Below are 576,716 nucleotides of genomic sequence, written 5' to 3'. Positions count from 1 at the left end.
CAGACTTTAAAATAAAAATGTTACAAGAGACAAGGAAGGACATTATATAATGATCAAGGGATCAATCCAAGAAGAAGATATAACAATTATAAATATATATGCACCCAACATAGGAGCACCTCAATACATAAGGCAACTGCTAACAGCTCTAAAAGAGGAAATTGACAGTAACACAATAATAGTGGGGGAGTTTAACACCTCACTTACACCAATGGACAGGTCATCCAAACAGAAAATTAATAAGGAAACAGAAGCTTTAAATGACACAACAGACCAGACAGATTTAATTGATATTTATAGGACATTCCATCCAAAAACAGCAGATTATACTTTCTTCTCAAGTGCACACGGAACATTCTCCAGGATACATCACATCTTCGGTCACAAATCAAGCCTCAGTAAATTTAAGAAAATTGAAATCATATCAAGCATTTTTTCTGACCACAACGCTATGAGATTAGAAATGAATTACAGGGAAAGAAACTTAAAAAGCACAAACACATGGAGGCTAAACAATACATTATTAAATAACCAAGAGATCACTGAAGAAATCAAAGAGGAAATCAAAAAATACCTAGAGACAAATGACAATGAAAACACGACAATCCAAAACCTATGGGATGCAGCAAAAGCAGTTATAAGAGGTGAGTTTATAGCAATACAATCCTACCTCAAGAAACAACAAACATCTCAAATAAACAATCTAACCTTACACCTAAAGCAACTAGAGAAAGAAGACCAAACAAAACCCAAAGTTAGTAGAAGGAAAGAAATCATAAAGATCAGAGCAGAAATAAATGAAATAGAAACAAAGAAAACAATAGCAAAGATCAATAAAACTAAAAGCTGGTTCTTTGAGAAGATAAACAAAACTGACAAACCATTAGCCAGACTCATCAAGAAAAAGAGGGAGAGGACTCAAATCAATAAAATTAGAAATGAAAAAGGAGAAGTTACAACAGACATCGCAGAAATACAAAGCATCATAAGAGACTACTACAAGCAACTCTATGCCAAAAAAATGGACAACCTGGAAGAAATGGACAAATTCTTAGAAAGGTATAAACTTCCAAGACTGAGCCAGCAAGAAATAGAAAACATGAACAGACCAATCACAACTAATGAAATTGAAGCTGTGATTAAAAATCTTCCAACAAATAAAAGTCCAGGACCAGATGGCTTCACAGGTGAATTCTATCAAACATTTAGAGAAGAGCTAACACCCATCCTTCTCAAACTCTTTCAAAAAATTTCAGAGAAAGGAACACTCCCAATCTCATTCTATGAGGTCACCATCACCCTGATACCAAAACCAGACAAAGATACTACAAAAAAAGAAAATTACAGGGGCTTCCCTGGTGGCGCAGTGGTTGAGAGTCCGCCTGCCGATACAGGGGACGTGGGATCGTGCCCCGGTCCGGGAAGATCCCACATGCCGCGGAGCGGCTGGGCCCGTGAGCCATGGCTGCTGAGTCTGCGCGTCTGGAGCCTGTGCTCCGCAACGTAGAGGCCACGGCAGAGAGAGGCCCGCGTACCGCAAAAAAAAAATAAAATAAAGAAAGATAATTACAGACCAATATCACTGATGAATATAGAAGCAAAAATCCTCAACAAAATACTAGCAAAAAGAATCCAAGAGCACATTGAAAGGTTCATACCCCATGATCAAGTGGGATTTATCCCAGGGATGCAAGATTCTTCAATATATGCATATCAATCAATGTGATACACCATATTAAAAAACTGAAGAAGAAAAACCATATGATCATCTCGATAGATACAGAAAAAGCTTCTGACAAAATTCAACACCCATTTATGATAAAAACTCTCCAGAAAGTGGGCATAGAGGGAACCTACCTCAACATAATAAAGGGCATATATGACAATCCCACAGCAAACATCATTCTCAATGGTGAAAAACTGAAAGCATTTCCTCTAAGATCAGGAACAAGACAAGGATGTCCACTCTCACCACTCTTATTCAACATAGTTTTGGAAGCCCTAGCCATGGCAATCAGAGAAGAAAAAGAAATAAAATGAATACAAACTGGAAAAGAAGAAGTAAAACTGTCACTGTTTATAGATGACATGATACTATATATAGAGAATCCTAAAGATGCCACCAGAAAACTACTAGAGCTAATCAATTAATTTGGTAAAGTAGCAGGATACAAAATTAATGCACAGAAATCTCTTGCATTCCTATACACTAATGATGAAAAATCTGAAAGAGAAATTAAGGAAACACTCTCATTTACCTTTGCAACAAAAAGAATAAAATACCTAGGAATAAAGCTACCTAGGGAGAAAAAAGACCTGTAGGCAGAAAAGTATAAGACACTGAAGAAAGAAATTAAAGATGATACAAACAGAAGGAGAGATATACCATGTTCTTGGATTGGAAGAATCAATATTGTGAAAATGACTATACTACCCAAAGCAATCTACAGATTCAGTGCAATCCCTATCAAATTACCAATGGCATTTTTTACAGAACTAGAACAAAAAATCTTAAAATTTGTATGGAGACAGAAAAGACCTCAAATAGCCAAAGCAGTCTTGAGGGAAAAAAAACGGAGCTGGAGGAATCAGGCTCCCTGACTTCAGACTGTACTACAAAGCTACAGTAATCAAGGCAATATGGTACTGGCACAAAAACAGAAATATAGATCAACGGAACAGGATAGAAAGCCCAGAGATAAACCCATGCACCTATGGTCAACTAATCTATGACAAAGGAAGCAAGGATATACAATGGAGAAAAGACAGTCTCTTTAATAAGTGGTGCTGGGAAAACTGGACAACTACATGTAAAAGAATGAAATTAGAACACTCGCTAACACCATACACAAAAATAAACTCAAAATGGCTTAGAGACCTAAATGTAAGACTGGACACTATAAATAAAACTCTTAAAGGAAAATATAGGAAGAACACTCTTTGACATAAATCACAGCAAGATCTTTTTTGATCCATGTCCTAGAGTAATGGAAATAAAAACAGAAATAAACTAATGGGACCTTGTGAAACTTACAAGCTTTTGCACAGAAAAGGAAACTACAAACAAGATGAAAAGACAACCCTCAGATGGGGGAAAATATTTGCAAATGAATCAATGGACAAAAGATTAATGTCCAAAATATATAAACAGCTCATGCAGCTCAATATTAAAAAAACAAACAACCCAATCAAAAAATGGGCAGAAGACCTAAATAGACATTTCTCCAAAGAAGACATACAGATGGCCAAGAAGTACATGAAAAGCTGCTCGACATCACTAATTATTAGAGAAACTGAAATCAAAACTACAAAGAGGTATCACCTCACACCAGTTAGGATGGCCATCATCAGAAAATCTATAAACAACAAATGCTGGAGAGGGTGTGACGAAAAGGGAACCCTCTTGTACTGTTGGTGGGAATGTAAACTGGTACAGCCACTATGGAGAACAGTATGGAGGTTCCTTAAAAAACTAAAAATCGAATTACCACATGACCCAGCAATCCCACTACTGGGCATACACCCAGAGGAAACCATAATTCAAAAAGATACATGTACCGCAATGTTCGCTGCAGCAGTATTTACAATAGCCAGGGCATGGAAACAACCTACATGCCCATCGGCAGACGAATGGATAAAGAAGATGTGGGTATATATATATACAATGGAATATTACTCAGCCATAAACAGGAATGAAATTGGGTTATCTGTAGAGACATGGTTGGATCTAGAGACTGTCATACAGAGTGAAGTAAGTCAGAAAGAGAAAAAAAATATCATATATTAACGCATATATGTGGAACCTAGAAAAATGGTACAGATGATCCGGTTTGCAGGGAAGAAATTGAGACACAGATGTAGAGAACAAACGTATGGACACCAAGGGGGGAAGTGGCGGGTGGTGCTGGTGGTGTGATGAATTGGGAGACTGGGATTGACATATATACACTAATATGTATAAAATGGATAACTAATAAGAACCTGCTGTATAAAAAATAAATAAAATTCAAAATAAATAAATTAAAAAAGTAAAATTGGTATATAACTACATTAGTTTCAGGTACATAATGTTTTGGATATGTATATACACTAGAAAGCGATCACCACAATAAGCAATTGATTTTTTTGCCTAACCACCTTTCCCTCTGATAACTACCAATCTGTCCCTGTATCTGTGATTCATACTTTTTTAAAAATAAATTTATTTATTTTATTTACTGAAAAAAAAAAGTGCTACAGGGGTTCAGAAAGCACAAGCGATTGATACTAACTGGAGAGATCAGGAAACGTTTCAAAGAGAAGGTAGCATTTGAGATGAGTTTTAAGAATGAAATAGGATAAATGCTGAGATGGGGAAAAAGGACAAGAAGTGTAACGGCATCATCGTGAGAAGTTGGAAATCTTAGAGGAAGAGCAGTCTAAGAAGGGGCCGTGGAGAGTCAGTTTGGTACAGACTGTTTGAGGTGTGAGAGATGCATTTAAGGGGAGATGTTCGAAGGGAAGATGGGAGCATAGGAGAACAGTTAAGGCTGGTCCTGTGCCTGGCAAATCAATCACTAAAGTCAGGTCACTCCTGAGTTAGGATGAACTGTCCATGCAGCCTGAACATTACACCACACCAGGTGTGTAAGGACTTGTAAAGGCAGAAAAAGGTCTCTGTTCTCAAGCATACTGGGAGGAGAAAGTACACACTCAGCAAATTATTATGAAAAGTACAGTTGACCCCCCGTTGAACAATGCAGGGGTGAGGGGCACTGACCCTCCTCAGAGTTGAAAATCAGCATGTAACTTATAGTCTGTGTATACGGTTCTTCGGTTCTTCCGTATACACAGTTCCTCCAGATCTGCAGTTCGGCATCCGTGGGTTCAACCAACCATGGATTGTGTAGTACCACAGAATTTACTATTGAAAAAAATACACCTATAAGTGGGCCAACACAGTTCAAACCCATGTTGTTCAAGGGTCAACGGTATAAATAAATACATGAAAGGTAACATGTGTGCCAACTGCAACAGTAAGTAGTGTTCTGGGTTATTTGGAGTTCTGTTTCCCCACGTGATCACCCCACTAACAAAATAATTACCAGTGATGCTCTAGCAGTTGAATCTGTCTTTTTCTGGCATTTGACAAAGTGCTGAATCTGGCAGTGGTTGTCCAAATGAACTCACTCCATGTGGTTTAACATCAGCACTGTTGTCCAGCCCTCAAATTATTTATAGATAAAACACCCTTACAAATCTTTTCACTAGAGCTTCCACTGATGACTTGGAACACGGATGACAAGATATCAGTATTTTTCTGCTTAAAGATATTTTGATCATCGTGGGAAAGTGTGTTAAGTGGAACCATGTTACTATCAGTTTCACAAAATCCCTCTCTGTTTAATGAATCTTCCATGGCACGACCTCAATCACAGTGATGGAGGACTACATTTCTGGGCCCTTAATTTCCAGCAAGAAACATGGTACTGGAGGTTCTGGCCAAAACAATTAGGCAATAAGAAGAAATAAAAGGAATCCAGATTGAAAGTAAAATTATTTACAGATGAGATAATCGTGCATGTAGCAAACTGTAAGGAATATACTAAAAACTTATTAGAACTAATAAATAAGTTCAGAAGGATGCAGGATACAAGATGGATATAAAAAGCAACTGTATTTTTATACAGTGATAATAATCATTTCAAAAATGAAATTTAAAAATAATTCCGTTTGCAATAGCATCAAAAGCAATCAAATACTTAAGAATAAATGTAATAAAAGAAGTACAATATTTGTACACCTAAAGCTACAAAAGATTGTTGAAAGAAATTGAAGATCTACATGAATGGAAAAACATCTTATGTTCACGGATCTGAGAAGTTAATATTTTTAAGATGACAGTGCTCTCCAAACTGATCTACATATTCAATACAATCCCTACCAAAGTCCCAACTGCCTTTTTGGGGGGCAGAAATTGACAAGCTAATCCTAAAGCTCATATGGAAGTGGAAGAGACCCAGAATAACCACAATAATCTTGAAAAAGAAGAATAAAGTTGGAGGACTTACAGTTCCCAATTTCAAAACTTACTAAAAAGCTAGTGTAATCAAGACAGTGTGGTACTGGCACAAGGACAGACACCCAGATTAGTGCAGTAGATTGAGAGTCTAGAAATAAATCCTTATATTTATGATCAATGAATTTTTTTTTTTACAAGGCTGCCAAGACAACTCAATCGTAAAAGAATACATAGGCTATTCGACAAATTGTGTTGGGACAACTGGATATTCACTGCAAGAGAATGAAGCTAGATCCTTCCTTATCTCACCCAATACACAAAAATGAACTCGAAATGGATCATCAACCCAAATGTAAGAGCTAAAACTTTAAAACAGTTAGAAGAAAGCACAGGAGTAAATCTTTTTGACCTTTTTGGTGTCACATCTCAATGGGCTCTGAGATATGACACCAAAAGCAAAGCAACAAAAGAAAAAAAGAGGTAAATTGGACTATATAAAAATGTAAAACTTTAGTGCTTCAAAGGACACTAGCAAGAAAATGAAAAAACAACCCACGTAATGGGACAAAATATTTTTAAATCATATATCTGATAAGAGACTTCTATTCAGAATAAAGAACCCTTAACAATTCAGTAATAAAATGATGAACAACTCAAAAAGTAGCAAAGGATTTATATAGACATTTCTGCAAAGAAGATATACAAATAATTGATAAGCACATGAAAAGATACTCAAAATCATTATTAGTTCTCAGATAAATACAAACCAAAACCATAGAGATCCACTAGGTCTACTACCCACTAGGATTGCTACATTCAGAAAGACACAAAATAACAAGTGTTGACAAGAATGTAGGGAAATAGTAACCCTTACACATTGACGGTGGGATTGGAAAACCATGCAGCCACTTTGAAACACAGCTTGACATTTCCTCACCTAGTTAAATATAGAGTTACACGATGACCCAGTAATTTCACTCCCACGTATATACACAAGAGAATCTAAGATATATGTCCACATAAAAACCTGCTGATGAACGTTCACTACATCATTTTCCATAATAGCCAAAAAGTGGAAACAACCCAAATACCCATCAATTGATGAATGGATAAACAAAATGTGGTATATCCATACAACAGACTATTAATTCAACAATAAAAAGGAATGAGGTACTGATACATGCTTCAACATGGATAAATCTTGAAAACATTATGCTAAGTGAACGAAGCCAGTCATCAAAGGTCACATACTGTATGATTCCATCTATATGAAATGTCTAAATAGGCAAATCTATAGAGATAAAAAGTATGTTAGTTGTTGCCTAGGACTGGACAGTGGTGAGGGGAATGGGGGCGCTGGTGACTGTTTAATGGGTATACGGTTTCTTTTATGGGAGACAAAACTTCGAAAAAACATTTAATTATACACTAAAGTGTGTAATTTAGAGGCTGATTTGTTTAGTATGTGAAATATATCTCAATAAATGTGTACAATTTTTAAATGGTAGTTTAGAAAGAGGAGCCAGAAGAGATAGAAGATACAGACATCTGGAATTCTGGACCATGGGAAAGACATTTGAAGCAATAACTAGACTGCTTAATGGTGAAGATACCTTAGTTATTTATGGACATTCCTCCTCCTTTCAGTTATTCAGATCTAACTTCAAGGTGTGGGCACCCCAATGTTCATAGCAGCACTATTTACAACAGCCAAGTTATGGAAGCAACCTAAGTATCCATCAACTGATGAATGGATAAAGAAGATGTGGTACACATATACAATGGAATACTACTCAGTTGTAAAAAAGAACAAAATAATGCCATTTGCAGCAACACAGATCTAGAGATTATTATACTAAGTGAAATAAGTCAGACAAAGGAAGACAAATACTGTATGATATCACTTATATGTGAAATCTTAAAAAATACAACAAACTAGTGAATATAACAAAAAAGAAGCAGACTCACAGATATAGAGAACAAACTAGTGGTTACCAGTGGGGAGAGGGAAGGGAAAAGGGGCAATATAGGGGTAAGGAATTAAGAGGGACAAACTATTAGTTATAAAATAAGCTACAAAGATATATTGTACAACACAGGGAATTTAGCCAATATTTTATAATAACTATAAATAGAGTATAACCTTTAAAAATTATGAATCACTATATTGTACATGTGTAACTTCTATAATATTGTACAGCAACGATATTTCAATAAAAGAAAAAATTTTTTAATAAAATGGACAATTTAGTTTTAATTAATTAATTAAGGCATGGGTCAGAATGACTCCTCTACTCCAGTGTAGGCATACCTCCTTTTATTATGTTTTGCTTTACTATGTTTCACAGATATTGCATTTTTTATAAATTGAAGGTATGTGGCAATCCTGCGTCAAGCAAGTCCACGGGTGCCATTTTTCCAATAGCATTTGCTTACTTTGTGTCTCTGTGTCACACTTCAGTAATTCTTGCAATATTTCAAACTTTTTCATTATCATTATATTTGTTATATTGATCTGTGATCAGTGATCCAACTTGATGTTACTATTGTAATTGTTTCGGGGTGCCACGAACTGCACCCATATTAGACAGCAAACTTAATTGACACGTGTTGTGTGTGTTCTGACTGCTCCACTGACCGGCCGTTCCACCATCTCTCTCCCTCTCCTCAGGCCTTTCTACTCCCTGAGGTATAACAATATTGAAATTAGGCCAATTAATCACCCTACAATGGCCTCTAAGTGTCCAAGTGAAAGGAAGAGTCACACGTCTCTCACTTTAAATCAAATGCTAGAAATGAGTAAGCTTAGTGAGGAAGGCGGGTCAAAAACTGAGACAGGGGCTTCCCTGGTGGCGCAGTGGTTGAGAGTCCGCCCGCCGATGCAGGGGACACGGGTTCGTGTCCCGGTCCAGGAAGATCCCACGTGCCCGGAGCGGCTGGGCCCGTGAGCCATGGCCGCTGAGCCTGCGCTCCGCAATGGGAGAGGCCACAACAGTGAGAGGCCTGCGTACCGCAAAAAAATTAAAAAAATTAAAAAAAAAACTGAGACAGGCCAACAGCTAGGTCTCTTGCGCCAAACACTTAGCCAAATTGTGAATGAAAGAAAAAGTACTTGAAGGAAATTAAAAGTGTTATCCAGTGAACACATGATGGATAAGAAAGCAAAACAGCCATATTGCAAATATGGAGAAAGTTTGAGTGGTCTGGATAGAAGAGCAAACCAACCACAACATTCCCTTAAATCAAAGCCTAATCCAGAGGAGGCCATCCCTAAGTCTCTTCAATTCTATGAAGTCTGAGAGAGGTGAGGAAGCTACAGAAGAACAGTTTGAAGCTAGCAGAGGCTGGTACATGAGGTTTAAGGAAAGAAGCCACCTCCATAACATGAAAGGACAAGGTGAAGCAGCATGTGCTGATATAGAAGCTACAGAAAGTTGTCCAGAAGATCTAGTTAAAATAATTCACGAAGGTGGCTACACTAAACAACAGATTTTCAGTGTTGACAAAACAGACTTCTACTGGAAGAAGATGCCATCTAGGACTTTTTAGCTAGAGAGGAGAAGTCAAAGCTTCAAAGCTTTAAAGCAGCGGTCCCCAACCTTTTTGGCACCGGGGACCAGTCATGGAAGACAATTTTTCCATGGACCGGGGAGTGGGAGGGGAAGGTTTCAGGATGCTTCAAGCACATTACATTTCTTGTGCACTTTATTTCTATTATTATTACATTGTAATATATAATGAAATAATTATACAACTCACCATAATGCATAATCAGTGGGATCCCTGAGCCTGTCTTCAGTTGCCACTCACTGATAGGGTTTTGATATGAGTCTGCAAGCAATTGATTTATTATGGTCTCTGTGCAGTCAAACCTCTCTGCTAATGATAATCTGTATCTGCAGCCGCTCCCCAGTGCTAGCATCACTGCCTCAGCTCCACCTCAGATCATCAGGCACTAGATTCTCATACGGAGCGGGCAACCTAGATCCCTCGCATGTGCAGTTCACAGCAGGGTTTGTGCTCCTATGAGAATCTAATGCCACAGCTGATCTGACAGGAGGCGGAGCTCAGGCAGTAATGCGAGTGATGGGGAGTGGCTGTAAATACAGATGAAGCTTTGCTCACTTGCCTGCTGCTCTCCTCCTGCTGTGCAGCCTGGTTCCTAACAGGCCACGGACCAGTACCAGTCCATGGCCCAGGGGTTGGTGACCCCTGCTTTAAAGGACAGGCTGACTCTCGTTAGGGGCTAATACATCTGGTGACTTTAAGCTGAAGCCAAAGTTCATTTACCATTTTGAAAATTCTTGGGCCCTTAAGAATTATGCTCAATCTACTCTGCCTGTGCTCTATCAACAGAACAAAGCCTGGATGAGAGCACATTTGTGGATGGCATGGTTTACTGAATATTTCAAGCTCACTGTTTAGACCTACTGTTCAGGAAAAGAGACTCCTTTCAAAATATTACTGCCCATTGACGATGTACCTGGTCCCCAAGAGCTCTGATGGAGATGTACAATGAGGCGAATGTTGCTTTCATGCCTGCTAACATTCATACTGCAGCCCATGGATCAAGGAATCATTTCAACATTCAAGTCTTCTTATTTAAGGAATACATTCTGTAAGGCTATAGATGCCATAGTGATTCCTCTGATGGATCTGCGCAAAGTCAATTGAAAACTTTCTGGAAAGGATTTACCATTCTAGGTGCCATTAAGAACATTTGTGATTCGTGAAACAGGTCAAAATACCAACATTAACAGAATTTTGGAAGAAGTTGATTCCAACCCTTATGAATAACTTTTAGGGGTTCAAGACTTCAACAGAGGTAGGAACTGCAGATATGGTAGAAATAGCAAGAGAGTGAGAATTAGAAGTGGAGCTTGAAGATGTGACTGAATTGCTGTAATCTCATAATAAAACTTGAACAGATGATGAGCTGTTTCTTATGGATGAAGAAAGAAAGTGGTTTCTTTCTTTTTTTTAAAAAAAGTCTTTATTGAATTTGTTACAATATTGCTTCTGTTTTATCGTTTTGGGTTTTTTTTTGGCTGGGAGGCATGTGGGATCTTAGCTCCCTGAACAGGGATCGAACCCACACCCCCCGCACTAGAAGGTGAAGTCTTAACCACTGGACCACCAGGGAAGTCCCCCAAGAAAGGTTTCCTGAGATGGAATTTTCTTCTGGTAAAGATGCTGTGAAGATTGTTGAAATGACAACAAAGCATTTAGAAGAGCACATAAACTTAGGTGATAAAGCAGTGGCAGGGTTTGAGAGAACTGACTCCAATTTTGAAAGGAGTTCTACTGTGGGTAAAATGCTACCAAGCAGAATTGCATGCTGTTCGTTTATGAAAGGAGCAGTCAGTCAACATGGCAAACTTCACTGTCGTCTTATTTTAAGAAACTGCCACAGCCACAGCTCAACTTTCAGGAGCTACCACTCTGATCAGTCATCAGCCATCAACATCAAGGCAACACCCTCCACCAGCAAAAACATAACTGGCTGAAAGATCAGATGACGGTTAGCAATTTTTGGAAATAAGGTGTTTTTAAATTAAGGTATGTACATTTGTTTAGACATAATGCTATTGTACACTGAAGAGTATAGTGCAAATATAACTTTTATATGCACTGGGAAACCCCCAAATTTGTGTGACTCGCTTTATTGTGATATTCGCTGTATTGCAGTGGTTTGGAACCAAACTGCAGTATCTCTGAGGTACGCCAGTAGTTCTCAAGGTGTGCGTCATACCAGCAGCATCTGCATCACCTGGGAACTTGTAAGAAAATCAAATTCTCCTGCCCCACCCCAATCTCCAGCATCAGAACCTCTAAAGGTAGGATCCAGCAATCTATGTTATAATAATAATAGTAATAATAAGTGCTCCAGGTGATTCTGAAGCACACCTAAGTTTGAGAAGTGCTTCTGTACTCCAAAAAGGTAGGAGTGCCACTTGCCTGAGAGCTGTTTGTGTTGATGAAAGCCCAGAGGCAAGGGAGCGACAGCTCACCTGCATTGCTTATGGGCGATGGAAAGTCATATTATAATTATAAAAGAAAAGAAATGAGAAAAGGGTCTGACCTGGAAGATGAAGTACTGCTATAAACCCTCTTCTTCAGTGTAGCTCTGCAAGGCAATCTGCTCACCTCATAATCACCCACACCTAGAGTCAGGTTTGGTTTTTATGAAGATAAGCAGAAATATGAGGCTCTTATTATGAAAACTTTGGTCACTAGAACCAGAATTTGAAAAGGCTTAGGTGGATGATAGTTCTTGAAGTATTAAAGCAAAATGACAACAGTCATACTTAACGTATGTATTTTGCATAACCTAAAACATATTCTGGGGCTGTGGCTCAGATCCTAGCTGTGGCTCTGATTCTTCAGTAAAAGAGGGGACAGAGTGGAGGAATCTGGCCTTGGCGGTAGTGAGTGGTCTGGCTCCAGTGGAAGGGCTGAGAATTGAGCATGGGAATTTATTTTCCTTTTGGCCCACCTCTTTTTCTGACTCCCAGCACTCGTCCTCGTTCTTTCCCTAGCATCCTCCCGAGGTCAGGACCAGGCTGAGATAAGCAGAGCATCTGGGGTACACAATTAAAGGGGACGTGACATGCTCTCTCAGGTCCCTGTACAACCCCTGTGGCCTACGATTGTGTGGCTTCCCTTGTTCACTAGAGGCACCTGGAGAAGAGACCCACATGGGCCCTGGAAGCCACTCAGCGCAGCCAGGCAGGGGACTCTAGGGAACTGGGTACCCAGAGAGATCTAGGAGCAGAGTACAGGCTCCAGGGGGGGCATGTTCTTTCGATCCCTTAAAATTCTTGCAGGAGCAGGTCAGAGTGGGGCCCTCTAGCTTGAGTCTTTGAGAATTAAACTGGTTTAGTAAAACTGCACATGACCAAGAAAAGAGACGCTCCCCACCTCAGAAGTAATTTGGGAAATGGGAATTCAAACAGCAGTGTAGCTTAGAAGGGTTGAACCAGGGTAGGGATGTGGTCAGAACGCTTTAGAAATTAAAAAATCTGTTCCGTCATGTAGCATCCAACTTCCTGGGGAAATGATTCAGATTTTAGATTTTCTAACATACTGAAATGGCTAAATTATACCAACAAAATGTCTGTTTTGGGTACTTTAAAATATCACAGAAAAGATACTGAAAACTGGCATTGCCATCTCTAGTAAATGGAGAAAGTCTCTCGGAGAGCAGGAAACATCTTCTTCACCTCTGGGTGACCCCAGAGCTCAGCATAGCAGCTGGCTCATCCTTGCCTTTTGAATGAACAAAAACAGAATAACAGTTCACGCACAGAATAATGAAGTTCACGTACAAAGAAATGGGTTTCAGACTCAGCAGAGACTTAGTTTAGATCAAAGGAAGAACTTTGTGAGCTCTCAGATTGCTACACAGCAAGTAAGCTGCCTTAGATGAGTGAAAAAACTCCTCCCCACTCGTCCCCAACAAATACTGAAATGTGGCAGTAGTAGCTAACTAGCCAAGAACAGATTCTTCTCACCTGCCACAGTACAGAGTTGTTGCAAGGAAACTTCTTAATTTGTTAGCCCTCTGTGCCACAGTGGCTTGGAGATACCATGTTGGAGATGGCAGAAGCACGATAAGAATGTACCCTGGATCCTTGAGTCGCTGCTTGCTGGAAAGCTGCCTGATAGAGTACAGCAATATTGTATGAACAAGATATAAACTTCTATTGTGTTGAGCCACTGAGATTTTGGGACTGCTTGTTACAGCAGCTAATATTACTTTCCCCAACTAGGTAGTGAATGTGGCCAACAGGTTTTGACAAAGTGGGCACAAGATATTTATTTTATTCTCTACAGATTGCTACACGCTTAGAATATTTCGTAATAAATAAGAAAACAGGATGCTCTACACGTTTAGGGACTCTGAGAAATCCACTTCAGGTCATAGTCTGAAAAAAGGAAGCAAATGAGGGCTTCCCTGGTGGTGCAGTGGTTGAGAGTCCGCCTGCTGATGCAGGGGACACGGGTTCGTGCCCCGGTCCGGGAAAATCCCACATGCCACGGAGCGGCTGGGCCCGTGAGCCATGGCCGCTGAGCCTGCGTGTCCAGAGCCTGTGCTCCGCAACAGGAGACGCCACAGCAGTGAGAGGCCCACGTACAGCAAAAACAAAAAACAAACCAAAAAAAAAGGAAGCAAATGAGAAGGAGAAAGTATACACAAGGGACTTCAACTGTATTTAATGCTCTATTTCTTTAAAAACAAGTTGTTCTGAGATAACTTAGCCAAACACAAAAGGCTACTTGCTCTATTAAACAATTAAAAACCATATCCTTAATTAGTCGGCTTTCTTCCCAGAGAGGGTAACGTTTCATGAAAGGAATGGAGAAGGTGCATGATACCAAGGAGACCCTGGACTTGCTCTACGTGACTGGACCCAAGGCAACCAGGAGTGATGTCTGTGACACCTTCTGCATTAGGAAGTGCTCTGGGGTGGAGGGGTAGCACATCTACACTGCTCTTGGAATATTACTGTTCCCTCTGAAGGTGAGTAAATAAGGAAGGAATTTACTGTTTTTCCTTCCTTTGGTAAACAATGACATTTCAAATCATGATAGTGGAAAAATACTGTTTTTTAAAACAGTTGACTTTCAGGAAACTTTTATGTAATCTGCCTGCACGGTCAAAGTATGAACACTGGCTGGGTTACTTTCCCCTTGATTGATTCCTCTAAAGCCACAGGTACAAGAGTTAAGTTCTCACAGGACATAACATCAAGTTCTTTAACTACTTGTGACTAAGTCCCTTCAAGAAGAGCTTTACCCTAGAATGCCCTGCTTATTCAGAGCTCAGATCCATGAACGTTTAAGGACAGTCTGAACTCCTGAGATGTTCCTAAGCAGCCCCTGTGGCCCAGGAATAGGAATGGCTGTGAGAGAAGGGTAAGGGATCTCCCATCGGAGAGGGCATCAACCACGTCCGTTCCTTTGCCCTCGCTGCTGGTGCTGGGAGGGTGTGCTTGGTCCATTTTCCTTCCATGAGTTCACATTTGATATTGCCAACATTCATCCACAGTACCCACTCAAGGAAGTAAAACTTTGAAGCTTTCGGAGCTAAAACGACTGAACAACCGGCTTCCACCTCCGGCATCAGAGGCTTGCTTTTCCATTTAGCAAACCGACAGAGAGCTCTCTGAGCAATGCCCAGGACTGTGGGCTGTGGGGAGCACAGCGCAGACAGTGCAGTAGCAGAGATGTCACTGGGATCTGCCAAAAAAAAGAGGTACTAATTTGTATGGCAGGAATTCATGGGGACATTCTTTCTGCCACAATAGGGAATCAGAGCTGTTTTCATGGAGGAAGTGACATTTGAACCAGACCTTACAGAAACAATCAATCTGTTCAGGAAAGGTCAAGGTTATTGAAAATCAGTAAAGTGCTTACTGTGAGTTGGGATCCATTCACATTTTATGCCACATTCACAGTATGCTTTGTGTTTTTAATGGAATATTTCAAGCAAACAGAAAGGTATAAAGAAACATATAGGCAGAGTTCACATTTCCCCACAACTAGGGTGACTGCCGGACGCTGGTGGGGGACCTTGACGCCCAAGGAGACGGGAGGAACCCCTGAGCGACTCGGTAGGACGAGGGGGAGTGGAGGGGGAGGAGAAGTGGAGGCCAGACAGGACCGGTGCACCTGAGGGGTGGCTGGGAGTGGGGAGGGGTTCCCACGCTTGGAAGAACCCTCGGGGACTCAGAGGATCAGGGGGACCACGCCTAGCATCTCCCCTGCCCAATTGGCCCCAGGAAGCTTGCAGGGCTCCCCGGCCAGGTCCTCTGCCGTCCAAGGCTCCTTCCAGGCTTTATTGGTCCTAGGGGCATAGGAGGGAGGTGGGGGGGAGAAGAAGAGAGCCAGGCGGGAGGGACCCTCTGGGACCAGAGGATCAGGGGAGGCGCGGCAGGTGTTTCCCCCTCCAACTTGGGCCCTGGGAAGCCTGCTGGGCTCCCGGGCCTGGTCTTCCATTCTCTGGGCCACCCTCTGGCCTGTGGGTCCTAGGGGCTAGGAGCGAGGGAAGACGGGGGAAGAGGAGGAGAGGCAGATGGTGGGGGGGCAGGCCACCAGGACTAGAGGATCACAGAAAGTGCAGCAGGCGTTTCTCCCACCCACTCGGCCCCAGGAAGGCTGCTGGGCTCCCAGGCCGGGTCCTGTGCCCTCCAAGGCCCCCTCCAGGCCACGTGGGTCCTAGGAGTGTAGGTGGGGGGGAGCCCTGTGGGATTGGAGGATCAGGGGAGGCACAGAGGGCGTTTCCCCCACCCACTCAGCCCAGGAAGCCTGCTAGGCTGCCAGGCCGGGTCCCCTGCCTTCCAGAGTCCCCTCTGGGCAGGTGGGTCCCACAGGCATAGGAGGGAGGGAAGGGGGAGAAGAAGAGAGGTCAACAGGGAGGGGCCGTCCAGGATCAGAGGATCAGAGGGGAACAGGCCTAGCGTTTTCCCCACCCACTCGGGCCCAGTGAGCCTGCTGGGGTCCTGAACCTTGTCCTCCGCCCTCCTGGGCCCCTCCTGCTGTGGCCCCTCCTGCTGCCTTGAGCCTAAGCCCCACCCCCACCCCCGGGCCTTTTCCTGCCCTGTGTGTCCTAAGCATAGGCTCCGCCTACACCTAAACTGGCTCCTGCCTAAGTCCTGCTACCCACAGCCAAGGTCTTTCCTGGCTTTTTTTTTCTTTTTCTCCTCTTTTTTACCATTATGGTTCTGTCTCACCTTCCAGTCACTGTTTCATCTCTATTTTGATTTTTTATTCTAACATATCTGCTAGTTTTCTAATCTAATTTTATTTTTTACTCTTTGTTATTGTTCTGCTGCTTTTTTTTTCTTTTCCTTTTTGCCCCCCCCCCCATGCAGCTTGCAGGATCTCAATTCACGAGCTGGGGGTCAGGCCAGAGCTCCTGCAGTGGGAGCTTCGAGTCCAAACCGCTGGACTAACAGAGAAGCTCAGACCCCAGGGAATATTCATGGAGTGAGGTCTCCCGGAGGTCCTCATCTCAGCACTAAGACCCAGCTCTACCCAACAGCCTACAAACTCTAGCGCTGGAAGCCTCAGGCAAAACAACCAGTAAAACAGGAACACAATCCCACCCATCAAAGAAAAAAAAAAAAAACAAGAGATGACAAAAAAATATGTCACAGATGAAGAAGCAAGGTGAAAACCTACAAAATCAAGTAAATGAAGAGGAAATAGGCAACCTCCCTGAAAAAGAATTCAGAGTAATGATAGTAAAGATGACCCAGAATCTCAGAAATAGAATGGAAGCATGGATTGAGAAAATACAAGAAATGTTTAACAAAGATCTAGAAGAACTAACGAACAAACAAACAGAGATGAACAACACAATAACTGAAATGAAAAATACACTAGAAAGAATGAATAACAGAATAACTGAGGCAGAAGAATGAGTAAGTGGACTGGAAGACAGAATGGTGGAAATAACTGCTGAGGAGCAGAGTAAAGAAAAAAGAATGAAAAGAATTAAAGACAGTCTCAGAGACCTCTGGTATAACACTAAACACACCAACATTCGAATTATAGGGGCCCCAGAAGAATAAGAGAAAAAGAAAGGGTCTGAGAAAATATTTGAAGAGATTACAGTGGAAAACTCCCCTAACATGGGAAAGGAAGTAGTCACCCAAGTCCAGGAAGCGCAGAGAGTCCCATATAGAACAAACCCTAGGAGAAATACACCAAGACACATATTAATCAAACTAAGAAAAACTAAATTCAAAGAAAAAAGATTAAAAGCAGCAAGGGAAAAGCAACAAATAACCTACAAAGGAATCCCCATAAGGTTATCAGCTGATTTTTCAGCAGAAACCATGCAGGCCAGAAGGGAGGGGCAAGATATACTTAAAGTGATGAAAGGGAAAAACCTACAACCAAGATTACTCTACCCAGCAAGGATCTCATTCAGATTCAACAGAGAAATCAAAAGCTCTGCAGACAAGCAAAAGCTAAGGGAATTCAGCACCACCAAACCAGCTTTACAACAAATGCTAAAGGAACTTCTCTAGGCAGGAAACACAGAGAAGAAAAAGACCCACAAAAACAAACTCAAAACAATTAAGAAAATGGTAATAGGAGCATACACATCGATAATAACTTTGAATGTAAATGGATTAAATGCTCCAACCAAAAGAAACAGACTGGCTGGATGGATACAATAACAAGACCCATATATATGCTGTCTACATGAGGCCCACTTCAGACCTAGGGATACATGCAGACTGAAAGTGAAGGGATGGAAAAAGGTATTCCATGCAAATGGAAATCAAATGAAAGCTGGAGTAGCAATACTTGTAACAGATAAAATAGACTTTAAAATAAAGACTGTTACAATAGATAACTACAAGGACGTTACATAATGATCAAGGGATCAATTCAAGAAGAAGATATAACAATTATAAATACTTATGCACCCCACATAGGAGCACCTCAATACATAAGGTAAATGCTAACAACCATAAAAGGGGAAACCTACAATAACACAATAATAGTAGGGGACTTTAACACCCCACTTACACCAATGGACAGATCATCCAAACAGAAAATAAATAAGGAAACACAACCTTTAAATGACACAATAGACCAGATAGATTTAACTGATATTTATAGGACATTCCACCCAAAAGTGGCAGAATACCCTTTCTTCTCAAGCGCACATGGAACATTATCCAAGAGAGATCACATCTTGGGCCACAAATCAACCCTCAGAAAATTTAAGAAAATTGAAATCGTATCAAGCATCTTTTCTGACCACAACGCTATGAGATTGGAAATCAATTACAGGAAAAAAAACTGTAAAAAACACAAATGCAAGGAGGCTAAACAGTGCACTACTAAATAACCAAGAGATCACTGAAGAAATCAAAGAAGAAATTAAAAAATACATAGAAACAAATGACAATGAAAACACGATGCTCCAAAACCTATGGTATGCAGCAAAAGCAGTTCTAAGAGGGAAGTTTATAGCAATTTAACCTCACCTCAAGAGACAAGCAAAATCTCAAATAAACAATCTAACCTTACACCTAAAGCAACTAGAGAAAGAAGAACAAAGAAAACCCAAAGTCAGTAGAAGGAAACAAATCATAAAGATCAGAGCAGAAATAAATGAAATTGAAATGAAGAAAACAACAGCAAAGATCAATAAAACTAAAAGTTGGTTCTTTGAGAAGATAAACAAAATTGATAAACCTTTAGCCAGACTCATCAAGAAAAAAAGAAATAAGACGCAAATCAGTAAAATTAGAAATGAAAAAGGAGAAAACACAATTGACACTGCAGAAATACAAAGGATTATAAGAGACTCTACAAACAACTATATACCAATAAAATGGACAACCACAAAGAAATGGACAAATTCTTAAAAAAGCACAATCTAAGACAGAACCAGGAAGAATTAGAAAATATAAACAGACCTATCAAAAGTAATGAAATTGAAACTGTAATTAAAAATCTTCCAACAAACAAAAGTCCAGGACCAAATGGCTTCACAGGTGAATTCTATCAAACATTTAGAGAAGAGCTAACACCCATCCTTCTCAAACTCTTCCAAAAAATTGCAGAGGGAAAAACACTCCCCAATTCGTTCTACAAAGACACTGTCACCCTGAGGCCAAAACCAGACAAAGATATCACAAAAAGAGAAAATTACAGACCAATATCACTGATGAACATAGATGCAAATATCCTCAACAAAATACTAGCAAACAGAATCCAAGAGCACATTAAAAGGATCATACAGCATGATCAAGTGGCATTTATTTCAGGAAAGCAAGGATTCTTCAATATACACAAATGAATCAATGTGACACACCATATTAACAAATTAAGGAATAAAAACCATATTATCATCTCAATAGATGCAGAAAAAGCTTTTGACAAAATTCAACACCTTTTTATGGTAAAAACTCTCCAGAAAATGGGCATAGAGGCAACCTACCTCAACATAATAAAGGTCATGTAGGACAAACCCACAGCAAACATCATACTCAATGGTGAAAAACTGAAAGCATTTCCACTAAGATCAGGAACAAGACAAGGATGTCCACTCTCACCACTCTTATTCAACATAGTTTTGGAAGTCCTAGCCATGGCAATCAGAGAAGAAAAAGAAATAAAAGGAATACAAATTGGAAAAGAAGAAGTAAAACTGTCACTGTTTGCAGATGACATGATACTATACATAGAAAATCCTAAAGATGCCACCAGAAAACTACTAGAACTAATCAACTAATGAATTTGGTAAAGTTGCAGGATACAAAATTAATGCACAGAAATCTCTGGCATTCCTATACACTAACAATGAAAAATCAGAAAGAGAAATCAAGGAAACAATCCCATTTACCATCGCAACAATCCCATTTACCATCGCAAAAGAATAAAATACCTAGGAATACACCTACCTAAGGAGGCAAAAGACTTGTACTTAGAAAACTAGAAAACACTGATGAAAGAAATCAAAGATGACATAAACAGATGGAGAAATACACCATGTTTTTGGATTGGAAGAGTCAATATTGTGAAAATGACTACACTAACCAAGCTATCTACAGATTCAATGCAATGCCTATCAAACTACCAATGGCATTCTTCACAGAATTAGAACAAAAAATTTTACAATTCATATGGAAGCACAAAAGATCCCGAATAGCCAAAGCAATCTTGAGAAAGAAAAACGGAGCTGGAAGAATCAGGCTACCTGACTTCAAACTATACTACAAAGCTACAGTAATCAAAACAACATGGTACTGACACAAAAACAGAAATATAGATCAATGGTACAGGATAGAAAAACCAGAGATAAACCCATGCACATATGGTCACCTTATCTTTGATAAAGAAGGCAAGAATATACAATGGAGAAAAGACAGCCTCTTCAATAAGTGCTGGGAAAACTGGACAGCTACAGGTAAAAGAATGAAATTAGAACACTACCTAACACCATACACAAAAATAAACTCAAAATGGATTAAAGACCTAAATGTAAGACTGGACACTATAAAACTCTTAGAGGAAAACACAGGAAAAACACTCTTTGACATGAACCACAGCAAGATCCTTTTTGATCCACCTCCTAGAGTAATGAAAATAAAAATAAACAAATGGGACCTAATGAAACTTCAAAGCTTTTCCACAGCATAGGAAACCATAAACAAGAGGAAAAGACAACCCTCAGAATGGGAGAAAATATTTGGAAATGAAGCAATGGACAAAGGATTAATCTCCAAAATATACATGGAGCTCAATATTGAAAAAACAAACAACCCAATTAAAAAATGGGTGGAAGACCTAGATAAACATTTCACTGAAGAAGACATACCAGTGGCCAAGAGGCACATGAAAAGATGCTGAACATCACTAATTATTAGAGAAATGCAAAGCAAAACTACAATGAGGTATCACCTTACACCAGTCAGAATAGCCATCACCAAAAAATCTACAAACAATAAATGCTGGAAAGGGTGTGGAGAAAAGGGAACCCTTTTGCACTGTTGGTGGGAATGTAAATTGATACAACCACTATGGAGAACAGTATGGAGGTTCCTTAAAAACTAAAAATACAACTACCTTATGACCTAGCAATCCCACTACTGTGCATATACCCTGAGAAAACCATAATTCAAAAGGACACATGTACCCCAATGTTCACTGCAGCAGTATTTACAATAGCCAGGACATGGAAACAACCTAAATGTCCAGCGATAGATGAATGGATAAAGAAGATGTGGTACATATGAACAATGGAATATTACTCAGCCATAAAAAGGAATGAAATTGGGTCATTTGTAGAGATGTGGATGAACCTAGAGTCAGTCACACAGAGTGAAGTAAGCCAGAAAGAGAAAAACAAATATCACATATTAATGCATATATGTGGAATCTAGAAAAATGGTACAGATGAACCTATTTGTAGGGCAGGAATAGAGACAAAGACATAGAGAACGGACATGTGGACACAGGGCGGGAAGCAGAGGGTGGGACGAATAGGGAGATTAGGTTTCACATAAATACACTACCATGTGTAAAATAGCTAGCTAGTGGGAACCTGCTATATAGCAAAGGGAGCTCAGCTCAGTGCTCTGTGATGACCTAGAAAGGGGGGGAAGGGGAGGAGGGAGGTCTGAGAGGGAGGGGATATAGGTATACATATAGCTGATTCACTTCATTGTACCGCAGAAACTAACACAACATTGTAAAGCAATTTTACTCCAATTAAAAAAAAAGAATAATAAAACAAATGTTTTTGTATCCACTCTCCTGCTTTGTCAAATCACAACATTTTATGTTTTTTGCTTTAGGTCTTAATATCACATTGCAGCTTCCTAGGTAGCCCTCTGCTTTGTATTCTTCTCTTTCTCTCCAGAGGTAACCGCCCTCTTGAAATGGCACTCATTTCTCTAATTTGGAATTTGTATCCTCTGCTTTTTACCTTCCCCTCCATGGCAGATGCCTTTCATGAACTATTCGTTCTTTCCCATGAACCTTAGAAGAGATCTCCACCCAGGACTCCACTGAGTGAGGTTGGCACGAATGATAAAGCATCCTGGCCTTGTCTCAAAGTCCAGCTCTTTCCAGAAGATCAGGTTAGACTTAGAACCTAAGACGTAGAGGGAAGAAAGAACTGGATTTGATGTACCCTTTGGCTCCTCATCTGTCCACAACTGATCAGGGCCTGATGTGGACACTCAGAAATTGCACCTCTGCGGAGACAAAGACCATGCTAGACCAACAGTCAGAAATCCTGGTTTCAAATCAGAGCTCCTCCAGCTCCTAGCAATGTAACCACGGGCAGGACCCTTAGCCTCTCCAAGCCCATTTATTTAACTTTAAAATGAATACACGACATGCCTGAGCTGCCAGCCTCCCAGGGCTGAGTCTGTGTGCCTTTGCTGTGCCTCCTCAGCACCTTGAACTTAGTGCTATTGTACATTTCACAGCTGTATAATAATTGTTGACTCACTTGCCTTCTCCGCTCAACTGTGAACTTCTTGAGAGTAGGGACCATGTGCCTGACACATAATAGGTGCTCAATAAATACTGGATGAATTAAACTGATCAAACATAAATGTCTTTACGCTCCAACATATTTATATGCATATATTTATGATCTATAAAGCATACAAAAAACTACCAGTTGTAATTCTCATTTGGCAACACTAATTAGCATAACTGATAATGGGAGCCAGGACCACCCCGTCCGAGCACTGAAACTTGGATTGCTGGACCTGGAAAGGCTCCTATGATGGCGACCGAGGCCTAAGCCTCTGAAGCTGGGCTGTTCTCGGTCAAATCCAGACACTGCCATTGACGTGTCATGGCAAATTACTTAACCTCTTTGTTTCTCAGTTTGTCATCTGTCAGCCCTAATGAAGACCAGCCGCACCAGGGCAAGGATTTAGGTCTATTTTATTCACAAATCTAACAACACACCATAAATAGGGCTGGGCCCATCACTGGAAGTCAGTATACAGTATAGTCAGTGAAGGGATGGCTCCTAGGACCCACCTCCTAGGGGCATTGTGGGGAGAATGTGATTTAACGTGGAAGAACTTAGCATGATGCCTGGTATGTAGTGAGCACAGGACACAGTCACACCTCTGTAAAATAATAGGTTTTGTTCTAGGGATTTTTTTTATAGGTGTGACATGGTGTCTCTGTCTTTTTTATTAACAATATTGTGTTAGTTTCAGGTGTACAGCAAAATGATTCAGTTTATATATATATTTATATATATATTCTTTTTCAGATTCTTTTCCATTATAGATTATTATAAGATATTGAATATAGTTCCCTGTGCTATACAGTTAATCCTTGTTGGTTATCTATTTTATATATAGTAGTGTGTATCTGTTAATCCCATACTCCTAATTTATCCCTCCCCCACTTTTCCCCTTTGGTAACAATGTTGTCTGTGTCTGTAAAGTAATGGTTTTGATTACTAGTTCGTGGCTCTGAGGGAATGCCATAGTTTCACTGAGTCTTGATGTTGGTCTCAAAGCCCCGAGATCTCCCCACACTGAGGTGCCGTGACCTCAGCTTTTCCCACAGCATAATGACCAGTGTAAGTGGCACTGACGGGCCTGTCTGGTCCTCCTGGCTTTGTGTGGTACAGCTCCTAGGATCACATGACAAAGGACAGACCACAGGCCATGAGTGGATCCATCCTTTCACTCCTTCGCCTCCACCCTCCTCCCCATTCTATCAAGCTTCCTGGCCATACGAGCGTCCAGGACACTGGATAAGACAAAGAAGAGTCCACAGACTGGTAGAGAAACGCTCACAGCTGTGAGGAATTACATGAGCAGAATTTTCTGGCACCTTGGCCTGAAATGAGGGGAGCAAATGTCAAGCATGTTCTAGATTGGAAAGAATAATAAGCAAAATGCTACTATGTGGGGAATTCCACAAACATATGGGAAACATAAGATGGTATTAAGGAAAGGCTAAGTAATTTAGTCACGTGGTTCCTCCCAAGCCCTTTCAGCCCTGCCACCTTTAAGCATCCCTGTCAGACCACTGCTCTGTTAAATAACATTTGTATTGCTCCCTGATTTCAAAAGCTCATTCCATTTTTCATCATTATAAAAGTTCACTGTAAAATTCTGGAAAATACCAGAAGAATGATTAAGAAATACAAAAACTTCACCATCACCAGAGAAGTCCACTGTTAACATTTTGGTAAATCTCCTTCAGTATTTTACGATTTATATATTACTTTTTTAAAAAACAAACTCATGACTGTATTGCAGAGAACTAAATATTGTGTTTTCTCCATTTAGACTGTGTACATCTTATGTTATTAAGTAGTCTGAAAATTTTTGAATGTTTTTAGTCTATTGTAAAGCAAAACATGCATACAAAAAGGGCTACATAACATATATGTACATTTAAAAAATAAGAATAAGGAAAATAAAATGAACATTCTGGAATATGATTCTTGCTGACTACATAGTATGTAACCCATGGATATGCCATAATTTAATCTTTCTCCTGTTAAATATTTAGGATCTATGCTCTTTGTGCCAATCTCTGATTATGTCTTTAGGATGAATTTTGGGGAGTGAACCTACACTGAGGGGAAGGGTATATAACCATTTTTTAATTCAAACTTTTTGTTTTGATATAACTGTAGATTCACATGTGGTTGTAAAAAAAAATAATACAGAGAGGTCCTGTGCATCCTTTACCCAGTTTCCTCCAACAACTAGGCTATCAAGACTAATACAGTCAAGACATAGAACATCTCCATCATCACAAAGATCCCTCATGTTGGGAGTTCCATGGTGTCCTGCTGGTTAGGATTCTGGGCTTTCGCTGCCATGGCAAGGGTTCAATCCCTGGTCTGGGAACTGAGATCCCACAAGCCGCATGGCATGGCCAAAAAAAAAATCCCTCACGTTGTCCTTTTATAGCCACAACCACTTTCATCCCGGCCCCATCCCATCCTGATGACTATTAATCTTTTTTCCACTTCTTAAAAACAAAAATGAACATATGGGACCTAATCAAACTTACAAGCTTTTGCCCAGCAAAGGGAACCATAAAATAATAAAAAGACAACCTACAGAATGGGAGAAAATATTTGCAAATGATCGAACTGACAAGGGCTTAATCTCCAAAATATACAAACAGCTCATACAACTCAACACAATCGAAAAATGGGCAGAAGAGTCTTCATAATAGACATTTCTCCAAAGAAAACATATAGATGGCCAGTAGGCACATGAAAAGATGCTCAACATCACGAACTATCAGAGAAATGCAAATCAAAACTACCATGAGGTACCACCTCACACCAGTCAGAATGGCCAACACTAAAAAGTCTACAAATAACAAATGCCAAAGAGGGTGTGGAGAAAAGGGAACACTCCTGCACTGTTGGTGGGAGAGTAAGTTGGTGCAGCCACTATGGAAAACAGTACGGAGGTTCCTCAGAAAACTAAAAATAGAATTACCATATGATCTAGCAATCCCACTCCTGGACATATACCCAGACAAAACTAGAATTCAAAAAAACATATGCACCCCTATGTTCACAGCAGCATTATTCACAATAGTCAAGACATGGAAACAACCTAAATGTCCACTGACAGACGAATGATAAAGATCTGGTACATATATACAATGGAATACTACTCAGCCATAAAAAAGAACAAAATAATGCCACTTGCCGCAATATGGGTGCCACTTAGTGTGATAATCTCTAGTTAAGTAAGTCAGAAAGAAAAAGACAAATACCATATGATATCACTTATATGTGGAATCTAAAATATGGCACAAATGAACCTATCTACAAAACAGAAACATACAGACACAGAGAACAGACTTGTGGTTGCCAAGGGGTGGGGGAGGGAGAGTGATGGACTGGGAATTTGAGGTTAGCAGATGCAAACTATTACATTTAGAATGGATGAACAACAAGGTCCTACTGTATAGCACAGGGAACTATATCCAATCTCCTGGGATAAACCACAATGGAAAAGAATAAAAAAAAAGAATGTATACCTGTGTATAACTGAGTCACTTTGCTGTACAACAGAAATTAGTACAACACTGTAAATCAACTATACTTCAATAAAAAAAATAGAGAAGAATCTTTTTTCCATTAATGTAAGTATGTCATTTCAAGAACACTATATAAGCAGAATCATATAGCATGTAACCTTTTAGGATTGGCCTTATTCACCCAGCATATCAACAGGTCCTTCCTATTTACTGCTGAGTAGTATTCCATGGTATAGATGCACCACAGTTTAACCATGCACCTGAGAAAGATATCTGGGTTGTTTCCAGTTTGGGGCTAGTACAAATAAAGTGGCTATGAACATTTGCATGAAAGCTTTTGTGTGAACATAGTTTTCATTTCTCTGGGATGAATGTCCAGGAGGGCAATTGCTGGGTTGTATGGTCATACTAATTTAAGACACTGCCAAACTGCTTTCCGGAGTAGCTGTACCATTTTACCTTCCCGTGAGCAGTGTGTGAGTGATCCAGTTTCTCCACATTTTCCCCAGCATTTGGTGTTGTCACTACTTTTTATTTTAACCATTCTGATGAGATATCTCATTGTGATTTTTTTTTTTTTTTGCGGTACACAGGCCTCTCACTGCCGTGGCCTCTCCCTGCCGTGGCCTCTCCCGTTGCAGAGCACAGGCTCCGGACACGCAGGCTTAGCGGCCATGGCTCACGGGCCCATCCGCTCCGCGGCATGTGGGATCTTCCCGGACCGGGGCACGAACCCGTGTCCCCTGCATCGGCAGGCGGACTCTCAACCACTGAGCCACCAGGGAAGCCCTCGTTGTGATTTTAATTTGCTCTTCCCTAACGGCTAATGATGTTGAACATCATTTCATGGGCTTATCTATCATCTGTATGTCTTCTTCAGTGAAATGTCTCTTTACGTCTTTTGTCTATTTTCTAATTGGATTGCTTATTTATTTATTTTTTTTAGTGCTGAGTTTTGAGAGTTTTTAAAACTTTCTAGTGCCAGTCTTTTGTCGGATATATGGTTCGAAAATATTCTGTTTGTAGGTTGTGTTTTCATCCTTTTAACATGATGTTAAAGTCTACTTTCTCTTTGTTGCTCAGACTGTGTAATTTCTATTATTCTATATTCTAGTTCACAGCGTCTTCCCCTGTCTCATCCATGCTGCTGTTGAGCCGATCACTGAGTATTTTGTTTTGGTTACTGTATTCTGTAGTTCTAAAATTTCCATTTGGTTCTTCTTGATACCTTTATTTCGTTGTTGTTGAATCTTTGTTTCTAGCATGTTCGTAATTGCTCATCGATGTCTTTTGATCTTGGCTGCTTTAAAATCTTGTCATCATGATACTAACATCTCAGGCACCTTGGTGTTGACATAAACTGTCTTCTTCATTCAGTTTGAGATCTTCGAGATACTTGGCATGATGAATGATTTTCAATTAACCTGGACATTTTGCATATTATATGACGAGACTCTGAATTCTGTTTTAACGGGTGCACCCTGCTCTGGCAATGGAGGTGGCCAGGGCTCCTTGATAATGCAGGGTAAGGATGGGAGTCCCAGCTCCCTCCTGACCTCCACTGACACTTCTCTGCTGGGAGAGCTAGCAGAGACTCATTACTGATCCCCGTGTGATCTCCACCTACACCACCGCTGGGAGGGGTGGCCTTGTTACTCCTTGTATTAACCATGCCTTTCATTTTATGGTACTTTGACTTCTTAGGGCCTTGCTGACCTGGGAGGAACGCCCCCCCCCCCCCAGAGCTAGTCAATTCCTAGAGAAAATAAATCACTCCCCTGTGAGAGCAACTTTCATATATAAGCCAACAAATCCAGAGCCCAAATCTACAACCACCTCCTATACTGGGCTCTTATACATTGGGACTCTGTTCCTCTGCTCTAAATACCCCAGGACCAGGTATCAGGCAACTCAGAACAACCCCTACACAGCCCAGCAGAAATTATTCAAACTAGCCAATCCTTAACCTACTTCCCCTGCCTCTTCCATTCCTTTGCATGGAAACCACAATAAAGACTTACCAATTTTCTCCTGCTCCTTCTGCCTCCTGACCCACCCCGGTGATTCCCTGTGTGGCCCTGCTTGGTGTGGTGTGCCTCCTGTTTCTAGGGAACTGTCATTATAAACTTCTCCCTTCATGAATCATATCTGTATCTGCATGTCTTGCCACACCTGATTAAAACAAATCTCAGCTACCCTGAAAACACAGCTGGGCAGTGATAAAAGTCCTGAATCTCCACTTGGCCTGTTATGACATCAACCCAGTGGGAGAGGAAGGGCCCCTTGTTACCTCCCTGTGGGGATGTAAGTCCTGGCTTTCTCTGACACTGTCCCAGCCAAGAGGTTGGGGCATCTTGTTACAGCCTGGTGAGGGTAGATGCCTCAGTTCCCCTCTGACCTTTTGCTGGCATGAACCACAGTTTTTTATGGTGTTTGGCTGGAGTAGAGTGGCTATTGCTTTGAAGTTTTCTGTCTTGTTAGGCGGACTTTTCCTGGTCTTTGGCTAGAGAGAGCAGCTTTGCTGGGGGCTTTTTCATCTGTGCCTGTTGCATTGTGAAGTTACTGCCATCTTCAGACCCAAGTCTGAAATACATGAGGCAATATGGAAACCCAGGGAACTCTCCACTTAGTTCTTCCTTGGGTCCTGAGGTCTCTGCTAGCCTTCCTTCTTCTCACTGCCTTTTAGAGTCTTCTTATATTTATTTTACACATAACGTCCAGGGCTTTAAGTTGTACTTAACAGGAGGAATAGGGAAAAATACGTCTACTACATTTTTCTAGAAGCAGAAGTCCCCATTTTTTTTAATTAATTTTTTTTAATTAAAAAATTTTTGGCTGTGTTGGATCTTTGTTGCTGTGCGCAGGCTTTCTCTAGTTGCGGCGAGCGGGGGCTACTCTTCGTTGCGGTGCGCGGGCTTCTCATTGTGGTGGCTTCTCTTGTTGCGGAGCACAGGCTCTAGGCACGTGAGCTTCAGTAGTTGTGGCTCGCAGGCTCTACAGCGCAGGCTCAGTAGTTGTGGCGCACGGGCTTAGCTGCTCCGCAGCATGTGGGATCTTCCCAGACCAGGGCTCAAACCCATGTCCCCTGCATTGGCAGGCGTATTCTTAACCTCTGCACCACCAGGAAAGTCCCCCCATTCGTTTTTAATGCACAAACATGACAGGACCTGTTCTGAATGCCGGTCTTCATGGGTTAACCAACTGTTTCCATCAGGGTGTGATGAATACCAGTCCTCATGGGTTGATCCTCAAGGAGTTTTAGGGAGAGCAAATGATGTAAAAGGTAAGGAGCCTGGATAGGAGGCACCCAATAAATGCTTTCATACCGAGTGAACCATTTCTGTACCCTGATTTCAAACGCTTCAACTGAACGTCCCACAGAAATATAGAGGAACTTGCTAAATGAAAATTGACTTTAGGAAATATGTCATGTTAATGTCCCTCCCCGTTTCCCCAATCCTCTGGACAGCAGCTATGTGTTTGCATTGATTTCTAAAAATGTTCTGTGGAAATATAACAAATACCTAACTTGACTGAGTAAGTACACAAAGATATTTACATCCCACACAAGCCAGGACACCAGGATTCCAGGGCAGAAGGCAATGGACAGGGTGTGTATAAAAATCAAGCACGCAGTCGCCCCTGTCGAGACGCTATCACCTCTCTACTCATTCTGGCCCCAAACTACCCATTCCAACAGCCTTCATCACCTACTTTCGTTAAGTTTCCATCTAAGAATTGAGAATTTAAACAACTCCCATCACAGCCAACTTAAGCTATGAGTAATGGAAACAAATCTTTTTCACCACCTTCCATCAGAAATTCTTTGCAAGGGCCCGTATAAACACTGTCATTTTTTAAAGGCCTTAAGTATCTGATCACTTCCTTGAGACTATACAAACCAGAGCTTCGTTTCACGAGGCCTGCTTTCACAGGGAAGCTGCTTCCCGTAGGCCTTCAGCTTGTAGGGCAACCTTGTCAAGACCACACAGAGCCCTCTTCTGCAGGCCAAAAGCAGAAATGGTTCAAGAGGAAAAATCTCCTGAGAAGACTCGTTACCGTGACCAGGTTTGCAGCTTGTTCCTAACCAAAAGAAACAGCCTGCAAAAGTATGACCTCCCTCCGGCTTTTTTTAAAATGGGAAACAAGCCCACATTTAATCCAACTGACTGTGCCCCCTGTTGAGGAAGGCCATGGCGTTATTGAGCTATGGAGCTCAGGTAGTCTGCTCTACTCAAAACGAATTCACTGGGTCATCTCAAGGGAAAAGTCCTCGATCATCTGTACTTGCCCTTGCCTGAGCTAATGTAGATTTAAGGTACGGATCCAAACAGGGGAATCTCAAGTGGGAACCTCTCCCTGAGAAGCAGGCTTCTGATAAATTGATCATCACTAAGTAACCCATGTCTGCTCTTACAGAGAATAAGTCTGGCCAAGGATACACCTTCGTGAACAGACTGAATTTGAGGGCATAAGTAGACCCAGCCAGATGAATAAAGAATACATATTTACGATGAGGACCTTTTGAAAGTGCAGGCTGAAAAAGAAACTATTTTAACGTTTGTATTTGCTATCTTGCAAACTCTTTAAATAAACGTGGTGAAGCTTCTTTGAATAACAATATGAGTAATAAAAGCATGAATTACCCAAAGCCAAGCCAAGTCTCGGTCACCTTTCCCCCTTTCTGGTTACATTTCGCACAGAGCTCCAGACCAGGGCTCCCCGTGCTATGTTGTAAAGTACTAGTCTACATGGATGGCTCTCTCCTCCTCCTGTATCTCCCTGATGACTTAGGCAGGACTGAGTCGTAATTCATCTTTGTACTTTGAGGATACAGCAGTGTCTGAATACAACTCATGAAATGAATAAATGGATGTGTGAATGAATCAATGAATCAAGGAGGAATAAATTAGCAGATTTTGAGCCACACCTTGTTTGCTAATCAGAGATTCCCATAAACGACAAAGAGTGACATGAACTGAGACTTGGTTTTCCAACAGGGAGAAAGAACTACCGTTACAGCAAGGCACCACCATTTTTGCCTTATTTTTATATAAAAACTTACTTTCTATAAAACAGCTCTTTATGGATGTACGGCATGCTGGCAAAACAACATCCCTCCTTCCTTTCTTTTTTCCTTTGGCCTTGGATGAAAATAGCACTAACTGGCAGAAATGTAATGAGATGTTTAGGAATTATGTAATGCTAATAACTCTTAGGGAATTTAAAATTTTCTAGGAGCCATTAAAATTTTTTAAAAAGAAATTAATGAAATATTTAAAAACTCAATACATTCAAAACATCAACATATAATCAATGTAAAAAATCACTGAGATATTTTAATTTCTTATATTTATATTATCTTTGAAATCCAGTGTATATTTTACATTTACAGCACATCTTGATTCAAACTGGCTACATTTCAAGGACTCAGTAGCTACATGGGGCTAGTGGCTACCATATCGGACAGCAAAGGGTTAGAAACATATTTTGTGCTCATCGGCAGCAACTCCCTCTTGTTTGGGTTTCTGATGTCACTCACTTCCTCCTCCCGTCTCACAATCATTTACCCTGACATTATCAGAGTGGATACAGATGTGTCATTTCTTATGTCACCTGAACTAGTTTTTGCAAGTGTATAGGGCACAAATTTGAAATGGAAAAAACAAAAAACCCAAAGCAGCTTTTGCACTCATATCATAGTTGAAGAGGTGAAGTTCAGAGTCATGAGGTATCTATAGTCACAGGGCTAGTAGGTCTCAGGCTGTAACTAAAAGATAGGTCTTGGGACACTTGTTCCACAGCATCTATACTTCCATCTCACCATCTCTCTTAGAATACTTCATAGCAGGGGAAAACAGCTTGTTTGAGAGTTAAATAATGAAGAAAAAGAATTTCTTGTTTCAATATGCTTACCCAACTCCTACACAAAAGGCCACATGGCTTGCTGGGGTGAGAAAGAGGTTAGGTCTCAAAAGGAAGTTATTTCCCCAAGTTGAAAGAGGTATTTGGTTCTCTTCCAAAGCCAGGAGAACCTTTTAAAAATAAATCAATTCCTCGTTTCAAGAACAACCATGTAGAGCACGAATGCTGGATCGAATGCCACGTCTGAGAAAATGTCACCATCAAAGCCAAATGTAGCAACTGAACTCTCCACACAGGATAAAATCTTATCGGAATTCATAAAAAACAGCTGTCTTTCCCTCTATTTTCCTTGAGTCTAACCTTATGTACTATTTCTTGTTTAAGTAAACATACAAAGCATTTACTCCCAAAGTCAGAAAAGCAGATTCTTTTTTTAAAAGAATTCATTTGGCTCTCTCTGCCCAATTCTTACCTCTTCTATACCTCACTCTTATTCAGTGGGTTTAGCCATGTGAAAATTTTAAATGTTGAAAAGCTCTCGTTCTTTCTTTCTCTCTCCTCCACCTGCTGCTCTCTCGCTCTCCCCCACCTCTCTTTCTCCTTTTTAATCTCTACCAATACCACCGTGATCGCAATCTCACCCTCCCCACCCAGTAAGAAAAGAAGGAAAATAGGTCCAGAAAATGCATTTAGCACTGCTAGGAATCCGAAGATGTGAATTTTATTCTTTAGTTTCTAAAATGATTTGTGGTATCGGTGTGATAAATCTGAAACTATTTTGGTTACTGAAGAATCGAGCGGGGGGACTTCCCTGGCGGTCCAGTGGTTAAGACTTCACCTTTCAATGCAGGGGGTGCAGGTTCGATCCCTGTTCGGGGACCTAGGATCCCACATGCCTCGGGGCTGGGAAACCAAAACATAAAACAGAGGCAGTGCTGTAACAAATTCCATAAAGACTTAAAAAAATGGTCCACATCAAAAATCTTAAGAAAAAAAAAATAGAGCAAATGAGTAAATATGCTGGTATTGTTGGGAATCAGAGTTGTTACTATGGGAGAAGAGAGATAAACATGAGGTGAGGTGGGGAAAATGTGGTATTGGATTTCAATCGGAGACTAATGATTAATAAGTCTGAATGGATTTGTATGTGCGTGTACATGTGCGTGTGTGTATACGTGCTGGGTATGTGTGCATGAACACGTGTGTGTGTGTATGTCTATGTTCTCCTGACTCTGTCCACTGAAGGGCGAGAAACATATGAAAACCAAGTAGTGATGAGCCAACCTAGCATCCAGATCTTGGTTTCTGTAACTGGAACCAGGTCTCCTTAGGGAAATGGCCATGTCCAAGAGGGAATAGGAGTAGCTTGAAGGGGTTCCTGGTGGCCAGTTTCCAACATCAAAATGAGTAATTATAATATATGGAAAGAAAAAGGAGTAAACGAGAATCTACTGAGGGGTTTTTGTGATAAAATATACATAACATTAAATTTACCAGATTAACTGTTTAAGTGTACAGTTCAGTGGCATCAAGTACATTCACCTTGTTGTCCAACCATCACCATCACCTACCTCCAGAACTTTCTCATCTTTGTAAACCAAAACTCTGTACCTATTAAACAATAACTCCTCATTTCCACCTTCCCCCGGCCCTGACAACTACCATTCTATTTCCTGTCGCTATAAATTTGACTACCCCAGGTACCTCATATAAGGAAAATCATACAATATTTGATTTTTTGCATCAGTTTATTTCACTCAGCATAACATGTTCAAGGGTCATCTATATTGTAGCACGTGTCAGAATTCCATTCCTTTTTAAGGCTGCATAATATCCCATTGTATGTATATGTCACATTTTGTTTATCCACTCATCTGTGGATGGACACGTGTGTTGCTCTCACCTTTTGGCTATTGCGAATAATGCTGCCATGAACATACAAGTATGTGAGTCCCTGTTTCCGATTCTTTTGGGTATATACCCTGAAGCATAATTGCTGGGTCATATGATAATTGTCTAATTTTTTGAGGCTTAATGAATTTTTAAAAAGAGGAAGAAGGAATACTTTCTCTACAGAAAATCACTAGTTAATAAGTGTAAGAAACATGGCCATTAAAAATCATCATTTTGCATTCATCTATGGAAAGGATCTTACTGGCAAGGATCACCAGAGGATGCTAATGGGTGGAGAACAGGATGTCCACACAGTGGCAAGTGTCACCCTTCAGATTACTTATTAATCTCAAGGCGAGGGATACCTTCACAATGGCGAGATCTGACAGGAGCCATGTTATCCAAGTGATCAAAACTGAGCATCAACAACAGTGGGACAAACTGGCATTAGGTGGCTGTTAAAGTGCCCAATGGGGAGGACACATCACCACATAGTATTCTTTGTTTTCTAATGACAGTTTTATTGAGATACAATTCACATAGCATACACATATCATTCACAACTTAAAGTGCACAATTCAATGGTAATTTTTTAGTATCTCCACAGAACTGTGCATCCATCACTACGATTTTTAGAATATTTAAACACCCCCCAAAGAAACCACACACCCGTTAGCAGTCGCTCTCCATTTCCCCCAATTCCCCCACCCCTGGACAACCACAGATCTCTCTCTCTCTCTCTGGATTTGCCTATTCTGGAAATTTCAAATGAATGGAATTCTATAAAATGTGGCTTTTTGTGACTGGCTTCTTTCACATAGCATAACGTTTGCATGCTTATTGTAGCACACATCAGTACTTCATTCCTTTTTTTTTTTTTTTTCTTTTTTTCGTTACGTGGGCCTCTCACTGTTGTGGCCTCTCCCGTTGCAGAGCACAGGCTCCGGACGCGCAGGCTCAGCGGCCATGGCCCACGGGCCCAGCCGCTCCGCGGCACGTGGGATCCTCCCGGACCAGGGCACGAACCCGTATCCCCTGCACCGGCAGGCGGACTCTCAACCACTGAGCCACCAGGGAAGTCCAGTACTTCATTCCTTTTTATTGCCAAGTAATATTCTGTTATATGGATATGCCACATTTTATTTATCCACTCATTTGTGTGGAACATTCGTGCTATCTCTCCCTTTTTTCTCTATTACGAATAATGCTGCTATGAACATGTATTTACAGGTCTTTGTGTGAACATATGTTTTCAATTCTCTTGGGTATATACCCAAGAGAGGAATTGTTGGGTGATATGGAACTCTGTTTTAACCTTTTGAGGAGCTGCCTCTCTTCCAAGGTGGCTGCACCATTTTACAGCCAAAATGTTTAAATCTAATAAGAAAACAAAAATACAAATCCTGATTGTGGGACATTCTATAAGACAACTGGCCTAGAGCCTTTAAACTGTCAGTGTCACTCAAGACAAAAATTAAAAGGTAGGGGGGAAAAAAAAGGTAGGGGGATGCTGTAATTTAAAGGAGAATAAGGATGATGGCTAAATGTAATGCTTGATTCCTTCCTGGGTTAAGAAAGAGAGGCTATAAAGGACAGCTTGGGGGCACATGGAGACATTTGAATATGCATTTTATATATAATATTAAAGCTACAAAGTGCACTTCCCTGAGTGTGCTAATGCGATTGTGGTTATACAGGAGAATGGCCTGGTTCTGAGGAGACTCTGGTGGAAGTATTTAAGGGTGACATCTCGATGCCTGAAGCTGACTTTTACTTACATAAAGTAAGTGTGTGTGTGTGTGTGTGTGTGTGTGTGTGTGTGTGTGTGTGTGTGTGTGTGTATACATGTGGGGAAAAAGTAGGGAGAGAGAAAGAGGGAGAGGGAGAGGGAAAGGGAGGGAGGGAGGGAAAGAAAGAGCGAAAGTATCACAAAATATTAACAACTGGCAGTGAGTATATGAGTGTTCATTGTGCTATTCTTTCAACATTTTTCTAGTTGTGAAATCTTTTAAAAATTTCAGAGGAAAAAAAAAATTTCAGAGGAAAAGTTATTTGAAAAGCACAGAATAAAATAATGCCCCAATCTATATAAAGCATGAACTGAAAAATAAGGAGAGAGAGTGCTTTTCAGACACCTCCTCAATTCATGATCTTCACTTCTGACAAGGAGATGTTTCAAACCTCAGAACCTCACTTGAAGCCTCATGTTCAGATCCCTGCTAGACTGACATAAAACAGAACCCTACTGAGATTCTTTCCAGCCCTTCTAACCTGCCTTGGGCACATCACTTAAACTCTTCAGACTTCAGTTCTCTAAACTATCAAGAAATAGAAAAGGTCTGGGTTGACCTAGAGGATACTTGACCATTCTTTCAAGCTCTGAAATTCTCTGACTCTATAATCATACTTCTCAAGTAGGATTCAGGATCAATCTCCCTTCGAATATATTCTCATTGGGTTGACATTTTAGGGCTTTTGCTTCATCAGAGCTTTAGATGAAATGAGCACTTTATTTCAATATTAACCAGGAATGTTTAATCACATTTAAACAGATGAGCCTGAACACAGTAAGGATATCCCTCAGTCCTTATGCCAAAGCACACTGTTCTCACATGGGTCCTGTTGCACATTTAGGTTCGGTTCCCAGTTGATGGCCTCTGGGCATCTCACCAAGGAGTGAGCCTCCACGACCCAAGATGCCCCTGGGACAGCCAGGCAGACAGAGATGGAATGTTTCCTTTGGCCTTTTCTATATCAGGCTCCTAGGATATAATTAGGAGGTAGCTCTCAGAGCAGACAGAAGTTAAGTTGAAAAGTGTCTACGGAGAGAAGAGGGAGAGAACAGAGGAGACATCTTGTCTGGAGATGCTCTAGGATTCAAAGATTACATGATAAGTGATGAAGCAGTCCAGCCCTTGGGGGGTAGCGGAGATGGTCTCAGAACCAGCCAAAGTCAGCAAAGGGCCAAACTGTCTCCATATTAGTGGAGTTGAACCTCAAGCTCCAAGATCACAGGGCACTAGACATTTTCTTATCTCAAAAAAAAAGTTTATTTTTTAAGGCAGGAGAGAATAGAGCTTAAAAGAATCTTCCCAAGCTGACCATAACCTTTTGAAATCCCAGAATGTCCTCACTTTGCTATTCTCCAGTTCTAAGATGGATCCTCCATGCCTCTATCATTCAAAAATGTACAGATCCACCAGTCCAGTTCCCTCATTTTACAAACAAGAAAGCAGGTTGAAAGAGGCCAGTAACTTGTCCAAGTTATCCAGCTCATTAGCCACAAAGGCACAGTTTCTTTGCTTCTTTGCTCCCTAGAACAGACCTTACTCTTAGACCCCAGGAGTGGCAGTCAAAGTGTCCATAAAGTTGCACAGAAAACAGAAGATGCACGTTCTCTGTATGGGTCCCATAAGCCAGCTCACTGAAGGTGCTGGGAATCAGGGACCGCTCTTCACTGAGACAGAGAACTTGCAGGTGCAGCAAGTGTGTGTGCCTTTTGGGGCAGATGAGAGAGCTCATGTTCACAGCCCTCCTATTTCTCCTCCTGTGATTTTTCCAACTGAATTAAACCGAGCTCATGAGCAGATCTGGAAGTTTGAATAGACTGGGGTAAAGCGAGTTAAAACACATAACTGCACTTGAGATATAATCCAGGGAGAATATCAAAGCCAAAATGAGCCCCGTTTACGCCACTATCAGAATATATTCTTCAGATTTTATTTGATCTTTCCTGACTCTCTGGCACTGGTTCGAAGGCCACTGTTATGTTTTGATTGTTTCAATTTGCAAAATAAATTTGAAATCATCTCTGGCTTGTTCAGTTCTCTCATCTAGGGAAATAAAATTTAAAAATATATTCTCCAAGCAACCGTTTCAAATCCACTTAACAGAAAGCTCTCCAATCCTTAAACTTCATCCAACAGATGTACTAACATCCTGATATTTCTGGGTTTTTTTAATTGCATGACCCCTTTGTATAAATACGGATAGAGATAAGACTGATAGTTGTGTAAGCTGGTTGGATTCCAGCCAGGGAACAAGGAATTAATGAGAGTGGTCAGGAAGAGAGATTTCGAGACGGAGAACCCTCCTTTCACATCCTTTACTGCTTTCATAATTAACTGTAAGTGATGACCTAGGACCTCCCACTGCACATGGCCTTATATGACCATAGAGAAGCTCGAAGCGTAGAGGTTAACAGCCTGGGAAGGTGCCTGGGTTCAGCTTCCAGCTCTGACACACAACACGTGCATGATCTTGGGGACATCATTTAACCTCCATAAACCTCAGTTTCCAAATCTCTGAAGTGGGGGCAACTGACAGCACCTACACTGAAGAACTGCTTAATATAAAAGGGTATATCTTTCAACACCCATTTATGATAAAAACCCTGGAGAAAGTAGGCATAGAGGGAATTTTCCTCAACATAATAAAGGCCATATATGACAAACCCACAGTCAACATCGTCCTCAATGGTGAAAAATTGAAAGCATTTCCACTAAGATCAGGAACAAGACAAGGTTGCCCACTCTCACCACTCTTATTCAACATAGTTTTGGAAGTTTTAGCCACAGCAATCAGAGAAGAAAAGGAAATAAAAGGAATCCAAATCGGAAAAGAAGAAGTAAAGCTGTCACTGTTTGCAGATGACATGATACTATACACAGAGAATCCTAAAAATGCTACTAGAAAACTACTAGAGCTAATCAATGAATTTGGTAAAGTAGCAGGATACAAAATTAATGCACAGAAATCTCTGGCATTCCCATACACTAATGATGAAAAATCTGAAAGTGAAATCAAGAAAACACTCCCATTTACCATTGCAACAAAAAGAATAAAATATCTAGGAATAAACCTACCTAAGGAGACAAAAGACCTGTATGCAGAAAATTATAAGACACTGATGAAAGAAATTAAAGATGAAACAAATAGATGGAGAGATATACCATGTTCTTGGATTAGAAGAATCAACATTGTGAAAATGACTCTCCTACCCAAAGCAATATACAGATTCAATGCAGTCCCTATCAAACTACCACTGGTATTTTTCACAGACTAGAACAAAAAATTTCACAATTTGTATGGAAACACAAAAGACATCGAATAGCCAAAGCAATCTTGAAAACGAAAAATGGAGCTGGAGGAATCGGGCTCCCTGACTTCAGACTATACTACAGAGCTACAGTAATCAAGACAGTATGATACTGGCACAAAAACAGAAAGATAGATCAATGGAACAGGATAGAAAGCCCAGAGATAAACCCATGCACATATGGTCACCTTATCTTTGATAAAGGAGGCAGGAAGGTACAGTGGAGAAAGGACAGCCTCTTCAATAAGTGGTGCTGGGAAAACTGGACAGGTACATGTAAAAGTATGAGATTAGATCACTCCCTAACACCATACACAAAAATAAGCTCAAAATGCATTAAAGACCTAAATGTAAGGCCAGAAACTATCAAACTCTTAGAGGAAAACATAGGCAGAACACTCTATGACATAAATCACAGCAAGATCCTTTTTGACCCACCTCCTAGGGAAACGGAAATAAAAACAAAAATAAACAAATGGGACCTAATGAAACTTCAAAGCTTTTGCACAGCAAAGGAAACCATAAACAAGACCAAAAGACAACCCTCAGAATGGGAGAAAATATTTGCAAATGAAGCAACTGACAAAGGATTAATCTCCAAAATTTATAAGCAGCTCATACAGCTCAATAACAAAAAAACAAACAACCCAATCCAAAAATGGGCAGAAGACCTAAATAGACATTTCTCCAAAGAAGATATATAGACTGCCAACAAACACATGAAAGAATGCTCAACTTCATTAATCATTAGAGAAATGCAAATCAAAACTACAATGAGATATCATCTCACACCAGTCAGAATGGCCATCATCAAAAAAATCTAGAAACAATAAATGCTGGAGAGGGTGTGGAGAAAAGGGAACACTCTTGCACCGTTGGTGGGAATGTAAATTGATACAGCCATTGTGGAGAATAGTATGGAGGTTCCTTAAAAAACTACAAATAGAACTACCATATGACCCAGCAATACCACTACTGGGCATATACCCTGAGAAAACCATAATTCAAAAAGAGTCATGTACCAAAATGTTCATTGCAGCTCTATTTACAACAGCCTGGAGATGGAAACAACCTAAGTGTCCATCATCGGATGAATGGATAAAGAAGATGTGGCACATTTATACAATGGAATATTACTCAGCCATAAAAAGAAACGAAATTGAGCTATTTGTAATGAGGCGGATAGACCTAGAGTCTGTCATACAGAGTGAAGTAAGTCAGAAAGAGAAAGACAAATACCGTATGCTAACACATATATATGGAATTTAAGAAAAAAAAATGTCATGAAGAACCTAGGGGTAAGACAGGAATAAAGACACAGACCTACTAGAGAATGGACTTGAGGATATGGGGAGGGGGAAGGGTAAGCTGTGACAAAGCGAGATACAGGCATGGACATATATACACTACCCAACGTAAAATAGATAGCTAATGGGAAGCAGCCGCATAGCACAGGGAGATCAGCTTGGTGCTTTGTGACCGCCTGGAGGGGTGGGATAGGGAGGGTGGGAGGGAGGGAGACGCAAAAGGGAAGATATATGGGAACATATGTATATGTATAACTGATTCACTTTGTTATAAAGCAGAAACTAACACACCATTGTAAAGCAATTATACTCCAATAAAAAAATACATTTAGATAAATTTTTTTTTTTAAAAAAAGGGTATATCTTCAATAAAACCTAGCACAGATTCACACTGACTTTAGTGTCCACAAGTATATATAGTCCCCGCCCTTAGGGAGCTAACTAAGCACGGAAGAGAGGGCCTGTGACACATTCTATGACACCGGTGAGACACCTGCCACTCTCCACGTGGAGGTATATCAGCAGAGTAACACTCCCGGCCTCTGCCCCTTCCTCTCTTCTATGCTGTTAGAGGCCTGCCCCTGTGGATGAGGCCTGGGATCTCCCAGAGCTAATGGTGACCTTATGGGTCAGTCTATCACATTCTGGATTCAGTATTAGAAAGGTGACCCGCCTTAGTTATGAGCCTCCTTCTCTATCCTTAGCTTTAGCAATAACAAGCATGATACCTTGGTCACCATATGGCTATTTCTGTGTCTTATTTCTCAACTACTTTAGAACTTGGTTGTTGAAGAGGGTTATTTACTGAGCTTCTCTTCTAGCTCATTAACAAGCCATTCTTCCTACAGCACCTTTTTTTTTTTTTTTTTTTAAGCCCTGTGGGATTCCAAAACAGCTGTCTGGTGATGCAGCTTGAAAAGACTCATTACCACTGACCCAGCTCTCACAGGTGGAGTATGTTTGCAGTTCACCAAACACATCCCAAGGGCTGAACATGCCCAATCCAAGCTTCTTACAATGAACTTTGAGCCCCATGACTCTGCAAGGCTTCTCGATCATCCTGCAACTCAGAAGCATTATTTCCCATTGCCCAATATTTCTCAGAAAAAGAAAAACACGGTCATGTAGACTCTCTGTTCTTCTTGCCCATTATCACAATCCCAAAGGTAAGGAGTGCGAAAATATATTATGTAAGAACAGCTCAGTCATCCTCTGAGATTGTGGATTTCACCCCCTGAACAAAGCTCACAGGCAGCTATGGAGTCATGATATCTTCACACAAGGCTATAATGTCACTTTACTAACAATTATTGAGCCCAAACGGATGTAGAGATCCCAGGACACGATTCCCAATCTCAAAGAACTCCTAGACTAAAGTGGAAGAGGTGCATAAATAATTTTAATGCAAGGTGTTATGGGTACACTGGAAAGAGTGCCTCACCTCAGGGAGGATGGAAGGAGGAGGGCATTAAAGAAAGTTTGCTACGGTATTGGATACCTTATTCAAGATGAATAAACCAAGTTAGCTATTTATGAGTGCAGAGGAAATGGGTGTCAGGATGTGTCAACAGATGAAGAGCATAAGCAGGATGTGTCAACAGATGAAGAGCATGGGATGTGCTAGAAAACCCAAAACTCCACCAGGGAGAGCAGATGAGGCTGGAGGGTTTGTCAGAGACAAGGTCAGGAGAGGCCAGAATGTGGCCCTAAGATCACCAGTGAGGGCTCCCAAAAACTCGGATTCCTTTGCCCCAGAAATTGGTTCTTCAGTGAATAGGCTTTTGGCAAACTAGCCTGCGTGCATCTCAGTGCTGGAGCTACAAAGGTGTGTGAAAGCAGACACGTCCTTGGCCGTGACGGAGCTTCCATTCTAGTGGAGGCCAAGAAAGACTTGGCTAGACAAAGAGAGGAAGGGAGGGCAGAGAAGAGCATGTGCAAAGTCCTGGACTTAAAGGAGCATCAGGACTACGGGGGCCAAGAGAGAGGAGGTGACTGTGTTTGGAGCTGAAGGAGCGAACAGAAGAGCGGCCGAGACACTGATGCCAAAGCCAGCATGCTTGTTAAAAAAAAAAAAAAAGAAGAGAAAAATCCTGTCTGGTCTATATTATTGGATGGGTATGTTTTGTTTTTAATGCCAAAACTATGATGTAACAACTTGAGATTTCTGATACTGTCCACCTGGAATTCAAAAGGCAGATTTTTCTTTTCTTTTTTTTTTTTTGGTACCACCTTTGTCTGAGAGCCTTTGAGGAGCTCAGAGTGAGCTGGGAGAGACAGCCCTGTAACGGCCTCCACCGCAGGAGAGAGAAGCACTCAGAGAGGCACGTGGCACGCGCCCTGGGAGGGTTGCGGAGAGTCACTGTGAGGACACGGGGGCCACCAGGAGACCTTCACTCAGGGGACCCTGCTTCAAGGGAAAGCCAGGCCACATTAGATTCTTAAAGCCCTAGGATTCCAGACTGGCTGTCCATTTTAATTCCTCTTGGGCCCAGCTTTTCATCTAGAGAACACTTTTGGCTTGTGCCATTCACTTTATCCATAAAACAAACACACATCAAGTGCCTACTACTGCTGTGGGCTGAGTTTTCATCTCTAAGTTTCCTAGGTGGCAATGACCGTTAGGCATTATCAGCCATTCACATTAACCACTAGTGGCAGAAATACCACCCATCTGGAAGCAGGGATGCAGAACTATCATAAGCAGATTTTCATACCCAAATCAATGGAGGATTTGACTTTGCAGTGGAGGGAGGCGTGGTTTATCACCTTTACTGACAGTGAGAAGGGTCATCACTGGCCAAATAGAAAAAAATAAAAATGAACCACTCTAACTACAATGGTGATGACTTGTCCCTGGTAGATAAGAAAGTGGAGAGCATGGTTTCCCTTGAAACAAAGCCCAGTGCCTGCGTTAGACTCAGATGTGCACAGCCAGAGCCACCAACAGCCTGGGCCAGCCTGGACATTGCTCTTGGAGGGAGGGAGTGAAGAAATCACCAGAAATCGCATCATTTTACCAACTACAAATTGGCACTTGCCATCTACCTCTACAAGGATTAAATCGTGAGCTGCTACAGCTGCTGACTTTCAACACCCCTGAAAGGAGTTCAGGGCAGGGATAAGGAATGAGGCACTCTGTGCTCTGGGAAAAACTGGCAGAACGGGTCTTCAGATAGTTAAATATTTTCAGCAGATTTTATGAGCCCAATTCTTGCATGTCCTCATATCTAGAAAAGCACTATAATCCTTCATGATGACGTCTGCTCCTTGTGACTAGCAGCATCCTTCTGCAAAAAATGTGTGCTTGGGGCTTCCCTGGTGGCACAGTGGTTGAGAGTCCGCCTGCTGATGCAGGGGACATGGGTTCGTGCCCCGGTCCGGGAAGATCCCACATGCCGCGGAGCGGCTGGGCCTGTGAGCCATGGCCGCTGAGCCTGCGCGTCCGGAGCCTGTGCTCCGCAACGGGAGAGGCCACAACAGTGAGAGGTCCGCGTACCGCAAAAAAAAAAAAAAAAAAAAATGTGTGCTTGATTGCATGTATACCCCCCTTCACCAAAATCACATAAATACTGACCTTCCCCCCTGCCTCTTTGGAGCAGCTTCCCAGAGCTATCTGAAATGCTGTCTTCTGAGCTATAGTGCTCAATTTGCCCCCAAATGCAATTTAACTCACAGCTCTCATGTTGTGCTTTTTTTTTTTTCAGTTGACAATTTAAGGGAGATTCTTCTCCAATCCTTTAACCTTGTCATTTAAAAAAATTTTAAGGAAATCAAGCAACTTGAAAGACACTGCATGAATTCTGCCTCATTTTTCTGTCCTTCTGACCCAAAATTTCTGTGAGGGATGTTCTTGTCCACAGATGCTTGTTCTCATGGTGAAATGTGAGAGGAGATGCACGAGATGCAGATGCCAGCATCTGCAGGAAGGAGGACCACTCATTCATTCATTCATTCATTTGATTCATTCTCTTGAAACCTAAAAATTGGTATTATCCTCAGGAAGGGGGCAAGGGCACATCTGCAAACCATATATATTCTGGAACATGGATTACTCACTGTGAGTCTGATATATGTGTCTTTCTGTTTCTTATTCTGGTACTTTCTACTGTGTCTGAAAAGAACTCCTGGATTATATGAAATAAAATAGCCTATGTCGACATACTATATATAACACTGTACTGGGTGTAGTGTCTTATTAATGAAGAAGTTGATAAGACAAAGTGACAAAAAATAAAATTTTGCTGAAAAAAGAAACCTGTTTAGGACACAGAAAAATATAATTTTTTGCTTCTGAAGGTAGATTACTCACATGTTTAAATTTTGTAATATCACAGGGAGCCAACAAAGCCCTCACTTAAGGAAGGAAACACAAAGACTGAGAGCGCTGGTGATTGGCCCAAGGCTGTTGAAGATATAAATGACAGGCAGGACAGGAATTCAATTTTAGGTCAGCCATTGTCTCATCCTACTACACCAAGAACTAACTTGAACTTGGAAAGAAAGACTTTCTTGTAATTACTAACATTGTTAGGGCTCTACATATGGACTGATGCAAATCATGATGATCATGCATGAAAATAATGATACATGCATGATAATAACGATAAATGATGATTAAACCCCAAAGTGAAGCCTCCACACAGTTCAGTAGGAAAGACATTCCATGTCAACACAAAGCAAAGATACAACAGGAGGGGGAAGAGTTTGCGGTCTTGGGGAGAATTGGTGGCCACTGGTTGATCATGATGGCCTCCCACAAATGCCATCATTCAACCACTGGAGCTCTCAGTGTAAATGAAAGGGAGAGAATTTTGAGGCACCTAAAATACAAAGTTATTCCTATCATCCTCAACCTTTTTGCAACTAGCTCCACCTTAACTATTTAAATGATTAAAAGACTAGATTAGTTGTGACTTTAAAAAAAACAGAATCTAGAAAAATTAGTAAACTTTCTATTCTTTATATACTCACACACAAAAGCAAACAATTTTCTAACCAGATTTCATAAATGGCCAACTTAAATGTGCCCATATCTTTACTTCTAATTACAGATTAAAAATGCCAAAATATTTAAAATTTAATTTAGGGAAGATACAAAGCAACAGTAACAATGTTTTTATGTTATGAAAGCTATTTTATGTTACTTTAGATCATATTTAATTAAACCTGACAGAGTTTTAAGTGTCAGAAGTCAAGGTGAATAGAAGGCCAGAAATAAACCCACACACCTATGGTCAATTAATCTACAACAAAGGAGGCAAGAACATGCAATGGAGAAAAGACAGTCTCTTCAATAAGTGGTGCTGGGAAAACTGGACAGCTACATGTAAAAAAAAAAAAAAGATATTAGAACACTCTCTAACACCAACACAAAAATAAACTCAAAATGGATTAAAGACCTAAATGTAAGGCCGGACACTATAAAACTCTTAGAGGAAAACATAAGCAGAACACTCTTTGACATAAATCGCAGCAGTATCTTTTTGGATCCACCTCCTAGAGTAATGGAAATAAAAACAAAAATAAACAAATGGGACCTAATCAAAATTAAGAGCTTTTGCACAGCAAAGAACACCATAAACAAACTGAAAAGCTAACGCACAGAATGGAAGAAAATATTTGCAAACTATGTGACCAACAAGGGATTTATCTCCAAAATATACAAACAGCTCATGCAGCTCAACAGCAAAACACAAACAAAAAAAAAACCAATCAAAACCGGACAGAAGACCTTAATAGACATTTCTCCAAAGAAGACATACAGATGGCCAACAAACACATGAAAAGATGCTCAACATCATTAATTATTAGAGAAATGAAAATCAAAACTACAATGAGGTATCACCTCACACGGGTCAGAATGGCCATCATCAAAAAATCTACAAGGGCTTCCCTGGTGGCGCAGTGGTTGAGAGTCCGCCTGCCGATGCAGGGGACAGGGGTTCGTGCCCCAGTCCGGGAAGATCCCACATGCTGCAGAGTGGCTAGGCCATGGCCGCTGAGCCTGCACGTCCGGAGCCTGTGCTCCGCAACGAGAGAGGCCACAACAGTGAGAGGCCCACGTACCGCAAAAAAAAAAAAAAAGAAAGTCTACAAACAATAAATGCTGGAGAGGGTGTGGAGAAAAGGGAACCCTCCTATGCTGTTGGTGGGAATGTAAATTGGTATAGCCACTATGGAGAACAGTATGAAGGTTCCTTAAAAAACTAAAAATAGAACTACCATATGACCCAGCAATCCCACTCCTAGGCATATACCCGGAGAAAGCCATAATTTGAAAAGATATATGCACCCCAATGTTCACTGCAGTATAACAGCCAGGACACGGAAGCAACCTAAATGCCCATCAACAGAGGAATGGATAAAGACGTGGTACATATATACAATGGAATATTACTTAGCCCTAAAAAAGAATGAAATAATGCCATTTGCAGCAACATGGATGGACCTAGAGATTTTCATACTGAGTAAAGTAAGTCAGACAGAGAAAGACAAATTAACATGATATCACTTATATGTGGAATCTAAAAAAGGGTACAAATGAACTTTTTTACAAAACAGAAACAGACTCATAGACTTAGAAAACAAACTTATGGTAACCAAAGATGAAAGGTGTGGGGGAGGGATAAATTAGGAGGTTGGGATGAACATAGACACACTACTACATATAAAGTAAATAATCAACAAGGACCTACTGTATAGCACAGGGAACTCTACTCAATACTCTATAATAACCTATATGGGAAAAGAAAATAGGTATATGTATCTATTTCATATAGATATATGAAAAAGAACAGATATATGTATATGCATAACTGAATAACTTTACTGTATACCTGAAACCAACACAACATCGTAAATCCTCCAAATATAAAATAAAAATTAAAAAGAAAAAGAAATCACGGTGAAGTACACACGATGCAATGTCTCAAAGCTCCCTGGAAACATCTGAGCTTCCAAAAAGAAGAGTCCATGAAAATTTAAAAAGCCAGTTGTTCTGGTTTCCAATGTATATGGTTTTAACTCTGAAGGTGGGTTGACTGGTGAATACGCCCACTCACTCACACCTACACACCCACACATGCACGCAGACACACATACACAAACCTTTTAACTATGTTTCTGTTGGATTAGTTACTGTATCCCATTTGAGCTCCCACCTGAATAAAAAAAAAGTTCTTAATAAGGGATGCTTTCTAGAATGCTTTGCCTAGGATAATACTGCAGAGTTTATTAACCAGTCAATAAGAAAATCTACCTCGCAATTCAATGAAACAAGGTGAACTGATGATTCTCTTGGCAGGACTCCAAAACAAACCTGGGGATTAATTTACCTCTTGGCACATGTTTATGGCATTCATTCATCAGTGAAGAAACTGGGTGATAAGAAAAGGCAGGGCTGAGAAGAGAGTAGCATTAACACACCTGTTACCTCTCCACCATCAGAAAATGAGAGTGCGGCTCTGCCATGAAGAGAAAGCAAATTGTGAAGGACTTTGGATCTAACAAGAATTTTCATGGATAAACAACAATGTCCTACTGTATAGCACAGGGAACTATATTCAGTATCCTGTGATAAACCGTAATGGAAAAGAATATGAAAAAGTATATATATATTGGGTGGACCAAAAAGTCCGTTCGGTTTTAAGTAGACATTTTTCATTTTCACGAAGAACTTTATTGAACAACGTATTCACTAACCGAATGAACTTTTGGGCCCACCTAATATATATATATATAATTGAGTCACTTTGCTGTACAGCAGAAGTTAAACACAACGTTGCAAATCAACTGTATTTCAGTAAGACTTTTTTAAAAAAGAATTTTGCTAGCATCACCGACCATGATTCTAGCTTTTGTTAAAGAGTTTTGAATTGTGAGGGTATTTCACATGTTTCCCTTTGTATTTTAAGATAGCAACAAAGTTGCATGCAATTTAAGACTCAAGGAAAATACTTCACATGTTAGATGGATGGATAGGTGTTCAAATAGCCTGATGGTCACACTAGTTCCTGGGTTATAACTTTGTGAGATGTTCCCTTTTTCAAAGCATTTCTTTGCACGTGGTACGTTCATACCTGGTGGTGAGGTAAGGGAAGAAATTAACATTTCAATGGTCAAATCAATCTCATCACTGGCCCCAAACTTTCCTCATCTCCCAATGCGTAGTGGGTGGTCAGATTTACTTGTGACAGTGATTAAGGAGAAAACCAGTTCTTTCTTATTTTTATCCTATTCTTTCCCATTTTCCAAACTCCTACACTGCAAGCTGTGATTGAGCAACTTTCACACTGAAGTCAACATTGATTAATCAGAGAACTATTGGCATAAATGGAAAAACTCCAGCCTAGGATTTTGACGGAGAATTTGTTGTTGTTATGACACTGGCTAGGACTCCAAGTTCTTAGTAAGGAGAAAAATGTACCACACGATTTTTTTTTTTTTTTTTTTTTTTTTTTGCGGTACGCCGGCCTCTCACTGTTGTGGCCTCTCCCGTTGCGGAGCACAGGCTCCGGACGTGCAGGCTCAGCGGCCATGGCTCACGGGCCCAGCCGCTCCGCGGCACGTGGGATCTTCCCGGACCGGGGCACGAACCCGTGTCCCCTGCATCGGCAGGCGGACTCTCAACCACTGCGCCACCAGGGAAGCCCCACACGATTTTTAATATCCAATAGGACATGGGAACAAAGAGCCGGAGTTTAACATGTGCCAGAGAACCAGTGACCCTGGGCTAAAGCCAAAGTCTGAGCACTGGCCTCCCTGTTCCCAGAGGCTCATGCAGAATATGACTTTTCAAATTGGAGGAAGTAGGAGTGAAAAGTATATTTAAACAGATGTTTGTAAAATTAGAAAATAAGGGAGTCTTAACATATGTCAAACCCTGAGAAGCTCTTCTGTAAAGAGCCACATAAATTGACCATTTTCACTTAACTGTGCCTGATTTCTTCACATGCAGCCTTAACAGACCCTTCTAGAACTTCAGCCTCTTTCTGAAAATGAAAAGTTAAGCTGGAAGAGTTAAATATACACAGATATGAGACATGACCAAAGCTCTTTTTGGTGTTAGAAAATGTCTTCTCCTGGGGCTTCCCTGGTGGCGCAGTGGTTGAGCGTCCGCCTGCCGATGCAGGGGACACGGGTTCGTGCCCCGGTCCGGGAAGATCCCACGTGCCGCGGAGCGGCTGGGCCCGTGAGCCACGGCCGCTGAGCCTGCGTGTCCGGAGCCTGTGCTCCGCAACGGGAGAGGCCACAACAGTGAGAGGCCCGCGTACCGCAAAAAAAAAAAAAAAAAAATGTCTTCTGCAATCCTAACCTGCAAATACCTGACTTTATTGCTTAAATGTGAAGTTGGATATTTGATGTTTAAGTTTTATACCTAGTGAATTACCATCTCAATAAATAAAAATATCTATTAATGATGAGTGAAAATATGTAACTACTTAATTTCCTAATATAATGTCTCTATTTACAAAATGAAATTGTAAGGTATTTTTATTACAAACAATATCTATGCCTTGGGCATGTTATCAATATAACCTGCATCCCTGATTCTCTACTGATCAAAAAGAAACGATAACTTCAGTGTAGCAACAGCGGGAAAAGGAGACTGAGAAGGCCCAGTAATGTGAACTCCAGCGAAGGAAATGCAGCTCTTTCTTCCCCCCTGACCCCCACCCCATCCCTGGAAGCTCTCGCCATGATGCTGTGCTAGGCTCCTGCAAGACTCAAAAGAAAAAGCACAGAATCTGCCCTGAATTCAAAAATGTCACCTGGAGATGCTGTCACCGCTACCATCACCTCATCTCACTAAGGCCTCCCCACCCCCAGTACTGCTGAACTAAACAAACATCCTCAGTGCTGGCCCCTCAATTTACCTTTGGATAAAGATTGATTAGGTCATCCCATGGAAGAGATTACCAGAAGTCTCCCTCTCCTCTATGGAAAGGCTCATCAGAAAGTAGAATCTGAACTGAACGCCTCCAGATAATCTTAAGATACATACAGCAGTGGCTCTCAAACTTGGCTGCCTAATCAGAATCACCTGGGAAGCTTCTAAAAGTCAATCCAAAAGCTCGGGCTGCGTGCCAAGAATACTTAGGCCCGACTCTCCAGGGCTGGTACCCTGGGCGGCAGCAGAAAAGCCTCCCAAGAGCTCCCAATGTGCAGCGGGGACTGAGGACCATTGTTTTGCATGTTCCTGATATATCCAGCAGTCAGGAGAGGGGGGATCCCGCTCCAAGGGGCTGAAACTCAAGACACTACAGGGAACTGATGACAAAGACATCCGTGTACCTAAATGAAGGACCTGAAAAACTTGAAACAAAACCAGCGGAGACCTTGTGAGTCAATTAATTAAATTCAGCCATTCAAGAGCTGTAGGTGGCTACAGGGCCCAAGCCCACTGCCTCAAGTGTGACTTGGAATTCAGGAAAAGCTTCTCGCCAAAGAGAAAGATGCTTTTTGAAGGAAATTTCAGACCTCACACTTCTAGAAACACCGAATTCCAAGTTAAGTACTTGAGGGGAATGGCAGGCAAAATACTCCTCTTGCTGTTCAATTATTAACTCTCCTTTTTTAAGGTGGTGTTTTTGTTTTCAGGATGAGCCCTTGCAATTAAATGTGTGCACATTACATGCAAATAGGATGTGACCGCAGTGTGGGGAAGACCTCCTATAAGGAGGGCAAGTAAGAAGCTGGGGTCAGCTACCGAAAGAACCTGTACACCTTGTACTTTTTTTCTAGAGATCACTGAATACAGAACCAAACATTTTGAAAAGTTAGGCAGGGCTGTCCCTTGCCCTTGGCAAATTCTGTATGTAAATCATCCAAGCCGATTCTGCAGAACCTTTAAGGGGATAAGATTTCCTTTACCACACTACAGACCTAGAGTGAGAATTTCTCAAGTTGGAGACACTAGAAACGGTAAAATAGATGAAGATTTCCGTGAAATCATCACCAGGAAGCACAAGATATACGCTTAATTCAAATTTAGTAGTCCTGACACTGAGCAAACGCCTCTGTAGTATTTATCCAAGAAGTCATAAATTCTAATATGTGCTCATGACATTCTTGAGAGACATAAAAATTAAGGCTTATCAACAAAGTGAGTGAATACATATGAATAATTTCTTTTAAGAAAAGTAGGCAATGTATGAGAAAATAATCTTCAAGGCTAAATCTTAATTGAAAAAACATGTTGGTTAAAACATGGTTAAAAACCAAACGCTACTAAATTTCTGATAAATTTCCTTTCAAAATTAGCCTGTCAAGTAATAGGCAAAGATTTTCAACAACCTGGCTGACCAATAATCTTGCTAACATTTAAAATAAAACCCCCTAAAATCACTCTTAATTCCCTTCTACAGACTTTTAAGAAAGTGTCTAGCTCTGAAAAAAATCAAATAATGGAATAAGAAGTGAGGGAAGGACTGAAAAGAAAAGCCAGTTAGGTTTGTTCATCCCTGACTTAACTAGTCAATTGTTTTGAATGAAGCAATACTTTGTAAAGAAGACATGGGCTTCCCTGGTGGTGACACGGGCTTCCCTGGTGGCGCAGTGGTTAAGAATCCACCTGCCAATGCAGGGAACACGGGTTTGAGCCCTGGTCTGGGAAGATCCCACATGCTGTGTAGAAACTAAGCCCATGCACCACAACTACTGAGCCTGCACTCTAGAGCCCACGAGCCACAACTACTGAGCCCATGTGCCACAACTACTGAAGCCCGCACGCCTAGAGCCCATGCTCCACAACAAGAGAAGCCACCGCAATGAGAAGCCCACTCACCGCAACGAAGAGTAGCCCCCGCTCGCTGCAACTAGAGAAAGGCCGTGTGCAGCAATGAAGATGCAATGCAGCCAAAAATAAATAAATAAAATAAATTTTTTTTAAAAAAGAAGACATAGATCATGCTTCTTAAGTAATTACTTAAACTCCTAGAGCACTAATCATTTTATCATTTTATGACCTAAGAAGGGTACTTTGTTATAGTTTCACATTTGGAATCAGGACTAGCCCACAGAGAAAATTATTCAGAAAATAATAAAGAAGAAATCGATCAAAATGACTGACCTAAACAATCAACAGAAGAAACAATGAGTTGATTTCTGGCTTTTGAACTTGCCCCAGTAATAACCTTCTATTTTCCAGCGCCATTTAATTTGTAAAGCACTTCCTTTTGCTCACGTTGGCTTATGAAGTAGACAGAGCACGTGCTGTCTGCATTTAACAGACAAGGAAATGCGAGACCGGAGAGGTTACACGGCTTCCCCTAGGACTGAGTCAGCAAACTCCAGACCATGCACTAAAGCTGCTCTTGGCCTTTGTTTGTTTGCCCCGTGAGTTAAGAATAATTTTCACCTTTTGCAAACAGAGTTTATAAGCAAGCGTCACTCATTCGTTTACGCATTACCTATGCCTGGTTTTGTACAACAGCAGAGCTGAGTAATTGCAACAGAGACTGTATAGCCCTCAAAGCCGAAAATATTTCCTCTCTGGCCCTTTACAGAAAAAGTTTGCTGACTCCTGCCTGAGACCCACAGGTGAGCGATGAGCAGAGCCCAGATCTGGGGGAACCAATCCAGTGATCTCTCTACTCAACCTTTTTCCTCTCCTTAAGCCATGTCACTATGTGGTTCATCCCTGGCATATGTTTGAAGGATAAGAGGAAGTTTATGAAGCATGAATGCAGGTACTTGAAGTAGAAAGAAGGAATTGAGAATGGAGCCAGAGACAGCAAATGAGGAGGAGACAGAGGTACTACTGACTCATTTCCCAGTTTCACAGGTGTGTGAAAGGAGAGGAATTCTGCTCTTGGATGGACCATACCCAGAGTCTCACCCATTCCTGATTTAGAGTATTTAAATGATGAGATTGGGGACCGTTTGAGTTGATATTTAGATCAGATTTGAGGCTTGGAGTTGATGCTGTTTTTAGGGTTAAATCTTTGGGGGATATTAGAATGGGGTGAATGTATTTTGCTTATGGGCTGGACATTCTTTGGGGGATTGGGGCAGAGGGCAGACTGTACTGGGTTGAATAGTGTTGCTTTGAAATTCATGAAAACTCCAAATCTCAGAAAGTAACTTTATTGGGAAATAGGGTCTTTGTAGATATAATCAAGCTATGATGAGGTCATACTGGATTAGGATGGGCTCTAACCCAGTGACTGCTGTCCTCATGGGAAGAGGGAGGTTTGGACACAGAGAGGAGAACACCATGTGAGCACAGAGATACAGAGGGGAGAGCTCTGTGGGAAGACAGAGTCAGGGACTGGATGGAAGCATCTACAAGCCAAAGGACACCAAGGATTGCCAGCAACCATCAGAAACTAGGAGGGCAGCATGGAACAGAGCCTCCCTCAGAGCCTCCAGGTGGAACCAAGCCCCTTGATTTCAGACGTCCAGGCTTCAGAACTGTGAAGGAAGAAATCTCTGTTTTAAGCCACCAGTTTGAAGTGCTTTGTTATGGCAGCTGGGGGAAACTAATGCAGATTAGTGGGCAAGGGGACCTGGCCTTGTGAGAAAGAATTCAGATCAAGAGAGCACAAGAAAGTGGTGCAATGTCAAACCCCATAAAACCTTTTTGTTTGAAATATAAACTCAGAATTCCTCTAGAAGACCTTGAGGGAAAACCAAACAAAAACCCAGGGACCTTGATGACTAAATCTGACCAGGTTTTTACAAACACATGTTGCCAAGATAAGCAGAACTGACTTATACTTGAGCCTTTTCTTCCCAATAGGCCTGTTTACAAATCTATCCCTAAATTCCAGTTAGTCACCCCACTATGACTGGGGAAACAAATGCCTTTTACAAAGGAGGAAAGTAGATTAACTAAAATTACCACAAGGACGTTCCTGACATACCTCTTCTCTGAAATAATCCTAAATTTCCATAGATGACCTAATTTTTAAAATACTTTGTAAAGGGTGATTTCTTTTTTTAACTGCATGCATTCAAAAAGATATAACGTATATACTCAAAACCAATGTGTAAAGGAATCAGAGTCACTTGTAGAATCACCCAGTGGCTCAGGACGCACCTCTCATATTACTTGGCATCAGATATACTGAAGACTAATTCCCACCACTAACACCCTCCCCCCACCACCTGTCACACATGCACACACACATTTTTCAGCGTAACACTGTTGAAGGTTGAAGCTGTGGGCAAGCTATATTCCTTCATTTCCTCAAGACTGCAAGGAAATGGTGGTAAAGACACAAGGTTGCAGTCACACTGTAAAGGTACGTCTAAAATCTGGTGCATGTTGAGTTTTCCTATGTAATCCAGTCACTGAGTAATAAAAAAAATTAGATTGATTGCTCTGAAACTCTTTGTATAATGTACATGAACACAGATGCCACAAGTTCATGATAAAGTTGTCCCTGAGGTCCATACTTAGACCACTATTCTGGCATTTGAGCAGCTAAATTCTTTTCAGTTGATCCACAAGAGAATCAGACAGAATTTTTCTCTTTATCATCATGTCATGTTGTAACTTGGTATCAATTATTTTAAAGAAACTCTATCAGTGAGATTCTTAATGAACTTATACATAGTATTTTCCTATGGATTTACATTCCAATACACCATAGAAAATATTATTTGTCTCCTCCTCCCACCCTCCTGCCTCATTATTTTCCTATAGTCTTAAACAGATATGTATTTTAAATAACCCACGGTGACAGGAAAGCAAATGGCAACTCCATACCATTACTTTATGAGAGTTCTCTGCTAGTTGAGACACAAGCATTACCCTTCATAAATCATCACTTAGCTCCTAAGAAGGGCTAGCTCCCCAAACAAACAAACAAAGCCCGCTGACTTCTTTGAGTGGTCTGCAGGGCATTTTCCTAAGACTGGGAATTCTTAAAAAGTTGGCCATTGTAAACCCAAGATCTCCACTGCTCCAATGAAGAAATTAACCAGGTATCTTAGCTGAAAGAGGAGATGTATATGTATGTCTTCCTTTTCTCAGCATCTGAAAGAATTCACCAGCGTGACTACCCACATTTCTGAATTGCTGCGCACTGGGCAGCACCACACTACCACTATGCTAGAGCTTCTGCAGAAATAAGACTGCGGCGCTGTTCCTAAATTCATCGCACTCCTCTGGAGTATCTCTACCCCAGAATCTGAGTTCAAGAGCTTCTTTACGCCTCTGATGGAAGCACGCAGTAAATCTTTTAGTTCAGATACATATGCTAACCAGAGGAGGATAGCACGCATTCACAAATGGGTCCAACACTCTTAAGCATGTTACCTTATTCTGTTCACACACGTACTGTATCCTCAGGGTATCCATGGCTCTGATCATGGCTTGCATGGCGGTGAATATGTTTTGATAAACTAGCTTCGTGAACCCCTTTCTGTCTTCGTCGCTGTAACCAGACCCATGGATGATTCTCATTTGCTTGATAAAGGTGCTTTTGCCACTTTCTCCAGTTCCTAAAAAGACAAAACAAGTGAAAAACGCAGTCAGCAGTCTTTAAAAGGAACAGAGTGAGAAAGAAAGTTCCTCCTGGCAGCGTTGGCCAATATGAGGATTAGTAAACTGAGGGGGGTGGATTTGGAAAGGGCCTGCCGAGTGCTTATGCAACTTGAGGCTGCAGGTAGTGCCATCCTTAACCCCTGGGCAGAGGGGTCCCCACCCTGGACCCTGTGCTTTAGAAGTCCACAAATATCACACACACACACACACACACACACACACACACACAATTTATTAAGGACACATGAGTGCCCATGTCACTTGGAGTAATCCTAAACATCAGCTCTTGTGACTAACACTGTTTAGGCCCCAAGGAACTGCTCCCCGACATCCCTTGCCCTATGACCTCGAAACAATTGGCATCCGTGTCTGAAAGCCCCAAACATTCGAGGGTTTCCCCACTGCTAATACCAGCCATGGCAGCGATGGGGGCTGCTTCAGAGCACAGGGAAGGTTTGAGCAGCAGAAACACCGGGATGTGAGAAAAGGCTAATTAACTTGTCAATTCCTTTCTTTCAAATACATGAATACAATGGATCCTCGCACAATGAAGCACCATCCCTAGCTGTACCAAACGTCTATATTCTTCCCCCTCCTCATATTCCAATTTGTAGTTCAGGAGGTCCTCCAAACTCACAACACTTGTACATGGCAGCCAAGGAACATTTTACAACATCAAACCATTCCTACTGCTCTTAAATGTGCATAGATGTCCAGATAATATGTGTGAAACATGATGCCAGGGCTTTACATTAATATTAGATTGAGATATTGTTTGAATAGACAGGAAAAGGTGCAGCGTAAGTGACAGACATTTGTGTGATGGAATTAAAATATTTTCTTTCTAATATTTTTTGTGATAAAGATAATTTATCTCAGAGATCCCATTACCATGTTTGGAACATAATATACTATATTTATGGTTCATTTTCAAATCCAAGTATTGCTTTAAAGAAGTTTTTTTAACAATTCAGGTTGATATGATCTCAGTAGGGCAAAGTTTCTTCTAATTGGAATTAATGAAAATGATCTCAGAACTAAAATGACTCAATAAAAGTTGGATTCTTCAAATGGGTGAACTGCATATATACGAATATATATACAATATATATTCAATATACTTGTTATAAAAAAGTCATCTAACAGCATTTCTATTAAAAAAACACGAATTGTATGAAAATCTTAATTAAAATAATATAATTCGTGATTTTACTATAAAGAAGGCCAAAAATTATGAAATAGGAAATGATGGATTAATGATAAAATATTTTATTACGTATCCACATCTCATTGACCCAACAGAATACCCAGACAGTGCGATTATAGTTAAATTCAATCATCTTGGATACTTTGTTCACTCTTAGTCATATTAAAAACCATAGTTGTACATATCTTTTTTGACATTTTAGTTATAAAGAGACGTTTGTCATGGTAAGAGGATAGAACATATTAATCACGGTTTGTTGGCTTGATTACTGCCTGTAACCATTTAGACTTATGGGACGTGGGTCTCCGTCTGTACTCTCGCCGAGGGCCCTGTGAACATCAGGCCCCGGAGAAACATCTAGGGGACTCGAACAATTTTTCCAAGTGAATAATTGAGACATCTCTTAGCATTTGATAAGATCTTTCCTTGTAAGAAAAAAAAAATGTTCCTTCAGGTTGATCTTTTCAAAACACAAACCTGCTTTTCTATGTGTCTTCCCAACCTCGGCTCAAAACCCTCAGTGGGGGCTTCCCTGGTGGCGCAGTGGTTGAGAGTCCGCCTGCCGATGCAGGGGACGCGGGTTCGTGCCCCGGTCCGGGAAGATCCCACATGCCGCGGAGCGGCTGGGCCGGTGAGCCATGGCCGCTGAGCCTGCGCGTCCGGAGCCTGTGCTCCGCAACGGGAGAGGCCACAACAATGAGAGGCCCGCATACCGCAAAAAAAAAAAAAAAAAAAAAAAAAAAACCCTCAATGGCCTCCCCTCAGCTCAGGAAGAAAGAAAACTCTACTGTGGCCAACAAGGCCGTGTGGTCTGGCCCCTCCGTCTTCGCCATCCTCTTCTCACAACACGCTTTCCTCCTCCCTCTGCACTCTAGCCACAATGGCCTCCTCGTTGCAGCCTCGGCTCATGCTTCGCACGTTCCTGGGATGGTCTCCCTTCACCCCTCTCACTGCTGCTCTTCACCTGGACTGGTCTGCCTGATGAAGTCAAGTCCCCATACTCTAGGTTCTCAGGGTACCATGAACTTCTGGTTGGAGCACCTGTTCCAGCTGCACTTTTGCCCATTAATGTCATTCTTCCTTTGACATATGCCTCCCTTACCAGCCTGTAAGTTTCGTAAGGGGAGACAGGGGCCATATTTGTTTTTATTCACACTGCCTCCCCTTGGGCCAGGTATAATGCCTTACACTTGGCACAAGCTCATTAAGCTTTTATAAAATTGTGATAAAATACACACAGCAAAATTTACCATCTTCATTATTTGTAGGTATACAGTTCAGAAGTGTTAAGTATATTCACATTGTTGTGCCATCTCCAGAACCCTTTTCGTCCTGCAGAACTGAAACTCCGCACCCATTAAACAACTCCCCAATCCTCCCTCCCCCCCAGCCACCTTTCTCCTTTCTGTATCTAAGAATCTGACCACTCTGGGTACCTCATATAAGGGGAATCACACAGTATTTGTCTTTTTGTGACTGGCTTATATCACTTAGCATAATACCCTCAAGGTTCATTCATGTTGTAGCCTAGGACAGCATTTCCTTCCTTTTTTTTTTTAAAGACCCTGATTATTTTTTATTTATTTATTTATTTTAATTTATTTATTTTTGTCTGCGTTGGGTCTTTGCTGCGCGCAGGCTTTCTCTAGCTGCAGCGAGCGGGGGCTACTCTTCATTGCGATGCGCGGGCTTCTTATTGTGGTGGCTTCTCTTGTTCCGGAGCACGGGCTTTAGGCGCGCAGGCTTCAGTAGTTGGGGCTCGCGGGCTCTCGAGCGAAGGCTCAGTAGTTGTGGCGCATGGGCTTAGTTTCTCCACAGCATGTGGGATCTTCCCACACCAGGGATCAAACCCGTGTCCCCTGCATTGGCAGGCGGATTCTTAACCACTGTGCCACCAGGGAAGCCCTCCTTCCTTTTTTTTTTTTTTTTTTTTTTACATCTTTATTGGAGTATAATTGCTTTACAATTGTGTGTTAGTTTCTGCTTTATAACAGTGAATCAATTACACATATACATATGTTCCCATATCTCTTCCCTCTTGCGTCTCCCTCCCTCCCACCCTCCCTATTCCACCCCTCTAGGTGGTCATAAAGCACCGAGCTGATCTCCCTGTGCTATGCGGCTGCTTCCCACTAGCTATCTACCTTACGTTTGGTAGTGTATATATGTCCATGCCACTCTCTCACTTTGTCACAACTTACCCTTCCCCCTCCCCATATCCTCAAGTCCATTCTCTAGTAGGTCTGTGTCTTTATTCCCGTCCTACCCCTAGGCCCATCATCGGATGAATGGATAAAGAAGATGTGGCACATATATACAATGGAATATTCCTCCTTCCTTTTAAAATCTTGAATAATATTATTGAATTGAAAGTATTTTTTGAATACATGATAGTGATATGGAATTCATCCAATCTCAGCTGGCTTCACTATCCACAAATAGGAAAAGAGGTGGCTCATCCTCTCTCAACCACCCAGTGTGCTATGTGGGTGGCAGTGACCTCAACCATGGCAGGAACCACCATGAAAATGGCCAAGCAGGAGCCTTATCCTGATTCTCTGTGACCCCTTCCTGGTTACTCCCCAGTTCTAATAATGGTGACTGTTAGAGAGTCACACTGTGCCTGGTACTCTGCACACATGATCTCCTTTGATCCTCACAACCACCCCACGAGGTATGAACTATTACCGTCATCTTTATCATACAGATGAGAAACCTGGGGCTCATACTGTTCAGTGATCTCTGCAAGTGCACACTGTCAGCAAGAGAAAGAGGGGATTTACTCAATCAGACTCTAATGCAGACTCTACTATCAGAGAAGAACATTGGGATCATGACCAAATGGACTTAGTCATACTGGTCTAATGAGGACAGATGGGAAGTTCACAGCTACACACTAAACCCTAAGCCCAGGCACACCCACCATCTTGCAGGCGCACACTGTTGGGGCATGAAGAAGAACCTCCCGACAGGTGAGTGTCCTCACGACCTCACAAGCCTCCCTGTTGCCTTACTTCTACCTCCAGAGATGGGAAAGGTGGGTGCCGTCTTCCCAGGTCAGAGATGAGGAAACTGTGAGTCAGCAAACAGGGCAACGCTGATGCAGATTCAGAGCTGCGGCTAGCAACCGGGCTGCTAAAGCCCTAGCCTTCAAGGTTCAACACAAATAACACCGCCCTAAAGGAATTTTCTTCCCCTTCGTCCCCCCAACAGTTAGGCTTGCCCCCTTTAAGCTCTCAAAGTGCCTGTGGACAGCCCAGTGGGGCCCATCCCCTAACTGCTTGTTTGCAGATACGTCTCTTGCTACACCCTAAGTCCAGGAAGGGTAAGGCTTGGGAGTCACGCATTTGGGTACCACGAACACTGTGCCTGCCATATAGTCAGCTCTCAAAAAATAGCTAAATGGAGGAATGAATAGAACAAACATGAGAAGTCCGTTTTCCCCCATTGGTCTTATATCGCAGACAACTGCAGAAAAGTGAGATACGAATTGTCGAAAGATGATTGTGATGAGACCGGTTTCATGAGGACTCTTGGCTGACAAGACCTCGTGTGTAAACTGAGGACCTGTGGGAAGAGCCTATACAGTCAGAGCTTGGTCTAGAATCCTGAATCAGATTAGATCTCTGCTCTTGCAGAATCCTGGGGTTCCCTGCATCTCTTCTATGATGCTGCCACGCTTGTTTCTATTCCACCCCGACAAGGTTGACCTTGGGTACAGTGCTACCTTATCCTAAGTGAAGGTTAATACTCCTACATTCTACATACCACAAAGCTGACTGAACGGAGAGATTATGCAATTATCACGAAGCACCTGGGATTTGGGCCCTCTTAAACCAGAAAAATCACTCAAGACTCACCCCAAAGTTCTATACCAAGGTAGAGGATCTTTTGCATTATAAAGACCATTCACTTACAAAAGGTTAAAGCCAACCCTACCAGCAGCCCCAAACACAGAAACATGTGTAAAAAGTCATTGATTTTCCTTTTGGACATGGAAGATTTTGAAAAGAAAAGGTTAGAAATGATTTTAAAGATTAATAAAAAGATGATATAAATGTATTTGATCAATACCAATATTTTAAAACGTTCTTCAATTCTACTAATATATTGTGGTTATTTGAAGAATAAAAAACCAAACATAGGACAAAAAAAGGACAGGTTAAAGGCAAAGAAGAAAGACTGAAAGACACACACCACCTGGGGCTGAGGGCAAGAGAGCAAAGAAACTCGGTGGGCTGGGGGTAGGGGTGAAGGATCCTCTCCCTCTCATTTAAGCCTCAACACAACCCAGTTAGTATCTTCTTTTTCCAGAAGGGAACCTGAATATCAAAAAGATTAGATAGTTTATTTAATCTCTGTCCAAGGTCAAAGTCTGTCCAAGGTGACTCAGCTTGGAAGTGTTCGTTGAGTCTTGGGTCTAAATCTGGGTCTCTGTTGGTACATGCACTTCCCATGATAACACCATGTGCTAGTTTTACACTGAGTGTTTCCCCAAATAAATGGCCAAGTCACACCCTTCTATCAGCTAAGCACTGTCTTCACCTGGTTCTGAGACTCCAGCACTTGGAACTTTATCTTTAATTCTTCAGAGCTGCTCTAACTGAGACAGTTCCAACAGCAGATGGGGGCTGAGGTGGGAGAGGGGGTGGAAACACGAGACGTAAGTCAGTCTCTGCAATGACAGCTGTGACCAGGACTAGAGGGACTAGTAAACTCAAGCTAAGGATCTGAGCTGAGTTTCTGTCTGGATGGTCTGTCCATTGATGTAAGTGGGGTGTTAAAGTCCCCCACTCCTATTGTGTTACTGTCAATTTCTCCTTTTATTATCTGTTAATATTTGCCGTATATATATTGAGGTGCTCCTATGTTGAGTGCATACATATTTACAATTGTTATATCTTCTTGGATTGATCCCTTGATCATTATGTAACAGTCTTTTTTTTAAAAAAAACTATTTATTTATTTATTTTTGGCCGCGTTAGGTCTTTGCTGCTGCATGCGGGCTTTCTCTAGTTGTGGCGAGCAGGAGCTACTCTTCATTCCAGTGTGTGGGCTTCTCATTGCTGTGGCTTTTCTTGTTGCAGAGCATGGGCTCTAGGCCCACAGGCTTCCATAGTTGTGGCATGCGGGCTCAGTAGTTGTGGTGCACAGGCTTAGCTGCTCCGCGGAACGTGGGATCTTCCCAGACCAGGGATCGAACCCGTGTCCCCTGCATTGGCAGGCGGATTCTTGACCGCTGCGCCACCAGGGAAGTCCCAACAGTCTTTATTTTAAAGTCTATTTTGTCTGATATGAGTATTGCTACTCAGCTTTCTTTTGATTTCCATTTGCATGGAATACCTTTTTCCATCCCCTCACTTTCAGGCTGTATGTGTCTCTAGATCTGAAGTGAGTTGGTATAGGCAGCATATATACGGGTCTTGTTTTTGTATCCTCACTTCTTCTAAACAGAAACTCAACACTCAGACATTGAGCACAACCGTTCATCTTTTCCACACAAAAGAAAAATCTAAAGGATATGATTTTTAGAACAAAAATTATTGGTGATTGGAAGAATAGGTGACTTAGCTCTGACATCCCTCCTGACTGCGTATTAGAATGTGTGGTTTGGGCCAGTCAGTAGCACAGGTCCACTCTGCTTTGTTTCTTATCTCTTTGTGAGAACTTTCTCACTGGCTCTTCCACAAAATCAACATGCTGGTGGACGGCACCTCCACAGCCTCTGCAGATAGCAGGAGAACTGAGCCCTCACTCTGGGAGCAGCATTCCCTCACTCTGGGAGCAGCAGGGACGGGGGAGCCGTGGCTTGGAAGGCGAACTTTGGTATCAAGTGACCAAGAGATTTAATCAGATGAGACAAAGGGGGACAGGGGAGGGAACCACAGGCCAGAAGGACTTTTGCTCCTGGACCCAATGTTATTAAAATACAGAGCAGAGAAAGGAGTAAAATTACAATTCCATCTCTAGATTCTGTTCCAAATATAAATACGGGAAATGCCTCTTCTCTTCCACTTAGTTTTTGCTTCACTGTTTTCATACTTGGAGGAAAGAAAACCAACGATGGGTTATAACTACTTTAAAACTTTCGTTATCGTTAAGAGCCTACTGGTTTCAGGTTCTTATTTATCGTCATCCTACTACAAATGTGGTCTGTAATAAAATCAGGGGGTAACCTCTGAGTAAGGCACCATGGTTGTAACAGAGATTCCTCCGAGGGCCTGGTTCGCCTTCCCTGCTTTTGTGCCCGCTGACCTCCAGGCAGGAGACCAACCTGCCTCTCACTAAGCCTCTCGTACTCCCCTGAGTCTCTCACTGCAATGCTCTGCCGGGATCCTGTGCCTCCCCTCACCGTAAATGTGAGTTACCTCCTTTTCCAGCATACATGCTCGGCAAGTGGTTAATCTGCACTTCCGTGGCTTGCTACTCGGGCATGGTTGGCACACATGGATAACCTGTGGTATTTAAGTGAAAGCTCACCTCCGCAGGCTTCCTGTGTCCGTGGGTGGTGGGTGTGCACTCTGCAGGGCTGGGAGCTTTCCTACAGGATTGTTCTTGGCATTCACTTACCAGTGTTTCCCCAAACTCCATTATTTCCGTACTTACCTTGCTATTTTTATCATATCCATGTACCATCTGCATGATTATATAATATTAAAAATTTTTCATTTAAATAAGCTTCTTATGTAAGGAAACATGAATGTTACGAGTAAAAAACCAGTGTCATTTGCCATGGGTAATCAAATTAAATATTTGATTAATTAAATATTATCATAAGACTTTGGTGATATTCCAACTACAAACATCTGGTCTATCCCCCAGTGATCTGGGTATTTCATCTTGGTGTGTATTATGTGAAATGTCCTCTTTTACTCTCCATCCTTAAAGGAGCTTTCCCCCTCTTTCTCTTGAGAGGCTTCTGAAATTCTACCCATGAACCTCACACACATACAAAAAAACTGAGGGTTGAAACTGATGTCACTAAAAAGGGGTCAGAAAAATGTCTTAGCACTAAAATTCTAAACTCTGAGATTTGAGAAAGCAGTCTGAGGTTCGAGTTTCAGCTTAAGACTCAGAAAGGCTCATGGGGAGGGGAAAAAAAGTTGGTTTTTAGGAGCCAGGAGAGAACAGAGGCCAGAGCAAAAAGACCTTTCCAAGTGATAAACCAAGCATATCTGAACAGAAAGCCAATTGTTCTAAAGTTTACCTATAATCTTTAGTCAAGACCGCCTCCCTGAGAGTCAAACGGAGGAGCTGATAAAGCTTCTCAGATGGGCAAAGCCAACTCCAGTAGTCTGGGATGTTTTCTGAAACCATCTGGGAGAAGCCATTGTGTTTCAGCTCAGTTTTACAGACGACGATGTACGTAAACAGAACAGAAATGGGGACACAGTTCTGTACGTTGGTGTAAATGACTTATGAAACCAACGGGCAGAAGAGGGTATGGACACATTCTGTTGTGACTGGCAGGTTGGCTCTACGGGGCCTTATTTCTCTTGTTTCCTCGTGTCTTTGGAGCCTAAAACAGAGCACATAGTAGGAGCCTAATAAATATCTGTGCTTCGGTATTCATTGACTAAGACAACAAGGATGATCACGGTCTGGGAAAGCAATGGGAAGAGGGTTTGCCTGGCCAAGAGAGGACTCAGGACTAAGTGGACGAGTCTGTTGAGTGACAAAGCAGCCTCACACAGGAGCAGGCACACTGCCACTTGCCCTTTGCGATGAGGACACGCGGGGCCCCGGGGCCCGCCACACAGGGAGGCTCAGGTTCTGTATCAGAGTTTCCTGGTAGTTGGGTACAGGAGTTAGGAAAATGCCTTTTGGAATCTTTATGCGGGAGAGGTTCTTAGTAGCAAAGAGGGTGGCCCGGAGGAGAGTGCCTGGATTTGGGGGCACTCTGCTTGGTCCCCTATAAGTCACAGCTGACCTTGGGCAGCAGCCACCCCAGGTGGCGGGAGTCTCTGCACCTGTGAGTGCTGCAAGCCTGGTACTTGTTATTCTAAAGATACTGATTCATGAGAGAATCTGGCTAACACTGGGGAAAATTCCAAATGATCCCTTACTGCTACGGTGAGAATGTTTGGGGCCCCCCCCCACCCCATAAGGCTGAGAATCTTATGCCCAAAGAGATGGCATTAGGAGGGCCTTTGGAAGGTGATTAGGTCATGAGAGTGGAGCCCTCATGAATGACATTAGTACCCTTATAAAGAGAACCCAGAGAGCTCCCTTGCCCCTTCTACCATATGAGTCCACTGGGAGACGTCTGCAGCCTGGAGACCAGCTCTCATCAGAACTCAACCTTAATGACACCCAGAACTTCAACTTCCAGCCTCCAGACTGTGAGAAATACACCTCTGTTGTGTATAAGCTACCCAGTCTGTGGTATTTCATAGCAGCCTAAGTGAACTAAGACATCTACCCAAGTGCAATCCAATGGAGGGAGGGATACTCAATAAAAATGCAGGTTTCTGGGCTCCTCCTCAGTTCAACTCTGACTCACCCTTGCAGGAGCCTGGCATTATGCATTTTAACCAGAGCGCCAAGGGTTTTGATGCACCCAGTCCATGGACTGGTTGGGAAGCACTTCTCCAGACTCTCCCAAGAGGAACCTCTACTAATGTAATCTACCTGGGACTGGAATGCTCAAATTTTTACATCATGTTCAGTTTGGCCAATGGGATTTTATACCAAGTTCCAATTTCATTTCTGCATGAATAAAATATCTGTGGGAGCTCTGTTTTTCAACTTCCAGAGGGGAAACATTTGGAAGGGGCCATTAAGATTCACTTATTCAAATCAGTCCTCCCCAATCCCCATATCACCATCACAATCATGTCATCTTCCCCAGCCTCTGCTCTTCAAACAGAAAAGGTGCTATTTTTCACCATAAAAGGAGAAGTGGCAATGTCCTAGGCATCACAGAACTGGAAACAACTGGACACAGAGTTCATGGCTGCTCTCTCAACAAAAGAGGTAAGTACAAGGCTTTTGAAACAAAAAGAAAAAGCTGAAAGAACTTAAGTGATGAGGCTCAATAGACAGTTTGAGATTTTTTTTTAGAAAAAGAAGCCAACACTAAAACAATGGAGCAGAATTCAAGATGCTGTATATTTTATAGTCTTTTTGTTTCATTAATCTACAAAATCATTTGTATTGACTCACCAAGAAAAGCAGCAATGCCAAGTATTTCCTGCCACTTTCTGTCTCTGGGCCTCATTTTGATCAAGATGGTATTTTCAAGTCCAAACTTGATTTCTGAGCAGTTCTTATATCAGGCAAAGCCAAAAGATCATGCTAACAATTTTCAATCACAAAGATTTTTTGAATAAATGTTTTTCTAATTTAAAGTATCAAACATAATGTACTTCTCATATTTGCCACAAGTGCATTTAAAAGTTCAAATGCAAGGAGACAGCAAGGCTACTTTTTACTCTAAATTAATTTGAGCTATTTACCTACACAACCAAATTTCTATAATTTGTTAGAAATGTGGTATTCGTAAAAAATTCAATACAAATATTCAGCTTAGAATTAACTGCTTTATGTCAGGAAACGGTTGTCATTAATTGACATGCATCTCTTGTATGCAGTCAACATGATCCAGAGATCTTTGTTAGCCAGACATTCTAACTGACCCTTCCACAAAGAGTTACACAATTTTGCTTGTTCTGTGTCAATAGCTCGTCTGTGTGAGTTTCCGGAAAAGTAACAAAATATACAGAATCTTAAGAAACAAATGCCTGTTAGTGACAAAACTCTATATTGGAAAATGCTGAGGACATCAATTACTTTTCCCTAAAAATGAATAAACCACACAAAGGATAGGGAGGAACCTATTCAAATAATCTCTGTGGTTTACAACTAAAATATTAGCAATCCCATTAGAAGTAAAACTCATTTCACTTATAAGGAGAGTCAAGAGATCACTTTCTGCTCTATGACTCTAACTCATAATTGTTTTATTTTTTAAAAAGACAAATTGTAAGCATTTTCATAAATGATTTTAGAATCTTCCACAGTTCACTGCTCTTCCTGAAAATTGACATTTCCCTCATCCTTACAGAAATGTTTACCAAGAAATCATACCACCAGGGCGCTAATAAGACTTTAGCCTCTCAACCTTTGAAAGGATATGAGGAATCATATAACCCCAGAATGGTCAACACAGGGAGGAGTCTAAATTCAGAACTTGTTCCTTCACACGTTATGATTGTCTAAAAGCTGAATTTTTGTTCATGCTGAAAAAGAATAGGAGGAAGGATAGAGCAAAGACAAAAATTACTTAAAGGAAAAGAGGAAGCTCTAAAAAGATAGGATGGACTTAAAATCTTCAAACCTCAATAAGGGCAGGCAAGGAGACAAGATATCTATTTCAAAATACTAAAGCATCTTGCTGAAACACGGGGAGTATCTGACCCACCCTTCTATCCATCCTCCTCCACTCCAAAGATAAATTTAAATGAAAATAAGTTAAATTGTAGTTAAACAAAAGTAGACACTAGTGCAATTAAATGCAGGTTCAGGTTAAGAATGAAAGCACAGCGAATTCCAAAACCGTGGGACTTTCAAAGTACCATGCGCTGTCATCAACTTTGGATGGTTTTTCAAAAAAATTGTTCTCTTGAAGTCCTTCTCACCATTCTGGCAGAATATGAAATTAGTTTTATTCCAATTTAAGTACAGTAAACCCCTCCGTCCCCATCCATGGTTTGAATTTCTGCAGTTTCAGTTACCTGTGGTCAACCGTGGTCTGAAAATATTAAATGGAAAATTCCAGAAATAAATAATTCTTAAGTTTTAAATTGCATACCCTTCTGAGTAGCATAATGAAAGCTTGCACCATCTCACTCTGTCCTGCCTGGGACGTGAGTCATCCCCTTATCCAGCATATCCCACCCATTAGTCACTTAGTAGCTATGTGGTTATCAGATTGACTGTGCAGTTATCGCAGTGCTTGTGTTCAAGTCACCCTTTTTTTACTTAATAATGGCCCCAAGGCACAAGAGTAGTGATGCTGACAATTTGGATATGCCTATGAGAAGTCATAAAGTGCTTTCTTTAAGAGAAAAGGTAAAAATTCTCAACTTAATAAGAAAAGAAAAACATATGCTGAGGTGGCTAAGATCTATGGAAAGAATGAATCTTCTATCTGTGAAGTTGTGAAGAAGGAAAAAGAAATCCATGCTAGTTTTGCTGTTGCATCTCAAACTGCAACAAGTTATGGCCACACTGTGTGAAAAGTACTTAGTTAAGATAGAAAAGGCATTAAATTTATACAATATTTTGAGAGAGGGACCACATTCACATAACTTTTATTATATTATTTGAAGTGTTCTATTTTATTATTAGTTATGTTGTTAATCTCTTACTGTGCCTAATTTATAAGTTAAACTTTATCATAGGTACGTATGTATAGAAAAAAACATAGTGCATATATACATATATATATATATAGAGAGAGAGAGAGAGAGAGAGAGAGAGAATTCAGTACTATATGTGGTTTCAGGTAACCACTGGAGGTCTTTTATATTTATCTATTTATGCATTTATTACGCTGCACCGGGTCTTAGTTGCAGCCCGTGGGATCTTCGTTGCCACGTGTGGGATCTTTAGTTGCGGCATGCAGACTCTTAGTTGCAGCATGTGGGATCTAGCTCCTGGGCCAGGGATTGAACCCGGGCCCCCTACATTGGGAGTGCGGGGTCTTAACCACTGGACCACCAGGGAAGTCCCTCCACTGGAGGTCTTGGAATGTATCCCCTATGGATAAAGGGGGACTACTGTAGATATCCAAAAAGGTGTATGGTGTCTTTCAGCACCACTGTGATCAAAATATGTGAATTTACCCTTAAAGGTCCAGTTTAAGAACACATGGGTTAAGTAATACCAAGATATTGGCAATGTTGTATCAACCAGGTAAAACTCAGGTCCCGTCATTTTTGCCTTCCTTTCTCTATCCCAGGAGCCCTGCTGGCTCCCAGGCCAACTCATCCATCTTATGGCGCTGTTCCACCATCGCTTTTACCATGAATGCCCCCGCATTCCCAGGCAGAAAGACTCATTCTCTTCTTCTTGGTCCTACTATATCTTTATATACCATTATTACGGCCTTGTCATGATGTTTATATGTCATCCCATTAGTCTGTGATTTTCCTTAGATTAGGAACTCTCTTCTCTACCTTTGAACCCCAGCACCTTGGACAACACCTGCCCTAGAGTAGGTGCTCACTAACTGTCTGAATATTTGAAGAATTTCCTAATACCACTTTCTGTAGCATTCCTCAACTAGTCACCAAAAAACCTTGGACTCTTTCCTACCATTTAATTCCCAGGGGCCTTTCCCAATGTAAATGAAATATGTTCTCCTGCTTTAATTCTTCTCTCAGTCCCCAAAACAACAAACAATTTTGTGCCAACTCAGAAACTTGAGTTCTCATCAAATGGTCTTCATTATGGCTTCACCCTCTGAAAGAAAGAAGTTTCTTTTTTGGTGTACAGCTGTGAATCAAGTAACATCACAGTCTAATTCGGGACGTGCTTGGAGACATTCCAGCCATTATTTATTCAGCATATATTGAGTGCCTGGGCTGGGCTCTGATTCTAAGGAATGAGTCTTCACTTCAGTGGGGAAGGCCAACTCTGTCATTTCCTTTCCTCCAGCCCAAGACCCATTTGAGCCTCAGTCTTCCCAGAACCATCAACTCCAGGATGGCTAAGACAAAAACATTTGGTCAAGAGTTTTTCAATATGTCTCTTACTGATATCCAAAAAAATTACTTAAATATATATATATATGCATATATAATTTCCAAGTGACAACCTAATGATTCATGAGTAATACTAACCTCTAGTTCCACTCATCAAGATCTCTTTGGGGGAAGACGTTTGCAAAAACAGGCTGGACTCCTCTCTCCAGGGTGGGTTAAAATGACCAGGATGACCATATCGCTGTCTTTTTTTTTTTTTTCTTGAAATATAGTTGGTTTACAATGTTGTGCTAATTTCTGCTGTACAGCAAAGTTATTCAGTTATACAAATATATATATACATTCTTTTCTTCAATATTCTTTTCCATTATGGTTTATCACAGAATACTGAATATAGTTCCCCGTGCTATACAGTAGGACCTTGCTGTTTATCCATTCTATATATAATAGTTTGAGGATGACCACATCTTCCGATTGTCCAGGACCAGTCCTAGTTTATACCGGTGGTCCTGAGGTAATTATTAATAGTATCCTTTCTCATTCTCAAAAGTGTCCTGGTTTGGATAATAAAGTATACGGTCACTCTCAGTATAACTCTGCCATATCGGGGTCGTCAGAGACTTTACAGCCTCCTCTGGCATTACAACACTAATTTACTGCTAAAACATACAGCTTAAGATAAGAAAATCAATAACCAACCAGCTTTTTCTTTTCATAAACCTCCACCTTAACAACAACAACAAAAAACAGCTTTTCACTAAGACAACTGTGGGAGTTGCTAACATGTTTCTCATATAGGAAGGATGTACTCTTTGACTTTGCTGTAAAACCAGCTGAACAACATAACCCAAGGAGCTGCTTTGTTACAGACAGTGGGAAAATGTACGCAAAAGAGGTCATTTCAACTAAAAGAAATCTGCATATGATAGCTATTATTTGTATTAATTATATCTCCAGTGACCCACCTACGGGAAAAAAAACCTTTCCACTAAAAGCCAATTTGATGTCTCTTCTAAGGCTGTAATTAAACATATAAAAGAAATTCTGTTGTTACAAGGAAAAAAAGAGGCAAATGAGCTCTCTTTTGTTCCATCAACACTGGGATGCCTTTGCTGGGATAATAACTAAGGGATAGTCCTCCAAGGTGTGGGTAAGCAAAGGAGAATGATTTGAGGATTATTTTCGTTTTACCCCAATGATACAGGTAAGTTCTTACAGCCTTTTCTTTGGAATGATGGAGAAAGCAGTATAGAAAAATAATTAAAGCCAAGCACTCCATTTGGGGTTGAGTATTGTTTCTTGGAGTAAAGGGACTATCCTTGTTGGAATCCGAAATTTGTAATATGCTAGAAAGCTGTTTGACCTTAGACAAATTACTTACACTCTCTGAACCTCAGTTTCCTCATCAATTAAGTGGGCAGAATAATACTGTAATAAGCAAGAACAAATCTGATACCATATTAGATCTGTTCCTTTTCCTGTGCTTAGTCATGCTGGCTCTGCACCTTTTGTAAAAGAATGTTGCCTATAGCATGAAATATACAGGATAGCCTAGTCTCAGGGCTCTGACCTTTAAGAGTCCATTCATATGGAGATAAAAAGTTGCAGAACAGAGAATAACATTTGTCTTGTTGGAGGTTTACAGGAACATCACGACCTGACCTGCGTGGACAGATGTGAGAACAAAGGATTCCAACACTAAGAAGTTTGCAACGACAAACCGTATCCCTCCCTCACATTGTCTTTAAAAACCGCTTTGCTGGGACTTCCCTGGCGGTCCAATGGTTGAGGACTTCACCTTCCAATGCAGGGGGTGAGCGTTCGACCCCTGGTCAGGGAGCTAAGATCCCACGTGCCTCGTGGCCAAGGGAACAACGTATAGAGCAGAGGCAGTGTTGAGGCAAATTCAATGAAGACTTTAAAGATGGCCACATCAGAAAAAAAATTCTTTAAAAAAATAAAAAAATAAAATAAAATAAAAACGCTTTGCTAAAAGCCTTCGAGGAGTTTGGGGCTCTTTGGGAACGAGCCACCCGTCTCCTTGCACGGCCCTGCAAAAACCTTTCTCTGCTCCAAACTGCGACGTTTTGGTTTGTTTGGGTTTACTATGCGTCGGGCACAAGATCTTACGTTCAGCAACAATACCATTCCTATCATCATTTGTTGTGAGAATTAAAATTGCTTTAATTCTAGAAAGCAGAATTCAAATATTAATTATGATGATGAGTGATAACTGTGGAAGTAGAGAGGAAGAAGGAAATGTAATGGTTTGGAAGACTGAATGCATTTGCAAGAGAAGGTTAGAAGCGGGAATGATAACCTTTGAGACCAGGAACTTGGTGGCATTTCTAAGAACAATGAGGAAGTTAGAAGTGGTGCGTGTATTCGTTTCCTAAGTTGCTGCAACAAAGTGCCACAAACTGGGTGGCTTAAAACAACAGACATTTATTCTCTCACCAGAGGCTCTGAAAGAGAATCTGCTCCTTGCTTCTCTCCTAGCTTCTGGTGGTGGCTGACAGTCCTTGATGCTACTTGGTCTGGAGCAGCATAACTCCAATCTATGCCTTTGTATTCACATGGCCATCATTCTTCTGTGTGTGTGTGGGCGGGGGGGAGGGGGTCCAAATTTAACTCACCTTATAAGGACACCAGTCAGAATGGATTTGGGGCCCACCCTAACCCAGTAGGACCACATCCTGGCTTGATTACATCTGTAAAGATGCTACTTCCAAATAAGCTCACATTCATAGGTTCCAAATTCATCCTGAATTGGGGGAGCACCCTGGTTAACCCAGTGCAGTGCCTGTTTGGGAAAGGTGATCACAGGCTCACACTCAGAGAAACTTGATATAATAATTACTGGTAGGATTTTACAGAAATGAAAAGACTAACAGAGGATTCCTCTATGTTTTCCAAAGAGAGCAAACTTTTAATACTTCTAGTATGAAAGGGGAAAGGGCTCTTCTTTCTTTCCACTTGTCTTATCCATCATTTGGACTGTTTGCAGAATCCTAAAGAATTTTCTCTTTACAGCTTTTCCCCTCCCACTTATTCTGTATGTGAAGCACCTTCCATAACTCAAGTTACTTTATTAGGTGTAACTGTGGGTGAGCAATTAAGTTTCTGCATCAGTGTGGCAACATCGCTTTAATGTCATCAGCAACAACCCCAGGAGTTTAGAGTCAGGGATTGCATTCCCATCTTGTTTGGTCAGCACACTGTTCAGCTTTTTATTTTTAATTTGAACGTCTTTTGCTGGGGCACACACTCACTAGTTAAACACAAATGTGCCCACAGTCTCTCCCTAGGTCCCACTGCCTTGTATCTGGTCCAGTCACACATTTATGGTACCCGCGGGAGACCTGGAAGCACAAGGTTGCCAGCCGTGATCTCCATGATCCCTAAACCCTATGACCCTGAAACTGAGACAGGCTGGGACCTGGGACCCTTTACTGGAGTGCTGCCACCTCGACAAACGTCTCCTCTAGTAACAGAATACAAAGAAACTGTAAGGAACTAAAAATAAACATGAATGCGCAGTTGGGACAAACTATGAACAATAAGATACAAAAAAGCCAAAACCCAGCTGCCACTTCTGAGGTGCTGGGAGCAAAAGCAAGGTACTGCGCGTGATCCCCGCACACAGCACCCCCCGGGGGTGGGCAGATCACCTAAGCCACCCCTCCTGCCCGACCCCTGGACACACCCCTGCACTCACCCCATTTAAGGAACCAGTTCGCCCCGTCTCCAGGAGCGAACAAGGGAACCTGTTACTTGTTTTCTCTCTCTCATGCTGCAGCACCAGTCCCGATAAAGCCTCGCCTGAATTCCTCTTGTGGCCTCTTCTCAATTTCTATCGATTAAAGAGTCCAAGAACCCAGGTCGGGCACAAAACCAGTCACATGACTTTACTCCATTTCACCCCAAATTCCCTTCCTTAACAGTTAGGGGCTAGCTTTTTCCCTCGTTAACCAGTTGTTTTGTAATTATTCTCAGTTCAGCTTTTATCTCCCCAAAACTCGATTAAAAACAGCTTTGTATTTTGTATCCTCCCACAATACCCAGCCTCCCAATCTGCACAGAACAGACATTCCAGCGTGTGCTGGCTAAAAACAAAAGGGCCAGCAAAACAACATCCTGCAATTATTCTCATATTCCAGGGCTTGACACAGTGCCACCTTTAGAGTTGACAAAAGAGCTTCCAAACTTTAGAGGGCCTTGCTCTGGCCCGCTTTCACCTCTCCCCATCCAGCGGTGCCATGAGGCCCCAGGGCCAAGGACACATACTCGCTTTTAGTCCATGTCCTCTCCCCAGCTGCAAGGCCGTGCTCAAGGTACTTGAGATCCTGGAAAGTGGCCCCCCACCCGCTTTCAGGGCCTGCACAGGCCCTTCCCCAATCCATCCACTTGAGGGTGAGCATGACACAGGTGTGCACATCCCTAGGCCTGAAAGGTAGCCAAGAGACAGATGTGTGTGAGGCGTTGTGGACAAAGCTTGGATGTGCTGGCCTGAGTGCACGCAGAGCCCTTTGCAGTGTGCGTGGGAGGTGGTGGTGACCAAGGGACACCAGCCAGGGGCTTCCATTTGTACTCCTGCTCAGGCCCTACAAATGTTAAGTGCCTCCCTGGCTTGACACACACATGGGGTCGAAGAGGTAAATATCCATGGCAAATACTCTTATTTCTCACTTTTACCCAGGATATACTCTCCCAGCCTGGATATATTTTGGTATATAGTGATATCTACCCAGTACAGAAACACCTGACTTTTAGTTATTTGCTGAAAGGATGATAGACTAAAAGAGAGAGTACTTGTTTTCACCCAGGGTTTTTAAGAACTGAAGAAAACTTCAAAAGCAGGTAAGAATGGTTCGTGCTATTTCCTAAGTATGCTAAGATTCTTCTGAGTTAGCCAGTGCTTCTGGTCCAGCCATATCACCCAGGATAACTGGGAGTGATGTCATGGGATCACATTTAAATCAATATCCACCCTGAAATAACCATCATCATGCAGACACGTGCATTATCATAAAATGCATTCAAGTGAGGCACTACAGGGTGAAATCAATTTGACAATACTAATTAAAAGTGCATTTAAAGTATCTTCGAAGTAGCCATTACATCACACTTTATATATTCTCCTATAATCTAACCATTATCCACACTTTGAAATCCAAACGGAATCTAATGGGAGACGGAAATGAGCTGGCCTTGGCAGGACTTTTACCAGAGTCAGGTTGTCCACAGGAGAAACAAGATTAGTTATAGGCTATAGTGTGCGTGTTAAAATGGTCACTTCCAAGACTTCCCTGGTGGTCCAGTGGTTAAGAATCCACCTTCCAATGCAAGGGACGCAGGTTCGATCCCTGGTCGGGGAACTAAGATCCCACATGCTGCGGGGCAACTAAGCCCACACGCCACAACTAGAGAGCCCACATGCTGCAACTACAGAGCCCACGCGCCCTGGAGCCCACCCACTGCAACTACTGAGCTCGCGCGCCACAAGTAGAGAGAAGCTTGTGTGCCACAAGTAGAGAGAAGCCCACGCGCCGCAATAAAGAGCCCGCGAACCACAATGAAAGATCCCACATGCCGCAACCAAGACCCGATGCGGCCAAAAATAAAAAGTAAATAAATATTTTAATAAATAAATAAATAAAATGGTCACGTCCATACTCACTCTCATACACTGAAAATTTAGTTACATTAGGTCTCAAGATCAGACGTGAGACTTTCTCTTACTGGTATAATATTGTGGGCCTAATTCCTGCTTTAAATCCTCTATGAAATTGAAAATTCAGTTCTGATTTTCCTGATGGAAACAGTGAATATTTCCAAGCAGTCTGCTTAGTTTTCCCCTGCCCCTACCCCCATTTGAACATATATGGATGAATTTTTTCCATGATGGAATGAAGAGGAAAAATTTCAACCTCTGGCAGATTAGCTAAGACTTTTCATTATACTTTATGCAGAACTTCTGTGCCTGCAAATCAGCAACCACCCAAATCAAGAGTCCTTGGCTCATGTTTTTGCACAGTTTGATGTACATCCTCTAGCTATTCTTTTCCTCCTCTCCCTCCTCATTCTTTTTCAAATTCTGAATCTTCTTGGGTTTCTGGAGGATACCATTTTCATTCATCTACTAAGTTTTTACAATCCAAATTCTGTCCTGCAGATAAGCAGGGTCTTTAACTTTCTTTATCCTGATTGTGACATCTGGTCAACCACCAGCTGGCATAAACTCACCTTCTTTCCACCTCAGCCTGCCCTCTTCCCCCATGAAGTACAACTGTGGCAGACATAAGACTAGTCAAGAGATTAGTTCAATTGGGATCTCCTCAGACATATACACATGCTCACCCATTCACCCTTCCAAGTGACCCCAAATCATTAGGCCATCAGATTCTGAAGCTGTTTCCAAACTGAAGCTGCAGCTCTCTATCATGGGACCCTCCCCTGCTCCTAAAGCCTGTTTGATTCCAGCCCCACAGGAGGAAATATAGTAAAAAAAAAATGCATGAAAAGGATTATTCTCCTATCAGATCCAAGCAGCATCTTTAGGAAACAAGAAACAGTTAAAAAAAAACACAAAAAACAAAAAAGGGGGGGGTTGGTAGCATTTTCTTTGTTTTTCCTAAAAGACAATCATTTTCATCTTCTTGGCATATATGGTAGAAAATATGCACAGTGATCTTAGAATGACAATATTTGCAATACAGCCTTAATACAAAGAAACTGAAGCATTCAGCTATTCCCAAAAAGCTCTAATATAAAACAGAAAGAATCTATAATATCCAGATTCTAGGGGATTATTTATTTATGTGTTTGCTTTTTTTGGTTTATTTTTATGGGGAGTTAGTGGTAAAAAATGAAGGAACTGTGGAGGCTTTGAGAGACTGAGAGATGAGCAAATCTGAGAAAAAAGATTTAGAAATGAAAATAATATGAGAAAAGATGCTCTGAGCATTTTTAGATTCGTAAAACCTTGGGTTTTGGCACAAAACAGAATTTGTTGATGAACCTTCCGAACTAGTGTTGAAAACTGACACTCTTCTTAGTCTTATACTCTGAGGTATGATACAAGTTACATTAATTGGTAAATTAGGTTATCTTTTTTGTTATGGCATAGTAGTTATAATAATTACTTTCTGCTCCTTTAAGAATTCCAAGATCACCTCACAAAGGATGATTACTCTCTGATACAATAAAGGAAACAAATGAAGACCCAATTCACCCAGCAAGTGGGCAGGAGCAATCTCTTCCACAATGATCTACCATTGTAGCCCTACTTAGCCTTGATACATCAGAGAAACAAGAGCTAATTTAAAAATCGTGATTATTTTACCTTAGTTGTTTTGTTTTTTTTTAATGCCTCAGACACTTTGGGTGCTTGTAACCAAATAAAATTAGTCTGGTTAACACTACCATGCCTATAACAATGAGAGTCTAATTTATTTTCCACCTAGCATCAAGCAATGGAAACCTTGCCAGACCATGAAAATGAAACACTGTAATGCAGGCTAACAGGAGAAAAGCAAAAGTAACTCATCCAGGGTTTTCTAAAGCTTGCTGTCTGCTGCATCATTATGAAAATCCAGATAAGGACCAACTCCCGTCTACCTAGTGATGATGTGACCTTCTGGAAAAACACGTCCCAAGAGAAAAGGCCTATCGAGATCCCAAACTAGCTTTATGGAAGCTAACAATCCTCATACATCCCTCAGAGGAGCTTCATAAATATTTATCATGGATGAAATGGTCAAATCCCAATTAGTCGTCTTGCTCTTATCTCCCCTCCTCCAACCTAACTCTTGGATATGACAAAGCTCCTTACTTTGTACCTCTAAGACTATGCAAGAGACAGAGACAGGGAGAGGGGGAGGCTAGGACTGTTTATGGAGAAACTGTGTGTCCCAGGCACTGCTCCTACCATTTTCATAAACGGCATTTCAATAAACAGTGTGGGGACTAGATCTTAACCATAAGGGAAAAAATCAGATCTGTATGGTACATCAAAATCAATCCCAGATGAATGCAAGATTTATATACAAAAAATTTAAATAATCAATATATGTCAAGAAAGTAAAGGGGAAAATTTGTCCAACATTGCCTAGGGGAAATGCAGATTTAAAAATTATAAACAAAATGTAAAATACACCATTAAAAGAACATGAAAAAGCAAAGCCTTTGCTAGGCAAAAACTGTTCTAACATAACAAAGAATTTATATTCTTCATTGAAAGAGCTATTGCAAATCAATTTTTAAAAGACAACATCAATAGAAGAGAAAACATGGAAAGTACAAAAAGGCAACTCATAAAAAGAAAATACAAGTAGGCATATGAAAAATGTTTCGCCTCATTATAATGAAAGAGTACAAATGAAAACCATGAGGTGCCGTATTTTGTCTATTAGAGGGGCAAATTTGAAAAAACTCCAGTGTCAGTGGGAATATAAGAAAACAGACCCCCTACTCCAATTTATTCCTGCAGCACCTGTGCAGCAATACAAAGCAACACGACAGCTTGGATCAACTTCAAAATGTGTCATGTCATCCAGAAATTCCAATTCTAGGATTTCAGAAGAAATTGTTGGACAAGTAGCCAAATATAAATGTAATGGACAGTGATCACAGCATTAAACACGATAGCAAAAAAAACCACAATTAAATGCGCAGTGGTAGGTGACGAAATCAATGAGTTATGGTGACTATACAATGGAAATATTATATAGCTAAGAAAATCAATGTAGATAGATACTTACTGACATGAAATGATGTTTCTAGTACAGTGAATGAAAAAGGAACGCATAAAACTGGAGGGAGTACAGTAAAGGTGAAGAGGGCTTCCCAGTGCTCAAATGCTAGGTCGGCCACTCATCTGCTGCCTAACCTTGAACCTCAATGACTGACTGTGGAAAATGGGAATGACAATAGTACGTGCACTTAAACCAGTGCTTAGCCCACAGCAAACAATGAGTGTCAGTGTTACTTTAAGGTGAAAGCGATCTGGATTATTCTTATGCTTGCATACACACACACACACATATACTTGTAAGTCAGAATTATCGTCACCAAATGTTAATCACTGGGCAGTACAGATATACTGTTTGTTTTTATTACTTATTCATAAAAGTAAACAAAATTCTATCCACGTTTGTTTATGAGCATCCACGTCTATCAGTTGTCAAAGGTTAAACCTAAGAGTTTTTGCTAAAAAAATTTTTTTTAAGTTTTAGTATCAGTTTAACTGATACTATCAGTTAACTGATACTATCAGTTAACTATCAGTTTAACTCATGAAGAGCAGGGACCCAGTCTGTTCTGTTTCCTCTCTGTTCTCAACGTGAGGGCTTCATATCCTGTAGGCTATTCTAATATTAAAGTTAACGATTTATATGAATTTTAAACTGATACTATTAATGCATCACTGAAAAAACTTCAGACCCCCAACATAACTGTGGCAAAACGTTCTCTGACAAGACTTCTGGCTGAAAGGTCTATGAAGAACTGAGCTGCATTATATTTTTTTCCTAAATTTTCAGAAAAAAAGGAAGAATCCTGCTCTAAATTGTTCACAGACATGGAGCGTATTACCCTGTGCTGGAAGCCAAACTGGGATCTCATTTCGACTTTGACAAAGATAAAATCTTATAGCTAAACTACATGTTTTTGTGGCTGATTTTTCTTTTTGAAAATGCAAATGTAAAAGTTGATACCTTTTTTAATCCAACTAACTAGCAAAAATTAAAGTGAGATAATAAAATGTTGATGAATGTCTGGGGAAGTTGAAATTTTCATGCATGGCTGTTGGTAACAATAAATTAGTACAGATGCTTTGGAAAGACTTTGGCAGTATTTTTTTTTTAATTAATTAATTTATTTTTGGCCGTGTTGAGTCTTCGTTGCTGCCTGCAGGCTTTCTCTAGTTGCGGCAAGCGGGGGCTACTCTTCATTGTGGCATGTGGGCTTCTCATTGTGGTTGCTTCTCTTGTTGTGCAGCACAGGCTCTAGGCGTGTAGGCTTCAGTAGTTGTGGCATGCAGGCTCAGTAGTTGTGGCTCATGGGCTCTAGAGCGCAGGCTCAGTAGTCGTGGCACATAGGCTTAGTTGCTCCATGGCATGTGAGATCTTCCCAGACCAGGGATCGAACCCATGTCCCCTGCATTGGAAGGTGGATTCTTAACCACTGCTCCACCAGGGAAGTCCCAGCAGTATTTTTTAAAATAAAAGTATACATATTCTAGATTGGTACTATATGATACTCTGCAATTATTTAATTTCTTAGGCATGATCACTGTATTGTGGTTATATAAGAGAATGACCTTGTTATTAGAAGATCTGTGGCGGAATATTTAGGAGTGAAGTCTAAAACTTTAAAGATTCAGTTAAAAAAAAAAAACTTAAACACATATACATACATGTGTGTGTATATACTGGGTTGGCCCAAAAGTTTGTTCGGTTTTTCCCGTAAGGTGGCACTACTAGCACTTCGTCGTCTTTAACTTCATTGGAAAGAATTTTGTTAGACTGTATTGTGACAGCTGTCATATCAGCGTGCATTTTAAAAGAACTTATCAAAATTGGTGAATGTTTGTAGCCATTTTAATACTGAAAATGGAAGGAAACAAAGCAACATTTTCAGCATATTATGCTTTATTAGTTCAAGAAAGGTAAAAATGCAACTGAAATGCAAAAAAAGATTTGTGCAGTATATGGAGAAGGTACCGTGACTGATCAAATGTGTCAAAAGTGGTTTGCAAAGTTTCGTGCTGGAAATTTCTTGCTGGACGATGCTCCACGGTCAGGTGAAGTTGATAGTGATCAAATCCAGACATAAATTGAGAACAATCAATGTTATACCACGCGGGAGATAGCCAACATACTCAAAATATCCAAATCAAACACTGAAAATCATTTGCACCACTGGGTTATGTTAATCTCTTTGATGTTTGGGTTCCACATAAGTCAAGCGAAAAAAAACCTCTTGACCGTGTTTCTGCATGCAATTCTCTATTTAAACGTAATGAAAACGTTCTGTTTTTAAAACAAATTGTGACGGGCGATGAAAAGTGGATATTTTACAGTAATGTGGAACAGAAGAGATCGTGGGATAAGCGGAATGAACCAACACCAGCCATACCAAAGGCCGGTCTTCATCCAAAGAAGGTGATGCTGTGTATGTGGTGGGATTGGAAGGGAGTTCTCTATTACGAGCTCCTTCCGGAAAACCCAACAATTAATTCCAACAAGTACTGCTCCCAATTAAACCAAATGAATGTAGCACTCGATGAAAAGTGTCCAGAATTAGTCAAGAGAAAACGCATAATCTTCCATCAGGATAACGCAAGACCACACGTTTCTACCAGGCAAAAAACTGTTACGGCTTGGCTGGGAAGTTCTGATTCATCCTCTGTATTCACCAGACACACTGACCTTCGGATTTCTATTTATTTCAGTCTTTACACAATTCTCTTAATGGAAAAAATTTCAATTCCCTGGAAGGCTGTAAAAGGCACCTGGAACAGTTTTTTGCTCAAAAAGATAAAAAGTTTTAGGAAGATGGAATTATGAACCCAAGGTAACAGTATTAGGAGGTGGGGCCTTTAGGATGTACTTAGGTCATAAGGGTTCCACCCTCACAGGATTAGTGTCCTTATAAAAGAGACTCCAGAGAGTTAGATTTCCCCCTTCTGCCACGTGAGGACACGGTGAAAAGATGTAGTCTACGAACCGGCAAGGAGGCCTTCAGACGCAGAATCTGCTGGCACCTTGACCTTGGACTTCCCAGCCTCCAGAACGGTGAAAAGTTTACGTTGTTCATAAGCCACCCAGTCTGCGGTATCCTGTTATAGCAGCCTAAATGGACTGGTGTTGGGGGCAGGGGAGTGCGGGAGATGAGAAAGCAAATAGAGTAACATTAAATAATTGGATATTTTAGGTTTAAAAAAAAGCAGGTGATGATTGTATGCTCTTTTAACTTTCCTACAGGTTTGAAAATTTTCAAAACAAAAGAGTTGGAGAAAAAAGTATCATATCTTCACGTGCACAAGGCAACATGCAGCACTACTGTTTGTTAATGTGAAGAAGTGAAAACTGCCCCCATGTCCAAAGAAATGTGTATTTGTTGGATGAAATGTTTCATAGCAATGAAAAGGAGTGCTTTTCATTCTACTCTGATGGGATCTAGTGTAGAGTCATATAGATGGGTCTTTTCTTTTTTTTTTTCAAGTCTCTAAGTGCAGGCAACCCTCTTTTATTTTTTTTAATAACTTTTTTTAACATCTTTATTGGAATATAATTGCTTTACAATGGTGTGTTAGTTTCTGCTTTATAACAAAGTGAATCAGCTATACATATACATATGTTCCCATATCTCCTCCCTCTTGCATGTCCCTCCCACCCTCCCTATCCCACCCCTCTAGGTGGTCACAAAGCACCGAGCTGATCTCCCTGTGCTATGCGGCTGCTTCCCACTAGCTATCTATTTTACATGTGGTAGTGTATATATGTCCATGCCACTCTCTCACTTTGTCCCAGCTTACCCTTCCCCCTCCCCATGTCCTCAAGTCCATTCTCTATGTCTGCATCTTTATTCCTGTCCTGCCCCTAGGTTCTTCAGAACCTTTTTTTTTTTTTAGATTCCATATATATGTATTAGCATACGGTATTTGTTTTTCTCTTTCTGACCTACTTCGCTCTGTATGATAGTCTCTAGGTCCATCCACCTCACTACAAATAACTCAGTTTTGTTTCTTTTTATGGCTGAGTAATATTCCATTGTATATATGTGCCACGTCTTCTTTACCCATTCATCTGTCGATGGACACTTAGGTTGCTTCCATGTCCTGGCTATTGTAAATAGAGCTGCAGTGAACATTGTGGTACATGTATCTTTTTGAATTATGGTTTTCTCAGGGTATATGCCCAGTAGTGGGATTGCTGGGTCGTATGGTAGTTTTATTTTTAGTTTCTTAAGGAATCTCCATACAGTTCTCCATAGTGGCTTTACCAATTCACATTCCCACCAACAGTGCAAGAGGGTTCCCTTTTCTCCACACCCTCTCACATAGATGGATCTTATAAAGCAGTGCCGAGTGAAAGATAAATATATAAATCAAAGGAGGTTGCCAAATGAGTCTTACATACCATTTACTTCCACATTCATTTTTAAGTACACACAAAATGTGCTACTTCACAGTTACATAGCTATGAAATATATGGAGAATGGCTTCAAAGAATCCATGGTGGCTACATCCAGATGGATGTTAATGGGAGGGGGGGTAATCATGAGGGCAAAGGAGGGGCCATGACAGAGCTTAAAGATGACACTGATGAAAGCAATCCAATTCTGAGCACTACATCTGGGGAAGGTTTTATTTCTATTTTCTTAACCTAATGGATCAATGTTTTAGAAAGGAAGAGAATGCACTCATCATAAAACTAGTGCGTTCCAGGCCACCACCAAAACATCACAACGCGTCTGCATTTGTGTCAGCAAATCCCAGAGAACCAGCCTTCCACCTTCTTGCAGCCCAGGCCGGTCACCACCGTGTGCGCTCAGTTCCCCACCTTCTCGCTCCTAACCAGTCCCAGGTTTCTCAAATCAGAAGCTTAGGTGGAAATTGCCTCCTAAGTAACTAATATGCTACACACACATTCCACAGGTCTCTTTTCTTTTTCATTATGGGAATCAAGCAAGGTCTTCAAGGCCATGACCCTTTAACAGCCCTTCATTTTGACATGGGTTACAGCCAATGTAGAAATAAACCAACGGGATAGGGATGCCCCTTCCCCACAGCCCCTGCCCTGTGTCTGAGGAGGCACACCATACATGCATATATGGAAGAAATGAACGAATGAAGAAGTGAATGAGAAAGAAAGGAGAAGGGAGAGAGAAAAAAGGATGATAGAAGCAGAAAAAGAAGCAACCGACTCAGTGGGACTATGTGAGCTGAGAGAACCAGCCACAACTCCCAGACTTATAGCCGAGAGTATAATAATTCTGGCCCACTGGGAACATAACCAGAACCCGATGTGTATCAATAAAATCACAGGGAAGGCAGAGAAGACCACCTTGGTCTTCCCAGTGTTTTCATGGACCAGGGCCAAGTACAGACATTCTGCTGAGCACTCTCACTCCATAATGACTCAAACAATGTTTCATTAAGAACAAAATATTGGTTAGCAGGGAATATGAATGGCCCACATTAGGGAGCCTTTCTGGGGATGAAACCGTCTTTTCAATGACTAACCAAAAATATGATGGAAAAACAAGAGCAGGCCTGGAATAAATGATACAAATAAATGGTACAAAGAAGTCAGTCAAGTTTAAAACTGTTCTTCCTCCAGTGGCACAAGAGGTGCAGTGGTTAACAGATAATTATTTCATAGGAGAAAACAGCACCACAGAAAGGCAGGCTACCTTTCATTTTCATCACTCAACTAGACAATCCCTAATCAAGAATGAAGAGGGGAAAAGACACATTCTCCAAAAACCCAGGGTATCATTTGCACAATATTTTTACATTAGCAATTAATAATCACATATTTGAGGGGGGAATCAGAGGGACCTTAGGGATTATTCTACCCAACCCCCTCATTTTGCCAATGAGCTCAGAAAGCTAAATGCCTTCCGTGACGCCTTATAATGATTTAGAACCGCAACATAGGACTCCGACTCCAAGTCTCATAGTTTCCACCTGACACCATATCATTCCTCCTTTATAATTCTTCAGCCTCTGAAATCTAAGTTTCCCAGTCTCCGAGGCTTCTGTTAGGAAACTAATTTTTTTATTATTCTTAAGAAAATTAAGAGTATTTCAATCTAGATTGTATAGTTCATAATATGGAAGTGTTATTAATACTCTCAGGTGTGGTCATGGTGTTTTGTTTTTGTAGAAGAATGTTCTTAATTAAGAAGCAGTAGAGATGCCATGCCATGATGTCTGCAACTAACTTTCAAATGGTTCAGCAAAACAGAATAGATAGATATAGACAGGTAGATAGATAAATATAACAAGATGTTTAAAATTATTGAATTTAGATAGACAAGAAGGGGAGTTCATTATACCATGGCTTTGATGTTTTTATTTTTTTAAATGTTGCATAATAAAAATGAGGAAATGTAGCTATGTTTTCAAAACTCATTATTTTAAAGCATTTCCAGTTTTAAGTAATAGACTTCGACTCTGTGCCCAGCTGCTCAGATACCTCATGTGACACAGCTAACCAGGCCTTCCAGGGGAGGGGGTTTATGGGGTTCCCAGATAGTATGTCTAAACCTAATTACAGCAAAATCATGTCTAGAAAGTGTGTGTAGGGAGTGGTAGAAACCAGGTGAGGTTGTCCACTCAGCGTAGATGAGGAGACCTTGGACCCAGGTGTCCCTGCTTGCTGCCCCTCCCATAAAAGGCTGGGGTGGGGATGGAGACTGGGGCCTGCCTTCTATAGAAAGGCAGAAGAAGCCTACAAAAAACAGAATTCAGACACTCACGACCGTTGTTTTCCTCTGTATTCTAAAGCAACCCCGTGTTGTAGCTCCCCTAGGAAGTACCGTTAGTGAAAATGGAAACCCTGCCCCGAGCGTCATGAGCAGGTGGACCTGAATATCTGGGTCTTGTCCGGTGCTGCCTGCCTTTGTTCTTCCTCTTATCTCTGAGCCTGATTTAAAGTCTGTTGCTCTCACCACTTTCACATGAACCAGAAGAAACACTGTCTCTTGGGATTCTTGGCTAGGACTCCACAAATTCCTCTGAGCCTCAACTCGTGTTGCTCCAGAGAGCTGCCTCAGCCAGAATGATAATTCTCAAATGTTTAGTCTTCCCTCCCAAAGCTTTCACAAATACAAACTTAGATCAGAATTTTTTCAGAGCTTTTACACAAAGATTTAAACAAGCTTCACAAGTGTCACTCTGTACCCATTATAATATATGGCATTGTTCCCTCTACGCCTCTAAAGGCACCTCCATGCAGGGCTGACAGTAAGGATGGCGTGCGGTTAAGCTGATCACACCTGGTCTCATCCATCCCTCTCTGCTGGGTCAAAATACCTTCCCAGACTAGTTGAACAAACTTGTTTACTGCGATACAGAAATCCCTCTGTAGAGGCCAGAGATAAGAAATCTTTTAAAGGGGGGGAAGGGTGAGGGTGAATCACAAAAAACACTATAACATGCCAAGCAAGTGATACCAATATTTCACAGTTTAACAAAATGTTCACCCATCAACAGAGGAAGGGATAAACAAAATGTGGTATCTGTATACAATGGAATATCATTCAGCCTTAAAAAGGAAGGCAATGTTGATACACGCTGCAACACAGATGAACCTTAAAAACATTATGCCAAGTGAAAGAGGTCAAACACAAAAGGGAAAATATTATATGATTCCACTCATACAAGGTACCTAGCTAGAATAGCAAATTCATAGAAACAGAATGTAGAATAAAGGTTTCCAGGAGCCGGGTTAAGAGGAATGGAGAGTTATTGTTTAATGGGTACAGACTTTCTCTTTGGGATGATGAAAAAGTTCTGTAAATGGATAGTGGTGATGGTTGCCCAATATTGTAAATGTACTTAATGACTGAGTTGTACATCTTAAAATGGCTTAGTAAATTTTATTTATTTATTTTTTTTTGTGGTACGCGGGCCTCTCACTGTTGTGGCCTCTCCCATTGCGGAGCACAGGCTCCGGACGCGGAGGCCCAGCGGCCATGGCTCACGGGCCCAGCCGCTCCGCGGCATGTGGGATCTTCCCGGACCGGGTCACACAAACCCGCGTCCCCTGCATCGGCAGGCGGACTCTCAACCACTGCGCCACCAGGAAAGCCTGTAAATTTTGTTATATATATTTTATCACAATAAAAAATGGTGGTGCTCACTTCTGCAGCACATCCACTAAAATTGGAACAATACAGGGAAGATTAGCAGGATGACACTCAAATTCGTGAAGTATTCCATATTTTTCTAAAAATATTGAATCACTATGATATACAGCTGAAACTAATAATAATATTGTAAATCAACTACACTTCAATTTTTAAAAATATGTTTTATAATAAGTGTTTCCTAACACGTCAATACTTAGCACAAAACTCAGGAAGCTAGGATGTGATTCCATTTTCCTTTAGCTAGCTAACTTATTAGTACACTAACAAACATCAAAGCTATATCTTATTTTCCTGTTGCCTAGTTTCTACCAGTCAAAAGGGGCCTTACAGAGGGGTCTTTCTTTCTTAGGAAATCTCTCCTCTTTTGCACTGCTTCATCCTTCACTTTGGGATAAAGCTCAAACGATGTATTGGGTACACACCTTTCGGCCAACCCAATATTATTGACTTTCTTTGGAGGATTTCAAAGCTTGATGGACTAGGACATTTTCAACCCACAATCAAGATTTTAGCCACAGGAATTACCCATATGTGTTTTTAGAAATAATTCCCTCTAACATCCTATGAGTCTGTAGATGTTTCTGGAATAGCTGCTTATGGGATTTCGTTAGAAAACTTCAGCAGTTGTAAAAAAGTAAAATCATAGGCTAACGCTATGTATTCAGAAAACTCAGAAACCACTGAGTTCAAATAACTGAACAAAATTCGACAATAGGATCTTGAGATCCAAGAGTGTGAATGGCTTTGTGCTAGGGTCCTGAAGATACACCATCCCTTCTCTCAAGGACACTGTGTGAGTAGGCAAGGCATATAACAACACATCATTTAAATACATTTAGAAAGTAGTGTGTGATTAAGTGCCACATTGAATGGAACAGGTAAGTGCTACGGAAAGTCTAGGGAGAAAGAAAGAGTAGAGTCTGAATAGTCCTAACAAGGACAGAGCACCTAAAGTGAGTAAGGGATGAGGGCTAGGAGCAAGGAAGCTACTTGAAGAACACAAATGAAGGGACAGAATCCAAAAGAATTATCACATGAGGGAGGAGGAGGGCAAAGAAGGGAGCCACGAAGCTAGAGTAAGGCACTTATTCTAGGAAGTAGAAAGTAACAGGAAAAAGGGAGGCAGGAACCTACTGAGGTAGTGAAGAGGGAGTGGTTTGAATGATTGAAACATTCAAACACTAGCATCTGGCAAAAGCCCCAAGTGCCGGAACACACCTATTAGCTACCAAGTTCTGCTGGAAATTTTACAACAAAAAATACCATATTTAAACAACAAGGTCCTGCTGTATAGCACAGGGAACTATATTCAATATGCCGTAAACCAAAATGGGAAAGAATATTAAAAAAAAAGAATGTCTATATGCGTATAATGGAGTCACTCTGCTGTATAGCAGAGATTGGCACAGCACTGTAAGTCAACTATAGTTCAATTTAAAAAAAAGGTTTTTTTAATACCATACTTGTGTCTATTGGGTAGGTGGTGAGTTGAGAGATGATATCAAAATCTATACCTGCTTATGACAGTGTGTTGTGCATATAAATATTTTTAAAAATGCCATACTTGTTTCATGCTGATTCAACCCATATTTACAATCATTCTTTTTTTTTTTTTTTTTTTTTTTTTTTGCGGTACGCGGGCCTCTCACTGTTGTGGCCTCTCCCGTTGCGGAGCACAGGCTCCGGACGCGCAGGCTCAGCGGCCATGGCTCACGGGCCCAGCCGCTCTGCAGAATGTGGGATCTTCCCGGACCAGGACACGAACCCGTGTCCCCTACATCGGCAGGCGGACTCAACCACTGCGCCACCAGGGAAGCCCTACAACCATTCTTGACATTAAAAGCTAAGTTTTTAAATTGTAAGATCAAATAACTTTATGTTTAGAATTTTTCAAAATGAAAATTCCAATTAAGCCACCCCTACCCCCAGTATTTAGTATAAAATATTGGGACCCATTCTAATTAGGGTCACTTTAAGTAGTCTTTTTCCTAAATCGACCATTTTCAGATCATGGGGCCTCCTATAGGTCTTAACTAGTTTATTCCAGCCCCAGCCAGAGTTAGAGCCCAATACCAGATTACTAGGCTTCTGGCAGCAAACACTGGTAGCTGTTATCAAATGCCCACCAACCTCAGAGTCTATATGAAACCAATCGGACATTTGGGTTGTTCACACAAATGCAGTTGCTCAGTGGCAAGGGATTAAAGTCTCAAACTCTCACCAGATACTATTGCCCCGCAAATGTCAACCTAGGGACTAAAACCAAACAAGGAAGAGATCCGTGGATCAAGGCGACACCATCGTCTCAACAATGGAATCTAATATAGATCCTTTATTCTCTTCACAGCTCATGCTATATATTATCATTAGGAGGGAGGCTCTCAATCAGTTTCCTTAGAATGTGAGTCTGTTTCCATGGTGACAAGAGTGTGCTCCTTTAAACCCCGGGACAAATGAATGGAGCATTCAGTAAGTCAGGCAATTTCTGGGTATTTTCAAAGCCTCAGAACAGACAGATAATGGCTCTAAGTCTTACCAAACATTGATTTGTTTCATTTCTAAGTGCAGAGGAGGCCAATGACGGAGAAATATATAAGAACTGCATCCCAAACCAATATTGACCCTGGATCAAGTGTAAAATAAGCCTGATTCTCAGAGGGGCTTATCTTGTCAAATGAAATTACACTGGCTTCACCCTGGCTGGCACTGACATTGTAATTGTCATGCACTCAGGCAGAACACAGCAAAGGGAAAAAAATTTTTTACGAGATTTTTCCTATCAATCCAACTGAAGTGGTACTTTCTAAATACCAAGGATGGTTAATCTCCTATTTTCAAATGGTGACGATGCGCTCAAGAATCTAAATAAATAATTTTTTAAAGTCTATATAATTCTTTCTTTTGTGAACTACCTATTAGACAATTTTCTATGGAGTGCAACTTTGGGTCTTGCCACTATATATGTTCGTTTGTTAGAGTTCATGTAGAATTGCTTTAAAGAAAGACCAGCGCTACTTTTTTTTTTTTTTTTTTTTTTTTTTTGTGGTACACGGGCCTCTCACTGCTGTGGCCTCTCCCGCTGCAGAGCACAGGCCCCGGACTCACAGGCCCAGCAGCCATGGCTCACGAGCCCAGCCGCTCCGCGGCATGTGGGATCTTCCCGGACCGGGGCACGAACCCGCGTCCCCTGCATCGGCAGGCGGACTCTCAACCACTGTGCCACCAGGGAAGCCCCCAGCGCTACTTTTACAGACTCTTGGCGAAACTTGACTTGAAGTTGGATGGCCATGGATTAGGAAGAGTCTTGTCAGGAAGTACAATTTTCACAAAACAATGTTAAACCCATCCCTCAGCTCATTTGATCTGTTTATCTTTAAAATACGAATCTGCCCTTTTTCAACAACAGAAAACCCTCACCAGACAATATGCCTCAAAGTACCTTCCATCAGATCCTTATCAAACTCTTTTCTCGAGAAATGTCCTCAGATAATTGTTTGAAGGACACAGCTTCAACCAGGATTGTGGTTCTCAATCCTGGCCACACTTTGGAATCATCTGAAGAGTTTAAGATAGAAGATCGGTGCAAGGTGGGGTCCAGGCAGGATATTTTTAGAAAGCCCCCCTGGTGATTCTAAGGTACAGCCCAGGTTGAAAACCACTGACATGCAGAGGCTGTCAGTATGGTTAGACCTAATGAGCTCTTTTTAAAGCCTTATTACTACGCAAGTTATACACGAATATATTATACATGAATATATCTTTCCTTATTTAAAAAGTTAAAATATTACAGCTAAATCCTGCCTTGGCCACCTCCACTGCTCCCCTCCCCAAATCCCAGTCCCTTCTCAGTTATGGGTGTTCTTCCAGAACTCTTTCTACTTATTTGCATACATATGTATTTTCACAGATATATTAGTGAATATACATATATATGAAAATACATGTACATTTCATTTTTCAAAATAATTTTTTAAATTAACTAATTTATTTCTTTTTGGCTGTTTTGGGTCTTCGCCACTGCATGTGGGCTTTCTCTAGTTGCGGAGAGCAGGGGGCTACTCTTCCTCGCGGTGAAGGGGCTTCTCATTGCGGTGGCTGCTCTTTGCTGTGGAGCACGGGCTCTAGAGGGCAGGCTCAGTAGTTGTGGTGCACGGGCTTAGTTGCTCCACAGCATGTGGGATCTTCCCGGACCAGGACTTGAACCCGTGTACCCTGCATTGGCAGGCGGATTCTTAACCACTGCGCCACCAGGGAAGTCCCTCAAAATAATTTTTAACGTGTCATACCACACGTATTATTCTGCTGCCATGTTTTCACTTAATAATATGCCTTTGAGCTCTTTCCATGCGGTACTTCTCAGCCTCATTATTTGTAACTGGTGCACAGTAGGAACATGGCATAGTTATTTTTAGAAGCCATTCCTCTAAATCCATGCCATCCAATATGGTAGCCACTAGCTACAGGTGGCTGTCGAATACTTGAGCGAAGCTGGTATGAGCTGAGATGTGCCGTACGTACAAAATACATGCCAGATTTTGAATACTTACTAAGAAAAAATGTATACGTTATCTTGTTAATAATTTTTTAATCTTAATTGTATGTTGAAAGGAAAATATGTTGGATATATTGGATCAAATAAAACATTAAAATCAATTTCACCTGTTTTTACTTTTATTAATGCAATCATTAGAAAACATAAAATTACTTATGTGGCTCACATTATATTTCTATTGAACGGTTCTGTTTTAAAAGATGGCCATTTAGGATATTTGCCGTTCATCTGACATTACAAGGAAAGTGCCCCAGTAGCATTCTTATACATCAGTGGCTCTCAACAGGAAGCAATTTTGCTCCCCTGGGCACATTCGGCAATGTCTGGACACACTTTTGGTTGTCACAATCGGGGTTACCACTGGCCTCTAGTGGGTAGAGGCCAGGGATAGTGCTAAACATCCTACAATGCACAGGACAGCCTCCCAAAACAAAGAATCGTCTGGCCCGAAATATCAGTAGTGCTAAGGCTGAAAAACCCAGCTATGCATGAATCCTTGTCCACATATGGAAGTGTTTCTCAAAGGTAGACCTGAAGTCAAAAAACTGCCTGTGCTTCTGAAACACTGAGACACCACAAAACTGCCCTCCGGAGTGGATATGCCAGTCAGCATATCTCATCAGCAGTGCGTGGAAATACTCAAATTAATCGTAAAAGAACAAATAACCCAACCAAGAAAAGTTCAAAAGGCTTCAAAATGTCCACTCAATATTGTAAGTTCTTACTCTCATCACCAGGAATGACAATACAACTCTAAGTCCCAGAGTTTTAAGTAATATTGGGACGTTTAACCTACTCCCACCCTTTTAAAAACTGTCTTCTTTGCTCTCAGAACATAAATCATTTGGGGCCCTAGCATAGTTAATTTATAACTAACTAAACAACTAACTAGTATATCTCTCTGCTTTTCAAATGTGGCTAAAATTTGAATCTTGGGAGCGTGAACTGCAAATCTCAAATACTTCGCTAATGTTTAAAAAATAACTTGTATTTATCTTACACCCTCGTCCAGAGCCCTAGAGCACTGTCTGTTTTCCCAGCAAATGTCACCCTTGGAATGACCTTCATGTATAGTAACTGACAATACAAGCCATGTGCCAGGATCAGGTGTTTGTTCTCCAAGGTACCATATATTTTTTAGTTAGAAATTATCCTGCCAAACAAGGCCGCACGTAGAAATACATTACAGATCTTAATCTGTTAATGCAAACGCAGAGGTAACGTTGATTTGAAATGCATTGTTCCTATACTTACATTTTATCTACTCTTTTTTAGAAAACAAGATTATTAACCTTCTCCAATTTTCAATTTCCATATTTACAAAAATGCAAACTGTAGCAAACATGGTTCATGTTCCAAGTTCTCCGCATGACAAGTGTAAGGTACTCTACAGCCATAAAGCTTTTTAGGAGAACTGTGACTCTTATAAGCTTCCTCTGTTATGAACTCCTCATAAAGAACTAATTTTAACTTTCTTCCTGGAGTGAACTTGAATCATGAATTCATTCTCAGTATGAGAGCACGCAAAATGAGACAAGCGCTAGAAACAATACAATTAGTTCTGACTTACCACCATTTCTCCCACACAGGTTTTAAAAAGTATGTTTTTAGGGGGCAGTTTTCAGAGTTAAAGTATTCAAACTGTGGCCAGCAAGCGCTGTGATGACATTTACCATGTCTTGGTCTAAACTGATACTTATTTTTTGTTTTGTTTTGTTTTTTGCGGTACGCGGGCCTCTCACTGTTGTGGCCTCTCCCGTCGCGGAGCACAACCTCCGGACGCGCAGGCTCAGCGGCCATGGTTCACAGGCCCAGCCACTCCGAGGCATGTGGGATCCTCCCGGACCGGGGCACGAACCCGTGTCCCCTGCATCGGCAGGCGGACTCCCAACCACTGCGCCACCAGGGAAGCCCCTAAACTGATACTTATTGACTTTCATATTTGGGGCCTAAAAGATTCCAGATAATAAAAGAAAAAAGAAGGGGAGGAAGAGGAGAAAGACAGAGGAAAGGCTGGACTGGAAACTCCTTGAGGAAACAGCATCATCTTTCTTGTTTATCACTTCATCCACAGCTCCTAGCCCAGGTCTCAGCATAGCTAACATAACTCAAACACATGATTAAAGAATGCAAGATAGAATACACACTACTATATATAAAATAGATAACCAACAAGGACCTGTAGAGCACAGGGAACTATACTCAATATTTTGTAATAACCTATAAGGGAAAAAATCTGAAAAAGAATATATATATGTGTATATAGATATGTGTACTATCTATGTGTATCTGAAACTAACATGATACTGTAAATCAACTATACTTTAACAACAAAAAAAAAGGAATGCAAGACAGAGAAAAATAATTACCCAGGTTAAAAAAAAAGCACACAAGTTAGACTAAGATACTGGTTCAGAAGCACAAATGAGGATCTGGCCAAATTGGGAGTACTGGATAGGCTGGCGGCGGGTAAGCAGAGCCCCAGTCATTCTGAGGAGGCAACACTAACTGTGCCTTCTGGGGGCGCAGCGGTGGGTAGGGATAGTGAAGTCTCTCAGAATCGGTCAGCGGGCCCTTTCTTGTTCTGCCACTGCTCACCCTTGGCAGCCTGCTCAGAGCAGACAGGCCTGCGCCCAGCAAACCCTTTTTGGCTGCCCGGTGGAGGCAGCAAAGATACAATTTAGACATTAGAGTGGCCCTTCAGCAAGCCTTCATGGGATTCAGTTGGTAAACCGAATGTCACACCACTTCTGAGAGCAGCAGAGTGCTCTGCTACCTGAGTCTCGTGGAACTTCACATCAGACAAGTTTGCCGGTGCCCAGGCAGAAAGGGCCTTCCATGTAGCCGAGCCTTGATGAGGAAGCCAAGTCCCACACGCCCACTCTTATTTCATTAAAGAGCCCTACTGCTCCAGACGCATCTTAAGCTGAATATCCAGCCTCCTGTATCTCTTTTGCCTGTTTTTTTTTTTTAATGGGGTCGAGAAAACAAAGTTTCTTCCCCACAGAAGGTGGACTGAACTTACTCATGCTATTAACATCTTCTGAAACATGTCTCAGGCATGCTCTTTTCTTGATCCTGGCAACGAGGTGGTAACTAACAAGAGGGGCCAAGAGGATCATGGTCCTGTTAGCACAGTGGCTATTGAGGTCCCTGGCACCTGGGTATCTAAAATGGCACAGCTGGTAAATGGAAATACACATTGCCAGATGTGGCTGGCGCTTTAGCTGCTCCGCCCCCTTGCTGGAGTGGCCAGAACTGTCCTGCCCAACAGGTTTCTTGAGCAGCTACTACGCACCAGGTCCTGTGAAACAGCTGTGAATAAGATGGAGCTGGTCCCTGCTCCCGAAGAGCTTAGAGAATGGCAAGGGAGAGACAACTCAACAGAAGCCACTTCTTTAAGGGAAACAAGCAAATACGTATGCCCTTCAATCCAAAACAATTTCCTCCTCAATTTGTAGTCACTTTATTGAGACACAATCTACATACTATAAAGTTTACCCATCTAATGTGTACAATTCAATGGTTTTTAGTATATGTGCTGAGCTGTGCAATCATCACCATAATCTCATATTAGAACATTTTCATTATCCCAAAAAGAAACCTTAGACCCATGAGCAGAGATTCCCCATGCCATTACCACGCCAGCCCAGGCAACACTAATCTTTCTGTTTCTAGAGATTTTGTTATTCAGAACACTTCAGGATGGGATCATGTAACATGTGCTCTTTTGTGACTGGCTTCTTTTGATGACCATAATGTTGTCTGAGGTTCCTCAATGCTATAGCACACACCAGTATTTCATTCCTTTTTATTGCCAAATAATATTCTATTGTATGGCTATGCCTATTTCATGTATCCATTCTTCAGTTAATAGATTGGGTTGTTTCTACTTTTTGGCTATTATGAACATTCATGTGCAAGTTTCTGAATGGACCTAGGTTTCAATTCTCTTGGCTAGATACCTAGAAATAGACTTGCTGGGTCATATATTAGCTCCACGTTTAACATTTCGTGGAACTGTCAAAGAGTTTTCTAACATGGCTGCATCTTTTTATATTCCCAGTAGCAATGTACAAGTCCTCAAATTTTAATGTTTCTGAATATGGGTACAATTTATAATCCATGTGCATATTTAATATAGTGATCTTTTCCTTACTTTCTTTAATAGCTGTTTGTTATTAAATTAATGGTGCACTTTAAATTAGTGGTATCCTAGAATAAGGGAAATAATGATATAGTAATAATTCACTGAGCCTCAACCAAGTACTAGGCACATCTTGTTTAATGCTCATTTACCCTGTAACAGAGGTATTACCTTAATTTGTAGATGAGGAAACTGAGGTTCAAAAATGGGCCATAATTCCACCATTAAAAAGTCTATAAATAACAAATGCTGGAGAGGGTGTGGAGAAAAGGGAACCCTCCTACACTGTTGGTGGGAATGTAAATCGGTACAGTCACTATGGAGAACAGTATGGAGGTTCTTCAAAAAATGAAAAATCGAGTTGTCGTATTATCCAGCAATTCCACTCCTGGGCATATAGCTGGACAAAACTATAATTCAAAAAGATACATGCACCCCTATGTTCACAGCAGCACTGTTCAATAATAGCCAAGACATGGAAACAACCTAAATGTCCATCGACAGATGAATGGATAAAGTAGATGTGATATCTATCTATCTATCTCACAGTCATAAAAAAAGAATGAAATAATGCCATTTGCAGCAACATAGATGGACTTAGAGATTATCATACTAAGTGAAGTAAGTCAGAAAGAGAAACAGCATATGATATCACTTATATGTGGAACCTAAAATGTAACACAAATGAACCTATGTACGGAACAGAAACAGACTCACAGACAGAGAACAGACTTGTGGTTGCCAAGGTCAGGGCGGAGAGGGATGGACTGGGAGTTTGGGGTTAGTAGATGAAAACTATTGTATAAAAAATAGATAAACAACAAGGTCCTACTATATAGCACATAGAACTATATTGACTACCCTGTGATAAACCATAATAGAAAAGAGTATAAAAAAGAATGTGTGTGTGTGTGTGTGTGTGTGTGTATATCACTTTGCTGCACAGCAGAAATTAACACAACACTGTAAATCAACTATGCTTCAATTGAAATAAAAAGGGCTGGGCTTCCCTGGTGGCGCAGTGGTTAACAATCCGCCTGCCAATGCAGGGGACAAGGGTTCAAGCCCTGGTCCGGGAAGTTCCCACATGCTGCGGAGCAACAAAGTCCGTGGGCCACAACTACTGAGCCTGCGCTCTAGAGCCCGCGAGCCACAACTACAGAAGCCCGCGTGCCTAGAGCCCACGCTCCACAACAAGAAAAGCCAACGCAATGAGAAGCCCGCGCACCGCAACGCAGAGTAGCCCCCGCTTGCCCCAACTAGAGAAAGCACGCATGAAGCAAGGAAGACCCAACGCAGCCAAAAATAAATAAATAAAATTAATTAATTAATTTAAAAAAAAGAAAAGAAAAAGGGCCATAATTATATAGTCTCTGCCACTGCACCATGGTAGTATTAGCATTTGAACTTGGGTTGATTTTCTGCCAAAGTCCAATTTTCCTCTATACCTTCTCACTATTGTTCAAAGATGAGCAAGGGATAATATGTACTTTCTATGATTTCACAATCTCTGAGACAGATAAATACATAAATAAATGAATACAAAACAGGCTGTGATAAGTACTCAATCAAAGGAATTCTAAAAGTACTCTGTGTGGCCAGAGATCAAATTATACAGGAAATATTGGAATCTTGGGATAAGTGGTATTTAAGGTGGGTTTTGTTTGGCAGGTGTGGGTAGAATCAATGCTCTAAGACTGTGCCATCCAATATGGTAGCTATCAGCCACATGCAGCTATTGAGCACTTGAAACATGACTAGTCCAAATTGGGAAGTGCTGTAAAAACACACTGGATTTCAAAGGCTTAGTATTTTTAAAAAAGAATGTGAACTATCTCATTAATAATGTTTATATTGAGTACATGTTGATAATATTTTGGACATACTGAGTTAAAAATATATTATTACAATTTCACCTATTTATCTTTTTACTTTTTTTCCTATCTTTTTACCTTTAAAAATACAATTAACAGAACATTAAAATTATCTAGGTGGCTCATATTTTTATTGGACAGTGCAGCTCTAAGAAATAAATATGGCAGAGAATATGCCGGGATCATCGATTGCTATCACTGAAAAATCCAAGAGGTGTAACAAGAAACAAACTTGAGAAAGGAGGTGAAGGTCTAACTATTTAGGGCTCAGGTGCCCTGCAATGCCAAGCAGTTTGAACTTTGGTCTGGATGTAACAGAGAGTCAAAGGTTTTGAAAGGGGAGTGAAATCATCGGGTCTGTGCCTTAGAAGGCGGATGTTGGCAACCCTTAGTCAATAGCATTGACAGAGGTGACCAGACCAAAACCCACCCCACAACTCTCCAAACTCATAAAAATGCTGGTTCAAGTGTAATGCCACAAGAATACACAGCCAAACTTGGAAAAGCAGGAAAAGGAATTCCCAGCTGCCATAAACAGAAGCAATTAAATACCAGAGCAATGGGTCAAGAAGCTCAGGTGTGTTGGAACAGGACACAGGCCATTAGATCTGGGGGCTGAGGCTTTCACATCTGTGTGGGGAGAGGAGCCCAGGTCACTGCCCTGCACAAAAAGGGATGAGAAATTGAAACACACGCGTAAAACTGGCACTAGAAAAGAATCCTGCCAGTGGAGGCAAGGACAGAAGCTTGGACAAGGGATGTCCGTAAAAAGAAAAGGAGCCAGCGTAGGATCCTGTAAAGACAAAGTGCAGGAAAACTGGGAGATGGTGCTGCCTGGTGAGCTAAGCAAAGGCAGTGTCGAGAAGTGGGGGGGGGGGGGTGGGGGGGCGCACGGGTGCCAACTGCTGAGCCGTAGTGGAAACAGACAAAGATGAGACAGTGCTTCTGATCTGGTGATTACAGGTTACCCCAGGCCTCAAAGACAGCAGTATCAGCACGGTGGCTGGAACAGAAAAAAGCAAGGGTAGCAAACACGACCTTCTCTGAACGTTTTAGAAGTGACTTGGAGAGACAGGCTGCTGGTTGCTTAAAGAGAGAAACAGATCAAAGGAATTTCTTTTTAGCAGCAAGAGTCATACGGAGGAAGTCAGTCCAACAGAAGAGTGGTTCTAAAGATTAAGGCAAGAAGAAGAATCAACGAAGGAGCAGGTTTAGAGGAGGATAATGACCAAAGATGGAGCCTTCGAAAAGGCAAAAGGTGCTGACGTCCACCAGAGGTTCAAAATGATACTCATTTAAGCCACGGAGCTCTTCTGGAACGGGGAGCACAGCGGCTGAGGGCCTACAACAAGGTGTGATGCTTGGACCGAGACAAGGAAGGCCCCAGGAACAGTGACGAGTGGCAGGGAGGGCCCGGCTGCCATGGACTCCCATAAACACCATCTCAGGTGTGGCCTAAACACTGAGGTTACCCAGGGTTGCCCGAGCTAGGTGCAAAACAGTGGTCACAGAACGTGGAAGAGGTGACGCCTTGCTAAGAAGCCAGACTGGGTATGGGAAAAAGTGAAACCAAGACTAGAGAGAAAGACTGGGAGACTAGGCAGACACGGGTATAGAGATCAGGCCACACAATACGACACAGGGTAAAGGCCAGTCTGTGCTGCTTCTACGTTATAAGCAGTTAATAGTCAAAGGAGGAAAAATACTTACTTTGCCATTTATATTTATCCTCAACAGTGTAGTCATTTGAGTAAATGGTAAGCATTATGTCAGTTCATAAGTGGAAAAAGACATAGAAATATTAAAATATAGAACTGTTTTCCTTCAACTCTTTTGCTTTTCAGTTCCATCATTCATTCATGTCATCATTCTGGTGTTCCTGTAACATGCCAGTTTCTGGAGGATGAGAATGTGAAGAAGTAGAACGCGCATTTTATTTAACCTGAAACTAAACCTTCATCCTGAGAATTGGAATTCAGTGAGTCTGAGGCCTGTGTTTATACACAAACCAAGAAAACAGTCATTGGTCCTTTCCTTCAGGAGCTGGAGGAGGGTCACAGATGGACTGAGGAAAGTCAGGGGGCCTTGCCTTTGATGCTAGGGTGTCACATTATAGGAGAGTCTGTCTTCACTTGAGCATATTTACACTGTGGGAATGTTGGTATTCTAGCAACTGAGGAGCAATTCAAAGAGGCCGCTGAGATCAAAGGACTTGGGGGAAGCCCTGAACAGTGGGAACTGGAAAGCCTATGACAACTCAGAAGGTTAAGCAGAAAAATCAGGTCATTTGGAAAACTACAGTTGGTCTTCAGTGGTAGTTAGTGATTTTTTGGCCAGCGAGCGATAAGGAATTGAAAAAGGAACAGTCACAGTGGCAACAAATGTTTCACAAGAAAAAAACATCAGCAGAAGAAACACAGACCTCACTTGGAGGGAGGAGAGATTATAAAATGTGTCTGTAAAAGTACTTAGACTGGGAAATAATATCCAAAAAAATTCAGACAAGTCTTACATCTTCCTTCTATCTTGGATAGTCTTACCTTTCGGACATTTCTCTCTTTCCACCCTCTCTTTCTTTCATAAAATGAAAACAAATATATACTTCTTAGTTCTCCAGACTATGCAATGAGACACTAGTTCCAAGTACATTCCAAAAGATATCTTACAAGAGGCAGCTTTGCTTCAACATGCAATAAACTGATCTGTGACCTGTGGCCCACGGTTTTTAAAAATATTTATGTTAGAATCACAATCTGTAATTAAAAATAGAAATTAACTATAATTAGCTACAAATAAAAAATCTAATTGGTTTGAATTAGCCAAGGTAATGGAGTCTATCAGAGAAATTAAATATTTTAAAGCAGTAAATTAGCCTAAAAGGCATCCAGCGCCTTGCAAATCTTGCAAAAACCTGCTGCCTGCGTGTCTCCTGGGGACTCTGTACATTTTAAAAACGAGGTCAGGCCAGGTCCAATTAGAAGGGTGAATACAGGATGCTTCTGAATGTTTGGGGGTCATAATTTAATGAGCTATAGCAATAATTTGCTAAATGTTCCATTGGTGGCTTCATGGAGATAATATTGTAGGTAGACTAGCACAGGTCTGTAAGTGATTAGGAACTGCAGGTATAAGCCCACATGAATAATAAGCCCACAACACAGTTAGTGCTAAATGAATACTTAGTAACATTTAGTAACGCTATTTCAGCTAAAATTAGATTATAGGTTACTTTAATACCCTGCTTGAAAATTACTTTTCTCAAACCTTGAAAACTTCCAGAGAACAATCTAGGTTGAATCTTTCTGTATAAAGCATGTTGGGGATGCAGGAGAGGGGAGCATTTATAGTGAAGATCTAGATTTCAGCCTCCACTGGGATATAATCAACCTGTGCTCAAGGAGTTGAATGCCAGTAAGCTGGCTCCATTTCCCAGGGCATCTGCAGGCTCTGTGAGGGAGTGAAGTGGGAAGGAGGGAAGGCAAGGGATGAGCAGTAGAATGAGAAAGATCTTTCATCAAAACCTCTAAGAGACCTGGATGCTTGACATCAGGTGGAGAACCACCATAGCTCAAGACAGTCAGTGGCCCAAAACAACTGGACTTCTTGTACCCTTTAGGTACCGCCATTTGTTTGTTTATTTTAGCCTGTGTCTGCTTCTCTGTGGTCACTAGACCAGAGGTTGGGGGAAATGTGGGGGTTGGCATCCTATAGCTCTACCTCGGGGAAGAAGGGAATGCAGCACACAATCAGCTTAGCAAAAGAGTGGACCTGCAAGAAACACAGGGGAGCAAGTTGGCACTGAATATAAACAAGGGTTTGGTGTAAAAACCAGTCTCAGCAACAGAGTGATATACTTGACCTTATGGGTATTTAACGTGTGAAGAAAAAGGCAAAGCGAGGTTGAAAGAAATCACGATTTTCTGTGCCTTACTTCTGAACGAAAGAACCTGTTTGGTAATTTCAGGTGAAATGAAGAGGTTCTTTTCCAGGTTGCCACAAATTTGGAAAGGTGGTTAAACGTACACAGGAGAACTACTGATAAGAATAATGGAAGAAAAAACGTTTACACAACCTGGAATCCATATATTGTATCTACTGTTTTTTTCTCTTAATTTGAATAGATGGGAACATAAGGATTAATGTACATATGTATTCTCCTCTCACTTTATAATGGGCGGTAACATAAGGATTCTCATCAGCTGACACTCTCAGAAATATTCACGAATCTTTGAGAATCTCATTACGTGCAATTAACAGTAGCCGTCACATCAGACAAGCTCTGGTATATAATCTCAGTAGCTTTTTGATTTACACTCAATCTCACACAGCCAGGCAGCCCTCCTCCATGTTGAAGCTATGCTATCTGCAACAATGGTCCATCCAACCTTGAGGCAGCAAAGGAAGAGAAGAAGTGCACGTAGGCTCTTACCTGCATTGCCCCAGAAGAGACTCTCTGCTCAAAGCACATGGCTCTGATATAACAGCAAGGGAGGAGGGAAAGCACAGAGGGGCACGAAAAATATTTGGTGTCTGCCAAATATAACTGATGTCTGCCACACACTCCTAACTTACTGAAGAAGTATGAATCCGCCAGACACATGCCCCACTAGGGGTAAAGTAAATAAGGTTACTAAGGAAACTTTAACTTCTCTAGAGGATAGTTTGAAATCACCAACCTTATCTAGAGACAAAACATAATGTTTGTGACAAGTTGCAAGAAGGTGATGATTTCACACTTCATGCTGTTGCTCTACATTTAGGGTTGGGGCTTTGGCCCAGGGAAGGTACAGAAAGTAGCTGTTGGGGTCCCCTTTGATTTCAAATCTGGCTAGAATCCAAGTTTCTCAACTTCAAGTCCAATGTCATAAAAACTAGACATTGCTTCCTTCTAGAATGTGGGGCTCCTACTGAAATATCAAAGTCGCCTAAACTTTCCACATGAAAAAAAATTAATTTCAGGTCTTACTTTAGAGTACTGTTAGGCAACCTTGTTAATTAGAATCACCTGGAATGGTTGGTTTTTTTTTTTTTTAAACTAGGGATGTCTGTGCCCCAACTCAGGCCACTTGAGTTACAATGTCTAGGGACAAGCCCAGGTAATGAATTTTTTTAAAGTTATCTGGGTAATTCTAAGGGGCAACTAAGTCTGAGAATCTCTATTTTAGAAGACAGCCACCCCATCCCCTAGAAATTACCAGTTGTTACTGGCTTTAAGGCCAGAAAGTTTTAAGAAGTAAAATTAATGCTTGGGACCCACCCCAGATAGTCTGATTTAACTGGTCAGAGTGGTGCGGAATGGACACTGGGATATTCCTCAGGTGATTTCACTGTAACGCCAAGCATAAGTACTATTTATGGTGTCACAGTCATCCCTAAACCGCCCTGTCAGGCCAGAAATGGAGTGACTAAAATTGGGGAGAGGGAAGCAGCACCATGTGGTGCTATCCGTGGTGCTGAAATGGAACTGCAAGGAATTTTTAATTGGTAGCAGCAATGAACATTTATTTTCAATTTGATAAAACAAAACCTTCTACTATTTCATATTTTTAATTGAGAGATATAAAAATTCTCCTAAGCACAGAACTACTGGTATGTGTATTTTCGGTTCTATGTTATGGTTTGTTAAGGGAGAGAGATTTTGAAAGAAAGAGGATTTGCTTTGCTATTTGTCCAGAGATCAGATAGGGCAAAGATCAAAATAATTATGACTGGTGCTCTTGGAAAATCTATACATTTTTATTTTTTAGCTATGATAGTATCCTGAATATTTTTTAAAGTTTTAAATTATTAGAATTTTTAAAAATATAAGATACTTTACTTCCCATCTAAAATTTGAAAGCATAAATGTTTATTGTTTTTATTTTTCTGCTTAAGAAGATGGAAGTGAAATAGTTTGAGAAACAACCTATTTTCACAGAGTAACATTCATCTTATACTATTTAATGATACTACCACTGAAGATTTCTAGTTGATGCTTTTGTGAGCTTTATGAAAAAGGAATTAATATGGTGCTATAACCCCAATAACTAGATATGGCCTAGAGGTTAATGTTTCCCACCTTTCCCTCCACATTCCTTATGTAATGACCACAACTGAATTGTCCAGTCAGTCATTTCTTATATTCTCCATGGTCTAAAAACCTACGCTCATTCCCTCAAACGTCTATGCTATATGTTCCATGACTCCATCCAATAACAACTCAGTAACAAAAGGGATGATGAACACTTTAAACCTTCTCCAGTTTATGACTGTTCTCTGAAACACAGAAAACATTTTCCACAGTGAATTACATTATGAAGATATGAGCCTGATATGCTAACCTGAAAATGCCAAACATCTGAACCCCACCTTATCAGCAAACAGCTCGGAAACATATGCCTCTTCTTTGCTAAATTCTAACCTTTCCCAAAAGGCAGCAGTATGCGCATGCACAAAATCTAATCAATCACACAGGACTTTCCTTTGGAGCAGTTACCTTCCTACTCCTCTACAAGCACTTGGAAACTAAGGGCCTTAGGCTAGACACCCAAAGCAGCACTCGCTAATATGATCCATGGGCTGTTTGAAGAGTTAATGAGGGGAAAAATATCCCTCATCTTAAGTTAAAATCACTCAAGAATTCATTTTACTTATTACCAGGCTGTATAAGCTTGAACACCTGAATTTACTACTTTGGGAAAAAGAAGAGTATCTGCCCCATCCTTTCTTAAACACTCTATACTTCAAAGAAAGAATTTCACATAAATTCCATTTTCCCCTAAATGAAAGTTCAGAGCTTTGCCAATTTGGTTAGTATAGCAATAAAACAGAGTACAGTTCTCACACCTTGAATACAGCTTATCCTTCATCTGTTCAGACATTTAATGAGTGGGTCTGATAGTCACAAGCCTTTAGTGGATTCAAGTCAAGGTGTTTTTACCAACGCTCAAGTCCAACCATATTCCAATGGGGCCCTCCCCCCCCCAAGGCTGTCATCAGAGAAGACTTCTCTTTGCCAAAAGGGCTCTCAGGAGAGAGTTAGTTTACGGTCAACACAATTAGAATCATTTTAGCATAGCCTCTTTTAAACTACTCGTATTCCCTATCTATAAATTAAACACTCTGGGAACCTGCCTATTTATTGACCACTTTCAAAGAGGGCTCTGTAGAATCCAGAAACAGGAAGACAGAAAAAGATTTTGAAGGAAGGTCTTTGGAATTTCTGGTCACACTATCGGAGCTCCAGGGAGCTGCTTTGATGGTGAACTCATAACTTCCTCAGGCTACGACAGATCCCAGTACCCCAGTGTCTGGCTCAGCTGCTGACACAGCCCTGCAGTAAATTTTTTTTTCCCATCAAATGATCCAAAACTCTTGTTCTCCAAGGAGTCATGTTTTTTTATGGAAGTAAACAAAGAAATCATAAATACTCCTCTCTCACCATTAAGAGTTCATATCACTTTAACGTGAAGACACTCATCATCAGAGCCCACAAACAGCAGACCAAGGGTGATGGAGTGAAACAATGAATGATCATGGCAATAAGATGAAGTCTTGCCTCGCTTTTATGTGAGGACCTCTGGGACTGTCCTATCAGTGCCTCAGTGGTTTCAGTCTCTCACATAATTCCAGAAAACTGTATTATGTCTAGGGCCAATGACAGTTTTATATCACTTGAAAAACTTGTTTAGAACTTGTTCTACATTGTGTTTCCAATATGACTCAGCTGTCGGAATAAAAATAATGGTGAAAAATCTTAATCTATAATATGAAAGGAACAAGTTTGGTCACAAGTGCTACAATCTTAAATTATAGATTAGCACAGGCTACCTTAAAAGACAAAATTTTAAAAATTGAATGATAATGAAAAAATTATTTTTGTGCAAGTATATCCAGATCCTCAGTTTGAACAGTAATGACTGTTTTTCCAACACTTATCTCACTTAAAACCTTACCCTCATTTAATGTTTCCCATATTGTAGTTTAGCTGAAATCCTCAAGTGCCTCATTTCTGCACAGATTTTGTCCTTATAAAGAAATAGGTTTCAAACACAAAGAGGATTCATTACCAGAAACGGGAATGGACCAGTTGGGTAAGAGGGGCAGAGACTATACGTCCATCTAAAATACTCCAGTAAAACTAGAGATCCGTCGTTTTCAGAAATAATAAATCCTTCCAAATTGACTGCCATCTCAAAAAAAGCCTCATGGACCTAGAGAACGCCGTGGCCCTTATCCCAGACTATATAAGGTGACACTGGTCATGATGTCTGGGGCAATTGCCAGGTCACTGCTCCTGTCCTATTCCTTGGGAGTCCAACCCTGGGAGGCTGGGAGTGTGATGCGGAGATGGGATAGGCTGTCTCTAACCAGGATCGCTAAGATCCGGTCATTAGTCCCACCCTCTGCCACTCCTGTAAAATTGCGATACCAGATTATGTGGCTAGCCCTCAGGCACCCTGAACAAGTTAGAGGTCTTCACGCTAAGGCTGGGTATAGCCAGCTGAGTGCAAAGGAGCAGGGCAGGTGGGGCTCACCACCGTCTTCAGGTGAGAATGCTTTGTGCCAACGTGAACCACTTGCTCTCTCTCACATCCTGCAACCATTCCCCCAAACCCCAATGCTACTGGGCCCAGAAGCTCTAGGAAGCGGGGTGTCCCAAGCCCTCCCCCTCCCCCAACAACAGAGAAGAACAAAGACTTGGAACCAGAGACCAGCTGCTTGTTTCATGTCTGCTCTGTGACCTCGAGCACATTCTTTCAATTTCCCAAGAATCAAGTTTCTTCAGTTTTGTAAAGTGATGTTCGCTTTGCAAATTCAAAGGAACTCTTGATGCCTGCAGTCCCTGGTCCTGGGCTTGTCAAAGACCTATTATTCCTCCTTTTAGCCATTTATGGTTGTTTTCTACAGCAGGCTATGCTGAGTGGACCCCAAATTCTCCTCCAAATACTGATATTTTAATGACAGTCTCACAGAGAGATGCAAAAATGGGATTTAATAAGTTTCCCTTGGGCCTGCTGACTAATTTCTTTAGGTCAATAGCTTGTTCAACTGCAAAGCGCTTGGACAGAAGTTATTGCTACGAGTGGCCCATTGGCACTTCCTCGCTCGGACCATTCCTTGCTCCTGGCGATATATTTCTGTCCTTCTCCACGCATCTTGGGGACATAATGGAACCCAGTTATTTATCCATTCAAAATCTATTATGCACCTATTATCAATCAGGCATTTTGGGATTTGGAATTTTTGTCTTCCTCTGGCAGATCAGAAATATCATAGGTCCACATATGGATTCTTTCAATTCTCATGGAATATATATCATATAACTAGAGTGACCATACGTACTGCTTTGCCCCGGGCAGTCCTAGTTTGTGCCTGTGGTACCAGCATAGCTATTAACAGTGCCCGCATTCACTCTCAGACTGTCCCAGTGTGAGTGATAAATTACATCACCACCAGATAAGCAGATCCACCTGCAGTTCTTGTAGGCTTCGTGTGGGGTGGGAGTGGGGGAGGAGAAGGACCCACATCACAGAGACCACAAGAAGCCTTAGTTATCTGCTAGACCGGCACAAGCTGTGGGAGGAAACTATGAAGGCTGCTGTCACCTTTTAAGAAACATGTTTGGAATCATTTCTTTTCAGACGCAGCCACATAGAGAAGTTGAGAGCATGGACTCCACGGCCAGATAAGCTGGCACTGCCACTTCCAGGCTATGTACACATGGGCAAGTTATATAACCTCTCTGTGCCCCAGTTTCCTCATGTGTAAAGTGAAGTTAATACGAGTACCTACTTCGTGAGGTCGTTGTGAATAACACGAGTCAATGGGCCTGTGCATACTAACTGCTGTAAGTGTTTTCTGCCACAGAGGATTGCCCAGGACCCAATCCTAGTCACAGACAACTACACATTGGCCAAACATAAGGAAGGTCCACGTTCAGAGGAGATTTGGCGCAAACGACTTTGGTTTGGGTATTGACAAAATCCTCTCTTCTAGGAAATAAATGCTTGATGGACAAGGCAGGTCACTGAAGCTGAATCTCAAGTGACAGGAAGTTATGTTCCCACAGTTTGGCCCAGTCACAGAATCCTTAGGCCCCAAGGTTCCTGAATCCCTGGAAGAAACAGCGCTGACCCCACACTCCTGTGTATGCTTGTTATAATCTCCCATCACCCAGTTTCATCTGTTAATGGATCTCTTCTGCCACCTTAAATTCACGGGGGACAGGCCAAGCTTAATTCAAAGAAGAAGAGGTGCAGGAAAAATCTGGGACCCCAGATGGAACCTTCCATTTGTGAAATCGTCAATCCTACATCCTACTCTCTGATCACAGCTTCAGATCAACTCACCTCCTTGAAGCTCATCTATACCTTGTTGTCCTTGAAGCCTTCACTGTGCCTCAAAGTATTTTTCCTCCTGGCTTCATTTTCTTTTCTACACAGCCTGGATCACGTGTCCTATCATTTTAATTCCCTTTCACCAGCACTTTACTTTCACCTTCCAGTGTTTCTCCACCCAGGGTACCCAAAGCTCCCAACCCTAAATTAATCCTACTCTGTACATGAAAGCCCAAAAGCAGCTACAGTATATTTGAGACGTGTGCTGCTATTCAGTTATAGTTTACAGTCTCAGCAGGCCCTCCGTGCTGCACTTTCCCTCCACTGTGGTCAGTCACTCACCCATTATACTCCCACCTTCAGCGCTACCCTCTACAACTTGACCAATCATTCCCACTCCTCCTGGGCTCACGGGTTTGACATGTGTTTTGGTCACACTGCATACAGAAGGATGCGTGGAGACTTCCCCACAGCCCCACCGGTGCAAGGCTTAGGTGTCCTGGGGTAAGCAAGAGCTTTACCACGTCTCCAACTGCCCTAATTCCCAAACAAAGCAAGAGACAGCAAAGCCTTTGTTTTTTGAATTTGCTCAGGAAAAGGAGGCAAAAGGCCTTAAACACGGAGTTCAAGTTTGGAGGCACAGGAAGAAAGAAAAGAGCCAAGGGAGATAGAAAGCATTAAGCGTACTCCTGAGGTCATTAGCCCTCCAGCTAACAAGGCAGATAAATTGCAGGCAGCTGGGAAATGTGGACGCTTTGGCAACAACAACAAACAACACCACCATGGCAGGGATCTGGACTCCTCTGACTCCAGATTCCAAAACAAATGCTTTCTCTGTAAGTTCATGAAATTCCAGTAAACTTTTGTTTGGGATTTTAATTGTTTTTGCTTTATCTTCATGTTGGTTGAGGAGTTGAAGATTTTTAAAAAGCTTTTCATCATAGTTCTATGTGGCTCCAACTGACCCACTTCTTAAAATTTTTTTTTTTACATTTTTTAATTGAAGAACAGTTGATTTACAATGTTGGGTTAGTTTCAGGTGTACAGCAAAGTGATTCAGCTATACATATACATATATCCATTCCTTTTCAGATTCTTTTCCCATATAGGTTATTATAAAATATTGAGTAGAGTTCCCTGTGCTATACAGTAGATCCTTGTTTACCTATTTTATATATAGGAGTGTGTATATGTTACTCCCAAATTCCTAATTTATCCCTCCCCTCCCACCTTTCCCCTTTGGTAACAATAAGTTTGTTTTCTATGTCTGTGATTCTATTTTTGTTTTGTAAATAAGTTCATTTATATCATTTTTTTAGATTCCACATATAAGTGATATCATATGGTATTTGGCTTTCACTGTCTGACTTACTTCACTTAGTATAATAATCTCTAGGTCTACCCATGTTGCTGCAAACAGCATTATTTCCTACCTTTTATGGCTGAGTAGTATTCCATTGTATATATGTACCACATCTTCTTAATCCATTCATCTGTTGATAGACATTTAGGTTGCTTTCATGTCTTGGCTATTGTAAACAGTATTGCAATGAACATTGGGTTGCATGTATCCTTTTTTTTTAACTTTTTTATTTTATATTGGAGTATAGCCGATTAACAACGTTGTGATAGTTTCAGGTGCACAGCAAAGCAACTCAGCCATGCATATACATGTATTCATTCTCCCCCAATTATGATTTTCTCTGGATATATGCCCAGGAGTTGGATTGAAGGATCATATGGTAGTTCTATTTTTAGTTTTATAAGGAACCTCCATACTGTTCTCCATAATGGCTGTATCAATTTACATTCCCACCAACAGTTCAAGAGGGTTCCCTTTTCTCCACACCCTCTCCAGCATTTATTATTTGCAGACATTTTGATGATGGCCATTCTGACTGGTGTGAGGTGATATCTCACTGTAGTTTTAATTTGCATTTCTAGCGTTGTTGAACATCTTTTCATATGCCTTTTGGCCATCTGTATGTATTCTTTGGAGAAATGTCTGTTTAGGTTTTCTGCCCATTTTTTGATGGAGTTGTTTGGGGTTTTTTTGATATTGAGCTGTATGAGCTGTTTGTATATTTTTGAGATTAATCCCTCTCGGTAGCACCAGTTGCAAATATTTTCTCCCATTCTGCAAGGTTGTCTTTTTCTTTTGTTTATGGTTTCCTTTGCTGTGCAAAGGCTTTTAAGTTTAGTTAGGTCCCATTTGTTTATTTCTGTTTTTATTTCCATTATACTTGGAGATGGATCCAAAAAGATATCGCTGCGAATTATATCACAGAGCGTCTGCCAATGCTTTCCTTCAGAAGTTTTATAGTATCCAGTCTAACATTTACAATCTTGAGGGTTTTTTTTTTGTTTTTTGTTTTTTTTTGCGGTACGTGGGCCTCTCACTGCTGTGGCCTCTCCCGTTGCGGAGCACAGGCTCCAGACGCGCAGGCTCAGCGGCCATGGCTCACGGGCCCAGCCACTCCGCGGCATGTGGGATCCTCCCGGACCGGGGCACGAACCCGTGTCCCCTGCATTGGCAGGCGGACTCTCAACCACTGCGCCATCAGGGAAGCCCCTTGAGTTTATTTTCGTATATGATATTAGAGAATGTTCTAATTTCATTCTTTTCTATGGAGCTGTCCAGTTTTCCCAGCACCACTTATTGAAGAGATTGTCTTTTCTCCATTGTATATTCTTGTCTCCTTTGTTATAGATTAATTGATTATAGGTTGTGGGTTTATTTCTGGGCTTTCTATCCTGTTCCATTGATCTATGTCTCTGTTTCTGTGTCACTATCATACTGTTTTGATGACTGCAGCTTTGTAGTATAGTCTGAAGTCAGGGAGTATGATTCTTCCAGCTCCATTCTTCTTTCTCAAAATTGTTTTGGCTATTCAGGGACTTTTTGTGTTTCCATACAAGTTTTAAAATTATTTGTTCTAGTTCTGTGAAAAATGCCATTGGTAATTTGATAGGGATTGCACTGCATCTGTAGACTGTCTTGAGAAGTATGGTCAACTGACACACTTCTGAGTATAGGTCTGGGAAGAGGCTGAACATCCTCACTACTGTGTCTAGTGTCTAAAAAGGTTATGATGAGATCCTATTATCTCCTCTACATGCCTCCTGCCCCCTAACATCCTCCCCCACACACACACAGATCCTTGGTTGTCCCATTAATTAATGTTTTTAAAACTTTTCTGTGCATACAAATCTCCTGGGATTCTTGTTAAAATGCAGATTCTGACTCATTACGTCTGTGTGAGAGGGCAGTCTGAGAGTCGGTATTTCTAACTTGCTCCCAGGTGATGCCAGCGCTGTTCTGGGGACCACTCCTTGAGTAGCAAGGCTCTACCCCTCTACCAGTAGACCCAAAGTGGGTCACCCAGGGGACAGACAAACAAGATGTTCCACTGATCCACAGGAAGTATTAGAATTCTATTTATGTTAATTTTACCTAAAATTTTAAATCTAAACAAACACAGGTACCTTCATCTGTCAAATGGCCTCCCATCAGGATGAATGAAAGGAATCCTAAGAAAAGGGTGGAAATAAAATTCTGCAATTCAGACGGGGTTGTCAGAAGTGAACCAACTTTTTCATTCCCATTCAGCTCACTGCCATATGCTGAAATGTGTATGTCACAGAATTTACAGAATGCATTAACTAGTTTCAATTAAACTAACCCTCACAAAATGTATGAGGCTTAAATAATGTCAAGAAACTGCTAATTAAAGATGCCATTAAGAATCTACATCTGCCAACCAAAAAGTTGGACCAGAAATCCAAAATTATAATGGTTATTTGGAATATGGACATATAGCCTTCTTTAATTATGATTTATATATATATATATATTTATTTATTTATTTATTTTTGGCTGTGTTGGGTCTTCGTTGCTGCGCGTGGGCTTTCCCTAGTTGCGGCGAGTGGGGGCTACTCTTCGTTGCGTGTGCAGGCTTCTCATTGCGGTGGCTTCTCTTGTTGTGGAGCACAGGCTCGAGGTGCACGGGCTTCAGTAGTTGTGGCTCGCGGGCTCTAGAACACAGGCTCAGTAGTTGTGGCACATAGGCTTAGTTGCTCCACGGCGTGTGGGATCTTCCCGGGCCAGGGCTCGAATCCATGTCCCCTACATTGGCAGGCAGATTCTTAACCACTGTGCCACCAGGGAAGTCCTTTAATTATGATCTTGAGAGTATATTGCATCTGGAAATAACAGGAGTATGTGCATATAATTTTTAGGTAATAATTCCTACTCTGATGGGTACGTATGCAAGTATTATTTTTCTGATTAGGTGTACAATCAAGATTTGGAGACTACTGCTCCATACTATCAGCTGGCCTCCCCTGCACTATGTAATAAATATGCTGGCATCCTTGGCTAACCCCCACCCCTCATCCTACCTTGTCTCTGGTGTTGTGATCCCCTCCACCCTTCACTCTAACCTATGTTTCAGATGAAGTAACAGTAGGAAAAGCCAGTGATCCCAAACTCAAATGCCCACAACAGTCAGGAAGGGGTCACAAAATCATAAAGAGAGAAGAGTATTTTTAAACACACACACACACACACACACACACACACACACACACACACGTGATAATAGGTGGAAACTGACTCTAGGTCTTAGCATTAAGAAGTAATAAGGATTAGTAGAGACTGTGGCAGCATGGAGAATGCATGCCTTCTATTCTTGCTATTCTTTGCCCATATGGACATGCAGACCCAGAGTTGCCAGATTTTATGATATTTCAAGGGAAAATTGCATCTCAAATTTTACTGGATATTACACAATGGTTAAACAGGTGCATGCACGTGCATACACACACACACACAAAGATACATACACACACTTAACTTGCCAAGACTTCAAGGCACATTTGGACCATGAGCCATTAATTTGTTCTACCCACTGTGTGTAGTATAAAACCTTTAACTGCAGTCATAATTCATTAATAAAATTAATCATAATTAATAAAATTAATCAAAGAGGCAGGAAAGGAAGAGCAAGTTTCATAAGTCATGAAGTCAGAGTCAACACAATGTTAAAATCTGTAAAGGGGAAGGAAAAGAGAAAGAAATGGCAAGAAAAGGAGATGAAGAGGCCAAGCTAATGAGAACGAAAGAGCAAAGGCAATTTTCCTGCTTGCTTCCTCCTGGGAGTGTCAGTAATTAATCAATCTTGCTTTCCCAGAGTTGTAGGCCCACTATGCATGGCCTTGGGAAAGTGATCGTGCTCACTAACAGCCAGATCACCATTTCTTTCTGAATAAGACTACATTTCCCAGCATTCCTTGCAGAAGGCATATCCATGTAAATGAGTTTTAGCCCACGGAATGTGAGCAGTGCTGTGCAGAGCAGCTGGGCGTGGTCCAAGAACACACACACAACACACAGGCTCCTCACTCTTTTCCCCTCTTCCCTAACTGCATGAGGAGGCAAAAGTCTGGAGGAAGGTGGAGACGTATGATCCACGAAGCTGAACTCACTTCTTACCATCACAGACCTGCTGGGATTGTGATGTGAGTGGGAAATGGACTTCCATTTTCTTCAGCTACTGAGATCTTGGTCTTGATCCTCCCCATTTCGAGTACATTCATCATGGCCTATATCCTCTTGCCCAGAATCTTATTCAGCTAAACATGCCATTTTCTCTGACCATTACTCCAATGGCATGATTCCAGTCCCCTGGCCTCTCATCTCTGAACATGCTCTACTTTGCCTGTGTGACCCTCAAGGTAGTGACACAAAATGGAGTTGCTCATCTGAAGTGGGGTATGACCAGTGCAGAACAAACAGGATCATCACCTCCTTTTTCCCAGATAGTTTGCCCAAAATGATGGAGCTTGTGATGTCTATCCACTGAACCCTCTATTTTTTTTTTTTTTTTTTTACTGGTGCTTGTCTTCTGCTACATCTTCCCCATTTAATAATTCCAGATTTATCTCTTGGACTATCAGAGTTTTTTTTTTTTCCATTTTATTTATTTATTTATGGCTGTGTTGGGTCTTCGTTTCTGTGCGAGGGCTTTCTCTAGTTGCGGCAAGTGGGGGCCACTCTTCATCATGGTGCAGGGGCCTCTCACTATCGCGGCCCCTCTTGTTGCAGAGCACAGGCTCCAGACACGTAGGCTCAGGAGTTGTGGCTCACGGGCCCAGTTGCTCTGCGGCATGTGGGATCTTCCCAGACCAGGGCTCGAACCCGTGTCCCCTGCATTGGCAGGCAGATTCTCAACCACTGTGCCACCAGGGAAGCCCCTATCAGAGTTTTAAAGTCTCTATCATATTAGGGTTTGTTTGTTTGTTTTATTGTTTTTCTTCAGTATTATCTACTTAGTATGTCTATGTGGATCCCTTTCGTTTTTGCCTTTCCAGCATCCATTCACCTTTCTTCTGGTGATAGCACTTCTATTTCATTTACATGCAGGCTTAGTGGTACTAGCAGTCAAGGAAGTCTGCTTTCTTCTGACCAACCTAGGGACTGAACATTCCTCAGCCTATACCAGCCCCTGTGCCCCTCTTAAATCAAGGACCTAAGAATTGAAAGAAATTCAAATAGATACATCTTAAAAGAAATGACTCAAATAGACCATCCATTAATTCCTATGACCCAGAATCCCAGAGCATCTTTTCCACAACTTGGGGAAACCAAAACCCAATTAAAAAATGGGCCAAGAACTTGAATAGACATTTCTCCAAATAAGATATACAAATGGTCAACAAGCACATGACAATTGGTGCTCAACATCATTAGTCATTAGGAAATGCAACTCAAAACCACAGTGAGATAGCATTCATTCCCACTAGGATAGCTATAGTTTTTTTTTAAAAGGAAAAGTGAAATTAATAAGTATTGAGAAGGATGTGGAGAAATTGGAACCCTTGTATATTTCTGATGGGAGTATAGAATGATTCAGTTGCTAAGGAAAACAGTTTGGCAGTTAAAAGTTAAACATATAGTTACCACACAATCCAGCAATTTCAATCCTAGGTTTATATCCAAAAGACTTGGAAACAGGTACTCAAGTAAAGACACGTGCATGCATATTCACAGCAGCACTAGTCACAACAGCCAAAACGTCACGACAGCCCAAATGTCCATCAACAGACGAACGGATAAACAAACTGTGGTACATCCACACAATGGAATATTATTCAGCCACAAAAAGGAATGAAGGTGAGACGGGCTGCAACATGGATAAACCTCAAAGACATTGTGGTAAGTGAAAGAAGCAAGATACAAAAGGTCACATATGATTCCATGTATGTGAAATGCCCAGAACAGATTAATCCACAGAGCAGAACACAGATGGGTGGTTACCAGGGGAAGGGGGAACAGAGGTATGAGAAGCATCTCCTGAATAGGTACAAGGTTTCCTTTAGGGGTAATGAGAATGTTTTGGAACTAGACGAACTAGTGGTTGTACAACTTTGAAAATATACTACATGCCACTGAATTGTTCATTTTAAAATGGTTAATTTTATGTTATGTAAACTTCACCTCAAAAAACACACATACACATACAAATTTATCCTCTCACAATGCTCTGACCTCACAATGAGGTCAGAAGTCCTAAAGTCAAAAGGTTGACAAGTCTGCATTTCTTCTGGAGGCTCTACAGAAGAATTCGTACCTTGCTGTTTCCAGCTTCTAGAGATCACTGCATTCCTTTACTTGTGGCCTCCTTCTGGCAATGGCATCCCTCTGACCTCTGCTTCTGTCATCATGTCTCCTTCTCTGACTGACCCTGCTGCCTCCCTCTGTAAGGCCCCTGTGACGACATTGGACCCATCTGGATAATCTAGGCTACTCTCCCCATTTCAAGATCCTTAATCCATCTTCAAGTCCCTTTTGCCATGTAAGGTAACATACTGACAGGTTAGTGGATATATGTATATGTATAGCTGATTCACTTCGCTGTACAGCAGAAACTAACACAACACTGTAAAGCAACTATACTCCAACAAAAATTAATTTTAAAAAACCCATACTGACGAGTTTCAGGAATAAGGATATGGACAACTTTGGGAGGCCATTATTCTCTCGATCACACTCCCTACCCCTTCAATGAATTCCTTTACTTGCTTAAGTTAGTGGGTGTCTGTTGCTTGTAACCACAGAACCTCAAACAATAAAATGCTTTCTATTTTTCATCATTGCATTTTGAATGAATGGGGAACATCAAGTAGCAAGCAGGGGTTGGTGATGTCTTGGCCATGACGGGAGAATGACTAAGGAAATATGTAAGAATTTTATGTTTGGTATAGTGCTTTCCCCAGGAACAAGGAAGCCAGAAAAACAGATACTTAATGAGTGTCTGAGGGCTGAATGAAAAAAGGGATAAGAATAAAATATGGAAAGTTTAACTAAAGCATTTAATCAGAGGCCATAGAAGCAAGATAAATCTGCACAGCGTCAGGAAAATGTATTAAATATAAAACCCCAAGTTACAGCACTGTTTAGCACATACAGCATGAAAGCCGGTAACCACCCTTCTTTATGGGGTGACAGCCTCCTACCGTCAAGCCTGAATCCGATTCAGAGATCACCTCAGCCCCAGGAAGTCCTCTGTTGTCCCCAGACAGAATTAACAGCTTTCTCCATTCCACCCATGTACTGACACTGTGTTGCTCTGAGCTGTTAGAGGCATGGTCAGTTCTTCAAATTGGCTGCAGCCTCCTCTCAGCCACTGCCTAAAAGTGCCCAGGAACACCGTGGGGGTTCGTATGTTAATCACATTAAGAAAAGCAAAATGAAAAAGAAAAAAAAAAGAAAGAAAGAAAAGCAAAATGACAGAGAGCTTTTGGAGGCAGCCTTCAAAGCATCTTCATTTTTTTCCATTTTCATACAGATTGCAACATATTTGAAAAAAATCAAGCTGAGAATCACAGAACCCTTGGATGCCCCAGGAAACTATTTAGTTCAGTAACTTTTAGGGTGAGTTTACCAAAACCTGCCATTAGTTTTCACAGGTGCATTTCCCGCAAGCCCTGCTGGCCCGATGAGCAAATCATTAATTGTGGGAACAGTTTAACTTTCTGATAAGCCAGCCCACTTTATTTCCGAGTCTTTTCAGAGCAAAGCTATCTGACTGCCTCTGCCTTACACTGCTAGTATTGCCAATTCATTCGACTTTGACCTAGAAATTTTATGTACACAAAGTCAAGCGAGCCGGGTTTTTATTAGGAAGTCAAGGTTCCTGGAAGAGCAAAGAACACTCCTTGTTCAACGTATCCTCTTGGTGTTCAGGCATTCCTCGCCTAGCATTCTCAAGAGCCATAGCATGGGTCAGCTCTGCCTTTATAGATATGTGTTTGTCGAAAGGGGAAGATGGTGCTTGTTCGTCCAGGGTGGAGAAAGCACTGAGGGTGGCTGGATATTGCCTTTTTCCTCTCTGCTTGGGTTATAACCTTCAGTGGGTACACACTGTATGAACCAGCTTACCTAAAGAAACACTGATGGTTGGAGTTGCCAGCGAAGGCATAGCCTCTAGGATTTTAATTAAGTGTGACCATCAGAGTTACTGCCTTCAGTATTGAGAACTTAATGTCCTAAAATGATGTTTTGCAACTTATGTCTTTTATAGTCAGGGAAACACTGAGTAAGAGTATAATCATGCCTTTCCCCTCCAAAATGATGAGAAAACCAATGCTTAAGAATAAGGAAACCAGTACAATGTCAAGTTTAAACTCAGCCAAACTCCCCATCATTTTCCTAACCCTTGGTAGTCAGTTACTAAGCAATTTCTCCCTGCAAAATAAAGTTTCTGAGCTCGGGCTTTGCACTGAAGGAAACTGGTGTGTGCACATTGTTGAGGAAATACCCATAAGACCCCAACAAAACCAAAGTGATCTAAAGACACAGATGGCAAGCACAATTTCACGTTTTCTATGAGCCCTGTAACTGTCCCTCTTCTTTGCTGGAGATATGGCATGGCGACCAGATGTCCCACATTTTTCATGACAGCCTGATTTCATACGTTCTGTCCAACTGTCCCATAGGTCTACTGACAGTTGTCAGCTCATGTTCAAAGAACTAAGAAATTCCAGAACTTAAGTGGATCTTAAACTTTATCTTATTCACTTTTCTGATTAGAAAACCACAAAGCCAGGTATACAAATAAGTAAGAATGACATGTTGTACACCTTAAGCATATTTGAATGTAGTGATGTTTGAAACCACTACTGCCACAGGTCAGGAGTGTGGACCACATGCCAGACCTGGCTTTGAGGTGAGAGATTCCACATTCCTCCCAAGGAACAGGAAACATGGGTCACAACCTAGGAGGAATCAGTAGACTTAGTTATCTCATATACAGCAATGAATGACAATGTCAACATGCTTCAGGAGATGTGCCTCACCCTCTAGGAAGGTAGACATTGCAGTGAAATCCTGTACTTTCAGGATAATCACCCACTGTTTCCAAGGAGAACTGTACTGATCACGCATGCTCTTCCCACAGCCAGAGCTCTCCCTCTTACAGCAAATTGCTTCCTAACAATTTCAGCCGTTCTGGGTGAACTGATTACTGGTTGCTCCATCCTTGCGTTCGGATCTTTGATTATTTGGTGAAGTGACAGGAAGATAAAGGTAGTAGATTAAAAGAAATAATAGACCTCTCTCTCTCTCTCTCTCTCTCTCTCTCTCTCTCTAAATCTGGGTACACCAGAGAGGCTAACTATGCAGGCTTTAGAATCAAATGTCTCTGGATTCAAATCCTGACCCCTCCCTTCCCTAGCTATGATCTTGGGGGAACTCTTGGAAGCCTCCATTTGCTCATGTGTTAAGCAAACATAACTAGCAACATCTCCCTCTCCCTTAGCTTGTTAGGGTGAGATGGCATAATCTGTAGAAAACACGTGGCACAGTGGTATATAAATAAGTAGGCACAGAGCCTTGCTCTCTCTGATTTAATGCATCTCTGTAGTGGATCAGATTAGTCCACTATCTGGTAATTCCTTTCCCTCACTCAAAAACTTTCAGTGACTCCGCATTCCGAGAGGATAAGGTTCAATCTTCCTATCTGATATGCGAGGTCCTCTGACCTGCTTTCCAAGTAGATCTGCCACAAAGCCCTTCATGCACTCAGTGTTCCAGCTTCATGTGAACCACCCGAGTTTCTCGTTCCCGTCCAACACTTTGCTCTCTCTGCCTGGGGTGCTTCAATCCATCCCCCAACATTTAAATATGTGTGTGTGTATGTGTGTGTGTTCATGTTTACTTGCGTGGAATCTTAGCTTGTTTTTATCAGTTGTAAAAAATTGGGAGATTTCACCCAAGAACGGATTTCTACATTCTCATAAAACATAAGATCTGGCCACTTTGGGCCTACATTGTTGGGTGGAAACCATTGGGTTGGCCTGAGCAGTGGCCAAAACTTTAGGAGAGACAAACTTTCTCCGATTTACTCCTGTCACCACCACTCCCTATAGTGTTACACCAGCCTGATTTACTCATTAGGTTATCGGCTTGGCATTCCAAAGGCATTTGAATTTGCAATTCCTGATCGAAGCTTTACCCATCCTAAGCCCTTCATAAATTCTTCCTTGATTCTTCGGTTTTAGAAATAATTTTTCTTCCTCTTTTTCAACTCTCATAAGCTGTATTTGCTAAGGCATATCCCTGCCATAACACTAACACTACAGTATATTGTAGTATAATACTTTGTATTTTTACTTTATTGCCCTTCCTGAAGTACAAGCCCTGTGAGACAGAACCCATGCCTGGCTTGGCATTAGATATAAGCAGGCGTTTGATTAATAATTTTAATTGAACAAAAATCACACAAGGTCCTACTGTATAGCACAGGGAACTATATTCAATATCCTCTGATAAACCATAAAGGAAAAGAATATGAAAAAGAATATATATGTGTATATATATATATATATATATATATAACTGAATCACTTTGCTGTACAGCAGAAATTAATACATTGTAAATCAACTATACTTCAATAAAAATTTTGTTTAATCAGGTATTTAATCATGAGAAAGTCCACATCTCACAAGGCATGCACACTTTTCTCCCTGGGCTGGGCTAAGTTTCAATCATCAATTATTCCTCCTAGGAAAAATTACTAGGGAGCTGGGGCAGGGAGATGGCAAGAAGTGGCGGGGGAAGGTAGGTCCGTTAGGGAAGGAGAGAGAGTCACACATATAAGCCTGAGGCCCAGTTTCAAATTCTGTCCTAGATTCATTTGCAGGAAAGTATTCCTTAAACTCTTGAATAGCAGATGTGTTATAATTCTGTATCTGGTTAACACTTTATTTTGTTCTGTATATTTTCAGAGATATGATTCCTGTAGGCTCACAAAAAAACTGTGACGTCAAGGCAGTGTTATTGCCTCCAGTTACAGAGGTGGAAGCTGAAACTGTATTTTGTATGAACCAAACGCCCTCCCTAAAAGCTCCTAACTTCTGAAAGCTGAAAAGGTATGTAGACCTGCACAGGGCAGAGCAGTAAGTGCTTCAATCCATCCCCTAATATTTGAGAGAGAGAGGGAACTGATGGCAACATGTCGGTCTGCACCATCTAAGCTCTGATCAGGGCTGTCACCACACATCCTGCAAAGAATCACAATCACTCTCTTTTCTACAGATTCTCCTTTTCAACTGTGCTATTCAACTACACATCGGCAACACAGAGAAAAAGCAAAAGAAAACAAATCCAGGTCAAATATGTACATAGTTTTAAAAGTTTGCTTAAAACCCTATTTTTTAAAAAATAAATTTATTTACTTATTTTTGGCTGTGTTGGGTCTTCGTTGCTGCGTGCGAGCTTTCTCTAGTTGCAGCGAGCGGGGGCTACTCTTCGTTGTGGTGTGCGGGCTTCTCATTGTGGTGGCTTCTCTTGTTGTGGAGCACAGGCTCTAGGCGCGCGGGCTTCAGTAGTTGTGGTCCGCGGGCTCTAGCGCACAGGCTCAGTAGTTGTGGCGCATAGGCTTAGTTGCTCTGTGGCATGTTCGTGCCTCCATGGCATGTGGGACACGAACCCGTGTCCCCTACATTGGCAGGTGGATTCTTAACCACTGCACCACCAGGGACGTCTCAAGCTTTTTTTTTTTTTTTTTTTTAAACTCTTCCCTTCTAGTGAGCAAATGAGATGGTCTGATAATGCTAAAAGCACCTTACATTGTACAGTTGTTCACCGTTCAGAAAATACTTCCTAGAACTGCTTCCTTTTTGCCTAAAGCAACAGAATCTGAAAAGCTCATTCACAGGCAAGGCCTCATTTGCTGGAGTCTTCTCACAAGGGGCTGGGTGGACAGGGGGTAAGATTACACCACTGCACAGATTAAATAAATTGGAAACAGATACAGGGATAAAGAAATCATTCAGCAGCTACATGTTGGACCCTCAAAAGGGTCAGAAAACAAGAACTCTGAGTTTAGAGACTGGGCAGGCCCATTCCTTGAATCTAGGTTGACGTTTTTCCAGATACTCAGTTCTTCTAGTTCCAGGTGACGTGATGCCTGCCCTGCAGAAAAAGGCATGGTCCGAGTTTCAGAACTTCATCAGCACTCTCAGCCCTCTCTACATCAGCTCAGAGTAGCGGAAGGAAAAGGTACGTTTCCACGGACCATCCTACAGCTCTGGTTTCCGGCTGGCCCTAAATAGGATAAGAACTAAAAATAAATCAAAACATGTCTTACACCCAAAGTTTCAGGTGTCCATGGGCAGGCTGCTGGATTCTAAAGAACGCGAGCTGAGATGACATCAATGCTCTAGAGCTAGTTGGTCTTGGTAAAACGACCTTCTTCCCTAGAATTTCCACCTTGAAAAGGGTCCCACACTCACTTTGAAAAGTCAAGACTTTATAAAAAGTGAAAGGAACTGAAGGACTTGTCAACTGCCATGAGAAGCCCTCTCCTGAGTCCTAACCGAGTTTGTAACAACCACCCTTGCTCAGAATGGAAGACACTGAGCTTGACCTTGGCCTGGCCAGGTTCATGCAAGTTTCCCATCAATGATGGCATCTTCCCTACGTGTGGGGAAGTACAGCAACCTACACTCAATAAGTCCATGCCCAGTGCAAACAACTCTGTTTTTATTTAAAGCAAGAAGATACTAATGTGTTATCTTTAAAAAAAATAAAAATAAAAATACCACAGTCCCTAGTGAACAGAAAATAAGCGACCAGCATTTCGTGTGTAAGTGTAGGGGATTAAACTAAGCCTCTGCCTGAAATACCCTTCCCCAGAACTTCCCCCACGCTTCAATGCCCAGCTCAAATGCCACCTTTTGCAAGAAATCTCTGACTACTTCCAAACCACATCACTGTACACCCCTGGCTTGGCACGAGTTAAGCCCTATAGCTGCTCGGCATGTGTCATGCCCCCATTAGACTGGTTGCTACTGTTACCACATCTTTTATATTTGTGTTCCCCAGATGAACATTTGTTAAATTAACATCTAGATTTATTCCTTGGTTTAGCTCACCAAGGATTTAAAGAGCTAAATGAATCAATTACAGATGGGACTGTGCCTTCTCTACCCCAAATGGGCCATCACAGCTCACGAGCATGGTGACAAATGCCTTCAGTGATTCCTCTTAGCTCCTAACTCATATTAACATCACTACCGTTTATGGAGGGCTTTCTACATCCACTGTGCTGAGTGCGACACACACACACGCACGCACGCACGCACACTCACACAGCTTGCAGAAGACGAAACCAGTGGCTATGTAACTTCCCTGAGCCTGAGAGCGCACAGTTGGCAAGAGGCAGCAGTGGGATTCTTCCTCAAAGCCACTGCTTTTATCCAGCCCATCGTACGACTCCCTTCCGAACTGTTGTTCTCAAAGCAAACGCTGATTGTGAGATTATAAAACACTGTGTCTCTCATTTCCTTTCCACTTCCTGCTGCTCTCAACTAACCCACGCTATCACTTGACAGGCATGTGAGTGTGATAAAGTAAATCTGGACAGCGCCACGAACAGGAAATGAATTTTACTGTGGCGAAATTCAAATAGCAACCATTTTGACAAGAGAAAGGTAGGAAAGAAGCACTCAAGGCCTTCGGGGATGTTTTCAAAAGACAAGCGCCTCTTCGTGGACTGAGCTGATTTTTTTTAAACAAAGACAAGATACGAGTCTTTTGGAAGATGGCCCAAGCACAGGACTTTGTTTATCTCCCAGGACAGGGAAAATGGAAATGGTACGTTGGGGCTCAGTCAGACCTTCAGGGAGGGAGGTGTTATGTCCCCTGCGGGCTGGGAGGCCATGAACGCATCACTCAGTGCACTGCATGAAAATGTCCAGCACCACTGATGCTTCTGAACAGAAAAATGCAAAGCCACTTCATACCCCTCAGCGTGATGACTTGCTTCTCTCTGAATGCCAGTATGCCTAAGTTCATCCTTCACAGACAGTGGCACCAAGCAAACGTCATTCACTGCATCAAGTATAAACATAAACGTAGGGATCAATGAAAGGATACCATTTTCTTAATGATTGAAATTAAGCTATGGTTCATCAAACTGATGACAAAAACTCTGGAAGGATGACAGTGTTTTACATTAATTTCTTTGTTTCTGGCCAAAGGGTGCTTATAACACCCTGATATTTATTGACTGTTTTTACTTAGGATTAGAAATAAAGACCTGACTGAGAAATCCAAAAGGCTCCCTTTTAACTCAGGTTCTTGCTCTCTTCTATGCCTCCTCCCCCCAGCATCCCATAATGAGCGCTTCTGATGCTGCCGTGATTAAAAGAGATGAAATGCTCCTTGGGATACACTTCAGGTGGTAGCATCAGGGGAAGAAACAGGAATACGAGATTAGAGTAATTCCAAAATATCCCAAAAGGGAGAAAAAGGAAGCCTGGCCATTTTATTATCTTGAAATAAGTCTTGAATTTCAATCCTGGTTGAATTTGTTGAAGGATGATTTGATAGCTATTGGCCGCACTTCAAACAGCATTCCTCGGGACCTAATTCGACCCATCAGAACTGCCCTGACAAAGCTGACATCTTGTCCACATTTAGGTTCTTTCTAAAGATGTTGCCTTTGTACCACGTAACTTTTAATCCCACAGCCTGAACTTCTCTCGAGAATTGATGAACACAGTTAGCAGAAATGGCTCTAACTAAGTGGCTTTCAAATGGACACAGTATAACTTCAAAGACAAAACTGAGCTTTGAAAACAAAACCTATAGCATCATACCCAATCGTGCTGATGAACTGGATGAACAGCCTCTACCTCAATTTAAGATTATTTTTATGACTCATCTTCAGTAAGTTTTTAAAATATTGGTTTTGCCTGGTGTTCCAGCCCCAGTGCCCTTTTTGGTAGAATTTTTTCCACATATACAGAAAGATGAGATATTTGATAAAAATTCTCCCTTTAACTTGCTCCAACAAATTTTTTTATTTAAAAAAGAACTTTTTTTGAACACACGGAACCTCTTTCCTTTTGTTTGCACTGAAACCTGGCTGATACATTACTTAGCCCATTTAGTCATGTTGAGTTAATTTGGAAAATATTTCATGAGGTTGCGCAAAGAACTCTATTACTTTTAGGGGCTGGACCACCTCAAAAGTTTGGAACTAACACAAGCATACTCCTGACTGAGCCATCTTTGTATCTTTACATCCTAGGACAGAATGGAACACATCAGATAACTATTTCTCAGTTGAATGAACAAACAGAAACTCTACTCATCATTCAAGACCTCCAAGATCTAGCTCAAAATCCACTCCCATGAAGACTTCTTTGGTCACCAAAGACTGTGGTGATTTCTGACCTCTTGTGTAGTTTCTCACTTTATCTCTTTAGCTCTCACAGAAAGTGTTTCCTGATCAATAGCGCTGCTGAGCGAATGTAAGCTGTAAATTTGCCTTAAGTCCAGGAAATCAAAACATTTCCGAGCATATATTTGGAAGTTCCCATCGCTTCTGAGGCTCAAGGAATCTAAAAAGCAAGAAACAGGCATGAAAACCACTCTTTATAGAATTCTTACTAATTCCTGATCCAACCACAAATGGAATGCAAAACACGGACTGGGCTCCAGGCAAAGAGCCAGGAGGGCTCTGTCCTTCGGGCTGTCTATGCTTTGATTAGCTGCTTTAATGAGTAGTCTCCAGGCGTCCCCTATTTAAGCGAAAAGAACCGTGGTGGGTAGTAAGTCTGATTGATCAGTTCATTCAACACCATGATTCCTATTTATTTGTTGAGCACCTCTTTATGTCTAAATAATAAACCACGAGCCAGGGATATAAAAATGGGTAACACTGCCTCTGATCTCAAGGGGATCTCCCTATTAGGGGAGACTGATAAGAAAATACTTATTAAGCAATGTAAGAAAAGAAAACAGATGAGCACATCAAGTACTACAAGCATTCAGAGAAGAAAACTCACTCAGATGAGAGTGTCAGGATTTTCTTCCACAGAGTAATTAATATTAGACTTAAGTCTTGCAAAATGAATAGGATTTTTAGCAGATGTCAACTCAGGAGACAGTATTCTGGACAATGAAAACAGCACTGGCGATACAACTGCATGCCTGGAATAACCACTGCTATTAACATCTTGGTCTGAATTTATGCATTGTGTAATTAGGCCACTCAGGAAAATGAAGGCCCTGGAAGAAAAAGCCACACAACAGAGAAATTTCAAGTAGGGAGGAGAAAGGCTAGACACCTCTGCTGTGATACTGAGCATCCTTGCAAGGGACTGTGGGTAGCTCACACTTCACACAAAGGGTGGCCAGCAGGCTGAATCCAGCCGCTGGATTTGCTCCGAGAGACAACCCTTCCTAATTCCCACAAAGGCGCTGTAGCGTCTAACTGCAGCCCTGTGCTGGTTAACAAAATTTGATTGCCATACGGAAAACAGAGGACAGTGGGGACAAATACCACCAGTTTTATCACTGAGATAAGCCCAGCCCTGAGGACACAGCCTCTGCCAACCCCAGGGGAGCCTGCCTGGTCTATTGTGGTCTATTTCCTGTAACGGTCAAGCGGGGATGTGTTGGTGTGTGGACCACAAGCTGACAGCTGCCACTGGGCCTCCTTCAATCTGAGGCATTTCTCCTGGTGCGACATCCCTTCCATCATCCTCCGTCATACCGAGTAACATCAAGGATGAAGGGTACAGGTGTCCCTTTCCTGGGACATAGTGGCTGCTGACAGGAATAAAGCAAAGGAAAAATTTTAAACCAGTAAAACAAAGAGGTAACTGTACAGTATGCATTTACACCACAAAGTATCTCAGTTTTAAAAGAGAGGTAACAACACTTCTCTTCCTGTTTTGTTTAAGATCCAGCTGTAAATGGTCTGAAGGTCCTTGTTTGGAGGGCTTTTCACAATTCTCTAGTTAAAAAAAGTACTGGAGGCCCAGATTTGATTATGATGTCCAAACTCTGTATCTCCCTAATGGAGAGAAAGAGGGGAAAGCTAGAGCACATCCCCTTTCATCACAATTTAAACCAGTAAAAATTAACGATGGTCAAGTCTCTGAGAACTCAAGTATTCTTACCAAGAGCTTCTATCAGTAAAATTGATTTTTTAAACCTTTTTTTCCCTTAGGAAAAATTTGAGAGCAATTGATTCTTCCTTTTGCTAATGCCTGGAGTACACAGGAATGTATGAGGGTTCTCTTTGATACAGCTAGGAAACTTGTGGCTTCCAATATCTCCTTCCCAGCCTGAAACGTACGAACTCTCTATGCTTGTCACATGACACCCAGAGTTGCTAAAACATACTCAAGTGATACCTCTTGAGAGACTCAGGGATTTCAGAGAGCAAGATGAGGAACCAAAGTGTTAAAAAACACAGTACGAATGATGGCAAGATCTAGGGATCTTTGGCAAAAGAGAAGCCAAAGGAAGAATATTTTTTACTCAAGGTTAATCAATCACTAACATCTGTGTTCACAGACAGAACCCTCATTTATTCTGATGGTACCAAACTCTCGGGCCCCGCACACTGTATGTTTTAGAAATTAGGATTTCCAATATTTTCAAATGGGAAAACAACACATACTCCTGTAACAACAGGGCTTTATTCTACGTAGAAATAATTCTATGTCATTCTTAGGAGCAGGTAGCGCTGCACAAAGCAGAAACATCATGAAAATGAAGTGCGTTTACCCACAGCAATAAAAGAGCTTCCCAATTAGTAATTAAACCCTAGTAGATCATGAAAGTAGCCTATAGCCACCTTAGGGACACAGAACAACACTGCCGCTGAACAGCAGAAGGCGGCTGTGCGTACGCACGATAGAAGCCCCGTGCCTGCCTCCTGCTTGGGAGATAATGATTCAGCGCTTTCCCGAGCCACTAAAGGGTCTTCTTTTTCTCAGTGACTCGTCTATCAGGGCTTGTAAACTGATGGCCAACCAATGAAACCTCACCTTTTGGAGGATTCTGCTCAGTCCTCACTGTATTTCAGAATCACGTGATTCTGAGCATCTCTCAGCAGGCTCCACGCTCTCTGGCTTGCCTGAGTCACTGTTGCCCCTCATTGCCTCACACGTCTACCTTCCCTGCCTGCTCCTATTTATGTATGAGTCTGGCCTCTCACCCCATTAATGGTATTGCCTGAACAAATAAACGAGCACTGCATTTGATTACTGGCTGCCCTAAGGCTTGAATTATGCTCTCAGCCCTTTATAGTTCACAGATGTTCAAGTTTCCATTATTTAAGACATGGAAAGCATCGTCTATCCAATTCCCTGAATCTCTCCATACTACAGACTAAATTCTTTTCCAAGGTGGACAAAACAAATAGTAGTGGCTCATTCATGGTTCTCTGACCTCAAAGCAAATACAACTGCCAATGAGTTTCAACGAACGGTGTGAAAGGGAACCTTACAATTAATTAACCAACCAATTCCGTGCTCTGTGGAGGTCTTACTCTGTCTACTAGGATATTACTCATCGGTGCTTACAGCCGACCCCACCACCTTTGTTCCTTGTGTCATTCTCTTTCCCTTTTTTCTCCTGGAACCTTTGTATTTATGATCTCTTCCTTTACACTCTTGCTACACCCAGAACTTTCCCAATTGAAGAAGTTTTATCAGGGCCAGCCGCATGGCAGGTGAGCTGTGCGATTTGCCCAGCGCTTCCCGCTCAGAAGGGCCCTGGGCTTAGTTTAACGCTCTACTGTTGCCACCTTGACATTCTTCATCCTTTTGGCACAAGGGACTGTACATTTTGATTTTGTACCGGCCTGCAAGTTAGGTAACAAGTCTTGAACATCATTCACCTGCCACCCAACTCATAAAGGCCCTCCACGTCCTGGATTATATTTGCCTGCTGACAACTCTTTATTGCCTTTGTTAAAGTAGGGCGAACGGCAGTCACGCCAGGCTCCTGACAAATCAGTGGCCGTCAAACTTTGGCCCACAAAGCTCTTCTCACAGTCAGCAGGCTCACACTGATTTCCGTTTTATGGGCCCACTTACATTCTCCCATGAAGAATACAAATACAGTGACATTTGTATTAAAATTAGGCATCACTTCTTACTCTTACAAAAGCAATGCCCCTCCTCCTGGCTACATCACTGTGACAGTTTTGGGGTATGGAAAATGGAGAGTGGGTGGCGTGTGACAGGTTTGGTCTGATGACTGTCGTCTAAGAGCCACTGATGCAGACCCCAAACCACATCTACCTGTGTTATCAGGAACGACCCCAGGTTCCTACAGTCCCAGGAAAACAGGAAGAACTCAAGTACTAGCCTGGGTCTGTGCTTCTTAAACGGGGAAAGAGAAACCCAAGGGCAGCCAGCAGTGTGCTGGGTTCACAAAGCCACAAAGGAAACATCTAGAAAGTCTCTGTCTCTCACTGTAATTAATCTGAAATGTTATTTTTAATATGGGAATGTTTTAGAGCTTAATGTAAGATCCCTATTCATTTTTGTAAATATAAGACTTCAGAGATATTTCCTGCTGAGTTACCTTGAACTTATGCCCAAGTGCCTGGGGTTCCTCCTTCATTCTCCTCTGCGGCTAAGGACACTTGGGTAAAAAAAATTGAGATGTTCTGTTCTGCTTATGTCCAAAACCACAGTATGGCAAGGTCTCACAGGATGATAGTCCCGTGCTTTGTATTTGGAAGAAAGCAAATATCTGGTGGAAATAGATGTTCCCGAAATCCTATAAAATGGCAGAACTTCAAAGGTTGAGGTTGAGCTGCTCTCATTTTGGCAAAGCCCTAAGTCAGCAGAGAAGAGTAGAATTCAGGGTGGATGCTATTCCTTACTCAGACAGTCACTATGGTGAAACTGGTCACGTGGGCAACAGGACCAGCTGACCACCCTCACAAGTCTACATTTCCACAGATACTGTCTGAAAACATGACATCTGGTTCTCCCTCATCACTAACCACCTGGCAGTCCTGTAGTTCTTACCAAGGAAGCAGAATGACATGAAGTAAAAAACACTGGTGTAAGGTGAAAAGGTGATGGAAGAGGAGGCTGGAAATCCCAGAGAAACTTCACTTGGGCTAACTCAAAGAGGAAGATTAACACAGAAATCAGGTTAAGACTCACTCATGTTTCTCTCTTTTCATGTACCAGATCTCTGCATTTTAAGGCACAGAAAGTCCCTATCGTTTCCCCACTGGACTACCAGAGTCCTTCATAAACTAGAGTCACTGTCAGAATTTTCTTTTCTTCCTTCTTTCTTTTTCAAGAAGAGTCTAAGCAAGAATGCTCACTGCAGGGAGTTCCCTGGTGGTCTAGCGGTTGGGATTCGGCTCTTTCACTGCCGTGGCCCGGGTTCAATCCCTGGTCAGGGAACTGAGATCCCACAAGCTGCAGAGCCAAAAAAAAACAAGTGTTCACTGCACATGATAGTTACTGACTGCTGTGTGAATGCCAACTTGACCCTGGGACCCACACTGTGTCTGGCACAAAGAAATGATCAGTCAGTATGGAAATTTTCAAGAGGCCAAGATTCCTGTTTTCTGGTGACTTGTCTCACAGACAAGTGAGACAAGTCATTTCTGCATCACAGAGAAGGCTCAAAAAAGAATTACGGCAGGAACGTTGCCAAGAGAGTTGCTCTTTTGTTTGTCACTTATCACGGACCAGGATGAAATACAGCTGACAAAGACCCATCCAATGAGAAAAGAGGCCACTATCATGGGTCAGAAACCACACTGAGCTGGAAGCCAAGGACTCTTGGTTCTAGTTCTGATGCTTTACTAATTAGCAAGTTTCTTCTCGTGGTCCCAGTAACCTCAGCTTGAAATAATGAAGTTGAACTATACGATTTCTAAATTCCTTCCAAGTCCTCGGATCCTATCATAAGCAGCATTATTTTTCCATTCCAAAACAAAACTAGATAGAAGACTATCCATTGGCAAAGAGCAAGTCTCGGTAGGTTTAATACACTCTGTTGAGAGACATCTCCCTTTCCTGTTAATGGTGTGGCGGGGTGGTGGCAGGGGGAGCCATTCAAACAATGAAGTAATTCAGGAAACGTTTGCCAGAGCAAGATGAGCTAGATTCTTTGGTGGGTGGGCAGCCGTGAAATGAAACAGAAACACTGTAAGTGCTTCACTATTCTCCAAAAAAGGAAGAAAACTATTCTCTCTTTTTAAGGCCTTGACCCAGGAGAACGCAATATATCATTGATGTGGATAAATCACCAACAATTAAAAGCCATTGTTTTCTAAAAAGGAAAAAAAAGGCTATCTCCAACCAAAAACTACATTCTGAGAAAGTAATTTTCTTGTTACCAGGATAAAAAAATCTCATTCTTACTAAATCTTTCTAGTACACATATGTACAAATCTCTTTGAAGTCAAGCAACATTTCTCCCTATAAACGCATTATGCTGGTTGTTATTTTTGGAACTAGTTAATAAATAGTCTCCTGTGATGATGCAAAATCAGAATATCAACCTCTTGAATTCTTTTTTCATTAATATGCATAGCCCCCTTCTTTTCAGGAGGTAGATGGCCATTATCATTAAAACAAGTATAATGAATATCAAAACTGAGATCTCTGTTTTCAGATGCTGTGTCTCCTGCATATTAGCATACCCACTGTGTCTTAGCGAAGCTCAAAAGAGAATTGCTGCATAAATGCTGCCATCAAATGGGCTATAAAGGGCTTAATTAGTTAGAGTTCATGGAGGAGTCATTTTCTGAGTAGATGTTGAGACAGGGAAAATGCTGTATGGCTCAAAAGCTTCAACTTCCCTAAGCCTTCTGTTTTGGATTAAATGTCTGTGTGTCCCTAAAATTCCTATGTTGAATCTCTAACCCCCAATGTGACAGTTACTGGAGGTGGGGCATTTGACAGGTAATTAGGTTTAGACAAGGCCATGAGTGTGACGTCCCCATGATGGGATTAGTGTCCTTCTGAGAAGAGATACCAGAACGTCCTCTCTCTGCTACGTGAGGATATAGCAAGAAGGCAGCCATCTGCAAGCCAGGAAGAGGGTTCTCACCAGAACTCAACCATGCTGGCACCATGATCTTGGACTTCCCAGCCTCCAGAAGCCTGAGAAATAAATGTCCATTATTTCAGCCACCCAGCCTATGGTGTTTTGTTATAGCAGCTCAAGCTAAAACAATTTCCTTTCCTTATCTGGAAAACAATGGATTTGCATGGAATTATTTGAGATTCTTTCAAGGTCAAAAGTCTACGATAATAAAAGAAAGGAAAGGTTACCACAGAAGTAGAATAAGAGAATTTCAAATTAATCACTGGCTCATACAGACAGAGGTATCAAGTGACATGCTGGGAAGGCGCTAGTAAGAAATCAGAATAATAAGTGATTACTGATGAATCCTACAAACAGAAACCACTATAAATCAATGAGCAGGGAGAGTGGCTTGATAGAAGCACTGTCTGAGGCAGATGATTCAAGTAAGTATGTATGGGAGTTGATATGGCACAGTGAAGGTTCTTGAGGAGGGCACACTGGGCCAAACTTGTTCAGACGTATCTTAATGCAGATTAACATCATCTGAGCCTCACACACCTGAACCTGGTATAAAGAATGGCTGGGAAAACCGGAAGGTTTCCCAGGGAGACCAACCCCAAAGACCCTCACGAAATTTTCTGACTGTTTAACGTCTCTTCAATGCCTGCTTCCTGCTCTATATTCAGTTCTTAGGGCTGCCATAACAAAATACCACACTGGGTGGCTTAAACAACTGGGTGAAATTTACTTCTCATGGTTCTGGAGGCTGGGAGGTCCTGGTCAATTTGGTTCCCGGCAAGAGCTCTCTTTCTACCTTGTAGATGGCTGCCTTCTCGCTGTATCGTCACATGGGGGACAGAGAGAGAGACAGACAGACAGACGGAGAACAAGCTCTCTAGTGTCTCTTTATAAGGGCACTAATCTCACTAGACCAGGGCCCCATTCTCATGACCTCATCTACCTCTATTTAACCTCCCAAAGGCTCATCTCCTAATGCCATCCCACTGGGGATTATGGCTTCAACATATGAATTGGGTGTGGCAGGGGAGGGGGCACACAGCCATGCAGTCTATAACATGCTCCTCTACACTCACAAACTTAAAGCTAAAAAGGCCATTTATTCATTAGTGCCAATAGTTATATGAGTTTGATCAAGAGCAGGCAACCAAATAAACTACTTGTGATACATAATTCTGTTATAATATTATAGACCAGAGCAAAGAAAAACAATAATCATCTATTGGAAATATTTGTGAGATTTAAGAAGACTGGACCCTTGCTTGTAATGGGACAGAGAGGATTAACATCTGAATGCCACCCATTCTCCCCCTCTCACTTGTGTTAAAAAGGATTCTGGTTTCACTCGCTAAGCATTTTCTCCTCCCTCATCCTTCAAGGATGATTTTGCCCTTGTCAAACTGGAGACTTAATAATGCAGAATTAGGAGGAAAGGAGGAGCAGAAGAGTAAGAAGTAAGTGGATAAAGACACACTCAGAACGAACCGCATGGCTCAGGGCTTAGATCCAGTTACATTTGTTTTACTCTGCCTTATTCTCAAGTGGTTATTTTTTGTTTGTTTGTTTGTTTGCTTTATCCTCAAGTGGTTTTAAGGCAGCTAGAAGACTGGGACTACAGTGGTGGCTGTCAAGAACTAAGAAGGGTGTGGGATTTTACCCTACTTGCAAGTTAGCAAGTTAGCCTGCCACAGTTTTCACAGATGCTGGGAGAAGGCATGAAACTCCAGGGTCAGAGACAAAGGACTCTATTACAAAAAGCATTGAAAGAAGCATAAGCACCCGAATATTTGTATCAGTTCTTCTGCCCCAACATCCCAAGGGAGCTATGTGGACGGGCCAGATGGATGCCTGAAAGCTCTGTGGTTTCATTACAGGAGAGGAACTCTGAGCTTAGGAAACCTGAATCTTTTGAGTGGGCAGTAAGCAGGCCTGCCCTTTACTCTGGAGAAAGACACTATCTTTCAAGACCGTTATACCAACATCCTTGAAAAGAAAGTCCAAGGAAAGGACAGTTAGTGCCTTGCTTCCAAGACATTCAGAAACAGGAGAGGTCCGTGAGAAATTACCTCCCAAGAATGGCCATGGAGGTGGAAAACAGATTTCGGACAATGAATCTCCCTTGGCTTTAATGGTCCTCCTTTGTACTACCCCCTTTCCAGCCCCTCTCTTGCACACACACACGTGATCTCCAGAGAAAAAGAAGGAATCAAAGACAAGGCAATGAAAATTATAACTCATTTTTCTGCAACTGGTGGATTTTAGTAACTTGTCCTTCTTGATGTACCCAACACAGCCTGCTGAAGTTAAAAATGGAAAAGACTATTTTGAGTAATCCAAACAGCATTTATCCTTTAGATTTCTACACTGAGCTGCCATTGTAGACACAAATCTACTCAGAATGCTCTCATAATCTGGAAGTTTCTAAACTTCACGTGCCCCCAAAGTGCAAAATATGAAGACCTATGATCAAGGCTACAACTTAAAAAACATCAACATAAGAAAAAGCTAGAGAGGAAACAACAGGTAATATTCTCACTGATAATAGTATCAACAAGAGTTATTATTTAATGGACATAATAAACCAGAAGCTATGCTAAATACATATATATTTTTTAATTTTACAAATAAGAAAGTAAACAGAGTCCTAAAACTTCAAGTTACTTATTAAGGGTCACATAGACAGTAAGTGACAATTGGAATATAGACACCAAAAACTGAGTTCTTCCACAGTCTACCAATTTGCCTCTGACAGGAAAGAAAAAGTAAGATCATACTCATTCAAAGAACCAAAATCAAAATCTTCACCAAAAGACCATGACTAGCAGGTAGTCAAAGTGAGACAACCATGGAAAAGGTTTTCCCCCAAGATCCTGTTCCAGACATCATTCCTACTAACCTGGGAGGGTAGGTAGCTCCAAACACTATCCCTATCTCCCAAATATCTCCACAAGGATTCTCATGTTCTTTGAGTCGGAAACCAGGAAAAATGGGAAACAAATAAATAAAACTAAAAAGCAAATACCAAAATCTAAAACGCAAACAAATACGAAGACACAGGGCAAAAGAAAGGAAGACAAAGACTCGCTCATTCATAAGCTAAACTTGTTGAATCTGAACTGGCTTCAGGAAAATTCTACCATAATCTGGTATGCACTGATGATTTGCCACTAAATTGTTCCCAATACTTTATCTCCTTTTCCGGTTGCCAAAGCAGCATCGTTAATAGTTTAATCCTGTTGTAAAACACATTGAAGATGAGAGGACTATATTCACTAGGATAAGCAGCTGTTTCTCCCACGGTGTGCGGAAAGAAACAGCAGCTAGTGGAGTGGTTAGTCAGTGAGAGTAGCAGAGAGGTTACTGCTGTACTTCCCGCTTGGAAATAGAGGGTATTAGTCACAGTAGGCTAGGCTCTGTTGCAGTAACAACAGCAACCAAAAACTCCCATAATCTCAGTGACTTGACACAATGACATTTAGTTTTTACTCATGCATACGAAGTCTAACGCAGGTGCTCGTGGTTGAGCAGCTTTCCTCTAAGTGGTAACTCAGGTCACAAGGCACTGTTTATCTTGTAGCCATACACTCTGCAACTAATGGCTTCAAAGATGACTATAGGAAATAAAGAGGATTGTGAATGGGAGGTCTTTTTATGCGCCAGATTTACTACTGCCAAATAGGTGATACTCGCCTAAGCAGAAAAAGAGAGAAAACTCTAAATAAATCTCCCTTAAGATGGATTTCCCTCTAATGACTTTAAAAAAATTATCTCCTAATGTCCCAATTAATACACGGAAATAGTGCACATCACATCCACCCACATTGCAATGACCAAAATTAGACATATGTCCCATCCATCTCATTGTCACTGTCACACAGGGGTCGCCCAAACTACTCTGGGTCCTCAGTTCTTGGGACATCTGGGTCAGAGCCCCACGTCTTTGTGTTTTCAGTGAATTTCCTCAAAAGGTCCTGGGGCCCCAGGCAGCTCAGTTTTGACATTGTGTCACATTCACATAAACACAGTGAGGCAACTAATACCTGTTTTATTTTCCAATTCTTTCTGAACCTTTATAAAGTGCCAAAGGGGAGGTATATTGTTAATTTTCAAAACGTTCTCTCATCACTGTTCCTCTGAATATCTTCCACACAGAAAATGTTCTCTGAAATCCTCCTAAACTGAAACCTCCCTCCCAAAAAGCCCCCTGCCATACAGCCCATGGTTTTTCTCTGTCTTTCCTCTTCCCCACCTCAGTTCTGTATTATACATCAACTTGGTCTGCCTTGCTTCTTCAGCATTTTCTCGGGAGAGCTAGATGCTAGATGCTCCCAGGGAGAGCTACTGGCTGACCTAGTAAAAAAGTCTTGTCCTCAAAGAAAGAGCCAGCGGTGGTAGATTGCAAATACTCCCACAATCATAATTTACTGTAAATGCCAAAAGCATTTAAAGCAGCGGAAGCCAGCTTGCCTCCTAAATGGTCATAAACTTGGAAAGACCGGAGCAGGGGTGGGGGTGGGGGTGAAAAGTCTAATTTAACCAAAAATCCACTTAACATTTGTCAATCTTACTCTTCTCTGTACCCACAGTTCTTGGCACAGAGAAAGTTCTCTACTGCCTGTGGAATTAAGGCAAATGGATTTGTGGCTGAAACAAATGTGCCTGGAGCACCATCATCGAACCTCGACCCAGTAACAAATGTGATGGCCGCTTGAGTGCATCAGTCTCCAAATTAGCCATTAACTTTTAGAGAACTCTCCCAGCACTTCTCAGAAATTATCCCAAGTTAATTGGGATGTCTGGAGAGAATGGCTTTTAAGCCATTAAAGGGAAATCAATCTTAAGAAACACTTATTTATGGTCTAGAATATGGCAAGTGCCTTCTCTCTTTGTCTCCTTATTGAAGTACCTCCGACATGGCAAGGTCCTGATCAGTTCTCTTACCTCCAGGAAAACTTTCCCAAGCCCAGCCCTCAGGAAACAGCACTTTTGGCCCTTCCCTCACCAAGCCCTCAGCATGTGCTTCATCCAGCTGTAGACCTTCATCCAGGTCTCTAAGGAGACGGGACCCTCCTTCAGAACAGGATGACCAAGAAGGAGCTGAGTCCACACTCTCCCTCAACCCAAGTCCCTTCACCAACCTGTTTATCATCATGCACAGTCTGTACTCAGAACATCCCCGAACTCAATGTTGGTGGTGGAAAATGATGTAAAATTATATATTATTATATATAAATTATACATAAAAATTATTGCACATTATATATACCATTTTTTATATATGTGTGTATATATATATTTAGTTAAATTATGAGTGAAGAATTTTATCATATCTAAGGCTTCATTTTGCATGCAAGCCCTCAAAGTACAACAGAATCATCAGTTTTGCTTTTGTTTTCATTCTTTATCAGAGACAGCTCAAAGTATAAAAGATAACGTGGAGTCAAAAGGAAAGAACAAGATCTTCTCTTGTTTCAATGTAGTAACTCAGATATTTTTTATCCTGGTCTTGGAACCAAGATAAGTTTGGTTTATGGTACAAATGTGAAATAAACGATTAAAGAGTCTGTCTGAAATCTCATAGTTCTTGGCCACAGAGTAAGACAAGACAGAGTGTGCCCACTGTAGTATTCATGCTGGGATGTAAGTAAAGCACGTCAGGCCTTGTCAACCCAGACAATGGTTATTGTAAAACGTGTTGTGCAGTGTTCATGGAATAGTAAGGTAGAATGGAAACATAATTCATGCAAGAGATCAAGGACATCAACATCCTGAATTATTTGCAAGAGACTGGTCCATGAAGGTGACTCTTCCTAACTTCACATGGCTTGGTCATGGCCTACCCAGGGGTAGAACCATGCGCTATACTCAAAATATTTAACAATGCTTATGGCGTGGCGTGGGCGCTGACCAATCAGAACAGATGCTGACCCACTCTGGTGGCTGGAATGGAGCCAAGGAAGCTAATCACTGTGCGAGGCATTACTTATTAGTTGCTAAGTACAGGGAGATGTGGAATATTCCAGAGGTGAGGCCCTGATGGCTAGGGTGACAACATCAGGAGGACTGAGCGGGCTTCCCCGGTGGCGCAATGGTTGAGAGTCCACCTGCCAATCATGGCGACACGGGTTCGTGCCCCGGTCCGGGAGGATCCCACGTGCTGCGGAGCGGCTGGGCCCGTGAGCCATGGCCACTGAGCCTGCGCGTCCGGAGCCTGTGCTCCACAATGGGAGAGGCCACAACAGTGAGAGGCCCGCATACCACAAAAAAAAAAAAAAAAAAAAAGAGGACTGAGCACTCAGGCCAATGGCTATTTACCAGTTGGTACAGGAATATTTCAATATTAACACCTTGTACCGGCAAGCATGCTCAGCATCTGATTATTATTGCTGGTTACAGCTCTTGCCCAAGCACAGAACCAAGACCTGCAGCAATAAAAGGAAAATACTTCTTTATCTAAGTCATGATCCCCGGCCCTGTTACGCATATCACTATCCAGAGCTAAGCATCATCAAGGCCTCATCCTTATCCTGGGGAAAAAATTAGAGTCAGTGCCCAGATGAAGCAGTAACTCTACTTCCAGCTCCCTGTGTCAGAGCAAAATCCTCTCTCCAGATATCTAAGATGAAGAGGATCTCTCTAGCCTCAATTTTAATCCTGATGTCTACATTCATATGTAGACATCACTCTGAAAATGTCTACAACCAAAACTACTGATTCTCTGTCCCCCTCCCTGCTGCCAAACCCATCTTCCCCTTACTTACTCTCAGCCACCTCAGTAAATGGCATTGCCACTGGCTGGGTCGGTCAAGCCAAAAGCCCAGGGATCATCTGATTCTGTCCTTGGATACCCCTGGGCCATTGATTAACACTTCCAATCAACTCTACCCTCAACACACATACGAAATCTAACCAATTCAGTCAACCTCCATCATTCCTATGCCAGGCAAGTCACCATGACAGATCACCTCAACAATTCCATAGATTCCTGATTGGTCCTCCTGCTTCTACTCTTACCAGATACAGTCTACTCTCTGTCCGGAAGTCCAAGTGTTCTTTTTAAAAAGACAATCAAATCACCTCTCTCTCTGCTAATCACTGCTCTCCCTTGGCCTCTCACAGCACTTAAGTTGAAATCCAAAACGCTGCTTCCCAACCATGCTTCCTGTCGTCCTCTCTCTCACTCAACTCAATGCCTTCAGCTCTTCCTCAAACCCGCTGAGCCCATTTCCACCTCAGGCTGTCTCCCCGCCTAGAACACTCTGTCACTCCCTGGTCCCTGTTCTCTGGGTCTTCACGCAGATTGTCCCATCTCTCAACCCAATCTCCCCTCAACAGTCACCTCCTCAGAGAAGTCTTCCTTTCAAAACTAGACCCACTGATCCCCCAGGTCTCCACTCTCTAACCCCTTATTTTGCTTTATTTTTCTTCATGGTACTTGCCTAACTTAAAATCGTCCCACGTATCTATTTATTGTCTCACTACAGTGTAAGCACCAAGAGAGCAGAGGCTTCAAATTGTTCTCTTCTCAGTCCCAGAGGCCTGGAACAGGACCTGGATGACAGCAAGCTTCCAGACATTTGCGGCGAAAATATCAATAATTGACTTTTATTATTTTTTTTACCCACTAAAGCACAGTTACTTTTTGAAAATCCTTCTTTGGTATGTACACGCTATCTTGACATTATACTGCCTTTGTGAGTCTTAAGAATTCAACGGTGAAAAAAATTCTCTATCTTAGAATGCATTCTCCATGCTACTTAAGCAGGGAAGAAACAAGTCATCTCGCGGTAAGCAGCTTAAGTGGTACAGGTGTTTCTCATCATAGATTCCTAGAATTTCAGAGCTGAGGTTTTAGTGATCATCCATCACCATGGTCTCATTTTACAGGAGCTCCCAAGGGTTCAGAGCTGTGCTGTCCCATATTATCCACATATTAACCGTTCAATGACCCCATAGGGTAGCCACTAGCCATATGGGGTCATTGAACACAATGTGTGGATAATCTGAATTGAGATGTGCTGTAAGTGTAAAATATACACCAGGTTTCAAAGATTTAATATGAAAAAAAAGAATATATCTTATTGATACCTTTTATCGGCTACATGTTGAATGACTATATTTTGGCGTATTAGATTAAATGACAAAAAAACATAAATATAATACATATATATTAGTAAAGTTAATTTTGCCTGTTTCTTTTTACTTTTAAAAAAATGTGACTACTTGAAAATTGTAAGTTATTGATACATGTGTGGCTCACATTTGCAATTCACATTCTATTCCATTACAGACCACTGGCGAGATTAGATGACTTGCCCAAAGCAAGCTGCACTTGCTTTGCAAAGCAAGTACATTACTGCACTGTAATGGAAGACCCAGAATCGCGTGCCAGACCCCTGCCTCCACTTGGACTTCCTTCCACTGCCTAATCCAACCATGGGTGTCCTACAGTGATTCTTCAGGTGATTCTTCAGGGTGATTCAGGAGAAGAGAAGAGCCATAAGAAAAGTAAGGAGCCCCTGGAATCAAACTGCCTGGTCAATCAAATCCCAGCTTCACATCTAGTAGTGAGTGACTTTGGGAAACTCATTTAATCATTCTTTACCCTCAGTTTCCTCATCAGTAAAATGGACAAAGTATACTGCATGCTTCAATAACTTGTAAGGATGAAATGAATTCATAGATATAAAGCCCTTATAATCATTTTTGACATATAAACAGTGTTATATAAGTTTACTGCCATTATTATTATTAAATGTTCCTATGCTTTAGAGTAAATTGAAGGCTAGAAATTTTTTGGCTAATGACAAATAGTGTTAGTTCAGGAGTCATTTTAATTTATTTACTTATTTGTTTATTTATTTGTACACTACATCCCCATGACTTATCTTATGCCTAGAAGCTTATACTTTTGGACCCATTTCACCCACCCCCCCCAGGAGTCATTTTTATGTCAACAGATATTTCTACAATCAGAAGTTCCAGTTAGATTACCAATTCAATACATTTCTGTCCCTGACAAACCTGTTCTGATATCCTGAGAATAACGCATATGTAAAGTCTCATGTTACTTGAAAATACAAACACAGAGAACAAAGGAATATGAAGAATTCTATTCCTGTCACTTGTCACCCAGGCAAACAGCAACCAGCTACTATTTCCTCAGTTATGCTGAAGGCAGGCACTAAACACACACACACACACACACACACACACACACACACACACACACACACACACACACACACACACACACACACACACACACACACACACAGTTTCTGCCCCGAGTGATCAAGGTAACACTTCCACTATGGCTGAAGAGTTACCACAGGAACTCAGAGCTGCTGAATCCAGCCTCTTCATTTTACCATTGAGGAGCCTCTACGCTTTATGACTTGCCCAGGGTCACATTGCAAAATAGAAGCCATTCTGGGACCTACACCAAAGATTTCTGGCAATTCATCCACAAGCATTTAGACAACAACCAGCTTTTTCAGGTAGTCGAAAGGTGAAAAGTATTAAAGGGAAAAGCAATTCATTAAACAGGTGATTATCAGATGAAATAAGGAACTGTTTACAATTCTGGAAAAAATACAAATCAGAAATAATATTTCTAATTATTGCTCTACCAGATGTCATAATATAAATTAAGGTATTCTTTGAGTTTTGTGAATCATAATAATTAAAAACAAAACCCTTTCTGTTTTGACCAGTATGATTCTCCTTAAAGAGCAAGGTGACTTTAAACAGAAATTTTAGATGCTCAAAATGAACACTTTAGACAAATGAATATACTTTTGTTGGATAATAAATTTTGCCATTTTCTGGTTTGCACCAAGATATAATTACATTGCAGATAAAATTGGTTTAATTCTCCTAAGGGCAAATTCAAATTGCCTTGTAAATGCAAATTCTCTGGTGGTAGTTGTGGTGGTGGTGGTATGTGTGTATTTGTGTGTGTATGTGTACACACAAATTGGCTTCACTGGGGCCATGCCTAATTGATAGTCACTACCTTTAGTGTCCAATCCTATTCTGATGAGCTTATGTCAAATAAACCAAAGCCTCCTCCACATTTCTTCCACCAGTCTATCCTCAAACACAGACACAAATTAACTGAGGCAAGGCAGAAAGACTTCCTCATTACCCTAAATGAACGGTAATTTGAAAATGGTCAGGGAAAGTTCCAGCAGGTTCCTCACCCATCAGCTACCTGTAGTCAGTCTGCAATTCCACAGTGACAAATACAAAGGCAGAGAGAAGATATTAAAGGGGGTGATTCAGTCAACTTTTAGACCAAGAAGAAGCATTTAAACCCAAACACTTGCTTTGAAGGCTTACAGTTGGTAGAGGTTTGGGTAGGCTTATGGTTTGTGACAAGGGCTTTATATTTAAAGAACAGGATGAAATAGGGTGAATTAACTCATTCTTAAATAGCTTAGTGTTTCTATTGAAAGGAAAGAAACGTATAAACAATATTAGACTGATATGTTCAAACACAGAATATCAAAAGCAGAATATAGACAAGCTTTAAGAAACAACCTGATAGCTCTCATCTCTTGAATCTGAGATCTAAGTGTTTCTTCTTTAAAGTTCAGTGACAGTAGGGACTTCCCTGGTGGCTGATTTTTAGGCTGAGACTGTACATCTTCTTGGTTGGGTTGAACTTTGCAAGCCACAAAAGGTGAAGGAATAAGAAACAAATCAAGGGCTTCCCTGGTGGCACAGTGGTTAAGAATCTGCCTGCCAATGCAGGGGACACAGGTTCGGGCCCTGGTCCGGGAGGATTCCACGTGTGGCAGAGCGGCTAAGCCCGTGCGCCGCAACCGCTGAGCTACTGAGCCTGTGCTCTAGAGCCCGCACGCCACAACTACTGAAGCCCGCGTGCCTGGAGCCCGTGCTCCCCAACAAGGGAGGCCACCACAACGAGAGGCCTGCGCACCACAACAAAGAGTAGCCCCTGCTCACCGCAACTGGAGAAAAGCCCACGAACAGCAGCGAAGACCCAAGGCAGCCAAAAATAAAATAAATTAAATAAATTTAAAAAGAGAAAAAAAAAGGAACGAATCAAATATACAGTAATAATGCTCAAGTTAAATTTAAGAATAGGTATGATAATCATGAGCAGCACTGAATTTTTTTGATGCTGTCATTTAAAGCATTTAATCTGATACAAAGTAATCTGAATATTAGAGTTGTGATTAATTTACAGGAGTTAATAGTATAGATTATTATTTGATTTGATTACACTTAAGAATGGTATTTTATTTTATTACATTTAGAAAACAGTATTTGACTGTTTAAAAGAATAAGATTAATTTAATCTAGAACTTTAGGTTTATGAGATCACTGGAGCCACTTAAATGCTTAGCTTTTTCTTGCCAGCTTTGTCAGTGTGTTGATATATTTGAGGACACTCAGGTTTTTTAAATGTGTTAATAGGTTTTAAGTGTTTAAGGGAAATTTAATTATTTACTTCACCGAATTAATAAGTAGAGTTAACTTAGTAGTAAATTAAAAACTAACCAAAGAATTAAGTGAAAGGCATAGTTATTTTTATTAAAAAATTATGAGGTTTTTAAAAATTAAAATGGACATTAAAGGCTTAGGAAAACTAGGCTTTTATATTTCTCAACCTTGACAAACTCAATATCAAGTAAAACAAACAGCTTCAAATGTTTATTTGCTCGCAAAAAAAAAACCTCCTATAAAATATCTGAAAAGTCAACTGCAGAAAATACAAGTATGTCATATATCACTAGAATGTCCAGAGAATGAGAGACCCAGATATGGTATTGACTTCCAGCCAAGATCCTCATCATGTTGGATATTAGACACCCCTCCCACAAACATATTACATTCTGACTTTTCTGCCTTAGAATTGCATATGATTGGGAAAGAACCCCCAGATATATCGGGAGTTTAAAAGCTGAGTGCAAAACAGAATGTATGGGGCTTCCCTGGTGGCGCAGTGGTTGAGAATCTGTCTGCTAATGCAGGGGACATGGGTTCGAGCCCTGGTCTGGGAGGATCCCACATGCTGTGGAGCAACTAGGCTCGTGAGCCACAACTACTGAGCCTGCGCGTCTGGAGCCTGTGCTCCGCAACAAGAGAGGCCGTGATAGTGAGAAACCTGTGCACCGCGATGAAAAGTGGCCCGCGCTTGCACAACTAGAGAAAGCCCAGGCACAGAAACGAAGACCCAACACAGCAAAAATAAATTAATTAATAAACTCCTACCCCCAACATCTTCTTTAAAAAAAAAAAACAACAGAATGTATAATATTTTATTAGCTAGGATACCAGTTTAGCTGCTATTGAAAAAGGGTCCCATCGTTCCTAGCTCAGGGCTAGTATGGCACCTTCATAGTATCAGGGATACAGGCCTTTTCTACCGTGTTGCTTTTTCATCCTCAACACCCAACTTCCATCTCATGGGGAAGAGATGGTTGCTCTAACTGCTACCACCAAATCAGCATTCTTCTCTAGAAGGGAAGGAGGCCCCTTTCCTTTTAAGGTCACAACTCAGAAATCGCCTATATGACTACAGTTTATATCCCATGGGCTATGAACTTAGTCAAATGACCACACCAGCAGCAGGCAAACTGAGAAATACAGTCTTTACCTCTGGGTCATGTGTCAAGATATTACCTTACTACAGAAGGAGGGAGAAAAGAAGATATGCAGGAGACTGCTAGCAGTCTTTGGTACAAATATGCCACTCTTTAAGTTAAAAAATTTTTAACTTAATTTTTCACTTTTGTGCATAAGAAAATATGAAAACTTAGGAAACAAATAAGACGCATGCAATAAATCCTCGGTTCCAGAACATCGGCCCACAATCCAATGTCAGTATGTAACAAAGTTTTCATCCGTCCAAAAGTGAAAGTTTAATATGAACAAATAGTGAGTCATAAATATTTATTTATCCAATTTAAAGTATCGTCTATTAAGAATAAGCCCTTTCCACTATTTGAAGTTAAAATATCCTTTCATTTATGCAATTATATTGATACTAAATGGCAATACATTTTTTCATTCAGCAGATGTTTCTGGAAGAACCAGGCACTATACAAGATCTTGAGGACTCACTGGTTCTAATAATCCCTACACTCAGCAGATATAGAGTCTAGCGGGGAAGATGAAAAGAACCATATTAGAAACAGAGTTTCAAACCATGATGACTACCATTTTAAAAAAGAAATACAGAATGGGCTATGGGAGAATACTCTGGGGGGACTTATTCTGGATCAGGGAGTCAGTGAAGGCTTCCAGGAGGAAGGGGTATTTAAGATGCCTTCTGAAAAGGAGTAGCAGTTAGCTAGAAGACTAGTAAGGACTCATGTTGAAGGCAGATGACTGGCATGTGCAGACATCTAAAAAGGAAGCATTTGGCCCACTAAAGGTCCTAAAAGGGGGCTCTACAGCCAGAAGTGAGTGATCCCAGGGAATAATGGCAGAGGGGTGGCAGGGGATGGGTAGAAGGTCTCACGGGCCGCGCACAGATTTTAGATTTGCATCCAAAGGCAATGGGAAGACATAGAAAGGTTTTGAGTGGGAAAACAAGAATCCAATTTACATTTTTAAAAGGTCACTCTGGCTGCAGCATGGAGAAAGGACTCAGGGCTAGGGAGCAGTAGAGGATGAAGTAATCCAGACAAGAGTTGGGGCAAATACAATGGCAAGAAGTGGGCACAGTGGGGATTTGGCCTCTTGAAGTACATTTGGGTGAGATGTTGGTTCTGGGAGACAGAAATAGGACCATGATTCAGAACCAGGGCTCTGGAGTCAGACTCTCTGGGTTCGAACCCTGGTTCTACCCTGGCTGGTGAACCTTGCTTTGGAGCCTCAGTTTCCTCATCTGTAGAATGGGGAGGACAATAGTCACTGCACCTCCAAGCACAGAGAGAAACAAATGAGATCATTCATTTCAAGTGCCCAGAATGATGATGGGATGTACACATGTTAATGTTTTATTATTATTATTCCATTTCTAGTGTTAGGTGTAGTAGAAGAAAGATCAAGAAAGACTCTCTGGATTCTGGTTTGACCACACGGGTGGTCAGGGGTACCATTTGTTGAGATAAGAAAGATGGGTGGAAACGCATGAATCAGGGAGAGGTAAAGTGAAGACCCTTCAGGTTGGTTCAGTGTGTTCCATTTTGGACATGTTAAGAAAGGAGTTGTTAAATGTGTCTAATATCACCGTTTAAATTGCTTTTTAGAGGAATATACTAAAATATTTTTAACATTCTCACTTGGTAAATTTTTCAAACGGATAGTCCCATTTTGTTTACTTTCCCAAATTTTTAAAAACAAACTCAAAATTACAAAATCTGAAGACCACTGTTTTAAATAATACCAATTACAAAGATTTATATCAACAAACCAACATATACATATGTGAAGCACATAAGGTCTTGCCACTTCAAATATCCCCACTTAGTGCGATATCAGATGCTTACTTCTGCCAGCTGCACAGAAAGAGGCCATTTTCCTATGAAATTTGGTCAGGTTATGGTGCGGCTCCTAACACATCAGACTAGGTCTTAAGCTTCAGAGGATTTAAGTCATTGTAATGAAAGATTCTTTTAGAGCTTCCAAATTTCATATTCATAAAATTAAGTGTGAGATGGGTCTCCAAAATCATGAAGTCTAACTCTTAAATACAGACAGAACTACTAGATATTTACAAAAATTACATAAAGACCAAGATGAACTATGATTTTTTTTCAAATTATCTCAGAATAAAGCAATAGCAAAGAACAATTAGCAAATGTCTCAACTATAGTTCTGTTTACATATCAAAATCTTATCGAGTACCATTACTAGGAAAGCAGTACAAAGAATATATTTTGCCAAATATCATTTCACTTCTAGGATCCGAGCTCAATTTTCTTATTCTGACACCACTAATCCAGGTATAAGCACATTCAAAATGAGTAATTAGCCCAGATCTTATACATGTAAAAAACAAACCAATTCTGGAATTTTCTAATTTTCCTTTCTTCAAGGCCCAAACCAGGTTTGTCTTCCTCCATGAATGTTCCTACAGTGCCCCAAACAACAGAGACGTCCAGCTCCTGTAAGAAATTCACACTACTCATCTGGTATTTCATGGAAACCACTGTAGAGACAGAGAAACATATTTATTCAACCAGTGTTTAAGCTAGGCTCTGCTCAACATTGCAGGTTCAGTGGTGAACAAAGCCACCATAGAGTTCAAGGTCTCATGTGAAACTCTTCCTAGACTCAACCAATTGCCTGGATGTGGCCCATCCACAATTATTCAGACACTGGAGCAAACAGTAGCATATATCGGTGCTCTCACAACATTTTGTTGCTCTAATTTTCTTCTCAAACTTCTTTATATATAAAAGTCCCACTGATCTAGGAAGCAACTCTTTTTAGAGTTTCATAGCATAAGATTACTTGAACTCAGTGGGCTGATGGCAATATGACAGTGGCTTCTTTTCCAATCTAATTTCAGCACTTAATCAGTTTTACGAAATTGAATTCTTTGTCAATAATTGGGGCAGTTTTGCTTCGTTTTAAATGTGTACTATCAGAGGGAAAAAAAGAGAAAAACATAACCTTATATCTTTGATTTCAAGATTTATTGCCACACAAATTAACATTCTCAAGGTCAAGATGCCTTTGCATTGACGTGTATATTTCCTACAGCGCAGTAAATGAAAATCTGTTTTCAAATCAATGGCATATCTTAGAATGGATGTTGCCTTAGAAATGAAATTCAATATGAAGACTCGGTGACTTAATGAAAGAATGGGCTGGCAACTAAGAGACTGGACTCCTCACTATGGCTTACTGTCAGTTAGCTACTGACTACAAGCCCTGTGACATCTGCTGAGTCTCTCCAGTCCTCTGGACCTTTGCCACTCCACCCATAAAAGTTTGCACTTGTGTTTCTCAAACTCTGTGGTAAGGGACCAGTTTTTAAATTTTTCCCATTCAGTTGCAGACTGTTACATCAATGAAATACAATAAAAATACCCTCTGATGCCACAGCAATGTTAAATTGCTATAAAAGTTTCTAGATGCTTATTCTTGATTTCTGTACTTGTCTTACATGCACACTGGCCCGGGACCCACAACTACTTTTTGAGTGGCATTGACTCGGACAACTAGGATTTAGACCACTAGGTACATTAGATGATGATTCTGCAAATGATTTATCACCTTCATTTATCTCATTTTGTTTAGTAATACAATTAGCTTATATTTCCCAATTACATAGTAGCTGAGCAACAGAAAAGCATCCTGGGGATGAGTTACTCAAAATGAAGGTGTTATTCATGGCAGGTTCAAGACAGCAGTGGCATAGTTAATCATCTGTGGGTCACTGACAACTGACTGACCATACAAAAGATGCCTTTCAGACAAAATAATAAAAGATAAATGTTCTCTTTTCCTCTCATTCATTAAAAAAGTACAAAACATGAGAATGTATCAGTTACTTAGGAAAGAAAACAAAACTTGAGAACCAGGAATATTACCCTTTGGATGGAAATACCAGCCAATGTTCCACAGAGGGTGAACTTTCAAAGAGCAGACTGATATATGGTGGCTCACGCTAAAATATGTCTCCTCCGCACCACTTAGTCCATACTGGAAAGGTAACTACTTAATGGTTATTGGCCATAAAACCATTGCAATTTATAGGAGCACAACTTTTGGAGTTGTACATCAAAGTGCAAGGGTCCACGCAAATGCACACTGTTGCTTTTGTAAGGACTCTTGCCAAGGTAAGACGTACATACATGCGTGCCTGCTCTTCCTCTTTGCCCAGCAACCCGGCACCTGAGGACAAAGGCTAAACAGCCGCTACAGATTACCCAGCTCACACTCTGAAGACCCTTCATCAAGTTGGTGAGGGAAAGATTGCTTCAACTTCAAGAAATAGAGCATCCGCTAGGCAGGTTGATCCTAGGGGCCTCCTAGATATCCGCTGAAAGAGAAGGATATCTGCCTTAGAGCCTAGGGCAGCAGAGTCTGGCCAGTCCTGAGCTGCAGGCTAATGCTATAAAACAGGTCACCTGGAGGCCTTATTAACATACAGCCTGCGGGTCCCACTCCAGAATTTGGTTCAGAAGGACATGATGGGGACTGAGACTTTGTATTTCCAACAAGTTCCCAATGCTGATACTGCTGGTCCTGGGAACACACTTTGAGAACCACTGGTATAAACCATCTGATGACAGAATGGAAAAGACCTCAGAGGTCACCTGATCCAAGCCTTTCATTTTACAGGTGAGGATCCTAGGGTTCAAAAGGGAATGTCTTGCTCATGGTCATATACCGACTACTCAGAGGCTACCTCCACCAAAACAAAAACAAAACAAAACAAAACACTCAGGTTTCCAGAGCCTTAACGTGCTGTTCCCTTCAAGATTCTAAGTTATGGGGCTTCCCTGGTGGCGCAGTGGTTAAGAATCAGCCTGCCAATGTGGGGGACACGGGTTCGAGCCCTGGTCCGGGAAGATCCCACATGCCGCGGAGCAACTAGGCCCGTGTACCACAACTACTGAGCCTGTGAGCCACAACTGCTGAGGCCCGCACGCCTAGAGCCCATGCTCTGCAGAGGGAGAGGCCGCAGTGGTGAAGAGCCCACGCACCGCAGCGAGGAGTGGTTCCCGCTCACCACAACTAGAGAAAGCCCGCGCGCAGCAACAAGGACCCAACGCAGACAAAAATAAATAAATTAAAAAAAAAAAAGATTCTACGTTATGACCCCACATCCGGTGCCTGCTCTCTGAGAAGGGGCACCAGCAGGGACTTCATGTTGTTGACTGTCCTATCTCCGTACCTTTCTGGGAACTGTATGCTACTTCTATCAGTGACCTTGTAACCGAGCCCAGACAGGGGGTTGGCAGCACAATGGGAACGATTTCTTGCCGAGATTTTACACTCACAAAGGCTGGCTCCAGAGAGCACGCTCTCACCACTATACCCTCCTGCCTCTCCCCCCAGCTCTCTGGCAGATGGGCACAATCAGATGGCCCGAGGTTTTGAAAAGTGACAGAGTAGCGGGAGACAGTCATTTGCGGCTCTCACGTGGAGGTAAGCGTCCAGGGCAGCCTCGGCGACTCTCGGCTTGGGGTGACGCGTCTCTGGCTGTGTGCCTGGCAGTCTGGTCTGACCCCAACGTCAAGACTACCTTGGATTCTGCCCTTTGGCTTAGCCTGCTCTCCAATCCCTATCAAGTCTATGAGCTTCCTGCTTCCCCGCCAACAAATTATTCTTCGGCTTAAACGGTCTGCAACCAAGAACCCCGCCCAATGTGATAAGCCATTAATTTACCCAGCAGCCAACTGCTGCAATGAAAGCGGGGCTCTGCAGAGGGTCCTGCCGTGCTTTCCACTTTCAGAGCCCTGGGATTTCGGCTGGTACGCTTCTGATTCCTTGGGCAGTGTTTGCAGCAGTGGTTGCTGCCCTTGCAGGGAGCCGGGACCCAGGCCACCTGTATTTAGATGAAGCCACGTCTGTGCTGTGTGTCTCCCAGACAAAAGTGATTGATCCAGGAGCTGCACCCTCACCCACACGGGGCCGCAGGCTCTCTGACAGGGACAAGAAAGGCCCGGGGGCTCTAGAGCTCCAAAGGGGACGGAGCCAAGTCATGTTGGTGGCCGTGGAGAAGGGTCCCAGGAACGCCCTGGCACTTGCTTTCCCACTTTTTACTATTTGATCCTTTTCATTTCATGAGATGCCCTGGTAAGAATCCTTCCAGTAAAGTCTCTCTTTTGCCTGAATTTCAATCTCTGCCTTTAGTAACACAATAGCTTGGCTACACTGACTTGCTGACACCCCTCTCTGTCTGCCTTCTCAATCCAGCCATCTCCCTCCCTGCAACGCCACACATGGGGCTTCTTACAAGGACAGTTTTCTCTTGTGATTCAGGTATCACAGAAGAAAAGAAAATAAAAAGGTGATACAGAATAGAAGCCATCTTTTTTTTTATTTTTATCTTTTACGAAAAAGAAAACCTTTGAGGGCTAAGCCTTTTTTCTTTTTACATTGTTTTTCGTCAAACTTCACTGGTAGATTTTTCCATTTTAAATCTGCTCACAGCAGCACAGCCTCAAAATTTTCATCCTCTGACTCAGTGCTTTAGAGATGTGGTTCTTCAGGTGCTTAGATACTATACCGGTGATTTGATTTGAATTAGGGGACTTGATATCTTTGTTTCAAGTGGCTTAAACATCTTAGAAGAAAGGGTGCAGTTCTCTACTAAAAGTGATCAAGGCCCTGCAGTGAAATGTCTTATTCGTGGACTGGGCAGAGTGGTACGAGGTGAGCCTGGGGCATGTAGTTATGCCAGAAGAAGGTGCTCCAAAAGCGATGGGGGCGGGACACAGGAACCACTGCGCAAACCCGGTGCAGTGCCTGGCACTCTGGATTGAACAAAGCCAAGAGGAAGGAACATGTGCATATTCACCATTTTGCTCCCTCTCTTCACAAAGCAAGAAAATTCTGTCAGTTTCTACCGAGAAACCCACACTGTCTACGCCATTCCCTCTAATAGACTTCCAGCCCAGGAACATGACAGTGAGTTCTACAATGGAATTTTGTTATAACCAATGCAATAAAACTTTGGGGGACTCAGATTTTTCAACGTTTTAGTGTAAGGAGAATAAGATTTTAAAGTCAGCTTAAGGTTCAGAAAACAGTAAGGCAAACCCAAGGTGAAACATTTTTGTTAAAGCACGACCAGGACAACTTACACAAACTGCTAGAGACCTACAACTGGTCAACTAAAATGGAAATGACACCTCACTGGTGGCTAAAAATGCTCAAAAACAGTGTGATGCTAGCTGCCACTTACCACTGCCAGACAGAGCCGAGAGAAGTTAGTCCACAATTAACAAAGGGTAGAGGCAGGGCTTGAACCCAGGCAGTCAGGCCTCATAACCTACATTATTAATCCCTATACCAGCATAAGTTAAATACCAATTCCCCAGTACACATTCCTTCCAGACAGTTCCAAGATGGGGTCTGCATCCAAAATTAAGCCATCAGAGTTGCTGGCGACCCTCAACCCAATTAACAAGCAACACTTTCCCAAGCCTCATTCCACACCAAGAACCAATAAAAGATCACATTTCTCCCCATTTAATTGCTATTATCCAGACACTTTCTTCCTATACTGAGTGGTGCTCATCAGGGCTCTTAGAACTCTTTTGTCCTACTTTTATCTGAAGAACTGATAAGGAATTTCTTTCTACTAAATTCAGCCGTCTCCTTTATTTCCCCCATCTCCTTCCACTGAGAGAGCACCACGCTGACATCTTGCGAATACCAGCCCCAAACAGACAGCAATTTTTATCTTTCCCTGCAGACACTGACCCATGCTTTTATTAAGCACAAACGGGATACTGCCCCACTGAATGCACTTTGGAAACATCCTCAAATCATTTAGTTGCAACAACATGCTTCCTTGTCAAAGAGTTGGTGGCCTTTCAGGTCATTCCATGCTCCACACAGGATCCTCAATTCCCATTTGCAAAACAGAGTTTTCACCTGAGGTATCCAGGCAGCAGATCATCTAATGCACCCATTATAGAGGCTCAGGTGTTTTATTTTTTTTTAATTAAATTGCATGACTTTAGACAAAGCAGCATTCCCTGCTTCCTTTATCTTGGGCATCACCTCCTCCTCCTCTATCTTAAGAAATGCAAGTATGACCTGCTCCCTTACAGAGTAATCAGAGGTTTCAAAGTCCATCCTTGGGACTGTAGACAATTCCATGTGGTATGGAAACTTTCAAACAGTTTCTGAGTGACTAGCACTGAGACTGTGTGCTAGTCACAGCTGGGCACGATGAAAAGGGGGATCCTGGAAGGTCAGGCAGTGCTGAGAGGGGCAAGGGCCTGGCGGGTACAAAGAAGGATTCTAATTACCTGGATTAAGTATGACTTCCAGGGAAAACATACCTACAAACATTCCTACCCTAGTCTGAGCGTGAGTAAATCGAAGCCTTTTACTCGGAACAGGCTTATCACCTGAATGGTGATAAGAATCACCAGAGTGGCTCAGCTTACTGTTGAATTTTCATTTGTCAAGCTCCTGGTATATTCCAGACACTGAACTTCACACACTGACACAGATCAGAGTATTTCACAATGATAGAGGGTTCAGCCCGTCCTTGAAAAGAAAAAGTATGCAGCTAAAGCCAGGCCCGCCCCTAACCTCTGGGGGGCCCAGGGCAAGAGGACGATGAGGGCCCACATAATTACTTGAAATTGCTATCCTCTAGCAGACTGTCACAGAATCCTCCTTCCTTGACATATGCAGCTTTATATCAACCTGGAAGGCCAGGTACAATTAGAATTCTCAGACCCCTCAGAGTTCTGGGCCAGGTGTGAGAGGGCAGCCCCAGCCAATGGACAGAATCCCTTCCCTTCCCCACCCAGGCTCCATCTCTCCTCCAGGAAGGCCTCATCTCTCCTCCAGGAAGGCCTCTTGGGCACACCTGTAGGCCCTCAGCCCACATTTCCAGGCTCTTCCACAACCCCAGTACAGCTGCCTCATTAGGCACTCCTCAGGGAGGGGGTCTGCTCCCCCTACTTGCACAGAGCAGGCTTGGGGTCTCTGAATTCCCTATTTCAATGGGGGTCTGGGGTGCAGTGGGCAGTGTGGACTCTGGGTGGGCAGTCCGGTCCACCTGCAGACACTAGCCCAGTGGGGAAGGGCACAACCTGGGGAAGGGCAGAACCTGCCCTCCTAAACCCAGGGAATAATTACACAGGGGTTCCCTTGCCCAGGTCTGAAGGTAAAACTGACAAAAAGCCCTCTCTATTTTTTTCTAGCTAAATGGACTTTTCTTTCCTTGAAGCTTTTTGGGAGGGTGACTCCTTAAAGATGAATAAACTGGTATAAGAGAGGATTCCTGTCTGGAAGAGATGAAAGAAAAAGTTAAATATTTGCAGCTCTCTAGAAATATATGATAGCTGCTACCCTGGTCTGAAAGAAGGAAAAGGTAAATATTCCTCAAACAGCAAATGGACTGAACAGGGTTCTATAACATCAGAAGAGAAGGGACCCTGCCCTATGTCATATCTGGGGCAAACCTTAACATTCTCTTTCCGGTTTTGAAAGTGGGCGTCCCACCTAGGCCTGTGCGGAGGCCAAAATAACCCGACGAAGAACTAGCCAGCGCGGCTGGGGCAGCGGAGTCCCAACCCTAGGAACGAGCATACGAGCACACGCTGAGCGGATCTGAGCTAGGCAGGTGTGGGCCTTCGGCAAACAGGGCTCCCCAAAGGGACCCCCGGGAGGCAGGCGGGACAGTGGTTAAGGCTTGGGCTTCACCCCGACGACCGACCCGCTATCTGCTGTGCCTTCCTTTCCTCGGTCAGGAAAAGTTCGCCAACTTTCCGTCCTCCGTTTTTAATTCTCAAACGGAGAAATCACCTGCTCGCATCACTGCGCGGTGATGCCAAGAACTTAGCGCAGTTCCACACTTCGTAAGCTCTCGGTCCCGCGTGCTTGTTTAGACCTGAGAGCGCAGGGGGCAGAGCTAGCGCTGAACCCAAGATGGGGATCAAACAGCTCCCCACCACCGACCCCCAACATCCAAGATACGGTTCTGCAGAGGCTGTACGACGCTGGGGACCGAGGGGTGGGGTGGATGAGGCTTTAGGGAGAGAGGCAAAGCACAACGGGGAAAGCAGACAGGGGTCTAGTTTGGAGGTAAGAAAGGGGGTGCCTTAGAATGCCGCCCAGCTGGAGGTGCAAAGGACTGGGCCCAACTTGCTGCCATCCGCGAGCCCCTGGGGAGGGGAGGAAGCTGCGCTGCACCCCGCTCGGCTCCAGGTCCTCCAGGCGGGTCGCACGCGAGGGAAGCGGCCCGGAGGGAAACACTCGGCGCTCAGGGGTCTGGGAGACGCAGCCACTCACCCAGCAGCAGCAGCTTGAGCTCGCGGCGCGCGTCCTTCTTGTCCCGGCGAAGCTGCCGCTCGATCTCGGCGCTGATGCGCTGCGACTCCTTCTCCTCCGCGGACAGGCAGCAGCAGCCGGCCATGGTGCGCGCAGCCCCCGACGGGCTACGCCGTTTCCAGGGCCCGGACGCTCCGCCGGCCGCTCTCCCAGCCGGTCCGCGACAGCACCCGAGGTCGGTGGGAAAAGACTGGGGGGCCGACTCGAGTTTCGGAGTATAAGGCCGGGACCACTAGGGCTCAATCCCTCCTCGAAGGGTCGGCTCCGGGGCGGGAGCGAATTTGGAGCTCTGGGAAAGCTCAAGTGCACCGCAGCTCTGGGCTCACCCAGCCCCAAGCTCGCTCAGGGGAGGAGGAGGGCGAACCGGGGGAGACAGCGTTGCCGGCCCCCGGAAGATCAGCGCGGCCCTTGGCACAGGAGCGTGACAGGGAGCGCAGACCGCTCGTGAGAAGTTGGGGCGTCGCTGCCGGGGGCGGTGGGGAGCGGGAACTCCCGGCCTGGCGGTGTCCCAGGCAGGTGGCAGGCAAGGCGTGGGATGGAGGCAGAGGTCCTTGGCTAGCCCTTTCCTACAAAGTTCTGAAAACCTCAGCAGTGATCGCCGCCTAAGACCGAATGGAAAAGTTCCTGGAGGCCCCCGTGGTTCTAAGTGGCAGAAGGAGGCGGAGCTTCTCGAACCCGCAGCCTTGGCGTCTGCCCAAGCTGGCCTTCGGGGCACGCCAAGCCGAGGGCGCCTGGGGGCGAAAGAGGTGAGCAGGGAGCTGGGGCGCGGAGCCCAGGCGTCTCGAGTTTCGGGGAGCGGCCCCCACACCTTTCTCCCTGGCCGTGGCGTCCCGGCGCGGGGAAGACGGTGGGCCGAGGGGCCGCCAAGCCCAGCTCCCTGTCCGGAGCCAGGTTCCGACAGGTGAGTGAGGTTCGCCAACTCGCAGCCTCAACTCCTCCCAGCTGCGAGAGGAGCCGAGCCCAGCGTCCGCAGCGCGACGCAGCCCGCGGGCGGCGAGTTTGAGTTCTGCCGACCTGAAATTGAGCCTCTCGCGCCAGCCTCAGCACGACGCACACCGCGGTTTCCTAGACGGGCTTCTTCCGCTTCCGGACGCCGCAGCCCAGCGCCGGCTCGGCCAAAGCCCTTGGTCAGCTCGGCCGTCTGCCTGCAAGGTGGGGCTGGGCCTGAGCCGGCTGGCGCTGCACTCAGAAGCAGCTGCCCCTGGGTTCAGTTAAATAAGAGAAGTGAGAGAGCGAAGGGTAAATAAATATCCTCCCGGCCCCTTCGTAACCCGCCGGACGAGGAGGGTTGAGGACGTGAGGAATGGAAAACGGCTGGCTACTTTGCATTTTACGATGAGAAAGACTCCTCCTTTGTAAAGAGGGCTGACCCGTTTCCAGCAGCCCCTGGCCTGGTCCCTGCCCCAGCCCTGAAGCCTGATAGCCGTCTCGCAAAGCTGTGTCCGCACAGCCACATTGGCCTGGCTCCTGGAACGTGGGGATCACGTTTGAGCTGCATTCATAAAAACTTAAAAATTAAAAAGCACCGCTTTGTACTCAAGTGGCACAATAGAATGCGTATTAACAACATCTGATTTTGTCTTCTGTGTACATTTTGAGGCAGAGGGCAAAGAGTTTCGCGGGAAAAGCAGAAAAGTGAAGGTGGAGGGAGGGGATCCCGTCGTCCACGGCAATGAATGTTTTTTTTTTCCTTCTCGTCAAGTCAGCATGTGCCACGTAAACACTTTATGGCGTTAGGCAATTAGCTAATGCTTCCTCTATTAATAGAAGCCTAAGTGCTTTTCTTAGGAGTAGCATATATTTCAATTCAAACTGAGGAGCATATTGAGTGGAGAGAGTGGTATATGTCATTATATAAAGAACTTGGCATTAGGATGCTATCTGGCTGCAAGGTCTTATTATTTACTTTACAGTTTAGGGAATGTAGAGGAATCAGGCATTAAAAATGCATGTGCTTACATTCTTAAATGCATAATTATTTTAGTTGCCTTGCAGGCATAAATTGACAGTAACAGCGACCCCTACAGGAAAGCTTCTGGACATGATCTTAGCCATTTAGTCACAAGTCTCTCTTAGCTCTTACATTCATTTACAATTTGAGAATAAGACCTCTTGGCTTCTCAAATTAATAATTGCGTCATAATTATTAGTACTTTTTAAATGATTAAAATTAGGGCAAATTTGAACTCCCAAGTTAACTGGAATAACTCTATTAGGTCTAAAGTTGCTAAGATTGCAAGAAAGATATGAAGCGTATTGTTTATAGCAAATCTGCAAAACTTTCCTGGGCTGGTGAACTTGGCAGTGTGTATCAGAAGCCTTAAACATGTCCATCCCCTTTGACCAAACTAGTAATTCTCCCCTTAAGAAATAATCGGAGAGGCCAAAGTTTTTATTTCTAATAGCAACAACTCAAAACAATCTAAATGCCCAACAAAGGTGAACAGTTCCAATAAATTATGGTATTATGCATACAATGAGATATTATATAGTCATTAAATATGTGAGTATGTAACAAACATGTGAATAACAAAGATTCGGGGGGAAAACCTCAAAATATATGGAGTATAAAAGTCAAGATACAAAAATATAAACAGTATGATACAAATTTTATTATGGAAACACACATAATGAATTTTTAAGGGACTAAAAGAACATATACCAACAAGGTAAGTTGCTCTGAGTCATAGCTTTTTGCTTGATTTTAATTCTCTGATATAAAATTATTGGGGGCAGCTTGCATAAAGTAATCTAGGCCCTAATTTCCTCAGCTGTAAAATCAAAGAGGAAGAACCAGAATAAACTCACAGGGATCTCCCAACTCTAACATCAATTATTTCTTTGCTGATTTCCACACTTATAAGATAGTATAAAAATAATCATAAACCAAAAGTTGTTATTGACGAGTGGTAGCTAGAGAGGACTGTAAAACTAGAATATCGCAAGTCAATTATTTTTATACTTCTATTTTTTAAATTCACATCTCTATTTTCCCTATCTTTAGGATCTGGGGAAGGGATGGGAATAATTTTAAGTTACTGATTCATCTGCAACATTGTTACCGAAATTTGGCTTCTTGTACATTGGTGGCTGATTAAATCTCAGAGACACAGTTCTGGGCGGAGCAGAAAGAAATAGCTTTATTGCTTTGTCAGGCAAAGGGGGCCACAGCTGGGTAGTGCTTCAAGGCTCTATGTCCCATCCTGGAGTGGGTAGTGAGGAGTCTTACACTATTCAAGTAACAGGGCGTGATCAGCTCGTGGACATTCTTCTGATTGGCTGGTGGTGAGGTAATTGGGAGTCAGCATTATCAACCTGGTTCCAGCTGGTCTGGGGGTACATGTGCTTGTGGGCTGCATGCAGTTAACTTCTTCCACCTGGTGGGGCTTTCGGTATCTGCCAGACAGCTCAAAGCACATGGCTCAATATTATCTATAGTCCTTGAGGAAGCACTAAAGGACCTTGACTTTGTTTAATGGCTAAAATATTATTATTTGGTCTTGCTTGACTGTTTTCCTTTCTTTCTGCATTTTCTCGCTTCTCTGATTAAATGTATTCTTTGACAAGTTTTTCTACAGACAAAAGGCAGGCAGAGGACATGAGTGGCTGTCTATTCTGGAAAGGCCTCACAGGGTCCTGCTCTGTTACCACATCTTTCCAGGAAGGGGTAGTTTGGAAAAAAAGTCTCAGTAAAAAAGAATATTTGTTTTCTTGGGTTATTCCCGAAGTGCTGCAATTCCATTTCATTCCTCTTGAAGATCAGAGCACAGGCTGAACATGACTTTTCAGATACCTGCCAAGTGCTGGGCTGCAAAGGTGAACTAATTGTCTGAATGTCCATTGAGTCCATGCCAAGCCCATTACCAGGCTCTGGGAATTCAGATACTGAGACATTCCAGGTTTTAGGTAGGCTATAGTCCAGTAGAAAGAAGTAAGACTATGACCCTGAAATCTGAAGTCAGCCCTCCTTGCTTCCTCCCAGAGAGCAGACAGTGGAGCACAGAATCACCTAGGCGGTTCCCCACAGCCTTTAGATGTGCACAGGGGCCCTTCAGCTGAACCTCATCTCCCATCATTCTCCTGGAACCTCAGACAAATGTAACTCCATGTTCTCCACACCTCTATGTCTTAATTCATGCGTTCCCTCTTGCAGGAATGCTCTCTCTCACCTCAGACAAAATTAGGTACTTTCTTTCCCAAACACATCTCTTCTGAGACACCATCTCCACCCCTTGTCAGTCAGACTCATCTTTCTCTGCTGCCTGAGCACCTCCTATGTCCCTCTCTTCAACATCTCACTCTATTATACCTGTTTGTTTCTTCTCCTAATCCATTAGTTACTCACAAGTAGAGAGTTTTTTCTTGTTCATCCAGGTATTTCTAAATTAATAACATTTCGTTGACTGAATAACATTGAAACCAAAACGAATTAACCTGAGATAAGAGAAAGAAGAAACTAGAAGAAAGAACGGAAAGTTCTTATGGTGGAAGACAGTAAAAACAACAACAGCAAGCAAGTCCACAGCCAATCAATGTATGACTTAGGAAGGACTCTGTCCCCAATTTGCCCCCTTAGAGGGAAAGAGTGCCCTGTTTCTAAGGAAATTCCAAGGAAATGTGCACATAGTGGGCTGGAAAAATGCTATTCTCTTTGACAAATGTGGCATCTTAGAATTTTAACAAGTAACATAGAATAAAAACATGACCTTAAAGAAGTATATACAAGGCTAAAATAGCACTAATAATAATACACCTATGCTGCTTTTCAAATTGCACATGTGACCCATTCTTAGGTTGTGACCAGCATTTTTTTTAAGAAAAAGAATAGAATATCAATAGGAAATAACAAAGTATGCAACATGTATTATTGTTTCATGAAACTTTTGTTTCAGTTGTATACATAAATATCAACTCTTAAGCAGACAAGTCATTAATGGGGGTTTGCTTCTCCATATCCCAGATGGGTTAGTCTAAATAATTCCCAATTTTCTAATTCATTTTTCTGAGACTGACATGTTCCCAATTTTTCATTCAATTTTCTGAGTCCAATGTGTTCTCTAAAATGTTTTCAGTCCTCCTCTCCCCTCACCACTCCCCTCTTCCTCCACCCAATCATTTTCCAGTTTTGATGAGCGTGGTACGTAAGAGTCGATGGAGTGGTGATGGGTATTTAGACGAATAAGTAATAATTGTAGCTGGTGGTTGGATGTACTTAACATCTATTTTTCTAAGGCAGTCAATATGTTGCTCCAAAATATTTTCTGCCTGAAGACCAGAAATTGCTTATTGTATAACTTCTACTGAAAAGGCTAGAATTATCGACAATTAAGCCCACCTTCAAACACACATGACTCTGAGTGGGCAGGAATCGCTATTGTTTGTTTCTGAATCTGACTTCCCAGGGGAATTAGGTATCTCAAGAATTTAAGTAAAAATCTTCAAGGTGAGGAGTTTGGGCATTTTTTTTTCCTTTTTTTTTTTCTTTTTCTTTTCCTTCTTGCTTAAGTTCTCCCCTCCTCCACTTACATCACTCTCCCCCTGAATGAACAAATGTTAACAACCTAGTATGTTTTCTTCTTTTTTATGCTCTTATAATCATATATAAGCTTACAAACACTCATAAATGTAAATAAACATACACAGAGGGAGTTTGTCATCATTAGTTTAAAAATGGGACTGTATTGTATTACATGAACTCTATATTTTGCTTTTCTCTTTTAACACTACCTTGTGGGAATTTCAGTAAACTCTGATTCAGTCTTTCATACATTCATACATAATATTCCACAGGGTAAAAGGACCATATTTTATTTAATTTTCCCCTTTGAAGGACATTCTCTTTTATTCCCAATTTTGGCCACTAAAAACAAAGCTGTAATAGCATCTTTGTATATAAATCCTCATGCACTAGTGTTTTTATTTCTGTGTGATAGATTCCCAGGGTAAAAACTGCTGAATCGAAGGATATATACATTTTTCGTTTTCATTATGGTGGCCAGATTCCTTTCCAAAAAGACTAAAATAATTCACATTTCTACCAAAAATAGAAATACTCATGTCCCAACTAGCAATAAATACGACCACTTATTAATTTTTGGCAGCCTGAAGGGATTCAAATAATTTTAAAGTGTGGTTTTACTTTGTGTTTCCATGACTACTTGTGAATCTGTACATTTGTTCATAGCTTGTTAGTATTTGCATTTGTTACCCTGTGAACTGTCTATTTACATCCTTTGCTCATTTTTTTTAATTGGGTCATTTGTCTTTTTCTTGACAATCTGTAAGACCTCTTCCATATTACATATCTACTCTTTGTCATCTGAATTACAAATTTTCAAATATGTTTTTTGTTCTTTACCATTTTTAATGGAATCTTTTGCCATAGAAAATTTCATTTTTACATATCCAAATATCTCTATTTTCTTGCATAGCTTCCAGAGCCCCAGTCTTTGTAAGAAGGTCTCTCCATTTCTATACTGTACATTGCAGTATCTTAGATATTCTTGCAAGTGCTTTCGTTATTTCATTTTTTACATTGAAATAGTTAATCCATCTGGTGTTTATTTTTGTAAAATATGTAAGATAGGACACTAATTTTATTTTCTTCCAGATGGAAGAAAATTGTTGGCCAGTTGTGCCAACATCATTGATTGAACATTCCATCCTTTTTCCAATGAAATAAACTTCAATCTTTGCCATGTATTACACTCTCATATTGACTGAGATCCATTTCTTTAAGTCTGGACTGTTCCACTGAGCTATTTATTCCTATATCAATACCATCTCGATTTGATTACAGGGGCTCTATGAAACATTTTGGTATCTGATAGGATATATCACCCCTTCAGAGTTATCCAACTCTTCTTAGTTGTGTTCAGATATTTATTCTTCCATATGAACTATACTGATCTTCCTCTTCCTCAACTTATGATGGGGTTATGTCCCAGTAAACCCATCAAAAAATAAAAATATCATAAGTTGAAAATGCATTCAATACACCTAATCTACTGAACATCATAGCTTAGCCTAGCCTACCTTACAGGTGCTCAGAACAGTAACATTAGCCTACAGTTGTGCAAAATCATCTCACACAAGGCCTATTTTATAATAAAGTGTTGAACATCTCATGTAATTTATAGAATACTGTACTGAGAGTGAAAAACAGAATGCTGGTCTGCATACAGAATGATTGCAGGTGTATGGGTTGCTTACCTTGGTGATTGCATGGCTGACTGGGAGCTGCGGCTCGCTTCTGCTGCCCGGTATGATGAGAGAGTATGCCACCACATATCATCACTAGCCTGGGAAAGATTAAAATGCAACATTCAAAGCACAGCTTCTACTGAACGCATATTGCTTTCACACCATCGTAAGGTCGAAAACCTGTAAGTCAAACCATGGTAAGTCGGGGACCGTCTTTAATACCATTTATCAATGATTCTCTCCTGAACGTCACAGCTTAACCTTAACCCTAACTCCAACTGCTTTCTTGACATAATGGCTTACATATTAGAGGCATCTCGATGTAACAAGACAAAACAAAACTCTGATTTCGTTTTCCAAAACTTACCTTACCGCTATCTTTTCCAACTCAGACCACCAAACACCCAATGGATTGCTTCTTTGCCCCACCTCTGGCACCCAGTCTTAGCAGTTATGAACTCCTCCTTTAAACCATATATTGTTTTAGAACCACTGCATGCAGCCAACAGCTTTTGCGCTGAGCCGCTCTGGAGCTGTCATGCACAATTAATCTTTGTGAATGAGGCTCCCTGTTAGATCATAAGTGCCCCCCCCAGGTATGTTCATTTTTATTTTTGCTGCTACCACTTCTGAGCAAGCCAACAGCACCTCTGACCTGGACTAAAACAAAAGCTTTGTCACTAGTCTTCTTGCTTCTAGTCTTGAACCTCTAAAATCCATTTTCCACAGGACAAGATAGCCAGAATGAGCTTTCAGAATCCCAGAGCAGATCCCCTTATTCTCTAGATTAAAATCCTCCAATGGATTTCCATCAGAGAATAAAATTAAATGCCCTTGTTCTAGACCACAGGCCCTACATGATAGGCCATTGCCTACCTCTCTAACTTCCTATCCTAACATTCTCCCTCCTATCCTAATATGTTCCCATCATGCTTGTATCTATTTTCTTTGAGCATACCTCAGGACAGATTTATACTATCAGCTCTGCTGCCTGAATCACACTTCCTCCAAGCCTTGAGGTGTTTGGTTTCTACTTGTCAGGTAGGTCTCAACGTAAATGTGACTAAGTGCTGGCTTCCCTGACCCGTTAGCTTAAGGTAGCCACTCCTCCCTGCCAATCCACTTGATATCATCATTGTATTTTCACTGTAGCATTTGTCTCTCTCTGGTTTCTCTTGTTTCCTTCCTTCTTTATTTGTTATCATCTTCTCCCACCAGTAAAAGAAAGTAAGCTCTATGAGAAGAAGGGTCATGACTGTCATATCCACCACTGTATCCCTAGAGCCTACATCAGGGGAAGCTACGTCATCTTAAAATTGTACCACTGAACTCTGTTCAGAACCATTCTCAAAAGTAAAGTTGAATCTTGGAAAAATCAGCAATATGGGATTTGTGATTTAATATTTGCCGATTTTATACTACATTATGTAATACCAAGGAAAACAAAACACTCCTGAGGACGCTTGATTTGTAGAGATAGGACCCTGCCTATGTTTGCCAGGATATGTTAATTACAAGCAACAGAGACCCAGTGTAAATAGGCTTAAGTTAATAGAATTTATTGGTGCTTAGGACTGAAAATTTCAGGGATGGTCTTGATTTTAAATTCTGCTGGATCAAGGTACTAAAGTGATGTGATAAGGAAGCCATGTAGTACTTAGTAAGTATTTGTTGAATTAATGAAAGAATAACGCCAATCTCATTGGATTGTTGTGAAGATTAGAAAAAGTAATATATAAAGCTTTTGGTTCCTTGCCTGAAGCTAGTAAGCACTCATTAGTAGTAGATAGTATTATTTTTTTTTAAGTATCATTAGCATTATCATCAAAAACTTCACTTTCAAGGACTACCCTGGTGGCGCAGCTGTTAAGAATCTGCCTGCCAATGCAGGGGACACGGGTTCAAACCCTGGTTCGGGAAGATCCCACATGCCGCGGAGCAACTAAGCCCCTGCGCCACAACTACTGAGCCTGTGCTCTAGAGCCCGCAAGCCACAATTACTGAGCCCGCATACCACAACTACTGAAGCCCACACGCCTAGAGCCCATGCTCCGCAACAAGAGAAGCCACTGCAATGAGAAGCCCGTGCTCCACAGCGAAGAGCAGCCCCCACTCGCTGCAACTAGAGAAAGCCCGCGCACAGCAACGAAGACCCAACACAGCCAAAAATAAATAAATATAAATTTATTTTTAAAATTTCATTTTCAACACAACAGATACATTAATTTTTATTTTTTAAATTTTATTGAAGTGTAGTTGATTTACAATGTGTATTAATTTCTGCTGTACAGCAAAGTGATTCACATATATATATATATATATATATAGTCTTTTTCATATTCTTTTCCATTATGGTTTACTATAGGATATTGAATATAGTTCCCTGTGCTATACAGTAGGACCTTGTTGTTTATCCATCCTATATATACTAGTTTGCATCTGCTAATCCCAAACTCCCAATCCTCCCACCCTGCCGCCTTCCCCCTTGGCAACCATAAGTCTGTTCTCCATATCTGTGAGTCTGTTTTGTAGATATGTTCATTTGTGTCATACTTTATATTCCACATATAAGTGATATCATACAGTATTTGTCTTTCTCTTTCTGACTTACTTCGCTTAGAATGATAATCTGTAGGTTTGTCCATGTTGTTGCAAATGGCATTATTTCATTCTTTTTATGGCTGAGTAGTATTCCACTGTGTGTGTGTGTGTGTGTGTGTGTGTATGACATCTTCTTTACCCATTCATCTGTCAATGGACATTTAGGTTATTTCCATGTCTTGGCTGTTGTACATAGTGCTCTTATGAGTATGAACATTGAGGTGCGTGTATCTTTTTGAATTATAGTTTTGTCTGGATAGATGCCCAGGAGTGGGATTGCTGGATCATATGGCAGCTTTATTTTTAGTTTTTTTAGGAAACTCCATACTGTTTTCCATAGTGGCTGGACCAATTTACATTCCCACCAACAGTATAGGAAGTTTCCCTTTTCTCCACACCCTCTCCAGCACTTATTTGTAGACTTTTTAATACTGGCCATTCTGAACAGTGTGAGGTGGTACCTCATTGTAGTTTTGATTTGCATTTCTCTAAATTATTAGCGATAATGAGCATCTTTTCATGTGCCTGTTGGCCACCTGTATGTCCTTTTTGGAGAAATGTCTGTTTAGGTCTTCTGCCCATTTTTCTATTGGGTTGTTTGTATTTTTGTTATTGAGTTGTATGAGCCGTTGTGTATTTTGGAAATTAAATTAAATCCTTGTCAGTTGCATCATTTGCAAATATTTTCTCCCATTCTTATCTTTTCATTTGCTGTGCACAAGCTTGTAAGTTTGATTAGGTTCCATCTGTTTATTTTTGCTTTTATTTTTATTGCCTTGGGGACTCACCTAAGAAAACATTGGTATGATTTATGTCAGAGAATGAAAAGATATATTCATGATTACTCTTGTACTGTGGGGAGAAGGAAAGATTGAACTTTGCACAGTCATTTGGAATAATTCCGACTGTCTGGGAGCAATAGCAGATGAGAATCATGTTGCAAGGCTTCCCAGCAGAGGTAGAGAAGTAAACAACCAACTTGCATGGCCTGTCTGACCCAGATAGGAATTTAGCCATTGAGTCCTCTTGAAAATCAATGTTGAGTTAAATATTTGAATCAAATATTCAGCCTTTTAACAGTCATCATGTGTACCATTTTTCTAGATTCCACATACATGCATTAATATACAATATTTGTTTTTCTCTTTCTGGCTTACTTCACTCTGTATGACAGACTCTAGGTCCATCTACATCTCCACAAATGACCTAATTTCATTCCTTTTTATGGCTGAGTAATATGGTACAGATGAACTTATTTGCAAGGCAGGAATAGAGACGTAGGCGTAGAGAACGGACATGTGGGCACAGTGGGGGAAGGGGAGGGTGGGACAAATTGGGAGCTTACAATTGACATGTATACACTACCATGCGTAAAATAGATAGCTAGTGGGAACCTGCTGTATAGCACAGGGAGCTCAGCTCGGTGCTCTGTGACAACCTAGATGGGTGGGGGTGGGGGGGTGGGGGTGGGGGGTTGGGAGAGTTGTCCAAGAGGGAGGGGATATGGAGATATATGTATACACATAGCTGGTTCACTTCATTGTACAGCAGAAACTAACATAGCATTGTAAAGCAATTATACTCCAATAAAAAAAACAAATAAATAAAAGTCATCATGAAGAGAGCTAACATCAGAAGATACTCAAGTTCTTCTGTCCTAAATATTCAATACATTATGTATCTTCTTCATGATTTTAAAATCTACTGGTTAACGTAACTGGTTAATACAGTTAGAAATATAGAGTTGAAAAGAATATATGTTGTTGCCTCCTAGCTTCTTCAGTACCCAAGTCACTCTTTGATGCCTTTAGATACATGGAAGTCCACCCAGTCCCTTTTTAATGGCGTTGTGGTAGATTAAACATGCCCAGAAATTCTGGGACACACCTTCCTTCAAGAGGTGAGGCATATGTTCCCTCCTCTTAAAGCTGGGCACGCTATGTGGTTGTTTTGACTGATGGACCAAAGTGGAAATGACACTGTGTCAGTCTCCAAGTCCAGGCTTTATGAGACCAGCAACTTCCATTTCCTGTCTCTTGACTCACTCACTCCTGGAGCCCTGAACTGCCTCATGAAGAATCTAGAGAGATCACCTGGAGAGACCCTGAGACCACCTGGCTGAGCTCATCCTTCTAGCCATAGTGCTAGGAATGTAAGTCTAGCACCACCAAGGTGCTAGGACTGTAAGTCTAGCCATCCAGGCCCTCCAGCCCAGCCGAGCTGGGTACCACCAAGTGGCTCCCTTGTCAATACCATGTAGAGCAGAAGAGCCACCAGGCAAACCTGCCCTAATTTCTGGCCCACAGATCTTGATATATAATAAAATGGTGGTTGTTTTAAGCAACTAAGTTTTGAGGTAGTTTACTAAGCAGCTGTGGGTAACCTGAACCCTCTGGCAATATTTCATATAGTGCCAGAGTTAGTTATCTGCTAAATCAGGTTACTTCTGAACTGACCTAGGACTGAAAGAGCACACCAAAACTACCCACAAGGAGGTCCTTAAAGCAGGTTGGACATCAAACATAGAGTGGTTTGGTGGCCAGGAAAGGCTAAATGATGACAGTCTCCACTTTGTGGAGCGGATACCTCTTTCCTCTGAGTGAGCTGCACTGAATGTTCATCACTAACTGTGGTGTCAGTGAGGATATAAAGGACCCAGTGCACACAAGCAATCCAAAGGAACATGGTATTCGTATACCAATTTTTTGAGTACCCACTACGTATTGAGCACTGGAACAATAGCAACTGTGACAAACAAGACTTATCCTTACAGATCTCATCATCTACTAGAAAAAATATTTATTCAGAATTATTTGCCCAATGATTTTGGAGGAGGGGGCAGTGGGTAGGGGGGAGGGAGAGAAGGCTGCATCATCCTGAACTACTGATGTCTGAACTCTGTCCAGATACCATTTCAACAATACAGTCAAGTCTTAGAATATTCAGCAAATTGTGGTGCCTCATATATATATGGGATTTGTGATTTGTCTGTTTTTTCCTACTTCATATAATGCCAAGGAAAACAAAACACCCTTGAGGATGCTTGATCTGTGGAAATGGGACCCTGCCTATATTTGCCATGACATGTTGGTTGCCAGGGAGAGCCCTGGTATGAGCTGAGACGTTTAAATGGAAGGTGTTGGTGCTTAAGACTGAGCAGTTCAGGGATGGTCTTGGTTTTAGGCTCTGCTGGATCCAGATGCTCAAATGATGTCATAAGGAAGCCATCTCTCTCCACCTTTTTGGCTGGACTTTCCTCTGAACTCTAGTCTCAGGTAGATCTCTCCCCGCATGGTGGCAAGATGACTGCCAGAAACCCCACGCTCATCCATATCTACCGGCAGCCTCAGCAGAAAGAGGACTTCCCCTTTTCAATATTCCAGCAAAAGTTCCAAGATTGAGTCTGATTAATTGCCCCTCCCTGAACTGCTTCATTACGACCAGGGGAACGGAGTACTCTGCTGACCAGGCCAAGATCAGATATCCACCCCTCAAGTATGAAATTAATTTTTGTAATGTATTTTATTTAACTGAACATTTTCAAAACATTATCATTTGTTCAATATTAAAATGACTAATGACTTTTTTTTTTTTTGCAGTACGCGGGCCTCTCACTGTCGTGGCCTCTCCCGTTGCGGAGCATAGGCTCCGGACGCGCAGGCTCAGCGGCCATGGCTCACGGGCCCAGTCGCTCTGCGGCATGTGGGATCCTCCCAGACCGGGACACGAATCCGTGTCCCCTGCATTGGCAGGTAGACTCTCAACCACTGCGCCACGAGGGAAGCCCGACTAATGACTTTTTTATTCATATTAAACTGGAGTTTGCAGTGCGTATTTTACACTTATAGCCGTCTCCATTTGGACTAGCCCCGTTCCAACTGTTCGACAGCCACTAGCCACATTGGATGGGCAACTCTAAAGATTCATTTTAGCATAAGTAGAATGAAATGGAATGGAACACAAGAGAATAGAACAGAACAGAATAGAAAAAAGGATAACTTGGAACATGCAGGGGAAGAAAATCTCTGTTCCTATGGCTCTGGAGCCCTGTAAGGGAACATGTGAAAGAAGTTGTGTCTTCCTGGAGAGAGGTACAGATGTAGGCAACGGAGAAGGAAGCGCCATGCGGAAGGGCTGTAGGGACTCAAGGAGAGGATGCCCAGATGAGACACAGTACTCAGAGTCAGGGAGAGAAATCTGGGTATCTCAGTGGATGCCACAGAGAAGAGATGCCTTGACCCAGGACTGGATGAGAGGAGGACACCACGGTAGAAGCCAGCTCTGACAGAAGCCAGCTCAGACCAGACCTCTCCCTGACCTCCACCCTCCTCCTTCCTTTGGGACTTAGGGAAGAGGAAAGACATGAGACCATGAATTGACTGAGAAAGATCTGATTTTTTTTTTTAATCTTAAAAGAGAGAAGAAAAGATAGCACTTTTTTTTTCGAAGAATAGTTGATTTACAGTGTTGTGTTAGTTTCAGATGAACTTATATACAAAACAGAAATGACCCACAGACATGGAAAACAGACTTATGGTTAATAAAGGGGAAGGGGAGGGGGAGGAAAGATCTGATTTGACTGAGTTTACCCAGCATTGACTGGTTTGTGGAGGGAGTCTCAAAAAAGAAATTGTTTGGATATAAAAAATAAAATTTTATACACTGCATATCGGAGCTTATTGGCCTGAAAATACCATTCCCAAAACAAAGCCTCAAAAACCCTGTGTGTTCAGGAAATAGAGCCAATACTCCTTTCCCCTCCAGGGAGGGAAGTTTGGTAGTCATCCTCAACTAGCCAGAGGATTTTGCCTTCCCAGGGGATATTTGGCAATATCTGGAGACGTTTTTGGTGGACACAGCTAGGGAGGGGAGGGCTATTTGGGGTGGAGGCCAGGGACGGTGCTGACCATCCTACAGTGCACAGGACAGCCTCCACCAGTAATGGTTATCCAGCCCCAAATGCCAGTAGTGCTAAGGCTGAGGAACCCTGGACTGAGCCAGTCTGAGATTCTTGAGACGTGTGTAGAGAGAGGAAAAGCAAGTCTGTGTTGGACTAAGCCAGTCATAAAAGGAAAGCCAGGCCCCGGGTCAGCACATAACGTAGTTTCTATGGCGCTGCGGTAACTGAGCCTTGTCTCAAAGTAGTGAGTCGCCGGATAAACAGTAGGCTGAGCCAGGCCCAGCAGCTGAGGGCCCATAGGCTTCTGTTCTCTTTCCCTCCCCCTCCCCCTCTCCTTCCCCTTCTTCTCCTTCTCCTTTGCCTCTTCCCTCTTGCCGAACACTCTCCTCAAAGGAAGTCCCGGGAACTGCTGGGAAAGATGGCGGAAGAGTAAGACGCGGAGATCACCTTCCTCCCCACAGATACACCAGAAATACATCTACACGTGGAACAACTCCTACAGAACACCTACTGAACGCTGGCAGAAGACCTCAGACCTCCCAAAAGGCAAGAAACCCCCCACGTACCTGGGTAGGGCAAAAGAAAAAAGAATAAACAGACAAAAGGATAGGGACGGTACCTGCACCAGTGGGAGGGAGCCGTGAAGGAGGAAAGGTTCCCACACACGAGGAAGCCCCTTCGCAGGCGGAGACAGCGGGTGGCGGAGGGGGAAAGCTTTGGAGCCGCGGAGGAGAGCACAGCAACAGGGGTGCGGGGGGCAAAGCGGAGAGGTTCCCGCACAGAGATCAGGGCCAACCGGCACTCACCAGCCGAGAGGCTTGTCTGCTCATCCACCGGGGCGGGCGGGTCTGGGAGCTGAGGCTCGGGCTTCGGTCGGAGCGCAGGGAGAGGACTGGGGTTGGCTGCGTGAACACAGCCTGCAGGCGGTTGGTGCGCCGCGGCTAGCAGGGAGGGAGTCCGGAGAAAGCTCTGGACCTGCCGAAGAGGCAAGAGACTTTTTCTTCCCTCTTTGTTTACTGGTGCGCGAGGAGAGCGGATTAAGAGCGCTGCTTAAAGGAGCTCCAGAGACGGGCGCGAGCCGCGGCTAAAAGCGCGGACGCCAGAGACGGGCGCGAGCCGCGGCTAAAAGCGCGGACCCCAGAGACGGGCATGAGATGCTAAGGCTGCTGCTGCCGCCACCAAGAAGCCTGTGTGTGAGCCCAGGTCACTATCCACAATCCCCTTCCGGGGAGCCTGTGCAGCCCACTACTGCCAGGGTCCCGGGATCCAGGGACACCTCCCCCGGAAGAACGCACAGTGCGCCTCAGGCTGGTGCAACGTCACGCCGGCCTCTGCCGCCGCAGGCCCGCCCCGCACTCAGTGCCCCTCCCTCCCTCCCTCCCCCCCCCCCGCCCCCGCCCCCGCCCCGGCCTGAGTGCGCCAGAGCGCCCGAATCAGCGGCTCCTTTAACCCTGTCCTGTCTGAGCGAAGGACAGACGCCCTCCGTCAACCTACACGCAGAGGCGGGGCCAAATCCAAAGCTGAGCCCCTGGCAGCTGTGAGAACAAAGAAGAGAAAGGGAAATCTCTCCTAGCAACCTCAGAAGCAGCGGATTAAAGTTCCACAATCAACTTAATATACCCTGCATCTGTGGAATACATGAATAGACAACGAATCATCCCAAATTAAGGAGGTGGACTTTGAGAGCAAGATTTATGATTTTTTCCCCTTTTCCTCTTTTTGTGAGTGTGTATGTGTATGCTTCTCTGTGAGACTTTGTCTGAATAGCTTTGCTTCCACCATTTGTGCTAGGGTTCTATCCGTCCGTGTTTTTTTTTAATTCTTTTTTCCTCTTAAAAATTATTTTTTTATTTTAATAACTTTATTATATATTATCTTACTTTATTTTATTTCACTTTATCTTCTTTCTTTTGTTCCTTCCCTCCTTCCTTCCTTCCTTCCTTCCTCCCTCCCTCCCTCCCTTCTTTCTTTCTTTCTTTCTTTCATTCTTTGTTTCTTTCTACTTCTACTAATTCTTTCTACTTTATCTCCCTTTTATTCTGAACGCAGTGGATGAAAGGCTCTTGGTGCTGCAGCCAGGAGTCAGTGCTGTGCCTCTGAGGTGGGAGAGCCAACTTCAGGACACTGGTCCACAAGAGACCTCCCAGCTCCACATAATATCAAACGGCAAAAATCTCCCAGAGATCTCCATCTCAACACCAGCACCCAGCTTCACTCAACGACCAGCAAGCTACAGTGCTGGACATCCTATGCCAAATGACTAGCAAGACAGGAACACAACCCCACCCATTAGCAGAAAGACTGCCTAAAATCATAAAAAGTCCACAGACACCCCAAAACACACCACCAGACGTGGACCTGCCCACCAGAAAGACAAGATCCAGTCTCATCCACCAGAACACAGGCACTAGTCCCCTCCTCCAGGAAGCCTACACAACCCACTGAACCAACCTTAGCCACTGGGGACAGACACCAAAAACAACGGGAACTACGAACCTGCAGCCTGCAAAAAGGAGACCCCAAACACAGTAAGATAAGCAAAATGAGAAGACAGAAAAAAACACACAGCAAATGAAGGAGCAAGATAAAAACCCACCAGACCTAAGGAATGAAGAGGAAATAGGCAGTCTACCTGAAAAAGAATTCAGAATAATGATAGTAAAGATGATCAAGAATCTTGGAAAAAGAATAGACAAAATGCAAGAAACATTTAACAAGGACCTAGAAGAACTAAAGATGAAACAAACAACGATGAACAACACAATAAATGACATTTAAAATATTCTACATGGGATCAATAGCAGAATAACTGAGGCAGAAGAACGGATAAGTGACCTGGAATATAAAATAATGGAAATAACTACTGCAGAGCAGAATAAAGAAAAAAGAAAGAAAAGAACTGAGGACAGTCTCAGAGACCTCTGGGACAACATTAAACACACCATTCGAATTATAGGGGTTCCAGAGGAAGAAGAGAAAAAGGAAGGGACTGAGAAAATATTTGAAGAGATTATAGTTGAAAACTTCCCTAATATGGGAAAGGAAATAGTTAATCAAGTCCAGGAAGCACAGAGAGTCCCATACAGGATAAATACAAGGAGAAATACGCCAAGACACATATTAATCAAACTGTCAAAAATTAAATACAAAGAAAACATATTAAAAGCAGCAAGGGAAAAACAACAAATAACACACAAGGGAATCCCCATAAGGTTAACAGCTGATCTTTCAGTAGAAACTCTGCAAGCCAGAAGGGACTGGCAGGACATATTTAAAGTGATGAAGGAGAAAAACCTGCAACCAAGATTACTCTACCCAGCAAGGATCTCATTCAGATTTGATGGAGAAATTAAAACCTTTACAGACAAGCAAAAGCTAAGAGAGTTCAGCACTACCAAACCAGCTTTACAACAAATGCTAAAGGAATTTCTCTAGGCAAGAAACACAAGAGAAGGAAAAGACCTACAATAACGAACCCAAAACAATTAAGAAAATGGGAATAGGAACATACATATTGATAATTACCTTAAATGTAAATGGATTAATGCTCCCACCAAAAGACACAGATTGGCTGAATGTATACAAAAACAAGACCCATATATTTGCTGTCTACAAGAGACCCACTTCAGACCTAGAGACACATACAGACTGAAAGTAAGGGGATGGAAAAAGATATTTCATGCAAATGGAAACCAAAAGAAAGCTGGAGTAGCAATTCTCATATCAGACAAAATAGACTTTAAAATAAGGACTATTAGAAGAGACAAAGAAGGACACTACATAATGATCAAGGGATCGATCCAAGAAGAAGATATAACAATTGTAAATATTTATGCACCCAACATAGGAGCACCTCAATACATAAGGCAAATACTAACAGCCATAAAAGGGGAAATCAACAGTAACACATTCATAGTAGGGGACTTTAACACCCCACTTTCACCAATGGACAGATCATCCAAAATGAAAATAAATAAGGAAACACAAGCTCTAAATGATACATTAAACAAGATGGACTTAATTGATATTTATAGGACACTCCATCCAAAAACAACAGAATACACATTTTTCTCAAGTGCTCATGGAACATTCTCCAGGATAGATCATATCTTGGGTCACAAATCAAGCCTTGGTAAATTTAAGAAAATTGAAATTGTATCAAGTATCTTTTCCGACCACAACGCCATGAGACTAGATATCAATTACAGGAAAAGATCTGTAAAAAATACAAACACATGGAGGCTAAACAATACACTACTTAATAACGAAGTGATCACTGAAGAAATCAAAGAGGAAATAAAAAAATACCTAGAAACAAATGACAATGGAGACACAACGACCCAAAACCTATGGGATGCAGCAAAAGCAGTTCTAAGAGGGAATTTTATAGCAATACAAGCCCACCTTAAGAAGCAGGAAACATCTCGAATAAACAACCTAACCTTGCACCTCAAGCAATTAGAGAAAGAAGAACAAAAAAACCCCAAAGCTAGCAGAAGGAAAGAAATCATAAAAATCAGATCAGAAATAAATGAAAAAGAAATGAAGGAAACAGTAGCAAAGATCAATAAAACTAAAAGCTGGTTCTTTGAGAAGATAAACAAAATAGATAAACCACTAGCCAGACTCATCAAGAAAAAAAGGGAGAAGACTCAAATCAATCCAATCACAAATGAAAAAGGAGAGGTAACAACTGACACTGCAGAAATAAAAGAGATCATGAGAGATTACTACAAGCAACTCTATGCCAATAAAATGGACAACCTGGAAGAAATGGACAAATTCTTAGAAATGTACAACCTGCCAAGACTGAATCAGGAAGAAATAGAAAATATGAACAGACCAATGACAAGCACTGAAATTGAAACTGTGACTTAAAATCTTCCAACAAACAAAAGCCCAGGCCCAGATGGCTTCACAGGCGAATTCTATCAAACATTTAGAGACGAGCTAACACCTGTCCTTCTCAAACTCTTCCAGGATATAGCAGAGGGAGGAACACTCCCAAATTCCTTCTATGAGGCCACCATCACCCTGATACCAAAACCAGACAAGGATGTCACAAAGAAAACTACAGGCCAATATCACTGATGAACATAGATGCAAAAATCCTCAACAAAATACTAGCAAACAGAATCCAACAGCACATTAAACGGATCATACATCATGATCAAGTGGGGTTTATTCCAGGAATGCAAGGATTCTTCAATATACGCAAATCAATCAACATGATACACCATATTAACAAATTGAAGGAGAAAAACCATATGATCGTCTCAATAGATACAGAGAAAGCTTTTGACAAAATTCAACACCCATTTATGATAAAAACCCTGCAGAAAGTAGGCATAGAGGGAACTTTCCTCAACATAATAAAGGCCATATATGACAAACCCACAGCCAACATCGTCCTCAATGCTGAGCAACTGAAAGCATTTCCACTAAGATCAGGAACAAGACAAGGTTGCCCACTCTCACCACTCTTATTCAACATAGTTTTGGAAGTTTTAGCCACAGCAATCAGAGAAGAAAAGGAAATAAAAGGAATCCAAATCGGAAAAGAAGAAGTAAAGCTGTCACTGTTTGCAGATGATAATTTACTCTACATAGAGAATCCTAAAGATGCTACCAGAAAACTACTAGAGCTAATCAATGAATTTGGTAAAGTAGCAGGATACAAAATTAATGCACAGAAATCTCTGGCATTCCTATACACTAATGATGAAAAATCTGAAAGTGAAATCAAGAAAACACTCCCATTTACCATTGCAACAAAAAGAATAAAATATCTAGGAATAAACCAACCTAAGGAGACAAAACATCTGTATGCAGAAAATTATAAGACACTGATGAAAGAAATTAAAGATGATACAAATAGATGGAGAGATATACCATGTTCTTTCATTGGAAGAATCAACATTGTGAAAATGACTCTACTATGCAAAGCAATCTACAGATTCAATGCAATCCCTATCAAACTACCACTGGCATTTTTTACAGAACTAGAACAAAAAATTCCACAATTTGTATGGAAACACAAAAGGGTCCGAATAGCCAAAGCAATCTTGAGAACGAAAAACAGAGCTGGAGGAATCAGGCTCCCTGACTTTAGACTATACTACAAAGCTACAGTAATCAAGACAGTATGGTACTGGCACAAAAACAGAAAGATAGATCAATGGAACAGGATAGAAAGCCCAGAGAAAAACCCACGCACATATGGTCACCTTATCTTTGATTAAGGAGGCAGGTACATGTAAAAGAATGAAATTAGAACACTCCCTAACACCATACACAAAAATAAGCTCCAAATGGATTAAAGACCTAAATGTAAGGCCAGAAACTATCAAACTCTTAGAGGAAAACATAGGCAGAACACTCTATGACATAAATCACAGCAAGATCCTTTTTGACCCACCTCCTAGGGAAATGGAAATAAAAACAAAAATAAACAAATGGGACCTAATTAAACTTCAAACCTTTTGCACAGCAAAGGAAACCATAAACAAGACCAAAAGACAACCCTCAGAATGGGAGAAAATATTTGCAAATGAAGCAACTGACAAAGGATTCATCTCCAAAATTTATAAGCAGCTCATACAGCTCAACAACAAAAAAACAAACAACCCAATCCAAAAATGGGCAGAAGACCTAAATAGGCATTTCTCCAAAGAAGATATACAGTCTGCCAACAAACACGTGAAAGAATGCTCAACATCATTAATCATTAGAGAAATGCAAATCAAAACTACAATGAGATATCATCTCACACCAGTCAGAATGGCCATCATCAAAAAATCTACAAACAATAAATGCTGGAGAGGGTGTGGAGAAAAGGGAACACTCTTGCACTGTTGGTGGGAATGTAAATTGATACAGCCATTGTGGAGAACAGTATGGAGGTTCCTTAAAAAACTACAAATAGAACTACCATATGACCCAGCAATCCCACTACTGGGCATATACCCTGAGAAAACCATAATTCAAAAAGAGTCATGTACCAAAATGTTCATTGCAGCTCTATTTACAATAGCCCGGAGATGGAAACAACCTAAGTGTCCATCAACAGATGAATGGATAAAGAAGATGTGGCACATATATACAATGGAATATTACTCAGCCATAAAAAGAAACGAAATTGAGCTATTTGTAATGAGGTGGATAGACCTAGAGTCTTTCATACAGAATGAAGTAAGTCAGAAAGAGAAAGACAAATACCATATGCTAACACATACATATGGAATTTAAGGGAAAAAAAATGTCATGAAGAACCTAGGGGTAAGACAGGAATAAAGACACAGACCTACTAGAGAACGGACTTGAGGATATGGGGAGGGGGAAGGGTAAGCTGGGACAAAGCAAGAGAGAGGCATGGACATATATACACTACCCAACGTAAGGTAGATAGCTAGTGGGAAGCAGCCGCATAGCACAGGGAGATCAGCTCGGTGCTTTGTGACCGCCTGGAGGGGTGGGATAGGGAGGGTGGGAGGGAGGGAGACGCAAGAGGGAAGAGATGTGGGAACATATGTATATGTATAACTGATTCACTTTGTTATAAAGCAGAAACTAACACACCATTGTAAAGCAATTATACTCCAATAAGGATGTTAAAAAAAAAAAAAAAGGAAGTCCCCCCACCTCAGGTGGGGACTGAGGCAGATAAACTGAGGTGATAAATGGCTACCAAGGCTTCTCATCCCTCCACGCTCTCAGCCCGGCCAGAGGCAGAGGCAGAGGCTGCAAGACCCCAGCTGCTGGCGTTTTTTTTCCCCACTGCAGAGGGTACCCAGGAGGCAGCTGTGGAGAATGAGTCAGGCTGGACAGTTTAATTGGCTTCTTCTCTCACTCTGAGCCTCGCTCACACTTTGTCCTCCTTTAGAACAGGGCCACTCCATTGTTGTTTAAGAGTCATCTGGAGAGCTCGTTCGTGCCCAGACTCCTGGGCTGGCCTTCAGAGATTCTGAATCAGTAGGTCCGGGGTCCAGGGTGTCCAACACTTCCCAGTTTGCCTGGGATTTCCCCAGGTTTAGCACCGGCAGCCCTGCATCCCAGCAAACACTGATGGCTGGTCACCCTAGGGAGGGCCCAAGATTTTGCATTTCTAAGAGTATCCCAGGGGATGCTGATGCTTCCACATTCTGCCACACTCTGCCATGCAATGCCGGCCCACCACACAAGGCCTAGGGATTTCACTTGTACTCCCAGGTCTAGCGCAAATTAAATTGTCTTCAGAAAGAGTTCCCAGGAATCCCTGTTCTCTCCCTCCCCCAACTCAGCAGCAATCATGGTAACATCTCACTGCAATGTGATGGGATATACTGGTTTGTTTTTGTTTTTGTTTTTGTTTGGTTTATTTGCGGTACGCGGGCCTCTCACCGCTGTGGCCCCTCCCGCTGCGGAGCACAGGCTCCGGACGCGCAGGCTCAGCGGCCATGGCTCACGTGCCCAGTCGCTCCGCGGCATGTGGGATCCTCCCGGACCGGGGCACGAACCCGTGTCCCCTGCATCGGCAGGCGGACTCTCAACCACTGCGCCACCAGGGAAACGCTGTTTTTGTTTTTTTGTCTTTTTTTCTGCTGACATACTCCAAGTCTCCTTCGGGACAGGAATCACATTTTCACATCTTTCCCACTGTTATGGGAATCCATGACTCCAAACATACGAAAGATAATAAAGAGATTTGTTGAATAAACACAGCTAACATTTATTGAGTGCTAACCAGTCACTAGGAACTGCGCTAAGCACTTTATACAGCTTAACTCGTGTCATCCTCACAATGGCCCTGTGTGGCAGGTGCTGTTATTTCCCCCATTTTACAGATGAGGAAGCTAAGGTACGGAAGAGGTACATGACATAGCCACAGAACTGGAAGGTGATAGAACTAGGATTCTAACTCCAATCTGATATCAGAGCCCACAGTCTTACCCACTACACTATGCTACCTACAACAAAGAAATGAAAACAGAAGTGGATCTGATGCAGGAATCATTACTATTTATTTATTTAGAATATATCTCACTTTTTCATTGGAGTCCATGTGCCTGAACTGTGTTTGTGTGTTCAAAATAGATTCACATTGTCTTTCTGGGAATAATGCTGGGCTGTTTAATTTTAACTTTGAATCTGCACTGAACACTGATTCACCATTGTTTATAGCAATTTTTCGGTCCAAGAGAAAGTAGATGTTCTGAGCGAAAGACATGTTTGTCAGCCCTTTGAGAGATACTGTCCACCATTCTATGGAAATCCAGTCTCATTCCTGGGGATTACAAGGGACTAATAAGGCTTCTGGTTCCATTGATGAGCACATGACCCAGACCTGGCCTATCAGAGCACTCTATCTCTTTAATCACAGAGATTTGGTTTAGAAGTGTGCACATGACCCAAGCCTGGCCAATGAGAACATTCCATCCTTTAAACACAGAGATTGGTTCAGGGGATGCTAAACCAAACCCTTCCTGAAATTTCCCTGAGCCATCTGAAAGTCTAAGTTCCTGTTTGTCTAGAATAACAAGTTTGAAAATATGAAATAACCTAGGGCCACTGGTGGCCATTTTTGCAGATATGGAACATCTCTACCTGAGTATGACACCAACATAGACAGAATGTGAGCCAAGAGATGGAGAGAAATATAATCTTCCTCCCATGATTTGAACCCCTGAATCCAGATATCCAGTTACTGGGTCAATAAATTTCCTTGATTGTTTAAGCCAGGTAGATTGGATTTCTATCTCTTGCAACCCAAAGAATCATGGCTAATGTATCTTACCCATGAAAAAGTAAAAGGTGGGTATTAGTGGGTAGGAAAAATTGAATACCTTGAATTCTATTAATAATTATTTTATAGCACCCTAATATTTCAATGCTTACTTTATTACCTTCTGTAAGAAAGACTAATGGTAGATGGCTGTCAAATTCTGCCTACTTTGTCACAAGAATAAGCTGAACATAGACCAGGAAGTCATCAATATAAGTGAGCAAATAGGTCTTTTCAGAGTTGGCATGGGGATTGTGTTTTGGTTTGACTTTCTACCAACTTTCCTTTCTTGATTACTACTACTTAAGAATCTGTGGTCAGATAGGTTTTTTAAAAATGCATGTGTCAGTTAATTTTTAGGTGTGGCAAATTTACAGAATTTTCTGAATATGTAGAAGAATTAAACATCACCTGAACCAGTTCTTATAACAAGCTGTCTCTCTTTAATATGGTGTCAGTTGATTTTTTTTATTTCAATTAAGGTTTTATTAAAGTTGTTTCTGAAGATTATATTTCATCCTTAGTCTTCCTTATCTGATTTTGCTTTAGTGTTTAAGAACCTTTCTTCACTTATTAAATCCTTTGCCATGAAAGAGCACCACATAACTTATATCAGTATCAAACTGAATAATTCCTTTATGGAAGTGAGGAAAATCCACAAAAGATTCATAAAATCCAAGCACTAAAGCACCAAGACCCCTCTTCAGATGAGCCGAAGCTTCCTTACACATGTCATCTGCAAGCCAATGATGTCTTTTTACATTACCATCAAGATGAAAATAATTAAGAACACTGAAACAATTTTCTTATTTCTCCAGTCTAAAAATGTAGATTTCCTCGTTATGGTTAAAACAGACAAACACGAAAAACAGAAGCTGAAAGGAAAATAAGTTCACTGTGATTGATTAGCTTACAATTTTTTTTTATAGTCAAGCACCGCTTAACCAGTCTTTCCCTTCCCCTAGACTTTAGGCAACTATAAAAACATACGAAAAACAATGTGTATAATAAAAGGCGATAAAAACAAATATTTGAGGGCCTACTGTAATAGGTAACTTGCACATTTCATTTAATCCTCACAATATTTTGAAATTATAACCATTTTACAAACGTGGAAGCAGGCTCGGAAGAGTGAAGTGACTAGGCTGGGAATTATGTTCAGGGTGATGCCTACTAAGCGTATGGTCTATTATGCTGCGCTGGCTCCTGAAAGCCCTTCAACTTTTTGAGATTCTCACTGTTATAGCGCCGTCTTCTATATTTATACTTTTAAGTCTGCAAAACTACTGAATAATAGAAGAATCTAAAATTATTCTCAGTCTACTTGTTAAAACAGGAGGTTGCAAGGAATATTTAAAAACTCTTCAAGTAATCAGAACATTCCACACCTAAAATTATGGTTATTCTAGTTTACTGGTAATGATAGCTAGTGATCCAAGAATACACAGTAAATCATAATTGGCTCATTTTCTTTTCGTCACTGTTTGTCAATCTCAAAGGAATGAAGGCCAAAAAAGACAAATTCTTTTTTTTTTTTATAAATGATACTTAGAGACTGAGTATTTATTTATTTATTTATTAGAAGATGTTGGGGGTAGGAGTTTATTAATTAATTTATTTTTGCTGTGTTGGGTCTTCGTTTCTGTGCGAGGGCTTTCTCTAGTTGCGGCAAGCGGGGGCCACTCTTCATCGCGGTGCGCGGGCCTCTCACTATCGCGGCCTCTCTTGTTGCGGAGCACAGGCTCCAGACGCACAGGCTCAGTAGTTGTGGCTCACGGGCCTAGTTGCTCCACGGCATGTGGGATCCTCCCAGACCAGGGCTCGAACCTGTGTCCCCTGCATTAGCAGGCAGATTCTCAACCGCTGCGCCACCAGGGAAGCCCCAAGACAAATTCTTATTGTGAAATCTGACTGCTCATTATACTTACAGTGTGAACTTAGTGGAATGTCAAAAGAGGTTCTGGTTTTAAAATCTCACCATCAGTCTTTTGCTTGCATCTTAGAAGCATGTTATTTGGTTTTTTTAAGTGTCTAAATCTGGTGGAGGTGGTAGGACCCATTGGGGGATGGCTTTGCTGATACATGTTTGTGTAGTATGCTAGAACTATCTATGACATCTAAGAGGATAACTTTCACCATCCCACAGAATGGGGTCATAGAGTTCTGGTAGAAATGGATTTATTTTATGGGTAAGTAACTTAAACCTAAACCTGGGCAATCTGGACACCTAACAACATTCAAATGTCTGCTGGGGAAATATTTGCATGTTTTTTATAGAACTGTTGAATCTTAAATGACTGAAGTTAATAGACAGTTGTTTCTTACTTAAGTTCTCACTGAAATTGAGTTTGCTAGTTTTAGAGTTTTTTTTTTCCTTTGAGTCCAGTCCTAAAAAGACTATGTTTTCATACTTTAGAAGAAGCTGAAAGGGTGAGATTAGATCATCATTAAGGCTGCTTCTAACATTAAAATATCCGTATGACCTCCTTTCTAATGTCCAATTGATTGATATATAATTCATTCACTAACTCATTTATTGAATAAATTTTTTACAGAACACTATCTATAAGCAAGACTGAAATAAAAAATATACACATAGGCTCATTAACTCTAGGAGGTCAATACATAAAAGGGGAGCTAGATCTTTACACATGTGACATAAGACAGACACAAAAACTGGGAAATAAAGCTTGTCAATGTAAGAGAGGTAGTGAATTGTGAGTACCCCACCCCACCCCCCAAAACACCCCGAAACCCAGCATAACTAATGAGGAATCATGGGAACCTAACTTTTTTTGTCCTGACCACCTCCCCACATAATCTAATAAAGGATCATAAGGTTAATCTGACAAAGTGGCAGAGGATTTAAGGGCTGGTGGAAAGAGAAGTTGTGGGTAAATTACCTATATAGACCAAGTTAGGTCATTAGCTGTTGGTGATGCCTCAATTTCCCTGAAATGATTATATACTAGGAAGGCTGAAAATAATTTGAAGATAATTCAACAAAGAAAGCACAGGGTTTCTTGGCCATACTTGCTTGAAAGGGACCTGATATCTTGATTTCTTGCTAGTCCCTGCCTTCCAAGCCTTGCCTTGTAGATGGGATTTGAAAAGGGATAATGAGTGTGAATATGAAGTCTATCTGGCAGGAACTACAAGGACAAAAGAAAAATAAAATAAAAATGGGAAGTCTGAAAATCTATGTGCATAAAAATCAACCCAAATGATTTAAATGCATACAACTATAAAGCTTTATCATTTAAGTTCCCAAATGTTAAACCAATCCCTGCCATCTCCTTTTCCCACGAATACAAGATTCTATACAATTCCTATTATAGGGGTCATTAGTAATGAACATTTAGTTAAAAATAAACATATACTCATTTCCACCTTTAAGAAAGATTTTGGATTGAAAGTCATCAGAGTACCAATTTAAAACTAATTTTCTTAAACATATTTTGGTAAGACCACAGGAACACTTGTCACATTGTTCAAATGCCCAATGGCAAGACTGCTGATGAGACCAAACAGGTCACATGAAATCAACAGAGTATCTTAGAAATAAAGCCAATATGACTAAATCCAAGACAGATCACATGAAGTACCGCATGTACAATACGAACCTAGTTTAATATATAAAGGAATCACAGGTGACTGCACTCTGGGAGAACATTCAGTTCCTCTGGGCCCATTCATAGTCTTCTCTGAGACCCTACCACCACTTCCACCTGGGCGAGTCTAATGGCGCAGCCATGAAGCTTGTAGCCATCCTGCCTTACTGATGCCACAGTGCCAGGCTGTACCCCAACACCAGCTGGTACATGACAGATGAGTTCATGCTCATGAGGGTCATAATTGTCACCAATGGGTGTCAGCTTCTCCAGGCCATGTTTGGCAAACACACTTTTCAGCTTTGTTTCTAAAAATGACAAGCCTCAGAAGATCTTCTCCAGAGTGAGCGTCTGGTCCCCAGGCTCTGTTTCTTCAGAAATACACTCTGTAGTCTTCTCCAAAATGTCTGCCACCTCCACCAAATCCTTACAGAAACTCTGAATTCCAAATATCTTGGCATCTTCTACACATCTCTGGGTTCGCCTTCTTATGTTTTCACCATCAGTTACAGCTCTCTGGTATCTCACTGTGAAACCCTGTACTTCCTTCTCCAGTCTAACAGCTTTTAGCTTTCAGGCTCGTTCTGCAAGAGAGGGCCCAAGTTCATCAGGAGGGTCCTCAGAATTGCAGTCTCCACCCGCGGTCCTCTGGGTGACAGTGCTGAAAGGATGCAGCCATCCCCTGCCATCTGACGTGGCACTCGAGGCCAGGAGAGGCTGCATCCACCGCTGGGCAGCCCACAGGGACCTGGTGGCCGTGTTCCCCAACTCGGCTGACCTGTCAGTTGATTATTCAAAGCCAACTTGTCAGAAAAATCTGTACTTGTATCAAGATTACATCCTTGGACCCGAAGAAATACAAACAATAAGGCCACAATAATGCTAATAAGGCCACCTGAAGTAGTAGTGGTCAAACTGAATCCTTAACTGATAATGCACTGGCGCTGGAGAATCTAGAGAGCAAAGGAATCCTGGTAAATGACTACGTAAACTAAAGGACTTCTCTTCAGCCCGCGTGTTGTTTGTTTCTGTTTGGATGATTTATTTAAGAGTGACATGGTTTCCCTCTGGCCATCGTCTTTATTTTCTTCGGCTCTTTAATCATTATGTGTGCCGTGCACCGCCTAGGACCCTGACGTCATTAAGTGCCTTATAAGCAACTAGTTCCGAATGACCTGCTTGCCAGTGCAAACATGTCTGACAGGTTTAGTGACAACCCAACTCGCATATAAGGGGCTGAACCAGCCAGGCACAGGCTCTTCTCCACTGGTACACACACAACCAAGTCCAGGGTTATTTCGGAATTGAAATCCTGACTTGGGCGGCAAGGCTGTCTTCCAAACTCCCCTGACAAATGCGGTCAGTCAATTCTATGCCTTCTTCCCTTCTTGCACAGATGTTTATTGGGGTCTACAGCTGGGATCATAGAAATGAGTAAGACTCATTCTCTTTCTTGAGGAACTTCTAGTCTGCAGGGAGACAGGTCTATTGCTATATTTACGACATACCCTAAAAGTACTTAGATGTGGACCACAGGCTTCAGGATCACAAAAGAGGGGAGCTCTTTAGGATAGAGAATACTTTCTCTGTTACAAATATTTTCTTAATGAGTACCCTAGTGTTTACCTCCCTTTCTTGGACATAGTCCTAACTCAGGATACTTCTAAATAAAACTAAAAATTATTTTCTACTAATAAGGACCTACTGTGTAGCACAGGGAACTCTACTCAATACTCTGTAATGGCCTATATGGGAAAAGAATCTTTAAAAAGAGTGGATATGTGTATATGTACAACAGATCCACTTTGCTGTACACCTGAAACTAACACAACATTGTAAATCAACTATACTCCAAAAACTTTTTTTTCAATTAATTTATAGCTCTATGTGCTATATAACTTTAATATGACTAAAATTTTCCCTACTTTCCATTTGGAAATTGTTGTAATGTAGAAAAAATTTGAAAGAGTTCTATAATGAACCCCTGTAAATGCTTCATCGAGATTCACCCATTGTGAACATTTCCCCCATGTTTGTTTTATTTCTCTCAGTCTCTCAAAATATATATTTGCTAAACTGCTTGAGAATAAGTTGCAGTTATCATGGTACTTCTTCCCTAAAGAATTCAACCAATGTTGCCTGAGCATTAGGACATTTTCCTACAAAAACCCTATATGATTATCACACCTAAGAAATTTAACAATGCCGTAATATAATTTAATGTACAATACACATTCAATTTTACCCAGTTGCCTCAAATATATATTTTATAGCTTTAAATATATATATATTTATAGCTTTTAAAAAATATCTAAGATATAATCAAGGCTTATGCACTGCCGTTGGTTTTTATCTTCTCAGTCTCTAATCTAGAGCCATCCTCCCGCCTTTTGTTGTTTTTCACGCTATTGAATTTTTGACAAGTTCAGGTCACTTGTAGAATATCCCACAGCTTCGATTTATCTGAGGTCCTTCATTATTTGATTCTAGTTTAAAAATGTTGGCAAGAACGCTACAGGTCATTTGCGTAGTTCTTATTTCATTATATTAGCAGGTATGCAGTGGGAATACGATTTAAATTTTAAACTCATACAGTTAAAACAAACCAAAAACAGAAAAACAGTTGATTTCTTTTCTGATTGATGAGAAGATCCTGTGATTTAAGGCCTTACAATTAAAAGTGTGGTCAGCAGGCTTTCTTAGAAATTAGAAGCCCCAGGCCCCTCCCCAGATCTATTGAATCAAAATTTGCATTTTAACAAGATCCCCAGGTGATTCATATGCACGTTAAAGTTTGAGAAGGACCAATTTAAGATATTAACTAGAGGGCGGGCATCTGGCATACTGGCTTTATCCAAAGCAAAGGTTTATTTGTTGCAGGCACTCTTAGGACATAATATCCATTTCTTCTTTTTTCTGACTAACAGGAAGAAATTGTACCTAGCTAAAAAGCTACATTTTTAATCTGTCTTGAAGTTAGAAGTTGCCATGTGACACAGTTCTGGCCAATGAGAGGGAAATGAAATTCCCGGCGGGGGTGGGGGGGGAAGGTTTTAGAAAACAGCTTGGATTCACCTGGCACGCACATTTCGTCCTTCCCCTTCTTTCTTCCCGGTTCGGGGATAGGAAAGTAGAGGTGGAGATGCTATTGGTGACCCTGAAACTTCAAACCGCAGGCTAAGGATGACTGCGTGGCAAGAGCCTTGAGGAGCCCTGGTCTGCCTACCTCCGTACCTCTTTCATGCAGGTAAAATGAAGCCTCTGGTTTAAGTCACTGTTTAATTGAATTTCCTGTTAATCATAGTCAAACTGAATCCCTAACTGATAATGCTGTTTGAAGAATTTCCTTTTTTTATAAATTTATTTATTTTTGGCCGCGTTGGGTCTTTGCTGCTGCGCGTGGACTCTGCCTAACTGCGGCAGCGGGGGCCACTCTTCATAGCGGTTCGTGGGCTTCTCATTGCGGTGGCTTCTCTTGTTGCGGAGCACGGACTCTGGGCCCGCGGGCCCTAGAGCGCAGGCTCAGTAGTTGTGGCGCACGGGCTTAGTTGTTCTGTGGCATGTGGGACCTTCCCGGACTAGGGCTCAAACCCGTGTCCCCTGCGTTGGCAGGCGGATTCTTAACCGCTGCGCCACCAGGGATGCCCTGAAGAATTTCTTGATGGGAGATTCTGAGGAACCGCTGGTGGGTAGAGTCGCAGAGAGGTGGATTCTTTCTCGTTTTTTTGCTTTGTTTATGGTTTTGTCCATTAAGAGAGACTGAAATGTGCAATGTATTCCCTTCCCGTTTGTGAAGGAACACCTAGGCCTCCTTTAGAGGACTGTCATTAGGGAGGCAGATTTCTGCTGCAAGAGCATTTTCATTGAAATTTTGGTTCCACAGATAGGCAGTAATACACACATTTTACTGCATGTGAAGACTGTCTGCTACTAACAGAAAAGGTATGAACCAAGGACTTGCCTTGCCCTGTGTTACAAAAGTTTTTCCTCCTCATGGGACGGTAATTCTAGTCCCCTTTGGTGACTCACTATCTCTGTTAATTTCCTTCGACTTTACCGTGGAAAAGGAAATGTATGCGTGTGTATGTGTGTGCATGTGTTCATTATGGCGTATGCCTCTCCAAATTGTTATGCATCTCGTTCCAAAAATAATTTGAAATAGTTTACATCTCAGCTTTCATTACCATTTAGGACTGACCTTTGCCCAGAAGAATATTTAATCTCTAGTACTTGGCTTCTTCTACGCCAGGTATAATTCATTCCTGCTTGGATGTAACGAGTTCTCACTCCATCTTTGAACCCCCTCCCCCACTCCATAATTGCACTCAGTAGAAGAGTTAAATATTTGTTGAATGAATCTATTTGTTCAACATTTATTAAGCAGTCTATTTGCAAGGACTGCATCTGGCCACAGAGGTTGGCAAACTTTTCTATAAAGGGCCAGATAGTAAATATTTTGGCTTCATGAGTCAAGAGACAAAAGTGAGCATATTACCAAGGTCATATTACCTTTATTTGACCATTTAAAATGTAACCATTTAAAAATGTAAAAACTACCTTTACGCCGTATACAAAACATAAATCAAAGACTTAAATGTAAGAGCTAAAACTATAATATTTTTATGTGACTGATGCCCTACGTACCGTGCTAACAAGCCACCTTAAAAAGAAAACATAGGTGTACCACTTTATGACTGTGGATTAAGCAATGGTCTTTTAGATATAATACCAAAAAGCAAGAACAACAGAAGAAAAAAATGGATGACTTAGATTTCACCAAAATTAAAAATTTTTATGCATCAAAGGAGATTATGAAGAAAGTAAAAAGGCAGTCTATGGAGTGGAAGAAAGTGTTTGCAAAGCATATGTCTGATAAGTGTTTAATACCCAGAATATATAAAGAACTCCTGCAAGTCAACAGAAAAAGGCAAATAACCCAATTAGGATTTTTAAATGGGAAAAGGACTTGAGTAGACATTTCTCCAAAGAAGACATACAAAAGTTTGAAAAGATGCCCAACATCATTAGTCATTAGGAAAATGCAAATCAAAACCATAATGAGCTACCACTTCACATCTACTAAGCTAGGTATAATTTTTTAAGGGAATATAAGTGTTGGCAAGGACGTGGAGAAATTGGAACCCTCATGCCTTGCCGGTAGACTGTAAAATGGAGCAACCTCTGTGGAAGACAGATTAGCGATTCCTCAAAAAGTGAAACAAAGAATTGCCTTACGATCCAGCAATTTCAGTCCTATGACCCAAGATTCCTAACTGACATGTAAACATTTTCCAAAGCCATTTCAGGTTCATTCATCTCCTTTGATTCTTCTAACACCTGAGGTTTGGTGGCAGAGTGAGGGCTGGAACCAATCTCCCGCATCCCTACTAGGCACTCTTGTCGTGTTGTCCAGCCTCATGAAGGGGGCCGCTCAGTACACAGTAGGCTTTGCTATGGGAACAACTGTGTCGGGCCTTGGCTAAAGTCAAGGACACTCTCAGCGCTGGAAGGAGTTTCTTCATGATACAGCCAAATGCCGAGGACCGGATCCAGAGAAAATAAATGAACAGGAAAGGCTGTTATGCATTAATGTGATCAAACTACATGATTTATTTGCTTAATGTTTGCTGGAAAAGAATATGGCATTTAACCATTCCCTTCTACTCAGAACTTACGTGGATCCTTTTAAAGTCAACCAATGAGATAATTTAACAAAGAAGTCTTTTTATTTCTACTTGCTACTATTCATGTAAAAATGAATCAAGAAGAAGCTGTAACACCAGTAACCAAAGACCACATACTGTACAACTTTATTTGTATGAAAGGTCCAGAATAGGCAAATCCAAGGAGACAGAAAGTAGATTATTACTTGCCAGGGGCTGGAGAGAGGGAAGGTGGGGAGTGACAGCTAATAGGTACAGGTTTCTTTTGGAGGTTATGAAATGTTCTGAAATTGGATTATGGTGATGATTGCACAACGCTGTAAATACACTAAAAACCACTGAATTGTGTACTTTAAACAGTGAATTTTTTGCCTTGTAAATTATATCTCAGTGAAGCCATTACATAGGAACCATCACTGTTCTGTTTCATAACTCCACTTTCTAATGTTAATAGGAAACACAAATACTTTTATTTAATATCGACAAAGGGCCATTCATTATATTATTTATCCAAACAATACTATTAGGTAAGCATTATTATTATCCCATGGTACAGAAGAAGAAACCCAGGCTCCAAGAGATTATATCATCTGCTCAGCGTTACATAGCTACCTAGGAGGTTGTATATCTAGGAATTAAATCCAGATCTGTCAGGTCCTGATACCAAAGCTTTGGGCTTAAAATTTTGGTATATTCTTTGATTATTTGTTTTGTTGTTGTTATGGTATATATGGTAAAGACTGTTTACTGAAAACAGGCAGACACTTCCTTGTTTCTGGAATATCCTAAAATAATGTCTTGATGAAGCAGTTATTTATCACGTCTTCTATAACTACTCTATCAAATGCTGTCTTTGTGGGTGGCAGAATGGTGGGATCACTTGCCTAGAGAGTAGGGGGATAAAACGACAGAAACTCCTCTGCACCCGCCAGCTTTTTACAACACGCAGTGCAGTTGTCTGTGTGAAAGCCAGCCTGTGGACTTGTGTGTCTGCCTGAGCTCATAGCTCTGGGCACCCAGTTTGGATAAAATTATGCTCTGAAGGTCTTTTTGAGCTGGACACTTTGTCCAGGCTCTGCCTACATTGGAAACTCTCAAGATTTCCCTGTTTCAAAGATTAGCTTCTTTGGAAATCACTGGAGAGACTCCGCTACAGTGTACATTTAAATGTGCTGGTTCTCTTTTTGTTCTTGCAAAATACAGACTTGGATTAACAGGATGTAAGAGGTACTATTTGGCGGAATGTAAAATGTCTTAAATCTCCCCATATTTGGCAATGCAGTGTTCTCTCTCTCTTCCTCTCTCCTTTAGCAGATTTCCAGTTGCGCTTCATAGATGGATGTCAGCTGGTCCTTTTTTCCTGTTATGTAAACTTGAGAATGATTATTTGGACTATGTTTCAAACCATTCTTCCTTGAACTTCAACCGCCAAACACTGTTAAAATGCCCCAGAAACTCTAACTGTAATTCTTTACCAGAGTTTAGAAACACCACTTGACACTTTTCAGTGCCAGCAATTCCCTTTCTGTCTATAGATCTTCAGACATTTAAAAGCTCCATTCTTCCTCTATAGGCCTTGACTCTCTTTCATTGCCTCATTGTTGGCCAGTAATCCAGCTTTGCTTTCAATGAGAGAGGGAGAAAAAGAGAAAGGTGAGCTAGAAAAAAAAAAGGGTGTGAACCCAGAAACTCAGGAGCTTTTTTTTTTTTAAACAGAGTTCATGCTAGTGAAAGACTGGAAAAAGGCTTAACCGGTGTCAGCCAGTATCCACCAGTGAGGAGACTTCCAGTGCAAGCCACCCAGTGGCTGTTGAATACAGAATGCTCATTCAAGCACTAGTTGCTAAGCCAAAGATTTGAGGAGTGAGGTGTGTGGGGGGCAGGGCGGGGAGGTTCGGGGGCTAAGAATAGTTTGATGTATTTGTTATCACTGAATATCCCTCCCCCAACGCCATTTATTTTGCATAATGAATATTTCCAGAGAGACAGTTCACGCTCATGGTAGTATCCCGTATTCCCTAGCACGTTTCCGTGTGAGCATGATTTCTTGAAAACACTGTGGACAGATTTAGCAGGCATCACGCTTTTTTTTTTTTTTTTTGCGGTACGCGGGCCTCTCACTGTTGTGGCCTCTCCCGTTGCGGAGCACGGGCTGCAGACGCGCAGGCTCAGCGGCTCACGGGCCCAGCCACTCCGAGGCATGTGGGATCTTCCCGGACCCGGGCACGAACCCGTGTTCCCTGCATCGGCAGGCGGACTCTCAACCACTGCGCCACCAGGGAAGCCCTGGGATTGTGTTTTGATGGCTGTTTTGGGTGTATACAAACAGGTATAAGAATACAGACCCTTTGCGGCTTCAGGAGGGTAAAAGTCGTTTGCAAATTGACAGTGGAGACATTCTGAGAGCAAAGTGTTTCAAACAGATTTCCCACACGATTGCTGTCGGATATGTCTTCTCCTGACACTGAGCGAACATTGTAAATTGCCAGTTGTCAATGTATTGTCAACCAAGGTTGACAATACATTCAGACAGGAATATGTTTAATATCCCTATAGAATTTTAACGAAAGTGACTTTTGGTTCTCTGCTCTTCTTACACAACTAAACAAACTTGGTATTGTAATGTTATTTCCTTTCCTACTATAGTAACCAAAGCGATTGTCAAATAAAAGAGACCAGGGGATAAATATAGAAAACTAATGGAATTACAGAGGGTGGAGCTCTTTTATTTTAGAAGTGAGGAAACGGAAGCCAAGAGAGGTAAGGCGATTTGCCTAGGGTCGCAAACATTAGTCGTGTCCACGGAGGGGGCGTCATATTCATTTGATTGTATGACTCATCACTAGAGTCTCATACAGAGGCAACTTGGTCTTTGATGCCACCTGAAGTGGATTCACACTCAAACCAGTGGCCACCTGTGTCCATGCAGAGCCTTGGATAATGAGGAGAGGAAAGTGTGTTATGTTCCCAGTAACAGTGGGAGAACTAAGGAAGAAGGCCAGGCAGTACCCCAGAGTGGCAAAGAGGGGATAGGGAGCAGGCCAGTAGATGCCGAGAAGGTCTCCTGGGCCACAGTCCACATACCAGCCATCACGTGGTCCCTCAAAATATGGGATGTTAGGAAAATGCTAAAAAGTCAAGGAAGGCTTTAGGTCAGTGGCTCTCAACTTTGGCTGCACTTGAGAATCACCTGAGGAGCTTTTAAAAACATACCCAGGCTAAACCCCAAACCAATTTCATCAGTGTTTTCAATGGTGGTCTCCATTTATATGCAAAATTGAGAACAACTACTCCAGATAAATCTAGTATAGGCCCATTAAAGGAATGATAGATGTAGCATATCCCTAAATTCTTGAGACTGAGACTTTGCTTTTCTTTAAGTTCCTGAGTGCTGCTATCAAAAATGAGGCATTACCTCCTCTTACTCTGCTAATGCTCTTTTTTAGTAGTAATATAGTGACATACCGGACATGTGCTGAGTTTGGGTCACCTTTATTTTTATTCCAATTAACTACTTATGTATAAGAAATCACTCCAAAACTTAGTGGTTTCAAATGGCAATGACTATTATTTCTCAGGATTCTGTGGGTTGGTCGGGTGGTTTTTCTGCTGACTTTGCTTGGGTTCACTCACACAGTTGCATTCAGCTGGAGGGTTGGCTGGGCTGACAGACATGAGGCAGCCTCACTCACACATCTGTGGTTGATGTTGGCTGGGGTACCTTGGTTCGTTCTCCAGGTCAGCATTCCAAGAGAATAAAGGTGGAGCTACAAGGTCTCTTAAGGGGGAGGTTTGGAAATCACATCACTTCACTTCTGCTGCATTTTACTGGTCACAGACCTCCCACTACAGGAAATGTAATTGACTCAGGGCCTCCTCTCTGTGCTTTGAAATTCATTGCTGAGTTTGTGCAGAGGTCACAGGCTGGATATTAAGTCAGACCTGTTCCTGGGAGATATGGGACTCCGTTTTGGGCCAACTTTGGCTAAAGGATTCCTCGATGACTTTGCTGAACCTTTTTCTTAGACACTTCTACCCAACCTTTTCTCGCTCTTTCCTTCTCTCAAGATCTGACTTGCCTTAAGGTCTGATGTTCTCTCAACTTTCTCTCCCCAATTCTTTCACGCAGGTGCTTCCCCTAATAAAAATACTTGCACATTTAGTTTTGCCTTGACTTCTTAGAGGACCTAGATTAACCTAATAACTTGAAGACCAGCCCAGATTCAAGGGGAGAGGAAATAGACTTTATCTCTTGGTGGAAGGAGCAGGCAGGTCACACTGCAGAGGAGAATGAGAGGAATTGTTCGCACCATCTTTGAAAACAATCTCCCATGATTTCCCCACGGGGAAGGCCTCCTCCCACATTCTCCGTACAGATGCGTTAGGTGGAATTGATTCTATTCCCAGCTTCAACGTGAGTGAGTGATGCCAGTGGGATGCTATTAGGAGGTGGGGCCTTTGGAGAGTAATTAGGTTCAGATGAAGTTATGAAGGTAGAGCCTCCATGATAGGATTAGCGCCTTTATAAGAAGAGACTAGAGCTCACTCTGTCCGACTTGTGAGAAGAGACCAGTGAGTAGTCAACAATCTGCAAACTGGGAAGCAGGCTCTCACCAGACACCAGATCTGCCAGCACCTTGATCTTGGACTTCCTCACCTCCAGAACTGTGAGAAGTAAGTGTTTGTTGTTTAAGTACCCAATCTATGGTATTTTTGCTATTTTGCCTGAGTTGACTGAGACAGAAGATTAAATATCTCACTAATAATTTGTACATTGATCACATGTTGAGCTATTTTGGATATATTGGTTTAAAGTACATAATTATAAATTAATTTCACCTTTTTTAGTTTCTTTACTAACTACAAAATATAAAGACTCATTTGCAACTTGCTTGATATTTCTGTTATGTAAGCACTGCCTTTGAATATCAAAAGTTCCCAAGAAATTAAATCAATATTTTTAGTTAAAATATTTATTTTGAAATAATTGTAGATTCACATGCAGTTGTAAGAAATAAACAGATCCCTTGCATCCTTTACTCAGTTTTACCTAATGATAACTTACCACAAATTTATAATATAATATCACAACTAGGATATTGACATTGATACAGTCAAGATACAAAATATTTCCATCAAAACAGGGATCCCTCATGCTGCCCTTCTATGGTCACACCCACTACTGTACACCCTCACTCTCTTGGTAACCCCTGGCAATCACAACTCTGTTCTGCATTTCTGTAAATCTGTCATTTCGAGAACGTTGTATAAATGAAATTATACTGTATGTAACCTTTGGGGGTTGGTGTTTTTTCACTCAGCATGATTCCTCAGGAATTCATCCAGTTTGTTACATGTATCAGTAGTTCGTTCCTTTCACTGCTGAGTAGTATATCATGGTACGGATATAGCACAGTTTGTTTAACAATTCACCCATGAGGAAAGACATCTAGGTGGTTTCCATTTGGGGGCTATTACAAATAAAGCTGCTATAAATATTCATGTACAGGTTTCTGTGTGAAGCTAAGTTATCTTTCTCTGGGATAAGTTCCCAGGAGTGCAATTTCTGGGTCGTATGGTAGTTGCATGTTTAATTTCTAAGAAACGGCCAGACTGTCTTCCGGAGTGGCTGTACCATTTTACATTCCCGTCAGCAATGTAGGAGTGACTCAGTTCCCCCACGTTTTCCCTAGTCATTGGGGTTGTCACCACTTTTTATTTTAGCCATTCTGATAGGTATAGAATGGCATCTCATTCTGGTTTTAATTTGCATATCCCTAATGGCTAATGATGTTGAGCATCTTTTCACGTGTGTTTTCCATCTATACATCTTATTTGGTGAAATATCTCTTCATTTCTTTTGTCTATTATCTAATTGGATTGTTTGCTTTATTACTGTTGTTTCAAATTCTATTCTAGATAATAGTCTGTCAGGTATATGGTTTGCAAATATTTTCTCCCAGTCTTTTCATGCTTTAACAGGGTCTTTCTGAAAGCAAAAGTTTTTAATTTTGAGAAATCTAAATTATCTGTTTTCTTCCCTTATGGATCAAACTTTTGGTGTCAATCCTAAGAAATCTTTGCCTACCCCTAAACCCTTAAGATTTTCTCATATTTTTTTCTAAAGATTTTATAGTTTTACATTTTACACTTAAGTCTGTGATTCATTTTGAGTTAATACTTGTGCAACGTATGAGACTTAAAGCTGGAGGTTCATTTTTTTGCCTAAGGATGTCCAATTGCTCCAGCACCATTTGTTGAAGGGGCTGTATTTTCTCCACTGATTTGCTTTTGCATGTTTGTCAAAAATCTGTTGGTTAGGGCTTCCCTGGTGGCACAGTGGTTGAGAGTCCGCCTGCCGATGCAGGGCACACGGGTTCGTGCCCCGGTCCGGGAAGATGCCGCGGAGCGACTAGGCCCGTGAGCCATGGCCGCTGAGCCTGCGCGTCCGGAGCCTGTGCTCCACAACAGGAGAGGCCACAACAGTGAGAGGCCCGCGTACCGCAAAAAAAAAAAAAAAAAAAAAAATCTGTTGGTTCTATTTGTGTGGGTCTATTTCTGGGTTCTCTTCTGTTCCATTAGTCTATGTGTCTGTCACGTCACCAGTGCTGCATGATCTTGATTATTGTAGCTATATAAAAAGTCTTAATATTTTAGACTGATTTCTTTTTTCTTTTTTAATGTGTAAATATGGTGGACTAGATGGATTTATTCCCAAATATTAATCTAGTTTTGTATCCTTGGAATAAACCCTACTAGGTTATGGTGCAAATTCTTTGTATAGATTGCTGACTTCTATTTGCCAGTATTTGGTTAAGGATTTTACATCTATATTGTTATAGATTGAATGTTTGTGTCACCTCCCTACCACACACACACACACACACACACACACACACACACACACACACTCACTCACACACACTCACACACACACTCGTGTTGAAGCCCTAACCTCTAATGTGATAGTATTGCTATTTGGAGGTGGGGCCTTTGGGTTACATTACTAGCTACATTAGGTCATGAAGTTAGAGCCTTCATGATGGTGTTAGCGACCTTAAAAGAAGTAAAAGAGATCTCTCTCTCTCTTTCTCTCTCTCCACTTGCATATACCCCCCACCACCTGCCCCACCCCCCAAAAAAAGAAAGAATAGAGAAGAAAAGGCCATATGAGGGACACATCAAGAAGGCAGCTGTCTGCAAGCCAGGAAGATAGTCTTCACCAGGAACCAAATTGATTAGCCCCTTGATCTTTGAGTTCAACCTCCAGAACTGTGATAAGTAAATATTTTATTATCTAAGCCACCCAATCTATGGTATTTTTTTATGGCAGCCCAAACAGACTAAGGCATATATTCATGAAGATATTGGTCTGTATGCTGTCCTTGTCTAATTTTTGTATTGATGTAATACTAGCTTCATAAAATTGATTGGGAAGTGTTCATTCCTCTTCTGTTTTCTCAAAAATATTGTATAGTGTTGGGATAATTCTTCTTTGAACGTATAATAGAATTGGCCAGAGAAACAATCTCTTGCTGAAAAAAAATTTTTTTTTTTTTTTTGGCCCTGCAGCGTGGCTTGTGTGATCTTAGTTCCCCCACCAGGGATTGAACCCAGCCCTGGCAGTGAAAGAACTGAGTCCTAACCAGCAGACTGCCAGGGAATTCCTGGAAATTTCCTAGAGGGAATTTTTAAGTTATAAATTCAATTTTCTTAACAGTTATAGAGCTAGTCAAATTAACTGTTTTTATAGGGAGAGTTGTGGTGGTTTGTGTTTTTTGAAGAAGTGATCCATTTCATCCAAGATGTCAGTGTTACGTGTGCAGCATTGTTGACAATATTCCCTTATTATTATTATTTATTTATTTTTTTTTGCGGTACACGGGCCTCTCACAGTGTGGCCTCTCCCACTGCGGAGCACAGGCTCCAGACGTGCAGGCTCAGCGGCCATGGCTCATGGTCCCAGCCGCTCCGCAGCATGTGGGATCTTCCCGGACCGGGGCACGAACCCATGTCCCCTGCACTGGCAGGCGGACTCTCAACCACTGCGCCACCAGGGAAGCCCCCCTTATTATTTTTTGATGTCTGTAAGTGATATTCCGTTTCATACCTGATGTTGGTAATCTGTATCGTCTCTTTCATTCTTTTTTTCTCTTTCCGTTTTGCTAGAGGTTTATCAATTTTATTGATCTTTTCAAAGAACTGGCTCTTTATTTCATTGATTTTTCTCTATTTTTCCGTTTTCAGTTTGATTTCTTTTGCTCTTACTGTTATATTCTTCCTTCTGCTTGCTTTGTGTTTGTTCTTTTATTTTTTCCTTGGTTCTTGAGGTGGAAGATTAAATTACTGATTTGAAACTTTGTTTTCTATTGTATGCATTTCATGTTATGAACTTTGCTCTCAACACCCACACATTTTAATAGGTTGTATTTTCATTTTCATTCAATATAATATATTTTGAAATTTTGCTTGAGATTTCCTTTTTGACCTATGGGTTATTTAGAAGTGTGCTGATTAATTTCCAAATGTTTGGAGATTTTTTGTTGTTGTTATCTTTCTGTTATTTCTAGTTTGATTCCATTTGTGGTCAAAGAGTGCACTCTGTATGATTTCAATTCTTTCAAATTTGTTGAATTTGTTTTATGTCCCAGGATATGGTCTATCTTGGTTCTATACACATTCAGGGGCACTTAAAGATAATAGGTATTTTGCTGTTGTTGGGTAGAGTGTTCTTTAAATATTAAGATACTATTGGTTGATGGTGGTGTTGAAGTTTTCTATATCCTTGCTGATTTTCTGCCTAGTTTCTCTATAAGTTGTTGAAAGAGGGGTATTGATGTCTCCAGCTGTAGTTGTGGATTTGCCTATGTCTCCTTTCTGTCTTGTTTTCACTTCACATGCTTTGCAGCTCTGTTTGGTACATACACATTTAGGACTGCTATATCTTCTTGGTATGTTGACCCATTATATAATATCTCTGGTAGTCTTCTTTGCTCTGAAGTCTACTTTACCTAATATTAATATAGTTATTACAGCAGCTTTCCATTCATTAAAGTTTGCATGATATCATTTTACTTTCAACTTGCCTATATGATTATGTTTCAGATGAGTTTCTTGTAGAGAGTATATGGCTAGGTCATGCCTTTTAATCCATTGTGCAAATCTCTGACTTTTAATTGGTATGTTTAGACCATTTACATTTAAATGTAAATATTGATATGTTAGGGTTTAAGTGTACCATCTTATTTTTTGTTTTCTGTTCTGATTTTTATTTTTCTCTGCATTCTTGTGGGTTAGTTGAACATGTTTTAGACTTCAATTTTGATTTTCTCTAGAGTGGTTTTAAGTGTATCTTTGGTTTTTTTTAATTTAAATATTTTTCAAGTTTTTTATTTTTATTTTTTAAAATTTATTTATTCATTTATTATTTTTGGCTGCATTGGGTCTTCGTTGCTGCGCGCAGGCTTTCTCTAGTTGTGGCGAGGGGAGGCTACTCTTCATTGAGGTGCAAGGGCTTCTGTTGTTGCGGAGGACAGGCTCTAGGTGCACGGGCTTCAATAGTTGTGGCATGTGGGCTCAGTAGTTGTGGCTTGCAGGCTCTAGAGTGCAGGCTCAGTAGTTGTGGCCCACAGGCTTAGTTGCTCTGTGGCATGTGGGATCTTCCCGGATCAGGGCTTGAACCCGTGTCCCCTGCATTGGCAGGCAGATTCTTAACCACTGCACCACCAGGGAAGTCCCTTAAGTGTATCTTTGAATAGCTTTTTTTGGTGGTTGCTTTAGGTGATACATTATATATATACATATCCTAGTCTACTGGTGTCATCATTTACCAATTTGAGTGAAATATAGAAGTCTTACCTACTTTTACATTCTTTTAGTTCTACCCCATTTAAAATATAATTGTCTTAAATACTTCCTCTAGATCCATTTAGAAGCACACAAGGCAGTATTATAATTTTTGCTTCACTATCGAACACACTTCAAAAAATTAAAATGATGAAGGAAAACCTGCTGTATTTATTCATATTTTTTATTACCATGTTCTTTCTTTCTTCCTGATGTTCCAAGTTTCCTTCTTTTAAAACTTCTATTTGACCTCCTTTCTGTTTAAAGAACTGTCTTTATACATTCTTTTAGGGTGGATTGGCTGGTGACAAATTTTCTTAGTTTTCCTTCATCTAACAGTGTCTTGATTTTTACCTTCATTCTTAAAGGACACTTTCACTGCGTATGGGTTTCTGGATTGACACTTACTTTAGCAACTGAAAGATATTGTGCCAATTATTTCTTACGTCCATGATTTCTGATAAGAAATTCAGTGTCAATTTGTTTTTCCCCTATAGGTAAGGTGTAATTTTTCTTGAGCTGCTTTCAATATTTTCTCTGTCTCTAGTTTTCAGGAGTTTAATTATGTGTCTTGGCTAGCATTTCTTTGGGCTTGTTGTGTTTGGAGTTTGTAGAACTTCTTGAATCTATATGTCTCTTTCCAAATTTGGAAAATTTTAATTTATATCTATTTGAGTACTTTTTCGGACTCACCCTCTTCTTCTCTCTTCTGGGATTTCAATGACGTGAATGTTGGATCTTTTGTTAATTCCCACAGGTCCTTGAGGTTCTGTTCTTTTTTCCCCAGTCTATTTTCTCTTTAATGTTCAGATTGGTTATTGTTCTATTGTTTGTTGATTCTTTCCTCTGTCCCCTCCATTCTGCTGTTGAGCCCATCCATTGAGTTTTTTAAATCAATTAACATAATTTTCAGTTGTAAATTTTTCGTTTGTTCTACTTTGTATTTCTTTACTGTGGCTTTTTATTTCTTTGCTGGGATTTTTTATTTTAAGCAAGTGCATAATTGCTCGTAGGAACATTTTCATTATGGCTATTTTAACATCTTTGTCAAGTAATCCTAATATCTCTGTCGTCTTAATGTTGGTATCTACTCAGTGTCATTTTGCATTCATTGTGAGATCTTCCTGGTTCTTAGCAGAGTAAGTGATTTTTTTTCCCCAAAGGAAACCTGGACATTTTCATATTGTGTTATGAGACTTTGAGTCTTATTTATTTAACTTCTATTTAAGCTGGGTCTGACACCACTCCTTTATGGTAGGGGGGGGTACCACCTTGTTCCTGCCAGAGAGGAGTTAGGATGAAGAATGGCTCCTTGCCATCACCATGAATATATTCCTAACTCCTTCTCTGACCTTTGCCCTGGCCTCCACATGCCCCCTGGACAGGCCTGGTTTGGGAAGTTGATATATGAGTTACATATTTAAACACATATGTTTAGTGCAAAATTTACAATAATAAAAATCTAACTTTCTGCTCAGTAGAAGACTAGAAGAAATTTGAAAAAAGTTGGTTGATAAAGCTAGGATTTCCCTAGAAATCCTAGAGGATTTGGAGGAATGTCTAGGAAGACAGTCTTTAGTATTTTGTATTCAAGACAACTGATTTCAAGAGGCAAAATGGAGTAGAAGCAATATGCCCAAGAAAAGAAGGTATTCATTCTGTTATCCACTTGAGCTTCATTTTATTAACTAACATCAGGAAGGAAAGAGTTATAAGCGTAGCTTACAGGTTTAGTTAAGAGCAAGGCCTGTGTCACAGTGGGGCAGTAAGCCAATAAGAAGAAATCCATGTCTACTTAGTCCCGTTGGTATTTCATCATCACTCAAATGCACTAATGCTTAAAGAATGCGTTTTACATAGTTTCCTTTCCACATCATTTTATTTTCCCCAAACACATCTATCTCTTGGGGAATTCATGGCTTCCAGCTTTTACTTTTGGAAAGTTGTGAGCTATTTACCAACCACAACTCCATCTGCAGAAAATTTGGGCTGACGCACAATTGCTGCTCTCAAAAGTTTTGACTGACACTGTGCCAAGTGACCTCAAGGATGCAGTGATCAACTCTCGGGCTAACTTGCACGTTGGTCTAGCTGGGCTATGAGAAAGGAGGGAGATTCTCAGTGTAGCACCTGGGACAAGTCTCAAAGCCTTCTTTGCTTGTGAACCTTCAGCTTCAAAGAATATCTGACTGAAAGAATATCAAGGTTGGGGCCCAAGAGGAGGCAAGGAGAGCTGAGAAGTGTGTGTTTATGCCTGTGAGCCTGGAGGTTTCCTTGCTGGAACAGTTAACTTGTGACTCTCTTGCTGGAAGGCTCTAAGAGGTATTCGCCATATGGCTCAACTCTGTAAGTGCCATCTCGGTTCTGAGAGGGGTCTCACCAGTTGGTATTTCTGTGCTATAGCCAACCATACTCATTGGAAATGGCTTTTTAAGCTTATATTGGTTTCCTATTGCTGCTGTAACAAATTAGCACCAACTCAGTGGCTTAAAACAATGCAAATTCATTATCTTACAGTTCTGGAGGTCAGAAGTCTGACATAGGTCTCACTGGGCTAGAATCAAGGTGTGGGCAGGGCTGCTTTCCTTTCTGGAAACTCTAGGGGAAAATCTGTTTCCTTGCCTTTCCTAGCTTCTAGAAGCTTCCTGCGCTCCTTAGTTCATGGTCCTCTTCTATCTTAAAAGCCAGCAATGGCCAGTTGAGGTCTTCTCACGTCACTCCAGCACGGACTCTGCTGCCTCCCACTTCTACTTTTAAGGACCCTTGTGATTACACTGGGCTCACTCAGATAATCCAGGATAACCTCCCTATTCTAAGGTCATCTGATTAGCAGCCTTAATTTCCCCATCACATATGATTCAATATAGTTATAAATTCTGGAGATTAGGCTGTAGATATCTTAGGGGGGCATAGTTCTACCTACCACAGAACCCCCACGGCCCTTGGAGTTTCTCATCATCAGAGTTTAGTAGTTTATAGTTGTGTTTTCACCTGTTGTCATGGAGACTCTGAGAAACCCTCCTGAGGCACTCCTAACCGTCTAGTTTGAGTCCCCACACCCTCACTTTAGCATCATCTGGACCTCTTGGTTTACTTAGGGCTTTGGAAGGGATTCTTTCCTATAGGATATATGGTTTTGTTTCTAAGGCTTGACGAGCTGGGCATAATGTATCATACAAATCTTCTCCCACCTCAGAAAAGAGGGTAGCACTAGTGAGAGAGAAGGGGAAAAGAACTGAATATCTGTGTATGAAGACCATCCCTTCTTCCAAATGGGTGCATTTATTCAGTCAATGAGTATTTCTTGAGTCCCTGCCGTGTGCCCAGACATGTGCTAAATATTGGGAATGTATTGGTAAGCAAAAAAGCCCAGTGTGCAAGTTTCTAATAGTCTGCTGGAAGGTACAAATATATTTTTAAAATATTTATTTATTTATTTATTTATTTGGCTGCACTGGGTCTTAGCTGTGGCACGCGGGCTCCTCGTTGTGGCGCGCGGGCTTCTCTCTAGTTGTGACGTGCAGGTTTTCTCTCTCTAGCTGTGAAGTGTAGGTTTTCTCTCTCTAGCTGTGGTGTGCGGGCTCCAGAGCATGTGGGCTCTGTAGCTGCGGCACGCGGGCTCTAGTTGAGGTGCACGAGCTCAGTAGATGGGGCGTGGGCTTAGTTGCCCCGCGGCACGTGGGATCTTAGTTCCCCGACCAGGGATCGTACCCGCCTCCCCTGCTTTGGAAGGAGGATTCTTTACCACTGGACCACCAGGGAAGTCCCTGGAAGGTACAGATATTAATCAAATAGTTGCACAACCAAATGTAAGGCTTATATTTAACTAGTGCTATGATGGAGAAATATATGTCACCATATTGGCCATAATAAGGGGATTGGAGCTACACAGAGAGGCCAGGGAAAGCTTCCCTGAAGGTGAGAAAATAAATCTGAGATTTGAGCTCAAAGTGAGGAATTAATTTGGAGTTGGTTTGGTGATATAAGAAGAAAGGAATACTCATGGAGAAGGACGAATACTCATGTGCAAAGGTCCGGTAGCAGGAGAACATGGTGAGGATGCAGCATGTAAACAAGGTTGATGCAGCAGGAACACCGGGAGCTAAGGTGAGCTTGCTGCCAGGTGAACCTGGCCAGGTAGGCTATGTTAAAGGCTTTGTCATTATTTTAAGAGTTTTAAGTCAGAGGCGGGGAGGGGACTATGTAATGTGTGTATTGAAAATTTCTCTCTGGCTGCTTTGAAGAAAACAGATTTTAGGGGACGCTGCGTGGATGGTAGGCCAACACAAACAAGTCAGGAGGTTATTGCCACAGTTTAGGTGAGAAGTCCTGATATTGTGAACCAGGGTAGTAATGAGAGAGACAGATGTGCCTTAAAGAAATATTTAGTAGGGAAGATTATGAGGACGTGATGATGGATTAGATTTGGTTAGTATAGGAGAGAGAGATGAAAAACGCTGAGCAGAAGAATGGGAGTAGATTTCACACCTGTTGACTTTGGGGGTTTTTTCCTTCCAGTTTTATTGAGCTATAATTGACCTACAGCACTGTATAAGTTTAAGGTATATGGCTTAATGATCTGACTACATATATCGTGAAATGATCATCACAATAAGTTTAGTGAATATCCATCATCTTATATAGATACAAAATTAAAGAAATAGAAAAAACTTTTTTCTTGTGAGAACTTAGGACTTACTGTCTTACCAACTTTCATATATAACATACAGCAGTGTTCATTATATTAATCATGTTGTACGTTACATCCTAGTACTTATTTATCTTATAACTGGAAGTTTGTTCCTTTTGACCACCTTCACCCAATTCCCCCTCCCTCTGCTCCCATAACCCTGATTCTGGTAACCGCAAATCTGATCCTTTTTCTGTAAGTTTGTTTATTTGTTTCTGAAGTCTAATCGACCTACAACACTATATTAGTTCCTGTTACATAGCATAGTGATTTGGTCTTTCTATACGTTTCAAAATTATCACCATAACAAGTCTAGTTATGATATGTCATCATACAATAATATCACATGTGCTGGTGGGCAGAGCTGGGTTCCTGGGGTCTCTGGCTACAAGGCCCTGGGGGTCCCTGAGCGGGTGTCAGCCTGCTAGTGGATGGGGCCAGATTCCACGGTGGCTGGTTAAGGGACCCAAGGTGTCCTAGAGCTGGTGTTGGCTTGCTGGCGGGCAAGGATGGGGTCCAGGGGGCTTGGGGGCTGATGCGGGCCTGCTGGTGGGCAGAGCTGGGTCCCAGGGTCTCTGGCTGCAGGGCCCTGGGAATTCCAAGGCTAGTGCCAGTGTACTGTTATGTGGGGCTGTGTCCTGGGCCCTCTGGTGGACAGAGACAGGTCCTGGGGCAGCTGTGAGCTCAGGGGGTCTTAAGGCAGCAGGCCTGCTGGTGGGTGAGGCTGTGTCTCTACCCGGCTAGTTGCTTGGCCTGCAGTGTCTCAGTACTGGTGCTGACAGGCTGGTAGGTGGGGTTGGGTCCCAGTGCTGTTAAGTTCAAGGGATGATTCCAAAACGGCGCTTGCACTGGTGTGCACGTGGTAGAATGCACTCCCCAGAATGGCTGCCACCAGTGTCTGTGTCCCAGGGTGAGCTTCATTTGCCTTAAGCATCTCTGGGAGGCTCTCCAAGATCAGCAGGTGGGTCTGACCCAGGCTCCTCCCAGATTACTGCCTCTGCCCTGGGTCCTGGAGTCTGTGAGGTTTTGTGTGCACCCTTTAAGAGTGGATTCTCTATTTCCTAGAGCTCGCTGGGTCTCCCGAAAGTAAGCCCCACTGGCCTTCAAAGCTGAACTTTCTGGGGGCTTGTCTTCCCAGTGCAGGACCCCTGGGCTGGGGAGCCTGATGTGGGGCTCACACTTCTTGCTCCTTGGGGAGAACCTCTGCGATTGTAATTATCCTCTCGTTTGTGGGTCACCCACTGCATGTATGGGTCTTGACTGTGCCACAATTCCAGCACACCTACCTGTCTCATCATGGTTCCTATCTTTAGTTGTAGAATATCTTTTCTGCTAGTCTTTCAGCTTTTCTCATCAATAGGTGCTCTGTAAATAGTTGTAATTTTGGTGTGCCCGTGGGAGGAGGTGGGCTCAGGGTCTTCCTACTCTGCCATTTTCTGTACCTGTTGACTGTGAACTGTCTTTCATCCACTAGCCTGTCATGTAGACAGTTGAATGTGAGTCTGGAGTCAGGCTCATAGATAGTGACTTAGGAACCATTGGCACACAGGTGGTAATTGAACTCCCTCATCTCAGTGAGTTGAAAGAAGAGGCAGGGGGCTAGGAATATGACCTAAAGCTCTCCAGCATTTAATAGCTTAGTGAAGCTGAAAATAAAAGAGAAGTCTAAGGAAACAGAAAACAAGGGAGAATTTTATAACAGAAAAGAGATTTTTTTTTGAATTAATTAATTTATTTATTCTTGGCTGTGTTGGGTCTTCTTTGCTGTGTGTGGGCTTTCTCTAGTTGCAGTGAGCCAGGGCTACCCTTCGTTGTGGTGCATGGGTTTCTCATTGAGGTGGCTTCTCTTGTTGTGGAGCACGGGCTCTAGGCGTGCGGGCTTCAGCAGTTGTGGCATGTGGGCTTAGTAGTTGTTGCTTGCGGGCTCTAGAGTGCAGGCTCAGTAGTTGTGGCGCACAGGCTTAATTGCTCCGCGGCATGTGGGATCTTCCTGGACCAGGGCTCGAACCCGTGTCCCCTGCATTGGCAGGCGGATTCTTAACCACTGTGCCACCAGGGAAGTCCCAGAAAAATTTTTAAAAAGCACTTTATTTCAAGAAGCAAAACGTAGTCCTTGATGTTGATACTTTTGAAACGTGAAATAAGTTAAGGTCTGAAGAATATCTTCCGTGTTTAGTGGCACAGTAATCATTGCCAAGCTCAGTGAGAACTCAGAGTGAGAAGGCACACCAGAGGAGGTTGAGGAGTGAGGAAAAGTGAGAAATAAAAACGAAAAATGTTGAGAATTCTTGTAAGCAATGGTTGTGTAGACAAAAGGAATCATGACTGGAGGTGAATGAGGAGTTAAAGGTGAATTAGGTTAAGCTGGTGATGGTGTTGTACATTCTTTCATATCCTTGACATTTTCTGTTTATTTGTTTTACTGGTTACTGAGAGGGGTGTTATAATCTCCAACAAAAAATTGTCTGTTTCTTTTTTCAGTTTTGTCAGTTTTTGCTTCATATGTTTTGAAGTTGTGTTATTAGGTGCATATATATTTAGCATAATGTCTTCTGGATGAAATGACTTCTGTGTCATTATAAAATGTTCTTATTTATATCAGGTAATATTCCTGAAGTTTACCTTTTCAACTATTTTAATATAGGCAGATTAAAAAAATTACATTGTATGTATTTTCCCATCTTTTTATTTAAAAAAAAATAGGCCTTATTGTTTTAGGGCTGTTTTAGGTTCACAGCAAAATTGAGCAGGAAATACAAAGATTTCCCATATACTTCCTGCCCCCACGAATACATACATTCCATTATCAATATCCCCCACCAGAGTGCTACATTTTTATTACAATCAATAAAGCTACTTTGACACATTATTATAAAAGCCCACAGTTCACCTTAGGGTTCACTCTTGGTGTTGTACATTCTATTGGATTTGACAAGTGTATAATGACATATATCCACCACTACAGTATCACACAGCATAGTTTCACTGCCCTAAAAATTCTCTGTTCTCTGCCTTTTCATCTCTCCCTAGTCCCTACCCCTGGCAACCACTGATCTTTTTACTATCTCCATAGTGTTGCCTTTTCACAGTATGTAGCTTTTTCAGATTGGTTTCTTTCGCTTTATCATATGCATTTAAGTTTCCTCCATGTTTTTTCACGACTTGATCACTAATTTCTTTTTAGCACTGAATAATATTCCATTGTCTGGTTGTACCACAGTTTATTTATCCATTGACCTACTGAAGGACACCTTGGCTCCTTCCAAATTTTGGCAATTATGAAGAAAGCTTCTGTAAACATCTGTGTGCAGGTTTTCACGTGGGCATAAATTGTGAACTTCTTTGGGTAAATACCTGGTAGTGCGACTTCTGGATCTGTGTAACAGTAAGTTTTTAAAGAAATTGTCAAACTGTCTTCCAAAGTGACTATACAATTTTGCATTCCTTCTGACAATGAATGAGAGTTCCTGTTGCTGCACATCCTCACCAGCATTTGATGATGTCAGTGTTCTGGATTTTGGCCATCTGAATAGGTGTGGAGTGGTATTTCTTTATCATTTTAATTTGCATTTCTCTAATGTATATGATGTGGAACACCTTTTCCTGTGTTTATTTGCCATCTGTGTATCTTCCTTGGTGAAGTGTCTTTTTATATCTTTGGCCCATTTTTTAATTGGATTGTTTGCCTTTTTGTTGAATTTTTTAAAATTATTTGCATATTTTTGATAATAGTTCTTTATCTGATATGCCTTTTGCAAATAATTTCTTCCAGTGTGTGGCTTGTCTTCTCATTCTCTTGGCAGTGCTTTTTGCACAGCAGAAGTTTTTAATTTTAATGAAGTTCAGCTCTTCGATTATTTCTTTTATGGATCCAGCCTTTGGTGTTGTCTCTGAAAAAGTTCTCATCATACCCAAGGACATCTAGATTTTTTCCTGTGTTATCTTCTGTGAGTTTTATAGTTTTGTACTTTACATTTAGGTCAAAGACCCATTTTGAGTTAATTTTAGTGAAAGGTACAAAGTCTGTATTTAGATTTATTTTTTGCATGTGGATGTCCAGTTGTTCCAGCACAGTTTGTTGAAAAGACAATCTTTTCTCCATTGTATTGCCTTTGCTCCTTAATCAAAGATCTATTGACTATAATGTTTAGGTCTGTTTCTGGGCCCTCTGTTCTGTTCCACTGATCTGCCCTTTCACTAATACCACACTGTCTTGATTATTGTAGCTTTATAGTAAGTCTTTAAGTCAGGTAGTGTTGGTCCTCCAACTTTGTTCTTTCATTTCAATATTGTGTTGGCCATTTTGGGTCTTTTCCTTTGCCACATATACTTTTAGAATCACTTTGTAAATATCCATACAGTAACTTGCTGTGGTTTTGACTGGGATTTCACTGAGCCTCTAGATCAAGTTGGGAAGAATTGACATCTTGACAATATTGAGTCTTCCTGTTCATGAACATAAAATATTTCTTCTGTTCCATTCTCTTTCTTCTTCCGATATTCCCATTATGTATATGTTACACATTTTGTAGTTGTCCCACAGTTCTTGGATATTCTATTCCTTTTTTTTTTTTTTTGAGGCCGCACCGTGCGGCATGTGGGATCTTAGTTCCCGACCAGGGATCGAACCCGTGTCCCGTGCATTGGGAGCGCGGAGTCTTAACCACTGGACTGCCAGGGAAGTCCTCTGTTCCATTTTTTTCCACTCTTTTTTCTCTTTGCTTTTCAGTTTTAAGAGTTTCTATTGAGATATTATCAAACTCAGCAGTTCCTTCCTCAGCCATGTTCATTTTGCTAATCAAACATTCTTCATTTCTGTTACAATAATTTTGATCTCTAGCATTTTTTGATTCTTTCTTAGAATTTCTATCTCTCTGCTTACATTGCCTATCTGCTCTCGCACAGATCTCTTAGCATATTAATCATGGTTGTATTACATTTCCAGTCTGAAAATTCCAATATCCCTGCCATATCTGAGTTTGCTTCTGATACTTTTCTGTCTCATCAAACTATGTTTTTTCGCCTTGTAGTTTTCTGTTAAAAGCCATTCATGATGTCCTGGGTGGAAAGAACTCTAATAAATAGGGCTCTAGTAGTGTGGTGAGGGGGGGTGGTGTTGGGAGCATACTATAGTCTTATGTTTAAGTCTTGGTCTTTTAGTGAGTCTGTGCCTCTGCCCCTGAGATGTGAACCTCACAGGTGACTCTCAGCTGTTTTTTTCTTTCCCTGTTTTAGGTGGGACTGGATGGCTAGATGGGACTATAGTTAGGTATTTCCCTTCCCCTAAGTCAGGCTCCCACAAAACCCCCATCATATAGGTGCTAGTAAAATAGTTTCTCTTGAGGGCAAGCCTTGTTAAGAAGTACAAAATGTTCCAGTGTGTTTCAGAATGGTTACTTTTTATCCCCACCCCTGCCTGAAGCCAGAGGGAATTTTTCTCTGATCTGCGAGCACCTGGTACAGATCCAGGAGGTTAAAACTCACAGAAGTGTGGAGTCCTCCCTGGAATTTTTAACTCACAGGTTTGTCCACACTGAACATCCCATGATTCATCGATTACAGGTCTTTCTTTCTATCCTGGTGCCAGTTCCCACAGAACCTTCTGTTTACAGGTTTGTGCTCAAGTAAGTTGTAATTCTCTATTTCTCCAGTTTTGGGGGGGGCAACAGTTTGCCCTGTAACCTCACTTCTGTGATGAATCTGAAGAGTTGTTGATATTGGTTTGTTCAGCTTTTTACTTGTTTTTAGGATGGAACGGCAACTTCCAATCTACTTACACACTGGACAAAAAACTGCAAGTCTCCTTTTACTTTTACCATCTCTGTGTATTTATATTTGTAGTGTTTTTTCTTGTAAATAGTATTTATTTAGTATTTTTTATTCAGTCTGATAATCTCTGCCTTTTATTTTCAGTGCTTATGTTATTTACATTTATTATAATTAATATGGTTAGGTTAAAATCTACCATCTTGCTATTTTCTTTTTATTGTTCTTTATTTCTTTTTTTCTGCCTTCTTTCTGACTAGTGGAGTACTAGTGGAGTACTCATTTTGTCTTTTCTCTTGGTTTATTAACTATACCTTTTTATTTTGTTTTTTGGTGGTGGTTTTATGGTTCACAAAATGCATCTTTAACTTATCATAGTCTACCTTTGAATAATATAAACCAATGCACTTGTAAGAACCTTAACAAATACACAGTTGGCCCTTGGACAACACAGGAGTTAGGGACGCTGACCCCCTGCACAGTCAAAAATCCATGTATAACTTTACAGTCACCCCTCCATGTTTACATCTGTGGATCCAACTAACTGAAGATCATGTAGTACTATAATACATATTACTGAAAAAAAAAATCCATGTGTAAGTGGACCTGCACAGTTCAAACCTGTGTTGTTCAAGGGTTAACTGTACTTTTATTTTCCTTGCCTATCCTTTTGCTATTGCCATCGTATCTTTTACTTTACATGTTATAAACTCTACAGTGTTTTAGTACTTTTGCTTCCAACAGTTAATGATCTTTTAAAGAAACAAAAAAATGAGAAAAAAAATTATGTTTACTCATATATTCACCACTTCCAGTTTTCTTTAGTCCTTTGCGTGAGAGAGATCCAGGTGCTCATCTGCTATATTCCTTCTGTGTTAAGAAGTTTTTTAACATTTATTATAATGCAGGTCTGCTTGTAGCACATTCTCAGCATTTCCCCCCCTACCCACACAGTATTCATCTTTAATTTTTTAAGGATTTCTCCTCTTACTGGATATGGATATTTAGGCTGACTTTTTTTTTTTATCGAGCACTTTAAACATAGCATTCCATTGTCATAATAGTTTCAGATAAGACATCTCTGTTAAATTTTATCTTGGTTTCTCTGGATATGATGTGTTGTATTTCCTTGGCTACTTTTAAGCCATTTTCCCCCTTTTATCACTGGTTTCCAGTAACTAGATTATGTTGGGTCATAGTGTGGTTTTGTGTTTATCATTCTTGGATTTGCTGAATTTTTGAATCTGTGAGTTTATAGTGTTCATGACATTTAAATTTTTTCCCATTTTTTCCAATATTTTTTTCTTTCTCTCCCCATTTACCCCTTCCCTCTGTCCCTCCCCCCTTTCTTGGAATCCATTTATATCAGTTTTCTCTAAATGTCATCAGTGAATTTTCAATTTCAGGTATTTTTTTATTTCTAGTAGTTTCGTTATTTGATTCCTTTCCTGTCTTCCATTTTTTCCTTGTTATTTCAAGTTTTCTTTTTTTAATTGAGAAATAATTGACATACAACATTATATTAGTTTCAGGTGTACCACATAATGCTTCAGTAATTGTATATATTGTGAAATGATTACCACTGTAAGTCTAGTTAACATCTGTCAGCATATATAGCTACAGGACTTTTTCTTGTGATGAGAACTTTTAAGATCTACTCTCCTAGCAACTTTCACATATGCACTACACTATTAACTATAGTTGTCAAGCTGTACATTACATTCCCATGACTGACTTTATGACTGCAAGTTTGTACCTTTTGACCCCCTCCACTCATTTCACCCACTGTCCGATCCCCACCACTAGCAACCACCAATACATTCTCTGTATCTATGAGCTTGGGGTTTGTTTTACCTTTTTTTTTTTTTAGATTCCACACATGAGTGAGATCATACAATATTTGTCTTTGACTTATTTCACTTATGATAATGCTCTCAAGGCCCATTCATGTTGCAAATGGCAAGATTTCATTCTTTTTTATGGCTAAATAATACTCCATTTTGTATATCTACACCACATTTTCTTTATCCTTTCATCCACTGATGAACACTTAGGTTGTTCTCATATCTTGGCTATTGTAAATATTCCACAATGAACTTGGGGGTGCAGATACATTTTTGAGTGAGTGTTTTCATTTTCTTCAGATAAAACTCAAAACTGGAATTGCTGGGTCATATGGCATTTCTATGTTTAATTTTTTGAGGAGCCTCCATACTGTTTTCCATAGTGGCTGAACCAATTTACATTCCCACCATTCCCTTTTCTTCACATCTTTGCCAATACTGTTTTTTCTTGTCTTTTTGTAATAGACATTTTAATAGGTATGACGTGATATTTCATTGTGATTTTAGTTTGCATTTTCCTGATGACTAGTGATGCTGAGCATCTTTTTTTTTTTTCACGTGGGCCTCTCACCGTCGCGGCCTCTCCCGCTGTGGAGCACAGGCTCCAGACGTGCAGGCTCAGCAGCTGTGGCCCACAGGCCCAGCTGTAGCTGTGCTCAGTAGCTGTGGCACGTGAGTTTAGTTGCTCCGCGGCATGTGGTATCTTCCTGGACCGGGGCACGAACCCGCGTCCTCTGCATTGGCAGGCGGATTCCCAACCACTGCGCCACCAGGGAAGCCCCTGAGCATCTTTTTATGTACCTGTTGGTCATCTGTATGTCTTCTTTGGAAAAATGTCTATTCAGATCCTCTGCTCATTTTTAAAAATTGGATATTTTTTTGCTATTGAGTTATATGAGTTCTTAATATATTTTGAACATTAACCCCTTATCAGGTATGTGATTTGCAATATATTCCCCCATTAAATAGTTTCCCTTCTCATTTAGTTCATGGTTTCCTTTGCTGTGCAGAAGTTTTTTAGCTTGATGCAGTCCCACTTGTTTATTTTTGCTTTCGGTGTCAGATTAAAAAAAATCATCACCATGGTCAATGTCAAGGAGATTACTACCTGTGTTTCTTCTAGAAGTTTTATGGTTTCAGATCTTACATTCAAGTTTTTAATCTATTTTGAGTTAATTTTTGTGTATGGTATAAGGTAATAGTTCAGTTTCATTCTTTTTCAATGTGGCTATCCAGTTTCCCAACACCACTTATTGAAGAGACTAGCCTTTCCTCATTGTATATTCTTGGCTCCTTTGTTGTAAATTAATTGGCCACATATATGTGGGTTTATTTCTGGGATCTCTATTCCATTGATCTGTGTGTCTGTTTTTATGCCAGTACCATACTGTTTTGATTACTATAACTTTGTAATATGGTTTGAAATGAGGGCGTGTGATGATTCCAGCTTTGTTGTTCTTTCTCAAGATTGCTTTGGCTAGTTGGGGTCTTTTGTAATTCCACATAATTGTTTTTGTTTTTCCCTGTGGAAAATGCCATTTAAATTTTGATAGGGATTGCATTGAATTTGTAGATTGCTTTGGATAGTATGGAAATTTTAACAATATTAATTCTTCCAATCCATGTGCACAGAATATCTTTCCTTTTTTTTTTTAATTTTGAATTTTTAAATTTTTGGCTGCGTTGGGTCTTCATTGCTGCGCGTGGGCTTTCTCTAGTTGCAGTGAGCAGGGGTTAGTCTTCATTGCAGTGCATGGGCTTCTCATTGTGGTGGCTTCTTTTGTTGCAGAGCACAGGCTCTAGGTGCACAGGCTTCAGTAGTTGTGGCTTGCGGGTTCTAGAGCTCAGGCTCAGTAGCTGTGGCACGTGGGCTTAGTTGCTCCGTGGCATGTGGGATCTTCCCAGACCAGGGCTCAAGCCCGTGTCCCCTGCATTGGCAGGCGGATTCTTAACTACTGCACCACCAGGGAAGCCCCATCTTTCCATTTCTTTGTGTCATGTTTAATTTCATCAATGTCTTACAGTTTTCAGTGTAGAGGTCTTTCACTTCCTTGGTTAAATTATTCCTAGGTATTTTATTCTTTTTGATGAAACTGTAAATGGCATTGTTTTCTTTCTCTTTCTGATGGTTCATTATTAGTGTATAGAAACACAACAGATTCCTGTATATTGATTTTATAACTTGTAACTTTACTGAACTTATTAGTTCTAACAGTTATTCTGATGTGATCTTCAGGTTTTTCTATATATCATATCATATCATCTGCAGATAGTGACAGTTTTACTTCTTCCTTTCCAAATTGGATGCCTTTTATTTCTTTTTCTGGCCTAATTGCTCTGGCTAGGACTTCAAATACTATGTTGAATAAAAGTGATGAGAGTAGGCATTCTTGTCTTTCTTCTGATCTTAGAGGAGAAGTTTTCAGCTTTTCACCATTGGGTATAATGTTAACTGTGGGCTTGTCATATATGGCCTTTATTATGTTGAGGTATAATCTCTCTGTACCCACTTTGTTGAAAGTTTTAATTATAAATGGATGTTGAATTTTGTCAAATGCTTTTTCTGCATCTATTGAGATGATCATATGATTTTTATCCTTCATTTTGTGTTTTATCTCATTGATTTGCTGGTGTTGAACCATCATGCACCCCTGGAATAAATCTCACTTGATCATGGTGTATGATCCTTTAAATGTATAGTTGAATTTTGTCTGCTAATATTTTGTTGAGAGTTTTTGCATCTATATTCATTAGGGATATTGGCCTGTAATTTTACTCATGGCATCCTTGTCTGGTTTCAGTATGAGGATAATGCTAGCCTTGTAAAATGAGTTTGAAAGTGTCCCCTCCTCTTCTGTTTTTGGAATAGTTTGAGAAAGATTGTTATTAATACATTATTGACCAGAGATGTATTAATATGTCTTTTGTTACCCGAACATTATTGACCAGAGACATTTCAATATTCATTTACATAACAAATTGCTGGCCACAGGCATTAGTTTCTGCAAAAATCCCCTGGTTAATAATGAGTTAATTTGTCTTTAAATCTTTGGTAGAATTCACCAGTGAAGCTGTCTGTTCTGGACTTTTGTTGGGAATTTTTCGATTACTGATTCAGTCTCCTTACTAGTAATCAGTCTGTTCAGATTTTCTATTTCTTCATGATTCACTCTTAGAAGTTTTCATATATATAAGAATTTATCCATTTCTTTTAAGTTGTCTAATTTGTTGGTAAATAATTGTTCATGATAGTCACTTATTCTTTGCATTTCTGTGATATCAGTTGAAATATCTTTCATTTCTGACTGAGTTCTCTTTTTCTTTTCCTTGGTGAGTCCAGTTAAAGGTTTGTCAATTATGTTTATCTTTTCAGAGAACCAGCTCTTGGTTTCATTGATCTTTTCTGTTGTCTTTTTAGTCTCTATTTTATTTATTTCTGCTTTGATTTTTACTTCCTTCCTTCTAACTATAGGCTTCATTTGTTCTTTTTTTTTTGAGGTGTAAATTTATGTTGTTTATTTGAGAATTTATTATTTCTGGAGGTAGGCATTCATCTCTATGAACTTCCCTCTTATCACTACTTTGCTGTATCCTATAAGTTTTGGTATTTTGTATTCCCATTTTCATTTCTCAAGATATTTTTTATTTCTTTGATTTTCTTCATTGATCAATTGGTTGTTCAGTAGCATGTTTAATGTCCACATATTCCTGATTTTTCCAATTTTCTTCCTGTAATTGATTCCTAGTTTTATACCATTGTGGCTAGAAAAGATACTTAATATGATTTCAGTTTTCTTAAATTTGTCAAGACTTGTTTTGTGGCCTAACAGGTTATCTATCCTGGAGACTGGTCCATGTGTACTTGAGAAAAATGTGATCAACTTTTTATTTAAATACTCAAACATATTTATAATAGCTGTTCTGAAGTTCTTGTCTGCTAATTCCATCATATCAGTCTTTTCCAGGTAATTTTCCAATGACTGATTTTTTTTTCCTGGTTATGGTTTACATTTCCTGCTTGTTCACCTACTAATTTTTAATTGAATATTGGACATTATGTCTTATGTTAAGTGCTTGATTTGTTGTATTTCTTTCAGGAGTGTTGGACTTTGTTCTAGCAGGCAGTTATTTATGGATCAGCTTAGTCATTTTAGGGTTTATTTTTTAATATTTCCTATGGTAGATAGAGTCGCCCTTACTTTAGGCTTAATTTAACCCTATTTCTAAGGCATGTTCAGTGAGAATGCTCCACTCCGGTTAGTTGCAACTCAAGCATCTCCCAACTCTGAGCTCTGGGAACTGTTAAGCTTACAGTTCCCCAGTTATTTTCTGCCTGGCATCATGCAGTTTCACTCTATGCATGCTTGCTTTTGTCTTGAGCAATAGGCCCAAGGTCCGGGACCTTTATGCAGATTTCTGGAACTCTTTTCTTGTGCCACTCCCTTAACTCTAGTAGTATGCCCCACGAATTCCAGCTACCTTGGCCCTTCTGAACCCTAATCTTTGTGTTCTACTTAGATTCTTGTTCCTCAACTATAGTTCAGAAAGTGTTTCCAGGAAGAAAGCCAATATGTTGTTGGGCTCATCTCACTAGATTTTGTTAGGGGTTACAACTCTATACTGTCTGTTGTCTAATATCTGAAAACTTCTTTTGAGTTTTCTATTTGTTTACATTGGAAGGTAGATCTGGTCTCATTTATTCCATCATAGCCAGAATCATCTTCATTCTTTTCACATATTTTCACTGTGGACAGAATTCCAGGTTGGTAGTTATTTTCTTCTTGCCCTTCCAAGATACCATTCCATTGTCTTCTGGATTTGATTGTTTCTGTTGAAGAGTCGGCTATAAATGTAATTGTTGATCTTTTAAAGGTAATTCTGTTTTGTTTTTTTACCACTAGTTGCTTTCACTCTTTTTCATTTGTTTTTCAGCATGTTTACTATGATATATCTAGGTATATACTTTTTATTTATCCTTCTTGGGGATCATTGAATAGCTTGAATTTGTGGCTTGATGCATTTCATTCGTTTGGTAAAGTTCTACACACCATTTCTTTAAAAATTGCTTCTTTACTGTTTCTATCTCTTCTCCTTATGGGATTTCAAATATATATATACTATAACTTCTCACCAAAACCTCTATGTCTCTTGTCCTATATATTTTCCATTGAAAGAATGGAAAATATATATGATATATATTTTCCTCATTTTATCCTCATTATGTTAGCATGGTCTGTTTTCAAGTTTGCTATTTTTCTCTTTAGCTATGTATAATCTGCAAATAAATCACATCCTGAGTTCTTAATTTAGGTTGTTTTTTTTCATTCTCTTGAATGTTCATTAGTTCCTTTCCATCTTTTACAAGATGTCTTCCAAAATTCACTATCTTGTTCTCTTACCTCATTTTGAAGCAGAACTTGAGGCCCCATGCAATTTTGGTCCATTATTACTCTTAGGCCAGAGGAAGAGTGGGCCTAAACACTGGACACATTCTCCTGAGCTTTTGTCTTCCTCTCTGTTGTGGTCCAGTAACTATTCATTATCTTATTAGTTTGTCCACACCTTTAGGGAGCTGTTTTTTTAATATTTTATCCAGTTTTTCTAGGTGACCTTTATGGGATGATTGGTCTGAATTAGCTAGTCAGCTATTGTAAGAAATGTCTCATGGGCCAGGTTGGGGTTGAATTTATAGTGGAACTAATCTACTCTGTTTGGTTATTCTCTCCAACTTCCTTCAGCTTTTTGAGTGCAGGCATGGAGAAATAAGTTAGTTGGCTTCATGTATGCAACGAATAAACAAGATTGTCTGGGATAGACTGAGTGTAGAGTGTTTCCAGGTTGGTTATTTAGTCCAGGAATATTAAATCTAAACTGGATAAGAAGTGAAGAAAAGAGGGCTGGTGAATTGGGATAAAGTCAAGTGGTAAACAGCCTGAAGAAAATCTTTAGATTCAGGACAGTCAAGTGGAAATAACTGAATAAACAACCAGGAATGGAAGCTGTAGTCAGATGTTTGACTTAGTGCTTTGGAGGGGGAGAAGTTAAAGAGTGATCATGGAAGTGGTTGGCTGGAGTGGAGCAGAGGAATTACTAGAGATGAAGATGTAGAGGATCCAAAATCCAGGCTGCCCCCTGGGTTAGCCGTATAGATTCTAAAGCCACCCGGGGTAATGTCAGGGGAGGTTAGTAGATGGGAGCAACAAGGAGGGTACCAGGCATGTTTACTTTCCAGATCCTGAATCAAAGTTTTGCAAAGCATTTATACATCCCTTCATTCTCTTGAATAGCCTAATCATACCATGTAAGCTCAAAGATACGCAATCATAGTAATGAGTTGGACTCTTCTGATGGTCATAAGTGTACCCCTCAGTCTACACCACACAGTTTAGCGCCCTGACGTCCCTAATCAAGTAAGAGACAGATTTCAGGTCAACAATGCCCAGTATTAAAACAGTAGGAATTGATCACTTTCTTCACTTTTTCCCTAGTCTATTCCATGCATGGTCGCCCATATTTGGTGAATTATGTGTAATATAACCTGTAGTGCTCACAGTCGAATTTATCCCTAATGCTAGTATTTAACACCAGCAGATTCACAAGTGATCTTATTGAGAATGTCCCATTTAAAGTAATAAATCTAACTCTAAAAGGAAGTCAGGAAGGGAAACAATCTTCCCATTCTAAAGTGGTTCTGTGGGTGCACCAGACCAGGCAGTCCTAGAGGTGTTTGAGTTTATCTTGGAAAGGCTAATAAGTAATAATAAAATCAAAGAGTACAAGAAGCTATGAAGAGGTCTTCAACTGCCATCTAAAATCGTTGAGACAAGGGCATATTTTAAAAATTTATAAATGATAGAGAAAAAGGATAAATTGTAACATATTTCTGGTGGCTAAATGGAATGGGAGAGGCAATCTTGTTAGAGATTTTCCGGAATCACTTATATTCAGAACCACTAAATTAGTCTCTTGGTGCTTAATTCTATAAAAACAGTCAATTTAATTTACTCTAAAATTTTTCCTTCTGAGTTAACCTGAATTTTGTCCCAAGTTCCACACACATTGGCCCATTCTCTTTACATGGATGTCTTTGAATAACTTTCCCCTTAAACATATTAAGCCACTGCCAGATTTTGTCATCATTGTTTCTTTCTTTTTGGAAATATCTTCTCATTCTCTATAGAATTATGCCCAGCAAAAGTATTTCAATAAAATAAATCTGGTTTTATGAAACAGTTTGGAATCCTGACAGTGCCTTCTAAAAAGATAACATTTAATTTTGAATACAATTTTATTTAGCTTTGAACCATCTCAAAATATACAGGTGTGTAACCCCTACTCAAAGACTCATTCCTTTACAATCTAGTCCAAGGACTTGGTTAATAATTAGATAGCTAAATACAACATATTTTAGAACAATATATTCAGACATTAGTACTGACAATTGTGGTATAATAGTTTTTGCACTGGCAGAGAGCCTCTCATTCGAAAGTCTTGTTTCATCAAGATCTGAAGCATAGTTTCCTTAATTCATTTTTTTTTTAAGGAGATACCTTTACCAACTACCAAAAATTAGAGAAATTTATGAAAGAAGGCAGACACTCTCTTTCAGAACATGGCCTTTACTTTTGTAATAGTTTTCAATATATGTTCCCTATTCTCTCATTTTTCTCCCAGCAATGAAATGTCACAATATGTGCTAATTCTCTGATGGAATATTCTTTCCTCTTTCCTCCCTGCCTCTGATTATGTCAGCATCATCCACTGGCCGGGGGAGTAAGACAAAAGTGCATGCGTGTCTCCAGGGAGGCCGGCCTGACCCAGCTGGAATCAGTCAGTCGGGGCGAGTGTGGGAACTCATCCTGGAACGAATAGACAGGGCTGGGCAGGTGGAGGAAAGGAGTCCAGAAGCCCCTAAACAGAGTGACTGCAAGGGGGAAACGTCCATGTCACTTCTCTTCAGCAATTGAAAGTGATTATCTTTAAAAAAGTTTTGGTGGCAGCTTCCAGGAAAAGGCAGAATTTTTGTTCATCAATGTATTATTATGAGTATATCCAGCCTCCCACTGTGGGACCTGTGTAGCAAATTCAGTGCAGGCTGGGGTCCCAGGTGCTCGTCTTGGACCTCAGTCACCCGCTGCAGTTGGGAGTCCACTGAAAGGCTCAAAACACTCTCCCTAGTTGTGGCCATTTCCTGACAAGTCCCTGTGGGTGCTTGCCCACACAGAAAGCCACCCCTTGATGGTCTTATTGTCTTTACTGGGATTTCCCCCAAAGCAGACCCGTGTAAAGGATGTTGGTGCAAGTTGTTTTTGGGGAGGAGAACCCAGAAAGCATAATGAGCGTGGAAGTGAGGCAAGGGAAGGAGAAAAGCCAACACAGTGGGTGCTGATGAGTGGGTTCCTGCAACCTTTGCGCTCAGGCCCGCTGAGGACCCCCTGAGGGAGGGGCAAGCCTTGGTTTGCCCACCGAGGGCCAGAAGCTGCAGGGTTTGTTAAGCGTTACTCCTGAGGCCTTGACTTACGGTTTCTCGTCTGCGGCCAGAGAGTGCTAGGAGGGTACAGGCAGCTCCTGACTTGAAAGAGAAGCCTCTGCAGCGCCCACCACCCTCTGACCCCCGTGTGGACCAGGGGGCATGGAAGGGCGGCCACCCTCGGCCGGTCTGACAGCACTGACACAAGAGCACAGCCCCACGCCGTGTGGACCAGCCCGAGTCTGTGGCTCTGTACAGGCGTCCGTGTGGCGTGGGCCTGGGGCTCTGAGAATTCATTCTGCTCCCTGGGAAGTAAGCAGTATGCACAGAGAGGACTTAACCCAGGGATGTAAGTGACAACATGGAACCATGACTGCACTAAACACGCAGGCCTGGCCTCAGTAATTTAGGGAAGCCTTCACTCAGCTTCCGAACCTTCTCGAAACCCTTCCTCCCTGTCTGTGCTGGAAATACAGGCCCTCACTGCTCAGAGACATGGAAGCCCCAGCTCAGGTTCATCATTAAAAGCAAAACATTTTAAATAGGCCATAATTAGGCGTTCTTTCCTAGATTAGGACAGAGCTCTTTAAAGATGGCGCCTGAAAAGACTGGCAAAAGAAACATTAACAACAGCAACAAAAAAAGGTTAGCTGTGGATTTTATAATCTTTTCTGTCTTGATCATGTCAGTATGAAGCATTACTGAGTTAAATGCTTCTAGTAACCAAGAGATGAGCCAGTCTGACTGTGACTACACATGTATTCACACATGTACACAACTTCAAGGGCAAACCGTTTTTAGGTTTTACACGTATACCCACATATGTATCGAGATTAGTTTTTAAGAGGTTTAGGATTAATCTTGTCACCCACTGGTATGAATATTTGGACAGGCTTTTTCTTTGTTCAGCAACGATTGAACTGCTTGGAAATGCTGAGACACTTCACACACATGCACACAGCATTAGGTTAATCCGATGTCCAAATTGATTTTGCATTTTTCCTCTCCAGCTTCCTGGGTACCCATTCCTGCCATTCCTTTTTTTTTTTTTTTCATTTTAAAATTTTATATTGGAGTATAGTTGACTTAGTTTCAGGTGTACCCATTCCTGCTGTTCCTTCTGAGAGTTTAAGTGTTTAGTATCGCCAGCCAAGCTGCCTCATCTCTGAGCCTATTGTGAGCAGGTTGCTCTTTGGTAATTAGCTCCAGGTTACGGGGAAGGGAATGCATGTGCTCTGGGTGCAATTAGCCAGGTAGGCTTGTCCTGCTGCCGGCTTCCCACGTTTACAGAAAGGCATGGTCTTAAGGGAGTGAGGGTGTCCTCCCTGCAGGATAGCTTGAGAGTCCATCGTTAGCATCTCTTCCCAACTCTGAGTTGTGACCTTACAAATCAGTAGCTTAAAATTGGGCATGGTGGGGGAACATTTCAACCATGGAAATCAGCACTCACTACCAATCAGTACCATAATCCTGCACTGCTCCCCCGCTGTTAACCATTTATCAGGACACCACTGGCTGGGTTGTTTTGTATTCCACGAAAAGAAGGCAGGCCCCTTTTGCTAATGCTGCTGCGAGCCTGGGAAAATAACCATGGCATTTACAATTCCTGACGTGGACCCTGCATGTCAGGGGCGCCCCGGCTGGCGCCTTGACAGTACGTGGCAGGCAGTGTGGGATCCCTAATAGGCATGGCGCCCTAGGTGAGGGGACCCCAGAGCAGACACAAACATGGTCTTGTGAGCAGCTATGGAAGCTTCTTGGTAGCTGGGTACATAATGTGGAATTCCATTTACAGACTTCCAGGGTTTGCCAAGCTTCACTTGCCAATCTCTTTTCCTGGGACTCTCATTTCTAAAGATGCTTAAAATATCCACCATAAAACACACTGGGCAAACTGCGAACAGGGTGAAAGTTCCAGGGGCCCTTTATGCAGCCTGTCTCGATGGTACAGGCATATAGTCCTCTAAGCTGCAGAACTCCTCCTCCAAGGCCACCGAGGGCCGAAGCAGTGCGGTGGAAGGGCCTGGAAGGCCCGCTGAGGGAACCCCATCGGCTCTTTGCTACTATGGTTTGGTTTAATTACCCTCTTAAAGAGGCAAGTTGCCTATCTTACCCACAGGCTTTTGGGACAGAAAAATATCTGGCCTTTGCATTCTTGAAGAAAACGGAAAGAGAGAGCCTCAATCCAGATCATATTTAAAGTCTTGAGGCATCAGAATTCAAAAAGAATCTTTTCAGAATTCCCTGTATATCTTAGATTTTAAAGAGACCCGCATTTTACAACCAAGGCCTTGTTTTGCAGGGACCTAAGGGAGGCTCCCTTAAAATAGACTGAGTTCAGTGCCTCATAATAGCTGGATCTGTATTTCATTAGCCGTGGCAATGAAACAAAGAAACAATGGTAACACGTAGATAACTTAGAACAAAAAGAACCAACCAGAAACCCACCCTCAACCACTGCCTTCCACTGTCCAACCCTGATCAACATTTCAGTAAAGGCTTTAAATATGAAGTCGCTGATGAACATGGAAACAACTCAGAATTAGACTAGAGAAAAGCAAGACACCGGCTGATGACGATTAGAAGTTGCTCTGTACGCACTCTCACATGAACTACTGTTGTTCCTCGGCATCAAGTTCTCCCCCCACCTCTTTGCTGTGGTCTAACTGGTTTCTCAAGAGGCAGCATGCCGGCTGTCACATCCTAAGAGAAGAAATGGGAGGAGACAGGGAAGGTGAAGAGAAAGGTAGAGCAGCTTTCAGACCAGCTACTCGCTACTCTTTTATTGCTCCCAGGATAGCACAGAAAAAAATCAGACTAGGCAGGCTTGACCTGTGAGTTGAAAGATCAAGTTAAAATACTTGGCTCAAATAATGTTCAGGAAGTTCCTGTCCTTTTCTGTGGGCGGGGGTCTTCAAGATGATGACGCAGATGGACCAAGGTCAGGTCCTGGTGGGGTCAGGCCCCAGCAAGAAGGCCACAGAATGAGGAGCGCTAGGGGGCTGCTTAACACCCCGGTTCCTCGGCAGAGAGGCTGTGGGAACTGTCACTCCAGGCCCGTACTAATGACAGTCCCCAGGCACACCATTCCCTTCACAGGAAGATCCAGAGAGAAGGGCCACCACCTACTGGAAAGGGTCTCTAAAACGTGCAAGGATAGGAGAGCCTTAAAACTAAGGCTTTTAAGTAAAAATGACACTTTCTTCTCTAAAGTCAATGGACGGAACAGTATTCTGCAAGACACAAAATTCCCTAAGCAAGGGCTGGGCTACCAAGTAAAAGACCTGATCACAAGTAGCAGGAACAGGTCTTTCTTCTGTTACGGTTTCAGGTCCCTATACGTAAGCACGATTTTCTGGAGAAGCGCTTGCTCACATCACCCCGACTTCACAAAATTGCTAGAAAAAGAAAAGCTAGTTTTTAACTGATCTCAAAAGCCTCGATGTTATGTTTCTAAAAATCACAGACTTAAAGCACACCTACGCCAGGTCCTTTTTCCCATGTGGAGTGGACCTTTCATTCCCAGGGCTGAGACAAGAAACTCTAATGAAACCCTCTGCCTGTGAGGCCCCGTGTTCTTTCTCTGAGGAGATGGCCTCAGGGTGAAGACTGGGGCTTGTTGTAAGTCTTTATTGAGCAGCTATTTAAACTTGTTTTGACAGTTGCTTGCAACCTAAATTAGGGCAAGTATTTTTTTTTAAACAAATTTGATAAACACTATCAATATGAAAACTTCCACTAAAGAAGTCGGAAATTTCTGATTATATTCAGAAAGGAAAAGAGTTTTTTTTTTTTTTTTTTTGGTGGTTTGTTTAAAAACTATTGAACCTACTTTGGGAAATGGATGTGCAGTATAAAGGGCTTTAAGGAAGGAAAGATTTATCCCAATATTCCTTATAATAAAAAATATTCTTGGAGAGGCTTAGGCAACTTCAAGAGAAGGAAAACTCAAGAATGAAGAAAACTGTAGTACAAACTTATGGCCAAAAATACTGTATTTTTAACCAGCAAGATCATCGGGGCATTATTATACAACATTAGGTGTTTTTTTGCAAAACTAGTTCCCATCCCCAAACAATAGACAATACATGCATTTGAATGACATTTTAAGAACAGTAAATATGATTCTTTTAAATACTGCAAGTTAAAAATGTTTTTCTGACAAAACTCCCTAAAATACATAGGTCTAGTAAGGGTTTCCAGCATGATGACAGGTGAGGAATCCAGCAAGTTGCATTTAGAGAGTTCTTTGAGGAAAAGAAATCCACCAAAAACATGTGTTTCAGTCGAAGTAACCTGAACAAAGTTACATAGTAATTTTCCATCTTCCTTTTCTAAACTTAAAAATATTCTATTGAAGAATATCTTCTCCCTGTTGTTTTTCTGTCTACCAAAGCTTATATGGAAGTCAGAATTCCTTTATCCAAGTGAGATCCAATTTCACCCAATAGATGTTTTCATAACATGTAAATGCCACTTACTATTGGGGTGGAATCATATGGGGAAATGGAGGATACATGATAAGGGAGGTAAGAAGGAAATTAATATTTGAGCACCTACTATGTGCTAGGTGTATATGCATACTTTGAACAGATGATTCTAGAAGCAACAGGGTTATCGAAGGGCATTGGTAGTTGGGAAGACAGCAGGAAATGGTTATTCTGTGAGAAAAACAAGTGGCAAGTTCAGACTGTGTACTAAGTATCTACGAAACAGCAGGTGTTTGGCTCCAAAAATCTCTAGCTAGTCATATACAACTAAGCCATTTCTTTTCCTAATTTTATGGAATCAAAATGAAATCCCAAAGACATAGTTACCAGGACAGATCTATTAACGCTACATATGCTGGAAATATGTAGAGATAGATAAACACAATGTTACTTACTAGTTTTAATTTTTGTGTGTGTTTCTAACCAAAGATAACCTTTGGAAGAAAACAGTATACCAAGCACACCTTATCTGTGTCAACTGAGATGTTGTCAATTACCAATTAAGTGGTTTTAAACCCTTATTTAATTTTAAGAAGAGCAGCAATATCGTTACAATATTTGGGTACACTTTATTTTTATATGGGTTAACATTCTGCTATATTTCATTTCATTCATTCTTTTTGAGAAACTGAAAACAAAGGGAAATTGAGGGTAACTTGATTATTTCCAACCAGTATCTGAGTCTTGCAGTAAGTATCTCATTATGCAGCCCTTTCTTCCCATTATTTTTATATATTTTTTGCAAATAATAGTCATTTTTGACCCCTATCCAGCATAAATAGCTTTTCACTGATTCCTAACTTAAGACAACTAAAATTTACAATCATGTGGCAGTATAAATTTTAAAATTACAGTTCGTATACCTTGACAATCAAGATAGTCTGAAGTACAAAAAGTAAATTGTCCTTTAGCTGAATTACCTTTTTTAAATATTAGACCTGCTAGTTAATCTACAAAAAAATACAAGTTTCGGGTGTTCCTTAAATACCTTTTGTAGATGTCATCTGCTAGTAAACAACATATGCAGGTTTCTAGAAGATTTTTCCCCCCAATCTATTCATGACATTCAACAGAGCTCTTTATATGAAAATGTATTTAAAAACAAACACTTTGAGGGGATTTACTTACTTTTGTTATTTCCCTTTGTTTCAGATATGAGGCACAAACTTCTGAATTTAAGCTCTGTAAGGCATAGTACAAACCTCCAATTTACAAATAAGGGATTCTCTGTGGGTTGGAACTGCCATGTCACGCAAAAAGGGAAAAATCATCTGTAAACTGGTACACTGCAATGTGTTAAGTGAGTCATGAGACGGCTGCTTGCCTTGGTCTGCTGAAGAAAGGTTTCTGTGTTTTGTGTTTTTGTTTTTCAATAAGACATGCCCAAGTCACCACAAAACTCGCCACAGGCCTCCGTTACTGTTACCGAGAGCATCACAAGAGGGGTCCAGTGGCACACGCTTAGAATGCTTGCAATCACAATAATAATAGAAAGCATGAGTAAACTTCGTTTTTATACAAAACTGAAAAGAATCCCTTCCCACCCCAGACCCTTCAGTAAAACCCCAAAGAAACAAAAAAGAAAATCCTTTAGCTTCGACTGACTAGTGTGGATACAATTCGGTTTCTATGCGTCACTGTAACTAGGGTGATCAATTTTTTCCTTTCTCAAGAGAAGGGATCTTGTCATGCACCCTAAGATGAACAGTGAGACCACAAACCGCAATTCTGCATAGCAATTCCATCCCGATTTCATAAAGACAAATATAACAATCTTTCCCTGTTTTGCTCAGCTTCTTTGAGCTTTGAGATCAGGTTTAATTGACTACATCTACTATAGCTCTATTAAATAGAATATCTTGATTCCCTAAAACTGTAACACTTATGACCTTGTGATGAGGTTTTCTCTATACACACTGTAGGCCTTCAAATGTTGTTGTTTATATTTTTTTTCTTTTTTTTTTCCTTTTTTTTTTCTTTTGCTGCACCAAATTTAAGATCGCCCTTTCAGGCAAGCAGTGGTCGCTAGCTGTTAAAACATTTCCTTAGTGGATCACAATAGCTTCTAAAACTGCCTTTCTAATAAAGGCCATCAGAGAGGTAATACTAAACTGTGCATATTTGCCAAATAAGAATATGAATTGTATAAAAGCTCATATTCCAATCCTAGGTCAAATGGCAAAAGTTCTACAAAGTTGGTTTCCATGTTTGTATAAAAGCTCCAACTGATTTTTGCTATGAAATTACCTTTGGGTCTTAAGACCTTTGGGTCTTAGAATCAGTATACCTCTACTCAGGAATGTGCAAATGATTTTATATAGCACGATGCTAGTACCGCTCTGTACGATAGTAAGGTTTTTTTTTTTCTTTTCTAAATGGAAAAAAAAAATATCCCTAGTCAGAAATAAACTGACAAATTTACATTCTCCTCTCTTAAAAAAGTAAATAAAATAACATTATTCAAAATGTGAATTAGCTACAAGACACACAATACAATTACATAGATACATATCAATACAGCACATTCAATCTGCCAAAAAATTAATGATTACAAAGCCAGGATGGATGATGCAATATCAAGGGAGAGATGTATGTACAATGATTAGAGCATTCGTAATTGCACTAAACCTACAGGCAGTCTGTTTCTTCATTAAATTACAGGTGCTTTCTGAATAAGGAGAAAAAAAAAACCAAGTAACCTGTGTAGTTTGAGGCTGGGAGAGTAAAGAATGGGAACATCCCATTACTACTTAGTAACTCTGGTACTCATCTGATAAGCCATTGATTTTCTCCCTCTCCTTTACTGTTCCAAAAGAGTGATGTATATGAAAGTTTAGACTCGTGCCAAATAGTATTGTAGTTAAACTGAGACCAGCATCATGGCCTAATTCTAACTTCCCAGCAGGTTTAAAACAGTCATGACTTATGTTCTTAAATCATATTTCAACTCAAACTGCTTGACAGAAGCTCATCAATACATGTGCTGTGTTTTTTGCATTGGTTGAAAAATTGCACATATAGAATTCCAGATCTCTCTCCTACTATGTTCAGTTTTATAAATACATGTTCTACAGAACAGAGAGGTTACTTTTGACTTTCGGTCCACAAATCTTCCTTAAGTTCAACTCAGCCAGTCACCAGTTTAAGATCCCAAAGATGGTAAACGAGCAGTAACTTCAGATTCTGCAAATTAAAGGTGTCAGAATAATACTATCAACCAATGTTCTTGGCAGACCTACTTGACCTTAAAGAACACAAAGAGAGTAAAACTGGCTTCAAATGAAGAGAGAAAAGCAGATTTCATGGGGTATCACACAGGACAGCTTTTCCACATTGTCGATTTAGATGCTCAACACGGAATGTGGACACAAAACAATGATTTTAAGGGCAAAGAAAAGGATGGACTATGAGAGTCAAGTTGACAGTGACCAACTGTTTGGCAACTGGTATTTCAGGTTCATTCACAGCCAAACACTTTAGCCTTCACAGTCTTACTCTCTTACATTTTAAGATACTGGCTTTTAAGTTCTTACTAAAATTTTTTTTTTAAAAGCCAGCTTTGGCAACACATACCCATTAATAAAAGTCATTTTAAAAATTGTGGCCCAAACACTAAGAAAAAAAAAAAGGGAGGAAAAGTTTGAACTGAAGGAAAAAAATATTAAGAGCAACCTATGAAAAGGATCTGGGTAGCAGCCATTGGAATAATGTAGTGTCTCTTGGCATTATTTTTTGGCATCTGCAGTTTGAAGAAAGCAAGGTGAAAAAAAAAGGGAAGGAAAGGAGGAAGGACAATGGCACATGGCATTTCAAAAGGACGGACTTCTGTGTGTCTTGGCCCTTGCCTTACTGACTTATGTACAGTTCACTGAGCAACCAAGCTATGGCTGAAGGTAGAAATCCAAAAAAAAAAAAAAGAAAAAAAAAGACACTTAACCGTTAGATGGGCATCCACTGTCCCAGCCCAAAGTGAGGCAAAACAATGTATTTATATAAAAAAAACCTCTACATGTATATCCAGAGCAATACATTTAAAACCACAGTATTAATACTTATAATCCTTCAGCAAAAACTACAAACTGTTAAATTAAGCTGATGTTGATGGCTTAAATTGAATGACACTTGTCCTGACTGTATCAGTTGAGAGAAAAACTTGACCAAGAATGGAACTAGGATAAAGGCCATTGTAATGTGGGAAAAATCAGGAGGAAGGGATGGGTTAGGAAAAGGAAAATCAGCTTCATTTTGCTCAATAGAAAAGAAGAGGGGAGAGAGAGAGAGGAAGAAACAGCTCTTTGTGAGTGTATGACTGAGAATTTAAAATACATTGAGTCACAAGGTTTTGCCTAAAAAAAAGAGAGGAAATGTGCTGGGACTGTACTTCAGCATCCTGTTTTTCCTCTGAATAGTTTAAATAAAATCATAATATTTACTACGAACTCTGTGGACACGCTCACACAGAGTCCAGGACGGCAATAAATTAGTATTATGCAAATTGCTTTCCACAGAAATACAGTCCCTCTTGTATAGCTTCAATAGCCCACCAGGGAAGGGAAGGGCAGTGTCAAGGAGGCACAATTAGACCAGATTGTACTCCTTCAGGTTCAATTGGAGGATGGTGTCTTTGACGGCGGCAAAGACAAAGCGGATGTTCTCGGTGTCTGTGGCGCATGTGAAATGGGAGTAGATAATTTTGTCACTGTCTGGATTCAGGTCCACGAACATCTTCAGGATGAATTCTCGAGCTGCCTGGGCATCTCGCTGGGGTCCTGTTGGCCAAGGGAGGAAAGGGACATTGGTCAGCTGATCTGTTAAGGCATTTGCTCAGTCAGTGGTTACTGATGCTCATAAAGACCTCTTTAGTGCAGACTGGATCTGTTACAAGCACCTTCCTCAACACTACTATGTGTAATTGCTCCTCTGGGTCACTTTACCCGCCCATCCATTCATCTCCATCCATCCACAGAATGTGATTAGGTGAAAACAGGCAGACAGCTGGAAGGGCAGGCTAAGTTTAGCTCTGATTCTTTGGGAGATAGGGAGCCACAGCAGAATCTTCAGTAGGGGTGTGATTAGTTTCCTTCTGTTGGGCTGAGTTAACTGAGCTGGTTTCAGCTGCATAATAAGCATGCGTACAACATAACTGCCTCAGGCTCTCCTGTCAATCTGCTCCCCCACTCCACGATGGATCATTTTACATTCTCCAGACTGAAATCTCTCTCAGAATACAAAACCTGTTCCTTAAGGTCTGGTCCATCTACAGCTGTCCTCTGTAGCCTCACTTCTGGTGTTTCTGAGCAAACCACATTTATGAGAATTCAATTCACTACGTGTGATGATTTTAAAAGTTGGTTTACATTTTCTTACTTTTATCCAGGGTCTCTTATGTGCCAAGCACTGTCTTAGAAGGATTATGGTACATTTACCAGGATATATGAAGCAGTTACTTAATAATTTTGCAACAGATTCTTAGATATGACACCAAAGTCACAGGCAACAAAAGAGAAAACAGATCAATTGGACTTCATCAAAATTAAGAACTTTGTATATCAAAGGACATCAAGAAAGTAAAAAGACAACCTACACACTCTGCTGTACAGCAGTAATTAACACAACATTGTAATTCAACTATACTTCAATAAGAAATAAAAAAAAAAGAATGACAAAAAAAAACCCTACAGAATGGGAGAAAATATTTGCAAATCACATATCTGCTAAGGGGGTAAATATCCAGAATATACCAAGAACTCCTACGATTCAACAACAAAAAGACAGCCTGATAAAAAGACAGGCAAAGGACTTGAATAAACATTTCTCTCAGGAAGATATATAAATGGCCAATAAGCACATGAAAAGATGCTCAACATCACTGGGGAATGCAATCAAAATCGCAATAAGATACCACTTCACATCTACTAGAATGGCTATAATCAAATCAAGTGGAAAATAACAAGTGTCAGCAAGCATGTGGAGGAATCTGAACCCTTGTGCATTGTTGCTGAGAATGGAAAATGGAAAACAGTTTGATGATTCCCCAAAACTCTAAACACAGACTTACCACATGAGCCAGCAATTCCACTCCTAGGTATATACCCAAAAGAATTGAAAGCAGGGACTCTAACAGATACTTGTACACCAATTTTCATTGCTGCATTATTCATAATAGCCAAAAGGTGGAAACAGCCCAGGGATCCATCAACAGGAATGGATAAACAAAAGGTAGTATATACATACAATTAAGTTCTGATAGATGCCACAACATGTATGAACCTTAAACACTTTATCAAGTAAAATAAGCCAGACACAAAACGACAAATATTGTACAATTCCACTCATATGAAGTACCTAGATTAGGCACATTTATAGAGACGGAAAGTAGATTAGAGGTTACCAGAGGCTAGGAGGAGAAGAAAAGGGGAGTTATTGCTTAATGATTACAGAATTTGTTTGGGGTGATGATAAAGTTGTGGGAATAGTGATGGCTGCAAGGCACTGTGAGTGTAATTATAATATCACTGAATTGCATGCTTAAAAATGGCAAATTTTACGTTACATATATTTTACCAGAATTAAAAAAATTAACATAACATACCAAAAAGCATTGAATTATACGCTTCAAATGGGTGAATTTTAAATGGTATATGAATTATATCTCAATAGAGCATAATAGATCCTAATAAATATATTAATTTAAAACTTGTAAATTAAAAGCAACACTAAAGCACCACCACCACCTATCAAGGATTGAGCACCTTTCTCATATGAGTCTTTGTGGCACTATACATCTGCATTTCTCCCATTTTTTCTAGTTCTGTACCGTGAAAGAAGGTCTTGCGCTATAACCTCCACTCTTCCTCTCTCAGAAGACCCTCTTGGGATCCACAGCTTAGATTTTTTTTCTGTCAGTATTGTTATCTACTGGTTGGGACAAAGAAATCTTTGAAATTTCTACCGAGGGCCTGCACATTCTAACAAAATGCACCGTGAGTTTCAGACAGCCAACCTGCAAACTTTTCAAACCAATCTTACTGCAAATAACTTTATATCCAGCATTGCTGGAAACTGGGAGAAAGAGCCATGAAAACGGATCATTCTCATTTGTACAATTTACAAAAGGAATGTTTGAATTTGTAACTTCAGAGCCCAGAATTAAAATTTTTGTCAATGATTAAGAAGGCTGGCATCATAATGAATTAAAAAGTTACACAATTACAAATATGTAATATATATAATCACTTAATGTCCTAGCTTATTCGATGTACTTACTGTTAATAATTCCATAGCAGTAATAAAAATATTTAAAACCAGGACAAATAGATTGTTAGAACTGGTGCAGCCTCTCATTTTCATAAAAGAACACTATCTTTCTGGCTTATGAATGAATTTTGTACTTATTCTTTTTGAGAAAGAAAGGTCTACTTTTTCTTTTTCTAACTCTAAAGTTTATCAGAACAAGACTCAAGTTCACGGAAGAGCACCTGGAACCTGTTACGTTTTTAAGCATAATTTCCTATTTGAATAAACATAAACTACAAAGAAATCCTTTTAGTCATCATAGCAGTAACAGAATTCCATAGTCTCTATGGACAATTTTGCAATTCAAGTCCATGTAGAAATGGTAATTTTCCTTCCCGAAGAGAAATACAGAAATGGCATTCATTACAATGAAGACCTTGTAAGTGCAGAAATGTGGAAGTGTGAAATTTAGAATACTATAAACATGTTTATGATAAAAATATCACTGCAGAGTGGGCCTAGAATTTTTTCTGTCTTAGCTCATCTTACAAGGGCTTGAAGTCTCCTGGAATGACAGCTGTGTTTGCTTTATGAATAACAATCAGTGTCTTTCTTTTTCCACGGCCAAGTTTCCTGTATGCGTTACGTGTATTACTGGGGGAGATGGACAGTAAAAAACATCTTGGGATTTAAAGATATTCACAATGGGGCTTCCCTGGTGGCGCAGTGGTTGAGAGTCCGCCTGCCGATGCAGGGGACGCGGATTCATGCCGCGGAGCGGCTGGGCCCGTGAGCCGTGGCCGCTGGGCCTGCGTGTCCGGAGCCTGTGCTCCGCGACGGGAGAGACCACAACAGTGAGAGGCCTGCATACCTCAAAAAAAAAAAAAAAAAAAGATATTCACAACGGGCACATGTTAGAAGGAAGGTGCTCACACTCATAGTGATGGGATATCTGGGGAAATTACTGGCCAAAGGAGATGTGTAAAGAGATTAGGAAGACGCTGCACAGAGAGGGGAGAACAGTACTCCTAACACGTGTCGTACTGCAGGAAACCAACCTGCTGTTGGTTTCCTGCAGTGTGTGCTGTGCTGTGCGTGCTGCCGCCTCATGCACCGTGAGCCTCGGTGGGTCTGCTCTGTAGGGCCGTGCTGCCTCTGTCCTCCCGTGTGCGAGCATATCACGAAAACATGCTAGCCTGTAGGCGGGTGCTGCGTCGGGAGGTCAGGGTCATATCCCATCCGTGGATTCTCACCAAGTTCTGAGAAAAACTACAAAGAGCCTCTCCTTCCAGGTGTGTGAGGCAAGCATGCGTGTTTGGGTGTAAGTCAGATGCTTCGTGCCCATCTTATTCGGGCAGATCTCGTGTTTAAGGAGCCAGCCTGTTGCCGTGGGAGAGAACTAACACAAAGTTACTTCCTTCCAGTTTCCTCAGGAGCACTGAGGACTCCAGGCTCTGGCGCTTGTGATGTGGTGGCAGGCGAGTGGCAAAGCAAAAGGAGGAAAAGAGAATACACTGTCTAGGCTGGGCAAGTATCATTTTAAAGGAACCTCAAAGTACAAAGGAAAATGTACTTGGACGGAGGATGGGAACACACTACTACCAAAAACAGTACTATCTCTAATACCTGACAACATCCCCACATGGTAGAGTCAGCAACGCTCAGAATCTTATATGTATCTGAGAAGGGAACTTTATTAAACATGTAACGTTCCCCTTCCAAGAGCAGCACCATACCAAACGCATGTGTGAGGAAAAGATGAATAAAACTCCATCCTCGATGTGTCTGTGTCTTCGTAGAAAGCTATGAGGCCAAACTGAATATTAGTTTTGAAGCAATTACCATTCTGAGGGAGTCTGCAGAACAGAAACACTGCTGAGCTGACATCCATGCCAGATACCCTTTGCTGATAACGTTACTTTTAAAAAATAGCCCGTTCTCTTACTGTTGCACCTCTATAGTAAGTACTTTTGGGTTTGTGCTCTTCTCTGTGCCGGGCACTGTGCTAAGTAACTTACATATGTGATTCCATTCAATTCTCTTTTACTCATGAAGAAACTCAGTGGTTGAATAAACTTGTCCGAGGCACCATAGCTGGTAAGTGGCAGTGCTGGTTTTCTGTGACATTCAAAGCTTGTCCTCTTACCTGCTGTTCATCTAGATCTGGGTTTGGCAAACTTCTCTGTTAAAGGACCAGAGAGGAAATATTTTCGGCTTTGGGGGCCACTTGAGCTCTGTCACAACTACTCAGTTCTGCTGTTGTAGCATAAAAGTGGTCAGACAGTATATAAATGAATGGCTGTTTCAATAAAACTTGATTTATAAAAAGAGGCGGCAGGCCGTAGTTAGCCACTCCTAACCTAGACTTGAGCACGTATGGGGAGATGGGTGTGGACTGTGCACGTAAGTTCTTACAGGGCAGCGGCTGTGACTCTTTCACCTGTTTCAGAGTGGCTGGGTGTGGATGCATTTTGTTACCAATCAATCAACAAGTATTTCTCGGAAGGGGTTGGTTGTCATGCCCGGTCATCCAGGATTTCACAGTCTAGTTGAGGAGGCAAGATTTGTTTATAAGAAGGAAGAAAATAATGCGAAGTGCATACATATGAGTACTGAAGTGGGTGCTACAGACCCTAAGTGCTACAGGAAGGGCTTAAAGGATGGGTGCCACCCCTTAGGGTGATGGGGCTTCACGGGGTCATGAAGCCCCCAAAAGTAAATATCTGCTAAATATTCACCATGTGTCAGGCATCACGCTAAAATGTCACAATATGTTATCTATTACAGTCTATAAAACATAAGTTTGGTCCTAAAGCCCAGAGCAACTAAATGACTTGATCACGGTTCTACAAATAGGAAATATCAGAACTGGGACTTGAATCTGGGTAGATCGACTTCAGACCATGGGCTCTTGACCACAACGTTCTGTTTTCTCTCTAGAGAGAGGCAGAGGCAGACTGTTACCAAACGAAAGGGAAATCAAGAGGGAGCTATAAGGGTTGACACACAATTAGTCAAAACTAGGGGATTGTTCCCTCCTTTGAACAGCAGAAGAAAACAACTTCTTATTTGCTTTGAAATAACTATAACTTTCAGCATTGTCGGGGTATGAAACGTTTCAGGTCGTCGTTAAAAGGACAAACAAGAATTCGTACTCCATCAATCACAACGTGCAGGCTTCGGGGGGGCAAAGGCAGTGACGGAGCACTGTCGTGTGTCGGCTCAGGCACTGGTCTCGGGAGGCGGGTGGAATGTGTCCCTAGCTACTGGGCGGGCGGAAGGGTGCTGACTTACCATCATATTCTGGGAAGTAGTCAACTAGGTGGGAATACATAATTTTCTCCTCTAGAAGGTCTTTCTTGTTTAAGAACAGAATAACTGAGGAGTTCTGGAACCAGGGATACGTGATAATTGTTCTAAAGAGTGCTTTGCTTTCCTCCATTCGGTTCTGAAAAAAATCATCAGAAAAACAACGCGTGAATTACATGATTACTCAGTCTGTGAACTGTTTGTTTTGTAAGTCCAACCCGTCTTTGGTATGCATTCAGTTTCTGTGGCCCTGGGCTGGGCCGTAGCAGCTTTTATCAGGATTTACATGCAAAAGGCTCAGCAGCTCTTTTCATTAGGCAAACTCTCAGGTTGACAGGCGGAAGAGAATAATAATAATAAACATCTGCTGAAATAACTCTTAAGGTTGAAAGAGAATCATCAAAGGCTGAAGAATCACTGGCACGCTGTCACGAAAGTCCACCAAGCGCCACCAATGTCCACTAAGAATTATTCATTCATGGCCAAATGCTTAAGATCTGAATTAAGAACAAAGTACCAGGCTTCATTTTGCATTTCTTAAGCTATGTGTACTTGGGGCTTCACTATTAGTTCTATTTCACAGCAATCAAAACAAAGTTACTTAGGGGGCTTCCCTGGTGGTGCAGTGGTTAAGGATCCGCCTGCCAATGCAGGGGACATGGGTTCGAGCCCTGGTCCGGGAAGATCCCACATGCCGCGGAGCAACTAAGCCCGTGCGCCGCAACTACTGAGCCTGCACTCTAGAGCCCGTGAGCCACAACTACTGAAGCCCACGTGCCACAACTGCTGAAGCGCACGTGCCTAGAGCCCGTGCTCCGCAACGAGAGAAGCCACCGCAATGAGAAGCCCGCGCACCGCAACGGAGAGTAGCCCCTGCTCGCCGCAACTAGAGAAAGCCCCCGTGCAGCAACGAAGACCCAACGCAGCCAAAAATAAATGCTCGCCGCAACTAGAGAAAGCCCGCGTGCAGCAACGAAGACCCAATGCAGCCCCCAAAAAAATAACAACCAAAAAAACCCCCACAAAGTTACTTAATTCTTTGCCCAAAGTGCATCTGTATTCTTAGAATTATTACTACTTACTTTACAAATATATATATTCCCTGATTAGAAAAACACATGGAAAAATATTTTTAGATCACACATTTCCTCTTTATCAGAACACACCTTCTCCCTAAGTTTCACTATAATTTTCATACAGAACCGTGGACATATACATAGTAATTACTTGGAGATACAAATGTAATATTTCTCACTACCTTCAGTGTTGGTGAGAAACTATTCTCACCTGAAACCATCATCAAGCCACCCTTGGTAACGAAACCTCAACGGATTCTCAAGGAATTAGTCAGCCTGGTCTTACAAACAAAGATACTAATCAAAGTTACTCTTGAGACTCACCAGCCAAAAGCTAGAGAGTCTCCTAGTTTAGCCCACATCTATTCACCAGCTTCCTTCTACAGACACACTTGCTTCTAAATCATTCCCATCCTCAGGTCATGGACAAAGGCAGCACATTTGGAGACGACTCCTTTCCCTGGTGCACGGGCACACTTCTCCCAGGGAACACTCTCCAACCCCCTTAGTTCTACGTGTTATGACCAAGTCTGGGGCAATGGAAAAGCCTCCTGGGGATTGAGCCCACCTCCACTGCTACCAGGTGGGTCATTGGTTTAAGCCAGAGCATCTTATTCTCCTGGTACGTGGGCTGATTCAGGGCTGGGCTCTGAATCCAGGCTCACGTCACTTGGAGTATTGCTTCCCTGGTTTATGGTCATCAGCGTAGCCAAGCTGCTCAACCGGTGTAATTAACCCCAGGGTTTTTGCTAAGAGCTCTGGAACAGAGAACCCTGCTTTCATCAAGAAAATGGAAGAGGCATCGTATAGCCTCGAGCTTCTAGCAACTATCTTGCAACAGGGAGAAAAAGAAACCAGGTTTTAACTTCTTGGTCAAACCATGCCTGAACTGGGTTATGCCTCTGGATTTTTTGGTAACATGAGCCAATTAAGTACCCTTTAGTTTTTAAGCTAGTTTGAACTGTATTTTTCTGGTTCTTATTATATATAAAATGCTTCTCAGGGAAGGACAAGTATCATATGATATCACTTATATGCAGAACCTAAAAAAAAATGATGCAAACGAACTTATTTACAAAACAGAAACAGACTCACAGTCGTAGAGAACGAATTTACAGTTAGTGGGGGGAAGGGTGGGACGGAGGGACAGATCGGGAGTTTGGGACTGACACGTACACAATGCTACATTTAAAACAGACAACCAACAAAGACCAAACGTATAGCACAGGGAACTCTGCTCAATACTCTGTAACAACCTAAACGGGAAAATAATTTGAAAAAGAATAGATACATGTATATGTATAACTGAATGACTGCTGTACACCTGAAACTAACACAACATTGTTAATCAACTCTACACTAACATAAAATAAAAATTAAAGAAAAGTGCTTCTAAGTGATACACCTGGATCCACCTCACTCTCAATTTCTAAAAGGAAATTGAATGAATGTTGTTTGAAGGCTAAGGCCCCAAGCTGTTAACACGTTCTGCTCAGCTTTTGCCTTCCTGATGCAGAATGTGTCCTAAGTTTCACAGGGCAGCATTATGGAGGCCAAGTACACTCCTCTGCATTACCCTTTGACTGCTGTTCCAGGAAATCTCGGGGACACTGAGCTCACCAAGCACAGTTTTCTAGATCCTGAATATGTCTTGCTCTTTTCTAATATAAAGTGTGCCCATTCAAATCAGGTTGAATAGGCCCACTTTTCAAAAGGAGATCTTTAGCAAATCTGGTAAAGTCGATCGCCACCAACTGAAACTGAGCAGGACCCTGTGGGGCTCCTGGGCATGGAAGCCCTTCTGTGTCCCCCATTTCTTGTTTGTAGGGAATAGGCTTCAGCCTCCAGGACCCTCCCAGAGTTCTAAAGGGCAGGTTCAAACAGCTGCTAATTAGGGAAGGGAGGCGGTGCAGAGACAAGGGAGGAGCAGTCAAGAAGCAATAGTGCAGCCTTGGGGCAGGTCCTGGTTCCTTCTCGCCTCAAGGGATACACATAACAATATCTTTGAGCTCTTCTAAACTAAAACCCCCAACAAATGGAAGATGTTAACTACTTGATGAAGCATTCTTCACTCCAGAGAGAAGGTCACAGTCTGAGAACCCTGAGAACCAGAGAAGCTCATCAGGAGACCACCTGAGGCCAGATTAAAGGAATGCAGGCCCTGCACACACCCCTGAAACACTGCTACAAAACTCCTCACCAAATCCCCCTGGGTTGGGACACACAGTTTTGAGGGAACGAGCCTGCTGTGTCCCCCTTTGCCTGGCAAAGCAATAAAGCTATTCTTTTCTACTTCAGTCAAAACTCTGTCTCTGAGATTTGATTCGGCACGGGTGCACAGAGACCAAGTTTTTGGCATCACAATCTCTTTGACCTTTACACTTTGCGCCTACCATTGCTTACATAATTAAATATGGATGAAATGTGGGACCAGTGGAGTGAAAGGTTACTTCATGGCTCAAGGGACAGTGTTTATTTTACTGTACACATTTATCTTTAACATAAATAACACGCATAGCCTTTAAACATAATATTTACCATCTACATGCCTTTTACTGGTTATCATTACCAGTGGTAAAATTTTAAGCCTGGAAACCATATTCACTGAGAAACAATGTCTTGTAGCCTGAGATTTTATAGGTTGAAAATTTTAGGACGGAAGGAAAGCAAAGGCTCTAATAAGAACTGAAAGAATTAAAGGATCTAAAGAAGGTTAATTAGATAGTGACATCCCTGATGTGAGAATTAACATTTTTTTCTTATTTACAGCTACAGAAATTCTACAAAGTCATACTGTGGTCTTCAGAGAAGCCTTCTCTAAAGGGCGGGTATGTACATCTTGGCCTCAACCAGGGAGCCTCCCTCAGAAAGACTTATTGTAATTAGCACTCTGCAGAAGGGAAACGGGCCCTACTGGGGGCTCTTCTGGTTGGAGTCCTTCAAGGGTAAGTTGCTAGACCCTGGGTGGAGACAGGGAAAGGGAGACTGGTCTTGACCTTGAGTCAAAGCACAAGGAGGCGCCTGAAGTCGCTCTGATTAAGTTTCAAATCAGGACTGGAGCCCACAAGCTCCAGATGGGGCTCTATTGGGAGGGGGTCTCATACCAGGCCAACAGCCAGGACAGTGGACTGTGCCCAGCCCCGGGTCCTAGAGATGACTGTCCCTGGCTGCACTGGGCCACTGTGGAGGCATGCCCGCTTACTGGCCTGGTCCAATGCAAGCTTCGCTCGTGTATGCAGTTTGGGGCTGCTCTAGGCTATTTTCCCACTTACCATGTGCTGTGTGGCCTGGGCCTGACCTGCTCATTCAGGGCAAAGCTAAAGAGCAACAAAACGGACCGCTGATCAGCAGCATCGGCACCACTATGCCTTCAACCAGATCTACCGAACTCAATCTTACCGGGGGAGCCCCAGGAATCTACATTTTAACAAGCCCTCCAGGGAAGGGCTTCTGATATAGGTTTAACTTTGTGAAGCACTGTGCGCTGTAGGTGAGCTTCTCCAAATTAACGTGTGTTATGAAATCACCTGGGGACATGGGTTCTGACCCAGCTTGGGGTGGGACCCAGGAGCCTGCAGTTCTAACAAGCTCCCAAGTGGAGCTGACCTTGCTGACACACGGCACACACTTGGAGGTGGAAGGTGCAGAAAGCGTGCTGAGCTAGGGACGACGATGAGACAGGCGATGCTCTGTCCCACATTCGTGATGAGAAGTTCTAGTCACACATCCAGCCTAGTGCCGGAGTCGTGTGATGAAAATATAACTCTGCTGGCTTCATGCTTTTTGTGTTTCCCAATTAGGATAAGATTCTTACTTTATGCTCTGTAAGTTGTTTTTCACTCCACAGTGAGAATTCCTGATGCCTTTTTCACCTGATCAAAACCCCCAGACTAAATCCTAAATGGACTAAATGAGATTTTCGTGATGCCTTACAAGGTGGTGGACTGTGCAGTGCAGGAGGCATAATCCACTTTGCTCAGTAAAAACTGAAATGTGAGGCAACGGTATGTCCCACGAGACTTGGTGACACTTGCTTTTTACTAATTCTGTAGGGCCTGGAGTTGCAAGTAAGAAAACAAAATAGCAACATGAGACACTGATTTTATCAGTCATATACATGAGGATTTGTTCACCTCTGGAGACAGGTTTAAAAGCCGTCTAGGGGTGGTGGCGCTAATCTTACGCGCCTTCTCTTGGGGTTAAAACCAGTTGATGTTAGTAAAGCTTTTACTCTTCAACACAGGGCTCCTTGTTACCCAGGGGGGCTGCCTATGCCTGAGCCCCAAGGAGGCTGTGTCTTCTTATCGACCCCATCTGCCACTTCTCCCAGACTGAAAGCGTCGCTCCCAACGACAGGTGGCCCGACGCAGGTGAGAAAGCTGGAACAGAGGGAACAGAAATCCGTGGGACTGCCTCGTCTCCCCCCCTCCACAGACATGGGAAGAGCAAAGGGCCATGCTACCTGAGGACAGGCTGCCAGTGAGTGGGCACCCAGTGGCCTGGGTGGTCTCCATGCAGTCACCCTGCCTCAAGAAAACGTGGCCACGGAAATGTCAGTCTTGGCCAGACCACATGTTTGGGTCCCCCTGAAATACATATGTTGAAATCCTCACCCCCAATGTGATGGTTTTAAAAGGTGAGGCCATCAGGAGGTGGTTGGGATTAATGCCATGATAAAAGAGACCTCACCCCTTCTGCTGTGTGAGGACACAATAAGAAGATGGCCATCGATGAACCAGGAAGCGGATGCTCACCAGACAATGAAACTGCCCCAGGCTTGATCCTGGACTTTCCAGCCTCCACAGCTGTGCGAAATAAATGTCTTTTGTTTATAAGCCACCCTGTCTACGGTATTTTGTTATGGCAGCTCGAACAGACTAAGACGACACTGATCAGGTAAGTCGCTCCTCACTCGGGCTGGAACCGTGAACAGGTGGAGCACTAAACTCCACCCTGATCGCTGGCCTGGGAAGAAGGGGAGCCTACCTGCTCCCCACTTTGTAGTCATGAGCAGAATGGTGGGACCGTTCGGTGTCTTCCCTCCCAGGATCATCAGAAAAGGCCCTCTTGAGGCCATCCCTGAGGGGTCTTACACCTCTAATCCTTAACGTCTCAAATTGATTCTCAAGATCTCATACAATTCCAACAGCAAAAAAACACAATTTCTGATTAAAAATTGGGCAGATGACTTGAATAGACATTTTTTCCAAAGAAGATATACAGATGGCCAATAGAAACTACATGAAAAGATGCTCAACATCACTAATCATCAGGGAAATGCAAATCAAAATCACTATATCACCTCACACCTATTAGAATGGCTATCATCAAAAAGCCAACAAATGGGGCTTCCCTGGTGGTGCAGTGGTTGAGAATCTGCCTGCCGATGCAGGGGACACGGGTTCGAGCCCTGGTCTGGGAAGATCCCACATGCCGCGGAGCAGCTGGGCCTGTGAGCCACAACTACTGAGCCTGCGCGTCTGGAGCCCGTGCTCCGCAACAAGAGAGGCCGCGATAGTGAGAGCCCCGCGCACCGCAATGAAGAGTGGCCCCCGCTCGCTGCAACTAGAGAAAGCCCTCGCACAGAAACGAAGACCCGACACAGCCAAAAATTAAATAAATAAATTTATAAAATGGCTGATGTATATTTAAAAAAAAAAATCAACAAATGAGTGTGGGCAAGGCTGTGGAGAAAAGGGAACCCCTTGTAGACAGTTGGTGGGAATGTAAATTGGTGCTGCCACTATGGAAAACAGTATGGAAATATCTCAAAAAATTAAAAACGGAACTACTATATGATCCAGCAATTCCACTTCTGGGTATCTCTCTGAAGGAAATAAAAACACTAAGTTGAAAAGACAGCTACATACCCATGTTCACTACAGCGTTATTTACACTAGCTAAGACATGGAAGCAACCTGTGTCCATCAGTGCATGAATGGATATAGAAAACTGACATTAAATATATATTATAATGTATAATATTACATGTAATATAAAATATATATATTTCTAATCTCTAGAAAATAATGGTTTATGCAACCCCCCTGCTGCACATGAGTGACTTAATGCTTGCTGCAGGGTAAAGCCCCAAGTTCCTCAGTCTGGCATTTACAGCTTGGCACGGCCTGAGCGCAGTGCACATCTTCATTCTGACCCCTCACAGATGCTCCCTTTGCCACATAAAAGGACTCAATGTTACCACTATCACACAAGTGTGACCACTTTCCTGACTTGTAATGCTGTCCTCCGAATCCTTCAAGACCCAAATCGACCTGACTTCCCTCAAAACTCCTTCCTCGAGCCTCCCTGGACTGGCCCTTCCTCACACCCTCCGCACACGGTGTCCTAGCCTTTGTTTGCCCATCACTCAGCAGACATACGTGGAGGGTTTGTGAGATGCTGGGGATGACAGCATGTTGGAGCAGGGCCTGTGTCCTGGAGGGCGGAAACAGACAGGAGGGTCAACATGTAGTTACAGGTCCCCATATGGGCCCCTAAGAGTGGTTAAAAAAAGTCACACAAGAAGGAAAGGTGTGACTGGGGAAGGCTTCAAAGAAAGGCAATTCTGAGTTGACTCTTGACAGATAGAGGAGAGATTACGAGGAGGGAGAGCGAAAGCAAAAGAGAATTGAAACCCAGGATCCTCTGGAGTGAACTATGACGATTCTGTATAAAACAGTTTGTGGGCTCCTGATCTCTGCAACTTGGGCATCAAGTAAGAAAGTTCTCCATTTTGAGAATGTGAAACAATTCCTCCTCATTTGGATCTTACAGTGGGGGCTGGGAGGCACATACATGCCAAGTTCCATGAAGAACACATGGACTCCAGCCCGTTACTCTTGAAATATGCTGCCGGCTCTCAGTGCCTGCTTGTTGCCAGTGCTGGCAGGTAGCAGAGTCCAACAGGAAACCCCATTAGACATTGCAACTGCAGCTCGCTGAGACACAATTATCTGCCTGGAGGTAAGAGGCCTCTGCTTCCTCTTGGCTCACGTGCAAACCTCCCTCTTACCGAGGAAAAGGCCAGATCCCGTGGACATGGCTCAAGACCGCAATAGGAAGCCCGCTTTCTTCAGGCTGTAACTTGGCCCAAGTCTCTGCATAAAAAATTACCAGTGGGCTTCAAGGGGCAATATTTCATGTCTATACCCTTTGTAACCCTGCTGCCATGGAGAGCTTGTTTGCTGTCTGCCAAGGTGGTACCTCCCTCCAGCAAAGTCGGCATTAAACCAGAGATCTGAACATTCATTTTCATACCTTTTGCAACAACTCATTATTTTGCCATTAAATACAAGTTCTCACATTTCTCTGCGAAGAATACAATTTAAACGAGACCTGTAATTCATTTCTATGATTCAAGTCATCCACTGCCTGTCTCTCCCTATTGTAATATTCCCCTTATCAATGCCGTGATAAACCACATTGATTTATATTCCCCGTAAGATCTAGAACATAGCCTTTAAATGCAAAACTAGACACTTAAGAAATAAACATGCAGACTGCTGAACCACCACTGAGGGCCTGATAGGATGTATTTCAGAGAAACTGGGATGCAGCGTTTCAGGGCTCAGAAATGTCCTTTAGTATCAGAGATGCAGACAGTCTGCGTGATCCACAAACTCACTAATTGATGCAGAAGTCGGTCAGGTGCCTATGATTCTTTGCTCATACTTTGTGTTCACAATTCTGTGATTCTGTGTTTCCTGAGTGTTCTAAAAACGGCCAAGCAACACACTCGAGTGAGGTCCAGATACACGGACATCGAGTGGTTACATGAGCACGTCTGTAAAGTAACAGATTGTTTAGCACAGGGGTCCCCAACCCCTGGGCTGCAGACCGGTGGCGGTCAGCGGCCTGTTAGGAACAGGGCCACACAGCAGGAGGTGAGCAGCGGGCAAGCTGGCGCAGCGTCACCTGCCGCTCCCCAGTGCTCCCCATTACCGCCTGAACCACCCCCGCCCCCCGCCCCCAAGTCCGTGGAAAAACTGTCTTCCAGGAAACCGGTCCCTGGTGCCAAAAAGGTTGGGGACCGCTGGTTTATTAGCAGAAGGGAAAAATACACGTTTTATCATGTCTTACAATATTTTAAATCCAGATCTTCAGTTACAGGTTAAGATATCTGCTGGCCACACACTCACTCAATTTTAACGCCTAGCTGCTTGTAGGGCTGCTTCTATATACTGCACATGATGGAAAATGTGCAGCCAGTACACTGCACCAGTTACCATTTTCATTAGCACCATTTCTGCTTCTGAAATTGATTAGGAAAGGAGATCATCAGGATATAGGATTTTATGCTTCAGGAATCTATTTTATTTATTTAATTTTTACTGGGGTATAATTGATTTACAATGTGTTAGTTTCAGGTGTACAGCAAAGTGAATCTGTTATACAAATACATATATCCACTCTTTTTCTAAATTCTTTACCCATACAAGCCATTGCAGAGTATTGAGTAGAATTCCCTGTGCTGTGCAGTAGGTCCTTATTAGTCATCTATTTTACATATGGCTTCAGGAATTTTAAATGCCACTCTTCGCTTTTATTGCTACGACAAGCTTCACTATTTCTTCTCAGACATAACTTATCAAAGAATACCTCATAAATTACTATATTAAAGGTCATCATTTTAAAAGGGCAAGACTAGTTGACTTTTAATGTAACAATCCATGATAATGTGAAATTTGAATCAGTCATTATCATTTGTAGCTTACCAAACACTGAATACTTTGAAAAATTCACATCCTTAACAAGGACTTAGGAACATATTCTCTCAGGAATTTATTTCATTTACATATGTCAACTGAGTAAATACACGGAACAACTGAAAAGACAGGAACTCCAAAGGCTTTATGAAAAAAAAAATTTTGCAAGCCTGGTCTGCATATTTCTTTCCTTCCTCGATTATTTAGTTAAAAGCTTGCTGTGTTTGACTTTGTATCTCCAGCAGGATCACACTGATATGTGTCCTAGGTGACGTCAACACACATTCAAAACACATTCTGTGCTGAGCTCCTGTTGTTGGGGGGAGATGGGAGTGGGAAGGGCCAGGGCTGTGAGCTCCCTCGGTTTGAAACATGGCTCTACTTCGAATACCCTTGTGACCTCGGGCAAGTGACTGCACCTCAGTTTCCTTCTATCTCTCAGGTTTTGGGAAGACAGAATGAGATGATGCATGCGAGGTGCTTAGCCATGACCCCGGCACACAGTAGCTTTCTGATAGCAGCCGCTCTCAGACGTGGCAAAATTGCTATGTAAGAGCCTCCTGGTGAGGTGACTGCTTATCTCAAATCTTTGGCCAAACTATAAATCCAGTAAGATCTTTCTATTCCCTGGAATTGCACAAAGTTAATCTACCCATGATTTCAAGTCCAGATACATCTGATTTATAAAAAACTGGAAAATCATCCAGGTTTCTGCCAAATGCTCACTTAGAGATGGTTTCTTCCTAAGATTCTCCATGTGTTATTAAGGGGGAGTATCTTGAAAATCTCTAAAAATGTTCAGTACTCATATGCTTGGTCCACCCAAAATGACTGTTCTCTTGATCTTTGCACATCCCCTGCTCGACCAGTCCTTGCTTCCCCTACACCCTACTCACATAACTGACCTTCCCTCTTAATCACAGAGCCTAATCAGTAAATGCCTACATACCTGTCCCAGGCCCCAGCTGGTGACTGTTCTAATCTTTAGATCAGAACATCTCCACTATGATAGTTTACCAAAGGGGCCTCCAGAGCAGGACATACCCATATGGTTTCCCTGGTAACCGATGAGCCAACCTGACGTCAATTCCCCCCTATAACTGGTAGCCTCCCTCTTCCCTTGGTAGAGAAGATGCTTCCCTGTTCCGCCTGCCGTCACGTTGGGGTGTCGCTCCAGGACCTTTGAGCTTCAGATGTGTAAGATCCCCCATCTATTAGACCATCGATGTCTCTGTGGCTGACTCTGGGCTCTTTCTTTATCCTTGGGACTGGGCAAGTACAGGGCTTGCAGGCCTGCAGAGAGCAGCCCAACAACTCTCAACCCCAGAGCAAACCAAGAAAACAACTGATATAAGTGGAGCAGTTCGAATGAGAAATAATTAAGGACAGCTCCCTAGCCATCCCACTTCTGCTATCCAAATTAGACAACAGGAATAGAAATAATAAGGATACTAAACTCAGCTGGACAGATATCATTTCCTCTATAATTTTCTTAGTCCTTGCAAATCTTTGCAAGTGATTATTTCAGATCGACTCTGGCATACTCTCCAGGCTTGAAGACAGCTCCTGAAGGTTTTAATATTATAATTTCTATGAACTGATGTATTCTACCCGCACAGGATGTTTAGAGAAGCAAAGGAATACAGCATATTTGCCTATTACCTCCTGTCTAAGGTTTCTAGCAGAGATGAGGTCACAGAGCAGGCAGGCCCTTGTGCAGTGAACTGGTGCAGAGCACAGCGTGTTGTAGGAGAGGAGTGGAGGAGGGAAAGAGGATGACAGAAAGAGACTGGAGGGACAGGGCAAGAAGAGGTGGTCACCCTCAGGCCAAGGACTGCCCAGAGACTCAACATGAGCAGGAAGAAACATGACAAATGATGTGGAAGCCCACAGTCCCAGAGCTTACTTCCTGGGACTTCCTTTAATATGTCCTAATATTTTAGTTCAGTCAAGTGACCAAGTAGCAACCTCCTTTCAAAGACTATTTTATAGCACATTGATCTTTCTAGTTGCATTTACCCTGTGCTCCATATCCTACTAATTGTATGCTTACATGCCAGTGAGCCAGAGTCTATCCTTAACTTACATACGTAAATTCCCTCTCTTTTCCCATAATGCTCCTCAATTACTGAGTTAGAATTCAGATAGTTAATGCCTTGAGTAGTCACACCACTGACTTTTCAATTCACTCACCTTTCCTGTACTCCATCCACACCTCAAACTGAAAAAGGATTCTGCAAACTGTACTACAGCTGTTAGCAAGGAGCAAAGTGTGTGTGAATGTCAGCTTCTTTTGTTTCACTTGTCCACTTTCTGATTCTACAGCTGATGAATAGTGACTTGGCCAAATTACTGGAGACTTTGGATAAAGGGAAATAGAAACAGGCTGCAGGGATGTAGGGGTAAAGGCTTAAAACAAAAACAGGCATGGATGACACAACTGAGCTTGGAAACCCTGAGTAGCCTGAAAAGGTCCAAGGAAGATTTGATTGCTCTACACAAACCAATCACGTACGCATCAGTACATCAGACTGAATCTGAGCAAATTCCTGTGTTATGCCAGTAAAGTCTAAGTCTGGGGAAAACAGGAGTGAAATGAAGTAAATCAAGCAATTCAGTAAAATCTCTCCTTTGTTGACTTAAAATTTTTTTATGGATGAGTCAAGTTTGGCCCAGAAACATGTGGTTGCCTAATTCTTTGGCCAAGAGAATGAATAGGTGTTGGATAAGAATTTGGTTTGCCTTGTGTCCAAAGAGATAAGCTCAAAGGACTTGTATGGACTGCACTTTTGAGCCCTGTTCAGTGGGGGTAACCCTTGACCTGACTCATCCTTCATCACACACACACTGAAGGTCTTGCCATTAACTCTTGGTTTCTAAGCCTTTCTTTCTTCTTCTACCCTCCAAAGACTGCAGAAGGATCGTAGGTAAAAGATGATTGGTAGGTAAAAATGGAGAATTCAGACGGGGAATAAGTTTGGAATTGGAGCAGATAAACTGAACACTGACAAAAAATTTAAGGAGAAAGGAGATGTAACCTATTGACTTGAAAGTTTACTCATAAGGAATATATATTCTAAAAATAAGTCCCTTGTAAAATAAGCCTGGTGTATTATATTCCTAAGGCTTTTTTTTTTTACATCTTTAAACAATAATAATTTGTCATATTATTAACAGCGTTTTTTGAATTTTTAGTCTTATTTTCAGGAACAACATATGATGAAACTTTTCAGACTGTGACGTATTTTTAGCTACATGAATGTTATGATTCATTTTATATAAAGTTTAATTATATTAACAACTAACATTTGTTTAGTGTGTATATACACCAGACATTGTTCGAAGGACTTTAGTGTGTAAACGGAGTTGGCAAGCTTTTCTGTAAAGGACCAGATAGTAAATATTTTAGGGTTTGCAGGGCACACTGTCTCTGCTGTAACAACTTAACTGCCCATGTAGCAGGAAAGCATTTATAGACAATATATAAATGTATGAGTGTGCCTGGGTTCCCATAAAACCTTGTTTCAGATGCTGAAATTTAAATTTCATAATAATTTTCATGTGTCACAAAATATTATTGTTATTTTGATTTTTTTCAACCATTTAAAAATGTAAAAACCTATCTTAGCTTGCAAGCTGTACACTAACAGATGGTGGGCTGGATTTGGCCTGAGGGTCACAGTCGGCTGACCCTTGGTGTAGAACAGTATTTAATTCTCACACCAACCCTAAGCAGAAGGCATTGCTGTGATTCCTATTTTCTAGGTGGGGAGCTGATAAAAAGCAAGTTAAAAGTAACAGACCTAGTATGTAGTTAAATAGCTATCATAACTATCTGAATCATTAGCAAATTTATATATATACATATATATATGTTTTATGTTCAATTTATGTTCAGAAAATTTATAACATACAACAAAGCACATATACGTGGAAATAAAAGCACAAATAAGGTTTCCCCCATACAAATTTGTTGTAACATATGTTGCCTTAATTTTCTCCCTATTTACCTTTTCTCTATAATTTTTAGTTAGATACTGAGGTTCTAAATTTATTTTCCTCCTTTTTTCTGCCAGGAAAAAGTATCCATTTTCTTTCTGTCCACAACATGGAGGATAAAACATAAGAAAGACACTCAATGTTTTAATTCGTTTGCTTAATTTTTAGTGTCAGGGCAGGAGATCTACTTACTCAGATGTTGCACACATGTAAAAATGCCTTTCCAGATGATTTAGTAACATACATCTGGCATTTTAAACCAATACAATTGTTGTGAAATAGTCCTCATTTGAAGATGGAGATATATTTTTCATATGACTTTAAGTAGCTTTAAAAACAGTAATTCTACAAACATTCTTAGTTAATAAGACACTATTAAGGATCTACCTGTGGGTTTGCTTTGTCCCTGCTTTTAGTCTCTATTCCTCCAGAGGACTGGAGACAATGTGGAGGGAGGGCAGGGAAATAAACATGAAAAGTTCAAACCACTCACCTTCGTTTTATGTGGCTACTAAAACATATGACTAGAGGATCTGAGGGCAAACTTTTGGCTAAAATTCTGTTGCATGCATTATCTGCAGTTTTCAATGATTTATTTGATCCTTATTCTTTTACCAGTGCTTTTGTTTGACAGTGCACACTAGAACGAGGTCTTGGCACCTTTTTAAAGCAACGTTTACTGTCTGCTTAAAAAAATCAGTACCCCCATCTTGAATGACTTATTTGCAAGTACAAGATATTCACCCGATGAATTTCACCCCCACCCCCATGAATTTCACCGAAACCTTTGGGCCCACTCAAAAGATCCCTCCTTGGAAAACTATAAACTGCTCAATTATGCTTCAGACTAACGAGCTTTGGGAAACAATGGGCTCTTCCCCTTTTATAATTCCCAGCATTCTGCAGAATATGCACATGACAGGAATTAACACAGAAGGTACAAAGGATATTATAACATTTACAAAGAGACTAAGTATTACTTTTCCAACAAAAAAGCATTATCTACACCAATGAAAAACTGAAAACTGGTTGTAAACTGCTAAAGTGGAAAGTTTCAATATTTTGCCCTAGAGAAGAGTTTGCTTCTTCTCTTTGCTCTTTATTCTGACAAAAACTTGATGAGTAACTTAAAACATTTTTAATAAAATGCTATTTTTATAAAGCATTTGCAATATAACCTTATTACTAAATTGGGCAATCGGACAAAAAATGTTGAATGTTCCACATAGGAGCCACATTAAAAAAAAAATCACTGTTCTATTAAGTATCGAAAACTGCATTCTGCGTGTTATGAAGGAGGTAAAAGATCTCTTCCAGAAGCTAATAACCAGGTGAGATCAGAGACAAGTGCAACACAAATGAACACCTTTAAATACAACTAACAGAACACTTAAAACCATACAAAATCAACTTCTTGTATAGTGAAAGGAAAGAGGCGGGAGTTGGGGGTGGATGGGTGGATAATTCAAGTATCATGAAGAAAGCAGACAATTCTGAAAGAATTGAGGGAAGACCTGGAAAGATCAGCGCATGAGAAAACATGGGAAAATCCGTGCCTATGGTCACAGACACAGCATCACTAGACTCTACCACGGTGTTATCACGGAGATTCGATGGGAGAGGGAGCACAGCCGGCACACAGCCTTGAAAGAGCACATGCATCCAACTTAAAACCTCTGAGATGAAGTAACTTCTCAGGTATCCAGACAATATGCATGTGTTGAGAAATCTGTGAACCCACAAATCCCAATGTGTTGGAGACCTGAACAGCGGTAAAAGGAGAGGGGCTTAGAACTAATTCTACTGTTGAAAAGAACCAGATGAGGGAAATGGAAAGCAGCAGAGGCGGAGTGAGGCAGCAACTGTAAGGATGGATGTGTGTTGTAAACTGGCTAACATTCAGTTGATGGCGAATGTCCACTTTGGCTGACCCTCTTTTCGGACTGACTGGTAGTTGAGTTGTGCCAAACGTGTCAAATATTTAGTATGTTTCTAAGGTTTTGCAAGTTTGTAAGCTATAAATTTCATTCAACTCTAAGAACAGCTTCCGAAATTCCCCAGTCTGTCCCCTGCACCCCAACCAACACTTCCATCTTCTTAAGGCCGAGTAAATGAGTAAGAACTGCAGCTCCTGATCTAACTCTGAACTCTCAGTGGAAGTTCAGAGAAAAAAGGAGAAGGAGTTTTGGGTGACAGTGACCATGTGCTCATTCATGGCTGTGATACTAGAAAAGGGCACAGGTCTTATATAATCCATATGTATTTCCACTGACTTCAGGAATGTAATTCAGTAAAATCAGGATCAGGGTGCAAGGTGGAAATTACATAGAGTCTAATAACTTACCTTTAAAAGTGTATTGTGAAGGTACCTACTGGTGGCCCCAAGACCGTCTTGCCATGCTGTATGTCTGCTACAGACTGCTCTTCTTTCCCTTTGTGGTAGGAAAGGTCATGGCTCCTTTAGTGAGCACAGAGGAAGTCTGGTTTGGGTCTGTGGTTGCATTAGGGGGACTTATTAAATGAAGAATTAGAACCACTGCACACTGGCTCATACTTTGCACTGCAAGCTGCTCACACGAGGTGAGGGAAGCAGGAACTAAGACTAACCGTGGGAACAACTGATACCATTTCCGCGTCACACATTATTTCACTGCATCCTTTCACTGGGTGAAAGGCAGCCAGAGCCTTTTGCATAACTTATTCTCTTTCTCCCTCTCTCCATCCTTCTTCCTTTTTATGGGTGAACATCTATAACTACATTTTCATAAATCCACTTCTGATGTGACCCTGTGTAATTCCACGACATGTCTCTAAAACTGACACTGACCCTAAAAGATTTAGACAGTCTCAAAAGATATGATTTGGATCACTTAGTCCAAGCCATTCTCATGAAGGTGAAAATAAACTTCCCAAATCATGGTCGCCACAAAGGAGCTTCCCCATGATCTGAACTTCCAAAAAGACAAAATAGGGGGAGGGGAGAAACTGAAGAAAACCACATAATCAAAGATAATTAGGTAATGTATAAGGACTTGAGCAACGTGGATTTGAGAGAAAATTTCAGAAACTTTCAGGAAAAGACATATTTACTTCATTCTGTTCCCTGAGACCCCAGCAAAATGAAACACCAACAAAACCCGATGAAGACACTGAGCAACAACTCCAGACACAGATGTGGAAGAATATCTGTCAAATATATAATATCTGCACTGACCCAGAAAGGATGCTGAAAGTTATTACACACTTTTCCATACTTCAGGCAGGCTGAGACAATCAAGTGATAACCTTTCACTGAGAACACAGAGGACTGGAGGTGCGCTGGTCCTTGGAGAGGAAGAAGAGCCCAGTGGGGGTCGAGTTCCATAGCTCGTGGCTGTATAGGAAGCAGGACTGGTGAGAGGAATAGCGGGGGTTATGCAGTTTTTAAATCCCCAAACCTGGACTCCTAACTCAAAGACCTGGCTGGAGAGGAGGCACGGAGAAGAAAGCTATTTACTGCCTCACGACTGTAAAATACCTAGGAATTCCAAACCTTTGAGAAAATTCCCAGCATGGGAAACAGAAATCTAAGCAAACAGAGAGAGAGAGAAGGAAGAAGAAGAAATCATAGGAAAGAGGTCAATGCAGAAAACTGAAAATACTTTGAAAAGGAAAGAAAAAAATCCTCAGAAAGACACTGCTGAAACACAAAAGGATACTAACTTAAAAGGGAACATATGGAGCATAAAAAGAGCTGAGAGTTTTTAAAAAAAGAAAATCTATAAAAGCCAAAATACAAACAAACAAAAAAGACGGTTTGGAAAATAACTCCAGGAAATTTGTCAGGCAGTAAAAAGAAATGGAAAATTGGAGAGAAAAGTTTAGAAAAGAAAAAAAAAAAAAAAGCAAAAGTAGTTCTCCATTTAGCCAAAAGAAGTTATAGCAAAAGAAAAAAGAAAAATTTCATATGAATAAGGAAATAAACCAAGAAAAAAAGACAACGATGGATCCAGAAGCAGGGAACTCAACGAAGGAAAGAAGCTGTGAACTCCCAGGATGATGGTAAAACAAAGTCCCAGAATGATAAGTGTTTACGATGCAACCAGTCATCATTAGAAAAGGAGGACAAAGGAATCTAGAAAGGAGATCTCCAAAGGAAAAGAAAAAAAAGAACTGATATATTATCTGCTATGTCAGCGATCTTTTATAAGATTTCAAAGATCTGTTGATGAATTAGAAAAAAATCAGTTAGCAATATACACAAACACAAAGAAAAAAAAATGTAAGGCAACTGTTAACTCCAAAGAAAGTTGACCACAAAATGACTGAAAGCACAGTCTAATACTTAGCTCAACAATGAACAACATTTATATTGTCACATAGTGCAAACACTGAATTACACAAAAATTGTGCTATACCTACGTGGAAAGGATGGGAGAAGAAGAAATGGAGTAGGAGTGTTAAGACAGTATGATTTTTATCCACCATAAAAGGAAAACAATCTTGACAAATCAAGAAACAGTGGTATAAATACAGCACTTAGACATATGAGGGAAATAACAACAAACAAGAGATGAGTTGAGGGTAATGTATCTGGTTATCAGACTGGTGGTGGGGTAGCAGTAAAAAACTGCTGTTTTTTTGTTTAAAGGTTAAGTATTTTTTTAAAGGAATTTTTTCTTTTTTAAAAATTTATTTATTTATTTTTGGCTGCATTGGGTCTTCGTTGCTGTGCATGGGCCCTCTCCAGTTGCGGAGAGTGGGGGCCACTCTTTGTTGCGGTGCACAGGCCTCTCATTGCGGTGACCTTTCCTGTTGCAGAGCACAGGCTCCAGGTGTGTGGGCCTCAGCAGCTGTGTCACGCGGGCTCAGTAATTGTGGTGCACGGGCTTCGTTGCTCCATGGCATGTGGGATCTTCCCGGACTAGGGATCGAACCCGTGTCCCCTACATTGGCAGGCGGATTCCCAACCACTGTGCCACCAGAGAAGCCCAGAACTACTGTTTTTAAAATTATACATCTTTTAGTTATTCAGCTCTGTAAACCATTATTGATTTAAAAATACAAATTAGGGCTTCCCTGGTGGCACAGTGGTTGAAAGTCCGCCTGCCAATGCAGGGGACACGGGTTTGTGCCCCAGTCCGGGAGGATCCCACATGCCGCAGAGCGGCTAGGCCTGTGAGCCATGGCCGCTGAGCCTGCGCGTCCGGAGCCTGTGCTCCGCAACGGGAGAGGCCACAACAGTGAGAGGCCTGTGCACCGCCAAAAACAAAAACAAAAACAAAAATTAATTTTTTAAACTTAAAAAAAAAAGAGGTTATTGGTTCATGTGCAAAAAATAAAGTTCTGGGAAGATGAACACAAAACTGCTGGAAGTAGTCCCCTAAATTTGGAAGTGTAGAATGTCGAGTAAGAGTATGAAGGAATCCTTTACTCTCCTCTATAGCCATCTGTATATTCAGAATTTTAAATAATGAACATGTATTCCCTTGGTTATTAAAATGGTAAAAAATGGACTAATATACTCTAGGAAATTAACAATATTATTTTATATTAGAAAAGTAATATAAAAATCGAAAGGTAAGACATCCAAGGAAAAGACAAGTCCATTGCCAGATAAATGTCACACACAAAACCAGACCTCTTAACTTCTACTTTGCTCTTGACTACTCTGTCAAGGAGAAGACTTCATATTGAAAAAAAGCAAAGAGAAGATCAGTAAGAAGAAAATAAGACAGGAAGGAGATTATGAGAGAGCACCCTATTTGCTTTAAATGAGATCAAGTCTCTAGCTGGAGAGATGACATTCTAAGGCAATACATCAATCTGATTTTAGTTATTACCGTTCTTACGAACACTAGTTTATAACACTAGCAAGACCAGCAGGGAATGGGTCCAAGGACCCTTAATTTTGATGGGGAACAGGGACAGAATGGGATCGTGCATAAGGTTGCCCCACACTGTATTCGGAAAACCTTAGGTATTCTGGGGGCAAGTTGAAGGTCCACACAGCTAGCCACAGCACCTCTTAGACCAGTGGTCCCCAACCTTTTTGGCACCAGGGACCGGTTTCGTAGAAGAGAATTTTTCAGGGCAGGGATGGGGGGAGACAGTTCAGGTGGTAATGCGAGTGACGGGGAGTGGTGGGGAGCGGCACATGAAGCTGTGCTCGCTCACCTCACCTCCTGCTGTGCGGCCCGGATCCTAACAGGCCACGGACCGGTACAGGGGGTTGGGGACCCCTGTCTTAGACAACACGGCAAGGGTAGGTGAGGTGGCATTAGAGATCAACCTCCCTGACTCTGCTGTGGATGTGTCTAGAGCTGGTAATTCCTCTGTAGGAATTTATTTCTTGAGCATATGCTCTGTGCTGGGTGGTTCACATATTACCTCGATTAATTCACAAAACCTTGTGAGATGAAGTACTCGTTTTTCCCACTGTACAGATGGAGAGATCTGAGGCTCAATTTTGAATTTCCCCAGCTACCAGATTCATGCTTTTCCTATGCAGCCATGCTGGATGATATCAATTGGTGAGAAATTTAAAAAAAAAAGTATTCTCATTCCAAAAAAGCAACATGTTTAAGATGTTGGTGAACATTCCCCATATTTCGATCTAGCCGGACAATGTGGTATAGAGATGGGTGTCAGGACAACTTAGCTGTCAGCCGAGACCCCAAGGCCACTTCATGGGAAGTCCTTTCACTTCTCGAGGCTCCAGTTTCCTGATCTAGAGGTTCATCTATCTATCTAACCTTTTAAGATGAAACAACGTCCAGTGAAAGAAATACTAACAGGATAAATATTTTCAGCTTTTGTTTTTAAATGGATTACTTCACTACTTACCTTTTCTTTTAAATCTACATCTCACTGCACTACAAACAGTATCTTTTTGTAAAACTGTCATTTCAAGGTGCTGAAAATCTAAAACCTAGATCATGAAAGTACAGTAAATGACTGAGGCTTTCCTAAAACACCCTGGAAACATCAAAGGATTTCACTACCATTCTGGGAAAAGGAAACAGATGTACCTGGCACTCGCTCCTTCCCTGACACTCCCAATTAACTTTTAAGGACAAGCGCAAAGCTTTGTAGAGCCCAATGCCTTAAGTAGGCACTCCAGTGAAAGTGGGGCATAATTGCCTCCCATTAAAACAGCTGTGAAGGGTAACAAGAGCAGGTCAGTTGTGAACAACCTAGCTCAGCAGGCTGCGCAGTAAAATCCAGGACTCTAGGGCTTCGAAATCTTTGAAAGCGCTGGGTAACAGAAAAAGTTAATTAACCCTTTTGTGCTAAATTCCCAACCCTCCTTAGTTTTAGAGAGAAAATGTCAACAGTTCTTGTCAAAAAAGAATTTGGAAATCAATGGCACAGCACAAACATGACAAATGTTTAATAAGTTCCAAAGTAAATACATGTGAGAAGTGTTTAATAAGTGGTTACCAGCTCACTGGGGTGGGAGTCAAGTGTACCACGTGGTCCAGGTACAGTCCCCAGTGCTGTATCAGGACTGCTCCTGTTATTATACTCAGATGCCTCCAGTTTTAAAAAGTTGAGCACAGGAATGGAGAGATTCCTCAGGACAGGCGGGAGACAGGGCAAGGAGAAGGCCCGAGATGAGGACCCTTGGGGATCCTGGCTTCTGACATTTCCAAAGGTGGGCTATATGTAACACTCCTAGCTCCTCCATCCCCCCAGTTCTCAGCCTCTGCGTTCGGGAAGGACAACCGTCCTCACTCTCCCCTCTGCCCCCAGGCTCTTCATACTATGCATGGCTTTGACATTTTTCCTCTCTCCCCAGCTGCCTAAGCCCCCTTCCTGCTTGGAGTCCAGTCAGAACTGGTACCAGCTCTTCCTTGTGGGGAAGAGAGGCTTGACCATACAGGAGCAATGAGCTGATGATGCCAACCAGACCATCACAAAGTAAGGGCTCTTGGGTGTTCACCGCAATGGACCCCTTGCCAGAACTCCCTTAACCAGGTAACAAAACATTTTCAAGGAAAACAGGCAGTAAGCTTTAAATATGTTAGCAGGCCCTTCATCATTCCTTTCCTTTGTCTCGGTTTCTCAGGAACATGTACGTATGGGAAGAAGTTCCTGATGAGAACGGAAGTACTTTAGAAACATTTTTTTACCCTAAGTGTGGATCACTTTTCTCTAGTTACGGACACTGGGACTTAGACGGGTCTCCCAGGCCAACAGCTGTGGATGTAATTCCACTTACTGTGTACGCAGCTTAAAGAAATAAAGGGTTATTTCTCTAAAACAACGTTTTTCAAACATTATTAAGAAATTAGTAAGAAATACAGTTTACACAGCAATCCAGTAACAAATGCATACAGAACTATACACAGCTGAAGCTGAAGTCTAACGAAACAGTATTTTTCCTTATAATATGCAACGAACTCTCTTCTACTCAACTGCATTCTGTCTTCCCTAGGCGATTCCAGACACTTGTATTAAAAAAAAAAGTTGCTGAACAAGACCCTTTAAATTGATTTCATACCCAGTGATGGGTCTTGATGTACTGAAGAAAAATACTGTGGGTATTCTCTATCTCTTCACTAATTTGGACCGTTGTCTCCACAGTCACACTACAATAGCAAATACCTTGCAAGGCTGGGCTAAAACGTCTCTATAGTCAAATGGACGCACAGTTTTGAAATCTTGCTGTAGAAGTCCTGAGTGGCAAAAGGATACTTGATTCGTTACATCTAATTCATCTTTAAAAAAACACTATCTCCACTGAAAATCAGCTGCAAACATTTTCCTTTTATAAATGCCAAATTCATATATTAAAGAAGTAATCTTACAATTCCTTTCCGTCAATGTACAAAAATCCCTAATGCATGGACCAACAACTTATTGTACTGACCCCTGTATTTGTTATAGGATTATCAAGAACAGATGTTGTGGACACCCAATCTTAAATGGAAAATATGAAAAACAAGCAAGCAAGCAAATGAACCGGCCTCTTTCCAACAGTTTAAATCCTAATGTAGTTTTACTTAGTTAGCAAATATAGATGAGGCCTTCATAAGAACATTTTAAATGTCAAGAGGTTTTGGTGATAATATAATCCCATTAGTTATTATCAGGCTATCATCAGTATGTAACTTAGAAATAATATGAATTAGTCAAGTTCATTTCCAACCAAGATGGTATTCAGAGGCTGACCCCATGCCGTCTCTTCTCTAGAGGGAGTGGCTCGACCTTTCCTGAATAGGCCTGTATTTTTTGGTTTATTGCCTTTATCTCCACCATTCTCTCTGATTGGAATATCCTTAATCCTTATCTCCCTCTTATGAAAATTGGCCTATTTCAAGTTTCAGCTTAAAAGCCACCTCTTTGGGCTTCCCTGGTGGCGCAGTGATTAAGAATCTGCCTGCCAATGTAGGGGACACAGGTTCGAGCCCTGGTCCGGGAAGATCCCACATGATGGGGAGCAACTAAGCGCATGTGCCACAACTACTGAACCTGTGCTCTAGAGCCCGTGAGCCACAACTACTGAAGCCCACGTGCTCTAGGGCCCGTGCTCCGCAACAAGAGAAGCCACCGCAATGAGAAGCCCGCGCACCGCAACGAAGAGTAGCCCCTATTCCCCGCAACTAGAGAAAGTCCATGTTCAGCAACGAAGACCCAACACAGTCAAAAAAAAAAAAAAAAAGCCACCTCTTTCTTGAAACCTCCCCACTCATCAAGCTGGAAAAAAAAAAATCTCTGAAATCACCAATGGCTTGTTAACATCACTTGTGATATTAACTTCCCTTGACTTTTCAATATATTTATTCATGTATATGTTATATCAACGCTGATGGACCACGAGCTTCTTGGAGGGTAAAGGCTGTGTCTTACTTACTTCTTATCTCTTCCAACACCCTAACATCACCTTGTCATGGCAGGTGATCAAGAAGTATTTGTTGGGTGAGTGGCACATTTTGAACAAGGGTAAAAAAGGGAACATATCTGAAACAGTGGCAGTGATACTACTCTAAAGTGACTGAAATACATACTCACTCATGAGTCTAATAAAGGGAGACCCAGTACTGCTTTGGCTTTCCAAGTTATTCCTTTACAAATCTTTTCCCTTTTATAGTCTAAAGAGCAGGCATCATGTAGAGTCACTGGAATTCCATTTAGCAATTAGAGGTGATTAAGGGAGCTACTGGGCACCTGCTTCCAATATTATTCCAGGCATGGGAATCAGTAATATCCTACCTTTCCCAACACACTGCCTAATACCTTGATTTTGAAAGAGTCTGCCCAGCTTTCTTTGTGGTCTTGCCTTGCTAAGGTCTGCAGGGATTCCACACATTCTGTGGAGGTGTTGCCAAAAGAACAGAAATATTCTAGAGTGGGTTGGGTGGCTTCTCTGATTGAATATGTGGCTCTGAAGTAATCCTGTACCGAGGTCTAACTCTAGGTAAGCCTGACAGGTAACCAGTAAAATGAACAAGTAGGTGCTGTAATCTTCGTTTAAGCAATTTGAATGATCTCTGAGATAGCTGAGTGTGTTTTGTAAAGCCCAGTAAAGGAAAGACATGAATAACGGTGGTTAGCCTAGAAGTAGGCAGAAATTCTATAATGGGGCTGGGGGTGGCCTGGGGACAGAGGGGTATAGAGAGTCGTGACCTCACTCAAAGCAATGCTGCCCCCTGTGGATACCAAGAGTCAACCTGTATCAACAGCTCTCCCTTCTCCTTAGTAATAAACAAGGAAGACCTTTCACTTCCTGTAATTTCAATTTGACGGTTGTTGCCCAGAAGACTAGGAAATGAGGTGAGGAACAGAGAGACCTCCAAAAAAACCCAAAAAACAGGCCACCCAAGTGAAGTTATTATATTAATTCTCGCACTGTAGCTCTGCCAAGGGAAATGTGAAAATGAATTTGAAATGAGGTGCCACTATCCTGATATATGACAGCTGCAGGTATGCCGTGCCTGTATTCAGGCCGTGTGAGAGACGCATATATCAAATAGTGCTGCTAAATGCTTCCCTTGGAAGTGGACGACAAAATGACTTTCTCTAAAGTCTTCTGCGCACAGTGTGAAGGAAAAGCTCATTTAAAAAAATCTGTAGTCACTTGTAAGTTAATCACCCTGGCAAGTATTTGTTTGCAGTTGAATTGTCAAACAGATAATAAAACAAGACAAACATGGTGTACAGAGGTCTCTCAGCAAAACTGCAGTAAATGTACCTCAGTAAAAATGGCAGGAGCATTCAAATGTACTATAGAATTTGAAAAACTTAAAGAAAGTGTTCAACGGTTCATTAAGAGCCTTATTTAAAAGTGACTTTGAGACTTAGGAGTGTCCCATTCATTGACGGGTTATAGTAACTGGCATTGGGCAGGTAGAGTAGGTACTCAATAAATGTTTCCTAATCAGTGAACTGCCAGGCTATTAAAAGTTCTGATAGGACTGATGTGAACACTGTTTTACACTCCCACTCAAGCATTAAGAAATAAACAGGAAGGGAACACTGAGTTCACCCAGACCCAATCTCCTCTGTTTATAGCGGCTCCAACTGCAACCTGCAGAGGTTGAAAAACTGGCTCCAAAATCCACAGAGCATTTCTGGTGATGCCAAGGCTACAATTCGGTTTTCTCACCCCTCAGTCCAAGGCTCTTCATTTTCTTGTTCTGCTACATAGAACTGTCTCTGTCCATTGTTAAACCTTGTAACCCTGAGGTGTCTGTGCAAACTTGGCTTTCTATAGACATTATTCTGCCTATGATTTTTGTTTACTACTCCAAAGTGATTTTTAAATTGAGGGCAATTTCAGAATCAGTGTTCTTATAGATGCATTCGCTGAGGATTTTTTTTTTCCCCATAAATAGGAAGAGGAGGGAATCTTAAGTCCAGTTTTGAGGTGACATTGCTCAGACACATACTTGAGATACACATTCTTCAGTATGACCACTGGGAGGTGGTATACTCATTAATATAAACACACACACGTGCATGTGTGCATGTGTGTACAGGTGTGTTTTGACAAAGTTTTCAGGATAAGATATGAAATAGCTGCAGGAGGCACATCTTACCATTCACTTTTTACCGGAGTCTAACATGTTTTCCTGGCTTTAGGATGACAGACGGTCCTTTTATGAAACTGTCAGTCACGCTTACTTTGCATACGGATGGCTCTGTGGATGCCACTGCTTTCAAGATGATCAGGGCTAAGATTAAGAGTTTCTCTTTAACTAGAGAGCAAATAAGCTTTCACGGATTAAAAGATGCCTGCAATCAGATATTTCACATATATGTAAATCGAATTTATATCTATTTAAAATTTGCATATTTAAATATATATTATATTTATATTATGTATAAATATATTATAGATTTATATTATGTATAAATATAAAATTGTTTTGGGAGGATTCTTGGGAATGCGGTGAGATGACTGGGGGTGACAGGGAGAGGAAGTACAGTCTGATAGTTTAAACCATACTCAAGAGGTAGGTAAAACTACTTTTTTCCCTAGGGAAGTCTAGAAATACCACTACGGTGTTTATCTGATGATCATGTTTATCATTATTTAACATGCTTCCTAAAACCATTATTACATAATATGAATGACAAAAAAGACAGTGGATATTCTCCCTTGAAAAACCAAAATATCTAAATAAACTGAAATGTTCATAAGCCACTGGGATATTTAACAATGTTAAATTACTCTGTGTTTACACTAAATACTGTAATGGTTTCCTGATTGTTTTGGCCACGCCACATGGCTTGTGGGATCTTAGTTCCCCAACCAGGGATCGAACCCAGGCCCACGGCAGTGAGAGCACGAAGTCCTCAACACTGGACCACCAGGGAAGTCCCGATTTCCTAATCGGAAACAGTAAAAGCAAAATCTCTCAGAGTTCTCCTGTCCTGATGTTATCTTTATCAAACTACTTTCCTTTCTTTGTGTGTGGGGATCAACTTCACAATGCCAAAGTCAGGCAAAATATTTCTTATGAAAGCAAAATCACGCTCTTTCCCCCGTGAGCCCTGATGAGTGGAGTACTGAGAAGTAACATTGGAAGAGTGTGGGGAGACCAAATTAAAAAGGGATGTTCAGGCTTTCCTGGTGGCACAGTGGTTAAGAATCCGTCTGCCAATGCAGGGGACACGGGTTCAAGCCCTGGTCTGGGAAGATCTCACATGCCGTGGAGCAACTAAGCCCGTGAGCCACAACTACTGAGCCCACGTGCCACAACTACTGAAGCCTGTGAGCCTAGAGCCCGTGCTCTAAAACAAGACAAGCCACAGCAATGAGAGGCCTGTGCACCACAACGAAAAGTAGCCCCCGCTCGCCGCAACTAAAAAGAAAGCCCGCGCGCAGCAATGAAGACCCAACACAGCCATAAATAAATAAATAAATAAATAAATAAATAAATAAATAAATAAAATAAAATAAAATAAAATAAAATAAAATAAAAAGGTATGTTCAAGATCCTGGAGTCTCTGTGCTGGCAAACTCCTACCTGTTGTTAGGTGTCTGCCCAGTCATCCTTCCTCAGGACTAGGTCCCTCCAACCCAGGGTTAGGTGCCTTTTGTTTCCTTCCCCATGTCACCCGTACGTACTGCTATGGAAATGCTTTGCTGCCACTCTGCACTATCACTGCCCACTTACTTGAGTGTCTCCTCTACTGGGCTGGGGGCTTCTTAAGGACAGGGGCAATATCTAGAGCATCCTAAGCATCTAGCTTATTTCCTGGAACACTTCATAAATATTTCTTAACAAAATAAATAGGCATTTTATATGTATTGTCTAACTTAACATTCATAACAAGTTCCCAAATTATAACCGTTATTTTATTTTAATGAGCCAGTAAAAAAACAAAACAAAACAAAAAAAGACAGAGAGAGAGAGAGGAAGGATTACTGAGCTGCAGAATTTCCTTTGTTCTGCCATAATCATCCTCCCGGGTCTGGATATAAGAACAGGACCTTGACGGCAGATACCACCACACGATCCTGGGTAATGGGCATATTATGACCAGGTAAGTAACGCTTTTTTGCTATGTAAGCGTCCTTCATAGGATAGGGGATCTACAGGAGTTAGTAATAGGAAAGATGGTTCTAAGACCTGCTAAGTAGGTCAAATTAGGAAACTTACTTCAAGGGTTAATTATAACCTGGATGGAAGCCATGTGGCACAGTTGTGGATTTCTGAAAACCAAAACTGCTGACAGCACTTGACCAGGAGTCTGGTCTGCCCCTATGGCAGAGACCTGTCACTGTCCAACCGAATGGGTTTCTCCCTCCTCCTTTAATAACAGAATTGTAGCCAGAGGCCTGACTTCCCAGCTAGACTCCATGTCCAAGCATCTCTTGAAATTACATGTGACCATCTGACTGAATTCTTACAAACGGGACATGCCAGTCTGGGTCTGGGGCTTAGACAGCAGATATAATCCCACATGCTGTCCTCTACTTCCCGCTGACTGAAACCTGATGGGGTGGTGACCCAGCTTCAACTGCCCACTTGATAACCATGCCTAAGGAATGTGGAGCGATGACCTGAGGGAACCTGGGCTCCTGACTGGCCACCAGCAGCAGACCTGCTGGGCTGAACTGGCTTGCTTCCTTAGAAAAGAAATTAGCGTCTATAACTCTTTAAGCCCCTGAATTTTCAGGACGCTTTCTTATAGCAGTTGAGCTTTCCCTTAACTAATAAATTCTCTAAGGAAAAACTTGAAGTAGGAGGAGATGGTGGCCTCATTTCCCCCTCACATTTCTGAGCTTCAAGTTTCCTTATCTGTAAAATAAGAAGGGTAACTGAAATCCTTTCTGGCTCCAAAATTCTATGATTCATCATTATTCTCCTTCCCATGAGACCTATCCAATCCCACCCTAATAAGCACTCTGCTTCCTCAAGTTTGCTTTCACTGGGCCTTGTCAAAGTCTGCTCCATGGCTTTCATTTACACTGATAACAGCTTGTTATCTCAACTTGGAGCTTGTGTCATTTACTGAGGATCAAAGCCTTAAATTGAGCTCATATTTGAAAGTTCAGGTACCAACTGGAATTGATGAGATTTTGGAAAGGCAAGGACTCCATGAAATTATTCTATTGAAATGGAACTTTCAAGTTAAGCTCTGCTTGTATTAAAACATAAACATGCTGTAAATTTGTAGTAACTGTCTTCTAACAGACTAAAATCTATCCTGAGTACTACAAACTGCACCCCATTTATTTATTTTTATCAGCAAAGGAATCATCCTCAAGGACGTTTGGTCACATAATGATTTCTCTCACTTCCGGCTACCCCAATAATTTACCTTTACCAGACCTGCAAATAATCATCAACTTTCTACCAGTTTAAAAATCTCTTCCCCATATTTCCACAATTACTCCCATACCACTGAGTCATTTTCTCTCCCTTTCTGCCTGGTCTCTAGCTCATAAATAACTTCCTATTAGGAAGAGAACTGCTAATATGACTTTCACATCTGTTATCTCTTAGAGCCCAGTATCTGCTCTTATAGGCTCAGGCCTCCAATTCTTACCAGCATAGAAAATACTCACTACATTATTTTCTACCACTACTACCAAGCCATGAGCTGTCACCACAGAGCTCTCACTGCCTCCTGGATATCAACTTGTATAAGGACCTTATCAACCAAAACTGCATTTCTGGCTTCTACCAGCTGTGTGAGTCCCTGAGCTACACAAATGTTCTCCAATTTCCCTAGCTGCACACAAACCTCCCACTGGCTTATCGATTTTTTCAATTTCCAAGAGTCCAATAACTAGCTCCAGGCACACTTGAAGTCCTTTTTTAGTTCTTCCCAATCAACATACAGCTCCCCAACATATAAATATCACACACATTTGAACTGCTTTGAAATTTTCTAAGCCTGCTAAATCCATATATGTCCCTAAAAGCTAAAAGCAAAATTCTAAAAGATACAAATATCAGTCGTTCCAACTATAATAGTTCTTGATTAACTACTTAGTCTAAAAATATTATGTAAATTTAAGTCAAGTCAAAGTCAAAAAGTTTATTGGAAACCTCAAGTACAAAGGATTATTTCCCTCCAGCAGTGGGGGGCACCTTTAAATGTCCTTGCTATGCAAGGACATTTGCCCTACATTTTCTTTCAGAATTTTATTTTTACCCATTTTCAAATTATCCTTTCCTTTATACAAGTTGCATGTGTTTTGACACGATTTTCCTTAAAGTTACTCGGCATAGGCATCAACATGTGAGTTAAAGCAGCAACTCAATTAAAAGCCCTGAACACATTACAAACGTTCTGAACACTATGCCAAGGAATTCATTCAAGAAACATTTCACAAGGAAAAAGTAGGTGTACATTTAGATGGCATAAATGATATGTATGGCACATGTTTTGTTTAAATTTTAATTAATTAGTTTATTTCTGGCTGCACTGGGTCTTTGTTGCTGCTTGCGGGCTTTCTCTAGCTGCAGTGAGCAGGGGCTACTCTTCGTTGTGGTGCGCGTGCTTCTCACTGCGGTGGCTTCTCTTGTTGCAGAGCACGGGCTCTGGGTGCATGGGCTCAGTAGTTGCGGCATGAGGGCTCATAGTTGTGGCATGCGGGCTCAGTAGTTGTGGTGCATGGGCTTAGCTGCTCCGCAGCATGTGGGATCTTCTTGGACCAGGGCTCCAACCTGTGTCCCCTGCATCGGCAGGCGGATTCTTAACCACTGCACCACCAGGGAAGTCCCAACACATCTATGTTTTAATGGTTACTAAATATCAAAGTACTAATTTCTAAACTAAATTCATTGCTATATTTTGAAATGAAAATTACATATACAAGGTAAAAAAATTTTAACATCAAAAAATATACAGAGACTTCCCTGGCGGTGCAGTGGTAAAAAATCCGCCTTCCAATGCAGGTGACGTGCGTTCAATCCCTGGTCAGGGAACTAAGATCCCACATGCCGTGGGGCAACTAAGCCCGTGTGACACAACTACTGAGTTTGCACCTCAACGAAAGAGTCCATGTGCCACTGACTGCAGAGCCCGTGCAGCCTGGAGACTGTGCACCACAACTTGAGAGAGGAAACCCGCACGCCGCAACTAGAGAGAAGCCTGCACGCTTCAAGGAAAGATCCCACACGCCTCAAAGAAGATCCCGCGTATCGCAACTAAGACCCGACACAGCCAAAAAAAAAAGAAAAAAAATACAAAGAAAAATAGGAATTCCTTCCACCCCAGATCCATATTACCTCCCATTTTTTCCTGTAGCATTTCAGAAAAATGTTATGTACATACAAACATATAATATGTATTTAGGTATATATAATTTTTAGATAAATGGAAGTATACTATATGTATTGTCTATGCTTTGTTTTCACTTAATTATATGCTTTTGAGACTACTCTATGTTAGCACACGTAAACCTAGCTTACACGTTTTTTAAAGAGCTTGAATAATTTTCTGAGTCAGTCATTTTGATCTCAAGACCAAAGATCAAGATGATCTTTTCATCTCTGCACATAAGTTTTTGTACAAATGTGCACAAATAAGTAAAACTGCTGAGGCAAAGGATGTGTATTTAAAATTTTGAAAGATATCCAAAATTTCTTTCAAAAGAGACTGCTGTATATTTAACTTAAAAAACAAATCATGTTGTTTGTAAAGACTAAAAACAGCCCATTAAAAAAAATATACAGATAAAAATAAATAAAAGAACTCAACAGAGTGTTCTTAGGATATGAACCAATCTGGATATGTACAAAGTACTTTCTTGGCAGAATTCTACAGACCGCCCTTGAAAATACATATTTCAGATTTTATAGATCAATGTTATGTTTTACAGATCAACATAAACATGGCATTCAAAACAACGTCATGCAAATTTTATCAATAATGCAAACCTAATGCCATTATGTGCAGAGCAAAACTCGATTTTACGGCTCTATCGTTAAACATTTTAGTAAATCGTTATTTTTTGGCTTTTCAATGAGTAATTAGAAAACACCTGGATGTTAAATGAACATGACAAATCCGAAGTCGTCTTCTATAATTTCTGTTAAATTCAATCATAGCAAAAGTGAACTTTCTTCATGAGGTATTTTTCAAAACAAAACACAAAGCTGGGATATAGTCCCTTGCCAATCAGGATTCTGAGATAACATGTTTTTCTTCTCATATGCCAAATATTTAAAAGCCCCTGTTCAGCTCGGGTTCCTTAATCAACAAGTGCAGGATGTGACTCTAATTACTGCTCTCTCTACTGCAGAGGTGAGGCAGGTCTGTGGAACAGGGCAGAGGATGGACTGACTTACGCACCCTCCTTTAATACGTAACCCAGGAAACCAGGCCCTCAACCCTGGGATAACTTAGGAGAAGGCCAGACCGTGACACAGATATTTTCCAGATAGCTAGAAGAATGAAACAAAGGAAAAGGCTAGTAACAGAAGCACAGCAGCTGGTTGGAAACTTTTGAAAATGTAAAACGAAGCTCAAGATTGCAACGTGTGTACTGAATAAGGTAATCCATGAAAAGGGAGCAAGGTTTTCGCTCCCTTAGCCTTCAAGAACTATGACATGCTGTGATAAGAATATTCTATGGGCAAAGCCATTTAAACTGTTTTCCCCCTAACCCTGTTTTCTGTGAGGCAATGATCTTGCCTTCTGTGATTTTGCTAATTGCTGTACTTTTCAAGGAGGTAACTTTGACTTTGGTGAGGGATTACTGTATTGTGAGAGATCAAATGTGAAGACATATCATTTACATTCATCACAAGGGTAAACAAAAACGGTTACTCTGAACATTACTGAGCTGTACAAATATAAAGTTGAAAATGTCCTGCCTGGTGGGATGATTCTGTAAACAGACAGACATGGAGTGAAAAGCAAAGCACAATGGTAATACAGCCACAATTTACCGAGGGAGAAGACAGGTGAGAAACTGTGTGAAAATCCGTAAATGATTATCAGCCTTGAGCACTGCAAGCTGCTCTGGGAAGCCTATATAAATGTTCCACTTAAGTGCTATTTTTATACATTCTGCAATACATTGCTATAAAGTAGTAGTATCTTGTTAGTAATTCTGGTTTCCTTTTGTTTGTTTGTTTTTTTGCGTACGCGGGCCTCTCACTGTTGTGGACTCTCCCGTTGCGGAGCACAGGCTACGGACGCGCAGGCGCAGCGGCCATGGCTCACGGGCCCAGCCGCTCCGCGGCATGTAGGATCCTCCCGGACTGGGGCACGAACCCGCATCCCCTGCATCGGCAGGCAGACTCTCAACCACTGCGCCACCGGGGAAGCCCCAGTAGTTCTGTTTTAATTGCAGGCTTATGTATCATTGGTACTGTTCAGTACAAATACTAGTGAAAGTGAAAGTTGCAAAAAGGTTAAAAATGGTTAGCTGGTGCCCAGATTTTATCCAACACCATGAGAAAAGGTAAATAAGAATTCACATCATTCTACTGTGGAAAAAGAAATACAAAGCTATGTCCCAAACTAGAAAATAAGATTTACGTCAGGGAAATATCAGGCTTCTGAACTAAATTTTTATATAATACAGAGCTTAAGGATTATCTGCATACATTTAATGCAACCTCTTAATTTAATGATAAGGGTACCAGGACTTGGATATTAAATGACTTTCCCAAGATGAATGGGTAAACTAGTGGAATTCTGTTTTCCTTAGCTGGAGCCCAAGGATCTTTCACAAGAGCAATATAATATCTTGCTCACTTCCAGAGTTTCCTATACTCATGGAAGAAGCTACACTACCCTAGGCCCTAGCACACTCTAGGACAGTCTGGGAAGACTTCCTAATAGTAATAAGTGGCAACATGGGGAATTAGATTAAGTACCAGATGGGGAGTAAAAGCCTGGCTTCATTGGTAACTAGCAGTGACTTTGGGAAAGTTACTTAACCTAATTGGAGCCCAATTTTCTCATTTTATAAGAAGAAGGTCAAAAGAGGTGAACTCTAACCTTCGGTTCTGACATTTTCTAAATGTGATCACTTTATCCAAATTAACACAAATACCGTATTTTTGTGAAGCAACAAGTCTCTGTCAGGACAACTTTGGAGTTTACCTTCAGCTTTATGCAAATACTTCCTGCTGTAGCTCGAGTACCATCTAGTGGACATTTGGCTGACTTGACAGCCAAGAGTAATAAAAATCTGAATTTACAAAAGTGCTAATAAGAACTATTTATCTATTTAAAAAAAAACCGAAGGACTGGAAGGGCATCCAAAGGTCGTACTGATCATTCTCCCTGACTTCACGGTGGATCAAAAATAACTATCACTGACATATGAGAATCTATCTTCTTATTACTGAAGTGATTTGAGCGCCATTATTAGTATGCTAGAAGAACAATGACTTCAAGAAGTTGATATCACTTATGGAGTGTGAGAAAATATTTGCAAATCATATACCACACAGTTTAATACCTAAACTATATAAATAACTTACAACAGCAACAAAACAGCAACAAAAACCTGAGTCAACGGAATTGAAAAGACATTTCTCCACAGATGACGTACAAATGGCCAATAAGCACATAAAAAGATATTCAACATCACTAATCACTAGGGAAATCAAAATTACAGCGAGATATTATCTCATATCTATTAGGATTGCTACTATAAAAACAAAGCAAAACCCAAAATAGTAAGTGCTGGGCAAGGATGTAGTGAAGTTCGAACCTTTATACATTGCTGGTGGGAACATGAAGTGGTACAGCCACTATGAAAGACAGTACGGCGGTTTCTCAAAAACTTACAAATAGAATTACCATATAGTCCAGCAATTCCACTTCTGGGTAAAAGAAAGAATCGAAAGCAGTAATGCAAAAGAACTGAAAGCAGGAACTTGAACAAATATTTATATACCCATTTCACAGTAGCATTATTCAAATAGCCAAAAGGTAGAAACAACCCAAATGTCCATTGATGGATGAATGGATAAACAAAATGTGGTGTACACATACAATGAAATATTATTCAGCCTCAAAAAGGAAGGAAACTCTGACATATACTATCAATACATGGGTGAACCTTTAAGAAATTATGCTAAGCAAAATAAGTCAGCCAAAAAAGGACAAATAATGTATGATTCCACTTATGAAATACCTAGAGTAGTCAAATTCCTAGAGACGGAAAGTGGAATGGTGATTGTCAGGGGCTGGAGGAAAGGGGTAGTAGGGAGTTAAGGCTTAATGGGTTCAATTTCAGTTTGTAAAGATGAAAAAATTCTGGAAATGGATGGTGGTGATGGCTGTACAACAATGTGAATGTTCTTAATACCACTGAACTGTACACCTAAAAAAATGGTAAAATTTATGTATTTTTCACTATAGTAAAAAAAAAATTGGTATCAGTGTGAAGCAAAAGGTCTGTTTTTAAAGAAGACTCTTGTTGCCTTAAAACTTTTATTTTTAAACTCTCCTAGTTCTTTTCCAGTGCTTTAGAGTTCAGATATAATACATCATTAACTCAAAATGCATATGGAGAGAGTGAATTTTTCTTGATAACTGTTGAAACACTTTCAAAAGGGGAAGGTGTACTTTCAGGAATCTGGGAGAAAGAAAACAAGTATCATCAGCCCTTGTGATTGTTGACTAATAAACAATGCACATCTGATGAGACTTCTGGGTATCCCCGACTTTCTGAGTTTGATCCAGAAGGGAGAGGTGCTAACCGTGCAAATGCTCACTCTCACTCTGTTTCAGGCTGGGCTCAGCACCAGGGGGACATCCGACCATGGTGCTCTGATGCCGAAACGCCAGTTATGTAGTTTTGCTGCCACTGTCTGAAGCCCAAGAGCAGTGTAAGTTAGGGACAGCTGGAGCTGCCTCTGCTGGAGGGGACCAGCATTCTATAAAGAGTGACTGCCTCGGAGTGAGTACCCTTTGCTCTTGCTTTCAACAAGGTAGCTGCATGGGATCTCTGGGGGAGGGGGGGGAGGGCTACAAAGAATGGCTGTCCTTATTAGCAAAAATTAATTAACTTTAGGTTCTGATAAGCCCTTTCCAGCGCCTTCCCCTCCCGAAATACTCTCTGTGCTCCTGTACTTAAGTTTCTCTACAAAATCTACCTTTGGGAAGAGATACTGGGCAAATGACATAACCCTAATATATAAGTGTCAGGGGAAGCTTGATGTGTGACTGGCATTTTAAAATGAGGTCTGACAAAAGCCAAATGTAGGAACCTTCCTTAACTTTGGAATTCCTGATGTCAGTGAGCTGGAAAGGGGACGAACTGGGAGAAGGTATGGTGGTCCTCTGGGTTCCTCTAAAGCCGGGTTTTCCAACCTCGGCACTGTTGACAATTGGGGCAGGATAATTCTTCATTCTGGGGGGGTGGTCCTGTGCATTGCAGGATGTTTAGCAGAACCCTGACCTTTCCCACCAGATGCCAGTGGCACCCCTCCAACTGTGAGTCCCAAAGATGTCTCCAGACATTGGCAAACATTCCCTGGCAGGGGCAAAGCAGCCTCCCCCCAACCCTGTTGTATAGCCACTGTAAACATACCATGTAGGTGGTCAGCTGCTCTGCCAATATGCATCACTAGCCATTCTTGCCAAGGAGCTTATAATCTCACTAAGGAATTCAGATCTACACTGAAACTATTAGAAAACACGCCAACATATAAGATTAAGTGCTCAAAAGTTAAACAATGACAGTAACTCTTGTCAGATTTCCACAAGAGCCTTCCAGTGCAATTTGATAAAATGGAATGAGAATATTAATGTCTAAGGAGAAGTCTCTCTTTTTAAGATGAGAAATCTGCTTAAAGGAAAAGGAATAATAGAGATCTCAAATTGGTCTATTTTCACAGGATCTCATGTGCCAAACCTTCCACCTTCTTTATTCCCCTTCAGCCCACCCTGAATATTTAATCAAGACTGTTAAATCTTGAAGTCATGGTCCCCTCTGCCCCCATTTGCTCCTTCTGGAAGGGAGTAAGTCCTAAAATAGCCTCTAAATGTAGGAAATTCATCGAGTTTTAATGTTTTGAGGTTGTAGCTTTTGAAAACAAGGGCCTGTATTACCCTGGAAGGAAGGGAGCAAAGCTGGCCTTTGTCCCTTGAACCCCACTGTAGTGCCCTGTATTAAACAGTTCAACTAGAACAAATCTGCCACACAGCACAGAAAGGGAATAGGAGAAACTGCAAACTCCCCTCAACCTCCACACAGCTCTGTATCCCAGGCAGGCAGAAGGTCCAATAAGAATGCATGAGTTTCTCACCTACGGAGAATGTTGTACTCTCTCAAAAGAAGAATATAGATTGTAATAATTCCAACAAGAATTACCTTTTCTCAAAGAAACACGCTCTTAATGGGGACTGTGTACTTGAATAACGAAATAGCAACGAGTACTCGTTTCTCCTCGTGACGATGCACGCTGGTTAATGGGACTGAATGATGAGCAAAATGATCGGCACAACTTGAGAAATTTCAGGTTAGTTTAAGAATTTAGCATATGATCTGGAATATTAGGAATTCTGTGTTAATTTTGGTGTTTCAAGTGATATATATCATTTAACAAGATTAGGTTTCAAATTTATCTTTAGTGTTTCAAAAGGTACTCTCGAGATGAGTGAGAGGAGAAAGGCGAAGATGACATCTATTGATGAAAATTCATTCACTGTCTACAGAACAGAATGATTTTTATCCAGTTAGATGTTGGTTCATTTATAATGTGCTCGCTGCCTGGAGGATTTGTGGAAAGGTAGGTAAATACGTCACTTCACATGCCAAGACCCCAAAACGCACAATCTCAAATGAAACCAGAGACCAGAGTCTGCTGGACTCAAAAAAACAGGGAACTCATTATTAGTGTCAACAACAGGCCTTTGTCAGAAAAGGCTCCCTCCCCCTGGTTCTTTTTTCATGACTGTCTTTCCCTTTGAAAGAGCTCACTTCTGTGTGAGCTAGCGTCTGAAATTCCAACCTGTGAGTCATTTCTAGCTGGATGGCTGAAACTGCTCTAAACTCCAGCTCCAACACCTTAGGAGCTTTTCCTTTTGCTCTGACAAGTTCCAGAGCAAGACCTCCGGCGAGACCTCCCTTCGCAGTGGGAAAGCAACTTAACGCATGAAACCTCTGGTCATTTTAGTGAATCTGAATTAAACATAATTAAACAAAAGATTATATGTGTTTTATATCTGTGCCAAAGGGACTCTTACTGGGCACTGGGTAATTTGGACGTTTAATCACAAAGCAAAGGTAAAACTGTTTTAAGATTTTTGTTTTTCAGGTGACAAAAAATAAAACATGCTTCACCCTTTCCCTCTGTAGTTTTTAATCAGTGGGGGTTTTCTTGTAGGGGTGTGTTAGGGGTGGGGTGGGTCTAGCCATTAACTTAGTTCCACGGACAACTCTAAGAGGAGCTGAGAGGCGCACTGGTACATGAACACTATATGTCAGCAACTCAGTTTAATGAATACACAACCTGTACCTTTTAAATCTGATGCTGTCTCTTTCCCTTCAGCAAGTTGACAGCCTATTGAAAGGAAGCAGGACCAGAGAGGGGATGGGGAGAAATGGGGCATACATTAAATGTAAGTTTGGGCTGCCACAGACTCAATGATTAGTTTCAGCCTGACCTCACTGGGCATGTCAGCCTGGCACCATTGGGGAAGTGAGGCAGGAATCAGCTGCTAATTATAGTATGTATTAACATGCTGCAAATTAATCAGGAAGAGCACATTTCGTGTCATTAAAAAAAAAAAGAATTAAAACTAAGAGGCATCAGGTGAAACTAAGTTTAACAGAGAATTAAAGATATATTCCTCTTGTCAGTATCACATGCCCCGTGAGCACAGGTGAGAGCGAAGAACGTCTACAGCTCTCCGGGTGGAGGCCAAACTGACTAGAACTACTGATCCCTCCATTCAGTGTTTAGAGGACAGGACTGGCTACATAATTTGCAGGGCCCAGTGCAAAACAAAAATGCATGGCCCTTGTTCAAAAATTAAGACGGTGACGTCAGAGCGTTAAACCAAGAGTGGGACCCAGTGTGACTGCATGGGGCTGAACAACCTGCATGGGGCTGAACAACCTGGGAAGCGGGCCCTGGTAGTGGAAGAGACTTTGTATGTTAAAACATACAAACTGAGTGCAATTTATGGTTGCAGCTGTTTCTGACTATTACTTTTACTAAACTGAGTCACAGGAAAAAATGTTCCCCTAGACTCTCCAACCAAAAACAAAACAGAAACCCAACTCCGTCACCTGCGAGGCTGGGGAGTGACTATTTCCCACCTGCTGCCGTGTACTACTCCAAACTCACTATTCTTCCCAACGCCTAGGTCAGCATGGAGAGTAAGATCCCAGTTACAAGCCGACTACCTTCCCATTGATAACAGTCATTTATCAGTGAAGAGCATTGTGCAACGTAGACCTGGAATCTTTCTAAATTGCAATCTACATTTTAAATTGCACTTGGTCCAAACACACACAAATACCGATACAATGGAAACTAAAGTTTCATGAAACCATAATTCTCCTCACTGTAATATTCTTTGATATTTTCTATTCAGTTTGATTAAAATCTCTCCTATTTTATTTTTTAATGATACTACTCAGGACTCACCATATGGAATTCACAACCCAATAATGGTTCCAACTCACTACTAAAATCACAATTTGAAAACACTGTTATAGTGGCTATTGTTTTCACTCTGCCAGATGTGTTCCCCTCCACACACCCCAGTCTTCTGGCAATCCAATTTGCCTCTGACTACTAGGTCAATGTTAACTTACACTGAGACAGTCAACGTAATACATCAGCCATTCCCTGAGATTTTCAATTTTGAGCTGGAGTGGAAACTCCCACTTTCTCTTGGGTTGCTAAGCTGGAAAGATGCGATTCGGGGCTGCTTGAGGAGAAAAAAAGAGACAGATTCCCAACCAAATCCCTGGTTCAAGGAGCCTCTAAGGCAGCTTCCCAGTTGCATGAGCCACTGTGTGTTTGAGCTAGTGTGCAAGAATTTTTCTCTTTTTTCAACTCCAAACTAATAACAAATACAAACACTATGATAAACAAAATCTCTAAGCAAATAACAAATAAGTTATGAAAATGAATAGCTGTATCTTAAAAGCCATACTGACTTCAGTTCCTCTTTTTTGCATTTTAAAACCTTTTCCTTCTGTAATTCTGAAAGGAATTTTCTTAAACGAAAGCTATTTTTTTTAGCATGTGCACAAATAACACTTTTTATCATGTTTTTATCTTATTGAACAAATATCAATTAGGCCTATTACTCTGGTTATAAGGCATAAATGTCAAATCAAAGAGTTCTCTTAAAGAATTCTTCTCTACTGAATTAACCACAGATGATGATATTTAGAAATAAAAGTTATAACAGCATTTCTTTCACCATTAGAATTATTGATAATATGAATTATATATATCATTTACTGAATAGACATCTATGTTCTCCAGTAAGTTTACATGTTATTTATTTTAATAATCCTCATGACACCCTGAGACAAATAATATCCTCATTTTGTACATTAAAAGGGAGGCACGGGGATATTAATTTGTTCAAGATCACCCAGCTTGAGGGACTTCCCTGGTGGCGCAGTGGTTAAGAATCCGCCTGCCAATGCAGGGGACATGGGTTCAATCCCTGGTCTGAGAAGATCCCACATGTTGCAAAGCAACTAAGCCCATGTGCCACAACTACTGAGCCCATGTGCCACAACTACTGAAGCCTGCGCTGTACAGCCCACGAGCCACAACTACTGAGCCTGTGCTGTACAGCCCACGAGCCACAACTACTGAGCCCATGTGCCACAACTACTGAAGCCCACGCACCCTAGAGCCCATGAGCTGCAACTACTGAGCCTGCATGCTGCAACTACTGAAGCTCGTGTGCCTAGAGCCTGTGCTCCGCAACAAGAGAAGCCACCGCAATGAGAAGCCTGTGCACCACAATGAAGAGTAGCCCCACTCACCACAATTAGAGAAAACCCGCATGCAGCAATGAAGACCCAACACACCGGAGGTGGGCGGGGGAGATTACCCAGCTTGAAATGGGTGGAGTTGCAATTTAAACCAGGACTCTTTCTACTTCCTACTTCCCTGTTGCTTCTTCAAGGACTGTCTTCCAATGTCCTTTAAAAAGAAATCTCTGTTCTCTTCTACCTTTTTTAAAGTCACAATTCACATCACGGGAATTGACAATTCAAAAAATTATTGCTTTCATTCACTTCCTCATTGTTTCATTGGTGAAAACATATTGGAGATGTCACTGTAGCAGATTTAACTAAGGCAGCAGAAGTGTAGACAATGGCTGCTTTGCCTCGCAATCTTAATCTAATCTCCTTGAAGAAAATTTCATGCAATCCAGACCTCCTATTAAATACTGAGTCTGGGATTCCATCAAATGTGCTATTTTTCTGGAGAACAGCAAAGCCACAGATAATGATCTTAAGCTTTATAAAATGCAGATTCCCCGATAAAAGATAAATTCTTCTCTTTTTTAAAAAAGGGAGAGTCAGGTGGTACTCAAGAAAGATCCCAGCTGGTTAAGTTTGGCCATTGAAGTGGTCCGATTCTTCTGGCTTCGAGCTCCCAGCATTTTGAGCATCTACAATGTAGAGCTTTTATTTATTTTTGAGCTTTAAACCCTCTGCATCTGCTCCATCTAATATGAACAAACAAGTGTTGAGATAAAAACGTAGCCTCATAAAACTGTCTCCCTTACTTCAATGAACTCCTTAATTTGCATTATCTCTAAAAGCTGTCTCAGTTTTGAAGACATTTGCAACAAATTGACAGAAAATGGATGTTCTCTAATACAGCTAAGCTTCTTTGACTAGCCATTTGTACTTATTTCTCTATTCACTTCCACCTCCATTTTATGCTTCTTAAAGCAATTAGGAAAAGAAAAAGCAGGCTAAAAAAATTTTAATCAGACTTAATTGATAAACTTAAAAAAAATAAGACTTCTTAAACTTTTAAAATATCTATGCTGTGGCCATACTGTGTGGCTTGAGGGATCTTAGTTCCCCGACCAGGGATTGAACCTGGGCCCCTGGCAGTGAAAGCGCAGAGTCCTAGCCACTGGACCACCAGGGAATCCCCAGTGTCTTTGATTTCTTAATCCACACAGTTTATATGTTCATGGAAAACATCAGAAAATGCAGATAAGGAAAATGAATGAAACATAAAAACAAAATTGCCCTTAATCCACCCATTCAGAGATAATCCCTGCTAACAGTTTTACATTAACCTTCCAGATATTTTGTATGCATCTATAATAAACACCTGTATTATATCATTAAAATAAGATGCATTTTAAAATTTATTTAGATCATTAAAATATTAAATAATAAAATAACCATTAAAATGTAATAAATCATTAAAAATGATTTTAGGAGTCATGTTATTTTGAAATTATTTCTTTATGTCAATATGTAATGAACAACTATCTAGTATTAATTATACATCCATATTATCATTTTCAGTATCTAAATAGTTTTATTTTTTAGATATACTCTGACTTCTTCAGCCAATCTTCTACTATTGAATAATTTAGCTGTTCTCAATTGTTTACAATTATATACAATGCTGTGGTGGATTGTCATCTACATATCTTTGGGACTTATAACTAATTAAACAATTAGTATAAATCCCTAGCAGTGGAATTAACTGGATCAAAGGGTATAACCACCTCAAAGGATTTTACAAATTACCATACAACTGGCAGATTTTACCAATTTATCCTCCTACCAGCAGTACATAAGCATGTCTATTTCTCTACATCCCTCTTTCTTTTTAATCTTTGCATTTCTAACAGGTAAAAAGGCACTATCACACATCAACTGTGGTTCTATGATTACAGAATGGTCAGATTTACCTTTAAAATTCGATTTAGAGAAGCACATATGGATGATGGGAGCAAGGGTTGTAACATACGCATAATGGGAATAAAAGAGGAGAAAAAAGAGAGGAAGGAACAGAAGAAATATTTGAAGCAGTAATGACTGAGAATTTCCCCAAATTAATGTCAGATACTAAGGGGGATAAATATCAAAAAACAAACAGAAACATGTAGACATATTATATTCAAGCTGCAAAAAATCAAAGATAAAGAAAAAATCTTAGAAGAAGCCAGAGGGGAAAAAAGCTCCTATAGATTAGCAAAGATAAGAATTACATCTGACCTCTCTTCAGAAACCATGTCAGCAAGAACAGAGTGCACTGATATATTTAAAGTGTTGAGAGAAAAAAATGACCACCATAGAATTCTGTACTCTATGAAATTATCCCTCAAAAGTGAAGGAAAAATAACAACTTTCTCAGACAAACAAAAACTGAGCAAACCTACTGCCAGTAGATATGCCTTGCAAGAAATAATAAAAGAAATCATTTAGAGAGAAAGAAAAGGATGTAGGTCAGAAACTCAGATCTACATGGAAAAAGAATAAGTGAAGGTCAGATAAAACCTTTCATTTTTCTTATTCTTAATTGATTTTGAACAGTTTGTTCAAAATAATATTACAATGTATTTGATTATGAATGCTTATATATATGCTTATGTATTCTTATGTGGAATGAATGACAGCAATGATACAAGAGACTCAAGGGAGGAATTAAGATTATTTTGTTATTATACGGTAGTCACACTACTGGTGAAGTGGTATAGTGTTATCTGAAAGTGGACTTGTATTTGTTTTAAGTGTATATTGCAAACTCTAGTTGCAACTACTAAAATAAGTGAAAAATATATATACAATCTATATGTTTAAGAAGATAAAATGAAACCATATAAAATGTTCAATTAAAACTGTAAGAGACAGAAAAGGAGACAAAAATAGGAACAAAGAACAAGGGCAAAACAGTATCAAATATGGCTGATATTGATCCAACCATATTGATAATCACTTTAAATGTTATTGGTCTAAATATACCAATTTAAAAACAGAAATTATAAGAGTGGATCAAAACACAAGACCAATTGTGTGTTGTCTACAAGGAAGTCACTTTAAATATCCAGACACATGTAGATTAAAGGTAACTGGATGAAGAAATATGTACCACACTAACACTAGTCAAAATAAAGCTGAAGTAGCTATATTAATTTCAGACAGAGCAGACTTCACAGCAAGGAAAGTTACGAAGAATAAAGAAAGACATTACATAAAGATAAAGGGCTTAATTCTCCAAGAAGATATAACAATACTTAATGTACATGCACCTAAAAATAGTGTCACAATATGTGAGGTGAAAACTGATATAACTGCAAGGAAAAAGAGATAAATCCACTATTATATTTGTAAACTTCAACATCCTTCTATCACAAATGGACAGATCCAGCAGGCAAAAAATCAGTAAGGACATAGTTACTCAACAGCACCATCAATCCACTGGATATTACTAACACCTATCGCCTACTTCATCCAAAAACAGAAACAGAACAGAAATCCTTCTCAAGCTCACATGGAACATTCACAAGATAGACCACATTTTGGGTCATAAAACATACCTTGATACATTTAGGACATGACACCATGTATGCTCTCAGACCACAATGGAATTAGACCAGAAATCAATAACAGAAGGATAGCTGGAAAATCCCAAAATATGTAGAGATTACAAAACACACTAAAAGGGAAAAAAGAAATTTTAAGATAAATTTTAAAATATTTTGAACTAAATGAAAATTAAAAATTATCAAACTTCGTGGGATGCAGAGAATACAGTGCTTAGAGGGAAATTGATAGCATTGAGTGCATATGATAGAAAAGAGGAAAGATCATATAAGGTATCAGACAGAAGAAAGATCAGTCATCTATGCTTCCACCTTAGGAAGCTAGAAAAAGAAGAGGAAATCAAATCCATTTTAAGTAGACAAAAGGAAATAATATTATAGCCAGGCTAACTGAGAAAAAAAGAGAAGATACAAATTACTAATATCAAAAATGAAAGAAGGGACATTATTACAGACCCCATGGACATTACAAGGATAATAAAGGAATACATTGTGATTCCCATAAATCTGATAATCTTCATGATATGGATCAATTCCTTGAAAGATACAATCTGCCAAAACTTATACAAGAAGAAATACACAATCTTGAATAGGCCTATATCTAATAAATAAATTGAATCAACAATTAATAACCTTCCAAATCAGGAAACAAAAGCCCCAGATGGATTCATTAGCGAATTCTACCAAACAGTTAAGGAAGACATTATGCCAATTATCTATAATCTCTTCCAGAAGACAGAGGAAAAACTTCCTAACTTATTCGATGAGACAGCAGTACCCAAATATCAAAAGCAGACAAAGATATTACAAGAAAGGAAAACTATGGACCATTATCTCTCATGAACTTAGATACAAATATCCTCAACAAACATGAGCAAATGAAACGCAACAATCTATAACAATTGCACACACCATGTCTGAGGGGATTTATTCCAGGTATGAAAAGATAGTTCAGTATCTGAAAATCAATGAATGACATCCATCACATCAATGGGCAAAAAAAGAAAAGTCACATGATCCTATCGATTGATGCAGAAAAAGCATTTGACAAAAATCCAACACCCATTCACCATAAAAATTCTCAGCAAAACTGGAAACAATGGGGAACTTCCTTGACTTGATAGAGAACACCTAAAAAAACCCCTTACAGCTAACCTCATGAGAAACTAGAAGCTTTCTGGCTAAGACTAGGAACAAAGCAGGAATGTTCCCTCCCACCACTACTTTTCAGTACTGTAGTGGAAGTCCAACCTAATGCAATAAGATAAGAAAGGGAAATAAAAAGTATATAATTTGGGAAGAAATAAAACTTTTGTTTGTTCACAGATGACATGATCATTTATATAGAAAGTCTGAGAGAAGTGATGACAAAAATCCTGGAACTAAGAAGTGACTACAGGCTGGTTGCAGCACACAAGGTTAATGCAGCATACAAGGTTAGTACAGCATACAAGGTCACTTGCCTATATACCAGTAATGAACAAATGGAATTTGAAATTAAAAACACAATATTGTTTACATTAGGAGGAAAAAAATGAAATGCATAGGTGTAAATCTAACAAAATATGTACAAGATCTAAATGAAGAGAACTACAAAACTCTGATGAAAGAAATCAAAGAACTAAATAAATGCGGAGCTATTTCATGTTCCCAAATAGGAAGATTCAATAATATCAAGATGTCAGTTTTTCCTCACTTGATCTACAGATTCAACACAATCCCAATCAAAATCACAACAAACTGATATCAACAAACCGATTCTAAAGTTTATATGGAAAGGCAAAAGACCCAGAATAGACAACGCAATACCGAAGAAGAAGAATAAAGTTGGAGGACTGATACTATTTGACTTCAAAACTTACCTATAAAGCTGTCATATCAAGACGGTATTGGCGAAAGAACAAATAGAGAACCCAGAAATAGACCCACATAATTACAGTCAACTGATCTTTGAGAAAAGAGCAAAGGCAATAAATGGAGAAAAGACAGTCTTTACAACAAATGTTGCTGGAACAACTGGACATCCATATATTAAAAAAAAAAAGACTCTAAACACAGATCTTTCACAAAAATGAACTAAAAAATGGATCACAGACCTGAATGTAAAATGCAAAACTATGAAAATCTAGGATGAAAATCTAGATGACCTTGGTATGGCAATGATGCTTTAGCTATAACACCAAATACACAATCCATGAAAGAAATAATTGATCAACTAGACTACATTAAGATTAAAGACTACTCTGCAAAAGACAATGTCAAAAGAATGAGAAGACAAGCTACAGACTGGGAGAAAATATTTGCAAAAGATGTAACTGATAAAAACTGTTATCCAGAATATACAAAAACCTCTTAAAATACAACAGTAAGAAAACTAACAACCAGATGAAAAAATGGATACCTGAACAGCTCACCAAAGGAGATATGCAGATGACAACTAAGCATATGAAAAGGTGCTCCATATCGTATGTCATTAGGGAAATGCAAATTAAAATAAAGAAATATCTCTACATACCAATTAAAATGGCCCAAATCTGGAACACTGACAACACCAAATGCTGGGGAGGATGTGCAGCAACAGTTTTCATTCAGTGCTGGTGGGAGTGCAAAAATGGTACAGCCACTTTGGAAGCCAGTTTGGTAGTTTTTTAAAAAACTTAACGCCCCCTTATCATATGATCTAGCAATTGCACTTGCTGGTATTTGTCGAAAGGAGTGGATAACTTATGTACACACAAAAACCTGGACATGGATGTTGACAGCAGCCTTATTCATAATTGCCAAAACTTGGAAGCAACCAAGATATCCTACTGTAGGTGAACAGAATAATACACTGCGGTACATCCGGACAATGGAGTATTACTCAGCACTAAAAGGAAATGAGCTATCAAGACATAAAAGGACATGGAGGAGTCTTAAATGCATGTTAATAAGTGAAAGAAGCCAATATGAAAAGTCTACATTCTGTATAATTCCAACGTAGGACATTTGGAAAACGTAAAACCCATGATACCACAATGGTGAATACATGTCATTATACATTTTTCAAAATCCATACACTACACAACGGAAAAAGTGAACCTTAAACTATGGACTTTGAGTGATAAGTGTCAATGTAGGTTCACTGATTGTAACAAATGTACCAGATGTAACAAACCCCTCGTTAGGATGATGATAATGGGAGAAGCTACACACGCATGGGGGAAATTGCTGTACTTTTCGTTCAATTTTGCTGTGAACCTAAAACTGCTCTAAAAAAATTAAGTCTCTTTATATATAAAAAACAATTAGACTTCCTAAATATCCCTTCCCCCCACCGTTCCCCCCTGGTAACAATAAGTTTGTTCTCTAAGTCTGTGAGTCTGTTTCTGTTTTGTAAATAAGTTCATTTGTATTATTTTTTTTTTAGATTCCGCATATAAGTGATATCATACTTCTGACTTACTTCACTCAGTATGACAATCTCTAGGTCCATCCATGTTGCTGCAAATGGCATTATTTCATTCTTTTTAATGGCTGAGTAATATTCCATTGTATATATGTACCACATCTTCTTTATCCATTCCTTTGTTGATGGACATTTAGGTTGCTTCCATGTCTTGGCTATTGTAAACAGTGCTGCAGTGAACACTGGTGTGCATGTATCCTTTTGAACCATGTTTTTCTCCAGATATATATATAGTTAGGGAGTTTGGAACTGACATGTACACACTGCTATATTTAAAATGGATAACCAACAAGGACCTACTGTATAGCACAGGGAACTCTGCTCAATATTATGTAACAATCTAAAAGTGAAAGGAATTTGAAAAAGAATAAAAAACTAACAAATCAAAAAAAAAAAACCCAATTAGATAGTAGTGATTTTGTCCAATTCAGTGAATATACTAAAATCCATTGATGTGCACACTTTAAGAGGGTGAATTCGATATTTTATGAATTAAATCTCAATAGGCTGTTTAATCTCTTTTACTATTTTTCAATTGAATCTTTTCTACTTCCTGTATGGCTGGACTCCGCTTCTGAAATACTCTTTCCTTCCCAAGTGAGTCACCCGTTCAGCAAGTCTCCTGCAAGTGTGTATAGTCTGTCCACTGCTGCCCTCACCCTGCTGCCCTCACCCAGTTTGCTGCTACCAACTGACTTGCTACTGCGCAGTCCCCATCTCTTATGAAAACACTGAGCCTCGTCTGTGGACTCACCCAGACTGAAAAGCAGGACACTAGCACTTCTGGTTTGCTTCTTGCATAACTGCTTTATTTCAGCAAAGAACATTTCTGACGTAAGAAAAAAATCTTGATGACAAAAAGAATAATTCAACAGGAATATGCAAAAACTTCAAACTTATAATGTACATAATAATGAAGTCTCAAAATATAAGTGTGGAATTTAAAATATAGACAAGTTTACAACCAAAGTGGGATATAAAATGAAAACAAAAAAAACCAGACAAACAAAAAAACACCTCAGTCAGTGAGGGGAAAAAAAACCCCTACACACTGTTTTTCAGATGGCTTTATTTTTTTCACCCCCAAAAGTGAGAGGACATTTTTTTCGTTTTTTTCAGGGATTCATTTCTGTATACAAAATATTTTTATAACACAGGATTGTAGATCATATATCAAATGACTCTGCCAATGTATGCAATTTTTACTTTACAGGTATATTTTTACTCTATTTATCTAAAAGAAATATATACCTTAAAATAAAAGTTTAATTTAAATTAAATTTAAATATTTAAAAATTTTCCAACGTTCCCAAATTACATAAATGGGTAGTTGCTCTCCAAGTGATTTCAGTATCAAAGAAAAATCACATGCTAGTGGTTAATTATTTATGTTTATAATGTTAAAATGCTGGTGTTAATATTAGCATTTAATTTTTAAATGCATTTAGAGTAAACAAAATAAAGGTGGAACTACGCAAGTAACAATTCAAAACCAAAAAATTTATAGCAAATGTCACGTTAAAATGTCCATTTCCAAAATACAAATGCTTATGCACTACAATTGGGAGGAAAAATTCCTTAAGGAGGACATGTAAAGGACAAAGTTTAAAAGACCAATAAACTGAGCCACACCAAAACGCACCATTTAAGGCAGTAAAAAGCAAGTCACAGAGTAGCAGAAGTTATTTGCAATATAGATAACATACAAAGAGCTTGAATCAAGAATATAAAAAGGACTCTATGGGGACTTCCCTGGTGGCATAGTGGTTAAGAATCCACCTGCCAACGCAGGGGACACGGGTTCAAGCCCTGGTCCGGGAAGATCTCACGTGCCGTGGGGCAACTAAGCCCGTGCTCCACAACTACTGAGCCTGCGCTCTAGCGCCTCTGAGCCACAGCTACTAAGCCCGTGCGCCTAGAGCCCGTGCTCCACAACAAGAGAAGCCACTGCAATGAGAAGCCGGAGCACCGCAATGAAGAGTAGCCCCCGCTCACAGCAACGAAGACTCAACGCATCCAAAAATAAATAAAAAATTCAAAAAAAACACAAACTGATTTCTTTAAAAAAAAAAAAAAAGGACTCTATGTTAATAATGTTTTTCCAAAAAGTCAGATCAATAGAAAACTGGCAATAGAATCAAATAGGCACTTCAAAAAGAGGACACCCAATGGTAAAGAAATACATAAAGAACTCAGTCTCATTATAATCAGGGAAATGCAAATTGACACCACAGTGAGATGCTACTACACACCCATTATAATGATTAAAATTGAAAAGCTGACCATATCTTTGTTAGCAAGGATACTGGTCAACAGGAACACACATGTACTGTTGGTGGAAGTGTAAACTGTTTTCAAAGTTCAAACTGGTAGTGTAGTGGGTTGAATGGTGACCCCCTCAAAAGGTATGTCCATGCCATAACCCCTAGAACCTGTGAATGCAACCTTATTTGGAAAAAGTCTTTGCAGATGTAATTAAGTTAAGGATTTTTAGATGAGATCATTCTGGATTATCTACTGGGCCCTACATCCAATGACAGGAGTCCTTTTAAGAGACAGCGGAGAAGACAAAGACACAGACAAGAAGGCCATGTGAAGACAGAGACTGGAGCTATGTAACCAGAAGGAATGCCCACAGTCACCAGAAGCTGGATGAGAAAAAGAAGGGATCCTCCCCGCTATAGCCTTCAGAAGGATTTCAGCCCTGCTGATACCTTGGACTTCTAACCTCCAGAATTATGAGCCAATAAATGTCTGTGGTCGTAACCCACCAAATTTATGGTGATCTGTTACAGCAGCCCTAGAAAATGAATATAGGCAGTATCTAGTACAGTTGAACATATACATTCCCTGTGAACTCTAGTCAGGAGAAAATCAGGCACATATAAGGCAAAAAACATGAAAAGAATATTCATATCAGCATTATTCATAAGAGTCCCAAAGAGAAAACCACTCAGATGTCCATCAAAAATCGGATGGAAAAATGAATTGTGGTATATTCATTTAATTGAATAATATAAAGTAATAAAAATGAAAAACTGAAGCTACACAACATGGATTTATCTAATAAACTTATTCTGAACACAAGAAGGTAACACAAAAAATTCATTTACTTTCTTTTATATGAAGTTCAAAATACACAAAATTAATCTACGGTGTTAGAAGTCAAAATAGTACCCTTGGGGAAGAGGAAACGGGGTGGTTTTAATAGACATAATGCTAGAACCCTGCACCCCAAAATTTGAAATCACAATTTTAAGTGCATGTGGAACATTTATAAAAATTGACCACTTCAATGACAAAAGCAATGTCCTAAACAATAAATGGTGACATTCATGGATGGTAACATTCAATACTGTAAAGTTGAGAAACCAACCTCAAATTTACCTATACATTTATTAAAATTTCAATCAAACTTGTGTTTTGGTATTTGATAGGCTGATCTTAAAATTCAAATGAAAGACTAAAAAACCAAGAATAGCCAAGAAAATTCTGAAGAGCAACAAGGTAGGTAGACTTGATACTCTAGATATCTAAACTGTTGATCTGATAACTTTTATATTGCTACAGGAGTAGTAAATACATCAGTCAAATAGAGGGCCCAAAGAAAAGACCCATGTGTGTAATAAAACTTGACTCACATCTCAAGTGTCATTAATATTGATGGGAAGAAGGACTACCAGATGAGCTAACAAAATAAAAAAATACATCTGCTTAAAGTCCTTGGAGTGCTAAACAGTAGTGAAGAAATACCAGGTCAGAATTTGGGGAAGGACAAGTCTGGAGAAGTGAGCCCAGGCTTTGGGGCCACTTTCCCATGGAGGTATTTGCTGATTCTGGAGATGGCAGCTGAGAGACCTGAGGGGATGAGGCTCCAGTGAACCACAACTGCTTTGTCCTAGGCTATGCACTGGGAGTGAGGGTATGCCCAAGGAAACAGGCACCTGCAGCTCAGCTCTCTAGCCACCAAAAGGGCTAACATGAAAAAGACTGACAATACCAAGGGTTGGCAAAGATGGGAAGTGACAGGAACTTTCTGACATGGCTGGCAGGACTGTAAATTGGTTCATTCCCTTTGGAAAATACTTTCACCTTATCTATTAAAGTTGAAGATATGTATTCCCTATATGCCCGCAATTCTACTCCTAGGTATATAGCCAACAGAAATGTAAAATCAGGTACATCGAGGGACCTTTACATGAATAGTCACGGAAATGTTATTTGTAATATTCCCATACTGGAAATACGTGAAAAGTCTATACTTAGTAAAATGGATAAACAAATTGTGGTATTTTTAGGCAACAGAATACTATATGGCAATGTAAACGAATGAGTTATGTAAAATATATATACCTCACAAACATAACACTGAGCAAAAGAAGCCAGACACCAAGGTTTATATAAATAGCATACTGCTTTTAAAGGTCAAAAAACACACTATTTGATTCCCTTTGTGTAACAGTTAAACACTAGTAAAAACCATAGTGTTCAGGAATGCATAGTTAAGCATTAAAACTAAAGAGAGAAGCAAAGAAGTGATTACCTTACAGAACTGTGGTTACCTGCTGGGGGAGGGGCACTAACAGGGCTTCAGTGGTCTTACAATGTTCTATTTCTTGACAGGGGTTTTGGACGCACAGATGCTTTGTGATAAACCAATGCTCTGCACGCTTTTTGTATTTGTGTACTTTTCATGTATCTTTCATAATTAAAAAGGTAAGAAAACAGCAGTGGAGATGGATGACGGATTTATTATTCAATACATGGTATTGGATCAACTGAACAGAAATATGGCAAGAATATATTAAATCTTTACTTCCTATCACACACAGAGATCAATTACAGGTGTATAAAAAACCTAGGAAAAGCAAAAACCTTGTAAGTTTTAATAGAAAATATGGGATGGATCTTCATATTCTATGGAATAAAATTAATTCCTGAAGAAAATACAATAATACAACCAATAAAGGCAATGAGTGAGCTGACCACATTAAGATGAAAACTGTTCTATAAGATAAAGTGAAAAGACAAACCATACACTAATAAGTTCTATATGTATAACCAGCAAACAGTAATAACCAGACTACTGAAAACTGCGTATGTATCGACTGAAAAAAGAGACAACTCCACTGGGGATTGGGGTGAGGGAGAGAACAGGCAAGGGTAGGAAAAGGTGATCCATATTACAAACAACCTGGCTGGCTGAGATGAAACATGGTAGGGCATAGTCACACAATGGAATGAGACGGTGATCTAAATAAATGAATTAGAGCCATGTGCTGCAACATGAAAAAAATCTCTAAAACAATGTTGAATTAAAAAAAAAGGACAAAATGCAAAATAAAATCATTTTACAATAATAAAATTTATAATCATGCATACTATTTAAAATCCAATATTACATATTCCTTATCAACACATATATATATAGTAAAAACATGAAAAAATATGCTTAGGAATGATAAATGTTAACTTGAGACCAGTGGCTTCTTCTGCGGAGAGAGAGAAAGGAATCAGGGAAGTTTACACAAGGACTTTGATTGTATCTATACCATTTTATTTCTGTGAAAATAAAGATTCAAAGCAAATATGTCAAAAATTTCAAGTTCTCTATAATTTTATAGTCTCCTGTATCACTGAAATAAAAACAAAGGTAAACCAAGTGCACTTCCCTAGCTATTCTCAGTTTTATTCTTACATCAAGCTGTGGGTTTAGACCCCATGTTGCTGGCCCATCACAGACTTTGATACCATGGCACCAACTTACACTGAAGGAAGCTTAAGAAACAGGCCTCGTGATTCTGATATTTGGCTTCCTGGAGGGGATTCCCATCATGGATATAACTTACTACCTCCTGCAGCATCTCTGTACAAGGTTGAGGGAATAGTCACTGGGAGGGCCCAGTACCAGGAGAAGCTAACTTTTTCTTTTTATATAGACATAGTGAATCTTGTAACAGACCATGGTTACTTCCTTTTATTGGGTGCTAAGAGACGCTTGACTAAATCTATGGACTACCACTAGGAAAGGTACCTGATTGCCTGATTTGTATTTTAATTCTTCATCTCACTCTCCAATCCTTACTGTCCTTTCATCCAGATTTTTCAGGTGATTTATTTTATCCTACTGTGTGTATGTGATTATGTACACACACACACACATGGAGGCATATAATATAAAGGAAAAATCTGATAGATTTCTATTATATTAAAATTTAAAACTTCTATAGATCAAAAGGCACCATTAAGAGAATAAATGGCAAGCTACAAAGTGGAAGAAGATGTTTGCAGTACACATGACAAAAGGTTTACATCCAAGAGTGTAAGGAACTCCCACAAATCAGTAAAAAAAAAAAAAGATGGAAAATTCAAAAGAAAAATGGACAAAGTTGGTAAACAGCAGAGCTAAAGTTCCAGCCTGAAGTCTTACTTCATTTTACTTAAAAAAATTATCATTTCACGTATTTGTAATGCCATCACCTAGCAACAATGACCATCACGCTTTACACTTTGGTCCTGGTAGAAAATCTTCCGTTTTCTTTTTTTTTTTTTTTTGGGGGGGGTGGGTGTGCTAATAACCTTCCCTATAATAAGTGTATATATGTAATTTGTTGTGATTACAGAAATCAGATTATACCAAATATACTACTTTGCAATCTTTTTCATATAATTCATCTTCAAAAAAAAAAACTATTGCATAGATTACACTAATATGGGTTCCATATAGTCTTTAAAAGATTTCCAATATACATTCACACAAAAGGTGTCCCTGTGTGTCTGCTTCCCCACACGCTTACCAGCACTAAGTGCAGGTCTCTGGTTCAGACTCATAAATGGTGATCAGAATACCTCCTTCTGGCTTCCTTCAAGCATTGAGAACAAAGCAATTAAGGAGGAGTAAAATAATGAGCAAACAGAAATGCCAGCTAATGAAAAGGGTGTGGAAAGGAGTTTAGAAAAGAAACAGTGGCTGAAAATGAACAAAGGAATGAGGAAATGGGAAAGGGGTTAAATATAAAAAAAGTAGGGCGCCTTTCAGGAATATTCTTGTTAATCAGGCCATGACTCTGAGTCGTATACTAAAGACTGAGGGGCAAGGTGCAGTTTCTGATTTCATAATTTGATTAAGAGTCGATAAAGGAGGGCTAGAACCAATCCCACTGAGACCGGATATCTTAACCTAAGCTCGCTCTTTTGGAGTTCAAATTTCTTCTCCTCAATTTTTAGTCAGTTTCCTCCCCCTAGAGCTGAATTTTATCTGGAGAAAAAATTCCCAAACTTCACTTGAAGTTTTTAGAGCAGAACAAAGTACATGTTTCACACTTTTAAAGAAAATGTTCAGACTCTGGTTGCAGCTGAATAACTTCAAAATGGCTTCATTTTAAAACTTAGTAGAGGCGAAATATCTGAAGGAAATGCATATTTTAGATTATTTGTTTTAAACTAGTTTAATTGCTGGTAAAGGATCTCTGGCTGGTCTCATGTGAGTATAACAAGAGGTTAGAGGTGGAGAAGAGGGGTTGAACTCCTGCAGGGTCAGGATTTTCATTCTACCTCTATGTTCTTGGCCACCTTTAACAGTTCCTCTTGCTTTTCCTCTCAGTTTATCCCTATCTTCTGGAAGACACTGTGAAGCAGGGGAAAGAAAGCTGGTCTAGAAGGGGAGGAATGGGGGCCCTGAGTGACCTGGGCCATGGGCCTTAATCTCTCCATTCTTGTATCCTCAGCAAACCTGATCTTCTCACTTCACGGGAGGTCAGCTGGTGAGATTCAAATAAGTAATGGTTTAAGCAAGTTTTGAATAGGCATAAAGCGCTAAGGTATTATAAATGTCTACTCTCTCCTTTTACTATTCTTTTTTAAATCAATTGAGCAACTCCAAGAATCAGATTTGAAGGATAAATGTTTATGGGAATCCATCCTGGTTCAAAGGAGGACCTGGGGTACAGGGAACTATCTCGATATTTTAATAAAACTAACACCTAATTGGTTGTGACCATTTCAAAAGAATTAAGGTAAGTTAGAAGCATACATTCAAAAAGGAAGCATCGGAGAAAAGGGGCCTAAGTCTTTGGGATTCTATAAAAAGCTTGGTCTGTAAGACAGTCCCTGAGTCAATATATGAGAAACAAGTTTGTATTAGTGCTCAGATACTCATGTAACAGAGAACCACAAAAAACAAGGACTAAAAAAGACAGAATCTGGATACACACTGATGAGCTGAAACATGTTATGTTAATGCCTTATTGTGTGCTCCGGCTCTCAGGGGTACTGAAATAATGTACGCGTGAAAGAATTACAGCAGAGTAACTGGCTCCGTTCTGGTGTGCTATCAAAGGGAAACCAAGACAGCACTGAAGGAATATGTAAATCAACACAGCTCTACAACCCTGATTATGCTCACCCACTATCTGATAACATATTTCCTTCTTTGGAGGAAAAAAAAGAAAGAAAGAAATTCATTCCCCAAACTCTTGGGAGGCTGAGAATCTAGACAGACAAAAGCACATCTACATAAAAATTTTCAGGATTAATACATAATAAAAGCCAAAGCAATAATCTAAAATAAAATACTTCCCTTAGCTGCTTTTGCTTGTGGTCTGCAATGTATTTTCCACAGTTCCCCAAGATAAAAGGGAGATTGTCAGTATCCATTTCCAGGTTTTTCTCACGAATATATATCAAGGGAAGTACAACAAAGTCTGCTTTGGATTAAAGTTATGAACATCAGATTTCAAAACCAAGAACAAAATGTTTTAGGAGTCTATTCCAGCTGTGTCTCACCAAATCCTGAAAATGTGGGGAAAGTAGAATTCTATAGTTCTGAGTTTTTTTTAATGATTTAAGAAAGTAGAGAGGCAATGACATTTTCATATATTACTATAACAGGAAAAGAAAAAAGAATAATGGACTACATCCTGACATTAAAAAATACTTTTGACAGTGTTTCCTAATTACCAACAGTGATGACTATGGCTAACATGGATGAAGAAATTAATGAGCAGTATTTTTTTCTTATTATGTTTAAGATCATCTCCAATACTACCATTAGGCTTGAGTGATATCTGCCTGATATCTGAAAAGAACACCATAAAATTACAAGGTAGGCTTTAAAAATATTCACAAGTGGTTAGAGAGTCCTAATGAACAATAATAGAGTTATTGTTTTAATTTGTAGCATAAGGCATCACCACAGGAATCAAAGAAACTGATGTATTTTTAGATGTGTGTACTGCTTATACATTGAATGGCGAGTTACTGTGGAAACTTTCATTCTGTGGAAACTTTAACTGGCTTTATGTGCTAGAATTAGCTGATGAGTTGCAAATTTTAAAGTGGTAAACTGATTAGCATTAAATCACAAAATATATTTCTTTATAAATAGAATGCATTTATCTCACATAAAATGTGTATTGATAAACACTTGTTTTCCTCTAGCTATAATGTAAACAGTGACATAAGAAATAAAATTATGCATGCGTCTTACATCTTCTGTGCAGTTGAAAATGTCTTAAATTTTATTTCACTGGACAGCAAACTAAAGAAAAGAAATGATGACCTTTATAACTAAGGCCTTCCTTCTCTCGGACTCTCTATTTTGACAAAAGCATCCCTCTTTTATGAGGTCCTTTACGACAATGTTGATTTTTTTTTTTCCATTTCTGTATCTCTTTAGATACCCTGGTATCCAGCACATAGTAGATGAGTGCTCAAAATATTTTTTGTCTTGATTCAACATTCAAAGAAATAAAAAATGTTGGTCATATGCTTCCAAGATATGTAGTATGTTTAAAATACTATACCCAAAGATTATGGAACAACTAACAGATATAAAAATAAAAATACGTATAGAGATGTCATAGCTCAAATTCTGATGGTAACTGCTTAACTCAAAGTGTGATAACTGATTCTCATATATCTTAGCATGCTTTTCAGGCACTTTGCATTACGGCTACAGAGGGCAAATGGCTGATAAACCTCATTGTTAAAAAGAAGTCCCTTAAATAGCAAGATATACATGAACAACAACAAAAAGAACTTCTTTGATTGGTTCAAAAGCCCATATACTTGTAACCCAGGAAACATTTGAAATGCATGAATAGGTAACTCAGCTCTATATGGGATATTGGTTCATAACTCTTCATCAACCCTACGTACAAAAAAAAATGCTATGTAGGACTTGATATGTATTTTAAGAGATATTAATACCTGCAGAAAAATAAAGTATTTAAAAGGACCAAAGAAGCCAGAATTCTTATGTACCAAAACAACTGTACAAAATTAGAAGTACATTTTAACATTCCAGATCTTATTTTAATCAGCTATTGGGGGTACTCACTTCCTTCTCTTTATTTTCTACCCTATTAGGAGGAAATTTAATATCTACTATTGGCATGTCAGTCTGCAAACTCTGCCTCTAACAGTATAACAATGGTGTCTTCTCCATTCTCCGAATACACACCGAACTCCAGATCAAAGTCATGGTTTTCTGTGCCCCTTAATTATCCTCCACAATCAACTCTGACTCACCACGGAGCCTTTATCGTCCTAAAAATCCATATTTATACTTGTTAGAATTTCACGCAATAGGGAGGAGATGACAACACTGAATCAGTTCTCCAGACAGGCATATCAAGGATGCTTTGTCAATCACCCAGTGCTTAGTAGAGACAAAGTTATGCAGTAGCCTATGGAATTCTGTAAGAGCAGAAAGGCCACATCACTAGGACACTTCTTGGCTCCAGAACAGACTGATTTAGAGCCCAGCTGCAAAGTCATTCACATTCGCCAAGAGAGGTTTTGAGTACTCTTTGGGACCCACCCCTCATACGAACAACAATTTAAACAAAATGAAAACAGAACAAAACAGGCTGACTCACTCCAACACTCCCAACTCCATCCTGTAGGAAGAAGGTTATAAAATAATGCGACAATTAGCCTAGGGATTTCCTTGTTATTTTCATTTTCAGAGCCTCCGCGTAGTGTTAAAAGTATCACATAGGGTCCAATTAGACCTGAACACACAGACCTGCTCAAACATCTTCCTGTTCTGAGTACACCATGTGGTACCACAGGGTTATTTAAAAAAATTTCCAAAGCAGTAGTTAAGAAAGCAATGAAGTCAGTTTACCCCATACCCTATCATTTATCCGTCCACAGAGCACTCACCTCATTGTCTGACTCGACGAGAACTTGATCGTATTCACTAAGCGCTACTAGAAACATGATAGAGGTGACATTTTCAAAGCAGTGTATCCATTTTCTTCTCTCTGACCTTTGGCCCCCTACATCGACCATTCTGCAAGGTTAATAATATTCATATTAATAGCACATAAAAAATATCAATATAAATATAGCTTTACTTACAAACTTAGGAACCCTACTCTCTAAAGAGAATGGTCATCAAAACCAATCCAATTAACACTTATTGAACATCTACTAATTTTCTGTTACCTAACAATCAAAGTCAAGACATTCTGGGTAATAACTCATTGCAGTAATTAGAAAGTTACCTGATATACATAAAAATTATAATTTTGTAAAAAAAAAAAAAAAGAAAACCTGTGCCAAGCCAAGGAAAAAGTCTGTTTTATTTAATCAAGCACAGAAGAGTCAGAAACAAAACGCGTTTTATTTGTGTTCAGCTCTAATGGCAAATACTGACTTCAGTTTCTTTTCCTATAAAATGAGAATGAAGATCCTCATGTATTTCTCAAGGAAGCTACTAGGAATGACTACAAATGCATTTAAAAGATGTAAGATGCTATGTATTTCAACATGGCTGTGTAATGCTTCAACTAACTGCAAACAAAACCTCACTGATCTTCATCAGGAAGGTAAGCTTTTGGGGCTGTTTTTTCTTTCCAGTATTGACTATAATTTGGGACAGTCCAATCACATTGGGTAACACGGTGCAATCAGCCTTATGCACAAGTCAACTTGCTAAACTGCTAGAAGTGGTATGTATAAAAACATCAAGATGCTATAAGAGGCCACCATTTGAACTATACCGAGGACTTGTTGTTACACATCAATTCTGTGCTCAGGAATCAACACTGGCATCAATTAATTTGAGTGCTAGTGTATACAGAAAATATCTAGCAGAACTTGGTAATGAATCCAAGTTTCTTCAAATTGCTGAATCCATAACTTGACTAAAATGTGCACAATGTTTACAAGATAAAATATTTTCAGAAAATGAGAGTTTTAGGTATAAAAGTTTGAGAGTAGGGCTCTTTAAGTGTTTGTTGAAAACTGCAGTTGTTCCTGGTATTTTCCTGCCTCTAAGGATCAAACCTAAACTAAGAAATCAAGAATCTTCCAGTGACTGCTTTGAAAAGTTTCCTATGAAACATATCTGAGGGGCAAAACAATGGATCCAGGGAGACCTATGAACTACAGACATCAAAACTAGAATTCTTAGGTCTTTAGAAATATTAAAATGCTAGCTCTTCTCTGATGTCAAGTCAATAATATGCTCATTTATATAAAATCCTCATTCCATGAAATCCTGTCATGCTAAACCCTATAAGATGTTTTTGATGGTAGCAAGAAATTATTCTCCTAAGTCATTACTTTTACTGAAGTGCCAAAGAATGTCCTTTAAAAGCTAGTGCCCAAAATGTAGGGAAAATCCCAAGATGTAACAGTAACCTGGTTTCAGATTTCAGTAATCATAAAGCAAAAAGGAGATGAAAATCTCCATGGAATGCTCTATGTTTTCTGAAAATATTCTAACATGGTTATAAGCAGAAGGAAATTTGGTGTCTCAAGTTAAAGATCTCTAAACACAATGAACTCAAAACTTAATCCAGAATGCTGGAGCTACCAGCATTGGGAGCCTTGGTGATCATCTAATGTAACCATTTTAATGATGAAAAAAACGAGGCTCAGAAATTATTTCCAAAGTGTCACCCTCTTTATGGCTATGTCCATTAGAGTAGCGTAAGGCAGCCAGATGTAACCACAGGTGCGGAGATTGATCAGAATGAAACACACAGTGCTTTGCAGGGAATGATGGCGGGCCTGCCCATCAGGGTCACATGGCAGAGTTACATCACAGGAGTTACATTCATTTCCACTTCACAACCCTGTACTGTACGTAGTTGTCTTAAATGGATGGCTCTCCCAAGGAACTCAACTCTCTGCACCCAAAGACATATTCATATGGCCTCATTTCTCCATGTACCATGTGGTTTGTATTCTAACTAAAAGTAGGTCTGAGTGACTGTGTAATAAGAGATTAAATGAAAGTACATCAGTCTTGTTTATTTTTTCTCATCTTAAAAAAAATTAGACCACTTCAGCTGAAGTATTACCCAGAAAGAATGGCAGCAGTAAGGGAGAAAGTAATAAACTTTCATTCTATTTTTCTATGTAAATTTAGACTAGGTTAATCAATCCATTTCCAAAACATGTATTTTAAAATTTTTCAGGCAACTCATTTTAGGAGTACAAAACAGCCCGCATTCTTATTGCTACTGAAAAATTCTACCTTGGTACCAGAGGACCTGGAGGAATCAACATGAAAGCTTCTGACAACCTGTAATTTCTGCTATTAATAGGGTTATAATTTATATCTTTATACAAATGTAAAAATACAGTTTTTACATGTACATGTTTTATATGTAAAAATACAGTTTGTACAATGTACAAACATTGACCTCATAGGTAAAATGATTCCCAACCAGTTTTAGTCTGGACCAATGTTCGAGTAACTTTTAACCATCAGCAAACTATTCACTGATTTCTCAGTGATTTATCTTATTTATCTTATTTTCTGAAATAAGAAACCTGCCCATACACCTTTCCTCTGCTTCCTCTTTCAGGGACACATTATTTCATTTGTGTCTCCAATGATAATAATTGTTATAAAGGTGATACTGTTTTAAAGTCTACACATGGTTTCAATATTCACAGAGTTCACAAAATGTGCTCAAGGCAGAAGAGCTGGCAAGTGGATTTTATGGACTCAGGTACTACCTGAAAATGACACTTTGTAAGTCAAAGGGGTACTCGATGATCCCTGTGGTGGGGACTCGAACTCTGAGCACATCTTGTTGCGTAGGCAGGTAGGCAGGGTCGGCAACGCGGTCCAAGTCATTAAGATAGCTGGAGGAAGGAAGACACATGAGAACGTCAGTGACACCATCACACCAGACCTGCTGATGGAAAAGGAAGGACAACAATGAATTCTAAGACAGAAGTGGAGAGAAGGAAGAAAAGTATCAGAAAGTGGTAGAGTAGCTTGGGAAGCGAAAGATACAGTCAACCTTCTGTTAGTCAGAGCAAGGCTGTCCATCTATGGATGACCTGGTTCACAGTATTTCTCTTTTCTTCTCTTACTGTCAAATAGAACCCTGACAGAACGTAAAGGGGGAGAAGAAAAGAATTAAATGAGTCTCCTACCCTCTACTTGTTTAGCAGGTCTGGTGGGTAAGCAAGAGTTTCAAGCAAATAGTTTTTGAATTATTTATACAAATGTTATTTGTATAAACAAACAGATAACGAGCTACACATAAGGTCAGGATGAATTGTTTTGCCTTTTTACAGAACATCAGAGCCTTTTCCCTTATAAGACAGCAGTATACCATGTCCTAAACTCTGTCCAAAGCCTAAGTCATTCACAATTAATGTGAAGCCACGAGATTTCTAGTTACTGAGGCAACAATATCGAAGGCCAGATATTCCCAGTGTATAGACTCATCACACCTAAACTTTACATTTATCTGCTTATATGACACTTTTCCATTAAAAAAAAGCTTTTTATTGTGAAATAATTATAGACTCACAAGAAGCTGCAAAAATATTACAGAGAGTTCCCCTGTGCCCTTCACCTAATTTCCCCCAATAATAACATCTTATGTGATCATAGAATATTATCAAAACCAGGAATTTGACACTGATCAATACTATTAACTAAACTACAGACCTTACTTGGATTTCACCAATTTTTACACACACACACACACACACACACACACACACACACACATTTTTGGGGGTGTATACGTCTATGAAATTTTATTACATGTAGAGATTCGTGCAATCACCACTGCAGTCAGGATACAGAATTGTTCTGTTAGCAAAAAGAAACTTCTGTGTGCTACCCATCCCAATCCTAACCCCTGGCAACCACACATACGTTCTCCATCAGTATAATTTTATCATTTCAAAAGTGTTATATTCCATTCACTTTCCATCCTCTCAAATTGCAAAAATAATTTACAACTTTAAGAATGACATAATTTGATATAACTGATGACAAACAGGTAAAAATGACTGTTCTGCATGGCATCCTCATGATTTCAAAGAGTCACTATGTTTCCTCCATCCCTGGAAGGGATGCAGCACAGATATGATTTCAAAACACACAACTGCAAAGTATATACAGAAAGTAACTAAAGTGTGAATAAGAAAAGGTAGAACCATTATAGACTTGGAAGAGATTAGATCTTCAACCCCTATATGCCCACAAACAAGAGACAGTGAGTTCTGAGACATGTAACAGGGAATGTCTGGTGTGGAGCGTAACTCAGCAAGAGCACAAACACTCAGGTGACATGACTTACCCAGGATAAAGACTGTCTCGCCCTGCTATTCCTGCCTTAGTACCTAAAAGAGTGCCTGGCAAATAGTACTTAACGATTATTTGCTGAATGGATGAGATTTACTTTTTTTTTTATTTGCTGAGATTTACTTTTAGCATTATTTAAATATCCTTCTTACTAGTGGGGTTTCCATATCAATGATACTGTTAAATTTGAAACTGAGTATTGAAAAAAATTTAAGTCTCTAAGATTCATGGGATCATAAAATAGCTGGAGGAAGGAAGACACATGAGAACGTCAGTGACACCATCACACCAGACCTGCTGATGGAAAAGGAAGGACAACAATGAATTCTAAGACAGAAGTGGAGAGAAGGAAGAAAAGTATCAGAAAGTGGTAGAGTAGCTGACTTTAACAAAGAAATAAATTACTGCCTTTTTGGAGCTGTATCAATTCTTTAAGACAAAAAAATACAATATTAGTCTGGAAATTCCTAATACAAAGCAACTATAGTTAGTATTCTAGTGGCCTTGTCCCAAACACATCAATGATTCTTTAGCTGGCAATTAGCTCTCTACTGGCTGATAGAAACCAGCCTGGTATCTTTAATTATTGTAAGAGTGGCTGGGGGACAAAAAGAGGGAGAGGCTGGGAGAATATGGGCTTGAGAGGCAGGAAGGAAATGTAAAAAAGGACTGGACTCCAAATTTTAGTGAATAACCTGGCACTGTCTGGGAGGTGCCTGATGGGGTTAACAAGCCCACGTTCTGGGTGTTGGCCTGTATCTCATCCTACAGATAAACCAGCTCATGACTCCATAAATGCAAACTCAACTGGGCACTCTGTATAAATGGAGTTTTTTGATTTATGAGCTCCTTGATTTGAAAAAATCGAAATGAATGTACATTTTGAAATCTGCAAGATCATCATTTATTTAACTACTATATACAAAAATTTAATTCAGAGGAATCAGAGAACTTCCAATTCACATTGGCAAGCTTGTTTTTAAATAGGCTGCCCAGTAAACCATTTCTACTCACTTCACCCAATCCAGAGGTCAGAACAGAAGGTGGCTAAGTCTTGGACACAAGGTGCTACTGTGTTCTTGTGGGAAGAGAAATCGTGGCTTTCTGTTTCCTGATCTGTTTCTTGAAGATGAACTCAACAGACTACTCGTTGCCACTTCATTTTTAAACATGTGTCCTTGCACAGGAAAATTTAAAGAACCAGCACATGAAGTGGGAGAGTCCCTGTCACACTGCACGTGAGAACCTTGCTAGTCTCTCTCCAGTTCAGAAGGGTGAACCGAGCTCTGGGAAAAACACGATGGAGTAACACAGAATCAGGATATACACCTGCGACTGAAAGTCACTGAAACGAGTTTAGAGGCTGTCCTAAAAATACCGTCAGTGCTTTCTCTCTGTGAACGCCGGGTGCTACTGAGACATCAGCTGAATATCTGAAGCATTCATACGTGCAATAATATTTTCCCCCTGCGTCTTTCTTTTGCTCCTTTTCAATGTAAGCATAGTTCAGAGAGTAACAACGGCAACGTAACAATTAACCTATACTGGGCACTTGCTGCTTGCTAGGCTCTGTTCTGTCTGTTCATTGCCCAGGTTTCAACATATTTCAAGGCAAGGAAATGACCATTAAAGATCCTCATACATTTACAGTTTACTGGAAAGTGAACTGCACTTCTTGCTTGACATTCTTGTTGTTTTGTTTTAGGTGGATGGTGGAGAGAAAGGCCCACTTCACTTGGAGTAAAAAAGTTAAACTGATCTAGTTTAACAAAAGAAAAAAAAAGGAAAAGAACTTGTTATCAAGGTCTGCTAGTTGAAACATACATTATCTAGAACCTGAACCAAACCAAACCAAACCTAGAACACCCCAAAACAAGACTAGAAAAACAAAACAGAACAACAACAAACCCCCCCAATCAAACAGAAGACACACAATCTATTTTCTCCTACAGGAAGGTCTGGGCGGCTCGAAAGCTACCCAAAACTGAAGACCTGTTGCAGATAATTTGAGAAACAAGTAAAACGTGCAGGCCACATAGACTAGCATCTTTCACTGCCAAAGAGAGGCCAGTGTGGAGAGCTTCTGCCTGCACAAGCACCAACCCCACGTGTCCCCCTCACTCTGGGCTTCAGGACTTGGAGGGACTCACAGCACTTTCTGCATTTCACATTTGCTTGGGGAAAAAAGCCACTCTACTGCCTTAGAAATGGAGTTCTAGCATGATGAGACTAGCATATCCTTATTTGTTGATTCTTGTCATATTCTGAGAAGAGGTAATGATGCAATAATCTCTTAACTGAATTGTACTTTCCACTGAAGCACCTCATATTTGGGGGAAAAACGCTGGTGGAATATGGAGGGCGGATGGGTTCATGTTGGATTACTCCATTCATTTAACCTTTAACTAAAAAACACTGAGGTCTGAACAATTTATATTGCAGAGTAAATTCAGAGAGTTAATTATAGTTATAATTTGTTTTGTAGGAATGATTCTGAGTGGCTGCTGAGGTCATTCTCAGTGTGCTGCTATGGTGACAGGCACAAGGTACATTTCCAAGGCAATGTATGTATAACAAGTGGCTGGCAGTAGCCCTCTCCTGATGTCAGAGAGAGAGAGCTCCATGGTACACACAGGACTTATTTAACTGTCTAGGAGTGAAGACTTATTTAAGATTGTGCTTGAAAATGGGTGTAGTCAAACTCATCTTACTCCAATCCATTCAAGGGAATTTAATGACTTGTCATTGCTTTGAGACATTCAATAATTGATAACTTCATAATTGACTAAAAAACCCCAAAAAACCTCAACATTTTCCCACAGACATTTGCCCAGTTAGGGTTCTCACACTCCATGGGGTCAAGGACCATGACTCCCTTTGTCCAAGGCTGGTCACCGACACTCAACCAAGGGCCTGGAACACAGCAGATGCTTAACATGGGACCCAAATTAAAACTATTTTATGGAAAACATTGTAGTGGTTAGAGAGGCAGGTTACACCTTCTAGGAGAAAACAACGGAGTGTGGGGGTTGTTAGATACCCATCTTTACATAACTACTTCTCCGGGCTATTACTGGCCTGCATTATGTAAGACCTAAATTCTGAATTCAAATGCCTCTGACGAATATAAAGACAACGCAGAAAGGAAAGGCAGTATCCACTTAATTTCATTTAGTAGATGCGCTTCCTGCTCTTCTTTAGGTCCTGGCCTCAAAATGATATAATTTGTACATCCATTTTATGACTGTCAGTATCAAGCTTTCAGGCCTTGGAATTCCCTCTAATCCAGGGCAAACAGAGGGAGTGGTCCCTTATTAACAAACGATTGTGACACCGTATGTTTAATGGAAGAAACAGGTTTCTGATGGTTTTCAGTGAAAAGCAAGGCGACAAAAAGACTAGTAAAATTTCCATAATTCCTTTCCTACCATGAAAAAAATGCAGGGTCATCTGAAATTCAACAACCATCTGGATCATAACATTCTGGTAGGTGCTAAGGAAATGAAAATTCCCAGGACATGATCCCTGCCTGCAATGAGTTTACCAACTTGTAGGAAAAAAGGGGGTTATATGAAGAGGAGAAACAGGGGAGTTTATTAGGGAAGGAATGAATGCTTGTATATTTTGGAAAGAGCCGTTTTCTGGGAACTTGTTTGAACTGTCTCTAATCCTTGGTGATTATCCACAAAACATCCTTCTCTAGCATGACTGATTCATAAGAAAGACAAGGAAACCATGCCCATTCGTTTATAATGACACCTCGTAACTGCTAAAGTCTTTATACATTTAACTTCAGTATCACATCTGGCTGCAGAAAAAAAAAGAACTTCAGAAAAGGGGTATAATCCATTACTTTAAATGATTAAAAATATATGCGATAAGCTTGAATGTCACTAAAACAATATGCTCTAATCAAACTAAATATGGCATTTCTCTTTTGAATGTTTTAAAAAGAGATTTCAATTGTTCCTTAGTTTTTGACAGCAGTTTGTCAGCAACAGATTTGAGGTGACCTTCACATTTAATTTATGCTCCAATCTGACATGTAATGAGAACTTATTTTCTTAGATCTTTTTAGAAGTAAAAAGAAAAAGCCCTACTACCTATGACTGGAAAGGTAATTGAAATCTAAGCCAAGAATAACATAGAAATTAGAAATTCAAGTGGGTTTGCTTTTTTTTTTTAATGAAGGAAACATGAATAAAATTTAGAGATGACTCAGCAAGTAAACAGTATCATATTACAGCCGGGGTTAAAAAAAATTAATACACGCATTAGGCATACAAGCCTTAGCAATTATACCAAAAGGGGGAAAGCACCTGTGGGTGATAAGTGGAAAAAGAAATCTCTGTAATTTGTTCTAAATCCAACCAAACATAGTAAGACAACCGAATACAGCACCTTGGAGCATTTAATGTAACACACTATGGGGTGTATGCTGGGGTTCTTCAACTCCTGTGCAAGAGCCTCTTTTCTAGAGGCTGTATTTATCAATATAAGAGAGCTGCAGTTAAAGTCAGATATTAAGATGAATTCTGGCACAGAAAATGACTCTGGGTAGAATTTCACAGTTTTGATTATTGAAAAGAAGGTTAGAAAAACTAGGTCGACTTCATTAAAAAAATTCGTAAGACCGTGTAAGAGGAAAAGTCTTGGGGGATGTGAAAGCTAGATCATGCCTGAGATCTTATTTGACACTGTCAAAAGCAGTGGAAGCTAAGGAGAAACCAGACACTTATGGTTACTGTGTAGTTTCTGTGTGACCACAAGGATCCAAAGGAAAAAAATAAAAGAAATTGTCAAAGTGAACTTAAAAAAAAAAAAAAAGTGAAAGTAACAGTTCTGCAAAACTGCCGTCCTGAGGGGAGAGTCAAGTACAGGTTTTGATGCCAAGACCCAACTAAGTCCCTCCCTCCTCTGGTAGATCCCACTGCTCAGATGAGCCTGGCTGGTAACCTGGTTAGGTGGGTTAGCTGCACGAGATTTCTGATTACTCATTATACAAACACTTTCATCTCCTTAAGAGCTCGCTCTGTGGAGGGCAAGTCAACTTTCCTTTTTCCTCTTTAACACCTGGTACACCACGATCAGAGTTCAAGGAGGTGCAGTATTTACTACAGAGAATTTGTTCAAAAGAAATTGTTTGTTTTCAGTACAAAATTCCAGGTTTAAAACACGATCACCTAGTGGTAGCAGGGGGGCTACAATCGCACAGTTTATGAAAGCTACTCAGGGAGAATATTCTGTGGGATAAAACAGAAGAGATCATGCATTTAAATTGTCCTTTGCCAATAAACTAAACCAACCCAGAAAATCAGATTTTTTGATAGTAAATTAAATAGCCCGTAAAAAGATCCTATATCACTGCATCTAGTAAACAGTTTCAGTATCTTATATATGGATAGTTGATCTGAATGTCTATGGTAAAGAGACCACTCGTGTCAAGTGGGGAAGGAGCGGGGCACCTATGTGTGTGTCAGACAGACTCCAGGGCCAGGGCCGCGGCCAGGCTTGGGTCAGAGCAAAAGATTCCCAAGTCTGTTGCCCAAAAAACAAATTAACCTTGTAATTAAGAGCAAAAACAAAACAACAACAGGGGGGAGGGATAAATCAGGAGCTTGGGATGAACGTACACACACCACCATATATAAGATAGACAACCAACAAGGACCTACTGTATAGCACAGGGAACTCTACTCAATGTTCTGTGATAACCCATATGAGAAAAGAATCTAAAACAGAATATATGTATAACTGAATCACTTTGCTGTGCACCTGAAACTAACCCAACACTGTAAATCAACATAAAATTAAAATATTAAACAACAACAACAAACAACAACAAAACAACAGAAGAGAGTAAGAGACAGATTGAGAAGGAAAAGGGAAGGGAGGAAGAGGCCTTTTTCAATTTGCCTGTTTGGCTTTGTTCATTTATTCATCTTTTATATGGTAACTTTCAAAGCTGTTGACTAATTTTGACACAATTTTTGTACTTCTAAAACATATCAGAAGCATCAGAAGGCTACTTTTTATTCTAGTCTGCTCATCTTGACTGTAATGACAGTGCTTACTTCAGTTAATTTACACATATTTATTGAAAATCTGTTATATGTTCAATTCAAATCACTGTGTGTGTTGGAGAGGGAGGGGGGCTGGCACAGGGAGCTGGTACAAAATACTTAAAATATATATTTTTCCTTTGCCTTTAGGGACATCAGGCTACCTGTGAAGCAAAGATAGCACAGATGAATCAATTAAGAAATAATTAAGTGCCACACTGTGAGGTGCTAACTATGAATGCATTAAGAAGGGAGAGATGATTATGAACTGCAGTCACTAGAGAACTGCGTAGAAAAGTGGGGGATGAGTTACAGCGTGCAGACTGAATGGGACTGGAACACGCAGAAGAGGGGAGAAAAGAGAGATGGGAAGAAATCAGCAAAGAAACATAATTTACTTATTCTTTTATTATGTTCCTCATTCATTCAACAACTTTCTCTTAAAGCCTGACTGAAAACTAGGCACTGTGCATAGCACTGGGTGGGAACCACAAAGAAAAAAAAAAAAAAGGTGTGAATCCTGTCCTCAAGGAGCTCGTGCTCTAGCAATGGCGAAAAACATGCTATAAAATAACCATTTTACAGCACAGAAAAGATGTGACTCAGAAGAGAGCTCCCAGTGATGGTAGCCAAGAGTCAGCCATGAGCAAAAGGTCGCTGACTAAAGCAGGTCTCTCACGGTCATGTCTCCTTAACTTGGATATTGGTTCTATAGGACCAGAACTTTCATTTTAACAAGGATGATCAGGTCTGAGGAGCTGGTCATGTTTAATTATAGACCACAATTCTTTAGATCAAGAAGCCACTGTGTGAATGAAGAACACCAGGGTCAGCCCATAAGAGTTCAAAGAGGGCTTTGCAGGTGGGGAGTGAAAATAAAGGAACGGGCCCGATGGAGAAAGCAAGTGTCCTGGGCTCACTTGAGACTGGAGGTGGGGTTATCTCCTAGACAGGTACGAGTTCTCTTAGGCCCCTTTCAAAAGCCGGTCAGCCCTACCTTTGGTCCCACTGACTGTTAAATCCCATCACACGCTCAACCAGCTGCACCAGGCACTACAGTGGGGGCAAAAGCCAAGCCACATGAGACACAATCCTTACTCTCAGAGCCAAATCTACTCAGTCAACATTTCTGGTCATTTATGCCATCTTTAGTACTGGACATTCTGTGCACGGCATTTAGAGGTACTACTAGGGAACACAGTCTAGAGCTCTCTGACGCTCACCTCCTATCTGAAGTTTTGTTGTGCAAAGAGCTATTGATGGAGTACTGCTGAGGGACTGCAGGCCATCTGTTCTCTCAGTTCTCTAAAAATGAATCTCTGGGTTGATTCAGAGCATCCGAGGACTAAGGTAGGCTCTATCCAGATGGCAGACGTGGAAGCAGAGCGCTAGTTGCCTTTTAATATTCAGTCTCCTTCCATGGGAGGGGCTTGCAATTTTTTTCTTTTCTTTTTTTTGTGAGGTGGGGGTGGTTTGAAATCAGAGAGTAAGTATCTTAGGCTTTGTGGGTCATTCAGTCTGTTGCAATGAATCAACTCTGCCACTGGGCACAAAACCAGCTTTGGGCAACACATAAACAAATAGGCTTGGCTATGTTCCAACAAAACTTAATTTATAAAGACAGGCAGCAGGTTGAGTTGGGCCTGCGGGTTTTCCAATCCTGTTCTATAGTAATAGCGCCCCTGGTTTCATGTGGGTACAATGTCATCCTGAGTAGATTGTGGGAAGGATTGTAAAGAAGAGGTCAAACCACTGAACGTGCAAACATTCTGCCGAAATAGGAGCAAGCAGCAAACTGACAGAGTGAAGCGTCTCCCACATCCACTTTGCCCTTCAAGCAGAGTGAACGAATGACGAACAGGGGTCAAGGCAAACCCCTTTCCCTACTACATCTCTGTAATGAAGGTTACAGTGCTTAAGCCTTACCACCTCTAACAGCTCCAAGCATTCTGAAAAAGGAATACTAGAGACCAAGTCTTAGAATCATCAGAGTTCACCGTGGAAGACAAATACAGGGTATGTTTTATTCTTGCAAAAGGTTACTAGGAAAGGGACTTCCCTGGTGGCACAGTGGTTAAGAATCCGCCTGCCAATGCAGGGTACATGGGTTTGAGCCCTGGTCCGGGAAGATCCCACATGTCGCCTAAGCCCCTGAACCACAACAACTGAGCCTGCACTCTAGAGCCCGCAAGCCACAACTACTGAAACCTGCGTGCCTAGAGCCCTTGCTCCACAACAAAAGAAGCCACCGCAATGAGAAGCCCGCGCACTGCAACGAAGAGTAGCCCCCACTCACCGCAACTAGAGAAAGCCCGTGAGCAGCAACAAAGACCCAATGCAGCCAATAAATAAATAGATAGATAGATAAAGGTTATTAGGAGATATGGCTCATTAGATAAAAGAAAACAAAAATAGAAGTAAATATGTCACGCGGGTGAAGAAAAGGGCCACTCCATGTTATTACTGTCACTCTTTAAAAAAGAGCAAACATACGCAAGATCAATACCCTCTTCTGAGCTCAAGACAGCATTTTTAGTCATTTAACTATGTAGAGAATAATCTCTCTGTTCATTACATTTCCAGGTAAATTTTGGGGGTACCAGGTTTCCTCTTGACTGCATAGGGTAATGGTTTCTCAGATAAAGGCATTCTACTATTAGAGAATCAAAGGATTTCAGAATTAGAAGAGAGTTTAGAGATTACAGAACAGACACCAGTGTCTGAGGCCAGTGAGACTTACGTAGTCAGAAGCCCCACAGGTGAGGAATGGCAGCCGCAATTCCATTGAAGGCTGGACTCTGACCCAATGGTCTCACCACACAATGTCTCGTCTGCCTCCAAACGCCTGCAGTAGGTTTACGCTTCTTTTTTTTTTTTTTTTTTTTTTTTTTGCGGTACGCAGGCCTCTCACTGTTGTGGCCTCTCCCGTTGCAGAGCACAGGCTCGAGACGCGCAGGCTCAGCGGCCATGGCCCACGGGCCCAGCCGCTCTGTGGCATGTGGGATCCTCCCGCACCAGGGCACGAACCCGTATCCCCTGCATCAGCAGGCGGACTCTCAACCACTGCGCCACCAGGGAAGCCCTACACTTCTTTTTAATAGTCAGATAAAGAGTAAAGTTAGAATGGCTGTGAGAGTTAGAGATAACACACGCTCAGGTTCAAGTACTTGGCTCATGAGTCAGGAACTAATTTTTAGCAAGGTACTTCTTCAAGAAGGATTCAGCCCCAAAGCAGGCCGATATGCTAACCTACCTCTGAAAATTCGCTTTGCATTTAAAATCCAACATTCAAATTCCTTGTGCGTTTTTAAATTAAATTAAAAATTTAAGCATGAAGTTAGAAGTAAACTCCAAATGCGACTTATGCCCCAAAGCCAATTTTCATGTACTTTGGATTCATGGGCTGTGGAACATGAGGAAATTTCAAGGTGTCTGATCTACTGAAATCCCTGGAGGGTACTTCAGTAAAGCAAGATTAGGCATTACTTGGTCCCTGAAGGGGAACAAGGATACAGCAGTCTTTTGCCAAAAGCCTGCAGGGTGAGGACTTTTCTCACTATATGCCAAGTTGATTGAGACTTGTGTTCTCTGGCTAATGTCAGGGAGCTTTTGGTACTGTAGGCAGTGAACTCATTTGACCTGACGTCTCAGTATATTAAGGCAGGTGGTGAACCCCAGCCAAAAAAAAAAAACAACAAAAAACTACAGCCATCTGTTTATTGTATTCTTTATCTAAAGATATTCAGAGCCCTCAGACTTTTTAAAATCAATAACAAAAAGGGTAATAAGGGAATCTACAAAACTCTCCAGCACCTTAAAATGCTTTTTTAGTCTTTCATTAAATAGAACTGGGAGAATATGCCAAATTAGAGCCAATTGCAAACTTATCCTAAACTGCTTATCCGTCGTCTGGAATTTCCCATCTCCTTGTTTCTACCAGCGCTGCCTGTCCTTTGAGCCATCCGATTGTTTATTATGATCAGCAAGTTGGCTAATCAAAGTAGAAAAACGAAAGCTCAAATCACTTATTGGCTCTAGTTTGACTCCAGTAAAAAGTTATCGGATGGAGTATGGGAAAAGGGGTTAAGACTGTAGACTAAAATAAATGATATTTCTCAATTCTGTGTGACCTAGAATATCTTCTATGTTGTATGAACAATTGATATACTGTTAAACGTGGCTAAATTTTGTGGACGATAATCAAAACCCTGATGGGTGTGTTTTCCAGTAAATCGGAGCTACCTATAGGCAACGTTAACAAAGATTAATAAATAATTTGTATCTTTCGTGGTAAGTGATTTATCTAATCAGAGCTATTTTATCTATTAGTCTATCATCTATATATCTAACAACTGTCAATTATCTCTCTCCCTCTCTCTCTCTCTCACTCATCCAACCATCCATCTATCCATCCATCCTCTGTGAGGCTGGATTTCACAGTGGTTAAAAACTTGGGCTCTGGAGGCAGCAAATCTGATTTCAGTTCCTACCCCTATCACCTACTAATTGTGTGACTGTGAACAAGTCACTCAACCTCTCTGAGACCCTGTTTCATAGGGATAATAAGAAATATCTACAGTTTTGCATATAAACGACTAAGCACAGAATCTACCATACAGGAAGTATTCAGCAAATGGCAGCTGTTTTGATAACAGAACTTTCCACATGCCAGATCTTCAAAAACAGCAGGAAAAAAGACTTAAATGCCTTTAGCTCTGGAACTTCATAGTTCGTCTATAATGGCCAAAGACAGATAGTGCCTACATCACGGTCACTGAAACAGTGGAAATTACCCATCTATGATTTCATGGAACAATCATTTGTGAAGGTCAAACGTGAGCAGTCAATGTTAGGCACTGTGGGCAGAGGAGAGAGACACTTCGGTAAACACGATACCAGATACAAAGGAGATTTGTACAAGTGTTAAGATACATGACACAGTGACTCACTCTCTCTGGTGTTGGGCAAGACTTTCAGAGGGTGTGACTCCTGAATCGGGTCTTGAAGGATAAATAGGAGCTCATCAGATAGAAAAGACGAGAGGCATGCTTGGCCTCTGTTCTCAGTATTCCTGGCAAGTGGCCTACACTGACTCTCACAACCAGCAGGGCCCTGGAGAGAACTGTTGTTAAGCTGAAAACTTTAAGCAGATGGGCATGGCAGGCACGGATTCTCACACGGCTAGAGATTAGGTATCTACATGTTCCCTAAATCTAAACTGAAGAACCACAAGGAAGACAGTCAGTACTCAGGGAGGCTGGTCTTAAATTCAGAAAGATTTCTGTAAGGTGATGTCACCGTATAAGAAATTAGGTGCAGAATATCAACAAAGTTTTTAAAATTTTAATTATAAAGACAGAAAGAACAACATGCTTCCTCATCAAGTAACAGAGGCAGGATAAAATACTAAAAGACACACCAGTGGAATGTACACAAAGGTCGGAAAGGAAAAGGGGTAACAACCGTCTCGAACGCAGAAAAAGGAATTACTCTGAGTTACTCTTTGAAAATGAATTCAGTACTGGGAATCAGTGATGCTCAAGACAGGGGACCTACATCCTCATCAGTACTATCCCCACAGTTCACGGGGCGTTCCCTGGACCACACTGGGGGAACATGCGGAACATAGCAGCAAATGGGTGAATCCAAAAAGCCACTGGTCTTTTCTTTGTGCTGGGAAGGTTTTCCTGGCTAAGGAAAAGGAAAATGCCTGGGACTAAGATGGGGAAGAATAAAGTGACTCTCATACTTGGCCTCCCGGCACAATGGGATTAAAGGCAGGCCAGCCAGGCTACTTGGGCCCTGATCTATAATATAAAGAGTGCTGAAACATCCTGGTTAGAGATCAGAAACATGGATGGAGTCAGCTAACTCAGGTTTCCACACACAACTTACATAATTGGCAGGAACAGATTGGTTCTACTCCCTGAAAGTAAACAAGAGTCTTCTAGAGAAAACGAAGGGGAAAAAACCAAACCTCCCTAGGTTTCATTTAGCTAAGGTGACCAAATGTCCCTGTTTGACCAGGAGATTCCCAGTTTATGCCTGCTATTTCATTGCAATTATTAACAGTAACCCCTTCCTTCTCAAAATGTCCTGGTTTGCGTAAGTTATACAGTCACCATCTATTTAGCCTATGTAACAAATTACTGTAACGAAAAGACTGAATGAAACACATTCCTTTTGGTAGAAAATGTATTTCAGGATGAGCAAATAGCACCAGTGGAGCAGAAAACCTTCTACTTCATAGAAGAATGCCAACAAAGACCAAATGATAAAAGCAGAAAATCATTCCTTTACAAATCCTAATGGAATTATTAAACCAGGTAAGACTTATTGATTGGAATTAAAACGATCATGTGAAGAGTCGACGGGGAACTGGAGATTACACAATGACCAAGTAACACCACACAGATTGCTTTTGGTGGCAGAAGGAAAAAAAATACAACTTTATAATGGAGGCTGTCAGTGCCCTAACACTGTGGTGAACCTTAACTTACCACTGATGGGTAAACCAGTGTATGACATCACTTAAAGTGTATTCTACTCACAATGGTTAACTGGAATCTAATCAAGTTTTTAAATGCAACTTCCAGTTTGTAGAAAATCCAAGAGACGGAAGAGAAAGTTAAATCATGCTCTGAGGCAGCAATCAGGCCCAATCCAAGCCAATCTTTTCGACATGCCAGTGAAATACAAAGCAGGTCTCTACTAGGTTAAAAGAGACTTAAGGGACATAAAAACCAAATGCAATGAGTAGCCCTAAAATCGACTGACTCTAAAGGACATTTTGGAAGAATGTGGGAAATATGAATATGAACTGGGTACGGAATGATGAAAAGGACGGCTGATTATTTTTAGGTATAATATGGTATTATTTATTATGTAAGCAAATGTCCTATTTTTTCAAAAAGATGCACACTGAAATGTGGGTATAAGGACATATAATTTACTTTATTCCTTCTGCATAAAGATATGGTTAAAAAAGAAAAAAAGTGCATGTGCATGCACTTATATACCCACATGATGTACAGTTTAGAAAATCGAGTTCTCCCTATACCCGTCAGGGGAGAGTAGAACTGTTTAAAGAATAATCACGTGAAGGGGTTGAGATCAGCCTGTCCCAGGTGCCCCCGTATCTTCAGCTCTAACATGAGGGATGTGCCCACAGAGCAGGCGTGTTTTTACGGTAGACGCAGGCTGTGCGACAGAATTCTAAGATGGTGGCTCTCCCAGCATCACAGTGCTAACAGGGGCCTGGAGAAACCGCTGCGGGTAGCTCTTTGCCCTAAAGCAACTCATGGGTACTTGTCTGGGAATGCACAAATCTAAACTGAAGGAATGTCACCAGACATATGGTGGAGTTTGTCTCAAGAGCACAACAGCAGCAGCCGGCCCAGGTGTCCTCAGGGCAAACAGGAATCTCTCCCAGGGCCTATCCCAGGAGCAGGAGGCAAACCATTTCCTAAGCGGGGGTGGGGCCCCAGCCCTGGTAAGCAACATCCTTCTGGGACACTGGTGCTCTGATACCCTAGTCGCAAGACCTCTCTGTAGGGAGAACAGATCTAGGTGGCAGGTAAAGAACAGAAGAGGTAAGGAGGAGGGGGAGAGACAGGATTTTTGATAAAGTAAAAAGACGGGGGTTAGAAATGATGAGAGGTGGAGGATTTATTTGTGTATGTAACTTTATAATGGACCAGGAGAGACGTCACAATAGCAAAGTGAGAAGTGGAGTTAAAGGAGAACCAGAGGTGAGGGCGGACAGCAGAAGACATAATGAGCAGCAAAAGGAACGAGGGGTAAAGCACAGCAGCAATGTGGGGGAGATGGATGGAGTCTGGACTGGCAAAGGAAACAGAAAGACAGAGGGGGCAGGAAGTAAAAGGAAGACAGCAGGTCAAAGGTTGAGGGGGCAGAATTTGGAACACATCAGAGCTGAACGCATCTTCTTCATCTCTCTACTCACAGGAACTTACACAGTAGGAATTCGGGGCGGGGGGGGGGGTGGGGGGAGGAGAGAGGGAGGGAGGAAGGGAAGGGGGCGAAGGAAGGCGGGCAGACACGGAAGAGGAAGACTGAGGACAGGCAGTGTGGAAGGCTCCGTGAAGGCGTGGAAGAAGGACAAAAGAAGTAGGGAATGAGGAAGCGCTATTTCAGAGGCCCAGAGCGGTGGGTATTAGCTTAAACACGACAGACACGGTGTTCCTGAGTGTTCCACGTCACATTTCAGAATTACGTCATTCAGATTTACCTTAGGAATACAAGAATTGTTTTGACCAGGCAACATTTCTTTGGCTAACCTGAATCATAACTTATCTTATACAAATGCCTAGAACTAGGGTAAGAGCACGATCCACTTTACTTCAAAAACAGAGCCAAACAGCTCTTGGATGTCCTCTGCACTGCTGAGTGACGCCAAGCAGCCTATGGGGCTCCTTATTTTCCCCATGGTCCTGCTCTCATCCAGAGGGTCATTTCAACACATGAACTGCCCTGAGACTGCTGAATATTTTCCACCCTTTCTTCTGTCTGCCCAGAACCAATACAAGAGGCAAGTGCTGGGTTACCATAATTAATGTAGACAGAAATCTGGCTAAATACTACTAAAAAAAATCAATTTTTCAGGCGCCCAATTATCTACATTGCTGACCACATTGATTACATTAATCCAATGACTGCCAGAGCTTTACTTTCTTTCTGTTAGGCAAGATTTAATCTAGAGAACTAGCAAAGCTCTCTAGGATGCAAATCTCTCCCAGGACACATGATTTTGATTGACAGCTCGCAAAATAATTCGGGAATGCATGCAAAATTCGACTCCCACGCAATTTTCATGCAAAGGCAAATCTATCCATCAACATAACAGTGGCTCCCAGGAAGCAGTCAAGGTTCTGTGCCTGGAAACTAGAAACCAGGAGGTCTGATGTTTGCGAAGCCATAATCAAGCGCATTTGTTTGCGGTTCTTAGTGTGCGTAGGTGTTTTCCAGCATATGAGTAAGATCCGAAATTTGCATTAAAAATTATTATTACAAGATTTCAAAGCACAATGAAGTATGTGTTTGAGAACTGCTGCTTTACAATTTGGGGAAAGAGACAGGTTAGTGAATGCAGATTCCTAGAGTCTTCAGTTTGCTTTTCAAACAGAAAACAGTAAAATACTCTCCCTGACTCATCATGCCAGTCCCTTACAATATAGTTGAAATTTATGAGGTTGGCACAAGTTTAATACCTATACTTCCTAACTGTGTGGTTAGAATCAGATAACAATACACACATTACAGAACACAGAAGGTCTCACTGCAGAGCACCTGCACGTGAAAGTAAAGAGAAAGATGCAAAGGGCCTCCTGGAGGAATACTTACTATTTGGTAGAGTCAGATAACTGATATTCCCGTCGTCTGTCATAGCATTCCTGGATTCCAGGATCGTTCCATAAACTCTTTATTGCATCTACATACGGATTCTCAAAAGCAGACACCTTCTCCACATCAACTTCTCGAACTAATTGTGCGTGAGCCTGTTTAAAAAAAAAAAAAAGTTTTAATCTCCTTTCCATCACTGAAAATTGCCTTTGGTTTGCACATTACATTGTGCACAAGTGAGGTCTTTCCTCATATACTGGTTTTTGAACTGGTTTATAATAATGTAATGCTTTTTTTGTTTTTCCTTAGATAAAACCCAGTCCCAAATCTTTCCCTCTAGATTAGACCATGAGGCTACCTAAAGTTGACTAGAGGCAAGCAGAGTGTTTGGTTCCCGTCGGAACAATGAGGATGTCATGCTACACGTAATGACTGTTTACAGGTGATGATCACAATCCTAAAACAATTAATGTTATTAAAGGGAAAAAAGAGACATGTATTCCCTCTGTGTTTATAGTTTATTATAATCAAACGCATAATATACCCAGCCCTGAGTGTTCTCATGGGCTGGGTATTCACTGAGTAGCAGAAGCTCAATCAGACTCCTCAACTAATCAGGGTTAGTTTCTATGGCTCGCTTCTGGGATAGGGGTAAACCCACAGAAGAACAGTCAATATTAACGACTGAACCTGAGCAGCGGTAGGCGTGCCTCTCCACTCCCACACCCCCGAATTGCCAATATTTATTTTATAGCTGCCTTATCTATACTATCAGATTGAGGAGGCTATCCAGTTTTTTTTAACAAGGAAAAAGGACTTTGTTATTTTCATTATACAACATTTAGCAGGAAAGAGGTAAAAAGATTTAAAAAAAATTTTTCAACAAGATTGAAATCAAAATGTTGTATGGTCAACCCCCAAATTAACCAGAATATATCATTGTCTAACAATCTCAAACAAAATAGTTTTCATGGGTGTAGTTTACATGTAAATTACATGTGCACATGAATATGTAAATCAACAAATAACTAATTATCTTGAAAACTGGAGACAGATGGCTGATAATTTGTTAAAACAAGTCTTGATTTTGTACAGATAAACTTCTGAACTAGGTCAGTGAATGGTTATCTTGATGACATGATGACCCAATTATTCTTTTCATAGAGTTTTAAGCAGATAGAATTTAATAAATTTAATCCATGTTAGGCCTGTCTGGTTCCCCATCTTTATCTTCCTTCTCATCCCGTAAGAGGGAAGGGCCCCATGTCATTAGACTAATCTTGACTTAGAGAAAGTTTTAAGAAGCCCAACATGCCAAGACTGAAGAAACCACCTTTCTTGCTAGCTCTGCTCTGACCCTGACAGTCAGATCTAGAAAGTGAGAAGCCCTATAGCTCTGCCCTGCACCCCAACCTTGGAAAATGGATCCCTATCGTTGTTTTCTGTACCTAGTCCCTGCCCAGGCAATCTGTCTTATCCCACCAGCAATCCTGCCATCCTGAAGTCCTGTTCCCAAGTCTCAGACCTCAGGTGGGCCTACCTCAGTCACAGTTCCCCATGAGGCTCCCCCTGGAAAACAGTATCACTGGCTCCCCAATGAATCCCCAGTGCTGTGCTCCGCCTGGCTCTGTAGCACCTGTTGCTCCGTGTCGATACCAAAGACTGTACTTGCCCCACCTGCTCTGCCGTCTGCCTGCTCAAGTGGACCTCCTTCAAGCACGAAACACTGGCTGTGGGGCCTCCTGCACTTTGCCTAGCAGGCATGTCTCATACCTTCACAGGTATGCCAGATGTCAAGCTTTGACCTCGCCTTTCTGCCCTTACTCACTGAATACAAACAAGTGCTAACTCTCTGTGTCCTAAGATATGACAACGATCACCCGTGGTATAATCCTCAATTAGAATCCCCGAGGCTATGTCTGTTTTACAGCGTTCTCTAGAGGATTCTGTGCATCTTGGAGGGCAGATGTGGGGCAGGAACAGGGACGTAGGGGATGGTCTCCTGCTGGATATACTCTAAAGACATGGTTTTAATCTGACTCTGCTGCTTCTTATGACATTGGATAAGTTGCTTAATCTTGCCAAATGTTATCTCTGGTGGGGAACATCCTGCCCCAACAAGCTCACGTGACTTACTATTGTGCTACAATACAGTAGTTGAGTGGTTCTCAAAAGGCGGTACACACACCAGCAGCATCACCTGGGAATGTGATAAAAATACAAATCCTTCCATCCTACCTCAAACTTTTTGACTAAGAAACTGATTAGCAAATCCCTGTTTTAACAGGCCCTCTGGATGATTCTGATACGTGGAAAAGTTCGAGAACCACTGCGAACTACTAAGCATCACACACACACTATCTGCTGTGGTCATAATTAATTGTCTGGCTGGCCAGAAAATTGCTACTGGAAACTAAAGAGAAGGGTCCCAGAAAGGCGACAGCACTCCAAAGCAAGGGGCACTATAAGGGCCAGGAAGCCACAGAAATGAATAAAACAAGCTAGATGTAGGCAACAGGGAGTGATAGGGACTACAGCACACTGAGAAACACACACCCGATTACCTCCCACTAACTGCTGCCATTGGGATATAGGCCCCGTGTTGCCAGATTTTCCGATTTACCAAGGGAAGCCCCAAATCTAGAGTTTTCCGTGAAATATCCCTAATTTTTATTCTTGGCAATGCTAGAAACGATAAAGTATATCTGTGCCTGAGTTGGATCAGGTACCACTCATCTGCTCCTCCATTTACTTCCCTAATAAGATTGACCAATAACACTATGTCCTACACAGCAGCTGGCCACTTAACACATGCTAATAAGTAAATCTGCAGCACTTTCCTACAACAATATTTAGACAAACTATTATGCCATCCATAGGGAGAAACGGCTGAGACCTCTCTGAATTGCATAAAAGCTACGTGATGATACAGGTTAGTGTAGGCAGTATTTAAAAACTAAGTTTGATACTCACTACACTGGGCCAGCCATGTCATCTGGAAGGAGTTCTGTTTCTGTTTCTAGAGAAGGTAACTTATGCCAGAGAAAACAGTTTCCACATAGCAGACACTTTTTACTATGACGATTAAATGTTTATTGAACCCCAGTGAAATGCTAGGTAACACAGCAATTAAAGACTTAGATGTAGTTGCCACGGAGGGGTAGGGGTGGAGTTGGGGGGAACAGTCCATATAGCCGGCAACCAACCAAAGCACAGGATTATGTGCTCCAGGAGGAGAAACGAGGGAACATTTGCATTTCCACCTTTAACTGCAGTGGACTGTAAGGGCATTTCAATAGACAACATCCTCAACAGTTGTGTAACCGAAAAGCCTGCTCCTGTAAAATGAGATTACTTTCTGTTGTTAGAAAACTCCTCTAATTTCTTATCTTGTTCCATCTCGGTTTGCTTTTTCTTACATCTGGAAGGCCTTCTCTATTCCTTTCTTTAGCTTTTGTTCAGGGGCCGTATCCTATGCCATCTCTGACAGGAAGATGTTCCTCATGTTCCTCCTCTCCCCCAAAATGTGAGCTTTGTGTCTTTTGAACCATGGAACTTCTACATTTTGCTTAACGATGATAGTTACCTCTTGGCTTATCGTCTTCTAGACTATACATTGAGGGAAGGGGCTGTAGCTTACTGGCTCTAATTTCTCTAATTTCTTTTGGGGCCCAGCACAGAGTGAGCAACAACAAATATTTGTCTAATTTAAGTGCATTCAAAAAGTACATATAAACACAGTGTCAAGTCTTACAAGTCAAAAACAAGTTTCTCAAGGAAATCTTCCATCCATTGCCTACTCTCTCAGAACCACATAATCCTTAACAGCACTTATCTCGGTAGCTAGTGTGCATCTATTTGTGTGCTGTTTGTTAGTGTCCTTCTCCCTGATCACTGTATAAGTTCCAAGACAGGCTCAGCATTGCAGTATCAGGGTCTAGCAGAGTGCCTGCCACTGATGCTCAATAAATAGTCGTTGAATGAAGTATATAAGGAAGGAAGAGTGGAAATTATACTAAACTGGAAATTGGGACACCTAAATTCTAGGCCTGGCTTTACCCCTAACACAAGCCATAACCCTTAGAAGAAACTACTTTACCTCTATAGAGCTTCATTTTCCTGGTCCACAAGATTATGCAATTGAAACAAATCATCTCCCTAAGGCTTCGTCTAGCCATAAACTGCATGACTGTAAATAAATACATCTAGAATGCATGGAGCACCAAGGAGTTACAACACTGTCCCTCCAGGAGCACATAATATATCATTTATTGAAACAAGACCTCACTATTTCAAACAGTGCCTGACAATAGAGGGCAGAACATGGTTAAGTCTGTACATCGGCAATGCCACATAGGGGTTGAGAAAGTAGAACTCAGCATGGATAGAGAGGTCAGACAACATGTCAGAGAGAAGAGAGGATTCGGCTGGCAGGCAGAGATGAAGATGATGAACAAAGGCTCAGTAAACAAAATAAACATGGCCCTCTCTTTTAACTGTGGGAAAAAAAAAGTCTAGTGAGGAAGTTTCATGCTGACCCTTACTGCAAATTAACCTCCACAATGAAAGCTACAGTATTAATCTCAGCTATGAACCATAATCAACCTCCACCAACTATGAAAGTATATTGGCCTCAAGAACCACAAGATCACCGCTTTGCCTTCATCCAGGTCATAATTTCTAAGTCACTTTCATTGCCTACTAAGCTTTGTTTTTTAATTCCACCCTTGCTGTTTTGTAAAATGACATTCAAATATAATCAACTGTAATTTGCATCTATGTAAGAGCTTTCACCTGAAGTTCTCAAGTTATTTAAGTGTGACAGCATTTTATAAAATACAGAATTTTTACATTGCCTATACAAAGGTCCTCAATGGAAGTGCAATCCTCTCATTTTTTTGGTAAAAAATATTCTGTATGTGGAAAGAATATTTTTTAGTACAATGTGTTAGACTAGGAAGATAAATTAGACCCTTTTCTATTTGTCCAAATGTCAGATGTGAAGTAGTAAAAATCACAAGTAATTACGTGAAATTAAACAATTACTAATGAATAAGGCAATGATGAAAAGGAAATAAGTCATTTCTAATAATATAAATAAGTTACAATTGACTACCCTTTTTATTTTGAACACTGTAAATAGAAAAGCAAAACAGGTATGTGTTAATCATATAAACAAAATGCAAAATATAATTCTATTTCATTTCAAGTTACAGTTGAACACACTGGATGGAAATACTTAACAATGAAAGTTAGCTTTCAGAATTCTTAGCAAGCTGGTGGCAAGCCTCAGAGGGAACATTGTGAGAACTAAGTAGCTACTCTTAGGAACTCTTGGCAGAATTTTCGGTTAAGACCACATGGAAACCGCAGGATGTGCCAATGTGGTAATGTCTTGTTTTGGTGATTTGGTGGTCATAAAATTCAGGTAAATCTTAGATGTGTTGATATTTCCAAGGTTGCTTCAGCAAGAGGAAGGAAGAACTGAGTTCCCACCACAGTGAGTCTTACCCTGCCCACAGAAGGCCAAGCCTTCAGATGAAATAACAAAGATCTTATAGTCACTTTGGAAGGATTTTCAAAAACTCATTAACAGCTCAAGGTGGCTTTAGGCTGGAATGTCACACCTATTCCGGTTCCTACACTCTAGAAGTAGAAAACCAAATGGTAACTTCCACATTTTTGAAGCTCTTAGACACAAATATTCAGCTCATTAGGGCTGCTCTGTTTGAAAGGATGCCCAACACACACAGAGGGGCTCTGAATTAGAAAAATTCTGAACTGCTGTCTGAGTATGTTTTAATCTTGAACGAAGGTGCACATCTCAATCCTTTTTTTTTCCTTGTTGCTTATTTCCATTTTGGCATTTGATTCTAAGTTATGAAAACAAACAAACAAAAAAAAACAGACTTTTTTCGTTTTCTACTCAAAGGAAATACAGAGTAAAATGATGGACCTTGGGATCAGATCTCTCTGTTGTAATCCCACCTCCACCCAGTACTAGTTGAGCATGAACTTGGGTCAAGCTATTTAACATCTCTAAACCTCTGTTTCCTAATCTGTCAAATGGGGGTAACAATGGCATTTATTTTATTTTTTTAACATCTTTATTGGAGTATAATTGCTTTACAATGGTGTGTCAGTTTCTGCTTTATAACACAGTGAATCAGTTATACATATACATATGTCCCCATAGCTCTTCCTTCTTGCATCTCCCTCCCTCCCACCCTCCCTATCCCACCCCTCTAGGTGGTCACAAAGCACTAAGCTGATCTCCCTGTGCTATGCGGCTGCTTCCCACTAGCTATCTATTTTACGTTTGGTAGTGTATATATGTCCATGCCACTCTCTCACTTTGTCCCAGCTTACCCTCCCCCCTCCCCATATCCTCAAGCCCATTCTCTAGTAGGTCTGCATCTTTATTCCCGTCTTGCCCCTAGGTTCTTCTGACAAATTTTTCTTTTTAGATTCCACATATATGTGTTAGCATACAGTATTTGTTTTTCTCTTTCTGACTTCACTCTGTATGGCAGTCTCTAGGTCCATCCACCTCACTACAAATAACTCAGTTTTGTTTCTTTTTATGGCTGAGTAATAGTCCGTTGTATATATGTGCCACATCTTCTTTAACCATTCATCTGTTGATGGACGCTTAGGTTGCTTCCATGTCCTGGCTATTGTAAATAGAGCTGTAATGAATATTTTGGTACATGACTCTTTTTGAATTATGGTTTTCTCAGGGTATACGGCATTTATTTTAAATTTATTTATTTATTTATTTTTGGCTGCATTGGGTCGTCACTGCTGTGCGCGGGCTTTCTCCAGTTGTGTCGAGCGGGGGCTGCTCTTTGTTGTGGTGCGTGGGCTCTAGGCACGTGGGCTTCAGTAGTTGTGGTTCACGGGCTCTGGAGCGCAGGCTCCAAAGTTGTGGCGCACAGGCTCAGTTGCTCCGTGCCATGTGGGATCTTCCCGGACCAGGGCTCGAACCCATGTCCCCTGCATTGGCAGGCAGACTCCCAACCACTGCGCCACCAGGGAAGTCCCTATGGCATTTATTTTAGATGGTTAAATGACAGAAAGGATGTAAAACACTTAAAGGCAGACCTAACACCCAAAGCTGCTAACTGTTTAAAAAGCAGAAGAAAAGGAAAATAGCACAGGAAACATAAAACGTGTGGTGTACACACTTACCAGCTCTGTAACCTTAGGCAAATCACCCACCTTTATTTGCTCAAATGTGAAACAACATTCTAGAGACCAGCCTGGATAATGGATCTCAAAGGGTCCTCAAATTTGCAAACACCCCTTAAAATTTCCTACCGAAAACGTGGGCGAGAACTATCATGTCTTAGACCACTTCGCCTTCTCTGACTTCATTACAACTTGAACAGCTGACCTTCATTCATTAACATGCACTGAACAAAGAGTGACAGTTGTTGATGCATTTTCTTATGGTCATTACTGCATAAATGACAAAGAACAGCAAAGTCACACCGAGCTGCTGTTGGCTGGGTTCACGTAGCCAGTGACTCATTCCTATAGAACAGCCTCTCCACACTTATGATTCAACTCATGGCTCAGCAAAATTACAAATTACTACATGACACAGCCTTTTGAAGTCCCTGATGAAGATGATAAATCCTGTGTGTGGAATCTTTCAGTGCTAGGGAATCTACTGATTCTCCTTTGCTAAAGCATCCACATCCCTCTTTACCCTGGTATCACAAGAACAGAGTAGGTATCAGGTAACAGAGTAGGTAACAGGTATCCACAGATACTCAAGACCCTTAGAAAAACTGTCATAGTATTTGCATATAACCTATGCACATCCTCTCATATCCTTTAAATCATCTCTAGATTACTTACAATACCTAATACAATGTAAATGCTAAGTAAATAGTTGCCAGGGACAGGGAACAATAGCTTGAGATCAAACCGGGCTTCAATCATAACTCTGTCACATTCCAGCCCTGTGTCTTTAGGCTTGTCTCTCAACTTTCCTGAACCTCAGCTACCTCATCTATGAAATGGGAAAATAATTCATTTTAGGGCTGTTAGAAAAGTTATAAGAACTGTTAGTAAAATACCTAAAACAAGTATTGTAATTACCATGAAATCTTGAGCTATTTCAAAATTACCATTAATAAATATTATCTCAACAAATACTTTTCTACCATATGTCAGGCAATACACTAGACACTGATGAAGCAGATAGTTTGTGTTAAATAAAATATCCCAGATAGCAAAATATTAGATAAGGAAGTTTATTAAGCTGTCACATATTATTCTACTTTAAGATTTTACAAATTGATTTATTATCATTATTAGATCTGCTTTTCTAAGGTTAGAGCTTTATTTTTAATCTTTATTACAGCATTCACCAAGGTAATCAATGGCTATAAGGCACACTGCCTTTCCGCAAAAACTTTGCTGAAAATCTGTTTCTCTTTTTGGTTTTGCTTCGCTATAAGCTACATTTGCTTAATCTCTAACATATAGCAGATTCCTTCTTCGATGGAGAAAATACTCCTTTATTATTTAAAATGTTCTTTTTCTTTTAAAGAACTCCATCTCTTTCTTGGCTCCACCACTATAAATTTCACGCAAATATTTTCTATTTAGTCCTCTGCTTATTATTTTCCTTTTTCATGTTCGTAGGCCATGTCATAATTATCAGGATCAATGACATTGTAGGTCAGAGCTTGATGCACCAGGGCATAGCACACACCAAGCAGTTCCACAGAGTCTGTTGACTGATGTAATTACATGGTTCCATTATGTAGAATCTTGCCCTCAGGTCTGTAAAATATTGGGATGAAATAAAAAATTGTGCACTCTTTGAAATCACCTTCATGATTATGATGGTAATACACACACACACATTGTGAATACTACAAAAAAGCTTATTTTCAAAGAGTTAATTCAAAGTCACAGTGATAAAGAAGAAATTAGAAGATTCTTTTAAAGATATACGTATTTATTAAGAGTCAAAGAATTAGACATACTTGTATGGCTACTTTCAAAGAATATTTCAGGACCATTAGTTACTTGGGATTTTAATGGCTATTGTTTTGAAAAGTGTGTTCTAGAGCCAAAGTCAGGTAACTGTAGAGAATGATGTTTATAAAAAGTTAAACAGATGGTCTCTATTGCAGAACTTGGAACCTTTACTAAGACAACAGTGCTAGGAATCCATGAGCACAGGGTAAGGGTGGAGGCATTACCGTATGACCATGGCAGCACTTCCCCCTCAGATCAGTGGATGAGACTGGTGTTCTCGTGAATCACACTTTGAAAAACACCGACTAGAGACTGAGACTCCCAACAACCAAGTTAGGACTGATTTTACACAAGCAAAACAACTGACTGGCTGATGCTTCCCCATGCTGGCATAACAGGCTAATGCCTGCCTTATAGATTCACATCATTCTCATTGTTGAGTTCACATTTTGCATGTGGTTCATTTCCTGAAATTATGTCTCAGAAAAAACACCATCATTTTAGCCCTTTGCAATGTCTGGGCTCCTACAATCTTATTAACCAGAGGAGTGTGTTGCTGCTGGTCTGGAATTTTATTTTGTTTGCCAATAGGAAAAACAGATCAAGAATATTTCCCTTCTTAGCTTGGTAGACATTCAGACAAAGCTGAAAAAAAAATTTGAAAGAACAAGCTCCTTAATGAAGGGATGTACCAGATGTACCCGGAAATCTCATGGTCCTGCAGAGTCTTTGTGGGACACCCACTGTGAAACCTGCCCACTGCAGCTTCAGAAATTGTGTTCAGGGCTTCCCCGGTGGCGCAGTGGTTGAGAGTCAGCCTGCCGATGCAGGGGACACGGGTTCGTGCCCCGGTCCGGGAAGATACAACATGCCACGGAGCGGCTAGGCCCATGAGCCATGGCCTCTGAGCCTGCGTGTCTGGAGCCTGTGCTCCGCAACGGGAGAGGCCACAACAGTGAGAGGCCCGCGTACCACAAAAAAAAAAAAAAAAAGAAATTTTGGTCAGGAGAACTAAAAGCGAAAGGCTCGTATCCCCAGAATTTTGCAGAAGAAAAGGAACTTCCTAGAACACTTGTCTAAATACCTCTTTAACTCAGAGAGCAAGAAACTGTTCCAACAGTAAGAATGTAAAAAGAATCAACGGCAATGATGTCTAACTGTTCTATGAAGAAGAGTAATGAAACATCTAGAATCTGAATAGGAAGAAGGGAAGGGAAATAAGAGAACCCACATCTTGCTAGGCACTTTTGGGGGGCAAAGAGTAATACATATAATTTGTGACTTTGAGAAAGGACCCAAATTTCAGGAAGATTACAGATAAGAATCAATTGTAAAAAGTTACTTGGACCAGTGTTGAGAAACTGGTAACTTTCTAGTGAGAGTATGACAGTTTATAGTGTATACATGACATTCTGGAGTATGAAAAGGAATATTAACAATAGTTAATGCTATATATCTTTGAAATATTATTTATTGACCAACACATCAGTTATATTATATTGGTATTGTTAAAACGTTTTCAAACATAAAATTCTTTCTAAAAAATAACTTTCATATATCCATATAAAGCAAAAAAAAATGAGAAGTTTTCTTACATTCATGTATTTTAGTACATTCATGTATGTTAGTTATGTTCTTAGCCATTTCTGTTTCTAATATCATATCCCTGACGTTTTTAAGAAGACTGTATTTTTTTCATTATGGACATATTATATAACTATTTCATGAAATTGCCTGCAATAGTCCTCAAAATTGCACTAACCATTTTAGGTTAATAAATTTGAAATTGTAACATTTTCAGTTGGGTCCTTCTCTATAGACCTTAATATTTTTAATTGAAAAATATTCTCTCTTAGGGGCTGAAATACCTGGTAAGCACAAAACAAATTCTGCTAAATGGGAGGTATTCTTAACTCTACTATTTTTTCAAATGCAAATTTGTAAATATTTCAGTTCAAATATTTTCATAGGAAGTATCTCATTTATCAGTTCATAATATTCTTCTTTCACAGATACCTTTAGGAAACAAAACTCAAGATTGGTAGATTATCACAGCTTGTTTGAAAGCAATTATGACTGTGTGTGAGTCATAACTAATTGCAAGTACATTTCTGCTCCATAGGCTTCTTAACTTAATAAATGTTTTACCGTAACACTGTGCATCATTAAGCACTACATTCATATCATCACCACAAAATATTTTTATTTTCAACATTTTATAGAGAAGCAAAAACATTCATAGTATTCAAAATAATGTGAGAGATTTCACTTTATCAAAATGAACTATGAAAAGCTGTACCCTGATTCCATGAATTAAAAGAGGGAGAAAACCAAACCATCAGTTGTTTGCAAAGAGTTCCTTCTGCTAAGGGAGTTAACAGATGAATAATTATTGCCTCATTTTTTTGCACCCGAATAAGAAAACTTGGAATAAAAAATGAACCAAGTTAACTTGGAAGGAAAGCCACTCGATCTAAATGAAAAGTCATGCTTCACAGAGTAATATAAAAATGCATTTCCTGCAGCTGCCCATGCTAAAATGTCATCTTTGGGCACAATCTTCTGAATATAACAGCTAACTTTTGAAGTAGATGCTGACGCTTTTTCAGCAGATCTGTGTCATTTGAATTTTGTGTGGTTGATGATATCACTTTGCGTATAATGGTGGATGCTGCTAAACATCAACAATTTTGTACAAGTCATACATTACCATTCATTTTTTTGAGAAACAAAAATTCAGTATTAAATTTTTTGTTAAATATGCATTTTCGGGTTAAAAAAGAAAAGGTTACTGTGGCCAGAAGAATTTATTACAAAATAAAATCATTATCAGACAATAAAACAAACAGTTATAGATTTACACCAAACAACAAATGATAAAACCATGGAAGCAAAAGCTATCATGGCAAGACCACTGTGGCAAGACTGCTCAACCTAGATTTTTCCATATAAATTTCACATACACCTAACAATTTTCCACTGACCCTGCTCACTGAAGATCTGGTGCGTTACTGTTCCTCACAACTTATAGACCAGAGCACAGCATGACTGGCTAATAACAAACGGATGATAAAGGCAGCAGCAACATATCCTTCCCTACCACCCTAGACACTGGAAGGAGTTGGCTGTCCCTGGTCTCTCTTGTCCACGTTTATTCCATATTAGCAGTGAGTGCCCACATGCTGTCTTTGAAAGAGAGAGGCAGTTACATTGCATCTGGGAAGGATTTGGAAAAGAGCTGGAACATCTTTCAGATTTAAGCAAGTGCTAAAGTGAGGAATCTGTTCAACTGCATGGGGAGAATTTGGAAATACTAAGTGAAAGTCTACCAAATCCATCCTGGCTTATTTTAATACAGCTATTAATAAGAATGCTTCATTAAAAAATGAGAAACTAGAACAAATGCTCAACTAGTGGGATGCTGCGACAAGAGGCGTAAAGCGAAAGTGTCTCGGGCAAACTAGGACGCAGGGTCGACCTCTGTATGGGGAAGACTTGGGCTAGGGGATCAAGAAGACTAGAAGTGACCTGACGGTCTGGAGACCTGCTTGGTCTAGCACAAACAATTTTTTTTAAAGTGGCCAACATCTAAAATTGAGAACTTTTCCATTAAACAGAAAAATAGATTTCCTACTTCTCTTGATAAACTGTAAGATCCAGCAACACTATGCCCATATTCCAAGAAGACAAGAGGCCGCAGCTCGTAAGCTACTATCTGCCCCTCACTGTTGTCAATAATAAAGGGAGAGGGGATGATTCTTTACGGAAGTGAACAATATCCTCTGTCCTATAATGCCAAAACTCCCTACCTAATTAACTAAGTTGTGCTGAAGAAGAGAACGTGTCCAGCTTCACATTACCTGCCTGGCCCTGAAGAAATCTGATTTTACACCCTACCCACCACCCCCAACTCCCGCAGAGCTTGTGTAAGCCTTGCATTCTTTGTGTGATAAGGATGTTTACACACTCTGCATGAGAGGAACTGAGAATTACATTCTGACGCTCACCAGTGGGCACTGTCTCAGCTTCCTGGTCAGAATCCGTTGAAAAATGTTGTGCACCTGTGATCTTCCAGTATTCCCCCCTCACCATCCCTTTAAGTTATATACTAGCACTGTGGTTCCACTGAACTGTGAATGCCTGTGTTATGAGTTCCAATCTACCCCGGTCTAACCAAGGGGACCAGGGCATGTGTTAGGTGGAAAATGGTACCATATGGTTTGGGTTGTTACAGGTGGTCATGACCGTCAATAAGGTGTGATGCACAGTGAGTAGCTAAGGAAGGGTCTGTGGCTTTGGTGTCAAACACTCAGTTTCATCCATGCTCCCATTTACTTGCTTTGGAGCTTCTCCAAGCTACAATTTCCTTATCCCTCATCTGAGATAATGATACCTTCATCACAGCACTGTCATAAAGCTTGAATGTAATACTATACATAAAACAGCACAGTAACAAGCACACACTAATGGCTCAGTACACAGAAGCAGCCTTTAGTTTGTACTTCAGATATGATCCAAGGGGAATTACGGTGCAATACCTTCAACCCAGCTCTTTTCTTACATTTAGTGAACTAACCCTTTGCGAGGGTGGGGAGGAGGTGGGGGGATGGGCGGTGATTCAACTTTAGGGAATCTATTTCAAAAACATAATTTCCATGATTCCTACCAACATGCTGTATAGCACTAACAGTTTGATATCTTAAGGAAATGCTATTTTAAACTCTTACTTAAATTATACAATAATTACAGTGATCACTGGTGATCATTTTACCGTTGAAACTGTTTTTCCAAATAGCAGCATGTTAAACTTTATTCACATACAAATTTCTGTCTCCATAGGTAAATCCAAATCTCATTACACAGTATTCATCTCAATGTTGAGTTTTCAAAACATGCAAAGATCAAAACTTGACTAAAACCTTTTTTTAGACACCCAAATAGATGTGCATGAAGATTTTATCGAATATTGTATACCCAGATGTGCTCTTCCCCTTAAATTCTGGTGAGCTTCCCATGAAAATCTGATTGGTGACAGAGCACATGGGTTGTGAAATTAAACCAAACCAAATCAATCTTTATATAACTCAAAAAGACTTAGCATTTTCACTGCTTTTTCAGGAAGATAAAAATGCATATTGCTGCCTCTTTTATGTGTTTTCATATCTATCTTTGAAAAGCTTTCATGTAATTTCTAAATTTAGCTCCTACTTCCTTTTTACTGTGCCACCTGATCTACAATCCATCTCTGATAACATTCTGATCTTCACTCCAAGGAACCTCCATAGAAAACAACTCTCAGAAGGAAGATAACCTGTCACTAACCTCTTCTTATAGATAGCACAAGATGACCACATTCTTCCCTTCTGCAGTTTCTGTGGGTACCATCTACATATATTTCAAAATTCCCTTCACTTGGTGGTAGGAAATATCAACCGTTCTAGAGCTTCAACATCTTTTATCAAAATGATCTCTTGCTAGAAAAATGAATTAAAGTGAGAAATTCATCTCTTTTAACCTAAGACGGAAGATTGAGGGGGAGAGAAAACAAAGAGAAGCGGCAGTAGAGAGAGAGCTGGTGTGCTGGAATGAGGTTAAAAACAACGTTGCACACATAGCAATTTCAGAATAGTTTACCTGGATTAATGATCATTCTATGAAAATGTTCTTTTATTTTCCATTAATACCAGATTTAATAAGGATGAGTTACATAGAAACAAAAAATTTTGGTATGAGGAGAAAACTAGCAATACAGTCATCGTTATCATTCTGTTAAAGTGTTCTCTTTTTGTTGTCTGTTCATTAATATCTGATTTAATAAGGATGAATTACATAGAGATAAAAAAATTTTGGTATGAGGTGAAAGCTTCTAGCAATACAGTCATCCCTCGTTATCTGCGGGGGACTGGTTCCAGGAGCCCCTTGAATATCAAACTCTGTGGATGCTCAAGTCGCTGATGTAAAACGGTGAATGAACACAGTTGGCCCTCCAGATCCGTGGGTTTCACATCCACGGTTTCTGCATCTGTGGATCTAAGTGTGCAGCCAGTAAATACAGCACAGGAGTCTTGCATTTATGAAGGAAATCACTGGTCACAAATAGCAGAAGCCCTTAATTAAAAAGCTAACCTACAGATCTGGCGAAGAAAGGATGTGTAGTGGGGACTCAGTCTTCCAAGAATCCTATCCACCCTCCCATTTAAGCCTTTCCTAATTATTCTTATCTTCTTGGGGCATGTATAGTCTTCATAAAACACCTGTTGGGCACCAAGCTATATACTGCCTGGCACTGCTATTTAAGTGCTCCATGTCTGTATGTTCAGAATGTCTAACAATGCTGTGAATTACTTCAGGGTAGGGACTGTCTAATATTCCTTACATTCTAGCAAAATGCTAGGGCTGCTCAATAAATATTCCACCATGAAAATGAACTGTCTTCCTTTCTGATACATTTGTCCAGAAATGTGACCTAACAAGACCGAGGATAAGCAGAAAAAATGACCAGTACTGGACAGAAGAAACAGTCCTGCCCAGGAAGTTGGGAAGTCTGGCTGGGCCTCTGGTATGATATTAGACTGGTTTCTTAACCTGTATAGGTTAACTGTTGACTTCTGTAACTGAGTTATTGGACTAAAGAAGGCGGAGGTGCCTTGCCCTTATGATTACACATTCAAACATAAGCTAGGGTGAAATTAAAGAATTTGTCCAGTGGTATGGCATGAACACTGCTCAAACAGAACAGAGCAGAGCTCTGGACCTCCCTTGCCATCCCTCACATCAACCTTTTAGCTCCTGGACCGTGAAGAGGTCAAGAATGTCCCAGGTGCTGGAGTCACTCAAGGAACTCAGGGCAGTGACTATATTATAATTTAACAAAATTTTAATGCTGGTACAGTGCGTAATGGGTAAGGGCTGAATACCAACTCAGCCTATAAGTGTTATCTTTGAATCATAAAGGTGTTAATTTTATTCAAAATTTATTATTCATCTGATGGCGCAGGACTACCTAAGGGCTGGCAATAAAATGAAAACAGAGATTCCCACCAACACTATCAATAATGGGTCTTTTTGATTCTGCTCCTCCCCATACTTCTAACTCAATACTTTTCTTTTTTTTGCAGTACGCAGGCCTCTCACTGCTGTGGCCTCTCCCGTTGCGGAGCACAGGCTCCGGACGCGCAGGCTCAGCGGCCATGGCTCACGGGCCCAGCCGCTCCGCGGCATGTGGGATCTTCCTGGACCGGGGCACGAACCCGTGTCCCCTGCATTGGCAGGCGGACTCTCAACCATTGCGCCACCAGGGAAGCCCAACACTTTTCTTTGTTTGAGGTAGTCATTCTATAACTCCCAGCTTTTCCTCAACAGCATAAGTTCATCTTGCAATGAGGAACCCAAACCACACTCCGTTCCCTGCTCTGCTAAATAAAGCATAACGGTCAAGAACAGGCCTAACTACAATCTTGGTTTCACAGATGAAGAAAATGTTATTTTCTGTTCACAATAAAATTCCCTGGGACATGCAACAGCAGTAAGGGTTCCGTCAGGGGGTTTGAGGCCCCTCTGGACACAGCTGCAGCTCGTGGCACTCAGCAGCCCTGAGAGCCAAGAGGATGAAAATTAGAACAGCAGGGAGGGTTGATGTAATCCTTGCACTAAGTAGTCTAAGTAGTACTAAGTGGTATGGAGCATTAGTACTTGGTTGAACACTGGAATCACCCGGGGAGCTTTAAAAAACATACATGTCTAGGTCCCACCCTTGGAGATTCTGATTTAATAGGTTTGGGAAGTGACCGAGGTTTTATAATGCTCCCTAGGTGATCTAATGTACAGTCAGAGTAGAAAAACACTGGTGGAGACCTCGTCTCCAGAGTATGGGGCACATAATCATCCACTGGGTGCAGAACAAAACTATCAAAACCTATGTGTTTAATCTGAAAAGGAAAAACATATTAAGTTTTCCTGTACCTAATGGAAAAAGATATTAAGTTTTCCTGTATCTAGTGGCACCCTCATCTGTCTGATGGCCGTGTACGGTGTCCAGGAGTCGTGAGGGAAGGTAGGAGATTCCTGAGGAGTCCTCACTCTTCTGTTCACTTTCAGTGTGTTGCTACATACCCCCATTAATGTGTCCCAGCCAGGAATTTACAGATTCTAGTATCTTAAAGAGAAGAATCCTGACAACAGTTTATAATGAGAAGGGGAATAATCAGGAAGACATTTTGAGCCATGAGAGCTTTCCAAATTATATGATGGCAAACTAATTATAAGAATTGTAGAACTTAAAGAAGAGCTGCACATTTTTCTTTTATAAAATGACAAGTGTTCCAAATACGCTGACTTTTTTTTTTTTTTTTTTGGTCAAGACAAGGGGCTGAAGGAGCTGCTTTATTTGGCTGATACTTTTATAAAAATAAACATACTTAAACTATCTCTTCAAGGCCAAAGAGCATTTTAACAGTGAATGAGAGAGAAATCGCTAAGAAACTTGAGCATTTTTGAAAATGGATATTTGGAAACGTTCCCATTGTGACGTGATTTTGCTGTTAAAATCAATATAAGGTGTGACACCAGGAAAAAAAAGAAACAACTATCTTATGCGTAAACTTTAAAAGCTTGGGTAAAAAAATATTTTAAAGAAAGAGTTTTAGTGGGGTTTTTAACTCATTTGTGAAAGGATGAATAATGTAACACTTTTCAATTGGTGTGAAAGACGGGCTGACCGATACCCAGCAGGATGGAAATTTATTAGCAAAATTTCAATTAAAAACATTTGCATAATCAGTGAATGCGACTGAAAACAAGCACCGTGATTTAGTAGGCAAAGCCAATGATGCAGCTCCTTCCATTTACAAGTACGTATCTTGTGTGACATCTAAAAATAAGTACTGAATTAAACTGAACTTAGAACTAGACCACTGAATCACTGTCGCACAAAATTAATCAATTTTTAAAAACATTAAAATGTTTTATATCACAAAGAGCTCAAAAATTTTATCAAGCATAATTTCAATGAAAGTCAAAATAATTGTTTTCAATGGGGTACATAATCCAAAAAGTGTTGACCATACTCTGCTTAGCAGCCTATCCTGTGTATTTAGTCAGCCACTCCAAAATCAGAGATCTGCAGTGAGGAGAGGTTTGCACCACATACTGTAGACACTGGCCACCTGTTGGATTGGTAGTGTATAAGAGGAGAAATCAGAAATCCTCTCCTACAGAGGGAGCCATGAAGAAACTTCTGGAACTCTGCTGAAGACTGGTTTGGCTATCAAGCGTAATTGCTTCAGCAGGCAAGTATATTTTAACTAGTTCAACGAACCTGGGGAGAGACTGTGCCTCATATTTTTATTCTCCCGTGTCTCATACGATGGTTTTATACGGTGGGTGCACAGAGATGCAGTTGACAAAAGCAATAACTTTCTGGTGAAAAAACTGTACCTTCTCAGCAGTGTTAACAGTAGGGTCCATTTCTATTAATGCAACACAAAAATCATTCTTATCATTGATAATGTGTTCTGATACAGTATCTAAAATGGTCAGTCACTGGGAAGTGAAAAAGTTATTAATTAGTATCCCTGAATTATAAAAAGCCTGAGTTAAATATAGTACAGTGGAAAACTACGAGACAGTGTTCTGAGCCCCAGAAGACAACCACTTCCAATGTGTCAGAATTACCTGTTTCACACCCCATGTATTAATATTTGGTTTAGCTGCTAAAATCACTAAACATCTTGTTCTTAATACTGTGCCTGTAAAAATGCCCGTGTGATAAAATGGAAACTGTTATACAGAGATTACATCTCATATGATCACAGAAACACTGTTTCTGCTTTTGTGAAATCTTACCCTGAAAAGCAAATCTTTATGAGAACGGATTAGGTACAGGCAATAAGTATTCATGAACAGTTTTATGTATTCATATGCCTTGCCTTTGGTTTCTTAACAGTGTCAGGGTCTCACGTGACCTAAACTAGTTGTATGCAACTGCCCTCGCCAATTCGCCTCTCAGAACACATTAATTGTCAGAAGGATCCTCCACTGGCTCGGGATCACGTGCTTCTCTCACCTGAGGTGCCCCTGCTCTGGGTAACTGAGGATATAGCACATGTAGGTCAAAGACATACTTTGCAAAGATTTAAATCCATCCCCAACCTCAGGCAGCATTTAGAGCATCCCCGTGCCCTTCCACTGCTTTTCTATTTTTCAATATGGGGCACAAAAATCTGAATTTTAGGAAGACAAAAATCTCATGCTCCTTAAGGTTCTGCATGCAGTATCCATCACATGCAACTATTCTACTCATTTTGTCTTTTGCTCCCTGCTTGCTGATTCCTGAGGGAGAGGAGATGGAAAAGGAACAAAGTAAATACACGCTAGGCTTCACCCATCAGGACATTTTATTTTTCCTTAAACCCAGATGTCCAATAACAAAGCCCTGCTCTAATTATTCACAGTGGTTACTTGGTTTGAAAGTTATGATATAGAGTAGATAACCAGCTCTGCAGAGCTATTCAATATATACAGTACACTGAAGTGTCGCACTAGGGGGTGGGAAGAAATGGATGGGGTACACTTGGAAGAAGATTCAGGCAGGAGATGCCTAGAGTCAGAGTCTATGGTAAGAAAATATGTTACCTGGATAGGTGAGAAACCACAGCATCCATAAAGCTATTATTAAAATGCATATTTAGAAAAGCACCAAGTAAACTCCCCAAAACGTGTTCTTGGGAGTACCCAAGTCTATGGTAACAGGTACTATCTGTCCCCCTTCTTGGTAAGGCTAACTGAATGCCTATTTCCCAGTCCTTCTGGACTATTTTTCATTTGCTACTAATCCTCCCATCATTTATAGGGTGTGATGTGGGAAATACTTTATTCTATTTACTATCTAAGCACCTACTTTGTGCCCAGCACTGTGGGGGACACTTGAGGAGATACACAGAATCAAATGGTTAGAGAGACAACTGTAAAGACAAATAATAAAAGGAATGAACCTGGAGAAGAATTTGGACAAGGAAGGGTTCAATTAAGAGGTATCCCTCAAAACACACATTCCGGGGAAATATGCAGATCCTTCTGGAAGCTCTTCCCAAGTTCATCCCCACACTTAAATCTGTGATGCCCCCCAGGGAGGAGGCTGAGAGAGCAGGTCACCTCACACAGTCATGTGATTCACTGCACACGGCCCTGAGCCAAGGGCGTGGTGGGAACTGAAGCCCTGCCCACATTCTGCTGGCCAGGCACACAGTGTCCACTCCCAGGAAGGCCTTTTCCGTGTCACACGAAGGCACTGCCCCGACAAGGGCAGGCCTGCAGCAAAGGCAGCAACTGTACCAGCCCATAGAAGTTTCTCTTCTTTGCCTCCAAGTAGCATGGACAGCACGTGCTAATTATATACTGTCTTGTGCTGTCCTTGCTCTTATATTTTTAAATATCATCTCCCCAGCTAGACTTTCCCTGAGTGGCATGTCTCTCCCTTGGGTGATTCCATTCCCTCAGGGGGCTCCCTTAGGTGGTTCTGAAAGTCTGTGTTTCAGACCTGTTCGGATCAGAAGTGCAGAGTAAGCAACTGTGGTTGGTACCCAGCCACTTAAGGTTAATGACAATTCCCCAGGGTGTGTACAGGTAAAGCCTTCTCATTGCTTTCTAGGGTTTTCTGGTTCATACCTCGGTACCTGGCCATGAATAGACCTGAAGCCATTCCTGAAAACATAAATGTGTATCCTAGGCTTAAAGTTTAGTTTCCACTTCCTCAGATGCTCCTGCTGAAGAAAAACTGGGAATTGAGAAGTTTTTCTGAGAATATCTCTCATATGATATAACAATGGCTTTGAAGAGTGAGGAAACAAGATCCATTTCCTCTTTAGGCAGTGAGTCTGGTCATACGCACAACTATTTTTAATCCTGTGTTCTACTGCTAAGGAGGCAATTTGCTCAATAAGGCAAATTGCAAACGTTTTCTGTAAATCCTACAGTTGCCACTCTTTCTTTTGCAGAAACAGGCTTTACACAAGGAGAAGCTGATCCAATAGTTAAAGAATGAAAGACTTGGCTGTTGTAGAAAAAATATTTTCTTCCAACATCTAGGCAGTGTCCAAAATTCCTACAGTCTGATAAAATTAAAACCACATGGAAAATGGTGTTGAGTTGGTTTTTCTTTTTCCTTTTTTTTACATAGAGAAAAATATTTTAAAATATGTAATAACATATTTAGAAACTGGGTACTGGATACCAATGAATAGTATCAGTTTTTGAAACTGAGTGTCGAACTTCTGTGTTAAAACAGAAAATAAGGAGTGATAGTTGTGCAATAATGTGTCACACTACAACTATACATTTGTAACTGCTGAAATAGTGAGAACAGTTTGAGATTTTTGCCTTAGCCCTCAAATGCCTGGCAGGTGAGCTTTGATGGAAGGGGCTCAGTGATAATACTTTCTACTTCCCCATTTTGCTCCCCTGTAGTTTACAATTATTTTTGGGAAACAATGACTATTGAGGATTGAGGGATTAATCATGACGTACATTAGCAACTGTTAAATAAAAGTGCTCCCTTGCTTTTTTGTTCAGTTGTTTGAGGTCCGTGATTCTGAGCAGACATGATTTTATACCTTCAGGCCACCTACAATTACGATTTCTTGCCTTAGATGGGTTTTGGTGAAGAATTTTTAAAATGGGGGACTGTTCTTTCAAATACACTATGACTCCACCTATTTTTGTTTTTAACAGAACATTGCAAAGAGCCACATCATTGGCCAAATTTAATGTACCACATTCTGCAACTCTGGTTAATTTTAGAAAGAATTGCAAATCTTACTTTGAGAACAAAGCCTGGCCCACATTTGTTTAAAATGTCCGGAGGCAATCTGATTCCTGGCATGGATGCTGGCAGAGGAGCCATTTGCAGGTACTGGAAAGGCAGTGACTTCTGGCATTTGGTAGTAAGTACAGTCTTTGGAATGAACAAGAACCCATGCCCCACCTCCAACCTGCCTTTTTAAAGTTTTTTTTAAAAAACATGCCTAAGGAGATGGGAATAGTGAAGATCTACTTTTGGGTCCTTGAATTGATTGGAGTTTTAAGAGAACTTCTGTCATGATATTGGTTGAGTTTTCAACTTCAGATGAGCAAAATAACACATTACTGGGTGACAACATTTACATACTCGCTACTAACTTCAGAGTAGAAGTGACTAGTGAGGAGATGAAATCTAATACTTTAAATCTATTGACTTAAAATACTGGGATAGGAGTATAACTTCTTTAGTGTCATTCTGAACCAAAGAAGAGAAAATTTTTTATAGTATAAAATTATGTATAACCACATATAGTAAGGACAGAAATATGGACAGAAAAATGTCTATCTTTGATTGAACACTTACTGTGTGACAGGCAGACACGGTTCTAAGTACTTTAATATAGAATATGCATTTAATCTTTACAGCAACCACAGAAGATAGTTACTATTTTTAGCCCTATTCATTGGGGTGGGGGAATTGTTAACTAACTTGCCCAAGGTCACACAGGCTTATAAACGGCAGAGTCAAGATTCAACCCCACAAAGCTGGCTCGAGAATGCGTGCATCATAATGATACACTAATAATGGAGGAAAGAGCAAAAGTTATTTGTCTTTTTAATTTAGATAAAGAAGCTGAAGATAGTATTTCCAAGTTGTTGGTATAGTGGAAATGTTTCCAAAAGTGACTGCAAAATATGCTTCCTATAAGACGGTTTTACTGTGTTGAAAAAAAAAAGAAAAGAAAGAAAAAACTGAGCTCTGTACATTCAGTATTACAAACTTATGGCCAAAACAACCAATCTAAGCAGCTATACTTGGGGAACTATGGTTGAAGATATGGACTGGATGGAAGCCACCAGGTGAAGTAAACTAGGCCTACAAACCTCTTCCTACATTTTTCCTCAAAATACCCTCATTTCCTGATCTCCATGATTACAGGCCACCAGGACCTAACAAAGGTCTCTCTTCTAACTCCAAGGGATTCCAGTACACTTTTGGGTATCCCCTGACTACACTACGTGGTCAAATTCTTGGAATTAGGGGGAATATGAAAGTGATAGGGTTTCTTTTCTTTTTTTTCAGAAAATGCTCATGCAGATCCTTAGAGCAGAAAAAACACCACTGTTTAGGCAATGTTGTTAGGTTTGAAATAATCTCTTTCATTCCTTCTTCTCTATTATACACGAAACCTCTAGACAGAAAAATCAAGCCAGATTCAAGGGAAAAAAAAAATCTTATTGACCTCAGTCTTCTCCACAGTAATTATCAACACCAGGAAATACTGGAGCAATGTCTACAAATTGAGGAAGGACCTCAATAAAGATTCTCAACAGACAAGAAGGCAGGGAATATAGTACACATCCTGAAATAATAATAATAAAAAAAATAATGATACAAATAGTAAATAATAAAATAAAAACAAAACTTGAAACAGTAAAAACAAAACTACAAGATGTTTAAATTCATTCAACTTGAGAAAAGAACTAGCAGTAAATCCTGTACCTATTAAGCCTACCATTAAAATTAAATTGTGGAATTTATGTTTACAGAACATACTGTGAATGTTACTTAGCTTGACAGTGTAAAAATAATACAATAACCATCACATACTGAGAGATGGGTGAAAGAGAAGTAGGTCACAGAAGTTTTCTAATTTCCTATCTTTCAATGGCAGCGAGTAAACAGATACGGCCTAGATTAAACGTACAGTTTTAAAAACTCTATTTCAAAGTTATGTTTCTATTATCTTCCACTTTTAGTTGTAGGAGGAACTATTAGGAACTAATTTCCTTTGTGAAAAAATGTATATCTGAAATTCAGTGACTTTTTTTTTCAGTGTCTCAATTTCTTTCTACCACTTCTTAGTCGAAGTACAATTAAATAATTATATATATATATATTTATATAAAAAAGATATGATAAAGTTAATCAGTCTTTCTCTCTATCCATCTGTAATGATGTTCACCAAATGCTGATGACAGCTGTTTCTCAAGGGTGGGATTCTGAGTGTCTTTTTTTTTTTTTTTTTTTCTGAGTGTCTTTTTAAAGTTGTTTCTTCATAGTGATTGACTTTACAAAAATAGTGTATTATTTTTCAAAAGAGGAATAAAATTACTATTCTAAAAAAAGCATGAAAATGACTTCAAAATATATTAACTGACATGAAAAGGTGTTAAAAATATAATACTGGAAGTAAAAAGTAGAATGTGAAATAGTATAATGCCATTTTTATTTTAAAAATCTATATGCATGAAATAAATTCACACACACAAAAAAACAGAGCAAAAGGTTAAGGATGGTTAATTTCTAAACTGATCTTTATCAGCATTTTCTGATTTATCTATGAGGAACGGCATTACTCATGCAATACAATATAAATAAATGTACACATTCAAACAGTAACCCGACAATTTTTACTGGGGTGTAGCTGAAAAATTTTAATGGATACTCTGAAGAGAAGACAGCAGCTGTGACTCTAGTGAGAAGAAAACAAACAAACAAAAATATCCTATTGTGAAAGAGAGCTTTTATTTCTGAGCACTGACTTTGTGGGCTGAACTTAAATGGAGCCCTCTTTACAATCGTCATCTTTGGGGTCCATACTGGCTGGGATGGAGACTCCCCTTCTCTTTCCTTTATTGCTCTAGAACTTCCATTTCTGGTTCTCAGGCTCTGTCTCTCTTCCGCCCAGGTCTCCTGGTTGACAACACTATGTTGCTAGCAGGTGAATAATCGAAGCTCTTTCTGAACTACGTTAATCCAAACTGGAGTCAGACTGGATTGATCAAGACCAGAAGACCTCATCAAAAGTCTTGATTTTCAAAGGAAAATGAGATGGTCATTCAAATATTGCTTTATTTCAGACAATCCTCCAATCGCTTATTTGGGACAAATATAATTAAAGGAGAACTGATAGGATAATTTCTGAATGGACTGAAATCTGCTCTCCATAAACCATTACACCTCTCAACTTCATTCAGCAGGTCTGTGAGCTACAAGGTACCCAAAGTCCTGGCTGACCACATGGGAGAAAAAAGGGTGAGGAATCTGACACTTCCAAATCTCAGCCTTCATACTCAGGCCAGAGTCTGCTTAGCATTCCTCATTTGATTTGATTTTAACTACAGAATTCCTGAGAAAGGTCACGTTTCACTTTCCAGCATGTGCTGCCCTGTGATTACTGAAGTCATCCTGGGATGGCCAGGGATCGCAGGGGATTCATGTACTACCTGGCCTGAAACATCTCTTGTGCCACAATCTAAAGCGCCTCCGTGGATGGGAGAGAACCAGGGGGGCAGGGAAGTGCAGTTTTTTGTTTTTTGTTTTGCGGTACGCGGGCCTCTCACCGTTGTGGCCTCTCCCGTGGCGGAGCACAGGCTCCGGACGCGCAGGCTCAGCGGCCGTGGCGCACGGGCCCAGCCGCTCCGCGGCATGTGGGATCTTCCCGGACCGGGTCATGAACCCGTGTCCCCTGCATCAGCAGGTGGACTCTCAACCACTGCGCCACCAGGGAAGCCCCAAAGTGCAGTTTTGATGGCAAGAGCTGGCTCTACTTTACTTGGAGGAAACATGTGATTAGATTGGGTTATGGGCAAAGTTTCCTATTTGGAAATAACTACCTTACTCCACATAGTGGGTTAAAAACATGAATGTAATCCTCACCTTTCTGAGAAAAGAATGTTGAAAAATACACAAGAACTATGTATTTAATTAGAACATTAACCAAGAGATGCCTTCCCTAATACTCTAGCATTCCTGTGCCCAATTTATGATGACAGAGAGCTTTGTTTTTTAACACTGCTGAGATTTCTGAGAGGGCAAAGTTCAACTTCTGACTGCCTGTTTTATTTTCTTCACCAACAAGTGAAGAGTATAACCTTTCCAAAAGACTCCGTGATTCATCTTTAACTCATTTTTCCTGACTGGGAACCTGGACATTTTTCTCTGCAAATGCTCAAGAAGCACATGTTTCATTTTTTAAAGAAAATGTTACAGCTCTTCCTCTGCCATTCTGGATACACAGTGCACTTAGTAAGTGGTTGACTGAATAATGATTTTTTAAAAATACATAGTCTGGTGATACAAAAGAATTCATGTACTTCTAAATAGAACATTTCCTTCTGTAAAAAAAAAAAAAAGAATGGATTAGCATGTAGGTAGGTGCAAATTATTTTCTCTGTTCTCATTCCTGGATTGGGTGTTTGGTGCAGATGTGTGCCGTTTATTATGTTCTATAACATTTTATGTAGAGTCATATGTCTTAATCAAATTTTCTTTCTTTTTTTTTTTTTTTTTTTTGCGGTACGCAGGCCTCTCACTGTTGTGGCCTCTCCCGCTGCGGAGCACAGGCTCCGGACGCGCAAGCTCAGCGGCCATGGCTCACGGGCCCAGCCGCTCCACGGCACGCGGGATTCTCCTGGACCGGGGCACGAACCCGTGTCCCCTGCATCGGCAGGCAGACTCTCAACCGCTGTGCCACCAGGGAAGCCCCTTAATCAAATATTTTTTAAAACGAAAAAGAAAAAAGCGAATGGGTGAATGATCAGCCGTCCATTATTAATGTTCAAGTCTAGGACATGTCACTATGCCAGTCTCAAGGGACAGGTGAGAGGAAGTGACTTGCTCATGGACTTTAGTTGGCAGGGGCAGGTCCTTTATCTTTGAGCCTGAGGTCACAATTCAGACTCCTCCTTTCCCTTCAGGGACAGCACCGGAGAGAGAGGGGGGAACACGGTAGCAGGCACGGAAAGCAGATCAGACTTGGCTACTCCTGATCACTACAAAAGGTGTCTCAACTGTACTCTGGTGAGACACGGTAGAAGGAATATCGCTCCTTCTACAGTGGCTGCCGAGTCCCATCCTGGTACACGCGCACCCCCAGACCTTATGCCTCATGCATTTGTGTTTTAAAAATATTCAGCCCAACCAAAATGGATTGAAGCACAGACACACATAAAAAGTTTTCAATGATATTTTCTGCCCCCTATGGGAGTTTATGCTGACCTACAAAAGAAAAAACTCTCTGTACACATAACACATGTATTAGAGAACCTTTCTTAACTGCTTTGTGGTGAGAGACTGTCTATTTTTAATACAGACATTGGAAGCATTTAAATAAAAAAATTATCCAGCATCTCACATTGAAGTCAAACTTTGCATTGACATTTCCTGCAAGGGCAAATGGGAGGAAAAAAAAGCCCAAAGCTTTCAGCATATACTTAAAACAGCATGGCCACAGAGAAATGATTGGCAAAGGAAGAATTATCATTCTGCAATTTTCACACAATAAATTGGGCAAAATCACTGCAATTTGGTATAAATGTTCCTTTCAGGTATATTTCTCAGAGTACCATGGTATTTTATTCGAATGTGCTCTTTTTTCCCTCCTTGCCTCTGACTTAGTTGCATTCTAGAATTTTTATTTAAAAGGAATCTACGATAATCATTAACTATTTTGTTTCAGATATATCAAGGGTTATTATACCCAATTATTAGTAAGTAATTAAACACACAAATAAAATGAGTTAGTAGAACACACCATACGTAATTTACACCAGCTTTTAGAAAGACAGTTCGGCACTGGTAAAAGTCCTCTGCCACATTACCTTCATTACAAGAATGACTCTGATTAGGCACCACCACCCTTAACATTGAGATCATATTTTTAAGAAACAAGGAGAAACTGAGGCAGAGGTAAATTCTTACTAGGGATGCCCAGTAGTTCCTTGGTGAGGTAGAGTTCTATTTTGTATTTTAAAGGTGGGAGTGCCCTCTATTGCCCAAAGCCATGGCTTCCGTGATGTTATTCAGGAAGCTCTGTGTGATATATACAAAAATCATTAAAAATAAGAATAGCTCTTTCACTCATCCACAGATGTATCGCTTAGAAATAAATCATTTAATGACCATGTGACTTGGGCATTTCACTTTCAATAAGTCAAACCCTCCTGAGGGGACTTGTATGCCACAAGAAATAACATGAAACTGAACTCCTTGACAAGCATTCCCCTGAAAGACGGATATCACAATTCAGCAAGGTGGCTGCAACATCCCTCAGCCCCTATCCTGGCTTCTAGTTCTAACCTCATCTGTTCTGAGGAGGCATGGAAGCATCAGCTGCTGACCTTGAACTGGGACAGGACTACAACACAAATTCCAGTGCTCTAACTGAAGTGGGGAAAGCTGGATTGAAACCATCAAATGCATTCCCTCTTTACAGCCTGGTCAATCCCGACACTGCAATATGAGCAGAAGGGCGCAGACTCAACAAACAACATTCCTTGGCTAAGAAAATGAACCCAGTGTTCATCAAAACCAGTTTAGGCATGTTAATGGGTGAAATGTAGAAAGAAACCTGATTAATATTTGGGGATGGAAAACAACCTTGTTTTAGAGAAAAGAGATTTTTCTTAATTCTGATTTCTATTTGCTATGTTTGAAGATGTTTCGTTGAAGACTACCTACAGAGACAGAAAAGTTGACAGATGCGTGTCATCAGGCTGGTACACACCTTACAAGGCGGGGGTGCTGGGACACTGAGACATCTGCCTGGTTGCCCATGTGCTGCTGACCCCTGGGCCCTGGGATTATCTCATTCTTGGCAGGACAACCCCTCTACTGCCTCGGAGACCTCCAGGTGTACGGCCCAACCAAGCTGAGCTGGCATCCATGCTCCTGGGATACTCTGATGAGTATATGCACTGCAAGGCTCCAATGGATATGTGTACCTAGGCCAGGCTCCTAGAATTCTGTATGTAATCTCAGTGCGAAGATACCATTAGGAGAGACATCATACGGACCCACAACTTCTATTACACAGCAATGCTAAGGTGTGAAAGAGAATACCAACCTCAAGTTCCTGTGACAGCCTGTTGCCCAATGGGTTATGGTGTACGACTGACCCCCCTTAAGCCTTCACCTGGCAGAAAACAATGAAAAGTACCATGGGGGGCTTCCCTGGTGGCACAGTGGTTGAGAGTCCGCCTGCCGAGGCAGGGGACACGGGTTCGTACCCCAGTCCGGAAGATCCCGCGTGCCGCGGAGCGGCTGGGCCCGTGAGCCATGGCCGCTGAGCCTGCGCGTCCGGAGCCAGTGCTCCGCAGCGGGAGGGGCCACAACAGTGAGAGGCCCGCGTACCACAAAAAAAAAAAAAAAGAAAAGAAAAGTACCATGGGCTTCACCTCCACAGTAATGTTTCCACTCCTGGGCAAGAGGACAAGACCGAGGCAAACTGCAGGAGGCGCTGAAAGGACCCCTCAGGCTCTTCCTCAACTGCCCCATCCACTCTGACCCTCCTCCCATTAAAATAAAGTCTAGGGGGGAGAAAAAGATCCATTCAACTGACTGAATGGACGTTTATATTATTCGTTATATTATTTTCCCAGGGACATATGTGTTTTAACCAGAGACAAATACACAGGAATAGTATAAACCATCAGAATACATTCTAATTGGAAGATTTCAGGCTTCAGCTGCTAAGTGTAGGATGGATCTCGCATATTCTGAAAATCTGAAATTGTAGGAAGAAATTAAAAATGGAGGATGAAAATTTGAATCTCACCATACCACCTGCTCTCTGTGTGCCCTTGGGCAAGTCATTGAACAACTCTGTATCTGCCTATTTTTAATCTATAAAATAAAATTAGAAATCTTTTCAAAAACTATTTTACCTACCTAATCATGAAAGTACAGGATGAAGTGAGATCCTAAAGGGTTTTTGAACCTTCACATGCTACTGTAACATCAGATTACTGTTTAGTACATCAGGGCTGTGACTGGTTGGAACTGTAACTCAAAGAACTAAAGATTTTAAAACAATCCATTTTTACATTGGTTCTTGGTTCCACTGCTTGTCAGAAAATCTAAAATTATATTGCATTTCACTTCCCCTGGTAATGTCTACTGTTTTGCTCCCTGTAATAAGCCAGCAGCAAGTGTCGCAATCAACTGTGGAACCTAAGCTAGCGCTGGACCTCCCTTTTTAAACACAATTCTCTGGTGGTGAATTCCTTCAGTGTATAATTTCATTACAAACTTGAGATGGGATCATGGAAACTCCTTACAATCCATCTGGCATCCAGAACAGGCGTAGATTAAGTTGGTACATACACAACGAAAACATTAGAAAACCTACCCAATTCCTTTGTGGACGTTATTTTAAAAAGTAGTTTCATCAGAGCAGGGGTTATGTCCTCACATGAACCCCTAAAGTTACTCAAGGGAAATAACTTCAAGTTCACCACATAATTGTAAGGCTTGTATCCACCCTCTGCAATCCTTCCCTCACAGTCTCACAGGCATCTCTTTATAATCCGAAAGATGCCCTCCTACCCAGAAGCAGTGAAAGAAGAAAATATCCTTACTGTAAACTTTTACAGGGTGTAAGCAATTAGGAATGGATGAACAGCGATGGGTATGAGAAATCACCCCGCTATAAAGAGTGGTTCCTTGGAGGGTCTAGCACAGGGAGACCCGGGATCAGAAGGTCTAGGCTAGTGTAGACAAAAAGACCCTACAAAATGTCATCATCCACTAAAAAAAGAGCTGCTTGCCTGGAGTGGGAGCTACAGTTACAGCAGATCCAAGAGACACGGCTAAGCGAAGCTACAGATGGGCAGAGGCAGAAAAGGAGGCTGATGCTCTAGTTGAGTCTAGTTGAGCATTTAGGAAATTTTAGGAAATTTAGGAAACTGGAGCACAATCCCAGTGTGCTCCAAGAAGGTCACACATCAGAAGCTTTATGGAGAAACGTGGCTCACAACTTTACTGTCTGGCTGAACTCTGTTGATTTGCAGATTATCAAAAACATATTGACAGCCATAAAAAAAAGAATGAAATATCGCCATTTGCCGCAACATGGATGGACCTAGAGAATATTATACTAAGTGAAGTAAGTCAGACAGAGAAAGACAAATACTGTATGGTATCACTTTTATGTGGAATCTAAAAGTGATACAAATGAATCCATATATAAAACAGAAACAGACTCACAGACATAGAAAACAAGCATATGTTTACCAAAGGGGAGAGGCAGGGAGAAATTAGGAGTATGGGATTAACAGTACACACTACTATATATAAAATAGATAAGCAACCAGGATTTACTGTAAGGCACAGGGAACTCTACGCAAAATTTTGTAATAACCTATAATGGAATACAATCTGAAAAAAGATAACTGAATCACTCTGCTGTACACCTTAAACTAACACAAATTGTAAATCAACTATACTTTAATAAAAAAATATTGAACTAGCTCCCAGTGTTAAAAATTAGGGAATTTCACATAAAAATTGGGATTTCTGCCTTCTTTTGAAAATTCAGGAGGTGTGTGGCAAGTCAGGGCCTGCAATTCCACCGGCAAAGCTGCCTGAAGTCGAGGTGCAACACCCCCGCAGTCTGCTGTGATCTCCTCCAACCCTCTCACCCTTCGTTCACACACAGACATGCAGGGATTTGAGTTGTTTGTGCCCAGCTAGAAGAACAAGCTGGTGGGGAGAGGCTGACTGAAACCGAAAAGAAGAGGACTGAAGGGGTGAGATCTTCTTGGGTGTGCAACGGGCCCAAAGCAGTATGGGCGACCCTGGGTGGACCGACAGAGAACTAGTTAGGAGGGCAAGGTAGTCATTGAGGGGGCAGGGAGATGGCTGGACTATTGACTGTCTTATTTGCCTCCTTTAAATGGGGAGAAAATGCAGCAGAGATAAAGCACATGTCCCCTTTAACCTAAATGCAGAGCATACGGTTCTCTCCTTGGTTAATCCTCCCATGGACAATGGTATCTTTAGAGCCTAATATAAATCACATTGTTACAGTGCTTTAGGGTTAGTAAAGCACTTTTACATACATTTTCTTTCACATACCCCTAACCACAATTTTGTGAGCTAGACGAGGCAAACAGTATTGTTGTGTATCGTAGATGAGGAAATGGAGGCCGAGGTTTGATGGAATTCAAACCGGACTTTGTCACCACAGCCCACGGACTCGCTGTTCCTTGGCAATGACCTGTCCTGGACTGCAAGGAACACTGGGCCACTTCAACCTGCCTGGACAGCGGCTGTTCAGACACCACAATGCTGGCTAGTGACTTAGGAGGTTTTTCCCTTACTAGGATGATCTTTCCCTGAGCAAATTCACCCCTCCTCCCCCAAACTCAGAGCGCCAGGAGTTTGCTCAGCCTGCAAGGCAGTGGTCAGTTATGTCTAGAAACATCCCTTATTTGTTCACGAAAGCCCTGCAAAATGTTTTGGCAAATAAATTCAGAAAGCCGGAAACGCTAATTATTAGGCAGAGACAAACCCACAGTAATAACATAAACAACAAAGTGCCTTTTCAGCGCTGCTATTCAATGTGCCTTCCTGTTGCCAGTGCCACGAAAAACACGCCGGGGAATGGCCTGGAGGGGATGGAAGAGGAAATGACTGCTTCCAAGACCTCGTCCTGTGGGCAGGCTGCTGCCCTCCCATTTACTACAGCAGAATCAGAGAGGAAGGGCGGGTGGGGTATGTGCAGGCAGAGAAAAATAGCTCGAAGAATGGAGCTCCTTAAGAATACAGGGAAGGTGGGGCACTTATAATTCTTTAACGGATGAACTTTTTTGTTTTTAGGTTGGCAGTAAAATGAACGGGGAAATAAAGATTTTGCTCAGCTGGTTGCAGATACGTAGGAACTAGTCCTTTGCCCAGACAGATGCCCGTCTCGGTCCTCCACATATGGCTGTGCATGGCGTGCCTTGTGTAAAGGTGTGTGCACAGTGGGCTCAGCCTGGGGGCTGAGACCCTTCTGGTATTCTGCCCACTCAGCGGCGTGCCTTGTTCAGCCAGGAAGAAACACCTTTTTGTAAGTGGACGCCTGTTTTCATTCACACAAAGGCACTCCCTGTGCTAGCAGCAGCCCCGACCTGGGTAATGGTTTGCGCACGTCAGCTTTCTGGCCTTTCAAGCCTGTGTCGTTTTAAGCCACACAGTCACGTTGGATGTCCTGGACTTAAGTACCAGCCATGTCGAGCCTTACACAAATCGGGTAAGTGCTTTTTTGCTTTCCTTTCTCTGTCTGGAGCAGTAAGAAAAGCCCCACCTTCCCCCATCTCCTTAGGGCCACTGTGAAGCCACTGGGAAAAGTCTAATGCTATTTCTTCCTTCAACATGTCCAGAAATGTCTTCCTCCCACACGGTTTTTCCGTATAGTAACATCACATTCCTCCTCCTCATTTAAGTTCCAAGTAAATAAAAGAAGAAAGCTTGTAAGTTCAATGATGTGCTACGTGGCCAAGGACCACAGGCCCACTTTGATAGGACAACGTCCATTTTCCAGGCAAATCATACACGTTCATGTTATCTAAATTCCAACCACAGTCACAGATCTTCAAGTCATTTCACTAGAGTCGTATGGTTGAGCAACGCCATGGCTGGCCTCTCTGAGCAGCAAATCAAACCCCAAATTGGCTTGCTTCCCCCAGCAGACTGCTGGGATACGCGTTCCTGACCAACTGCAGGAGAGCTGCCAGCTTGATACCGCTTCCAGAGTCGGCTTGGCCAGGGCAACGCTGGAACAATTGGTCTCATTACCTTCTGAGATGACAATTAATTAGTGTGATGGAAACAAGGAGTGGCCTCTCCAGGGAGCCGAGCCTCTGCCCCTCCTTCTGAGGGATGTGGCACTGGCCCCTCGTCAGAGCGAACGTCTGCGTCGGAAGATGCACTGGGGAGGATTCCTGGCCCCCTTGAGGCAGTCTAAGGGGGCAAGAGGAACAGAACACCTTCCAAGGAGTTCTTTGTTGGGGAACAAGAAAGATGAAAGAACTCCAGTAACACTGAAAATCCAACTTAGAACCAGAGATAAATATTCGGCAGTGAAGTGCAACGACAGGTTAGAGAATACATTATTCTAGACACGATGAAGGAAAAAAAAGGACAAATGTTTCATTGAGAAGCGCCTCAGAGCATGGCATAAAGAATGTGTGGTGACAGGAATCCAGCCCCATTGAGGAATCTGAGCTCAGTGACAACATCCTCGGCAGGCTTTATTAGGCACTCGTACCGACTGCATTGCTCAACACGCTGTGAATGAGAACGCGTGAGTCACAGGACAGCACCCCCCTGACTCCAGTCGGCAGCACAGGACATCACTTATTTAACTGTGCAAGAGGATGACTGACTCCCCAGGGCTTTCTAGAAAGGAACATACTATCTCATTGCAGGGGTGGGTGAATTAAAACATGACTCTCAAAACAAGCATCCTAAAACTATTTTAAAAATATAATTATTTAGAAATAATGAAAAGTCCTTTATGAAAGACTGTATATGCTTCATAGCCACCCAAATTCCTAAGCTATAGGTAAAGCCTTGACATTGGAGTGGGGTTGGCAGTTCAGTTAGTGGCCATGTGGAATCTAAAATTCAAACCTTGGTTTAACCATGACCCCCCCCCGGACTCCTCCTCTTCTAGTTCTCCCTGTTCCTTCTCCCAGCCAAACTGAATTAAAATGGTCACCTGCACTGGCTTCTCAACCTGTCCCCTGCCCCTCAGCTCCCAGCCTGTTGTGATTCACCTTCCACTCCACCGCTCCACTGACACTGCACTGGCCAAGATGATCATGTCTGAGGGGCCCTTTTCAGTTCTTCTCTTGTCTTCTTTTCAGTATTTGATAATACTGACCACTCTGTCTCAGACTGTATTCTGTGATTCTTTGATACTACATTCCCTTTTTCTAGAATTTCAGTAGCACCTTGTCTTTCTAGCCAGTACTTCCAAATGTCTGCTAGGCACTCCACCTGATGTCCGTGGTCGCCTTCTACCCCAATGTGTCCCCCAAACACCTCTCGACTGCTTCCCAAGCCCCCCAGAGCAGGTCTGGTCTTCCTCTTGTTTATCTGTCAGAGTTAATGGTGTTCTCACTCACATAGTCGCCTCAGCCAGAAACTGTGGACAATCTTGGCGCCTCTCTGCCTGGAGAACCTCCCACTTCCAGTCACTAAGTATTATTCAGTCTACTGCTTACCCACCTCTCAAGTTGTTTCCCTCCTCTCCACTGCCTTGGGTCTAAGACCTCGTTCTCTCCTACGTGGACCCTAGCAACAGCTTCTAGCCTCTCTTCCTGCACTCAGGGAGCTTTTTTTTTCCTGCGGTACGTGGGCCTCTCACTGTTGTGGCCTCTCCCGTTGCGGAGCACAGGCTCCGGACGCGCAGGCTCAGCGGCCATGGCTCACGGGCCCAGCCGCTCCGCGGCATGTGGGATCTTCCCAGACCGGGGCACGAACCCACGTCCCCTGCATCGGCAGGCGGACTCTCAACCACTGCGCCACCAGGGAAGCCCTCAGGGAGCTTTTAGAAATCCATCTTCCAACCACTACCAGATTATTTCTTGAGAACACAAACCCACTTACGTTACATCTACTCAAAATCCTCCACCTCCCATCCCAGCTTCCCACTTTCTACAGGACAAAGATTTTCCGACGTAAATAAACCCCACAGAGCTTCCTGGTCTCCTCAGCTCCCACTCTGCGCCATTAATCTTACCCAAGTGGACCCCTCTCAGTTCCCCAAGCCTGGAAGTCCATTCGTACCACCATTCTTGTCTCTGTCGAGGTTCTCTTCGTTTTGCATGCGCTCAGTCCAGCCTTCGTGCTCCTTGGCCTTCACTACCCATCTCAAACGCCTCCTTTCCTCTGAAGGCTTTCCTGCCCCCTCCCCATGCCCGTATCCAGACAGTCACTCCTGCCTCTTTTCTCCCACAGCAAATGTGCATCCCCTCCCGGTCAGTCTCACACAGGGTGGAGGTGTGCCCTGAGAACGGAGACCACAGTTTCTCTTTTCTTTCCTCCTCCCTGTAGCTCCTAAAGTGATCAGCGCCTTGTAAACAATCGACAAACATTTACTGGAAAAAGTTCTTTTCCTGCCCTTAGACCTTCACAGGTGCATGTAATTTCACACCCTTTCTCTCTCCATGCAAACCTGTGATGGGGAACATACACATGCATGTTTATTTCACCCAACAAGGACAAGTCTAAGGTGGGGAAGGAACAGCAAAGTTGTACGACTTGCCTAAAATCTAAGAGGCAAAGACTCAGAAATCCAGATTTTCAGATAAAAGACCCGTTTTTTTCTTTATGATTGACAAAAAGTTTCTGTAATAAAACTCCCTAAAAACAGGGTGCTTATTGTGTAGGACATACCTCCTCTCCCACTAGAGAATTTTAAACATCCAATGCTAAGTTTTCTGGTATGTATCATTACCTGGGTATTTCTGTGTGGGGAGCTAAGATCTCAGGTCCCCTAGAGAGTACACAGAACTTATTCTCTAAGGTCATTCTTATCCTTACTAGAGGTCATTGAAAAGGACCCAAACTCAGTGGGATAGGTAGATCACATCAAGCCAATTTCAACACCGCTGTTCTGACTGTCCTGCTTTTCTTTCTGTCTGCAAGCTGTGTCCCCGTGTGGTCCCTCCTGTCAGCCTCCACCTGGATAACCACCCCCCTCCTAATACTGCCCCCGCTTGGTAGGGGGGAGGTGATTACAAATGCTGGTGGCAGCATGTAGTGGGACAGTGGGATGCTTGCTCTGCCTACTTTAATTGTTGCTGCCCTCCTTCCGTTTGCTACAAAGACCCCCTTACTCTCCTCTCTCCATCATTTTTCAGCCTCATGCAATGCACACCCCATACACCAACTGAGCTGGCATCTCCTCTTTGATGTAATGTTTCAGAGGAAGGTTCTTTTTTTTGACTTATGAGGCTTTCTCTTTCAACCCTCGGTGAAAATCAGCGAAGATTCCTGTTCTTATCAACTGAGCGCTTAAGTAAACAGAGCATGTGCCAGAGTCCACAGGATATGGGAAACGAGATTTTGCTGGAGATTCTCTGTAATGCGGTTCTGCTGCTAACACAGAATCAGGAGTTCACATTTCGTGATGAAAAAGAGCATGAAATGGGAAACAGCCAGAACTTCAAAAAGAGGGCAGGGCTGGTTTGCCTGTACCCAACTTGGTCAGGTAAGGTCCATGCTTTTGTAAATCTGGACAGAACTTCCTCCTCTCGCTGAAAGAACACTCTCATTTATACATGCAGAGAAGAAATCACACCATTCTGCCCCGCTCTCATTTCAACAGACTGTCCGTTGTGCCACCTGACCACTTTTACCCACTTAGGACAGTGCCTCCTTTGCCTGGACTCGGAGCTCAGAGGCACAAGAGCTTTGGCAGAGTGATGAGGAAAAGGGATGGAGTGTAACTGTGCAGAGGCAGAATAACCATGGCAACCACGGTTTGCCAACCTGTTCTGCCCTGTTAAGGCCTGGGAGCCCCACGCCCACTGAACTGGGTGTGCTGCTCCTGGTTTTCACACCCTCCACCAGCAGCAGGATTCAAATGGTTGGCTCTTCCAGCCCTTCACTGCAACGTGAATTTACATCCTCTTTCCGGGTATCCATATATCATCTCTAGGAAGCATCGCTATTCAGCTGTGGGGCCTCGGGAAGACTACTAGCACAGAGTTCTTGTTCCCAACCCTTCTCTTTTGTCCTTCACAACATAGTACCTTTTGCAGGCGGCTCAGGTATCTCAGTATCTGAGGAGGAAACCTCACAGTGTTCTATTTGCAATTATATCCCTGGCCTTGTATTTACAGTTATACTTTTTCTAAAGAGCCGAAAGACCTTGACATCAATCCCTCATTTTGTACTTCGATGTCCAGGCAAAGGCGACTTGATCTCCATTTTACCGGTGGAGAAACTGAGAAAAAATAAGGTTGAAGAGTTTATATCCTGGCAGTCTGTGGTGAGGCTCTCAAAATAGTGGCTCTCTTAGCATATACCTTCAGGCATGCACAGATGGAGAAAAGACCTTTCAGTAGGCCACATATGTTTTCTTTTCTCTTTCTATAAAAATTGATGCTATTGTAGAAAAGGAAAAGACAGACAGAACTGTTATCAACCAAATGATGCCAACTGGAAGAAAATTTGAGAAGAGCACACTAAATGTCACTTTCCTGCTTCACAGTCTTTTAACCCCGAAAAACAGAGAATCTGTTGGTAGGAGATCAGGAGTCAGATCTGAGCTGGAGGTATACTACTGTGTGACTCTTCCAGCATATTTTGAACTTCTTAGCTCTTCATCTGAAAACAGGGATAGGGGTGGTTATCTTAAAGGGATGTGTGGGGATTACATGAAATAACGTACATAGATAGTATTAACAAGGCCTAGTCCAAGGCAAACAGTTAATAAAGTTAGTTATTATTATTTATGCTACTGGATGAATAACAGATCCTGACTTCGGTAACAGTGAGCATAATAACATTTTGTTTTCAAAACCATCTACCATGAAAGTACAACCATGGAGACCATTCTCTTGACCAAGAACTTGACAGCCTTTCTGACAGTACAGATAGATCAGAAGGGCCACTGTCATGCTAGATTTTGTGTCATACCCTGAGAAATCTGGATCAGTTTGCAGTTTGAAAAAGGAACCTATGTATTCACAACCATAAGTCACAGATACAGACATGCCAGGTATAATACAGAACAGCGTACAATGGCTACACCTGAGTGTCCTATTATTCTACTAAATTTCAATTTAGGATCTTTGTAAAATTACAACAACAACAAAAAAAAACGACTGCGCTATTTCATTAGAAAAAAGCAATTACCTTATGTTCAGCCTGTCCCATTTCTAAGAATCTTTCCACTATTACATAACCCACCTAAATGAATTTTGGAGCACCTCCAGGCAAGAGGACAGAGCTTGCTGCGATCTGTTGATATGATAATGACAAGTTGTTGCTATAGGAAAAACTGAGTTAGGGGTTTCAAACTATTTTTGAGCCTAAATTGGAAGAATCTGTTTCTGATTTTTATCCTGCAACCCAAATATAAAGCCACTATTTCATACGGCTCACACGTCTCCCTTACGTCCTTTATATATATATATATATTTTTTTTTTTTTCTTTCTTTTTTGCCGTATGCGGGCCTCCCACTGTTGTGGCCTCTCCCGTTGTGGAGCACAGGCTCCGGACGCGCAGGGTCAGAGGTCATGGCTCACGGGCCCAGCGGCTCCGTGGCATGTGGGATCTTCCCGGACCGGGGCACAAACCCGTGTCCCCTGCACTGGCAGGCGGACTCTCAACCACTGCGCCACCGGGGAAGCCCCATTCTTTATATTTTTGTAACTCTAAATGTAGACTCATAAGCATAAGGGTTGTTGAATTCGCTTCTGGAAAAGTACTGTTTCTGTTTTTGTAAAATCACTTGTAGCCCAGAGATGAATGTATTTAAGATTATTAAAAGGTGCAATGGCTGAAGAACACTGTCTCATTAGAAATAAAGAACTGATCAACTTCAAGGTTAGATGAACTGACAGCCCCACTTCCTTCTTAGAAATTATAGGTTACATCAATTTCAAAATTAAAATTCTGGAAATACTTGCTATGGAAATTATCAGGAAATGCTCAAAATAAATGAAGAGCTCAAAATAAATGAAAACAGGGAATATTCGTCACATGGCCAGACTAAACACAGATGGCCAGTGACATGCACACTGGGGGAGTTATCTGTTCATTCACTGCTTCGGGTTTCATTTGCTCATGCTTACTCTTTCTTTTTAAACGGCCCCAAAAGCCAGACACAACGTAGCAGGATGTGAAAACGTCCTGTTTTCTCTGCCCTGGACTGCTCTACTCATTCATGAACAAATGTCTGCGTGTCTTTTAAGGAGATGAGGCCAAGGCAAGCATTTTCCTTCTATGTAGACCAGTGCGATCATGCACCTCTGCTGGAGGGGTGCACCTCGTGCAATCTCTAGGGACAAAGGTGCAGCTGGTATAATTTACTGGCTGGCATGGTATGCATGACAAAGGTATTGATTCTGCTTTTCTATTAAGAAAGTAAAATTACATGTAAGATTTGCTCACCTAGAAGTTCAATGCTTTGTGTGGAATAGAAACGTTTAGTTTAACTGAGGGGGAAAAAAAACCTAACCCTGTATTTCCGAAGAACAAATAACCAGTCTTTCTGGGAAATGGGCAGTTCAAAACTAGGAAATGAGTGTATTTGATAAAGCTCTGCCAATAGTTTATTGGTTACTGCCTTTTGCCCCAGAAATGACTTCAATGGCATGATATGAAAGTACCATTGTGCCCTCGTCCCAGTCCCAAAGAAATTACACAGAACTGTTTCCTAAGAATGGTCAGATGGCATCTTAGTGAAAAAATTTCTCTGAAAACACAAATGGAAATATAGAAGGAAAACAAGAAGAGATAGGAAACTTGGTATTATGGGGGCAGGGGCAAGAAAAATTAGGATTAAGCCAGCAAAAGTAATTGTAGAGGATACAAATAATTAAAGGGAGCACAGAGAACCTTGTTAAAGACTTAAAAAACATTTTTTCCCCCCACAGAAAGTTCCCTTTCATAAAAAATAGGAATCAATAAAAGTAAACTAAAGCTTCTGTGGCTTCTTGGCTAGAGAAGCTAGCTAGGTTTTAGATCACAGTCCCCAAAGAATGATTTTCCAGGTTTATACTTTGATGATGCTTGGTATATCTGTAAAACTAGCTCATTATCTCACCTTTTTTTCTTCTTTGTTGGTTGAAATGAGATCTATTTTGCATGAAAACATGGAACATATCTATCATTGGAATAAAAATCCCATGATTAAACATGCAGAAACAGATGCCATCACTGGTAATGTTAATCTATTAAAACATTTAAGGGCAATGATGTTGAGTTTTAATTTCCTAGTGAAAGTTCCACTACCTTCCAATAATAAAAAAATGCAATAAAATGAACCATAAAGAGAAGCCCTCTGCCATTTGCTATAAATGTCATGATCGGCTGTAATATGAGAACAAAAAAGGAAGTGAGTCAATCAGAAGCATCTATTGATATTCTGTGATTGCATTAAACACAGAAAGGCATTTAATTCTTATAATTAGTTCTTATATTTACTGTAGACTTTAATCAAAATGTACATATAGTAAACCTTCTGGTCAAAGGAGTAAGAAAATAACACAAACTATAACTAAATTCCTGGCATAGGGCTTGGCTCATGGGTTTTGTTTACTAAATATTTCTTGAATGAATCAATAATCTAAATACCATTTATATCTGCTTTATATTTTGGCATGGAAAGTGCCTGCTTTTCAATTAAAGGCATTCCTGAGCCTACACAAGTATTTTCATTCTCTGACTGGTGTGGGCAGAGGCTGTGATTTAAGGCTATGGTTTACCCTATTGTGAACCACCAACTCTGGAGGACTGAAGAGGTGTCTAGGTTCTCAGTCTTGTCACTTCAGCCTCAGCTGAATATATATACATTTCTTAGGAATGAAGGATATCTATAATATGTATCCTTATATGTATAATAATACATATATAAACTTATTAAACTATTATATATTAAACTGTTACTAACAAGTAATTAGGTAGATTGTCTCAATCTTTAAACAAACTAAACTAGAATTTTTTCTGTAGTAACTAATATCAGTATTTCAGGCACAAACAATTTACATCTGGCAGCATATGACATCTGAGTGACTGTTTTCTGATGGAGAACACCTTTAAGAGGATGGAGCTCACCCCAGACTTTACATGATATCCTAAGATCACTTGAGAAACACAAATTAAACTCTTCCAACATGACCATGGCAGAGAAGGGAAACGACAAAGAAAGACTGTCAAAATTAAGAGGACTTTTTTTTCACCTTTTTTTAAACCATTTTTTAAAAATTGAAGTATAGTTAATTTACAGTGTTGTGTTGAGCCTTAGGTGTACAGCAAGATGACGTCTTTAGACAATTACTTTAAAGTTATTTTTATTTTATGATCTATACTCTGAGTACTTTCTAAATGGGTCTGCTTAGTAAGCAAGTAAAAATTATTCCTGGAACAGTCAGTCTGTGTATCAATTAAGCCTTTGTTACCGTTTCATTATTTTACCTTGAAAACCAACAACATGAAATAAAGAAGGGATTTAAACCTGACCTCTTATCAGCAGTTCTTTTAAATATTGGTTCAACTGAAAGGGAATTCTGTGAAGAGGGAGGAAATAATCCGTGAAATCAAGATGTGTTATTACCATCTGGATCCAAACCTCTTCCAAATTCCCTCTCACTGAACTCTCCCTTCCATCATCATGGAGAAGGGAAAGTGGACCCTCTTGGTAATACAACACCACCTCTTCTAAAACCGCAGAAAAGCTGAGAGGTGAAGCAGGGCAACTGGGGAAAACGAGGGAGGGAAATTCAGCCCCATGCAGGTTCAAGTGCGCTGGAAAACCCAAACATGGAATTGTCTGGGTTCTCTTCATCACCGCTGGCCTTAGCATCTTACTACCTCGGGCCCTTTTCTTTACCAAACACGGAATTCTCTGTTGTTAAATTCAATTATTTTCAACAGGGATCTAAAGCTTGGCCTACATCTCTTAGCTTTGTGAGATTAGTGGTGTACCGTTCCCTGAAATGCCACTTTTAACAACATCACACTTCTCATCTAGATCTCTGTTTAACCTGCAGGGATCCAGACCCTACGTGGTACATACACACTGTGTTACAGTCCAAAGGACGAGGAGGGTAGGAGGGAGGCATCTACCTAAATTCCTGCCCTGAATGTTAACGCCTGTTAATAAAAAAAGAAAAAACCTTTTTGCTCTTTTTAAAAGGCCATTTTCTTTTCTGCTGTTTAACTTAATGAAAAAACAAGTTACAGGTGAAGCACGTTGAGCAGGCAATAAACGCTCTTTTCGGTTTTGAATTTAGGTTACATGTTTCACATAGCATTAGGCTTCTTTTTATTTCCTTACAAACTCCCCCAAAGCTTTTTTAAACAGAGCTGTCAGCTCTGTTTGTTCCAGCCTCTGATTTACAAAGAGCCCGTGGGTTGAGAGCGAGCACCCAGTCGGAGCTGCCACCGCGTTCCCACCACAGTCCTGCTTGTGAACCTAGGAGCAGAAATCGACCCTTCCTGCTTTCCACAGCGGTGCTCCCGGCTCGCCCCCATTTAGGCAAGTAGCACACAGATTTGGGGGGAGGGGATGGTTTTCAGCCCTGGCTCAATCATGGGATTAAGTCACCAGACCGGAAAGTAGTGTAGGTTCTGTGTTTCATCCTCTGGCACTGGAATTCTCATTCCAGAGACATGGAACCTGGGCCACTGAACCTGGGAGAGCTTCTTAACACAATACACGGCCTGCCCCACTTGGGGACCACTGCTCCACATCCACAGTAATGAGCAAATCAAAGTCGGTGCAGGGTTCTGATGCTAAAAATCAGTCCCTCTCTGCCACTTGGTGTGACTACTGCTACCTTCATTTCCCTGCCAGGCCAAGGGGTTGGTGTCTTCACTTCTCACGATTCCCTAATTCCTCTCTCTTAATCCATCTTTTGCCCTCAATGGGTGGCCAACATTGCTTTTATAAGTTTCCAAAGGCCTACCTGCGGCCTCAGTCTTCATTCTCTTCTGTAATATCTGACACCATTAGTCACTCTTCCTTTTTGAAAGTGCTGGCTGGTTCTCCAGCAACCCCTCTAGCCCTGCCTCCTTACTCTCTTTGGCCACTTTCTCTCCTCTGGCTGACCTCTGGGCGCAATCATTCCTCCAGAATTTTATGCCTAGCCCACTGTTTTTCTCTCTGCCCTTGACGTCTTGGCCGTTCGTTGAGCCACAGCTATTAACGCCCAAGCGTCTGGCTTCTCCAGCCCACTCCTCCTTCAAAGATCCTGGACCTGCTCTGTGACGGCCTGCCGCTTTACTGCTCTAACCCGGGGAGGGCTGTGTGCACCTCAGGTCAATTAACTTCTTTCCCTGGCCTCCTCTTGATTTTCCTGTTTCTGTTACTGTCATTCCATCTTTATACTTGGGTCCCATCATACCAGCTACGAGTCTCCGCTTCGTGGACTGTTTCTGTGCCTTTGCCCTACACAATCAACCACATTAGCAGAGTCCTGCCTGTTCCTCCCCCAAACGGTCCCCCTGTGCTGACTTCCCTAAGTTCACATCGCCTGCGTGAGTGCCTACACCTGCTTAAATACCAACTCGTAGAAGATGTGTTCTCCAGTCCCCTTTGAACACAAGGCCTCTCTTCTGGGGATTACTATTCTGTAGCAAAATTCTGACACTTCACATATTGCTGATGAATAACAACAAAATGAAACCCATAAACTAACAGCCAAGGAAGGTATATCCTTACAGTATAGTCAGAAGAGTTAACCTATTCACTCCCCTAATGCGTGGTTTGTTTTGCTGTCACCACAGAAATAGGTGGATGTAAAATAATGATACATTTAATAATTTCACTGATTCAATTCCATACTTTGATCCATCTCTGTTTGGCCACGCTGTGTATAATAAAAAGCAGATCAAGCTTATTAACCCGTTAGTATGAAACTTGAAAACATAATCTAAAAATCACCTCCGTTTGTGTAATGTGGAATCTTTGCTTTAACGTAAAGAAGCAGCCGTTGCTTTGCTTCTTAACATATAGATATCAACTCTAAGCCCTGGCAACCATAAGTTCCACAATGATAACAGGATTCAAAGTTCAAGGAAACTAACTCTAGACAAGATGTTCATGCGTTTGTAGATTTGGACAGGCTATATAACAGCACTTTTTCAATAGAAGGAAAGATTTTAAAATGCTATTTTAGAGTACTGTTAAGCTGTCACCAGCCATACAGAATGCAGTGAAGTATGAGGCCTACTGTGTAGGATAAAAAGTAAATGCATCCAACTTACCCTGCAGCTATTCTGGGTCTTAAGAGAGACCCACTGGCCACAGCAAGCCACTTGTGAGCTAGCAAAATTAAATTATAACTTTTTATGCTGGATTTAGTAAAGTATAATATATAGTGGCAGAAACATTCAACTGCTTGAGCAAAGAAAAAAAAATCCCTGAATTCATGCAAAAATTTTCAAAGGAGGGCTTCCCTGGTGGCGCAGTGTTTGAGAGTCCGCCTGCTGATGCAGAGGACACGGGTTCGTGCCCCAGTCCGGGAAGATCCCACATGCCACGGAGCAGCTGGGCCCGTGAGCCATGGCCGCTGAGGCTGCGCGTCCGGAGCCTGTGCTCCAAAACGGGAGAGGCCACAGGAGTGAGAGGCCTGCGTACCGCAAAAAAAAAAAAAAAAATTCAAAGGAAGCTAACTTTCTATTCTTCCACATTTAACAGAAGCCATGAAATACTCGTAGGCTGAGATTTCACATCAAGGTTGCCCTGGAACAGAATCGATATTTCCCAGTAAGAGAGCCCATGGCCCCCAAGGCTCTGCATACTGGCTGGGGCAGGCAGCGAAGGAGATCTGTTGGTGTCTGGTCTCCTAGGCAATCCTGCTCTCTCAACCCTGCAGCTCAGGCAGCCCACCTTTCTGACCTGGTTCTCCGCCAGACAATGCCCAAGGGAAGGATAATGCACATACATTGTCACTAATGACGCCAGTGACCTGCAGAAGCAGATACCATCCCTGATTTACAGATGAGGAAACTAAGTCTAGGAGAAGATAACCAATACGCCTAAGATCTGGGAGGTTGGTTTACCTCTAAATATCACCCGCTTCACCGCCAGTGGTTCTCAAGGGAGGCTGACTGCCTCCTGCTTCCCCCCACCACCACCCCCCGCCTGCCCCCGGGATTCTGGCTGCTACAATGACTGCGGGACGGAACTGGCATTGAGTGGGCGGGGACCAGGAATTTCAAATGTTTTGTAACACACTGGACAGTTCTCACCTAAGGAAGAACTGTCCTGTCCCACGAGCAACAGCAACCCACGAGAACACTGTGCCATGATACTCCTGGAGTTTGAAGGGGGAGAAACCACCTTGAGGCCTCACCAATTAATGTTGTCAGCAGGCTAGGGTGGCACGGGGGGGGGGGCAGGGATGTCCACTAACACGGGTGTCTAAGTGAACATACATGAACCTTTTCTTAATTAACAGAATGTAGCTAACGTAAGAAGGAACCCTTTGAAGAAGACTTTACTAAATACTCACAGATAACGAAAGGGAAACAAATACTGGCTGAAACATGAAACTAAATAAGACAGCTTCTCCCATCCTAGCTCCCCAGCTGGATGCCGGGCACCTCATTAGCAATGACTGCTCAAGAAACTATAGCAAGGCTCCCAGAAGTCAAGACCTAGGATGCTAACAGTTCCTTGGTGGGACAAGCTCTGCTTGCCCCCGCTGGTCCCTGCTTCTCCCCTGCCTCCCTGCATGGACTGCACGGCACCAGCAGTGTGCCTGGACCTTCTGGCTCTCAGACGGGTTCAGCCAAGGGGGAGCTCTGGCAGGAGGCCTGAAAGCAGAGCATTTACCTCCCTGGCTCCTTCCATGCAAGGTTACCTTAGGCTAGATGTATTCCCAACTGGAGTCCACGGCTCACCGAAGCTAACAAACTCTACGTATCTCTCACTCTTTGTGGTAGGCAGGATGATGCCGCCCCCGCCCCCGATATCCATGTCCTAGTGCCAAGAATCTGTGAATATATTACCTTACATGGCAAAAGGAAATTAAGGGTGCAAATCAAATTAAGGTTAATCACCTCATCTTAAATAGGGGCATTATCCTGGATTATCTGGGTGGGCCCAATGTAATCACAAGAGTACTTAGATGTGGAAAACGGAGGCAGAAGAGGTCAGAGGGATGCCACGCGAGAAGGACTTCACCCACTGCTGCTGGCTGTGAAACTGGAGGAAGGGGCCACAGGCCAAGGAATGCAGGAGACCTCTGGAAGCTGGAAAAGCTGAGAAAACGGATTCTCTCTTAGAGCTTCCAGAAAGGAAAGCAGCCCTGTTGGCACCTTGACTTTGGCCCATCTAACCCATTTCAGACTTCTGACCTCCAGAAGTCTTGTTTTAGGCCACTGACTTTGTGGTAATTAGTTACAGAAGCAATAGGAAACGAGTATATTCTTTTCAGGTTCTGGTAACCACTCACCCCCTTTTCTGGCCTAGATCACTGACTCTCCTTGGTGGTTCCTATCCACACCTTTGCAGAGAGCCTCTTCATAAATAAACCATATTCTCCCCCATTTTGACTGCGCCCCTGTTAGAACCCAGAGTAACAGACTTCCACCTTATCATTCGGCTTTTTCCCACTGAAAGAAAATTAATCCTTTTCATTCTAAACTCCAAATGGAGCCAAATTCATTAAAACCCAGGACTCCTCTACATTTGTCAGTAACCTATTAATGTATTTCTCTTAACAAACAGCCCACTTTGCTATTGCATGTATCCTTCCCTACCTGAAAGGCCACTAGGGCCAACCATCAAGACAAGAGTCAGTATCAAGTCAGCTCAAAATGATGACACCTGGCACAAACTTTCAGAATGTCATTTCAAGAAACTGCACGTAATTTATAATATTAGGAGAATAAAAGGGTCCTTCTCTCATTCTTACCTACGCATTTTTGTGAAATTACTGAACCAATAGAGTAAGAAAACTCTCTGCTTCATATAATCTGTAGTCTGGGACTTCAGGAACTTTCCGGCTCTATCAGATATCAGCCTTGGTTAGAAAAATGTTATTTCAGGATAACCCAATTAGACACTGTAAATACCAAGGAGCAAAGTCCTTGGAGCTGTACGTGTAAAAAGCAGCATTACCAACCATGCAAAACGTTTAACTGTTGGGGAGAGAAGGCTGAGTGGTCAGTGGGCAGCGGCAAGGAATATCATGGGGACATGGCCTGACCACAAGGCACCCAGAGTTCTATGCCCAGCTCTCCTAGTCACAGGCTCTGTGCCCTTTGGCAGGTCAATTTTTTCTCTGGATCTCAGCATTTCCCCATCGTAATGAAAGGAAATTAGATTACCTTTAATAATCACTCCAGCTCTCATGTGCTATGAGTCTATGAAATACTGAGTTGGAAAGTGCTACAAAACACTAAAAAAGAGGTCAGTAACGATTATCATCAGCCTTAGTGATGCTCATTCATTCATTCATTTATTCATTCATTCAACAGTCAGTGAAGGTAACTCTGTGCCAGGTACTATTTCAGGTGCTGGAACTAAAATGATGACCAAGGTACCACCCCTACCCTTGAAGAACTTATTGAAGAGAAATATATATTAAATTGTTAACACTGCTATATTAGAAGTTTACATATGGTTCAAAGGGGACACAGACAATAGTGTTTGATTCTAATATTCCTGGGAGGGGAAAGAGCAACCATGCTTGATAAATTCTACTTTTTAATAATTATTTACCACTAGCTGGTAGAACAAAGACGGGCACTGATTAAAAACAACAACAATGGGCTTCCCTGGTGGCGCAGTGGTTGAGAGTCCGCCTGCCGATGCAGGGGACACGGGTTCGTGTCCTGGTCTGGGAAGATCCCACATGCTGCGGAGCAGCTAGGCCCGTGAGCCATGGCCGCTGAGCCTGCGCGTCCGGAGCCTGTGCTCCACAATGGGAGAGGCCACAGCAGTGAGAGGCCTGTGTACCGCAAAAAAACAACAACAAAAACAACAACAACAACAAAATAAAACCAGATCATCACAGCCAAAATCGTTAGTTGTGTTATCTTGTCGACAACCTTTACTGATTGCCACGGCTGAGCAAATTATCCAATTATCAGTGGTATATATTAACCATATCGATGGACAAAATAACCCAATCAGGAGTACTTCTCTAGAAACTTCACACAATAACGCCACAGTTGCATACAACAATGAGTTATAAAAGGAATATAAATATAAAAACTGAGTAGTTCTTAAATTAAGCATCACTATCTTGAGTTAAAAAAGGATAGAGGCTTAGAAATTAGCTGATATAATATTTAGTCAAATATTTTGTCTAAATTAAAATAAAAAACTTAAAAATGGTGGCATATAAAAGTTGTCTTTTTTATTGAAAGATAACTGTAGTCTAGAATTTATTATTAACATTGTCTTTAAAGAAATATATTCACGCTTTGCATCTTTTTTTTTTTTTTGCGGTACGCAGGCCTCTCACTGCTATGGCCTCTTCCGTTGCGGAGCACAGGCTCCGGACATGCAGGCTCTGCGGCCATGGCTCACGGGCCCAGCCGCTCCGCGGCACGTGGGATCCTCCCGGACCGGGGCACGAACCCGCGTCCCCTGCATTGGCAGGCGGACTCCCAACCACTGTGCCACCAGGGAAGCCCTGCATCTTAAACTGAGAATTAAAAGGTGTCCTCCATATAAGATTTTAAAACAGGTAGTTACTGAGCTTGAAGAATGTACCAGTTGAAATCAGAGCTCCTTTAGTAAGACAGAGTACATTCCGAACATCCTTTCTGTATATCTCACCTGTGCAGACATCAACCTTTATCATCCCCTGCCCTCCTCCACCCTGTGCTCCATTTCAAGACCCAGATCAAACCCCTCCTCTTCTTGCCTGAGCACCCAAGCTCCCTAGGAACTCTGTAATCAGATAGCACTGACTGTCTGTGCCACCCATTTGGGCCCTCAACATGGAATGACTTTTTTTGTTGCTGGTTTAACCATTCATTTGTATTCCCTCAACCAAACTGAAACTTCCACAGAAGCCAACATGAGATTTCAAAATTTTTTGTATCACAAATATTGTTTTCCTTTTCTAAACTACTTCCAATTCCTTTTGCTCCTCGGATAAAGGCCGAGTATAAAGAAAGAAATAAAGGATCCCCCAATAAGGACCAGAACTGTGTGCTAATTATGGTAGAGTCTTAGTAAAACATTATTAATTGAATGAATGATTTTAAATGTTTCAGTCAAACCATCTATTAAGACTGTGGGGCTTCCCTGGTGGCGCAGTGGTTGCGAGTCCGCCTGCCGATGCAGGGGACACGGGTTCGTGCCCTGGTCTGGGAAGATCCCACATGCCGCAGAGTGGCTGGGCCCGTGAGCCATGGCCGCTGAGCCTGCGCGTCCGGAGCCTGTGCTCCGCAACGGGAGAGGCCACGACAGTGAGAGGCCCGCGTACTGCAAAAAAAAAAAAAAAAAAAAAAAAAAAGACTGTGTACTCATCTGAAACAAATCCCAAAGTGTGAGTACAGAAAAGTCAAGCAGAAGCAGAGCATCCTTGGGCTCAAACCCACGGTGTGAATCCATCTCCAGGTGGCCCTCAGGAGGAAAAAGGCAGTCTTCTTTTGTGAATGGGAGGAAGTGACAAGAACTGGGTGTGAAAGCATCATATGCAAGAGCACACATTCAGGAAAATAATCTTGATTCTAAAGTGCAGTCCTTTCTATGAATTAAAGTTGTATGCCATTGAGAACTGGCTTATCCAATCTGGATTATTCCCAAACACAGTATCATGGAAGAGGGCTGAAGACAGGTCTAAAAGACAGGCAGGGATAAGCAGAGCCTTTCAAACATCTCATCATCATTAAGCGCCTTTAAAATAACTCAAGTAGGCTATGGGCACAAATCACAAACCTGGGCCAAAAAGGTAGCTTTGCGATATAAACCTATCCCCAAACTACCAGCTCACAAGCACAAATATCAGCCCTTTTAGACCTCAACAGAGCCAATTTTGCTTAGGGGCAGTCAACAGATACGAGTTACCGACACCCTGACCTCTTGTCACAGATGCAGCAAGAGAAGCATCAGCATATATACAAAATACAGTCCATGGGGATTGGTCCCAGGATCCCCCTTGGATACCAAAATCCAGGTATGCTCAAGTCCCTTATATAAAATGCCATAGTATTTGCATATAACCTACGCACTTCCTCCCGTATACTTTAAATCATCTCTGGATTACTTATAATGCTTAGGCATGTAAATAGTTGTAAATACAAAGTAAATGCTATATAAACAGCTGCCAGTGTGCAGCAAATTCAATTTTTACTTTCTGGAACTTTCTGGGATTTTCTTTTTCTCCAAATATTTTTGATCCATGGTTGGTTGAATCCACAGACACAGAACCTGCGGCTACAGAAGGCCAGCTGTACACCTTTATCTTTGTAAGTATATATCACAGGATAAAGTGTATGAATGTGTGTTACTTAGTAATAGAAATTGTAGCAAATTATATTACTAAACCAATTTAATCTAAGGGCAGTTCTGTGGTTATACTTTTCAAAATAACTTCACCAATTTTTGGTGTTCAATGCTGATCATCACCTAGTTTTTCCAACTGCAATAATGCTTTTCAAACAAAAAGTCAACCTTCACTGAAATAGACTAACCTTTATGAATTATGAGTCACAGGATACTTAATGATTCGTAGCATAGTTTGGTTAACAGACTTATTTTTAATAAGGAAACAGTTATTAAGTTTCTTCTTAAATGATGACATTTTCCCAAATTAGCTTTAAACAATTTAACTCTTCAAGAAATATGAATGCTAAATACTAGAAGACAAGCTGTATTTTTTGACCTAGTCCACATATTTCTTATTATCAACAATATTACTTTCAACTGTTTCCCCACTGACTGCCTTTGTCAATATTTATTGACAAAATTTTAATTTCTTAATCAACGAATCATGTAAGTCTTCTACCATTATTTTGATTGGAAAAAACACAAAGAACTGACACTCAGGAGAGGAAATTTAGTTGTATAATCTGCAGGACAAGCCTGATGAAACTAAGTCAGATAATTATATTTTCTACTCTTCAACGTTAAGCCATTTTCTTTCAGTGGGAATAATGAGCTCCGACCAAAAGCGCTTCAGGAGAAAACTGGAGGAAGAGTGATAAAACTAACAGGTCATGACTGCGTACCTTTATCACAGCATCCCAGGGCCACGTACAACATTTATAAGAGAAGACTTGTTGTATAGGAACACAATCATTTGGGTCAAGAAGGCTAAATAAGTGTAATCAGATTAAGGAGAATTTTGAATTATTCCCTCTTGGGATAATTTAGTTAGCTAAGTTGGTAAACAACCATATTTGCTACACAGAAATGTAGAGAATTGGACAGGAATTAAATCTTCTTAAATACTACTTTAATGACATCACTGCCTTGCTGAAAAATTCAAAACTGCTCTCAAATGCTTCTAGGATAAAACCCAAACTTCCCTGTGCAGCCTATAAAAATGCTCCTTAATTTGGTCACTTCCTATCTATATAATTTTATGAACAACTACCCCTCAACAGGGCCGTGACTCACTCTCTTCCGAATGGACTCCAGTGCCCTCTCTATGCCTGAAATCATCCCCTTCCTGGAATGCCCTCCCCTCACGCCCCATCACTCAAGGCCTGACACAGGGTCTCCCCGCTTTGCCATTAGGTTCTTCCAACCACTCAAGCCACAGAAAATGCTGAAAATATTTAGAATTTCTAATTAGATAGAGAGATAGATGTGAAATTTTTAGTTTAAGTACCTACATGTATATATGAGAGAGATTCCCTTCTAAGTAGTGCCATGACAGCGGGGACTTTGTCTTTCAGATCTTTGAAACACCCGCAGTAAGAAACACTGCTAGAACAGGATAAATGACTGCTTCCCTTCATCATCCGGTTCTTTTCAATAACTCTTGAAGGTAATATGCTGATATGACAGTTTTTAAGACTAGGATTAAAAAAAATGATCTTCTGGGTCAAGAAGGCTATGGGCTTAATCAGCTAATGGAGAATTTTTAAATAGTTTCCTCTGGGGATGACTTAGTTACGTGATATCGATGAACACATTTGTGACGTATAAATGAGGTTAGAGGAGGCTGTTTAAGAAGCACGTTTGAAACGTCAGATAAAGTCTGATGCCACTTTTAGGTGCCAGCTTTTTCCCCACCAGTGGCGCATACCCTACCCCAACTGTAACACCTCCAGCTGTGTACTTGAAGTGGGCACGTTTTACTGAATGTAAAGTGTATCTCCAAGTTAGTTTAAACAAATGTTTAAATCTTTGTTATGATTCTGCCTACGAGATACGTCATACAATAGGCTACACATGGTAGCTAAACAACTAAAAATGAGTTGGCGAAAGACAATTCAGCTTCTTCTTTCTTGTGCTAACATTCTGCTTTCTTAAGACATACCTCCTGGGTTCCCCAGAAGAGAACTACAGCCTTTCACCCAGCCCTGTACTCTTCCCACATCACAACCGCTGCGCGTTCCCAGTATTAACGCTCAGGAACCAGGGCCGAGTAGCCAGCCCAACAGTCTGCTAATGTGAGACTAAACGTAGAGCTCAGGAAAGTTATTTTCAAAACACTCAAACTGGCTTGAGTTCCTCCCTGCTTCTCTAAAGCACAGAGCTTTTAGTTTTTTATTTTGGGGGGCACTGGAGGGTTGGGGGGAAATCCGTTGTGACATCTCAGAGGGGTCTTCAACAGCCGTGGGCTTTTCTGATCCCTTCTAAGGTCTTCTTCAAAGGCAAGGTATTCAAGTGCTGCTTTTTGGTGGCTCCCTCTCTCCACACCCTCACTCTGCTTTGCTCCCAATGTCTAACTTCATGGTGAACTCCCAGATGGAGTGATAAAGATGTGTCAGTTATCCAAAGCGTGCTATAAAAATATCACTGTCTTCTGATCTATAATAAAACTGTAGAGTTTTACTGCCTACCTGAGTGGACAAATGTGAAACCTATGGTTCTTTAATATGAGACCAGCTGCCATTAGAGAAAAAGTACTCCTGTAGGACAACTTGAGATTTTCTAATTACTGGAGCAACACTGAACTTTCCCCAGGGTGTGTGTGTATTTACATAAATGGCTACAGTACAGGCAAGGGGCAAGAGTGGAGACCAAAGCTTTGGACAAAACACTGGTATGCCCTAAATTACTATCTCAAGTATGCTGAATCTAAAGGTTTACTTTATTCCAGGGATAATACAGAATGAGTTTTAATAGTTCCTCCAAATCAAACACTAGGAAGCGTGAGTGTCCAAAATTTCCTGAAGGACAAATGCTATTACTTGTTTGTCAGAAGTCTTATAACTTCCTGCTATATCATGTTTTATTATCTATTATTCAATATTTCTTGAGCATTCACTCAGCACTGAGCTAAGTAATGGAAACTATGTGAAATAAAATGCAGACACATTATGGTTTGGTTGTAAAGTCTGCACTTAAAGTAAAAATTATATACGGTCAAAATTATCTGTGAAAATTCCTAAAATCACTGTCAAATTATGCTTAAACTACTAGGATCTGAATTTTTGAAAGCCTAAAAGACAAAAGAAAATTTCTTCTGTTTCTTTTAGCATTTCAGCTGTGGCTTTCCCTTTCCTGAGGGAGCACTTCACGTAAGGTGAATTTGCCGGCTGCTAAATGTGTATGTGATACAGTTTCTGGGTTAAGAAACTATTTCTGACGTTAGTAAACCCACACTACAAATACATATTTCACATGAGGTACAGATTAGAAAGCGCATTTTAACTCCCTTTAGCAAACTGAGTTCTTGACCACAAACTTGTGTGCCTGGTGTGGAAGAAACGATCTTCCATGTCATAGATGGGGACGATGAAGCCCAGCGAAATGGAGACACATCCAAGGTCGCACACAGAAAGGACTCCCCTGGTCCTGTGCTTTTACAGCACGCCAGCCTCTGCATACATACCATGCTCGGACACACGAAAGGGGCTCGTGCATACACAGAAAGCAACACAACACACCCCCCCACCCCCGAGGCTGTGCAAACTGACAGCCCACTCTCCCAGGCGTAAGGACTAACGCCAAAGGAGAAGAGGAATAGCCAAGGTGGAATCTGGCAGAAGGAAGATCTGGCTTAGAGGAGGGTGAGAGGATATTCCAGGTCAGGAGAATGTTCCCAACAAAGGCACTGGAGGGAGGAAAGAGCAAGTAAATTTGCCTCCCTGGAAGGAAGAATGTCCTGGAAGGTACAATAGAATGAGGTTTTGTATTCCTCCCTTGGGGTCTAACCCTGAGGATGTTACAACACTCCAACATCCCACTTAGCTGAGGCTGGCTGAAGAGCAGAAATAAATGGAATGGCCGTAACAGTGGCGAACAGACGTTTGCCCGTACAATGAAATATCTATCTGTTTTCACATGCAAAGTATAAGAGCTGATACCTACTCGTAGTAGGGTACAAAGAGGAAATAAACCTTGTTATATCTATTACCCATTACCCTTTCTGAGGCTTGACTTGGCCCCCAAGGGAAGTAAATGCTTATGTGTTCTCTAACAGGGCTAATGGCAGAGATGCCTATTTATTCTACATTTATTTGCAGTGCTCCCGGGAGTTGAAAAATTCCCTCCACCAAAGGAAAGCACATATAGGAATCAAATCACTAAGCTGCTCTTCTTTTACTACAATAATGCATTTAGGAGTTTGTTGGCAGGTGTCTTTGTTTGGCATTTCCTGAGACATAAGAACAAGGAAGGGGTGGGAAGGGCCAGGAGGAGCGAGCCAGGGAAGAAGAAACGATGTCTGGAGGAAGACAGTGGAAGGCAGCCACCAACACTGCTTCTGGGCCCAGGGGACGAGACGATACCAAATATCCAAACGTGGCTATGTGCCCCTGCATTAAACAAATTAAGCACAGAAACAAAACATCTCTCTCATTTGTGTTCCGATTTCATGATCGGGGGTGGTTCACACAAATGCATTTAAAGCCTTCCATCATTTCTTTTCTTAGGTAGAAAAAGGGCCAGGCACTTCACACAGGATATTAGGCTCAGACTTGCCTCAGGTAAATCCATAAAGAAGGTAAAAATGAGTCTGTCTTCACCGTCTCACTTACCCTCTCTGGAACTTTCTACCTATTTCTGGCCTAGGGGTGAACTCTTGGGACAGTGACGCCGGTTCCAACATGCTCTTCCTTCCACTTCCTCCTACTGCCCGCCCGATTTCATATCTGTTCCACCTTAACCCACTAGCCCAGGAATCTGCAGATAAAAGAGAGGCATTCCCCATGGCACTCACAGCCCCCTGGACTTTGGTAGCTACCATTTCTACTTATATTCAGGGTGGCCTGGCAAAGCAGGTCATCTAAAGTTTCAAGTTCAGTGTGATTTAGCTGACCTACTGAGATCACTGAAAACCAAATTCTCAGGTTAGGCAAAGGAGAGAAAAAGAGATGACTTCATCATTGCTTCAGATAATGAACACCCCTCAAATTTAAAGAAGGTCAGCCAGTTACCCTACATCCCAGACCTACTTCCACTTGTGTTAGAAATTAAATGCTCTACACAGCCTACGTGAATCTCTCCAGTCAAAGGGTGAAGGGTTACATTAGCCCACAACTTTGCAGTTAGAATAGTAAACATAAATATAATTTAACTTTTTACCAGGCTCAACAACAATCATCTGTGCTAACTACCCCCCAAAGAAGGTAGGAGCCACCAGTCAGGCCGACAAGCTACTAGGCTGAGAGCCTGAGTATTCACTACAGCCTGGTCCATCTCCCCACCTGCTGATTACTTCATGGATTTGCTTCCCGCAAATACATCTCCATGGAGCTCTCTGGAGACGCCTTGGAAAATGTCCACGTTCATAGATCGGAGCCAATTTTGATGCCAATAAAGAGCCTCAGAAGCTGAGCTCATAAACCGGTCACCCCTTTCCTGGTAATTAGAAGGAGAATCACGGAAGCCGCAATGCTGAAGGCATCGCTTCACATTTCAGTCATGCAAACGGTGGGAAGCTCTCAAAGTGAGTGTCATAACATGAAGGCCATGCTCCAGAGCAGCGTTCAGGGAAGCCAAATAAACTAAGAACCTTAACCCCAGTCTCCCCACCCTCTGTCCACACCGCAGTCACACTGACTTAACTCAGGGGGGGTGGGGAGTTTGGCTGAAAAGGGGGAGACAGTGAAGAGAGAGACCTACACACAGCGAGGTGCATGATAGGCAGTTTCCCCAAATCCAGTCACCCTCATATTCCACCATACAATTTTCTGCCATATCTGCATACCACCAGGATTATTTAGTCATATTTTTAAAAGACAGTTTATACCATAGCTAAAATTGAAAAACTAATATCACATTCCGTATACCCCTCCCTATACAAAGTATAATTATTGACTTTTTAAAAATATTGTCAAAGAGAATGGGCACAGAATCCGGGAGGGCAGTGGTGTGCGAGCACGGGCACAGATGGCCGAGTCTGGTCTCCTCCCTGAAGGAGAGGCAAATCCCAGGACGGGGCAGAGCACATGCCCAAAGGGGCAGCGATGTGACCTACTGACGGAGGAAGAGGGCTTTCAGACAGGCCTGGGTGACACTCTGAGCACCAACCACAGGACTATCTAGGTGAGTTAGGCAAGTTACTTCATCACCCTATCCCACAGAAGGGCCACAAACCTCCTTTTCACAGCGATTGTAGAAAGCAAATAAAATAACGTACTAGCACTTAGCACCCTGCTCAGTACAAGGCATCTATTATAGTTGCTGCTGCTGCTTTACCTCTAAAAGGAGGAAAAGCAAACACAGCTCCTGGACAGGACTGCCCTAAACCCATTGTTTTTAGCTCATGTTTATGAAGGGATTGGCTTACTTGGTGCCAGGCATTATGCTAAGCACTGGACATTAATGCTCATTTGATCCTTATCTCTTTGGAGCCTCCCAATAACCCTATTAGGTAACTGTTATTAGTATCCCTATTTTACAGAAGAAAAAAGTGGGACTTGCCCCAGGTCATCCGGTAATAAATCAGTGAGCTGGCTTCCACTCTGGTTTCTGTGAAAGCAAATAAAAACTGTGCAGAGCTGCAGGAGCATGAACTCTGCTACAGCACTGCCCTCCGCTTGACTTTCCTTACCTCTTCACCACACAGTGTGGCCTTAAAGGGCCAAAATTCTCCACACAGAGTAAGTGGGGAAAAATCAGTTCAAATACATTTTCATGTCTATTATATTATAAATTAAATGTAATAAATCCTTTCAACTAAATTTATTTTCAATAAACCTGCCAAAAAACCCACACTTGGAAACACTTGAGATGAACCATTTTTAATACTGACATCCCAAGAATGATGAGAAAGTCCTATGAATGAATGTGTAGCTGTAATTACCCTGTAACATTTTTCTCTAATAATGCCTCTACTGCTTGTCTTGCAGACCAACCCTCTCCAAAGCGTATTGTGGTAGCTCTTCAAATATTCTGTACTCTCGTATAATTTGTTTATATTCCCTATTCCATTTCACAGAGACTGTCATTATGAAGGTTATTATTATTATAGATTTTTCACGCGATCTGAATACCAACTGCAATGGCCTCAGTAACAGAGTTCCCTCGACATCCGTTGCAAGCATGAGACCCACAACCCATCAGATGTTTTCAAGGGACACTTGAAATCTGCTCAAGTTTAAGGGAAGCCGAACTGATAGCTAACAAATTAATACATTTTCAAGCACAGATTCTGTACATTTCTTGAGAGACTGCTGTATCATTTTTCAAACTGGGGACTCTGCCAGGTGGGAAGAAACACAAGTGGGTGGTAAATGTGCTTCCTCCTCAGGTTAAGCTTGTTATTTGAGGAAAGGCGTGATACAATTAAAGTATCCTGCTTTGATTAAAAATTTTCACATGAAACTATTATGACCCCATTTTCTACTAGTATGATCTAATTTTCTATCCAACAGGAATAACACATCGTCATTGAGTCAGGGCAGGCGAAAATGGGCTTAAACTGCCCTGCAAACAACACTGCCCCTTCTGCCACGCCCACTTTTCTTTGTCATCCTATCACTGCTGTGGCCTCTCCAGCCGCAGAGCACAGGCTTCGGACGCGCAGGCTTCGGACGCGCAGGCTTCGGACGCGCAGGCTTCGGACGCGCAGGCCCATCGGCCATGGCTCACGGGCCTAGCCGCTCTGCGGCATGTGGGATCTTCCCGGACTGGGACACAAACCCGTGTCCCCTGCATCAGCAGGCGGACTCTCAACCACTGCGCCACCAGGGAAGCCCTGAGGTTCAAGTTCGATTAGCTCTGGTAAGTGTGTCATCCCCGCCCCCGCCCCCGCCCCTCCAATGTGTTTTCAGTCCATTCTACTAACTAAAACTTACTTTTTTTTTTTTTTTTGGCCGTACAACGCAGCATGTGGGATCTTAGTTCCCGGACCAGGGATGGAACCTGCGCTCCCTGCTGTGGAAGCACGGAGTCTTAACCACTGGACCACCAGGGAAGTCCCTAAAGCTTACTTTTTATCTCTCTCCCACACACCAATTGCTTCCACATTTGACCTGGTCACCACACTTTGAATGACCATGCCCCTCTTTCCCACGAGCCCCAGTGCTCCATGAGGACAGAAGCAGGGAGTCTCATTCTCCCCTTGAACCCCAGCACCTAGCACAGTTTTTAGAACTTGGTGTGATGATCAATAGATATTTGTTGAATGAATGACTGCTTTTGTTTAGCTCTACCTTGACTGCCAGCAGTACCCAGGAGTATTAGATGGATAAAGTTCTGGCTCTCTGGTAGGAATCATGCAAAGCAGTAAAGGAAAAAAAACTTTTTTTAAGAAACCCTTCCAAGTACAAAAATACTACAGTCCAACTCAAAATTTTTATATTCAGTCTAGAAATAATGGCCAGGGTAATGGCAGAAAGAGAAGATTGGAAAACTATGTGCTTCAAATTCAGAATGGCTGAGGTCTAGATGCCACCCTTGTGTCTTACAGGCTATGTGACTCGGGCAACTTAATTTTCATGGGCTGGGTTCTTTGTCTCTAAAACGGGGCTCATAACATCTCCTACATGTGTATGGGGCATTTAAAGGTGTTGCATATAAGACACAAACACACTTCCTCGGCCATAAAATGCACCAAATATGTTGGCTTTCTTGCGTTTCCCAGGGCCACTTTTCAATCGCTAATCATCTGATTTAAAGAAAACATGATATAATTCAAAAAGAGTCATGTATCACAACATTCACTGCAGCTCTATTTACAACAGCCAGGACATGGAAGCACCCTAAGTGTCCACTGACAGATGAATGGATAAAGAAGATGTGGCACATATATACAATGGAATATTACTCAGCCATAAAAAGAAACGAAATTGAGTTATTGGTAGTGAGGTGGATGGACACAGAGTCTGTCACACAGAGTGAAGTCAGTCAGAAAGAGAAAACACATACTGTATGCTAGCACGTATATATGGAATCTAAAAAAAAAGGTTCTGATGAACCTAGGGGCAGATGCAGATGTAGAGAATGGACTTGAGGACACGGGGAGGGGGAAGGGTAAGCTGGGACAAAGTGAGAGAGTGGCATGGACATATACACACTATCAAATGTAAAAGAGACAGCTAGTGGGAAGCAGCCGCATAGCACAGGGAGATCAGCTCGGTGCTTTGTGACCACCTAGAGGGGTGGGATAGGGAGGGTGGGAGGGAGACGCACGAGGGAGGGGATATGGGGATATACGTATACGTATAGCTGACTCACTGTTATACAGCAGAAACTAACACACCATTGTAAAGCAATTATACTCCAATAAAGATGTTTTTAAAAAAAAGAAAACATGATAAACACCTTCCTAGAGGAAAAAAAGGGGGGGGGTAGAGCGGGGTATAAAAATTAAAGTCTATCATGGTGTTATTAAGCTAATTTTTTTTTTTTTTTTTTTTTTTTTGTGGTACGCGGGCCTCTCACTGTTATGGCCTCTCCCGTTGCGGAGCACAGACTCCGGATGCGCAGGCTCAGCGGCCATGGCTCACGGGCCCAGCCGCTCCACGGCATGTGGGATCTTCCCGGACCGGGGCACGAACCCGCGTCCCCTGCATCGGCAGGCGGAGACTCTCAACCACTGCGCCACCAGGGAAGCCCAAGCTAAATATTTTGAGATAGAAATTTTAAAGTTTATAAGGGATTTTGAGTAACACTTTAAGATGAACAAAATGATGAGTCTGAAAAGTAATGACAAAGAGCATGTGAAAAATCTGGAAAAGATACAGGAACAGACTGAAGCTTTAACTGTAATTCTCAAATGCCTATTTTTCTTTTTTCTGTGGCAAGTCATTCTTAAATTATTCTTCCTAGAGACTGACTGCTCTTGTTGAACATATGCCTTTGAGTAATATCTGTCCAGACTTATTACAAGGGCAAATTCTAGCTGTGATGATTTTCTTGACAACCAACCACTCAATATCTAATAAATATTATACATAATGGTTTTACTGATTAAAAAACATATTCTTGCAAAGTAACCACTTGAGGGGCAGGTTTTATAGAGTGAGATTCAATAGAAAGATTTGTGTTGTGTCTACAAACAAATCAGACCAGGTCAGAAAAATCTCATTCAGTCAGTTCACTGAGGTTGAACTTAATTCTACCCCTTGGGTTCTGCTGTGTGGCTGGGCTTGAAAATTCCCGGTTAGATGAATTTTACCAGCTTCATCTAGCTTCATCTAGCTTTCATGATGTACGCAGTACATTTTCCTTCAAGGAAAATACAGAGTTCAGTAATTCGTTTAGCGTCCAAGTGTGCCACACAGCACATTAACGAGTAGAAACTGATTATCAGCTCAAGGAAAGGTGAGAGGAAATTATCTCATAATTGACGTTATTTAGAAATGTATTTATCAATCAGTCCTTCTAATGAACAAGGAAGCTTGACAGAAACACACTGGCCCTGGGAGAGACCCACTGTGGGAGGGAGTGCAGCTCTGTGAATCAGGCTCACAGCAACTCAGCGGCGAGTTCATGCCAGCTTGGGAACAAGTCCTGCAACTGCCTGTGCCTCGGTTTCCCCCACTGTAAAATGGGAGCAAGCTGAGAAACATGTCCTGGCTGATCCTTTAGGATTTAGGGATTCATAATCACTCGTATACTTCCACTGAACTCCAAACGGGATTATTTATACCTTTTCTCATGTAGTTTAGATATTACCAATAAGCCTAGATATTTCACTAGACCGTATTTTCATTTTAGACAGCCTACTTCATGAATTTCATGGCATCCTAAATTGTATTTAGCTCGCTGTGAAAAAGAATTCTTATTCATTGTAGAGAGTTTTTGGTTCCTTCTGAGACCAATTCCTTTTCCGTTCGTCTACCCCAGCTGACCCAGGTATACATTGAGTGTGTTTTGCACTTTTCACTACATAAAAAGGATATGCTTCCCAGGGTCTGCCCCAGCATGACAGGCCTGGCAGCGAAGACGGTGCTCCGGATGACCATAAACAAGGCAGCAACTGGGGCTGGATACATTCTGGGTTGGTGTGCCTGGGTGTGCAACAACTCTTCAAGTCCTTGCCGTCCTGGACCACGGCATGCTCCATCCCGCCCATCCTGCAAATTTCTTGGCCCAAACGTCAGCGTCTCACTGAGGCCAACAACCTCCTTCATTATGTACAACCTTGTCCCATCCCCCTTGTACTGCTATCTATTTTGTTCTTGTGACATTGATCATCTTCTAACGCACTATATAAATTATTGCATACCACCTCCCCCATCATAGGCCTCCATGTCAGCTGCACAGGTACAGGAGCTGCTCACTGGTTTGCTCCAAGCACCCAGAATACTGCAAGGCATGTAGAAGGGGCTCAAAAATCTCTTTGGTGAATAAATGAACGGTGACCTCTTGGCTAATTATTTTTTAACAGATGGAAATAGGTGGCTGACCTTGTCAGTCACAACCTGTTTTCTGCCCAATCATTGTCTTTCATGGAGTTTTATGGACACCAATCAAGGGTGTATAGAGGACTCCTACTCTAAGTGCTGCTGACTCGATCAACTACCGAGAATGATTTTAAATGATGTTATGAATGTAGTGCCATGTCTTCACACGGTTTTGTGGAAAACGGACCCTGCTACCACAGGAGTCCATTGGAAGCTCTTTTCCCTTTCCCCTGATGATACACAGAATAGAGAAGTAATACGGAATATGGGAGAGGAAAAATCCTGTTCCAGATCTTGTATTTAGTTGCTCGAAATTGAACCCAGAATCCCAGAAAAATAAGCCATCCTGGAGGGTGATGCAGCAAAAGCTTGGGACCTAGCAAATAACACTTCCAGGAATTTATCTAAAACTTGCAATCAAGCAAGTGTAAAAGGGTTTCAAGAATTTCACTGTGGCACTGCTTATATTAGTGAACAACCAGAACGGTCTACACACCCAACAATCTGAGTTGATTATGCAAGCTATTTATAAGCCATACAATGGGAACCTGCACAGTCACTAATACAGGGCTAGAAAAGATGGTCAAATGACGTGGAAAGGCATTCACAATGAGGTTCAAGAAAATGATGGGCTGAGAGCCAATTTTTGGTAAGAGAGAGAAAGAGGAAAAGCATAAGAAAAAAGGCTAGAAAGATATATTCCACAAGTATTTATGATAAGTCTATTGGGAAGTGACACTTGATGGAAGTTTTTCTACTTTTTAAACTTATCTGTATTTTCTAATTATTTTTGTAACAGAGAAAAACTATTTTTAAAGTGCCCGTGTGCAGATGAGATACATAAGAACATGATACTGATTCAGAGTGAAACTAGCTGAGCATTTAACTTAATGATTTCCACTCCACTAAGTCTATTGTTCTTATCATACACATATATCAAAGGCATGCTTAACAGAGTTAGCACCCTTCTAAGGAAAAAGCAAACTCTTGAAATCAGAATGCAAACATTTCAGTTCACAGCTTATTAACTCAAGAAACTCTCTTCTAAGAGAACCAAAGTGATTAGTAAAATCAATTAAGATGTTGAGGTGACTGGGAAAACACAGGAGCTGGAAATATAAGGGAACATGTTTTCCCCATCTGAATTCTACCAGTTAACTGAAATCAAATGAATACCCCCATCTACCCACCTCCCAGTATAAACAACACACTCTTTACCCTGACACTCCACAGTGTGCTTCAGCCTCCTCCTAATACACTAGCCTCACCTCCGCCAGTGCCTGGGGAAGTGGCATCACGCTACATATGGAGTCTCAGAACTGTCTCAGTAGCATCTAAAACACCCAGATACCTCACTCACCTGAACGCTCTTTGCCTAGTTCACAGAGAAGAAACAAAGAGCAGGGAAGGGTGCTTTTCTAGGCAGGCTGAGGAACAGTGGTTCCTTCTCATAGGAAAAAGGGGCTGGTTCTTTTCAGCACTTGGATTTCAATATACTTGCTTCTGCACTACGTTTCTGGATCACTCGTGAACCACGGTATGAACAGTCTTTGGTTTCTGAGGAAAATTCACCCCCTTCCATGCTGTCATACCCCCATGTGCTTTGTCGACTCGCCCCAATCCCAAGCTGCCCAATTCCTGTGCCCTGCTGACCCCTCACCAAAATAACAGTTCGTGAAGTAGAAACTACCAAGTTTGTTTAACACTGTCATAGGCTCCCCAATTCTCAAGATTTTGGTGTTTCAGGAAAAATGGCTTCATCTGAAGACAAAGGATGTCTCTGACTCAACCAAAATGCTTGCAAAACAGACATGGAGGGAGACTTCCCTGAAGACAGAAACAATCCCTGTATGAGTGGCTGCCCTGAGTGAGAAGAAAATCGTGCAAAACTGCCAGAAGCATCAGCCAGCCCCACATCGTGCTCAAAGCTACTAGCATTTCTGCAGCTTCAGAAATACTTGCAGGGTTTAAACAAGGGGAGAAAAACAAAACAAAACAAAACAAAACATTCCCTTCACGAAGTTGTGTAGGTGATTCTTCTAGCACTTGCTCCTGGCAAGTTCCTATGCGGATATGAAGCCTTTTTCTCCTCCAACCTGCCTGGAAAGCCAGCCGCCTTCAGGACGCTCCGCACCAGCTGGCTTTATTCAGCACGTTGGCCATTTTGCCCAGTGTCTCCGTTCTACTATATTTCGGAGCAAGAGAAAAGGCAAACGGTTATGAAACCAAAGCGGGGTGGGGTTATTTGAAATGGGGGAAAAATTTAAATCATAAAAGAAAACAATGAATAAAGCAAGCTGCAACAAAAGCAAAACTTTCCGTAATGGTGAATAAGGAGTTAGGAATCTCAGTGCCTCCCGGTGGCAAAGACTAGAGACGCGAGATGCCTGGAGAATACGCTGTCTGCCCCACCCCACCCCCTCAAACTGAGGCCAAAACGCCAGCCTATACATCCTGCCTTCGTTCAGTGCCCTTAGGGAAGCTCATCCCTTCCCAAAGAGGGCAGGCTGTGGCAGTTGAGTTGTGAGGTCTGGATGGCACACTGGTCTCCTGCTAATATACCCTACGTTTCACTCAGCAGTCCCTGAACTGTAAATGCCTCCTTTTACTAGGGAAGGGCCACTGCCCCAAGGACACTGTGAGTTAAGAAACTTGCCAGAAATCAGCAATGCTTACTTAGCAAGGGTGAGGGTTCAGAGAGGGAGACTTTGAGGAGGAAGAAGTCTTCTCTCCTTTGGGATTTTGTGTCACAGTTTAGTCCTTCAATGACAATGACTGTGAAGATTCTTCCAAAAGAAAGCCAGAAGCCTTCACTGTCTCATAACACTGGCTACCATTTACACCCTCTCCTTGCTTCTGTTTTCTTTAAGGGCAAAAGACTGCCGTTCATTTCTCTTTCCTAAACTGTTCAGAGAGCCAAAGTCAACGCAGCTGTTTCCGTGAAGGAAGAAAGTTTGTAAAATGGGAGAAATTCAATAAACCCATCTGTCAAGACTTCTTACTCTTGAATCAGGTCTCTGAAGGATGTGCACTTTAATACCACTCTGAAGGGGACCTTATTTTGGAGAAGTAGCAGGTGTTTTACCATCAGGGCATGTTTATTTGCAAAGATGAAACGCTGTGTGTTCAACAGTGAAAAGATAAAAGCACCATTTTCAAAACCTCAGTCTTGAAGACTGGCCACACCAGTGACAGAAGAAAGTGCCCGCTGGGTGCAGTGGCTCTCAAACCTGAGTCTATATCAGAATCACCGGAAGGGCTTGTTTAAACAGATTCCTGGGTCCCACTCTTCCCATGTTCCTGATTCAGTGGGTCTGGGGCAGGGCCTGAGAATCTGCATTTCTAACAAGTTCCCAAGTGGTGGTAATGGTTCTGGTCCTGGAACCATAATTTGAGACCCACTGCCCCGGTGAAGTTTTTTGAAAACGCTGGGTCCATCTAGCTAACCCATATGCTGTAAAGTGGTCCTGGCAAGAAAGAGACTCAAGCACTTGGTCCTTATTCTGTCCAGAGATACATATGGTCATTGACTTCCAGTTCCTAACACCAGGTCAAAGCTCCATTCTTGTCCATCCATGCCTTCTTGCATGCAACCTTGGATCCAGAAGCACAGATGTTTTAGGGGCAGCTGCAGTCCAGAATCACAAAAGCTGATGAGAGGAGTATATTCCCCCCGTTCCTTCTCCTCTTTCCTCAACCGAGCTTTCATAAGCTGGGAGCCCTTAGCCCTTATAAGAGTGAAAGCTTTATAAAAGTTTTTTTTTTTTTTAATTTTTTCGGTACGCGGGCCTCTCACTGTTGTGGCCTCTCCCGTTGCGGAGCACGGGCTCCGGACGCGCAGGCTCAGCGGCCATGGCTCATGGGCCCAGCCGCTCCGCGGCATGTGGGATCTTCCCGGACCGGGGCACGAACCCGTGTCCCCTGCATCGTCAGGCGGACTCTCAACCACTGTGCCACCAGGGAAGCCCTATAAGAGATTTTGATTCAAATTCTTCCTTACTATTTACCAGTGGTTGTTTCTTGAACAAGTTTATTATCTCTGAACCTCAATTTCCTTGTCTACAAAACTGAGATAATAATATTTACATCATAGGACTCTGCTCAAAGTGCCTAGCAGTTTGCCTGGCACAAAGCAAGCCCTCAATAAAAATGGCGGCCGCTTGACTTTCGCTGTTTTAGGAAGCAGCAGGCATAGTGGAGAAAAGCTATGTAGAGAAGACCATGGCTTGAAACCCCAGCTCTACTACTCATTAGCTCTGCGATCTTGGGAACATCCACCAACTTCTCAAAGCCTCATCTGTAAAATAGAGAAAATAGTGGTGCCTAACTGCTGTTTCTAAAGACATTAAATAAGACGACATAGATTCCTGGCCCATAACAAGCTATCCAAAGTTAAGGATTATTACTGTTGCTATAATAGCAGAGGTGGGATGAACTTTAGAGATATTTTAGTCCCACATCTTCATTTTACTACTAAGAAAATTGGAGTTCAGGGAAATGAAGAGACGTGCTCAAGGTCTTGGGGTTTTTGCAAACCTCAGACATGTAAGTACAAAGAAGTGTAAGTTCTGCTCATTTTCAGGAAGTCAGCATGCTCAGAGAGCCGAGAATGCCAAATAAGCCAGATACAAAGCAAAATAAAGAGGAAGGTGAAAACGAGAGCCCAAGAACAGACTGGAATTCTAAGAGCGCTTTGCTGAAAAGTAAAAGCTCGGTAGGTTTTAATAAACTCGTTTCTTTGTACTTGTTAAGGGGAAGGAAAAGAAAACACCAAAAGTGTCCATCCCCAACCCGTACAACTTTCCTGAGGGTTAGGTATATTTTAGTTACTGAGTTTGGGAAGAGAGAAAAAGCACAAAAAGTAGAAATTAGGTTTTTAAAAAATTTTCCCAGGAGCTGTGCTAGATTTACAGCCCACAAAAACTATCCTTTGCCTTTATGATTTTGAAATTACCAGTCCCCGTATCTAAGGTTACTGTCTCACCAGAGGTAGAAGAGTCCCTTTTCAAACTCACTAAAATCATTCATGATTTTGGACAACTTACATGTCCCTAAAACTGATTTTTTTTTTTTTAATGAGCGTGAAAAGAGAGCACTTCTACAATGAGAGAGAAAAAGAAAAGGGTGAGGACTGTGATGTGATTTATAATAAGAAATACATATTTAGTCTTCATCCCTATTCCTGGTACAGAGCTCCTAAAACTTCTGGAATTTCCTAAGTGACAAGAGTCATAAAGGTGAAAGGAGAGCCTTTTGTTATCTATAGCAAGCCTTTTCCAAACACAAGAGAGTTTATGTTAATGCGTGATTTTTGGAAAGCCCCTAGATAACCACAGGATGGGGGCTGGTTCCTCCAGGGAAACCAACCACATGATTAGGTAGCCCTTCAATTGAATCAATCACCAAGGGCCAATGATTTAATCAACCATGCCTATACCATGAAGCCTCCATAAAAATCCCTAAAGTACAAGGTGTGAAAAGCTTCCCAGGTTGGACATGCTGGGAGGGTGGCGCACCTCCCACGGAGAGGGGATGGTAGTACTGCGCCCTTCCACATACCTTGCACTATGCAACTCTTCTTTCTGGCTGTTCCTGGGTTATAGCCCTTTATAATAAACCAGTAATCTAGTAAGTATATTGTTTTCTGAGTGCTCTGAGCCACTCTAGCAAATTGCCAACCCTGAGGAGAGGATCGGGGGAAACCTCTCATTTATAGCCAGCTGGTCAGAAGCCCATGGAACAACCTGGATTTGCGATCAGCATCAGAAGTGCAGTCTTGTGGGACTGAACCCTTAGCCTGTGGGGTCTGACACTAACTACAGGTAGACAAGTGTCAGAATTGAATTGAATTGAATTGTAGGGCATCAGCTGGTATAGAATTACTTGGTGTGGGAGTGAACCCCTCCCATTTGCTGGCCACAAGTACTGAGTGTAAAGCACAGCACAGAGAAAAAGAGCTTTACCTCTAAGCACAAGAAAAGTGGTATCATCATCTTGACAATATGTCTTTTGTTGAAACTAGATTCAAAGTCAATAAATGCTGATATTAAAAGAGCATAAGGATCTTCCCCATAAGGTTTAAACTTTTAATATGATTTAGGGACCTACCAAAATGCTCTCACATACTGTCCTCAGCATTTAAAAAGAAAGGCAGTGCCATTTTTTAATTTTGCAAAATTAAATAAAACTGGAGAAACCTGTCCTCAGCATTTAAAAAGAAAGGCAGTGCCATTTTTTAATTTTGCAAAATTAAATAAAACTGGAGAAACCTGTCAGAAAATGTATTTACACAACTTAATTAAATTGAATTTTTAGCAGTGACTATGCTCTTCAGGAAAAAAAGAAGCATCTAAGTAACTAATTTCTAATAGTCCAACCATTTCTCCTAGAAAGTGGGAGCATTATGAGTTGCTACAGTGCAGAAAGAATGCCCCACAGAATCCTGGAATGAATTTTGAATTCTTTTTAAAAATGGATTCCACTGGCTCAAAACAAAAGGGGTCTGGTTAGCAGGAAAGATTTCGGTTGGTGGGACATTCAAATTTATATTATCTGATAATAGGGTGTTTACAAAACAAATGAAAGAATAAGTGATGTAGGATAAACTTTATGAAGACCAGAATATTATCTGTGGATGCGCATTCAAAGAAAGAAAGTGCTGTGGACAAGTTACTTGTATCTGCCCCACGAAAGCTATGGTAAAGCTTATCACAGCTACCACTTCAGTGATCCAAAAAAAATAAACAGAGAAGCAGCTGCCTAGAAAAGCTAACTGGGGTCTCCCACGTTTGGGAAAGAGCTTCACGCTTGCTTTGACTGACGATATAACAAATAAATGACGTACAGTTCCTGAACACCGGCAGATACACTGAACGTTACTAAAAACTGAAGACACATATCCTACATTTCAAAGCAAAGATCTTAAAACAAATTGACCTATTCTTTCAGTTTATAATTTTAAACCAAAAAGGATTTAATACCTTTTCTGCCTTTATCAAAGAAAATAAACAGTTCTTAGGGCTCAGCCAAAGACTGATTATTAGGCTTCAAAAAATCACCAGATTGTTTCCTATTTGCTTGCCTCGCTCCCTAAACTTCCATCTGGCAAAAACTAGTTTTGCCGCTTTATATGTAGTTTGGTGCTAACGCACACAGGTAAGGAATGCCAGCTACACTGGGGACATCTGCTGGGGGTGCACCATTAGTCTGTTCTAGCTGGAGATTTAGAGAATCTCTGAACATATGTAATCCTACCAGATGAAGTAGAATGTTCATATTATTATTCTTAATGTTAAATACATAGATTCTCAATATATGAATGCTACATATGTTATTAAATGTTAGTAACTAGCATATATAATAATGTAAGTAATATGCATACACAATGTTATTCTCTAGAGCTTTTGTTGTACTTTCACGGAATTTCATGTCACAACTAGTATCATTTCATCCATACCCTTTCAAATAATGCATTTACTAAAGATGTTTTATGAGCTAATTATCAGCTCATGTACTAATTCTATTTCTTAGCAATTACCCTAGATCAGTAGTTCTCACAGTGTGATCTGGGCACCCCTGGGGTTGTTGAGACCCCTGAAGAAGGTCTGGCGGGGCGGGGAGCTAATTGCTTTCACTGTAACACTAAGACACGTTATGCCTTTATTGCTCACATTTTCTCATGACTGTGCAGTGGAGTTTCCAGAGGCTACAAAACATGTGACGACGCCATTGCTCTGACAACTAATGGAATGCGTGCTTGTATATGCTTCTTGTGTTTTGACAGTGTCTCAATTTTAATTTCTAATAGGGTAAATATCGGTAGACCTAGCCCATATAAACAAAAGCCCATACTGGAGTCCACAATAATTTTTAAGCATGTAAAGAAGTACTGAGTCTAAAAAGTTTGAGAATCTCATTCTAGATCACTAGCAATAATTCCTCCTATAACTATACATATTTCAAAATACTAATTCTTGGGTGACTTCTGGAACCCTTATCCTTCAAAACTAGTGTTCCCAGAGAAAATATCTAACTAAGAAAGTGTGACAACAGCTCAGCCAAACAACTTTACTGGGCGTGGTGGGGTGAGGCAGGAAGCAGGCAAGTGGTTAGTTGCAAGAGTGAAAACAGTTTAAATGTCTGTTCATTGTCTCCAGTCCTCTAATGCCTCAGTATAAGATGACTCTTAAAATACCTATTTGGGGTTATCTTGTGGTTGGCGTTCTGCTTGCCTTGGTTGGGGGGGCGGGGAGCGTAACTGAATCTAAAAAACTTGACACAGTCTGTTTATTCTGCACATGGGACTCTGGCTGAGAAGAATGTCAGCTTTTGGAAAAAAGTCTTTGGTGTGGGTTTATGAGAAAGATAAGGAAAATAATCGTTCCTATAAATCGGAAGAGCAGAGTGGGAGCCTCCAGATTACTCGCTAACAATTAGCCCAGCGAAGCCCCTTGAGTGTTTGATGCACTGGAGCACTAAAGCCGTTTGCCCCTCAGAGAGTAGAGAATGGGAGGGGTCATAGAAGAGATTCCATTTTCAGCACAAAGAATCAAATCAGAAAAAAATTTTATATTCTGCCCATAAAGGCTGAACTCCCCTTTGTCACTCTCCATCCTTTATGCCCAGTTTCCCTTCAAATACCATGTATCTTCTCTTAAACTAAACCCCTCAGAACAATTTTTTATTTCTTCCACTATTAGTCAAAATATACAATCTGAATTGAATATTTCAAAGATTTATTTAATCGTATCTAATATTCGATAAGGCTGTTTATTCATTTCTGACCTGTTTCTAGCATCTTGCCTTTGTCTGTAAATATGGCATTCCAGGCATTTTCAGAATACTTTCAAAGAAGGATCATTACCCCAATGCTTACTGACACAATGTTGATCTCTCCACATCCCATGTCGTGCTGCAAGTTCATTTCCAATTTGCTGTCTAAGCTAGACCCTTGACACTAGGCAGAATCGTTTCTTGCTTTTTTTCTCTTCCCTTTATTATCTTAGTCTCTAATGAGTTCTGCTTGCTGTATTCAATTAGTTTGCTTCTCTTTGTCAAAATACATCATTGTTTATTCTTATCCAATGCACTACTATCTCGCTATCTATTCTTTTGTTATGTTTCCCCAGAATCGTAAGTTACCACAGCCTAGAAATTTTAATATATTGCCATCTCATTCTGATTTGGAGCTTTTGTCTTGATCTTTAGAATAATTTTCCAGTTATGAGATAACATTTCTGTCCATTTGTATTAATTTTACATGCAGAAATTCTGTTAACGCGCCAAATCATACATACTGAACTAAAGCAAAACTACCATTTAGTCGTTCCTTTTATCTGCCTAACTTACGAAACACATAAAAGCTAATCCTCCAGACGGGCACTGATTTGTTTGCTTGACATGCTTTATACTTTATTCCTTAGCATTTTACTAAAATTTTTATTCAAAATATTTTTTCTCTCCAAACACCACATTTGCATGGAAATAATGTATCTTTACTCTGTTCCCCGTATAATACCCTATTTGCACATACTTTGCATTGGTTATTTGTGCAGACACCAGACTCCTAGAATCCTCCACTGTCCCTCTGTCAGACCCCTAAAAATATTTGATTTGACTGTAAAGACTTCATACATTTACCCAAGCCATCCAGCATTACTTAAGCTGTGCCTAGGAAAGTTTCAATAGCAGTCATTTCCTAAATGCTCTTATTTCATCCTAAAAATAGAGGTGGCAGACAAATAAGAGAATTAGCAACATGTCATAAAACAGCCTTTACACTAGTAAGAAAACGTCTAACACAAATGCATGGAGGTGATCAGGATGCTCGCACTCAATGTTCAAAAGAGCCAGCATCTCTGCGCTAGAATCACGTGCTCAGAGACGGGTCAAGTAAGAGTATCTCATTCAAAGTCATGGAATGAAAAGAGAACGCTTTAATTTCCATAATCTGTTTTTTAAAAATGTGTCCTTATTCCAGAGCTTCTTTAACTTTCTAATTCATTAACACACCATTCGAAGATAAAATGCACTTCAGCAAAAATAAGCAGCTTTGATTTTCTTTACTTTGGTTTTTTTGCAGCATCCATTTTGCCATTTTTTAAATCCTCATACATATTCTCAACTAAATTATTCTTATCTTGCCTAACCTCATTGACCAACCCATTACACATACTCTCTTTCTATCTCTAGCAGCTCTTTTCTAACAGCATTCTTATCTTTCCTCTGAAAGTTTAAATAGTTTCTGCATATTGTTGTTGGATTCTTTCCCTTGCCCAAAATAGGTTGGTTTTTTTGTTTTGTTGTGTTGTGTTTGGGGCAGCGGGTAGGAGATAGGAAAACGGTTATTTTAATTTTAAATACTAAAGATCAAGCAATTTACTCATCTTGCCCCGGTACATATATTCGGAGAAAATTTAGTGTCCAAGTTCATTTTGCAAAGCTCGGTACACACTGCCATTGTTCTTTCTATGTGAATGCTGCCTTGTACCTTCGTAAGTGCTCCAGCTTTGGGGCCCTGCCTTTGCCACTTCTGTGAGGCGCGCTAGCTGCCCTCAAGTATAGGAAGAAAGGGTTGTTCTCTTTCTAACTTTGCTGGCCCTGCTGGATGTGTGAGGTCAGAACTCTGAAAAGCACACTAGTTCTTCGAACAGAGGCCTCTACTCCAGGCATACAGAACATATCAACATGTGCAGTGCTGTTCACTCTTCCAGGGTGATCTGGTTAGAGCATAATCCAAAATTCCCTTCCTCTCATTTCTCAGTTGTTTTTTTCCCCTCCTTTCAAGCACATTTTAGACTCTAAGCAATTGATCCTTGTGGACAAACCCCTTTGAACAAGAGCGCTGAAGCCAGGTCATCATCGCCTGAGGCATGAAATGAGGTGAGAAATAAGTCTTTAATTACTAATTTCACCAAACTCTGCCTTTTTTCAGAAGCCAAGGTTCTGTATCCAGAAAGCCCCCTTTTCTTGGCTTTCCAACAGGTCTAGAGCACCAAATTTGTTACTTAAAAACTTATCAGATTCTAATTTCACTTGTCCTTCTTTGGCAAACAGGGGATCTTAAATCCAGCCTTGTAAAGAGATTTCAGGTCCACTGAGTTCTCTTCAGTGTTATCTGACCCACTTTTAAGGCCTCTGTCCTCACCTCATTTTTATAGTCAGGCCTTCCAACCAATGGTCAGTCCCCACCCCTCCTCTCTCTCCTTAGCGCCCCTGTAGCACACTCCACCCATCACGTACACCTTCTACCATTCTGTAGGCCATGCACATACGTTCAGTAGGCTTGAGGCTCTTCCTTCCCATACCCCCTACAACTGATCATCAAATGCCAAATAAACAGAAAGAAGGACATCATCTTATATTCATAGGTTCAGTGCTGGTTACCACTATGTCCAAACTGGCTTCTTCTAGATCAATGCCCATTTTCATGGACAGTGTTCAGAGTGAGATGATGTTTTCTATCTTACAAGAATGAATTTCATAATCACAGTCCATTCAATGATACGAAGTCCCTCAGTGTTGCACAGAGTGATTTTTAACAATAGTCATGAGCAATGCTTTGTTAAAAACTGAAGCTGAAAAGCATTACTGAATATCAACATGACCTGGGTTTTATTCTATGGCATTACTGGTGTGGAAATTAAACATATGCTGCCCATTCTTATGTGAATAATGCTTCATTTATGGGACACAGATAGGAATCTATGAGTAGATTCTTGAACAACCCCTTTTGGAAACAATACAGCTATTTAGTTAATAATATGGATTTTGAAAAGAAAGAAAATCTCTTGTCATATTTTGTAAAGTTTTTGCTTAACCTCTCACATAGAAGAAAAATTAAGAAGTGGATAGAATATACTCGTTTGAATTTAATAAAAGGGAAACTCCACCGAAATGTTAAACGGTTTTATTGTTCCATCCAATTCCTAATTATCTGAGGGTAAACTGTCCACCTTACAGATAACTGTGAGGCTGGAAACGTCAGTCTGCCCCAGCTGGGTCATGAAGAGGTGAACCAGGAGGTCATACAGATACTTGTAGTACAGGGTTTAAGTAAATGTACAGGTTCTTGTCTATTTGGCACCTTGAGAAGAACTGAAGAAAATCAGGTCCTTGCATTTGAGCCATTAGATTCCGTAGCCTCAGCATCAGCAAGAGGGGCAACAGGTCTCCCCGCAGGGGCTCCCAGCCCTTTCTGTCACCTCCCTCCCCCTCCCCCCCTTCTCAGCACAGTACACTGTGCTAAACTGCCATGACATGGGACACATCTTCTACACACTGGGAACTGTATGAGGGCCTCACGGCTCTCCTCATCCCCACAATGGCCCTCCTAGTAGGCCTCATGTTCCCCACTTCAGAGCTGAGGGAAATGTGGCCTCGAGAAGTTATCCAAAAAGGCAATAAGGAATAAAGCTAGCATTCCAATCTAGATATGTCTAGTTCTACATTCTTGTTCTTTCTAGAATGCCATGCCATTCATGCTATTTCTTTATATTAACTGTACCACATGGATAAGGGTGTTACTAAATCCTCAAAATATCAATTTTAAGTCACAAACAGTAAAAAGTAGTATTGCTAGTAACACACTGACTGAATAGAATTATTTTGTACTTTGTGTTAAGATGTGGAGACTAAATAAAAAATTACTTTTTTCATCTATTGTATAAGCATTATTTTCCAGAAATGTTTATTTATATAATAAACCTAAGAAGAATGGTAACAAACATTTATGAGTATTCACTCTGTGAAAAGCACTCTAGTAATCACTTTACGTATTTATTTCATTTAATCTTCACCCTGTGAGTTAGCCATGTATTATCATCACTGCCCTTTAACCAAGGAAGAAACTGAGGCACAGGGAACACAACTGACTGGGTTGTGTTTATAGCTAGTAAGGATCACAGCTAGTAAGTGGCGGTGGTGATACCCAAATTTGGTGTCAGGGGATCTGACCACTGGGCCATCTCATCACATTGAGGGAACTGACTCTGGTTACGTGGACAGGTAGAGGAGGCCTCAGAGCTGAGCAGGGAGGTGGAGACATTCCCAAAACAACCTCCCCTTGGTCTCAGGTCCCAGACCCTCAGAAGAGTAGGGGCAAACCAGCACTGCCTTTTGGTGGGAGTAGAGCCCTTGACACCCTCCCTTCCTCCGTGTGATAGATGACAAGGAACGGAGAGACCTGGGCAAAGAGCAATACGGAAAATTCCTAAGTTAGAAAATACTACATGTGAGCAATTCATTACAGAATGGTCGGAGGTATGATGAGGCAGTGAGGCATCGTGGGTGGAAACCTGCTCACGGTCTCGACATACAAATCTTGGGGGAGGGGCGGGGAACGTGAGGGATCAGCACTTATTTACTTAATCCATTATCCCCATTTTAAAACGTAGGAATTTTACAACCAAAGAAGCTGAAATGGAACATTTTGTAAATTACTTAACAAAATACAGTAGCTATTTCCTTCTAAAGCATTTAGAGCTCAGTCACTGTAAAGTAACCATTATGAAAAAATTCAAACATACATAAAAGTTTGGGGAGTGAATGAATCCCCATAAAATGAATGCTTTTAAAAAATGATTTACAAAATGATTCATAAAATGAATCCCCATAACCCTTCAACAATCCTCAAGATTTTGCCATCCTGTACTATTTGCTTCACTACACCCTTTACAATTTTTCTGCTCAAGTATTTCAGAGCAAATGCCGTTTGTCTTAAAACTGTCATTTACCCCTACAGGCTTTAAGATGTATTTGTTACATATAATGCACATAAAAAAAAATTTTATAAACCACAATGTTATTGTCAAGTCTGAATAATTATTGGTATCAGGCCTGGTACATATTTAAATTCCACTGTTCATCTAAAAATCACCTTTTTTTTTAAACTTGTTTTGTTCAAAACAGGATATCCAAACAAGGGACATACATTGCATTTCATCTCTTTAGTTCCTTTTAATCTATAACAGCCACTCCCCAACTTCCCCCTTTTAATCAGGCGATCAACTTAAGGGAGCAACTAGCACAATTATAACCATTTTTATTCACTTCATGCCCCCCATTATTTACTACGCCCCTCAGAACATGGCGGACCTGATTGAGAGCTTCCAGCCTCGAGTCAATTTTTCAGTTCCTTTACTTTTTGTCTTCAGAGTGGAAAACAACTACATATGACACATCATACCAGCAGCTGTGTTTTGTCTTCCAGAAGTTATCCACATTACTAAGGACTAAGCATGTCTGTTATTACAATGATACTTAATTACAATGGGAAGCACACTGAAGTCCTCCTTGAGAGACTGGTAGGAACCCAGCCCACCCATCCCTTTGCCCCATTACAAAGAAGGCACCAGTACCAAACCTGGGTAATTCTCTTAAGAACAGAGCTGCCCATTGTTAATTCTAGAACTTGGGGAATTAGTAGGCCAACAGACAACTGTGATGGAGGGGAAAATCAGTTTGCTGTATCACAGTATGTGCTGGGCTCATTTTCTTTGTCAGGGGTTTTTAATTATTTAGGATGAAGCTCCATTGCATGTTTTGTAATAATAATGAAGTCTGAGGAACACAAAACCTCACTACGGCAGGGCACAGCTATTAAATCTGTGCTGAGAGCGGGCAAGGAATCCAGGGCTTCTGACCAGCTTTTTGCGAGCGGTAATGGCTATCAGGTATGTAGACAAATAAAGGGAGAATTAGCCAACTCTGAATGGCAAATCCAATTCTGTCACTGAAGCCACCAGTGGCCAAGCGACTCTGGAACAGCCTTTTTGCTCTCGTGGGGGCAGCTCTCTCCTGCTCTGCCCTCACCCAGCTCGCCCTGCAGCACTGGGCAGGAGCCAAGGGTTGCTGAGCCCTGACAGCGGCCCAGAGCAAAGCTTCCTGTGGGAATGTCCCCAGGGACTCTCATTAAGCTCGGCTCCTTCTTACACTCCTGGGTTATATCCTATGAAACGAAACACCAAAAAAGGCATATGTGAACGAAGTGAGGCCATTCAGGATCTGGGCGTTGCTGCAAGTGGTCCTCCATAGGAGGCTGGCCCCTCCTTCCCACCCCTGGCACTCCACAGTTACTCATTCAAACCAATTATTTTATTTCAGAAATTACCATGATTAAAAAGAAATTAGTGGGGGCTTCCCTGGTGGTGCAGTGCCTGAGAGTCCGCCTGCTGATGCAGGGGACACGGGTTCGTGCCCCGGTCCGGGAAGATCCCACATGCCGCAGAGTGGCTGGGCCCGTGAGCCATGGTCGCTGAGCCTGCGCGTCCGGAGCCTGTGCTCCGCGACGGGAGAGGCCACAGCAGCGAGAGGCCCGCGGACCTCAAAAAAAAAAAAAAAAAAAAAAGAAATTAGTGAACAGTTTAAAAGACTTTCCCTAAAAAAAAAAAAAAAAAAAAAAAAGGCAATCCAAGACATGCTTCATTTAGAATACAGCAAATGAATAAGAAGGGCTAAGAAGGGCAGGATGGGAAAAATCATTCAGAATTGTCATGGACCCTAAACCTATGGGAGAGTGACATCTTTACAGGCAATGAAACACAGCTGCTCTTAATGACCCAGAGGCCAGCTGTTCTGTGACTGGATAATCCAGGTTATTCGCCCTCTTTCTTGCCAATCTGAGGTTATTAGCTCACATGATGTATATTTCTGCTACTTAGTGCTAAGAAAAGGAACACTCTCTCCAATAGCTTATGGGTTCCTTGGGGACAGGGAATGTGCTGAAATCAACCCAGAGCTTTGCAAACAGTAGGCACTCAAGAAATAACAGCTTGAGCAAAAAAGTCCTAGGGAGCCTCTCTGCCCCCCTCACCCATCCAGACCATTGCCTATCCAGGGTATGCTGAGGTTTCTCCCATTGTAACACTTGTTAAACTACATTGTAAATTGGCCATGTACTTGCTTGTGGCCCCAGCTAGCAGTTTAGCAGCTCAAGAGCATTTTGTTTATTAGTTATATATAAAATGCTTTGCACAGGGCCTGGCACACAGGTGTTCATTAAATATCTTGAGTAAATGAATGAACGAATGAAGAGGGCAGAGAATGAAATTTATAGCCCCACCAAAACTACATTTTTTTTCAAATAAATTACATACAAAAGAAAAGAAATAAAAGTGAGCTTTAATTCCACAACTCAAAAATAAACCTGTTAGGAGTTCATTGTGTATCCATCTAGTATTTTCTTCCATTCACCTACAATATATACATTTTGGGTTTTTTATTTCTTTATTTTTTTAATAGAAAGAGGATTACATTATGCATAATAGTTTGTAACTTGTTTTTTAAAAAACACAATAATAAATATGTCATACATGACTTCCAAGGTTAGTACATACAGCTCTTCTTCATTGTTTATTTCAGTTGCACAGAATTCCAAAGAGTGGGACTTCCCTGGTGGCGCGGTGGTTAAGAATCCGCCTGCCAATGCAGGGGACACGGGTTCAAGCCCTGGCCCGGGAAGATCCCACATGCCGCGGAGCAACTAAGCCCATGTGCCACAACTACTGAGCTTGTGCTCTAGAGCTCACGAGCCACAACTGCTGAGGCCGGGTGCCACAACTACTGAAGCCTGTGCACCTAGAGCCGGCGCTCTGCAACAAGAGCAACCACCGCAATGAGAAGCCCTCTGAGAAGCCTGCGCACCGCAACGAAGAGCAGCCCCTGCTAACCACAACTAGAGAAAGCCCACGAGCAGCAACGAAGACCAAACACAGCCAAAGATAAATTAAAAAAAAGAAGAATTCCGAAGAGTGACTACCATAATTTACCTAGTTCTTTACTGATAGATATTTGGGTCATTTCCAAGTTTTCACTATTATAAACAATGCTGTACAGAAGCGCACTATTAATTAGTGTGTGTGTGTGTGTGTGTGTGTGTGTGTGTGTGTTTCAGTGCTCATGCACATATCGGACTCTGTACCAGGTACTGTCCTAGCAAGGCCTTGGTATTGATATATAATGGTGAACACATACCATCCTGCTCTCAGGAAGATCAGAGCTCGATGAGACAGACAGACATTATTCAGAGAATCATATTAACAAATATACAATCACAAAATGGCATAAATGCTCAGAAGGAAAAGCATACGATCATATGAAAGCATCTCATCAAAGAATCTAGAAGAATGGGGAGGTGGGTGGCACGTGCAAAGGCCCAGTGCAGGAGGGACCATGGCAGAAGTACAGAAGTAAAAGACCATCTGGCTGGATGTCAGAGAACACTGGTGGAGAATGGTGTCTTTGCACACTTTTATAAGAGTTCCAGTCACACATTTATGTAACAAACACGTACTGAGCCCATATTATATGCACGGAACTGGCTAGGTGCTTCCGATTCAGCATGAACAAAAGAGACACCATCCCTGCCATCTCAGAGCTTTCCTTCTAGCAGAGCAAATTCTGCAGAGAGCAACTGTTAGCTAAGGGAGAATATATAGTTTAAATTTTGTTACATGTTGCCAAACTGCTCCCTTTGGGCAGGGTCCACTTGTTCACTGGGTTAGAAGACTCCTCAAAGCTATTTCTTGACTGAATTGGGTTCCTTAAAGCAACATAGTTCTTTACTAAGTCAATCAGTGATCCTGGGGTCACTGGGCTGTCACAGGCCAGAGGGATTCCACACCCGGACAGAAACACATGCACAAATACCACAGTCAAAAAAGACGATTCTGGGCTTCCCGCGTGGCGGAGTGGTTGAGAGTCCGCCTGCTAATGCAGGGTACACGGGTTTGTGCCCTGGTCCAGGAAGATCCCACATGCCGCGGAGCGGCTGGGCCCATGAGCCATGGCTGCTAAGCCTGCGTGTTCGGAGCCTGTGCTCCGCAACGGGAGAGGCCACAACAGTGAGAGGCCCGCGTACCGCAAAAAAAAAAAAAAAAAAAAAAAAAAAGACGATTCTGTCAATATTATGACATAGTATGAGTGTGTTTCGTGTTTGGTAATTGCAATCATTCTTGCTTTTGTTGTGGTCATCCATTTACAATGCTTGGTATCAGTTTATCTCTTGTAAAAATAAAATACAGTGCTGTGTGTGTGTGAGTTGTGAAAACAAAACAAAACAAAAGACGATTCTGACACTCCATCAGGGGACACTAAGATATTTTACTCCAAACGAAGCTTAATGCTTGATGAGATTTGGGGCCTCTCTGGAGATTTAAATTATTCATGTTCTACCTGTTCTCATTTATCATGGAAAATTGAGGGATGACTGTATGGGGTCTGGCAACCTAGTAGGGCAGGCTGGTAACATTTGTGCACAGTTAGATGCGGGGTGCATGGCCCCGCTCAGCGATTCTCTGTAGTTCATTTCAGGTTCACCCTCTTTCACTAACTCCCAGTTATCTGCACCCCAAGTGATTTTTTCCACAATACCGACCCGCCCACCCCCTGCCCCGCTTCACTCACTCCCATCTTTCTGGGCAGATGATCCCATCAGTTCTGATGAAACTGATTAGGACTGTCTGGTAAAAGCTGCCTCTTCTCTGCCTGGAATTTCTGAACTTCACTAATTCTCTTTTCACTTCTAATAGTTTCAGAGCGATGCTTCTCCAGAGCTTTGTTTATTTTATTTTCTCCAGATTGTCAATAGTTGTGCTCTTTACCAGCAAATTTCCCCTGACCTACACATACCCTCAGGTCTCCTCTTAAGCTAAAAAACCAAACAACTTGCTTAGATACTGAATCTGGCTTCCGCCTCAAGGCTGCCACTTCTCCCCATGTGCGTTCCTTCGTCCTGGTTGCGATTCTCATCACCCCGTTTCCCAGGGTTTCCTCCTGTTTCCAGACACCGCCACCTGTCACACTTCCAGTCCACCCTGTATTCTGAAAACACTGACTCTCATCACTTCCTTTTTCTGCCCTTGGATTTGGGTGGCCCCATGGCAGTTAAAATCAATCTCTGGAGTGGGAATTTGGAATTCCGAGGAGCCTCCTCATAATCTGATTCCCCTGCATCTTTCCAGCCTCAACTCTTACCATAAAACCTGCCCACCCTGTTGTCTTTGGTCCCTCAAAGCTTCCCCAGAACTGCCCTGTACTTTCTTGTTCTGTGTCTTTACTCATCACCTTCCTCCACTCTCACTCATCTGTCAAAACCCCTCCCCATCTTTCAGGACCCAGTGCAAATATCATCTGGCAGAGCCCTTCCAGTCATCGCCGCCCCCCGCTCCCCACCGGAGGTATTCTCTTCAACTTCACTCCCTCGGTATTCAGGAAATGTCTGTGTCCCTCACTGAATGGTACACTCACCCCTGTACTCCTCACACAGCTGGCCTAGAATCCTGGTCTTGAATCCATCTTCCCTGTACGTTTGCAACTTCAGCCTCGTTACCTAGGTTTTCTGACTTCAGGCTCTTTATCAGTAAACTGGGTTAGAAATACCCACCTTCAGGCAAGGATATACAATAGAGAAAGACAGTCTCTTCAGTAAGTGGTGCTGGGAAAACTGGACAGCTACATGTAAAAGAATGAAATTAGAACACTCCCTAACACCATACACAAAAATAAACTCAAAATGGATTAAGGACCTAAATGTAAGAACCGGACTCTATAAAACTCTTAGAGGAAAACATAGGAAGAACACTCTTTGACATAAATCATAGCAAGATCTTTTTTGATCCATCTCCTAGAGTAATGGAAATAAAAACAAAAATAAACAAATGGGACCTAATGAAACTTAAAAGCTTTTGCAAATCAAAGCAAACTACAATCAAGACAAAAAGACAACCCTCAGAATGGGAGAAAATATTTGCAAACAAATCAACGGACAAAGGATTAATCTCCAAAATATATAAACAGCTCACGCAGCTCAATATTAACAAAATAAACAACCCAATCAAAAAATGGGCAGAAAAGCTAAATAGACATTTCTCCAAAGAAGACATACAGATGGCCAAGAAGCATACGAAAAGCTGCTCAACATCACTAATTATTAGAGAAATGCAAATCAAAACGACAATGAGGTATCACCTCACACCACTTAGAATGGGCATCTTCAGAAAATCTACAAACAACGAATGCTGGAGAGAGTGTGGAAAAAAGGGAACCCTCTTGCACTGTTGGTGGCAATGTAAATTGATACAGCCACTATGGAGAACAGTATGGAGGTTCCTTAAAAAACTAAAAATAGAGCTACCATATGACCCAGCAATCCCACTACTGGGCATATACCCAGAGAAAACCATAATTCAAAAAGACATATGCACCCCAATGTTCACTGCAGCGCTATTTACAATAGCCAGGTCATGGAAGCAACCTAAATGTCCATCGACAGATGAATGGATAAAGAAGATGTGGTACATATATACAATGGAATATTACTCAGCCATAAAAAGGAATGAAATCGGGTCATTTGTAGAGACGTGGATGGATCTAGAGACTGTCATACAGAGTGAAGTTAAGTCAGAAAGAGAAAAACAAATATTGTATATTCACACATATATGTGGAACCTAGAAAAATGGTACAGATGAATCGGTTTGCAGGGCAGAAATAGAGACACAGATGTAGAGAACAAACGTATGGACACCAAGGGGGGAAAGTGGCAGGGGGTGGGGGTGGGATGAACAGGGCGATTGGGATTGACATGTATAAACCAATGTGGATAAAATAGATAACTAATAAGAACCTGTTGTATAAAAAATAAAATAAAATTCAAAAATTAAAAAAATACCCACCTTTTAGGATTAAATTTAAATTAAATTTATTATAACTCATTGGGTGAAGCAAAATGAAATTTCTCTCAGAATTTCTTATACCTAAGGCAGCTCCAAATATACAGAAAATATGTCCTGTTTGCTTTCTACTTGCTGTCATCACAATTCATTTCCAAGTAATATACTTCATCTGATGAAAACTATCCTTTTCTCATGCTGTGGTATATGTCTAAGTTTCATCAAGCATCCTTGTCAATAATATTACTTTGACTATTTGCATTAGCATCTTCCTTAATTAAAATCTCATCCTTTTTGCAGGTATCCATGATAAAAAAAACTTTGCTGTGCAAATACCATTGAGAGGAATACCTTAACAGGTTATGATAGTAACAGATGAGACAGTAGGTCTGACGTGGCACATCAGCTAAAAAGTTTACTTTTAAATTACCAAAAAAAAAAAAAGGAAAGCAAGAATGTTAAAAATAATAAAGAAAATCTAAATTTTTTTTTTAAAAAAAATCAAGAATCCACAAAATGTTATCAATGACAATGATATATAATGATCTGGGACTCAAGAACTGGGTTTTACAAAATCTAAACTGGGGTAGAAAAATGAACACCAATTTATTTTCTGGACAAAAGAGGATCAATTTGAATAGAGACTGTGAAATTTCACCCAGGTTTTTCCATGGCGGCCCCAGAGTGTGTACACATGCTTCCCAATTAGCCAGCCTGGCTTCTTAGCCACGAGCCATGGTAACGGAGTTAACTTATTTCACAGCCCTCTTTTACTTCACTTACCACCTCAGCAGGCAATCTTGGAGTTTCTGCTTTAATTATTTTGCAACTTGGCCCAGACCTTGGTATCACGCACAGTTCATAACCAAAGGAGGAAGCAAAATTCGTAGCTGTCACCAATATTCAGGCAGACAGCATGGCCAGTTACATGGCGACAGGAGCAAGGCCAGGAAGGAGTGGCCAGCATCTCAGCTAGTCAGAACAAGGGCTGCAAGCTACCATGAGCAATGCGGGTCGGAAGTCACAGGAGGGAGGCCAACTCAGGGTGGTAGAACCAGGCACTTACAGATGAGAAGCAGACTGAACACAAAAGATTAAGGTTTGAGGCATCCCAGGTCCCAGGCCAGCTAAGCAGGCCTGGTCACAGACACAAGACTAGGGCAGCCAGCAAGGATGGAGCCTGACGGCTGAGGAGTTCTGACAAAAGCCTGTGCTGTAGAGCCAGGCAGCCTGGGTGTTAGACTTGTCTAGAGATGTCACGTATCCACTTGGCAGCACTGAATGTTATTTCATCTCACAAAGCCTCGGTTTCCTTATTTGTGGAAGGGAGAGCACAGTGTGAGGAATAAAGTGGGACACCTAGAGGGAGCTCCTAGGACATCTGGTACCTGGCTGGTATCGGACAAACAGACCGATAAGAGTAAAGCTCTTACTAAATGATAATTCCTTTCCCTTTCCCAAGAGGCTAAAGGTGACTTTCCACTCAGCCTCTATCTGCTTTACAGATAGGCAAGTGACCCACCCTCTGAGAAGCTGGGAGTGCAAAGCGTGGGAAGCAAAATAATCTGACACTGGCCTTTCTAGTCCAAACCCATCATTACCGCACAAATAAGTATACCTTTTTTTTTTAAAGTTGAGAGAGAGAGAGAGAAAAAAAAAAGTCCAAAAGTAAATTGTCATTTTTCAAAATGCAGCTCCAGGGTTGTATGACTTCGGGGAGGTCACCTGTGTACCTGTTTTCTCACACCTAAGAGACAGGCTACATATATCTCCCATGTTTTAGGGAGACACAAAACGAAACAAAACTAAACCACCCTGTGAAATCATTTTCAAATTTAAGGCGAAATGTAAATGCCCTTACAAGGACAGTGAGAGGATGACGTTTGACTTTCTGTATCTATTTGGGTAATTTGGCAAGCCAGCTCAGACTTGCTGACCTGAGCTAATGCCAAGCCCCCTTCCCTGAGAGAGTGAACGTGTGCTGGATCAAGTGCACAGAAGATCAATGATAAACCCTGCTTCTACCAGGACAGAGAGCCTGCTCTCTCCTATCAGCCAGGCATACCTTTGCTTTTCATTGAGTCAAGAGCTGACTGTGGGGACCATAAATCATCAGTTTCCAGAACACAAAGGGATCTGGGTGATGGAGCTGATGGAAGTTCACACATCTGCTTATGTTTTAAGAACAAGGTTCACGGGCTTCCCTGGTGGTGCAGTGGTTGAGAGTCCGCCTGCCGATGCAGGGGACACGGGTTCGTGCCCCGGTCCGGGAAGATCCCACACACCGTGGAGGGGCTGGGCCCGTGAGCCATGGCCGCTGAGCCTGTGCGTCCGGAGCCTGTGCTCCGCAACAGGAGAGGCCACAACAGTGAGAGGCCCGCGTACCGCAAAAAAAAAAAAAGAACAAGGTTCACAACATAATTAGGGCTTGGGTCGCATAATTAGCAAGTCTCCTGGGCTGACCCAAATTAACGTGGCTAACATTCTTTTACGTCTCTTTGTTCCAGAATGCTGAACTGTATGGACATGTTGGAAACTGATGCAAATGTGTTCTGCTCTCTTGCATCAACTGTTCACAAACGTGTCTGTGACAGGATCCCCAAGGAAGCAACTAGATTCCATACAGGTTCATTTCAAAACAGACAATAAAGAAAGTTACACACACACAAACTATAAGGAAATGAAATGCAAACTTTTTTTTTTTTTTTTAATTCGGTATGCGGGCCTCTCACTGTTGTGGCCTCTCCCGTTGCAGAGCACAGGCTCCGGACGCACAGGCTCAGCGGCCATGGCTCACGGGCCTAGCAGCTCCGCGGCATGTGGGATCTTCCCGGACCGGGGCACGAACCCGTGTCCCCTGCATCGGCAGGCAGACTCTCAACCACTGCGCCACCAGGGAAGCCCTGAAATGCAAACTTTAATAAACTACAGAAGAGTGAGATCGTGTCAATACGAAATTTTCTAGTTTGCTTGTACTACTCTATTGCTCAACTAAGAAAACTAATCTCTTTCTGAAAATTTCTTTATCATTAAAAAAATGCTGCCTATATTTGTGTTCTCTACATTCAAAAGTTAAGAATGGCCCTTATTTCAAGTACTCATCCTCCATCTCCAAGAAATAAAATATGATCAGATATTAAGGATGGTGACTCCAAAAGTTCCTCATTCATTTAATGTGGAACTTTGACTAATATTGAGTTACCATACATATTTAAAACATTCATAACAGTGCCATTAATAAGAATTTTTATTATTATCTCTGTTGCCATTATAATAACAATACCTGTACTTACAAGTATAAAAATCACTTCTATGATTATTACTATTGTTATTATAATCTGATTAAACTAAGAGCTGGGCTACCGTTCTCAAGGCAGTCCAAGACCTGCTGGATGAGGTCTCTACTGCCTGAGCGCAGGTACCTGCATGGTAATTAAGCTCCCCAGGTGATTCTGGACCTGGTTACCAACTGAGAAACACCGTCTCAGACTTTTGGGAAATCTTTTTAGATCCTGCAGAATGAAAGGATAAAAACATCAAAATTCCTCCGTTAGAGTAAGTGTGGTTGTACTACTTTACAGTTGTCAGAAAACCATATGAGGTAAGCACACAGGGCCAAAGGGCACAGCCTCATTTATTTTCACCTACAGGTTGATGATGTGCTTAAAGAGATTTCAGACCAAACCCTTCAGGTGTGAATGCCATTCAGTACCTCTTCTGTATTCAGGAAATTTCTATCCAAATGACCCTTGAAAGGGTCCTCACTGTAGACACTACCATACTTGTCCAGATTAAAAGAACCAAGGGGGCACTCTGAGAATGAGACACATTCTCAGAGCCACATCTGAGAATAAGCCAGTCAGGGATTAGACACATATTTGGCCTACAGCTTGCTGACCCCTACAGAGATGCTGGCTGTACATCACCACTCACGTTTTAAATGAAATAACCACTGCAAGCGATCATACCTGAAATACATAATTAATACCTCCGAAAACATCGTAAGATGATCGTCTCCGATTTGAAAATGCCCCAACCTCTGCAATGAATCTACAAGAAACTCTACGGCCAAACACTTAGGAAAAGAACTACATCATTAGTATTGAAAAAGGTAAACTAAAATAAGGCTTTTGCCTATTAGACTGGCAAAACTTAAAACATTAATACAATGCAGAATTTGCAAGGATGTGGTAAAAACAGGCGTACTCAGACCCTACACTGAAATTTGGTATGATCTTTCAGGATGCCAGTTTAGCAATCTTTACCAAAAGTCTTAAAAATATGTACACACTTTGACCCAGCAATTCCATTTCTAACAATTTATCCTGCAAAAATGTTCAATATGGCACAAATGAGAAAGCAGGTCAGAAAAGAAGTGTGGTGTACAGCCAATAAAAACAATCAGTATTTATATACAGGTCCTCACTCCCGTATCTATAATCTGAATTCTCAAAAGTTCCAAGAACTGAGAGATGTTTTTTGTGATGCATTTATGGGAAAACGTGACCTACTACAAGAATATTTAGAGTCTTTACTCCATTAATTATAAATATTAGTATACTTTGTTGCTGAAATGTTAATGTATTTGATTACAGGGGCCTATCCCATACCTCAATGGGGGTTTTACAAAATATATAGTATATTTCTCATATTATGTTTCTAAAATCTAAAAAGAAAAAAACTTTCAATGCAGAAACAATCTGGTCCACAAAGTTTTGGATAAGGGACAGTGACCCTACATTTATATGTGCATAGTTAAATTTTAGTATGTCTACCTATCGTAATGTTCACAGTGATTTTTACTTTCTTCCTTTGCTTTCATATGTTGTCTAAATTTTCTTTTTATAATGAGCACATTTACCTTTATTTCTATAAAAATCAATGTATTTCCACTTGGGAAAAGGGGGAGGGGGAAAGAATCTGGTCCTTATGAAAACACTCAACCAGATTTCTTAATTTCACCTATTATAGCTCTGTTCACATATTATAACTATGTGCTTTATAATTCATAGTCAAGTGATTTTTCTGCTGAATAAGCTTTCCAATCACTTTCTTGATTTGTGGCCAAGCTCACCATAGAGTTGTATCTTTACATCATTTATAGTAGTCTAGATCAAGACCTATTGGCAGCCCAGGAGCGCAGCAGCTGAGACACCTTCCTGGGCTCCCATAAAAGATCTCTCCCTGGGCAACTGTCAGAAAACAAACAGATGCCCAATAGTGCCAGATGTATCACCACATGCACCACCCAGAATGACAGGAAGGAGGACAAAGAAAGGGAAATCACAAAAGGAAAATATATATGCTTTCATGTAGAAATCTTTCTCTTGCCTGAAAATTAGAGAACTAAGTAATTTTGTTGAGTATCTTTGAGTATCTTCTCTCTCTCTCTCTAATGAGACTGCAAGTCCCCATAAGCAAATACATGTCTAATACTTCCTTTGACCCTAAGAGAAATGAAAAATGCATAGCTTTTAAAATTAACTAACTGCTGAACAAATAACCATGCTATTAATCGAAAATATAAAGAGGTAATTAAAAAGTTATAGTCGGGAAACAGAAGTCAGATGGATGGTTGTAAGAATTAAGAGTTTAAAAGGCCCACGATAATAGTAGTATCACACAATCAGCTCCATTCCATTAGATTTTGGTTCATTCATTCTATGATATTTACTGCTTCCAACTGCGGGTCAGGCAGGGTGCTAGGTACTGAGACACAGCTGTAAGCAGCGCAGTCTTGCCTCTGGCCCTGACAGAGGGGGTGGGAGGACAGGACGGTTGCAGTGGCCGCAGAGAACTCCAGCTGCTCTTTCTCATAAGGGACTTAAATATGTGTGTCCTGGTGCCAAAGGTGTTTACGGAGTCAAGTACAGCATTGCTTTTTGGAAATTATGAAGCCCAACTCTGATTTTAAAATCCAGCCCATAAACTTGCAACTGGAGTGATTTGAGACACACATTTTAAACACTTTTTTATTTGTGAAATTAGAATACTACCTGCACCTCACACTTCTGAGCATATAAAATACCTGACATGGTGTTGGGCCCAGGTTTGTTTGTTCGACTGGTTGGTTGGTTTTGCTGGGCAAAGGTTATTTCTCTCCCTTTTCCTTCCTCCCCACCCACTTCCATTTTCCGCAATGGACTGGCTGCCCCCCCTTACTTGCAAACACCCTGGAGTCAAGATAATAAGATACCTTGACCACCAGGAAAGAGTCAGTGCTCCTCGATACCAGCAGTAACATGGATCATGAACCCCTTCCGGGTCGCCACCGTTACTTACATTCTAGACCAGCTGTCCTAGGTCTTATCACAGTCTAGGCCACCACTTCCTGGAAACCACTGGTGTACCTGATAATGACTCACGTCTCATTGTTGTGTCATAGCCTCTTCAACATCTTCAAACAATCAGCAATTTATTCTTACACATTCTGCAGTTTATCCAAAGGCCCATATGTTTCCCCTTACCCAGAACTTTCTGAGAAGAATTTGACAACAACCATTTAGTGGGCACTACTATACTGATGTTACCATCCTGAAAGTTTTGCATCAATTGGGTTTGCATCAAAAAAGTTTGTTCTCGGGCTTCCCTGGTGGCACAGTGGCTGAGAATCTGCCTGCCGATGCAGGGGACGCGAGTTTGTGCCCCGGTCCGGGAAGATCCCACACGCCGTGGAGCGGCTGGGCCCGTGAGCCATGGCCATTGAGCCTGCGCGTCCGGAGCCTGTGCTCCGCAACGGGAGGGAAAAAAAAAAAAAAAGTTTGTTCTCAGTTTTTCCATAATATCTAATGGAAAAACGTGAATGAACCTTTATGTTCTCTCATTAATGCCCACATCGACTATACAAAGTGGGTAACATTATCATCCTCACTTTTCAGATAAGGAAGACATAGCTTAGAAAGTCTGTAACTTGCTGAATATCCTTCGGCTGAAATCCCATAGATGTATCAGTTCTGGGATCTTTACTCAAAAGTTAGCCCATTGATGATTTCATATTGCCTCTAGTGGTACAGTCAGTTATTTCAAAGATGGCTCTACTTCAGGCAACTTCAATATCACCTGGGAGCTTGTGAGGAATGTAGAATCTTGGGCCTTCCCCAGACACTCTGAAATACAATCCACAGTTTAACAAGATCTCTATGTGGTTTGCACACACTTTAAAGTTTGAGACGCACTGTTCTAGAATATAAAATCACCATCCCTAACCTCATATTCATTCTGGATGATCCAAAGCTGCCATCGGACTATATGGCAGCTATATGCAAATTAGAAGGCACCTCATCTTCATATAGCATTTGGCAAAATGATAGTGTCATTGCACAAAGAAAAAGACAACGCTTCCTTCAGGCCGCCCTTCTCCCCCATGGCTGGGCACACACCACTCGACATGTACACTGACCATCAGCAAAGTATATGGTATTGGCCATTTTATGCCAATATCAAATTCTTGGCCAAATATCTCACTGGCATTGCACTTGGCCCTGCTAAAGCCAAAATTCCTAAAACTCTGACAAGCACTGCTAACACTAAATTTTCCATTACAATATGGAATATAGGATCAAGGTCAATTGAAGGATTACTGAATCCAAAAGTATTTTAGCACCCAACTTTAGCGAGGGTTTGGCTGCAGTGCGGTCTAACCAAACAGCTATACACCCTTATCCCTTTGCCATGAGCACAGCCTGAGGGAGAAGATCAGGCTAGTGCCTCCAAAATACATGAGGAGAACGATGACCTGAACAGCCAAACTCCTACCACAGAGCCACCATTTCAAGAACTGTTCACCACCTCCCAGACAGGCCAATGTCTACTACAGTCAGGACAGCCTGCTTTTTAGCTCAAAACCATTATGCTTTTTACCACAGAGGATGTGCGTACATTGAAAGAAGCAGATAACCTACCAACCAATCTATAATCTTATACATCTCAACAGTGGTATCAAAGTTACTTGATATACGCTGGTAATGCCAGTCCTTTCTAAGTCATTTTTCATTTTAAACAAATAACACAAGATTGTAAGAAAACTGCAAAATCATCTTAAAAAGTAGTGGTGGCAACAACTTAAAGGTTACCTTCTTAGCAAATTCACTTTAAGAAACATAAAATCAGGAAAATAAATGTGTTCAAAGTATAGGTTTACAACGAATCAATCAAAACTAGTGATCATAGCTTTAAGTGGAGAATTTTTTAACCCCTTGAGAGGAAAGTGTCACAATATAACGTGACAAAAAAATGTCATTTTTTTTTTTAAGTATCAATACATTTCCTTGAGGATGTATGTTCATGTTTGGATACACGCACATATATTCATGAAAATCATAGTATATTAACAGTATGCTATTTAAAAGCACAGTTATGTAGCAAGTATAAGTGATTTGGGGTAAACAATACGGTGAAGAATACAGTACAAGAAACAAGAAGATTTTAGGCTTTGATATATGTGACCAAGATAAGCAAAACTGCCACTTTGCTAAACCCTAAGCAAGCCCCACCCCAAATGTCAACAACAGCAAAAAGTCCGGAACTGAAATTATTTCTTCAGTGGTGTGAGAATGAGGAAGAAAAATGCTAGCATGTCTCATATTCTCACTAGATCCCTTCAGACTCCATTAGGCATTCACTTTCTTTGGTTCCAACAAATAGATTCTGACTCTCTAATTGAAAATAGATGCATTGTTTTAAAATTAAAGGGGAAAATCATGCATTACGTGGTTTAAAAGAAGAAGGAAAGTATGTATGTGATGCTTTGCCAGGAGTTAACTAAGAACAGCCAAATGACCAGATTCACAACTTCCTACTAAAATGTGTTAAACTATGCCACATGTATTTTATATGGTGGCTGTCAGTCCATGGACGTCCAAGCTCTGAGCAGCTGAAAGGGATTTAGAGGGAGAATGCTTTAGCAGAGCTCTCACGTGTATTTGGACTAATCAGTAATGTTCCTTAGAGCATTTGCTCTTTTCTTTTTTAAAAACAGCCAAATTGGTTTATGTTGACTTTCATATAGGAAATGTTTAGTAAATATTTGTTGAGTGACAAAATGAAAGACGACAGACACTGCGTTCCACTGGGCAAAGGACGGTCTTTTCAGTAAATGAGTTAATTATATACCCGTATGAAAAAAATAAAACCTGACCCCCCCACACATCACACCATACTCTACAGTCCATCTGAAATGGATTGTAGATCTGAACGTAAAAAACAGAACAAAGAATTTAGAAGAAAAACCTGCAGATTATTTAAACAACCTTAAAGCAGGCAAAGATTACTTTAAAAGGATCAAAAGGGTAAAAAAATGATAAACTGGACTATATTACAGTTAAGAACTTCTTTTCACTTAAAGAACTATAAAGAAAATAAAAAGCAAGCCACAAAGTAGAGACGATATCTGCAATACACTTACTCAACTGAGATTCCTTAATACATGAAGAGCTCCTAGGAAACAGTAAGAAATCAGACAACCCAATAGGAAAAAAAAAGGGAAGAAGTATTTTTAAAAAGATAACCAATGGCTGATAAATATATGAAAAGGTGCTCAACATGCCTACTTATCAAAGAAATACAACAGTGTGACACTACTATCACACCAGAATAAATAAAAAGACTAATAAGATACCAAATGTCTTCAAGGATATGGGGCAACTAGAACTCTCAAAGGTAACTGGTGGAAGTGTAAATTGGTACAATTATTCTGGAAGACTCTTTGGTAGTATCCACGTACTGAAACTGACCAGATGTATACCTTCTGACTCAGCAATTCCAAATTCTAGGTACGTAACCCAAAGAAATACATGCTTATGTTCACCAAAAGACAGGTACAGGAATGTTTATATTGGCATTATTTGTAATAGCCAGAAACATCCAAATTTCTATTAACAACAGGATATATAAACAAACTGTAGCGTATTCATAAAATGGAATATTATACAACTGTGCTGTCCAATACAGTAGCCACTAGTCACATGTAAATATAAATTTAAAAGATTAAGTGAAGTAAAAATTCAGTCCCTCCGTCACACTGGCCACGTTTCGTGTGCTCAATAGTCATCACATGTGGCAAATAGCTACCATATTGTACAGACATAAACCACTTTCATAAAGTTCTATGGGGCACTGCTATTAAACAGCAATTAGAATAAGTGAATAAAGGAAGTAACAACATAGGTGAATTCCACAAGTGTAATGTTGAGTGAAATAAACCAGACACAAAGGACTATTATACTGTATGCTTCTATTCATACAAAGTTCAAAAACTAATCTATGTTATTAGAAGGCAGGATGGTAGTGCCCCCTCGGGGTTGGGAGTATTTTGAAGGAAGCACAAGGAGGCTTCTGAATTCCTGGTCATGCTAATCTGGATGAACAGGTCTGTATGCAAATGTGTTCACAATGGAAAAATACATGGACAATACTAATGATGTGCACACTTTTCTGTATACAAAAATTACCAAAAAAAGAAAAGAAATCAGCCTCCGTCTATTGCTCAAGTCTTTCCTTGCTTCAGAGTTCTCCTCTGATGAACATGAACTCAAGATAACTCATCCTGCATAAATGAGATGGCATGCCTTGGGATTATGGATTAATTTTAGTCAAGAAAAGGGGATTACAAAATTCATCTTCTATTTTTATATGGCTGACATGGGTATAAAAAGAATAAAGAACTACAGTGGAACAAGGATAAAGTGAGGAGAAAACATGGCTAGGACATATTTGCAAGACATTAAAAGAGAAAAGAAAGTACACAAAGGGATTTTGAAAGCTGATACAGGTTACTAGAGAATCCGTGTTGATCAACTCCCCAGCAAGAGTCCTAGAGAGAAAGGAAAAAGGGGTAAACCAACCTGAAAAAGAGGTGATTGACACATCAAGTGGGTCATGAAAAGTCTCTAGATTCCTTTAGACTATTTATTAGAAAGAAAACTCTCAAAGATTTGTAGAAGCAGGAGTAGAAAGTTTCCCTGTGAAAAAGTACAGGCTGTCTTTGGTGGCCAGAAGCCAACAACCCAATTAAAATAACTATCGTTACTAACACCCACAAAACCTGCAGCTGATTTTGAAGTTTGAACACTGTTTTTTTTTTTTAAAAAAGTACACAGACATAAATATTGTAATCACTTATGGGACTGAGATGCAAAGAAAGAAAAATCTCCACTGGGCTAGAGACCCCTGTCAAAGCAAATCTGTTTTTAATTGTCTTTTTTTTTAATTCTCATAAGTACTCTGGAATGGACAATGTTCAAAAATGGTAGGAGCTTTAAATTATAACAAATAACTTTAACAACAGCTTCATCTCTTTGTTAGGGTTTTGGAATCAGAGAATCAGCATGAAAAAACACTAGTGCTGGAAAGCATTTTAGAGGTTGTCTAGTCCATCCCTGGTCTTATTTCAGCAAAATGGCCTTAAAGAATTTCACATGTTAAAAATACATTCTATTTTTGAACACATCCAGATAAGGAGATTTCTCTCCTTGGTATCCCATTTCAATGACTGTCACTCTGAGGAAAGTTTTCCTTAGATACCTCCTAAATCTGGTCATGCTGTTTAAGCTATTGTCTGTTTGTTTTAGTCTTAATAAAGATGGAAGATAAGTAGTATCTGTTCTCTCCATGATGACAAATTCATCTTGTAATAACTTCCAAACATTCTTTTTCTCATTTGCAAGACATTTTCACATAGATTATCTATTTAGCCCTTGAAATATCTTGTTATTATCTGTACCATTCTACAGATGAGGAAATTCAGGCTTAGAGAGTAAAGAAATTTAGGCATAGGGAGGAAATGTGACAATCCCAAGGTTACTCAGTTATTCAGTGGTTTGGCTCAAACTCAGCTACTCACTTCATTTATAACTGTTGCTATACCACTAACCTCCCAACCTTCCCCGATATCCCACCCTGAACAATGCCAGAAAAAGAAACTGTATTTTAGCACAGGCTTAGCGAATGCTGAGCAAAACTGGAGGGCTTGCATCTATAGAGAATCCACGTGTCATTTTAGTTTTTAAATTGATGGTATGATTTTGCAGTGGATAATTGTGACTTGTACCAGCATCATTCCTCCTCTTCTGCTAACTGTACCCAGACTTCCCTCAGGGCCTGTCAATCAAATTGCCCAGCCTTGTCTACAAAGCTGGCACGGAAGCCGGGCTAGACAAATCAGGCAAGTTTTCCCAGGGATTTGAATCCTGAATGGGGTGACAGAAGGCTGGAAACGGTCAGAGTTCATGCTTCTCTCAGATGCGTTCCACAGACCTGTCCTGGCTTCCGAGAGTTAGTCCTTCGGCTTCTCCTCAATTCTCCAAGTGACTTCGCAGTCCCATCAATTCTTCTTCCGCTTAAGTTAGCCAGTGTTGGCTTCTGTTGCTTGCAAGCAGAGAACCTTGACTGCAACAACTCTTCAGAGGCACAGATACCGACATATACTGATTAAGGTCTGCCTTTATTATGTGCTTATCATACAGGTGACAAATATTAAATTGAAATCAGTCTCTTAGAAAATTACCTCATGTTGAAAAATGTAGTACAGTAATTTTCTTGTTCAACTGATCAAAGGCAGGAACAAGTTGGCAAGTCCTCCAGAATCTTGGCTACATTTGTCTTTTGAAAAATGGCTTCTGGGAGCTTAGATTTCTCAGGAAGCAGAGAAAGTTCAGAAGGCTGTAAATGTGCTTAACCAGGTACTCTCCCCGTGACACGTCCTTTCCTGGAAAGGTTCTGGGAGGACCAGAAGTATCTGTTGCAACATGTCCCCTCAACCTCTCCACCCCCAGGAGAGAGGGGAACACAGGAGTCGGGCCTGGAAATTGCTGGCTGGCTGGTCAAAGGCAGCTGCAGCCTAGGTGCTAAAAGAGCCCTGGTCATCAGGACTTATGGGTCTAACAGTAAAAGCTAGAAGAGGGGACAGTGTCTACCGAACATTAGCATGTGGCTGAGTTCTACTCAATAACTGTCTTGAAGATTCATCAGATTCTTTTCTCTTCCTGGGATTCGCAAAGGGAGCAAAGGCCTTTCAATACGTTGAAACTGCTGTAATACCTGGATTTCACAGTTCACAGAAATGATAAGCCAACAGTAAAGGGACACCAGGACCTGCTAACTGGAGTGATTCACTCAGTGAACAAAAGCTCCTACAACATTCCTGGCTTCTTGTGGGGGAGATAACAAATTATAAAACAAGAAGCTTGCTCACTGTAAGGTAATCTGCAATCGAATAAAAAAGTAAGGCATGTGTATATGAAACAACAACAACAAGCAAAGCAGGAAGAATGCCAACTACCAGATACAGGAAGTAAGTACATAAAAACCAGGAGTTCAAAAGCTTGTGATCTATTTCCCCAAGCTGTAACTCAAGACAGTTCTTATCATGTTAACATAGAAATTTTACTGAGCTGATTTCAAGGCCCAAAGAATAATCAGAAGAGTATGCCTGTATAAGACAGGAAAGCATAAAATAATAGTGATGAAAAGTGTACCTTTTGGAAAGTAAGAAATGACAGAGTAATCTGTCTCATCATTGAATGCCTTGCACCTAGTGGAGCCTTAAATGGATCTTTTGATTTGACTAAGCAACAAATATTTGATCCCTTTCAACATCAGCTATCAAACACTTGTGTTTAGGAAAAAGGCAAAGTAATATTTAGAAATAAATAAACCCGAGCTCACAGTGTTCAGAAGATGTCCTCAAACACATTCTCTTACTTGGGCTGAGTTCAAGCAGCTCACTTATAAATATTACTTGTTTGGGAAAGAAAGTCCAAAAACAGGATAGTGGATACACGCCCAAGGAGGAATTAATCTGTTTTTTTGGTAAAAGTTTGCAATTTATTACAAGCTCCCCTGGAAATGAAGATCCCTGGAACACTGAGTAAGGGCCCTGAAGAGACATGCTATGCAACACCACTACCTGGGGCAGAGGTTGTGGCCTGGACTCCCCTTGACCACTGTGCCAGCCCCCAGCTAACTAGTGAGACTCTCAATTCAATGTAGTAACACTTACACAAGAGCAAAAGAAATTCCAGTATTTCAGCATGGCAGTCCCCTAGCTAGACCAATTTCACAGCAAACAAAACTGTGAACAATTCCTCAGTTAAGAACGGGCCATATCATCTGTAAGCTACATTCTCCTTTACAAAATATATGAATTTAGAAGCAAGAACAAAAGTTAGGCTGGACAATACTGGAAAATGTTTGTTTTTATTAATGCTACTACCGTAGATTATGGCCAATGTGGCAGTAGGTGCAAAGAAGCTTTTTAATAAACCAAATGGTTATTTATGTTATATCTTTAGGGTCACAAAATAATACAAATCACAACACACTGCCTCCAAGTAATTGCTAATAAAATGCACACCAAGTCCTTTAAACTATTTATAAAATATTAGAGCATACTGTAACCAGAAACTTCTGTAGGAAGTTCTAACCAAGACATAAAATATTATTATTATTAAGTAGGTATCATAAATATAAGAAAATAAAAAATTCAAACTTCTTAGCCTGGATTCAAAAGCTTTCAGAAGCACATTCTAAGCCTTTTTTTCCTTTGGTTCTTATTTCTTCAGTTCTCCTCTATAGGAATTCTGTTCTAGTAAAACTGGCCAATTTATAAACTGCATGCACATACCTTCTTCTGAACATCTACTCTAGCCATTCCTCCTCCCCAAAGTGCCCCTCCCTCAGCTCGGCCCTTGCCTCTTTCTGGACTGCAAATTTCTGCCTAGCCCTGGTTAACCTTCTCTGCCTCTCTGACAGCCCATTGCATTTACTCCCTTATGTATCAACAGCTATCTATTGATTTGAATAATCATTTCAACAATGGTGAGGGACAGGAGGGGAGGCTTTCAGCTGTTTAAGCTTACAAATTATTTACCTATTCATAAAGCAAGTACCTTTTGAACACCTACTGTGTACAAGATACAACGCCAGGGACAATGAATAATTCCAAGATGGAACTGACACAAGATTTACTTTCAAAGAGCCTAGAAACTAGTCAGGAAAATAAGATCAATACCCAAATCATCATAACTAATACAAGCTAGGCAACTATCAATACTCCAGTATGGGTTCTGCAAGAGGGTGGGATCACTTGGTACCACAGGGGGAGCAGAGAAGAATGAGGAGGAATCGGCAGTTGGGTGGAACGGGAAGGAGACAGACGACATTATTTCCTTAATAAGCTTTAACAAAGGCAAGGAGGGAGCGGAGCTCAGGAAGTTAATGGAGGAAGCAAAGGGTGATGCTTTAAAATTCATACACGTTGTAGAGAAAATGGAGCAAATGTGAACGTAATTTATATTATGAACTAAAGGGAATTAAACGTATTGAGGAATTCAGATGTCAGTCACTATATTAGGCAGTATGTTAAGTAACCAAGAGATGTGGGAAGATTTCACAGGATAATTATGATCTCTGAGAAAAATCTGTATTATTATAATGTTTTATGATGTTGATTTTTAACTGAACGGTATCCAACACAGTAAAGTCTGCTTAACTAGAATTGATACAAAGAGCTCAAATAACACACATTAAGCATTCTTCAATGTGTTCTATGAATAGGGCATAAATTCCACATCATCTTCTACATCTGTGTGTCTGTACAATGAATGATCTTCACATGAAAATTTAACACCAAGGCAAGATCCTGAAGGATTCTTCTGGAGCACCAAGAAAGAGATGAATTTTTGGTATAATTAAGGAGATGGCATTATACTTTAATGTGTAAACTGGCAATATGTATGTATATATGTAAAATATACAAACAAACATCAATTACACCACACATGTGGTAACTCAGACAGAATTCATCAGATCATCATGTTATCAACCAACTGTAGATTGGAAAAGTCACTGGCATTTAAAAAAATTCCTTCTACAAAATAGTCTTACAATTCCAACAAAACAAGCATGCCACCTATTTCAGAAACTCGTTACACTGAGATTTCTTAGGGGGTGGGCTGGGGGAGGGGGGGGGACCCTGATCCTTTTAAATTCAGACTGCTTCCATATCCAGGCAGCCTCATTTGACTCAGGTACCATATTCCCATGAACCTACCCAGATCTTTTCACTCTTGAGAGTAAAAGCAGGGAGGGTTATTTGTGGAGAGACTCTCGTTGCCATCAGAAAACTAACTGTGAAGGTATCAACTAGATAAGAAGCAGCCAGTTGATTTCAGAGAACCACCCCCCAAAAAGAAATGCCCGATTTGAAAATGATCTGAATATTGAGAAGCTTCTGAATGGTAGCAGAAGCGGAGGTACAGAGAACTGCTTTATTTTACCTATGATTCATGTTTGTGAGTTACATCTCAGTTAATGAGTCACACTGGGCATGCCAACTTCTTCCTAGTACTCATTGATACTGGTATATGGAAATATCCTCAAGAGTAGATTATCAAGAGTACTGAGAGAATGCAAGTTCTGACTAAAGGTCCTAAAATAAATGTAGGTGCAAAGGTAATGTTTTGTAAACAAAAGGTGAGGTTTTACCAACTTATTATAAGATCAGCATCTACAAGTTGTAAGGAACAAAGACTACATCCATCAGTAGACATACTGATTGATTAACAGGAAGACATTTCTACAAATTCCAAATAGATTCTGCTTCCCTTATAGACTCCCAGCATAAACTCAAACCTGGAGATACCCTCAGATGCACCAACCTTGTTGGGCATTATGTAGCTATAATATTTGGAGGGTGATTAATTACAGCAATTGTTTTCACCTGAATAAAAAAAAAGATTTTTTTTTTCTATTTCAAGTAAGAAAAAATGCTGAATATTGGGAAAGTTTGCTTGTTTTCTAAAAAGCTAAAAATTAATTTTTTTTTTCCCCTAACCCTTTCTCAAGTGATTTTAGAAGTTTCCATTACTCTAATACAACTCCAGAGAAACGTTTGAAAGGTTACTGGAAGTGACAGATGGGCCTATTTTCAAATAAAATTAAGCCTGTGGTACTACTGAAAGGAAGTCACGAAATCCAAAATTAAACTGGACAGAATGGTCTTAAGCTGTTTTTGTTCTTTTTTCAAGGGAGTACAAAGAGTGGGAGGTTGAAGCAAGGCCACTGCTTCTCATCTGAATCCCCTCGCTTGGGTCAATTTGTCTTGAACTGACAAACTGTCTTCTTAAGGTAATGTGTGCCCCTACATTTTAAACATCCATGTATCTATTGTTGAATATCCAAACGTCCTTCGGTGGTATCACTAAGAATACAACTCCAATTTTTTATAGCTATAACTTTAAAGACTTAAGGAAAAAAACCAGTTATAAACAACTTGTTGAGCCACTGAAAGCCCCATGTAGGATGAGATGGAAAACGTCCATTAAAAAAGCCACCACACATCCCAGCTCTTCCCAGGAGGAGCTCCGCCTACCTTATTGTGCTCGTACTTGTAGGGGATCTTGAGCGTGTCCATGGCTCTGATCATAGCCTGCATGGCCGTGAAGATGTTCTGATACACCAGCTTGGTGAAGCCCCTTTTGTCTTCATCAGAGTAGCCCGACCCGTGGATGATTCTCATCTGCTTGATAAACGTACTCTTGCCACTCTCTCCTGTCCCTGAAAGAGAAACAACAGCAGCTCATCAGACCATGAGACCTTCTCACAGTCTCCCAGACAACTAAACTAGGAACAGGCCTTGGACGTGACATCTCCAAGGGCCTGCTGAGAGGGGCATCACCAGAGGGGGAAATGCCACCTATGGAGAGCACTCAGCAAAATTAGAGGAGTGACAGTCCATTTCAGAGGCAGATGAGCTTTAAAAGAACAAAACACTGTCACCTCTTTGGAAGCCGCTCAGCATGGAATTTTGATAGTGATTTGTAACCACGTATCTTATATGAAACACAATAAAAATAGCACCGTTTGAACAGAATGAACACTTGATAAAGCTCTCTTCCCTGGAGAATGTCTGAAATGATTCCAGGAGGCTGGGATATTTAGCCAGGATTTGGATCTGAAAATGACAATGCACTCACACAAACGCTGATCAGAGTGTGGTAAGACAAAAATGCCTGAAAATTTCTAGACATTTTCTCTTATTTTAAAATGGGGTATGTGGAGAACACAGTACCCAGATAAGAATTAGCATTTTTCAGGACAGCAAGTATCAACTGTATTTATTTCCGGGGGCTTTGGTCACCTGAGTTATGCCAAGGAACCACTGAATCCAGAGAAGACACAGTGACTCTCCTTCCTTCTGCCTACTCTTAACTATGACACAGAAATTTACTGTTACTGGATTGTTTTCTTTTGTGTTCTCATTTTTCCCTTCTTCAATATTCCTTTTCAGTTACCATAAGCCTGAAGATAATCCATAACAAAGCTACAAACGCCTGTGGGGAGGAGGAAAAATGGAAACATGAGATCATTTCACTGAACGACAACATATTTCTTCTATAGTGAATCTGAAACTGTGAATCTAAAAACTTCATTTTTTAAAATGTAAGTGGTTTGGGGAGTATGTAACTTCATTTCTGAGTATCTCCCACTCACTTTCAAATTTCCTTGAAATTTCCAAAACAATAAATGTCTTTGTCTTCTCCTAACAATGTGGGGAAAAAATTAAACGTTTTTTGGATATTAAACATGGAAGAATATAATAATAACACACAGGATGACTACAGCGTCCTCACTGCCATTTCCTATCAACAAGGCATTAAAACAACAACAACAGCAACAAAAAGGTGTAAAAGGAGAACTAAAAACTAGGAATACAACATCTGTCCTAATTTTGTTTGGTTTTTCTGGTGGTTGGATTTCATTATCTTTATAAACAATCATGGAAAATTCAAATAAGTATTACAGCTTTCATAGAAGCACTCTTAAATGACTACAGATGTCTTGGTAAACACAGAAGCCTCACACAGTTACAGTGAAAGATGATTTCTGTCCCCACTGTCCAGTGGTCACCGATTCCTTTATCCTTTTCATATGACTTTTAATAAAGTGACCCGGAATTCCCTGAAGTATGAAGTTAACACTGCAATGTGAATGCTATCAACCCATTTTAACAAGATTAATTCCAAGGAGTTAAAAATGAACTTCTTATAATCCCATCCATGAATACTGGGGAAAAAAAACCCAGAAAGTATTTTAAAAGCTACAAAATTGTTTCTCATTACTAGTCAACAATTTATAGAAAGAAACCAGTATATTTACTTTCTGAGCAATTCAAAGTATGGAAGCAAAAGACCTAAATCGCTTCTCTGTTTATTATCCTTATCCCAGAACCAACAGCTTGCTCTGAGGGCCCAACTAGAGACATAATCATCAAATCAGAATCTCTGCCAGTTTTTTCCACACCAAAAACAAGAAGAAATCTTAATATGTGAGGTTAATGGTATGAAAAGAAAAGGAAAGAGAATCGAGCAAGAGGCCTCCTTCTAGCTGAGAGGCTTTTATATACTTGCCCTCTCAAAATAAAATCAAGAAAGTAAAAGAAGAAATCTTAAACCACACTGGCTTGTGTGTCACTTAAGTCGTGTTGGGCAAAAGCAATCAACGCTTAGCCCCTCTTGGGATCTACACTAATTAAGCCCCTAGACATCACCCTAATGAAGACTCCGATTATAGGTGGAATACGGGACCCAAGAAGAATGAAATGGGGAGAGATTAGGAGGAAACAAAAAAGAATCCAAAAATCAACTCCAAAGTAAGACATGTTCCTGTTGCCTCAGATACACCCAGGGATCCTCTCTCTCCATTTTACTGTCTTGCTTGGTGCCCCGGGAGGCTGACTGGGAAGGATTTCACATCAACAGCTCTCTTGTGCTCGGTCTTCCTGGGTTTAGTCCATAGGAGACACCAGGAGGAGACCAGAGAGCAAGAGAATGAGGAAGGTGTATCTATTTCCCCAGTTTGCTCCCTGCAAGGGAACCACAGATATGCTGTGTCCCCTTCAAAAGGCCACAGCTCCTGCTGGGTGGCCCCCTCTGGGTGACTGTACCTGCTCCCTCACCTCGCTGGCCCCTGGTTACTGCACTCATTAGCCCTCACTGGTTACCTAACCTGGTCAGCACCTTTTAAACAGTCCCTGAACAAGACTCTTCTCAGTCACCTAGCTGGAGTACGCCATCTGTTTCCTGCTGAGACCCTGACAGGTAGAAATAGCCAAAGGAAAGCATGGGCAGCTTAATAAATGAAGGAACAGGAAGGCAAGGGAATGGAAGTACCCTCTCTTCTTCTTCTGCCCTTTCTCTATGAATCTTGCTGCTTTTTTTCTAGTCACTAATTCACTCTTATAACACTCTTCTGGAAGCCACTCATGATGACAGAGCCCAAAACCAGAATCCGGGGCTCACTCCTGACCCGTCCCCAAAAGTACTAATAAATCTAATACTTGTCCCCCAGAGTATGTACACATGAGCCTACCTGTCTCCCCGCAACACACACTTTAAGACTGATCTCCAATCCTGACAGAGGAAACAGTCAGTCATCTCCACCACCTAAATATCCTCTCTCTTATAAAGGAACCAAAAGAAATTTGTGTTCAACCCTTTATACTTTGCCACTTTTAAATACACTGTCATTTTATCCTTTCAAAACTCTATGAGACAGATTTTTTTCCCCTCATTTCGTGGAAAAGAAAAGGCCTTGGAAAGGTGAGGCATCTGAGCTAAGATGACACGGCTGGTAACTGGCAACACTAGAGCTCGAGCCCAGCCTTCAGCTGCCCAATTTTGGTTTGGCAATACTTCCACAGTCATGGCTGCCCAAATCCAGGATAATTAACTTTCACTGCCCGCACTCTAAAAATGTCTCCACCTGGCTTTGACTACACTCAACTTTCATCCATCTAAACCTAATTCTGAATTTCTGAATACTACTTCAATTAATAGGGACCCATTTTGATTCTTGGTACCATCTTCCAAGACTGGCCAACCCTCCCAGGTAAATTTTACTCACAAATTTAATACTCACACTTTGATTCTATTGTATAAATGCAGCAAATTCAAAGTGAAGGCAAGCTTCACTTAAGAGAAAATCTGTGTAACGCAAATGTTATAGGTACAATGATAAAAGTAGTCAAAGTATTACTCTGTAGTACGGACTAAAACATCAAACAAGCAAAGAACTCAGCTTCTTTGTTCCGTGAAAAGAGTTCTGTCATGGAGACAAATTAACAATTCTTCATAAATGTGTAAGCCAAATTTCATGTTCTCCTCTTTTCATAAACTTATACAATATTCTCAGGGTTTGAAATGGACATTTTATTTCATTTAATTTATGCATGTTAATGGGTTTTTTCCCCCTATACTTTGGCTGTGTTGGGTCTTCGTTGCGGTGCGCGGGCTTCTCATTGCAGTGGCTTCTCTTGTTGTGGAGCACGGGCTCTAGGTACGCGGACTTCAGTAGTTGTGACACACAGGCTCAGCAGTTGTGGCTCACGGGCTCTAGAGCACAGGCTCAGTATTTGTGGCTCATGGGCTTAGTTGCTCCACAGCATGTGGGATCTTCCTGGGCCAGGGCTTGAACTCGTGTACCCTGTGTGGGCAGGTGGATTCTTAACCACTGAGCCACCAGGGAAGTCCCAGAAATGGACATTTAAAAAATCTACTCAGGATTAGAATTGAAAAAAAAAAATCTGTAACAATAAAACAAACCCCCAGCTGTTCCAAATTATAAAAATGATGCTTCCTAACGCCACATGGAAAGCATAACGAGAGACTTCACAATTCTTTATCTCTGAATGAAAGAAAGCAGACTTCTACTAGTAGGTTGCTTTGTGAATCCAGTGCTGGCTAATCTCTTTTCACAGCAGAGAGCATAAGTAACTCCTAACTTACCTAAAGAAATATAAATCTACTATCTTATCAAAGCCATTGATAAAATCAAATCTAGGAAGGAGCCCTTACATTAAATCTAGGGGGTGGGAGGCTCCGTCTTTGCTAATTTGAATATATCTCCAATCATATTATTTAATAACAAGCATCACACACACAAGGATGTGAGTCCAGAAAAGTCCTGCTTTTCTCCGTCATTGGTCTCTATAAATGTGGCTGAAAATTTTCTCTAGAAAAGTTATTTGTACCTTTGTTTAAGTACTATGCCTTTTCTCACCCCAGCCCATCAAAACACCCAGAAATGAGATTATTTAAGAATCATGCTATTTGGGACTTCCCTGGTGGCGCAGTGGTTGAGAATCCACCTGCCAATGCAGGGGACACAGGTTCGATCCCTGGTCCGAGAAGATCCCACATGCCGTGGAGCAGCTAAGCCCATGCGCCACAACTACTGAGCCTGCGCTCTAGAGCCCGAGAGCCACAACTACTGAGCCTGTGTGCCACAAGTACTGAAGTCTGTGCACCTAGAGCCTGTGCTCCGCAGCAAGAGAAACCACCACAGTGAGAAGCCCGCGCACCGCAACGAAGAGTAGCCCCCGCTCGCCGCAACTAGAGAAAGCCTGCGTGCAGCAACGAAGACCCAATGCAGCCAAAAATAAATAAATTTTTTTTTTTAAATCATGCTATTTAAAAAGGCCACTTCATCTAGCATGCATAACTGATTTTGAGGGATACTTTCTTCCCGACCCACTGGATCAGGATAAGCCACAGAGAGCAATCCCAGTTCACTTCACATGTCCTTCCATCAGGCCAAACAACAAATATGAATTTATGTAATATCCTACTGTGGAGGGCAGCACTTTGTAAGCTGTTAGAATATGTGGCACATTCGACATACACGCTTTCTCTCACACACACACAATCTGATGCTTTAGGCTTTGCCAAGATCTTTTCAATACAAGAGGATTTCCACGTACAGCTTCTACCACAAATCCATGTTCATTCTATGTATCCTACTCATACTAACCATCTATACATTTACACTGATTACTCGGCCCATTCTCAAGATGCAGCCTGTAATTAGTTCCCTCCAATTAATCTCTAAAAGCTGGACAATTTTTCTTTTTTTTTGGCTTCTTGCTCAGCATGTTGTTGTTTTTTTAAAATTTATTTTACTGAAGTTTAGTTGATTTACAACGTGTTAATTTCTACTGTACAGCAAAGTGATATATATATACACACACACACATTCTTTTTCATATTCTTTTCCATTATGGCTTATCATCGGACATTGAATATAGTTCCCTGTGCTATACAGTAGGACCTTGTTGTTTATAGGACAGTCTTTCTTATCCCACACCCTACCTGACAGTTTTAAATCTAATAATACATTACCTTCTTTTTTTTTTTTTTTTTTTCTTTTTGCGGTACGCGGGCCTCTCACCTCTGTGGCCTCTCCCGTGGCGGAGCACAGGCTCCGGACGCGCAGGCTCAGCGGCCATGGCTCACGGGCCCAGCCGCTCCGCGGCATGTGGGATCTTCCCGGACCGGGACACGAACCCGTGTCCCCTGCATCGGCAGGCGGACTCTCAACCACTGCGCCACCAGGGAAGCCCTACATTACCTTCTTAATGGTAATGAATTGTCATTTACTGTTGAAAGCAATCATGGACTCAATGGTTCCTTCTTTCCCACTGAAGCTGGCTTCCTGGGCTACACTTTTATCAAAAGGGCTGTGAAGCACAATCCACATATACACAAGAACTGCTCAGCGCACTAAAAATGTCAGTTACGACTGTCACTGCCTGAAGAACGTGGTGTGACCCATTTCCACACACGGCCCCTAGAAAACAATCACTGAACACTTCACTATCAGGAACTTCAAGGGTTCATTCCCTTTATCCTGAGAGAAAGTCAGAAAATAGACCTTCTCGGGGCCTCTTACAGGCTCAGGGAGACCCACACCACTGCCACTTTTTCTAGGCTCCCACCCAGGAAAAAGAAGAAATGCCCAAATAGAGTTCTAAAAACTGTGGTATTTAAAGCTGTACAATGAATATATTCGTTTTCTCCTTCTAGTGCCTTTCATGACTGTATTTGGAGATATTGTCAAACCATCAGAAGTCTACATCTGAAGCCTTTAATTAATGTGAAAGCTCAGGCGAAATGCCCCTGCCCTCTTGATTGGCCAGCACCCAGATAAAGAGCAGCTAAGAACAAACCCTAGTCTCAAGGAGCTCAATTGTAATCCAAGTATGTGTACTTAAGGTCCATTGGTTTAGGCCAAGAGTCTAAAATACGGAATCTCAGCACCACCAAAGCTGAACCTGGGCTACTTCCACATAAACTTTGATAAAACAGAACTAGAAATTTCAAGGAGGAATTTTCTACCCACAAGCACATCATCAACCAACCCACACCTGCAAAGACTTAATAGCACTGAGATAAAAGTGATTTAATAACACTGTGTCAAAATGCAATCCATGTGTTGTCCACATTCTGGGTTATATACTTAAAAACACACGTATTCTGCCTCCCGCCCATTTTCCTCCACTTAAATTGGAAGCCTGCTTGTGAAACTGAACAGCTCTAATACCAAAGTCACCATTACTTCCTCTTCTTTAAATTTTCTTTTTTTTTTTTTAAATTTATTTTGGGCTGCGTTGGGTCTTTGCTGCTGCACGCTGGCTTTCTCTAGTTGTGGTGAGCAGGGGCTACTCTTCCTTGCGGTGCGTGGGCTTCTCATTGCGGTGGCTTCTCTTGATGCGGAGCACAGGCCCTAGGCGCATGGGCTTCAGTAGTTGTGGCACGTGGGCTCAGTAGTTGTGGCTCGCCGGCTCTAGAGAGCAGGCTCAGTAGTTGTGGCACACAGGCTTAGTTGCTCCGCGGCATGTGGGATCTTCCAGGACCAGGGCTCAAACCCGTGTCCCCTGCATTGGCAGGCGGATTCTTAACCACTGCACCATGAGGGAAGTCCCTCCACTCCTTTAAAGACTGTGCTTTAAGGGCAAGGGTTGGGAATACTTGACTCTTTACCCCCAGCAAGGCTGAAGAAGGTTCTAGACAGTTTTTAAAATGCAGCATGGAAATTAACTGAATTTAATATCACCAACTGTGAGTGGAAACTGAATAGATGAGTAGGTTAGTAGTAACCAGGACTATGAATAATAACTCTCATCCAGTTAAGTTGTTTTTAAAAGGAAAGACAGGCAAAATGCATTGAAAATGCAATCTACTGAAAATGTTTGGGAGAGGGAGATTATCTAGTCCTGGGCTTCTCGAAGTAGTAAAACCGTCCTGGGTAAGGTGCTTCCAAGGTTACTCAAACACACAAGAGCATTTTCTTAGAATGTCCATTTTACCATCATGTGTTCATTGTAAACATCCACGTATGAAAAACTAGCATCAGTTGACTGCACCACCTTCCGAATATACCAAAAGCCATCAAAACGTACACTTTAAAATGATGGATTTTATGGTATGTGAATTATATCTCAAGTTAAAACATTTCAAACTGACATCAGTATAGTTTGGAGAAGAACAGGAAGTTTACATGAATTTTCAGGCCAAACTTCTTCAAAAAGTTTACTCTGAGCCAACCTGTCCAACCTCCCCTGCACCCCCAGACCTCTCCTCCTCCAGGAGTGCCTTGTTCACTCTCTTCTGCCTCGGGATGTGTTTCAGAGAAAAAGTTTAAGAAGCCCTGAACTCACTTATTTTACAAAGGAGGGAAGGAAAGTGACCTGTTCAAGGATTCTGCTGGTTGAAAACTAATTAGGAAGAAGATGGACTGTAATCTACCAAGGCCTCCTGTCTGTCCAGGGCTCTTGATCTCATGTCCTTGTAAACTTTCTTTTTATAAAACATTTTTCCAACTTAAAAAGTTATAAATATTTATTATAGAAAATTCAGAAAAACAGAAGAGGAGTTTTCAAAATTGCTAAAATCTGAACATTTTGGGATATTGCTTTCCAGATTCCTTTTCTAAGCAAATGTTATCATAAAAGTGTGTGATAATTTAACAATTCCCCTGTCACAACACGTTTTGAGTACTTCTAATTTTTCACTTTTATAAATAATGTTGTGATAAGGAAAACATCACAGAAACGCAACTAGGTGAATGAGTTGTAAAGGCTCTGGCCATCCTATAGTAGTACCAGTTGACACATCCATCAGATACTTCTTTCCCCACTTTTTTTTTTAAAGCAACATTACTGTGATATAGTGTTTTGTAATAAGAAATAATATTCTTTAAAGCTTTTGCACAGCAAAGGAAACCATAAACAAGATGAAAAGATAACCCTCCGAATAGAAGAAAATATTTGCAAACGAAGCAACTGACAAAGGATTAATCTCCAAAATATACAAGCAGCTCATGCAGCTCAATATCAAAAAAACAAACCTAATCCAAAAATGGGCGGAAGACCCAAACAGATATTTCTCCAAAGAAGACATACACAGATTGCCAACAAACACATGAAAAGATGCTCAACATCACTGATCATTAGAGAAATGTAAATCAAAACCACAATGAGGTATCACCTCACACAGGTCAGAATGGCCATCATCAAAAAACCTACAAACAATAAATGCTGGAGAGGGTGTGGAGAGAAGGGAACCCTCTCGCAGTGTTGGTGGGAATGTAAACTGATACAGCCACTATGGAGAACAGTATGGAGGTTCCTTAAAAAACTAAAAACAGAACTACCATATGACCCAGCAATCCCATTACTGGGCATATACCCTGAGAAAACCATAATTCAGAAAGACACATGTACTGAAATGTTCACTGCAGCACTATTTACAACAGCCAAGACATGGAAGCAACCTAAATGTCCATCGACAGATGAATGGATAAAGAAGATGTGGCACATATACACAATGGAATATTACTCAGCCATAGAAAGGAACAAAACTGAGTTATCTGTAAAGAGGTGGACGGACCTAGAGCCTGTCATACAGAGTGAAGTAAGTCAGAAAGAGAAAAGTAAATACCGTATGCTAACACACATATATGGAATCTAAAAAAACGGTACTGATGAACCTAGTGGCAGGGCAGAAATAAAGACACAGACATAGAGAATGGACTTGAGGACACAGAGTGGGAAGGGGAAGCTGGGACGAAGTGAGAGAGTGGCATGGACATATATACACTACCAAACGTAAAATGGATGGCTACTGGGAAGCAGCAGCATAGCACGGGGAGATCAGCTCGGTGCTCTGTGACCACCTAGAGGGGTGGGATAGGGAGGGTGGGAGGGAGAAGCAAGAGGGAGGGGATATGGGGATATATGTATGCATATAGCTGATTCACTCTGTTGTACAGCAGAAACTAACACAATTTTGTAAAGCAATTATACTCCAATAAAGATATTTTAAAAAAAGAAATAATATTATTTGGTCTTCATCCCAGTTTTTGGCACAGAGCTCCTAAAATCCTTGGAATTTCATAAGCAAAGGGAGCATCAGAGGTGTTTTGTTATGTTAATGAGGTGACTTTGGGAAAGTGCCTAAGGATGCGGACTGGTTACCAGGGCAACCAACCAGGAATAGAGAAGTGGAACTTTCACTCTCACCCCTGACCTCTGAGGAAGGGAGGAGGAATTGGAGATTGAGTTCAGTCACCAGTGGCCAATGGTTTAATGGCTCATACCTATATAATGAAGCCTCCATAAAAACCCAAAAGGACAGGGTTCAGACAGCTTCCGGGTTGGTGAACACGTGGAAATTTGGGGAGAGTGACACACTCTGGAGAGGACATCGAAGCTCTGTGCCCCTTCCCACTTACCTTGCCCTATGCATTTCTTCCATCTGGCTCTTCCTGAGTTATATTCTTTTATAAGGAACCCACAGTCTCTAGTAAGTAAAATGTTTTCCTGAGTTCTGTGAGCTGCTCAAGCAAATTAATCCAACCCAGATGTCATGGAAACATCTAATTTATAACCCTTTGGTCAGAAGAAGCACAGGTAACAACCTGGACTTGAGATTGGCATCTGAAGTGAAGAACAGTTTTGTAGGACTGGACCCTTAACCTGTGGGATCTGACCCTATCTCCACGTAGCTAGATCCTAATCTCTCCCACTTCAGAAATCCGTTTCTACCCTGCTGCTATATTCTGCATATGCTGCCTATCCTGGTTGCTCTTTACAGCTCTGTGACCTTGGGGAAGGTACCTGGCCTCCCAAAGCCTGTTTCCCTATCTGTAAATACCACTATCCTACTGCTCTGCTCCGAGTTTTCAGTGAGTTAATCCAAGTAAAGCACAGTGTCTGATACATAGTAAGTACTCAATAAATACTGCCTATAATTTTCAGTGTAAAATCAAGAAGAAAAATGACAGAATAGTCTGATACAGGGCTGGGGGAAAGGCAAAAACTAATCAAGAGAATAGTTTAATTCAGTATTTTTCAAAGTGAACATTAATGCCTCCCAAATCCATGATGAACAAAATACCACAATTTTAAATAAGGCTACTTTATTTATAATAAAGCACAGAGCTGCACTGTCCACACGGGCATCTGAGAAGCTGCTTTAAATTCTGTATCCAAGGCCAGTATCTTACTCACCTTATTCTAGTCTAGGCCCTGATTTTAATTCTCCACTCCCCAAATTAACTGAAATAATCATCTCCAGTATCTCAATATTTAAAGCCATAGTGTTTGGATATTTTTAGCTTGAATTCTTTAGTCACCATTTTATTGGGTACATGCTGCATTCTGTTGGGTGAATGCATGCATTCTTGCAGGTATCAGAACATAGACACACCGTCCTTGTTTTCACAAGGGGAACACATAGTGTGAGTGGTAGATGACATATAGAAGATAGATGAATAAAAAAAAATCCGGGGCTTCCCTGGTGGCGCACTGGTTAAGAATCCGCCTGCCAATGCAGGGGACACGGGTTCGAGCCCTGGTCCGGGAGGACCCCACGTGCCGCGGAGCAACCAGGCCTGTGTACCACAACTACTGAGCCTGCACTCTAGAGCCCGCGAGCCACAACTACTGAGCCCGTGTGCCACACCTACTGAAGCTGGTGCGCCTAGAGCCCGTGCTCCGCAGTGCGTGGGGGCCGCCGTGGTGGGACGCCCGCACACTGCAACAAAGAGTGGCTCCCGCTCACTGAGACTAGGGAGAGCCCGCGCGCAGCAATTTGGAACCCAATGCAACCAAAATTAAATAAATTAAAAAAAAAATCCAATGGAGACAGGTGCTATGCATTGAAGAATTAAAGAAAAACGAAATACAGAGTGACTTAGGAGTGACTAATTTGGGAGGTCAGAGACAGCCTTTCTAAGAAGGTACCTTTAAGGCTGATATCTGAATATTCAAGATCTAGCCACACACACACACCCAGATTCGAACAGCAAAAAATGGAAACACCATTCCAAGCAGTAAATCAGCTGACTCAGAGGTCAAAGTGGGAACAAGCTTGGCTGGTATGTTGCAGGTACAAGAGGGCAATGTGGCCGAGGTGTAGCAGTTACTGGGAAAGAGGAAGGAGAGAACATGGGAGCTCAGCTACAAAGGCAGAGGCTACGTCACACAGGGTGCTGTATCTTAGGAAACAAGCTTGGATTTTATTCTAAGTGCACTAGACGGCTTTGGAGAATTTTAACCAGGGAAGTGATATGGTTTGATTTAAGCTAAGTAAAGAATGGATTGTAAGAACAAGCAAGTAGGATATTTCAGTAATCCAAGCAAAAGATAATGGTAGTTTGGACCAGGATGGCAGCAGACATGATGGAGAAAAGTGGAACAAATTCAGGATCCAGTCTGGAGTTGGATGAAAAATGGGTGGTGAGGGGAAGAGCTAAAACAGAGATAACTCCTAGATTTTTGGCCTGAGTAACTAGATGGATGGACGCCCTAGATTCTTAGTTAGAGAAGCCTGAAAAGGAAAAGATTTGGGCAGAGAGGCATGTTCAGTTTGAAATGCTTATTCACTCCAAAGAGAACCAGTTTTGTACACTTACAACGTCTGCTGCACTTACGTGGAGGACACACATGAAATACAAGATTCAGCTTGTGTCCTATATTCTCTGGGCCTTCAACAAAAGCCATGACTGAGGTCTTTATGCTAATGGATGAGTCAGAGAAGACTGCAACACTGGGGCTATAATTTCACTTGCTATGAGATAAAGCTCCTCATGTAAAAGAATATGAAACTTTTTAAGGTCTAAGTTACACACACTTATCTATTTGTTTATATTTACAAGGTGCTGATATTGCTACACGTACAGCTCTTTAGAGAATATTATTTGGGATGCATGAAGATACCATAAAAATACCAAATCATCACCATAACATTTTAAGAAGTAGGAACCCTTCAGAATAAATATCCACCCACAGACTTTTAACACTGATTTTTTCAGAAAATAAAAAACATGAATAGTAAGTGGTCCAGATTTTTAGGTTACACATAATCATAAACTGCATACTTTAAAAATGCACTGGTTGGAAAATGACCAGACATCACACTCTGGAAAGCACTCCGAAGACCTCATCAAACCAGTAAATACTTGCTCAGAATAGAATGGCTCGTGTGGCCCTCCCTCAAGGAAAGCAACAAATTAAATCTGAAGTGGAGGAAAAGGCCCAGGACAGACCTGAAATGCCATTTTCCACTTCATTTCATATTCCACAGAAGATGCTATACAGGCAGGTGTGTGGAAAGAGCACCGGCCGAGGCTGGCCCCACCAGCAAGAGCGATCCTCACGTGGTCAACTGGCCTCCAAATGCTGAAGATGAGGGGAACTGGCCTGGAAGACCTCAAGGGCTACCTCCAGCTTTTGGATTTTATGTTTATTTTCCTTCTCTGTATGTAGTAGAGAGCATTAAAAATCGTTCATTTTACTTCTCATGAGGCAGGGAAATAAACGTGACCTATTATTTTTACTATGTATTCAAATATTAATTCCAATGACTTGACTTAAAACTGTAGTGGCCTTCTTTCAAGGTTAATATGTCAAGATTTTTTTTTTCTTTCACTCATGTGGTTCTTCACTTTGAGCCTCTAAAAATAATTATCTTTTGAGGTAGGAGAATTAAGGTGCTGGAGGGAGTGAGCAAGCACTGCTCCAATTAAAAGAAGCAATGATCTGGGCTGTCTCACAAGATACATGGGCATTCAAACTGCATGCTTTTTTGAGTTAATATCGCTCCAGTATTTCACTTAATGACACCAGGAATACTAAGAAGGGCTTCTATATGGTCCAAGTCAGCCTAGTAAGCAAAAAACTAGGAAAGGATCCTGAAGAGACTGCACCATGGAAAACAAGAGTTAGTGAATCTGCTCACTCATGTAGAGAGCAGTTATCAAGCTAGCAGAGACCTTTAAAAGTTCAGGTGGCATCTGAGATATGCTAAACTAAACTTACAGAAATGTCTCCCTTCTCTTAAAGGAAGAGAAAGAACAGGATTTAAAAACACACACAAAAGCGAGCCAAACCTATGCATTGTTCACACTTTTAAAGTTCTCTTTTGGGGGGAAATGTTGATCAAAAACCATAGTACCTGCTGTGGGTGTCATTATTAGCATGAATACCACCCAGCCAAAGACTCGTAAAACTAATCATTTCCAAATGGCTAATCCGGGAGGACTCAAAAAACGCACCATGGAGAGACGCTTTAGCTAATAATTAGGGTTCTCTGTTCCCCCAGAAGCATAAAACAAAAATAATTTTTAAGATTCAGCTTTTTTACTCTTCCAAAATATAGCAGAGGGAGGAACACTCCCAAACTCATTCTATGAGGCCACCATCACCCTGATACCAAAACCAGACAAGGATGTCACAAAGAAAGAAAACGACAGGCCAATATCACTGACGAACATAGATGCAAAAATCCTCAACAAAATACTAGCAAACAGAATCCCAACAGCACATTAAAAGGATCACACACCATGATCAAGTGGGGTTTATTCCAGGAATGCAAGGATTCTTCAATATATGCAAATCAATCAAGGTGATACACCATATTAACAAACTGAAGGAGAAAAACCATATGATCATCTCAATAGATACAGAGAAAGCTTTCAACAAAATTCAGCACCCATTTATGATAAAAACCCTGCAGAAAGAAGGCATAGAGGGAATTTTCCTCAACATAAGAAAGGCCATATATGACAAACCCACAGCCAACATCGTCCTCAATGGTGAAAAACTGAAACCATTTCCACTAAGATCAGGAACAAGACAAGGTTGCCCACTCTCACCACTCTTATTCAACATAGTTTTGGAAGTTTTAGCCACAGCAATCAGAGAAGAAAAGGAAATAAAAGGAATCCAAATCGGAAAAGAAGAAGTAAAGCTGTCACTGTTTGTTTGCAGATGATAGGATATATACACAGAGAATCCTAAAGATGCTACCAGAAAACTACTAGAGCTAATCAATGAATTTGGTAAAGTAGCAGGATACAAAATTAATGCACAGAAATCTCTTGCATTCCCATACACTAATGATGAAAAATCTGAAAGTGAAATCAAGAAAACACTCCCATTTACCATTGCAACAAAAAGAATAAAATATCTAGGAATAAACCAACCTAAAGAGACAAAACATCTGTATGCAGAAAATTATAAGACACTGATGAAAGAAATTAAAGATGATACAAATAGATGGAGAGATATACCATGTTCTTGGACTGGAAGAACCAACATTGTGAAAATGACTCTACTACCCAAAGCAATCTACAGATTCAATGCAATCCCTATCAAACTACCACTGGCATTTTTCACAAAACTAGAACAGAAAATTTCACAATTTGTATGGAAACACAAAAGGCCCCCAAATAGCCAAAGGAATCTTGAGAAAGAAAAACGGAGCTGGAGGAATCGGGCTCCCTGACTTCAGACTATACTACAGAGCGACAGTAATCAAGACAGTATGGTACTGGCACAAAAACAGATAGATCAATGGAACAGGATAGAAAGCCCAGAGATAAACCCACACACATACAGTCAACTTATCTTTGATAAAGGAGGCAGGAATGTACAGTGGAGAAAGGACAGCCTCTTCAATAAGTGGTGCTGGGAAAACTGGACAGGTACATGTAAAAGTATGAGATTAGATCACTCCCTAACACCATACACAAAAATAAGCTCAAATGGATTAAAGACCTAAATGTAAGGCCAGAAACTATCAAACTCTTAGAGGAAAACACAGACAGAACACTCTATGACATAAATCACAGCAAGATCCTTTTTGACCCACCTCCTAGAGAAATGGAAATAAAAACAAAAATAAACAAATGGGACCTAATGAAACTTCAAAGCTTTTGCACAGCAAAGGAAACCATAAATAAGACCAAAAGACAACCTTCAGAATGGGAGAAAATATGTGCAAATGAAGCAACTGACAAAGGATTGATCTCAAAAATTTATAAGCAGCTCATCCAGCTCAATAACAAAAAAACAAACAACCCAATCCAAAAATGGGCAGAAGACCTAAATAGGCATTTCTCCAAAGAAGATATACAGATTGCCAACAAACACATGAAAGATTGCTCAACATCATTAATCATTAGAGAAATGCAAATCAAAACTACAATGAGATATCATCTCACACTGGTCGGAACGGCCATCATCAAAAAATCTAGAAACAATAAATGCTGGAGATGGTGTGGAGAAAAGAGAACACTCTTGCACTGCTGGTGGGAATGTGAATTGGTACAGCCACTATGGAGAACAGTATGGAGGTTCCTTAAAAAACTACAAATAGGGCTTCGCTGGTGGCGCAGTGGTTGAGAGTCCGCCTGCCGATGCAGGGGACATGGGTTCGTGTCCCGGTCTAGGAAGATGCCGCAGAGCGACTAGGCCCGTGAGCCATGGCCACTGAGCCTGCGTGTCCGGAGCCTGTGCTCCGCAACGGGAGAGGCCACAACAGTGAGAGGTCCGCATACCGCAAAAAAAACAAAAAAACAAAAAGAGTCATGTACCAAAATGTTCATTGCAGCTCTATTTACAATAGCCAGGAGATGGAAGCAACCTAAGTGTCCCTCATCGGATGAATGGATAAAGAAGATGTGGCACATATATACAATGGAATATTACTCAGCCATAAAAAGAAACGAAATTGAGTTATTTGTAGTGAGGTGGATGGACCTAGAGTCTGTCATACAGAGTGAAGTAAGTCAGAAAGAGAAAGACAAATACCATATGCTAACACATATATATGGAATCTAAGAAAAAAAAATGTCATGAAGAACCTAGGGATAAGACAGGAATAAAGATGCAGACCTACTAGAGAATGGACTTGAGGATATGGGGAGGGGGAAGGGTAAGCGGTGACAAAGTGAGAGAGTGGCATGGACATATATACACTACCAAACGTAAAACAGATAGCTAGTGGGAAGCAGCCGCATGGGACCACCTAGAGGGGTGAGACAGGGAGGGTGGGAGGGAGGGAGACGCAAGAGGGAAGAGATATGGGAACATATGTATATGTAGAACTCATTCACTTTGTTATAGAGCAGACACTAACACACCATCGTAAAGCAATAATACTCCAATAAAGATGTTAAAAAAAAAAGATTCAGCTTTTTTAAAAAGCTGGCACATTTAGCAATGGAGGAGGAAGCGGCCCCTTTGTAGTTAATGCTCAGGAAGCTCTGAAGACAGGGACATGAGATGCCCTCTGTTTTAGATATGAATACTCCAACGCGATCTCCAGTGATGCATCTTGGACATTCACGTGCGCTGCCCAAAGAGAGAGGGACAACATCTGGCACCACCAATTGATGTCAAGACAATTTCGCCAGCCCATTAAAGAGGTGCCCTATGATTTGTTTTATTAATTTAAATTTTGTCCTCTAATTTATTTTGCCTGATGCCCATATGTTTCTCCACTGTTCAAGCCAATGACAATAACAGACATGCAGCAGAATGGTAATGGAGCAGGGCTCTGCCTTCTGCTTTTTCCCCCTCCGGTTTTTTCAAAAGCAGCAATGGTCAACCTGAGTCTCAAACAAGAAAGGCCTTTTTCCTTACTCTTTAGAAAGTTACATGTGAAAATACGCCTTTTTACTGAAAGGAGAATATGACACACTCTTTGCTCAGAAGGATCATACCTAGAAACGTATAAACCAGTGGGCAGGAAAAAGGAAAGGGCAGACTTAAAACCAGATTTGCTCCTTGAGGAAGTAAAAGAGAAAAGCACATTGGTGCAATTTATTAATGTTTAGTAAGTCTTGCACATATGATGACTTCCTACCATTTGACTGATAAAAGAAACTAATTACTCTCTTAATTTAAACCGAGTCTCTCCTCTTGCTACACAATCCATGGGATTATTCCAAGAAACAAAAATTAGAGTTAAAGGGAAAGAGATTCATAATCCAAGATAATGAATAGCTCTTGGTTTAAGGCCCCATGACCCAACAAATGTTGTCCAAATTATTATTAGTATATACTCATCTGTGATTTCTTATAAACTGACCTAGTAATCCATTAATATAACATTTGAGGTTGTGTAACAATAGTAGTTTGAGTAAAAACGAAACAACCAGAAACCAACCGTTTTATGTGCAGCCTTTTCTCTTTCATCACAGAAAAAATAGAAAAGTTCTTATGGCATCTAATGAAAGACTGCATTACCTAGACAGGGCTTGCTTACTTGAACCAGTAAAGAAGTCGGCAGAAATTCAATCAACTGAATGCAAAATATTAAAATAATTTTTTTAAAAAGGAAATATTGAATCACTAGGCCTTGCTAAGTAGAGTGATTATTTCCAGGCATTTGTAAAACCACACACATAAAAACATGCGCTGGTGTGCATGTGTGTATACAGAGACAGACAGACAGACAGACAGACACACACACACACACACACACACACACACACACACACACAGAGCTGGGGCAGGGCTTCCAAATCCAAATGCTTTAGCCTAATGCTGACACTATAATCACTTGCTTATCCTGTGATCTACCTACAGCTTTTCCAAGTATACTCACCATTGATTAGTTAAAAGCCTGTTCACACACTACATATTAAACGAAATGACTATTGCAATATTCTGGATATTCCTCACACAGAAGTTAAGAATATAGGTGAGGAAACGTCCCCTTATCATGCATTCTTCTTAATAAATATTACGAAGGTGATTAAGTCATTGCTTGTTGTTTGTATTGTACTATAACAGATGCCACTGGAATTTTATAAAGTATGGGTTACAAATTTTTTAATAACAATTTCATTGGGACATAATTCATATAACCTACCATTCATCCGGTTAAAGTGTAGAATTCAATGGTCTTTAGTTAGTAGATTCACCATCAGCACAATCAACTCTAGAACATTTTCATCTTGGGTAATGAAACTTCAATGAGTGGCCAAACACCTAACTCACCAAAATATCAGACTACTCATTAGAAGAGCTCGCGGCTAAATGCATTCCCTCTCCTTTTCAAGTATATATTTATATTTGGGCTTTCTTGTAGTTGCTTTGTTCTTTTTTCCAGTAACACACGCTGAAGAGTCTGGATTTGATTCAACAGCCTGTGAGGAATGAGTGAAAATATTTGAGGAGGTGTGAACTCCATCCTAGGAATCCATTAAGAAGACAGGGGCAAGGCATGATGGATACTTCAGATTTTGCAGAGGAGAAACAAGACAACGAAATGAGACCAAAGAAAGCTATTGCAAAGGTCCAGACACGAGAGGTCTGAGCGGGAACTTGTATAGTGAAAATGGGCAAGAAGGAAGGACTTGAACAATACTGAAAAGGCAGAACAGACAGGTGTGGCTCTGGTCTGTGGTGGAGGGGGAGAAAAAAGGAGTCCCAGAGGACACCGTGGCTCATGTAGGGAGACTGGGGAACCTGGGGCACCTTTACCACAAATGGGGGATCCAGAAGGAAACACTCAATTCAGTGAAGCTGATGGGCCGCTTTTAGATGTGTTATGTTGGCAAATGCATTTCCAGGGCATGGTAGAGACTAGAAGTGTAGTTCCGGAAATCATCTGGCTGGGCCTATGGAAGGGAAATGATGCTCAGTACGCACAGCTGAATCTTCAAGACGGGGCAAAGGCATCTCCTACACTGGTTGACTGAAGAAAGCTTCTGATGGGGTGGAAAGAGCAGCGGGAACCAGGCAGAGGGGACTGAGATGGCCCACTGTCTCTCTACATGCACACGGCTACACGAAGAAGAAAGGGGAGTGCAGAGAAGGGCTGGGTGTGCGATCCTGCCTAGGCCACAGTGGAAGACAAGAGGAGAAATGGAACCTCTCATGCCTGCAGGGTCACCTCTTTCTCACTGCTGCTCCAGTATCAGCTATGTCCCCACCCACCCCCACCTTCCTAATGCGACGTAAGAAATGAAGAGTGAGGAAGGTTCTAGAAATGCTGAAGAAATACATACACTTAGGGCTTCTTCTGGCAATGGCCATTGTACACCACCTCAGAAGCTCCACTGGGCCAGAAGCAAATTTCCAAATCCTATTAACGTATGCGACGGCTGGGCTTCAGCCATATGCCTTCAGTTTGATCAGAAAATTGTGATCCGCATCACAAAGAACTGTGTTCTTCAAACCTCTCCAGGAATACTTCAGTCACCTTATTGAAAGTTCACTTACTTTTACTAAAGTTAACTAAAAACTGAAAGAGTACAATTGGTGTGCCAAACTACTGTTCATTGTATAAGGTCTTATCAATTCTACCACTTTGGGGCTGTATAAAGCATAAGCAATTCCAGAATATTAGAGCTCCCTTTTCTCTCTCAAGTCACCCCCAGGAACCAATAATCTAAACCGCTGAGGAAAAGGAAAAATATTTAAATCCAAACCACAGTTCGTTAGCCATTATAATCAGCCCTGGGGGCTGGCGGGGGGAGGTAGTGATTGTGGAACTTTGATTTCAACCTAATTTTAAAGTGAACAATTATTCCTTCGAACTTGAATTAGTAAGTCTTAAGAATCAACTATGTAATGCCATAAAGAAGATATTTCATAATATGCTAGGCATTTTGAGACATGGCCATTGAATTCTTTCACATATTAAGAATACAAAGACCATGTGGCAAGATTACACTACATTTTTTACATAATTACATTTTTTTTTACCAAGTCAATAAAATGACACTGACTGAATTGCTCCAATTTTATGTACTCACTGATGTCCTAATACTTAAAGATCAGGGTGACCAAACGGATCACCTTTTGAGAGTGAAAGGGGTACTGTTAACAATTATGCTAGGACAATCTGTGTAAAGCACAACAGTGTTAGGCACCCTGAGACACATGGGTGTCCCATTAAAGGTATTCAGGAATGGAAGAGGGTTGTAACACAGCATTAAAAGAGCTGAAGAGATGCTGTGAAGGCGAAGAATATAGGACATGGAATAAAAATGAGTATCAGGGCTGGCGCATAGTCCTAATATCCCTTAGGGTGCACATTACAGTCAAGAGCTAGAGATGTTACCTCCTGGAAGTGACATTTATCTCACAGACTCTGGACTGGGACCTTCACTGCCTTACACTAGAGAGGAAGTCAGGACAGTGGCTCGTATCAGACAGCCTGTGCCCTTTTATAGGTAATGCCTGTTATATGATTACAAGAGAAAATGAGAGGACTAACTCCAGGCTGGATGACTGATCAGGTCATTTTATAAATTTATAATACATTATAAAAATATTAATAATAAAATGGTCCCACAGAAATAGGAGACCTCATTAACTTACCTTTGTGTCAGCTCATGCCGTGAAAGCAATTCTACAAAGGGTTTGAACTCCCATAACACACAAAGCATTGAAAATAGGATCTAATACACTGGGACAAAATATCTGCAAAACTGCAAAGAGTTTATAGTAAATTGCATAAAACACACTTGCAAATCATATTTAAAAGTGAGAAAAATCTCCCAATAAAGGGAAATTAGGGAAAAAAAACTTTAATCAATTAAAAAGTAATTTAGCCTCATCTAATGTTAAAAGAATTACAAATTCAAATGACACTGGTGTAATTAATTTTCACTTATTAAACTGGCAAAGATTTTTTTTTTTTTTTTTTTTTTGCGGTACGCAGGCCTCTCACTGTTGTGGCCTCTCCCGTTGTGGAGCACAGGCTCCGGACGCGCAGGCTCAGCGGCCATGGCTCACGGGCCTAGTCGCTCTGCGGCATGTGGGATCTTCCCGGACCGGGGCACGAACCCGTGTCCCCTGCATTGGCAGGCGGACTCTCAACCACTGCGCCACCAGGGAAGCCCAGCAAAGATTTTTTTTAAACGATCATATTCAGGACTCAGAAATCTAGGGGAAAACTGGCATTGCACACTTCTAGAGGAAATAAAAATAGCTACAGCTTTTCAGGGGAATTCAGTAATAGCCATCATGTCTTATAATGTTGCACGTATCCTGTCCCAGTGACTCCATTCTTAGGGACTTTTCCAAAGGAAATAATTATGAATTTTGCATATATTAGCTATATAGGATATGAATCACGTAATTGGTTAAAACAACCAAAAAGTAAAATCTAAACAATTCAACAACAGGGAATGGGTAAAATAAATTATGTGAGATCATGCAGCCATGAAAAATGGTATTTTATTACATTAATTATGAAAGTGTTCATGATAAATGAACATGGAAATGGAAAACGTGGATTACAAATCCATGAGGAAACATCATACCAGTTCTTGAAAACTTAATTACACACAACCAGAAAAACACACACACACACACACACACACACACACTCACAATATCTATACATAGAAAAAGGTAGGGTTGAAAGATTTATAATAAAGTGTTAAAAGTGGTTAGCCGTGTGGTGGGATGAGCAACTTTTCTTTTCTTTTTACTAACATATTTTCTCAATTTAATGCACTGAACAGGTATCATTTTGTAAAAAGAAAAAAAATTGTTAAAAAGAAACTGAAAAAAAAATATCCTACCCCTTTACAGAGGACTTTACATCACAGATGGAACAGAATTGGTAAATGAGCTGAAAGAGCACTCGTCTTTTGGTCAGAAGTAAAAAAAAAAAAATGAGGTGGTTTAGAGCCTTATTTGGACTTCCTCAAGACCCAGTCTTGTGAGGATAAAAATGAGATAAAAACACACAAGAAAATCTTAACAGGAGGTCAAGTATTATATAAAGAAATGATTTTACTAGACGGCCTGCCATTGGCAGAACATGTACTTTGCGTAGAGCCGTTTTCTTATTAATTGTGCAGTGATCTATCACTCTAGTTTATGAGTATCATGATGCATTTGCACATGGTTTATGAGAGTATAAAGTGAATTGGCATGCTAGACTAAAACCATAACCTTCACTTCATTAGCCCCTATTCTAATCAAAGGGAGAAAAAAAAATAATAATAATAGGACAGTCCCAACAGGTTTCCTGAGAAACTCATTCAAATACAGGAAATGAAATAATTCCCACTAAATATATTATTAGCAGTTCTTGCTCTCAGGCCCTTGAACATAGTAGGGGTTCAAAGAATAAAGGTTGATCAATAATTACTTCACACAAAAAAAATTCAAGTGTACAACACTTCCAAAAGTAAACAAATACGGAAATTAACCAAAATGTTACCAATACTGTGTTTGGGCTGTGAGAATACAGGTGATGTTATTTCTTTCTATTTTATAAATTTCAAATGTTTTTTATTAAATTAAATTTTAAGTCTGCAAATCCCAGGAATCTTCTGCACTCGGACCCAATCACTAACCAGCAGTTATATAACTATGAACAAGTCAATTTACCTACCCAGGTTTCATGTTCTTCAAGTTTATCTAGGAAAGAGTTGGGACACATGTGATTGCTGACTGAAGACATTTAAAATGTCTAGTACAATGGAGACATTGCTTTAAAAGTGATGCCTTTTTAATGGATAAGAACAGTATCTATGAATAAAACATTATTTGTTATTATTTACTATAGTTCCACTAATTCCAAGTTAGGACATAAGGCTAATAGCCTCAAATGGCAGTGTAGAATCCATTTCTGGCGTCTAAAGTTCTCAAGCCAACACAGATCTGAAGATTATTCTAACCTGTAGAGACAAAGAAAGGGCTCCCCTTGGAGGTTTTGGTTCATAGCCTAAATTTAAGCCTCAAGATCATTTTAAAGCCAACCTACATGCCACAAAAGAAACCCAGAGATATTAACTGCAGTATATGCTGTCACATGTTCAACTGTGTCTTAAGAAAAGGAAATATGATACATATTTGTATGATGTATGATATGATGTGTGTATGAAGTATGAAATGATATAGTAGACAACGAACACCAGGAATGCTAGTCCCTTTTCTGCCATTAAAATAGTTGACTTGGAGCAGTCACATAAGTAATACGGGCCATAATTCCCATATATATATATATATATATATATATATATATATATATATATACACACACACACATATATACACACAATAAGAGAGTCAGACTAAATAAATTCAAAAGCGCCTTCTATTTCTATCATGATATAAATCTCTAGGACCCACATTCATACAAGGTTACCCTTAATTTAAGCTTGGTTTTCCCTACAATGCAAATTGGGTTTTTTACTCAAGTATCTTTGTCATGAGTGACTAATGTCTTATTTTAAGGTTGTCTCACATCATGTTAGGCAACTATAAAAGTAATGCTTTAGGAAAATATTGAATAGCGAGAGAATACATTCATCATCTATTAGTGAAGAAAGTAGGCAGTATGAACACATCATACCTGTTCAAAATCTATTGATGCATACAGAACAGACACATAACAGTAACAATATAATACCTGCTTGGTGGCAATACTAGTGATGTTTTCTTCTTATTCTGCGTTTTCTAAATTTGGTAGACTATTTTTACAATCAGAAACTAATAATAAATTGTATTTTCGAATTATTCTAAATGGGCTCATAAATCTTCAGTTGTACAAGGTAATCTGGCTCCATTCCCCCTCTAAGTTAATTCAGAAACCAAATAGGTCAACAATAGAGGTTATTTGGGAAAGCTTAGTATAAGATGCAGGTTGGCACCATTCTTCCAAGGCACCCAGTCATCTATGTACCATCAAGCTGCCTCTCCCCATCCACCCTCTTTAGACCGGACACCAAACCACTCCTCTTTCCTCCCCCATAGGGCAACACATTCTCTGAGGCCCCTCTGGTCGGGCCCATGGGGAAGACGTTTGGGGGTAAGCGGAGCTTCATAGGGATCCCATGTCAATTGCCCTTGTCAACTGCCATCTCTCCCACTGAGGCACTGCTCCAACCTCTGCCACTCACTGCAATGCAAGGACAGATGTGGTTCACTGTTTTGACATAGACGTAATTTATCCAGACTGGGATTAACCTTATGAAGTGCAGATAAATAATCAATGAACATAAAATGACACACTGCCTCTTTTCAGCAGCTGTGATCCCATAATTACCTCTCCTCATGACTGGAGTGACAAGAACACCTGAATAATTCAGTTCTCAATATCTAAATACTCCAAGATGCACTGGGAGAACATAAACCCAAAGACAATGTGGGGAAAAAAGAGAGAGCCATTCAGCTCGGGAGGGATGTTTCATCCCAGAACACGGAGGGTCTTGGCCCACCACAGACAAGAGCTCAGCAAAGTAGAGGGGGAAGGACAGAGGTCTATCTGTCAGCTTTCCAGTTCCTTCTGAGTCTGTCTTCACAGTGGGACTTCCTTATTTGTTTGAAGTGTTGTAAATTCCCAGAATATTAGGCACACCCATGCTCAAATCTAAGTACAAAAACACACTGCAAAGCCAAATACAAATGGTTCCTCACCTATTAATTGGAGGCCACCCATCAGATAAGGCTGATTTTCTTTTACATGTTTAATGTGGCTCCTTCACAAGAGATAAGGACAATTTAATGAAAATCTACCTGCCAGCTTTAAAAAGTTAGCACTCAAAACAGACATGAAGCGGCTGTAAAGCTGCTTTACACGAAAAGTAGGAAAGTAAGGAGTAAACAGAAAACAGATTTTCTTAAATTCCACACTGCTTTGTTACCACTCGACCAAATGTACTGCCTAAGGTCATGTTTGTCTGGGTTACGAGCACATGCAAAACCTAGGTCAAAACTGCTCTCCATATTTTATTCATGTGGCTTTTCAAGAAAGTGTAAAATGATCTTTATGTTTATTAAGAAGATAGAAAAAGCTTTTCTACTTTGCAAAATGCTTAATTACCTAGGTTAGAGGTAAGCTGCATATGTAGAAATGAAAAATAGATCCTCTTAGGAAAAAAAAATGGTTGTCCTAATTATACATGGATGATCTAATTAAACTGTCATTCACATTTCATTAAAGCTATTAATAAACTGTACATGGGAAAATGGATATTACAGTTAAATTTACAGGAGTGTTAAAACCTCTTAAACATAAAGACAGCCAAGAACTAGTGGTGAAACTTCACTAGAAGTACATGAACTTTAGACCTCACTTAGGGATACTTAAAGGCCTCTTCTAAAGACCCTGGACCTGCCTCCTCGTTTATAAATGAGGAAACTGAGGTCTACTGAAGTTAAGTGAATTGTCCAAGCTCACGTCCTCTAGCTAACTTTTCCACCACGTACATGGTTGCCACACTTCCTGAATTGCATGCGTTTCTTGGTTCCAAACAGATAATGCTGGCGTGCCCTGCTGCTGTCAGTGCCAACGAGGGAAAGGAATCCCAGAGCAGTTCACAGGACAAAACATTAGAAGGAAAGTTAACTGATGCAGAGGAGAGAGGACCAAATGCTGAGGTGGTAACATCACCAAGTACAGGACATCCACCGTGCTGCTAGCTGATACTACACCAAGGGAGAAGCAGCAGAAACTAAACAGAAAATCTTTATTAAATCTCATTTGTCTAGAAAAAGAGTTCCTAGGAATTTCGAGGTGAATAAAATATCCCTATTACTAATCTACCTATTGACAGAAGAAAATGTTTCACTTAAAACAAGACAGTATGACACCACCAACCACAACAGCAGAATCACCACTTCGTAGGTAAAGGATTTAGAGAATAAGCAGAACAAACTGCTTTTCCAGCTCTAGGAATCATGTGTTTTCTTCTTCTTAAGATTCCACATTTTAAGGAAGGCCCCAAATTACCTAGGCAAAGGAAACCCCGAAGATAGGTCATGCTGCAGTGCAAGTAAGTACCTGAACCCCAAACCCCTGTATACAAACCCTGGGCATATGAACCCACACACTCTACCACTGGTCTCTCAAAATGACTCAGAATCAAAAAAATAAATAAATAAAACATGCTCTGTATTTGTGTTAACTATATTCACTTTACACTTAGCTGTATATTTGTGATGATGACTTTTAAAGTACTTGCTAAATAGACTGCTGGTGCTACACTGGGAAGCACAGTGACTGAAGCCCAGGTTCACAGGACGAACAGATCCAGACACTATGATGAGCTACGTGGCTTTGCGGCAAGTTACCTAACATCTGCTGTCACTTTTCATCATCTGCAAAACGAAGAGAATGATGCTAATCTCACCAGAGGGTGTTTCGCAGAGGAAATTCATGTAAAGCCCTTAGGAGATCAGCTGCCACAGAGCAAAATTCTGTAGCCATACTATGGTTAACAAAGCCTAAAGCTGTTCATCATGCAGCCTCGTCGCCCATCGCTGCCCACACACTGGCCATGTTCCGGGCCACACCCAACTCCTCCTGCCCTCCTTCCCCCAGAATGAGCGATGCTCTTTCAGACCCCCTATTCCCTTTTTTCCATATGCCTTTCTCGGCCTGGCAAAATCTCCCTCATTCTTGTCCTTGAAGTTAGCCAACTCCCCCAGAGCTGGCTGGCTGCTCCTTCTAGGTCTATCATGTGATTACATTTGGATTATAATTACTTACATAACAAGACAAAAAAGTTTCTTTCCTGGAATGGGACAGGGACAGTGGCGGGACACGAGGACCAGCCTGTCAGGGCCATTTCCCTGTGGGAGTGGGCCAGGCTGCACTTCCCAGGGAGCACAGGCTTTAAAAATGGTTTCTACGGGAAAGAAGAGACAACATACGAAAAGCCACGAGCATGAGATGTGACTGCCCTGTGCTAGTGACATTCCCATATCATTTCCAAAGTTATTAAACCTCACAAGAAGTTAAACATGAGTAGATGTATGTAGGCATGCACATAGAGAAAGACAAGAGGCAAAACCGTGCCATGAGGACGTCTGGGAAGGGTTCTGAAATGCCTGAAGCACTAAATTCACATTCAGGATAAGTTTTAGTCAAAGCCAGAAGGGCAGGAAGTTGCCACGCACCATGAGTTATAAATGTTTACTTGCCCATTTGCCCTGTTACACTGTTCTCCCACTATGAAGTTCTCACGGCTGGAGAAACAGTAAAGCAGAGTTGTTTGGAGCAGTGATTCTCAAACTTGCCTGTGTACTCAAGTCACTGGGACTATTACTGAGATGCATGTTCTGATTCCAGGGTCCTGGGGCGGAGCCTGACATTCTGCTTGTCTAACCAGCTCCCAGGTGATGTGATGCTGAGGCACCACTTAGGTAGCAAGAACTCGGAGCACAGACACTAAAACTAGACTGCCTGTGTTCACAGCCTGGCTCTGCTACTTAATAGCTGTGTGACCTTGAGCAAGTTACTTAAGCTCTCTGGGTCTCTGTTTCCTCTCATCTGTACATAAGAGATAACTTCATAGGGTAGCTATTGAGGATTCATGGGTGAACATGCCCAGAAGAGTATGTGGCACAGAGAAAGTACTAGGTAGATGTCCTTATTCATTCATTTCTAAATATCTCCTGTACCTATCATAATAGTAGAAATTCAAAAAAGCAGAAATGAATGTTTTTGAATAAAATGTAATTTCTCAACACATTAACATGTTTATCAGATAGCACGAACAATAAATAAAACAGTATGTACATTGAAATCCCCAGAGGCCATTACTATAATAAAACAGGGACAATATTTAAGACTACTTTTTTTTTTTAAACATCTTTATTGGAGTATAATTGTTTTACAATGGTGTGTTAGTTTCTGCTTTATAACAAAGTGAATCAGCTATACATATACATATATCCCCATATCTCCTCCCTCTTGTGTCTCCGTCCCACCCTCCCTATCCCACCCCTCTAGGTGGTCACAGAGCACCGAGCTGACCTGATCTCCCTGTGCTATGCTGCTGCTTCCCACTAGCTATCTATTTTACATTTGGTAGTGTGTATATGTCAATGCTACTCTCTCACTTCGTCCCAGCTTACCCTCCCCCCTCCCCGTGTCCTCAAGTCCATTCTACGTCTGAGTCTTTATTCCTGTCCTGCCCCAGGTTCATCAGAACCTTTTTTTTTTTTTTAAGATTCCATCACTTCACTCTGTATGACAGTCTCTAGGTCCATCCACCTCACTACAAATAACTCAATTTCATTTCTTTTTATGGCTGAATAATATTCCATTGTATATATGTGCCACATCTTTGTTATCCATTCATCTAAGACTACTTATTTTAAACTGATAAAGGAGTTGTATCCATATCCTTCATCTCTCAAGATCTCAGACTGCTTCAGCTCACTACCCCAACTCCAGGACACAAACTGTAGGTAGTCGTTGGCCAGAGGCAGCCGTTAATCCTTTTCCAGGTAGGGGAGGGAGGCTGAGGTCTTGCATGGGGCTCCCTGGGAAGGCGGGACCAGAAAGGTGGGGATGAAGGAGGACATGAAGGTCTGGAGTGGGCTGCAGCTGACGTGAGAGTGAGCCAGGAGCGCAGCCTAGGTTCCGTGGGCTAGAGCAAGCTGTAAGCGATGACTCAGTCTCTCAGGGATACAACAACTAGCACAGGGTCCTAACAAGTGGGCGGAGCGGAGCAAAAAGAATGATGGCCACTACCATGTACTGATCATCCCTGATGCGTCAGGTCACAATCGTCCCATTCATCCTTACGGTGACCCTGTGAGGTTACGTTTTATTATCATTCCCAGGGTGCAGTATAGGTTGCCTCCCAGCATTGTTTGGAGACTCATTATCCGTCCTTAAAATTAATAATCCCACAGCCACTGATCCTGGAAAAGAGAGCGGCAGTCTGATCCCAAACCGATGGCTCTTCTAAGGCAGTGGCCCCCGACATTTTCAATCTGCAGTTCCTACTGGAACCTGGTGTTTGCTCCTCTGCTCACATGTCTTGATAAAGATGACACATCTCTCCCACATGACTGTGACCTCTTCAAGGTGTCCCAGAGTCTCCCCAAGAGGATTTTGCGCATGCCTCAAAGCCTTAAATTAAATCCTCCACGTTTTAAACCAAACCCTCCACGTTTACTTTTAGCAGCCATTTTCTTAGGATGAGATGACACACATGCAGACAGAAATTCTTATTATTAAAATAGAAAATGAGGACACTTGGTGCTGAAAGGTTAAGTAACTTGTCTGAACCCACAGAAACACTATGCAGCAAAGCTGGTCCTGGAACCCAGGTGTGTATGACCCTAGGCACAGGCACATGTGCCACCAGGCCACAAAGCAACAGCCACAGCCAGGAGCCTGGAAGTCAAGATCCGAAGAGAACAGGTCACGAAGAGCTTCACCCAGGCACGGGGATGAAGTTCAAGGGCGGGCTAGAAACGAGAAAGAAGGAGTGCAGCAGGGCCACAGGACTCACAGGCCACTGCACAGTGACACCAGCTGTCATGGCAGTGTCCCACAGTGGGAACCGATCAGAATTCAAGTTCTGAAACTTGACAGTGACTCAGGCTTTTAGATTAGCCTCCCAGCAGGATACAGTATGTGACTCAGGAAGAAGGCAGGAGCCCGAGGTCAGCACATACCCCACAACAGGTCAGCAGCAAGGAGGGCCTCTTAAGTCTAAAAGCCACTGGTTGGGGTAAGGGGCTGATGAACAGCTGGGGCCGGTCACCACTAATATCTCACCCTCCATCACAGCTCTGGGAAGCGGGAGGTGAGCTACAGAAAGGGAAGTGTATTGCTCCATCTGTAGAGAACATGGGGGGGCTAATATCAGATCCAGCAGAGCTGGGTGCGTCACTACATTTTTAAAGAAAAACATCAAGAGACTTGCATGCAAATCCTCCTTGTGGGCAGGAAATTTTTCCGTACTTTCTATAACTTTATTCGTATTCAAACTGAAAGGAAGCTATGCCTTGGTTCAGAATCCTCTTCTCCAATTCCCTCTTGAATTCCCTACAATCTGCTTTTTGTCTTGAATCCTAGGAAGGAACTACCCTCAGAAAAGATTCTACATTCATGTGGCCAAGTCTTACCCTATCTGGTGTAAAACAACCCCTCTCCCCACCATTGCTTCTTCCTGGACTTTATTTCTTACAGATGTACCTTCCTATTTATCCTGACTCTTCCCTTATTAAAAACCTCATCATATCTGGTTTAAACTACATACTGTAATGTTCTCACCAGGTTCCCTTCCTGAAATGATTTTCCTCTGGAGGCCATTTTAAATGACTCCGTTAAGCTCACATCTATGTGTTGGTCAGCTCTAAAGTTGTCACCAAATTCTCAGGTCCCTACAGAGGGAATTTCCCATTTCAGTGAACTACATCATTCCCTGTCTGCAGTAGGTTAAGCTTGCTCATTTCTCTGCACTGATTCTTTCTCGATTTGCTTCTGTGCCTCCACTCTAGATGCTTGTCTCTATGTGATCCAGGAAAATACATTATAACGTATTTAAATTCCATCTCAGAATCCACGCCAGCAGTCACGCTCCAGCCAAGTTTTCCCATGAGGCCCACAGCTACACTTTCGGGCTCATTTCTGCACCCTAATCGTGCATCCACTCCAGATCTTCATTATTTTAACATCTGCCTTCTTGTGTATTAAAAACCAAAAACGTTTGTACAGATAAAGAAGAAAATGTTCACAAGTGTTTATGTCTAGAGAGGGACTAGGAAAAGGGAAGGCAGGCTCTCCCCCTCATTTTATACATCTCTGTGTTATTTGAAATTTCTTACCGTGTGCATGTACTTACACTTATTTTTCACTAAATAAATACTTATTATAAAAGAACCAGTTAACTAGTGTAAAAAGATGTTTGTACAGGGATAGTCACTGCAGTGTCGTTATGGCTGGGGATAAAAAGGAAGGGTATATAATAATAGGTAAAAACTGGATGGGCTTCCCTGGTGGCGCAGTGGTTGGGAGTCCGCCTGCCGATGCAGGGGATGCGGGTTCATGCCCCGGTCCAGGAGGATCCCACATGCCACGGAGCGGCTGGGCCCGTGAGCCGTGGCCGCTGGGCCTGCGTGTCCGGAGCCCGTGCTCCGCAGCAGGAGAGGCCACGGCAGTGAGAGGCCCGCGTACCGCAAAAAAAAACAAAAACAAAAACAAAAAACTGGAAACACCTGAATCAATCAATAAATAGGGTCTCAGTGCAATAACTCAGATTACATCTATAAGAAAGAACACTGGGCAGCCACCAAAAATACTATACTGTCATCAAAAACAACTATAATACATTAAAAACAGGTTATGAAACAACACAAAGCTTATTTTTTAAATCTCCATCTTTAATCAGATTAAAAGCACCATGAGGGCAAGATTTACATCCTCTACCTTCATCCCAGTGTGCTTTGTTTAACACATCTATAAAATATGCACGCTGAACATCATCAAATTTTACCAGAATGATCTTCATTCACATATTTTAATCAATCAGCCATTGCTAAAGACGTATGTGGACTTATCTTTCACAGATACCTTCACAGTCAGCTTACAAATTATACAAATGAGTCTCTCAGCTTTACAGTTTTATCGCGAATGTTTTCATCTAGATGGTCAGCCTCTTTGTGTAAAGCCCAATGGTTCTCGAGCCATGGTTGGAAAGAGCCTTCACTTGGATACCAGACAGAGAAAGGGTTCCTTAAAGGAGCAAAGGCTACAAAGATGAACTCCAAGGCCCTTTCGACCACCCCACATTATGATTCTCCATACTCATTTGGTGGGAAAGACCATCAAGGGGGTCACCCTGATGAGTCACCAAATCCAAGAGCTCTGGATGATCTCAAAGTTTACATTTCAGAGTTTCCCTAAATAAGCTTTTTCAGCATCCACTCTGCCCCAAGATCACTCAACACGACACAAAGCAGGTCTGCTGATCCAGGCCAAGGTGGATGACACTGATTGTAGGCTGATCACCAGCCTTTATATTACAAAGAAGCTCTGCCCCTCACCCCCACTCCTTCCAGCCACCCGTCTAGAGGCACTCTCAGGATCATTAGAGTAATCACGAGTGGGCAAAAAGACAAAACTCAGATACGTCCAGTTCCCTATTTATCAAAAAGTTTCTCAGGGAGGCTGAAATTAGGAAGTAACTGTGTTTTGTACTTCTCTGTCCCACTTAATAAAGTGAAGAAATACGCCTAAAAGTAGGCTGATTCAAAGTAGGAAATATACTCATTTTTGTATTTAAGAGGCAGTTTTTATGTTGTTGTTGTTCTAAAAGTTATACTAGGGTAGAATATGACTTAACAGTTCTACAAAACAGAAGAAAATAAAGAAAGCTTTCAAACTGCACTTTCAAACAACTTTTGCTACATATGTCAAATCCAAAATAAAAATGAAAACAGCACAGAGGCTATTTGTTTTATAAGAAATTCTCTTTTCTGTCTCCTTTTAGTCATTCTATCACAAAAATATTGATGACACACAAATAATAAAAAAGAAAATAAGTATATTAGCAGTACTCAACTGTGCCTTTATTCCAAAGGACTCTTAAGTTTATTATATTTCATTTTAAAATGATTAACTTAGAACAGTTAGGAAATGAAGAAAAATTAAGACTGCAGGAAAATTAAGTTTTAGCTTTTATAAAGTTATTCTTTAAGTTATTTATCAAATTTCAATACAAAATAGCCATTATGCATTTCATTTATATAGTGTCTTCCAAATTCAGTTTACCACGCTAAATCAGAAATATGTCACTTGGCCACTAAACTCAACATTTGTTTCACTCCATCTATTGCTTAATAATTCATAGGTAAATGTCTAAGAATTGTTCATCAATAAATAATGAACAAAAACAAAATATTGGATGTCATGCTGGTAACTCAAACCAAAAGACAAGACTGAGCCCGGGAAAACGCGAAAAACACTTCCCACAGGGAGAGCTGAGAAATATTAAATATATCTTTAAGAACCCTATTAAAATGAGCCATTCTCTATAATCCACTATAGAGAGGTCTTAATAAACACGAAAAAACATTGTAAAGTTAGACATGGACAGAATCATATACTCCAGTAACAGCTGTATGCACCATATTGTGTTGCTAACTAAGTCCATCATCTCCAACACCAGACGGAAATCACTGCCAACAATTTGGAGGTAAGGTGAGGGAAGGCAGAGCGCTCCTAAGCTGCTGCTCTGGGAGCTACCCCCTCCCGTCTGAAGGGTGCTCCCAGAGGGGCCCATCCCTAGAGGTGTGGGGTCAGGTGTATTTTGGCAAGATCTTGAGATGCTTCTGATGTGCATCAAAGTGCAAGATCCCCTGGTTATTCCCTGCTGTCTCTCAGCAAAATCATCTCTGGGTGTTTATTGTGATTTCCATGTTTATGACATAAAAAATAATAATTTGTATGCTTTGAAAAAATAGTTCAGTGTTTTTAAGGAAACAGCCAAAAGGTGGTGTTCATTAGACTAGAAAACTCCATGGAGGAGAGGCGCGGTTTCCCCTTTGCCCTTTCCCAGAAGGAAACCTAACTCAGGCTGCCCTGGCAGTGTGCAGATTTGAAAGGGGTGAGAATCAGAAACTGCTTCAACGGCCTGTCTCCCAACCAGCCCTACCCTGCGGTGAATCCCTGCACTCCTAAACCCAGCAGCAGGCCTTCTTTCCTTTCTTAAACAAAAACAAAAATATGAGTGGACAGTTCATGTGTGACTGCTTTGTTAAGTAAAGTAATCCTCTTTTGGTGTTTAATCTGCCTGTGTTTGAGCAGATAATAAATGTCATGGCTCAAAACTAAGGAAGCAAATCGAATACAGCTGGCTGGCAGTGAGACAGAACCAAGTAACAATTACAATGAACTCCTGCACCGCTGACCTCGCTTAATACCTGCTGTGGCGTGGCCTGCCCTGAAAACCCAACCTGGCCCTTGGAATTTATCCCCCCCCAACACAAACTCAATGTTAAAGAAACAACTGATTAAACTGTTCTCTCTCAGCATCACAGATGTGTAAATCTCTATCCTCATCAAACTCAAAAATCTGGCCACAAATATTTTGTATCCCACTTAATTGAGTAGCACAAAACGTTATGCTTTCCTCCAGAGAAAAAGTTTAAGATGTCTTTGAAACTACATAATGAAAACTGTTTCATTTCCTCATCACCTTAGTTTATTATGTGGTCTTAAAAGGTCCAATTTCATGCTTTGCTTGCATTTGATACTAGCAAATGGTAATATCATCATGGACACAGGGATCCCCTGGGTTGCAATGAAAGAGGCACGAAACTAGATTTCCATCCTCTCTAGAATACTTTGTCTTTTTTCTTCCCAATTCGTTCAGCTCAGCTGCATGCCAAATGGTTTTAGAGAATTCCAGTTACCAGGAAGTCATCTCCCTTTCATTAAATCAGTGTCAAAGCAAAGTGTGTCTAATGCATCGTCAACCTGGTCTCAGTACCACCATAGTGGGTCTTAAGGAACAGAATTGAGTACTTAAATTTTCAAACTAGTGTTTCAGAAGCATCCTCAAGCTTGAAAAAACAGGAGAATGATACTAAGAGTCGGGCTCAAAAACACTGTTGAGCATACCAGCTGTGTGACTTTCCACTGCGTCTCAGAATTTCCTGGATGGTTTATCATCAAATTCTAATGAACTCAGATCAGCATTCAAGGTCTGTCACATTTCAAAGAACATGAGAGCTAAAGGGTCACAAAATTAGGATCCCAGAGTTGCAAAGGGCCTTTAAGATGCTCTACCTCAAACCCCTCATTTGCTACAGACACACAAATTGAGGCACGGTGCTATTGAGACCAGACTAAATCCAGGTCAGGCTAATAGCAAAACCAGGGCTGGTAACAAGGTTTCTTGATTCTTGCTACAGTACTGTTAAGCTGACAAAAGGTGCCCAGTCATTCCTGTATTAACCACCAACACAAAAACAAAGCCCTTCTAAGGAAGGCAACAGAGGAGAGAAAATGCTATATTAGCACTCTGGGTAATATGCTCAATTTTCATTAAAATTGGTCTTGACCATTACATGATTTCTGGTAAACCAGGTCTCCCCTGCATAACCACAGAAATAATAGCTGGCCAGATAATAAGCCTGAAACACTAGTTTAAGAAGATGCAGGCATGGCACGTTTTATACTATCAACTTTGAAAATGTTCAAACTCCACAGCTATTACTCCAAGATACGTATGGGGGGCGGGGGGGGGGGCTTTCTAGAATCTTTACTCCTTACCGAAGTCATCAAAAAAAAGTACTTGTTACACTTTGTTTCTGTTCATATGCAAAGCAAATTATATAATACTACATAACAGTAAATTCTATTAACACAAAATTTGGCAAACCAAGAAATTTGCTCAATAACTCTCAAAAAGCTTAAATCAATTTGTTAAAAGTCTGACTAGTGTAAACGTGAAAAAGATTAAAACAGGTACTTCATTTGCCTACTTCAGTTCACTTAGTAGATTCAGTTTATGGATTAATCCAAACTTTTTATAGGTATTATAAACCTTTAGATTTACAGTGTCATTAAAGCTAAAACTTTAGATTTACAGGACATAAAGGAAGTGCTCTCTAGTAATAACTTTGCCTAAAACATTCAGGAGACTTTTTTGATTGAGATGTGTACAAAATCACAGGCACATAAAACTATTTGACACACTGATGACAGGTAATCACTGTTTCCACTCAAAACCAAGATGTTTCCTTTCTTCCCTTCTTCTTCAGTGGGTCCATGAATAAGCCTCATCCATGATAAAGAACGTCATGTGAAATGCTTTTGATTCCTTTTTTTTTTTTTAACCAAAGGCTGTCATTCTTCATTATTAAATAGTAACAACAATATGGGTATTGAGCACTTTTCACTTGCCAGGCTTTGTTCTAACCTCCTTTACTTATGGCAACTAATTTAACCCTCCTGACAACCTTATAAAAGGTAGATAATATTACTGTTTTTACATTGAATCCAGCATCATTCCATCTTAAATGGACTGGCATGACTCACTAGACCCCAAACTGAGGGAGAAATGTATAGCCCCCCAATATGGGGAATTTGAAGATAACCATTAGAAAAAAAAAACTGTTGATTTCTCGTGCAAACTTAAATCCCTAGCCACCTTACTAAGGCCCTGTCATTATCCTGTTATGCATTATAAATGCCCAGTTTCCTTTCTCATGTCTTCAGAATACGGGAAAAGCTGAGAAAATGGATTCAAACTCCAGCAGATGATGTCTTCCTTTTAGTACAAGAATTTCTTACTTTTGAAGCCACATATCCTGAAAAGATCAATCTCTAAGGCAAACACTACAACACTCCTGGATTAGCACCTCTCAATTATGGAGTCTCTTCTTGACATTCTAAATTCTAGCTTTCAATCTCTCCCAGTCCAATCGCGAGTACAGAGCCCCATGAAAGGTGACGAAGGATGACACCCTCTCACCCCTACTCTCAGCCAAAGGAAGCGAACATGTGTAAACTAACCACAGGTATGGAGGTGGAGGGGACCATCCCTCAGCAATGCAATATACATTCAACTATACTGCGCATTTCACGAGAGCCCTCCAAGCCCCATGCTGGGCATCAGGGACACACTGTCTCCTTCCTCAAAGACAGTGAGTTACAGAGGTCAGAGAGTTACAGAACACCGGAATCATACCACAGGAACTGAACGAAACAGGAGAATGGTATAAAGGGTCACATAGGGCAGCATCATTTATTCTGCATTTTGAAATAGGAATAGATGTCTCCCCAGTGCCTGGGTGGATGGGCAAAAGGAACAGCATGGGTATAGCTCATACCCAGGTATGATAACATCCTGATGCAGTACTTTGAATGAGGATGACAGCTGATCGAGTAACCTCGTTTTAAAGGATAGCTGGGGAGAGTGTGATAGAAATAAATGCTGGCAGTGTAAAAATAAAATCATAATATCCACAAGACTAAGGCCCCTGTCCCTGTCCCTGGGGGCATGCAGCATGTCACTACTTGCACTACACGCAGGAAGGGGCAGGGTCACTCTTGCATGGAAAGCAGTTAATGAGAAGTGAATGCTCCAAGGGCAGGGGAGAGTGTGGGGAATTTGCCTGTTTTTTCCAACTAGGTCAGATTCACAGAGGCGATGGAATTTCATGAGTAACTTGAATGATATCTGCAAGATGAAAAGTTAAGGAAAGAGGAGGTTGCAGGCATCAGGGAGTCCGCCTTACGGTGTTAGGCTGAACCCTCCGTCACAGGGTGAAGGAGGAACAGGTTTGCAGCTGCTGAAGGCAGCAAACTGTGGGAGCCCAGGGGCAAAGTCCAGTCTGAATGAGAGAGGGCAGGATTTGTTTAGGCACGTAGCTGGTGCCACCTAGACAGTGCTGCCAGCCACGCTGCCTGTGTGGTACGTCAATTGTGTGGCACTGTATGTAGCGTGGTGTCCTAAAGAAAAGCCACATTTTAAATGGCAGGCATGTTCTTACGAGATCAAACAGTATATTATTAGTCTATGGTTAACTTCGTAAACGTGTTTTTTAAAATACAAATTTTTGCCTTTATAAAGGAAATGTGGGCAACTTACTTGATATTTCTGAACATCAGTTTCTTCATGCTTTTAACAGCAACAGTAGTGCAGCTATTAACTGATAAACTTGTTGAAGGGGTTAAGAGTACAAATAACAGTATTTACTTAGCACCTGAACTATAGTAAACGTCCAGTAAATGCTGGCTGTTGTTAGTTATTTTTCATTGTTTGTTAAGACCCCTTCAAAGGCCAGAATTTATGCTTTCCATGATCAGTTATGGGCTATGCCTCCATTGTATCCTACTGCCAATACAAAAAGAATAAAGATGACTGTTAACAATTGATCAAATAAATGTAGCTTTAAAAGTACATCTATAACCTCAAGCCATAAAATACATTGCTAAAACAACAACAAATGACTTTCAGATTGTGCATTACTGTGGGTTCCTTTGGCCTATTCCTTAGGCCAAAATTTTAGAACTTCCTTTGGAGGTTATGAAATTGACAAAATATAAGAATGATTATATGTAAGACTGATAAATATTTTTAAGAAACCAACTTAGGTTAAATTATTTTGCTAAAGTTATGTTTTAAACTGGGCCAAGATGTCTGTAACTAAGTGCCTCTAAGGTCATCACAATCTAACGCCATTAACAATGAGCCAGGTGAGGGAAATGCAGGAAGCCAGGGTGCAGGGCAACAGGGAGCAGTAGAGACTGTGGCCAAGCAGACGGTTCAGCCTGTCTAAAGTCACTCAAAATGCAACGGGGGGTGGGAGGTGAGGAGACCACCAAGTACGAAAAATACAATACACCTGGAGGCTTATTTCAACCCATAGACTAGCATTTTGCAACCCCTGATAAACTCCTCAGTTCTTTAATGACTTCTGTTTTCCCAACTCAAAGGTATCCAAATTACCAGTACTTGTGAAAAGAGAAATAAAGAAAAACATGAAGGAAACAGAGAAAAGAGAACTAAAGACCTTGTTATACATATAATATAAGCCTCAATATCACTGTTTTTCCAAAATGTGGTGTACAAATACCAGCATCAGAATCATGCAGGGAGAGGGTCCTGCCTTTTTTTTTTTTTTTTAACATCTTTATTGGGGTATAATTGCTTTACAATGGTGTGTTAGTTTCTGCTTTATAACAAAGTGAATCAGTTATACATATACATATGTTCCCATATCTCTTCCCTCTTGCATCTCCCTCCCTCCCACCCTCCCTAAGTCCTGCCTTTTTAATAAGTTTCCCAGGTGATTCTTCATACACTGAAGAGAACCCTCTTCTCCTTAAAATAATTAATTTATTTTGTAAAATTTTTCTGTTCTATTCACATTGTTAGTTGAGTTCTGTCATTCCAAAGTCTCTAGCTTCATTTAAATTTTCCAACTTTCATTCTATAATAAAATATTTTCCTCATGTACTGTAAGTTGAAGAACCATTAGTTTGTAATCATCTGTTTCATCTGATTTTCTATATTCAATTTTTATTTTTATAGGTCTTACTACATCCTTTATAATTAGAGATGGTGTGAAATTTATAAATATTAAATGTGTGATATTAAAAATCTCCATAAAATACAAATAAATCTTTAAATAAAACAGAGACTGCCATCACAAATCAGAAATTAAAACAATAGTTCTGTGGGTAAATTTTTACACTAACACTTGCAAATATTAATCTGCCTCAAAGTATGCTTTTGAGGAAATAGCAGAAGTCAGTTTTGAATGTTTATCAAAACATTATAGCACAGCATATAATGAACATCCAATGAGCATCCTTTACTCACTGCTTTATTCCCTCACTTATTTTTTATTTCTATAATTACTAAGAGCCATTAACTTTTTTCCTTCCTACTCCCCACAATATTTACACTATTATTGTAAATATTCAAAGGAAAGTTGTTTTTTTAAAAAGTCAGAGAAATCTCTCCTTTCCAAATAACTGCTGACAAATCTAACTATAATGAAATCAATTTCCTACAGCAAAATTCTTGGAAACTAAGGATGTCAAAATTCAGACCCAAAGAAAAAGTGGAACCACAGTTCTGGGAATCCTGTATGTTCAGCCTGGGCCTCACCCTGTGGGGTTGTAGGGTCTGCAGGTGGAAGGTAAATGGGATCGGCTGTATGGCCGCCACCCTCCAACGGGAGGGCAAAGGCGGGTAAACGAATTCCTTGCCTCTCATTCAATACCACTTCTTTCTAAATGTGATAATCATCATTAGTCTTCTGGGTATTAGAGAAGACAATGGGTGCAACTTTGGTTTTGTTTATTATTAGAGGTAAAGGAGCTATAATTCTACTTAAATGCTCTATCGAATCATTCTGCCCTTCCTTTTCAAATCTTTCTTTTCTCTCATTTTCTCTACTCCCTTCATTTCCTTCTCTCCTAACCCCCTCTAAAATCAAGAGACTGGCAAAATAACTGATACTGGTTGGTTATGATAGGAATCTCTTTTTCTAGTTCAAGTCCTATCTTTATTTTAACACATTTGGCTTGATTACTCTAAGAAGTGAATTTTAATAGATTTGAAAATTTTTTTCAATTGTTTTAAAATGTACCCAGGACTTTGTTTTTATTCAGGTATGGTTAAGGCCAACAGATCAGGAGACAACTGCCATTGAAAGCACAGTGTGTCACTCACAGTTCCCAAAAAGGGACATGCCACACAATGTGGGACCAAAAGGGGAAGCACCAGGGTCAGTCAGGAGACAGATGGAGGGAGGGGAAAGCACAAGCCAGAGTCCTTACTGTGGTTCTCAAAGGAAGAAAAGGGCAGGCAGATGGGATAGGCTACTTTGAATAATCTCAGTGGGCTCTGGGGTGTAGGGACTGCCCCTCTTGCCTAGTACGAGGTTCTGGGGTGATATCAGGGCAACGACAGTGGCTCATCTGTGAGAGCTCTAAAGGAGGTAGTGCGTACGTCTGGGATCTGGACTGGTTGGTTTGCATATGGAAAGCATGCTCACAAGAGAGTCAGTTGCTATTTCTAGGAATTAGCCAGCCCTGGGAGGAGCAGTCTCTCCAGAATCAGCAAGGCCCTAGATGCCAGATGGTCAAGAATATATAGCTAACACAAAATATCATTTGTAAGAGATGCGATAACCAATTTAAATTAAGACCACAGAGAATCCAAAGTATCATTTTAGCTTATTACATCAACTTTCCCTTCACTAACACTAAAATAAGTAGAAAAATACAGCACTTAAGAGTTCACTTTCTGGGCTTCCCTAGTGGCGCAGTGGTTGAGAGTCCGCCTGCCGATGCAGGGGACACGGGTTCGTGCCTCGGTCCGGGAAGATCCCACATGCCGTGGAGCGGCTGGGCCCGTGAGCCATGGCCGCTGAGCCTGCACGTCCAGAGCCTGTGCTCCGCAACGGGAGAGGCCACAGCAGTAAGAGGCCCGTGTACCGCAAAAAAAAAAAAAGTGTTCACTTTCTTTCCTTCATTTTTTATGCCTATTTTTTTTTAATGCAGTACTAATGGGTACAGAAAGCTTGGAAATCATTTTGTACAAGCAACCATTTCTTAAGAGATGTATGATATCATTCTCTGTATGAAATATCTTTAATATATTTCACTTTTTGAAACACACAGCTCAGGATCCAACAAACAAAACAGTCTAAAATTCTCTTCCCTTCTAAGCACACCTAACAAAAGTAAACAAAATACTCTTTCTTTTAAAAGTAATATCTGGTTTATTTTTATGTACAAAATTCAAGTAACAAAAACAAATGCTTTCAGAACCTAACTGGTTGTACCAGAGCTTGAATGTATACTCATTACTAAAAACAAACAATGGGAAACAACTAGAAAATCAAATAAAATATATAAAATAATTATTTTAAGATACTCAATAATAGGTAACACAGGTACACAAATAAGGTAAATCCTTTGATTGGCCTCAGATAACTGCCTGAAGGCAGTTTCTACACAACAACATGGCAAGGACAGAGATGAAAGTTCAGGGAGGCTGAGAAGGCTGAACTTTACATGATAGAATGTTGTAAGGAGAGAGCTGAGCAGAGAGAAAGAGCTCTAGAGATGTGAAGAGGCACACCCTTGAATCTCTGGCTCAGTAATGATCTAAGAATGAGTAGGGTGATACTCCATGAGGCTTGGAAAAGAAGCACTAGAAAGCCTAATCCAAACAATTCCCAAAGTTCACACATGTTCATGTTCCCACCAGTCAAAGAGAATAATACATGGGTCACTGAGTCATCAGAAGTGAAGTTTAAGTAACCACAGAATAAAGACTGCTCTAAACACCCTAACAAAACCTAAAAGCAAGTCTGAAAATTATTAAACTAATTCCAAGTGAATTAGCTACATAATAGAATGAAGTCCACCACTACTTAAAGGAATCCCCCAAATCCAGCAACCAACAATGTAAGATTCACAGTGTCTGGCATCCAATCCAAAGCTACTAGGTAAATAAAGAAACAGGAAAAGGTGAGCTAGAAGTAGGAGAAAACTCAATAAAATTAGATCCAGAAAAGATAAGCATGTTGGAATTAGCAGACAAGAATATATTTTAAAAAGGCTATACTAATTCTGTTCCACAAGCTTAAGAATGTAGAGGAAAACATGAACATGATGAAGAAAGAAAGGAATACAGAAAAAAATCCAAATGGAACTTCCAGAGGTTAAAAGTACAATATCTAAAATGAAAAATATAAAAGATGGAAATAACAGCAGATAACAGACTGAAAAGAAAACATAGGTAACCCTGAAGACAAAGCAAGAGAAATGATCAAAAATGAAGCACAAAGAGAAAAAAGACTGGGAAAAAATGAACAGACTCAGTGATGTGTGGAACAATATCAAGTTATCTAACATACTTAGAATTTGAGTCCTAGAAGGGGAGGAGAGTAAGGTGGGGACACACACACACACACACACACACACACACACACACACACACACACACACACACACACACACACACACACACACACACACACACACACACACACACACACACACACACACACACACACATTTAAAGAAACAGGAAAAAAGACACATTACATATAGAGACCCAACTATTCACTGCTTTCAAGAAACACTTCAAATATAAAGATAAAAATGGTTTAAAAGTAAAGGGAGGGAAAATATATACCATGCTAACACTAGTCAAAAGAAAATGATAGTAGATATAGTAATAATAGACAAAGTAGATTTTAAAACAAATAATATTATCAGGAATAAAAACGATTTCATGGGCTTCCCTGGTGGCGCAATGGTTGAGAGTTCGCCTGCTGATGCAGGGGACACGGGTTCGTGCCCTGGTCCGGGAGGATCCCGCGTGCCGTGGAGCGGCTGGGCCCGTGAGCCATGGCCGCTGAGCCTGCACGTCCAGAGCCTGTGCTCCGCAACGGGAGAGGCCCGCGTACCGCAAAAAAAACAAAAAAAAAAAGGGCAAGCTAAACCCAGAATACGTAGAGAGACGAAAGGAAAATTAAGGATCAAAGGAGAAATCAGTAGCTCACCACTTAACAAACTAATCAAGATAAAAACATATGATCATCTCAACAGAGTCAGAAGCATTTGAAAAAAATCCCACATCCATTCCTTATCAAAATTCTCAGCAAACTAGGAATAGAAGCGAATGTCCTCCACCTGATAAACAGAATCTATGAAAAACCTACAGCTCACATCACACTCACTGGCAAAGACTGAATGCTTTCACCTTAAGATCAAGAATAAGCCAAAGATGTCCTCTCTAACCACTTCTACCGACAATGTACTGAAAGTTCTAGTCAATGAATAAGCAAGAAAAAGAAATAAAAGGCATCCAGATGGAAAAGAAATAAGTCCTTATTGACAGATAACATGACCTAAAATCAGTATTCAAAATCAATCCTACTTCTATATACTACCAACAAACGAATACTACATTTTTTAAAATACCATTTACAATAAAATCAAAACTATGAAAAACTTAGGGATAAATATGACAACAGATGTGCAAGAATGTACAACACACTGCTGAGAGAAATTTTTAAAACCTTCATAAACGGGAGACATAGTGTGTTTTTCTTAAGAATTGTTAAGGTGTCAGTTCTTCCTATATTGATCTAGAGTTAAGTCAATCCTTTGTGAAAATCTCAGAGGCCTCTATTGTAGAAACTGACAAGCTGATACAAAATTCATATGAAAATACGAGGATTTGGAAGACCCAAAACAAAATTTAAAAAGAACAAAGTTGGAGCGCTAATATTTGATTTTAAGACTTATTAAGAAGCTACACTAATCATGACTGTGGTATTGGCATCAAGGTAAACAAACAGATCAAAGGAATATACAGGCCACACACACACACACAGAGATTATTGGCAAAGATGCAAAGGCAATTGGGGGAGAAAAGATAATCTTTTCAGCAAATGGTGCTGGAACCACTGCACAGCCATATGCATAAAAAATAAAATTTGAGCCATACCTCACATGATCCATAAAAATTAACTTAAAAGATTTTCTCCTACGTTTTCTTGTAGAAGTTTTACAGTTACAGGTTTTACATTAGCTCTAGAAGGAAACATAGGAGAAAATGTGTGACCTTGGGTTAAGCAAAGATTTCTTAACTATGACACCAATTGCACAGTCCAAAAAAGAAAATATTTGATAAAATGGATTTCATCAAAATTAAAAACTGCTTTTCAAAAGACACCATTAGAATAAAAAGACAAGGACTTGCCTAGTGGCGCAGTGGTTAAGAATCCTCCTGCTGGAGATATGGGGATGTATGTATATGTAAAGCTGATTCACTTTGTTATAAAACAGAAACTAACACACCATTGTAAAGCAATTATACTCCAATAAAGATGTTAAAAAAATAAGTAAATAAATAAAATAAAATAGAACAAACAAAAAAAAGAATCCTCCTGCCAACTCAGCGGACACAGGTTTGAGCCCTGGTCCAAGAAGATCCTATATGCCCCAGAGCAACTAAGCCAGTGCACCACAACTACTGAGCCTGTGCTCTAGAGCCCGTGAGCCACACCTTCTGAAGCTCGCACTCCACAACAAGAGAAGCCATCGCAATGAGAAGCCCACGCACCTCAATGAAGAGTAGCCCCCGCTCACTGCACCTAGAGAAAGCCCACACACAGCAATGAAGACCCAACACAGCCAAAAATAAATAAGTAAATTTATTAAGGAAAAAAAAAAAGAATAAAAAGACAAGCCACAAAGAGAAAATATTTACAAAACATATATCTGGACTTGTATCCAAGAAATATTAAGAACTCTCAAAACTCAATAAGAAAATAACTCACCCAAACCAGAAAAAATGGGCAAAAGACGTGCATACTTCACCAAAGAAGTTTGACACAGACAGCAAATCACATGAAAAACTGCTTGGCAACATCAGTCATTAGGGAAATGCAAAGGAAAACCACACTGAGATACTACTTCACACCTACTGAAACGACACAAACTTAAAGGACCGACTATGCCCAATGCTGGCAAGAATGTGGAGCAATGGGGCCTCAGGCACTGTTACTGGGAATGTAAAATGTCACAACCACTTTGAAAAACAACTTGGCCGTTTCTTAGAAAGTTAAACAAAACCCTACCATGTGTTCCAGCCATTCTACTCTTAAGTTACTTACTCAAGAGGGGGAGAAAGCCATGTCCATACAAGGACCTATATACATGAATGCTCACAGTAGCTTTACCTGCGGTAGCCAAAAACTGCAAACAATCCAAATATCCATCAATAGGTGAATGGATAAAGAAAATGTGGTAAATCCATACAATGGAATATGGCACAGGCAAAAAGGGAGCAAACTATTGATATATGATGCAACAGTACGGATAGATCTCAAAATAATTTCACTGAGTGGAAAAAAAAAAGACAAAAGTGGACATACCACATAATCTCATATTTATAAAACTCTTAATAAATGCAAATTAGTCTGTAGTAACAGGTATCAGATCAGTTGTTGTCCCAGGGGCACAAGGGCTGGGAGAGTGGGAAACAGGCAACTTTTGGGTTTGATGAATATGTTCTTTATCTTGATGGCAGTGATGTATATAAATGACAAAATTTATCAAATTTTACATGTTAAACATTTGTAACTTACTATATATCAATTATATCTCAGAAAAGCTGTTACAAAATGTTATTGTAACAGACTGTAAGGGCCTATCTGAATCATATTTTATTGAGATCACATTACATACAAACAGAATAGTTTGCTATGTATGTTTTTCTTTGTAATAGGATTTTACTATGTTGCAAAGCACAGTTTAAACTTTTTAAAGGTAATTACTGTTCCCCACAGGAATAAAGTTTATTCTCCTTGGGCGTGGTTCACTATAGCACGGGCACTGCATCTTAGAACTAGCCACAGCTTCACCCGAGGGAAAGTAAACAGGGCATTAATGAACATGAAAACAAAGTTTATTCATCATAAAGTCAGGAAATCCCAAGCTAAGAGACCCATGAGGGGAAAGAGAATCAGTTTGTGAAAAATAATGATATTCAGTCTTTGACTGTAAACCTGCCTCTTGAAATGTCACAGTTTTCCAATACTAATCCTTGGCATCAGTGATGGACTGTGGACCCCACCATCCTCCAATACTCTGTGCTCTTTCCCAGTGTCTAGACATGCTTTCTCAGCAGAGGTCAAAGGTCTTGCCCTCCTCCCGTGCTGCCTGACTTGCCCTCTGCCATGGTCAATACTGATTCCTGCCCCGGGTCCTGCTTTGGCCTGGGTTTGGTTGGTCAGTCCATCAGCTGCCACTTCCCTCCCTCTTTCACGGCCTCTTTCAGATTCATTCTTCATCATTCTCCCTATGGGCTTTTCTCGTTGTTGTTGTTGTTGTTGCTGCTGCTGTTTTTAAACTTCATTTGTTCTTCAAAACTTGCATCTTCATGGGAAATCTAAAATAAAGGTGGAGAATCTTTTTTAACCCTAAGCGCCTCTTGGGAAGTGGATGCACCACGAGAAATGCAGAGTAGGGAGCTATCCCTGTCCTGGGTACACTGACCCCCTTGGTGGTCCAACAACAGCTTGTGGGGGGAAGGATTCTATTCCCTAGGTCAAAGCCAACCGTGGTCACTACACCACCAAGGGCCCATGTCCCCTGGCTGCAGCTTTTTGTATGTGAACGTCACCTGCACAACTACTAGGTTTCAGTCACCTGCTGTGCCTAGAACCAGCCCCTCTCCATCAAGATCTAGGTCCCAGTCTCGTGTTCATTCCAGCCTTCTCCATGCTCAAAGTGCTTCCTTGTTACCCCTTCTTAGCGACCATAAAAAGCTATGAAGTGCTGGTACCCGTTACGACATGGGTAAGCCTTAAAAAACATGGTAAGTGAACAAAGGCAGACGCAAAAGGCCACGTATCGTATGACTCCATTTATAGGAGAAGTCCAGAATAGGCAAATCCATGGGCACAGAACGTAGACTAGCAGCGATCAAAGACGGGGGGAGGGAGGAAGGGAGCGTGACCGCAGATACGTAAGGCTCCTTCTGGGGGATGATGACACGTTCTGGAATTAGACGGTGGTAATAGTTATACGACTCTGTGAATATTCTAAAAACCACTGAATTGTACACTTTACAAGGGTGAATTTGATGTTATGTAATTTATACCTCAATTTTTTAAAAACAAGGTATCTAAAGAACTGAAACAAAGATACCAAGGATTCCATTTGCTTAGTATAAAGTATTTAGGGCCACTTCATTAAGTCCCTACAGGCTAAATGAACCACTAAATTCAAAGGGTGACTTATTTTCCTCTTTTTCTCTGCAGAACAATCAAAAACTAAAGATTTCCTTTAGGTGTTTTCTAATTCTTAGACTAACGATAACAAATTTATCAAGATACCTAAGCATTCATTTACCATACACGTTCCTTCCTCTTGGACTCTGAAGTCTATCTGGAATAACCTAATGCAACAGTAAAGGAAAGAGTCATTTCAATTAGGCTATTAGACAAGGCAGCGACATTCGACGCATTTAATGTATTTCCCAGACACTATCTAAAATGCTTTCCATTTCCCAATCAACAACACTGCTCTGTTCTAATAGATCTGGCCATCAGATGTAATTGGCCTTCGAAAACATTCCATTCCAAATTAATCTTCATAAGTGTAGCAAACCAAAGAAAAGACAATGCTGTTTGCATTGCACTAATACGCCAGGACCCTTGAAGAGAACTCAGGGAGAGAACCAGAGCCAGAGTGGACTGCGTGAGTAATTCCTAAGTGCAGGGATTTTACGGGAAATCAACTCCTGTGGGCAAGTTTATTCCCCTCTCACAGAGTCTGGGGGAAGTGATGCCACCAACATCCGCATCTACATGAGGTCAGTATTCTCCCCAGTCATGCATGATTGCAGGGTGCAAGAGTTTATTACTCCAAATAAAAATATTTTGGACAAACCATGATAGGATATTTCTTTTTCACTGAAGAAATTCAAATATATGTACTTTTTTGAAGCTCGCTTAGTCTGCCCAGGTCTATTATTTCTAAGCACTGGGAGATATAGTAACTCCTTCCTAAAGCAGCCAAGCAGCCTGTTCAGTCTTATTCAATCCCTAAATGCTCCCTTTGGCCTTGCCACCTGCAGGTGGGAAATACAGCTGTGGCTCTCTCAATGATTTCACACTCCTGCAATCCCCTGTAATTTCCTAACACACCCGAATGACTATCCAGGGCCCTAAAGCAGCAGTTTAAGAATTTCTGCTGGCCTGAAAGTTAATGCAACCATCAAAGTTTTCAATTTAAACTCAGAAATTAGCTTGCTTACTGTCCAAGATCTTGCCTCCCTATACAATGAGTCTAATACGACGGTTTCACACAGAAGAATAAATAGAAAAGTATATAAACAGAAAAGTCATAAAATGTAGAGGACCATGTGAGGCAATAAATAATTGAGATGTCCTATCCTTCATTTGGTGAAGGAGAAAAGTGGTAGAAGAGAGATGATAAATGTGTATGTGTGTGTGCGTGTGTGTGTGTTAGTATATACCACGAGTTTTACTAACACACGAAGCGTTTAAATACCACACAGCAAAATGGTTTCAGTGGTTTCAGCAGCGCTGGAAAACATCCTGGCTTACTAGCCACAACAACAGTTCAGTCCTATGGATTTTCCGGGAAATCTGAGGCATTTCTGTGTTTAAGTACATGAAGGCAACACATTCGCGTACGGAGCACCTACTAAACAGGAGGCAAAAGCAGTGTTTTCTGTCTCAAACATGTCTTTCAGAGATACAGAGGACCAGCACTGCTGTTTCCCCAACTCACTGCCAAGTTCTTCATGAGCAACTTGTGCTAAAGGTTTGAACTCTGTGATGAAAGCTGACATGGTCACCAACCCCCTCCTCCTCTCTGCTCTCCCCACGTGGGCTCAGTTACATACTGCCAACCTGCATCACGTCCGCCCTGGATGTGAGCTTCCTCCCCCGGTTCTATTCACTATGCAGCTACGAGAAGGCCCGAGTGCACACGCAGGTAAGGGCACAGCTGGAGCCTCTCCAAGGCAGCAGCTGTGGGCCACAGGCAAAACTAGCGGCATTGGCAGGGATTCATCCTTCTCCCATCCTGCGGGTTTTATGTCTATACAGTAGGAAAAGAAATATATCACCTTCACTTTTTTCAGGGAAAAAAAGATAAAAGAGGAAGCACTTTCTTGTTCTGGATGTCCCACATTCAGATCCACCCAGACCACAGTGAATGCACTTCCTAGAACATCTGTATCCCAATCCCAGCAGAGAACTAAAAACATAACAAGTAAATCATTCATTTTCAAATTTTAGGCTTAGCAGGTTTGCCCCGTTTCTTAAACAGGCAGGTGTTCCAGAGCTATCTTTCTAAATCTAGAACATAAAAGATCACTAAGTGTGCTAGAGTAGAGCTTTAAAAAAACAAACAAACCCTATACTCATTATTTTTCAGATTTTAGTGATGCCATCTTTGACAAACAGAACTTTCTTCGATGATATAAATGTTCTTTATCCATCTGGTCTTTACCTACGTTCTATAGTAGTGACTATCCACACGTGCCTGTCGAGCACTTGAAACATAGTGCAATTAAGGGACTGAATTTTTTTTGGTTTTATTTAACTTTAGTTAATTTTAAGTTAAATTGCCACATGTGACTAATGGCTACATATGAGCGCAGGTTTAGACAGACAGGGTCCCTGAAACAGGAAGGGGCATCATGGCAACAGACGTTGGTCCAAATCCCAGCTCTGCCACTTACTACCTAACGACCTGGAGGCAAGCTATTTAAACTCTCTCATCATTCCGCAAGTGTAAAGTAGCAATGTTAGTGGGAGAAATGTCATGAAATTAAACATGGTAAAGTAAGCAAAGCCCCTTTTCCGTCAGTGTTACTTTCCCTGCTGTCGTTACTCAGAAGATAAGACATCTGCCCCCCAATTTATGCTCCTGCAGAGAAAATAAGCAACCAGCCAAAGCCTGAAAGGGTAGATGCTGAATTGCAAACGGCAATTTGTTTTTCGAAAGTGGGACTGAAATTTTCCATCTCTACTGTACATACATTTGTACTCAACCTTTTTTTCTTATATAACAAATTTTACTTTCATCAAAAAAACAAGTAATTTTTAAAGTACTGCCCCAAGGTTTTGGCTTTTTCTTCTGGTATTCCTCAGGCAGGGACGACGGCAAGGCAGATGCAATAAACGTTAGTTCACAGCCCTTGGGGCAGGTAAAAGGGACAGTGGAAATTGTGGCAGTCTATAAGCCTCTGAGGCCTGACTGGATGCCAGCACCATGTGTACCTGAATGCCCAAGGCTCCTAAGTGCAATGTAGTTAATTAGATGAACCAGGTTAGCATCAGTGCCTGCAAGTTGGAGGTTTTCCTCATCCACTCCAGCCAAGGAGATGAGCCCTCCTGTGGTCACGTGCTAAATTATCAGCAGGTAATTTTCTTTTATAAATTTATCTGTGAGAGAACTAAATGATACCCTCTACACACTGCAAATTGAACATTTCTGGAAGACAATTTGACAAAACATGTACTTAAAAATATGCATTACGTTTTGATCCAGTAATTACATTTGTAGGACTTTGCCTCAGGGGGAAAAGTCAGAAAATTAAGTGAAGATATCTATAACAAATGATTGTTCAACATTTTATATAATAAACGATGGAAGCAATCTAAATATTCATTAGCAGAGAGCTGGCTAAATAAATTATACATTTGTATCATGAAATACTATGCAGCCCATAAAAATGATACGGATTAATTCTGATATAAAAAGATGTTCAAAATGTTATAAAATAACAGGTAGAATAACGTTTGTTAAAATAACCTGCAATTTAGAAACATTTGTGTGTGTTTATGCACAGGAAAAATGTTAGAAGGACAAAAATCAAAAGGTTTATAAGTGCCTTTCACTGCTGAGTAGGAATTCAGGGGCTTGGTCTACTTACCTGTCATCTGTTACACTCTAAATGTTCTTCTTATGATACATACACAGTGTTAAATAATAAGAAAATAAATAAATAAAAGGCTGTCACGGGTGTCAGTTTTACAGGTGAGTGCTGGCAAACCTTTGAGGACTGACATAATTTAAATTCTATCAAAGCCAAAAAAAAAGTGGAATTTTTAAAAATCCATTTTATTGTCCTAGCATAACAAAAAATACTGAAGTGTAATTTATGAAGACATAAAATCATAAAAAACAGCAAATTAAATTCAGTAATATATTAGAACTAGAATTAGGGATAATTCTAGTAATTCAAGAATACTTCAATAATAGACTACAGAGAGAGAAATTATCACATAAGTCAAACTTGGACAATCAAATAATCATCTCAATATATATGTATTGATTCTATACCTGATTTTAAAACAAAATAACTCTAGTAAACTAGGAAGAGAAGTAAATATCTTTAATGTAACTTCAAAAAAAAAAACTCCCTCCAACTCCCAAGAGTAAAACAATAAAGGTATTCCCATTAAATTCAGGACCAAAAAAGGATGCCTACTATGGTAAATATCACTGAGCGCTGTACAGGAAGGTATAGCAAAATACTAAGATAAGAATGAAGATAAAAGAAACAACTACTAGAAAGGAGACAAAATTACTACTATTTAGGGATAATATAATTGCTTTTCTTAAAAAAAGACGAGACACAGCTGAAAAATTCTATAGTAATAGAATTAAGAAAGTTAAGAAACAGTCCACAAATACTGAGTATGTACCACGGTAAATCCTGAGGTAGCTGCTAGGGATACAACAGTGAATAAAAATAGAGATCCAGGGTGCATTTTAGAATATAATAGAGAATAAAGCAAAAATATAAGTTCCTCATACTCTTTTCCTGTGTTCATGAACAGAACAAATGCAAGCGACATCAGTTCCCATTTTCAGGCAATTCAGAAAATGGGCTTCGGAAACCCACTTATGAATGTACAAAATCAACAGCTTTTCTATAATTAGCAAACACCAGTTACAAGATATAATTTAAGAACAGTCTATTTGCTACAGAAATCAAAAACAAAATATAAAATATCTAGAAATAAATTTAACAGGAAATGTGTAGGACCTATATAAATAAAAGTACAAGCTTTCACGAACTGAGGTAAAAAAGGAGAAGGCATTTTTTTTTTAAAGTGGGAGGTGCCATGTTCCTGGATTGTAAAAGTGTACATTTCCCCAAATTAATCTATATATTTAGTGCAATCACATTTAAAACACCAATGGGATTATTTTAAAGAAGTTGACAAAGCGATTCTGAATTTCATTTGAAGAATGTGTGAGAATGTTCAAATTCTTTTCTTTAAGAAAAAACATGACAAGAACTCCAAAAGAGAAGTCATGATATCATCCACGCGTTTTCAGACACAAGTGGGCTGAAAGCTTGGCTCTGCTGTGTGTGCAGCTCTAAAGGCTGGTGTGTATTTTTATATGCAGCCAGTGTACTGCTTTGTCTCTAGATAACCCCTCGTGGCAGAGCAGCTCCCCCGAAAAGGCGGCCTCAGAAGCCAGATGTGTGCGAAGCCACTAACATGAGAGAGTTCTGCCGGCGCAGAGAACGACCTCCAGTAGGAAGGGTTCAAACGCACACTGAAATTCAAGTCAATTCTTGTTGGAAAAGGGCCTGGTGAACACATTTTCCGGTCTTCATGCTCAATATTAAAGATTTCCAGGAAACATAAAAATTGAGCAATTGATAAAAGTCTCTATTGGGCTATTATAAGATAATAAGGTAAAATTCAATTTCCTCGCTCGATGAATACTATATATTTGGATTCCTATGAAAACCTAAAATCAAATCAATAATATTGAGTAGTTACATGTACATCTCCTTTCATTTTTAGTAGCATTTTACAAGATAATTCATTCACCTACCCACTTCCCAACCATTACCTCCTCCCAATGCTTTCCAAGTGGATGGAAATTCAGCACACTTGATCAAGAGTAAGAAGTTAGGCCTGTTTTACAGACACAGATAAGAAACTTTAAGCGCCTGAAGAACTTGCCATATATCACAGACCAAGTGAGCTGCAGCTGAGACTGGGGCTGAGCTTTCAATTTCTGGGTCTGCAATAGGGACCCTCCCAACTCCTCCCTCTGTTTCCAAAGGCACGGAGCTAAGTTGCCCAATTGGGCAACTTATAAGCAAGTTGCCCAATTTGCACATAACCATAAAGTTATGAGTTTCTATCCTCCTGTTAACAGGCAGCTGCAGCTGTATTCTGTTCTGAAACTATAGGCTGCATGCCCAAGCCTGACCAAACAGCAGTCTTTAAAATTTTAATATTGGTTGTTCCAAGAGAGACCCATGATAATAACTAACACATGCCGTGCTTACTCTTTGCCAGACCCTGTGCTAAGCACTTCAAAGATGCTTACTCGTGTAAATCTTTACAGCACTCCTTATGCCGTAGACCAGTACAATCACATCCCAATTTAGACATGAAGAAACTGAGGCACAGAGAGGCCGCCTAACTTCCCAAAGATCTCAGGGGCTCTGCTCCAGGGCCTGTGCTTTTGATCTGGGTCCCAGGCTGCCAAGTACCACGTCTGCTAACAGATTTCCATCTCTCTGCAAACCCCAAAGCCAGCTAACAGCAGTCTCTGTAATGATAAAAGATGCGTATGATGGTCCAACCTAAATTACCCGTGATAAGGTTTAATTAATACAAATTGCAAAGCATAGCTAATTGCTGTGTTCCACTCTCTCCTCTAATGATGCATATAAAAATACTCAGGTTAAGTCCTCATTGTACTTTTAACATAGCTGAAAATATTCCTGTACAGTACTTGGAATTATTCAAACTATAAAAATCTAGCTCCAAAATAATAAAGTCAGCCACTCTCTGTGAAATCTTACTTTGGTATCAGCCCACTGGGACAACCCCTGGGTGCACCCTGTTTTGTACTGTTTGGGTATAGTCTTCTTGTTAACCAACATACAAATTCCCTGAGAGCAGGGGCCACCCCACAGAACCCTACAAAACACTCTGTATGTAGGTACTTAACACATTTTTGGTGACCAGGGGAAAAGTGGAATAATTTTTTTGTGTGTGTGGCAAACAAAAATATTTCAGTCCTGTAAATACATTTTGGACAGCCACATTTCATCATTTTGACAATTAAATTCCCACAGCTAGCAATTTCTCTACTTCATCACACTTACAGAATGCTTACTGGGTACCAGGAAATGCAATGAGTGCTATATTCAAACTAAGCCAGTTAAGCCACACAACTGTCCTATGACAGTGAGCCCATTATATAATCATCCCTATTTTGCAGATGAGGAAACTGATGTTTAGAAAAAAGAAAAAAGCAACTTATCCAAGGTCCCACCACTAGTCAGGGATGGTGTCAGGATTCAAACCCAGGCTCTCTACTTCCAGAGACGGGGCTCTTAACTACCTGTCTCCCTAACCATTTCTTCCCTTACCTCCACCCTGGCTCCCCACCAGCTTAACTGAGACCATCAGAAGGTTTTTACCTACCGCTCAGTCCTCCTCAAGGTCTCATTTCCAAAACTACACCTTAGTGTAAAATGTTACCAGCTTTTTAATGAAGGCAATAGAAAGAACAGGCCTATAAAACTCACACTGCTAAGAGGGTCTTGCCTCTCACATGATTCAGCGTGTTCCTTTGAAGACCCCGATCTTGACTTCAGTGAGAACCATGCCTCTGTTAAACAACTTGTTTTAAATTGCAAACTATATAGCTGATAAGGCTTCTGTGTTAAGCAAGTTGCCCAATTTGCACTTCACTGAAATGCTTATGTATGTACAAATAATTTGTACCAAAAAAATTATGTACAAATAATTTCATTCTGGTTCCATTTACATCCTCTGTTTTCACTTACTTCAAATTTCTATTACCTTATGTAGAATGAGAGCATCTTTAATTTGCCTTGAGGACAAGATGGAGTGAAAGTGCCTAGCAGATGTGTAGCTCGTTTTGCACAATCAAGGCAGAACAACTAGGAGACAGGAGTTAGAGTCCTAACCAGAGGAAAACACGAGTGGCCCACGGGTGGACTTCATCCACCCAACAGGCTTGTTTTTAAAATCTAGACAGTAGTTTTCATTTTTAAAATTAGGTGGCAACATTTTAAATCTAAGAGATGTCACGTAAATATCCAGATTCCTTGCCTTTCGTGAAAAACTGGAAGCTCTGGAAACCCTAAGCCTGCTCTCCATAGATGACAACATTTGAAGCTGAACAACAGCTTCAACGAACCATGAGATTCCGGTGTGCCACAGCCCCGACCCAGACGGCGCCACACGTTCGAAACCACCTGCCTCGGCGTCTGACTTTGCAGCCCCGGACTAAATCAACAGCAAATCAATTCTTGACAGAGAAATCTGCAACTACAATGATTAAGACAGGATTTTCAAGCTGCTGGGGGAACCTCAGAGTATACCCTCTTTTACTTCCTCTTATCTCCAAAGATGGGGATTCTTTAGAAATTTGGCTGGAAAGAGGCAACAGGGGACTAGATAAGGGCATCTATTTATACACCCTCCTAAGCCAGGGTGTGTCCCTGAGCTGTTGGCACTAACTCTCTGGAGCTAGCTCCTTCCTTGGACTCCATTCCCCCGCCCAAACCCCACTACCGTACTGCTGTCCCTGGGACCAGAAGGACCAAGGCTAAGAGCAAAACTTGCACAACCAAGTCATTCTCCCAGGGCTCCTACCCCACCAAGATGCCCTTCCTTGACCGTCCACCTGGAGGCGCCGAGAACACAACAATCCACGCTTCTCAAGGTCAAAACAAAACCAAACTCCATGAAAAGCAATGCTGCAGCCATTGTTCAATCCACAGGTGGCTCAAGTGTTCACGTAGAAAAGTCAAAATTTCCCCTCGCAGGAAGTTCCTGGAAGGAAGTCAGTGCCCAGAAGCTCAGCCACTCCTCAGACCAGAGAAGGCAAAGGGAATGCAAGCATCTATTCTCCAGAATGGCTACAGCATCCTAGAATAGGAAGCAGGATCCTGAGGCTGCAGGAGCCTTATTAGCACAGGTGCTGGGTTTCCAGGCAGGCTCTGATCAGAAAAGCCTTCCACTTTGCAACTTTGAGGAAGGGTGGTGGTTCTTTTTGCCACATTTTGATCAGGAACCAACCATGAAAACAGCTGACTACTTGAAAGGGGCTCTGGGTGTAAGTTACTTGTCACCCCACCCGACTTACCATTGTCCCAATTCTTTGGAAACTAGAGCCTCTGCCATTGGCAACAGCTGTCCCTGGGAGCCTGGTAACAGTAGTGATATCATAGTACATGAGGACATTCCTGACACTGTACATCCACAATTACTGAAATTCTTCCTTTTTCTTAAATTATTTTACAAGTAATGCATATGCAGTTGAATTTTTCCAAACAGAACTAGATGGTATAAGTGGTAAGTTAAGTGTCTCTAGGCACATATTCCCCATGACACTCCCTTCCATTATTACTGTTCTTACAGTCCTTCTGTGGTTATCAGCTTAACTAAATAATAGGCTTATAGCTCTTCTTGATCTGTCAGCCTCAGACAGAATCTATTGACTTACTGCCTGCCTCCCTCATATCTACCTCATTCACACTTCCTTCCCCTCTAATTCTTCCCTAGTTTTCTTGATTGTGTTATTTTTAGTTCTTCAATCGGTTAGCTGTTTCTTGTTTCAACAGCATTACACAGTATTCTGGACATCCCACCATGGAAGAGAAGGAAATTAGCATCTGACATATCCCCCATCACCTCTCTTCCCCTCCTGCCATCTAGCCACGGACTCTGTCAGCTCTTCCACTCTTTTTGCACTGTCAGGTTTTTAAACCTTGGGTTTTTTTTTTCTTTTCTCCCCCCCCGCTCCCCGGTACTTATATTACATCTTCCTTGTCTCATGTAGAGATTAACCAACAAACTATTTAGCTACGTTTACATTATGATTATGCAAATGCTACTTCCTGCAGAACCAATAGCAGCGCTCAACCCCTGGAGAAGGAAATAGAATCCTAGGTGAGTGAACCTGGCTAGACCTCAGGGTCAAATGGGTTCTCTTTTCTTACACTCCAGTAAATGCTCAAAATTATACCACTTTACTTTGCTTTTATTTTCACTTTTTCAAACCATATAAAACAACTATTTGATTATCAACCTGTCCTGTCGATATCTGTGCCCATGCGGTTTTTTTTTTAAATCAAAACTACCTTCATATGACCTCAATACTATCCCATGTTCATCCCTTTCTTATTTATTTGTTTGTTTGTTTATTTATTTACGGCTATGCCGGATCTTAGTTGCGGCACGCAAGACCTTTTAGTCGCAGCATGCAGGCTTCTTAGTTGCAGCATTTGGACTCTTAGTTGCGGCATGCATGCGGGATCTGGTTCCCCGACCAGGGATCGAACCCGGGCCCCCTGCATTGGGAACACGGAGACTTAACCACTGGACCACCAGGGAAGTCCCATGTTTATCGCTTTCTCATAAGAGAAGTACACATTACTGCAAACACACAAGGGAACAGTTATTGACTTAAACAATTAAGCCAATAAAAAGCACCCCTGAGGCCCAAATACTCCAAGGTATACATCCAAGGGGAGAGATGACACCAGGTGAAGAGATGACTCACTCGGCATGGCTACTTTTTCTTTCTGCCTTTTTTTTCCCCCCACCTATGTGCAGGTTGGTTTATGTGATTTAGCTTCTTGGCTACCTAATTTTTTTTTTATTGTTCATTTGCTTTAAAAAACACATAGACAAACAATAAAAACACACATAGTCTTAAATTATGTACTTGGCAACATTACAAAACAGAAAATAGGTCATAATACCTAGCAGAGAGCAAATTGCTTGTTCCAGAAGATAAATTAATCTCTGAAATCAGCAAAAGTTCCAGGACAAGCAATGTTGCACAGTAGAAAGAACAATGGTTTGGGGGTAAGACAAAGCTGAGTTTAAATCCTAGATAAAGACTTCCCTTGTAGTCTTGGGACATTTACTGAAGCTCTCTGAACCTCTGATTCCAAATCTATGAACAGGCCTAACACACCTCTTTTGCAGGGTGAAGATGACGATATGTATAATGCAACCGGGAGAGTCCCGGGTACTTGCAAATCAGTGCTTACTAACACTAGCTCTTACATGTCCAGGAGCAAGTGTCTCTCAAATTAGCTATAATATACGAGACTGGGCATTAAGCTGTATTTACTCAGGTCCTAGGAAGAAACAGGAGAGTGAGGTGGCAGGCAGGTAATATTAAGAATCTAGAAACTAAAGGAAATGTACAAAATGAAGACAAGACATACGACGCTAGACAAAAAAATAAAACATTACTACAAAATTATTTTGCAATTAGACTCTCTGGAAGATTTTTTTTTTTAAGGACCCTTCTTTAATTATAATTCTGAACTAGACCTTAGTACATTACAACATTTTGACAAGCAATATATACCTTACACCATGGACAATTAAGAAAGCATTCCAAAAGACACCACTTTACTAGTAAAAAGGGGAAAAAATCCATAATTCACAATTGAACCAAATGTATGGCTTAAAAAAAAAGAGAGAAAGGCTTTGTATGAATCACTCTATAAGTTGATCACAAAATTATGAATTTCAGAACTCTGGACGATGAATACTCCCACACATTCTACATATGTAAGAATCATGCACAGAAACGTGGTGTCACTAAAACTTCTCCAAAACCATGGCAATACCTCAAGCTCCACCTCTCACGGTTATGTGGATCTGAAATCTAAAGTCTCTTCTTAAATTTGCTTGCACTTGCTTAATCCACGCTGTATCAGTGATGTAAACTTAAAATGATTTCAAGCCAAAATCATATTACTAGACTCCTACATGCTTATAAAAATAGCTTCTGTTTGAAAGTGAGTGGTGAAGTGTTAGCATCCGGACCACCATCTAAATGCATGAACTTTTCCATATTTAATTATATTAGTATGTAGTATTATTAGCCTTTTCTTTCATTATTTCTTGGTCTTCCACTGTTTCTCCCTAAGGCTGATGTTAAACCTACTTTGCATTGCTCCTCACTGCCAATATTCTGCCAGTTAACTGTGTTTCTTTTAATCAGTCGAGACAGAAGAAAAATGGTGAATACTTAAAATGTTCTCCCTTTAATCATCAAAAGAAGGCAAGAGATAAAGAAAATAAAATCAGCCCTTGTGTTCATGAAGGTGGTACTTTCAATTATTTCAGAAATTCACTTCAACACATACCTTCTGTGCACCCCCTCTGTAGGAGGCAACTGACAAGATCCTGTCCTACAGGAAGGCGCAGCCAGGAGCCTTGGTGCAGGAGGTGGAGGTGGCCACTACACCCCAGGGCAAGTCAGAATGAGGCAGGTGTAAAAGAAGAGGCATGAAGATTACATTTACTGTGAATCAAGTAAATTCACGGCTGGTTGTCCACTTCCCGGGTTGTATATTCAATTTTGTAGCCAACTAAAAGCCCAGTGGACAGAAGTGGTTTTAAAATACTCATCCCTTGGGCCAGTCCTACCTTAAATCTCATTTCTCATATTTCACGGTTATTTCTCATATCCCAAGTCTTAAGGAAAAGCTATTAGGTACTTCTCAAGAATTGATTCTCCAGGTTTACATCATCGATCCAGAACTCATTTTTCCTATAGCTCAGAAACCAAAGAGCTGCTGGATTTTTACCCTGCTGCTTCATTTTACCTTGATTATAATTCCACATCACTTCCATACGGTTAGTTAACTGCCCAACCATCCATAAGAGCGAGTACAAATCATGGAATCATAAATCTAACAATTGACCGATTTGGTAGCTTTGAGGAGAGTGTTACGCTTCTGTGTTCAGCCTCCCGAGGTGGAAACGTTTCTTGGAACTTGACTCGGGTTCCTGGCTGAAGGCTGGGCCACACCTAAACCATCCCAGGCTGACATCTTAGGAACCTACTGTTGACGCTGGCACAGAACGATTACATAGCCTCTGCGAAGTGTGACTACCATTAATGGTAGCGTTTCACACACACTCACTGTGTTTGTCTACGTGCGTATGCAAAGTCTTTTCTACAGAACATTTTTAGCAAAGCTAATCACTATTCTCAAAAAGAATTTTATAAAAAGGGAACGATTCTGGTCTTCCCGAGGAGGCGTGGGCTCAAATTCCACTTCCGAGACACACAGTGTTTAAAAAAAAATAGGGAACCTTTTGACCGCTGAACACACACAAAACTGAATCCTCTTATCTAAGAAGTGAGTAGGTCAAAGACTAATCAATTATGATAATGGCATTATGGGCTATGCAAACCCCACAGGAATTTGTCACACAGAGACTTACACCTTTTAATGGGATTGGCACAATATAAGTGACAGACATACGCAACATGGAGGAGAGGGAGACTACAGTCATGTCTTTGAATTATCATACAGTCAAACATGAACCTTTTCTGAGAAATAACGTGAATGTACTGAAAAGCTTTTGCAAAGGTATTTATAGCACCTTAACATTTCAAGGTAACAAAAATGCCATCAAATATTCATTGCACAATAGTGAAAATGCATTTTCATTAATGAATCCTCTACCTGGATCCAGTGTTTGATTCTGCGGTTAAAAAAACAAAAGCCAGGGCTTCCCTGGTGGCGCAGTGGTTGAGAGTCCGCCTGCCGATGCAGGGGACACGGGTTCATGCCCCGGTCCGGAAGGATCCCACGTGCTGCGGAGCGGCTGTGCCCGTGAGCCACGGCCGCTGAGCCTGCGCGTCCAGAGCCTGTGCTCCGCAAACGGGAGAGGCCACAACAGTGAGAGGCCCACGTACCGTAAAAAAAAACAAAAAACAAAAAACGAAAGCCAATGCCAATACAAGTATTACCAGGATAAATGTTTTTAGAAGAAGCCGCATAAAGAAAAATACATAAACGGGTCTCTAACTGGTGCCTATACAATGTACCAGTGCTTGACTTCTTCAGATACTTACACTCCCCAGCACTCAGCTGTACTGATATAGAAAAGACTGAAGAAACTGTGCAAACACTTCCTACACAGAAACAGGCACTTCGTTGTTTTTAACTTAGTGTCTAGTTCTCTGTAATAGCACGATCTCGTGTATGGTAATAACACTCACGTGGTATATATTTACACAGTGCCGAACATCAACATCTGACTTTCACAGGGACTTCCCTGGTGGCGCAGTGGTTAAGAACTCCACGTTCCCAAATGCAGGGGGCCCGGGTTTGATCCTGGTCAGGGAACTAGATCCCGCATTCATGCCACAGCTAAGAGTCTGCATGCCACAACTAAGGAGCCAGCGAGCCGCAACTAAGACCCGGCACAACCAAATAAATAAATATTTTTTTTAAAAAAATTAGACTTTCACAGAACGGCCGCATCATTTTTTAAAGGCTCTCACGTAAGAAGGCCGACGTGTTAGTAGCTAGTTCATGCTGCCAAAAATCTGGTAAGGGATTGTGTGGATATGGCTCTCTTTACTCCCTTGAAAATTCCTGTCTGGGTAGCCCAGGTATATCTCTACCACCTTTGGTTCTCAGCCTGCTGGGAGACTCCCCCCACCCCCTTCTCCAGACCCTGAGAGAACTGATGTGGCCTTGGGCCTCTCTAAAGAGCTGTTACTCAGTCCTCATAGTTGGTGGCTGTGTGCTGTGCTTCTTCCTCTCAAGGCCCTTCTGCCTGGCTCTGGCTCATTTATGAGCACCTGGCCCGTGCTCTTTTTCTTGCATCTTACGGAAACGCACCAGACGTACTAGCAACCCATGCAGGTAAAATCAGCCTCACTGGCACGTCTGGCCTTGGCTTTGGCCACATCAGGAGGAGAATTTGGTGACTCCAATGACCACTCACTCTAGTCCACTCTCTTGGCAGAGCTCTTCATCTGGGAAGCCACAGTCTGAGCTCACTCTGTCCTAGAGAAAGCCCACTCCCAGACACCTCAGGGACAGGAGGACTGACACGGAGTCCTGCTGCCTTACCAGTCATTTTGCTCAGCACTGGGAGATACAGAACTAAAAGACCCAACCTTTTATCCTTTTATCCAAAGACAATTTCCCGCCCCTCAAAAATCATACTGGATCATTACCGTATGTGCAAACAGAATTGAGGAGGAAAAATTTAAAAACAACAGTTGACCACGTGGTGAGATAGCCCAGCAGGGCATCAACAGGAAGTGGCTGACTCTCAGGTGGGCCACCTGTAGCACTGGGATTATTACGAAGTGCCTTACAGAGCTGATGAGATAATTAACCAAGTCCTCGGAAAATATGAGATTCCTAAAAAGATAAGTTCATTTTATTTTTATTTTCTTCAGAACCCTTTTATAAATTAACATGCCTTCACTGTCTTAACATATCTTTTTTTAAACATCATGAAAAAAATTCCCTTTATATAGCATCACTTCTCTACAAGTTGGCCCATGGAGAACAGGCAGGTAAATTATGAGATCTGCTCTGAAAAGAATTTGGGTCAAAATTTGAAAAGACCCAGCTGTGAGTAACGTTTTAGATAATATTTATAAGTACAGGCTAGAGTCCTGGAGTGTACTTGTTTAAGCTTCTGATGCTCTCTGCCACCACAGAATTACCACAATAATGTTCAAATGTGTGGGATGGAAGTCATGATAATTATATAGTCCTAAGGACTTGTGGCCACGGAGCTACAATGCTAACCCTAGGACCCTATTTGGATCCTAGGGTTTTGTATTCAGAAGCAGACAATACACGCAGGAATCTGCAGTTTTAGCAGAAGCAGCAGGGGGTTCTGGTGCAGGTGCTCTGAGGTACCGGTTCTTCCACACTTTGAGAAACTCTGCTTTGGCGGGCACAGAGCAGAGCCAGAGCAAGAAACTCCCTGATTTACTACTGGAACTGACAAAGGGACCAAGTTCTGGAGTCGACTGGGAAGCAATTCTCAAACATATTCAGAGGAGAAGGCAGAGAATTACATAATTAACGAGAACTACCATTTGATGATCTCAACGCTATGGCAGAGAAATGGCAATTCTATGGCACGGACATAAACCACTTACTCCGAAAAAGTCTGTGGAGTTGTGGTTTGGTTTTCCTCCTGTGGAAACCCCTGTCACACTACGTAATGGAGAAAGCTCAAGAATTAATCGTTAGCACTCATTTTTGCAGAAACTCCTATTCCACAGAGTAAAGGATAGTTGTGTGTCATTTACAACATACCATAATAAGTACATAATAAGGGGTTAGCCTTCACAGAGTGCAAAACGCTGGGTGTTGCTAGATTAGTGCAAGTAGAATTTTTTCCAACCAGCTGTCATTCAATCCAAATTTAAATGAACTTTGATCTTCTCAACAAGACATGAACAGGAAGACTTTTTCCCTATTCATTTATTTAGCTGAAGAGTTTAACTCTACACAAACCCCTTATTGGAAGGACAAGGATACCTTACTGCTGCTGTCATTTCCCTGAATTTCCTAGCATTGCCGTAGTTTAAAGTCCCACATCAGTATTTGCATGTTCCTCGGCCATGTCACATAGCTGCTGCCACCACCGCCCTTTCCCTTGTCACATAGCTGCTGCCTAGATAGCCTGGTCACACGTGCTGTTTGCACACACACTCTCCATCCAACAGAAGCCTGTTGCTCTAAGCAACACTACTAGCCTCCTATAAACAGCCGTTCTCTTTCTAAGTAACCTTTGAATCTCACGGAACTTCCCGGCACTGTGTACTCTGTTACAGAGATTTGACATTCGAGGCTCACTGTGACTGTTGCTAGTGAAACAACAAAAAAAATCTCTTTAAAGCTGGACTCTCACATCTACTCAAAGGTCAAAGCTTAAGTGTAAGTTTCTAGGAGAGCGCCACCCAGGCCCCTCCCACCATCACTCCCTCACTCTGTTTTTGTTCTTTCTCTCCAGAGTTTTGATCATGGTTTTTTAGTTAGTTATTTATGGGTATACCGGTTAAATATGTTTTCCCTACTGGAAGCTCCAGCGAGGACAGGGATCTAATATTGTTATCTATCATTGTATTCCTGGCACTTAGCACAGTTCCTGGTACATGGTCAAAGAAACAGTTTTTTAAATGATAGAAACTATTCAAGATACCAAAAGCGCAGAGGCCTCATCCGTCAGAGCCGGTGACCACCATCGCCATATGCACCTCCAGGCTGGTCTGGAATGACAAGGTCATTTGTTCTCCTTCCTCGCTGAACATGTTGGTTAGCCTGGCTTAGTGCACCACTCTTTGCCTGTCATCTTGCTGCCGGGGTAGCAAAAACAATACTGCCTCCCTACGAAGTTCTGCCTTCATTTGGCTTATCACCTGCAAACAGCGCAATGCAAACTAAAGAAATGTCAGTATCATCGTAAATGTGTCTCTAGGTCTGCAGAGTCACTGGCACGTGGAGCAAGTATCTGGGTGACTGTCATCAAGACTTCTGAAATGGTTTAAGTCAGTTAATTTTTCTTGCCGTTGAGAATTACATCTAGGTCCTGTGCGTGGAGGAATATCAGAGTAAAATACACTGAGCAAAACCAGACACTCTGGGCTTCCCTGGTGGCGCAGTGGTTGAGAGTCCGCCTGCCGATGCAGGGGACACGGGTTCGTGCCCCGGTCCGGGAGGATCCCACATGCCGCGGAGCGGCTGGGCCCGTGAGCCACGGCCACTGAGCCTGTGCGTCCGGAGCCTGGGCTCCGCAAAGGGAGAGGCCACAACAGTGAGAGGCCTGCGTACCACAAAAAAAAAAAAAAAACAGACACTCTGATTCACTCTTGGTGAGAGAAAAGGGCTAGATACCACTAACCTGATAGAAACATTTAAAGGAGGTTTTCCAATCAAGTAACGCCATGTTCTTGTGAGTATCTCTCAGCAGTCCCCCTGCTTGATCACAGCCAGGGATCTAATCTACGGATGAATCACCCAACTCGTTCAACTGGTCAACAATTTACAAGGACTCCACGCTGTACTCCTCAGGCCCATTCTCGGCACTGAGGGTCTAGCAATTCACAAAACAGACAAAACCTCTCGTAGGGAAAGAGGGACATCAGGCAAATCAATGCACAGGATATAAACTACTGAAAATTCCTAGGAAGAAAAGTCCGAAAAAGCAAGGATTAGGGCTTGCTATGGAGTGTTGGTGGTGAGGGAAGTCCTCATGGAGATGATGGAGGGAAAGCTTGAAAGAGAGGAGGGAATGAACTAGGCTGATTCCTGGTGGAGGAGCAGTGCAGGACAGACACACCTTGAAGCCAAGTCCTGGAAACCGAAAGGAGGCTGGTGGGTTGGGGAGGAGCAAGGAGGCCGGAGCAAGGAGCAGAGCCAAGGAAGAGAAGAGCAGGAGATGATGTGAGAGTGGAGGGGGGCAGGGACAGAGAAGGCAGAGGACCAGCAGGTCCTCCACGATGTTAACTTCCGCTCAGGGTGGGACAGGAAGCCCCCAGATGGCTCTCAGCAGATCAGATATCGCTCAACAGGATAACTGATTCTCTGCGAAGAATAAACTGGGAGGCAGGCAGGGCAAGAGAACTTCCTTTAATACCTGCCGCATTGGCAAGAGTATAGCTTTGTTCTATGCTATGACTGAAAGGCATTTTGGAGGCTATGGATTAATCGGAAGGATTTGATCTAGCATCTTTCCATCGACAGAGAACAGAACTGCTGCTTTCTCATCTTTCTTCTTTTGAAGAGGTACGATATGTCGGAAACACGGCCTTCGGGACCAGACAGACCTGGCTTCGAATCCCATCTGCTGTATTTGTAGGATGGGAAGCATGGGCCAAGTGATGCTTTCTCCCTTTAAGGAAAATAAATGATGAACATACCAGCTATCAAGCATGGGGCCTGGAAGAGAATGCAAGTGATGAATAAAGGATGGCTGTGACCCATTAACCACTGCAGGAACAATGATCAGAGACCTCAAGGCTTTTTCAAAACCCCACATGCTGCAGAAAGTCTATGAAGACATAATGACACTCTCCTCATTTACTAATCTCAACTGCCAGACCCTCTTTAAAGTACAATACTAGAGACTTTTTCTAAAGCTAGTGCAAGTCTAAATACTTATATTTCATCAGGGTATTAATTCATGAGATCTAGCAAGAATGGCAGTGGTTATTCTAAAAAGACTGAAGATGAGTGACAGCTATGGACCTAGAACTCCATTATTCTTGGTGATGGAGATAAAATGATGTTCAATCCTAACCCTATGCCAGATGCTACATAAGAATTCCCGGATAACTGCTTGATTGGGGAAATTTTAAAAATCAAATTCTTATTTTTTAGCAAAATGTATCTTCTCTTTACAAAAATAGACTGTTGGGCTTCCCTGGTGGCGCAGTGGTTGAGAGTGTGCCTACCGATGCAGGGGACACGGGTTCGTGCCCTGGTCCGGGAAGATCCCACATGCCGCGGAGCGGCTGGGCCCGTGAGCCATGGTCGCTGAGCCTGCGCGTCCGGAGCCTGTGCTCCGCAACGGGAGAGGCCACAGCAGTGAGAGGCCCGCGTACCGGGAAAAAAAAAAAAAAAAAGACTGTTATTTTCTAAACAGTAACCTAGAAAACCAAAGGTTTCATTTGATAGACACATTTCATAACCTTTTCAAAAACTCCATTCTTTCCCATCATTTTCTGTTTACAAAGGCAGACACCTCTGGTTGCCTATCCAACATCCACTCCCCCTTAACCCTTGCCAGCAAAGCCCCAAGTGTGTGTGGGAGCGTCCATCCCTCCCTCACACACTTCAAAAGATGGTGGGTGGCCCTGCCTTCAGTTCAGGTGTGAATTCTGAATCCCAAATGGGACCATGGTCTTCCTTGCGAGTGGAGTGAGCTCACCTTGCAAGGCAGGTCTGACTCTGAGACTCGGGGAAGGACTGAATACTAATCCTGGCAGTGGCTGTGCTGGAGGGACCCTGGGGAAGTTTACCTCGCTCCCAAGAAGGAAACGCCGAAAGCAAGAGACCTTTTCTGTCTCTAGTTTTGCTGCATCTGGATATGGCGCTGGAAGCCCCGTGGCCAGCCTGCTAAGCGCCTAAGAATCCCAGAGATGCCAGTGCTGGAGCCAGAGCCCCCAGCTGTGACATCTGGAGCCTCCCCTGCCTCTGGACTGCTCGTTACAAGAAAAAATTAATTTCCTCCTTGCTGAGGCCAATTAGAATCAGGTGTTTCTGCTACCAGCAGTCTGCTAAAACTGGTTTAATAAAGAATTACTAATTTTCTTTTAATCCAGTATTATTGCTGAAAATTCATCAGCAATGACATCACACTTGTACAAATGCATAAACAGATGACTTTTCCCCTCTTACTTATTTTTTATACGTGTAACGTGCATCTCCTTCTGAAAATCATTTTTAAGTCTCAAAAACGAATTGCATAAAGTCTGAGATTTTTCTTTTGTCTCCATTTTTATGAAACTTACATGTATTCTGGTTTGGTTATTTACAAAAAGCTAATGATAACTCTGTGCCCATATATGCTCACAGTATTCTGATAATTATAAGACTGGAAAGATTTACTACAACCTCTGAGTTGTGCTTTTATTCTGTAGGTATTCAGTGCCTCGTGGAATTACAGGGTTTTTGTGGAAAATTAGTCTCTTTTGAGCCTTTTCCTGAGTCCTTCCCAAAGGCATCGGACTTCTGACACTTTTCCCTGCATATTAGTGTCTCAAGACTCCCGTGGGGTATAGGCACGCGTGCACGTGTAGGTGTGTGTATACATACAAGGCACACGTGCATGCATCTAACGTTATTAGAAGTTCTGTCCTTGGAGACAACAGCTTAAGTATAAAAAGGAGTTGGAATCCAAATTTTGCCTAATCATTTCACTAGACGACGGGCTTTCCTGTAAAATGGATTCACAGAAGTTGACTGTGGTTACGGTATGCCAATAAACAGTGTTTCCTCCCTTTCATACACAAAGAGAAGATATTTATTTGCTTGCTTTCTTCGACACACATAACCCAAGAATGCATTCCTTGCATAACTCCATGTTGACCTTTCTTATACGTACAAAAGAAAATCTCCACTGGAGCCACTTATCTCAATGCCAAATGAATTTCCTTCAACATGTTCTTAATAGAGTCCTGTGAATTTCAGATCTCAAGGCAACTTAAGTATTTAAACTATAGGAATTGCTTTCAAGTATCCACAATAGAAAGTGCACAGAGTGAAACAAAAAAAATCTTGGCAACAAAACTGCTTGTACGCTAGTTGGAGAATATTTGCCATTTACAGTTGACATATCACTTGCTTAGTCAGAGAACTCTTCACAGCAAAGTAGGTGGTTTTCAATGGAATGTGGACATACAGGTGGCTGCAGTGGCTCTTCAAGCTAACCTGGTCACTTCTAGAGCGGTACACCAGAAGTTCGCAGATGCCTGCTTTCTCTTTGTCTTTCAGTGATGTTTCTCACCGTAGCAGAAAGAACATATTAAGGGTTAGAGACCACTGCAGAATTGAAATGAGCCGAAACACAGCAAAAGGCTTAAAGTCAGTCACATTCAACAGTAACCACCACAGTCCTTAGCAGGACCAGCACTCCAGCCAGCAGCAAGAGACAGAATCACTGTGACAACCAGCTTTTCAATTTCTATCTTCATATCTCCACTGCCCTGCTCATTACCTTTACAAGTCCTTTCAGAATCCCCTCCCTCCTGGTTTACCTCTCTCCTCACTTTTTTCTATCATTTTTCTCTGCAAAGTAGAACACTGTAAGAAACACTTAAAACTGGCCAATTACTGTAATTTCCATGAGAAAGTTAAAGTTCTGTATTGCGCTTTTGGCATTTATGCCACACCCAAGTTAGCCATGGATTGGAAAGACTAAGGTCACCAAATACTGTATTGCCTTATAGGCATGAGTTCTATCCTAAGAAGGTAGAATGAGAGACATTAAAAAATTTTTTTTCCTTTTTTTAAGGCTCTCAGACTTTTGAGTGACAGAAGGACAGGGATCTGGCCAAAGGCCTAAAGTGTAAGAAAAATTTCTAGAAAATTAAGATGGAAATTTTTGATTCAAGAAACTACTACAAGAGGAATGGAAATAATTTATTTTGTCTCTATAACTTTTCAAAAGCTAGCAGATTTGAAACAAAAGAGGAAATAGATTTTAGTTGAAATTACATTTTATTATTTTTCTATTCTAAAAACATTTCTTATCCTCTAACAAAACACATTCCAATATTGCTACCTTAAATATCCAGCTATCTTAATGGCAATCTTACATATAAAACATGGTGACTTCAGTTGCATTAGAAGCTCATTAAATTCAATGCAGGTCAACTTAATTTAGCTCTAAACATGCTCTAAAGGTCTACATGACAAAATTTATAGTTTGCCTTCTCTCTAATGGAGAAATAGGCTTTGATATCCAATTTTTTAATTAGTTGTCAGAAAATATTATTAATAGTTATATAGGTAGACTGTATCAACTATTACAGCATTAGTCTTTAGCAAAGCAAACCACAAAGGAATATAAACACATTATTGATTTTTGCATGTATTGATCTAATGAGGAAAAAAGTATACAAAAGTCAGGTAAATTTATTATTTACTGTAAGGTATTCATGTTTATAATATCACTTGAAACATTCCTTCAACAGAAAAAAGAAAAAATGATATTTCAAGACTAGTTTAGCTACATGGACACCTAACTGTAGAAGATCCTCTTGAAATGATTTATGTAAAATTAGTTTCTAAAATCATGTTTTAAACTAGTAAAGGATGAAAAACAACTATAACAAAATAATGAAGTAAGGAAACATTTATAATATTCCCTTAATGAAGCTGCTCTGTAAACTCAACTGTGCTGAGTTGGTTTTAGACAGGGTATATCTGTAGTTATTTCTGAACACCAGGAACATGGCAATACTCTTCAAGGACTTAATTAGCCCTGTTATTCTGTTTGCTTCTCTTTATGATAAAAAGTCTATGAATATTTCTATCCCTTCAGAACTGAGTGGGACGCTTCATCCACCCTCCCTAACGGACTACCATCATCCGAGATGATGGCTGGCTTCCAGGACCCACTGTAACTCATTTTTCCCAACTCCTACTTCTATATGCAGTTACAACACATCTCCACCACTAACACCACTCAACAGTCAAGTCATCTCTTCCCTGAACTCAACATGAACCACAACTCCATTCTCGTCTAGACTGAATTACCTCTATGTTTTCCTGCATTCGAGCTTACTTTTACTTCCTTCCTCCTTTCCAAAATCATTTACTTACCTCCTATAATGACTTTTATAAAACTCTACCTGAAAAATCCAGGGCATTCTCATATCATAAGTACATTTTTAAGTGGCTTCTTGGTTCTAGGTTTAAATGTGGACCACATACTACCAACCCTAGTTATGTAGTAACATGAAATTTCTCCTCCTCTTTCAAGGTAGCTATTCTAACATTTGAATGTTCTTATTAATAACAAGTGTCACTTGGTTTGGTAGGTCCCCACTAACTAAGAAAATCCATTTCAGACTTTAAATACATGAGAAATAAGATCCTATTGAATTAAGTCATTGATAGATAGGGTTATGTTTGTTACAGCAGCTCATACTACTCTATTATAATGCTCTAAAATAAAAGTTAACAGTCTGGTAGTACCTACCTTATGCCAGAGAAATTTAAGTACTCAATATATAAGAACTCATGATTTAATACTCACGGCAGTGACAGTACAGATGAGACAGTACTATTTTTTTTAATTTATTTATTTATTAATTTATTTTATTTTATTTATTTTTGGCTGTGTTGGGTCTTCGTTGCTGCGCGTGGGCTTTCTCTAGTTGCGGTGAGCAGGGGCTACTCTTCATTGCGGTGTGCGGGCTTCTCAATGCGGTGGCTTCTCTTGTTGCAGAGCACGGGCTCTACGTGCACAGGCTTCAGCAGTTGTGGCTCGCGAGCTCTAGAGCACAGGCTCAGTAACTGTGGCACATGGGCTTAGTTGCTCCGCGGCATGTGGGATCTTCCTGGACCAGGGCTCGAACCCGTGTTCCCTGCATCGGCAGGTGGATTCTTAACCACTGCGCCACCAGGGAAGCCCAAGATAGTACTATTAATACCCCCATTTATAGATGAAGAAATTAGGACCCAAAGAACCCTTGCAGCCTGTCCAAAATGCTACAGCTGTTAAGTGGGAGATCCAGATGCAAACTCAGTTCTATGGCTGTAGTCCACGCCTTAACTGTGTGAAGTGTTATGTTTTTCTCATAATTTTTACAATTCAAAGGAATATTAATGTGACCAACAATGCCCATCAATAGATGAATGGATAAAGATGTTGTATATACATACAATGGAGTATCACTCAGCCATAAAAAAGAATGAAATCTTGCCATTTGCAACAACATGGATGGACCTAGAGGGTATTATACTAAGTGAATAAGACGGACAATGACAAATACTGTATGATTTCACTTATATGTGGAATCTAAAAAAACAAAACGAATGAACAAACATAACAAAACAGAAACAGAGTTACAGATACAGAGAATAAACAGGTGGCTGCCAGAGAGGAGAGAGGTGGGGGAAGAAATAGGTGAGGGAGATTAAGAGGTATGCTTTCAGTTACAAAATAAATGAGTCACAGGTATGAAATGTACAGTGTGGGGAATATACTCAGTAACTATGTAATATCTCTGTATGGTGACAGATGGTAACTAGACTTATTGTAGTGATCGTTTTGAAATGTATACAAATATCAAATCACTATGTTGTATAACAGGAACTAACATAGTTCTGTAGGTCAATTATACTTCAAAAGCAAACAAACAAACAAACAATCTCGTAGAAAAAGAGATCAGATTTTTGATTACCACAGGTGGGGCGGGGAGGAATTGGATGAAGGCAGTCAAAAGGTATAAACTTCCACTTTTAAGATAAATAAGTACTAGGGATGTAATGTACAACATGATAAATATAATTAACACTGCTGTATGTTATATATGAAAGTTGTTAAGACAACAAAACCCAACAGTTCTCATCACAAAGAAAAAAATTTTTTTCTATTTCTTTAATTTTGTATCTGTATGAGATGAGGGATGGTCATTAAACTTATTGTGGTAATCACTTCATGATGCATGTAAGTCTAATCATTATGCTGTACACCTTAAACTTACACAGTGTCATCTGTCAATTATATCTCAATAAAACTGGAAAAAAAATATGACCAATAATGGTACAACTGGGGTGAAGGATAAACGTTGGGCGAAGGCATCACCAAGAAATTTTCAGGGTATAAAATTAAGGTGGGAAGGTGGAAGCATAAGCATATCATTAACACAACATTCTTACATGAAGACCTAAAGTTATATGTCATGGGGAATTTTCATTTCTAGAATTAATTAGAGACTTCAGTTTCAAAAAATGACAAGAGTTTGTTTTCATTTAGAAAATATGGTTTGATAAATTTAATTCCTTAGAAATAAAAAAAAACTAAGGAGTTTATGTGACTAGTCTTTGCCATACTTTTCATTTGCATACAAAGAGAAGACTAAAGAATTTATTACTTATAAAGGAGGCGTCACCTTAGTCACATCTAGCACACAATCAAGCATCCACACGAAACAGCATCCTTCAGAGGCGCAGAGCACAGTACAGGGCTTAAGAGGCTGCAGCTTGACAAGAGTCAGGACACAAGAGTTCCTCAATATGCACCCAAAAATACTCTGCTGTTCCCAGGCCTACCTCCTACCTCCTTCCCTTGAGTTAACTGGGACTTGCAGTGATTTAGGGCTTTCTTTTAATTTTATTCTATTTGTTGATAAGTTTACAACTTGAGAGAAAATGCACTGATTTCCACGGCACACATGACAACAAGCACAAATGCTGTCACTGAAGTCATTGGTACCCAGCTATTGGAAAAAAGCCATGGCCAAATAAAGATTTTAAGATTTCTTTCCTTTGCTTACCTACATAAAAGTTAATTTTGTAATCTTTCTATTTCACAAAAACAACCCAGACTCAAGGCTATAATTTGTTCTCATCTCATTAAATTAGCAAATAAGCAGTGTTTTTTAGTCATTAACTATTCCTTTCTTCTATGGACGTGAGACATACAGCAACAGTGGCTGCATAGTAATAGTAACAACAGCCAACTTTTATTGAGTATTTACTACTGCTAAGCCCTGTACGAAACATTTAACACATTCACCTCATTTATTCTTTACAGCAATCACTGTTATTATGCCCTATTTTACAGATGAGGCAACTGAGACTTAGAAGGAGAAAGTGACTCTTCTCCTTTATCACACAGGTAACAAATGTTGGAGTCAAGATTCAAACTCAGGCTGGGTGATGCTGGAGCCCCTACCTTTAGCTACCATACTCCATCCATCCTAAAAGATGGCTTGGGAGCTGTCTCATCAAAGCAGGTGACAGTAAGACAGAGGGAACCTGTTTGGGTCTCCCCAAAGCCTCCAGATTATGCAGTCACTCTTTTCTATAAAATGTAAATCGAAAGGGCTTGAGCTCACCTCCTACATTCAACTAGCGTGCCCACCTTGGCCTTTCACGTCTCCAGAGGTTTTTGAGGGCTTAAGTGCTCTGTGACCTCCAGCTCCAATTTCCTGCTCCCACCAGATCCTCCGTCTCTGGGCTGCCTCTGGCCTTGCTGTGCTCTTCCCCCAGCAGGGCTTGGTGTCTCACCTCAACAGGTCACAGAGCTCAGTCCAGGATCCCCCTCCTGCGGTCAAGAGCTGCACCCAATCCCCCACACGAGGCCTCAAGCTGCCAAATCAATAAACGCGTGACCTGATGGAGGAGGCTGCACCTCCAGGCTGGAACGGGCCTACATTCTCACTCGAGACCCAGATTCACACTGGAATCGTGCCAAGCCATTCATCACGGGCACCCCACGAGCAAGGGCCGTCCCCAGGCACCACCGCGTCTCATCCCAAAGGGCATCTCGAGAGGAGAGTTTGAAGAGGCTCGCATAAATGATCATTCGACTGCTGATGAATACGGTTAGAGACTTCCTGAGAAAGAGGATGACCCATATCAGGTGACTTATGCCAAGGAACCAGCTGAAGGGACGGATTTGCTGCGTTTCCTCCACTGAAGGCATTAACAATAGCCACAGAATCAAAGAAGCAATCCCTCTCTCTCTCTCTCCTTCCCTCTCATTCTCAGGCCAGGGTCCAGAACCAGAGCCCCCAGGCCTCCCTCAGATGCCTGTGTGAGAGCTGGTGGAGTTTACTAAGCAGGAAGGGCAGGGCCAGGCGGCCGGCTTCCTGCTGCAGGCAGCCCGAGGCGTTCCCACTGACGCTGAGAAGACACTCAGCTCACCAGCAGGAGCAGATGCCGATGAAAAACAGCACTGGCATCTCTCGTGCTGCCTTTTTCTGTCCGCAGCATTTTAAAAATAATTTACAAGGTACATACTTTCAAAACATTTGAAGTTAGAACCTGGTTTCTACGAAATACCCCAAACGTGAAATGCGTAAACCATTGCCTCATGCTAACTATTACTCCGTGATCCTTAGTAAATCTATGCTCCAGTTCCTATCCATGAAAAAAGTGACAACAATATCCCTGTTCTCCAGGATATTCCCTTTTACTTTCCGCATCTGGACGGTCACTGCAAACAGTTCCCTGTCGCCTAAGTCCAGAGCACTGGATGTGACTCTGACTTTAGAGGAAATACACATTTACCACTACCTCTACAGGAATGTCTTCAAATGCTGATGAATACACAGCACTCACTTAGAAATTATTTCCTGGCATATTAACATACACAAACAAAAAGAATACACCACATACAGTAAAATAAATCAAAATAGTGATGAGGTTCATGAAACTACTACTGGATAAAATGATCAGTATTACTTTGCATTGTATGAAACCAAAGACCAAAGTGTTTACTAACTGTACTTAAGAACCACCAAACTAAGACTTGAAGAAAAAGATGAATTTGTCATAGAGGGCCATCAGTCTGGCACATCTGTAGACTACCTGTGGATGTTCAGAATTATCCCTCTTCTCAAATGCAAACCGAATCAGCAAGCAAATAATTCTGGCTTCAATTCCAATCATCTAACAGAAGAATTTACTCCATCGGGGAAGTCATGGCCAGCCTGGATGGCTAGGAAGGATCTGAAATAGAAAGCCAATTTTCCTGATTTAAATACTTCCCCTCTCTTCTGCTAAACAATCCCTTAAGCTTGACAAACAAATGTTTCTGGGTTTTGCTAAACCCAAACTCAGTATTTCAACAGCTGATAGAGAAATCCATTCACCCAGAAGAGTCTGCTGTCGCAGAAAACGTTCTCCAATCATGGAAAGATTACATAACGCCAATCTGCAGAAGCACTAAGGAATTAGGCCTCCAAAGACAAAATCAGTATAAAGACCTCATTTTCTTGCCAGGTGACTGAACAAAAGAAAGACTTAAGGCCTCAGGGAACTATTTATTTCAACAAATATTTATCGATTGTCTATTGTAGGCCTAGCATTGTACTAAGAGCTGAGGATACAAAGATGAAAAGGAATAACAAAGAAATGATTTGTTCTTTTTGAAGCTCTAAGCCAACTCTAAAATCAAATTTCATACACTACCCCATCGAAAATCACCAAATACGTAAAATGTGAAGTCAACACAAAGAAAGAACGAACAACTTCCCGTAACTGGGTTAGTTCCCTAGTTGGAAAACAAAATAATGTTATTAAAGCTCTAATATAAAGTAACACTTAGTAAATGAGTATCTAGGTTTCCTTGAACCAAAACAGATTACTCCTTCATCAGTTTTAGATCATAACTTAAGAAAAGAGTAAGTTAGTATGCTTAGAAAGTACGAGAAGCACATATTAACGGAGAAATTTGCTTGTACAACAAGTAGATCAAGACACTTCTGTTTCAGAAAACCATCTAACAAAGGTTCATATATTAGAGAAAATAAACTATTAGTAACCAAAATCTAACATATCACCTTGAATTACAATTGAGAGAAGTAAAAAGAGAGTAATTAACATCAACAATTCATTTTCTTCCCCTGAATTGAAAACTATGAAATGATTTATAGGGAAATCTAATGCAGACCAATGAAAACCAGGCTCACAATTATATACCAGTAGAATTTAGAGAAACATGTCAGTCCACTGGTAAATCTGCTCAGTGATCCAACAGTTCAGGCATAGAAACAAAAGGAGCTTTTATGTGTCTACATACATATCATTAGAAAAGATTACGTAGCATATGTTATATTACATTTATGTCTCAGGAAAGACCACATGGCCCAGAGATAAGAGTTTTTGTGTCAATTCAAGTGAAAGTGGTTGCCACTAAAGTAACCACAACTGTAATAAAGAAAGCTTGTTTGGTGATACATGCCGAAGACGGAGAGTAAGTGAAAATGAATATGTAATTACAATGTGTCACCTCGCTGACACGGATTCACCAACAAGCATAATAATTTGCCAAGATTACACACCGATAATTAGCCTTCCAATGTGGGACTGATAATACATAGTTCCACTAGCATTAACTTAAGATTATTTTGGAAAATAACTATCAAGGCTTGCTCAGATAGAGTCATAAACAGGAAACTAGCAAATTCTTACTATTCATCTTTTAATTTGGTAAAATTTACTAAAATTATCTTTTCTGACATATCCTAAAACCCTACACAGAAAAAAATGTTTAAGAGCATGTAACGCCCAGTAAAATTCAAAATATTTGATAACCCAAGAGTATACACCTACCAATCAGAACAAAGACACCAACCAATCAGAGTAAATGCAGGGTTAAAAAAATGAAAAACAACAAAATAATGCTGCAGTAACCTTGTGACTAGAGTATCAGACAACCACGTAACTCTGTCAGAGTATAGTAAATAAAGAAATTAAATAAAGGCATTTATGCCTTGACAACTATTTCTATAAAACAAGGAAATAAGGGTCTTGGGTTTCGATGAGAAGCGGCAATATCCCCAAACAGTGGACAATTAGAATGCACTTAGTAGGTAGAGCGGCCAGCAGTGATCATGAGCTAATGTCAGTCAGTTGAATTATAAAAATAAATATTATTTTGAATTTTCATAAACTTTAGTACTTTTTTTTCCCAAGAAGCCACAGATTGAGTCAGAAGACCTAAGTTTTCCTCTGGCCTCAGCTTCTATTAACTAGAAGCTTAGTGAGAGGAGAAGAAACATTTACAGAGATCCTCTCATGTGTTCAGTCTTATCATCTTATCTACTACTCTTCACAAAACACAAAGAAGATATTATTATCCTTAGTTTACAAAGAAAAGAGCCGTGGCTCCAAGGCCTTAAGAATTTAACCAATGTCATAAGACTATAAGTAGTAGGACTAACATTCAGGTTTGGAGGACCCTACTCCACAAGGTCACATAACCTTTCCCGGCCACTCATGATGGGGACTATGTGTTTACTTCATCGAAATGTTCTATGTTTCAAATGAAATCACTCATGTGGAAGGGCATCATAAAGTATAATGGTTGTATATTTATCCAGAAGACAGGATTTGTCAATATGGAAAAACCTGTCATCATTTTTTAGTGCTTTGCACTTTTTTCTTTGCATTCTTTTTACTTTAGCAGTCAACCATTCCACACAATAGTATTCAGTAAGTGATGAGAATGAATCGGAGGAAGGTAAGCTTCCTCCCCAAACATACTGTCTAACTGAGAAACAACTCTCTTAGCACTTACTACCTCCTCTAAGCCACAGAAAGCATCTACGGAAAGAGATTATACCAGCTGTCAAAGGCCAAAAAGGACCAAGGTGAATAGGATTATGAAATGTGTATTTAAAATATCTATGGACTCAAAGAGAAGAACCCAAAGGAAGAACACAGAAAAGACATGCTGAAAAAGAGTCAAGAATCCTGATTTGCTTGCTGCTTTTACTGCAAGACAGAGCCACCTGCCATAACTTTAGGCCCCATCTAGACACCAAACCAGACCTTGGGTATTGAGGCAAACAAGGACTGCAGTGTCCTTGATCTCCTTGCAGTCTCTTCTACACTGGCCCACTTTCCAAGGATGAGCGAGAATACTGTACACTCTTTTGTTTTATTCCCTAATCACACCAGCTTACCACCCAGCCTACAGATAAATTCCAATATCTACAGGATTATACCTTTTCAACTATGAATTTGAACCTACAACTTACACAATCTGACAACAAAAGGAAATATATGGAATTAGGACTGAATGGGAAAAAAAAAAATCAAAGATATACAATTGTCACTGAACAGCCCTAAATACTTACAGTTGGTTTTCTGTCATTTTCATACTGACTTTTATCCCCCCTTAAATGATTATGAGGGCCAAGAGAAGAAAGTCTTAAACTTCCTTTCAACCAACCACAGAACCAGATACACAGGCTGTCTTAAATAAATATGTAGTGGTTATTTCATATCAAACATCAGAGAAGTTCTATATCATAGAAAGTTTTTGGGTTTTTGTTTGTTTGTTTGTTTTGCGGTACGCGGGCCTCTCACTGTTGTGGCCTCTCCCGTTGCGGAGCAACAGGCTCTGGACGCGCAGGCTCAGCGGCCATGGCTCACGGGGCAGCCGCTCCGTGGCATGTGGGATCTTCCTGGACCAGGACACGAACCTGTGTCCCCTGCATCGGCAGGCGACCTCTCAACCACTGCGCCACCAAGGAAGCCCTCATAGAAAGTTTTTTAAATGCTGGGTTTTATGTGTCACTGGAAAAATGAAATTTGGGAAAGGATTTTCAACAGAAAAAGGGCTTTAATAATTTAGAGGAAATTTAGCAACCAGGTCAAGTATTTGATTTAACCTTTATGATAAGAAAACCAAATTTTTGTCCCTCATATAGGAAATCCATCCAAATATGAAGCAACATAGAAAACAAATGAACAGAAATCCCTGAGAGAATAAAAAGAAAAGTGCCTTCAATAGGGAAAATTAGATGAGGTAGCACCAGCTACCCCAAAGCTTCTCACAAAAATTCTTTTCTTGAGCCACCTGCTGTTTTCATCTTAAAATTGTTTTCGAAGTCTTGAAAGGGTAATTTTTGCTTTCTTTCAGGGCACTCTCCTCTCTCGTACCTATTAACCCCGGCCCACAAGGACCAGGCCACTGTTACCTTCAGAGATCTAGGCCCACAAAGGAGGCTCTCTTTCTGGTAGATCTTTATCTTAGACTCTGAGATTAGGAAGGTAAAACTAGAGTTTTCACTGGACTAGACCGTAAACTGCACTGTAATACCTGACCGAAGTGGAGAGCAGCAGCAATCCACTCGTTCACTGTGAAAATACAGAAATCATAACGTGTGCTGGGTGCTGCTAGGAAAGCAGATGAATTACAGGTCCTACCTTCAGGGACCTGAGAGTCTGGCATGGAGGACAAGAAAGGCACAAATAACCATAATTACAAGACAGAGCACACTTTGTTTGAACCACCCAAAGCAGACTTCCAACTGCAGGTATCTGCACCCTCTGTGCCTGAGGGCTTTCTCTCCAAGTCAGGGACAGGCCAAAGGTAGCAGGAGACCCCCACCTAATGACCACCAGAGTTGGTATATAAACATCCCAGCGCTGGCACTCTTCAGGTGGGACAACTTTACAGCATCACTGTTCTCCAGAATGGGGTCTACAGACCCATGCCAGCAGCATCATCACCATTCAGGAGCTTGCGAGAAATGCAGATTCTCAGGCCTCGTTCCAGAGAAGGGTCTGCCTCTGCTTTGTAACAAGGCCCCCAGGTGAGCCTCATGCATATGAAACTGTGAGAAGCCCTGCTCCACACCATCAACCAGAGCTTCTCCCCGGGCTTGAGCTCCAACTGCCCTCCGTGGTGGCTGGTTTAATAAAAAGCACCTCTACTGGCTGCCTTCCCTCAGCTACCTCACTTCTCCCCTTCACCACCAATGCTTCCTGCACACACCCAATAAATACAGACACACGGCAAAGATAAAACGTCATGAGAGTTCAAAAGAGACTCCGACTAGCGCAGAGATCAGAGCTGTTGAGGAAGGAGTAGCAGTTGAGATGGGCTTTGCACATGCAGAAAAGGAGGGGGGAAAAAGGCATCCTGAGGGGAGGGGGAGAGTGGAGGGGGGCGAAGAGAGGATAGTGACAAAGATGTGAAGACGGAGAAGGGAAGGAAAAGTGTTAATGCCCAAGAGTTTAGTCAGAGTGTCGGATGCATGAAGGCAAGTAGGAAAAAATAAGGCTAGGAAGGAGAGATAGGATCAGATGAACCTGACTGACAGATGAAGATCCGACCTTTATTTTGCAACTAATGGGAAGTAACTAATGGTTTGAACAGCAGAGGACCACAGTCAATACAGCTGAAAAGTCACCTGAGAGCAATGTGAAAATGCAGGGAGGGTGGGCAGTTCGTGTCTACATTATCTTCCATCATCTGTCACTCTTGCAGGCCCAGCCCGCTGGGGAAGTGGGGATCTGTCTGGTCCAGTTTGGAGAAAGAGGCCTAATACTATCTGAAGGGTAGATGAGTGAGTATTCTATGAGTACATAATAATGTCAACGGCAGAGAGCGAAATGTATTACGGAAGAAGGAAAATAATAATACTATCACTGCGCATGTATTGGGATGGTGATTTGCTGCTTTCAGGGAGCTGACACAAACATCATTCCCCTCGGGGCAGCCCCTGGTCCGCAGGCCAGGCTGCGGTGCGAGCACCCACGTTCACCAAGCTGGGACCCTCAGGAGCTGATGACGGGGTCTGTGTTAGGGTTCCCAAGACCAACCCCAGGTCTGATGGCTCAGTTGGTGGACTCGCAGGACTCAGCATAGTCGTACTCATGGCTGTGATTTATTACAACAAAGCAAGATCAGCAAAGGGGAGAAGGCGCGTGGAGTGAAGTTTAAAAGAAGCCAGGCCCAGGCTTCAGAGCGTCCTTTCCCAGAGGAATCACGCAGGATGCACTTAATCCCCCAGCACCGAGTAGAGACAAGACTGGGAAATGCCGTCCACCAGGGGAGCTCGCCTGGGCCTAGGAGTCCAGAGTTTTTATCGGAGGGTCAGCCACGTAGGCACCGTCTGCCCAGCACCTCCCGAAATTCCAGACTCCCAAAAGGAAAAGCAGGTGTTCAACATAAACCACATTGTTCGTACAAACAGTTCAGGCACCGTGAGCCACTCTAATGAGTTCTGAGAGTGGTGGGAACTCTCTGGAAATCCAAGTTCGCAGATGCCAGCCAAGGGCCAATCTTGTTCTTTCAAAGGACAGCAGCCAGACCTGTTATGTTAACTCTTTCCTGCACAGGGTCATGACACATTCTTGGAGCTTGAGTTCTAATCCTGCTACTGATTTAAAGCTCTGGCTACTTACCAGAGGCAAACTATCATACGTAGGTATTTGGGGGGAACTTGGGGAGGTTGGGTATGTGAAATACAAGGATATAGGTAGATATGCCAGTTCTACCTGCATACATTTCTTTTAACCTATTGTCTAACTTCAGGAAGTAGTAGGATATAAAACAAATTCATTATGTGTGTATTAATAAGAAATGTAATTACACATTTCCACCTGGCTGCAATTATGTGTGTAAAAAAGAAATATATAGCCCCTGTCCCACAAGATCCCAATTCATTAGGACCGTCTTCTTCCACTGAAATATGGAACCGGTCCCCCACCAAGAAAAGTGTTGTTTAACACAAAAATATCTTCGAGGAAAAAACTCTACCAGACACTAAGGAGTAAACCTACTATTGCTTTTTTTCCCCTGTTCTCAGCGTGTGTCTAATTAGTACTGCCAAAAAAATAACAATAAAAATAAGCTGATATCTTAGGACTAAAACATTCTTAAGCATCATTTAACCTGGGATAGTGCTTTTCCCCTTTGGTTTTAACATGCTTTCAGAAAAAAATGCTTATCTGAAGGTCTCCTGAAATTTGCCTTTTGTAAATTTACTGCAAAGTGATGATGGAAGTTGAGATGTTTACAAATGTGTGCTAACTTAAAACTCTGTAAAGTAACAAAGGCAGGTTTGAGGCTTCCCCTCTAACTCACAAGGAGAAGATACTGCAACGTAACGCACAATTTTCTTAACCTCAGAGCTATGGCCTCGCCTGGATGGGGTAAAAGATCACATGAGGTGACTGGATGTGTTTCTTGGCCTGCCAGGAGTAAATTTCAGTTTTCTGCTAGTGAGGTTTAGCACTGTGTGTGATGTTATTCCTCCTGTAAATGAGAGAGAAGCCAAGCATTCTCTGCAACCTGGATTGTTTGGCTTTGCTAGAGTATTTCACCAGTGCAGATTCTCCCCGTCCCACAGTCAGGACTGAGTTCATACTCAGAGGCCAGATGGCATGTGTACCTAAAAAGCACTGATACAGAAGCTAAGTCTTTACGGTTCCAAGATAACCTATTCATCACCCAGGGACTAAGAGGAAAGGAATAACTGTAAAGGAAAAAACATGCAATACAAGAATGAGTACTAATATTTGCCCTTTATCTTTCTCTTTTCAGCTGGAAAAGAAGACTTGAAAACACAGTAAGGAGCTATCTAAAAGATGATTTTTTTTTTTTTGGGCAAACAAAGGACACCTGTAAAAATGAAAACCTTTACACCAAAATATTTAATTTTTAATAAAAGAAATAAAATTATTGTATAAATACAGATTCTGATGCTGATAAATTTATTCACTGCATTCCCTTGCTCAGGCAAGCCACCCACTGGAAAATAGGGAAGACAGGGAAAAAAAAAAATCAAACATACTCTGCAGCATCTGATTTACCATGAGTTCTAAGAGTTTACATGCAAGGACACACAAAAAGGATTGGAAAAAGCACTTGTGTGGTCATGCATTATTAATTTCAACTTCAACAGATATGAACTATACTTCATTTGCTCAAAGTAAATGTCAGCACAACCACATTTTTTTTCTTAAAAGGAATATTGATCATTAAAATTGTACAAGAAAGCACACTTACAACAAGGGCAGCTCCTAAAAGAGCACTTCAGTAAATCAGGATTACTTCCACGAGCAATCCTTACCTTGTGAGATTCCACACATCTTGGAACCTAGCCATAATGTACCCGTACACAGCGTATTTTTAAAACTCAGGTTTGGCTTCCAAGGCTGACATCTCCTGAAAGGCATATAATATCTTGTTAACTGTAACTGGAATTAGGACAGTGAGCCCTGTTGTAAAGCCAGGTACAGAACACTTTTAAAACACTGGTATAAAGGCCAAATTTTTTTTTTTTAGAATAATCCTCATGGGTAAGGGAGAAGGAAACAAAAATGACATCAGGCCTTTCAACAAGCTATAACAATCAGGGCTAGAACAGAATACGTTCTGGTAAATTACCAAATTAACAAAGAAATAAGCTTACTCCTGATAGCACTGTTTACGAGGAATAAGCCCATTTTTCCAAGGTAAGAATTGAAACAACAACATTAAGGTGTGTTTGAGCAGCATATATATATACACACGGGCAGGAAGAAAGACTGTCCCTCTAAAGGTGATGTCCTCAAATTGTCACACAGTCCACTTTTCGGTTAAAAGTTCTAGAAAAAGGCAATATCCTGGGCTGCCCACTGTCCAGAAATCAATATCCACCCACTGTGAAGAAGAATCTTCTACCTGTGGTCGACAGCCACATGGGCACAGGCCAGACTCAATTAAGAGACATGGGCAGGGGGAACTTCCCTGGTGGCACAGTGGCTAAGACTCCGTGCTCCCAATGCAGGGGGCCTGGGTTCGATCTCTGGTCAGGGAACTAGATCCCACACACATGCTGCATTCGCGTGCCACAACTAAGGAGCCCATGTGCCACAACTAAGACCTGTGCAACCAAATAAGTAAATAAATATATAAATATTTTTTGAAAAGAGAGAGACGGGGGTCAGGGAGGACAAGATCCCTTCTCCATTTTTTGCTAAAGAAACAATAATTTACTATCAACTTCTCTCCCACCATGACCACCACCATCCAACTGGAGGGACTGAGTTCACACACACACACACACACACACACACACACACACACACACACACACACACACACACACACACACACACACACACTGAATAAAACAACTTCCACTCAACCACCGAATTTCCTAAATGAGAAAATTTAATGCAGTTGCTAAAAATGTGAGCATGATGTCAAATTCTATAAAATAAAGTACACAGAATTGTAAGTTGGCTTTCTGTCTTTAAGAACGACTTGCCTTATGGGGAGAAAAAGAGCAGTTAAACCAATTTGGCTGTAAGGAAAATAGGTACCAAATGAAATCTGTTTCTCCAAAAATATTCCTTTTCTTCTACATGGAAATTAGAACCCAAAGAGGACAAGGAATAAGAAAATGCTCCTTCTCTCCTTAACGATCATGCCCTTTATAAACTTGTTGGTAACCTAAACTTCAGGATGTAAGGAGAGATTAAAACTGACCAGTCACCATGTGCTGTGTCAGGGGTGCTACCACCTTACACACCCCACCCCACCCATTCACCCAAAGGCCAGGAAGTGTGAGTTCCACTGAAGCAGGGCAACCTGACTGCCTTCTATGATAGGAGACCAGGCAACAGTCTAGCAAGAAAGAGCAGATGTACCTTTCTTGATTTCTCTATTCCCTTTTATACCAACACAAATTAAATACTGAGGTCAAATTCAAATAGTATATTTTGGGTTCTATTACATATGTAAACAACAAGGTAGTTAATAACCAAATCAACTGTAGATTCATATTGAGTGACGGACTGTGGGGATCTGATCTGAAATCTAATACCTTCCACGTCTTTATTGACAGTATTAACAAAAACACTTGTCTTAATATAATTCTTAATAAATCTTAATTGTGATGAGTTCATCTACTTTCCTCCGAGGATGAACTGGGAAGGATTAGAAATACTAGAAGTCGGAAAAAAAGCTGAAATGATCTTGACCTTGGAAAGACATTCCCAACAGAATCAGGATGAAATTCAATAGGAATAAGTACTCTCAGCAGTTGGGGGGAAAAAAAGAAAACCTTATGCAAATATATAATAAATGCAAAAATGCAGAGGACTGTATGCAGATCACAGAATACCACAGGTCAAAAACAGGGCTAGCAATGTAGTACTGTACTGAAAAAAATAAATAAGAGGCATCAAGGTACCGGCGGAGGAAAGTTACAGAAGCTCTCTGTACGCAAAACTGCTACATTTCTTGGGATGATTTGTTTAGATAAAAGGCAAAGATTTCTGAAGTCACATGTATCTCAGTTCAGGAAAAGATACAGAAATATTACCTCCTCTGACTTCATAAAAACATATCTCCAGTGTTAGCTTCCATTTTGGTTTGTTTTTTTTTTTTAAAGAAGAAAACAACTAGAAAACAAATGTGGATTCCACCCTCACATGTTATTCCTGCCTTATGAGAAATGATAGAACTCAGTTAAACACAAAGAAAGCAAACTCCAGGAGTGTCATGAGGATAACTCCGATTATTTGGAAAAGTAGATGTGTTCCAGGGGATTCCAGAGTCCCAGTGTCCCCAAGGGATGGACCTGAAACCAGTTTCAGGATAGGTTTCAGCTCAGTATACAAACATTTTCTAAACAACACAGATGACCAAAGAGAATTAATTCCTCTTAGGGGATGATGTTCCTACCACTGAACATAGAGGGGAACAAAATAACAATAAATTGGGGGATGTTACAGAGGTGACTGAAGCACGGGCTGCAAGCTTGGACTTCAAAGCATATAAAAGATGCTATAATTATAACTCTCTATGAAAGACTTCACGTGTGTTAATTACAGTCATCAAGACTCATAAAGCACACTTCCTGGAAAGAAGGCAAAGTGCTCCAAAAAGCAACTTCCTTTCTATCCCTCAAAATGTACAAAAAGAAAAAAAAGTAGAGAGGAGACCTCATCTTCGCTAATAATAGCAAAGGACTTATCAACCAGAAGCAATGCAAACAGATCAAAGAGAGAGAACCTGCATAGCTCTTCTGCTGGTAAAATAGTGCAGTGCTGAGGGAAGCTAGTATCCAAGGTCCTGAAAGACTTCCTGGTATCCCCCAACTTGGAGGAATAAGTAACATCCTGCTGGAACTCACTTCTACTAGCAGAAGAGGGGCTAAAGAGACACTGTACAGCCAAGGGAATCCCAGTGTCTCCCTCTGACCTGGCAGTGCTGAGGGTGGAAAGCGGGTCTGCTGTGCAAAGTGGTCTAAGAATACAGAGAAATATACCCAACAGGTGCACAGAACGAAAATCCCACAAACAGCAAAGCATCATTTCTCACCAAATGAGAACAATTTCTCATCAAAATGGCTGGCACATGCAAACAGAAAAGAAAAATGGAACTGGTTGTAAAATACGACAAAATTAAGAAGAGTCAAAGCCCACAGTCTGAAGCTGCCCACCGCCACAGAGCCTTACCACCACTCTACTCCAACAACTGAATGGCTAAAAATAGAATATATACTATCATCGCCCAGCCCACCAGCTTAAGTGCTAAGAGAAAGACACACACAGACCCAAGACAAATAGGGAAGGAAGTCAATGAGATTCCACCCACACTATTTTTGGACAAACAGTGGGGCCAGACAAAATTCGGAGCATTCTTAAGAAACAATGAAGACAAGGCACAGAACATGCAGAAGGAAAATGAAGAGAACACTCTGGAAGATATACTCTAGGAAACAGAAGAAAAAAATAGAGTGTAGCTGCTCTGTATTATCAAGAAAATTTCAGGAAACGTGGACTGTTTGAAATAGGATATTAAAAAAATAAAATAAGGTAGAAAGAAATTGTCAGAGCTAAAAGGGGAAATAAGGAGAAAAAATAATATTGAAGAACTTAGAAATGAAATCAGAACATCAAATACATACAGCAGGCACTCAGTCATTCAAAACCTACTTATTGCCGTTTGACATTTATATGCCAAGCACTGCCAAATCAGTGCTGCCGACAAGAAACTTGAACAAATCACACAAGGAAAAGAATGGAGAAATGAAGCCAAATATAAGCAGTAAAATTAAATAACAACCTGTTTCTTTTATTATATATACATGTATATATTTTATGTATCCATAGAAAAAAACCTGACTATATATTGGGCTACAATAAATTCCAAAAAGTAAAAACAATACAGACCACATTCTCCTATCAAAATGATGTAAGACAAGGAATAACAAAGGTTGAAAAAAATCACAACCACTTGGAAAATTTTAAACTGTCTTAAACAATCCTGGCTCAAAGATAAAAATAAAAATCATAATTTTATAGTGTCTGTAAAAGAATGATATGAACACTAGGTAGTAACAAGTTGAAAAATTCAAAGTTTTAAACACTTCTCATTTAAATCAAGAAAATGTTAAAATAAATAATCTAAGAATTTTATTTCAAGAAAATTTTTATAGTACAACTAAATAAACCTAGACAAATTGCAAGAAAGTAATAAAGATAAGGAAAAAATAAAATAATAAGGGTACCAAGACCACACAAAGGAAAATGAATGTCTTTTCAACAAATGGCGCTGCAACAACTACATATCCACTTGCAAACGAATGAAATCGGAACCCTACTTCACACCATATACAAAAATCAACTTAACGTGGATCAAAGACCTAAATGTAAAACCTAAAACTACACAACTCTTAGAAGAAAACATGGAGGTAAATCTATGTGACCTTGGATTTAGCAACAGTTTCTTATATGTGACACCAAAAACATAAGCAACAAAAGAAAAAATATATAAACTGGACTTCATTACAAGTAAAAGCTTTCGTGTTGCAGTACAATTTTGCACGTAGCTAAACATGTCATATAACCTTATCAGTTCTATTTTTTCTTCTTCCCTTGGAGATGTTCATCCTAGGACACTCCATTCTTCCATAGATAAAAAGGTCAATTTTCTAGAAATACCTCAGTCATTAAAGTTGAAACTAAAAGTGATCTAAAAAACTAACTAAACCTAAAGTAAACCTGAAACCTAAACTAAATAATAAATTGAGGCATTTGTTATTTTTGTAAATAGGCAGTTTAGAAAAGAAAATGAAGACTTTATAATAGAAATTAATTCAATACAATGCAAATAAACACAAGGTTTTTCTTTTATAGCCCATCAGATTACCAAAATTCTAATGATACTAAAATGTGCCAAAACAGTTACTACATAAGCTAGAGGTGGGAAATAAACCAATACCACCTTTCTGAAAGTCAGGGTGGTGATGTGTATCAAAATTTTAAATAAGGCTATCATTGGGCTGATGATCCAACTCTGAGGAACTTATCTGAATATATAAATGTACAAAGATCGATCCCCTACAGTATTTTCTAGAGCACTGATGATTAAAGAAATTTAACGGACTCAAACGAGATACATATCAACAGGGTCAGGTATATATAAATGGTAGTGTGCTGGCAAATCTTTAACAACTAGTTCTGCAGGGGCGGGGGTGGGGGGAGCTCGTATTCGTAATATCAGCCAATTTTTGCAGCATGAGTACTCCCATCATGGCTAATTTCAAGCTACCAAAATGAACTCAGTGAATGCTGAGTTGAGAAGAAATGTACAGAACTGGCTTTTATGAGCAGGTGCAAGCTAGCTGCAGCACATCACTGTATGATTCCTAATACACTGGAACGATGACAAAAAAATACACTGCAACACTAAAAAGCCATAGCTGTGATGCAAAGGATTTATATTACATGGCAAGATATCCATTACATATTACTGGATGAGAAAAGCCAATTACATACAGAACAGCTTATGTTGTATAATCTGGGATAGTGTGAATTTATATGTGTATGCATTTTATTTTCACTTTGAAAGAAAAAGAATCACACAACAGTGATGTGTAAACATTACATTCAATCTAGTTTCACCCATGACAGGAACAGTAAATCTGGCTTTCAGGGAGTATCTAAACCGAATTAAGATTGTTTTAAAAAAGAACAGCAAAAGATCAACAGATTTGGCTTCAAAGTAATTAAAAACTTCTGTATTAAATAATACAAAACAAAGAAAAAGAAAAACAACAGACGAGGGTTAAGTTATTTGAAGTAAATATGAAAAAGGCTAATTTCATCTGTGTGTTCGGAGCTCACTAATAGGCAAAGGAAATGAAGAGACAACTTACAAAATAAGAAATTCAACTAGAAACAAACATATGGGAAAATGGTCATTCTTACTAGTGATCAAATAAGTGCAAATGTTTTAATTATGTACCTTTTTTGCCTACTAATTTACTGATAATCTTATAATAATACAATGTTGCAAACTGTATACAATCATTTCAGAATATGTTTAGGTTGTGTGTAATCAAGAGCTATAAAATTTTTCATATCCTCTAACTTAGAAGTAACACTTCATCTAACAAAAGTGTGTGAGTGTGTTTTAAAAAAAATTGCTATCTATGCCAAGAACTTCATCACAGCATTATTCTGAAAATGGAACATATATACACTAATATGTATAAAATAGATAACTAATTAGAACCTGCTATATAAAAAAATAAAATTCAAAAAAAAGAAAAGAAAATGGCAACACTGGGAGAAAGCTAAATGCCGCCAAAAAAAAAAAAAAAGTAAGCAAGCAAATTAATATATCTCCTCTAACAGAATATTATATAATTCCAAATATTAAGCTTATATAACCACATAGAAAATGCTTACAACATAATGTTAAATTGTACAGTATGATTACATCCATGCAAGAAACATAAAAAGAAAGCAGACTAGAAAGGAATAAACAAAAAAATCACGTTTCTTAGATCGGTACATCCTGGATAAACTTATGGATACATTTTCAAACATTTTTTTTCATATGTTGTCTAAAAAACTGCATTATTCATAAAATTACAAAATCACTGAAAAATAAAACAAAAAATAATATTATTAACATGGGCTGTCATTTCAAAGGCCATGAAAACAATATAATGTATTTCTTAACAATGTAAGAAAATTCTTAAGTGGAAGAAAATAAACACTTCTTGACTCAAACTTTGTCTATTCAGTACAACAGTCTGTCTCATTACTACACTTTTTAAACTATTTTAGAAAGCAACCATACCATCAGAGGATACATATCTCAAGTGTTCTTCTTTATTTGATTCCAAAAAGAGAATAAAAAACAATCTAAGTTCAGGCAGTAGCATACTGCTTGAAGATATATAATACAAAGAAAGAATATTTTTAACAAGACAAATCATCGTGTGACCTTGTGATTCAGTACTAGGGATGCACAATGCATTAATGAATTCTGGGAAGGATACATTGTAATTGAGTAGCAATTCACAGACAGACCCTAGGGATTTAGAAAAACCCTAGACAAGAATCCCTCTTCCCATAATAAGCATGGTCTGGAGCGGAAAGGACTACAGAAAATGTGTTTCTCAAAGGACCTATCTGGTGACTCTGATGAAAATATATTAGGAGTCAAGATTTCCCTAAAGAAATATTAATGAAGTCATGATTTCCGCCATTAAAATGGAATCCTTTGTCAAGAATTGTATGGATGGGGAAATACAAATTATTTTTCTTAAACTGATCAAGCAACATACAGGTATCTTCTCCAACCAGAAGATGGGAAACTTATGGGACTCCTCATTACAAGAGTTGACATCTGCCCCAAATTTTTTAGTCATTTCTAATATGCTTCAGATAACATCTTAGATGGTGACCCAACACGTAACAGGAGATACCAGGATGTTCGGAGGACATCCCATTCATTAGTCCTTGAACCCATCAAGGCCCTTCCATCTCTAGAATCCATGTCTGGTCCAAGTTTGGCTCCAAGAGGAGCCATTCATTAGTCCTTGAACCCATCATTAGTCCTTGAACCCATCAAGGCCCTTCCATCTCTAGAATCCATGTCTGGTCCAAGTTTGGCTCCAAGAGGAGCCAGTACTATGGTAATTCATTAGTTCCTAATACACCAGGAAGTGACTGGTAATAAAAATAGAGGCTGATTTCAAGTATCTTTTGTTTCAGCACTCATTAGCTCTGCTCTCGAATTATTCAAAATTATTCAAAGTATTCAAAATATATTTGCCTACATTTTGAATCAAGAAGTCCTCTTAATTCTATCATGGACAAATGAAGCCCATTTGAATGCTGGTCGTAAATAGGCTTTAGGGACCTTGAATAATCTGCTCCGGGGACCTGGAATGTTATAGCCCAGAATGTGAACAGCTCCTAAGAGAACACAACCAACACACAGGTGCATTTTTCAGCTAAAAATTACAAACAACTTCTATATTACATGGCTCCACCTGAGTAAGAATCCCCTTGGCAAGAATATCTCATGATACCATTTATCTACTCACTGCCTCGGGCAACTGAGAAGGCACTCTACTGTAGGAGAAGCATGCCACATAAAAGGAGATTTCCTGGGCAAGAGACATCCTAATAACCCATCACCAGATTAGCAGAGTTCTCAATACAGTAATAGATGCATTTCTATCACCTTAAACAGCTAACGGGGTGGAGGGGGGGGACACCTGGAAGAGCATGGTTGTAAATTTTCTTTTTAAAGTGTGAATGGTTTTCCTCAGGACACAGCTTGCCTTGAGCTCTGTGCTTTAGGCTATCTAACCACCTCTGGGAGGACCCGTAGAGTGCATGCAACAAAAACGCCTCCCATAAAACCCAGTCTTCTACACATGCTCACCTCCCAACCCAGCATCTGGGAGAGGAAGGGCACGGTAGATGTGACAACGATGAAGAACCGGGTTGGGCAGTGGAGCTGCCAAGAGGAAGCTGCATTGGCTGGGCTCTTCCTGATCAATGCGGCCAAGTCAACGCACAGCACAGGGCACCTCTCCTCTGCTCTCCTTCCTTCCCTCCAGAGCTTAGGGAACACACGGTGCACCACCCCTACAAGGAGCAACACGCTGTGCCCTGCCAAGCCCCTCAAGATCCCCCATCACCCTCTGTCACCTGCAACTGTTCTCCTTTTCCCCTGCACCTGTCCAACTCCAAATCTGAAATCAAGGTAAGCCAGCCTGGAGCTGATAAGATAATGAGAAGGCCATGGGCCAGAAGGAAAGTAGGGGTCAAGGAACGCCAAACGCCTGCCTGGCACTTCCAGTGGAACTGGGCTCTGTAACAATGTTTCTCCAGAGCCAGGATGAAAGTCTAGCTGTTCCTTCTGTGGTCATAGAGCCCTTTCTCCAGAATGCAGACAAGGGACACAGGAAGCTGCTTTCTTAAAATTTCTCCGACCATGGTCATGACAACTAAGGGCCGTTCCTAGGTCACAGCAATTTATATGTATATATTATAAATGTTTTTTAGAACAATCAAGTATGAAAACTCCTTACTTCATATTATGAATGTGTCCACCCTTAATCTGTTCTTCTGGTTTCAGTTAAAACCCTGGGACTTCCCTGGTGGCGCAGTGGTTAAGAATCCGCTTGCCAATGCAGGGGACATGGGTTCGATCCCTGGTCCGGGAAGATCCCGCATGTCACGGAGCAACTAAGCCCGTGAGCCACAAAGACAGAGCCCACGTGCCTGGAGCCCGTGCTCCGCAGCAAGAGAAGCCACCGCAATGAGAAGCCCACGCACCGCAACAAAGAGTAGCCCCCGCTCGCCGCAACTAGAGAAAGCCCGCGCGCAGCAACGAAGACCCAACGCAGCCAATAAATTAATTAATTAATTTAAAAAGTTAAAGCCCCAAGGGAAAAAAAATGAGCACAGTAATGGAAGAAGAAATGGACACAAGTGGTCCATCTAAGGGTTAATTCCAAATCTTTCCTGGAAGGCCATGGAAAAGGGACGGACTGGCTCCAAATACAAAGCAGCCCCCAAAGTGCTCCACCAAGGTGTGTGAGGCACTCGCCGTGCCCAGGCTCAAAGGGCCAACCTGCTCTCCCTGAAAAGGGCAGAAATGCGCTTGAGCAGCTTGCAGGCTAGTGAAAAGCACTGGTTAAGGCCCAATGAAGAAGAATAAGAAGGAGGAGGGGTGAGTCAAAGGCAGCTGCCTGAGGGAGACTAAGAACACACACCCAGGCCTGCGCAGGGCAGCTGAGGAACACTGCGCCTCGTAGGCTCCACCTCCGTGTCTCCTAGGATGTCGTCCTTCCCGCAGGAAGCAAGAGACCCACGCTGATATGACAGGAGGCTTCTGATACCATTCCCCCGCGAAGGCAGTGAGACTATCAGCCGCGTGCCGGGCGGCAGGCGGGGCGGCTCTGGGCACACTTGCTCACCCTCCTCAGGGCTCTCGCCCAGCGCTCTCCGAGCCGCCTGCCTGCGGGGGAAAGAGCGGAGAGCGAGGGCGGCCAGGAGGAGCCCACCAGACCTGGCCGAGCCCCCCCAACGTAGCCCATCACTCCTGGAGAGGCTGAGGCTCAGGCCCCTTGTCCAGGGCTGACAGCGGCTGGAAACTGGCTGAGATGGCAACGTCGCAGAGGAAGTTTCAAAGTTCAGACAGCCCTTTAGATTTGGTCCAGTCTCTTCATTCTACGGGTTTCTATAGAAACAGTAAAGGAACAAAGGAGCGAAAACACCCGTGGGTTAGTCGCAGGAGGCAGGGCAGGAGTACCCGACTGCCTTTCCGTTACAGGCTTTAGAAAAGATACTCACAGCTACACCAACATGCAGAGCCACAGGAGTATGTCCCAGCCTGCTCAAACTCTCACACAGCCAGTGTGCCGTTGTTTTTGCATGATCTACTGATTTCCAAAAATATATCACAAGAGTTAGAGAGAAAAGAGACTTAAACTCTTAACAAGTACCCTGCCATTCTTTTAAGGGCAAACCAGGAACAAGAATTAAAGTCATCCTGTATTATTAGAACAAGTCACAGGAAATGGGTCAGCTCTTTAGGACAATAAGAAAATTGCATTTGCCATCTGCGGAAAGAACCTGTAATATAATGAAGGAGTTCTGAAAGGTGCAGTTCCTAAAATATCAATTCTCGTGGCAAGAACGTATCATTGTGTCTTTACCTTAAAAAATAAACTAACCAAAGAACCCTCTCAGACTGACTGGGTATAAAGCAAGCAAAAGCTGCTGCTAATGCCACCCTCCCTGACTGTCTGGGATAGAAACACAATTAGAAAAAGATGCTTTAAAGCTCTCAAGTTAAGTGGGGTGAGGATGTTCAAATCATCAAATGAGGAAGATGCGCTATTGCCCAACACAGGCGCACAGCACCTTCTCCCTTTCTAGTACACGCACTGCATCCTATTTTGAAACCCAGTGCCCTGTGATAGATTACCCAGCACAGGCTCGCTAGCTTTCTGCCGGTAACCATGCACCAATCTCAAGTCCCCATCCTCTGGAAAAGGAGAATTTTACATTTTGTTTGATTACAATGTATTCTGTTTTGCAGACCAGGGTGTTACTATAAAAAGTTAATCACCTCCTCAAAGCACATTCTCAAGTGTCTTTCTTTTAACGCATTCAAGCACCCAACTTCCCCTCTCACCAGCTCACCACCACATGATGTTTGAAAGAAGAACCAACTTGGAAGTTCCCTAAATCTTAAAGAAATGCACACACCAGAGAATCTAAGGAACCCCTCCTAGCATTTGGTTAAGGAAGCTGTGAGAGAGAATAAACGGGTGGGTAGGATTCCACAGAAGGGTCTTTTTTTGCGGGGTGGGGGACCTGCAGCAAAAAGCTGGAAGACTGAACAACGGGTGGATGAGACACTGGAGCGTTTCTCTCTAGAAACCACTGGTCAGCTGCAGTCACCAGGAAATAGGTGGAAAACGCCACCCGTCACCCCACAGCCTCTTCCCCAAATGGAAATGTAAAAAACAAACACTAAAACTGAAAAAGGTGAAAAAAGTTTTTAAAATGTAAAAAAAGAAGCAAAAGAAAAATTCTACTTCGATTTTTTTACTAAGTGATGGTGATTTTAAAAGGGGGGGAGGGGCAAATTCTGGAAAGAGGCAATTAATTCATGATTTCAGTTCTCCAAAGGGAAAAAACATGAGGCCATCTCTCAGAAATACGAACATGTTTCTAAACATCACTGTTCACTTCCTGTAATAGAGCCAAAAAGTCTCACTCTAGCTGTTTTTCTTTAATTTGTGGATCAATTATTGCTCCCTTCTGTGAAACTGCAGAAATACCGTGGCATTACTAACATTCTGGTTCCCGACTGCACCACAATCCATCACACACTTCCCTGAAACAGCTATTTGCTTCCAAAGCAGTCAAACTGCTCACAATCTAAGATTAATCCTGTAATAAAGGTGTGTAGAATTGTCAAATTTCAAAGGACTTGTGTAACAGTTTTCCATTCAAACTGCTGGATAAACTGCTATTGGCTTTTTAACCCGAAACAATTATGAGAACGTTCAACTGAATCATTCTCCTGAGACAATGAATGAGAAGCAGGCATGGAGACAAAGACGACCTCGCCTTTAAAACAGAATTTCTTTAACTGTGCCCCAAGTGGCCCACAAAATGACAAAGAGGCGTGGTAAATGGAGAACAAATCAATGATACCCATTAGAAGAAAGCAAGACATTTAAATTCACTCCCTTCAACTGCTCTTTCTTCTGGGAACCCAGCTGCCCACCCTGCCCCCGCGATGCCTCCTACACCCACAAGTCCCCAGTTACTGAGTCCCCAGTTACAACAGAATGATTGTAAACTGAGCAAGACAAGGTGCTTCGCTGAGCTACAAAGAAACAACGGCCACTATCTTTGCCCTCATGGAGCTTCCACTTTAGTTAGAAACATAGGGCAAGTGGTCATTAACAGTTTCTCATAGTTAAAGGCAAAAAACGATATGCTTGCTCCAAGGAAATAATATATATCACTCAGGAGTTCAAGTTCTCAAGACCGTCTGCTCTCCCCAGTTGTGTAATCCCCGGAAAGCGTCTAGAATGGCCTTCAGATTATTTTGTCTTTTTCTTTGTATTAAGAGCCAATAGAAAAGCCAAAACCAGGAAGGATAATACTCAGAAGGACATGTCAGGCTGAGGGCATCAACTGTAAAACAACCAGAACTGTGAAAAGTGCTTGTAGTCTTTCCTGCTGGCAAATAAGAAACAGTGAGTATCTCACGTACATTATTTTACACAGAGTAGGTGCTTAATATTTGTTCATTTGATCAGCATTCTATATACAACTGTTCTTTCTTATGGTATGTCTGGTAAAAAAGTTAGAGGAAATATTTATTTTCCAAAAACTGGCAAGTGTTTGCTGAATAAATGAATTTGAAATATCTTGATAACTTTACTTTTAAATAATACTAATTTTGTTCTTAAAATTGAAACATGAGGCTCTTAACAAAATATTCTGCACTGATTTCAGAAATTATGGCTAGGTATAAAGGTCAACCCCAGAAGCTACTTAGCAAATTCAGTCTTTGGTTCTCAACAATGCAATATGGATGTTTATTTTGTTTGTAATAAAGTCCAGATTCATGACCACCTAGGATTTATGAACTCATTTGCAACAGCATGTTTAGGTCCTTTTTTTCCTTTTTACTACATGTTAGATGAGAAATCAGACAGGTTTTTTACATATCAGTAAGGTAACAAATCATAGGTGATTGTTGAACAACTTCCTATAATTTTATTAGTAACAGCTGTTCACATAAAATAGAGTTTGGGTCTGAGAATAGCTCTTTCTTTAATGTTACTCCATTCGGCAGAACAAGAGAAAACATTCACTGTTTACTGTAGTCAGTTATTGCCACAGATTTAATTACCAACAATCACACATTTTACCTTCTACTGCTATTTCACACTTCCCTAGGATTAATTCTGCAGAGATCTTAACATTGCTTAAAAGTTTCCCTTTGAAAAAAAATGTCACTACCCTCCCCTTCAACCAGAAAATTAGACTTTAAATTTGCTGCTACAAATACTTGTATTTCCCTCAACCCAAAAGAGAGAGTCTGGAGAAAACACATTCTTTCCACCTTCTCAGTGAGAAAGCAATCCTAACCTTCTTAAAATGGCTTCTCTCTCTTGCAAGATGTACCCTTTGAGGTCCCTATTTTTCCTCTACAACACCCAATCCACAGTTCCATTAATACCAAAAGAACTAATAACCTAAAAGAAAAACTAATATGAATGCTGGAATCAAAATCATCCTTGGCAAATCTCGTTCATTTCTTTTCAAGTGTAAGTTTGCCTGGATCATGAAGAAAAATGTGTTCTTTTCTGCTAAGTTTAGCATAGCACGCAGCCTCACAACTGCAGAAGCTGTTTCAGGTCCTTAAAAATTCATCTGTAATAAAAATCATAACTATATTTAATAGGCATCTCTGAAGATTGAACATAAGCCACCTCTTATAAGGTACAGCTAGGTTGTTTGATTTTTTTTTAATGAAAAAGAGGCTATAAAATTTATCTGTAATAAACAAAATGGCCACTAAATTATTCTTCTGGTTCTCCTTCCTAAGCCTACCTAAAAATATGTGAACAGATACATACGGGATCACTTCACTGTTCAGTAGGGTTTTAATTTGCGCCCAAAATTCCCATAAGAAGAAACAATACGTAAGTACAAGTACGAGATTGACAGTTATATGGCAGATCTAGACAATGAATCTACGTGGTTCAATGCAAAAATCTTACTCTGAACGCCTTGTTATATAGTCAGAGCTACAGTTTTGGTTTTTATGAGGGATGCTGCCACTTCACTCTTCAGATACAAACTATAAGTACTTTGTTTCCAAAAAAATAAAATGAAGAAAAAAAGGAAACACATCCAAACAAATCCTGACATTTAGAAACATATTCAACACTTGCAAAGCTAAAAAAGTAGCAGAAAGAAAACCAGCTGGTCTTAAAGCAGCCTCATAAACACTGTATTATGGTATTTCCAGGGAGCTTCTGTTATTAGGGCTGCTCAGAAGGAAGCTTTCCTTCTGCGGCTCTGAGGAGCCATCCTAGAGAGCCACTAACCTCTAGGTTAATTCGGGCATCAACATCCTCATCCTTCCCCTAGCAACTCTACAGAGGGGTAACGGGGTGGGTGCTTTTACCGAGACCTGCATGCATGAGCTCTCCACACAGTCTAACTCTGTCAGAGCACTTCCAGCCTTCCAGGTGTCTTCTGCTCTGTAACTGTTCAGTTTTCAGTACAAATGTACATCGCTCAAATTAAAAACGTTCTTTCTGCAATTCTTAAAATTTAATCGTTGCGGTTCTCCTCATGTAACTATATATAGGTCAATTGTAAAAATCTGTTCGCTCCCCACCTGTACTCTAGAGAATTTAAAAATTCACTCTGTTGAGTGTATCATGGGGAAAAGTATATGGCAAAAAAGATGAGAGGGTTAAACTAGCTTCTATACAAAAAAAATAATCAAGACATGGTATGGTTTCTTTTTTTTTCCTGTAAACTTTCATATTTTAAGTGTGACTGTTATCATTCCCAAATGCACCCAGCACAGAACTGTAATACATGGTTCAGTATGTGATGTAACATCTTACATTAACACTTCCTATCCTGGAATGCATTTGTATTTAATTGGCTCAAAGAGTTACATATAATTTTTTTAAAAGATCATGATTTTCTCTGCCACAGAATAAAAACATTACATTTCCCCATGTCTCTATAATGTCTTCATTGCTTTATGGTCCCAATTTCTATTAGGAGGGTTACAAATAAGTTTACTTACTCAGCAAATACTTATTGAGACCATTCTATGAATTAGAGATTGTGCCAGAAGCTGGGATTTAATAGTGAACAATAATAGAATCAGTCCTCAGTCCCTACTCTCCTAAGCTTCCAGTCTAGAATAGAAAGAAAATCTCCCATCACATACGTAATTCAGTTAGAAGAGGAAGAACATATATTCTTTCATCTAAAACGGGCTTAAACTTTGCCTCTTCAATAGGTGGAATCCAATCAATAAAAAAAGGTTTGCTAAATTTTTCTATCAGATGACTAAGATCTGAAGAGTAAAGATTTCTAAAACATGTAAAGTAAGAACAGGTTAATGGGGGGAAAAAATGTGTCTTCAAGGAACTGAAAATTTCAACATGAATATCCTTGACCGGAAGCAGGCATTCAAGGCCACTTGTTTTATACAGACTTAAAGACACATTATATTAAATAGTGTGACCTATGTACCACCAAATAATTAGTTAATATTTGTAAGTATTAATTAAAGGAAACAATGTGCATTACATCTAGGAAGTATATAAAAACTTAAAATATTCTCTTTGCGTATCTATGTAGAAAACAAACAGTTTTCTTTGAGGTGTCTAAGAAAATAAACACTATATAAATGAATTTAGAAAATGAATAAAGAAAACAAGAATTCAGAATTTAATATGCTATTTTATGGTAGTAGGTTTCTGGGTTCGTTTTTTAAAAACAATAAATATCAAAATGTATAAGTACTGTAGAATTTGGAACATATCGGCATAATTGCTGGATAGGTATCAAGGCAGCCCAAATTTTACTGCCATACTTTCATCTAGGCAGGTAACCACTATTTTCTCTTTCTAATTTCTCCGTAGTATAAAATTAACTAATTAATTTTATATTTTGCAAGGGGCCCCTGCCAAATAAATCCATTAAAATGGTGTCACACGTTGAACTACAATTTACTTTGAAAATAATTTTACACTGAATTGCATTTAAATATAAGGGTGATTCCTCAGTTTAAATAAAGTAGTTAAAAATACTGGTAAACCTTTTGATGGGCAACATTTACATGAATGAACACTGAGTGCAAAGCAGCATCAAAGCAGCACATCATCAGGCACTGCTCAGAAGGAAACCCTCCCCAATACCTTCCCTGGTTCAAATCAACCATCACTTCTCTCCGGGACTCAAAAATTACAAGCACACACACAAATCTACAATTAGTATATGGCACTGACTATATAAATCGTGTAGGTACTGCAGTAGTTATGTTACAAAAGCAACATACCTAGAACATGAAGCTGTAGCAAATCTTACATGATGTCTAGGGATTGAGTTTCTAACAAAAAGTTGTATAGTTTTAAAATGCTAATAAATGTAGATGTTAAACTGATGTCATATTTTTCTACCACTTCTAATAGGCCATACTTGGGGGCTGGGGTGGGGCTGTATTTAATTCTACTCGAAAATCTAATAAGAAGGGGAGAAAAAAAGTTCTCCACACCACCATTTTAGCAGTAAACTGTTTTAATTTTTTTCCTCATAAAATTATCTCCCAGTTCATTTTTTAAAGCAAAATATGTTTGTTTGTTTGTTTGTTTAAAAAAGCACAATATGTTACTTAAGTCCAGTCTGTAATTAAGTGTCCATCTACGGGCATTTCTCCCAAAGTCCTCCTCCTAGACATTCAAACCTAGGCCCTCAGACAGACAAATCCCCTGAGCTCTAACTCACAGCTGCTAGGAACCCAGAGCTGCCACATTTCAGGCAATGGGGTTGGCCTGAGAGACCTCAAATGCCCTATTCACAGCTAAACAGAAACAAATAAAGACTGTACACAGGGCAAAAGAAAACAAAAAAACATCCTTAAGTCTCTCTAAAACACACGCTTTTCCCCTTAATCATGCATTAAACTCCATACATTTCTCTTGCCCCCTCTATTTTCTTCTCAATCTTGAGAATTCAGAAAGTATTCAACTACACCTTTTCAGCCATTAGAAGTAGCTCAAAATGAGAACAAAAAATAAAAAGATCTTCTTTTTCCAATTGCAGTTTTCCCCTTCCCTGGCTTCATTCCCTGAAGTCCACCCCTCTTATCCAGGGTTTGCCTTCTGTTCTTTATAAACATGTGCACATTTACCTAATCTGGTTTCAAAATGAAGACATTAAGCAGGGCATGTGAGTTAACCATTTGTAACTATTTGTAATCACTGGATTTTGTTCCTTCTTGTAAATGACCCAGTACATAAGCAGTTCAGTCCCAAAGGCAATTGGTTCCTCGAACCAGGAGATGGAAAGTTCAAGATAAGAAAGAAAATGCATGCTTCTCAAATCAGAATTGACAATATTTTCTTCCAGAAATGTCTGAGAAGTCTATTCATCATACACGCAAATATCCAGAACACGAGTGCAGACATTTTTCAGGCCTGTTACTGCAAAGCTGTTTGTTCTTCCTACCACAATAGCTCAGAGTTATGTCGCGCTGGCCTGAACGTTGATTCTGAACATTCTCTCAGAGATAATAATCAATAAAATTCCTAGTTCAGAAATGGCATTTTCTTGCTAACTTAATGTTAAGACAGAACGTTGGGTTATTTTGTAGAGATTAAAGGGAAATTTTTGCTGTTCACTTCCCGTTTTCCTTCTAGCCCAGATTCCAAAGATATTAAAATGCTGTCCGCTTTAAACAAAAGGTTTCTATTTGCTTCCATGAGAGTAATTGAGGCTGTACTGGTAACTATTGTGAATTCAGGCCTACATCTGGGTTGCCTCATTAAACAAAAGATACCCATCGCTGTCAACAACCATACAGCACAACCCTCCCATATCCCTCATCTTTATCTGGAAGGAATGGTGGAGAAACACGCCTGTCACCATTAAGAAACTCTTCTGGGTCCCTCCTTTTGGTGGTCTGGTGGTTAGAGAACAGCACTCGTGTGACACATTTGGGCTTGCCTCCCCGCCCCGCGAATACACAAGCCCGCTTTCTTCGGAGAGCCAACCACTCGGCTCCCTCCTCATCGCTCCTCGGAGAACCCAGTCGCGAGTCAGCCCACCGTTCTACCATTCGCTCCCGACCCCGGAAAGCACTGATAATGGATGCACACAGGCCACCCCACCGGACGCCATCCCCCAACGTGGCTCCGCTCGCCACCCTCGGGCCACACATACGCACAGCTCCCCACTCCACCACCCCACGGGGCGCCGCGGCCACGACACTGGAAGTTCAACCCCCCTGCCCACTTTCCCACCCCCGCGCCTCTCCCCGAAGCAATGTGTCATTGAGCAAATTGCAGAAGCACCGCAGACAAATGCGCACCCCCGAGTGCACAGCCCTTAGGGATACCGAAAGGCACAAGCCGAGGCCCTGAGCAGAGCAACCCCGACCCCTCTACGCGCGCGCGCGTCTCTGTGTACGCGCGCGCGCGCCCAAGAGGGTGCGGGTAGGGGCCGGGGACGCGCCCGGGGAGGGCAGGGGCGAGCCGCGGGCGGCCGGGGGCCGGGGCCACGGTCCCGGGGGGCTGAGGGTGGTGGGTAGGGGGCGCAGGTCCGGCGGGAGGGCCCGCGGCGGCCGGCTCCGGCTGTACTCACCGAGCAGCAGCAGCTTGAGCTCCCGGCGGGCGTCCCGCTTGTCCCTGCGGAGCTGCCGCTCAATCTCGTCGTTGATCCGCCGGGCTTCCTTAGCCTCCTCGCTCAGGCAGCACGCCATGATGGACTCCAGAGTCATTCTTCCAAAGTGCCTCCGCTGCAGCCCCGCCGGCACCCCCTGCTCACACGCGCGCACACACACCCTCCCGCCCTCGCTCCCCCGAGGCAGCGGTGGCCGCCGAGCCCCCGCCGCCCGGGCGCGCGTCCGGGATGAGCTCGGGGAACCGCCGCGGCGGCCGCGGCCAGGGCAGGGGCCACTAGGTGGGCCGGGGGTGCGGCGGGAGCTGGCGGCCCGAGCCGCCGGGAGGAGCGAGGCGGATGCGGGAGGCGGCCGCGGGCGCTGGCTCGGGGGGCGCACTGGGGAAGGCCGCCGCGCCCGGCCTCGCTCAGACGCCCGCGCCTCCTTCCCCGGGAACGGGCGGCCCGCCTCGCCCCCCGCGCCGCCGCCGCCGCCGCCGCGGCTCCCCTAAGCCGTGCGCCCGGCGGCGAGAGCACATCCACCGGGGCGTCCCCGCAGCGAGCGACCGCCGACGGTTCCCTGCGCCCGGCGCGCTCGCTCCTCGCCGCCGCCTGACAACGGCTCCCGGGCGCCCTCGGCCCTGCCCGCGCCCACCGCCCGGCTCGCGCGCAAACCCGACTCGCCGGCCCGCCCGCCCGGCCGCCGCGCGCTCCTTCGCCTCCGCCTCCGCCAGACGCCCACCCCCGGCCCGGATTGCCTGCCGCGGAGCGGCTGCTCAGTGCTCGCCCTCCCCCTCGCCACACACACACATTTTCTTCTTTCTCTGAACTGGAGCACAGATCCGGGAGGGAGGCGGCGGCGGCGGCAGAAGGAGGAGGAGGAGGAGGGAGGGGATGGGCGTGGGAGGAGGGGAGCGGGAGGCGGAGCCGCCGGCCCCTCCTGAAAGGTTTTCCTGGGCTCGCAGCCGCCGCGGCGCGCCTCCAAGTGCGGCTCTCCCCTCGCTAGCGCAGCTCCCGCTCCCGCGCCCTAGGTCTGGCCCACCGGCTCAGCGGTCACGGCCACCCCCGGGAGGGGGCGGGGCCGGGTCGCTGAGGCGCAGCCGGGGCCGCCGCCAACCTGCAGCTGCCGGTTGGCCGCCCGGGCGTGGTAAAGCGGGAATATGGCGGCCTCCGCCCGCCAGCTGCCCACTGGCCCCGGAACGCGGCCGCGGCTCCTCCGAAAAGGCGGGGATCTCGGCCCAGTAAGCCCCCAGCACTGGCCGGCGCCGTGAACACCCTGTCCGGCTCCCCCGAAGACGGCCTCGGCGCTCCCGCCCCCGGCTCCGGGGCAGCGCGGATCAGCTCCGCCGGGCGGCTCTTGCCCAGTTCGGTGTTCTTTCCCGTTCCTATTTCTAAAACGCCATTTGGTTAGAAAGTATCTCGCGTCACCTCTGACCCCAGTTATGTCGTAGCAAATAAGATACACTCAATCGTGCAGTGTGACTAGAGAAGAGAAGGAACTGTCACTGTCTCGCGGAGGGAGGACGGGGGAGATTTAACAGGAGAAACTGGCCACAAAGTAACTGGAGATAGAAATCTAAATCCTGAGCAGAAAAATGAAGCGGCCCAGTTTCCAAGAGTCTCCTGATAACTTCCAACTTTTCATGCCATTGAAGTTGTTTTTGTTTTGTTTTTGTACAAGCTCTCCTCTTGTTTTTGGGAAAGGCACACGATGTTTAACAGACAAGTAATCGACTTTACCATTCTAGACCGAGATGGAATTATGACTTCTGGGAAAATGCAAAGTAATGTGAAATAAAAGAAATGGAAAGAATAAAAGAGGAAAATGGGAAAACCAGGATCGCTCCAGCAAAATGCCATTCTAGTATTTTGTTTTTCCACTTTCGATTGAGGCAGTTTACTTTAAATGTTGTCTGCTTATTTTGTTGTAACATGTGTCTGATAAATGGCCAGAAGAACTCCTTGCTCGTTCAAGTTTTATTTTATCTAATAGCTACAAGAGGTGAAACTCATACTGCTTTCTGCCTTAATGGAGGCTCAGGTCTTCAGAGTAAATTGTATCTTAAGAAGGGAATCCCTTTTTCACATTTTATGTTTTCTCTGAGATGTCTCTAGTGCAACCTCCTGATCCAGAATGTAAAGTGAGGGCATGACTCTACTATTGCTATAGGTCAAGAATGCACATAGGATTCCTGGATGATGGGTGTGCGACTGCCTTCTTTCATTTGCCATTACTTCCACCCCTTGACACACACACACACACACACACACACACACACACACACACACACACACACACACACACCACGACTCAGATCAAACAAGTCATCCAGACATAAGATCTATATTTTAGGCTCCCCTTTTAAAAGGATATTTGGCCTAGAAAATGCAGTTATCCCTTAGTTGAATCCAAGGATGCAGAACCTGTGGATAAGGAGGGCCAACTGTAATTAAATTTCACCTTGGCCAGGAAAGCAGAAAGGACAAACTTCACCCCCTTTATGTGAACGCTGTGAAATCAAAATTTAAAATTAAGTGACTAATGAAGTTAAAGACTGAAATTCAATATGCCAAAATTTTAAATGGCTTCAAGGGAAAAACTTAATTATAAGTTTGCATCCTCTCAAATATGTCTATACATGAATTGCAGAGAGATACAAAACATCAGAAAAATAACAGAACGCTTCAAATAAGTGTCTGGTTTCCTTGCCACGGATCCTCTGAGATTTTTGAAAATGTCTCCCAAACTATGCTATTAAGCTATCAGGTACTCCATTTTGACTGAATTGACCTAATATATTTTTTTATTTTTATTTTTATTTATATATTTGTCTGTACTGGGTCTTAGTTGCGGCACACAGCATCTTTAGTTGCAGCATGTGAACTCTTAGTTGCGGCATGTGGGATCTAGTTCCCTGACCAGGGATCAAACCAGGCCCCCTGCATTAGGAGCGTGGAGTCTTAGCCACTGGACCACCAGGGAAGTCCCTGACCTACTTTTTGATGAAAGGAATTAAATTCTTTCAACACATTGTAGAACAAGAAAAGTCTGTTTTGTCACCCCTATATGCCTAGCATCAGGGACACTCCTTGGCACTTGGTAGATATTTGAATGGATTAGACAAATCAGTAGGAGGATGTTCCTTCAAGTATTGGGAAGAAATCAGGATGTAAGGAAAACCAACACTCTACAGCGATAAAGTCATATATGAGTGTCAATACGGAAACAGGAAAATTTCAAGTCTGAGCCCAGATCTACTCAGAAACCTTTGCATATGTATCTGGAAAGCATTTGCCAAGAAAATATTCATACAACCTAAGTCAAACGAACAAAATCCATGTAGAAACTACTGAAGTTGTTGACCATGTTCTAGAAGCAAATATGCTAAATATTCAACTAAACATGGATCATGTTACAAAGTCCCAGTTCATTAAATCAACAAACTTATTCATTGCCTACCATATGTAAACAACTAAGGTGAAAATGCAAGAAGAGAGACACTAAGGTGAATAAAATATGGTCGGTCCTTGCCCTCAATAGGCTTAACGTCTTAGGGCTCTGAACAGCTATAATAAAAGAAAATGAAATCAATTTGTACTAAAGTTGGGATACAAGTAAAATATAAAGGTATAAAAAGGAAGGAATCATTCATTCTGTTCAGGTGAACTGAAGACTTCACAGGAAAGGGGACATTTGGAATGAATAGGTTTTCGATAAATATGTATCTACACCACTTAAGAGGAAATCAGCAATTTCAAATCACCCCCAAACAGACAGTGAGATGATAAACCATTTCGAGAATTCAAGGGCAATTACTAGATAATTGAAAAGCAAACCACAAAACCTTAGGAGCAGTGAACACCAGAGGAAAATGGAAAGACTATCACCTCTTCTGTGACATCCTACCTCCACTGTCATGTCATCCTGTCCTTTGGGTACTGGCAAAGAAAAACAGTCAAAGGCATAGTTCAGTCTCCAGGAGTGATCCTAGGGTCAAAGAGAGTAAAGGTCACAGCCACACTCTTGTAAAAGATGCTTGGGGGGAAGGAAAAGCCTGCACTTCTCTTGTTCCCAGAGTCACTTAGCATGGCTGCTTCACACCATGCACTGCACCACTATAATACCACTGTAATTGTCTATTTCTCTCTCTCTCTCTCTCTCTCTCTCTCTCTCTCTCTTTCCTGAGATTAGGAGCTGCTTGAGAGCAGGGACCTTGTCTTTCATAACTGTTTTCAGTGCACCCAAAAGAGTGCCTAGCCTAGAATGGATAGTAAGTGATGAATAAACACAAGAATACAAAACCTACATCAACCACAAACACACTCGCAGACTGCCTGTCCCAGGCAGTGCACTGTGCCAGATGGCTGAGGCATACAAAGCCCTTAAAGGTTTAATAATCTATTTGGGCAGGCAGTCTGCATGCATAAAACAACAATGTGAAATGAGAAGCACTGGCTGCTAAGCTACAGTATAGAGAATGAATTGCTAGAGGAGTTTGGAAGAAGGAGCAGTTAGTCAAGCCACCATGCAAAGCAACCTGAAGGAGTATGGGTAGGCACACAATGGTCACCTGAAAGATCAATTAGAAGTCAGCCTAAAACATTGCAGATCCTACAAGAGCTGGGAAAGAGCTGCTCTGGGCAGAGGTTGCTGGCACAGCAGGCTGGCCAAGGAACAAAGTGGCCTTGCTTTTGAGGAAGGCAGGCAAGCAGGCCCTGGGAGACTCAGAGAGCTATAAATGGCGCCACCTAGAGGACATTTCTCAAATCAGCAGAAATATTATGATTTTTTGATGAAATAAAGAGGGTTTATCATGTTGAAGATGAAAAACATGAAAAAAAGAATACTTTCTTCTGGGCTTCCCTGGTAGCGCAGTGGTTGAGAGTCCGCCTGCCGATGCAAGGGACACGGGTTCGTGCCCCGGTCTGGGAAGATCCCACATGCTGCGGAGCGGCTGGGCCCGTGAGCCATGGCCACTGAGCCTGCGTGTCCGGAGCCTGTGCTCCGCAACGGGAGAGGCCACGACAGTCAGAGGCCCGCATACCGCAAAAAAAAAAAAAAAAAAAAAAAGAATACTTTCTTCTGAAAGAGAAGATACCCACACTGCAAAGCCACCAAACAGATATTGTAGATGAAGCAGAATACCTCAGTGACATCTTTCCATTACCACCTTTAGTAATGCATACAAGTAATCCTCTGCCTCTAATCAAATGTACCTATTTTGTGCTTATCCAAGGTTAGCATTATCACAGGCGGCATTGTACCTCACAATGTGAAGACCATCAAAGTTCCACTGCACTGGAAGGCTCTACAAGACGGGCCATATGGGAGCCATTTTTAAGCTGAGTAGACCATGTTTCAGCCAGAAAAGAATAAGCAAATGAATTAATGTGTACTAAAATCAGATAGTGAGGTATCAGATCACCGAAAATCATGATCAAAATCCTTTTTGCACCCAAATGGTCAACAATGACTTAGCTAGTATAGGAGCTTCCTTCCTGCCCCAGAGTTACTACAAGTTGGAGCCATCTGTTCCCCAAGACTCCCTGGCTATGCTGGACTCTCCTGCCTAAGACCAAGGCTGCAAACTCGGTGGTCTCTGAGCTGCAGAAGGGTTGCTTTAGACTCAACGGTGCTAATGCAAAAACTGAATTAGCTGTCAGAACTTAAACATCAAATGATTCACACAGAAATCTGGATTTTAGTTCCTGGTCAAGATCTGGCAATTCCACGCCCATATTCCCAGCTGGCAACGTTTTCCACCACCTGCTTTACTCCTCATTGCTGTAAAACCTAAACCAGTTTAAATGCCACATTATAGGAACATGCTGTACCTGTGGGTATCTCAGGAGGGCCCTGGAAGGCAGTTAGCAGGGTGAGGATTGGGTTTTAGAATTAATCAGGTAGTTGACGGAGGCAATTGATTTCCTTCCCATTCTTTGTTACCATGTTTTTAAATCAAATAATCATCTATCCCATTACACTCATCTCCCTTTGATGATTTCTTATGCAAACCTCAATAATGACGCAGATCTTTGTCTATTTTGTTCACTCCTGAACCCAGCACCTAGAACAGGGCCTGGGATGTAGTATCAATAGATTCTTAATAAACATTTGTTGAATGAATGAAAAAGAGACCCTCCAGTCAAAGAGGCCACATATTGGCCCCGTGGCAGTCTGCCGATTTTTCCTTAGCCAGATGGTGCCCACCAAAGCTTGGCTCCCTCTGTAAAACATTCCTTGGCCCTGTGCTTCAAAATCTTGCCTCAAATGGGTTCGCCAAGGAAAATTAGCCACACTAGGGTATCAAGAAAGCTGAAGATGAAACATTGTTGTTCAAACCCAGATGGAAACATGTATTAATTCCATGTAAATCAATTTTATAGGAAAGTTGATATTCCTATCACAAATTCATTTCCAGTCATGAGCATGTTATATATTGGAGATCATGACACAATATATAGTCAAAGTTGTTAATTACTCAATGTGTGATAAATTAATGAAACACAGTACACATTGATGAAAAATACATAATTAAAGTATCTGTTGTGCTGCCTTCTCAGTAATTGAAATGGTCTTAATCATAACCTTTCAATTAGTTACTATCCTTGTAAATTTAGTTACTATCAATTAGTTACTATCCTTGTAAATTTTTCAATCTGCCATTCTGAATTTTACCAAGATGTTGGGAAGCTAATGGCTTTTCAGTCTTAAATAGGAATATAAAATATCTCTTCCAGACCACAAAATTAGATATAAAGGTATCTCTCTTGTTCATTTTTCCTTTCTTTTTCTATCTCTTAAGCCTACCAGAATCTATTTGAGCCACAAAAATTTCCAAAGGCCTCTTCCAAATTTGTCAGTGTACTTCCATCTTTCCATCCTTATACAAATTCCCTTTTTGTGGGTCTGGGTGGTCAAATTTTTTAAAATTATAGTTGATTTACAATGTCGTCTTAGTTTTAGGTATACAGCAAAGTGATTCAGAGATATATATATATTCTTTTTCAGATTATAGATTTTCCATTATAGGTTATTAATATTACAAGATATTAAATATAGTTCCCTGTGCTATACAGTAGGTCCTTGTGTATCTATTTCATATATAGTACTGTGTATCTGTTAATCTCAGACTCCTAATTTATCCCTCCCTACCCTTTCCCCTTTGGTAACCATAAGTTTGTCTTCTGTGTCTGTGAGTCTATTTCTGTTTTGTAAATAAGTTCATTTGTATCATTTTTTTTAGATTCCACATATAAGTGATATCATATGTTATTTGTCTTTCTCTATCTGACTCACTTCACTTACTAAGTAATCCCTAGGCCCATCCATGTTGCTGCAAATGGCATTATTTTATTCTTTTTTATGGCTAATATTCCATTGTGTGTGTGTTTATATATATATATATGCTATGAAGTTTGGGGTGCATGTATCCTTTTGAATTAAAGTTTTCTCTGGATATATGCCCAGAAGTGGGATTGCAGGAACATCCATACTGTTTTCCATAGTGGCTGCACAAATTTACATTCCCACCAAAAGTGTAGGAGGGTTCCCTTCTCTCTGCACCCTCTCCAGCATTTGGTATTTGTAGACTTTTTAAATGATGGCCATTCTGACTGGTGTGAGGTGATACCTCACTGTAGTTCTGATTTGCATTTCTCTAATAATTAGTGATGTTGAGCATCTTTTCATGTGCCTGTTGGCCATCTGTATGTTTTCTTTGGAGAAATGTCTATTTAGGTCTTCTGCCCATTTTTCCACTGGGTTGTGGGTTTTTTTGTTGTTATTGAATTGTAGGAGCTGTCTGTATATTTTGGAAATTAATCTCCTGTTGGTCTCATCATTTGCAAACATTTTCTCCCAGTCCATAGGATGTCTTTTTGTCTTGTTTATGGTTTCCTTTGCTGTGCAAAAGCTTATAAGTTTGATTAGGCCCCACTGGCCTTATACAAATTCTTAAGAGCTGATTTGGGTTAAGTACTTTCAACTGTATGGAATGGGACCTAGGATAGAGTGAAGTGAGGAGATTTTGTTCGTTGGAGGCTCCAATATGGCTTGGCAGAGAACTACTGGTGATCCTCCCTTTATTAAAAAAAATTTTTTTTTAATGTAGAATCTTTTTTTAAAATTTAGAGTACTTATTAATATGTTTATTTTAAAAATTTGTTCTTCATGGATTTTTGTATTAATTTTTTTAAATATTGACTTAAGTATTATGTATCTTGATTGCTGAGGTTTTTGGTGCTGTCTTAAATTTTGCACCCAAGACAAATGCCTCACTTGCCTTACCCTATCCTGGCCCTGGTATGGAAGTTATACATGAATTGGCATACAAGTGGAGAATTTGTCACTCCAGGGAAGGCGTGAGCTGTGGAAGATTATCTATTCTTTACAACTTAAAAATATCCATGATTTCTGCCTGTGGAATTGGAACCAAAAAACTGGGTTGAAAAGCCACTGATTGTCCAAATGGAAGAAGTAGAAGCTTCCACAGCCTCCACTAAAACACATGGTATCAGGAAAATCAAATACCCCAAAATGATGAGAAAATGCAGAAAATATCATATATTTTAGGTTCACTATTTGGCTTACATTAAAAAGTGAAGATTGTAGAATGAGAGCTAAGAAGCCATGTGATCTAGGGAGTTTCTTTTAAATCCAGGAATCATGTCTTAAAAATAAAGCATACTGGAGAGCCAATCTACAAATCTATAAATAAGCCAATCCACTGATGGGGGTGGGGGGCGTGTGACATGGAACGCCCACACTTCTTCCTCTTTCCTCTTCCCTCAGGCCATTTTCAAAACCTCTGAGCTAATCCACCTGGCACATTTTACAACAGGGTCATACCTAGAGGGTCTATAAATGGATCCAGGTTCTCCAGCCAGGAAGTGGCAAAGCAGAAGTAGTACTTGGGTTTTCTCACTCTCAGTTTTCTATTCCCTATGCCCCCTTTCTTAAGACTGAAGGAGTCTTGGAGGAAGTTGTATTTGGCCTCCAGCTTTCCTGGTCTCAGAATTTGTCATCCTTTTGGGAAGAATCTATGGTCATTTAGTCTTTTACCTATTCTCAGGAAGCCTATAACCTACTGATAATAAATCACAGCTCCCTTCCAGGAGTATTTGCATTTTCAGCGAGATCAAAGCTCCAGTTTTAAGTGTGGTTCTGACCCTTGGCTACACATTAGAATCACCTGGGGAGACTTTACATAATACTGGATGCTGGATTCTCACCCGGAATATTTGGATTTAATTGGTCTGGGGTGGGGCTTGGTATATTTTTAGTATTTTTTAATGCCCCCAGGTATTCCGTTGTGCAGGCAAGATTGAGAACAACTGAGTTATAGTAACAAAACTAATTACATATGTGCAGGCCTCAGCCAGTAGGTAGATAATGCAGCCATAATTACCTAGTGGAGATGGGAAGTAAGGCCAGTCCTGCCTAACACAGAAGCAGTACTAGGCTCAGCGCTCACATCACCAGATCCAAGCAAGCCCCTCGTCCACCGTCTCGTTAGACCTTTAGACCTTTTTTAAAAAATTTATTTATTTAGGCCGCACTGCGTGGCTTGCGGGATCTTAGTTCCCCCACCAGTGATCGAACCCATGCCCCTGCAGTGGAAGTGCAGAGTTCTAACCATTGGAGCACCAGGGAATTCCCTTTAGAAAGTTTAAAATTTCCTTTTCCCCCTCAATTATATTCTTAAAATCTTTATCAATGTTGATTGTCCTGGGGGGTGCGGTGAGGGAGGCTCAGAAAATACAGAAAAACACATAGAAGAAAATTAATATTATCTATAATCCTACCACCCAAAGATAACCCTTGTCTACATTTTTTTTGTTTGGTTTTGAGTCTTTTCTATTCAGGTGGATAGACATGAAATTATTTGCAAGTTAAAATCATAGTGGACATACCATGTATTTATTTTTTAATTTGTATAGTCATATGGAAAAGTGCTCAAATAGAACAAAATTTTACACAAGAAGTGAATCTCCCCTCCTACTGCCAACCCACCTCTCACCTCCTCAGAGGCAGCCAGTGTTACTAGTTCTGTGGCAGACTTCCAGAAATATCTATAGCTATATCTTCTAGTTACAAAAATGCTTGCATACTGTACAACCTCTTCTGTAATTTGCTTTTCCTACAGTACCTCTCAGAGATAGGTCCATGGCCTGCACTTTTCTTTTTGACACTGCATAGTTTTCCAGTGCAGATTCCCCACAATTTCTTAACCAGTACATTACTGGTGAGTATTTGTTTCCAGTGTTGTGCTATTTTTCTAATAAATATTTAGTATTTAGTTATTTGCTCTTCCCCTGAATTTTTTTCATTTATTAAATGTGCTTCAAAAATTATGCTAATGGCTACCGGGTATTCCATTGTGTGAATTTATAATAATCCTTTTCAAATAACACTGAACTGTTAGACATCTATGCTGTTTCCAGTTCTTTATCATTACGAATGATGATGCAATGAACAATCCTTGTATATAAATCTTTGTATCTCCATGTCCCTAGAGTAAATGAAACAGAGTATAATTATTGGTCCAAAGGACACACTCTCCTTAAGGCTTTTGATGTATAGTGACAAGTTGTTCTCCAGAAAGTTCATAGCAACTTCTACCAGTAATATATAAAAAGTACCATTTCCCCACCTTTTTTAAACCACAAGTACTGATTGTAAAATTATGGAATTGGCTCATTCCTGGGCATATATCCAGAAAAGACAAAAACTCTTAATTCGAAAAGATACATGCACCCTAATGCTCATAGCAGCACTATTTACAATAGCCAAGACACGGAAACAACCCAAGTGCCATCAACAGACAATTGGTTTAAGAAGATGTGGTGCTGGTGGTGGCGGCGGTGGCGGCGGCGGCGGCGGCGGTGGTGTGTGTGTGTGTGATGGAACATTACTCAGCCATAAAAAAGAATGAAATAATACCATTTGCAGCAACATGGATAAACCTAGAGAATATCATACTAAGTGAAATAAGTCAGACAGACAAAGACAAATATTATATGATATCACTTATACGTGAAATCTAAAGCATAATACAAATGAATCTGTATATAAAACCGAAATAGACTCACAGACATAGAAAACAAACTTATGGTTAGCAAAGGGGAAAGGAAGCAGGGAAGAGACAAATTAGGAGTATGGAATTAACAGATACGAACTACTGTACATAAAATAGATAAGCAACAAGGATTTACTGTATAGCACAGGGAGCTATATTCAATATCTTGTAATAACCTATAATGGAAAAATGATCTGAAAAAAAATATATATATAACTGAATCACCTTGACATATACCTGAAACTAATACAATATTGTAAATCAACTATACTTTATGAAACAACTACACTTTAATAATAAAAAAAGTTTTAGAATGGAAAATAAAACTATGGGATTGATTTGGGGTCAAAAATTTTTTGTCTAAATGTAATCTTTCTTCATCGTTTTGAACTACTCTGAGGCTTTAATAATTTCAGAGATTTGTATAGACATATGCCTCTATCTAATCACGACAAACACTATTTCAACTGAATAATAAGCCATGTAGATACTAAGTCTTAAAAAGTTAAAAGCCATTTTATTTTAGGGAGTTCAAATAAATCCCATCATTCAGAGAAAAGTCTACTTGGTAGTACATCCAAAATAGTCCAGGTTTTATCCCAAATCCACCAGATCCCTAGTTTGGATACATGTTGAGCTTGTTCTTTATATATTTCCAAAACTTCATTCTGAAGATGCAAAACACCCTTTTAACTCTTTGCATCTAGGAGTATAGCTTACCCAAAGCAAATAAAACTTCTACGGGCTAAGCCTTCCCTTTCATTCACAAGGAGTCCAAGGGAAGGATCAGTGGGTTTAACTTCATGAGGATTAGACCTCAACGGTGACATTTTGCAGGGATCAAGGAAAGGATGTTACCAAATAGTCAGGAAAAAAATGCTCCCCAGAAAGATAGGAAGTCCTATTTAATATCTACCTAGGCTATACGTATTTAATAGGCTACATGCTACACATGTGCTACTGTATTTGTAGGGAAAATCTCCAAATAAAGTACATTTTAACTGATTTTAAAAGCTAAGAGCCAGATTAAGTGAGGGTAAAGCAATTTCACAGGAACCCTTTCAACCATTCAGTGCTTAAATCTTTTTCAAGTCATCACACATCACTTCTCTTGGACTCTATGTCCTGACAAGTGATTAACATCTGAAGGTCTGGAATCACTCAAATGCACCTAAATTATAGTTAGAATTTACCTGAAGTACACGCCTTGCAAGATTTTTTAGGTGAGCCTGCCCGGAGAATTTTGAGGCATGTGGTAGAATGTCAATGAGATGGCAGATTGCTCAGATGCCTGTTGTTGGCTCTGAAATACCACCTAAACCATGCCATTGTGCCAAAGGTATTTATTTCAGTGTATATCTTTCCATAGGGGTGGGTGCAAGGCTGCCAGTTCCACTAACTGCATTTCCAGGACTACAGAATCTAAACTCCTTCAAGGCAGGAATAGAAAAAGGAAAGGTTATCTGTGGATTCCAGAATCATCCTCTTCTCTTAGTTGATCCACAGGGGCTTGGTTACTATATGGAAGGCAAAATATTGATAAAATGGTGGGAAAATAATTTGTGTCTCCTCGATGCATCATATTCAAATGATTTTAATTTTACTTATTCTCAGTGCACATTTTTCAACTTAGTAAAACAGACATGTCTTGCAAAGGCTGCTGTTAGGTCACTGAATAACAACCTCAAACTCTGTGACTTAACCGTGGGGACCACTCATGGCATGTCTTAGGACTGGAGTTGGCAGGCATTGTATTAGGGTAATAGGGGGAGGGGTGGGCAGGATGAGGGGAGGGTCATACATTTTTGCCCACTGAAGCCTGACAAGATAGATCCTGCTCTAGGTTCTGTCTGAGGCAGTTTAGTATTACACAGGGTCCAAGGATTAGAGCTACATGAGCTCACAGTTCAAATAACCCCATTCATTCCTTTCATCATTTTTATTCATTCACTCATATATTTAACCAATTCCCATTTTGCAGCAAGTCAGGATACAGAAAGAGGTAGGAGTCTGTGATTGGAAGGACTGGAATCAGGATTGGGAAAGTTTTCCACAAGGCAGGAAGTTTGGAACCTGACTCTAGTTCCTGGGACAGGCCAAGTCCCCTAGGGAATTATGTTCATGGGCGGTTAGCCGAACAGAATTTAGGGGCAGCGACCAAACCTGGTGCACTGCCTTAAAGGGAGATTCATCAACGTGTGACCTATTGCTCATGTCCAGAAAGTAGGGTCGATGCTGATCCCCAGAAAGTCAGGCTCAACCTGAAGTCCTGTATTGGTGCTGGGAATTGGAGATGGGCCATTGCTGTGCTGGGCACCCACTGCTGTTTGGAGGAAGCAGACACTTGACAATTCTTTCCTTCCCTTTCCAAGCAGGATCTGCTTAACGATTTCCATTTCTAGGTTTAGTTAAAACCAGTTTCCAGCAACTTAAATTTCTTCAAAATTAATCATTCATAATTTTTTGTCTATTCCTCAAATACTTAAGAAAATAATAATCCAAATGGATATATTATTCCAAAGCTTTACTCATAGGTGAGTAGTTTTTTTAGAAAATAACATGAAACTTCAAAATTATTTATATTGCTTCCAGAATTATATAATACACATCCTCAGATATGCATTTCTGGAACCCTCCATATTTTGTTCTGCATGGTAATTGTTAGTACTTAGTAATTTTGTTAAGTTTTTTTGTGATAAAGAGAGCAAGACACAGAAAGAAGAAAAGAAAGAAAGAAGGAAAGAAAGAAAAAAAGAAAGAAAGCCATTATGAAACCTGAGGATACTTGATTGCAAAGAAAGGACAGGGAATATCATCTTAGGCTGTCAGTGTAATAGTTTAGGCCATGTCCAAAGTAGAAACCATACTTCTTATCGTATTTTATAACATTATTTTCCGATTAGAAAATAACATATGCTTATTATAGAAAATTTGAGAAATACAAAAAGTATAAAGGAGCATACTAAAATTACTCTGAAACCCAGCATGGCAAATATTTTGCTATATATCATTTATCTATTTTCTTTTTCTTTTTTTTGACCGCACCACGCAGCTTGCAGGAACTTCCCCGACCAGGGATTGAACCCGGCCACGATGGTGAAAAGCCTGGAATCCTAAGCACTAGGCCACCAGGGAATGCCCTGTTTTCTATACAAATGTAAGTATGATTTTTTGAGCAAAGTTAGGATTAGGCAGCACATCCCATTTTGAATTTCTGCTCTTTTCACTTAGTAATCTCTTATGTTTTTTTTCTTATCCATACATATTTTATAACATATTATTTCATCATTGGGCATTTAATAATTTATATTCAACTTTCTCTCACTGTTGCACATTTGAGTCTTGCCTTTTTCTCCTCGTTAATGTAAATAGCACTATTACAAACATCCTTGTCGAAATCTTTGAGCATTCCTGAATTGCCATCCCATTCAGAAATTTAATGACTGGGACAGAGGATTCAAATCATACGATAGATTATTTTTATGGAGAGAGTTCAAAACTAGAAGATTAGCAAAACATAGAGAGAGGCCTGTTTCTTCATCTTCAAACTCCCTAATTCCTGCCATCTAGGAGACCTGCTCTGTTAGTCTTCATGTCACATTCCTCTCACCTGGCCACTCCTGAGACATGGTGTTTACTCTGGAAGGAATGCTACTTGGTAGTGCAGGGTAAACAGAGCAGAGGGAGCTAAGACCCAGGCCTGGGACCACCAGAGGACACTGGGTGTGCAGTGCAGGAGCTGTTCCAGCTTTGGACTGGCAGAGAAGTCACAGCTGTGGGTCAGATACAGCATCCACGGGGCCCAGCAGGACCTGTGGCCACTCAGGGCTACAGAAGGAAGCTCCAGCAAATGGAATGAGCCAGCTGTGTGGAATCTAGAATGAGTGCTATTGAAGGATTAGGTAGGCAGTCATTACATATAAGATCTGTCCATAAGGGCTAACGTTCAGAGGCAGGGATGCATCTGCAAGATCAGGAAGTGACAAGGGTTAGACAAGGAAGCAGGTCCAAACCTGGGATTATACCTGTGGAATGAGAAAAAGTTCTGACTTGGGAATCAAATAAATGAAGAAATCATCTGGAGCACAAATCCCATTAAGGGGAAGGTGTGTCAGTTAAATTAGGCAAAATTATGCTGCAGTAACAAATAACCCCTGCATCTAAACAGTTTATAGTTGGCTGGTGGGAAGCAGCAGCATTGCACGGGAGATCGGCTTGGTGCTTTGTGATGACCTAGACGGGTGGGATAGGGAGGGTGGGAGTGAGGCTCAAGAGGGAGGGGATATGGGGACATGTGTATGCATATGACTGATTCACTTTGTTGTACAACAGAAACTAACACAGTATTGTGAAGCAATTATACTCCAAGAAAGATCGATTAAAAAAAACCCAACATATTATTTCTTCCTCATGCTACATGTCCATTGCACATCAGCAGGAGGGCTCCAGTCTACATTGTCCTCTGTCTGGAATCCCAGGTTAATGATCTGTATTATCTACAGTTGTGGCAGTGGGGTGAGAGGACTGGAAGTTCAACTCCAGTAATTAAATGGTTCCATTCACGTTTCCTTGGCCAGAGCAAGTCAGAGCATGTCACATGGCCACGGCTAACTTCCAGGGACCATGAGCCTGGAAGGAGGGGTGCACTGCAAATCTTGGTGAGCACTGGCAGTGGCTGCCAGATAATGAGCAAAGCTAGGTCCTAAAGAAGAGACACTGTGAAGGGAGGGAAGATTCAAGACGTTAAACTACAACTTACTTGGAGTCCTAATGCCTCTTTATCTGGAACCTGTGGTGGGACTTAGGTTTCAGCAGACTGGGGGTGCTGTTCCAGCTGGTCTAGAGAAGGAGCAGCAGATACACAGTGGGCACCGATTTGGGGGGAAATGTGTAGTTAGAGAAACTCCACAGCAGTTGCTTCTTGAGCTCATGACCCAATAGGATGAATTCTAGTCTGTCCAGGCTATCTGGGTCGCCACCTTACCTGTTCCTCAAATTTGTACCTTTAGGTACAGTTTTCCCCCACTATCTGAAAGTAGAGCGTTCCTGTAAAACTTCTGCAAGCCGAAAAGGTGTGAACAAAGAAGCAATTACCTCGGGACCCATCTTGCTAACAGATGCACAAAATGAATTGAGATGAAGCACAGATGCTCACAGACACAGTTCAAAGATATCGTGGCTTGATGCTGAGAAGCTGAGTGTAGTTCCCCGGGAAGGAGCTTGGCGGTACCACTCTCGCTGCTCTGGCTGCATGCCGCCTCTGTAACAACTCACTGTAAAACAAATGCTGGATGCTATTGTCATTTTTCACCTTTTGTGCCAAAAATCTTCTGATTCCTTTCAGTAGTAATATAGGTCTTTCATGAAAGGGAGGTGGCTTAAACTGAACTTCTGAAAAGTTGGGGATACCCGTAATTGCTGGTCTATTATTGATAACCCCCCCAAGCAGAGTTGTCATGATATAGCTCCCTGGGGGGGGGGAAGCATTTGTGTGCATCTAGATATGCAGTAGCAAATGTCATCAGCTGAATGGCATCATGAGACATGTTTATCTCAGATACATTTGGGGACATTTGTTTAAGGTAAGTTAAATGCCACCCAGGCCTCTTATTTTGGTGATGATGACAAAATGATGGAATCATAGTTTTCGGAGGGGCTCCCTAGGCTCTTTACAACCCTTAAGTATTTCCAGAACACCTGCTGTGCCCTTGGGACTGTGCAGGGTGCGGCTCCTGACCTTCAGCAATCATAGCAGCAAGATGACAGGAGAAAGTAAGCACTTGCTTGGTATTCATTTCAAACACAGTTCAAATTTTGGAGGATCTTCTGAAGCTTCAGAAAAATGCTAATTTCACATTCAAATTAACAAGAAAGAAGCTTGTGTTTTTTCTCTTCATAATAAGCTTTTCTAAAGGAAGAGATTTTTAACTTAGATGTAGTTCATCCAATCTAAGGTAAGCGGAGAGAAATTATTGAGTAAATTCTGTTGGAAATTATTTATTTTACAATAACCCCATGCAAATGTCATGTCATGGCAAACAGAAAGTGTGAGTTATAAACATTCTCCAACACGGGATACATTTTTTGCTAATTAACAGTAAGCAGTCTACAAGTCAAGCTTCCTAATTGATTTGCAAAAGGTTGGGGTTATCAAAACCGGCTTCCATGGTCAAAACCATGCTTAATTCTTGTATGGATTCTGGTGAAGCACACGACCTGAATAAACGTGTGGTTCAATTTCTGTCTGCATGGGTTCATTTAAATAGCTGGACACCAAGTAATAAGTACTTGCACATATTAACAGTGTGTGATCATGAAGATCCCTAGAACTTAGATCCCTTACAATGTTTTATTCCCTTTACAAAAACAAAAAATGTTCGACTACAAGAACCATTATAAATTCTCTCCTTTCAAAAGAGAATGTATATATTATGAATAAAATAGTTGACATTTATAGAAAATTTAAAGCATTAAAAAATATATTCCCAGGAAAACTTTTGTCATTAATTTCTTGCAAATCTTTGGAAGTCTTTGAAATAGAAAAAAAAAGTGCCCCCAGAGGCAGTCTTCTACCTGTTGGTGGTCAATTCAATTACTCTGACCAAAAGTAGGAAGTCTTATAATTTATAATTTACTTTGGTGATATATCCAATTTTCATGGGACAAATGTTATTCATATTAGAAAAATAACCCCTCTTCTCATTTAAGAAGACTTGTGCAGGGGTTGAAAATGATGATACAGCCATCCCATATTGACTTCAATATAATATATATATACTATATAATATATGTATATAAAAATAATGGGAGTGTGTGTGTTTGAAAGGCTGTACACCAAAATATCAATAGCTATATCTTTGGGAAGGGGGATTGTGGGTAATTTTTACTTTATACTGTCTGTTTCTCTGTATTTTTTGTTTCAAAAATGATGTATTTTACTATTGAAATTAAAAATTATATATATATTTAAAATACATTTATTAGATGCACAATAATATGAACGTACTTAATGCTATAGGACTGTACACTTACAAAGAGTTAAAATGGTAAATTTTATGTTATGTATATTTTACCACAATAAAAAGGATACATTTCCTAAAAAAATCTAGGTGTCCTTGCATTTCGTGATGACTTTTTAGGTACAACACCAGTACAATCCATGAAAGAAAAAGTTGGACTTCATTAAACTTAAAAACTTCTTCTCTAAGAAAGAAACTATTATGAGAATGAAAAGATAAGCCACATATTGGGAGAAAATATTTACAAAACACATATCTGATGAAAGACTGGCATCCAAAATATATAAAGAACCCAAAACTTAACAAAAAGAAAACAGGCAACTCAATTTAAAAATGGGCAAGAGATCTGAACAGACATCTCACCAAAGAAGACAGATAGATGGCAAATAAGCATATGAAAAAATGCTCAACATCATATGTCATCAGAGAATTGCAAATTTAAAATGACAGTTAAATACAACTACCTACCTATTAGAATGGCTAAACTCCAAAACACTGACACCACCAAATGTTGATAAGGGTGTAGAGCAACAGGAACTCTCATTCACTGCTGGTAGAAATGCAAAATGGCACTGTTACTGCGTAAGACAGTTTGGCAGTTTCTTATACAATTAAATCTATTCTTACCATATAATCCAGCAACTGTGCTCCTTGGTATTTGTCCAAAGGAGTTGAAAACTTTCATCCATACAAAAACTTGCACATGGATGTTTATAGCAGCTTTCTTCAGAATTGCCAAAACTTGGAAGCAACCAAGATGTCCTTCAGTGGGTGAATAAGCAAATAAACTGTGATACATCCAGACAGTGGGAAGAAACGAGCTATCAAACCACAAAAAGACATGGAGAAAATTTCAATGCATATTTTTAAGTGAAAGAAGGCAATCTGAAAAGGCTACATACTATATGATTCCAACTCTGACATTTGGGAAAGACAAAACTCTGAAGACAGTAAAAACTCAGTGGTTGCCAGGTTTTCAGGAGAGGAAGGAAAAGGGAAGGAAGCACAGGAAATGTTTACGGCAGTGAAATTATTCTGTATTATACTGTAATGGTGGATAAATGTCATTATACATTTGTCAAAACCCATAGAATATATAACACAAAGAATGAATCTTAATGTAAACTATGGACTTTAATTAATAATTATATACTGATATTATCTCATAAAAATAAAAAAAAATTACATAAAAATATTATTTATCTTGAAAAAAATATACTTAATAACCAAAATAAAGGTCACTGTTTCCAGTCACAATTCTGCTTTAAAAATATTCATTTCCATAATTACCTCTTGGTTTCTTAATGCTGCATGGTAATTTATGGTGTCTGACAGCAACCTCTAGAAATTTTCAAGCAGATAATTTTCATATTATGTAACAGTGATTTGATCACTGGTTCAGTAAGAGTTCTAAGTCCTATCATTTTTACATTTTGATTAAATAATTTTACTATCTTGAATAAATAATCCATATGCAATTTGGGGATCTAATTTCTCAAGATTCTAATAAATGTTCCAATAGAAATCAGGGGCTAAACATGCATAACACTTAAGAATTCTGTCATTTCTGGGATTTCCCTGGCAGTGCAGTGGTTGAGACTCCCCTTTCCAATGCAGGGGGTACGGGTTCGATCTCTGGTCAGGGAGCTAAGATTCCACATGCCTCGCGGCCAAAAAACCAAAACATGAAACAGAAGCAATATTGTAACAAAGTCAATAAAGACCTTAAAAATGGTCCACATCAAAAAAATCCTAAAAACAAAAAAAGAATTCTGTCATTTCTGATGATAATACAGCATTGGGAAAAAGGAAAAATGAGATGCCAACAGTATTCATTTAACATAAATAGTATTCTCTGTGAACACAAACACAGATATAATTCTCACAACGTGGATGGGCCAGCTTGGAAGCATTTTGGGATTTCAGTACTGGGACTGGGACTGAGAAGGACTTTTCTACCAATCACAGAGGCAAATAGTATGAATAGCGGTGTGGAGAGTTTTGTGGCTAATTCAGACTTGCTCACACCAAGGGATCTGTTCAGGTGGGTAGAATATAACCAAAGGGGCCTCCTGGCACCACTGTTACTCAAAGACCATGGGTTCACGAGGCTTCTGAGTTTTTATAGAATATTACTCTTCAGCTGGAAATATGAAAGTTGGAGTTAACTTTTGAGGTGAGGAAGCTGGACAGAGCTGGGCACTTTGGGATGATCCCAGGTGTATGGCATGGAATTGAGCCTAAGACCCCAGTCCCCTCAGAGAATCTGGAGTGAAATTAGGTAACCAAAGTCAAAAGCCAGTCCTTTCCACAGAGCAAACACAGTAAGTAGTTCAGGGTTCCACTACTGATACGGATGGGATTGTCGTAAACTCCCCATGGTGGTCCAGTTATGACTTAGGAACTGCATAGGGCTTGGCTGTCTGGGCCTTGATAACTCCAAGAAACCAGGGAGTGACACTGACGTTAACTTTATTTTCATGTATGTCTCTTTGTCTGATGTTAAAATACTACTTAAGTCCATAGAGTAAGACATAGTAGTCAGAGTTGCATACTGTCATGAGAGCAATTATTCCCATTAGGTATCAGTCCTCAGGAATCAGCCTTGCCTGGAGCTATGCACTTTGAAATGTCGGGTACTTTCTCATATGAGTTGGCAGGTCATCCAACTCGCTGTTTGATGTTGCAATCAGGTTGTTGATGTTATAGGTCAGTAGATACTCAAATCTCTATCCTACATGGAATGCTGACACTGGCTTGTTCAAATTGGCTCTGTATATGGCACATTTGGCCTGCTGAGCCAGTATTATGCAAAGGGAAGATGCATCATATCTTAACATAATGGGATAGTAAAGCTGAAAGACACTAAATGTCTAACCTTGCAACCTCATTTTACATGTATTCCCCAAAACACTGTAAAATTCTAGAGGGCAGGGACAATGTCATTTCTTTCTACCTAATCAACATGACCTCCTCTTTATACTTGGCATGGAAAATAATTTAGATGATTTACATTTACATTCCTCTGAGAAGGAAACTCTCCTGTTTATTGCAAGCATGACTTTGCTCCAGGAGTCCCTCACGCTAAGGCCAAAGACCCTAGGGGTGTGGTGCTTACTATGTCTCATGGATCAGTCTTGCTTACTAGTGCCTCAAAAAGTGGAGAGGGAAAATCAGCCACTTCCCCAGAGATGTTATCGTCCCATAACATCAGTGAGGGAACAGGAAGGGCAGAGGGCTCAGTGCAAGGCCCCATTTATCACACTAGCCTTCTCTGGTCCTTCATAAGTGATGCATGCAGGGGATGGACCAGAGTTCCTAATGTTAAAGCCCCTTTCAGGCCACTTTATCTACATAGATCAATTTCTCCCCCGAGACATTCAGAAAGTGTTCTAGTAGTAGCCCAACATGTGCATAGAATTAGCTTCCACCAAGCTCCTTCACTTCTATTCTTATGATGATTTCTTTATATCTGGGGAATTTGTGCCCCTCCTTGCACATAGGACCATCTCAGTTCATCCCAATAATGTTTTAGTAATTCCGAACCTCCCAGAGAAGAAGCCTAACTCCTATTCTCCCTTTTCGCAGAAGGGTCCTTGGCTTTAGGAAAATTTGCCCACCATTCAGACTGCTTCTAGTTGAAGCATTAATTGTTCATATTCCTTTGTTCCTCCCTTGTCCCTTCGTTCGCTACGTGTGGCGTGGAGTATCCTCCCATTCCCGTGGATGCTGAATTTGGCCATGTGACCTGTTTTGGCCAATGGCATAAGAGTAGTCCATGACAGTCTCAGCTCAGCTGAGGTCTTATGATTCACACCAGCCCTCTTGTACCTCTGCCATCCATCCATAGGAAGAACATGTCTTAAGAATCTATTGTTCCTTTAGGTCACGTTCTAGAACAAAAGACCAGTGGATTAGACCTGAAACTGAGCTGTGGCCTAGAGCCAAGCCCAGTTGAATCCAGCTAGGATCAACAACCCCACTAGAGACTAACTGACCTGCAGACCAATCAGCAGGAAATGTTTGTTGTCATATGCCACTGAGATTGGGGGAGCGGGGCGGGCAGTGTTTGTTATTCACCATTAATGCAGTGATAGCTAACGTCCTTCATATAATACCAGTGAGTATGGGGGAAAGAGAGTAAGGCACCAGGTGAAGTTTAGTGTTCAGGGTGCTTATTATTGAGTCCTCTTGGGAACAACACCTGTGGATAGGAGGGAAGGAAGCAGGATTGGGCACAGGGAGAAGTTCTACTGAAATGCCTGCCTGACAACAGACTCAACTGACCATGTGGGAGATAAAATGGACCATAAGTGATGTTCCACATTTGGTAGCCAAATGACCAGGGCTTTATATACCTGCCACTGTTAGTCTTTGGGTTAGGGCTGCCCAAGAAAGGGTGTGACCTTGGGTGACGTGGCTCTTTGCAGTTGACACAATCCCTGAAAGGGCTGACAGCAGAACACTGTCTGATGATAGCACCCCCAGCAGCTGGAGCAAACAGTTTTTCCTTGAAAGAATCCTCATCACCTCCATCATACCTGCCTCTACCCATTGAGCTACCACCGGGGACTCTTGCTATGGCAGAACAGTTCTGGGTTATTCCTTCCATCAGGGCAATGGATAGGCATGGACATCTACATAACAAAAAGGACTCAATCTGGAGACTTTCCCTATACAAAGACAGAGTTGGTGAACTTTTTATCATTTTACTACTTTGGACCTACTCTGTCTTAGGAAGAAAATTGTTTTGGGGGCAATTCTGGGATAATCTGGCTTGGGCAAATGGTGAGACTCTGAGGGCTGGGGCCAATGCAACATAGGAGATGGCTAAATTGCAGGGCATGGAAAAAGGAGAGAAGTTTGTTCTTGAGGTAGAGGGCGCAGACAGGGGAGGCCAGAGAGGGGAGCCAACCATGGGTCAGGATGTGAGCACTTCTTTAGGTGAAGGGACAGTGAGGCAGCCTGATGGCTGACTTTGGATGTTCACAAAGTTGCCTCTGTGGTGACTTGAGGTTCCCCAGTGATCAAAGCAAACAGTGAGGGCTTCCATGGTGGTGCAGTGGTTGAGAGTCTGCCTGCTAATGCAGGGGACACAGGTTCGAGCCCTGGTCTGGGAGGATCCCACATGCCGCGGAGCAACTAGGCCCGTGAGCCACAACTACTGAGCCTGCGTCTCTGGAGCCTGTGCTCCGCAGCAAGAGAGGCCGTGATAGTGAGAGGCCCGCGCACTGCGATGAAGAGTGGCCCCCACTTGCCACAACTAGAGAAAGCCCTCGCACAGAAACGAAGACCCAACACAGCAAAAATAAATAAATAAATTACTAAACTCCTATCCCCAACATCTTCTTCTTCTTCTTCAAAAAAAGCAAACTGTGAGCAGCTTTTTGAAAAATAATATTTCAACATGTCCAAAATAGAAAAGTATAGAGAATATTAAATACGTACGTCTGGCCACAGCCCAGAATTAACAGCTGTCAACATCTCGCCATAATCTCTTCTGGTCTTTTAATTTTTTTAATAAAGAAAATGTTACAGATATAGTGGAAGCCTCCTGGTGCTCCTTCCTCAACCCCCTTTCTGCCCTCACCAGAGGTAACCACTAAGCTGAACTTGATGTTTATTCTCCCTGTCCATATTTTCATACTTCTACTACACATGCATAATTTTAGTTCTGTGCGTTTTAACATTTACAGAAATAATATCATGCTGTATGTGTTTTTACAAATTTCTTTTTTCTTTCAACTTTATATTTGTAAGAAACAGCCATGTTCATATATGCACATTTATTTCATTCATTTTTACCATCTATATAATATTCCATTGCACGATTAAACATCTGTTTATCTGGTCCTATAATGATAAATAATGAGCTTGTTTTGATATTTTTCTTCACAACCAATTCTGCAGTGAACATCCTTGAAGATACCTTGAAGTGAAATTGCTGGGGTTTTGTTAACAAGATTAAAATGTCAGCTTCCTAGCTTAAAACTTTTAAGTACCACCTCACAGGAGCCTCCATTGCATTTCTCTGCAGAGCTTCTCTCATGGTGACTGAAAAAGAGTAGTGATGTAATACATGTTAGAGTGAATGAATTGCAGATGAAGAAACTAAGGCCAAAGAGATAAAGCGACTATCACTATCCTATGACTAGTGAAAAGACCCTTTCTAGAACACACATTTTCTAGCTCCAGGGCTGTCCCTGTAAAGCCCAATTAGAAGTAAAGATGCTCAAGTTCAACTCCAATTCCAGTTGTGTCATTAGATGGCCAGTTGCCTTCCCATTTGATGTTCGCTCCTGAGAGGTCAGGAATTATTAACATTTCAAGTTAAACAACAAGAATGAGAATGAAAAAACTGAGTTCTTCTAGATAGACTTCTGTGAGGTGTGTTTGAGCCAATATCAATTATCTCTATCTCTCAGCTGGGGGTGTATTTATCTTTTTTTCTTTTAAGGGTGACAAATACTTTCTTTTAAAATTGAAGTAGAGTTGATTTACAATCTATTTTTTATTTTAAAAAGCAAACCTGGGATTGAGCAATAAGTGAATGAATAGTGGATGGTAGGAGCCAGGAATCTCACTTTGGAGTGAGAAATTACAGGTAGACAAGAGGGAGAGGCTAGAATAAACCATATGATACTGAATTAAAGTTGAAGATATCATGATGAACTTGGGTTTAGCTTACTATAGATACAGATGGCTAAATATAGAAATAATTACAGGTATGTATGTATGCACAAGTTAGTATATACACACACATATATTTTCAAGCTCTGTTTGCTGAGAGGGCCTAGAAATAACAATACCCCAATCGCAACAGACACACCCAGCGCCCAGATCTTAGTATATAATACCATTTTGCAGTCAAAAGAACCACACCTCCCTGGAGAAACTACCGATTCTACAGTTGGGGCAGGGAATGTATAAGATGCCTGGTGCATCTTATAGTGCCAGTAAGTAAGGAAGTGCTGAAAACAATGACAACAAAGGGGTGTGTCAAAGAAACACGGGAGCTAGCCAAAAGAGATGCCCATGGCTAAAGCTGGAACAATTTGAGCAACAGAATAAATAAGGCAGTATTGAATTATGGTTCAAAGTATAAAATAAATATCCATGAGTCCATACTCATAAATAAATGCTTGAATAAATAAATAAATAAGGGAGAATAACCAAATCTCCTGTACAGAATTCCAAATGATTTATGTAAGTACTGCCCCCTCAAGAAGGGAGAGCACAGCTCCCCACTCCTTTACTATGGGCTGTGCATAGTAATTTCTTTCCAAAAAGTATAGTATGGAACGAGAAGAAAAAAGAGTAACTATAGTAGAAAAACCTAAAAAACACTACATCAGCCATATAAGTTTCATATCATCATTGATAAATTGTGTTGATAGTCTGTACCCTGGGTATGATGTGTAGGAGAATGCTACATTATCTCTACGGTCTTCCTCCCAGAAACCCTAACCTCATTCTAACTGTGAGAAAAACATCAGACAAACCAAAGAGACAAACAGTCATCAGACAAACACACCAGTTCTAAAGAATACCTGACCAGTACACCTCAAGACTGTCAAGGTCATCAAAAACAAGGAGAGTCTGAACAACTGTCAGAGTCCCTGAGGACCCTAAGGAAACACGACAACTAAATGTAATATAGAATCCTAGATGGGATCCTGGGACAGAAAAAGAATATTAAGCAAAGCTAAGAAAATCTGAATAACATATGGATTTATATTAATAAATAATATATAATAATGTATCAATCAATATTGCTTCATTAGTTGTGACAAATATATTATCCTCATGGAAGATGTTAACAATAGGGGAAACTGGGTGCAGAGTGCATGGGAAGTCTCTTCCATTTTGCAACTTTTTAAAATCTAAAACTATTCTAAAACAAGAAGTTTACTTTTCTAAAAAGCTAGGACTGAGAAAGGCAAGGTGATTAGCTTTGTTTTCTATTTGTTTTTATCTTATTTTGTCCTCTACTAGGTAAAAAAAAGTGACTTGTTGCCTATTTCTATTGTGTAAGATTGGTCACTGCAGTGGAAGGGTACCTGCATGCAGCCGGATGGGTGATGTATAGGTCTCCTGGATAGAAGGTTACCGATTTTCTCTTTTAGGGCATGCTTCTCGGGCTCATTAGCATTCAGCTGCCTTTGGCCAGTGAATTGGCTATCTTCCTGCGTATGACAGATTGCTAACTCTCCCAGGCCAATTCACAGCCTGAAGATCTCCTTAGCTAAATGGAGGAGAAATGTTGATGGTATCCTTGCCAGTCACTGTTTTTAGCCCCACTGATGCTTCTGAAACATTAAAGGGGCAGGGCCTCATTAGATGAGGCTTTCATTATTTTTAATTTTAATTTAATTTAATTTATTAGTTTGGCCACACTGCGCAGCTTGTGGGATCTAATTCCCCAACCAGGGATGGAACCCGGGCCCTCGACAGTGGAAGTGCAGAGTCCTAACCACTGGACTGTCAGGGAATTCCCTCATTATTTTTAAAAGAACATTCTCTCATTGATACTTTTGTGTGTCCTCCTCTCACAATGATTTCCACTTCTCTGAGTCTCTCTGCTTTTTCATTCACTGGCTCTACAGGTGGGCATCTGCACCATTTTTACAGTAGGTAGCCCTGGCCCCCTGGTCACTGCTGACTGGATGGATCAGTGGTAGCTCCTGGGCCCAGTGGACCCATCAGGCTTCCTTCTTGAGGATTTAGAATTGGGGCAGAGATTTCCATCTCAGAACTCAACTGGCCTCTTGAGTTGAGGAGATGAAAACTCTTGGGACCCGTGGCACAATTATCTTTAGCCATGTTGGTTTCCTAATGCTTGTAGCCAAAATATTCTCACTGATTTAGAGCAAATCTATTTCTAGTGAGTACAGAAGAGGGTGAGAAAGAAAGCTAACATAATGATGTGCCAAGTCTCGTGCTAGGCAATTTGTGTGTATCTTCTTGAGAATATTTGTGTATTAGTAAAATAAAAATTGGCCAAATAATATGATCACGGGATCTACGTCCTCAGCAGAACCTTGATAAATCTCCAAGATTTGAATATCAGTGTCCATCAAATATATCGACAGTGTGAGCTCTGCCTTTCTCATTCTAAATCATTTCTGGAATATTTCCTGTTGTGGACATGTATTGTTTTTGACTCCCCACTATCCATTCATCGATCTTCTGGTGAAAGGATACTGATTTTCCTTGGGGAAACTATCCTTTCAGGATTGAGTCATGCTTAAAGATGATCAACCCCTAGAGTTTTCAGTTACATGAACCAATAAAAGCCCCTTTGCTGAAGCCAGTCTGAGCTGGGATCTTGCCTCTTGCAATGGAAAGAGTCCTGTTTAATATACTTCCTAAAAGTACATGTTCATGTTCTCAGTGGGCTCACTTATTTCCTCTGTAAACTCTTTGAACTCAGCTCTCAGGCTTCCTCTATGTCTCCACTCTCCCCCTCCCACCCCAAACCACCCTGCTATCTCCATGTATGTATGTATGTGTGTGGGTGTGTGTATCTTCCAGCCGGGCTTTGGTTTAAAAATGCATATCACTTAAAAGACAGTGTAGCTGGCTTATTTTCACTTTTGGTTAGCAAAAGGTGTTTTAAGTGCTTGCTTGAACATCCTTCTTCTCAATTTCTATATATCTCTTTTTTCCTCAGAGTAGAAAGTACTGTCAATGATATGTCAGAGCATGAATCTTGGTATGCAATCAAAATGATAACCTACAGTTTTAGAACAAATATAGTTTACAGTGCACTTTCACATGTGTTAGGTCATTTAATCCTTAACATGTAAGTGAGATGTTGTCTTCATTGTTATGATGAGAAAACAGAATCGAAGAGGTTAAGGGACTCACTCCTAGATACACAATAATGGCTAAGAGTTACACAGGAGAATGCTTCCAATGTGCCAAAACACCTTTTGCGTTTTCACCCAATGTCGGGGGTATTCTATTACGTCTATATTTCATAGATGTAGAAAAAATGAGACAAAAATGTCAAAGACCACGCCCAAGGCCATATTACAGGCATGTGCTATTCCATATCGGCTAATTGGCAAGACCAGAGCTTGAATTCTGACCCAACTCAAATGACTTTTGCACAATATCATTAAATCTAGCCATGTGCCAAAAGCCAACAACTGGAAACAAGAATGAACTTGACTACATGGGGAAATCATCAAACTAGAATCTGGAAGCATTATTTTTTCTTAGCACTCTAATAATGATGCATAAGGATGTATGTATTTTGTGTTAAAATTGTTACTATTTTAACTAATTGAAACTAAAATAATTTATAGAATAGCACATATGAATGAGGAATTTTGGAGTTTTCAGATGGAGTACTTAGTTCTTTTTATTTTCCAGTTCTTAAAAATCAATTAATACATTGTATCCCCCAGTCCTGCCATCTTTAAAAAAATCTAATTTTAAATCATTTAGCATTTAAGGTAATTATTAAGCTTACCTTTGGAGAAATAATATTTCATGAATAACACATAACATATGTATAGATAATAAAAAATATAATGCTATATTTCAAAGAGTAAAAACATCATCTTAAAAAGGTTAATTGGACCAGAAGTGTGTGTGTTTGTGTGCATGTGTATGTGAGTGTATAAAATTGTGTACAAAACTGTGCAGCTTTAAATTTTACTAATCAGCAACTGCCCTTAAGAAAGAAAACTGCGTTTTTAGAGGATTTTAAAATAGAATTATAAATGATACCTGCCAGTTAGAGCAATTTGACTTATAGTATCAACATTTCCAAAGAATTTTTTGTTGTCTCTGATCAAGTTTTCTATTCTTACTTTTTCTCTATGTTTCTCCATTTTCCCATCTATGAAACAAAGATAATGATACTGATTTTCACACATTTATACAAGAAAATGAATGTCACAAAATCTCTGTGGTAGTCTTCCTTTAGAAGTCCATCCTTCCAGAAAGAAAAGACTGGTGGCCACCAGTTGGCTTGATAGTCTCTTAGATTAGACTTGGTACTTTCCAACGCCTGTCACAAACAGTAGTTGGAAATCTGTAGACATGGCCAGGGTGTACGGAGATCCAATGTCCAGGGCTAAGCCCTAAATCAGGCCAGAGAGAAAGGTCAATCCAATGAACTGGGCAAGGAAGTAAAAGCAAGTAGGAGACAAAAGAATAGGAGCAGGGACACCAGAACAGAGCCAGCTCATTCTGGATGGACATTGCAAGGCTGAACTGTCATGGATGGAAGAGGGTTTCCCTGGGGGGCAGAGTCCTCAGGGGCCTTTCTTAGGAAGAGAAAAATCTAGTACAGAGTGTGGGTCACGGCATTGTTCTATAGTGGAATTTTGTTTAAGTGCAAACAAGGCAATCTGTGTTTCCCATTTTCAAAATCATTTTACTTTGGAAAATTTCAGACACTCACAACACTAGAGAGAAGAGAATGATAAATCCCCATGTACTATCACCCTGCTTCAACTATTGCCACAATTTTGCCATATTCTTTCATTTATCCTCCCCCACTTGTTCATTTATAATTTTGGCTAGAGTATTTTAAAGGTCATTCCAGACATCAGACATTTCATATTCTTCATTATGCATCTCTAACTGGTGCTTCATGAAACATCTCTAATTGATAAGTAAACTGAAAAATTAACAAGTCTTTAATATTATACAATACCACATTTATATTAAAAGTTTTTGATTGACTCAAAGGTGTTTAGTTTGGATCAGGATCCAAGCAAGAGTCATGTGTTGATTTTGGTTATTTTGTCTCTTAAGTTTCTTTTATTCTATAGTGGTTCCCCTTGCCCAGCTACCTGTTTTCCATGTCTCTGATTTGTTGGAGAAACTGGGTCATCTGTCTTGTAGAACAATGTCCCATATTTTGTATCTTGTCTCTTAACTTGCTCTTCTTTCTCTCTTATTTCCCCTAAACTGGAATATAGATATAGATGCTTGATGGAATTCAGAATAATTTTTTAGGTAAATATATGTCATAAGGGGTGCTATAAATAAAATATGTACAACCCATGAGGAAAATCTATAGCCATGGTTTTATTTGGCCCACACAGTTTATGTTTATTTGGCTCATATAACTAGAAAAGTAAAGATTGAATTAGATTCTGAGTCAACCTGGGTTTTGACAGGAATGACATGGCATTTTTAAACTTTTTATAGGAATATGGACAGAGTTAAGGGAAACAACAGAGAATGGCAAGACACTCTGGGGCTTGTAACTGCATGGAACCATCACATTCCCATCCCTGGAAGGGCTTGTGGACAGGAGCCTTTGGCAGAGGATAGTAGCCAGGGCCAGCCCGAGCCAACCCAATAACTTGCAGAGCGGGAGATGGAGAAGCAACACTCCTTCATCAGTGTCCCCCCTCCCCCCATCACCCACTGGCTGTTGACTCTCACTGGCTGAGCTCAACAGGCAGCTGAGCTTATATGGGAAAAGAATCTAAAAAAAAAAAAAAAGAGTGGATATATGTATATGTGTAACTGATTCACTTTGCTGTACACCTGAAACTAATACAGCACTGTAAATCAACTATATTCCAATAAAAATTAAAAACAAAACAAAGCAAAACACAAAACAAAACAAAACAAAAACAGGAAGTTGGAAGGCAAAGCAGCCCTTTGATATTGACCCTAAAGGCCAGCCTCCCTGCACAAAGCAGAGTCAAGAAGGGTGGTGACGGCTTCCCTGGTGGTGCAGTGGTTAAGAATCCACCTGCCAATGCAGGGGACATGGGTTCGAGCCCTGGTCCGGGAAGATCCCACATGCCACAGAGCAACTAAACCCGTGTGCCACAACTACTGAGCCTGTGCTCTAGAGCCCACGAGCCACAACTACTGAGCCTGCATGCCACAACTGCTGAGCCCGCACGCTTAGAGCCCGTGCTCCGCAACAAGAGAGGCCACAGCAGTGAGAAGCCCGCGCACTGCAACGAAGAGTAGCCCCCACTTGCCGCAACTAGAGAAAGCCCGCGCACAGCAACGAAGACCCAACACAGCCAAAAATAAATAAATAAATAAATAAAATTTAAAAAAAAGAAGGGTGGCAAGTGGATCTGGAGGCACAGTCACTTGCCAATATTTACAAGTTGAAAGACGTTTATGTAAAATTCTGGGTTTCTAGTTTCTCTCATCATATGAGATGATCTGGCAGTCCTGAGTCCCAGTGTCGACAACTGGTTGTAGAGTTAAGCATCGGCTGCCCTATATCAGATACAGGAGTGGTGCTGTGGACGTCAGATCAGTCCTAGGAAGAAAAGGAAGGAAGAGAGAAGAGACTCCTTGAATGGAACTGATTACCTACCTAGAAGAAACTTTTAATCCAGAAGGAGCTGAGTTTATTTTGAATTGGCCAGATGGTGTTTTCTGCTATTAGGAGAAGTAGAAGCTCATATGAATTAAGCTCAGTTTGATTACAGAAAAATAAAGAAAGGAAAACTTTGCACACTTGAATACTGTACTAATATGAAGTAACAAGAAAAAGAATACAGAAAAGAAAATCCACATATATTTAGAGGTGCGTGGAATATACATTTGGGCTGATTACCAAATGACCGTGTGTTAAAATGGATGTTCTGCTGAAGGCAGTCATCATATTTCAGAATGAACTCCTAGCCTATAGGAATAAATATGAAAATATTTACTGAAAAGAATTTATTATGAACATTTTATTCTTGAAAATCTTAGTAACCAACTAAAATTTTTGACATTATAGTGCAGCAATGATCATTTCTCAGCACTGCCAGCTCCTAGGTTGTTATCAAGGTCATTATTCTGCCCACTGCTGACACCAAATATACAGGGGCACCATACACAGTAGTTCAGGTTATACACTGCACAAGGCTAGGTAGTGCCAGTCACTGTGTGGGGTCTATAAATAGTCACTTTTTGTTGCTTTCTCCTCTTCTTTATATTACTTCTTATTTCTGGATTAAAGTTGATTAATCGTGGATGTTATTATATATAATTTAAAATTATTCTTCCTTGTGAAATGTTGAAGTGTAAAGTCAGTATTCTGCTTTCTTCTATAATGAGAAAAATTTATAAACATATAAAATTCTTTTATATACTCATGGCCCAGATGGAAATAGGTGAGATTAAATATAATTCCTAAGAGTTTAAGAATGTAATAACTTAAGATTATCTGGTATATAATTATAAATGAAAGTTTATCAAACAATTTTGCAGATGTTAGAATTACATTATCTAATCTTGAGTATTCTGCCTTTTATTATTTAAATTTTTGTAGGATTTGTTGGCTCAAAAAGTATATAATATTATTCCTAAATGTTTCCAGCTAATGCACTCTCTTAATATTCTTATTAAGTTTCAATCTAATTTTTCTATTCATCTAATTATTTGAAAATTCCTAGGTATTCTTGTACATAATTTTCATAACTTTAAAAGTCACCCTTAATTATCATGTTAACTCACAGCAATAAGTATGCATTTATTTCAACTGACTAATTGAGTTTCAATATAAAAAACACATATCGGTATTTTTCACTTTAAGTTACTTGTAGAATGAAAGCAAATATTTAAATAGTCCCAGAAAATTTGAGTGACAGGTTTTATTGGCATAACTGAAGTAATTACGTGTGACGGTGACCTACCTGCATACATCATCACTGGTCATGGTCAAGTTCAAGAATATAAGACATGAGAGTGAAAAGGGCAATCAGCTTTCAACCTTCTACAGGCAAAGACTGAAGCCACAGCCAAAAAGCAGGTTTTGGCAGAATATCAAGGCAGAAGCCAACATAGGTACAGCCCTAGTCATTATCTGAAAATATTATTCTTCTGCATAAACTTAAAAATAAGTGGGTTACCCTTAAAACTTCTAGACATGAGGATAGAAGAAGCAGCTAACAGGTAATGAGCACTTACTATCTGGCAGGTTATTGTCCCAAAAGCTACATTTATCATCCAATATAATCTTCCTGACAACCATGAGGTCAGTACCATTAATATGCCCAGCTCATTGATGAGGAACTGAAAAGAGTTTTTAAAAATTACACTCATTGTGGGAGATCCAGATCCAGAACATAGTTTAGTTTAATATGTGGATCTCAGCTCAAGAACTTGCCATGAATACTTGCCTTCCACAGAGGGGAAGGGAGAGAAAGAACGTGTATCCATCCCAGACACCAGAGTATCCTAGAGGCTCACTGCTAAGCCAGCAGCTTGAGAATGATGGGCACCATGAAGGCACAGAGAATGTGGGTCAAAAGCAAGAGGGGGGAATGATGAGAACAGTGAGCAGGAGACAAGAGGCAGAACGAGGAAGCAAAGCTTCTGCCTCCTGGACAAATGTTTTCCACTTTATGCCCTTTTCTCCATTCCCACAGCCACCCTGGGTCCTGCTTTCCTTATCTCTCCTGGACTATTGTACAAGACTGGAAACGAAAACCTTAAACTTAGGTTAGAGGATAGAGACAGCACATAAAGCAAAGTTCTCATGGATTTAAAATGACTCGATTGGGACTTCCCTAGTGGTCCAGTGATTAAGACCCACGCTTCCACAGAAGGGGGCACAGGTTCAATCCCTGGTCAGGGAACTGGGATCCCACATGCCCCATGGTGTGGCCAAAAATAAAATGACTCAATCATTTCCCACAAAGCACAGCATATATGGTTTTGTGTATACAATTTAACTACACTCATGCACATCAAAGTTTGAGAACCATTGAGTTAACATGAAAAAAAGGAAGAAAAATAAAGATCATTTATGTCTAGGCAGTCAAACCGGGATTTCTTTAAGAAGACAATCAACTCCCTTGTGTTGATGGTAAACGGGTGAAAAATTCCGAAGTGTTTACTCGATTTCATTAACATTAAACCTCTGTAACTTTAATGCACGCTAAGAGATTTTCCTTTCCTGTTGTGAGGATTTAAGGAGTCACATCCTACAAGGGGATTCAGTTCTAAATTCTGACCATAAATTAACCTAAATTATAGTTCTCTCAACTGCCCTAAATTTTCTTCCTGGAATGCAGATCTAATCACATCACACTCCTTTCTAAATTCCTTCCATAGACTGAGATGCTGACCTTCGATTTCATTGCCAATAATTCCAGGGCACAATAGGTGGACCAAAAAGCAACTCTTATCCCTAGTGAAGAGACATGCCATGGTCTGTTCTCCCCCATATACAAACATGTGACCCATGGGCCACAGGTAATAGTTTGGGTTTGTAGTTAAACTCGATTTGGATCACCATTACATTGATTTGATTAAACCACATGGGCAGTGTCACCTAATGGTTGCAGCCCACCAGAGATGGCAGAATCCAAAGGCACTCAGACATCAGGAGAAGTGTATGAGTTTGTATCAGTCAGATTGAAACAATGATGTGCCATTTGGAGTATTATACCCTTACGAGGGAAGTGGGAGGTATTTGCATTCAGGAGCTGCTATTGATAGTGTCACGCACAAGCCTTTTCAAAATCTGACCCCTGGGACTTCCCTGGTGGCGCAGTGGTTAAGAATCCACCTGCTGATACAAAATTAATGCACAGAAATCTCTTGCATTGCTATATACTAATGATGAAAAATCTGAAAGAGAAATTAAGGAAACACTCCTATTTACCATTGCAGCAAAAAGAATAAAATACCTAGGAATAAACCTACCTAAGGAGACAAAAGACCTGTATGCAGAAAACTAAAAGAAACTGATGAAAGAAATTAAAGATGATACAAGCAGATGGAGAGATATACCATGTTCTTGGATTGGAAGAATCAACAATGTGAAAATGACTATACTACCCAAAGCAATCTACAGATTCAATGCAATCCCTATCAAATTACTAATGGCAATTTTCACAGAACTACAACAAAAAATTTCACAATTTGTATGGAAACACAAAAGATCCCTAATAGCCAAAGCAATTTTGAGAAAGAAAAACAGAGCTGGAGTAATCAGGTTCCCTGACTTCAGACTATACTACAAAGCTACAGTAACCAAGACAGTATGGTACTGGCACAAAGACAGAAATATAGATCAATGGAACAGGATAGAAAGCCCAGAGATAAACCCACACACATATGGTCACCTTATCTTTGATAAAGGAGGCAAGAATATACAATGGAGAAAAGATAGCCTCTTCAATAAGTGGTGCTGGGAAAACTGGACAGCTATATATATGTAAAAGAAGGAAATTAGAACACTCCCTAACACCATACACAAAAATAAACTCAAAATGGATTAAAGACCTAAATATAAGGCCAGACACTATAAAACTCTTAGAGCAAAACATAGGCAGAACACTCCATGACATAAATCACAGCAAGATCCTTTTTGTCCCACCTCCTGGAGAAATGGAAATAAAAACAAAAATAAACAAATGGGACCTAATGAAACTTAAAAGCTTTTAAACAGCAAAGGAAACCATAAAAAAGACGAAAAGACAACTCTCAGAATGGGAGAAAATATTTGTAAATGAAGCAACTGACAAAGGATTAATCTCCAAAATGTACAAGCAGCTCATGCAGCTCAATATCAAAAAACAAACAACCCAATCCACAAATGGGCAGAAGACCTAAATAGACATTTCTCCGAAGAAGATATACAGATTGCCAACAAACACATGAAAGGATGCTCAACATCACTAATCATTTGTGAAATGCAAATCAAAATTACAATGATGTATCACCTCACACCAGTCAGAATGGCCATCATCAAAAAATCTACGAACAGTAAATGTTGGAGAGGGTGTGGAGAAAAGGGAACCCTCTTGCACTGTTGGTGGGAATGTAAATTGATACAGCCACTATGGAGAACAGTATGGAGGTTCCTTAAAAAACTACAAATAGAACTACCATATGACCCAGCAATCCCACTACTGGGCATATACCCTGAGAAAACCATAATTCAAAAAGAGTCATGTACCACAATATTCATTGCAGCTCTATTTACAATAGCCAGGACATAGAAGCAACCTAAGTGTCCGTCGACAGATGAATGGATAAAGAAGATGTGGCACATGTATACAATGGAATATTACTCAGCCATAAAAAGAAACAAAATTGAGCTATTTGTAGTGAGGTGGATGGACCTAGAGACTGTCATACAGAGTGAAGTAAGTCAGAAAGAGAAAAACAAATACCGTATGCTAACACATATATATGGAATGTAAAACAAACAAAAAAAGGCTCTGAAGAACCTAGGGGCAGGACAGGAATTAAGACACAGACATAGAGAATGGACTTGAGGGACACGAGGAGGGGGAAGGCTAAGCTGGGACGAAGTGAGAGAGTGGCATGGACATATATACACCACCAAATGTAAAATAGATAGCTAGTGGGAAGCAGCCACATAGCACAGGGAGAGCAGCTTGGTGCTTTGTGACCACCTAGATGGTTGGGATAGAGAGGTTGGGAGCGAGAAGCCAGAGGGAGGAGATGTGGGGATGTATGTATATGTATAGCTGATTCACTTTGTTATACAGCAGAAACTAACACACTATTGTAAAGCAATTATACTCCAATAAAGATGTTAAGAAAAGAAAGGTACATTGAAAAAAAAATCGGAAAAATTCTACAAAAAAAAAAGAATCCTCCTGCCAGTGCAGAGGACGCGGGTTCGAGCCCTGGTCTGGGAAGATCCCACATGCCGTGGAACAACTAAGCCCCTGCACCACAGCTACTGAGCATGTGGTCTAGAGCTCACGAGCCACAACTACTGAGCCCACGTGCCACAACCACTGAAGCCCGCGTGCCTAGAGCCTGTGCTCCACAACGAGAAGCCACCGCAATGAGAAGCCCACGCACTGCAAAGAAGAGTAGTCCCCGCTCACTGCAAGTAGAGAAAGCCCACACGCAGCAACCAAGACCCAACACAGCCAAAAATATAAATAAATAAATAAATAAATAAATAAAAATAATCTGACCCCCGTCAACCTTCCAGGTTCGTCCTCTGCCACTGGCCACATGTATCACATTTCTCACCACACTGACTGACTTGTGCCCTATATAATACCTCCGTTCCTTTGCACATTCAGCACTTCCTGTCTGCAGTGCCCTCAGTCCTGCTTTGAAGAACTTTTCTTTGACGATCCTCTTGAATGACTTCTCTACAAATTGTTCTTTCTTGATTTACTACCCTCTAAAGTGCAGGTCCTTCTTTTGACACTTAAGTCCACTATCACTTTTCTTAACTATAATGTAATGAATTACATTAGGAAGGAAGGAAGGGAGGGAGGAAAAAAGGAAGATAGAAAGGAGGGAGGGATGGTAAGAAGGTAAGTGGAACAGGAAGCAGAAGGAAGGAGAGAAGGAAGGGAGGGAGAGACATAGCCAAGAAGTGGGGAGATAGTTTAGGATGGAGGATAACGATTGTTATAAATGTAGTATGTGAGGCGGGCTTTTCTAAAATGGGTAGGGACAGAGGATCAAAAATATTGTTTCTCCAGCTATAGCTCCTAATTGTCCAGGACTCCATAAAATCTTCCCTAGAACATCTGAAGTCATGCATGTCTGACTCCTCAAGGTTTACTCCACTCGCTCCCACGTCCAGTCAGGTTTACCTAACAAATTCATCATTCTCTGTGAACTCCTCTCCTGGCCTTGTCACAATGAGAGCTTTCAACTCTGCCCCGCCCTGAGCTACATCATAAAGCATCCTACATTAATTTGATTATGGAGGTCACCATGCACTTTTCTCTCCCTCTTCATCTCCACGAGTGGGCAACAAGAGGGTTTCTTTGGCAGAGCAAAAGAATATTTGCTTATTTATTAATACACCCATCCCCCCACCTCCCACCCCTATCTATTCACTCACTCAGCAAACATTTTCTGTGTGGTACTAACTGGAAGGTACTTGCCAGGGGCCGCATAATCAACTTAGACTAAAGATATGAATCATTCTTTGAATCTTCCTTTTAAAGATTTTTCTTTTGCTCTCTTCCTCTCACAAAACCCCACATAACTGTTCTTATCTTATTTCCTTTGCTGGTCTCTATCTCATTCTTGGCAACATTTTTTTTTTTTTTTTTGCGGTACGCGGGCCTCTCACTGTTGTGGCTTCTCCCGTTGCGGAGCACAGGCTCCGGACGCACAGGCTCAGCAGCCATGGCTCACGGGCCCAGCCGCTCCACGGCATGTGGGATCCTCCCGGACCGGGGCACGAACCTGCGTCCCCTGCATCGGCAGGCGGACTCTCAACCACTGCGCCACCAGGGAAGCCCTTGGCAACAATTTTGATTAAAATTTTTCTTCAACCGTACAGCAACAGTCAAGCAATAAGCAGGCACAGTGGTTCTAGAAGCATCTTTGTAGTGGTGAGTTCATTTTTCAACCTTTCGGGCAAAGTTTTGCTAAGGAGTCCTTCTCTTGCCCAGTTTCCTTTTGACTCACCCAAGTGGCTAGAGTGCTTTATTCTCAGGTTTCTATTTTAGGTTTTGTTCCCCAGAAAACCCTGACACAAGACATGCATTCAGGCAGTCTGTTTGAGGTAGTTTCTACCATTATAGCCAGGAGTGACCTTAAGAGTGGGCTGGGCTTTACTGTGACCTGGTTTGGGAGCAGATGAGAAACAATCACCTTATCCTGATTTACACTGAAGGAGGAAAGCTAGTAACCTGGAGTCAGCTTATATTACCTGTCTTCAACTTCAGTTATTTCTTAAATGAATGCAACTCAAAAATTTAAGTATTAACCAGAAACAATTCAAGAGGTAGTTTCTTCAGTGGTAGTCCTTTCAGAATTTTACTTCTTAAAGCAGAAAAAAAGAGGTGGTGGTGGCATTTCCACTCTTATTAGTTCTGGTTTGCCTAAAGCAGTGGTCTAAACTGCTTAGAAGCAATCTAGGGGTTCTGCCAGGGTGCCCAGGGCCTTCTAGAAGCAGGGATGGCTTGGCTCCAAAGCCGGTTCTGCTTTCCCATTACCATGTTATTCCCATTCATCAATGTGCTGCTGCTGATCACATATTATTATTTTAAAAAGTGGAAACATATAGGTTCTTTTCAATTTTAGTTTTTACAGCTTCTCTGTGTCTATAAACATAAAGAATGTTTACTGTAGAAAACTCAAAAAAGGCAAAGAAAATAAAATAAAAATATTCTAATTAGCACTTAGAGATAATCACTTTTAACATTTTTGGCATCTACCTTTCCTTAAATGTATATAGAAGTTATATACATTTTTATATAGAATTAATATCACATTATACATCTTCATGTGTAACTTTGTTTTTATACTTATTAGGTGTAATTTTTTCACTTAAGCATTAATTTTTAAAGATTTCAGTTTTTGTGCTGTATAACATTTTACTAGTATTATTTGACATCTGCAAGTAAAGCTGTTTGATTTTTTAAAAACTGAGGTACTCGTTTACCTTTCTTTAATGGGTTAACTCACACATAACCCCACCAATCAATAGTTTCTGGCCATTAAAAATTCTCTCTAGCTCAAGAACTAGAAAGTAGCATTTTTTAAAAAACAAGAATTTCTTGGCAGTTTTATCTAAAGACTGGCCTTTATAGGATGTGAGTATTTTAGGATTTGATTCATAAGAACATTTACATTGACCTTTTTCTCAGTTTGCTTTGGAAATGTACAAGATGCGATGGGTCTAAGCAGTAGTAAAAGCTTTTAATAAAAAATAAATTCCATTTCTCCTGGACCAAGAGGTCATACTCTTTATTTGAACAATGTTAGGTGGATACAGGGAAAAGAAAATCACAGTGAAATGACTGATTCAAAAGAACTTAAATTCTCTTCCCACTACATAAATGTACCAGTTTATGTGCAGAGACCCCTCCCTCTCTGAGGAAAGGCTATTCTGAGACCATCACAATGTATTGTTCTCTGTTTGAAAATTAGTCACTTTGTACAGTGATATACATCTTGAAATGCACTGCCAAACATACCATCTTATTGAATTCTCATAAAAAGCCTGAATGTTGGGCAGGCCAAGGTTAATATACCACTTTTTTAGGAGAGTCTGATAAGTTAACTGTTAGACGGCCCCCAATGATCCCCACCTAGTATCCATGCCCTTGTTTAATCCTTGTCCCTGGAGAGTGGCCTGGACTTAGTGACTTGCTCCTAATCAGTAGAACCCAGCAAAGGTAATGGCATGTCACTTTGTGATTAGGTTAGAAAAGACTACAATTTCCATCTTACAAGCAGATTCTATTGCTTTTCAGCTTGAATGCTTGAACGAAGGCTGGGAATGCCCATGTGACAAGTAACTAAATCCTACCAACATCCATGTGAGCTTGGAAGTGGATCCTTCTCCAGTTAAACCTTGAGATGACTACAGCCCAGCCAACTCCTTGCTTGCAGCTCGTGGGAGACCCTGAAATCAAGCCAGGCCCAGATTCCTGACTCACAGAAACACTAAGATGATAAATGTGTATTGTTGCAAGCCACTTTGTGGCAATTTGTGATACGGCAATAGAGAACAAATACTAGTGGTAATCTGAGGCTGAATGTAACTTGTCTGTAGGAATAGTGAAATATGACCACGAATTCTTTGATATACCTGCCACCCATAGTTGAGTTCTGTGTCCCCTCCACTTGCATCTGGGCAGGCCTGTGATTGTTTCCATCCGCAGAGTTCACTCGAAGTGATGCCATGTGACTTCTAAGGCTGGGATGTAAAAGGCCATACAACACCTACTTTGATTAACGAAACACTCACTTTTGAAGCCCTGAGCTGCTGTGTAAGAAGTCCTACTACTCTGAGGCTGCCATGTTGTTAGGAAGCCCAAGCCACTTGGAGAGGCTTCATGTAGGCACTCAGGACCACAGTCACACTTGAGCCTACTCATCCCAGCCCAGGCACCAGACAAGTAAGTGAAGAAGATTCCAGCCCCAGCCATTCAAATCTTCCCGAGTCCCCAACATTGTGAAGCAGAGACAAGTCATGCCCCCTATGCACTTTTAAAATGCCTAACCATGGGATTTCTGAGCACAATGAAATGCTCAGAAATGTTGTTGTTTTACTCTACTGCCTTTTGGGGTGGTTTGTTACACTGTAACAAACCAATAGCTGGAAGATTGCCCAGTGTCACATGCACAGCTTGTAAGTAGTAGAGTTGGAACTTGGATCCAAGTTTTCTCATTCTTACTTCAGCATTCTTTCCCCCACTCCAGATGTTGCCTTTTTATCTAGGGTGTTTATGTTTCTTTTCATTTGTTAGGAGAGAATCTCTAGTACAGCAGTGGTCAACTTTGGCAGCATACTGGAACTGCTAGTGAAGCATTTAAAATACTGATGTTTGGCTCCCACCTCTCAAAATGCTGACTCTTTGGCTTGGTGTGCCGCCGAAGCATCAGGATTTTTACAAAACCTCCTAGCTGGTTCTAATATACAGCCATGTTTGACACCCACTACTGTATACCTACGTGCTTATCTGTGCCAACGATCACAGCTGGTAATGATCAAATCAATTCTCAATGATCCATCCTAGTGAAATGAAGCAGAGGCACAAAGAATCCAAAAGAGCAGATTATTTTAAAAACACAATTCTTTTATATATAGATTATGTGTGAGGGTGTGTGTGTGCATGAAAGTGCACATGAGCACCACTGTGTGTGTGTGATTATTTAGGAGGCAGAAGAATAACTTTCCAACTTGTATATACCAGGCAACACGCTAAGCACCAGGAGTTACAATAATGCTAAGCCCTAATATGTTTGCGCTAAAGGAACTTACTCTCCAGTAACAAGAGAGAGGAGAGGAGAGCCTTGGAACCTAAGAAGTCCTAGATTTTGGAAGTATTACTATCTCACCTAATAGGACTCATCACACAGGGGAGTCATAAGTAGAGAACCATGAAGTCACATTGAAACATAAGTGCTGAGCACTGGCTAATCTCACTAGCTAAATGACTTGATTCTGGATGCTAGTCTCACAGCTCTCAAAAATCAAAATTGTGTGTGTGCTCAATAAAATGATAAATATTTACAGGTCACAGTCCTTCAGGGTAACCTGCAAATCTTTAGAACCACCAAAGTTAAAATTCTTGAATATGAGGCTCTATCCTGTGAACTAAAATTCAATAAAGATATAAACATTCAACAAAACATACAACCTTGACACATTAAAAAGAGTAATAATAAATAAGTAAAGATATAAAGAGTGGTATAGAAGCATTGAAAAAACAATTGCTTTAAACAAAGAAGTGTTAAGAAACTTGACTTGAAGGAGAAATTATCAGGGATGTGTGTGTGTGTGTGTGTGTTTGTGTGTGTTAGAGTGCTTACATATACACAATTACTCTATGTACAAGCTACATATTAAAAAGTTATAAAATCATAGACAAAAATATTGTATTATAATCATCAAATTTGTTAAGAGCCTAGATCTTAATTATTCCCACTACAAAAAAGAAATGTAATTACGTGATATGATAGAGGTGCTAACTATCACTGCAGTGGCAATCATATTACAATATATAAATAGATCAAATCAACAGTTGTACAACTTAAATGTATACAATGTTTTATGTCAAATATATTTCAATTTTTAAAATTGTGATTAAAACCTTTAAGCTATAAAATTATTCTTGTTTGCAATGATGGAAGAAAAACATTGAAATTATATAATCAAACAAGGTAAATTCTCAAACAATGGAAGTAAATGATTTGCTGGAATATGAAGCTAATAGTTGAATAAACATGTTTTGAGGGGAGACAGATGGTATTATCATAGAAGCCTCATGTTAGTTGGATTAAATCTCACAAAAACCATCATTTAGAAATGTGTGTGTGTATATTTCTAAGCTTATATATATTTTATGTACCATGAAGAAATAGGAAGGGGATCAAATAACAAGAGAAAAATTTTTTGTCCTAATTCTGTGAAACATGCTAGTATGGAAACACAAAAGACCCCAAATAGCCAAAGCAATCTTGAGAAAGAAAAACAGAGCTGGAGGAATCAGGCTCCCTAACTTCAGACTATGCTACAAAGCTACAGTCAACAAAATAGTATGGTACTGGCACAAAAACAGAAATATAGATCAGTGGAACAAGATACAAAGCCCAGAGATAAACTCACGCACCTATGGTTACCTAATCTACGACAAAGGAGGCAAGAATATACAAGGGAGGGCTTCCCTGGTGGCGCAGTGGTTGAGAGTCTGCCTGCCGATGCAGGGGACACAGGTTTGTGCCCCGGTCTGGGAAGATCCCACATGCCGCAGAGCAGCTGGACCCATGAGCCATGGTCGCTGGGCCTGCACGTCCGGAGCCTGTGCTCCGCAACAGGAGAGGCCACAACAGTGAGAGGCCTGTGTACCGCAAAAAAAAAAAAAAGAATATACAAGGGAGAAAAGACACTTTCTTCAATAAATGGTGCTGGGAAAACTGGACAGCTACATCTAAAAGAATGAAATTAGAACATTCAGAACACTCTCTGACATAAATCACAGCAAGATCTTTTTTGATCCACCTCCTAGACTAATGAAAATAAAAGCAAAAATTAACAGATGAGACCTAATTAAACTTAAAAGCTTTTGCACAGCAAAGGAAACCATAAACAAAACAAAAAGACTACATACAGAATGGGAGAAAATATTTGCAAACAAAGCAACTGACAAGGGATTAATCTCCAAAATATACAAACAGCTCATGCAGTTCAATATCAAAAAACAAACAACCCAATCAAAAAATGGGTGGAAGATCTAAACAGACATTTCTCCAAAGAAGACATACAGATGGCCAAAAAGCATATGAAAAGATGCTCAACATCACTAATTATTAGAGAAATGCAAATCAAAACTACTATGAGGTATCGCCTCACACTGGCCAGAATGGCCATCATCAAAAATTTATAAACAATAAATATTGGAGAAGGTGTGGAGAAAAGGGAACCCTCCTACACTGTTTGTGGGAAGGTAAATTGGTACAGCCACTATGGAGAACAGTATGGACATTCCTTAAAAAACTAAAAATAGAGCTACCATATGATCCAGCAATCTCACTTCTAGGCATATATCCAGAGAAAATCATAATTCGAAAAGATACACATATCCCAATGTTCACTGCTGCACTATTTAATAGCCAGGACATGGAAGTAACCTAAATGTCCATTGATGAATGAATGGATAAAGAAGATGTGATACATGTATAAAATGGAATATTACTCAGCCACAAAAAAGAACAAAATAATGTCATTTGCAGTGACATGGATGGACCTAGAGATTGTCATACTGAGTGAAGTAAGTCAGACAGAGAAAGACAAATATCATGATATCGCTTATATGTGGAATATTAAAAAATGGTACAAATAAACTTATTTACAAAACAGAAATAGAGTCACAGATGTAGAAAACAAACTTATGGTTCCCAGTGGGGAGGGAGGGAGGGATAAACTGGGAGAGTGCGGTTGACGTATACACACTACTATATATAAAACAGATAACTAATAAGAACCTACTGTATAGCACAGGGAACTCTACCTAATACTCTGTAATGACCTATATGGGAAAAGAATATAAAAAAGAGTGGATATATGTATATGTATAACTGATTCACTTTGCTGTACAGCAGAAACTAACCCAACATTGTAAATCAACTATACTCCAATAAAAATTAATAAATAAAAAAACGAGAAAATTATACTGCATTAGCTGAGATATGGCTGAACGAAATCATTGTTCTAATTATAAATGTATTGTGCTCATCACAACATAGCCCTGTGATAAAGAGCAGGTTCTCATTTTAGTGGACACCTCCTATGTGTGTGTCAATAGAAAACATTAATTCTGTCTTTATCCTCCTGTTCTGATTCGGCAGGTCTGTGTGCTTCCTTGAATGGCTGCCCATTAAATCAGACTCCATCATTTGCAACATGCTTTTGCTAGGTGTTAGCCTTAAGTTGTGTCCAAGAATCATCCTACTTTACTAACCTAGAACTTTCACTTCTTTACACGGTTAAGAAAAACACCATGCTTTCTCATTTCCTGTTTCAGAAGGACCATCCAAGTTCACACTGAAGAAACGCAATAAATAAAGAAAATAAATCTCACTGTACTGCCTGCGCAAATCTTCATAGAAAAGGTACTTTTTGAGCTGGTCCTGAAGGAAGCCTGTTGGAAACTGTCAGAAGTATCTAAACACACACAGTACAAACCCTTAAGGAAGTTTGTATCATAGTTAGCGAATCAAGAAGTAAAACTGGTGAAAATTAAATCACAACACTACAAGATATGTCCAAAAAATGCTTAAATGTTTGGCAAGTGCTTGGTATAGATAACTAATGCTGTTTTAGAAAGGGAGATACCTCCATGAGATGGAGTGGATTGAAGTAGGTGGACCTCAGCAGAACATTGAATTGTGGATGCGTACATATGTGGAAAGAAGGAGCAGCAGTAGAAGTAAAGAAAAAAACAATGTGTCAGAGGGAGTACATCACTGCAAGCCCTTACAGAGAGGGAGGACTCATCCAACAGTGTGTTGGTGGCTTGAGTAGATTCATATAATTTAGTAATTAAAAAAATTTAGTAATCTGTAAACATTTACTCCAAAGTTGACTGCAGTATTCTGTTTTTGGTGGCTGCTACTTTCATTTCTATTCATCAGTTCCTCTTCCATGGGCTTGCCACACAACTGCATTTCCACAAGGCAGGGGGTATTTTTGGTGAGCAGGCAGGCAGAGGAAAGACAGAGGGAACAGTTGACTATTCCCACTAATGACTCATGGTTTTGCCGTTAAGCACAGAAGAGATGCTGTGATCTGTTGAAGTCTTTCAGCATTCTATCTATGTTAAGTTCGTTTCCTATGTTCTAGGTACTTTCTTTGGTAGCTCTGCAGCAATCAAATGAAGGGGGCTATCACTGTGATAATTAAATGCTTTTCGATTCTTATTGCTTGGTGTTGAACCTCCTCCCATGGTAGTATACAATGCAGGAGGTGAAATTGCTCTGGAGGCTAGAATTACCCTGCTTTCAGTGACAGGCAAGAATAAGCTTCATAATAATACTTGTATAAATCAAAAATCATTTGTGAAGCAAGCAAAGCCTAAATACATACAGCTGTACATAAACCACAAAAAATGAAATATATGGACAATTTGGTAAAGATGTTGGGGAGTAGAATAAGGCAACTATTTGATTTTACTTTAAGTTTATAGGAAACTTAATTCTGAGAGATTTTTCTCCCTTGCGGTCCTGTTCATGTGTTCTCAGAGGTTGGAAAAGAAATGTGTAAGTGGGTAGAATCCACAGGCATTTGCTTAGGGCTGGTTCAGATAAACTGCTCTGCAGATCTTTATGTGTAATGACAGGGGGTCATCACCTTGATGAATTGTTGATCAATAAAAGGAAGTTGCAGAACAATAAGTATGATATGACCATTAAAAAAGATGCAAAGAAAGCTGTATGTATGTATGTATGGCTGTGTAGACATATCTCTCTAGTCATCTTTCTACCTATCTATCATTTGTCAGTCTATCTATCCATGCATAGGAAAAATCTGGAAGAATACACACTTAATTGTTAATAGTGGTTAATTCAGGGGAGGGAATTTGGTAGGGATGGAGTAAGGGCAATGAAGATGGTTGACATATTTTACTTTACATATTTCTGTTTTGTTTGAGTTGTTTACAATTAATTACTTCTGAAGTTTAAAGATGCCTCACAAAGAGAAGATAACAAGTAAATAAATCACCAGCAGGGATCTAAAATACAAAAGTGAGTTGCTTAAATGACAGCATAATAATTTTTATTATATTATTATAATAATATAATAAAGTTATTTATTATTACATTAAATGATATAATAGCTGATTTATTTATTTATCATTAGCAATGATAAATTAACTGCTTTGATCTCACTGTGATGTGTTTATAAGAGCTTACTAGGGAAAATGACAAATGTGTTTGTTTATAACAATTTCTTCAATGGCAAATATCTTGTTCCCTGGAAATAACTTGGAAAGAATAGGAGATAAACTATGAAGATGATGGTGCTACAGAATAGAAAGACTTGGGATTGAACTGTAACATCGTTGTAAACATGCATCTGAGGCGACACAAAAAAGAACAACAGCAAAACCTACATGTTTGGATGATATTGGATGCATTACTTTACAATGGAAATTCAATTTAGTAGACTTTCGCAATTACCCAGTGTTATGGACTGAATTGTGTTCCCCCCCCAAATCCATATGTTGAAGCCCTAACTTCCAATGTAACTGTATTTGGAAACAGGGCATTTAATGAGGTAATTAAGGTTAAATGCGGTCACAAGGGCAGGGCCCTAACCCAATAGGACTGGTGGCTTTATAAGAGGAAGAGATTCCAGGAATGTGTGTGCACAGAGAAAGGCCAGTGAGAAGGCAGCCATCTGCAAGCCAGGAAAAAAGGTCTCACCAGAAGCCAACCTTGCTGGCAGCTTGATTTTGGACTTTCCAGCCTGCAGAACTGTGAGAAAATAAATTTTTATTGTTTAAGCCACCCAGTCTGTGGTAGTCTATTATGGCAGCCTAAGCCAACTAATACATCCACCATACCACATGCAAGTTGTGCAAGAGTAGGGAGAAGGGTTACAGAAATGAGTAAGACCGGGACTCTGCCTTCTAGGACCGATGCATAGTAATGCATGATTAAGTACATGACTCTGGAGCTAGACTGTACTGTGTGACCTTGAGCAAGTTACTTAACCTTCAATTTCCAATCTGTAAATTGAAGACAATAATAGTATGTAGGGACGTTATGAGGATTAAATGCTTACTATTTGTAAAGAACCTAGAACAATGTTTGGCACACAATAAAAACAATTTAAGTATTTGTTAAGCAAATAGATGAGTGTTGTCCATTGGAAAGAGGATATGAGAACAGAAATATGAAGAATAACTTTAAACAATAACGATTTACTTACAATTTTCATTTAACACCTCCGATAAACTTATGCATTCTCTGTAAAAATTATGGAGCGCCTCTAATAATGCAAATCCAAGTTATGATGCTAAAAAGATAAAATTAATAGAAATATATAATATTGGTTTATTAACTGTGACAAATATACTACACTCCTATTAGATGTACATAATAGGGGAAATTGGCTGTGAGATATACAAGAACTCTCTGTACTATCTTTGAAATAATTGTCAGTAAGTCTAAAACTATTCTTAAAAAATTATTTTTTAAAAAAGATAAACTAAGGAATAATTACTGAAATATTTACAATTAAATAATAAAATTTAGGAGCTGAACCACAGTAATCTTTAATTCAATCCTGTCTATTTTACAGAGGATGGTTGATTTCAGTTTCCTTTACAAATATCTAATTTTCAAGATCAAATTCACATAGGAACAAAAGGGAATAGAAAAAAAGGGCACTAATCTAGAAAGCGGGGTGCATAATATTTTACTGAGTTCTGCCTTAAACTGGAGTGTGGCCTGGCGCACATCACAGTGACAGTCTGGCCATCAATTTTCCATTGGTCACTTTTGATCCAACATTTTAAATTCTAAACCTTTTGTGCATCTACTTCACAAAGTAAGGCAGCCCCAGGAAGCAGACTCAAACCGATAGAAGAGACATCTAAACCTAAGAAAAACTACTGTATGAAGTTGGTGTGCCAATTTTTGAGCGTGTGTGAGTGGGTTATGAAACAACCAGACAAAACCCATTTTTAAAAAGAGTCAGCATTCAGGGTCAGGTTTTCATAGTGTATACTATTCATCAGATCAGTCATTCGGATTTGGACAGGAGTAACTGAGCCAACCCTGACACTAAAATATTTACAGAAAGCTTGCAAGGGCTGATGACATTCTAAATAAGTGCACGCTCTAAGTGCATGTTATTAACAGATACATTTTGATGCAGAGAAAGAGGGGGCTGGAAATGTCCTACAAAGGCAAGCAAGCAAGAAAGATTACAATCTAAAGCAAGAAAATTTCAAGCCAAAGAGAAGAAAACGTATAAAGCTGTAAAAATTGTTGATGTCATCACATCAGGAGCTTGAGGCCAACTGATGTTGGAGAAATGTCATCACAGATATACTGTGATAAAATAATATACTGACCTGGCTCTGAGGCCACCTGTTGAGAAGCACTAAAGAATAATGACAGCTGTTCAATCAACACATTGGGGGAGAAATTCAATTGTCCTAGATGTCCTCTTCTATCCCACTACGAGTCTTCATGAACAAATTGTCATTCAAGTTGTAATGTTTACTGTAAAAATCGCATTATTTTCCTTTTGTGAGTTACTATCATAACACATATTCAATAATTACTTATAAATGAAAACTCGATTTATGGGCTATGATTTTTTTTTTACCTAAAGAACTCATATTCTCATCTTAGCAAATTATTAAATGCATAAAAGCCCCACATCCTTCATGCCCTGAACGTCATTTGATTCAATGTGATTGCGCACTGATGTGCAATGAAGTTTATTTTTCTTTTAACCATTTTTAACAGCATCGATTGAGACAAAATTCAAGAAAATGGACAGCTATTGCATTGGCTTCGATTTTGATGTAATTTAAAAGATCTGTGCTTGAAATATTGAAAACTAATGGCACCCCTAATTGTTCTTCTAACACTATTAAATAACCATTTCAAGAGTCAGTCCCTTGGGGCAGACATATATGAGCAGAGTATTTATATTCTAGAAAACAATGATGTATTCTAGGTAGAATAAAAGGGATTCTCTTCTGCTTATTTTCTGTCTGGAAGTATGATTCACTAAGCAGAAGGCTGGATGGAAGTAGTGAGATTTTTATATAGTCAGTAGAAAGCTCTTCTCATATAAGGACTGGAGCAATTTTGGCAAAAATTGTTCTTTCCAGCTCTAGCTCTCATGATGTAAACACTGTTGCCAACAACCAATAAAATACACCGAAGCTGCAAATACTTAGTATGTTTCATCTATATGTATATGCAATCAGCTAAATAAAACTTTGTGCCTCAATTGGACCAATTTCTAACCATTTGTTCTAGTTCAAGGCCACCACATTGTACGACATCAGGGGACACTATTCATATTTTATTTGACATATAGCTCATTGTAGGTAATGTGAATGGTGCTCTCTTTGAATTGTACAGCACAGTTTCCCTGCTATAATTCATAAAAACTACAAAATGGAAAATGTTTATCAAGAAATCGCGTTATTAAATTCTTCCTCTCACTTTTGGCAAAATCAGACTTTCAAAGACCATAGTATTTGGAAAGAGAGATCTACATGTTTTAGTTTTCCTTTTTCTTCCCAGCATTCCCTTCTTTGGGACAAAGACTCTTCCCCCACTCCCAGTAATTTTGGTGATGCTATCAATCACCAGTGATTACTGCGATGGGCATGGCATCCAGGTCTGACCTATCATGGCAGCTATTACCTGGGTGATAGTGATTGGTCCAAGGGTCATCGTGTGATCCCAGCAGGGCCAATCAGAGTTCTCTCACGAGATTTGATATGTGGATACAGTGCTGCGAAAATGTAATTCTGGGACTGTTGGCAGCCATTCCCCCCATTAGCGGGAAAACGCCCATGTAAATTAGTTCAAGAGATAAAAGCCAAGTAGAGAAAAGAAGAGTGAAGCGATGAGAGACAAGAGGAAACTATTCCTGAGGACATCTACTTGAGTCCCTGGATTTACCTCTAATCTTCCAGTTGTGTGAGCAAATAATTTGTGTTCAAATAACTTGATTACCAAAACCCATGATTACAAGTTTTTCATTCCTCTCAGGAAACTGTTTTGAGTCCAGTCAATTTAAAGCCACATAGTTCTACATCCTCTCTCAGAAACAGAAAATTAAAAAAAAAATTTTCAATACCAGTGTTAACTCACTTGGCCCTAGATATTAAGGCAATATTTTCAGGAAATACTTAAGGTTACTAACACTATATAGCGGATGAAGTAAGTGGAATTTAAAAAATATCTCCTTTGCTATAAAACCTTTCAGAGCACAATTTTTGAGAATAAGAAAAGAGACAATTGTGTCACTACCACCGAGTGTTACCAAATCTTCACATGTTGCCACACCAAGCAAGTGGAATTCATTTCTCCTTTTACATGGTATAAATTCTTTCTCATATTTAGTGCATCATTAGAAGAAATGTCAAGATATGAGCATTAGTTCTAATCCAAATTCTGTCAATAATTTATTATTTATTGGGAAAATTTGGACAAATTATGTAACCTTTCTGAGCCTCAGTTTCCTCACCATCAAATGGAGATAGTAAGAAAAAAAACTGTGTTTAGATTTTCTGCTTCTTATTCATCTTATATATTTCGATGCCCCACGCAAAGCCTGGCACAGAATAGATGTAAAGCAAATAATTGTTGGGAAAACTGGATGAATTTATGAACACATATTTACCTCATGGGTTGTCATGAGAACAAATAAGATAATATAAACAAAGTTAAAGTTACAGTACCTAACACATCATAGTTGCTCCCTCCCTTCCTCTTGCTGGTGTTGAGACACAGACCATTTAGTGCCTGATGCTTTGTCTACCACCTTTCGCACTAAGCCTTCTTTATTTCAAACCTTCTAGAATTCTCCATATCTGATGATTAATACACCTAGTTCCAAAGTTGGCTTTACTGTATGGGCCTTAGCCTTGCACTAGAAGAACATGCACTGCATTGCATGTCCCCACGTATTTTTTCACACCTGTCTGTCCTCTCTCCTGATTGGGTCCCATTTCCTACGGTGTCTAATACTGTCTCTGACACACTGCATATTCACTAAATGGGATAATAATGATTCTCTGACTTAGAAAACAATGTACTTGCTTGGAGCAAATTGGACTCTTCCCTTCCCTATGTTACTCTATGTAAACTAACTTAAGGCGTAGGCCCCTGTATTTTGAATTTGCTTTCTTCTGCCTATGTAGGGCTGATTCTGAACTCCCTGTTTCAACTGAAGATAAATCACATTTTAACCTAGAATAATAATTGCTCACAACACCATACAACTTTATAGTTTAGAATGGCTTTTCACACACATTATTTCACTTAGTCTTCACAATACATTAGTTTAGCATGGCTTTGGAAGTCTAGCTGAATTAGGTTGGAATCTTGAGTGTATCACTTAATAGCTGTGTGGAGTTACTTAACCTCTCTGACCCTCAGTTTCCTCACTTAAAAACTCATAAAATAAAATAAAATCATGTTTCTTAGGATGATTGGGGGAGTCAAGTGATATATATATAAATCAAGTACCATGGTCAGAATTTAATCAATGGAATGGAAGTCATCTAATAAATGGTAGTTATAACTATTATTTTATAAACGAGGAGACCAAGGCATAGAGTGCAAAAAAACAACTGGAAGGCTTTGAATAAAGAAGAGTTTTGATTCTAAATGCTGTGTTCCAATCTACTTCTCTGCCCTCCCAGCAAAACAGCCTGCAAAAAGCTTCTTCATACTTTCTTCAATTTGATCTTTATAACAATCCTAAGAGGTTTATGCAGAAAATTATGCTCTTTAGCTCTGTGGGGAAGTGAATTTTAATGGATGAGTTTTAATGGCTGCTCAAGCTAATTGAAAAGGTTGGCCAGCATCACAACCCCAACAAGGAGAAAAGTTGAGCAGAAACGCAAATGAATGATGCACATGTGAACTGAGAAACCAGAGAAGATGAGGCTGTTGGTACTAGGCTAGGACATACACATTCAACAGTGACTCACAGGAACTGGAGTCTAAACTCACCTGACACTTTTTTTGTTGTTATTTTAATTAATTGTGCAAAAGGGTGCAAAGAGGTTCCAGAAAGACATAAAGAAAGATTTTTCTTACTCCCTTAACCCTATTCATACTCAGGAGGCCAGGTTGCTGCTATTATTATTACTGCTATTATTATTATTATATTAGATATGGTATATTTAATACAATAGGTAGCATTCGGAGGGCCTAATCTGTGCTAAACACTGTGAAAGTTATTTTAGCTCTAATTCTTTCAACAATCTTCCAGTGTAGGCATTATTATTCCCTTATTAAAGAAGAGAAAGATTAGAAGAGTTTTCTGGTTACAGAGAGTGAGGGTCATAGGTAGAAAAGAATCTCTGGCGAGAGAGAAGCCCTAGCTCACCCAGCTTGAATTCTCTTTTCTTCTTCCTCTTTCCCTTTGTTTCTTCCTTCCTTCCTCCTCTCCTTCCTTCCTCCCTCCCTCTCTCCCTCTCTCCCCTGCCTTCCTTTTTACCCCCCCCACACACAGAGGCATTTATTTATTTATTTTGCAGTGCTGCAGAATGAGACAACTCTATAATTACCAAGAATTCTGCCTCAAAGTACAATAGTCATCTTAATGTTTTGTGTTCTTATCCAAACAGAACGTCATCCATTTCTCCAGGCATCCCAGATAACACTTGGTTAGACTTGAGGCCTTCTCCTGAAAAATGGCAATGAGTCTCATACCTTCTGTGATTTTGGGGAGTGATTCCCAGGGCCTTGTACTCACATTTCCTTCTGAACTGCTGCTCTGGCCTCCCGTCCAAGTCCTCTGCTGGCTTCTCATATGAGAAGCTCATATTTTTCCATGACCTTTCACTCTCTCTGTTTCATGTCCTAAGGCACCCCTACTTCAACACTCTTGTGTGCTTCAGATTTTAATAAAGCTTAGGGATAGTAGAGGTGAGTTGTTCCTCAGGATAAGAAACAACTAAAAATTGAGAACAGACATTACTTGTCTTAAAATCCTTGCCATTCTTTGCCATAGAGAATTTATTTCAGGCTGTCACTCCTCATGGTCCCATCAACCACTGTGTTGGTTATGTGGTGGGACTTTTGCCCCAATTATTTCCCTCAAAGTACTAGAGGCCAACTTAAAAATCACTGTTACTGAATGGCCATCATTAAAAAGTCTACAAAGAGCAAATGCTAGAAAGGGTGTGGAGAAAATGGAACCCTCCTACACTGTTGGTGGGGATGTGAATTGGTGCAGCCACTATGGAAAACAGTATGGAGGTTGCTCAAAAAACTAAAAATAGAGATGCCATATGATTCTGCAGTCCCACTCCTGGGCATATGTCAGACAAAACTATAATTCGAAAAGATACATGCACCCTTATGTTCATAGCAGCACTATTTACAATAGCCAAGACATGGAAACAACCTAAATGTCCATCAACAGATGAATGGATAAGGAAGATGTGGTACATATATACAATGGAATACTACTCAGCCATAAAAAGGAATGAAATAATGGCATTTTCAGCAACATGAATGGATTTAGAGATTATCCTACTAAGTGAAGGAAGTCAGGAAAAGAAAGACAAATACCACATGATATCACCTATATGTAGAATCTAAAATAAACACAAATGAACTTATTTATGAAACAGAAATAGACTCACAGACATAGAAAACAAACTTATGGTGACCAAAGGGGAAAGGGGCCAAGGGAGGGAAAAATTAGGAGTTTGGGATTAGCAGATACAAGCTACTATATATTAAATAGATAAACAACAAGGTCCTACTGTATAGCACAGGGAACTATATTCAATATCCTGTAATAAACCATAATGGAAAAGAATATGAAAAAGAATACGTGTATACATATAACCGAATCACTTTGCTGTACACCAGAAACTAACAGAACATTGTAAATCAACTATACTTTAATAAAAAAAAATATTCGGGCAGCTTCAAAATACTCATGCTGATGGTTATAAGGGGAAAGACATATTTGGGAAGTTGAGGTGAGTTTCCCTTTCATCTTGAAATCTCCATCCATCTAACAGGTTCAGCCACCATTCCTGAATATGCACATATCATTCATTTAACAAGTATTCACTGAATGTATATGAAAATGCTGCAGGCACCATCAACCACCATTAACATATTGGTAAACAAAGAATTAAAAGCCTTTGTGATGGATGAAATTACAGAGTTCTCTTTTATGGGCTGTGGGAAGATGAAAGAGGGAAGTATTAACTGGCTGAAGAGTTCAGTGAAAAGTTCAACTTCATATTATCAAATTCCTTTCTTTTCTTTATCCCATTGGTTTCCCCCAGATGGTTAAACCATACTGTGGTTTGAAGAATCCATCAGCTAGACTTGAAATTCACATGTATTAGTACTCTGACTCATATAGTTTTAATTTTTATTTGTTTATTTATTTAATAACTCCCTCAATGCTCTATGAGTGTTGAGTGAAAAATCATATAGTTTTTAAAGAGAAGGGAAGAGAAGAGAAGGAACACCCTAGAGCTGGGCATCATTGTGGCCCCAGGATTCTACCTCAGAAACATTTCCTTACATTGTCTATTTTCCATAGGCAAGTGGAGTCAAAGTCCATATGTTGCTGTGGAAGAGGCTGTGTTGGTATAGTGGAAAGATTCGAGAACTGACCCTCAGGATATGTGGATTTTATAACTCCCAAGTCATTCACTAGCTGGATGACAACAGTGAGCCTCAGTTTTCTTAGCAGTAAAATTACAGATTGATTGGATGATTTTGAAGGTCTATTTCAGATAGAAGACTGTGAATCATTACAGGTTTTAGAGATATTATATTTGACTACTTGTGATGTCTACATAAAGAATGAGTCGGTCTCATTTATTTGTTGATTTATTCATTTAATTATTCATTTATCCCTACCATACTGTACTTAAGATCATGAATTTTATGGTCAAGTCCTTTGATTCAGGACTTGGTTTCTCTACTTACTAGATATATGACCTTGGACAGTTAACTTATTGACTAGCTTGTGGCCCTGTTTCCTCATTTCTAAATGAAAATAATTTTACCTTCATAATAAGGTTATTGGAAGGTGTATTATTCAGGGCTCTCCAGAGAAACAGAACAAACAGAATGTGTGTGGGAGGGGGAGTGGTGAGTGTATGTGTGTGTGTGTGTGTGTGTGTGTGTGTGTGTGTGTGTAGAGTTTAAGGAATTGGCTTACATGATTGTGAAGGTTGGGAAGTCCACAATCTGCAAAGCAAGCCATCAGATGAGACCCAGGAAAAAACTGATGTTGTGCCTTGAGTCCAAAGGCAGCCTGCTGGCAGAATTCCCTCTTTCTTGGAGGAGGTCAGTCTTTTTCTTAAGGCCTCCAGTTGATTGGATGAGGCCCACCCACATTACAGAGGGCAATCTGATTTACTTAAAGTCTATTGACTTATATGTTAATCTTACCTTAAAAAATACTTTCACAGCAACATCCACATGTGTTTGACCAAATATCTGGGTACCATGGCCTAGCTAAGTTAACATGTAAAATTAACTATCACAGAAGGAATACTGATAATGTGGGTGACAAATTTAGCACAATGTCTAACACAAAAAGCAAATAATAATAACCAGCTATTATTATTGTATTGTTTTTATTATTCTTTATTGAGTACCTACTTTTATTTGCTGGGTACTAGGTTAGGTTCCTAAGACATAACAACTCACAAGATACAGTCTTGGTTGGTCCTCAGCGAACTTACAGTCTAAACATGGACCCTAATAAGCTACCTGACCATTACAGCACAGAGTTCTGAATACTATGAGAGGGAAAGAGTACTATGAGAAACATGAGTACTATGAGAATACATAAAAGTGGCCTCAAACCAGAATGGATAGAGGGATAACTTAGCTAAGATCTAATGAGTGAATAGACTCTGGTCAGGTAAGTGGACATGGAGGGAGGAGAAGAAAATAAGTGCATGGAACTGAAAATGAGAAAGAACATGATCTATTCATAGAATTGCAAGTAGTTTATCATTTGTTGGGGCATTGGATGGAAGAAGCAAGTGAACACAAAAAGGTAGAGATATGGACAGGGTGAAGCCTATAAAGAGCTCTTACCAAGATAAGCAGTTAGGACTTCATCCCCAAAGCAATAATGACCTAAAATACAGTCATGATGTTGGAAATAGAGAGAAGAGCCAAATTTGGGAGATCTTAGTAGGTGGGTGGATAAGACCTAATGACTGATTGAATGTTTGAGGTGGAAAGAAGGAAGAAAGCTGAGACTTAGGGGTGAGCTGGGCTATATTTAGAAGCTGCTATAACTCTTTTGGATCCTATAAAAGATATCTTGAAGAACTTTGCAGAGAACTTTGCACTAGTCATCTACACTTTTTGTTCTTCATTTTCCTCACTGCTCTTTGAAAGGCCTTGCCTTACTCTAAAATTCTATAACCCCATGACTACTTTTTAACTTTGTTCATAAATACAAGGTTTTGGAATATGCTTTTCATACTATCAAGTAGACTGAAGAGCAATAAATAGCATCATCATAGTGGTATTTAACTATGATTTTGCAATTAGTACAGGATATCACAATGAGAAAGATCAGGAAATTGCATTACACACTCTAGCATCTTTTATAATGTTCTGTTTGAACTGTCAGAAAAATAGGGGTGGTTGACGCTGCAGATCTAAAAAGATTAGATGAATAGTTCTAACTAGAATCAAAGTCGATAAGCAAATTGCTATGAATAATGAAACAGACCAAAAAGTTGATTGGTCAAAAAAAAGCATGGGAAAGAGAAACAAGCAAGCTCTTCTTTTTCTGCTGTGTATTTGAAAAAAAAAAAAAAAATATATATATATATATATATATATATATATATATATATATATATATATATATATATATATTGCTCTGGTTTCAATCACTTGATTTTATCTGACACTTGAAACCTAGTATTTGCTCTATGGCTTAGAGTTTATTTGGTGTGCTAATAAAGGGCCCACAGAATCTGAGGGAGAGGATGAAATCAAATGAGGATTTGAACTGAAAACCAGTCCAGATGGTCATCAAACTCAAGCTGAACTTGAACCATTATTTACAAGTCCTTTTGAGCAAGGCTTTTTTTTTTTTTTTTTTTTTTTTTGCGGTATGCGGGCCTCTCACTGCTGTGGCCTCTCCCATTGCGGAGCACAGGCTCCAGACGCGCGGGCTCAGCGGCCATGGCTCACGAGCCCAGCCGCTCCGCGGCATGTGGGATCTTCCCGGAGGGGCACGGACCTGTGTCCCCTGCATCGGCAGGTGGACTCTCAACCACTGCGCCACCAGGGAAGCCCATGAACAAGTCTTTTTGAACAAGTCTTTTTGAACATTCAGTAATGGTGAGAAGATTTTCAGAGATAATCTGGTATAAGCCATTCAGAACCTAGTTGATGGGATACTAGTATTTTTTGACCTGAAAAACTTAAGGAGCCTAACATAAGGCTGTGATTCAACTCTCCAATCTTTTGATAGAGTGCTGGGAGAAAATATCTTATATCATGAACATTGTATTTGGAGTTAGTTATCATTATCTGGTTGGGCCCACAGAAAACAGTTAGAAAACATTTTATCAGAAAGTCAGAATGCATTTCTAATTTAGATGAAAGTCAAGTTGGTTGGGGGTATCTATAATTTACTAGACAGCATCTTAAAAATAATCAACAAATTAAGTTCCAAGTAATTTTTTATCATCTTATTGCACCTAACTGTATAAATAATCATTACAGACCATATTGGTAACTCTAATTTTCTTGGGAGAAGGAGGGGAATCTATGTTCAAGCTCACTTTGGCAAAGTCTATCGTAATACTACCAAGTTCTATCCTAAGGGCTATGGGATTTATCTAAGGGCGAGATGAATTCAATAAATTTTCTGATCTCACAGTAAAAAAAATAAATAATATTAATCTCTTCGTTGAATTAATAATTAAATACTGACTCACATTCTTCCCTGATTTAATTCTAAACCTGTGAGTTACCTCTTCCCAAAAGATATTCTCAAATAATCCATTCACTGTACAGCTATAACTCTAATTTAATCTTTTCAATGTGTTTGAATTAAAGGGCAAATTTTTTTCTAGCAAATTCTACCACAATGTAAATTTACTTCAATATTTAAGTAACTTTAAACATCTTATTCCAAGGCAATAAATGAATTCAGATAACACTAGGATTAATGAACCAGGTTAGACTTAACCTCGATAATAATACCTTACATAATTTTGCTGTCATACTCACTCTATTTTGCCTCTATCTGATTATAATCCTCTAAAGGCAAAGACGATGCTTATTTTTCAAAGTGTATTTCAAGTACTTACCGGAATTTTCAGTCCCTATTGGTATCCACATCAAGAAGAGTTGACCAACGTGAGGCATCTGTGCAGGTACATTCATGCCAGCATTTGGGATCCAGAATAGGGGAACAAACTAGAATTGAAGATGCCTCTGAATTGACAAGGAAAGGAAAGGACCAGAAGTGTGAGTCCAGACTCAAGGCATCAGACAATGTCAAGGGGCAAGCCAGGTAACTCAAGGTAAGTCAGCAAGTGAAAAGGGCAAGAAAAAGAAACAAAACAAATAAAGAGGGGCAAGTGAAGCCTCAAAAGCTGAGCTGAACCCGAATCAAGTGGGTGCAAGGGCAGGACCTAGAACACCAAGGTCCCGCTGTGACCACAGCCCCTACGCAAGGTTCCAGGGTCCCTGTCCTTGTGGACTCTCAGGCAGAGGAGGCTGGACTCCGCATGAGCCATGGGACATTTTTCCTGGCCTACAAGCAGTGCTAAGTTGCTTGTAGGCCTGACTCTGGTGCTACTTTGCCTTCAAAGGATGCGGACACCCTCTTTCAAGCAGAAGGAGGTTAGGGACCATCTATCTTTGTAAGTTCAGAGAAAGGAAGAAAGAACATGAAGCGCTTCCAAAGAGATCCCAGGAATATTTTGTCTCACTTCTATTTTATTTACAATCTCTTTCCTTCTCCCATCAGAACTCTGCTCCCTAGTACAGTGGCTCAAATATATCCTTGGTGTCCACTTTATCTGTGACCTATACCTGAGGTCTCTTCCTTAGGGAGGGTGGTGAGGTGGTGAGGGAAGACATAAAGCTTTGAGTGTTCCCTACAGGTTTGCACGTGGGGCTTACATTCCTCTTTACTTTGATCTTTCCTGGATTAATGGATGTACACTATAAGCCACCCAGAGCTGACATGGTTGCTACTCCCCCAGCCCCCGCTGCTGCTACAAAGGAGTATCAGCAGAATGTCAGGAGAAAACAGCTTTTTTAATCCATGCCATTATTTCTCTTATTTATCTGGGACCAATAACATGGACAACTCAGGCCCTCAAGTCCATATGTGAATGATGCTTTCATGTAGCTGCGGAATCCTCTAAAATGTGACAGAACCTCATTTCAAGTCACATTATGCACTAGACAAAGGAAGCTCCCCTAGTCTCTTTCCCATCTGCTAAGTGTTATCAACAAAACAGAAAAGAAAAAACTCACCCGACTAGATTTCCAGCAAAATCCAAGTAATAATAATATGTTAATAAAATGTGATGTTACAGTATTAAGATAGCTCAGTAAAACACATGCACATGCACACACACACACACACACACACCCCTTCTCATTATCAATTCAATTCCTTTTTATCAGAAGGAAATTAAAGTCCTAAAAAAACCCAGAGGGCTCGCATTTAGATGCCATATTCTCATCATTTAGCAGACTTAAGTAGGGGGTGTTTCCATTAGAATCAAGTAGCTTTCAGAATCTCTCTGGTTACAGAATTCCAATTTAAAGTCTCTCATGTACATCACTTTTGCAAGTATCACTTGAACACATAAAATATCACAGCAGCAGATCCATATCCACAAAGAAGATTGGCTACTGTCTAAGTATCAATTTCCTTAGACCAAAATGTTTCAAAACATGATCTACAGAAATTAAGGATTTGTTTGGCAAGGATGGGGATAGTGGGCAAAAGCAGAGAGGCATCCTCACAAAAGTAAAGCAGTTCCTTTTTTTTTTTATTTTTATTTTTGCGGTGCGTGGGCCTCTCACTGTTGTGGCCTCTCCCGTTGCGGAGCACAGGCTCCGGACGCGCAGGTTCAGCGGCCATGGCTCACGTGCCCAGCCGCTCCGCGGCATGTGGGATCCTCCTGGACCGGGGCACGAACCTGCGTCCCCTGCATCGGCAGGCGGACTCTCAACCACTGCACCACCAGGGAAGCCCAAGCAGTTCCATTTTAAAAAGTATTTTTCATATGTTGGGGCTCCTCAGAGTATCTCATTTGAAAAACAGGTTCTGATCCTTCTGAAAAAAATTGGAAACTCTAGTCTTATAAAATAGTGTTTTTCAAGCTGAAGCAGCGTTCCCAGACTGCTTCCAATAAATGTCTCATAATCTAGAATCACATGGCTGTACAGCTATTGATCTTGGTGGAGTTGGAGGGGAGGGACGCTAAGGAGTAACAGGAAGATCAATGTATGCCAGTTGCCCAGTGACCATCACCTGTGAACTTAAAACTCAAGGGGCTACCCAGCAATTTCACTACTGGATATTTATTTGAGGGAAGAGAAAGACTAAGTCCACACAAAGCCTTGTATGGGAATGTTCATAGCAAATTTATTCATCACAGCTCCAAACTGAAATCAGCGCAGATGCCCATCAGCAGGACAAATTGTGGTACATGCATGCGATGGAACCA

The 576,716-nt window shown here is 40.8% G+C and overlaps 2 protein-coding genes, 1 long non-coding RNA gene and 2 pseudogenes across 3 annotated transcripts in view; 2 read left to right on the top strand and 3 right to left on the bottom strand.

Annotated features, from left to right (window-relative positions):
• GNA14 (G protein subunit alpha 14) overlaps positions 1–155,431 on the bottom strand; it is a 195,124-nt gene extending 39,693 nt beyond the window's left edge. Inside the window, exons 1-2 of the mRNA XM_060154955.1 lie at positions 154,214–155,431; positions 55,968–56,152 (exon numbers count right to left, since the gene is read on the bottom strand). Of these exons, the coding sequence (XP_060010938.1) occupies positions 55,968–56,152; positions 154,214–154,337 (309 nt within the window). The 5' untranslated portion in view covers positions 154,338–155,431. The remainder of the gene's footprint in view (positions 1–55,967; positions 56,153–154,213) is intronic.
• On the top strand, positions 86,983–87,075 carry LOC132524016 (U6 spliceosomal RNA; annotated as a pseudogene).
• A 26,977-nt stretch (positions 155,432–182,408) lies between the features above and the next one.
• Positions 182,409–187,709, bottom strand: LOC132523085 (grpE protein homolog 2, mitochondrial-like; annotated as a pseudogene).
• A 35,936-nt stretch (positions 187,710–223,645) lies between these two features.
• On the bottom strand, positions 223,646–515,733 carry GNAQ (G protein subunit alpha q). Its single transcript, XM_060154953.1, has 7 exons — positions 515,256–515,733; positions 412,750–412,934; positions 312,301–312,455; positions 295,282–295,410; positions 292,468–292,597; positions 233,627–233,780; positions 223,646–227,865 (listed from the first exon to the last, which is right to left on the bottom strand). Exons 1-7 carry the CDS (start codon positions 515,389–515,391, stop codon positions 227,675–227,677), a joined length of 1,080 nt encoding a protein of 359 aa, XP_060010936.1. The 5' UTR covers positions 515,392–515,733; the 3' UTR covers positions 223,646–227,674.
• LOC132523578 (uncharacterized) lies at positions 344,989–370,880 on the top strand. The gene is made up of 3 exons (XR_009541580.1): positions 344,989–345,335; positions 368,446–368,806; positions 370,737–370,880. It is a non-coding gene; the product is annotated as an uncharacterized LOC132523578 (long non-coding RNA).
• Positions 515,734–576,716: the final 60,983 nt, after the last annotated feature.

The sequence above is a fragment of the Lagenorhynchus albirostris genome, chromosome 7 (genome assembly GCF_949774975.1).
Source record: "Lagenorhynchus albirostris chromosome 7, mLagAlb1.1, whole genome shotgun sequence".
In the NCBI taxonomy this organism is placed as follows: Eukaryota; Metazoa; Chordata; class Mammalia; order Artiodactyla; family Delphinidae; genus Lagenorhynchus; species Lagenorhynchus albirostris.
The sequence above is the reverse complement of the archived record's forward strand: the minus strand, read 5'-3'. Positions and strand labels throughout refer to the sequence as shown.

Bases quoted from the DNA above. Each gene is read 5' to 3' on its own strand.
- GNAQ (XM_060154953.1), bottom strand. From the start codon at position 515,391: ATGACTCTGGAGTCCATCATGGCGTGCTGCCTGAGCGAGGAGGCTAAG. The intron at 295,411-312,300 runs GTAAGTATTCCT...TCCTTCCTCCAG, and splicing joins TTATCTGACTCTACCAAATA to CTATCTTAATGACTTGGACC. The intron at 227,866-233,626 runs GTAAGTCAGCAC...CTTGGCCAACAG, and splicing joins CTACTTCCCAGAATATGATG to GACCCCAGCGAGATGCCCAG.